The sequence below is a fragment of the Anopheles coustani genome, chromosome 3, assembly GCF_943734705.1.
Source record: "Anopheles coustani chromosome 3, idAnoCousDA_361_x.2, whole genome shotgun sequence".
Taxonomy (NCBI): Eukaryota; Metazoa; Arthropoda; class Insecta; order Diptera; family Culicidae; genus Anopheles; species Anopheles coustani.
In genome coordinates this window covers 13,640,775-14,192,990 of record NC_071288.1, presented here as the reverse complement: position 1 = coordinate 14,192,990, position 552,216 = coordinate 13,640,775, and the positions used below count along the sequence as shown (strand labels likewise).

General features: G+C 46.0%; 74 protein-coding genes, 1 long non-coding RNA gene and 1 other non-coding gene across 92 annotated transcripts in view; 36 read left to right on the top strand and 40 right to left on the bottom strand.

Annotated features, from left to right (window-relative positions):
* LOC131271582 (uncharacterized) overlaps positions 1 to 12,101 on the top strand; it is an 18,151-nt gene extending 6,050 nt beyond the window's left edge. The window contains exon 4 of the mRNA XM_058273068.1: positions 11,958 to 12,101. Coding sequence (XP_058129051.1) covers positions 11,958 to 12,101 — 144 coding nt within the window. The remainder of the gene's footprint in view (positions 1 to 11,957) is intronic.
* A 6-nt stretch (positions 12,102 to 12,107) lies between these two features.
* Positions 12,108 to 62,153, top strand: LOC131260354 (uncharacterized). The gene is made up of 11 exons (XM_058262054.1): positions 12,108 to 13,879; positions 14,203 to 14,515; positions 14,596 to 14,915; positions 15,005 to 15,127; positions 25,058 to 25,097; positions 45,431 to 45,564; positions 53,307 to 53,355; positions 58,620 to 58,910; positions 58,983 to 59,161; positions 59,229 to 59,432; positions 59,502 to 62,153. Exons 1-11 carry the CDS (start codon positions 12,317 to 12,319, stop codon positions 60,171 to 60,173), a joined length of 3,888 nt encoding a protein of 1,295 aa, XP_058118037.1. The 5' UTR covers positions 12,108 to 12,316; the 3' UTR covers positions 60,174 to 62,153.
* A 723-nt stretch (positions 62,154 to 62,876) lies between these two features.
* LOC131271574 (uncharacterized) lies at positions 62,877 to 64,405 on the bottom strand. The gene is made up of 3 exons (XM_058273055.1): positions 64,306 to 64,405; positions 63,393 to 63,786; positions 62,877 to 63,117 (listed from the first exon to the last, which is right to left on the bottom strand). The coding sequence occupies exons 1-3, from the start codon at positions 64,403 to 64,405 to the stop codon at positions 62,877 to 62,879; spliced, it is 735 nt and encodes a 244-aa protein (XP_058129038.1).
* Positions 64,406 to 67,061: 2,656 nt separating this feature from the next.
* LOC131272725 (uncharacterized) lies at positions 67,062 to 68,633 on the bottom strand. The gene is made up of 4 exons (XM_058274559.1): positions 68,563 to 68,633; positions 68,162 to 68,352; positions 67,274 to 68,092; positions 67,062 to 67,191 (listed from the first exon to the last, which is right to left on the bottom strand). The coding sequence occupies exons 1-4, from the start codon at positions 68,584 to 68,586 to the stop codon at positions 67,107 to 67,109; spliced, it is 1,119 nt and encodes a 372-aa protein (XP_058130542.1). The 5' UTR covers positions 68,587 to 68,633; the 3' UTR covers positions 67,062 to 67,106.
* Positions 68,634 to 73,567: 4,934 nt separating this feature from the next.
* On the top strand, positions 73,568 to 77,599 carry LOC131271566 (nuclear receptor subfamily 2 group E member 1-like). The gene is made up of 4 exons (XM_058273043.1): positions 73,568 to 73,719; positions 73,842 to 73,957; positions 76,372 to 77,190; positions 77,256 to 77,599. Exons 1-4 carry the CDS (start codon positions 73,568 to 73,570, stop codon positions 77,597 to 77,599), a joined length of 1,431 nt encoding a protein of 476 aa, XP_058129026.1.
* Positions 77,600 to 77,844: 245 nt separating this feature from the next.
* LOC131272391 (splicing factor ESS-2 homolog) lies at positions 77,845 to 79,583 on the bottom strand. The gene is made up of 3 exons (XM_058274110.1): positions 79,404 to 79,583; positions 79,173 to 79,329; positions 77,845 to 79,109 (listed from the first exon to the last, which is right to left on the bottom strand). The coding sequence occupies exons 1-3, from the start codon at positions 79,536 to 79,538 to the stop codon at positions 77,911 to 77,913; spliced, it is 1,491 nt and encodes a 496-aa protein (XP_058130093.1). The 5' UTR covers positions 79,539 to 79,583; the 3' UTR covers positions 77,845 to 77,910.
* A 325-nt stretch (positions 79,584 to 79,908) lies between these two features.
* LOC131259014 (uncharacterized) lies at positions 79,909 to 81,179 on the bottom strand. Its single transcript, XM_058260423.1, has 3 exons — positions 81,103 to 81,179; positions 80,547 to 80,672; positions 79,909 to 80,476 (listed from the first exon to the last, which is right to left on the bottom strand). Exons 1-3 carry the CDS (start codon positions 81,164 to 81,166, stop codon positions 80,028 to 80,030), a joined length of 639 nt encoding a protein of 212 aa, XP_058116406.1. The 5' UTR covers positions 81,167 to 81,179; the 3' UTR covers positions 79,909 to 80,027.
* A 5,458-nt stretch (positions 81,180 to 86,637) lies between these two features.
* On the top strand, positions 86,638 to 105,289 carry LOC131271596 (T-box transcription factor TBX5). Its single transcript, XM_058273082.1, has 8 exons — positions 86,638 to 86,872; positions 92,467 to 93,283; positions 93,718 to 93,874; positions 93,957 to 94,112; positions 95,662 to 95,729; positions 103,292 to 103,359; positions 104,397 to 105,008; positions 105,063 to 105,289. Exons 1-8 carry the CDS (start codon positions 86,638 to 86,640, stop codon positions 105,287 to 105,289), a joined length of 2,340 nt encoding a protein of 779 aa, XP_058129065.1.
* Positions 98,239 to 100,365, bottom strand: LOC131271597 (hexamerin-1.1-like). Its single transcript, XM_058273083.1, has one exon. The coding sequence runs from the start codon at positions 100,363 to 100,365 to the stop codon at positions 98,239 to 98,241; it is 2,127 nt and encodes a 708-aa protein (XP_058129066.1).
* Positions 105,290 to 115,880: 10,591 nt separating the features above from the next.
* Positions 115,881 to 128,027, top strand: LOC131258750 (fatty acyl-CoA reductase 1-like). The gene is made up of 7 exons (XM_058260128.1): positions 115,881 to 115,975; positions 116,162 to 116,252; positions 125,981 to 126,229; positions 126,303 to 126,742; positions 126,828 to 126,892; positions 126,975 to 127,263; positions 127,714 to 128,027. The coding sequence occupies exons 1-7, from the start codon at positions 115,881 to 115,883 to the stop codon at positions 127,940 to 127,942; spliced, it is 1,458 nt and encodes a 485-aa protein (XP_058116111.1). The 3' UTR covers positions 127,943 to 128,027.
* Positions 128,028 to 129,695: 1,668 nt separating this feature from the next.
* Positions 129,696 to 130,646, top strand: LOC131271561 (uncharacterized protein F58A4.6). Its single transcript, XM_058273036.1, has 2 exons — positions 129,696 to 130,089; positions 130,159 to 130,646. Exons 1-2 carry the CDS (start codon positions 129,803 to 129,805, stop codon positions 130,550 to 130,552), a joined length of 681 nt encoding a protein of 226 aa, XP_058129019.1. The 5' UTR covers positions 129,696 to 129,802; the 3' UTR covers positions 130,553 to 130,646.
* Positions 130,647 to 131,200: 554 nt separating this feature from the next.
* Positions 131,201 to 137,850, bottom strand: LOC131271560 (bleomycin hydrolase). 2 transcript variants are annotated; one of them, XM_058273034.1, is made up of 6 exons: positions 136,917 to 137,850; positions 132,714 to 132,871; positions 132,246 to 132,629; positions 131,697 to 132,172; positions 131,509 to 131,629; positions 131,201 to 131,428 (listed from the first exon to the last, which is right to left on the bottom strand). In XM_058273034.1, exons 1-6 carry the CDS (start codon positions 137,794 to 137,796, stop codon positions 131,210 to 131,212), a joined length of 2,238 nt encoding a protein of 745 aa, XP_058129017.1. In that variant the 5' UTR covers positions 137,797 to 137,850; the 3' UTR covers positions 131,201 to 131,209. The 2 variants fall into 2 exon arrangements, with proteins under 2 accessions (XP_058129017.1, XP_058129018.1); XM_058273035.1 differs by lacking the exon at positions 136,917 to 137,850 and adding an exon at positions 135,293 to 135,937.
* Positions 137,851 to 139,025: 1,175 nt separating this feature from the next.
* Positions 139,026 to 140,851, top strand: LOC131261504 (U3 small nucleolar RNA-associated protein 15 homolog). Its single transcript, XM_058263559.1, has 2 exons — positions 139,026 to 139,157; positions 139,224 to 140,851. Exons 1-2 carry the CDS (start codon positions 139,068 to 139,070, stop codon positions 140,700 to 140,702), a joined length of 1,569 nt encoding a protein of 522 aa, XP_058119542.1. The 5' UTR covers positions 139,026 to 139,067; the 3' UTR covers positions 140,703 to 140,851.
* A 182-nt stretch (positions 140,852 to 141,033) lies between these two features.
* LOC131271557 (uncharacterized) lies at positions 141,034 to 148,204 on the bottom strand. Its single transcript, XM_058273032.1, has 7 exons — positions 148,127 to 148,204; positions 143,848 to 144,126; positions 142,580 to 143,805; positions 142,454 to 142,520; positions 142,239 to 142,378; positions 141,888 to 142,162; positions 141,034 to 141,819 (listed from the first exon to the last, which is right to left on the bottom strand). The coding sequence occupies exons 2-7, from the start codon at positions 144,092 to 144,094 to the stop codon at positions 141,642 to 141,644; spliced, it is 2,133 nt and encodes a 710-aa protein (XP_058129015.1). The 5' UTR covers positions 144,095 to 144,126; positions 148,127 to 148,204; the 3' UTR covers positions 141,034 to 141,641.
* Positions 148,205 to 177,337: 29,133 nt separating this feature from the next.
* LOC131261223 (uncharacterized) lies at positions 177,338 to 191,029 on the top strand. Its single transcript, XM_058263193.1, has 13 exons — positions 177,338 to 177,902; positions 177,961 to 178,184; positions 178,465 to 178,623; positions 181,063 to 181,251; positions 181,340 to 181,535; positions 183,319 to 183,423; positions 183,766 to 183,961; positions 185,182 to 185,370; positions 187,043 to 187,185; positions 187,275 to 187,858; positions 189,059 to 189,208; positions 189,274 to 189,396; positions 189,481 to 191,029. Exons 1-13 carry the CDS (start codon positions 177,598 to 177,600, stop codon positions 190,665 to 190,667), a joined length of 3,750 nt encoding a protein of 1,249 aa, XP_058119176.1. The 5' UTR covers positions 177,338 to 177,597; the 3' UTR covers positions 190,668 to 191,029.
* Positions 191,030 to 193,462: 2,433 nt separating this feature from the next.
* LOC131261366 (phosphoribosylformylglycinamidine synthase) lies at positions 193,463 to 199,521 on the bottom strand. Its single transcript, XM_058263384.1, has 5 exons — positions 199,415 to 199,521; positions 197,975 to 198,485; positions 197,136 to 197,897; positions 194,951 to 197,017; positions 193,463 to 194,296 (listed from the first exon to the last, which is right to left on the bottom strand). The coding sequence occupies exons 1-5, from the start codon at positions 199,490 to 199,492 to the stop codon at positions 193,641 to 193,643; spliced, it is 4,074 nt and encodes a 1,357-aa protein (XP_058119367.1). The 5' UTR covers positions 199,493 to 199,521; the 3' UTR covers positions 193,463 to 193,640.
* Positions 199,522 to 199,971: 450 nt separating this feature from the next.
* On the top strand, positions 199,972 to 204,693 carry LOC131271860 (ras-related protein Rab-30). The gene is made up of 4 exons (XM_058273419.1): positions 199,972 to 200,368; positions 203,271 to 203,683; positions 203,759 to 204,009; positions 204,080 to 204,693. Exons 2-4 carry the CDS (start codon positions 203,428 to 203,430, stop codon positions 204,275 to 204,277), a joined length of 705 nt encoding a protein of 234 aa, XP_058129402.1. The 5' UTR covers positions 199,972 to 200,368; positions 203,271 to 203,427; the 3' UTR covers positions 204,278 to 204,693.
* A 104-nt stretch (positions 204,694 to 204,797) lies between these two features.
* Positions 204,798 to 217,483, bottom strand: LOC131272538 (sodium/hydrogen exchanger 9B2). The gene is made up of 9 exons (XM_058274297.1): positions 217,473 to 217,483; positions 208,808 to 208,961; positions 208,657 to 208,741; positions 208,346 to 208,591; positions 208,109 to 208,281; positions 206,285 to 207,052; positions 206,087 to 206,209; positions 205,766 to 206,021; positions 204,798 to 205,704 (listed from the first exon to the last, which is right to left on the bottom strand). The coding sequence occupies exons 1-9, from the start codon at positions 217,481 to 217,483 to the stop codon at positions 205,550 to 205,552; spliced, it is 1,971 nt and encodes a 656-aa protein (XP_058130280.1). The 3' UTR covers positions 204,798 to 205,549.
* Positions 217,484 to 226,462: 8,979 nt separating this feature from the next.
* On the bottom strand, positions 226,463 to 239,048 carry LOC131260406 (unextended protein). The gene is made up of 13 exons (XM_058262117.1): positions 237,999 to 239,048; positions 232,082 to 232,445; positions 231,848 to 231,991; positions 230,674 to 230,841; positions 230,388 to 230,603; positions 230,147 to 230,320; positions 229,894 to 230,065; positions 229,342 to 229,821; positions 228,989 to 229,255; positions 228,688 to 228,920; positions 228,458 to 228,586; positions 228,002 to 228,107; positions 226,463 to 227,856 (listed from the first exon to the last, which is right to left on the bottom strand). The coding sequence occupies exons 1-13, from the start codon at positions 238,211 to 238,213 to the stop codon at positions 227,756 to 227,758; spliced, it is 2,769 nt and encodes a 922-aa protein (XP_058118100.1). The 5' UTR covers positions 238,214 to 239,048; the 3' UTR covers positions 226,463 to 227,755.
* Positions 239,049 to 241,009: 1,961 nt separating this feature from the next.
* On the bottom strand, positions 241,010 to 241,914 carry LOC131258696 (uncharacterized). Its single transcript, XM_058260066.1, has 2 exons — positions 241,773 to 241,914; positions 241,010 to 241,146 (listed from the first exon to the last, which is right to left on the bottom strand). Exons 1-2 carry the CDS (start codon positions 241,820 to 241,822, stop codon positions 241,050 to 241,052), a joined length of 147 nt encoding a protein of 48 aa, XP_058116049.1. The 5' UTR covers positions 241,823 to 241,914; the 3' UTR covers positions 241,010 to 241,049.
* Positions 241,915 to 244,336: 2,422 nt separating this feature from the next.
* Positions 244,337 to 253,168, bottom strand: LOC131260913 (transcription elongation factor SPT6). Its single transcript, XM_058262768.1, has 9 exons — positions 252,659 to 253,168; positions 252,357 to 252,438; positions 251,180 to 251,385; positions 250,978 to 251,097; positions 250,738 to 250,910; positions 246,499 to 250,646; positions 246,293 to 246,423; positions 245,239 to 245,657; positions 244,337 to 245,147 (listed from the first exon to the last, which is right to left on the bottom strand). The coding sequence occupies exons 1-9, from the start codon at positions 252,695 to 252,697 to the stop codon at positions 244,916 to 244,918; spliced, it is 5,550 nt and encodes a 1,849-aa protein (XP_058118751.1). The 5' UTR covers positions 252,698 to 253,168; the 3' UTR covers positions 244,337 to 244,915.
* Positions 253,169 to 256,759: 3,591 nt separating this feature from the next.
* On the top strand, positions 256,760 to 263,054 carry LOC131260567 (serine/threonine-protein kinase Warts). Its single transcript, XM_058262329.1, has 8 exons — positions 256,760 to 256,888; positions 256,994 to 257,992; positions 258,035 to 260,021; positions 260,125 to 260,245; positions 260,700 to 260,815; positions 260,907 to 260,976; positions 261,064 to 261,259; positions 261,334 to 263,054. The coding sequence occupies exons 1-8, from the start codon at positions 256,760 to 256,762 to the stop codon at positions 261,769 to 261,771; spliced, it is 4,056 nt and encodes a 1,351-aa protein (XP_058118312.1). The 3' UTR covers positions 261,772 to 263,054.
* Positions 263,055 to 263,276: 222 nt separating this feature from the next.
* Positions 263,277 to 272,900, bottom strand: LOC131260566 (calcineurin-binding protein cabin-1-like). The gene is made up of 23 exons (XM_058262328.1): positions 272,767 to 272,900; positions 272,572 to 272,685; positions 272,355 to 272,474; positions 271,745 to 272,278; positions 271,491 to 271,662; positions 271,327 to 271,425; positions 271,082 to 271,259; positions 270,843 to 271,020; positions 270,501 to 270,757; positions 270,256 to 270,424; positions 269,883 to 270,188; positions 269,645 to 269,807; positions 269,270 to 269,564; positions 268,911 to 269,189; positions 268,487 to 268,828; positions 268,251 to 268,424; positions 267,119 to 268,175; positions 266,735 to 266,989; positions 266,413 to 266,576; positions 265,887 to 266,340; positions 265,294 to 265,816; positions 263,548 to 264,673; positions 263,277 to 263,472 (listed from the first exon to the last, which is right to left on the bottom strand). Exons 1-23 carry the CDS (start codon positions 272,851 to 272,853, stop codon positions 263,316 to 263,318), a joined length of 7,203 nt encoding a protein of 2,400 aa, XP_058118311.1. The 5' UTR covers positions 272,854 to 272,900; the 3' UTR covers positions 263,277 to 263,315.
* A 248-nt stretch (positions 272,901 to 273,148) lies between these two features.
* Positions 273,149 to 274,719, bottom strand: LOC131258478 (toll-interacting protein-like). Its single transcript, XM_058259804.1, has 4 exons — positions 274,597 to 274,719; positions 274,087 to 274,212; positions 273,647 to 274,024; positions 273,149 to 273,579 (listed from the first exon to the last, which is right to left on the bottom strand). The coding sequence occupies exons 1-4, from the start codon at positions 274,636 to 274,638 to the stop codon at positions 273,313 to 273,315; spliced, it is 813 nt and encodes a 270-aa protein (XP_058115787.1). The 5' UTR covers positions 274,639 to 274,719; the 3' UTR covers positions 273,149 to 273,312.
* A 1,234-nt stretch (positions 274,720 to 275,953) lies between these two features.
* On the bottom strand, positions 275,954 to 281,157 carry LOC131271550 (uncharacterized). The gene is made up of 3 exons (XM_058273019.1): positions 281,140 to 281,157; positions 276,195 to 276,268; positions 275,954 to 276,125 (listed from the first exon to the last, which is right to left on the bottom strand). The coding sequence occupies exons 1-3, from the start codon at positions 281,155 to 281,157 to the stop codon at positions 275,954 to 275,956; spliced, it is 264 nt and encodes an 87-aa protein (XP_058129002.1).
* A 1,046-nt stretch (positions 281,158 to 282,203) lies between these two features.
* LOC131271542 (uncharacterized) lies at positions 282,204 to 284,745 on the bottom strand. Its single transcript, XM_058273006.1, has 3 exons — positions 284,722 to 284,745; positions 284,561 to 284,634; positions 282,204 to 283,878 (listed from the first exon to the last, which is right to left on the bottom strand). Exons 1-3 carry the CDS (start codon positions 284,743 to 284,745, stop codon positions 282,204 to 282,206), a joined length of 1,773 nt encoding a protein of 590 aa, XP_058128989.1.
* A 2,816-nt stretch (positions 284,746 to 287,561) lies between these two features.
* LOC131271534 (uncharacterized) lies at positions 287,562 to 289,458 on the bottom strand. Its single transcript, XM_058272995.1, has 3 exons — positions 289,448 to 289,458; positions 289,359 to 289,382; positions 287,562 to 287,811 (listed from the first exon to the last, which is right to left on the bottom strand). The coding sequence occupies exons 1-3, from the start codon at positions 289,456 to 289,458 to the stop codon at positions 287,562 to 287,564; spliced, it is 285 nt and encodes a 94-aa protein (XP_058128978.1).
* A 195-nt stretch (positions 289,459 to 289,653) lies between these two features.
* LOC131271524 (uncharacterized) lies at positions 289,654 to 290,384 on the bottom strand. Its single transcript, XM_058272982.1, has 2 exons — positions 290,299 to 290,384; positions 289,654 to 290,236 (listed from the first exon to the last, which is right to left on the bottom strand). The coding sequence occupies exons 1-2, from the start codon at positions 290,382 to 290,384 to the stop codon at positions 289,654 to 289,656; spliced, it is 669 nt and encodes a 222-aa protein (XP_058128965.1).
* A 5,964-nt stretch (positions 290,385 to 296,348) lies between these two features.
* Positions 296,349 to 297,684, top strand: LOC131259901 (transcription factor SPT20 homolog). The gene is made up of 3 exons (XM_058261510.1): positions 296,349 to 296,369; positions 296,743 to 296,804; positions 296,874 to 297,684. The coding sequence occupies exons 1-3, from the start codon at positions 296,349 to 296,351 to the stop codon at positions 297,682 to 297,684; spliced, it is 894 nt and encodes a 297-aa protein (XP_058117493.1).
* A 1,362-nt stretch (positions 297,685 to 299,046) lies between these two features.
* On the bottom strand, positions 299,047 to 299,322 carry LOC131271516 (uncharacterized). Its single transcript, XM_058272970.1, has one exon. It carries the CDS (start codon positions 299,320 to 299,322, stop codon positions 299,047 to 299,049), a length of 276 nt encoding a protein of 91 aa, XP_058128953.1.
* A 2,962-nt stretch (positions 299,323 to 302,284) lies between these two features.
* Positions 302,285 to 303,746, top strand: LOC131259643 (uncharacterized). The gene is made up of 3 exons (XM_058261182.1): positions 302,285 to 302,302; positions 303,240 to 303,292; positions 303,479 to 303,746. The coding sequence occupies exons 1-3, from the start codon at positions 302,285 to 302,287 to the stop codon at positions 303,744 to 303,746; spliced, it is 339 nt and encodes a 112-aa protein (XP_058117165.1).
* Positions 303,747 to 306,628: 2,882 nt separating this feature from the next.
* Positions 306,629 to 307,663, top strand: LOC131271416 (transmembrane protein 208). Of its 2 annotated transcripts, none has more exons than XM_058272834.1 (4): positions 306,629 to 306,753; positions 306,822 to 306,977; positions 307,051 to 307,187; positions 307,268 to 307,663. In XM_058272834.1, the coding sequence occupies exons 1-4, from the start codon at positions 306,748 to 306,750 to the stop codon at positions 307,488 to 307,490; spliced, it is 522 nt and encodes a 173-aa protein (XP_058128817.1). In that variant the 5' UTR covers positions 306,629 to 306,747; the 3' UTR covers positions 307,491 to 307,663. The 2 variants fall into 2 exon arrangements, with proteins under 2 accessions (XP_058128817.1, XP_058128816.1); XM_058272833.1 differs by having other exon boundaries at positions 306,676 to 306,753; positions 306,819 to 306,977.
* Positions 307,648 to 309,610, bottom strand: LOC131271415 (palmitoyltransferase ZDHHC3). 2 transcript variants are annotated; one of them, XM_058272831.1, is made up of 6 exons: positions 309,317 to 309,610; positions 309,141 to 309,184; positions 308,910 to 309,051; positions 308,170 to 308,391; positions 307,884 to 308,096; positions 307,648 to 307,803 (listed from the first exon to the last, which is right to left on the bottom strand). In XM_058272831.1, the coding sequence occupies exons 1-6, from the start codon at positions 309,395 to 309,397 to the stop codon at positions 307,648 to 307,650; spliced, it is 858 nt and encodes a 285-aa protein (XP_058128814.1). In that variant the 5' UTR covers positions 309,398 to 309,610. The 2 variants fall into 2 exon arrangements, with proteins under 2 accessions (XP_058128814.1, XP_058128815.1); XM_058272832.1 differs by having other exon boundaries at positions 309,137 to 309,184; positions 309,317 to 309,376.
* A 352-nt stretch (positions 309,611 to 309,962) lies between these two features.
* On the top strand, positions 309,963 to 311,490 carry LOC131260071 (protein CDV3 homolog). Its single transcript, XM_058261732.1, has 3 exons — positions 309,963 to 310,236; positions 310,419 to 310,709; positions 310,871 to 311,490. Exons 1-3 carry the CDS (start codon positions 310,060 to 310,062, stop codon positions 311,084 to 311,086), a joined length of 684 nt encoding a protein of 227 aa, XP_058117715.1. The 5' UTR covers positions 309,963 to 310,059; the 3' UTR covers positions 311,087 to 311,490.
* Positions 311,491 to 311,587: 97 nt separating this feature from the next.
* LOC131260070 (putative fatty acyl-CoA reductase CG5065) lies at positions 311,588 to 314,365 on the bottom strand. The gene is made up of 7 exons (XM_058261731.1): positions 314,342 to 314,365; positions 314,138 to 314,254; positions 313,154 to 313,444; positions 312,868 to 313,081; positions 312,590 to 312,788; positions 312,278 to 312,517; positions 311,588 to 312,208 (listed from the first exon to the last, which is right to left on the bottom strand). Exons 1-7 carry the CDS (start codon positions 314,348 to 314,350, stop codon positions 311,836 to 311,838), a joined length of 1,443 nt encoding a protein of 480 aa, XP_058117714.1. The 5' UTR covers positions 314,351 to 314,365; the 3' UTR covers positions 311,588 to 311,835.
* Positions 314,366 to 322,745: 8,380 nt separating this feature from the next.
* Positions 322,746 to 330,500, top strand: LOC131271506 (muscle M-line assembly protein unc-89). Its single transcript, XM_058272958.1, is given in 9 exon segments — positions 322,746 to 323,232; positions 323,235 to 324,011; positions 324,077 to 324,871; positions 324,947 to 325,909; positions 325,984 to 326,140; positions 326,484 to 326,754; positions 326,791 to 327,322; positions 327,393 to 329,948; positions 330,010 to 330,500. Coding segments are annotated over 9 exon segments (7,029 nt in total).
* Positions 330,501 to 333,102: 2,602 nt separating this feature from the next.
* Positions 333,103 to 338,048, top strand: LOC131258497 (probable cytochrome P450 4aa1). The gene is made up of 8 exons (XM_058259822.1): positions 333,103 to 333,120; positions 336,002 to 336,173; positions 336,237 to 336,434; positions 336,498 to 336,677; positions 336,761 to 336,827; positions 337,057 to 337,183; positions 337,247 to 337,393; positions 337,461 to 338,048. Exons 1-8 carry the CDS (start codon positions 333,103 to 333,105, stop codon positions 338,046 to 338,048), a joined length of 1,497 nt encoding a protein of 498 aa, XP_058115805.1.
* A 423-nt stretch (positions 338,049 to 338,471) lies between these two features.
* LOC131259963 (cadherin EGF LAG seven-pass G-type receptor 1) lies at positions 338,472 to 341,375 on the bottom strand. The gene is made up of 6 exons (XM_058261582.1): positions 341,321 to 341,375; positions 340,632 to 340,921; positions 340,448 to 340,560; positions 338,812 to 340,379; positions 338,635 to 338,747; positions 338,472 to 338,558 (listed from the first exon to the last, which is right to left on the bottom strand). The coding sequence occupies exons 1-6, from the start codon at positions 341,373 to 341,375 to the stop codon at positions 338,505 to 338,507; spliced, it is 2,193 nt and encodes a 730-aa protein (XP_058117565.1). The 3' UTR covers positions 338,472 to 338,504.
* A 2,688-nt stretch (positions 341,376 to 344,063) lies between these two features.
* LOC131259964 (putative fatty acyl-CoA reductase CG8306) lies at positions 344,064 to 347,914 on the top strand. Its single transcript, XM_058261583.1, has 10 exons — positions 344,064 to 344,174; positions 345,849 to 345,929; positions 346,008 to 346,259; positions 346,336 to 346,481; positions 346,563 to 346,672; positions 346,765 to 346,957; positions 347,023 to 347,142; positions 347,222 to 347,341; positions 347,419 to 347,676; positions 347,776 to 347,914. Exons 1-10 carry the CDS (start codon positions 344,064 to 344,066, stop codon positions 347,912 to 347,914), a joined length of 1,530 nt encoding a protein of 509 aa, XP_058117566.1.
* A 687-nt stretch (positions 347,915 to 348,601) lies between these two features.
* LOC131259962 (cullin-2) lies at positions 348,602 to 352,606 on the bottom strand. Its single transcript, XM_058261580.1, has 12 exons — positions 352,541 to 352,606; positions 352,119 to 352,261; positions 351,672 to 351,938; positions 351,217 to 351,598; positions 351,061 to 351,146; positions 350,746 to 350,977; positions 350,358 to 350,677; positions 350,113 to 350,291; positions 349,668 to 350,044; positions 349,493 to 349,594; positions 349,305 to 349,418; positions 348,602 to 349,227 (listed from the first exon to the last, which is right to left on the bottom strand). Exons 2-12 carry the CDS (start codon positions 352,235 to 352,237, stop codon positions 349,096 to 349,098), a joined length of 2,310 nt encoding a protein of 769 aa, XP_058117563.1. The 5' UTR covers positions 352,238 to 352,261; positions 352,541 to 352,606; the 3' UTR covers positions 348,602 to 349,095.
* A 5,998-nt stretch (positions 352,607 to 358,604) lies between these two features.
* LOC131260736 (regulating synaptic membrane exocytosis protein 2) lies at positions 358,605 to 369,774 on the top strand. Its single transcript, XM_058262536.1, has 10 exons — positions 358,605 to 358,640; positions 361,162 to 361,273; positions 361,400 to 361,671; positions 361,936 to 362,654; positions 362,836 to 363,056; positions 363,118 to 363,242; positions 363,335 to 363,563; positions 363,812 to 363,876; positions 367,611 to 367,792; positions 368,462 to 369,774. Exons 1-10 carry the CDS (start codon positions 358,605 to 358,607, stop codon positions 369,285 to 369,287), a joined length of 2,787 nt encoding a protein of 928 aa, XP_058118519.1. The 3' UTR covers positions 369,288 to 369,774.
* A 384-nt stretch (positions 369,775 to 370,158) lies between these two features.
* On the bottom strand, positions 370,159 to 372,307 carry LOC131260738 (protein-L-histidine N-pros-methyltransferase). 2 transcript variants are annotated; one of them, XM_058262539.1, is made up of 6 exons: positions 372,010 to 372,307; positions 371,584 to 371,680; positions 370,994 to 371,281; positions 370,754 to 370,902; positions 370,515 to 370,687; positions 370,159 to 370,438 (listed from the first exon to the last, which is right to left on the bottom strand). In XM_058262539.1, the coding sequence occupies exons 2-6, from the start codon at positions 371,674 to 371,676 to the stop codon at positions 370,227 to 370,229; spliced, it is 915 nt and encodes a 304-aa protein (XP_058118522.1). In that variant the 5' UTR covers positions 371,677 to 371,680; positions 372,010 to 372,307; the 3' UTR covers positions 370,159 to 370,226. The 2 variants fall into 2 exon arrangements, with proteins under 2 accessions (XP_058118522.1, XP_058118521.1); XM_058262538.1 differs by having other exon boundaries at positions 372,014 to 372,307.
* Positions 372,308 to 372,865: 558 nt separating this feature from the next.
* On the bottom strand, positions 372,866 to 374,792 carry LOC131272535 (alpha-1,2-mannosyltransferase ALG9). Its single transcript, XM_058274293.1, has 4 exons — positions 374,389 to 374,792; positions 374,123 to 374,322; positions 373,620 to 374,055; positions 372,866 to 373,549 (listed from the first exon to the last, which is right to left on the bottom strand). The coding sequence occupies exons 1-4, from the start codon at positions 374,706 to 374,708 to the stop codon at positions 372,871 to 372,873; spliced, it is 1,635 nt and encodes a 544-aa protein (XP_058130276.1). The 5' UTR covers positions 374,709 to 374,792; the 3' UTR covers positions 372,866 to 372,870.
* A 3,023-nt stretch (positions 374,793 to 377,815) lies between these two features.
* Positions 377,816 to 378,729, top strand: LOC131259509 (uncharacterized). The gene is made up of 2 exons (XM_058261013.1): positions 377,816 to 377,974; positions 378,181 to 378,729. Exons 1-2 carry the CDS (start codon positions 377,952 to 377,954, stop codon positions 378,623 to 378,625), a joined length of 468 nt encoding a protein of 155 aa, XP_058116996.1. The 5' UTR covers positions 377,816 to 377,951; the 3' UTR covers positions 378,626 to 378,729.
* A 4,008-nt stretch (positions 378,730 to 382,737) lies between these two features.
* LOC131259507 (uncharacterized) lies at positions 382,738 to 392,828 on the top strand. Its single transcript, XM_058261011.1, has 8 exons — positions 382,738 to 383,575; positions 383,652 to 383,836; positions 383,926 to 384,122; positions 384,185 to 386,352; positions 386,631 to 390,911; positions 391,014 to 391,194; positions 391,480 to 391,751; positions 391,841 to 392,828. The coding sequence occupies exons 1-8, from the start codon at positions 383,434 to 383,436 to the stop codon at positions 392,407 to 392,409; spliced, it is 7,995 nt and encodes a 2,664-aa protein (XP_058116994.1). The 5' UTR covers positions 382,738 to 383,433; the 3' UTR covers positions 392,410 to 392,828.
* Positions 392,829 to 394,153: 1,325 nt separating this feature from the next.
* Positions 394,154 to 397,876, top strand: LOC131259508 (cAMP-dependent protein kinase catalytic subunit 1). Its single transcript, XM_058261012.1, has 2 exons — positions 394,154 to 394,458; positions 395,121 to 397,876. Exon 2 carries the CDS (start codon positions 395,826 to 395,828, stop codon positions 396,885 to 396,887), a length of 1,062 nt encoding a protein of 353 aa, XP_058116995.1. The 5' UTR covers positions 394,154 to 394,458; positions 395,121 to 395,825; the 3' UTR covers positions 396,888 to 397,876.
* A 773-nt stretch (positions 397,877 to 398,649) lies between these two features.
* LOC131258419 (uncharacterized) lies at positions 398,650 to 407,215 on the top strand. Its single transcript, XR_009178087.1, has 2 exons — positions 398,650 to 399,908; positions 406,215 to 407,215. It is a non-coding gene; the product is annotated as an uncharacterized LOC131258419 (long non-coding RNA).
* A 7,529-nt stretch (positions 407,216 to 414,744) lies between these two features.
* LOC131260078 (diuretic hormone class 2) lies at positions 414,745 to 423,258 on the top strand. Of its 3 annotated transcripts, none has more exons than XM_058261739.1 (6): positions 414,745 to 414,854; positions 415,251 to 415,330; positions 422,504 to 422,597; positions 422,673 to 422,780; positions 422,851 to 422,894; positions 422,967 to 423,258. In XM_058261739.1, exons 2-6 carry the CDS (start codon positions 415,324 to 415,326, stop codon positions 423,059 to 423,061), a joined length of 348 nt encoding a protein of 115 aa, XP_058117722.1. In that variant the 5' UTR covers positions 414,745 to 414,854; positions 415,251 to 415,323; the 3' UTR covers positions 423,062 to 423,258. The 3 variants fall into 3 exon arrangements, with proteins under 3 accessions (XP_058117722.1, XP_058117721.1, XP_058117720.1); XM_058261738.1 differs by having other exon boundaries at positions 414,747 to 414,840; XM_058261737.1 differs by lacking the exons at positions 414,745 to 414,854; positions 415,251 to 415,330 and having other exon boundaries at positions 420,748 to 422,597.
* Positions 417,253 to 420,592, top strand: LOC131260077 (SERPINE1 mRNA-binding protein 1-like). The gene has a single exon (XM_058261736.1). It carries the CDS (start codon positions 417,888 to 417,890, stop codon positions 419,382 to 419,384), a length of 1,497 nt encoding a protein of 498 aa, XP_058117719.1. The 5' UTR covers positions 417,253 to 417,887; the 3' UTR covers positions 419,385 to 420,592.
* A 966-nt stretch (positions 423,259 to 424,224) lies between the features above and the next one.
* LOC131271783 (liprin-alpha-1) lies at positions 424,225 to 435,704 on the top strand. Of its 4 annotated transcripts, XM_058273317.1 has the most exons (19): positions 424,225 to 425,433; positions 425,625 to 425,726; positions 425,999 to 426,163; positions 426,765 to 426,839; positions 426,920 to 426,991; positions 427,075 to 427,446; positions 427,521 to 427,658; positions 427,918 to 428,268; positions 428,346 to 428,716; positions 428,796 to 428,979; positions 429,369 to 429,458; positions 430,750 to 430,946; positions 431,149 to 431,199; positions 433,301 to 433,511; positions 433,599 to 433,768; positions 433,850 to 434,160; positions 434,236 to 434,555; positions 434,650 to 434,766; positions 434,855 to 435,704. In XM_058273317.1, the coding sequence occupies exons 1-19, from the start codon at positions 425,185 to 425,187 to the stop codon at positions 434,939 to 434,941; spliced, it is 3,633 nt and encodes a 1,210-aa protein (XP_058129300.1). In that variant the 5' UTR covers positions 424,225 to 425,184; the 3' UTR covers positions 434,942 to 435,704. The 4 variants fall into 4 exon arrangements, with proteins under 4 accessions (XP_058129300.1, XP_058129303.1, XP_058129302.1 ...); XM_058273320.1 differs by lacking the exon at positions 429,369 to 429,458 and having other exon boundaries at positions 427,521 to 427,646; positions 427,924 to 428,268; XM_058273319.1 differs by lacking the exon at positions 429,369 to 429,458 and having other exon boundaries at positions 427,521 to 427,646.
* A 764-nt stretch (positions 435,705 to 436,468) lies between these two features.
* LOC131271496 (insulin-like growth factor-binding protein complex acid labile subunit) lies at positions 436,469 to 439,490 on the bottom strand. Its single transcript, XM_058272947.1, has 5 exons — positions 439,431 to 439,490; positions 438,767 to 438,895; positions 438,508 to 438,688; positions 436,640 to 438,225; positions 436,469 to 436,585 (listed from the first exon to the last, which is right to left on the bottom strand). Exons 1-5 carry the CDS (start codon positions 439,488 to 439,490, stop codon positions 436,469 to 436,471), a joined length of 2,073 nt encoding a protein of 690 aa, XP_058128930.1.
* A 2,144-nt stretch (positions 439,491 to 441,634) lies between these two features.
* LOC131266398 (3-phosphoinositide-dependent protein kinase 1) lies at positions 441,635 to 444,298 on the bottom strand. The gene is made up of 3 exons (XM_058268946.1): positions 443,769 to 444,298; positions 442,197 to 443,611; positions 441,635 to 442,073 (listed from the first exon to the last, which is right to left on the bottom strand). Exons 1-3 carry the CDS (start codon positions 443,905 to 443,907, stop codon positions 441,945 to 441,947), a joined length of 1,683 nt encoding a protein of 560 aa, XP_058124929.1. The 5' UTR covers positions 443,908 to 444,298; the 3' UTR covers positions 441,635 to 441,944.
* A 1,735-nt stretch (positions 444,299 to 446,033) lies between these two features.
* LOC131272029 (homeotic protein female sterile) lies at positions 446,034 to 451,588 on the top strand. Of its 2 annotated transcripts, none has more exons than XM_058273637.1 (4): positions 446,034 to 446,172; positions 446,894 to 447,058; positions 447,160 to 447,225; positions 447,310 to 451,588. In XM_058273637.1, exons 1-4 carry the CDS (start codon positions 446,145 to 446,147, stop codon positions 450,822 to 450,824), a joined length of 3,774 nt encoding a protein of 1,257 aa, XP_058129620.1. In that variant the 5' UTR covers positions 446,034 to 446,144; the 3' UTR covers positions 450,825 to 451,588. The 2 variants fall into 2 exon arrangements, with proteins under 2 accessions (XP_058129620.1, XP_058129621.1); XM_058273638.1 differs by lacking the exon at positions 446,034 to 446,172 and adding an exon at positions 446,324 to 446,746.
* LOC131272030 (acyl-CoA synthetase short-chain family member 3, mitochondrial) lies at positions 451,315 to 456,632 on the bottom strand. Its single transcript, XM_058273640.1, has 8 exons — positions 456,421 to 456,632; positions 454,972 to 455,116; positions 454,735 to 454,879; positions 454,343 to 454,645; positions 453,886 to 454,274; positions 452,003 to 452,299; positions 451,586 to 451,931; positions 451,315 to 451,481 (listed from the first exon to the last, which is right to left on the bottom strand). Exons 1-8 carry the CDS (start codon positions 456,630 to 456,632, stop codon positions 451,315 to 451,317), a joined length of 2,004 nt encoding a protein of 667 aa, XP_058129623.1.
* A 4,062-nt stretch (positions 456,633 to 460,694) lies between these two features.
* LOC131258710 (dromyosuppressin) lies at positions 460,695 to 461,912 on the top strand. 2 transcript variants are annotated; one of them, XM_058260081.1, is made up of 3 exons: positions 460,695 to 460,811; positions 461,177 to 461,388; positions 461,473 to 461,912. In XM_058260081.1, exons 1-3 carry the CDS (start codon positions 460,804 to 460,806, stop codon positions 461,568 to 461,570), a joined length of 318 nt encoding a protein of 105 aa, XP_058116064.1. In that variant the 5' UTR covers positions 460,695 to 460,803; the 3' UTR covers positions 461,571 to 461,912. The 2 variants fall into 2 exon arrangements, with proteins under 2 accessions (XP_058116064.1, XP_058116063.1); XM_058260080.1 differs by having other exon boundaries at positions 461,177 to 461,394.
* Positions 461,913 to 463,001: 1,089 nt separating this feature from the next.
* Positions 463,002 to 464,281, bottom strand: LOC131258837 (uncharacterized). The gene is made up of 2 exons (XM_058260221.1): positions 464,181 to 464,281; positions 463,002 to 464,099 (listed from the first exon to the last, which is right to left on the bottom strand). The coding sequence occupies exons 1-2, from the start codon at positions 464,195 to 464,197 to the stop codon at positions 463,103 to 463,105; spliced, it is 1,014 nt and encodes a 337-aa protein (XP_058116204.1). The 5' UTR covers positions 464,198 to 464,281; the 3' UTR covers positions 463,002 to 463,102.
* Positions 464,282 to 468,582: 4,301 nt separating this feature from the next.
* Positions 468,583 to 469,696, bottom strand: LOC131271468 (uncharacterized). Its single transcript, XM_058272912.1, has 2 exons — positions 469,680 to 469,696; positions 468,583 to 469,600 (listed from the first exon to the last, which is right to left on the bottom strand). The coding sequence occupies exons 1-2, from the start codon at positions 469,694 to 469,696 to the stop codon at positions 468,583 to 468,585; spliced, it is 1,035 nt and encodes a 344-aa protein (XP_058128895.1).
* Positions 469,697 to 470,109: 413 nt separating this feature from the next.
* Positions 470,110 to 471,694, bottom strand: LOC131271459 (putative serine protease K12H4.7). The gene is made up of 2 exons (XM_058272900.1): positions 471,267 to 471,694; positions 470,110 to 471,196 (listed from the first exon to the last, which is right to left on the bottom strand). Exons 1-2 carry the CDS (start codon positions 471,692 to 471,694, stop codon positions 470,110 to 470,112), a joined length of 1,515 nt encoding a protein of 504 aa, XP_058128883.1.
* A 1,293-nt stretch (positions 471,695 to 472,987) lies between these two features.
* LOC131271451 (putative serine protease K12H4.7) lies at positions 472,988 to 474,572 on the bottom strand. Its single transcript, XM_058272888.1, has 2 exons — positions 474,145 to 474,572; positions 472,988 to 474,074 (listed from the first exon to the last, which is right to left on the bottom strand). Exons 1-2 carry the CDS (start codon positions 474,570 to 474,572, stop codon positions 472,988 to 472,990), a joined length of 1,515 nt encoding a protein of 504 aa, XP_058128871.1.
* A 1,979-nt stretch (positions 474,573 to 476,551) lies between these two features.
* LOC131271440 (thymus-specific serine protease-like) lies at positions 476,552 to 478,063 on the top strand. The gene is made up of 2 exons (XM_058272877.1): positions 476,552 to 476,880; positions 476,968 to 478,063. The coding sequence occupies exons 1-2, from the start codon at positions 476,552 to 476,554 to the stop codon at positions 478,061 to 478,063; spliced, it is 1,425 nt and encodes a 474-aa protein (XP_058128860.1).
* A 103-nt stretch (positions 478,064 to 478,166) lies between these two features.
* LOC131271433 (putative serine protease K12H4.7) lies at positions 478,167 to 479,817 on the bottom strand. The gene is made up of 3 exons (XM_058272864.1): positions 479,417 to 479,817; positions 478,862 to 479,332; positions 478,167 to 478,794 (listed from the first exon to the last, which is right to left on the bottom strand). The coding sequence occupies exons 1-3, from the start codon at positions 479,815 to 479,817 to the stop codon at positions 478,167 to 478,169; spliced, it is 1,500 nt and encodes a 499-aa protein (XP_058128847.1).
* A 1,014-nt stretch (positions 479,818 to 480,831) lies between these two features.
* Positions 480,832 to 482,328, top strand: LOC131259410 (katanin p60 ATPase-containing subunit A-like 2). Its single transcript, XM_058260893.1, has 2 exons — positions 480,832 to 480,843; positions 480,913 to 482,328. The coding sequence occupies exons 1-2, from the start codon at positions 480,832 to 480,834 to the stop codon at positions 482,326 to 482,328; spliced, it is 1,428 nt and encodes a 475-aa protein (XP_058116876.1).
* A 55-nt stretch (positions 482,329 to 482,383) lies between these two features.
* Positions 482,384 to 483,931, bottom strand: LOC131272659 (survival motor neuron protein). The gene is made up of 2 exons (XM_058274481.1): positions 483,790 to 483,931; positions 482,384 to 483,682 (listed from the first exon to the last, which is right to left on the bottom strand). Exons 1-2 carry the CDS (start codon positions 483,811 to 483,813, stop codon positions 482,741 to 482,743), a joined length of 966 nt encoding a protein of 321 aa, XP_058130464.1. The 5' UTR covers positions 483,814 to 483,931; the 3' UTR covers positions 482,384 to 482,740.
* Positions 483,932 to 488,557: 4,626 nt separating this feature from the next.
* Positions 488,558 to 513,859, top strand: LOC131271848 (uncharacterized). Of its 4 annotated transcripts, none has more exons than XM_058273407.1 (6): positions 488,558 to 488,572; positions 490,079 to 490,299; positions 506,235 to 508,155; positions 508,227 to 511,527; positions 511,601 to 511,749; positions 512,822 to 513,859. In XM_058273407.1, the coding sequence occupies exons 2-6, from the start codon at positions 490,274 to 490,276 to the stop codon at positions 513,215 to 513,217; spliced, it is 5,793 nt and encodes a 1,930-aa protein (XP_058129390.1). In that variant the 5' UTR covers positions 488,558 to 488,572; positions 490,079 to 490,273; the 3' UTR covers positions 513,218 to 513,859. The 4 variants fall into 4 exon arrangements, with proteins under 4 accessions (XP_058129390.1, XP_058129391.1, XP_058129392.1 ...); XM_058273408.1 differs by lacking the exon at positions 488,558 to 488,572 and adding an exon at positions 488,611 to 488,677; XM_058273409.1 differs by lacking the exon at positions 488,558 to 488,572 and having other exon boundaries at positions 489,972 to 490,299; positions 506,235 to 506,592; positions 506,632 to 508,155.
* Positions 512,613 to 512,685, top strand: Trnaa-agc (transfer RNA alanine (anticodon AGC)). The gene has a single exon. It is a non-coding gene; the product is annotated as a tRNA-Ala (tRNA).
* Positions 513,860 to 514,208: 349 nt separating the features above from the next.
* Positions 514,209 to 515,078, top strand: LOC131271850 (uncharacterized). Its single transcript, XM_058273410.1, has 3 exons — positions 514,209 to 514,385; positions 514,466 to 514,857; positions 514,940 to 515,078. The coding sequence occupies exons 1-3, from the start codon at positions 514,209 to 514,211 to the stop codon at positions 515,076 to 515,078; spliced, it is 708 nt and encodes a 235-aa protein (XP_058129393.1).
* A 1,403-nt stretch (positions 515,079 to 516,481) lies between these two features.
* Positions 516,482 to 517,288, top strand: LOC131271425 (uncharacterized). Its single transcript, XM_058272851.1, has 3 exons — positions 516,482 to 516,625; positions 516,700 to 517,082; positions 517,153 to 517,288. Exons 1-3 carry the CDS (start codon positions 516,482 to 516,484, stop codon positions 517,286 to 517,288), a joined length of 663 nt encoding a protein of 220 aa, XP_058128834.1.
* Positions 517,289 to 518,086: 798 nt separating this feature from the next.
* On the bottom strand, positions 518,087 to 519,014 carry LOC131271417 (uncharacterized). The gene is made up of 2 exons (XM_058272838.1): positions 518,365 to 519,014; positions 518,087 to 518,297 (listed from the first exon to the last, which is right to left on the bottom strand). The coding sequence occupies exons 1-2, from the start codon at positions 519,012 to 519,014 to the stop codon at positions 518,087 to 518,089; spliced, it is 861 nt and encodes a 286-aa protein (XP_058128821.1).
* Positions 519,015 to 519,359: 345 nt separating this feature from the next.
* On the bottom strand, positions 519,360 to 520,626 carry LOC131271407 (uncharacterized). Its single transcript, XM_058272826.1, has 3 exons — positions 519,860 to 520,626; positions 519,583 to 519,753; positions 519,360 to 519,399 (listed from the first exon to the last, which is right to left on the bottom strand). The coding sequence occupies exons 1-3, from the start codon at positions 520,624 to 520,626 to the stop codon at positions 519,360 to 519,362; spliced, it is 978 nt and encodes a 325-aa protein (XP_058128809.1).
* A 423-nt stretch (positions 520,627 to 521,049) lies between these two features.
* LOC131271396 (uncharacterized) lies at positions 521,050 to 522,992 on the bottom strand. The gene is made up of 8 exons (XM_058272815.1): positions 522,858 to 522,992; positions 522,437 to 522,786; positions 522,241 to 522,367; positions 521,843 to 522,007; positions 521,650 to 521,775; positions 521,430 to 521,587; positions 521,257 to 521,367; positions 521,050 to 521,188 (listed from the first exon to the last, which is right to left on the bottom strand). The coding sequence occupies exons 1-8, from the start codon at positions 522,990 to 522,992 to the stop codon at positions 521,050 to 521,052; spliced, it is 1,311 nt and encodes a 436-aa protein (XP_058128798.1).
* A 2,961-nt stretch (positions 522,993 to 525,953) lies between these two features.
* Positions 525,954 to 527,124, top strand: LOC131258827 (triosephosphate isomerase). Its single transcript, XM_058260211.1, has 2 exons — positions 525,954 to 526,054; positions 526,147 to 527,124. The coding sequence occupies exon 2, from the start codon at positions 526,204 to 526,206 to the stop codon at positions 526,945 to 526,947; it is 744 nt and encodes a 247-aa protein (XP_058116194.1). The 5' UTR covers positions 525,954 to 526,054; positions 526,147 to 526,203; the 3' UTR covers positions 526,948 to 527,124.
* LOC131258826 (probable transcriptional regulatory protein Teth514_1449) lies at positions 527,088 to 528,260 on the bottom strand. Its single transcript, XM_058260210.1, has 4 exons — positions 527,979 to 528,260; positions 527,673 to 527,916; positions 527,438 to 527,606; positions 527,088 to 527,373 (listed from the first exon to the last, which is right to left on the bottom strand). The coding sequence occupies exons 1-4, from the start codon at positions 528,181 to 528,183 to the stop codon at positions 527,164 to 527,166; spliced, it is 828 nt and encodes a 275-aa protein (XP_058116193.1). The 5' UTR covers positions 528,184 to 528,260; the 3' UTR covers positions 527,088 to 527,163.
* Positions 528,261 to 528,858: 598 nt separating this feature from the next.
* Positions 528,859 to 531,929, top strand: LOC131271369 (cystinosin homolog). The gene is made up of 7 exons (XM_058272779.1): positions 528,859 to 529,022; positions 529,083 to 529,521; positions 529,582 to 529,990; positions 530,061 to 530,089; positions 531,219 to 531,627; positions 531,702 to 531,804; positions 531,869 to 531,929. Exons 1-7 carry the CDS (start codon positions 528,859 to 528,861, stop codon positions 531,927 to 531,929), a joined length of 1,614 nt encoding a protein of 537 aa, XP_058128762.1.
* Positions 531,930 to 532,322: 393 nt separating this feature from the next.
* Positions 532,323 to 539,001, bottom strand: LOC131260664 (Y+L amino acid transporter 2). Of its 3 annotated transcripts, XM_058262452.1 has the most exons (9): positions 538,448 to 539,000; positions 537,854 to 538,100; positions 537,356 to 537,481; positions 535,775 to 535,868; positions 535,286 to 535,500; positions 534,928 to 535,157; positions 534,595 to 534,847; positions 534,176 to 534,245; positions 532,323 to 533,680 (listed from the first exon to the last, which is right to left on the bottom strand). In XM_058262452.1, exons 1-8 carry the CDS (start codon positions 538,700 to 538,702, stop codon positions 534,187 to 534,189), a joined length of 1,479 nt encoding a protein of 492 aa, XP_058118435.1. In that variant the 5' UTR covers positions 538,703 to 539,000; the 3' UTR covers positions 532,323 to 533,680; positions 534,176 to 534,186. The 3 variants fall into 3 exon arrangements, with proteins under 3 accessions (XP_058118435.1, XP_058118436.1, XP_058118437.1); XM_058262453.1 differs by lacking the exon at positions 534,176 to 534,245 and having other exon boundaries at positions 538,448 to 539,001; XM_058262454.1 differs by lacking the exon at positions 537,356 to 537,481 and having other exon boundaries at positions 538,448 to 539,001.
* An 8,027-nt stretch (positions 539,002 to 547,028) lies between these two features.
* LOC131271360 (uncharacterized) lies at positions 547,029 to 547,746 on the top strand. The gene is made up of 2 exons (XM_058272767.1): positions 547,029 to 547,379; positions 547,450 to 547,746. Exons 1-2 carry the CDS (start codon positions 547,029 to 547,031, stop codon positions 547,708 to 547,710), a joined length of 612 nt encoding a protein of 203 aa, XP_058128750.1. The 3' UTR covers positions 547,711 to 547,746.
* Positions 547,747 to 547,831: 85 nt separating this feature from the next.
* Positions 547,832 to 551,736, bottom strand: LOC131259142 (uncharacterized). The gene is made up of 5 exons (XM_058260568.1): positions 551,492 to 551,736; positions 548,668 to 549,417; positions 548,435 to 548,567; positions 548,028 to 548,349; positions 547,832 to 547,962 (listed from the first exon to the last, which is right to left on the bottom strand). Exons 1-5 carry the CDS (start codon positions 551,734 to 551,736, stop codon positions 547,832 to 547,834), a joined length of 1,581 nt encoding a protein of 526 aa, XP_058116551.1.
* Positions 551,737 to 552,216: the final 480 nt, after the last annotated feature.

The window sequence follows — 552,216 nt, the reverse complement described above, 5'->3', positions numbered from 1 at the left end:
AAAACCAACGGTATTTTTTTGCACAACTTTTGATTGTCCCCTTGTTTTTTAATTCCATGCAAACTACGGAACAAAATATGCAGAGCGAAAGCTGTTTGTCTTAATAAGATCTCTCATGAAGGGTCTGTTGTTCAAATCGGTCCAGGATTGAAAAAGTTACTAACAAACTGGCTATTTCAAATTGAGACCAAGGTTTTCAAAGCAGCTAGTTTGACGAACCTTGGTCGTGAGGTAAATATTTCGATCTCAGCTAGCGCTGCTGTCAGTTCTAGAGTTGTGTAATTCGGATTCAGATTCATAGAATCTGAATGACTCTTTGCTTCGTTTTTGAGATTCTTGAATCTTTCAATGAGAGATTTATGAATCCCAAAGAATCCTTTATGCTAGAAGAATAGAAAAATAAAGTCCAAAAATGCAAAAAAACGGAAAGCGGGATCCCCTTCTTTTGTTTGGTTACCTGATCCACGCCAATGAAAGAACCAGGAAGATTGTGTGAAAGATTCATGAAAATTCATCAATGTCTTAAGATTCCAGTCCTTAAATATTGTTGAATCAATCGGAATGAATCTTGGACGAAGGATTCATATGAATCAATCTCGCCAAAAGACTCATAAGACATAACACTAGACAGTTCCGTTAAACGTCGAGCGTCCGTCAACTCGAAACGGATCGTTGAACAGCTTGTTGTCAGTTGATCGTTAGACGTCGTGCGGAAAGCAATGGCGATGCGATGGTGTTTTGTCTGGTGCCATTGAAATATGTAAACAGTTGGTGACGAAGCTATCGAATCCTGTGGATTTCCCAATATGTAAATCCGTGACCGTGTGTTTTTTCTTTTCATTTCGCCTCTTCATTGTGTGAAAAGTATGTTTTCTTGTCGTGAAAAATGGTTACATTATCAGAAGCGAACGTGCTGTGCTTTTCACCGTTTCTCGTATCTGCTGTCCAGCACCTATCCGTGATGTGGTGAAGCGATATTCGCCGTAATCGATAGTGCACGGCGCGTCACCAGCGACACGATTGCTTAAGCCAGTTTGTAATGCTGTCCTAGCAACAACGAGCGGTCAGTTGAGTTGGTGCGATTAAGAGCACCGCAAAAATGGCTTTGCTTGGCCTACTTCTGCTGCTGCCGTTCTCCGAGTCAGCTGCAAGTCAAAACTGCTGGAAGCGATGATGCATGGTGGATACGAAAAAGAAAGAACGAACGAACGAGCGAAGCTTTCATTTTTGTTGGAAACAGAGTACACATTTAGCTAAACATTTCATCTAATGTAACGCATCTTTAAATACGAATAAACAGTTGCGAATTGGAAGGCAAATTGTAAGCATAACAGTTGACACACAGCTCAGCGACAAGTCTGGAAATACAACCATTTCGTTTTTACAGTTCGTTGTTCAATGAAGCAGAAAATGCTATTGTGCAAAGCGTAGTGTGTAGTTCGGTTTGCGTGTGTTTGTGCGCGTACGACTCGCTTTCGATCGATCGTTAGTCTCCTTGTACTTAAAGGAACAACGGTTTGGTTTGTCCAGCTACTTTCTCCTCCAAAAATTGCTATTCTTGACCATGGTTATTGGTAGTTCAGAAACAATTTGGTTTAGAAATTGCGAAAACAAAAATCAGCGTCCAAGTAACGCTCCTCATTGCGCGTCCCTAGAAGGTCTGGGTGGAAAATTCCACTCGACGAACGAAACAGGTTCATTGCAGCTCTTTTTTTCGGTCACGATCAACAACTCCCGCTAGCAGGCGCGTTACCCAGGCTGCTGGGGCTGTGTTCGATGTTCCATCGCGTTGTTGTTCAACCATGTTCGTGGCGTATACATAAACATGCGCACTGATGCCGTCCATATCTGCCGGTTCGAAAGTGTGTAGGTGACGAACCTGGCGACCTTTTTCGCGACAAAGAAAGTTCCGGCCGCTTAACACAAAGATGCACACACGCAGCTTGAGAGGGAAAATCACATTCACCTTTGACCATTCCACCGCCTGCTTGGCGCTTGTCCTTCGATCTTTGCTTACTGTCGGTTCCATAGATTGTAATCCGCTAATCATCATCGGATGTTGCAGTCGTTGCAATCTCAACTAGTCATAGTCTTGTCGTATGATTAAATGTTTCCTTTTCTTCCCGACCCGACCATCATTAGTGTGTACTCCATCAGCTGACCAGCAAGTTGTGTTTTAAATGTCTGCCACGAAAGGTGGAATAGGTGAAACCGTGTGAAACGTGTGTAAACAAGTAAAAGTCTAAACGAGTCCACAGCTGGCCTTGCGTTCCCGTACGCGTAGTGCAATAATAGTTTCCCGATCGATCGCAAAATAACAGCAAACGGTAAACGAGTGCGTTGGTGGAAAACAGGTTCATATCGTACGGGGAAAAAGGGCTTCGCAGTGAAGGGCACGCCTATTTCGTAGTGTGTGCCGTACCGCCGTGCTAAGTGGATTAACCTGTTCCCCCCTCGTAGTGACGTCATACGTCGTGGCCAAATTTGTCATAACGTATCGATTCTCCTGTGGATTTAACATCATTTCCCGTACATTCCGCGAACGGTTGCTCGACGCTTGCTTAATCTAGTCGTCCGTGTTAGAAAAATAAATCGTCTGTGAATGTTTGTGTGTGTTTGTGTGTGAAAGTCTAATGGTGCAAGGGAGAGGAGTGGAGCGAGAGAGTTGTGTATAGAAAAAACCAGTGAAAACCGGATCTACGAAGGGGTGGCAGAATTAGAAAAAGAGGGAGAAAGAGTGCAAAAGCGAAGGCATTTAATGCGAATCAGCTGATGCACAAAGAGCCGCGGGTGTAGGAGAAGAGGAGAGTGGAGAAATGTTACAGCTGACGCAAGCGTGCTCGAGGAACAACTTGATCAGGCAGTTTTTGCATTGCGAAAGATCACCAACACCAGCACAAAAAGCAGCGAACGTTCGTCGAGACGCGCTCCTACAACTGTAACCCCGAGGGTCGTGAGTTTTTCCGCCGAGACACGGTTTGTTTTTCATCCGATTGCCAAACGGAAGCGGCGTTTGGATGGTGATTCACTGCTCGGAGAAACGAGCGAACATGTAAGAGAAAGCAAAACACGGAAAACATCAACAGAACGTCGTGAAGCGGCATTTTATGCGATCGTTAAACGGAGTGGCTGATCGAACTGGATCGATAGATGACGGCTTGGCAGGAGCAGAACAAATAAATTTATGAATGAAGTTTTCCATTGAAGAGCCCTATTTACCTATTTGTTTGTTGAGACATACCCATCATCAAGATTTACGAAATCTTTCTTTCATGGTTTTGGTTTTATACATTGATTCATTGATTCTCCGAATTGTCTTATTGAGAATAGTAATCGAAGCCATATTTCCCCAAGCAATTAACGGCTGAATCTGAAATGATTAGCTCTTTCCAAAACACGCGCCCAAGGCACTAAAGATAGATGTGCTAATTAGGGTTCAACTTGAAATCCTTCTACCGGGTACCTAAAAAACCGACCAGAATTTCGAATGAATACACATTTGAACACCTGGTATTGAAACCTGTTTATCGTTCAAAAACACAAAAAAAAGTTGCTGAAGCGAATCGTTTCAATTATGTCCATCCGATTTAAAGCAGTTCAGTATCCTTCCTCTACTCTAACCTAAATCTGGTTACATTTGTTTGAACACGGGGGAGTTTTTTGGTTGGCAAGCATTTTAAATTTGTCTTCAAAAACAAACCTGAAGGTATCTTGGAAATGTTTACCAGATTATCTTGTTGTTTGTTTGTAGCTACATTTAGCATAGCCGGTGGTCGTTCGTGGGAGTAGGATGTCCGCCGGCGATGTTTTATGCTGTAATTTGCCGAGATGAAAACGAGATCACTGTTGTTTTTCATTTGGTTGGTGATCCGAATGGACGATTTATTTTTTAAGATGAATGATAATCTATCCAAGCGGGAAAAGTTGCTATACATTATTTGAAAGTTGACGTATGTTTTCCGTTTACGCGACTCCCTACACGGGAACCTTAACAATCAGATTGAAAAAGTATGACATGTTTGAAATCGGTTCTCGAAACGAACTCTTCACACCTGAAATATTGTGTGTATTGAGAACGTAATGAGATTGCCAATGTGTTTGCTTTACAAATGTTCCCGGTGATTAATTGCGATGATGTCACCGTCTCGGCAATAAACCCTTTCCATCAGGCGAATAGTTACGACGATCATCATGCGCTGCAGCGTGCATCAATACTTTGTCGCGACAAATAACTGCTATTATTTTCACAATCGAACACACGCCAGCCAGCAAATGGAGGAAAATGTGAAAACAATAAAAAAAAACACACACAGTTGGACAAGAGACGGTTGACATTAATAACAGTCACTGCAGTTGTCTGTGGAAATGCTGTCCATTTTTATGAGTATCGTCGTCTAACATAGACGTTGACGAATGGAAACGTACCGCGGTTCGTGGTTTTCCGTCTGGCGACGTAGTGGAATTTATCTTATAAAAACGCAACTGGTAAAGCAGTTGCCTTTCTTTGACTTCAGTATTTGTCAGAGACAAAATGAAATGATCTTTCTTGCTTATGTCTTTGTTCTGTATAAACTATTAAATGGTAAGACGTACGTCGTATGTAAAGTCGCCGGTTAATTATTGAGTTCATAAGATGGCAACAACAACAGAATGCATTTAGCGGAGAGAAAGGTGTATCGAATTAGTAATCATTTATGCATCAACAAACGACAACCGTAAGCTCTAGACATCGCTTAAGCCCCGCAGTATATTATTAGTTTATGAAGCATCGTTATTTCTAATGACGAAAATATGAGACCAAGTTTGCAAATCAGCATTATCATTGACATGGAGAATGAGTAGATGAGCCTACACACAACTTGGGAGGACTTGTTGCATTACATTGATTTCCTGGAGGTTTCCGACTTATTACGACCATACACATTCTTGCGATTTTATTGGAATACTTTATCGGATCTGAGTTATTATAATACTAACCTTGATGTCTCTATCTTTGAATATCATTTAAACTCGTCTGAATGTGATTGATGTTATGGTTGGATTAGTAACGTTTTTAATCCTCTCCCATGCTGCATCATTAAAATTGAAATTTACTCCACAGTAATGACCGGAAGTGATATCTTCTATCGGTTCAAAAATAGAACAATCACGGACTGACTTTAAGAGGTTGGACTTTAAACTCTTCTGAAATCCGTTACGTGCCGAATTTCAGTGGGGGGAATCAAATCTCTTATCTCACTTCAATCTCAACCAACGATCTCATTAATATTCCAAAGTGTCGTTTAATATATTTTCCGGTCATTGGTCGTTATCGCCGCGAATTCTTTGTTCGCAGGCACACTCTTTGAAGGTCGCTAAAGTGGAGGGGTTGAAGTACATACACTCGCGGTAAATAAAGCGCGAGCCCCCCTTCGAGAGACAATAATGTCCACTGGCTGATAAGAGGTCATTATTGATGAGACTGTTCGATGCTTGTTTTGTTTCCAATTGTCTTGCAAGACGCCGCGTGCTGCTGACGTTTGCGATGAGTTACCGATTTGCCATTGCACAGTTGAACAAGCCATCAAATGAAACGTTTGGTTCATGATCGTCGTACATTCAACGTTCAACGTTGAGAGAAAATTTTCATTTCATATATCGTTGACCGATGCACGGCGTTTGCACACCATGGCATGTTGGCCGTTGGTATTTGATGGCATCGTTGAAGGTGATAATACATCTGTTTGGGTTTCGCATTTGCGCGAATGATTCAAATCGTTTTCGCTCAAACCCATCCATTGAGTACCGCTGCGTCATAAGTTGTTTGTGGAGTCAAAAGCAAATCTTGAAGAAGTGAAAGAAGATATGGTTTCCTTAAATCGATGCTTCCTCTTTGTATCCGGCATTCGACGGAAGAATTCGTCAAGTGACGTAAGAACGTGCCCAAGCCGCATGAATCACTTTACGTTGCCGTTATTTTGCAACCCGATGTCAGCTGGAAACAACAGCACAAACTGTGAACCGTCTACGGTTGGTCTAACCTTAGGGGATTTAGAGGATTTGCTCGGTCAATGATTACGCAGCAGACGAATGGTCACCTTTGTCCACCCTGTCCTGTTCGATACACTTTATAAAATGAGGCAATGACTATGAACTTTTAAAAGGTTTGATAAACCGTTACGATTCTAGTGATGGAAAGTAAAATTAGTGGTATATTGTATTTTGTAATGCGTTGGAAAAGAAACCATTTTCGAACTAAATGCACGGTAAACGATACCTTCAACAGTGTAGTATCGTGTACATTAATAATCCCGCACAATACGTGTAATTTTCAATCACCCGGGTCCGTATTACACGTTATGGACAAATTTGCCAATCACTCGGCCAATAAGCTGAATTTATTGGTACCGATCCGTATCAGCAGGGCTTCCGTAAATCAGTATCGCCCGTATTCGATCCAGTTGCACCATTTATCATGCAAACCCGGGGTCTAGATTTATCGGCATTTGGCGAAGGTACAGGGGCGATTGGCGAGCTCGCGGTAATCGTTCGGTTTTAATCGTAGCTGCGATCACGTCATAAACAGGCCAATTCCATCGACCAGAAACCGCTCCAACACGCGGAACCAAGCTTTACTCTTCGGCCAGGCGTTTGAGGAGTGCCAACTAAAGTTTACCATGGGACCTTCCGCCTGCAAACGTGATCCAAGCAGGTCGCACGCGATACAAATTATCCTCACGCGAAGCACCGTGTGCGATTAGCCTCGAGTCTGTGAGTGATGCCACAATGATGGGGTGGCCTCCATTGGCATGGAACTTATCGACACATCCAACATCGTTACGACAGAACGGAACATCATTGGTTCTACAGGGTTGATGAGCAGAAGCAGGACAATTTTGTAGACCTTTTGATGATGATGGCTATAATCCGAAGTTCTTGCTAACTGATGAGCAAGTTGTTTCCTTTTTCCTATTTCCTTTTACTGACTGTTACTGTGTACGAAGTAGAACAGTATTTAAAAAAAAAAACAGCAGACGCACCTTCCATTAACAATTTTGAAGTATCAAACCCACATTTTGGAATTCGGACCCACATTTTCTACCGTAATGTGTCCTCACGTTACTCCTACGCCACGAGTACATTGTAGTTTTGTAGTTGTTGATGATTGATCTTCACTTTTCAACTCACGCCTAATGGAACATCGTTTATATCCTTTTCTCTTGCTTAGCTTCCAATAAGTTCCACTTGCCCTCACGTAATCTAATCGCGAGTCCTCTGTTTTACATAAAACATTAACATCAATTTAACTCACCATCTCGTTTGAAACAATTGATCTTTCGGGGCGCCCGCCGTTCTAATTGAAGTCGTTCACTCTCCCTCTTTGCGTCTCCTCCGACGGGAGGAATGTTAATCGTCACGCCATTTACTCTCCATTCTGTCGATGCGCAGATCGCGATAAGATTCCTGCACCACTTGAATACCATCTCCTTGAGCGGGTTGTCATTCCTGCGCCTCGGGTTCGATTAACAGATGACATATTAACGACGCGGTTGGAAAATTCGCACACGAGTGACAGATAGTTTCTGCGATAGGCGGTCTCTATTTAAGTCTCCTTTTGTTTCTTCACGTCTCGGAACGTTGCATGTCGATGGCTGAAAAACGATAACGGGCTCGCACTTAACAACACAACGGTGGGTTTTAAATAGAAGTTACCGCCCCGTTTATTGAGCCATGAGATATGAATACTGTTGAAGAAAGCAAGTAAAATTGTACTTTATCTAAATTTATATTAGTTGAAAAAAATTAAGTTCTGGATTAAACTCATTTCCCAAACATTTGAATGTTGATTGATTTTCTTATGCAAAACCTCATGAGCTTATCACTCTTTGCTTGGGGGTTTCTGCCTTGACATAGTTTCAACCTTTCCCCACCTCACAATTTTGCAAACCCACTTGGAACACGCGAACCGTTGCGCGTGCGATCGGTCGTCTTCGTCAGAGCGTCGTGCGTGGGATTTATTAAAATTCAAATTGGCACCACTCGCGGCGGCTACAAATGTGCAACAAAAGTGCCTGTGTTCCGCGCCTGTGCAAACTGTGCTTTTCGTTCGATTACCGGCACTCAGTAACCGATGTAGCAAATCTACCTCGGGCACGGAGACATGCGGCATGTGCAGGTTCGTAATTGTTCGATGATTGTGCGATCGTTGTGGATGAATTGCCCGAGCCATAAGGGAGGCCACGAACACCGAGCCCATCCCAACGTTTTGCGTCTCGTCGCAACCGTTAGACGATCGAGAATTTGTCCTCGTAGACGTCAAACCTCGAGGAGATAGACGGTAACGACGATCGATCGCGATTAGGAGCAACAAGCAGGAGAGTGATCTCGGTAGTTAAAAAGTTCCAATACCCGATGGAGGGCCAATTAATGGCGATAATCGAAGGCATTCATTTTTGTGAATATTTGTTTCAACGTTCTACGGAGAATGTGTGACACGTTGGAAGAGCTTTATGTAACCATCACGTTACAATAGAACTTCCAGTTTCCAGTGTTCGTAACCCCAGCTTCAACACGGTGTTGAATTCAGGGCACAGTACAACGGTAAGGAGATTGCGTCCGCTATAAAATCCACTTCCTATTCCCATCATCTCCTGGTTTTGGTTCGTTCATGGCTAAAAATAGCGATGTAAACAAACAAACCCGACGTCGGTTGTCAAAAAAACATACTTATCATTCATCACGCATGTCGGCATTGAAACACCCTTAGATGCAAAGACGAACACACCTTCGCCGAAGCAGAACGAGGTGTGCTCTTTGTCCCTGCGTTACCAATTTTGAGTTTACACTTTACGTAACCATTTTTATATGTAGAATAACGCCCGGTACACATCATGCAAATGCTCGAAATGAACCTCGGTTCGGTTTCTCAAGAACTGCTGAGTCAGAATGTTGATGAAACTTCTAGTTTTGTGTCCTTTTTCCGTTATCTGTCGACAAATATTTGGCCCAAATGTCATCTTCGTAACCCTCGGGAGTGTGAGTAACCTGTTATCTGGTTTAATTGTGGCCAGGAAACTGGCCGGTATATTTAGTTAATCACTGTTCGGGCTCGGCGAGCCATCGTAAACACCCGTGATTTATTTCTGTCCATTGTCTGGCCGCCGTATTTTTGAACGCACTCAAACGGGCGAGGTTACAGGCCGTTTGGAGCGAGATAATCATCGCCCGTTTGGCATGCCCCATGTGTGCCCGATTAGTCTGGATCGTCCATTGGGACGGTCCATTTTGCGGCCGAATCTACCTCTGAGGACACACTCTCTAACGTCCGGCCGAGTGGTCGCTTCAAGGTCGTAAAATGAAATTCACTCCATTGGAGTACTTGCCAACGTTGTCTTATCACTTCGAGTGCCCTTTAAGACTTGCTTTCGTGATGTTTCTTTTTTCGCCAACCAAGCGAAGGCCTTTCTTGTGGCTCGTCTTGTGTCGCGTTTGAGTAATCGTTCGCGGCAGGCAAACACTTCCCGCTTCACCACGTGGCATCGGAGTGGATCGCCGGGTTTGGGGCGCTGGGTTTGGGACTCTCATTGGGTATTCCGGCCACGAAACGATTCGCTTCGGTGAAGCAACATGCAAATGAAGCCGCAAGTATCGCACAAAGTCGTTTGACGTTTGCCCGGTTGGGCGGACGTTTGTTTGTGTCAAACCCAATGGATTTCGTCTGGTGGCATCAACAACAACAACAACAACAGCCAGCATTTCACATACAAGATGGGGCACGTGAATTTAGAACTCGAACACTTTATTTACTTCCCGATGGGTGTAACAAATATCCGTGACGGGAGAAAAGTAAATAAGGCCGGCGAGATAGGAGGCCGCTGAAACGGTTGTACGGTGTTAGTGTGCCGCCGGGCACGATCACGTTTTCGATTGCAGAATCGGAAAAGGAGAAGACGAGGGCGGAGCCGTTGTGATTAAAAGTTTTACTGCAAACACGCCCGGTTGCACTTAAATTGTAAATAAGATCGGATCATTTGAGGAGAGCAGCACCTTGAAACTTTTGAAGCGATTTTCAAAAAAGTAACAGAACCTGCAGATGACAGTAATGAGTATGACAATTCGAACGTGGTATAAGTTCAATTCCTACTAGACCCCTATCACACACCGTATTCGCTCTTCTTGATAATCCCTATATGAAAAGGTGGTGTAGTTTATTTAACACATTGCAAACACTTTTCATAACTTTATACAGAACAAAACTGTGTTTTTGAACCACAACCAGCTGTGCTGCTGGGGGATTGTTTTGATTGTTGCTTTTCTCGTCGCAAACAACGTACGTGACGAACGCGAAAGAAAGAGAGATGAATAGCAAAAATGGGAAGCATAAAGTTTATTGACCTTCTCCGCTCAGCTGTTCGGCGTTTGTTGGTGGAACTTGCTCGTTTCTACCACATCGGATTTGATGTTTCCTTTGCATTCTGGGCATTGGGTCACTTACGACTCAGCTCAATTGAGATTGATTGACGGGTATCAATCGGGGGTTGCCTTTCGTCGGCATTCGTCAGCCATTTTACGGGGTGGCCATTTTCGAGTACTTTCTAACGCAGCCCGCCCCAGACGATTGACAGCTGATTGCAAACACACAAACCGGCCGCTGCTGCTCGTCCGGCCGATGGGGAGACAAAATGGCGACCAAAGTAAATGGCGGGTAGCGTGCGCGCACACACTAAAATCGTTACAGCGATCTCCGCCAAATGTGGCCGCCGTCAACGTGCGATCGTGATGTGTGTGCCACAACCAGAAAGGGCTCAGACATGAAATCATTTCAATGTACGTACACAGGGTCTCCCTTTCGGTGAACTCCCCTTAGTGCGCTGTTCCGGCCTTATCGTTTGCAAACATTTGGTTCGTTTTTCACACCACACCGCCTGCTTGCCTGCCGCACATGACAAAACCCTTCTTTCGTCGAGTTTGTTAGTGGGGTGAAGGTCTGTGTGACGTGCAGGGTGAGTTGGTGGGGTTGCACCTAGAAGAGAATGCCCACCATGGGGATGGCACACTGCAGTCATTTTTCGAGTGAATGCAGTTGTACGCTGCAGTTACTTACAGAAAATGAGCAGCAATAGAGGAAAAAGAGAGTCGATTTTAAACCATTTTATTTACTGTAGGTTTATTTGACTTCACACAAACTCAACTCATGTCAGTAAATGATAAGGCGGTTTCATCGACCATTAATTTAGTAAATCGCTCCTTGCCCATCGCCCCTGAAATGGAAACATACTGACTTCAGTAACCTGCAGCAAACAACCAACATTGGGCACATTCTTTATCACCGCAGTCAAGCTTTTCCTCGAAGTGTGATAGTTTCACACGCAAATAGATTGTTACTAACAGCGTTGCGGCTAATAGAATGACAGCCGTTTATCGTAAACATGATTATTCCGTCGGAGCTGAGCTGCCGAGGGAACAATGAGGAAAGAGGGAAGGAGCCCCAGTTGGCAGGGAAAGCTGGTTTGTGTGCTTGTTTGCAATTGCATCGCGTTATCAGGGGGTTGGTTCTGTTTGCCCTTTTGGATGCTGTTTCCACCAACGGGCGATGATCGAGTTCAGTTTGCTTTCTGGACTTGTGTTTGACTTTATTTATGCCTGTGGTTTAATGTGGAATTTTTCGTGATGTAACTACAGCAAGGGCTGCACACGGTTATTTATAAAATACACAAGTTTAGTTAAACATTTACCGGCATGTCCTTTTTGTTCATAATTATTCTATTTAAAAAATTCCCGTCCATATTTTTGGCGAAACTGATAGTTCGATCAATCTGAACGTATGTAAGGCTCCTTTACCAGATGTCTGCTATCTTTAGTTCGAGAATTCAATATGCCACTCCGTCAAAGGCTCGTGTAAATCTTTAAAAGTCTCGCTTTAGTTGGTTTACCTGGCAGCAGCTTGCTAAATATTCTTCCATTTCCAATTTCTTCAGGCCTACGTACCGTTACATGGCAGAAATGTAGTAGCAAAGAACAGACGGTCTGTTGCATGCCCAGGAAGTGCATTCCGTGTAGCAAACACTGTTTTTACATTACCAAAACGACAAACTGCAGAAAAAAACCGGTGGATATACTAACGGTTGAGCATCAGCCATCCAACACCAAACGGAGCCGCTCGGAAGAATCCCCTGAAAGTACAAATAAATTAACCCTAATTAATTGCAAGCGGAGTGGAGAAGCAGATAAGCAGCGGCGCAGAGGGGACGAACGGTACACACGCTCTCGGTGGTGGCACAAAACGCTACCCAGAGCGCGCACCCCCCGCGAGTAGGAGCAAATTTAGATTAATTAAATGGAATCATCGAACGGTGGAGCGGGTTTGACGACGATTCTGGATGCTCAGCAGGAGCAAACACGCCGCTCACTGCTGATGGCTCCATCGCCGAAGAACGGCACCTCCACGCCGACCTCGGACGATGGCTCGGAGCGGGACGGGGAGCGCGAGGTAATCGAGGAGGTCAAGCGGCGGATGAAGAAGCGGGTCGATTTCATGGAGGAACATCTGCACCAGAACAACAACCATCACAACTCGGATGCTGGCACTCGGGAGAGCTCGGATGCGATAAAAATAAACCCGCTGGGTTCGGGAGTGGTGGACATGTCCTCCTCGCCCTACCTGAAGGCTTTCCCCGCCTCGGGTCACGTGTTTGTCGGGAGTCCTGGAGCGGACGATGAGTTTGAGCTGCTGATCGAACGATCGATGCAGGATCTGGAGACGATCCGGTCGGACTCGGACTCCGACTTTGGCGATGATCATGGACTCCCTCCGCAGCGAGGGATGGAGGTGCGGAAAAAAGGGAAGGAGGTTCGACAGCACCGGAAGCTAGCCGATGGTATTGGGGCTGGTGGAAAGGCACACGCATCCACCTCTTCCTGGAGTGATGGAGGAAGTAGCAACGTTAGCGACGTCGAGGAGGAAGTGGTTGAAGTGGATGACAAGGGTAGGGGGGCAGTAGAAGCGCTTAATCATCAAATGAAACTATACCCGGCGGCACAGCACTCACTGGAATCGTCCGGTGTACCGTTTCGCATGATGATACCTCCGATGAGTCCGGGACGTCGGTCGGACAGCAGTATCATCTTCGGCCAATCATCGCTTCCGATGATCCTTCCGTTTCACGTACGCCGAAGGTTGTCCGAGTGTCGCGAGGAAGACGAAGAGGATGAAAAACAGCCACCACCACCACCGGCATCGCCGGCCGGACCCTCCTCCGTTCGTACACCCATTCCAACGATCGTCGTCGCCTCAACAAGTGGTAACCAGACGCGGCTCAGTCCACCCCTTTCCAGTACTTCCCAGCAGGAAGAAAGTGAGTCCGCTGCCGTTCCCCGCAAGTCCCGGTTTATGGTCACTAAAGCGCAAACCCAAGAGCAGGACGATCCTCCGCGTACGACTGTTCCACGTGTTCGACCGGAAGCGATCCATCTGCTCCCACTTACGGCCAAACAGAACTCGCAAACGATCCACTTTCCCTGTAGCGTCCCGGTTCGCACCATTCAGTCGATGTTTCCCCCGGAAACGCCGCACCTCAACACACCCCACCTTGATCGACGCTTCTTCGACACCTCGCTGGTGGAAATCCGACCGCTCGCCAGCAGCCGTGGGTCACTCAGTGGCAGTGAGGCATCGGCAATAACACCATCGACATCACAGCTCCAGGAGCCTCTGCATACAAATAACATTCCGTTCGAGCTCGACGAGGTGTGGGTTAAGCGACCTGATCCGCTGGCAACGGGCGTCGGCGGAGGTGGCGCAGTCGGTGGAGCAAAGGCGGCGACTCTTCCGGCCAACGCGAAACCAGACTATTCGTCGATACTGACCGATAGCAAAAAGTCCCCGACGAAAGCACAAAGTGTAAGTTTGGTGGCAGATCGGCACCTCTAATATCTGTATTTTATTGGGAATGTTGGTGAAGGTGGGAGGGACGGTCATGCTGGAAGTGATAAGAATGGATCTTCCCATTCCCCGCGGAAGGGTGAAGGGGCAGATAGTAGTGGCAGTAGCGTAACCTAACCTAAAAAGATAACAGCGAACGAACATCTTTTTGAGGTTGTCACTATAGGGCGATAACAACATAGTATGACGCCTATCGAGGCAATTAAATCGAGTTGGGAGGAAACACTTACAACTCCTTGGTATTAACATTTCACTCGGTTTTCCTTTCACCTTTTCCCCAGGATGCAACCGATGGGGGGAACTTCCAACGTCCCTCGACGGCTCCTGCTGCTTCCGGCGAGTCCACGCGAGCCTCCAAGAAACAGAAGAAGAGCGAAAAGGAAGCCAAGCGCCAGGAGAAGGAAGTGATGAAGCTGAAGCGAGAGGAGGCACGACGGCTGGAGAAAGAGGCGGCCAAGCTGGAGAAGCTGAACCGGAAGCACGAGAGCATATCGCGCAGCTCGGAGCGGGTCGGTTCCGGAGCACGTTCCGGTTCGCTCGAAAGGCGTCGCAGTGGCGAGGAGGCGCCGGTGTTGAATCAATCGACGGTCCATGGTAAGCGACCAGCGCACCTGGTATGAGAGATAGATAAATATAAAGTCCTTAATTGACTTCCCTTTCTTGTTCAACCGTAGGTATTGCCAGTCCAAATCGACGGCCAACGATCTTCGACGTGTTCCGTCCGCGAAAGGGCTCGGATTCGAAGAAGAAGAAAGATGATGGCAGCCGGTCGGGCTCGGACAAGGATAGCACGGGGATGGGAAGTGGTCCGATCAGCACGTCGTCCGGTGCGGGCGGTATTATGAGTAGCATGAAGGCCGCTTTGCACGTCGGTGGACGACACAGCCATCACAATCAGCAACCATCGGGAGGCGCAAGTACCACGACTGGTTCCGGTGCGAGTTCGAAAGTGCGCGACGGTTCCGCACATCCTCACGCAGGCAGCGACGCACAGGTAGGACGAAGGGAGTGTAAGCGTAGGTTCTACGCCCGTCCAGCCAAACGACAACTAACGAATTCGCCCCTTCTTTTGACCGGTTTTAGTACTACCACACGGTAACGGCTGTACGCCGGGCAGACGCCGGCAAGTCTCCGATGACGAAGATGATGGACATATTCAGGCACCGTTCCAATTCGGCCGTATCCGAAGCCGACAAACGCAAAGCGGTAAGTGGAAAATACTACGTGCTTCTTTTTCCTCTTGTAGTCATCGGACTCGCTCAGGGGCTGAATGTCGGCGAGCCGCAAGCGATTGTAATCACCGCAGTAGTAAGGCAAAAGAAAAGCAAAATTCATTCGCATGGGTAGTAGAGCGCAGCCATGCGACGTACAAATGCACACCCGTTACGTCCACATGGCGGCGAGGAGCAATGATTCACTTTTATTGTGTGTTTTACGTACAGAACACGGAGCAAAAATGTGTTTAAAAAAGTCAAGATGGTCTTGTTGTGTCTTTGGACACTATTACATCGAGTATTTGTGTTGCCAATCGTTCAATCCAAACGATTGATACACTTCTTGGGATAGCTTTCTCAAACATGTGATGGTGTTACTCTCCCAAATATGCACATTAATTCAGCTATTATTAATTCACTCCACGCTTACGAAATAGTCAAAATATGTATAAAACCACAAACAAAATATATAATAATTATTTTGAACAGAGTGAACCGATTGTAAAGGGTTGAACCGGTTCAATTGCATACTTTCTGGCGTAGTAACGCCACCTAGCGGACTATCCAGGAACAGATAACCAAGATGTATACGGTTGATGCTTTGTTCCGAAAGGTAGTTAAAATCCAGATGTGTTGCATTTCAAATTTAAAAAAATTAAATAATTAATCGTATTTTATACGATTGTGTTATGTTCTAGTAGTCTTAAGGTAGTCGATGTGGTTAGAATCTTTATTGCGTAATCTGGTTGCAGCTTCGGACGATAATCTGAAAGTACGGTTCATCGATGATACGTTCAACCGTTATTTAAAGGGCATCCTAAATGGTAACCTCCTAACCCGCCCGATCGTTTGTGTGTAAATATGGTTGTTTCCATCCAATTGCATCCACAAACCGTCAATTGTGCATGCTATTCCCTTAGTCAGTGCTACTAGAATCCCTCTTTCCGGGACTAAATACTCATAGCTCGCCTGAGGTAATGAAAAGCCGAGAAGTGTTGCCGAGTGTTACGTTCGGTGTAAAATTAAGCAATCGTATTCCGAACGTATTTGCACAGCTCTAAACAAATGGTAAACAAAGTGCTCTCCTGCCTCTACACCTGCCAACCAATGGTGGAAGATGTGAGTGTTTTTTTCTATTTTTCGTTTGCCACCATCATCATCTTCTTTGCCTGCTCCCAAGAATTATCTCAATTTCGAAAAGCAATAGTGTGGGGCTATGACATTATGTTTGTACACACAGAAAAACACTGTTTGCCATTGCCATGAAGGCAGGTTGGACGTATGTTGATAAAACAAATCTCGTTTTTAGTATCTCTTGAGGCCGATTTGGTGTTATTTTGCGAATTCCGTAAATATTTGCTACATTACGTAAACGGGGGTGATAGTGATCAACGCTTTTTTTTGTTTTGCCGGGTAAACGGCAACACCAACAGCCTTCTCTAAATAGACTGCAAGAGAGAATTATCAGCCATTACATACTCCATAAACACGTTAGGCGATAAGCAATCGATACGCAATTATCTCTTCAACACGATCAGCGGCAAAAACTTTGGTCTACTCTGTAGACATAGGGCCACACGGTTGCGGCTGTAAATTGCGTCAGCAAAGGTACGCCCGACGTTTTCGTCCGGTAAGGTTCGTTCTTCCGTAGAGGATGGCAAAAAAAAAGTGAAGTGTGGTTGCTTCTGCTGTTGCTGCGACTGCTGCTCATCAGGTTTTGGTTCACCACTAATTTGTTTGCCACTACTCATAGAGAGCCACCACTCGACGTCACACGCACCATTAGCTGCTGTGCTGTGTTGTGCCTGCTGGCGATGAGATGAGATGCGGTGTGGAAAAATGTCCACACAACCGCCGTCACCGCTGACATACAGCCAAGGTCAAGCGGAGCAACGCCGGCCAAAGTGTATATAGTGTCTACGTGCTTTATGTGATCTCGCGGGCTTTGATCGATCGATCGACTCGCAAGACCAGTAGCATTCGCGGGGGTCCTATTACTTGCCCTGCTGATCTGCTGATGGGCACACCAGGTGGGGCGATAATGAATATCACTTCGATCGTATGGGCAGGAACGAGAGAGCGTGCGCAAGAACGTTTCATCCGCGCGCAGCTTCCAGCGTTGTTGTTGTGGCTCTACGTAATGTAATCTTTTCCGCTAAGCCGACTCAAGCGATTGTCAGCGGTTCATTCTAATGACGTAGAATGCCGGAGGGCAGGTGGTATCCATGTGTGTCCTTTAACGAACCGCAAAGTGCTCTTCACTACACCACCTGTAGTGGCGACCTCCTCGACAGCCATGTGCGGGACCAAAGTGCATCGGTGATGATGTTTATTTTGTTTGTAGATTTTGTGAACGCATTCCGAAAGGCAACAGCTCTGTCGAGTATGTATGCGTGTCTGTTGCCTACCGACACTCGAGGGTTTTATCAAAAGGGAAAAAGGGTGTGCGCGGTACGATGGTGGGCTAAGGGGAGTGGTAGTATCACAAAACCGACACGACGATGACGTACCCGGGCACGGGGACCGGGTACTTCACTTGACCGATACCACACACCAGCGGTTCATTTGCCATCAGTGAACAGCCGTGTGTCGTTGCCGCTTAGGTTCTGGAGATGAAGGTGCCTTTTGTGTTCCAACGAAACGGACCGTGTTCACTCTCGTCGGGTTTGGTGTCTCGTCTCAGTCTCCGTGTGGATTCGATCGGAATAGGACGTGTGCGTTTGGCGACGACAACGTTCCCCAGGGGGTTTGTAAGTGATCATTGCTTAGCAGCGATCCCCGGTTCGAAGCGAATCCTCGGTCCTGTTAGATTTTTTTAATTGTGTTTGTTTGATTCCGATCTGGATATGATTATCGCTTATCGGAACACGGAACACCGACACCGTTTCGAGGGTGACCCAGTTTGTACTAAGCTCGGCCCCCTCCCCCTTCCCACATCTGAAGCACACACGTGCACACGCTGGAAGCTGTGGTGTGAATGCACTAATCTAAGGCCATGAGCCACGAGCCACGAGACACGAAGACGACCGTAAACGAAACCAAACGGATCGACGCGGTGCAATGGTGGCTACCGTGATCAATAGATCGATGGAACGGGATCGCTGCACCGTTTGTGTATGTGTGCGTGTGTGTCTGTAGGTGCCTGTACGCAACCACCATTGTAGCTTCCGATGCAATCGCGCAGTCGTTCGACATCCCTCCGACCCAATGGTGAGGCTGGGTTCACTCGCTGGGAGGTTGTGTCAAAGTGTTTTCATTTGGCGATCGTGCAGTGATGGATCGGAAAATGCGGCAATAATATAAAGCAAGGTGGTTTGCACAGTTTGTGCCCCCGTCAGGGTCAAATAGGTAGTGCCTTTGTGTCTGTGCGGGGAAGGTTTGCGGTGATTTACGATTGCGTAGTTGTGCGAAAAGATTGTGCGCCTGATCCGAGATCTGCGAGTTAGCGAAGAAAACGGAAAAGTAGTTTCCAAAAGTGAAACCATTCGGTGGGTGCATCCAAGTGAAGTGACCGTCATGTGTTATGTTCGCGACTAAGAGGCAGAACGAACGGGGAGCGAGCGGAGTTTTTATTTTGATTTTGTCTAGTTTAGGCACACTCTCGGGTTTACTACGCCACTTACGGCTCGGGGTACGCAAGTGCAGCTTCCTTTCCTTCCGCCGTGCATCCGAGAGGATAAAGTCTGCAGGCCGTATCTAGCGGGAGTTGGACTTTTGAACGCCAATTGAGCAATGATGATGTTGATTCGCTTCGCAACGGAAACCGGAACGGCGCGCTGCAACTGTCTGAGACACCACACAACCTCTTGTTACGCAAGAGAGCAAAGCACACAAAAAACGACCCACCAAGGAATGCGCAAATAAATACAGCCGAACTTGGATACGGTGGACACGAATACCTGGGCAACACATGCATCCATCCAAGAAGAGATCATTGAAACTTAAATGTTGTTTCCTCTCTTTTTAAGTGTTCTATCATACGGAGGACAGTTTGTGCTATAAACCGAATTTGTTCAAAACAAGACGGAGTTGTTCGGCGGTGATCAAAACCACCATTAATCAAAGGAACACACCTATTTGAAGCCACAACGGTTGTAATCAAATAGCATTGCGTTTAATTGCTATACGAAGCTGAAAACACAACCTGTTCCACCGGGGTTATCTGACTTTTAATAGGGTCATGAGCAGGACATAACAGTCATTTTTAGAAGCAAGAGTGTTCAAAATGCGTATGAAATTTGACGGCTTTCGTTGATTGCCATCTTGAATAGAATTTGTTTCAGCTTACCAAACGTCCAACGAAGTCAAATAAACGAGAAACGTTGATATGCCGGAATGAAATCCGTACCCAATGGAGCATTTCTATTAAGTCAGACTCGACTGCGACATGTTTTTTTTATATTTTTCATTAAAAGTTCATGATGCGACATGAGAATTTTGATTAAAGAAATTGATATTTGTGAACCCCGAGCTAAGAATATTGTAGAGATTTACAAAACAATATCGGCATTATAGATTGGAGACGCCAACCTCGTGACGAATTGGCGCACGAACATTATTCTTATCACGATTCCGTACGTGTTTTATCAGTATTCTACGGAGCGAGGAATTGTTTTTCAACTTTCCAAGCGAGTTGTTGATCTGCCAGATCCGTTGTTCGTGAAAGTGCATGGTATAGTTTTACAACTTCTCTATTCTTAGCTACCGATTTGCTCGCCAACAAATCCGCATCGATTGGATGGTCGGTTGATAAATGGAATAAACGGGCACGAGTATTTCATCATTTTAATCAACGCCTCACCGTTGATTCATGGCGAAGTGGGTTCTCTAGAGCTTGCGCGCAAACACAACCCGAGCACTGCTTGGTATCGGCTGGTCACACACAAAGATTAAGTGGCTGCCACCGGAACTGACGAGGCAGATAGCAAGTGCAAACGCGACGTAGACATGCAGACCTCTCCGGATTAGGAGGACGGTCCCATTTGGCGAAAAGTCCTACCCGGCTCTGTTGGCTTCTCCTTCCGATTTGCCAATGCTTGCCTACTGCAATCAAAGTCTTGGCGCCCAGAGGGAAGCAATCAAGGGGCCGCTGAAAGTTGGAGTGTGTGTTGGGTGCCTCCCTCCTGGGATCTGCTACTCCATCTCTGGCCACCTTCTAGGTCTCGTCTCGGTGGTAAACAATTCTCTTATCGCCAAAGGCAACACCACCTACACACCTTCCACAGAGTGAAACGAGCCAGATAGTGGCTCTGATTAAGCTTCCCGGAGTCAATTGATTGGTGGAAAGTTTCGCAAAATGTTATCACCTATCGGTTCCTTTCCACCCGGATGAGTAGCTTCTAGAAGGGTGTTTGATTTAGATTGTTTCGTGTTTTTTCCCCTTCTTCCGCTCTTGTTGTCAACAAACCAGAATAGCGGGTTAAAAGTAGTTTTCAACATACCCTGTAGTAGGGTGGATTATTTAATTTTCATCCGTGATACGATCCTATCATGGTCCCGGATGTCATTTTGAAGAGCAATAGCAAGTGTTGATCAATCCGGTTTGAAATAATAAAATTAAATTTCAGCACTTGTCTTTAAATAGAATATTGCGTTGAAATTGAATTTGTGCAGCTGAATGAATGCCCTCCCTCATAGCAACTGCAAGTTTTAGAAAATTTAGTAGATTCGACGATTGCCCGTCATATTTTATTTGAACATCTTTTCGCGCCCTTGCACAAAGTGCACTCGAGCCCTTGAAAGTAAAATGTTTACCCAGTTTTTTGCCCCCCTCGATTGCAATATTTCACAGCCACCGGAATAGGCCGCATCCTCCTCCAGCCTGGCGATAACGATTGACCGGTAAAATATTTATTCCATAGTATACAGTTCAAATATTGTGCTTCCGTGGTGTTGCTAGGTTTTTCCTTTGTTTGCACGTTTAGGTGATAATGGGAATGCTCTGTAGTAGAGATTCCCTGTTTACCTGGCGATAACATGAACGAACCTCGAACGATCGGGAATGCCCTTCACCAAGCGAACTAGTTTGTAAGCATATGTCAGTATTGTGTGTTTTTTTAAATATAACTCATCTTCCATTGGTCCACATGGTTGTATTTCTCTGGTATAATTTTGCCCTACTGACATTGTTTTCCGAAGCAAATATATCTTTTTTTTTCCCTTCGATTGGGTATAACAGTCACGTTCAATTGACACCTCGTTCGATCGCCGCGGGTCAAACATCTATCAAGCTTTGTTAAAGTCTATTAGTTAGCATTATCCAGCATCATGTCTGATCAACATCGAGTAAGCGAGTACCGAAGGAAAGGAGAAAAAGTTCGATAAATAAGAGTTATTAACACCCCGGTGTATACTCACAAAAAAAGTATCTCCTGAGGACGTGCTTGTTCATACGTCATTTGGTAAAGCATCGCGTGATGTCCGGCAAAAATAAACGAATACTGACCTATGGACATCGTTATCACTCTATGCTGTAAAAAGATCGAACCGATTCGTCATGTTTGTCCCCGATATGTTTCGAGTAAATATTTTCCCACCTTCGTGTCATTTGGAGTCAAAGTCCAACTGTATTTTTGCGAGTAAAAAGTGATGAGAACGGAGGTCACCGTAAACTTCACAAGTTTGCGTTGCAGGATGTTGAAGGGTTCATTGAAGAAACAAAGGAAGGTTGAAGGACTTTAGACATTTATGCAAGTCATTTTTTTATTCGTCATAACTATTCGCCACAAAAGGAAATCATTTTCAGCAAGAAGTCGTTTTTTAAATCAACCTTTTTAACTTTAACTTCAATTCGATTTTATGTACATCTTATGTTGGTGTACGGACTCGGAACTACAAAACCTCTAACAAGATCCTCCTCACCGGACGTTTAACCGGAACCGTGTAATAATATGGCATCTACGACACCTGTCAGGCATTTACAGAACTTGGAAAACCTCCACTAAGTACCGAGGCGCTGCCAATTATTCCGATTTGCATTTGTCGCGCGCTGCCTCCAGCTTTTTCCCGGCTCATGAGCCAGCTTGCACGTGTCACTGTGGTTTCAGTGTTTGGCCTTTCAGGTGCATTTTCTATTTTTGTTCCCCCCTCGACAACGTCGAACGGTGTGCGTCCCGTTTAGGTTTTTGTTATTTTCGCGATGAGATGGGATGATATACTGATATGTTTGTCAGTGCACTCGGAACACTTGTTTGTCCATTGCCGGGGCGGGATGTAATTTCAGAAGCAACCCTGCGGACGTAAAGCCAGGTCTCGGTGTCAGACATAAGCGGAATATAACTGACATCGATTAGTAGCTACCCTCGATGGTTGGGGAAACCTGAACCACCAGGAAAATGGGACGTAGGTTCATGTTTAAAATGTCTCCAACGTCGTTTGGAAGGTAACAGAAACAAAACAAAGACAAATACGTCTACCTTTGATAAGACACTTCACTTTTAGATTGGCCAATCTATCATAATCGATACAAGCTAAGGGTGTTTTCTTCGCTCCGCAACAGGCAGCCATACCTGACTTGAGGAAGTGATGAATTTGGTTATCTGAACTTCATTACTGCTTCCATCGTACTGCGAAAGCACGTGAGATCTGAAATGAAAAAAAAACAAGCTAAAAAGGTACAACAAACTGTCCTACGAATCGCTCACTTTTTTTACCTACGTTATCATGGAATGCGATAAGACAAATCTGTTTACAAAGATAAACCAGTTATATGATGTTTTCTCCAGACAGCGAAAAAAGCAGCAACTCGCTTGAAACTGCACACTCTTGTCGTCGGTCGGGATGAATTTTAATTAGTAAACTTTCTCATTAGATTTTCGGTAATGAATTGAAATAATGGAACCATTTTATCACTGGATCTGCACTTGACAAAATGTCGTCCCTTTATCTGTCGTCCATTCTAAAAATAAGTCCGATAGTACGTTGTGTAAAAGGAACGGTCTTGTCTTTGAATCGTCGCTCGTTCCATCCGTTTCATACATTCATGCTTTAGATTGTATCTTATTTCTGAGTGGTGGGTGGTAAAGTGCAGCCGGGTTCCACTTGATGCTCACGCTGCTGGCGGCCCATCCGCGGTGCGTTTATGAACATGTATACATTCGCAGAACACCGCAGCGAGCGAGACCTTCGTTGACGAAACAGTCAACGTGCTTTCCATTCCAGACATCGGGACGTGGTCGTGTTTCATTTAGGATAGACTTTTATGGAGCAGATGGGGGAAGAGAGGAACAACACGAGGAGGGGGGAGGAGCTGTACAACCTTTCCTGTTGATTGTCGGCCGGCACCATCACCAACAACATCAATTGATATGTTGTTTTGCCATTACACTAAACTGTCCTACCTTCAGCGCAATTGAGGTCAGTTTTCGAGCTCGTTTGGTGATAGGAAAAGGGCATTTCTTGTTGTGTTCTGTTCTCTTTTTTGTGATCTCATTTCTGGAGCAATAACATTTAATGTCCGAAGACTTTAATCATTCCTCGTTGCATCATGAATCCTTGTATTAAATATAAACCTAAATCTTTCAATACGGTTGGCAAAAGTTCGAAACTCCTATCAATCCATCAACGTACTGTCTCTTGACGCAAATCCAACCCCTCTCCACATCCACCTCACCCAGGGACCTCACCCGCCTTACATTTGGTTTCCCTCGTTAAGGTACAGATAGATGACAGCAACTTTCATTCTTCGGCAACTTTCATTCGTCTTCATTTCAGTTGTTACGAACTCAGCACACGACTCACAATAAATTAGCGTTAACTGTCAACTGGCAATGATGAGCAAGTAAACAAACTTCAGAGAATTATTAATGAGCTATATTATTTCATCGCTAAAATTAATAATAATACTCAATTAGAGTTGTGTATCATGCGAGTGAACTTAAATCGCATAAAACGACGCTGTTCATTTCGTTTAACGATCGTTTTAAATGGTTTTATACTGTTTACTCCTTCTAAAGTTGTTAGTTGGCCAGGTTGTCATATAAATTTCTTTGGTGTGAAATAAATTTCTGTCCGAGCAAAGTTAAGAGTATTTGATGGTTGCTGTTGAGAAGAAAGTTGCATTCGTCTAAAACCCCTTTAACGCAATTGTTTTGTTTATCCCACCGAGACTTGCACTTGCACTGGCGTAAGTGGCAATTTTGCATGCACATTTTGCTGCCGCCAGGATGGAGATAAATCCCCAATAGAGCAACGTGCCAAGTGACGACTAATCGCTCCCGGAGTTCGTAGAATATTTCCTTACCCTTCGTTCGCTCCTCATCGTTCATGTGTGCTTTCCTGCGCAAGAAATATTGGAACGTCTTTGCCAAGTTGTCCAGAAAGAGTATCAAATGAAGGAAAGGGCGAGGAAGGAAAGCGGTAGTTTACATTGTCGCAATTGTGAAGGTAGCAGATATATTTAAATTACAGCTCAATTTATTTGCCTCTGCCTACCTCTTGTCTTTGTGTGCGTTTGTGCCCTGCTAGCGAAGTGTTTAGGGTTTCAGTGAAAAGTAGTGGGCTTTTTTCCTTTCTTCCGGACCTGATTTTATTCTTAATCCTACGATCGACCAAGACGGCGTATTTCGGTGTGGTCAGTTACGAGTTGTGTTTCGTGTTGTTTGAATTGGTACGCGCACGGTGTTGACCACCGTTTTCCGGTGGTGAAGTCGCAATGTCGACCTACCTGAAGAATAAGCTGCTGCGCCGGCAGTCGGGTGGAATGGATTTTCCCGGCCGCCAGCACCGAAGCCGTTCGCTCGACGTTGAAGCCCTCCAGCGGTCCGGCGTACAGGCACTCATGATTGTAAGCAACACACCGTTCCACATGAAATATGCATCCCTAACTTACTGGGCATCTTGCCAGGCAACATGTTTTATTAACTTACCTTTTACCTGAGCCAAATCAACTTATCGTGATTGTGTTTCCTTTGTCTCTTTACAGAAAGCTGCTGCACAGCATCAACAACAGTTGGCTGCCCAATGTGAGTACAACGATTTTTATTTCTTATCCTTTGTTCCGTTTGATCTAGATCGGTTTGAAATATGCATTTCTCTGCCCGTTGGCGCCGTAGGGTATGCAATACACGCTACACAGGCGACAATAGTTGGCGGTGATTTTATTACTAAAACATTCTGCTTCCGTGAACTTTGTATTCTATATGCATATTAGCACTGTCAATTTATCTTGCACAACACAAATACGTCATTAGTTTCGACGACCAACTTACTGCTTTCCATATGAAGCATGTACCATCACAATTGGTAGTTTCCTGTGCACGGAGTGTGCACCTCACGCCAAGGGTTGCGTCTCGCTTCATGCAACCATATGAGCGATGACGTCATGGACCGGCCTTCGCTGAAGGCGTGTCTCACTGCCTACTCCTCGTTGAAAATGTTTGTCTAAAAACAGGGGTTGCGAAGCAAAAACTTCCGTGCGAGAAGTTTGAAAAAACGTGCGAAGCAACAAATTCTATAAGGTAAAAGTTTCATTTAATTTCGTTCGAAACAATCGAAATATTTTGGAATGAACAATACTTGTGTCTGGTACAGTTGGTGTATTTTTTAATCCTTAAATTTGGTAGCACCAACACACCGAGAACCGGTATTATGGTTCTGTTTTCGTCGTCCTTTTCCAGAGGATTATTTTTATTTTATAGTGTGTGTATATGCAAGTGGAGCCGATGAGTACACACACACAAACACAGTTGTATAGCACGTCAACCCCTTGTTTACCATCGGAAAGATAGAAAGATGGTACAGAGCAACGTGAAGAAGTTATGCTGTAATGGGGTGAAAAGAAAAGCAGCATATTACGAAACGAACGGACGGCGTCGTGGAAAACTACTGACAACCAGCAGTGAAGCAGATATCCGAGGGCTGGGCAACGTGGAATAAAGGGGAATTAAAAACATCATCGAGCAGGTTTTGCTGCTTGTTGATGTTATGTTTTTTTCGGATAACCTTGAAACCGGTACGCGCCGGCTTGTTGGTTGTGTATGTGTGAATGTTGTTTTGGTTTATCGTTCTCTGGCCACCGACTACGTCTTACTTTCATCCAGGCGTTCCCTCGAGCATTTCCCTTCGTTTGCACCCCTTCTTAAAATTCGATTTGATGGATTTCCTGCCAAATGAACGAACGCCGGTATCAGACGAGGTGCAAGCAACGTCTCTGTTGTTTGGAAAATGATTCGCGTTCCAGTGAAGGGGTTGGCTTGTTTTGCTGTTTTCAGTTCGCATGTTTTGCCGGTAAACAAAACTGAAGCTGCTGTCGGTTCGTCCATTACCCAATCGATGGGAATTCGTTTTTGTTTTCTTCGCGTAGAGATGGAACTGACTCCCTGTTTTTTCCTCGTTCTTGGATACATGGTTTTACCGTAGTATGTGGAGTGTAGTTTAAATGATTGTCTTTGTCTTGTTGCTTTGAAGGATTTTTAACTAGTTGTAAAGTCCACCGACATTTGGCTGACCTCGGATGAGTAATATTACAAACCAAAACAAAACGTGGGTTGTGTTTCCCCCTCCACACGGACTTACACGTGGGACTGTTATCGTTTGGTTGGTGGTTCTGTTTTTAACCACTTTTCAGGGTCACCACGAACCTACCATGCCCCTCGATATTATGCCATAATTCGACACATACACGTGCGTAGTGGAGAAAAACAACCATCGAGCACCTCGACCGGCTCGGAGAAGAGAAATCGATCCACTTTAACCGGAACGTGCCTCGTGGGTTGGTGGCGAGTTGGAGTGGTTGGAGATGGCAATTGCGCAGCAGCATGCATTTGCAAACCGGGAAGAGACCAGAACTACCGGCATTTTGGTTTGTTGTTGTTTTGCTTTGGTCTCTCCAGCCTCGTGCCTTCGCTGCAAAACTCACACCGATGACGGATGCTTCCGGTGGGGCAAAATGTTTCATGGAAATTGGGGCTCGCCAAATATGCTACAGTGGAATAGAGCAGAAAATCTTTCCTGTTCCGGTGTCTTGTCTCTTTCTTTCGTTCTAGAAATCGGCCACGTAGCGAGGAATTTTTTTTTCTTTTACCTAACAAGACTCAGGTTGATGCATGGCATTTGTTTTCTTCTTCGGAAAACAGCCATCACACGCGTTTGGTGTGCGTATCGGTGGTTTTTTATGCGTACACACACACGCCACACCGATCGACTATGGGATTGGAATCAGAGAGGTGGTCAAACGTAAATTTTACAAAATGTTTACATATTGGAATACATATGTTTTCACTCGCTGACTGAACGTCATTGAATTCTGAGAAAGTTGTGTGGAGAGTAACAGAATGCGTGCATTGTGCATGTAGCAGGCATAAAATCATGCATTTTAAATCAAAGCAATTTGATCAATCAATTCATATTTTACATACATAAAATGTAAAAAGAACAGTTTTGGTAAAACATATCGAAAATAATGGGGTAGGTTTATACACGCGACCATACGATAATTAAACAAAACAGAAGGTAAAGGTTGTGGACTAGGTGCTCACTGCTGAGTTTGAAACAACAGTTCCCAAAAATTATTTACTCAAATCGACTGTTGGTTAACTTTTTGAATCTTTATTAGCATACCATGTTGATATAATGTCGAGCGTTATCCCATAGTGCGACGGCGCCCATTTTGGGTATGTGCGTGTGCGTGCAGTCGATCCCATGATCGTCAACATAAAATAGCATTCTCGTAGCGATTCGCTGAACCGCGAGACGGGAGTCTTCGGTTGGCATCTGAAGTGAACGAAAGTGAAAGAAAACGCTGCTCCGTCGTGACCGTAAACACGCTGTGTATGCCATTGCTGCATTGCGTTGCATTTCGGCCTTTGTCGTCACCGCCGCCGCCGAGTTGGTTGCATACACGTGTGCGTTTTGTTCGGCTGATCTTTCGATGAGGCGACAAAGGTGACTTATAGCTTCTCGAGAAGATTGTTCCAGTGCGTTTGTGGAACATTGGAGAAGGGCGAGACTTTGAAGACGTGTCGGCAAATGGCGTTAGCAGAGGGTGTGTTAGGTGTTTGGAGTTCAATTCTCCGGTCTCTGTGATGATGTCATCTGACAGGTGTCAATGATAAAATTGAGGATAGACAAAAATTGTAAAGACAGTTACGATTTTTCGAACACTTGACAAACAATTGCATCTCGGCAATGGTTACCTTACACAATTTTATATAGTCTGTAACTCTAGTGGTTGTGCTGTGTCTACGTGACTTCCGATAGTTCCGAAGGGTCTGCGCGTCTCTCGAGCGTAGTAACCTCCATGGTTTACACCCCTCCACCCAACCACGGTTTAATATCGGACAACCTTTACCACCATTTCGGGCAAGGAGTGCAACGGGTGAGGAAGGTTTGAAAGGGGGATCACTCGTCACGATGGGATTTCTCTTTCCCCCCGCAGCGTAGTGTACGATCTAACGGTGTTTATTACATGTTTATTTTCTCAAACCATCACTTGTGTGCGTGTGTTACAACGTGTGTTTTTTTGACAAACCACCGATCGTTGTTAGATCGCGACCGGCACACTACTATGTTGTGTGCTGGTGTGCAGAGTTGTTTTTTTTTAAATTTTATCTCGCGGCTGCTGTTGTTTTGAAACTCGCCGTTCTGTAGTTGGGCAATTAATGAATTTCACCTCCAATAATAATTGACCGAAATCGACGAAACAACGGGAAGCTGCGGATGCGGGAAAGGGAGCGAAAGAAGACACGTGCGTGCCGTGACGTAACACGCGGTCCAAGATTTAGCAATCACAGACCGAACGAATAAGAAGTAAAAATAAACCGTTGTTTTTTCGATTCGACGAAAAATATTCTTTCTTCCTTCGACGTGACCTCCGGTAACAGGGAAATTAAACCGATAACATCCAACCCGGAGGTCAATAAAAAAGGAACATCAACAATTTAATTTCCTTTCCTTCCATCCGTGACAGGAAAATAGCGAGGATGAAAGCATTCCATCGTTTTATGGTTATTTTTGCGAAAGTCATCCGCCGGATGGAACGCTTATTTTGATGGCTTTATTTGTTTACACGAATATTTCTTGTAGGTCACATGTGTTTCCTACTTTTTGGTTTCTTTATTTCGTTCTTTAATATTTTAATGGAGATTAATCCAGCTTGAAAACATTCACAGCGTAGAATTGTTTAGAAAAGGGGACCGCTTTTGTTTTTCGATTTACGAAAAACTCAATCTAGATTGCAAATCATGCCATGGAAACTTCTGCTACTTATCTGAACTTGTATATAATGGAAAAAGTTTTCCGCATTGATCAGAAGAAGAGATTAAGGAAATTAAACTACAGATAGCGTTTTTGCATTCGTTGCATTTTGCTTGCCATGCTTACCTTCCTACATCCTAATGGGAAATTAATTGTGTTTTTTTTGAGTAACGCAGATTCTCACAGTTTACTTCATACTTCACTTACTAATTCACACTGGCTAATTTTTCCTTTTCCAATTACTTGCAAGTCCTTTTTCTGAAATTATTCCCCGGAAACGCCATGAATCACAATCCCAAAATAAAACCTACGCAAACGTGGTAATGACTTTCGCCGAAAACGTTCCAAGCATCCTTGTTTGTGAGCTCGCATAAAAATCTGGCTTCGCCGACATGAAACAACAATGCAAGCTTTGTCGAAGAACATAAAAGATACGCTATGCTTTCTCAGAAATCGGACAAAGGAATGGGCGGGACTAATTCTTTCCGTTCCGAGTAGCGGACAAACACTGTCTCCGCAAAGATGCCCCATAAACACCCGGGTTGTATTAATTTGTCGATCCTTGCGAACTCCTCGCAAAATGTGCAAACGAGCGTCTGACAGCAGATGAAGGCATGTGTCCTGATTTGTCCTGCTGGGCTCTAGAATGACCTCATTTCTTTACCAGACCACCGACGCCAGCTTCCTGACCCTGTCGGAAACAGCGCACGAAGAGGGGCAAATTAATGTCTGCAATGTCTTGAAACGAAATCCCGAACAAAAGAATATGATTGCCTTTTTCCGAAGGGAAACTCGAAGACTAGAGAAATTAAATGCCAGGCATATGGTAAATAATAGCGAAAATGTTGGGAACATGTAGGAAATTCGAAAGTTATTGAGTTAAGTTATGGAAAAATCCGTAATATTCAGATAATTATGTTTAAGGAAATTGGAAACCTTACCGCAAGTTAATGTCGTTTATCAATCGAATTATAATCAATCATATATTACATAATCAGACATTGAACATAACGTTTACATTCATGGCATACGAAATGCCTACGTACCTTTGAATGTTACCGGCAGATGTTTGGAAGGTCATATGTTTATTTTTGTGTCGTTCTAGAAACTCCAGGAACATCTCCAGAAGGAGAAAATCAAATTATTCCGTGCCCTAGATTGTAACAAGGGTGTTTGATCCGCGTCCACTTATCGGTAGGCAACGGTAGTAACACGTGTGTCACTACGTAGAAACGGTGGAGACGCCAGGTCGTCCATCATCAGCGTCACGCGTGGTTCGCTCAAGGACGCTTTTCACTTTCACTAGTTTTTTTTCCTACCACGAAAAAAAGGACAAAGCGAGCGTGTTTGCTTAGTAACGGGCCTCTCATCATCCAGGGCGGGTTACTCATTCGGACGCTCACACACTCCGCTAGATAGAACTGGCTGGCAACTGGCCCAACCTGGCGGAACTCGGAAAATGCACTCCTCGGCGAGACTCTGTTTACATTCCTTCCGGCGTTGGCGCTCTTTCCCTTTTCGCCTCGTTAGTTCCTTCTCATTTTATGTCACAAACTAAAGGCTGTTTTCATAGCGCCGGCGCACTTCGATCCTGTTAGGTTTCGTTTACGCGGGGTTTTTCGGTTGGTGAGGCAGAGTTTCCTTTCCTATAGAAAAACGAAATTGAACCACGTTCTCTACACTGAGAATGTCACGTAGGCCAAGGGTGCCTTTTGTGCCTGAAGCGGCACTGTGTTTGGTTTTGGGAAAAAAGCTTTCCTTTCGGTCGGAAATGTCGCGAGGGCAGAGGAAAGCAGCAGCGGAATTTTCGATTTTCCACCCGAAAGCAGCAGCATATTTCCCTCGAAACCTTTTTCATGGGCATTCAACCGTACAATGTTTACGTGGTTTTATTGTGGTTCTCCTGTGCGTTGTTTTAAAAGGTATATCTTCTGAAAATGACGTGACCATCATGGATCTTTGCAGGTTTATTATCTCATAATCGGAGATTGGCTGGAACGACAAAAAAAGAGTCTCTGGAACTTTTACGCCTGAACCATGTAACTTCTTGTTGTTGACAAAAAGACATGGATAGAATTTGGTTAAAATTTGAATCCCTTGATCATGATCTGAAGAAACAAAATTTGACGGAAAACTCTCCCGGGGGAAAACCCCACTTGACACGATAGGAAACAAAAACAACGCCATTTCTTTGATTCGTAGTAGTTCGAAGGGTGTCCTATCGATTACTCGTTTTTCGTTGTACTGCCCAGCCGGCGTTTTTACTACGCAACTTACTAAATCCATTTGTTGCGCCGGTAGCGTGCGAACGTCCTTTTCGACTCGTCCTAGGCTGTGGCGTCGTAGTATTACATCACGTGCCACGGGCAACGAGCCTCCGCAGTTTTTCATTCACTAAAAACAACCTACGGTTGGGCAGCAAAACCGGCTTTTCCCCCCTTGGGGCTGGCAGGGAGGGTCCAATCACGTGGCAAAGAAGGAGAATTGGAAGCAAAAAGGAATAAGAATCGTTGGATAATCGCCAATCGGAAAAAACAACTACTCGTAAGTAGTGGTGTGGAAGTTACTAGCCTCCGACAGAAAATACGCGTGGTGGCGTTGTTGTTTTCTTCACACGAGAAAATTGGTACTTTTAGCAACTCATTTTCCCACTGCAAACCGCCACGCGGATGTGAGTGGCCACCACCTGGAAGGGCGCGCGCGTATTCTGAGTGTCGACGGTGGGAGGATGGCCGATGAAAATTGCCTTTATCTCCCATCAGTTGATCACCGGAGCTCACACGAATCGGACGCGAAAAATCCACGACGGGATATAAACCCTTTTCTCGAGCAGGAAGGGGTAAACGGGGAGGTTCCGGGTTTCCGGTTGGGAAGACTTTTCCCGAGCAAGTGTTGTCACGGTGGAAGTGCTAGTCGCATTATTTAGTAGTGAAGTGAGGGTGAATGTCGCTGTGCAGTGAAGTTTTTGGCTGTCCTCAAAATAAACCGTGTTATATAACTCGCGTTGTAGGTTGATGCAAGAACACCGAAATGTTCTAGCTCGCAGTGGTAAAATCCCTATATCCGATGTTGTACAGATGTTCCTGTCCAGCAATCATATCACCTTCGATCTAAACCTCAAAATCAAATTAAAAAGCAATGTGTTCAAGGGTGTGTTGTGGAGGTGGAGTAGGAATGACATTTGCTGGTAGCCCTTCCACTCCATGACCTAAATAAACGAACGTTTGGAATACGAGCATGCACGTACTCACGCACGTTTGCATGCCTATTGCCTCATGAAACAAATGACGGACCATGTGACTTTTGGGGGGCTCTGCACCGAGAGAGATTGTTTGCTGCCCTTTTTGCCTTTGAGTGGAGCAATGGAAATCGTGTGGCACTCTGGCTAGACTTTGCCTCCACATAACTGGATACAGTTAGTTTCGTTTGCTCGTTCTTCACACCAACAAAATGTAGATTCAACTATAGGAAGGTTTTATCTAGTTGAAGCTGATAACCAACCCGGCCAAGGGACGCGTTAGACTCGTTGTTGTGTTTCTTGGAGTATCTTAAAATACACCCCGGGACGATGGCTGATAACACAGGCTTCAAACAGCGATAAATGTTGAAACGCGCCTGCATCAAGTCGTAGCAAACGAAACGCCTTTCAAGTAAACACCACTCGGACACAACACTTGCGATGCAATTTGAGAGGAAAACACAGTTCTTTTCGCATAATTAACCTCCTCGATTTCGGTTCAAGAAATCGCACTCGAAGGATCAAGCAGGATACGGAATGGAACAAGAAAGTCGGTTTCTCTCCTTCTCTCTTACTTCCTGAGCAGCGTTTCACATTTCTCCCCGCAATTCACAGCTGTCAGCGTGCATTAGAGCAGCAGCACTGTGAGATGAGTCAGGACCGGAAAATACGGAGAAAAATAGATAGCAGGACAATGGCGCGTGGTTGGGCAATTCACGGCAATTCAGTAATTTTGGCGCTCATTTTGCTCATCTTCGCCATTTTTTTTTTGTTTTTTGGCGCCGGCACAAAGAGGTGAGGGGGGAAGAGGGTGAACAGAAAGCATGTATCGATTTTCTCCCTCCCTCACCGAGCTTTCACAGCGGGCGATCCACCGGCACGGCCACGGTCACGGTTGCACGAGGAAGAGAACAAACCGTTCTGATGCTGATTGGCATGAACTTCAATCGGTTTTCGGGATGTCTGAGCCGCTTTTTGGCATTTCGCTTGGCGAGAAAAATTAGGGATGTATTAAATTGAATGAAGAAAATTCGCCGAAGACGATTGAAATATTTGCTGGCGATAAAAGAAAGATACGCCCATCCATCTTAATATTAAAAGAAAGAAGGAACTATTTGTATCAGATGCGAAACGGAGGGTAGAAGGACGTTAAAATGAATTTCTTTTCCTCAGCATTATATTAGTTTACAATAAGCACATTCAGCAGATATGCAAACCCAGCGACTTTATTTACCATTCTTCTTCATTACGCTATAATTAAATGCTGGGATCGTTTGCGAAAAGCATCATAAATCTTCTTTATGCTTGGCTAGTGGCGACGAAAGCTTGTTCAGCTTTTGCTCCTGACACCCGTGGAATATTATGATAGGACAGTTTATTGATTTTCCAATCATCTCCAGTTTTGGACGCGCTCGTTTGGATGGCCTCTAACCCTCTCGGGTGGTCGAGTAGCTTGTTTCTGACGCACAGCAAGCTGTGCGAAAGAAACATACATCATTATATCATAAAATATATCGCTTGGGGCAAACCTTCACGAGATATACATTGTTTGAAAATGTTGGAGTCTGAATTATGGCTCTACATTTTTTCCTGATGCGTAGACAAGTTAGGAGCTCAAAGTGATCCTTAAATTGTGTCAGCATGTTTTCATACAAACCTATAATATTTTACGGTAGATTTATGAGATTGGGGTGTGACCTTCCTTCAACATAACTCTGGACAACGTGATACAATTTATTGTACAAAGATTATTTTCATATATTTTTTCTACCACTCTTCGTATGTGCGCCAAAGTCGGTCATTCACCTTTATTGCTTCACCAACAGATTGCTGACATTGTGTGACTTTTGTGAAAAGAAACAAAGTGGTCTAATGTTACTTTCGAATCTGGAATATCATTCCACGTCTCAACTGTCACACAAAGTTGTTGATACCAATAAGATCCGTTGTTCCTTTCCGTCGTCCAACATGTCTTTCTGCCCATCGTATTTTTAAATGACGCGTCATTGCGTCTGCCCTACGCCACCATAAGAAGGTCGTCACATTGTCTGTCCACATTGCTTGAAGTGTATCGCGCCTTGTTTGATTCCGAATTTGCAGCGTGCGCATGGTCCAACTGCTAAATGCAACATCGGCGCTTCTTTCCGCCTGCCGGTGGATGCCCAGCGGATTTGGGATTTCGTGTTACCGGCAAACATATCTACGAGTGATACGTGAGAACCGATCCGGTGTTGAATTCGAGCAATCGTCACTTAAACATGATTTTTTCCCCCCTGTTGTAAGTTCTTGTGTGGTTCTTCTTTTTTAATGGTTGCCCTTCAGTTGTTTACTGATTTTTAGCGTTGAGTGTTTGGGGTCCTCTTTACCGCAGAGGTTTCCTTTGGTGGTTCGCTGAACTCGCGAAAGGATGTTGGGTTTCGGATTCTTCAGAGGAAATACTCCACCAGCGTAGAAAAAGAAGGGCATTCTTTTTACATTCCACCGTATTGGAGCCATTTGCAAGCATGTGATATGCTTGCCCGAATCGTGAACAAACGAACTCGAGTTTTTTCTGTGCTCTTTTAGCCTCGTGTTTCAGTCTTTTCCCTTCGCTGCATTGGGAAACACGTGACGAAGCTCGTAAAATCTTGCGCGACACTTCTTCATTAGATGGCGTTTGTTGCTTAATAACTCACAGAGCGCCAACTTCCGTGGGTTTCCTATCAAACCGTTGGGATGTTTTAATTAGGTGTGATTGAATTAATTTAACCAAACTACCATCAACAATATCCCGGCGCGCGCCATGAGATCGTTTTCTGCCATTTCAATCTCCTGCATGGCGTGTACGACGAAGCCCGTGCGTCGAAAACTGCCACGATACAACCCGCTGGGAGAATGAAGCAATCAAGCGAACGAGTCTTGGAATAGATTGGGAGGTTCAAGTTATTGCAGAATGGTTCCTTAACCGAATGATCTTTATTAGCAGATGCACTGCTTATATATAGTATTATCGTTGCCATAGTAATCGTGAATTACTTATTCCTATGTCTACTATAACACTCCTCCCTAATTCACGATTCCTATACTATTACAAAACCTAGCCTGGTTCATCCGTTGCAAAGGCTTAGTGAATCCATCGGCCAGTTGTAATTTACTCGATACATATTCGAGTTTCACCACTTGATTTTCTAAGCTTTCATTCACAAAATGGTAGCGTATGCTTATATGCTTCGTCCGAGGGTTATACGATCCGTTTTTAGCGATGATGATTGCAGACTGATTGTCGCAATAAATCAGAACTGTTCCTACATCGCTGAATTCCGAACAAAGGTTTTTCCACCATATTGCCTCTTGAATGCTTCGAGAGAGAGCCATGTATTCTGCTTCGCAAGATGAAAGGGCTACTGTTGGTTGCTTCTTTACGCCCCATGCTATTGCTGCACCTTGCAACATAAACACGTATCCACTCATTGATCTGCGACTGTCAGGATCTCCTCCCCAATCAGCATCGGTATATCCTGCCAATTCTCCGCTTTCATCCTTTCTGTACTGCAATTTCCTGCTCGCTGTACCTTTCAGATATCTTATTATATTCTTCACAGCCTCCCAATGTTGTCTTCCGGGATTTGAAGAAAATTGGCTAACAGTATTCACAGCAAAGGCAATATCAGGTCGAGTTATTTGCGCTACAAAGGATAAACATCCAATTGCTTCTTTAAACGGTACACTTCTCATTTCCTCAACTTCAGCGTCATTCTTTGGTGACATTGACTTTTCCAATTTAAGATCAGGATTCATGGGAGTTGTTGCAGGTTTTGCGTCGACCATTCTAAATCGCCTAACAATCTCTTCGATATATAACTGTTGATCTAGTGATAATATTCCTGCACTTCGATCTCTCTTGATTCGAATGCCAAGACAATGTGATGCTGTGCCTAAATCCTTCATTTTGAATTTCTGCATTAGAAATTGTTTTAGTCTTTTCTTCAAAGGATTATCATTCGTGAAAATTAACAGATCGTCAACATATATTGTTACGAACAGCATTTTATCTTCATTCATCTTCCAATATAAACAAGTATCAACTTTCGATCGTTGTAGGCCAAATTCTAGCAGTACTTCATTCAACTTTGCATTCCATACCCGGCTCGATTGCTTCAAACCGTATAACGCTTTCTTTAGTTTACATACTTTTCCATTTGGAATTGCAAACCCCTCGGGTTGCTCCATGAAAATTTGCTCATCACCTAGTTCTCCATGCAAAAATGCGGTAACCACATCCATCTGGTCCACATCCATATCAAACTTCGTAGCAAGTGCCATCAGGTATCGGACAGTTGAATATCGCACTACAGGAGCATACACTTCTTCATAGTCGATTCCCGGTTTCTGCGAACATCCTTTAACAACTAGTCTCGCCTTGTACCGGTCCACATTTCCATCAGATCCTCGCTTGATGGAGAAAACCCACTTGTTTCGAATGGTTTTTCGACCCTTTGGTAAATCGGTGATCATCCACGTCTGGTTCTCATTCAGGGATACCATCTCCTGCTTCATTGCCTCGATCCATTTTTCACGATCAGGTCTCCTCATAGCTTCATCGTAACTCTGCGGAATATCTTCTTCCGGTGGATGGTTTGAAATGGTGTTGTAACTTACAAACTCATTGTATCTATTTGGACAATTACGCTGGCGATTACTTCGTCTCAAAACTGGCTGAGTTTCTTTGCTTTGTCCTGTAGCATGCGGTGTTCCGGTCTGTTTCGGTTGTAGCAATCTATAAAGCCCTTTTTCCTGTTTCCCAGATACAATAACTTCTCCATTTGTATCTATAACTTTACATTTGTCTGCTGTAAAAATCACAGTGTGCCCTTTTTTACATATTGCACTCACAGACAATAGATTCGTAACCAAATTAGGTACCTTCAGAACTTCATATACGTTAGCGTTATTCTCTTCTAATTTTACTGTACCTCGTGCTATAGCCATCATGCTGCCATTATTCGCTGTCCATATCGCTTGCTGCAACGTTGTCTCATCACTAAAATGTTGATTCGGTTTTGCCATGTGACAAGTTGCTCCGGAATCAAAATACCAAGATTCACTGTTTGCATCGCCACTAGCAAACGAACTCCATAGTGAACTTGATTTTCCTTTTTCTCCAGACATTGGACACTTGGCTGCAAAATGTCCAGGCTTTTTACAATTATAGCACGTCTTTTCGCTCCTTTTCTTATACTGCGCCTTTGGTTTATACTCTCTTCTTATGTACAATGCTTCGTTATTCATGCTGCCATCAAGATTCCTATCACACTTCACGTCCTGCAGAATTTTTGCCTTTACCGCATCCGACGTAAGTTTCGCTCCTGATGCTTCCAGCCCCATGATCATTGGTTCGTAATGATCCGGTAATCCCATTAAAAGCAATGCTACCATCCAGGAATCGTCTACTTGAAATCCGATCGCAGCAAGCTTGTGGCTAGTCGACATCAGCTCGTTAACATACTCTTCTACGCTCATGCTAGAGGTTAACCTTATGTTCGTCAACTTCCGAAGCAAGCCGATCTTCCTGGTCAATCCGGTGTCTTGAAATGCTGCGGCCAATTTCTTCCATGCTGAAGCTGCATCCGTTGCGTCCTGAACCAGACTGTAGTTGTAACTCTCCAGACTCAGACAGATTGTTGCCAATGCACGCAATTTTGTCTCTTTGTCCACTACTTCGCCTTCATCAGGTTCCACGGCACTCCAAGTTCCTTCGCGGATCAAGATCATCCGCATTGCAAACGCCCATGTTGAGTAATTTTCACGTCCACGTAACCTTTCTACCATGGGAAGATTGATTCCGTTGAGCCGTCCTACGCCAGCCGTCGGCAATCCTGCTCCTCTTCCCTCCGTAGCGTTTTGTTCAACGGAACTTCCAGTACTCATTTTCGACTTTTGCTTTTACTCTTCTGGGCCCATAACCTATTGCAGAATGGTTCCTTAACCGAATGATCTTTATTAGCAGATGCACTGCTTATATATAGTATTATCGTTGCCATAGTAATCGTGAATTACTTATTCCTATGTCTACTATAACACAAGTTGGGCAAGGCACGCCAAGGGAAAGAGTTGCGCTCAGGAGAAGAAAGAAGGGGATGTGTGTGCGTCGAAGGAATTATAATCAATATGGATCCAAATCAAGTCTGAACTCTGGTCTCGTTGTTGGAAAAGAGTTACCATCTTTTGCAGATTTCGCTTGCTCACTGTTGCCTTTTCAGGGGTATAACAATTAAGGTTTTGGTTGAGGTTCCAAATTTCGTTGCTCGGAAAAGAATGAAGCAGACAGCACCCATACCGAATCCCAATGGCGATATGCAAAAAGTCACCTGCAATACGAGATTATTGATTGTTCATCCTCAGATCGTCAGACCTTGACATTCGTTCCAGCTGTCGACCGAATCCGGAAGGTTCGGTCGATTGTTTTGGTGTGGTGTTTCCCTCTTGCTAGATGTTTTTCGAGTTGAGTCTACTGATGGAAAGATTCGATATGGGTCTCACCTTGGTTTTTTTTATCAACAAACAAAACTACACTCAAGAATCGGACATCTCTCGATTGATAAGGACTGTTTACCTTCAACCAAGTGTTTGTTTACGAATTTATTATCGTTTTGATTATGTCATAAGCAGCTGTTGAATCAGTCTGATTTCGATAAGAAAAACAACTTTAATTGGAAGTTAATATTTGAAGTATTGTTAGTAGCCGGCAAATTCCCGTTGGCGACCTTCTTTTGTGCACAAAATGTTTACCAGACTGAACAAAGTTCGCATGGTGCACATTTGGTACGTGTTCATCTCGTCCATATTGTTGTGACTTTTCAATTAGATTTTATTCTTCTTTTCTCGCGGGTGCTTTTAGCATTGCAACTCCCACCGGGAAATGCAGCACACTTGCCAGCACTCGAAGGATACGTAGATGGCATTTGGGGGGAGTTCTTTTCCCCTTTTGTAACCATCCTTTCCACGCCGTCCACGATAATAAGAGGAAATGAAAAAAATGACAGCCGGCAATAAAAAATAAAGGGTATTCCGTCACAGTGGCAACCACTTACTGGGCCAAGGAATGGGCTACCGATCCCTCCCGTTTGCTGTTTTGTCCCCGCGAAACTTTGCATGGTTGCAGTGGACAATGTTTCGCACTTGCTTCGACTCTTTGTGCCATCCGTCGCCATATTAGATTATCCCGGGATAAAATGCCACCGGGACCCGGGGTGGATATGGTCGGTTCCCTTTTGGTTACGGTTTGTATGCTGCAGAATGTGTACCCGAACCCTGCCGGGTTTGCAGCCAACATGATTCCTCCATAAATTATCCCACCAGGAGACTGACGACGTTTTTTTTCGTGTTGTTTCTGGATGCTGCGGGGGTACGCGGTGGCCGACAAGTGTGTTTGCTCGAGGAGCAACAGAGACCTACCCACACACTATCATCAACCTTTCAGCAGCAACAGTCGTTGTTGTTGCTGTTGATTTTTTTGTTTCCTCTAACTCTCCTCCTGGCCCAGGAATGTGGCACCTTTAACGACGGGCACACACCAACCACCGCGACGACGTTGGTGTGTGTCGGTTTCCGTTCGCGAACGCGAAACCACCGTGGAATCAGTCAGCGATCGTACGCGAACCGCGATGGACACACAGAGGGTTAGAGCCTGGGCAGGTTAGCTTCAGTCCCATAACCACCATTAAAGGTGATTTCATAGAGAGACTCCTCTACGGCCGTTTGGAAGCAATTCAAACCTTCACGCGAGTTTATGGCACTCTCGCTTTATTGCCAGTGCAGTGTGCGGTGCTTTACGCACGAGGTGCCTACATTCGAGTTTATCTACCCTTATTGCAGCAAAGGGATGTGAAATTCATTTGTCCGTTGTGAATTGCGAGCTAGGGAGGTGGAATCTGTTTTCGTTAGGTACACGAGATTAGGTTGGGTAGATAGTTTATAAATCACACACCAAGTTGTACCTAAATCAACAGTGTCCTTTACCCTTTTCTCAAGAACTATTTTACTAATGTGTCGAATGTCATCAACTACAGTTGGTTCATTTTGGGAGCTGCATAATGTGACTGTTTCAGTGTCTAGCAAAAGGGTTTTACAAAGTGTCCATATAGACAACAAAATCACCCCGCCAGAGTGGCATCAATAGTGAAGCAAGTGAATCAGTGGTGACGAACGTGTTTGTTGTACGAAGTGGCGACGTCTCGTGTCAAGCCCGATCGGAGCCGTAATCTATGAAACGCATTGGACCGAAGATAGCGCTGAAAGTGACAGTAATTCGGTACAGCTTATCGTGAGCCATCGTTTCGAAGAATGCACGGCATACAGCACTTGTTCCGGCAGCATGCGCTCGAGAAGCAGGCGAGCGCCGACAGCTGGCATTCGGCGAACGGCAGTGTTGGTGGCAGCTCGAGTCAGATGCGTCCACCAAACGAGCGATCACGCAGCATCGACGAGTCGCAGGTGTCACTAGCTAGCGAAGGTTAGTATAGGCGATGTCGAGAGGATCAGTGACCGGGCCGGGTGTGTTGGAAGTATCCTGGCTGTATTGGAACAAGTTGTGACGACTCAAATTTTCATGTACGTGCCTTCCCTACGAGAATCGATCGTGGTTTCGGCAGAGCTTCTCCGTCTTTGAAGCGGATAGCTTTGTTTTTCGTGAACCATCAATTAGCCAAAGTCAATTAGCTTAGATTAATGGCGCGTTTTGCCTTTGAGAAGTTTCGCACGGCTGATCACACAAGTTCGATTTGATTTGATCGAACCATGGTGGAAGGTCGGAAGAACGGTTCAGTCTACAGCCGGCTAGACACACTCCGTGCCGGTCACTGGTTCACGTCATCATGCGGCTGAATGGGTTTTCAATGCTTCGCTTAATATATTCCTGCAGACTATCGGCTAGCTTCGAGTCCACTTCACGTCCCTTCCGGCACGGGTTCGATCCGATCCCCGACGTCGGCCCAGGAATACTACAATCTCGGCATTTCGATACCTCGCGGTCGCAAGTCGCCGGACAGCCGCGGAAGTCAGTGTTCCGAGATGAGCGCTGCGAGTGCCGGTTGTTCGAGTGGCGTCAAGCGTATGTCAAAGCGCACTCCTGTCCCAGGCAGCGCCGATCAGCGTCCGCCTGGATACAACCCGGTAAGTAGGCGGTGGGTGAAGTGCAACGCGCAATGTATTTCCGCTCTTCCGGTGACACTTTCACTTCCACCTTTCGCTTTCCAGACGGCCGGCCGACGGGGATCGCTTGAAAGTGCGTGCTCACCGCCGACCCATCATCACACTGCCGGGTACTTCCCGCACGATCTGGACGACATCTACGAGTACAAGACGGACCATCAGTATTTTACGCACACCGGCGCGTACCACCAGCACCCGTACCCGCTCAGCTCGGACCAGCAGCGCAATCTGCTGTTCCAGCGCAACCACGGGTTCCATTCGCTCGACGAGTACGCCGGCGGTGGTTCGTCGGGCATTTCGAGCTCGAACAGCTCGAACCACCGGCTGTTCGGGTATAAGCACCGCTTCGACAACAGTAGCTTCGCGCGCAAGCTCACGCAGAGCATCTCGCAGAGCAGCATCGACAGCGGACACTCGTCGGCGTCCAAGTCGTCGGCGAAGCACGAGAAGCGCAACAATCAGCAGCGCGAAAAGGGCGACCACCATCACCACTCGATCACGGAGATGATCAAGCATCTCGGCAAGAAGGCGCACATTTGGCCCGGTGGCCGTACGCGCCATTCGTCGATCAGTGAAGATTCGCAGCACGTGGGAGAGACGCACGGTGCCGATGAGCGAGCCGGCGATGGAGATGGGCAGATTCCACGCCCACGGGAAGACTTCCGGACGCGGTCCCGATCGCTAGATGTCGATCAGACGCGCCGCATCTTGGACGATTGCGAATCGACGTACAAGATCTATAACAAAATCTTGCGCGAAGGTAATTCACCAAAGTCTTGAGTGCGATTGTAGGTTTTGACGGACTTCCGAAAAAGTGTTGTTCCACCTGAACAGGTAGACAATTTGCTATCGATAGATTAGATAGATCTGGATCTACTATCGCTGAAGAAGTAGATGCTTAGGGTATTTGATACTATCCGTAGAATTATCAAAGAGAAAAATAGCCTTGGTGGTGAAAACGCTAGGCTAGGACGTAAAGCTTCTCGAAAGACATTGACAGACGCAACAATGTTGATCAATGTTTCTTGATTAAACTGTTGTATAAATGTGTAAATAATTTTATTAAGCTACACCATTCTTTGAATAAGAAGGATGTGCAGTGTGCACAGATTGGCTTCATGATTCTCGAGTGCGTTTCAATAGCCAGCGCCACCCTTTCCTGTCTGTGCGGCCCCAACTAGAAACTGCTGGACAGAAATCAACGCATAAAAGCGACCATGAATTGACGCCTGATCTACCAATTAGCTCTAGAGCGTACTATCTGCCGGGCCAATGCCAGCAATCTTGTGCCTCGTTAAGATATTTTCTGCCGCACTGTGTGCTTGTTTTATTGATGTGTATATAAATAAGCCACGGTGTAGTGTTTTGTCCACTGCAACCACTTTGCGGTGCTTTCGTGTTCCTTCCGTCTCGTTTGACACCAACGCTTACGTAAGGGGGTGGTGTTCATGTTGATCTCTCCTCCCGGTGGAGCAGTATTACATTAATTTTTATTTCTTTTTGTTCGTTGTTCGGACTCTTTGGCGTGTTGGCGTGCTGCCAATTCGACGACAACGGGGGTTTAGCACCAAAGCACCACGTAAACCCATTCCGAAAACCTAATGTTTTCACTGGTCACGCGAACCGACTGTTTACATTCGCGTTCGGTAAACAGCAGAGATCTTCAGCGAGGATCATTTGCTGCTGAAAATGCCGATGGACGAATGGCGGCATTTCAAATCGAAGTGTGAAGTGTATGTGTTTGCACACAGTGCCGCGCATTAAAAAGGGGAGATACGAAGGAATGATGATTTTTGTTTATCCTGGAACAGTGTGCAATTCTTCTCAGATGTTGTATTTGATTTTTGTGTTTGACAAATTGGAAGGGTGCATAATTCGTTTGAACAATACATTCCAATAGTCAATGCAAAGTGAACACTTCCACTCGATCGTTCTGTTAAATTTATTTTCGACATCACGCCTCGCATATTTTAAGCATCAATTGTCTGCTATTTAAAATATTTCTTTCTCGCACATTTCGCTCTCAAAACTATCTGGCATCGGTTGTTCGAACCATCCCATTAGATGGGATAAAAACGTGCATAACATGTTCCGTTGCAGTTGATACCGGCTTGCACCTAGCAGCGAGAATAGAAGAGAAGCTTGTTTTGCTGTTGAATAAGAAAAAAACAAAACGCTTCGGGAGGCCGGTTTCAAATCGATTTGAAACTACGCAAATAAGCGAGAAGAAAGGGTGGTGGGGATGGGGGGGTTGGTTGGGAAGCGGAGCAAAACTAAGAAATAGAACCGGCAAAACGATTTTGCGAAGTGGAGGCACGTCCGTGCTGCAAGCCTACGTTCTTGACGATGGCGTCAGCAAAATACATACCATTATGCAAATTTAAGTTCCCGCTTCTACGTCGTTGTCCTCCCTCTCCCTGGGCGGAAGGAGTAAATTAAGCCGGTTCTATCTTCCATCAACCCGGGTAATAGCGACACGGCACACACCTTAAAATTGCCACAAATGCTCCACGTTTCGAAATTTACGCTAACTAATCCATCGTTTATCCACGAGCTACTCCAGTTTCTTGACAAGGCAGATAAAACGATCACTGACACTCGTTGGTGGATTGGTTTATTCCACTGCGAGTGAAAATAATTGCGGGGTTGGGATGTTTTGTCCATATCAGAAGTTGATACTATAATTGGATTAATTTACCGCCCCACCTTTTAATACGCTAAGAGAGTACGATATGATCTTGCGATGGTCTGAAACGACGATAAATCAACAGAATGAAGCACGAGCATTTGTGTTTCGCGTTCGCTGTACTGGATAGTGTTTTCTAGAGGGATTATCATTGCTGTTCCTATATTTTTCCTTTCTTCCTCGTCGTTCCTTCGCTTCCGGACCTACCTATCCGGAGGACATGTTTCAAGCGCTAGGTGCGCACTTTGAACACACTCGCTCGCCTTCGCGCGCTCCCTGACCTGCCCCATGGGATATATAGTCCACACTGTGGGATCCGGTGTGTGACGTACCAGGAGTTCCACCTGATACTAATCAACACACTCCCCTTCCCGGTTCAGTTGTTTACTTGTCATTCCATATCGATTGGAAAATGGCGATATGCAATACCGGTGCAACCGGTATTGGTTCCCGGCATCGTTTTCGACCTTCGTATGACACGCTGTCGTCAGTGGCGACCCTTCGAACGACGGCGCACTGCATTGGTGGCGCAATTAGCAAATCAAACGGTCGCTTCTTGTTGCCTCATCCAATCCAGTTCCCCGTCGAGAACATTCACCACGCGAACTACACCGACGAGCGGCGCGTGAGTCCCCGGATGTGTTTCTGTGTGTCACCACCGTGGTGACCCCCGCGAAGGCATGCGGCAGCAGACCAAAACACACCACGTCAGAATGGCCAACAGGTTAAACGCGGACGGCGAAATCCAGTCACGGTGACGCATCGGAGCTGATGAGTTTTGTTTCTGTTCTGTTTTGTAATTCACTTGTTTCCGCATTGATGGACACGTTTGTCCGGGTTCAATAGTACCTAACTAAATACCATGTCCTGTTTGTTTATTTCCTAGGCGTCAAACGAAGCAGAGAAATGCAATCTAACTTTCCTATTCTGATTTGTTCTAACCTGCACAATGTATCGTTATTAACCTTTGAAACATTCTTCATCTGTAGCGGCTCATATGCGACGAGCCTCGGCCGAGCTTGCGGAACGCCGTCGGGCATCGTTTGGCACGACGCGAGGACTTCGATCGGACGGAACTCTCGACCCGTACCACGCCGCGATCCTGTTTCGTGATTCTAGAGGGGTAAGTAGTTTAAACTGCGATTGTGTGTGGTATTGCAACATCATTTTTTCTCATCAATCCATTCCATACTCTTTATCGATAATATGTTGTAAATCGTCCCGACCCAGCGGAAGATAAGTAGCATTCCGTGCCATTTTTAACGTGGTGCTCTACGCGTTGCATACCTTTCAGGCGCGAATCAGCGCTCGAAACGGTTGTCAAATGATTTTCAAATGCTTCAATTTGAAACCGTGTATATTCTTGAACACTTTTTAGTCAAATAAAGAAATTGCCCACCTTGACCTTTTTTCTATAAAAAGAATAATTTTTCAACGTTACTTTAATACTGCATCGTGTCAAACGTAAGGGTGGAGACTCGGAATTCAAATTGAATAATACGGTGAACAAAAACTGGCAAAACTTCACTGGCGCCAGTGATTGGATCCGGTTGCGACGAATGAGTTACGTTAATAGTTGTTCCTACACTGCAACCTACACTTTCTCGTTGGTGCCAGAGTAACGAGTCATCAATGAACTTTAATGTAATCTGCGATTCCCAACACTTCCAGATGGTTGAGTCGTAAAAATCTGTTTATTGATGAAGGGAGGTGTTTCATTTCATGAATGGTATACATCAACACCTTTACTGTTATTCTAATCGTTGGTTATGCATGGTTGATGTGTGACAACCTAACACAAAATAGCTTCAAGACAGCATTAACATTACTTTACCGGATTTGCTGTTGTAGAGTATTCCAATCCAGTTGTTTGTGGTGCCGATTGGTCTACTAGTCTTGTAGTAGGTAAGCTTTTGATGACCAAATACCCATGAAGATGATCTGATCAACAAACAACAAGACGATATACGTTGTTACTACCGCCAGCGCGCTGGCTTTGGGAAAGAACAGCCAAGGAGCGAGATCGTGACTAATTGGCAATAAAATTGTTGTTTACCCCGGTCGGCCCCTGCAATAGGTGGAGAAGTTTTGCAGGTTCTTCGAGGTCAACACCGGTGAACAAATCGAGGAGCAAACGAAAGAGGGAAGATTACTTTTTTACGTCGCCATACGTTTTCCCAGCGCTGCGAGCACTTTCACAGTACTGTTTACGCGTATGCGCAACGATAAACACTGTGCACCCCACTTCGAGCAGATCGTTTGCCGTTACGGAGATGGCATAACTAGAATGACAGTTTCTCCTACCGATGAAAAGTTAAACAAAGCCGAACTCCCCTAGCAGATCAGGCCGGCGTCAGAGGAAAAGGCAATGGTCAGTGGTGATGATCAGTAACGCTCACGCGACAAAACTCGATTTCGAGATGCGCTGGGTGATGCGATGGTAAAGCAAATAAATATCGCTCGGTAGGAGTGCTCACAGACGAACGCTTTGGTGACGGTGCGATTAACTAGACTGCGTAGTAGCTGCCCAAGTGGGAAGCTCATCATCGCGGATCGTGATATATCTTCCCGGCGCGCTTTATTATCTGTGCGTAGCGAGTGCTGCCGCAATGAGAGCAATCGCGAAAAGGGCACGAGGTGCTGCGACGCTCAGAACAATCTGTAACATTCACACAATCACGACCCCCGGCGTACCCTGGCATTCTTATCTTCCCGGTTGGCGTGTACGTACGGCGTGTGTACGCTGTGTCGCGAAAAGGTGTCGGCAATTATTAACCCCTTCCTGGTTTTGCGATAAACAACCACCCGGAGTGTGAGGGTGTTACCGTATGGTATGGGCAGGCTCGTTAGTTGAGTTGTGTCTCTACGTGTACGTGTATTCTATCCCATGTGCCACGGCCCTCTTTCCTCTTGGGAGGCTCAACCAGTACTAGCCATCTCGTACGATAAGATATTGTTCCGATACGCCAAAGTAGCAGAGTCATGATTCGTCTGCCTCCAATTGCATGCTTGTGGCGTTTGAGATATGATAGCCGGCTCCACTAATTCTTACATGTTGATGACGACGATGCCTTCGTGACGTCACGTTAAGGTGGTAGTGTTCTCTACACTACCGGTAACTCGTACAGCATAATAAAATACCTGCTGGGTGTAACGACACACTAGGGAAAAAGCAAGAAAAATGGTTGTTGTTCTACTTAAAAAATCATCTCACGCAACAACTGCCAATCGTGGGTAGGTTAGTGCATCCGTCTCTAGATCAACATCCCAGTTAGGAGCCAACTGAGCGGCAGCACATGATAGAGAGAACATGGCCCAACGGAGAGTACAAAGGACAACCGATCGAGCAGAGAAGGGAAGCAGCAGCGACCGTAACGTGTGTGTGCTTGATCGCCCCAAGATGATGCTCTTGGCCGGGTGGTGGTGGTGGTTGTGAACATGGACGGTGCGAGGTGACGTGTTGGGGGGGGGGTTGGTGGTGTTGTTTTACGACCTCGGAATCGCGTACCGGCCCCGCGTGCGCCAGTTGGAGTTCATTCGTTCGCGAAACAAGACGCGCGCCCGGTGATCCCTACACGTTGCTGCCTACCAGCGAGTGTCCAACAGTGCCACACAGTGTGTGTATATGACCACTAGGGAACGGAGACGCAGGCATCGAAAAATTCGCGCGTGTTTAGGTCGCCTTCTTGAGGGCCCCACACTACTGGTGACGGTGTGTTGTCCGGTTGTAAGAACCCCCGGCCACGTTGTGTGTCTCTGGTTACTTTCGCCCTCTTTCGCGGGTCGCGAACTAATCGAAATTCGATCGCGAATCACACTCGGGCCGCTGAAACCGCCTCACCACCCGTGTTGTGCTATCACTCTTCGTGCACTTCTTTTTGTTTTTGGTTCTAAGAAAAACAAGATCGCACCCAGTTCGCGATCGCGTTGTGTACGACACTGAAGAAGCTTAGGTGCGTGTGATCGAAGCTCCCATCGCGACGCTGTTTTTCTAATCGTCTTCGCGTGCCGAACCGCAACAATTCAATCTTAAGAAACTTTGGGTGCGTGGGAAAAGTGTGTAAAAAGTGTGTGAAAATTACGACCATAGCCGCCGCTTGTGTGAGTGTGGGGGCCAGTTAATTCGACCAACTCACTCTCGTGCCCTCGTCTGCTCTTATCCGATCGTTGTGCAATTTGCCTACTAAAGTAGGACCATATTCGATAGTACCTTTACGGAGGCAGCAGTTTTTCACGGAAGGATATAAAAGCCGACTTTAATCGTCGGGCGGGGGGCGATAACCATTTTTGCTATTTTGTAAATTTTATCTACGACGTTAAAGTGGGTGTCGACGTATCGGTTTTTATCATCCGCATCTCACGTCATGCGCGCAAAAAAAAAACCGTACAATATCTCGGCGGAGATAAAAATAGCTGTATATAAGAAAATCACCACCGGTATCGCCAACCAGCAGCGGTTGTCGCGGAGAGCTGGTTAAGCTTTACCGCGTCTCTTCCCAGCGCAGCAAAGTGGTCGACTTTGCACTAGCAACGCTCTTAGTAGACGCTAGCTAGAAAGAGATCGGCTTCTCCTCGCTGCAAGCTTCTAATAAAATGTCAATAAGTTACAATTGGCAGGTTGAGCGGAGGAGGAGATATGAATTGGATGTGCAAGCTTCCAGCCAGAGAACGGGAAGGGGGAGGGACAACAAATGGATCAACACATTTGCTCCCAGGAAGTTGTCTCTGCCGTCGTCGTCGTGGCCGCCGCCGTTGTTTGCCGTCATCGTCGACGTTGCGTCGAGCCACCGGCTGACCTCCGATCACGCCGGATATTCGTTGGATCGTGGCCGCTCGGCATTCGTTGAGATGGGATTTAACTTTATTTTTTTTTTACTGCCCCGCGATCACTTTTGCAGCAGCGCCAAAGGGCAAAGCCCACACCTTTCGTACTGCGGATGCTACGCCGGAGAGTCGCGGAGTTAGGGATCGATACGCAGCACATGGCGGTTGGAGTTTTTGAAAGGGTCCTTGAAATTGGTCAAAACCAGTTCATGGAATGAGGTCGTGGATTGGTGTTTTTTTTTGTTTCAAATTATTTTTCTCAATCACATACCTGTTCAAATCTTGCTGTTGTTGACCTAGGACTCACGAAAATTCCTTGTTTTGGGCCCAGTTGGAATGAAGTTCGCAGACTTGCAATAGCAATTGTAGCCATCAAGGTATCAAGGTCAAAAGAGAACAATCCTGTTCACCTATCAGAGTATCGTCTTCCGAATGCGATTCCAGGGTTTTTTCCTACGTCATAAAGGCATTAAGATACCTCAAGAAAAATACTAGTTCAAGGAGATAGGACCAATGAGAGTAACTGGTTTATTATGGCTGGTATAAGAGTGAGGGCTTACAAGTAAGTAGTTCGCGAAAATCTTATGGCACTCTTTTTCTTCTTTGGCTCCATAATCTATTGTGTTATAAGTACCGATAAAAGGATTAACATCAGCAACTCAGTATACTTCACAAGATTCTCTCTGTTTTTTTAACTTCTCTTGAAGAACACCGGAACTAATGTTCCGCAGTTCGTTACTTAGAATGGAACCGATTCTGCGCTCAATATGTTACGTAGAACGTAGTGCGTACTTAATTTTGGAACCACAAACCCAAAAATCCAGCGATTAATAAACCACGTTCTCCGCTTACCCACTGTTTGTACCATCGTACACGTGTCTATTGCGAACCACGAAATGATTGATACTCGCACGTCATCGTCGTATCGCACTGATTTGTGGATTAACTTCCAACCATGCATACCCACTCTGTTGACTCTCGGACTTGTTGTTTAGCAGATACCGGTCGAATCTTGCTACAGGGGGGTCGTGTGGGGTTTGTGAACTTTTTTTTGCTTGTCATTTGCGTTCGCCAACTCTCGGCCATAATCGAGCGTGCTGCGGTTATCGCATGGCCCAGAGTTTGGAGGAGTTTGAGGATCAGGTCTGCTGGGGCCATTAGGGGTATCGCCCAGATACGGGAGACCAACCACCCTGGAGCAGCAGGGAAGGAGGCCCACGGGGCGGTGATAATGAGTGTCGGCCAAATATTTGCGCCCACAACCACGGCGTCGTCGTCGTGATCGTTTTTCTTTATTGATGGAGCTTCCCAAAAAAAAAGTTACCGGGACGAAGGAAATTATCAGGTGAACGTGTTCGGAAGATCCGGAGCGGAGACATGCACACACACATAATTTGATGAACCGCATAAATCCGGCCTTTTGCCGGTTGATGATGTGATTATTTGCTGCTGAAGAAAGAGAAATGAAGTCTGTCTGATCCACCATACTACGTTGGTCAAAGCAAAGGACATTGAGCAAAGGCGCCTCACGGGATGAAGTGTGGGCCAGATTGGGGGGATCTTATTTATACCTTCGTTTTTGCGTCTCTATGTGTTTAACATTAACTGGCGGCGAGTTTCGTTCGTTTGCCATATCTTATCAGTCGGCCAAAATTTTATTGGCTCGCCAAAAAAAAGCTGGCCAATGAAAGACCCCATAACCCCCCGGATTTCGATCGATTGTAGCCGGTTCGTTCGGGAAGAAAAGAAAACTACGAATGTAGTCCTTGCCCCGCTGCCTCCCTTGTTCGCGTTGACCGTGAATATAAAGAGCCTTGGGTTGCACAGCACCATCTATACTTAGCCGGCATAATCAGCTGACTTTATTCTGAGCGGATTTTGGAAGGAGTCAAGTGATACTATGTGCTATGCGATAACATGGTTCTGGATTCGTTCAAAACATGATGGTTGGGTGATAACTAGGTTTGGACTGTTTCCATACTGAACGCTTTCCTGGGTATCTTTAATTTCTTTTCTTAACTTCACGTTCCTCCAGCACATAAAGCGGATTCGCGTATGAACGTGTACCAGAATTCTTCTATTAGTCATCAAGTGGCAAAGAGCGAACAGGAAATAGTTAAAAATAAATCATTTAAGTAAAATCGTAAACATCGACTTAATGGCGTGACTTTGATTAGCAACACCACGTGGTACAAGCGAGAGTGAGTGAAGGTGGTTTGTTTCGAAAGTCGCTCTTGGCATACAAATGTGATAGTTTCCGGCAGTATACTAACTAACGGAGAAATGAAATTAGTTCACTCCCCCCTCTCACTTGTATTTTAGTTATTAACGAAGTCCAAGGAACCTCACGTCCCGCGATGAATGTAGAACTGCGCAAATGTGTCCCCGTTGCCTCATCTCTGGCAACCAAAGTTTGCCTCCGTGTACAGAATTGGTGCTAATAAGTGATGGGGTTTTGGTGATGGATCGGTCGGTTTGGCATCATCGCGAGAAGAAGACAAGATTGATCCCAATCACCTCCTCCTTCTGCCGGCTATAGACGTGTGGCGCGGGGTTCGGATAGACGAAAGATGGTGATACATGTTGCATTTTTTCATTCGCTAGGTTCCGTGAATTCAGCGAACAAATAGCAAAGGTTAGTCCGGAGCCAACGCGCACAATCGTGACAGGTTGTGGTAGTACCGAAACTGCTCGGTGGACGATACACACAGTGCACAGTGGTCGTCGAATGGTGGTCACCTCGTGAACGTTGTGTTACCAACTGCGCCGCTCCAGAGGTATTCCAGACGACGGCAGGTGCAGTTGAAAAGTCCGCGGCCGTGTTAATCCACCACCTCTGGTGGACATTTCCACTTAGTCGTAAACCTTCGGTGACCTCCTTCTCTCTACACGTGTTTTACTGTGTACACTACTGTCAGAACGGAGCTCGTGTGTGTCAAGTGTGTTGAAGAGAAGATTCTGCCGGTGGCCGATCAGTGCGAAACATGCCAGGGGAGTGATCAGATGATCGTGAGTGAACGAGTCATTTTTAACAGACGGTAAACATGTTCCGTCGGTTTTCGCTATTCGATGCAGCTCCACCGGCCAGCACGGTGTCCATATCGCGCCCCAAGCCGCCCATACCGAAAATCCAGCCCGCCAACCCATCATCTGAGGCGGCTTCGGTGGCAACCGTTCCAGAGTTCCGTGTTCCTCCTCGCACCGATCCGATTAACATAGCCGGTGCCGGTGGTGCCGCTGCTAGTCTTACCGTTAGCAATGGAGATGGTGGATGTCCCCGGCTGCCCCGGGTCGGGTCTAGTGTGAGCTCGGATCTGTTGCACCTACCGACGCCGGAGCATTCTCCCGGCTCGGTTGGATCCGGTTCTTCCGCGAGTGCCATTCCGCTGGTCCGTGGTCCTACCGCAGGCATAAAGCTACTATCGACCTCACCGGCTCACTTCCATCGGCAACAGTCGATCGGATCGGCCCCTGCGAACCCAAACAGTGCGCTCCAGCAGCAGATTCATGTTGCCCAACTGTACCTCAACTCGAACCGCAACAGTTGCGCATACCAGAGCAATCATAATACTCACCCTTCGTCTACCAACGGTACCGGACATAGCCATGTCCACATTAACAATGTTCCTCCGGGACAGGAGTCGCCTTGTACCACTACCGCCGGAGCGGCTCGTGAACGTTACAGCTCGCGACGATCGATCAGCAGTCCGGTTTCGCCGAGTCAGTTCGGACCGTGTCCCCTGTCCTCGTCGGTACCTTCCAGTATCAAGTACTACTACAACTCACCGACCTGGTACTCCAAGTTTAGCCACTCGCTGCGCAAGAACGTACTGCGTCGCTCGACCAGTGCCCACAACAGCCAAAATGTAATGCCAGAATCCAATCGTTCTTCCTAATTTTTCTAGAAAATTTCCCCACTTAAAACCACCACCACCGTCGCTCCATACTCGATTACAATCTCATGTGTCAATCGTCGCTGCATATCGATCTCTAAATGTTAGATTTACTAATGGATTTTCCCCTTTTCTCTCCCATTGCCAGCTACCCGTTGCAGATCCATTCCTGGAGAAGGTTCCACTGTCGGATCTAGGTGAGTGTGTTTTCGTTGTTGTTGTTTTATGAGATAATATTTGCATTTATCCACTCGAGATTATCCGCTCGCCCATCCGTCGCCGTGCCTACCCTGCCCCCGAGCGTCGTTTGGTTTGTCGATTCTTTCCTCATCGGAAAGCTGTAAAATGGAACTCGAGTCCATCCTTTTCTTTAATTTTCGCCTGCTTCCACCACCCGTATTTATAGACCTTACGTGATCAATATTCCACGGGTTATTATTACATGCTCGCCGAATGTTTACGTACATTAGGAAACGAGTGGCGCTCGTTTGCTCGTTTGCTCGTTTTCGCGTTTGCTTATTTTCACTTGAAATTTTGATAGATTGCCAAAGCTGCACTCATCTTAGAAGAACAACCTAACGAAGCAGGAAGGAAAGTGGGGCGAACTGGTTGCATTCATTCTTGACGCAGTACGAGTCGAGCACTGAGTGCTCATAAATGTCAAATAGATTTTGACAGTAGGAAGATTTATGATCAAGATTTTGTTTTGTGCGCGGTTTTGTGGGGCTAAGGAGAGGATAGAATGGGCCGTTGACGAATGTCGGAAGAGACTGAGAACGATGTAATAACAATTGCTTATATTTTTGTCACACAAGGAGTGAAAATTCTCAGGTCTTCATATCTCGAAATTGTGTTGATTCAAACCGGAAGTATTCAAACATGACGACTTTGGCGGCCCTATTTTAAAAATGAAGCCGTCATTTGCGTCCAACAGCTAAACAAGTATATGACGTTTTGGCACATATAATTTTACACTCTCGGTTCGCCTGCAGTCGAACCAAGTTCTCTCTGCTATTCCGACGAGAGCTACGGTTTGACCACGGATGAAGCTTCAACGATGATCATGCGCACCGGTCTTCAAACACTACGATCGTTCGGAGGGATACCTTGAAAGTCTGCGCTTCTCTGCTGTAATATCGGGACCATGCGGCTCGGTCAAGTTCGGTCAAGATCGGTCAAGCTCGGCGCCCCGCCAACCCCTTTTCGACTGGCCACTGGCAACAAGGGATAGGTAGAGTAGAAATCACCCTTTACGAGGTGCGCAAAAGTCCAATTGCCACACGCGGCCAAGGAAGCTGCGCATAGCATACCCACCCCCCGTCTGCTACTCTCCTTTCGTTCCCACTCGGTTCTGTTGTCAAAGGCAGGGTACTTTGTCGAACCCCGGAACGGATGCGGCAGTCACTCGGATCAGTTGCTCGCTTGATGTTGGAAGGAGTGTCGTTGGCGAACGCTGAGAAAAGAAAAAGAAGACTCTAACCAACCTAACGTTCGATCCGTGTATTCTGCGTACCATTTCTCTAATCGCGATCGTGTGGGTTCGATCTTTACCCTGTTCCGAATGAGATTCCGCTGCTGATAGTGATTATCCCACGAAACGGCGATATATGATTGCGGCTTCTTCGTGGGGAACGAAAAATTCTTACAATCAACTCCTGGCGGAGAGAGGAATACCGTACAGTCAAAAGTTATAGAAATAGTGCTTGGAACGTTCTCGTTAACGCCAACTGTAACTCCCAGTGCCCACACGGGTTCCGTCGGCGAACCTCATTAGCCATTGCGAAGTTGTCTGATTGTCGTGTAAATATTCGCATCCTCTAGCCGGAGTCCGTTGTGCAAACTCTCGTTCCCGGTTCAAAGTGCTCCCAGCTTCCATCTGATCGGATTTTCCCAAGGACATATAAACACACACACACACAGACAGTACATCCCAACGCGTTTGTTTGCACGTTTGTTTTGCGTGTTTTCGTGTTCGTGCCACCCCGCTCTGTCTAACCGATGTAGCGTAGAGCAATACTAAGTCACGAAGTGTACCGGGGTCTATTTGTTGGCCCGTCTATGCATCCAGAGTTTGGAGCCAATTGTTCCGTCGCAAAAGTAGGAAGTTCCACCGTTTCGCGGCACATGGTCTACCGAAAACGGTGTCTAGGTTCTAGAGGTTGTGGTTTCTACAGTCGCCGCGCGCTCCTCTACCGCATGATTGATGTTAAAAATAGCTCGTACAAAAATATTGAAAACCATTTTCGCGCTGTTCTCTCGCAGCGGGCATGTTTGTAGATGTGCTTCTGCTTGCCGCCCCAGGAAAGGGAAGGGGAGGGAGGGCAGGAGTGTGGTGTGTGTTTTTCGATGGGCAAAAAATGCTTGTATCGACATTGGCGCTAATGTCGAGTCTGTTGGGGCCAGCCATTTAACCATGGAAGGAAACCGTTTCTCTCATCCTTCCTCACGAGCCTCCTCGATCGCCGCGTGACGTCAGAAGATCTTTTTCCCCAGACGTAGACCTATGAGGAAGTGATATTTGGGCAAGTGCGTCTGCAGGAAATAAGACACAGCGCCAATACACGGGAATGAAAAAGCACCAGGCCTACACACTCACTAACAACGCGAGCTTAGGGGCACGTCCTCGCACTTTGTTCCCTTAGCATTGACAGTGGCAGTGAAATGTTATTTTTAGGGCGCGCCATGTTTAGACGACCGATGAAACGCAAGCTCGTTTGATAAGCAGTGAGATTATTCCGCGATCGGGCACTATGGCATGGGCGGCCGTGTCAGCGGAGGGGAGGCAAGGACGAGGGATCCACTATCGTCTGAGTCATCGCCTTAGGTTAGCCTCTAAAAACAGCTGAACTGAAGTGAGGATTACAAAGGAATTCCACGAATGCTGCGAACCGGTCGGGATGGTTCCTAGAATCAGCTGTTCTAATTGCATTCGTAGGCCACTGCCACAAACGGTCGGAAGGTACTACGGAATTTATACTCCCTTCCAATTCAACTCAAAGCGTCGATCAGATCTCGAGCGTCTAGACACAACGGACGACTGCAGGGCTCGGCACAGTTCACTGCTCAGAATTTGGCGCAGGTGTGGCGTGTGGCGCATGCCGTGGCTAATTAGTGGCCGTGCTGTGAAGATACAAGAATTTGCAGACCGTTGTATACCGATGACCTTAGGATTCGAATTTTGTGCACTAGAGACTTCGAACCCTCTCTCGGTGATTTACGAACCGTATGTGAATATTGCCGTGGAATGATGTGCGTCCTAGACATCACCATGCATACGTGAGAGTGCGGTCATTGTGCTTGACGACATTTTTATGATGATGAACAATGTCCATTGAGGATAACACTGTTTGATGCTAGTGTTACGTCGTTATAGTAAACTCAAACGGCACTATGGTGCTTCCCTTCGTTGCTATAATTATCTTTTCTGCCTCCCAGTGCTCAATTCAGCCAGCTTGTTTTGCAGATGAAAAATGAGTGTTGAGTGAGGTAATAAAATGGTACATCCTTGCTCGAGCAATCCCGCTGACAGCGGGGAATCACTCAATCACGATCACACCATTTCGTCCAACATTGTTCTCAAGAACGCCATTTGTCCCCAAGCTTCTATACTTCTGCGCTTTCTAAGTGAGAGGACAAACTGGGTACATGTTCTTGGCAACGCAATATGGATGTAAATTGAAAACGAATCTGACATTCATTAGATGCCATCAATTAGTGTCGGGCCCGGTTCGTGGTGGCAGTACCTAAGGGGCGGGTGGTGGTACACTGATGCCAACAATACGGGGCTCCGATCATCATCGTCTGGGCCGAAGGGAAGAATGGCAGAGTGTGACCACCTCTGACACAGGGACGATGCTTCAAGCAGACGGTGGCACTGTGTTTGTGGAATCGAAAATAAACCTGCTTACAGGTCGAGTAGCATTTGGACGCCAGTTGCATGGCGTAGATCGGTCAGGGACAATTGTAGTATAGCTTTCGGATAGCTTTGGTCACCATCACTTTCATTTTAGCTCAGTAGTTGTTGATTGTTGTAGAAGCTCGTTATAAACCCACTTTGTTTGGCAACATCAGATCATCAGTACTCAAGAAGTTTAGGTGGCGCTTAAATCAATCTTTGTGATGTGTCTCTTGTAAATCCCTCGTCCCAGTCGTTGTTTGAATGTCTAACTAAATCCAATGGTCTAACAGTATACACCAGGCGTCTCCAAACTTTTTTTAACGCGGGCCGCATTGGGTGGAATAACCGTAGCGTTAGGCCACATTTACCCAAGGAGGAGAGGGTCCCGCGGGCCGTAGTTTGGAGATCCCTGGTATACACCATGCAGTTAACCCAACAACCCAACTAGAGAATTAAACTAAACAAAAGCTGGTTAGCTAGAGTTTGTAGTGCGCAAGAATGGACCCTGGTATAGGGACCTGGGACAGCTTGAGTCGCTTCGGAAGTGGCATCAGCATCGGGAGCGACGTAATCGACCGAATAGACAGCGCTGCCAGCCGGACGACGTTCACCAGTTCCGCGTGCTCTAGTGCCAGCAGCATCAGTCAGTGTAGCAGCTGCTGCATAACCTGCAGTGGCCACGCTCCGGATGCCGTACCCGGGCACGATGACAGCGGCAGTAGCAGTAGTTTTGGTGGCTTTAAAAACAAAATCTGAAAGTATTCCATAACCCCAAGAAGAGAGCGATCCTGCGGTGTGGATTAGCGACTGACGGAAAACCTGTGAATCGTGTGAATGACCTTTCTTTTATGCGACTCAATGTTTTCCACACGTCGGTAATTAAATCTCCGGTTCGCTCTGCTGTATGTTAGCCCTTAACGCATGTACAAAACACGTTGCACTTGTATTCATACTCCTGTCTCCAGTAGACTAACTGAAATTTAAAAGTAATCGCCAAAACCCTTCCAGGTGTTGCCTCGTTTCTCACAGAACCACCAAACTAAAAGGCTCTCCTCATACACAAACACACATCTTCAGTCAAGCGTACCGTCCACCAAATGGGCACACCCGGTTCTCGATCTCGTTGCTTAATAGTTTTATGTTTACCTTTCCGCCGATCTGCTGGTCCCCGTCGCTCGGTGCAGTGTGTTATGTGAATCCAAACTTTAAGAAAATTAGTAACCATAAGAAACGCTCCAACTATGGCTGCAGGCGGCGCTGGTTTGCCAGCCGGGAGCCATGGCCCGTACTGCATTTCTACTCGAACTACGCCGGCCGGCTGGTTCTGGGGGCCGGCTACCACGATTTCTTCGACACCGAAACGTACCCGCTGGAGAGCATAAAGGAGTTCGAGGCGGTTTCGTCCGCCTGGAAGCAGCACCTGGCCGAGTTGCTTAAGAAAGGTTGGCGTGCGGGGCTGGGGGGCAGGTGGCGACACGTGGAGCTTTAATTCGTTGCATCCTTTCGATCCCGTTACGCTATTTCATCTACTCACCATCCGACATTTCGTTTCGATTCTTACAGAGGAAGATGAGTCACAGATATTCGTCAAGTTCTTCCGATTTCATAAGTGCTACGATCTAGTGCCGACCTCGGCCAAGCTGGTCGTGTTTGACACGCAGCTGCTGGTGAAGAAGGCCTTCTACGCGCTCGTCTACAACGGTGTCCGGGCGGCTCCGCTCTGGGACTCGCAGCGCCAGGAGTTTGTCGGCATGCTGACGATCACCGACTTCATCAAGATTCTAAAAATGTATTACAAATCACCGAACGCGTCGATGGACGAGCTCGAGGAGCATAAGCTGGACACTTGGAGGAGTAAGTTCGGTCGCGCAGAAAACCTCCCGGAACGTACAAACTAATGTTTTGCTCTTTTTTTTGTTTCTACAGAAGTGCTTCAGGATGACGTGAAAAAGCTCGTCAGCATCGGCCCAGACGCGTCGTTGTACGATGCCATCAAAATGCTGGTGCACAACCGGATCCATCGGCTGCCCGTGATCGACCCGAACACCGGCAACGTTTTGTATATATTGACCCACAAAAGGATACTTAGATTCCTATTTTTATATGTAAGTAAAACACATCGGCATTCGGTTCTTCAACGTGGTACTAATCCCTTTTTCTATCACCGCGCAGATAAAAGAACTACCAAAGCCATCCTATATGCAGAAAACCCTACGAGAGATACGCATCGGCAGTTACGACAACATCGAGACGGCCACAGAGGACACTAGCATAATTACGGCGCTGCACAAGTTTGTGGACCGGCGTGTCTCCGCACTTCCGCTGGTGGACAGTGAGGGCCATCTGAAGGATATCTATGCCAAGTTTGATGTCATCGTGAGTAAACAATCGCTCGTCTTTCGAGTGACCACTTTTTGACGAAGTGCGATTTTTTTTTTTTTGTAGAATTTGGCCGCCGAGAAAACGTACAACGATCTGGACGTGTCGCTGCACAAGGCAAACGAACATCGAAACGCGTGGTTCGAGGGCGTACACAGCTGCAAGCTGGACGAGACGCTCTTCACCATCATGGAGCGCATCGTGCGGGTCGAGGTGCACCGGTTGGTGGTGGTGGACGACGAGAAGAAGGTGATCGGCATCATCTCGCTGTCGGACATCCTGCTGTACCTGGTGCTGCGCCCGAGCGGCGATGGAATCGGCGACTCGGAGTCACTTCGTGCGACTGACCCGAAGCTACTGAAAGGCGGATCCGGATCTGCAGGGAGCAGCACGGGCAAACTGCACGCGACCAAGCGAGACAGTAGCAACGAAAGCATCGAGGAAGAGGAAACCACCGAGGACGAGCCGACAGTGGCGGCAGCGGTGACGACGACGGTGGCTGAGGATGAAGCTCACAAGACTGAAGACGCTGCCGCTACCCTGGAGGAACCGGAAAAGGAAGCCGAAGATGCCACGCTGGAGGCGGCCGAAGAGTTGGCCGAAGAAGCGAAGGAAGACGAACCATCTACGCCGGTCGATCGAAGCAGTGCAAACGATTCTCCGGTTGCGGCCACTCTCCTCGCCACCGACGTTCCTTTGCAAACCGTCCAGCGGGAGGTCGGTTTGGTTAGTGAGTAAAGGAAGGAATCGTAGCTCAGATAGTCGCCCAACGGTCAGGTACGGCGGGGGGAAAGGCATGGTGTTGCTACGATTCTTTTGTTGCGTGTGTGATATATAAAAGCCGCCGAGTTTGGTTTCCAAAGTTATGGTGGAAAAAAAGTTAAAGCAACAAGCGAAGCTACACGTGGATGGGTTTGGGTTCGTTTCTTTTTTGGCGACCCAGAGCAAAGCATGAAGAAGGAAGGGGAACCGCTAGGGAACATTAATTTTCAATGTAAAACGAAGACGGTAAGCGATGGCAGCATATGAAAATCGATGAAAGAGGAGGAAAGGGTAACGAAGGCACATTACCTGTAGGATGTAAGTACAAACCAATAGCCAGCAGAACTAATTACCAACCAGCCGCTTCATTGAGTAGTAGGAATGGAAAACACGCGAATTCGCCTACAAAAGCCACTTGTAACAAAAGAAAATATCTGCCCTGCTTCGGCTAGTGTGACAGTTTTACCCTTTTTCCGGTTTTACAATATCTCTTCTCTCATCTAGTAGAGTATATCGTCGAAGATACCAAAAACTAACAAGAATATAGGCAGATAAGAAAAACTGCAAAACAGTTAAAGATATGAACATGTGTCGCGAAGTCTATCTCCATCCTTATGGTTTTCGTTCGTTTCCACTCATCGTTTTCCACCCCAGTCTCCCCCAGCACTCAATGGTAGTTATTTTTAATTTGGACAGTGTATCTGTTATTGTACTCTTCGTTTCGCTTTGGTAAAGAAACAGAACTAAACATTGGGAAGTTGTGATGTGAACTGATTGGCATACGTGTCGGTGCACTGCTGCAATAACATGAGGGCAATCCACAGTGCACGGACGAAACCGAATGGCAAAAGGAGAAAAGAATGAGGAAGCAGGAACCGTATGCGTGACTTAAACTTAAAGGATTTTAACGTTAAACTTTAATAATACTGTCGGATTACCAACAGAAGAGGCACATGGCGCGAAGGAAATGTAAGCGATGGGACGAACAGAAAAAGAAACACGATAGGAAAGAAGCTCTGTGTATGACGGAGGGGATTTGAAAAGGAAACCAAACTTATTTGATAATAATTTAAAAATGATATAGTGTAAAAAGTAAAGAGAAACATATTAGCGAAAATGATATGAAATAAAACTTGGCAAACAACCCCAGACTGGTTGAGGAGATTTATTGGACAACAAAGGACAACAGAGTAAAATTTGTGTATAGATAGGGAAGCACTAAAAGAAAATGCAAGTGAAAGTGTGCAGTGGAGAAGAGTAGGATTGTACTATTACAAAGATCCAATTCGAATATCGTTTCATTTAGTTTGAAATGTGTTTTTTTTTGTAATCTTTGGGCTCTATTTACAGCAGAAACGAATGGTGGTCACAAAGAGTTAAAGATGCCGGATTGAACAGACGATAGAGGAAATGAAAAGAGGGATAGTGTAGGATTACTGAAACAAAACAAAAATCAACGAGTCGTACTAAGCTTTGTGTAAAGCTGTTCTCGTGATTGAGATACGAAGAAGGAAAGGTAGGTCAGATAACTCCGCTTGTGTACCTTAAAAACAGCTTTTGTTTCCAGTGTCGCGACGCAAAGGATGAGATACGGAAGCGGACGGTTGAATAGCGAAATAATAACAAAAACACAAACCAGCAGCAGGAGGGCACGCAGCATTATAGGATGGAAGTAAGGAACAAATGGAAAGGGAAGGATGCCATCAACATATTTACACTGATGATGACTCCGGAACGAAGCGAGGGAAGTGAAGGCCCATCGTTATGCTGGGGCGTGGAGAGAAGATTGTGTATAAAACTAAAGCAAGTTATGTTGTTCCGCTACAATGAATAAGAACTAATGAAACAGTTAAACCGCGATAAAAAGTAAAACAAATCTAGCTCATACTGAACGGATTCATGTGATATCGTGCTTGTGTAATTCCGAACTTTTCTATGCAATTTGGTAAACGTTTCCATGGCCTACAAATTTTCAATACAGCACAAGAATTAGGCTCAAGTTTAATAACTATCGATTCCATCGAATTCAATTTCTCTATTCTGCCACACTCTCATTAAACAGCGTCTATTAAACAATATGTTCTTTCAACTGATAAATATCACCACAAGGGTTGTATAATCCTTTTATAACGTTTTTTTATTTATAGGAAACAACTTCTTTTTACTCTACTTTGTCACTTACAACAGTGACTAACGAAAGTGGTAACAGCCAAGAGAACATTCATTCTTTTTCACCCTACTACTTTTTCGGTGGAAGGAAAATCGTCATTTTCACATTCTTCTGCGGTGGGTGTTGGTTAGTTCGTTGGGATTTGGGGAGGATTCCGTATCCGGAAGGAACTTTACTGCCAATGTGTAACCGTAGCACCGTTGGGGTTAGTAGTAATTGGGGGGGAGAAGGGTCGGTTGCTTTTCAGTCGGTAGGAGGATAGGTGGCGGTTGCGTTTGCTTTCGCTGTTTCAAGGCTGTGGAAACACACATCGGTTTGAACAAAAAGAAGGATTAGTAGTCGCAAAGGTGAGCATCGTTCGATGACTGAACATTCTTCCGGGATGTTACTGGGAAGTCTATGTTTGTCGCTGTGCATCCACGCAGGCGTTGGTTTATCTTTTTTTAATAAATTATCTCACGAATTCCCTTTCATACTTTGGGACTCATGCACACACATCTTGGCAGTTCTCACAACTCGTCACGATGATCCTGTGTTGTTGGTGGCTGTTGTGTTGTGTGAATTTCGACCGTTTCGACCGTCCCCCGGACGCGCTGCTCCGGAAGCGACTGTGTGCCGTTCCGGAAGCGGCTCGGTACGAACGTGACCGAACCGGAAGTGCTGTGGACCGAATTGTGCTCGTTCGGCGCGTGTGCGTTCGCTGACGGGTCCGGACTGGTTAGTGTGATGCGTGACGCTGGTGTCTGATCGCTGTGTCCGCGTGTGTGGCGTATACGTGTTTGGTGTTGGTGCGTTGGTGTTGCATTTTCCGGTTCGATTTGTGCATCGTTTGTTGTTGTTTGTTTTAGGTTTTGCGTGAAAAGATGAATAGAGTTGTTGTGTGAATACTTCATAGCCTACTTGCAAGTAAACCTTACAGGATACGAAAGCCTACAGCCTAGAGGATCTTCGAAAGATACCTTCACACTACGCCCATCTCCCACCCCTCCTCCTATCTACCACGCCGTCCTCCTTGTCGTCCTTACCTATCGCGTGCCTGAATCTCCGAGCTGACCGTCACTCCGCGCGGCTTGCGGAAATCGCACTCGACGGCGAACGCAGCATCCCCGGGCGTAACGATGTCCGGATCGTGCTGGACGACCACAATGTTCGAGTACACCTCGCCGTTGTTTACCGTCTGGCATTGGTCGAGGTTAAACTTCATCTCGAGCGTCCGGCCGGCTCGTTCCGGTTTCACGAAGCACGGCTTCGTCTGCTTGTAGTAGCTACCCCGTGTGTACATGACGCCCTGGAAGTCTTCCTCCGTCTTCAGCTCGATGCGCATCGAATCGGCCCCGCATCGAAGGTTCACCTTCTGCAGACCCTGCGTCGACGCATCGATCTTGAACTGGTCGCCTAAGTCCTGCTCGAAAAGGCTCTCTAAACGGTGAACAGTTGGAGACGGAAAATAAATCATTGAGATTGGGTTCTGAACTGTACACTAAAAGGTTTGAAAGTGTAAGAATAAATGCAGGTAATAGGAGTTGTAAACCAATGAATGTTTTCAAAAATGAAAACGTTTTTCATCCTACAAAGAATCAGTTTGTTTTTGGTAATTTTTCACCGCCTTTAAAGCAAACCGCAAGGGTTCACAACACAGCACGCGGCGTGAAGCAAACGAGTACATCCAAAAACCGGTTCCCTTGTGGAGATGGCAAAAGAAACCATCTGACCAGAACGCCTGAGACGTCTGAGACGAAGCGGAACAACAAGAAGACACACCGCGATGACGTAGTGCGTTGATGATGGTTGAGGTGGATCCGTTACTCATGGACAACACAGTGAACCATCAGATTACCACTTTCCTTCACAGGTGAGTCATAGCGGAATCGTTCACTTGACTCGGTAAAGAGTTCGATGTAGAACGCACTTGTTGTCCGGTGAAAGCACACAACTAACCTTCCGATTTTTCCTCCGAGCTTTTAGCAAGAACACTGTACGCCGGAAGCAGCAAAAGACAGCAACAGACGGCAGCTACGGCACTCTTCTCGATGGCCATCGTTGGTTGGAATGTAATATTTCTTCTGATTGAAAACACTATCGAGTATAGCACAGACACGACGGACAGACCACGATGCGATAACGGGTTTCCGGTGGAGAAGAAAAGTTTAACGATCGAAAAACCCGTTTGATGTTCGCAGTTCCACGGCGTACCGCTGACTGAGCATGATCGTGACCGGCGCGGCCAATATTATATATCCGCGTGATGGTAGTGGTGTACGCGCGGAGTGGAGAGGGCTCGCGATCAGTCCACGATCGTGGTATCCCCCCTCGGTTGGCCGAGTTGAGCTCCCGCGAGAAACACGCAGATTCCAAAACACGAGCGCGCGCCAAAATGTTCCATCTCTCCACGTGCGGACCAGCGTGGAAAGTGGTAAACCACGATCGGCGATCGATGGCACGCGGTGAGCGACGTCCTTTCCTTTTTTTATTTGCGGAAAATTGGCAGGAAAATGCATTCGCTCGCGTTGCCGATCGGCGCAATCGAAGCGTCATTTGATTAAAAAAAAAAAAAAGAAAAGTGATAGCGATTGTGCGAAACTGTGCGGTCGGCCCTTTCGGAAAATGCGTACACTTCCGTACGTTGGGCGTTTCGCGCTAGGGCTTTCGCGTGTCATCCGGTGGGAGTTGCGGAATCGGTTTACTGACTCGCCCAAATGATAAACCACATTGCATTCGGGTTTACGTAACGCCGCGGCGTCAGGATATGTTTACCGTTTCCCAACGGCCATTCCTTAATTGGAATAGTTCAAATTTGATTCCGTCTTTATTTTCTGGCCGTCAAATTCGATCGACATAAAATGTATAATCAAAGGAAGGCGCCAATTTCAGGAACTGTGCCTTTTAGGAGTAGGCACACTTAGGCACGTTTAAACTTAAGTTTAACTATACTTAAATAATATTTAAAAGTCTCCTACCTTCTTTGATCCAACTCTTACCACCCGAATCCTCTCCGTAAATGGCCCATTTTGATTGAATCCCTTATCGTTTTCCATTATCTAAAAACTGGATCCAACTCGCTGAAGCCTTCGGATTTCCGCCCTGACCCACCCATTTCCTGCCACCGGGACCTGCAATAATGATTTCCTAATTGTAAACAGTGGTAAACCGCAAACACCGCCATCCAAGCGGACACCTGTCGAGGTGCATAATTTGTCTGCTAAACAATCATCTCCAACACCCTGCCGTGAGTGATTCAGTGGTGCATGGTGCATACCAAATGCGGCACACAATGTGGCCCGTGCGGTTGTTACACTCCACGTTAGCGTCGATCAGTCAAAGGGCCGACACGTGTTTGTGTGTTTTGTCGCTTTTTCAAGTGAAGGTAAGATTGGTTCCATTTCCTGATCGGTTTTATTTTAGGCATCAATTTTAATTTTCTACAACGATGGCTTTTAAAATGGACAACTTATCATTTCAATAGTTTTATATACTTTTCAATATAATATTCCTGTCGCATGCAACCTCAGCGCGGATCACTAAACATGAAGAGCTTTTCAAGCGACGGTTCCGTCTCGCTTCGTTCGTTTTTATCGTGAAGTGAGAACGAAAGCATGGCCAAGCGCAAGCCCTTGGCACTCAGGTGCTCCAATGTAACAGGTTTTCATAAAAAAGGTCCAAATACGAAGGGCAAGGAAGCACTTGATGCCGTTTCCCTAAACGAAAAATGGTTTTTCCTAAACGAAATGGCCCATCGAAGATCAAAGTACCAGCAATCGAGGAGGTTCGGGAGGAATAATGGGACCTTCTCATGGACTCATTCAGCAGCATGTAGTAGTTTGTTTGTGTAGAAAGGGAAAATAAAACCAAACCATAATTTATGTTTCATTGCCGCTCTAATGGATTCCGTACTCCACACGCGACCGTACTGCGGACATCTTCCTCGATTGCGCAACATGTGCCCCCCGACGGGCCAAGCCTTGGGGGGTTCTTTGGAGTTGATTATGTCACACTCGGGCTTGACGTACTTGTCGGCAACTTGGAGTAGCTGATCCGATCGGAAACATTTTTATTTGTACTTCCTGTAAAAAAATTCATTGGAGTGAAGAAAACGTGTTAACCTGTATAATTTAGAAATTAATAGTTTTCAATTAAGCTATCCATCTCTGGCCTAAAAAATTGTATGTTATTTTCGTACAAATTAATCAATCAACTTAACCATCTATCATAAAGAAATGGTTTATTATGGTACGCCCTGATCCCCCGATACTCAGCAACCGGTGTTTCCCATCGATCATGGACGATAAATGTAATGACCGGTTACTACGGGCAACCGATCATCGGATGTAGGCTACTAGTGCGTAAGTGGTCCCCCGCTTAACAAGCCCTGCACTTGGCGTGGAACTGGTCTCCGATCAGGAAGATTGTGCACGTGAACAACATTACTTGTCGTTACATCAGGGCAGGATAACCGGTTTTTCTCTCTCGGGAGGAAAAATAGGAAAGCTTTTCGCCAACCGGACCAGTAAGTCAGTAAGTCAAGCAGCATCCAAGCAACACGCGGACGTTGGTTCAGATTGTACGATGTTGTGGAGCTCGGAAAATGTGTTCCCATGGTAATGCTTTCCGGGTAATGCTTTCAGTTCCAGTAAGGCCGTAACAGGGAGTAATCATTTGTACATCATGTCTTTACAGATAAACTTTTCTTTGGGAGTGGTTTTTGATGAATGTATTTTTATTATCAAACACGAACAGTTGGATCATTTTGTGACGCCTTTTAAAGCCGCTCGGACAATTTCCACCTCAACGCCTTCCCAGTGAGTTTTCTCTATCTTCGTAAACACGCTAAAGACGCAACAATCAAGGATGAAAAAAGTAAACGAAATTAGTAAATTGCATCCGAAACCTAACGTGAGTTCTTACTGACCTTTCCTTCAGATAGGCTATCACTTCCGCCTCCTTTACCGTTAGGCCGGAGAAGAAAGCGTCCAGATTAATGGTCACTAGCTGTTGCGTTTGCATTCCACTGAGGAATGTCGAAGGTCCAGCCAGTTGGATGAAGTGATGCATCGCCAGCTTACCAAGTTCTACACCATTCTGTCGGCAGTACTCTGCCGCTTCCCGGCAGACGACTTTCGTTTGCTCGTGCGCCGGATGCCACGGTTGAGGGCCAGCGTTCGTCAGCAGACCCATGGCATGTCCGGAGGCACAAATGACAGCTAGTCGATTTTCCAAAAAGAAAGGCAGAAAATCTTTCAACGAATCATCGAACAGAGTGTTTCGGGAATAGCATAGAACGGTGTCGAACCGTCCGGGTACTTCCGAGATGGCCTGCTTCAGGATGTCCATCGGATAGGCGGACACACCGATGTATTTTATTTTTCCCTCTTTGCGTAGCGCTTCTAGTGTGGGTAGCGTTTCCTGCAGTACCACCTCCAGGTTGGGCGCAAACTCGATGTCGTGGATTTGGACTACATCGATGTAGTCCACTCCAAGTAGCTTGAGACTTTTGTCAACGCTTTCCCGGGTTTTCTTCGCAGAATAATCAAACATCCGCTCAAAGTCCCGTTCGTAGCGTGCGACTTTCGTGGCCACGTAGTAAGCACCACGAGGAATCGTTCTCAGCGCCTTGCCAAGAACCTCTTCCGAGCGACCCTGGCCGTAGAAGGGTGCCGTATCGATGTAGTTTATACCGCGTCGTACCGCCAGCTGAACCGCTGCTATACCTTCCGTTTCATCCAGATCCCTAAATAACGAAAACAAAATTAACATAGTAGATGAAACAGAACTTCGAGTGAAAGGAAAATATACTTACCCGTACAGTTGACTAAGTGTTCCAGTACCAAGGGATATCTTCGACACTTTCAGTCCCGTTCGACCGAACGGAACATATTCCATACGTTTCACAAACTGCTCATCGTGAAAGCCTTCAACGAAGGTATCCGGAAGCGCGTTGGTAGAAGACATTTTCTGAACGATCCGTTGGCAGCAACGATAGGAAGAAAACTAGAACGGAATTGCAAAACACTTCATTCGGTTGCAATTGATGGGCATATGGTAAACATCATCGCTTATCAGTCTGCTTGCGAATGATAATGGTGCGGAGACGTATTTGTGAACACTTGAGAAACACCACACAAGTAGTTGAACTAAACATTATAATCAGTTATTTGTTTTGCTTTTAAATAAATCTAACCAATATGTTTTTCGAAATACTTTTAAATATCGGAAATAGACCATGTTAGTTTAAAGACCCGTAACCATGGCTACACAAGTTGTTCCTCACCTGTTTTGTTTACCACTTGCTTTGACGCTATCAGCTGTTACAGTCTTTTTCAGTCGACAGCGAATGTCAAACCTCTTTACAGTTGTTTTCAGTTAATTTGTCATCGATTTCCATATTTTTTAAATCATGGAAATGTTTATTGTGCAATTCTACAAATCATACAAATAAAACAATTGATTGTAAATCATCAAAAACAAAAATATAAAATTAGTGAATGTGAAAAGGATGGAAATTGTTGAAATATGTCATAATAAGCCATTCATTAATTACTTAGTTAAAAATCGCCAAAGAGTGTCGGAGGATGTGGTTAACATAAAAGAAGTCGCAGACCTTCACTCGCACATGCTGGACCTGGGATCAATTGTTTCGCGGAACCATGCCGAAACGTTTTTAAATGACGATTGATCCACTCTTGGGCAGATGAAACCGATGGGAGGGTGGTAACATTGAAAGTAAGGTACACGACCTGGATAAAAATAGTAATAATTACCAAAACGTAGCGTACGTAGCGACGAAAACGTAATCATGAAATGCGCACATTGTTTGCTTAAGAAAATATGTGGAAAAGAAGAAATAGCCTCGTTAAAGGTATAAGACTATCCATAAAAGTTCTAAAATTTAGGTAAAAATAAAAATTGAAACCTCACAAAGCAAACTAGGTTTCATTCATTCTACAGTACCCCTACGTATATCATTCATAATATACAATTTAAATAGCGTCAACAACATTTTGTAATCTATTTTTATATATCTTAACACACAATCTTTGCTTTTGTCATCTATACCGACCCAACCGAGCAATAGCTATTGAAAGTCAATTAGTTTTCTTTAATGATAATTAACTTCATTCTCTTGAATGACAATCGATCGATCCGGCAATAAACAGTTCTTTCATTCTTATTTATATTCCACGCAATAAGTGTCCTGTGCACGCTTAATCCCGGTGAGCGGAAGGTCTGCGATAAATTATGCATCCCCACAATAAGGATCCCCGGTGGGAGGAGTCATCCACCTCCATGATGGCGCACAGTTCCTCCAGGACACGGCACAACCGAACTCCCCTTGGAAACTGTTTGGATGAGCAATCGCTGTCCTTTTGTGCCGGCAACTGACGCGATCTGACCGTTCCGTGTCCTTTTGGCCGTTTGGCATGTCCTCGACGACGAGGACGACGGCGAAGATGGTGGCTGCCGGTCAACACCGGTTCGGGCATAAAGTCAGTCCGCGTTCAGTCAACCCCTTTCCTCCATTCGTCCTTTAGGGGAAAGCTATCCTTGTCCAGGACTCATGCGCTCTGTGGAACTGTAAACCACACCTACTTTTTCCGCGCGGCAACGGAATCAATCCCCGGGAGGGAAGCGAAATACATTCATGTTCCGGAGCGTAGCGGGAAAAGGACATGCAAGTGGCAGCAGGATGAATTCCGATCACAGCCAGATCGGGGCAGGTCGGAGGTCAAACCCCAAAAACCAGGCCACCATCGCTCGCAACAAGCATCGCAAAACACACGTTCGACAATCAATCGCAAACGGGACGTCATTCTGGACAAGTGTCTTCTTGGTTCTGTCCGTCCGTTCATCAGAAGTTTAAAGGACATCCATTGGCCTCAAAGCAGTATTTTGTTCGTGCATGATGTGTGTTATGTGAATTACTTTAACTTTCTCAGTGGAATTTATTCTAAAAGTGAGAGAACAAGTAAAAAAGGATACGGGAACAGAAAGGAACATAAAAAAAAGCCGCCGGTAAGTTGTCGAAACTAAAGTTATTTCAAAATTTGTCGCTGATTGTGCAAATTTTAAAAGTGTCTGTGTATAAATAAAAGTATAATTTTAACTATAAACAAAGAAATCGTATAAAAGATAGGATTTCCTTTAGCCTTTGGATCCAGGCATAAGCCTAATAAAACCAATTTCCATTCGACGTTAATTCCAATTACTTGCGTATTATGTCTTAACTATTTAAAAATTGAACTAGGATATCTATTGGTAAAGAGGCTGACAGTAAAATTTCTCCTGTTTGTTCGAATTTCATTTTTAATATTGATTCAATCGTGCACAAAATCCTTCCGACGATTTTTAACCGACGAAAGTTTGGTAGCAGCTGCCGGAATTCTCCATGAGTTGATAAAATGCTAATTTTTTTAACACTCTCAATTTTCCTCGCTCTCATCAATGAACATCAATCAGGCTCAATAGGGAAAGTCAATTGATTTCGCGTCGTCGTGTATCGTCGAGTGCCGATGGTTTTCCATATTATTCCGACAAGTCATCCCGGTTCAATGGTGACGCTATTCCGGGATTACTTGGGCGTAAAGGAATAACAATTGAACGAAAAATCGGGTACAAAGGTTTTCATCCATTATGCTATTCGATAACGGGAGTGGTTTATGTAGTAGGAGAAAAATAATTTTCAATTTTACTGTCTCTTTGCACCTGCGTGTGTGCCGGCTAAAGATAATTTCAATTATTTCATATTCAATTATATATTTGCACAAATATTGAAAGTCACTTCTAACCACAAATCGTAACGTTTAATTTGCCCGTCAAAAATAACGTTCCCGGTGCGTGATTACACCCTGTTTTTCCAACAAACCGATGGAAAGTCCTTCCTTCCGGCGGTTAAAAGTTACTCACATTTCACCCTAAGGGCTGAGACCTGGAGACCTTTTAGGAGGACACGGAAAGTGAAAAGTCAAACCGTTTACCGAATAATTTCCCGCACGCGCCATTGTTTTTCCCCTTTCTGGGCGGGAGGAAAACCTTTTGTTTTCTGTTCAGTCCAGTGCCACTCGACCCCAAACAAGAATTCTCGGAAGGTAATCATAATTGTCCGTGTTCGTGGCATGTGTGCTGTCGATTTTCAACCCCCGCACGTTAGGGGGTGGATTTTCCTGGTTCCGGTGGTGACCAACAACCTCGGTCCGTGCACCTGAGCAATGATGGGAAATTAATATCTTCCGCCTGAGGAAGATATCAATTATTCACCTCCGTAATTAGAGTCGATGGAAGCAAGGATATGAAATTTGACTTTTACCGTGAGTTGAGGAAAAGCTTTTCAGAAAAGTGAATCCTTTCCGTTGAATATTTCTGGAGAATATATTTTTCTAAATGTCCTATCGAAAATCAATCATCATTCGCTTTTTATAACCACTTTTCTTTTACCAAAATATGTGGTTATAAAATTAATCAAAAAAGCATTTTCCATCTCTCATCCATCATCACACACATTGCACACGGAATCGGCCAACCAGAACAACATTCTTCATGTATGGTGTTTTGTTTCTGCTTAAAAAATGTTCAACAAATTTCGTCACATATGTTGCTCCAGGAAAACTTTCCCCGTTGGGAAACCGTACTTCCCTCGGTCACGTGGCGGTTCGATTTAAACACGGTTCATTATTATTGAATTTCCAGTGATTTGTCCGAAGGCGACGAAAACGGCAACCCCTTTTTGTCCCCGGCTAGATTGTGTGTTGTCCATTGGTTATCCCCTCTCTCTCCTTCTCTCTCCCTTTCATACTCTGGGAAAGTGTTAGCCTCCGGTAATGACACTTTCACACAAGCGATACGGGAAGGATCTACCGGAAACAAGAATTGAGCGAAAGCAATCGGTGCGGGATGGGGTCGAATTTTTATCCTCACGACCCTCAGGGGCAAGGGTCGGGTATGAGTGCATGTGGTTATGTTAAAGGGATTTTTTTTGTTTTTGGTTTCGTAACTATCAACAGCTGTCTATTTTTTTTTTGTTTGGCCATGATATTTATAAGGGAACCGAGTCGTGTATTGCCGTATAATGAGGTAACATTTCAGGGTATAGAAGGTTAAATGAACCACGTGCCATTAATCGGAGACTAATGTGATGGTATGTTCGGATTAGATATCTTCATCTGGTTTCAATGAAAGCAAAATCTATACATCGCGTGATACGAATTTCGATTCCCTGATAAAAGTGTGTTGGAACGCTTCCGATTTAAAACAAGTGGTTAATTGCGGGTACGACTTGTTTACTGATAGATATTGGAATATAGGATTCAATTCATGTAAATGACAAAGGTTATCTAATTTAGAGAGAAATATGTGCATAGAATCTTTTATTCCCCAAGTTCAACGTAAAACATCAATGAATGCAAGCTTAAATTGAATTTGATCACGTATTGCGACAAATTTTTTTATTATAAAACGGTATTTATTTACGCTTGTACAACAGTTTTTCCTCACGTTCTATTTAACAATTTTACATGTTGGACAAGAAAACAAAAGCATGATTTTCCATACAGAACGCTTTTACAGGGAACATGTAAAAACATGTACATAAATCGCAACATCATTGTTTCCAATAATGTGGAACTAATCAAATAAAAACAAATGAAAACGGAAATGATTCAACAGTGGGAAATGTAAATAAATGGAGCTAATTAAATTTTTCTATGAATACAAGAAGATATTCAATTTGAGTTCATATTACAGCCCATCTAATTAAAGAGTTTGAAATGAAAATAGTTTCGTTGTTAGAAGAAACTTTAAGTCTATGTCCACGTGTTAGAAAAATTCGATAAGATAGATATTTAGGCTAAATTTTTCTAAATTATCATTCAATCTTATTGGTTCCTAACTGAATCAGACTGTTCTTGAAATTGAAGGTATCCTTAACTTCTTAGTTTTGTCTTGTGACAAAGGTGCACCAACCACTCGTAAAAATAAAATTGGTGTAATATAAAGAAGTTTCTCGACGATGTGATCATCTTTAATATGTTCTTCGATTTTCTTGCCCCAGATTTCTTACCCCTTATGGACAGGTTTTCCTACTCGCAAAGTGTTGTATAGTTTAGAAAACTCTCTAGAAACATTTTACGCATCGAGAAAAGCTATTAGTAACTCGGTCTTTCACAGCGTTCCCTGCGTTCAGCCCTTTTTCCCTTGGTGGCAACGTTCGAACATGAACGACATCTCCAGCATGCAGAAGATGGGTGGTGGCGGCGGTGGCCCCGGTGTCCTGTGCAAGGTGTGCGGAGATCGGGCTTCGGGCAAACACTACGGCGTTCCGTCCTGCGACGGTTGCCGTGGATTCTTCAAACGCAGCATCCGAAGGTGAGAAAGTGAACTTCTGCAGCGAACATCAAGGAGCGCTCCGATGTGTCCGATGTTTACCGATGTTTCGAAACAGTTTCGGCAATTCTTTTCCTTTCTTCCTTCCTTCCTTTCCCGCACAGGAACCTGGAGTACGTGTGCAAGGAGGGCGGCAAGTGTGTGGTGGACGTGTCCCGGCGGAACCAGTGCCAGGCGTGTCGCTTCGCCAAGTGTCTCCAGGCGAACATGCGTCGGGAAGGTAAGAAAAGGGAACTGGGAAAGGGATTTTCCCCCTAGCGCCGATTGTGGCCTCGGAAATCAAACACTTGTCGTATCACTTGAACAAATCTCTCCTTTTCCCCCTCTCCCTTTCTCTCTTTCTATTGTCACTCGCCGCCCGGCGTCAGTTCGCTGGTCGCAATTAGCGCCAAATCGAACGCGCCCGCTTTTCCACCACGAAGGGGGAAAACACGACCCCGCGGGCGGCTGTGTTCCGGGATGGAAGTGAAAAAATATGTTTACACTCGACCGCACGAGGGAGGGAAAAACGGAGAGGGTCACCGTAGGGGTGAAGGTTCAGTTTGTTTGAGTCACAACTTTTGTCGTCGCTTCCGGTTTTCCGCCTGGTGATCGCTAACTGATCCCCGAAACCGACGGCCGGATGGGGGATGGAATTGAAAAAGGATTTTGTTCTTTGGCCGGGCCGACTGTGATTGACACCGAGAGGAACAGGGGGAAGAGCATCGGTGGATGGAATAATATTTACCATAAGACACTCGTCTAATTGCTAAATCAACAAACCCGTCCGATGGGTTTTCCTTTCTCCAGAGAACTTTAACTTTCCGGCGACCAAGGAAAAACGCCACTATCGATTACCAAAAATGAATTTTGTTTTTTATAATATACACAAACAACCTTGTTAGTGCTTTTAAAACGTTTATCAGCGCAAAAAGTAATCTTATCCCCGAAGCTATCGATAGCGAGACACTGAAAAAGATGAGATAATAGAGAGTAAGCTGAGATTTCCCATAATACATATGTTACTGTCTCATTTTATCTTCATTTCAAATGCAAATTTATGAATTAATAATAAAGACGTTGAAAAAGAGACACACATTTCGGTCATCCTTGATAATTACAAAAAGACTGAAAAAGATAATGTCCATTTCACAAACTCCCCTTCACGTGATCAATTAAACGACATTACACAGGACATATTTTCCTCACCAATCAATTTTCACCCAAAATCGACCCTCTTCAATTTTCCCGGAAATACTGTCCCCTCCTCCGGTTCAAAATGGTTCTACTGGCGAGTGGGAGATATTTGTTTAAAAGCAAGCTACTTGAGAAGGTGAACGCATCGAAAGTTAGCTCCCAGAAAGGAATTCTTGAGTGTTCACTTTCTGCTGCGGAAGTTTCGGTTTCCCGGACTGGTTTCAAATTTTCCACAACCAGAAAAAAAAGTTCTGTCAACCCCATTCCGAAAAGCTGTTAAGTTGTCCCCCGGTATGTTAGTGGATATTCTGATCCGCGTGGTCTGTTTGGCCAGTTGGTTGCTTCACATCGTAAAAATTGATTTCGTTTCCACTCTCAACGCACGATGATGGTTAACGATAACAAACTGATGGTAAACTTTTCCCGGGTGGAAATGATGGGTTTTGACATGTTTCATAAGGCGATCGATTATTCACCAAAATAATGGATATTAAATTCATTTAGTTAACAGTTTGAGGTTTGTAACTTTTTAATGTAGTCGACACGACTCCTAAAATCCTTGGTTGAAATATTTTTGTTGTTTGTGTGTTGTGTACCATTTTTCTTGGTTCGATCAAAAGATTAACATACGAATAAATCCCAAATATTTAATGTTCTTTATTGGTATGTTTGAAATAAAAGATAATTTCAATTGTTGGTGGCCAGTTTGTCGATTTAAGCTATACTTTCCATCTCAATATTCATGGTAAAAGTGGGCAATATTCTTGAAATAATATTATCGAGTACGTTTAACACTGATTTGTTTTAGCTTTTATGGAAAGTAGATAATGCAGAAAAACGTGTTTTATCCAGTTCAGAAAATGTGCTTAACTCTGACACACATTGCGCTTATCTTCATCGCTTAGCATATTCTGATAGAATGCCAAATTATATCAATTGTTAGTTGATCTTGCTGCATTCTAGAATTATTTTGCCGAGTATACAAAAACTTTTTTTACATAATTCTTCACAGCGTATTTCCTCTAAACTAAACACATAAATTGTTTCTTCCGTAAATCAAGAATCTTCCGCAGAAGACGGTTTGTGTTGGTTATCATTTCTCTCTTTTCATTCAGGGTGCTTCCACACTTCCGCTTCCAACCTAGCAATCAATCAGTAGTTAGTTGACTTTCCACGGCCCTTATTGTGGTACAATCATCCCCCGTCGTGCCAAAACAACATTGACCCATCGAACCGAGACAGTGGTCAAAAGGGTCTCCAGCGTCTCTTCACCCCGACCCGACACGTTCCGTCGGTAATAATCAGCTTGCTGGGAACCGTACCGGCTGGTCCTTGGTGTCGCTTGTTTGTCCTTTCTTTTAGTGTTCTTCCCTCCTCGGTCCTTCCACACTCTAATGGATGTTTCTTTTCATTCTCGCTTCATGGCTTCCTCTTTTTTCATTCTTTTGCTTCACCCAGCCGTCCAACACGAGCGAGCTCCCCGGAACTGCGCCGGCCCACTGGCGGCGGTCAATGCGCTGTCCGCCCACGGTGACTACTACGCATCGAGGGCATCCTTTTCGCTGCCCCAGACGAATCTGTTCTTTCCGCTTCCACTGCACATTACGGCGTCCGCAGCGGGAGGCTTCGCTCCACTCGGCGAATCTGGCCGTTTCTTTTCCCCATATGCGGCCCAATCAGCGGCGGCGCTTACCAATGCTGCCGCCGCCAGTTCCGGCGGTGGAACGAACAACGTGTTCGATCACTTCTCCCCACCGCCATCGACCGCATTTCAACCGATCAGTTTGCCACAGCCACTTTCCGGCTCGATTCAGGTTCCGGTTCCACTTCAACCGACCTCGTCGGGCACGCTGGCACCGAAGTCCACGTCGCACCACATCGGCAAACCGACGTCCATGTCCGAGTCCATGTTCAACAGTATCACCGGGGACTCGCTGGTCCTACCGGCACCACCTCCGATGCACTCTATCAGTTCAATCCTGAGTCTCAGTTCGGCCAAAGAGAACGAAGTCAGCAGTACCGGCGAGGAACCGGGTGGAAGTCCGACGGGCAGAGCTCGCGCGGGAACGGAACCGACGACGCAGGCCTTCGTGAAAAGTGAAACCGACATGCTGCTGGAATCGGCCGCCAAGCTACTCTTCCTGGCGGTCAAGTGGGCCAAAACGGTACCCTCGTTTCTTCAACTGCCTGCTAGCGATCAGAAGGTCCTCTTGGAGGAGGCCTGGGCGGAGTTGTTTGTCATCACCGCCGCGCAATGGGGACTTCCCATCGACAGCGGTAGGTGTTGAGTCCATGAGGGTAAAAAGCCTTTCTTCTAATACTTTCCTTCCCCCACAATGCAGATTTCATCGCACGCAATCCATTGGCGGTCAAGCTGCAGAGTGCCATCCAACAGTTCGGTGCCGCCCGTATCGATTACCGAGAGGCGGCCTGCCTGAAAGCACTCGTCCTTTTCCGGCCCGATCAACCCCGGCTGTATGCGGCCCACGAGGTGCTGCTGCTGCAGGATCAAACCGTCGCCCTGTTGCACGAAAAGTGCGGTGGAGTCCGGCTAGGTCACCTTCTATTACTCCTCCCGGCCATAAAGGCCGCGGCTAACCCTAAGGTGCTGCAGGAGATGCTTTTCCGGAAGACGGTCGGCGAGGTGGCCATCGAGCGATTGCTGCTCGATCTGATGAAAACATAGAGGGGATCATGAACACGATCTATACATTTAAAACCCCCTGTTCTCTAGTCAATACATCAATCTTTCGTCATTAAATGTATCGTCCAACATTCAACGCTGTAGGTTTTAGTTTAGTAAAGTAGAAACGGTTTGAAACGCAATAAAACATATGATAAGGAAAAGGTACAAGAAGGCTGTATTAAAATAGGATTTGAATTTTCTTAAAATTTCGTTATTTTTAGGATGAAACAAACGCAAAACAAACGTATGTTATGAGACTCGTCTTAATTATATATTCTTACTTTAAATTTAACAACGAAAGCGTAAAACTTTCAGAAGAAATCAGCGGCCTTCGGACGTTTCCCTCCGGTGGGAATGTCCAGTAAATCGTCAGTGAGATCCGCACCCGCACCCGCACCCTTCGAAATGACGTTCGGTCGGTCACTTCCCGACACGAGCGGTGTCTTCCGGCGAACCATTCCCACCGGGGAAGCAACGATATGGCGCGCTTTGGCACTTCCCGGTCCCCGCATGGTAGGTGTTTTAAGACCTACCGATCGCGCCGGAGACCGAAGAGGACTCGGTGTGCTTAGAAAGCCTATCTTGTTCGTGGCTAATCGACGTGCCGCTGGGGACATGCTGGCCAATCGCTCGAACGAGCTGCGCACCATCGGGGACGCCATGTTCCGCCGGGCTGCCTCGATTGCCTTTGCTTTCTTTTCGCGTGACTTTTCCGCCGCCTTTTCGGCCAGCTGGAGGGCCAAGTTTTCGCGCTTTGATGTCTCCACTATGCGAAAAGAGGGTCCGGCGGATGATGGGTGTAGCGGGGTGTCACCACCGTCCAGACGAAAGGGGGTTCCCTCGATTTCGCCCCATGTAAAAAGCGGACTGTCGGTAACACCAGGGCACGGTGAGGGACTCTTGACGAAGCCAAACCCACGCACCTTCGGCGTGTCGCTCGACGTGTCCACCACTTTGCCATCGACTCCGATCTTTTCAGGCAAATGTTTCGCCTGCGTTTTGGCCGCTTCCACGATCGCCTGTTTGCTGTCCTGATCGTTGAACGGATTCCGGTGAAGGCGCGTACAGGAGTGGCTTATCTCTTGCTTCCGCTTGGCCATCTCCAGCTGTTCCTCTTTGGTCAGCTCCACACCTTCGGGTGTGTACATGATGAAGTTTTTGTTGGTGTAGGTCCACATGTCCAGCTGCTTCGGCTTTTCTCGCTGATCGAACTGTTGCTCGATGGACGGCAGGGCCAAACATTTGTTCATCTCAATCGCCGAAGATCCCTCCGCTTGGTAGAGAACGGCGAACTTTTGCCGGAGCTTACGATCCGCCGTTTCGATAATCTCCTGAAAACTATCATTGTCTTCGCTTGTGTACGTCTGCAGGAAGCTGTCCAACGAGTGCTTGTCTCCGATGGATTTGGTGGATTTGCTCGAGCTTACGGTCGATGTGGATCGGACCGAAGGGGGCAGTTCCGAAGCTGGTGTGGTATCCGGGAGAGGTGTTTCGAACGTAGCGGGACTTGCTATAAAGAGACGATTACATTGTGAAAAAATGCACACAACACAGTTACTGCCGGAATACCTACCAATTCTGGACGAATTTGGCCTCTTTGAGCTGTATTTGGAGAAGATCTGTCTGAGCCTAAAAACGTCGTTGCTCGCCAAGGCATCCAGGTATTCATTCTGTGCTTTCAGCTTTTGCAGATCCGGAAAGAAATCGCGCTGAATGATTTTACCCATTTCCTAAACCGGGGGGAACGAAGAAAGAGGAAGTATTAAACGAGTTCCATTTGTTTTTGAGAACTATCAACACCTACCTGTAGATATTCCTCCTCGGTTAGGATGATTTTGTCCTTGGTCTTAGCCTTCGTAACAACGGGTGTTTTGAATACTGCAACGGTTTTGTCTTGTTCCTTGATTGCCTGAAGCGCTCTTTCTCCTGGTTTCGACATTTTTATTCACTTTGAAACACTGGTTTTGTTCAAATTAAAGCTGAGAAATGCTTGAAGCAATTTTACGCAGTCGGAAAATGTAAACAAATGAGTCAAACAACCGACTTTGACAGTTCTCCGACAATCAATTCCGACAGTTCTCCGACAAGATCGATTACTGCTACAAGCGCCACCTAGAGGGTTTTTGAGCAAGCTCTAACTAAATTTTAAAACTTTTTATGTAACCGTTGAACATTAAAACTAAACTTTCTAACATTTCTTAACTATGCAGATCAAGTTCATAACCTGGTAGAATATTTCATTCATATAACTAAATTCCATAATCAATCGTCATAAATTAACTCCAGAAATTAGGGTGTCTATTGTTTTATTTTATTCAAATTTCGATTACAACCGTTTCGATAAGAAAACATTTTATTAAAAACTACAATCTTCGAAACGCGTGCAAATCTGAGAGCTACAAACCGCTCCAAATTCGACACCAATATTCTACAGCTTGTTGGCAACGAAGGTACTCAGTAGCACCGCGCCGAGAAGAACCTGGAGCTGGGCAACCAAGCTTCCGGCCGCGCTATGCTCGAAGTGTCTGAAGTTGCATCCATTTCCGGAGCACACGTGGCAATCGCGGCTATCGTTGCAGCCCGGGTTCTCCGACAAACAGCCTCGCGTAACGCCGTTGTCGCGCACCTGTACGAAGCACCGGTCATCGGCCACGAAGCGCAGGCAGGAGGTGGCTTCGCTCTGGATCTCGTCCGAGCAGGTCGAGTTGGTGGTTCCGGTGCACTGGTGGCAGTGCAGACGACCGCGCGGGAACACCTCCCCATTGCAGGACGTTGCGTTTTCGTCGTTCACGCACAGCTGACAGTTGTTCACGAGGTTACAGTTGTTCCGTTCCTCTTGCGTCAGCTCGCTAGCACAACCTCGGTCGACATCCTGGCCTAAGGGTAAAGAACGATGGTCCCGTTAAGTGCATCCGGTGCTCAGTTCTCCAACCGACCAACCACTTACCGATGATTCGAGTGTAGCACGATACATCGGACACCTGAGGACTTGGTGGACACGGGACAATTAGTTGCCTCTCGATGGGCAGCAGGCAGTTGGTGGCGTTGAATGTAGTGCAAGTAAAGCACGACACTAGAATAGATTAGCGTTCGGCATGGAAAGCATAGAGGTTGGTTAGAGCATGTAATGTATGTGGGATTTGGTAACATCGTTAGATGACGATAAGATAAGGTTGGCAGCGAAAGTTGCATAGGGTCTGGTCCCACATGGAATGTGTAAACCGGGGTGATGTCACACTGGCACCGGAGTACATTTCGGAAGCTTCGAATAGATCGCGTATAGCTTTTAAGGTAAATGTTATGTAAACTTAAGAAAATCACTATTGTGTTATAGATCACTTTCTGGAGGATACTATTTTAATGTACTTGCAAACGCGAAGGACACTTCTTCAAGCATACAGCCTTAATGCCTTTGCCACGCCTAAAAATCATGTGGTGATGCGAAGATAACGGACACCTTGGCTGATTCTGATTCATCTAACATTCGCATGCAGATCACTTACATGCCGATGTGCTACCGGCACTGCAGGCCAACAACACGGCTGCGATCGCAATACTTTTGTACATTGTTGGCAAAACCGAAAACCGGCCAGTACTTCGAGGAATGGAACTTATAACTTTTAAACCAAACGGCTTCTCCCGAACGGCTCGTGGAAAGACCCTTTGCGATGCGCTGATGAAAATAAACTGATTTTCAAACGTTCCCCTTATCGAACCCCGATTCCGGGTTGCGTCGATGTTGGCTGCAGTTGTTGTTGATAAGATAAGATTAGTTGCACCTATACACATATGCCATTTTCAACACACGCAGCGTAGAATACTTTGTATGCGAAAGCGATACTTGCTTCCGTTGAGTTCTCCGAAATTTCATATCTTTTTTGGCAACACTTTGCAGAACGTTATCGAATCTACATATTCGAGGTTGATAAATCAGAAGCAAATAAAGCTGGCGGATGTTTGTGGTGCGAGACGCTTTCCGGTCGCTTAAACTCAGCCAACAATCGCTGTTGTTGTTCCCTGTGGCGGTTAGTTGGAATAAGCAACAGTTTATTTTTCATTTCAAGTATTTTTCCCAGGAAGTAGTGACGGTTAATCTAGGGAGGATTACACAACCCGTTTGATATTTTTTTTCACCATGTTTTTTGCTTTCATTGAAATAAGAAAAAAGCGTGTTCCTTCTCAGTTTGTCATTTAATTTATACCCCCATTCAAGGCATCTTGTTGTACATCTGATTCACTTCATAATGATACGAATGCACACTCCGCTTTCGATAACCATATCTCAAATTGGAAGATATTATCACAATCCCATTTTCCACCGTCAAGAATAGACGCTGTTCTGTTGGTGTGAGGAGTTTTCCTGTGTTCCTCATAGACTTATTGTTTCCTCGGCGGAGCCGGATCGAACCAAGGCCTTCATTGGCTGCTCGTACATCATCTACGCCGAGAAATGCTGACGAAACAAATACTAGCGGCGTGAGCGAGAAGAGAAAAAATCCCGACCACGCCGGATCGTGCCCGTGCACGCACGAAAGAAGGCACAAGGGCACGGAGCGATGGGTTTGTCACGATGGGACTCCGCCTTCTCGAGATCCCGTTTCGTTTTGCTTCCGTTTTCGAAGCAAGCGGCTGATCGGCGGAGATTGAATTCGTCTTGGCCGCGTGTGTGAATGGTGAATGTGCCGAGGATAAAAATAGTCCCCGACGGACGGTCGAACGGTTTGGTTTGGTTGGGTAAGGGTTTGGCACCGCCGATTTGTCATACCGGACCGAGGAAAAAATGTGCGAGGGAAAAACTACAAAGACGAAGGGCTGAGGAAACGTCCATGCAGCATGCAATTATCCAACAATTCGAAAACAACCATTACGAAAGACTCTCATCAGGTCAAAAGCAATGTTGATCAATTGAGGGGATTTTTGAGCACTTTTTTCGCAAGGAAATTAAAGTCGTGTTCAAATAAACTCACATACACTCAAGACACACTCTGGGAGTGGTTGATCCACGAATTCGGTCACTGATTTTTGTTAAATTTCCTACTACAACCTTTAACTACCTTTTCGGTACCTCTTTTTATTATTCATCGTTTTGGGAAAAAGAACCCGCTCCAAACGGTGTACCGTAAATCTTCGGTCTCAGGTTGGTTTCCAGAGGACGCGTTTCCCAAAAAAGCCGCCGACCACCAGAAGCGGCACTCTGTCTTAAGATAAACCAGCCCGGGAAAACACTTCACAAATCAAACGATAAACTAACTAACCCGCGGGCACTTGGCTGTACGCGAGCAGGCCGGAAAACGAGCCAGTTTTGGTAACGGCCGCGTTGTTTATCACTGTGACACATCGAAAATCGGTGCTACCGTATCGTAACTTTCGATCCGAATACCGGTGAACTTCAGTGAGCTCAGCGGACCCCGTTTGGTTAGTTGGCGGACGGAGGCCAAACGGTGCGGAGCGGGGAGAAGTTTACATTTCTGATGTGCCCTTTTTCTACGGCCCGTCTGCCCGTCTTTCGACATCACTCCAAAGCGACGACTCCAAAGGCAGCCCCGAGTTTCGGCCCGAAGAACAAGCGCACAGCTCTTCGGCTACGTCACAGGAACTGCCTTCGAGTGTGCGAGCTGACGAAAGATGGCGTATTTTCACACTTTTCATTTCCACGCCACGACGCAAACCCGGCCCGAGCTCGGACCGTTCCCGGGGAACCGGTGGCTGGCGGGAATGCAAGAAACCCGCCGCTTTTCGGTGCATGTATTTTCGTATCGCTTGCCTACGCCGTAGTTTCCACCGATCCCGGTTTGGTTTGGACGCCAGACGTCCAATAGTCTCCACTTTTCGACCTTTACGAAGGCAGCTGCATGTAATGCAGCCGGTGTAAGTAATGTGATGTAATTAGTCGTATTAAGCTACGAGTTCAACTCCCCGAGATAAGTCTTGCACTTTTTGTCCAGATTGTCCTAGTAATTTAAGAGTTCAGAGGCTAAATCATTGGAAGCTGCCCAATATGTTCATGTTAAGGGAATTTCTGTGATGACTCCGTGATGCTCTCAAGGGGACTTTCTGAAAACTACTCAACGAGCACCAGATATAGCAGAGGGCAGTACTCTGACCGTTTAGGTTCCAGCATGTGGTACTACAGTTCCGGATGTGGACACTGCTTGATCGGTGTCGGTTTATTTATGCCAGAAAGAGGTTCCATCGGAGGACTGATAAACAATTTTCCAACCCTCCTCTAGAGGTTCGTAGAAAAGGTTTAAGGTTTCTAAGCAAAGGAGAACTTACTTAACCACATTTTATATAAATATTATAAGTAGTTTATAATATTTATAATATTTAAAGGAAAACTGGCAAATAAATAAAGTACATAGTAAAAAAATTTCTCTAATTAAGGAGTCTTTTTATCTCGGAAAATATTGCATTTTGTTCAGGTTAAAGATCGAACTCAACCAAATTAAAATACATTGCTACTACTGGTTTCTTAATTTTTATGGTTTTGTAGTTATCCTTCCAAGACCCACATCTTGACTTGATTCCCCTGGAAGTTAAGTAATTAGTGAAATTGAGATCTTCCTTCGTTTACACTTTTGCTAGCTAACGTCGGGCAAGGTAAAGCCAGTGCCAGTGCGTTTATGATTTATCTGAACTTCACTCAAAATTGATGATGATCGTCCGGTGGATGCGAGAAAAAATAGTTTCAAAAAACCCATCAGATATGACCTTAGAATTTTCCCATCAACCACCAAAACCAAACACGAAGGAAAGCTGCGGCAGGGTTCGATCAATCAATCAATCAATCAGTCAGTCATTTCAACCTCGGGTCATACGGTGGCAAGCGAAGTGTATACTAATTTTATCTAGAGATACCCGACGGGCCTCGACGGGCGACCTTTGGCTGGCGGAACGCTAACGAGTCGCCAAAAAGATCTCCCTGAGAGAAAGGAAAATGGTGCCCAAAGCTAAGGAAGCACCAACCTGACACTTGAAGTAGTGTTCTTTCGTACAGAGATTTTATTTTACTTACAGTTTATTTAATATTATTTAAAAACTAATCATTGTTCAAATAAATAAAAATACACTTTTTTATTTTACGATTCGAAAGCCTTATTTTTATTACTTGGTAGGAAAACCCCAATCATTTTTTTATTTTTCTCTGCGGGCACTGCATTACGGAAAACCGAGCGAAAATAGTTATAATAGTTCAGTTATCGGCCTAGACTAATCTGATTTTCTTAGTTGAAATAAAAGAACCGGTCTCTAGGGTCAAATTTACCCTAAGCGTTTCATGGAAAAAGTCTTTAACAGGACTAAAATTTCCACCCACTTTAGCGTGTTTTGGGAATTGATTCTCAATTCGAATTCGTTGAGGAAAAGACTTAGGGAATATCTGGCTCGGCTAGTGTAGATAAATAAAAGATTCCCCACATCATGTCCAAACCATTATTTCCTTTTTGATCAAACAGAGTTCTTCAGATTTATCTGAAGTTAAATTTTTAATTACCATTGTGCAGAGAATATTTATTTACAAAAATATCCACCAATGTCGGTTTCCAGTTGGTCAAGAATGTTTTGTTCCGATAAATAAGAAAGTTTCACTTTCACCAACCGGTGGCGTAACGACTTTTGAATCTGCAATTCTCCTTTGAGGTAAACTATAATCAAACTAGAGGCGTAAACAGCTCTCTTTCGCTGTTCCTACGATCGACTTTTCCCAGCTCCACCACAATCCTTTTCCACTGATTCCTCGGTGGCATCGAGACGATCTCTCATCTATCGCGTGTGTGTGTGCGAATGAAGAAGAAAGGCACCAATGTTTGGAAATGCCATCTTCTTTCTTCTAGCATCTGCGTAGTGCATCGTGAAGAGAAGAAAACTCGCAGCATCTTTCCCAATCAACAGCGGCCTGTTTTCCTCGCACGATCGCGGCTCGGTTGGTGCCCGAAAGGGATGTTCTTTAAAGACGTGCGCGAAAGAGTCCACAAGTGAAGCAAGCGAAGAAGCACACACACACACACACACACTTACCCCTACATACACACGGTATGCCACAGAAGCGCTAGCAGTCGATCGCTTCAGCATCCCGATCGGCAGTTCGACGCCGTACGAACGCGAGGAAAAACCCCCGAACGCGCGCACACGCGAACACGCCAGTTCCCGAGGCCAGTTTTCCGCGACGGTAGCCGACGATTTTTCCCCGGGGCCTCGAGTGGTGGTTATTATAATTTTATTGTGCGATCATCATCAGGCGGGCGCTTTCCCGCGGCGCTGCGGCCAATTTCCCGAACGATCCCTACCGTTTCGCGGCCGGAAAATCTTCCCGGCCAGTTGAAAGTTTAATTATTATTATTTTCCATCGCGCCGCACCACGACGGCTGTGTATTGCGTGCCAGTGTCTTGTGCTCTTTAGGTGAGGTGAGGTTGCTGGTGGAGTGGAAAAACAAGGAAAAACCTTTGCCCGGATAACGCACCCTGGGAGGTAGTTTTTGGAGTCAAACGACGAAGCACAAACAAAGCTAGCGTTTGCTCTTTGGAAAAAGAGATTATTTCTACCACGAGATCTCCTAATTTTTCGCAAGTGCCAACGGCGTTCTGCCGGTGGGAAAACTGTTGTTTAGGCGCACGTCCTCGAAGCAATAAAATAAAGAGGAAACCGGTTCCTCCCCGCGGGAGTGTGAATAAAGCTTCACTCGACCTTTGTCTGTCGTTGGTCGCGAGCCGGCTGGTGACAGAAGAAGTGCGATATGAAGGGGTGTGAATTATCAGCGAACGGTGCCGATTAGTGAAAATGGTGGAAGGTGTGAAAATTGTCTGTGGAAACGCTGTTTCGTAGCAAGCAAACGGAAAAGCCGTACCACAACTGAGTCTCGTTGATCGAATACCAAGTTTGTCTAAGTAATTTACATGATTTTTGAGTGTTTCATATTCAAGTGGTGTTTCCTTCATTTGAATCCTGCAAGCCGAATTGACGAGCATAGTGTTAACGAAAGTGTGCGCATGTGTTGATGCTGAATAACTGAAGTGAAAGTGCGTTTTCCATCGATCGAACCATGATGCACCATCTGGATTTTTCCAACGGTCACCGGCACGGCGACGGCATGGTCGGCATGTCCGGTGGGCCGCCGGGTGCGATGCTGCACGAGTCGTTCTCGAGCCTGGTCGGGACGGTTCCGACGACGGCCGACCTGAACGGGGCGGACTTTCTGCACCACTACGGGCCGACGGTCGACTATTGGAACCCGGTGGCGTACAAGAACGGCACCAACCCGATGAAGGCGATGGAAGGTAATAAAAGGGATATATTGAATTCATTTCTATGTTATACATAGTTTCATTTTTAGTAAAGAGCGTATCACCCCATTGTGTCTAAGAAACATTTAGTTAATCTAAATTTATTTTCGATAAAACCGCAATTGACACATTCAAAATTGAGTTACCGAGTTGAAGTACGAGAAAATAATTGATTCCCCAAACTTTTGTGAACTATGTTAACCAAAGAGAGAAGAACAAAATAAAATTAGATAAATTTGATTGTTGATATGAGTTATCAAATGTAATAACAAATCCCATAATTCCAATTGCTGTTAACTATATCAATACTAGCATTTATTATTTAGTCTTCACCCAACTTTCTCAAACCACTTTTATAAAACAAAAAACGTTCAAACTAGTCCAATCAAAGTCACGCTGTGATTAAGTGGTTTTAATTAGATCGTTTATACACCACCGTTCCATACACCAACTTGAGCCGTGATGCAACAGTGTCATGTAAATATGCAAAAATGATGGACGTGTAACACCGCACTACCGTGTTGGATTGCGAAAAGGACCAACACAACATTCCACCGTCAGAAGCGATCAGGATTCTTTCTCCTTTCGAGCAGCGCAACATCGTTTGCTGCAGCATTTAATTAATAGAGTCATCATTTGGGCCAGAGTGGGGTGCCTTTTCCACATTTCCCCACGGCGTTTAGTTCCCTTAACATCTAATAATCTCCTTAATTAGAGCAAGAGCGTATTTAAAAAAACGCAGAAAAAAAGAGAAGACGAATGCCAATGAAAAACTCACCCGAGAAGCGAACGATTTATCAAGCCGGCGGTGAAAAACGGCCACGGGAAAACCCTGCGGTGACGGTTGGCGATGATTTAGCGTATGAATTAATTATGATGTCAACTTTGGGTATGCGCCGGAATGCCGGGGGTCCGAAAGGGTTGCCTTTTTTCGGTTTTATTTGACCCTTGTTGTCTCGGCCTGTTCCGTCGCGCTCGATCGGTCATGTTTACAAACTTTATATCCAGAGATCCTGTTGTGACTTCAGGATAAAATGTGTCTGTTTCCATATTCCATTTCCATTTCCTTCAGAGAGACTGGACCATTGGAAAACAACTTTTCGGGTGGGATTACCTTTTCGTTGTTGAATACTGTTGAAAAACGTTTGGCTAAAATTTTCCAGAACTCTGAATTGATGACCGTCCGATCCATAATTTCGGGGAAATTGATTAATTTTTTGATAACTTTTTTATGATAACTGGCTTATCGAGACTTTGGATTTAACCTATGTACTGGACAAGGGGTTCTTATAGCCTGCTTTGCCTTTGTTTACCGTTTTCCAACAGTATCGTCGTGTGAAAACAAAAATTCAACAATCGAGATCAAGAAAGACCCCATAAGGGGGAAAAGTTTTTTGCTGCAACCTTCTTTGAAATTTTTTCAAGAGTTCATTAATGGAAATATTAATAAAATTAATACTAAAATCTCATAAAGGGCATTTCATCTCATTCTATGAGAAATAGATAAACCTAAAACACAAAAACGTACCAAGAGTACATTACTTTTCATCCCCGACAAAGCCAAAAAGAGTAATGTCCGACCAATGCTGTACTTATGCTAGCAAGACACGGCACGAAATACGATCGCCGGAGAGCAGAACCGAAGAATCGAAGTAACGTCTTCCAGACGGCAGACGAACAGAGAAAGGGCGATAACAAAGTCCCGGGGCAGCCCGCGGAGGCAACGGAACAACACAACTAATTACAACATAAATATTTGCTTTGGACATGACACTGTAAATTATGAGGCGACCCGACACGACCCCGGTTCGACCTACCAAAACCCGAACCAGAGCGCGCGGGAGAACGAAGTGAAAACGCAGCATCGGGTTGTTCTGGAAAAGAAATTTGCTGCGAACTTGGAAGATCGCTGGATGATCGGGAAAATCGTTTAATTATGTTTTCGAAACAGTTGGAATCTGCAAGAGCCGAATCCAGAAGCGATTTTCAAAAGAAAGAATCAAAATGTAAAAAAAATTGAATAAAATGAAGAAAAGTTCTTCGTTCTTTAGTGCAACAATTTTGATGCGATTTCTGTGGAGATCAGCTCAACGCTGCCGGATCATTGAGGCAGGGTCATCCACCTTTGGCAGGCGGTCGACCACCGAGGGATGACCGTTTTGCTGAGTTTCTGGCCACAAATCAGACTCGAAGATGAGCATTGCAATCGTTACACGCTCGTTTGTTGCGCTCCCGGTTGCGCCGGACGACGCGGTGTTGAAAGGTGTCCATAACACACAACATTTACTCGCCCTCGGACATCATCAACACCGGCACGGGGGTGGTGGACGGGATGGTTGAATTGCGCCATCATCGGTACGCTGACATCTTTTGGCACAAGGCACGCGCCTCGCACCATCCGTCCAGGGAAGGCCTGGAGGGCCTGTGTACGTCATCATCTTCGGCAGTTGGGGGGAAAACAATGTAGCCCGAATGATGTGGAGCGTTTTTCTTGCCACCCCCGGGGGCGCATCAATATTGATCCAGGCAGACCAAGGAAAATAATCAACCAAGCCGACCTGTCCTCCTGGCGCTCAGGAGTGTTCCGCTCGGAAGGTTTCAATTCCGCACCAAACCTACAAACTGCACGTTTATTTGCTCGCCGCGATGAAACCTTTGGCTAAGAGAATAATCAACAAATCGTAAGAGGTCTGGACGATAGTTATTATGAAGAAGCCGGAACCTATTACAGCAGTTCATACACCATTTTAGGAAGCAATGGAGTATCACTTTGTAGCTATCACTTTCATTTTCAACCACAAAAACTACTTGTATATTATGAGACTTTATAGTGCATTATAAAGATTGAATATTCGGCTAAAATGGAAGAATAGTTGGAAATGTTTTATAATAGAAGATAGATACTTCTTTTAGTCTCCGCTTCTTCTAGGGGGTCCGCGACAGCCGAGCGGTAGCGCCGGTTAGAAAAATCTGCCCATGAGCGCCGGGGCTCACCACCTCGACGACGTTGGTTCGAATCCCAACCGAGACCGGACCCTCCCCTGTACGAGAGGACTGACTATCCACGTACAACAGGGAAACAAGTCTCGTAAGCCCTTAACAGGCAGGCATGACCAAGAGGTCGTTACGCCAAGAAGAAGAAGAAGATACTTCTTTTAGTATAAGTCTAGAATTATAGATACTTCTTTTAGTATAAGTCTTTTGCAAGCGAGTGCTCAATTATTTTCAACGGTTTACAGGTACCTGTACTAATCGTAATTTGTAATACTGTTTTGCTCTAACTAGTTCTTAATTGTTTCACTTATAAGTCCTATATAATATTCAACAATCAACAGCAAACCAATCCCCAGGATGGAAAGAGGAAGAGATTTATATCTTGTTAATTTTAAATGATTGCATTCGCTCGACCGAACGACACTTGAACATAAATCGTGCAGAACTAATTGTCAATTTGGAAAACTCAAAGTGAAAACCCGCCACAAGTCAGGGAGCACGTGAAAGGGCCGGGGAGGGGGCCGAGGATCGGTTGCATGCGCGCGGGTTGTCATTCACGATCGAGTTGCACGAGTTCGCATTTCATTCACACTTCGATCGAGGCGTGATGCAAACTGCACCGTGCATGACACTCGTTGGGAAGGGGCAACAAAAAGCAATGAAAATAAAAGGAAAAGCCAACCCGTCACCATCGTCGTCGTCGTCGAGATTTATGAGTGTGTGTTTTGGGTCGATTCGCAAAGCGATGCGTGCTTGCTTTGATGCTTGGTTACTAGGCAACACTTCCGAGACCTGCTGCGATCGGTACCATTGACACAGCAGGGAAAAAGAGCATGGAAATTGAAGACATTTCCAACTACAGCTTCAAAGGCACCCAGCATTTCTTTGTCACGAGGTCTATTCTTTCCCGAACAGTTTGATTGATGATCGCCCTGCGCCAGTACCCAACTAATTCGATGAAATTGTTTGCATTCCAGTATTATGTTCCAGACCTTTTGAAAGGAACGGAGAAGCTGGTTTGAACCCAGCATAAGAACATGTGTTTTGGACGGGGTGGGAAACTTACTGAAGAAAACCAAGAATATCGTCAGGGAAAAGCGAATGTTCAATACTGAAATATTATCTTTTCTAATGATGATAATTTCTTCAGAAATAAATCAAATAATTCGAAGAAAATCTGTGTCAGCTGTGTGAAGTACGATTCAGATATAACGAATGATGGGTGATAATGATTTTGTAAAGGGAAATCATAACTTAGAAATCGAATCATAATTTATCTTATCTATATCTAGTGTCCAATCTTTGAAAAAAAAGAAAGAAGAAAAGAAAATAATCAGCATTTTGAACCTACCAATAAAAGATTAGCAGTTTTCAACTTAACCATTTTTATAATATCTTAATTTACACATTTTCTTCGTTCAACAGCTCAGATTAGTTATTTAACATGAGATCATTTTATTTTTCTGACTTTTTAACTAGCATTTCGTGGTCTGTTTTGTCTTCCAAAAATAACCCACTACATGTTTCGGCTGTACAATTCTGCAAACCAAACAATAAAGACGCCGCCTACATAAGCTCCCGAATGGTTCCGTGTTCCGCGATGTTTCCGCAAAAGTGCAAGACTCTTAGAATAATTTAAGACCCACGAAAAGCGCGCAGCGACATTCCGGGAAAACCCATAAACTATTGCGCCGAAAATTGCCTCGCCGCCGTAGAGCCGTTGAGGTCTCCGCCGGTTCCGAGCCCGATACTCGGAAAGATCATCTTCAGCCGCTACCTCGTGTGCCAAAGCAGAAATTATTACCGGGCCAGCTATTACGGGATTTTCGTGGGTTTATTTTTTCCCGCTGCCCCTGTTCAGCTCTTTCCTACCGGCTTTTTTGACGCGTATCGCGGAAGCCGACTTATGGCTTTCAAGAGTCAAAATTTTATGATCTGTGAAAAATGTTCGATGATTGCTTAATGTTGGAGCGCAGTTTTTCGCCTTCGCGTACCCAAACGTCGAGGGAGGGTTCTTTTCCGTCAACGAGGGACTCATGCTTTCTTTCCACTTTTATTTAAGTTTCCCACCAGACCCCCGATTCCTGCCCTTTTTTTCCTCCGTCGGCGGGGGCCTTTTTGGGGTTGCGTCTAGACCCGTTCCGACGCGTTGTTCGATTTGCGCACAATTTACGGCCCCTGGTAAAAGGTGCTCACGTGCACATTGCTGAGGAGATTTTTCGGCAACACTTTGTCCCCCACCTCTTTCGAAAAAACGTTATGATTTATCCGGAAAATGTTTGTCGGGTCATAAATGGGTAATGTGCAGTTCCTGGAGGTGGGTATCGTTATTTTTAAACCGTGTGCGGTTGAGTCAGGCCGAATGCGTAAAATCGTTTCGCAAAAAGGTTTCGGTTGGATGGAACACTTTACCCCAACATTTTATTTATCTAATTCCCCACTGATCCGAGCGTCAACTGGCCTCGACCTCGAGAAGATAAGAATCGCTTGCCTCACAAGAAATTCCTGCCCCCATGAATGTACTTGCCCTCTAAGAATAGTGACGACTAACCAACAGCACCTAAATTCTTGTTTCTTTCTCGCCGTTCGTACAGCTTGCCTCCAGAATGCCAACAAGGGCCAGTACAACCCGCTGGAGCAGGTCGAACAGCTCAGTATCAGCTGTGACAGCGAGTCCCAGAATGCCTCGCCATTGCAGAACGGTAACCACTGCCTGCAGGCCTCGGTCCAGGGTTCGGCGACCCTCAACGGACTGAACGGGCTCAATCTGGGCGTACTGAACAACAACAACACGATCAGCAGCAACAAAAACCTGCTGGAATCGCGCAACCAGGCGAAGGGACAGCAACGAGCCTCCGGCGAGTCGAGATCCAGAGTGACCAGATCCAGGAGGACGGCTGTCGTAACCAGTAATGCTGCGGATGAGTGTTCGCCTGCGGAGGAAGATAACGATGAGCGGACAGGTACGGATCAGGATGAGTGCACCAGGACCGACGAAGAGGACGTCGGTGGAAGTGATGAAGATACCGGTGGTGGTGGTGGTGGTGGTGTCGGTGGTGGTAGAAGAGAGTCAATCATACAAAATGGTAGCAACGGACATAGGACGTCCACGAAGCACTCGCTCGTGGCGCCCTCATCGGCGGCGCTCGGAAACAACAACAAGAAGGGACAGCCCGAGGCGGATAAGCCTTATCATGCGTCGCTGGCATCGGCCGTGGTTACCCTCGAGGGCAAGCACTTGTGGGACAAGTTCCACGAGCAGGGCACGGAGATGATAGTCACCAAGGCGGGCCGCCGCATGTTTCCGACCTTTCAGGTGAAGGTGGTCGGACTGGACCTGGCGGCGGAGTACCTCATGATCATGGACTTTGTGCCGCTGGACGATAAGCGCTATCGATACGCGTTCCACACGTAAGGCGCCGCTTGGGGGAGGGGGACTGGGAACGAACGTCACCCCCTGGATGCACTTCGTTGTTGGGAGCATGTGGCATGGATTACTAACCCCGCCTTTAATCACCACATGATGCTATGATATAATCGCTGGGCGGTGCCTCATTACATATCGGTTCTGGATAGGTTTCATCATGAAACTGTTAACATTTCGACTGGGTCATTGACTGTAGGCTAGAATATAAGCCAAAGTATATCAGATTTAATTTGGAAGTAACCACAAAACTAACGAACAGCAAGAGCTTGATTGAAATATAGGGGTTACAAATATCTGAGATGACTAACCTCAAAATTTTGGATATTCAAATATAACCAGCATGTTGTGTAATCTTACTCAGTATAGATCAGAGTTAAATTTATCCTGCTTTATCAATGATAACGTTTCCATGTTGCAGCTCGAGCTGGGTCGTAGCTGGTAAAGCCGATCCCATCTCACCGCCGCGCATCAGCGTCCATCCCGACTCTCCGGCCACCGGCGCTACCTGGATGAAGCAGACAATTTCGTTCGATAAGCTCAAGCTCACCAACAACCAGCTAGACGATAACGGACACGTAAGTGACGCGAATATTTGTGTGGACATAAAACCCGCCGGTGGATAAGTGACGCGCACGTTGTTTACTCCAACTCCAACAGATCATCCTCAACTCGATGCATCGCTATCAACCACGGCTGCACGTCTGCTACTACACGCGTAACGGTGTTAAGGACGAAAAGGATAGCCAAACGCACCGGACGTTCGTCTTCCCGGAGACCTCCTTCACGGCCGTCACGGCCTACCAGAACCAGCGGGTAGGTACTCCAAGTCGGCAGGATCACCGACAGGGTACTCGTTCTAGCGCATAAACACGCGGGTTTGTCTCAGTATGTCGCAGCGTGCCAAAGGGGCTCATATGGGTGCAGCCTCAGCGGAGCGAAGACCCTCGGTAGTATATTCATATGGCCATGCGCGAATGTTTACGCTCCAACCGTGCGGAGATTCCAGGGCACTGTGCGGCACACTGGGAAGCATTCCAGCTTCCTTTTCCCATTACGCTGGAGCAAACAAACGATTAGGGAATCGGTCTGTTTAATGTTTATCTTTGCGCCTGGCCCTGGTGCTCCTTCATTTTTTCGTTGATTCCCAACACCACAGGTTTGCGTAGAGGAAGGCCTCGGAGTGGCGCATGATCGAGTAATTATTGATGTGAAACACTGTTGCATCGCGGAACAGACTGGGCGGCTCAGGAGGTCCCGAAGGCCGAACGGACGTCACTCGGTCTGGAGCATAAGCATAGTGTTGTTTTTGTTTGGAAGGAAAATACTTCGGCTTCACTTGTAAAGTTAAAAATTGAATCAAAGTTATATCCCAATAAATGCAAATGTTAAAAAGACACTCTATATTAACGGTCAATTCAAAGATAAAATAATCCAAATATTGATGTTTATTATTAAGTTTAGTTTGAACGGCCAGGCAAAATATTGATGTTTACTTGCATACCAATACAGCAACCATTTCTGCAGCAGATAGAAAAAAAATAGCTACTCCCATTCATTACGGAGACCCTGACAATTCAAATTAGCTCGTTCGCGCGCAAAACATGCGAACGCCACGCAATCATCCTGCGTTTATTCGGTTATAAAACTTTGTAGCATTGCAAACGATCAGTAAATCACCGACGAATGTTCCCAGAGGGTGTACTGGGAACGGTTCTACCCGCGGCATGTTAAACCGGGTCCGTGATCATCGTGATCGTAAATTCTAAAACACGCCTAAATCATAAAAACCTGTACGCCGAGAGATCGCGCCGGAAAACAAGCGCAACCGCGAAGACCAAACCCTTGTGGTTTGGTGAGTTCGTCGTGTCACAACGTGAGGGAAAGAAAGAAGAACGAATCGAAAGTTAAAACCTGCATTCGGTAGCCGGGAGCAATCCGGACGAGAATCCTCAACGATTAAAAGTAATGAATGGGTTTAAATATTTTGACAGATATTACAAAGTAGAGAAGATATATTGAAGTGAAACGAAGGAGAAGGAGGGCTATAAAGTGTCGCAGTGGATTGTTTGGTGCGTGCATCAAACGTCGAGAGAGAAGGCGTACAAGAACGCGTTGGAAATGGGAGTCAAAATTTCATGTCAGGGCGATAAATTTCCTTTCTTTCTTTTTTGAGAGGGGAAATCGTACCCTGAGGAGTGTCATAATTGGTTTCCAACCGCACAAATAAATAAGTGCCACCCGGTTGAATGAAGCTGTTGTGGGTTTGTGGAGATTGAAAAGTATGTTACTAATTTCGAGAACGAGAAAAAGACGGGTGGATATTATTTAATTTCGTGTGTTCTTTTCTGCATTCCACACACAGGTTACGCAGCTCAAAATCGTCAGCAATCCGTTCGCCAAAGGCTTCCGGGATAATGAAACCAACGAAGAGTAAGTAACAGACACAATTTATTGATACTAGATCGTACTTAATGATTGTTATTTTTCCCGCCTACGAAATCATTCATCAAAGAACTAGCCTATAAATTAACACCTGTATTCAAAGATGTCAGCTTACTGTCGCGCTTCAGAATATCTTCTTCACTTCACGACAATGTCCCCCTTTACGGCAAACGCCAGCCACTTCTTCTACCGGAACGCCTCCACTTCCACACGGTGACGTTAGGAGTTTCTGTTATTGTTTTCATGGGAAACAGAAAACAAACATCAGCCACTCCGATCTGCACCTCACGCGCAGGGTAGAAGTTTCTTTGGGTGAGCAATAAAAGTGCCACCGGTACGTCATCACATTCCCACGTCCCCGGGAAAATCTAGCCGTTCGTTACTTCGGAAGGCTAGAAGTCTAGCTACAGCACCTTCCCAGGGGGGTGTTTTCCGTGAAGAAAATAATTTTGCGCCCGTTTTCCCTCGGAGGGAGCGAAAAGGGCCGTGCAGTTTATTATTTGTCTTAATTTCATTAAATTTATTTATGTCCACAAAACCGTACTGTCGTGGCCTCGATTATAGACGATCACGGACGATGCGTTTATTATCGGTCTCTGTTGACTTCATTATGTTACGGGCCGATTTTTCCGAGACACCCAAAACCTGTCAGCAAAATCGTGCACGCAACCAAGGGTGTTAAGTTGATTAGCATTTAAATAGCCCTTAACAACTTGGGCTGCATCACTCGGTGTGGGCGATCTTCAGCGAAGATCATTTACTGAAGCAAACCGGGGTTTCCGCAAGGTGACGAACCTTAATACATTTAGTGAATGAAACCGGAAGGCCAGCACTATTACTATTCGGATGGCACAAAGGCCATGCAACCGAAAAACTACATCATTTACAAGGTTACTAAATGGTACCATCCTCTTCCTACCATACCGAACCGGCGTTACACTTCAATTCTATTGCCAAAAGTAAAAGAAGAAGTACGTCCAAGAGCATTTTTCACGTTCCGAACTGATCTGGCTGAACGGTGGAAAACAAAATTTATTCCAAATGATACCGTTAAATCGAATGATTATCGTATGTTTATTTTCCCAACCTCAACCTAGCACTGAGCTCCCGGTTTATGATCCAGTCTCCGTAACTCCCGTACTTGTTTAGGTAATCCATCTTGCTGGTGGAAGTTGAGGAATGCGATTAGGTACGGTCACACGAGACGAACCCTGCTCGAATTTGGACGCTCGGCGAACCTTTTCTTGAATGTGTTAGTGAATCGAGCAGAGTTCGCGAACCTTTTTCGAGCAGAAAAGGTTCACCGATTTTGGTGGATAGCACGAACCTTTGCCGCGAACCTTTTTGACGTTCCGTTCGATTTCCCCATTTGTTTACAATGCTTACTTTGATTTATTCTTACCAACTATCAATGAAACTACATCAAAGATTCGTTACGTGTGAACGCTATAAGGTTCGGCGAACCTTTTTTTGGCATTCGTTTGTAATAGTGTGCGAAAGGTTCGCCATCAAAGGTTCGTCTCGTGTGACCGTACCTATTGGATACTTCGGATGAGTAACGAAATTGTGGATCAATCAATTACTTCCAAGTTAATGTTTGGTTTGGTATTGGAAAATGAACCAATCGTACTCTACGACTCTTTCTATAAAAAAATACCCCTAAAGCATTATTCGAAGGGATAACCATAGTAACGTTTCTTGATCGAGAATACGTTACTATAGTTAACCGATGATGTAACGCCAATCTCTTCGATTAATGCTGCTCGGGAAGGATGGTTTCACCGGGATTAAATGTATCCAAATTCATAAGAACATCGTTTTGCTTTTTTCGAAAACAATCAACACACCCCCAATATGATCTCCCGAAGCCAGACACGTTTTAATGATGGGGAACGAAAATGCGTCCCAGCCATCCAGATGTGGCTGATCTGGTAGAAAAGAAAAAGGCTCATGTTAGTGAAACCGCAGAAAGACGATCGAACGGCAAACGGCAAGTGCGGCTTTCATCGATATTTTATTGGAAGCATAAATAAACACTCCTAATCATTGCATCAAACTTTTTTCCGCCCATCGAACGCGCGGTCGCTTTGTGAGTGTGGGTGTGTGTGCGTAGGGGTATCGAAGTGTATCATTTTCCCCCGAAAAGAGGAGGTTGTTGGAAAAATCCCTTGCCTCTTTTCTTTCCGTTGGGTGATTGCTCCAATTTAGGGTAAATCGAGTAAACAAATTTTGAGTGAGAAAAACCTTGAGAACACAAGCGGAAACCGGCAGGGCAGGGTCGAGAGGTAGGGAATGAAAATGATCGAAAGATCGTGGTGGTCAAAAAACACCACGCAATCACAATCGAGCACCCGCTCGAGCAGAGGGTAGAGGGAACATTTCGGAAAGCCAATAGTGTGTAAGAGGCCCATTTCCGTGTGTCGTTGCTGGTATGTTTTTCGCGTTATCGCGATCGACCTCATGTTTTATTTACATTTGAGTATGGGAGAGCCTTACTTTACAGGTCACCCTGCGACTTGTGGTAGATGACGACATCCTGGAAGTACACGTTCGGCACGGTGTAGAACACCTTCTCGTCGACCGGACGATCCAGTGGGTATCCGAGGGCGTAGCCGTCCATATAGCGGGCGCCGGATCCAACGCCACACGACAGCACCGGATCGAAACCGGTGAACAGTGGCACCTTGGGTTCGACGAACGGCGACACGACCACGAACAGCTGGAACGGCATGCCACCCTTCTTGCCCTTGGGCAACATCAGGCGGTTCGGGAAGCCACAGTGCGCCTCGGACATGTCGAGCGGGAACTTCTCGTCACCCTTGTAGCCGGCCATCACCTTGCGGTACAGCTCGTAGAAGCTGGTGCGATCCTTGACGTAGCCGTTGAAGCTGACCGAGCTACGCGTGACCACATTCTTGCCAGCGGTCAACTCCTGCACGAAGTAGTCCAGCTCGTAGAAGTTCTCGCGGTTAGCGTTGAGCGTGTAGAGTCCACCGTACTCGTCGTACTTGGGGCCAAGGAACACACGAACCACCGACTTACCAGGCTTCTCCGCGGTCAGACTGATATTGTAGGTGAACGGCTTGTGGTTGAGACGCACGGTGCTCGCCTTGATGACCACCGGGTCCGGTTTATACTCGATCTCGCCGAATCCGGTGTACTTGCCTTCCACGTACGGCTCCGGCTCGATGTCGATGGCGTTGGTGATGTCCACGTCGAAGTGATCGAAGAAGGTCTGCAGTTTGTCCACAACGACACCCTCGACTTTCACGCCCGGGAAGTACAGCTGCTCGTAGGTGTACGCTGGCAGGTGGTTCTTGAACTGGTAGTAGTAGCCTACGACGCGCTTGTAGATCTGGTAGAACACCGGATCACGCATGGCCGATTCGTAGTGCTCGAGTACGCTCGGGATGGCCTGATGGGGATCCACCGGCTCAATGGCCGCACCCATGATGATGCGGGCAAACATGGCGACATACTTGTAGAAACGGTGCTCACTGCTGTCCGGGTTCGCCTGGATCAGGTTGCCGAGGACATCAACCGACTCGGGAGTGCTCAGGTTCACCGTCTTGCCATCGGGCAGTACGAAGAAGCCCTGGTCGATAACGTCACGCAGACGCTTCTCGTAGTCCACAACCTGACGGATCGCACGGAAGTTCACCTCCTGATCAACATGGTAGTAGTTGTCACGGGCCGGGAAGCTGTGTCCATTGTAGTACTGCAGATCTGGGTAGTAACCGGTGGCGATCGGTTCCAAATACGAGAACTCCGGAATGTGGCCAAGTTCGTTCGACAAGCGCTCCAGGTAGTAACGGGCCAGGATCTGCTGGTGCTCGAACAGATACAGCTCACCGCGACGGTCCTTGTGTAGGCCAAACTTCTCTCCTCCAAGCCAGAACGGATAGTCGGTGTGAAGGTAGTAGTAGTAGGTGTTCAGTCCGACATCCTCGGTGAAGTAAGAGAGCTTCTGCTCGGCGTTGGTATGCACATACCACCCGGTGTAGTTGCTCGGGATGACGACGGTGTACACGCCATCAACCTTCTTCATGCCGAAGTAGCCCTGCATCTTGTACTGCTGCGCCTTCTGCACGACTTCGGTGTTGATGAAGTGGTACGGGCTGATCTCGTACGGTGCCGGAAGTACATACCCAGCCATATCAGGTCGGTGCGTAACAGCCACGGTCAGGGCGTACACGAACATACCCTCGTTGACGTGGTAACGAGCCCAGGCGGCCACCTTGTAGAACGTCTCCCAATCCTTGGCGTGGTACAGCACGTTGAACAGGGCGATGGCCTGCTCACGGTGCACCTCGTCGTACACGGAGAACACTTCACCCTTGGGAAGCAGACCATGCTCGTAGTACGCGTACAGCTTCTTTGCAAACGGTGCGGTCGGTTCGTGCTTGTACAGCTCGGCGCTATCCTTGAAGGCGAAGTTCTTGGCGTACGCCACCAGCTGCGGGTTCCAGTCCTTCTCGTACAGATGGCGGAACAGCAGCAGCAGATCCTCCTGCTTGTGTAGAAAATCCTTCTCGGCGTACTTCACCTGGCTCGAGCTCGGCACGAACGCCGCCGAAGCGAGCGCCAACGTAGCCGCCAGAACAAACACCGCTAGCGTCCTCATCGTTCCGTCTGTCAGACTGATGCCTTCTCCTCCGCCCGGTGCATTCTTTTATAGCCAACCCAAGGCTGCGGATTTGCATTGATAACGTCCCAGTGGTCTTCCCACGTAGGCCCGCCGTTTATCGCAGCATTCTCCCCAGCGCCGCCTTCTAGAACCCCGCACGAGAGATGACCTCTAGCAGTAGCTCAGCAAATCAGCTGCATTTTTGGATGCATTATCACCTTTGGCTGCATTCGTACTTTCGGTTGCGTGTTACCAGGTCTTGATTAGTTCGCTTTCGCGTAGTAGTGTTGGGGTGAGTTGAATACCCTCTAATGAACCATTACTATCGCTTCAGGAGATGCACGAGTCGTTGCAGGTATTAATAAAAGACCAAACATCAGCACAAGAGTACGGTTCAAAATAATTAGAGCTTGTTCTCTTACATTCGTATCATAAACGATCGTCTGTTGAGGATCTAACTTTCCGATGTTGTTGGAATATACCGTCTCAAACAAGATATGTCATTTTCTTGAATAACAACGACATTTCCTTTACATTTTTATTATTATCGTCTGGCATCGTTTGATCGACGAAGCAATTTGCAGAACATGAATGTTGATGTGAAAGTTGCAATATTTTAAACTCGATTGCTTTTTTCTCTTCGATAATGTGTTTAACTTCACCTGATCGCATAGAAATCACCAGAATGGAATAGGATATACCTGCTTTTCCTTCCTTCCAGAGATGTGTTTACCATCCACCGTAGAGTACAACATGCAATCGAACATTATAACTCACCTGCCTGCCGTCAGGGAACTCCTCACTTGCACCTAATAAATTCTCTGGCTCGTATTTTGTCCGAAAGACATCTCGAAACTATCGAATGCTAAGCCTGTTGCTAATCACGGTTGATTGCGGTTGACAGATTTCAAACAAATTAACAGCAACCATTAGCAAGATACCTTCACCTAATTCACCGGTACCTCGCACCTCTTGCCCTGCTACTATAGGCGAAGGCGAAGTGTTTTGGAGTAGTAAACAACGCCGGAACGCTGAACGCTCGGCAGAACGAATCCAAGGGGCGCAGAGGTACATCGCGAGTGTTGGGAGGATTTTAAACAATCCATAAGTTATGATTCGCCTCAGCTGGTCAACACGCGACCCTCCGCTGGAAAACCTCCGATCTCGCGCCCTCCCGAAAAGACCACGTGCGTTTTGGGAAATATGCTGCTTTCGGGAAATTCTACACTTTTTTCCCAGTAATGACTCCGCGCAGAGAATGGTTTGCCTCCTTTGTATTCCTCGTCAGGCTCTCGTGGGAAACATATTGCAATCTTCAAACGTCATTTCCGAACGAACCGCAGTAGGCAGAGACGGGAAAAAGGGGTTTAATAAGAGAGGTGGGCTGCAGCAAAAAGAACTTGGTTACTGGTTTATCGGAGCATCTTTTCGGAAAACACACGAAATTGGAGGTATTTTAATGGAAGACAAGATACTCCGGTGCAGGCTGTGGTAGGCGGTACGTGGGTGAGCATTTTAAACAAACCATAAATCATAATTCGTTCTATCGTTTGTTTACCGATGGCCTATCCGATCGCGGACTCACCACCATAAGATAATTTTCAACGATCTCGTTTTTTCCCCCAAAAATGGACGAAGCCCCGTTTCGGGGGTTGCCCAAGAAGAGCGAACTCGATTCGCTTTGGTCAGACATCAGGGCCATGCTATCCGGAGCTCTCGATTGCGATCCAGCGTGCATGGACGAGGCGCATATTGTTCGTCGGGAAGATCATGCGACCCATTGGGACGTTTTGGAAAGCGTCGATCGATTGGCGCTCGCCTAACACGTCGTTCGCATAAACGGAATTGAAGTGATACCGGGTCATATTGAATCAATTGAAGCGCTGCTACGGCACCTCAGGAAAGAACTTACAGCTACCATCATTACACCAGGCAATGACCGACGAAGATTTCGGTAAACAACGGCAGGGCGATGAATTTATTTTTCGAACAAAAATCAGCTCCATTCGGCAGATAAGCTCCACACGGCGCTAGCCAGACTGTCTGAGACGAGATAACGGCGTTCGGCATGGACGCCAGAGGGGTTGTGAGCATGAGAGGAAATCTTCACGCCAAATGGACGCATTCGACGATGTGTGTTTGTTGTTTTGCCTTTTACAATCAATCGAAAGAGACGATGCATCCGTCCGGTCGTGTTCGATATTGGCCGTATTTCATCGTGATTGTTCGTTTGAAGATGGTTTGTTAACTTGGTATTGGAGAACATGAAAAAAGGCCGTTCAAACATGAATTTGAAGTTTGAATGAAGAGCAACATCATATGTTAAGAGGATCAGACTCCGAATTTTAACCATGAGTAAATAAGATTGACAGAAACTAGAAAATTAAAAACACCAAGTTCTCTTTTTTGTTGTGTTATAGTCAAGTTTTGCTTAAGTCAATCTAAAGTTTAGTGGAAGACACTTAAATCACCAAATTCAAACTAATTTTATTAACGTAAACATCAGAACCAAAAACTATAAAATGAAGCAACTAATGGCTGTTTCTAAGCAACTAATTGCTTTTTTCTAACTATAGCTTGAAGCTTTAACACGCTTTTAATCAATAGACTACTTGCTATAATAATTCTTGCGATTAACGATCGAAACCATTGAAATGGTGTTGAAAAGAATAATTATTATTTTACTAATTGGGAATAAAATATCATGTTTAAAGCAACATCAAAATTGAAAAACGAAGTAGTCATAATATTTATAGAATAGAAGCCCGTGAAATAAATATTATCATACCAAATCAGCCGAACTAATTATCTATGAAACCGCAACCAACTAACCTAACAAATAATAATCGTACTTCGTGCATCTGTTGCATTAAAATGCTCTTCTTACGCTTTTGTTTTCCCATCTTTTTCTTCCCAATTGCAGCTCCCAGGAGCGATCAGCACCGGCCATAGGCGATCGGTTGAAAAATGAGCGTAGTTCCAGCTACAAGAGTAAGTCGGCGCGTAATGTAATGGAAAGCATACTTATTGTTTCGTTCCCATCCCTCCCCGAGTCAGCTTCCTCACAAACGAACGAACGAACTACCTATAAATACACGGCTCGTCCTCGGGCTCGATTGCGAGCGCGTCGACAGGAGGGAAAAATTTCCGCACAAACATAACATACTTGAGACAATTTTTATTGCTCTCCGAATGCGCATCAGTCGATGCATCGTTTCCTACGGGGAAAATTATTTCAGTTTCGTTTCGTTCGTTCGCGATGTTGTTGTAAAAACTGGCGTGGTTTTATTCCTTCCAACTTCTTCCAAGACGGGAAACTCATGTGGGTTGGGAGGAGAACAACAAAAGAGCACCGGAGAAAAAGGAAAATCCCCCGAAGAGAAAGCTAAGGATGCAACGAAATACAGCCCGGCCAGCTCGTACGGACCATTACTCCATCGAGTGATGAAAAGATGGTGCACATTTTACTTCACACCTCTTGTGGGTTTATTTTTTGTGGTTTGGTGTGTTAAGAATTTGCCGCCGAGCAGCAAAACGACGTTTGTCACCGGCTTTCGGTGGTGGAGGCGATGGGAGGGCACGTGCCAATTGACGCCTCGAGAGAGCGGAGGTTTCGTGTATCTCTTGAGGAACAGTCGAACCTGCATATGGTGGACTTTGCAACCAACCAAAAACATCAACTTTGCAATCTGCTTGTTGCGAATTCTTGGGGCTGTCTTCTACATTTTGCGTTGCACAGTTTCGATTGAACTTGCACATAAAAGTAGTGCATTTCATTTAATGGCATTTCCACGATGCACTTTTATTGCTTCAACTTTTATTGCAGTCTTAAAACCGGGCAAACGGGTTTCCGAGAGAGCAAGCTGCAGTCTGGTGCATTTTCTCGTTTCATTCATTCATGTCGCCGGTTTCATGATCATCTCCACTTAAGATCCTTTCAACACAAATTGCATTCACACCAACACTAACCGACTTGCCGTTCCTGCCTTCCTTTCCCTCTTCTGTTCTGCCCCCCTTTTCCCTTGCAGAGGATGGTGAAATGACTTCCCTGACATCGGGTGGCGCCGCTTCGTCATCACCCCGGACATCGTGCGCATCCTCGTCCTCGTTGAGCGCCCCCACTACCACCGCCTCCGTCTTGTCGCTGCACCAGCCCCCGCACCAGTCCTCGCTACACCACCTCCAGCACCACCTGCAGCATCTCCATCAGCCTCCGGGAGCCTCCGGGGGGAGCAATGGGTCGGCGGAAAGCCAACACCACCACCTCCTGCACCACCACCACCAAACGTCGCACCACCCTCACGCACAGCAGCAAGGGCATCTGCACCAACACCAGCAAGGCGTGCCCTCCTCGGGGCTGCTGACCGGAAGTGGATTAACTTCACTCGTTCCGGGCCACCATTCGCCGCTCAACTCACCAGCGTCATCCTCCGGCGGCACCTCCTCGCTTTCTCCGTACGGTCTTTCCCCTCACCACCACGTCAACGGCACCACCCCCTCGGGTTCCACCACCGGAAGCAACATGCTCGGCCAACCGTACGCGTCGGATGCGAGTGGATTCGGTCCAATCTACCACCACCATCACCATCACCACCACCACAACCCGCTCGGGACGAGCCCCGCGCCCTACATGGGCCATCATCCGGCCCCACCGGGTTCCTCTTCGGGCACCTCTTCTTCGTCCGCCTCCGCTTCCTCTTTCGCCGACAAGTACAAACAACTTTCCGGATCTCCTCCTCCTCCCCCGGCAGCTGTCCCGAGCACCCTCACCCCTCCCGGCGCCCCAACCTACACCGGCCACTACCAAGGATTCTACGCCACCGGAACCGGAATGGTCGCCACAAGCCACCACCATGCCATGGCGCACGGAGCGAGGGCCATCGCTTGCCGCGACCGACCGGAACACGCCTGGTATCCGTAAGAATTACACACACCCCATCAAAGGATGGCCGTTTGTAAATAAATTGTACTTTGAGGATGTCATTGGAAGGAGTTGTAGTGCGGACACGACGAAGCACAGGATGGAAGTAAGGAAAAAGGTATTAAACGGAAGAAATCGAGAGGGGTTTGGGGGAAATTGTCACGAATATTTATTAAGTACATCGATTAACGAATAAAAATTTTGAAAATAAACATTACTGTAATATAACAAACGAAAAACATCTAATTTACTGGACGAAATATTTTTAAGCCATTCTGAAAATATCACCAATAAATTCAGCATGAAATTAAGGATGTTAACTAAAAAAACACGGTTATCACCTGTTCGAGTATCTAAAAACGAGCATCAGCAAAGCATAACAATTGAAATGTGTGTTATGTTACTTACTACATGAACCGAACGATAAGGTTTAGAAGGAGATGTTCCGTGTTTTCAGACAATAATCATAAAATTTTATTCGAAAGGAAAAATACATGATTGAACTACTGAATATCTGTTGATATGATTGTCCCACATGTGTCTTTTATTTTAAACACATTTTACCACATGGCGGTCTGACATGATAATAAAAAGCAGAAATATCCTTCCAAATCGTCCCACTTTCCACTGATATCGTCTCAAAGGAAAAGAGGAGCGAAACGAAAACATTGAAACCCGGTAGCGTCACATTAAAATTTATTACACCAGCATCCGGGAAGTACATTACCGAGCGAGCCAAAAGCAAAAGTATTATTTATTTCGCTCGACGCAAACGAAAAAGGCGACATCCCAAACAACGGATGATCAGAGAAGATCGTTCGGACGAGTCGAGGAAAAGCCTTGCCTGAGCAGCGTTTGCCTCGAAAAGTGCCAACAGTATTTTTAGAAAAACGTCCCAACACCGAAACAACATGAAAGTGCAACATCGTCACCGTTAAAACCCGGAATCCGATAAAACGCTCCCAATGAAGGAGGTGTGAAAAACGGGGTCATAATTATAGAAATTTATTTTCCAATAAATTCAGGCGCACTTCCCGCGGGTCGCAGCAAGCTGGGGTTTTTTTTCGTTCGATTTCAAGGTTCTTCTGCACGCCTTCTGCGTCGGTTGCGGGCTTCCGGACGATGGACCCCCGATGGGCCGCCGGGATATGTCCGTCGACACCTTGCGGGACCCCGATGTGGCGGAGAAAGGTCACCCGGAATCGATCCCCGAACCCGACCTCGAGGCCGCTGTGTTTGTTATGGAAATCGCTAGTGGGGGGAAAGAAGGAGAAAGAAGATCAATCCGTCAATGCCCGGAAGATGCACAAACGCCTAACGATCGTTTGTCGTGACATGCTGCGTTTTCCCTTAACGCCCTACAAAGTTAATGCATCCCGTTTCGAAGAAAGTGGAAAGGACTAGCGAGAAGAAGAGATAAAGATGCAAACGAAACGGAGGAAAAACACACAAACAAAACTCGCGTTGAAGGCAGCATAATTTATGCTCTATTTTGACACTTTTATTCGGACCATTTGTCACGAAGGTCCGCGCAGATGTGGAAGGCAGATCGCTTCGTGCCCGCCATTAGTGGGTTTTCGCTTTCCTGGGAAAGCGATCCGCACGGAAAAACGATGATCATAGCCTCTCGATCGCATGCAAATGTTAAATGTGATACAAAGAATATCGAGCAAACACGAGAAGTGAAAGGACGTGCCTGCATCTGCCCCTTTTTTCCCCATCGCGCTTTCCTCCCCTTGGCTGTCGGTGAAGTCGTTGAAAGTGACACCACCGATCCTTGTTCGACCTCACACCCATAAACCAACACCAACCGAATCTCGTCCTGCGGAGCGTGGAAGTGTAGAAAAGGAATCTGTTCCCCAGCCTCTTGACGCTGGAGGAAGTTTCCCGCCGTGAGAGTGTCACGTTTTCTTTTCCCTTTTGGGAAATGTTTGTCGTGTTGCGGCTACAACCTGAAGAACACACAGGACGTAGGTCTGTTGGAGTGAAGTAGTTTCTGGTTCGGGAAAATGCCACTCGAAAACAAAACCGAAATGGGAAAGAAACCCTTTTTCGACAGCAGAACATGCACAAACACACCGTGACAAATTGTTACAAACATCCGAGAGGACCATCGACGAGGTGGGCCTCGGACGCAACTGTTTATTGCTCGTTCGCCTTCGCTTCTGTTCGTTTATAGCTCGACTGAGGTTTCGGGTTGTGGGCTTGTGAAAATGATCGCTTTCCACTTGAGAAGACATATGGCGGGAGGAGAAAGTGATCGTAAAGCATAGAGAAAAGCTTAGAGAACTGATCCTGTAGGCAACCCTACGATGGATGCACTTCAAGCTTCACAGGGTTCGTGACATGCGTTATCAGTGTAAAAAGGTTACACGAAATTTCACTCATCCTAAGTGATGACGCAAGGTGGTAGGCTTTACGTGGAAAATCTCCTTTTCCCCGTATCGAATGCTACTGACGTGCCCACGACAGCTAACGACCAAGCTAGATTTGATCAAGACGACGATTCTGCAACGGACGAGCAAAGGATTATTTCTGTGCGCAACGCGGCTTTGATCACCGAGAAGGTTTTCCCCGTTTTGTCTGACAGACAACCTCATCAAAGAACGACGAGAAAATACGCGCAAAACAAGGCGAGCGACAATTAGCGGGCACGGTTCGGATGGAAACCGTGGAAAATTCATCGTTAACGTGACGTGGAAAAGGTTACCGAGCTTGTGGCGCCCCGGGAAAACGGGCGTGCTCCGGCTTCCCATTCTTCTACGTCCGTATCACTTTACAACGTGCGACAGCGGACATTGAAGGAGTTAACCTTCGGCGACAACGTCCATCAAACTGCGGAGCGTATGTCAATCAGGTTCAGGCTACCAAGTTTTATGTCATTGCTGTGGCTTAAAGATCTTCGTCGGCTTATACTTGTTCAATAGCTTATGGTGGTATTGTTTTAATTAGTAGCATGTTAGTATGGGAAGTGAAGGGTTAATTTCAAGTACTCTAAATATTTTAATTGCACGTCGTTAAGCAAAGATGTGCGAAGCCTTAAGATTTGACTAAATAGAAAATTGTAATCCATTTTATTAGAAACTATAAAAACTAAATACACATTTTATCAAATATTATTTGCCTTGACCATATAGGACTTTCACTCAACCAATTTGGTGAGGAAGAATACACTCTTGAACTACTTAAAAAATTGATTTATTTTTGTAAGTATTTTCTGATTGTAATAATCTTTTGAAATAAATTATTCACATTAAGAAATGGAAGAACTAGAAGAACTGAAACATAGAGTATAGATATAGAGAATTTTGAAATATTTTAAATATTTTTAAGTGAATTTAAATATTCTTGAGCCCCTAGGGCTACATATTGCCCATACTTCTCCTACAGAAAACTACAAAAAATTCCTATAGATGGCGCTGTTCAAAGTCTCACTTTTTTGAAAGCTTTTAAATGTACCGTTACACGCTGAAATTGTTAATGATATTTTTTAAATTTTCAATTGAGAAGAAAATTGTTAGGCAAATTCATCACGTGCACATTAAATAATATTTGCTTAAGGCAAGAGATCTTTTTCTTCTGGTTCGTCTATTTTTCTATTTCTTCTAGTTTTTTCAAACATTTTGATTATTCATAATCCAATCATAGGAAACCCATTGGGGGTGCCCATGGCGGCAGCGGCAGCGGGAGAAAACACCACGCCACAAGTTGTGGAATCGAATCTCCACTCTGGCAACCTCCGGTATAATGAACGGCTGACCACCGATGTATAATATACCATCTTTCGGTCACAGAAATTATCTTCGGAGAGAAGCCTTGTCCCACTAGAGGATGTCGTGCCACATAATAATCATAGGAAACAGGACATGTTCATAATAACAGATAAATACGACCAATGTCATTGTTTTACTAATCAATGTCATATTTGTTTCCTGTCTAGTTGAACTAGCGCTTGGCTGCACACACTGAGTCACGAGGCGAACGGCCTACGCAGTTGAATTTTGATTTGTTTTAAGCAGTTTCCGCGAAACTTCTCCAACATTCACGGAAACCGCTTGGGCTCGTCCGCCGATTAATATTTGCTGGTCAGTTACTCCTACCACAAGATGGAACTCAAGGCCACGTAAAATCAACTTTCTCTCGAACTGCTCCAGAGCGTTCCACTTTACGATACGAAAAGGTTTGCAAGGTCCCGCAGATGTTAAACAATAAAAAGCCTGTTTGATTAAACGTTTGGTTTGGACGGTTTCGTTCGATTTGGGGATTGTTTTATGAACGAACGTGCCCGCGGGCCCTTTTAATGGGCAAGTGAAAAAGCGGGAGGAGCATGTGCATCGGCGAACACGCATCTAGCCTCCTCCGAAGTCATCATGAGCACTTCATCTAACATCTTGCTAACCTTGGCTCCGAAGCCCTTCACTTAATTTGACCACTAATCAATGCGGAGCGGGCCGGAAAGCTTAAAACCCAACCGGCGGAGAGAAGGAAAAAGTTTATGTTTTCATCACCAAGCGAAAACTTGATTTCAATGTTCAATGGCCAGCCCGTTTTTCATGGTGAAGGTCGCCTTGCGGGCTTGCATTGGGAAAAGGCTTCAATTTGAAACAAAGAAAACCACCTCGAGTATTGAGATTTCGAGCCCCTTTATGATGAATCAGGCCCACTGGAGTCCATATATGTTTATTTCCAGTTCTTCGAGCAATGACGCTTGGGGCTGTCGTTATAGCTCCTGTCAACCTTCACCGAACGGTTTTTCGAGTTCAAAACAGATCTGGCCACAACGAATCGATAGTGAAAAATGAATATTTTACGATGCCATTATCAGTTCGACCAATGGCGGTTGCATCTTTGAAGTAAAAGGTTTGTAAAGGTTTGCCTGATTCTTTGTTTCAGTTTCTGTTGCAGCAAATAAAGATTCAAATTAATGTGTACAGAAACCAGAATAAAATTTTGCCAGCAAAATGCAAGTCTCGAACGTTTTGTTCACCTTTTGTGCAATCCAAGATTCTTTGTTTGAGGATAAAACCTTTGCAAGAGTATGCTGCTTAACTTCGGATGAAGTTACTTCTCGACTCTTAAAATGAAATCTTCAGCGTAGCTCGATTGTAAATGTCAACATGTTATAAACCACCTTCGAAGCGATAATACTAGATCGTGCAAAAATCTTGTTATCTTTTCTACACCATTCTACGAAATAATTCCTGTCGATTGCAAAAAGAACTCGTTTCCAAACAAAAGGCAGGCAACGGTTTGATCGCAAAATTGTCGAAAAAAAAAGCTGCCGAACCAGAAAAACCTCTTTTTTCCGCACCACGAATGGTTTTACCCGCTGAACAGGAAGACTAGGATCGAATAGGAACCTAGGATAATGTGGGATTTGGTTCCCATTGGCGATTTTTTCGCCAGTTGCTGAGCGAATTCAAGTGATCCGGACTATATTGGACGGGTACCAGCTTTAGAGAAGGTGAATGAACCAAAAGTTGTTGCCCCTTCAACATGGGCCCGGAAGAACGCAATGGATGATGCTTTTTGTGCAGATAGGAGATAGTAGTTGTCCTTCAAAGACGCCAGGATTGGCAGGTGACTTAAAGGAAGCATCGGATGACATCCGTTGAACGAGTTCAATTGCACCAATTAGCATTCTTTATCAATTTACATTATTATCTGACAGGCGCTGTTATAATCATTAAATAAATTGAAAAGGAATGTTTAAATGACGGAAAAATAGTTAATATTGATGACTTAAAATCACTTTCCAAAAAATAGCTACAGCTATAACGGTTAAGAACTATTGCTGAACTTTTAAACAAATACTTACAACTTATAGTCTTAAGTTAATCACACTAAAATTAAGACCAAACATTCCAAAATAAGAAAATATTAAAGACTAGAAACATTAACATTTTTCTTTTTCCTTAAAAAAAACCTTTGGTCGACGGAATAGACACAAATTCTCAAATCATAATCAAGCGTTACATAAGACTGAGCTATTAACAGAACTGATTTCATATGCCTGGCAGGCAATATGGTCCATTAAGAACAAATGTTTCTTTACTGTATTATATTTGTTCTCGTGCGCGTCATCAACAAAACGATCGCAATTTAGACTAACGTCAACGCAACAGGAAAAGGAAAACACGGTGAAACTTGACAAAAATATATACCAATTATCTGCGCATCCATTAATCAACCCTACAAACTAACATTCTTCTTCTCTTGAACTTGACTGATCGTTCTCTACCGGATTTCGTCAAATGGCGGTTTCATTCTTAACTTATTCTGTGGTTTTCCTAACGTCACGCGAGCGATAATGTCATTGTAAGGTCCATTGGAGCGTATCCCTGTAATCAAACTGCGCTAAATTTACACCATCATGAAAAAAGAGCAATAAACATAAAAAAACACTGAGTTCAATAATTAGCGCCCTGGGCCACTTACGCCATTGCATGACGTCTCAAATCAACTTTTCAAAATAAATTTGATCGGCAAATTGAAGAATTTTACATACACTCATCTATTTCTCTCCTTCACTCTCTTTTGTTTCTATTAAAGGTCGGGTTGAGCGAAACGATACGTTCGACAGCATTTACGAACGCGAAGAAAATACGACGAACATAACAAACGGACGTCAAATAAAGTGAGCAAAAACTCTCCACGGCAGCGCTACGTAATCAGCTTCAGCGAGGAGTAATTAATCCTCCACGTCCCAAACTGACCGACCGACGGATTCGCTTGGCCATCCACAAATCACCTGCCCAAAAACCCTGGTGGATAAAAAACCATCTTCAACCGCGGTCTGGACCCGAAGCTGCCCATTAGTTGCGCCCGTGAACCGACGAAAACCCTCACCAAAAAGCGTCACTCCGGTGAAGCGGCGCAAGATGGTTATACATTTTTCTAGGTACGTGATTTCGCGGTACGCAGGCGCGAGTTACGGTACCCGAAGGACAAAGTCCCTCCATCAGTGTTTGCGATCGGGGCTTCCTATTTGCGCTGCGCGTCTTTTTATCGAACGCTGAGTGGAGTCTTTTTTTTCCCCGCAGCATTTCGATTCTCAATCTTAAACGACACGGAAGTTGAGAACTTTTGAAAGTCAGTCGATTCAACAATTGTTCGAACCAACAACGTCCAGAGGAGGACATCAGCAGGTTGGCCTAATTGTAGATTGACGAAAATCAATGGCAAAATGAACAAATGGTGCATATGAGTCTGAGAGATGAAGGAAGTTGCCGAACTCCAAAGGCTTGCATACTTCGCCAATATTGACCTGTTTGTCTATGGACATGGGAATACATAAACATAAATGACCGAGGGTTTTTCGTTTATCATAATTCCCTTCATAATGTCTTACTCATATAGGTTCACAATAAAAGTGTTAAAAGTAGTAGAAGCAAGGAGTCGCATTGAATATAAGGGTTAAGTTCTAACACCGCAGAGTGGTGTGAGAAACATTCTAACATTCCATTTCTTCCTGTCCATCGTCGCACGCACCTAATATGATGTCCACCAGTGTTTCCCCGTTCGCTATTGTAGACGTTATTATCTGACGGATTTTTTCCACCATCGGATATCTGGACGGAATTAGTTGGTATGCTTCGACGTTCGTCCTCCCGCTGGACGTGACGCAGCTACGCAAGTACGCGTCACTATTTGTCCGTTGAACCGTGTACGAGACACAACTACATCGCAAAACCGTGGCCAATCGGTCGAGCCAAGAACAAAGAGCGAACATATGGTGGAGCAGCAAACTTTTGACGTACCATTCGTATTACCGGGATGACGAAAAATAAGCATCTACCATTCATTTTGTTGCTCAAACTAGAAGCGGTTGTGAGGTAAACCAAAAACTCTTCGCCTTCCCTGATGTTTCCAATCTGTTTTCATTTGCTGAAGACCTTTTTAAATACCAATAAATAGTTTCCTTCAAACGCTTTTAACTGGCTAATTTTTTCCATTAGCATACCGTGGTGGAAAACACACGTTTCTCACGTCGGCACTCACATTATGACACGCAAAGTGCACGTGCGAGGCTAGCACGCTGCCGAGGAAAACGGATCGGAATTTTCTCCCCTTTCGTCTTTTGGCCCTACGGCGTGAAGTAGAAGAAATCAAACGAACCTTCAAAATCACCGTAGATTCGGCCTCGAGGAAAAAAGATTTCTAATTGTGCACCGTAATACGCTCGGAAGAGTTCGTCTCGGGACGGAATCCACGGGGTAACGGTCCGGTGGATGTGGGTGAATTTTGCTAACCCTCGGTCGAAAGTCGCACGTCTGTGACCACCACATCGGAGCGAAAGAAAGATCGGAAAAAGCCCGCCGGCCATCACAGGGGCTTCAGTTTCGTAACCGTATCTGTTACATAGAAGAATAAAATAATCATTGAAACTGGCACCACCGCAATTTCGCACATAAATGTTGCACTTTTTTTATTTTTCACAGGGATTTGCAATGTTTTATTATACTTATCTGCGCTGCATAACCGTCCACCCTAAGGCAGGTCTTGTTTTCGGCTTACGAAAAGCTAGGCATAATGATGCATATGGAATTAAAAATCATTCATACCGAATTCAGACACATCTTCAGTTGGAATGAAAATTGCGTTTGCCGGTCGGAAGGCTATAGGCAAATGAAGTGGAAGAAAATGCAGCTCAGTAGAAACGCGGAAACAGTTCGTCTCGAGCTGGTTTTGGTGTTTAAAATATTTTCCTTTAACACTCGTCGCGCCCTTTGAATCACCGTTACAAACTTCCTGAGCCATGGCGATGACACAAGCGAATGGAAAAAAAAAAACAATTTGCAAGCCAGGGAAACTCCCCGCACACAGCAGTGTTGTTGGCGAATGTTTTGGTAACGATGAGAAAGCGGCCGATGGCGCGACGAAATACAGGAACAGCGTGTCTATAAAAACAAAGTGGTGCCACTTGAGAACAACAATACTGCACACGCTGGAGGAGACGGGTGGCAGTCGCGGCTACATGTTTGACATCACGACCACCGGCCGGTCAGTTGCCATCGCGACCGTCCCGACAGAATTTGCAAATTCAAATGTGGATCACTGTAATGGAGAAAAAGCAAGCGAAACATATCGCGAACAGGTGTACGACCGATTTTGGGTGTTCAAGGGCCTTGAGACTTTGTCTTGTGCAATTAGTACACTTTAGAGTGGTGAATTACCCGACAGTCGTGTGCTGGAAAACCAACAACTTGGATTGCTCACTATGTATCTTTGCTGCATTGTTTGTAATGCTTTTCGATAGAAGTTTTCATAAATTATAAATTATGATAGATGAACACTTGTGATATTTATTCCAATAAAATAAATTCTGCACGATGCAAAACTGCTGATAAGAAACATCTTACGCATTAAACCTCATACTTAAGTAATTTAGAAGTTCTGAAAGATATATATTTTTAATACTTTTTTTGATTAAGCAGCAGGAGCTCTGCAGTTTTCAAAACGACTGATAGGAAACATCTAACAGAATTAAAGCTGGTACAACAACTTATAATAGATAAATCCTTTTGATGCTTGTTGGCATACATTAATATCGGCAGTTAGTAAAACTACTGATAAGAAACAATACGTATAGAATTTTAAGCTCATACTGTTGCGAACTAAAGTCTGCTGCATCCATATTTGCATTGAAACGGTGGGAACCTAAAAAGCCTTCGTCACCTAAGTTCAATTTAAATTTCTGCCATCATCTGTTGCTGTTTGGCAAACTGGGGAAAGACAAAACGGTGTAGTTCATGTTTAATTTTTCGTAGGACAAAAAAGATAAACCTGTTCCCAGTAGATTAGAGTGTCCGGTTCGGGGCCTGAAACTACACACGCCTGCAAGGCCACCGAAAGTCATCAACGGTGCATCCGCCGGTGGTAGGTCCTCCCACCAGTCGTTTTCCACGCTCACCAATAGTGCTGGAGCTAGTATAGTAGAAAACGTCGAGCTAGCACCAGCGCCAGTAAGCTAGCACAAGCCAAATAAGCTACTCAACGGTTTTAAAAAAAGACTCCAAACTCAATCAGATCACCGCCAGCATCCCTCGGTCGGAAATTCCCACGAGAGAAGCTTGCCTTTCGTGGGGAGCAATAAGCGATCAAGTAGCGCGCGACTATTGGCGATACTGTGCGCTCCACGCGGTACGTCCACTTGAAGGTGGGCACGGTCGAACGGTGCCACGGGTCCGTCAGTTCAGTGCCAGCGGTCGACCTGTACGGGTGGTCAACTCCGCGAGATAAAGCAGCGTCGTGTTCCTTACAGTGTGGGGTGTTTGCTCTCTGGCAGGTAGTGTTTGCAGTTGGCCTTGTGGAAGCCAATTCGAACGTTTCCGAATCGAAAGAACAAACGAATCAAACAGTGGACTTCAATGAGTGTGAAGTGACGAACCCCGGCTGAATTTCAGGTCCAAAACGTGTGCTCATTGGTGAATCGAAGAAGAACCAACTGTAGTGAATCGAAAACGCAGCGCAGTGATAGCGAATCCGGACTAAGTTCTGGGAAAAAGGGAAACTATAAAGTGCGTCTGAGGAAATTCCTTCTTGGCTTTTGTGTTTCTTCTTGCGAAACAAGAAAAAAAGGGTTAACACGATGTCGAACATAAGTGAGTTCTATCGCGACAAGGTGGTGTTCGTGACCGGTGGTACCGGGTTCATCGGGAAGATTGTGGTGGAAAAACTGCTGCGGTAAGCTTCCGATTTCGCGCATTGGTGCTGCCAATCCGCAAACCCCCATTTGGCATCATGGCTCAACGTGGTCCATCATCATCCAACAACGAATTCGCATCCAAATGGGATAATCATGCTTTTTCTACTTCTTCTTCTCTACCCTTTTTTTTTTTGCTGGTGACCAAACCTTACCAAACCTTGTAGTTCATGCGGCGTTAAGGAAGTGATTCTTATGGTGCGCGAGAAAAAGAACACGCAGCCGGAGCAGCGCATCAAAACGCTTTGCTCTTCACCGGTGAGTAGAAAACCCTGCCCCAAAAGAATCGTGTTTTAAATAGGGTTGTACAACCCGCCTCCATGGTTTGTCTTTACCTAAGCCTAAAGCCGCTTCCGACGCAAAGCTTTCGTAGGCGAAGTTCGGATTCCATCTGAGGGATTGTTGCATAACGATAGTGAGTCCATGGAAAAGCGTGGCGTGATTGGTTTTTGGACGAACCATGTGCGTGTGTGTTCCGATTTGTATGCATCGGCCGAGATTAGGCTTCCTCAAAGCGGATTGCGAAAGCCCTTTGGCGTTCGAACGATGCAACACACATCTTGGATCTTCCATGCCGAAGATTGGGAGGGAACCTTCAGCTGTTTTAAGTGTGAGATAGCATCTAAAGGCTTGATGGTTTGTTTTATATCTCGACCATTCGAATGTCCCTTTAGTGTATCTCGATTTGGGAGAAATGGAAAAAGGGAGCCGCTACGCTTACGAACAGTAAAAGAGAAAAGGAGGAAAATGAGGAAAACCCTCCTACTCCACGATTGAGTCCTCTCGAGTGGAAAACGAAACGATCCAAATGCCAATCAAAGGCAGGCGCGGAACCTCAAGTGATACGAGCGTTACGGAACGCTGGGATCGCCAAAAAAAACGGCCAAATACTATGCGATCGGCTGCGATTGAAAGCTTTTCTTTTTAGTCGACAAAATCGTTTCATATTTATAACGTCTCGCTACGACCAAGTCGCATCAACAACGAGACGTAGTGCAGTGTTCGAGGCATCTCTCGAGCGACGAAGTGCTAGATCGCGCGATCCTCGCCTCTGGAAACCTACAAATTTGAACCGTAAACACACTTTCACACACGCCACCCTTCGCTGTTCGCTTTCGTTTCGCACTGAGTCCCCGCCGTTTGGTAGCCCAACGTTAGGAGAGCAACTTTCGGTCTCTAAGGTGCTGCCTTTTTCACCGGAGGTGAAGTGAACGCGAAACAATTAACACATGTTATACAATTATTGATTATGCGCGGCCAACAACGTCGATTATGATGGCGATGCTGCGAGGGGGAGGATGAGGTCACCGCGAACTAATGAACCCGGGGAAGAGCTGTCACCCTGTCCCTTGGCCCGCAGCATCTATCGATTCACGTTCCACCGAAATGTTGACATCGGCATCGGGTCCAGGCAAGGCATCAATCAACGTGAGGCGCTATCAGCTGGGCGTCAAACAGAAAATGGGACAGTTGGGCAAGCGACCTGACACCTCGCTGTTGGCCCTCATGCCACCCAGTGTGGGGAATCGACATCGATGGACGGCAAATATTGGGACAACGTGAGGCGTCATTAAAGGAAGAGGGGTTTTGTCCCACTCCCGCTGAGGGTCAAAATACGGGGGAGTTCAAACAGCGGTACCTCTCCATCGGTTTGATACATCTTCAAAGACGTTCGCTTGACCCTACGAGCATCATCAGCAGGGTTGACTCAGGTTTAGGCATGCTGACCCTGCGCAATGATATTTATCGTCTTCCACCGTCAAATGCCACTCGAGCAAAAACGGTCTGACAGCTTCTGCCAACGGGTCCGACCCAAGCCAAGGGGTCCGACCCAAGCAACCAAGGTAACCTTGCGGCTGATGGTGACCGATTTTAAGCCGCTTAGAAAAAACACGCAAAATGAGACCACACGGCTTCAACGCCAGTCGCGTCGTGATCATGCGAGTGTGTTTCTTTTTCCGAACGGCGCAATGCCAGTGGCAAAAGTGCGACGCCATACGCCACTCTAGATCTGGTTCTAGTGGCCAATCACTCTTCTAAGACCCTGACGTCGACACTAATCGCGAGATCAGTAGCATGTAGCATCCCACCGAATAGCGTACTCCATAGACAATCTCGATCGGACCTCGATCTCGACGCTGTTGTGACGCAATGTGGAATGTTAAAGCTGCGTGTTCTGATGGAAAACAAATCAAGCAATTGAATCGTTCAACATAAAGAGAACGCGCACGGTTAACGAATGTGGCATTCACCAATGGCGTCGGTGGTTTGAACCAACATTAAACACACATACAAAATAAAAACCCGTTGCCCGTGAACGGGTGCCTCGATAGTGCAAAAAGCATAGACGTGCTCACAAACAGTTGACATCGCAAAGTTTCGAAGATTACCATCTTTAACAAGTGTGTTCTCAATATAATTTTCGATTGCAAACGAAGAGGTTCGTGTCAACCCCGGCATCGAAGTCTTTTGTTTGCTGCACGCCACCGACGAAGCACACATTCGCTAGTCCATCAGCGCACGTTGTTTTCCTTTTTCGCACAATTGAACTTCGATAGCGCAAAGAAAAAAACGGTATCCAGACGAATGTTTACTCTTCGTCATTGTTTGAACAGAAATTTCCGGAAATTGTAAATGAGCTTTTTTCCTGTTTCAAATTCATCACCCAAGAAAAAAACAGTTAACTGAAGATAAAACAAAATTCAATCCACATAAAGGAAGGTATTTGTGAATGAGCGCAAATAGGTAAACAATCTACGAAAGAAAACAATCTTCGAACGAAGAAAATTTTATTATAAAATCATACATTTTTAAGATGACAAATTATAACAGCGCGTAAGAGTGACGTAAGTGTAATTATAACACACCATTAATTGACGTGGCGCGATTTCAGTTCAAACTAGCCCTCGACATGACGAAAATCTTCAGCTATGAAGCGTCTCTCATACGCAATTTTATAATGTTTCCCCTCCACCTCCACCCTCGGCGACGAACGCCATGTGCGTTATAACGTTTACGACCATTTCGAACCACAGTTATATCGCAGCGGTATTGGCATTTCGAACGTTAAAATATGGCACCCACATCAAGCTGGAAGTTGAGGATAATTGCATCGTGCCAGGCAGTTAGTTTGTGTGTGAAGAAATAAATCACCGCCGGGGGGTGAGTCAAATGCATTCCTACCTCACTTTGAGACAAGTCGAAAGGAGTAAAACAACTTGCCAAAATAATCTACGGAGTGGAAAAGTGTCATCGTTGCATGAGTTAGTGACCCGATGCAGGACAGCATGAGATCGATCGATCGATGCTGGGTTAAATCGAACTCGCAGGTCGTTGACGAGAACAACTATTGGGTTAAAACGTTGTTGAGAAAAGTTGTCAAACTTGTTTTGAACGCTCGAACAAAGGTTCAGAATGTTAGACATCTGGTTGCATTTACCAGACCATTCATAGTGCACTCATAGTATTTATGTAGCTAAATTGAAAAAGATTGTTGGTACACTGAAGTTAACAACATTGATTTAAATTATGTTTCTCTAAAATGTTCATCTATTGATCAGTTTGACGTATCATTCGGTTTTACTTCCATATGTTGAATGCATTTTATGAAAACTTATTTTACTGTTGTTGTCTCATTTACAAATCAATCAACCATTCATCGGGCTTCGGAGCAAGACACTTCTCGTGACTATCGAAAGAAACTGTGTGTGTATGTTTGTTGGCTTGAAAAAAAAACGAGCTCTTGGGTAATCATCCTTCCATCCTCCGGATTTGGTGGACGGCTGGCAAAACAAATCTCCTCCGAAGGCTCGATGTAACAAATGCTACTAGCGGAAAATTATACTTTCTACTTCTCTCTCTTTCTCTTAAACTTTAGACCGAGCCAGGTCAAATGGGTGTGGCGAGAGAGAAAGTTAGTTCATCAAAAAAACAAGAAAAATTTTAAAATAATGCCATATAACCTCGTCTCGATTGCTTCCATATATTTTGTACGTATTCAATTTATTGTGCCTATAAGGGAAATTTGGCTTCGAAAGCATATTTAAAAAGCAATCCAAGGAGGTTGCGAACAAACACAATGAAACTATTCTATGACTCGAAGAATTACAGTACGAAATCGCACAAGCTTAGTATTAGTGCACATTGGCCAGACATCAATATGGCCCTTCCTTACTCGGCACCAACCTGTGGCTTGAAACATTACGGCAGGGCTTGGTTCCAAAACTGGACGTAATCGCGTCTGGACCTTGACTCGGCAATGGCGTACCGCTGGTGGCGGTGTCTGTAAAGGGAGCCACCGTGAGACGGCAGGTGAGGTTTGCTTGCGCCACTCCGGAAGTGGATTGTCGTACGACGGTCGTGACATCGTTTTGTTGAAACGGAACCGCGATACTGAGGACCACCGAGTGTTTTGGAAACACTTTATGGAAGCGATAGATATTTTGGGACAAGCGTAAGTCAAGCGAAGGTCAAACTGTTCAGATGCTGAACGTGAAGAATTAGTGTTTTAACCTAATATAGGTCGATTAGGCGTTGCTAGACTAAACAAGTTGGAGTCTCTACACCTACATCTGACGACTTTAACGACCATTTTTACTACTCACTAATACAGATACTAAGATGCATGACTAAAACTGCATAATTTCAGAAAGATCAACTTACCGCAGATATCGGCGCCTTCATTGCCTTCAATTCAATCAGTGATCATCTGAGATATATCAATCACCGTAGTTTCTAAGCCAGTTTTGTGGATGAGAATGTTTACGCAACGCCATCCCATGTCGCTTGCAAACCTGAACAACTTTGTAGGGTAACGAAATAAATTAACTACTCCTTCTTCCGTCATTCCAATATAAAGCTTCGAACGTAAACTCGATGAAAACAGTGGCGGAATGCTAATTACGGACGTAATCGTTTCATTCGAGAATACAAATTCCTCCACGCTCCCCCACAAAAATGACGTCTTCAACGTCTGAACCGATTCCTCCGGTTCGAGCTGTGTCCTTCGGGGGAAGTCTGGAACAATACTTTAAGTGTTTGTACACTAACGAACCTAACCTGTTGCCGCGTTGAACGTACATAAGCTACGATTCATTTGTTCTAATGAGATTGGAAAACAAACCGGAGTCTACTTTCGGAACGAGTTCGCACTTCCTGTCTAGCGGAGGAAACATTCAAAACAAAGATTTCTAGAAGTGTCCACGGCAAACTTGAACTTCAAATTTAGGAACACCGAACACTGCTCGAACCGCGAGCCATGGTTAGATGTAATCCTCCCGAACAAACAGGTTATGCCAAATCTACCCAATCCAAACGGGCAGCTGATAGTGAGAGCCCGAGATTAATGTGTTGGATTGGATGATTCTGGCAAAAAATTTACATACATCGACAGCAAAAAACCTACTCGTCAAACCAGCTTTATGGCGATCGCTATGCTAATGATAACAGGTTAGCGCTCGGTCTGACCACGAAAATGCAAAATTTTGCCAATCCTCCAACGGTATCCAACAAGAAAAGGCTATGTTTCGTACCGGATAGCAGAAATATTAACGCATTTTTTCACATTTCCTGAAAACTAATCGCCAACCGATGATGACCAAAAAGAATGCGAGTTTCGAAAAGTCTGGAACGATCGACCGAAGGAGCTTCGTCATGAAGCGGGGGAAAAAAGAAATTGAAATTCAGGTTTTAATGCTTTGCCTTCAGAAAGTCTAAGAAATGTATTTCAAACAAGCAAGATTTTGAAACTTAAATTTGCTAATAACGGATCACGCGAGATGAAATAAAATGCTACAAACAGGTGGTTTTTTTGGTGCAATTGAGTACTTTGAAAACAGAAGATATTCATGACTTTATCAACAGAATATGTAAGGAGTCGATAAGAAGCCGCTCGTAAAATGATTGCAACTCCGGTTTGGCGGCTAGCTCGATATTTCATGCTAATGAAACCAAACAAACATGAATGAATCTCGTGTTTGTCACGATATGCGTATCGTTTTACGACTTTGTTCCGAAAAGTCTCGCACCCAGGGATAAATTTACATAATTTAATCAACCTTTGTTGGACGCGATTCGATTTGTGCTACCGAACCGCAAACGTTGGCGTGTGTTACAATAAACGAATACCGAAATGCAAAATTTATCTCTATCAGCAATGGTCGGATTCGGAAGTTTGGGCGAAAGACTAATTGATGGGCCGTTTATGTTGGTATTAAGATATTTCGATGGACATTGAAAGATAAAAAAATATTGTATGAATGATTTGTGTCCGACACCTTTGAGGATTTAATATCAAAACGAGTGTCCCTTATAGGTGAGAAAAGAAAGTTTTACAGTTAGCTTGTAACTGAAAACTTTCGACGAAAATGGAAGATGCGGAGAATGAAAGGACATAAATAAGTCTTTATGAACTTTCTTTCCTTATGTGTTTAAAAAAGAGTAATAAATACGCGTTTCATTTCACGCCATCTTAACGATTAATTCGTTAAGAATGTCAGAACACACACCGGTAGTATTCTTGATTGTAAAACTGCAGTAAAATCCATCTTCAAACCGGTGTTTATCCAATCCAATAAAACATAATGTACACAACTGTCACCATTTTGCGACATAAGTAAAATTTTAGCAAGGATAACCGAAACTCCATCAATGCGTCCAAATGGGTTAATGCCATTGAATGGTCACATTAGAGTCGTTCAACTTGCGTGCCGTTATGTTAAAGTTCGGCGATGGAAATGACTCATATTCAACCACCAGTGTACGAACCTTTGAATACGTGAAGAAACCGACCCCTTCCACAAGCCCATGCCGACGACGCCTGAGGCGCCAGTTCTACTTTGCGACATCTAATGAGCCCGGTTTTCTAAATAAGAGACATCTGAAAAAGACCACAAACCGGTGGCTCGGGTGCTGAGTTTTGCAATAACCCGCGAGAGATAAATTATTTTGTGTGTTTGTGTTCCGAACCAGCCGCCGGGGGTTTGAGATCACCCCTGTGCCGGGCTATCTGCAGTCACATTTCTTAAAAATCAATCATATTAGCTAACTCTCGAACCTCACCTGCGTTGGCTCGAGAGGAAATAGTAGCCGGTCAAACCAGTTTCCGCGGGGGTCACAGGCGGGTTAAAAGGGAAACAAAAGGGAGCATCGAGGGAGGCATGGGTATGGCTAACAACCTCCCCTGCTGCGACCGTCAACCTTCGGGCGGACCCTTCTTCCTGCCCGAATCGGCCAGCTTTTAGGTGTTAATCGTTGAACACGATTCAATCGGCGTCGAGTTTCGGTCCACTTCGGGCAACAACCTAACCGTGCATGCGCTCCTGGCATGTCTCGTATGACTGCAGAGTCTTTTAGAACGTGCAGAACTGGGTGCCTCGGTGTTGCAATGGCTGCAATCATTTCACTTACGGCATGCATATGCCAGGCCGGTTTCCCAACATTTTCAATATACTTTGTTGAGTTCAGCGAAGCGAAGGAATGCATAAATTTAGGATCTGATGTCTGATCAAGTATCTGATCCTGACATACTGCGCCCACAGACTTTGGTCAGACACATTGAAGAGCCAATTAGCGATTCAACCATACGGTTGATTACAGCGAAGTCCAAAACCGTACTTACAAAGCTCCAACGAAGAGCGACGCACGCACTTCCAAAAGTCCAAAATGTATCTACTCCAAAGGAACTCACTGGAGCGCGAAAATAAAAGCATGAAAATACTATTTCCCGTACTTAAGACAAACTCCCAAACGTAACGGCATCATTACGTCGGATTGATCCGCTTGGTCCGGGCGGAGAGAAAATATATTCGGTTTGCCAGCAGCCAACCATCGGCAGGGTTACATAAGGGACGGCGCATGAAACCGTCAGGGCACTTCGTAAAACATATTGTGTCACATCTCCAGCATACGGGTATCGCGCTCGGCGTCCATATATCTGGCACCTAGAAATTCCGCGGAACAGGCGCATCCGTTGCGCCTGAAAGAGAGTTTGAAAAGAAGGAAGGGGACGCACATTTTTAGGGTGTATCATAAGACATTTTTTGGGGGGTTTTTCAGTGTACGCCACCCACTTTTGGCAGGGTCACTCTCACCGAACTTTTCTTCTTCGCGCCATTCGTTGTAAGTCCGTTATCACCGTTTGGTCTACGGTGAACGGAGTGTGTTCCAAAAGGAACCCTCTTACAAAATGTTAAATTTAGTGACAACAATAAAGTTTTTTACTTTATTTACATAATTTGTTAGCTCAAAATGTACCTATTTCGCGGCACCTCGTTGTCCTTCGCCATGGGGAATGTGACACTTTCCTACGGTTTGGAGCTCGGCCGCTTTTGCTCCACCAACAACTGTCGAAGATATCGAAGATAGAACGTCAAGTAAACAAACATTCAAAACCAATGGATTGGCCAATTTCGCGTGACAAACAGCACACACACAAACTCTACCAACTGGCACAAAGTGGGTTCGATCGACAAATACAGTGTGCGAAATGGGGTCAGCGCCCGGCCGGGAAAAGCGGGTGTTTGCCGCAAGCTGCTTATCTGGGTTAGGGGTAGACATATTTTTTAATGGATATCCATTAGAGAGTTATATCATTTTGCTTTTTTGTCGCGACATGCCGACTCGGAAAATGATTTAATAGTATCTACAGCTTTGAGTGAGTGATACCGATTTGGAACCCTAAGGGCCAAGGATGGTCGATCAAGTACTCGGTATGTACAATGAACAGGCAAATGATATCTATAGTCTCAATGTTCTTTAAATGTTGTTATTTGCGGTACGCATTAAATCCAAGGCAGATTTCAATACAAGCATGTACTACGATCTACAATGCCCCTTAATGCTCCAATAACGGACAGACTACGACCAATAAAGTTTACAACTGGGACCGTTCAAGCTCTCAAATCTATAAAAGCCCCATTCATCCCCACGAAAGCAAAAAACTCAAACAAAACGAATAAATGATAGCAGTGGAAACGAGGCAATCAAATACCTCTTCTACTTTGTCTATTCTTTTTCTACGTCTACCTCCATCTTTTAAAGAGAAAATTTTATCTCAAACCCAACATCTCGTCCTACCTTAAAATTGCACCGAACTATAAAACCATTTGGAAAAATGATCTTCGTTCATGATCACGACGCCAATTGGTGGCATTAGGACTTACATTAACACAAAAGGAATGAACCGTAAAAAGTTGAGTGATGTTGATTCGACAGTCACAGTCGTTTTAGGCGTAAGTATCAAAGATCATGTATATAGTTCGAACTGGCCAACATAGGAGCACATCTTACACGATCGTACGGTGAAGGTGGTGTGATGTGTATCTTGACGTCCATGATACGCATTTTCGGTTTGCAATGAATACATCGCACATGTCAAACTCACACGCCTTAATTGGAAGTGATAAAATAATCAACGGTACGTTGTTAGGTCACTTAGCCGGTGCTGTGCGTATGAATATGAATATCGTTTCTCTACAAAGAGAAGGCAGTACAACTTAGACAAATGTCTCGCCAAATGGTACCAAAGAAGAGATCAGTTTCCCTTTCATTTCGTCGTTAGAGACACTGTTTTACCATGAATGCTGAAGATCGAAGTTTTCATTCCCCCTTGCTTTGGCTTGGTGTGGTGTCCACATGTTTTTTACATCCCTCCAGTGTTGTCCCGGTGCCTCTGAGGCACCCATAACCATGAACTTTAAAGCCAACGATTCGTAAAAAAGCACTTCTAGCGGTGTTAATGGCGTAATCACGCGAGCTGCCTAGCGATAATAGTTGTCGACAGTCCGATAGTATGAGGTAGGAATAAAAGACGAAGCTGCTACTGAAACAACAGTAACCACGACAACAGTCGGTCAGTGCATTTTGGCAAGTTTTTTTTATAGTCTAGTCCAAGTCTTATGTGTCGTAGTGTTAGACGATAACATTTATAAGAATTTCGTTGCTAATTTGATAGTTTTTCACTCTCCCTGTTTTATTGGCTGACGTAGGTTTTTGACCGACTGGCGAAAAAGAATCCCAACTACCAGGACCAGATCAAGGTGATTGAGGGTGATCTGGAGAAGCCCAACTTTGACCTCTGCCCGGAGAGCATGGAATATCTGAGGGAGCACACCAATGTCATCCTGCACATTGCGGCCACCGTGAAGTTCGACGAGGAGATGATCAAGGCAATCACTATCAACATCGGCGGTACACGGACCGCTTTGGAAATCGGACGTCAGGCCAAGAATCTACAGGTACGTCCAACTTAAAACGAGCTTTCGAAGATGTCGACCCGAATGAACTAACCGAATGCGCTTTCACGTACAGAGTTTCGTGTACGTTTCAACGGCATACTCGAACAGCTACGACGAATACATTCAGGAGCGCGTCTACCCGGTCGACTGCAACCCGGAGAAGATCCTGGCCAATCTCGATGACGAGAAGCTGATACAGGACGTTATCAAGTACTCCCAAAAGTGGCCAAACACGTACACCTTCACAAAGGCGCTCGCCGAAACACTGACGCTCGAGTACCGGCAGCACTTCCCGATCGCGATCCTACGTCCGTCCTGCGTGATGTCCAGCCTGAACGAACCGATGCCGGGATGGTGTGACTCGATCTTTGGTACGAACGGAACGTTCATCGGTTGGTACTACGGGCTTATTCGCACCAGTCACATCGACCCGGATGTGACAATTGACACGGTACCGGTGGACTACGTGTCCAATGCAATCATCGCCGTCGGCTGGAAAACGTACATCCAGAGGTAAATTGAAGGCAATGTTTGTACGGCCACCCCTACGGCAATGTTTGTACTACCTTAACGTTGTCTTTATTCCTTTATCTATCAGAGTCCAAGAACCAGAGGTAGTGGTATACAATTGCGTTAGCTCCACCGACAATCCATTGACTTTTGGTAGGTTTCCCACAAGGCACCCCTCAATTTCCGCCCATCACTTACCAGCATGTACTGTGTATTGTCATTTCCCAACAACCAGATGAAAGAAGGCGCGAATGCGAGAAAGCCTGCAAGAAGCACCCCCTGCTGACGGGCATCTACAAACCGATTACCTTCACGTCCAGCAACGAGTTCTTGTTCCGGCTGTACTCCATTCTGCTTCACTATGTGCCCGCCTACATCATGGACACGGCCATGAGGCTTCGGGGTGAGAAGCCGCGCCTAGTCGATGCCTACGTCAAGATCGACAAGGTGGTGGCGACGGTCAAAAAGTTCTCCAACACAACATACTTCTTCGACAATCAGAATATGAAGGATTTGTATCTACTGTAAGTATTTCGTTGATAAATTTTAGTACATTTCTCCCTGTTTCAATCGCGACTATATTGGATGCAACCATAGCGTATGACTTAACGCAAACGTTAGTAAAAACATTCAACTTGAACCATGTTTTGAATAGCTCACTTATTTTTATTTACGCTTAAAAAACTCCTAAACGTTGTGGCTTAATAGCCTCTGCTGTAATTTTATGTACTTTTTTATGCCTATGATTCTAAGCTGGAACTACAGGCAAGAGCCCATAAAGCCAAAGTTTTTCCTTCGTAGCAACTCGTTTCATTGCTCCAAATTCATGCTAGTAACTTTTAATTACGATTTATGTCTTTTGCTTCAATGGCAAATTTAGAAAGCAAGCTTAATACAGCTACCCAACGCGCCGCGAACATGGCTTAGGTTTGTCTACTAACTATGCATAAACCTCTATTCCCGTTCCTCCACAGAATGTGCCCCGTTGACCTCCAGCTGTATCCGTGCGACAACCGAAACTACACCTGGCGGCTGTTCTTCGAGGTGGCGGTGCCCGGGTTGAAGAAATACTTCTTCAAGGAGGACCTCAACAACGTCCGGCAGGCCCGGCTGGCGATGCGAAAGAAGGAGCTGATCGTGAACACGGTGCTGTTCGCGTTTGTTGGCCTTATACTGCTGCAGCTGTACTATCTGCTCTTCTAGGCGCGCCGTTTTCCCTTTTTAAACAACACTCATTTTACTGCAATGGATTCCACAGAAACCGTTCCGGGGACGACTCGTCTTGGGATCACCCACGATTGCCAGAGTCGGTGACGTCATCTTCCGATGGCGCAAGGAAGCGTTACCGACTCGATCGTCGTAGATCGATCGATCAAGAGATTAGGAGCTTAGTTGCTCAGATAAGGCGGGCGGCACACACCCAAGGCGTGGGCAACTGACCGTGCTAGATAATAAAACATAATGGGATTTATAGTTCGATACAAAAATATATGTAGAAGGGCACCGTTTGGGATGCACTTTGGGGAGGGCGGGGGCCTTCGCAGCAGCCTAACAGCATATTTAGGATAGTTATATTGTATATTCTCTCATTCCAGTTGCCCGACTAGCAACCGCAAAAACAAAACCGGGCCTAGCCTCTTTCCGATCCTATCCCTAGTAACAGCTCGTTTCTTCCAAATTAAGCATTCGGAATTGGCCCAACCTGTGACACTGAAATTTGTGGACCCCGATTTAAAGGGCAGCCGACCCGAACGATGCCGTTGGCCTTGCAAAGGTCTTTAACTAAGTATCAGTTTCAAGGGTTCGGTCCCTCCAATACTGGGCCTCCTTTTCTAATGAAATCGTCCACACTGAGGCAATCCGAGATATTTGATGGATATTTATTATATTGATTTCCATGTGTTATTGCACACTACCTTATAGCATATGACCGTAATAAAGTGGAAAGGAACATTCAAAGCTATGGTTTGTGTTTCAATTTTCCGGTAGTATATTGTCATAACTTATCCGAAATTATTATCTACTCCACGATATGGTTTCCCCTAGTTCTTCATCGCTGTGTAAAAAATGCTAGCAGGTTTGGTGAACCGGTACGATCGTCTGAATCATCATGAAAGTTTACAAAACATCGATACACTAACGCCAATAGTGCATTCGTCAAGTTTGGGTCGCTCAACACTATTGCGCTTAAAGGTTAAGGGCGAACGAGATGAATGCAAACCGATTTTGATGTTTCAAAACTAGACAAATTTATTGGCATTGCATCCGCGGAGATTGTTCGGATTCGTGTTTAAATTAACAATCTCATCGATTCGTTGTGCTCCGATCGGTGATAACTTATTGTTCGCCCTTACGCAACGAGATGAACAATATACTACTGGTGGATTTTCTTAGCGAGAGCTCCTGCTTGAAACATGACACAGCAAAACCTTTACACGCAGCAAAAGTCTCTCGAACGAGATAATCTGATCGTAGACTTGGCGATTCCCAAGCTCTATTTGTTGAACTATGCATTGTGCATGCTTTTGAGACATGGAACGAATCAATAGCATGCTGTTGAAACGATGTCTTTATCCATGACAAGGTGTTTGTCCAAAGCCTTTCTCACTTAAGAAGGGAGAGTATCTGAACGAACCAATAACATCCATTTTTGTGCTCACTTCTTAACATTCCATAATTCGTTTTTTGAATACTGTAAATGCCATATGAACAGCAGCAGAAAGAGATAAAATATTCAAAATGTGATTTTAAAGAGGTCTATCTCCCGCCGAAGATCTTCAATGAAAACAAAATGGTAAGCATAATTAAATCGTCAAAATCGTAAAAAATATCGTTTACTACACTTAGTCAACCGTCAAATCAAACGAGTGTCACAAACTCGAAACCTTGCTGTCAAAGATTCTCGAACCAACTGTCAGCTAAAAAGACAGATGAAAATAACAACAACAGTAAACAACAGTCTCCACCGTATATCGTGCGTAAATCGTAAAAGAAAATAAATTTACCTGCACTGCTAATCACGAGTTAAATTGTGTGTATTTTCACTTCGCGAAAAAGGTGAAAATGGTGTATTTTTTCGTAATTGATTACTTGGAATCCGTGGAATCTTGTAAGATACAGAAAAATGGTACACGGATACGAAACATTCACATAGATGCCGGCAATCCAAATGGCAAACATTCCCTTGTCGTCACATATCCGGTGGAGCTAATCGATTTTCTGCTCAATTTACGCTACTATCCACGGTTTAGGCTTCAAGTTGCGAATGCAATTTCAAATTACGGAACGGGCAATTTCCCAGTTTTCATAAAACTCATCCCGCCTGCCAAAGACTTTCTAGATTACCACTGGTAAGTGGGACCATTTCTATTTCGATTCCAATAGAATTTTCTCAAATATTTCCCATTTCTTTTCAACAGGGGTGAACGTGCCATACGTATGTTGTGGGAGCTCCGTGAGCTTACTGAGCTGATGGCCTGGCTGTCGACACTTGGAGGAGCCTTTTCAGCGCTTGGCGACTACCAGCATGCATGCGCCGACACCGCCGGCAAAATATCCATCCATCAGATGAAGCTTGCCTTCCGGCTGGGGGACCCTTCGCTCGTGGCACGCTGCCAGCTGTATCTTGCCATTTCGCTAACGCAAAAAACCGAGTTTGCTGCCGCCAAGCGAATCATCCAGAGGGTATACCGTAGTGAAACGAAGCAAACCGATCCAGACACTCGCCTCCTAAAGATGTGTCAGGGAATCTGGGCGAAGCTTCGGTACGAGTATGAACTTCATCAAAGACAGCAAGCGCGCAAGAAGACTTAAAGTGAACACCGGTGCGGTGCCTTCTTTGGACTATGGTCCCCATCAAAAACTGTTGAACAGTGCACGTGATCAAATAAAATGCTAGTGTTTTGAGATATTTCGCAAAGTTCTATTTCTCCTCTCGCTTCCGTATAAAAAGTAATAATTCCTGTTAATATTCACATGTTGTTCGTTCGTTTCATCTATGCAATTGCAAGCAATTTAATTCACTTCTTTGCTTCTTCGCTTAGTGTTAGTATTGTATATTCTGGTAGTTCGATTTGTGAAGACGCGGCGGTCTCGCTGTGGCTCGGGCAATAAAATCTGGCATGGCACAGCAGATCAGCAGTTTCCGTGCAGTTGCTGCGGGAAAATCATCTTCTCCTTAGCGGCAACTAACATCGCTATAAGCTGAGATTGCGTGCGTAGTACACTTTTGTTTGCAAATGGTTTCAATACATTCCTGATGGGCGCTGGTCTGATTGTGCTGGAGAAAAACAAAAGATTCACTGTTGCACCCAGAGCGTAACAACACAAGGTAAAGCAAGACAGCCAGACGCGGTCCAGAGTCTAGTCGCATCTGGTTATCGTGATTAGTTTGTAGTTCCATATACGTGACACGTGTTTGATCGTTTGTTTTTATGAGGGTGTGTGTTGGATGCTGCATTCTTCTGTCGCCTACTTTGCCAGCGTACCCATGGGATCCCAGGCGGGCAGCACGATGGGCGGGAGATCAAATACATCCAGCACGTCCTGGCTGACTATGCTGCGATCGACAACCACCTCGAACACGAACTCCTTGAACCATTCGGCCGTCATTATGAGGTAACCCTTCTCACCACGATCCTCTCCCCAGGAGTTCTCCACGCGAAACTTGGTCGGTTTTTGGGTATTCGGCTGGAAGAGAAAAAATTAAATGATGCGACACGTGATCGTAAGTGAGAAACTACTGCAACTCCAAGGGGTATTCAACTCACATCAACAGAAACACCGGTAAATACCATGGCGTGCGTCATCATAGACTCGCCATACAGCAATCGATCGGCCTTTTCCATCGTGGTCTGGATGTCTACACCGAATACTAGTTTAAAATCATGGCTACATGGAAAGAAAACCATTTCAGCTTGAACATTCATTAAGTTTACCGCTTCAATAATGGACTTACATATCCAAATCCTCGATACCCTGCTTGCCAGCGAAGCGCTTATTCACCTCACACCCAAACCAGACGGGTTCGCCGAACTTAAGTGCCTTCGTAACAAGGTCCAGCAGCAGCTCCACAGGCTGATTGTTGTACAGAACCGGCCTTCCGCCAACCACGTTCCCCAGGCAGTCGACTGTGTACGAGCGTCCGTACAGGTTCGACGAGCGCGGATCCGTCACTAGACACACCTTATCGTCCACATTGAAATACGGTTTGACGTACTTCTCGTAGAAATCGATTGGCCGGATCGGGCCAATGGTTAGGTACTTCTTCGACTTGTCATAGTACTCCCAGGTGAACTTCTCTGGCGGGATACCGAGGCAGATACCCACAATGTTGTAGATCTCGTTCATCTGCTTCTTGATACGGTCCTTCACTTCGTCATCGGAAGCTCCGTCATCGATGAGCTTCCGCAGATCTTTAGCATACTCACGCAGCTGCAAATAGGCAATCATCAATAAGACCATCCTGTCTATTGCATACACATATTAATGTGTGATTATTCCATACCTTACTCTTTACCACCGAGTTCATTCGCGTGCTCGCCTCGCAGCTGTAGCTTTCCGGGAAGCACTTCTTCGGCATTAGACCGTGCTTGTTGATCAGATTGACCAGCATGTCCCACTGGCCACCGTCGCACGTAGGATCGGACAGCAGGAATGACACAAGCCTTCCGTCGACCGCCTCGCCACGCTTCGCCGTATCGACGACATTGTTCAGGAAGTAGTTTGCCCGCTCGATCTTATCCCAGTAGAACAGATACGCCTGTGAGAACTCGAACTCGTCCAGATTGTACTGCTTGATGAACGGAATGCGAATGCAGTTCAGTGCTGCGAACAACCAGCAGCGTCCCGAGCTTTTCTGGTTCGTCAACGGCTTGCCTTCGTTCTCGATCTTTCACACGCCACGTAAGGAAAAACACACACACGAAAATTAACATAATTTCAACTGCCATTGTTCGTCACCTACTATGCTCACCTTGTACGTGAAAACATGCTGCGTGTTTTCCAACGATTTCCGCGACAGACACGCATCGAACGGATCTATCCGGGTGCACACGTTCTGCGCGAGCACATTCTTTGGGCAGTCGTAGAAATCGGTACGACACTTCTGGAAGAACTCCTCATTCAGAGGTGCTGTAGATGGGAGAGGGACAGACACAAATTACACCGTAAATTATTTATCTCCTTACTCACAACGCTGCAAATGGAGCACAAATTTAAAGTATACCCCGGTAACAGCACATTTTCAGTATTAACGAAAGCATGACCAACGCTGCACTGTCGTACGGTCTCCTCCTTCTCAAACATCGGAACCCAACGGAGAGACATCATCCTCAGATGATTTCATCCATACCCTTTTCCCATTCCACAATGCCGCCCATGGCCTACTTGTTCGTTTTGTTTTCCCTCTGGCTAGCACATTACCCTACCTCCATCCAATGTCTTCCTGGTGGCGATAAGAAGCGCAACACACCAAGCAGCGACCAGGACGCGATCAACAACCGCTCCCAATAACTCAATTTCGGTTCGGCTCCCCTTCAAGGTTCAACTGATACAAATGATTCACAGTATTTCTACGCGAGACCAAGGTCATTAAATGAAGAAAGAAAAACCAACAGGCTAATCTTCAACGCAGCATCCAAAACAAAAGTAACTCCTATCCCATCAAAACCTTTCATCTTATCAGCAGACGGTGATAAACGCTTCGTTATAGTTGTGAAATAAAGCATCAAGCGAGAAAAAGGTAAGCTCCTGCCACGGCACGACTAAGCAACCAAACCCTACGGAAGGCAAAACATAATACACCGTTTTAGCAACTAATTTTAATTGATTCGTGATATGCATGAGGCGACCATGATCTGGTGTAAACCTTCTTGTTTCTTATCAACTCACAAAAAAGGAAGAAAATAACCACCGTGATAGACACTTGTACCTATTTCAGTATGATTAATCCCTCAAAAGACTTGGTTCCATGGTTCGGTAAATTATATTTTTTGAAAAAATATACCACCCGAATCATGCTTCTTATCTCGCGCTCGCGTAATCCTAGGATGGTTGTTGCCATTTTCGGCGTTGACTGAATGTTACTTTACGGTGCATTCTTATCGCTAATCAAAGAAGGCTTACATACACACGTTCTGTCTTTCTTGGTACGGTTCTCTGTGAGACGCTCGAGGTACCCGAATGGTAAATATTTTTTAAACCGATGCAAAATAGTTCCTCGAAGACGAGGCCAGTTTTCATCCTCCGATACTTAGAATTGACGATGAAATATGGAGTTTTTTGCTCATATATTGTTGAACGTTTAATGTGTCCATAACATGTTAAAAATTTTAAAAAACATACAGGTTTTTAAATATATACGAGGTATTGTCTGTATATGAGGTTCTGTTCAACTGATCCATGTAAACATGTTTACCCGTCGTGCACTTACTACAGGGTAAGGTAAACAAATGCATTTCCAGACGCGCACTGCACCAGATCGGGGCTCTAACACAAAAACAGAATGCAGCGTTTGAACGCCAATGAAACCGATTTTACGCCCAGCGATGCTTCAGTACCGATAAATTATGGATTCTTTTTTAAAAACTTCGTACGCCAGTCGAGTGTATTAAAATAGCCTCCCGAGGGACCTGTCTTTGTAACATAAATGAATACGCATTTCGATACGGCACAGCGAGGACAACTCAATGCACAAACACACAAACTCGAGGACATCTGATCTGTCTCGGCGCACTTTCGATATGCCGAAACGTACCGATACTGCGCTCTCCCCGAGCGAAACAAAATCTCCCGGCATCTTCTGACGGTGATCCTTCCTCATACCACACGATTCCGTTCCCTTTAGATCCTGCCAATCCTGCTCTTTCCCTTGCTCGTGTCCTAATTTCTCACCCGAACGGTAACAAAGAAGGGCAACGATCTACGGGGCGAATCAATAAATAACGGGAAACACAAAGCGGCCATGAAAAATGGGTGCTGACCGCATACGACACACCGTCGAAACGATGACCGGCTAACACCAGTAGCAGCTGAGATTAGGGCAAAAAAACACGAAGGATTTGCATAGTTGGAGAGGTTTTGTGGGTTTTCCATGCTGCACTGAATTTTGGCATTCTGGGAGGCAACGAAAATCCATGGCTTCGCAATCTTTAATTAGATCATATTACTACAGCTGTACCGTACGCCCCATTTCACTGTAATTTGTTCGTTGCTTCCGGGCTTCTTTTATTCGCCAAATGAGGATACGTTTTGGATAAAGAAGCCGCGCCCGTAAGACCTACTTTGACAGCCCGTTGTAGAAATCCGGTACTGCTACCGTAAAAAAAAGTAGCGCATTATATAATTTGTTACTTCTTTTTGACCACACCGGCTGGTGGCCAACCATTTGGCAGCCATTAGCCACCGAGTCTACTACATGCATCAAACACACCCCGCACCATACGGGTGCCAAACAAACAAAAATAAAAAAGCGAAAAAACGTATCTACGTCGGTGGCTAGTCCCCGTAATGGTGACTAACAGGAAACTGCTCTACAAAACAAATCTATCTTACATGGCAACATTCTTGCTGGTTCGCTTTCGCTCGTTTGCTGCGTGTCGTGCTTTCTCGCTCAGTGTGTCCTTTCCGAGCGTTCTTCACTACGTCTTTTCACACTTCGTGCCGCACTTCGAGGGAACTGGATTTTAAATGCGGTTTGCGTTTTGTTTCCGTAACTTTATTTTGTAAACGTAGCGGCGGGAGTGTGCACTGCGGGCGGCGGCAGCGTCGTCGTCGTCTTGGTTGCCACGACTTTTCTTCGAGTGCCCTTGTGAACTGTACCAAAAACGGTGGTCTACTGCACCCGAACCGATGGGCGATATGAAGTACGCAGGCAAACTCGGCGCGTTGCTAGCTCTTCCCTGTTTCTTCTTGCGCGAATCTCAGAGGCATAAATATAAAAACGCGATACGCACTACCACTAACAGCCACGATTTCGCGATGGCACTTTCTCCGCGATTCGAAAGCGGTACTGCCCGGATGAGACAATTGCTGCAGCTATCTCCACTCAAAGCTAGTATTAAACTGTATATCAATTCGTTTTCTACAAGCTCGCGTAAGTTCTAGCTTTAACCAACCGCACTAAAGGTGTATTAAATTTGTATTAAACCACGAAGAATCGGAAAGGATACAAGTTTACTAGTCAACACTACATCTCGGTCTACCAGACTCCGTCGCCGTTTGACAGTTGGTAGAAGGAACTGTCAAACTGCCGTCAACGAAACCGAATAAACAAAAAAGTAGGGTAAATGTAAAAGCCTTTGCCTTTATCAGTGGTTGGACAAAGTGTAGAAAACTGCTTTACAAAAAAACTTTTTTTCGCTTTCTACCAAAAGCCTTTCTACCAATCTACCAAACTCGGTGACGTCTTGTTGATCTTAATTTAAATAATTGTTTTGTAGCATTCGAGTTGATATTGCCTGCTTCTTCTTCTTTCGATATGCGAGTCGGGGTATATCCTCCTACGCTAAGTCGAACAATTTGTTCCCTTACACGTAATCAGAGGCGTACCAACTCTGTCCGAACTCCTATGAAGGGGCTCGTCCTTTAGGACCGGCTAATAATAGCCATATGTCCACCCGCCGGCCACGGGAGGGATAATTCCTTCCGTTGTCAGGACACAAGAACTCGTGGTCCGCTTGATTGGCTCAAACAGAACGAGATGTGCGGCAGCTAGGATTTGTCTGACCTGAGCTCCAGCTCGGCGTCACCACGCGGTCGTGCCGTAACCTTACTTTTCCGCTAACCCTTTCAGGAAACTTATGCACTGCTAACATCCGCTCTGATGCACTACCGAACTGAAACTGGATATTGCCTGCAAGGTTAAAACAAGTCTCCACTGATGTCCATATTTCAAATCATCTACTCATGCGTTTTGAGAGTTTTCTTTTCGTGGAATATGAATAATTTAATAAATACAAAGAGGAGTTTTGTATAAGGAGGGCTATTTCAGAAGAAAAGCTACTTGATATTGATAGTTTGCATATTCTGTTTACGATTTCATGAGCAATCTGCAACAGGTTGACAAAATTAACGTTTTTTTTGTATAGAATCCTTCTACGATAAAAACCTTCGATACAAGTAAAAAGGGGCACACAAATAAATCTAAATTCCACAAACCATCCAGCATTATACTAACCTTTTGAGAATCCTTGTGCGATTGTTTCAATCACTTCATGCTTTAATTTCCTATTTTTGGTCGCGCTTTCCTGCGTTTCATTAATCACATCGTACTGCTCCTCCTCATTGCTAGCCTCACTGGCGAATTCCCGTACGAGCAGCTCATATCCTTTCTCGATCGGTAACCGATTGTACGTTTCTTGAGCCGCCGATTCGTTCAACAGCGTTTCTGGCGGTTCGTTGAGTATTTCCACCTGTTTTAAAGTGTCCAGCTCACTCGGGATCAGCCCGCTGAAGCTGGTCATCATGTATTCTCCGCCGCACACGGAGGAAAGCCTCGAATCGCTAGCCAGTGATCCCTCTTCGTAATCTTCCTCTTCGAGATACTCCTCATTGAATTCGATTATGCTATCCACGAATTCATCACCAGCACAGCATTCTGCATCTTCTGCATCGGAGGACAGCATCGTAATATCGATCCTTGGTCTTTTGCTCGCACAGTCCAGATCACTTCCGATCGAACTGCTCAAGGTGTGCCGTTTGAGCTGATGCTTGTTCTCCTCCCGGAGCAATCTCTCCAGCTCATCTCCCATGCTGTCCATCGGTTGGACCAACGCAATCGGTCGCAAGTACATGGTCGGAACAGCGCCAGGTTGCAATCGCTTGCACTCGCCATTGTAGCTGTTTGCTGCAAAGTGTATTCGGCAGATGCGCATACTTTTGTAAACACTAATCGGGCTCATCGCATGCAGCTTCGGATTGTTGATGATGGCCATCCACTGCTGGAAGCGTCGAGGCTCACGGGACGGGTGCGGAAACACATGAAAAGATACTGGTCCATTTTTGCGTTGTGCGCTGATGCTACCAACAGGGCAGCCAACTACTATACAGTCCCACATTCGTTCTATGATTTGCAGTTACGCTACGAGGAACACATTTTTACAAAACTTTTTCTTTGTCCAGCTGATAGAAAACTACGCTTCTGTTCTTCTGCGACTGTGGAAAACAAACTGCATCAAAACAAAGCAACTTCGTTACGTCAGGTAAGTGTTTTAGTGCAAGGGAATTTTTAGAACACAGGAGTAGTGATGGGGAAACTGAATCCCTACAGAGATTCGAATCTAACGATTTATGTATTGTATATTGTTAAAACTGGAAACGATGGATAAATCTTCACGATAAAGTTGTTGGTCTACAAAAGACCTTTCGTTTGAGGGGTCTGCCTTAAAAATTGGTTCCAGGAATTCAAAGTTATTGAAAAATTGGTTGTTTCAGCCAATTTTGCATACAGTATAAATTCGTAAAAACTAAGTATATGGCCTAGAAAAACTCATTTTCGTTAAAGTTGTGAGTTAAAGTACCTTTCATTTGCGAGTTATTAACAAATCTATTATTCTAGCAGAAACTACCAACCAAGGTGTATGTACCTGCCCCTCATTCAAGTATTTCATAAAGTAATAGTTACGGAAGTATCTTTGTTGTGCAAAGTTGTCTGTCTTCAAAAGAACTTTCACTTGAGGGATGTGTTGCTGAAATTTACCGAGCCACTTTGTAGACCGAGACAAATTATTAAAAGAAGGTTAAGACAAAGAGTCACGGCCACACAAAAAGGAACGCGGACCGAAGCGTAAGTTTGACCGTTCTGGTCGGAGGTCGGTTGCAGAAAAGAGTCCTCCTCGTGACTTTATTTGACACATGTCATATTTCAAGGTGCTTAGAACTAAGGTATGGTTTACATAAGGTAACGATACTAGAGTTGTATACAAATTATGAGAGTTTACAACTTAAAAGTTATCAAATCAAATCAGCTATTTCAGTCAATTTTTAAAGTTTAGACCAAGGAAGCTTGAAGCTTTTTAATGCCAGTTTGGTGCGCTGTAGCTTCGTTCTAGTTGTGGGTAAAACAAACCCCCAAATACGAGTCCCTAAATAAATTAAATACATATTTAATCCCAATTAAATAAAAAAAATAAATTTCAAATCAAATTTCCGAGTCCCAATCGAATCAAATCTCTAGAATCCGTCAAAAAGGATTGGAATCTTTAGAATCCGTCTAGGGATCGAGTCTTCGAATCTCCAGGTTCACGATTCTGCCAACACTATCACGAACACGTGCGTTTTGGTTCGAGTCGCGGCAAAACAATCGTCCTGCGGAACAACACGGTTCAACATGGCTCAATTTAAGAAAACAGAAAGTAAAATATATTCCAAAACAGCTGCAGTTTTCTCACCTGACACAATTTATTGGAAAAGGTTAGGGGTAAGACTTTAGGCACGATTGCACCGGGTGAATGTTATCTTACGGTCGTGTTATGTTTGTAAACAGGTACCGACATTGGTGAAGGAATTCGGAGCAGTAGACTACATTGACTTCAGCCCGGTTGAACCGCACCTGTTCGCCGTTACTGCCTCGGTTCGGGTACAGATCTACAATCCCATCACGAAGCTGGTGGTGAAAAATATAGGAAAGTTCCAAGAAGGCGCTCACGGTGGGTCGTTTCGTAAGGATGGCAACCTGCTGGTTGCGGGTGACGACCTGGGAAAGGTAAGGCTTTTCGACGTGTCCACAAAGTCGATTCTCCGATTCTTCGAAGGGCATACGTCTCCCGTGTATAGAACATTCTTCACGGCGGACGGGCACCATGTGGCAAGTTTTTCAGACGATCGTACCGTGCGCTTCTGGGACATAGCTACCGAGAAGCATCTGCACACTTTCACCGGGCATGAAGACTATGTGCGAGCCGGTTGCACAAGCCCCATCAGCCCAAACATAATCATGTCCGGAGGTTACGATCGTAAAATTCGAATGTACGATACGCGAGTTGCAGAGTGCGTCTTGTCGGTCGATCATGGGAGTCCGGTCGAGTCGTTGGTGTTTCTTCCGAGTGGTGGCATTTTCATCAGTGCCGGTGGTACGTCGGTAAACGTTTACGATGCCCTCGGTGGTGGCAAAAAGTTGGCGCAGCTGTCGCAACATCATAAAACGGTCACCTGTTTGCAGCTGGCTAGCGACGGGAAGCGCCTCCTCTCCGGTAGCTTGGATCGGCACGTGAAGGTGTACGACATTGCCACCTACCAGGTGGTGCACACCATTGACAGCTCGAACGCAATTCTGAGCCTCGGCATTTCGAAAAACGATGACACACTGGTCACGGGATTGGTGGACGGGCTGATCGCAATCTATCGCCGTGAAATTGATCCACAGGAAAAGGACGATCCGTCGAGCAAGCAGATGCGCAAAAGCCGCTACCGTCACATTTTCGAGTCAACCGACGAACAGGTGAAACAATTCACCTACCAGAGTGATGAAGGCCACGATCGGATGTTGCGCAAGTACGAGTATAAAAAGGCACTCGATGCGGTCATGCATACCAGCGTAAGAGGAAAGTGGCCAGAGAAAACGGTCGCCCTCATCAAAGAGCTTATTCGTCGACATGGGCTGGAACGCGCGGTGGTCGACCGTGATCACGATTTTCTTGTAAAATTCTTACACTTCCTCACCCGGCACATTGGGGACTATAGGTTCACGCCGACCCTGGTGGATGCGGCCAACATTCTGCTGGACGTGTACGAAGAAAAGTTTAAAGAGTTTGCTGATACGGAAGTGGGCAGGCGGTTCGTTTTGCTTGTCGACCGATTGCAGCAGGAGGAGACCGTAATCGAAGAGTTCCTGAATGTGCAGGGGATGTTGGATATGATTTCAATTGCGGCCGATACTACCGAACCGGAAGACCCGACCGATACGAGCGTAGCGTATAACGCTTCAATGAAAGCTAAAAATCAAACTACTATATCGGTCGATTGATTGACAAAGGAAAGTCGATTTTAGTTGTAATAATAAGGTTAAATAAAATCTCCACGTTCCATTGGTCAATCGACTAATGAGTAAGGGAGTAATAGAGAAATATCTGTTCTAGAAAGAATATGCATCAACACAAGACAATCAAGGCGAAAATTTGTCAATTATTATTTTGTTAAACTTTCACTTTTAGCAACAAATTTTTGTTCAACGGAGAAAGTAGCAACATTCGAGAGCATGCATGCAGGATGAAATTTTATTATAGTTTGGTTGTTTTTTTCCTTTGTTGAAATTCGTTAATGTTGTCTGCTTCTTTGTAGTAGCAACGAGATTTTGTGTTTGGATTTTGAAAATAGAGACAACAATTTGCAGTATTATCGTTTATCACCAGAGAATTGATTGTAACTTTTTTAGTATTTTTTGTAGTTCGTTTAATTTAGTTAAGTTTAGTAGTGATGTAAAGTGGAAACGGTTGAGAGTTTGTTTGATGCCCATATTAATGACCCCATGGTATGATTGTTCTAGACGTTCAAGATTAGAGTTTAGAGCGGTTTTCCAGCATGCATACACCTACTGCAGGTAGAGACTCCGGGTTACCGGAGGTGCCACCATACACCCATGTTAAACTATGCGTGTCCAGCAAAGGGAAGGGTGTGGTGCAATTTGCAGGGGGAATGTTTCTTCTGTTTTGTGCAACTTATAAACCACCACCGGTGCGTGTGGGAGTATTATTTGTTATATTGTATGTAATGTTCATGCTGTTGGGTCCACTTGTTTTGTATGCAGTGTTTCGTTTGGGTTATATGTAATTTTTTTTCAATGTATAATTTCATCTCTGTATTAGCTAAGCTTTACATCCTACAACTATCTGTCTGCGCGATGGGGGTTGCTTATGCGGGACTGATTTGCGGGTTGTGTTTCTTTTACTCTCCCTCTCTTCCTTTCTCAATGGTAACGATATGCAGGAACTGTGGACTGCGCTCCACACGATGATCGCATCTGCTGCGATTGAGGATGTGGCTGCATTTGGTGCTGCATCGGGTGATAAATGGTCTTATTGCTGCTCCAGTGATAGCTTTTTCGCTGCCGCTCGGCGTGAAGAATCGTCTGTTCCTTGGCACAACTGTGGAGAGCAGGAATGTTTAGTGATATCTTCTCAAACAGACGGTAAGCTCTCGATTTTCAACTTACAGATATCTCGAAAGATCTTCGATGTCGACCAGCGTCGCGTCTTGGCTGATGTGCAGGTCATCCCGCTCCATCAGCAGTTGCACGAGCTCCTCGTTCAGCACTTCCGCGTGGCCCTGCAGCTCGAGCAGGATCGTACGTAGCTGGGCCACATTCAACCGGGTTAGGTAGTACCGGGAGAGGCGCCGTTTGTCTGCCGCGAGACAAAGGCCTGCCTTTTCCACGGCTGTATGAATCACCTGCGTCACGGGGGACAGGGGAAGGCTGCGTTTTTCGATCTGCAAAGTTAAGGTGCGGAGTTTATCAGCCTTCATTCGTTTTTTTTATTTACACTAAATTTCCTTTGCTACGTACCTCCATCTGCATGTGGGCCATATCCTTCGCCTGGCACAGTGCCATTCGTGCCTCGATCTGCAACTTTGCCTGTTTGGTGAAGAAATCGCACGTGTCGTTCTCTTGTAGCAGCAGCTCGCAGAAAGGATTCACTTTGGGAACTGTGGGCAAATATACATTAAAATGTTCCATATTAATCTGCACAACGTAGGGTGTAAGTGGATCATGTGGGATACCTTTCTGATAAATTTTTGTGGCGGGGGCTAACGTCTCCGGGCTGCTCTGAATCGTCTCTTCAATAACCTAAAAATAAAATAATTGCGTTGAAAAAAATTTAAGAGTACTCGTTTTACTTGACTTACATTTCTTGCCTCTTCTAGTGCACTCCGATGAATGGTGTGTGGCTTTTGCGTTGGCATCGCAGGTTCCCTACGGGGATTACTTGTGAACGCTTGTGCCCGAACATTGGGGTAGTCGGTCGAAACCGGATAGTCCACCGGTGCCGTTGGTTCGGACGTTTGAGCAAGTTCTTCCAGCGACGGGTATCGGTCGTTACAGTTAATCTCACGCTCGGCGAGGTGCACTTGATTGTTGCAATAGTCCGCTGGCCCGAGCGACGAGTAGTGCTGCAGGAGGGCATGATATTGTTTCGTCGGCGAGTGCTCGCTGGACTGGCGCGATCGGGTGATTTGTACGGTCTGATTCGAGCAGTCATCGACCAGGTGGTACTGGACCTCTCCCGGGCTCGAACCGGCACTGTCACCCCCACTCGGATCGGGTGAATCAATCATGTCCGGTGTCCTTCGGAAGCTTACGTCCGTCGCACCGTCGTCGTATGGCCGATAACCGAACTCATCGCCCTCGTCCGATTCCGGATCGGAGTGATCCGAATCATCCGACAGCGTGGCATCACTGGCCGAACCGTAACATTGTGTCACGTCCTCCAGCATCGGATCGGGCGAGAGACTAACGTTTCGAAGAAAATGGCTACTGCTGTTTGAGCTGTTCGAGATCGAGATCGTGCCGATGCCTCGCTCGATCGCTGGAGATGGCGGAGTTAGATTTCTTTCGATTGCCTCCACTTCCTCATTAATGTCATCGTCTACGTTGGGGCATTCCATATCCTCCTCCTCCTCCTCCACATCCAACTCCTCATGCACATTATCGTCCGCTTCGATGGAGAGCTGTTTCAATTGGAACTCTTGCCTGTTGAGCTCATTCTTCTTCTGCTCTTGCTGCTGCTGTTCCGGAATCAAATCCGGTCGCTGAATGTTCGACTGCTCGAGCGATGCCATCAGCTGCTCGTCCGGCGTACCGAACGGTGCCGGTCGATGCTCGCAGCTATGCTGCAGGACAATATCCGGGGGTGTACAGGCGTAGATTGCGCTCGAGTCTATTTTTTCTTCTGTCTCGATCATCCTGGTGCCGGTGGTGAACGACGTGGGCGAATGGCATCCGCTCGGTATGAGTCGCATCCGGGACCGTTGCACGGGCAAATTTCCGAACATTTTCTCCCCGCCTGTCGTCTCGGTCGTAGCGCCGGGGTAGAGTGTCGAGACGAACGGTGTTTCGTGCCCACCAGTTGAAACTGCCACGAACGGATTTTCCACGCCATCCGCCTGCTGCCTACACTGTTGCTCCTTTTCCACACCATCGTCGCTTCCGCCGTAAGAATTGCCATTCTCATCGCCCACACCGTCGCACCGGTCGTGCCGCTTCATCTCGTTATCGTCCGACTCCGACACGTACGAGTCCTCCTCATCGTCGGACGGGTTCTCCGAGCTGTAGTCGAAATGGTCGTCGTTCAGTGTGTACGCCAGCGACTGGAAGCCGGGATAGTTGGGGTTAATGATGCCCTTGCGAATTCTCGTGCACATCCCGATGCGGGCGGAATTCGATTAACCTTTCCCTGCGTTTTTGGAGAGCGAAAGAGCAAGTGAGTTGGAAAATCAATGGCAAGCAATGGCTATATCGCAAACCGAATGACAGTGTGACTCGGTAAACATTATATTTCATCACGTGCTACTTGGCGGCTTCGACCACCACTGGTGGAATGCATTTAATTGCAAAACGTTCAGAGAAAGTATTTCACGGTTCAATTCATATATGTATCTGTTTTGGAATTGGTAAAATACCTCCGATTGGGTCAAAGATTTATAATATGAACGGTAAATTATATAACAGAAAGTGAATGCATTTAAAATAAAGTAATTTGATTAAATCCCATACATTTTCGCCTGTATTGACGCGGTAGATGCATTTAAAATTAAGTAATTTAATTAAATCTCATACATCCCATACCTGACGCGGTAAAGCAATGACACCAGCCTAAGCGGAAATTGCCTAACTATCTACTGAGTCTTTCACAATCTAGCTTTTCTCTTTGTTCCGTGAGTTTGTCATGGCTATTTCAGGCATACAAAATAATAAAAATATTTTTTTTATGAAATCAAACTTACGAGACAAATTTACGAAACGAAATTTGTTTGTAAAATTGAAAGTAGACGAAAGTCAAATTTTCTTAAACCATTATGTACCATCTTATCATCTACCTTTATTTATTATTAGTAGAGTTTGTGCTAATAATAATGTGAGGCATTATAATCAACACAAAAGGGTTTTGCTTTATAAAAACAAGATTTACTCTTTGACCGATAAGTTACATTTCCTTCCCTTATTTTGTATCTTCGTATCAACCACTTGAAATCATACATATCTCACGCAAAATCTCATTATTACTGTAAATATCAAGCATGGAAAGGCCCCATTAACACAAAACTTCAACCGTTTGTCTCACGAGACAAGTGTTTTAAATTAGTCGGTCGGTAAAAATATGGCTTGGATCGTATGGTAAAAGAATTTAATTTCCTGGCAAAGCGGTGACTTTTCGCATAGAAAACATAAATTGCTGCCCACGCGCAACCCATGCTAATGATGAGATCTAGGGGCTGTCGTGTAACTTTTTCCGGTCGCCGCCAGAATACAAAACCGCCGCTGGTGTGAAATAATGGAAAAATGCCTGGCCCGTACGTATGACCCGTGCCATAAATCTCGCCCCAGCACAAAAGCATCGCGGCGGACAAAGGCATCGCATAAAATTAATATGTTGTGCCCGGTCGCTTTATCCTTCGCAATGGCAATGGAAACCACTTCGCAGAAAGGAACTCTCCTGGGGAAAAGCCCAGCGATCGACGCTAGGAATTGTGAGCGTGTTCTTGGAAGGCGCGGAGGGGCTTTTCCCGGAACACTCGAGTTTCTTATACGGTGGCGTACGTGGAGGTGCTTTTTGAGTCGCTATTAATTAGATCGACCTGCGTACACCTGCTCGTGGCAGATCGGTGGCGTGTGGCGAAGCAAGTCGAATTACTTTCCTTTTCATGAGCTTTTCTTGGTCAGCAAACTTCCTGACCGTGTCTCCGTAATGCTATGCAAATCCAAAGATTCGGGAAAAACTTTATGACCGAAACACATTGCGAAAAGCGAGTAACAGCGAGAAGCCGGGTTCAACCACTTTCCAGCTTTTCTTCACCCGCCATGAGGACGATTTGTGTGGGGCAATAAATGGTTGCGTCTCGACGACGAAGCGTACCGAAAACTTATATAAAAATCCAACCAGACCTACCTGGTGCCGTGTTTTCCACGAATCCGCGCCAAAGACATTTCATTTTAAAGGGATTAAAGGTGGCGGAAAATTAGCGGGCGGCACCAATTTTTTTTCGCTTCCAAATTGCGTTTTCCGGCGAACAGGTGCGCGGGTTTGGAGGGAGGGCAAGGTGGGAGAAGAAATAAACCAGAAATATAATACCATTACCAGTGCCATCCTGGGTCAATGAATTATTCAACGAGTGCCAGTTGCCTCTACCCTCGCAAAGTGGAATGAATTCCGTTACGCCCGGTGGGAACGATAAGAAAGAATGCTCTCGCTGCCTTCGAACATCCTTCACGACAAACCCAAAGTGGGGATAAGAAAAATAAAATGTAAAAACTGCGAGCCTTCGCAGAACATCCTCACCGAAACCCGTCCAGATGTTGAAGCTGACTCATATTGTCCCACGGAATCAGCACGCTTTTCCTTCTGTGTTTCTCTCTGTGTTTGTGCGCCGATGCGTTCGGTGCAAATAGGAGTTCGTGCCCTCGACCTTCGGCGGCAAGGATTGCAAATTGGGGAATTTGGGAGAACGGGCCATGCTTCTTTTTCTAGCATCGTCAGCAGTGACAACTCTCTCGGCCAAAGTGCGAGTAAGAAAAAAAAAAGCAAATGAAAAGTCCTAACGAGTGCTTTTGATTTTCCCCCAAGCAGTTCCGAGTGTTTTTCTTCTCGCCATACCGAAGAACATTTTCGCAAGTGCGTTGCAATGTCACGAGGGAGCGAAACGGCGCGATAGCGTCCGGTGAGAAAATTGGAACTCGAACGTTGGCAAAAAGAAAGTGGGACTCTCCACGGGGGAGGTAAAAATAGAACGAAACCGTGCTGTTCCTGCAATAAACATAAAAAGGGACGAATGTTTGGGAGTTTCGATTGGAACATTCGAGGTTTCTCCCTATACCAGCCCCCTCTCACCTCACTCCATCCATTTATGTTGCCGTTTTGCGGCAAAAAGAGAGGAAACATGTGGCAAAAAGAGAGGAGTGGAGAAACTCCTTGGTTACGCTGACCTTGACAGAAAAAAAGCCGCAAAAGCATGTTAGTGCGCAAAAAGAAAACATAAAAACAAATTAAATGAAATTAAATTAAAAACGATTATAAAGCAACCACTGAACTGAATTGATTCATGGTGAGATAAATAGAGCACGCCGAGTTTGGGAGAAAGGGTGCTGGAATTATCGATTGCCGAAGCTGGTTGGAGTTTAAAAATATCGCATGCCATGCAATGAAAAACGCCCTTCTGCGTCAAGGCGAGCATTATGCTACCCCCGTCGGCTCCTGCGGGGTGTTTGAAGGGGCGGTGGAAATGAAGGTGAAATAACATAACGGAAAATCAATGCCTCCATTTTCCGACAAGGTTTTGCTGGTGCGTTCGGAACCTTTGCTTATGCGAGTGTGTGTGGGAGTCGTTGCTTCAACGAAACAATGTAAATGGGCCATAATTGTGACCGGTCATGACCGGCGTTGCGTTCGACCGCAAATCGGCTCCGTCGGGTGACGCAAATGGAAACTATCCTTCGTCCTTTTACCCTCTTCTACCCTGTGGCATGTACTTCTTCGTGGATTGCCCTCGTTCACCCGTACGAAACAAAGGTATAACGCAAGGGCATAAACTGCCCGCCATTGATCTAGCTTTCGACCGAAAGAATGGACATAAAAAGCGGCTACTTCGGCAGGAATATTCGGTGGGATGATTTGTTCCAAACGATCTTTTTGTAATACGTCTTATTTTGATGTTGCTTTTCAAAATGTAGGGTTTTACGTGCGACCTTGAAGTAGGCCATGATGATACGAGAGTCGGTGTAGGGCAAAAGCGCCTTCGGAATAGAATTTGCCTTCGTCATTGCATCGTCAAAATGCCATCAGCTACCGGAAGTGCCGTGTTTGCGGGGGGGAAAGATCACGATGATGTCGGTGCTACTGATGATGATGATAGTGATAAAAATAATTCTCCTGTACGCTGGCCATGCGCGGCTTCCGCTGTCGTGGCAGGAAGTGTTGATAGACGCGTTTTGCTCGCTTCACACGAAAGGTGTCCATCTCGCGAACGGCCCGAGAGCGTCATTCCGCAGCACAAACACACCATTGAACCTTTTGCCTGACACTGTAGCCGCTCGGCGTAATTGGTTTGTCGTAATTGATCTTTCTTGTTTTCTCGTGTTTCGGTAACATTTTTCCTTTGCCGGCTCTCCCCTCCCTCAAGCGTGCCCTGGTAAGTGGAAAAGCCCACTTACTTCATATATTATGCCACACTCTACATTACCTCTAATCCCTCGGGGGTTGCGTTGTTTCTTCCAGCTATGCCACTGTCCTGTGGGGCAGTTATATTGGCCGATGGTGGGCTGAACGGGCACTAGCAGTTGCTGATAGACGTTTGCCCTTGTAGAGTTTCAGGTGTTTTGCAAGCCGTTCTCAAAAATCTACCGAATTAACGGATCAATAACCTTCTAGCAAAGCTCCACAGTGTGGAAAATCAGTGGACAATTATGTTCACTTTTGCTCACGCTCGGGTATCGAACGATGTGCGGCGTCACTTGAACAGGTTTTCATCAAACTTTTTCTTTTGAGCACGGAATTCTCCAATGGTTTCTTGTTCCGATGATTTTACACACACACACGACTTTTACACACAGCCCGGCAACAGTTGCAAAGGGTCGATTTCCGAAAGTTTTCACTCACAAACAACCTTTCCGCCTTTCCGAATCTTCCGCTCTCTTCCAAAAAACTCGTCCGATCGTTCGGTCTTCGATGAACCGGGAACACGCCCCAAAAAGGAACCACAATCTGTGCGGAAAAATCCGTAACCGTGTCACATTATGCACGGAAAATCGTCTAGAAAATTGCTCACCTACCACGCGGTACTCGTGGTGCTGCCGAAGACTCTGTGGTTCAGGTTGGTTGGCGTATACCGATGGTTCGCAGCAAGTCTTCTTGCTTCCGAACGGCCCAGTGCGCATGTCGCCCACCGAAAGCTTTCCCTTGCCTGAGCTTGTTGTCGCTGAAGAACTCGTTGGAGCGCCAATTCTGACGTTCGTGGTCCAAAACCTACCCGCTCCTCGTGCTCCTGATGCCCAAGCCGTGCGTATGGAATGACACATTTGGTCCAAGGTTTTCATTCATGACTGAGTGAGGAGTTTTGGAACATTATACATGCAGCTTTTCTAACCTTTCCGTGCCAAATGTGCCTTGTGCTGTCCTTTGCGGAGTCAAATAGAAAATAATGTAAGTAACGAGTTCAACTAATCGAATCAAATCACTAACTACATATGTTTAACAAATCATTTTCCCTATCAAGATGTTCAGTGTTTTGACGAAGGAAATATTTTTTGAACAATGTTTATTAACGTGTCATGTCTGGTAGAAACTGACATACCATAAGTCAAGCTACATTTAGGTAGCACATTGATTGAAACAACTTAGCAAAGTTATTTCTAATTTAGCTAATAATTTTTAATGTTATTTCTAATTTAGCCTGTAGTATTGCTTAGTGGTAGTACTTCAACTTTTAGCTTTTGTAGAAGAATAATGGCACTCTTTTTTTATTTTTTGGGCTGTTCTTGTCGCTAGGAAGTACTCTTTCTCTTAATTTTTGAAAGTCCTCCATCGTACGACCGTTAAAGACATTGGTCCATCCAACCATTACTTTATTTAATCCGTTTTAGTCGGCGAGCAATTTGTACGGATAACCAGCACGTTTCCATGACATCTGTCACCCGCAGGCCGTAGCGAAACGAATTCCCAATTCATCACGCGACGACGATTGCCAAGCTTGTCCACCGTCCCCCTTGTCCCTTCGTCGGTTTCGTCGGTTTGCCAAAACGCATGCGATCTGAGAGCATTCAGCCAACGAGATGACCGGAGAAAGCGCGAGCACCCCGAGAGAAAGCTCCCGTGGGGAAGCTTTCGGATGCTTGGCTCCATTAACAACAGCGGGGAGCCTAAGGATATATGTTGTGGTATTTGTTTCTGGCTTCATCTCATTGTTATCTCATGAACGTGGCCATCCCCATTCCGTTCACTTGCTCTATCTCTCGCTCGCCATTTCTTCCATCGAAGGTTCAAGCGCTCCCAAATATTTCCTGCCGTATCACCAAAGGGACACTCTTGCAACCACTCACAAGCACACAGCATCCACAGCATCCGTAGCATCACAACTTCGCTCACGCTATCGGACGTCCGTTATCGAATGTCAAGCACTCGAAATCGGGCTCGAACGGCAGGCGAGCGCACCATCCGGCTCCAGTTTCGGCTTGGCTCGCACCACTGCTGCTGCTGCTGCTGTTGCCTGTGCTGTTCAGGGGACTCGCAACACGGGCACACACGGGCACAGGACGTCCACTCGGGCCTGGCGGGCACACGATTCGTCGACCCATCGCATATCGCGCTGGTCCGTCATTTGTTGACAGCGCTTTTCCCGTTTTTTACTCCAGCTTTCTCTCTCTTGCGCGCGCGTGTGTGTGTATGTGCTTGTGTATGTGTTCGTGCGTGTTTAGTGGATGAAAAGCCTTGACTTCCAGCATCCAAAGCTGCTACCCCAAACCTTAGGGAACCACGGTCAGAACCGTCCGAAACGTGGCGTTACCCGTCCCGCTTGGTGATTTCTTTTGCCGTGTCGAAAAGTGTGTGTTTGTGTGCGGCTCGAGTTTTGTGCGTGTGTCCCCTTGCGGTTTAATTACAGAAGATTAAACAAAGGAAACAAACCAAAAGGATACCCGACGAGAGCAACGATACGCAACGGTGGAAAGGAGCAGGCGTTCGGAACACGCACTCGCCAGGGATAAAAAGGTTCATTTCCGGTACGATGTTCACCTCAGCCGCCGTTCGGTCTACCCTTCGGTGCCTTGCCTTGCCGTCACGCCGTCGAGAGGTGTTGGTGGGATGTCAAATAATGCGATTCGGAGATTGACTCGCGGCGTTGATTCGCATAACGGGTTCGATATCGATAGCGGAGTTCGTACGGCGCGCCACCGTTCCGCCGCTTCCTCGCGTCGTTTTGCGTCCTGCGACTCTACGTCACGTGGGTTTCACTCGTTGATGGATGAGTAATCGAGTCGATTGGGCTGTATGATTTGCGTCGAATGCTTCTCAGCATGGGATGGGAAGGACGGGGAAGGTTCACTTCCGTTCCGTGCCCCGGACGACTTTAAGGCGGATTTCGATATGGTGGTTTGAAAATCTGAAAATCTCTCTTTTCCCCCCTCTCGCCCGAGCTCCCCGTGCGCCCCTTCAGCCACGAAACCTTGAACCTTGAAGTATTTGTGAAGCCTCTCTTCTCCGGCCAGCTCCACTTCCGATGCAGTTGAAGGTCCCCCCCTGTCCACCCGCTCAGCCAAAGAAAGGGGTTTTCACCTCCATCATAATCCACTACGCGTCAAGAGGCGGATGCTGGCTTCTCGTCCCAAGCGAAGCGGAAGCTCGTTATGTGTTGTAAATAAGGTATCGATCCTGGCTGTTTCTCCACTCCAGGTTTACCACCATCTCCCTGTTTTGTGCCTCCAGAGAAAAATTCCTACAAGACCCGGCATGCCTTGCGAACCAGATATGAAATTGAACGCAGGCATCCGTTCGAGTTTTCCCCCCGCCAGGCGAGTGTGAGTGCGTGCCTGCGGGGGCCCTTTGCCAGTAACGGAACGTGAGTGACGGCCCTCTTTTGCGATGGCCATGCTGACGAGTTGCTGGCGAAAGCGACCGTGCTGAAAGCTTTCGCCTTATGGTTTTTTTATCGAGGGGCGCAAGGGAAAGGAACGGGCCGCGTCACGGCCAGACGTTCGACGGAGCGTCAGAAGTTTGTCCAGAACGGACAATCCCAGCGGAGCCGTGCAGAGATTAGAGTCAAGTTAAAGTGCGTGTGTATGTGTAAGAGTGTGGCAGAAATGGCCTGGGTGTTGGGCATTATTTTCATTAACTCCCCCCGCTTCGCGGGTCCAAGCGATAACGTCTTCAGGCTCGCCCGTGGCGATTTCGGTTTTCCTTTTCGCCGGAAATGAAGTGTTAATCTATTTCGTGCGTTTTTCTTTCTGTCCTCTACCCAAAGTGGCCTCGAATGCGCGAACCTAGTCCATCGGAAAGAAAGAAGCCTACAGTCGGGGCCCAAATCCCTTCAACACGAAGCCGGCCGACAAAATTACCCATCGGATCGGTCGAAAAATAAAGCAAGCAACACCCCGGACAAAAGCGGCCGGGGAAAAAATTAACACATTTGTGGCCATTGCGAATGAAGGGACTGAAGGGAGGAATAGGTAGAAACAGATTACTATGCAAACAAACAGTCCGAGGGCGTTTGGGAGTGTCCATTTTCTTGCTGTCGCCGTAGTCGCGTGCAATTTTCCGACTCTCGCCATTACTTGTCCTAGGTTCCAAGAAGGAACGGTAAGGTTTTTTTTTGTTCCCCTTCGCTGCCCGAAGTCAGTTCCCGTTAATCCGGTTTAAGGATGTCTTTTCTTTTCCAGCTCCCCGCTTTGTCGTCGGTTCGCTTTCGGTCCGCCGCAATAGTTCGGGTATTGCCGAGATTCGCACTGCGAGACGGAGCACCAAACTGGACGGGCAAAGCAAATTGAATGCTGTGGTCATTCCCAATGTTGAGCTGTTCCTTTTCGGCCCGGGGAAGGGGATGCTGTCAATGGGCGACTGAGCGATAAAGCAATGTCATCAGAAAGCTCAAACAAGGAACAGGGCCCTACTAAATAAACTTATACGTCGAACAAACGCCGATCCGGACCGGTGTAAAGGATCCCTTTTCGCAATGGACTGTGCGGGCGTTCAAGTGGTCCTAGGCAATTTCACCTCCCCCTCCCCACACACACACACACATACACATTCACTCACGTACTTGACGACGAACACCTAACCGCCCGGAAGACGCCCCGGGAAGGTTTTGAGATCGTCCATCACTCCCGGCCACGAGCGACCGGCCTTTTTCGGAGCCGGCCCATTAATTGTTTACCTTTTTCCCACCCCTCCGTCGACCAGTGTTCCACCTAGTCCCTCCGTAGCTAGTTTTCCCTTTCCCCATTGCATTGGGTGTCTTTTTATCGGTACGTGGGAAAAAGGGATTTACTCGATCGTCCCTTTGCGAGCGGGGGTTTCATCTCCGTCTGCCCGGGTGTTGTTGTCCCAGCCGAAGAAAAGCTCGACCGCTTTGCTGCTTTTCCTCGAATCCCCAAAAGCCAAACGCCAACCGGACCGGAACCGGGAGAAACGAAGCAACGGGGCCAACCTTTTCGGAGGCACGAGGAGAGCGCAAACAAACATAAACCGAACAAACTTGTGAGTCATTTGCGGATAAAAGAGAATGTGGCCCCGAACCATCCGAACCGAACCTCGCCCACTAAAACCCGTCATTAATGAGATGGTCTCGTATTGGTAATGTTGAGATCGTCGATTCCTTTTTTGTCTGCCCCTTTTTCTTGCCGATGGTCGCTGGTGTTTGGTGTGGTGCCTTCATTTACACTCCTTTCCCCGATAATACCGTTCGAGGACCTTACTCGGAAGGTCCGAATGAATGGGTTTTTGGGATCTTTTTTCTTCGCTTAATATTATTGAGACTTGTGTTTGGTTTTTGTTTTGTAGCTTGTATTTTTTTTTTATTCCTCCCCGACACGTGAGGAGCGCCAGGACACGACAAGTATGTTCGCGGTAATGCGATATTTCGTATTCCGTGTCGGTTATCGCCGGTCCGGTATATCGTTATCCCAATGTGCGTCGTGAACCGATGGCTGTTGGAACTTTGATCCGGCTTCCGGAAAAAACTTTCCTACCATAATGCCATAATTCCAGCCACGCACGTGGTGGGGTGCGGGTGTGCGAATCTTTCGTTATCTTTCCGGCTCCAGTTTCGGGTCCAAACAAACAAACGCCCCAAGAGGGAAGAAGAAAAAACACAAAACGAGGACGGTAAGGTACAAGGACATTAACTTGAGTTGTGGGGATGAATATTTGGCGAGTTTTCCAACCGACGAGAGGGCGCTGGAACTATCTTTATCGACTATCAATATCCTTGGGGATGTTGATGAAGGGAGAAGGGAATGCGTCGGAGAGCGACGGAGAAGTTAATGTGTCATCTCGGGCCATTTCTGGTGATCCGGCCCATAAACAAGTGAACACGATAAGCGCAAACCAATTGAGATGCTATGTTTGACCTCATAATTTCGATTTCGTATATCGTATCGCACGTTGGAGGAAAATAAAAAAACGGAAAGCATGGTTCAGCTCTTGACAACCTCTAAAAAAATGCCCGTTTCCTTGCCTGACCTTTCCTATGGCCCTCCGCTTCTGGCCAGTTAACCTTCAGAATCTCAATTGGTCTTTTGTGGAACAGTTTAGATTGGGCCAATGCAACCATATTTCCAACAATTCCACAAGGCTATCAATGTTTATCAAAGATTATTTCTAGTAAACTATCAACTTTGGAAACTACTTTTATTTAAATAAATGGAATTGTGTACCAAGTATTTTTTCAAGTTAAACTAAATACAATACGTCCTCCAACGTTGCACTCTGTATACTAAGAACACAAGCCAAAAAAATGCTAGTTCCACACTAAGCACCTTTTACATCTTGTTCCACACTAATCACCTCATTTGATTGTTTATTGTAGTCAGATTAGCAGCTAATAATGTAAAACAGGTATTATCATATACTTGATCTTGTCTTGCGTGATGTGTGTTTGTTGAGTTTAGTCTGCCGTAAGGCTTACAATGTGAAATCATTGCAAACGTTGACCTTAAGTCTTACAACGAATTTCCTTAACAAATGCTGATGGTGCCCGATTTTATATTGAAAACTTGTTTAATCTCTTTAGTGTTGATACAATACCAAAATTCTATTGATTTGCTTAAAAATAATTCAGCATAACGTATTTATTTAAATTGGGCTAGTTATTTTGTAGTTTATTCAATATGTGTTCAGAATTATCGTGTTCACTTGATAATTCAATTTTAGTTTTCCATGAATCCAAAATCCCATTTGGGAATCTGTTGCGTTGTTTTTTCACCCGAAATATTGTGTTTTTTCACCCGAAATATTTTTGCAAAAACATAAAGTGTATTAATTTGAAAACCATCATAATGTACCTATAGCTCGTTAAACTGTCCATTATGCTCAACACGAACGCTGTTGTATTGTACGCCCACAGAAGGGTATCATTATCGGAAATGAAGAACGGATGTGGAAATTATGGGAAACATGGTTTAATTGACCCTAAAACGACTGTAAGTCCCGGTAGTGCACATTTCACTCGGCTGGAACCGCCTTCCACGGAGCGTTTGGGTTGGGGATGGAAAAGTGGGCAAAAAGGACACTGCAGAAAAAAAGGTTATAATGAGCGAGACGGTAGGAGCAAGAGATAAAGTGGGCGAGTCGGAAAAAAAAACATTAAAAAAGAACAACATGGGCGATAAGTAAGTGCCAATGTGTGATTTGTGTACAGCCGTGCGTGCGTGCCGACCGTGTTGTACGTGTTCGTGCAAACGTCCTTACGTTGTACGTCGAATGTGAACCGTAAAGGACGCGACGGTCGTCCATTTGCTGTAGGTGCAAACTTGTGCTCATATATGTGTGTGTGTGTGTGTGTATTTGTGTGCGCGCGTGTGTGTCCGTCAATGTAAACGTCAAACGCGGTACAAGATGAAACGCGGCTATTGTGATTGCTTTTGCTGTTGCTGTGCTGTTTTGGGCCCGGCTGTCAACGTCATATAGCCTTCCGATGTGCCCGAAACGTGCGCTAACGAGATAGCGGACACAAAAAAAAACCCTCCACCGAAGGGGTAGAAGGATAGCGAGAGAGAGAGAGGTAGAACGGGATAGAGCGGGAGAAAAATGTTTGCACTACACTCGCCTTTGCCTTTCTTTCCCAACAGCACGACCAGAGCTTTGTTTGGGGGTTTTCCTCGAGTGGCGTGCTCTCCACTCAATTTTCCACCAGGGTGAAGTGGTACGGTACGGACCGCCCATCCCTTCCCCCCCCCCCCCCCCCCCCCCACAACCACACTCCCTGACCCACGTGCAGCTTGAAGCTGGCCGGAGATTCGCGATCACATGATGAGAGATGTGTGTATTGCGGGTTGTACGATTGGGGCCGCAAATTTCCCTCCGGCAGTCTGTTGTTTCTTTTTTCTGCACCTTCTTGTTTCTTCGCTAGCCAAGAGCGACACAACTGAACCATACAGATATCCCCACAAGCCAAGAGGGTGGTGATCTCGCTCGTTGGACGGAACCAACCTACGCCACAACGATCCGGACATGTCATCTATCTTCCCGTCAGCATCTAATCATCATTTTTCTTCGCCCCCCGGGAACGTACTCACACACACGCACGCGAACACGCTCGTGCCAAGGGTGGTGCAGTGGGTGGGCAAAAGTGAAGGGCAAGGGTGCAAAAAGCAATACAAAAGAAGGGAAAAATGAAGAAAGCACAACAGAAGGGAACGCTACAACAAAAAACGAAAGCTCAGTTGGTACAACCTAAAAGCAATCCGGTGGCTTAAAGGTCGCGTTGCCGAATGCCGGGCGGGGAGAGGGGTTTAGGCGGGCATGTTTTCTTTTTTCCTCTCCGCTGACTGCTTGTTATTTTCGGTACAATTCGGCTTGGCCAGCGCCGCCGTCGGTCCCGTGTCGACGAGATTGGACCAGCAGCTGTGCCCGGACTAGTGTATTAGTAGTAGTAGTGGTAGTAGTAGTAATACTCGGTGGATGGGGAAAATGCTGAACGAGCCTGATTAGTGACACATCCGCTTTTCCGGCGTGCCGGCGATGAAACCGCTACCGTACAGCCTTTCCGAGGCATCCCTTTTCGGTTTCGGACTACCATTTTTCACACCAACGCTTTTCGTCGGAGCATTTTCATCATCATCCGCCCACAGCCACCGTCGTAGACCGAAGCGCAAAGGGGAAACCTGAGAAGGGAAAATGAATTTTCATTCAAGTGGTGGCCGGTTTTCAATTAGAATGATACCGGAGGACATCGCTACCACTGGCTCTCGCTCTGACTTTCGTTTGGTTTCGCTTCTCTTTTCGCCACCCGTTGCCATGAAGTCGGCAAACACTGGATAAACTGGTGTAAAACCACATGATCGCATCCAGCCAGGGACGCCAGCCCGTGTTGACTTTGGTTGGCTTCGCCGCAGTCCGCCACCTTGACATTTATCAAAATACACCGACTACCGAAGGGACTGCTCTATCGAGTTCAGTTTAGTCGATGTAAATGAAAAACATAGATAGAGAAAAGGAGTGAGCGAGAGAGAAAGGCGCAAAGAGCGAGAGGAAAAGTGCCTCCGAGTGAATGAATTACGCAATTACTTTTAGTCCCGGTCGCTTGCAAGTACAGATTTGTCTCGAACGGGGTGGTGTTTTTCTTTTGCCTGCTCGTACTGCGCTGATGAGTGATTTAATTTCACTCACGTTCGTGGTGTGTCCTTGGTTGGTACAGAATGTTTATTATTTCTACATTGTACGCACTCGCTTCGGCTTCGTTTCATCCGACCAGCGAAAGTCCTCGCTGTCAGCAGGATGGTGAGGGCGGGGTCGGGCTGTTGTTGTTTCCCGTATCACAACACTTTTCAAAGAGCTTTCATAAAATATGGTCCCACCCGGATCCCGTTACGGGGTTGACTTTCTTCCTCAGTCATCCCAAGTGTCGTTAGCAAACCATCGAGAGTATGTTTGATAATAAAAAGAACCCTACTCTTGTGTTACAATTGCTTCGCTCAACGACGGGCGTAACATGAAAAATTATCTTAGCAATTTTAACCACATCGTAAATGCGCAGCATGCCTGAACGAGGGGAAACAAAAAATGTTTAGTACATCTTTGATACTAATAAAAATGGCCAAATCATTTCACCCTTAACGGTATGGATTTGAATACATCGTTATTTTTATTTCTAATTGTTATTTTATCTCTCATTTTTCTGACTTTGAGCATTTCCATGGTATTAGAAATTTGCTCATAATGATCCATTATTTCCGATTTCATTACGACAATATGTATAAAACCAAATAAAGCATCCACAAAGCACTAAACGACATGTTATTGCTTCTTTGTTGTGTACATACAGTCCAATGAATGCGGGAGTTTCAAAATTTCGTAAACTAGTAGTTATTTTATCAAGCTTTTAAGAATAGCTTTGCAAGATAAAAAAAAAGGGAAAACGCCAGGAATCATAGAATTGCGTCGTGCTTGGCCGGAGCGATCAAACAGTAATTTGGCATTTAGGATTCAAGTGCCGTCAGTGGTTGTTATTTTTTACTGCACCTCCAGTGGTCCTTTTTCGCAACATTGTTGTTTTTTTCGACAATTGAGAATAAAACAACACAAAAGGCGGTCGAAAAGAAACCCTACCCAAAGAAACACTTACAAATGGGTGCGTAAAGAAATAAAACGAAACCTTTCGGTCGTGAAGCGTCGCCGGTGGAGGATGTGGTTGCGTGGAGGCAACGAAAAAAAAAGGGATCAGGCTTTAAAAACCCACTTTGCCAAGGGTGCGTTTTTCGTGCGCTGGAATGCGCGGTCGATTGTCAGGAGAGACATAAGCCTACCTCATGGCTATAGAGACACACACACACACACACACACGGACATGTACGCACGCAATTGGCGTGGAATGGGTGGAAAAAAGGCGAACCCGAAAACTAAATGGACACACGTTTCGCCTATCTTTCACTCGATCAAACGGTCGCGGATCGCCGGGAGGAGAGCGGGCATTGGGAATGGTTGGCGCGGCGTGATGCTGGGTTTTGTTTTATTCCAACAACCCAAATCCTCGGGAAAATCCTCCCAGCGCGAAACGACCGCAGATTCCGGGGCCGACTTTGACGAAGCATTCCAAGGGAAGCTCCGGCTCGAACGTTTCCTCTAACGGCGGCTCGGCAATTTTCCGTCCTCCTTCCAGCACCTTGGGCAGACCGCGTGTCCGCACAACCTGTTCCCGCTCCGACAATACACCCATTACCTTTCCACTTCGCCCCTCCGTCCCTCCCGAAACACGCACTCTGCACGGTTCATTTGCATAAAAGCGCTTCCGAGCGAGCATGGGTGTTGGGTGGAGGAAAGGGAAGGAAACTCACTGGGGAGGAGTTATACGGGGGAGGGGAGGGGGTGGCGTAATACCGGATGGGTGCGGAAAAGCAGCCCCCACCGAGTGTAACCTTGCTTCGGAATCGAGGGCTCCGCTGCTTTTCACGATTTCCCGGGGCTTCCAGCTGACGGGCTTAGATAATAAATGTGCAGCGCTAATGAAAAGCAACAGCAGCACGAAGGACTAGCAGCGGCAGAATGAAGCAGCTTGTCTCGCTATTCAGCACGGCCATCGCATGGTAGCAGCTGCTAGTCTTTTTTTTCTCTCCCGACGCTTTGTGTTATACTTTCTTTCTTTGTTTCTATTTTTATGTTTATTCTTTTTCCCGTACGGTCCGTTTTCTGCAAAGCTGTGCCACTCCCTTGGCTTGTGGCTTGGTGACGCGCGCGCCGTTTGCGAAAAGTCTTGAGCCTTTCGGTGCTCACAGCAAACAGCGGAAACAACAACGACGAGCACATTGCAATGGGGAGGAATGTTCACATCGCTCAAGAATAGTTGTCGACTATTTATTTCCGCCGGCAAACGTCCTGGCGCACACCGCCTACATCTGTTGGCCGACGATCTTGCCACCATTATTTCCTACAACCTTTCCCCCGAGCCGTTTTGTTTGCATACATTTTCCCTCCGCCCCTCGAATCACACGGCGTGCTGCTGCTGTTGTTGGGCGCGTCCCATTTCTCTCACTTCGCCCATTTTTTTCTCGCTACTCGCACTTTTCCTGCGCTCCCGTGTCCACCCGTAGCTTTCCGCCAAGCCTGTTGCCGCGAGCCGACAATTGTTTTCGTCCAGCGGGTTCGTTTTTTGCATAATTATTATTTATTTTTCCATCTCTATGCTAATGCATGATCCTGCGGTTTCCGGTGTTGCCTGCTACCGACCGCACTTTGCCCCTTGACCGACGGTGGTGGTGGTGGTGGTGATTGGGAGATGTCAAGGGGGGTGTAAATGAAACCTACCGGATTCATCGTTGCGTGGCTATCGAAACATATCAAATCACCGTGGCATAACACGGTTTAATTTGTTTGCTAAAACGCGGTTTTATTTGCCACATTGTGCCAATGCTCGAGGCGAAAGGGCGATCAGTGATTGAATTTGATTGTTAATCATTGTGGCATTTAATTTGCACACACAATTCAAAAACAAATTGAGCCACGTGGAGGAAGCAAACCAAACAGGATTATTTGCTTATAATAATTTGTTCGTTTTATATAAAACATGAAAGTGAAATTTCAATGTGCACGTAACAGACGATATCACTTATTTCCTGTAATGTAGTTCAATTTTGAAACAAACAATTGAATTTACAATGGAGACGCATGGTGATTCAGACGCATGCCGATGGAGACGCCTGGTGGTTCACTTAAAAAACATCCCTCACTTCGTGTTGCCAAAACTTGTACAAGTGTGGAATAAATTCAAACAGCATTTCCTGTCCCATCTTTGGCGTGTTCAATGCACGTGGCTTGCCGTTCAATCGGTATCGCGCAAAACCAGCTGACACAATAATTCAGTTGATTTTCCGAATCTCACCAATCCTTTCAGGGTTCGCCCAAACCCATGCCCCAAAACGTATGCGTTGGCCGTTTAATTGTCGACCGTTGCGTTGCTGCAATGTTTTGCTGCAGCAATCCGTTTTGGTTTCCCAAATCTGTACTTTTTCCTATGTCGTCTCCCTTTCTGCGCGCACAGACAGAAACACACACGTGCGCCGTGTGTGTTTTGCTGTTTTAGTTTGTGCCGGCTCGATTCGAATCAGCACCAACGTGGAGGGGTACAGGCAAACACAAACACGGATAAACGCTAAACGGATTTTCCCTATCGTTGCCGTCGTTGTCGCCGTCGTCGTCGTCGTCGTCCGAGGTCGTCGGAAGGCTTCACGTCGATTCAATCGGACAGAACGGCACCGGCATGGTATGGTCCGTTGCGTGTTCGTTAAGCGAACGGTCCAACTTCCTCTGCTGCACGCTGCGGAACAGTAATCGTGACTCTACCTATGTATATTTGTATTTTTGTTTTTTGTTTACCGTGTTTTTTGTTTTGCTGTTGTTTCCCTACCCCATATGTTATTTTGTTTTTGGCACGCGTGTCTCCCTTTTTTGGCACAATCGTTCGCTTCGGTTTTCGGTACGGCGAATAAGAAATTTGCTCTTTGATTTACGTATCATGCCGATAAACTTGTTTACCTTCGCCTTCAATTTCGTTTCCGTTTGTTTGACGACAAATAATTGTTCACGAATTTGCTACACTTCGTCTAGACGCTAAACGCAAAGTGCTTGACTTGTTATCGCGAGCTTTATTAATGTTTGCCCTCGTCGGCGGGACAAAACCATTTGCACTCCATTTTCGCTTATTTCTCAATTGAAACGTCAGTCTTAATGGAGGGGACAATTTGTGTTTCTTTTCTGTTCATCTCCACCCTGATTCGAAAGACATAACCAGACAGACAGAGAATCATCAGAGAAGTTTTTTTACTCTTCATTGAACCTCTCGTAGCTTCATTGGAGAATTACGAAAGAATTCGCCCCTGAAAAATAATCTACAACTTCATAAATACTTTGCCTGATTGCTATGGGACGGGAATTGTCTCCAGGTTGAACCGTCACCTGGAAATGCTTTAGCGTTTCAATTGCCCTTCGGCCTCCCATCCACGGTCGTTTCGCTTCACACTTAACTTCCACCCAAATCGCAGCGCTCATAACTCACCTTTTGCCCACCGGTTCAACTTTAAACATTCCTCAACGTCGAACGGGGCCCCGGGAAGCGATCCCAAAACGAGCGATCCGGGCCCTCGCAGCCGATGACCGATAAACGCGAGCAGCGCCAGGCCGGCTCGGGCGAATCTGCGGGACGATAAAACGTGAAACGAAACGGCAACAAAGGAATTGAATTAAATTTCCACTTATCACCGAGGTCGCCGAGTGGATCACCGGGCGCCTCCATTAGGTGTTTTGTCGAAGCCGATGGTGGCTGACGGTGGGAAAAAGATGGTGCAAGACAGAGCAAAACCGTTGTGTGTGTGTGTGTATGTGTGTCTGGGTTAGATGTAGAGGGGAGGTAGCCGGGGTACGAGTGAAGTCGAAATTTAAATCCCATTCCCAATCTACACAGTTCAGCGCGCTTTTGGGACAACGGGGAAAAAAATCCGAGGGAAACATTTGGCCCACCTGTCCGATATTGACTGTGTATGTGTGTCCGTGTGTCTCCTAAGACCGACGGTGCCCCAGTGCCTTCTGCGAGCTGCGTCGACGAAGGATGCTGCTGGTTCCATTTTATTTTTATTCCCATTTCCTTTATTGTCCTTTTACGAGAGGATTGGATGCTGGCGTCTCGTTTTCTTGATGATTTTTGTTTGGCTTTTCCTTTTTTCCCGCATCATTTTCACCGCATCTCGCGACTTCGATGCCTCCTGCCTCGTTGTCTGGACCCCGTTTCAAGGGAGCGCCTCCTTCGCCCAGAGGTATTCAAAGATATTTCTTGGCGGTTGTTTCACATTTTCTCGTAGTTTGGTTTTTTCTTTCTTTCAAAAATGCTTCTGTTATATGTACATTTCCTCTTTTCCGAGATGCCTCTTTGGTCACGTGTTTTTTTTTTGTGTTTCCTTCGATCTTTTCTTTTCCCCCTTTGTGCCTTTTGAGCGAGCGGCGGTAGATGAAAGAAGAACTGTCCGCCGGGTGGATAGGATTTTGTTTGGCATACCTATTTCCTCGGGCGGAGAAGGTAAACCGGAAAGATGGGGAAAAAATACCCCAGCAAACAAAGGTTGAGGAACGTTTGGGTCCGGACGAAACATTCCCAAGCGCCGTGGGGTAAGAGTTTGGCTCGAGAAGTCCATTTTTGGGTGCCCACGAGCTTGGTAATTCCCTCGACTATAGCCGTCTCTCTGTCGCTCCAGTAGAAAGCGACACGCGGTGGACGTTGATTTTGATGGGAATTCGTAATCATGGTGGCGACTTTTTCCTCCCACCCAATGGAAAGCTAATGGGGTGGGGGAGACAAGGCGGTTGCCGAGCGAGCTTCAGTCGTATTTTGCCTCAAAATCTACCCCAAGAGCGCTTGGTTTGGTTGGTCAATAGTCTACAGTCCCGAGAAAGCCCGCAGGTAATGAATACAACTGCGCCTCTTCCACCTCCCCTCGGTGCAGGGCCCGTTAGCTTTCCCGTGGAGATTCCCGTGCGGCAGGATGCTTTGACCCCCGGCCAACGAAGGGGGAAGGGGGGGTTGTTTTTGAATGACAAAAAGTTACCGAGAAACTATAATGAAATCAAAGTTTTCCCCTTCGAGTCTGGCCCGAGGGTCCCATGGGGTGTGGGAAGCGGCTGAGGAGGCAAGTGCGGAAGGTTGGCAACCGGTGCTTGGGACGGATGTCGGCCAGTAGGTACTTAGCATGAACAAATTCGACAAGCCGGGAGCAGCAACACAATGGAACTTTTGAACGGTATGGAACCGCTTTTCAATATTTTTGCACTTTGGCCCTCAGTTGGGATCGTTACCCCCGTGCGGTGGGCGGTAGGGGGAAGTCTAATTTTATGGGCCAGCATAAAGCGGGCATTAGGAGGAGCAACGGTGGAAGGACGGAAGTGGCCCCGGGGGTGGCTTATGTTGTATGCTGAATTTTTACATGCATGACACAACTTTACGTACGAAATTGATTTTAATGGACTCTTGGCCGACCCAGAGGAAGTGGATGATAGAAAGGCAAGTGGGTGTGGGTGTCGGAGCAGCACGGATGTCCTGGTTGGCTTTGTGGAGTTTTGGTGTTTTTGTATTAACTTAAACTTGTTGTTTGTTCCGTCATCAACATGGAGTTTTATTTTCCGGTGGAAGCAGCCTGTATATTCATTTAGAAAATTAATTAATTTAATCTCGATCGAGTGTTTATGTTGCACGAAGGGATCGCAATGTGAGTTGCAAAATTATCGCTCAATTATCTTTGGCAATGATTGGCGAATAATATCTCAATAAGTTTCTATTAGTGTGAGGAGGAAAGTAAAGATGATCCATTTTTAATTAGTAGATTATTGTGATGAGATCAATGTATGAATATTAACTTATTCATTTTTTATAAATTATTGTCATGCACTTCTTAGATTTTGTGGGCGTATCTTTTTCCCCACTGGTTATTAGGACTCTTAGTTATGACTGTTCAGTTAAGAAGGGCTGTTATTTTTTTAAATTTAGTCAAATACTGTAACAGTTTATCACAGTGTTTACGTTATTTCACCCTCTACGTATCTTCAGTGCAGTTTCAGTCAGTTTTAAAATTTGAAAATCTACAACATCGAACATGAATCTTATTCATTGCTTTGGTATCAAAGATAAAATAACGATTTTCTGCTCCCAAGAAAGCAAATGTTCTATAATTAATCATTCCGCACGGTTCTTGTCGTTCTGCGGGAGCGTAAATATATTTCTCGCCTTTCAAAACAGCTTAGATATTAATCTTTTGAATGCAACTGGCTGCTGATTTGCCTGTAATACAATGGCTGCTGATTTGCCTGTAAAACAATCAAAACAATATATCATTATTAAATGGTAATACTTTGAAAACTGAGATGAAAAAGCTTAATGTCAAGCTTTCGAAAGGGGGGAAAAAGAAATCACCGTGCGGCAAAGGGATCTCGCCGATACAAATCTTCCGTGTTCACATTTTTCTCCGCCGGCTGAAAGGAAATGTCCGGAAAACTCCGGCCGACAGCTAAATCCTTTCCTTTACGGTTGTCGAATTGAAACTGATTGTTTTTTATTGTTTCGCTCGCTCGAAACAGCCGTTTCTAACCGATTTATGCTGCTGCACCATTAAAATGGCGCGCGACTGAACTTACCCTGCACAAACTTTCGTCATCAAACTCAGCGCCGGCTCCCGGTTTGGTTTATGTTTTGTATGCCTTTCTTTGTGTCCCCCCTAGCTCCGCACGCCATTTTCCACGACCTTCCCGTCGTCAAACGCGCTGAGAGAAGAAAGGGTTTCTTAGGCTGGGCGCACCGTCGGGCAGCAAAGTTGGCTGTAATAAAATTTTTATCGGACAGACGAGATAAACCGTGTGCTAAGCGGAACGGATATCGTCCCCCTTTTGGAGGGAACTCCCCGATCCGCCGGTTAAATTCAGATGCAAAGCTTTCGGAAACTCGACAAAAAGAAAAAAGACGAACTGACGGGCGAAGGGAGCGCACAAAAGAATGTGCCATAAATTTCCACACACTGTGGGCAATAAAATTTGATCAAATTGCGGAAGGTCACAAATTTCAATCTTAAACTTGCGTGTTTTCTTTTTTGGTTTTCCTTTTTCCTTGCCCGCATGGGCCCCGTTCTTAGTACCCCAAACCAAAAGGCACATTCGGGTAAGTGATGCCGGAATCCGAAGAGGGTGAGCTGGACTTTGCGGTCACACATAAGCTACTCTCGTTGTGTTTTTTTTATCATTTTAACCGCCCTCGATCAGGACCAAAAGCGAAACGTGAATCGTTTTCGGCCCAATTCCCGGAGCGATTCGCGCAAACCGCACCGAATTGAGAGGCATAATTAATAACGCCGCGAACGCCGAACGCAGATAGGCCGAAGTAAATGCATTTCCGGACGTTTTTGTTTCTTTTTATCTTTGCCTATTAAAACAACCAACATGCAAATAAATATGCTCCCCTTTGGCCTCCCAAAAATAAAAATAAAAAACGAGGTAATGTAAAAGAAAATTGCGAGTAAACGGGTGAAAATGAACGAAAACGACGCGACTTGCGAGGGCATCAAAGAAGATAAATTTAAAAATTGTCCAACGCGGTATGTTTCATCCGTGTATCAGTTATCCGATGCGGGACACTTACCCTGCACACACAGGGAACATACACACACACACACACATTAACGTCATAATCGAAGGATGAAAAGAAACAAACGATCGACGATGTTCATCATAAATTCATTAAAATTGCGCACCATTTCATTTCTCATCTCGTTCGCCCGTACGAATCACCTATTCGTTAGTGTGTATGTGTGTATCTGTAAGCGGATGATCATGCTACATGGGCTGCGGAACCAAGGAAGAAAGCAAAAAATGATTCATGCCCAAACAACATCCCGTCATACGTGAGATCGGAAGGGAGGCAGAAAAAAAAACTTAAACACGTGTGAAGCTACATTTTGCTGGAAAAAAAGAAAAATTCAAAAAGGATAACTAGGAGAAAAAATTGAGCACCTTTTATCGAACTCGTTCCACATTCCGGGCACGACTTTCGGAGCTGAAATCAACACCGAATTCGGATAAAATCGAAGCATAATTTGATACAAGCCTCGCCCCATGTTCTGATCCATCACTCTTTCACAGTCAATATCCGTGTATGTGTGTCTGTTTGTGTACGCGTGCATGGGAGAGTTAATTTTTTCCGCAAGTTTTTATTTTGTTTTTCATGCAGCAATTCCGTTAGCTCTCCTTCCACCGGCTGCCTGGCTCGGCGACCCGCAAAGTCCTTTCGTGGAAGGTTGCTGTACTCACTTAATTTTTTCATTTTTCCCTTCGTGCTTTTCCACTTGTTTTCCTTCTGTTTCCTGATCCACCACCAGCCGAAAACCCATATTGCTCCGGATTACATTGGCTAGAAACACCCCCCGAATGGCCTGAAACACACCGATGGCGTGATGGATTGGCGATAAAAATGTACACATGTGTGTGTGTGTGGGTGTATGTATGTGTAAGCGTCAGGCATTATCACTTCTGTTTTTCGCCGGCAAGCGGTTGAGAGTGCCTCCCTTCACAACGCTGTGTTCGGGCTGGCCGTTCTTTTATTTTGCACTTTTATGCTACAGCGATCCCTCCGTGATTTATTTCACGCAGCATCGCACAAATCCCGTCCCGACAAGCGTGGTGTGTATGTGTGTGCGTATGTGTTTGGGTTTTGAGCTTGGACAGCCGGACGGACGGTGGTGCAGAAGCTTGAATGCGATGCCCAACTAAATCGAAATAAATTCGTCGAAAAAGCAACAACCACTTAGGCGCGCAAAACCATCGCAACAATTTGCGGAGGGAAAATGGACACGATACATGGAGCGAGGGGAAGATACACGGTGGGAGCGGGTGGCTCGAGGCATAAATCGAAAGGAAAATGGCATCAAATAAAAAGGCAATCCCCATAGACCAGATAAGAAAAGCAGACAAAAGCTCTACGACGGATCACGGGGCGGAGAAGGGAAGCGTGTCCACGGCGCCGGGAGGTTATCTTGTGGGGGTGTTTCTTGTTGTGGATGTGGGTGAATAAACATATAAAAATCATCCTAATACTATGCATACAGTTGCGGTGGGGGGTGGGGAGCCCTAGGAAATAAAGGGAAATTCTGGTCAAAACATTCAGCGCTGATCCGTTCCATCTCTAGCGTTCTGGGAAAACTTTTTCTCGCCGCTGTCTCTCCCCGCGGCCACCCTTTATCCTCCCGTTCCCACGCACGCACGTGTGCAAATATGAACAAACACACCGACAAAAACCACATCGCCCCCTCCCACCCGAGGCGAAAAGGTACACAAATTTTAATATTTTAACACCCCGACCGACACGACCGAGCCGGAGTTTTTCGCCGGAAGGCACAGCAGCGGGGGTTGCTGTGGTGACGGTGGCATTAGAATCAACAGCAAAGGCCACAACAGGACGAGGCCGGTTCTGCACGTCCGCGCGCCGCACGACAACATCCATTACAATTATGAACAATTTGAACTTCGGACCAGTTTTGTTCTTTCTTTCTTCCTGCGCTCCGTGCTCCGGGCACTGCGGGGAGCGGGCGGCGATGTGGGCAACTGCTTATGTCTCTATTAGTGTTGGCCAGGCCAAGACCAAGGATTCTCGTGACCACCGGCGGAGAAAGACGGGGCGTTAAGGAGTGAAACAAAATGGAAACAGCCGGAAAAACAGACGTAAGAGGCCCTTCACAGCCAAAGGGGTGGTGTGTTTTCGGTGGAAAAGGAGGCGGAGGAGAAGCGAAACAACATCTACATCGCCGTGTCGGATTCGGAATTGGTGGTATCCGGAACTCCCTCCCCGGCCCACAGCAATACTCGGCGCTCGACGATTCCGTTTGAAGTGAAACCACACATTAGGGCGGAAGTTATGTTGGGCGTATTTTGATTTGATTGGCGGTTTGTCGACATCATGCAAATCTTGCATCGTTTTGGGCAGAAGGCTGCGGGTTGGGGGATCCGAGCACGGTGAACCATCACCACGTTCCATACTCGAACAATCGTTTTTCGAAACCATAAATATGTATGTACATGTACACATATTTTACTTCTTTGTATATTTTTTGCCGTGCGCACAGTGAGTATATTTTGGGAACCGGTTGATAAAATAGTACACAATCTCAAAAAGTATTTCCTTTGACAGTTGAAAGTTGTACAACTTTTTATTATAATGTTTTTTTAGTTTCCTAAGTTTTTAAAACTGAAATTCTGGTAAAATCCCAAATGAAGCCCCCCCAGCCGAAATCGCTGTTGTGGCTACACCATTTGTGAGCGGATGCACCTTAAAGGTATGCAATTGGTGAAACAAATGCCGTTGTGTGAACCGTTTGAATTGAATTCTCGTTAAATTAAACATGATGATTATACTGGAAAGGATGTACAACATAAACTCCCTCATGCATTACTTACATGAGTGTATCAAAATTCGGCTACGCCATCAACCTAGGGGTGCGGTATGAGGGGGGCCCACGGGCCCCCCTTATTTCACAAATTTATAACAAACTCCCTTTTCCGGTAGACCTAGCGCAGTCCGCTCGCTGCGCTCGCTGCGGGCGCGCCGCCGTTTCAAACTCATTTCTTCAGTCCAACTCATTGGTTTATGATCTCCATCTTGCTCAGTTTAACTGATTAGTTCAAGTCATTACAGCTTCTAACGGAAATTCAACTGTTCAAATATTCAAACTGAATTGATGTGCCACCTATTGCATACTTTCAGGCGCACATGTGGAAAAAATGACGACGATGCGGCGACGGGGGGGCTTCATTTGGGATTATACCGAATAATGTTTGGAAAACAAGAGCAAAAAATGATCGAAAATTGCACAAAATGTGTGTGCTCACCGATCAAGCGTCAAGGAAGTCATAAAGTTTCCTTTCCCCATACTGTTTACAATTTGTTTGACATTATTTCTATTCCCTAAAATCATTGTCATTCATAAACAAAACTATTATTTGTTGGAGAGGGAATAGGTCAAGTATGTACCCTTTCGTTTATTTTTACAAATTATTTCAATTTTTTTATTTCATTTACACAAATACAGACTTATACAATATTGGTGCGTACTCGAGAACACGAGGAAGATATAGACAAAATGTAACACGTAACTTCTCGATTGGCTTTCAATGGCGGTTGGTTTTCACTTGAATAAAGCGTTTGAGATGGAAAGCGTTCAATTTTTAAACAACTCATTTAAAACACGGCTCTTTTATAATAGCAAATTTAAAACGCAGGATATTGTATATGAAAACTCCGTCCAAAATGTCGTATGAAATAAAACAGGCAGTTACCACCCGATGACCCACTGTGCCTTCGTTCGGTGGACTCCCGCTTGCCAAGCAACCGACCTCTAATCCTTCAACCACTTCCCAGGACATGCTTTCCTCGCAAAGCGGAACAGGTGTGCCTGCGCGGAGAGGGGAGAAAGTAAATAGCAGAGAACGTAACACCGGCCAACACACAGATAGCGCAGCTATTTGATTCGGTTTGGGTTTCTTGTGCCTGCGGAAAATTTTGTAACAACGAGCGACGTCAGACGAATGGCAGGAGGACGACGACAGATTCAAACGCGTTGCCATGAAAGCTCGGTCTAGAGGTACAAAGAGGCTGGAACGGTGGCCCAGGAGTCACGTTCTGGGACGCTTTCGGGCAACAGCCTGCCAAAAAGTGAACCAACCAAACAAACCGTCCTCCGAACGGCAAAACGGGGTTTTCCCCGACGTTGCCAGCCATGGCCAGAGATCGGGTACGATTTTTCCCTTCCCCCCGAACAGCTTATGTTTTATTTTTCTCTATATTTGCTTCGACTATTCTACATGGCAAGTTCCACACCTGAGGTTCTCCCACCCGTTCCCGGGACCGGTCAAATCCCGGTGGGATTTTCAAATCATCGGGAAAATCATCATGAATTTATGAATGGTTGCAGAAGGACGATGATTCGATTATGATTATATTTGGATGGTGTTTTGTGTATGATGTTGTTTTTCTTTTCCCCTCCTTTTTTCTCTTATTGGTTTGCTTTCACATTTAACGTGGTTCCTAGTTTTTTGTTTCGTTTTCTTTGATAATCCCACGGACTCGCCCGGGGAACGCTGGCTCGTGTTTCCCCATTTGCGCATGTGGTTTTGTGGTGCGCGTGATGGGGGAAAACGCGAGGCCCTGCGTTTCAGCAAAAGATATAACGCAAACGCTCGGGAAAACGCTACGTTAAAGGCTACCGAAAAGCACTCACACATACACACACACACCCAATCGAAAAACAAAACAGCGAAACGAATCAAATGTAGTAAAAATGGAAGCGTTCGCCGGGAAGCAGCTGGGAAGCGGACATGACAAGCGGCCACGGTACGATAAAACAAAAAGATTATGAAGAAAATTGGAAAGGAAACAATTTTAAATATTTATAACACCGCCGGGTTTGGGTTGGGCAGGGGCGCCGATTAGGAAGCAACCTGGCGCGCGCGCGGACAGGGAAGCACCGAAATGGAAAGCTTCACCCTTCGGAGTGTCGCCTGGGAAATGGATGGAAAATTGGCTTCGGGAGCCAGCCAGCCAGCGTGGCGCTCAATATTTCCCCCCCACGTAGTTGTGCCACGGTTTTTGGGGCGTGGGTTGGAAAATGGTTGGAAATTTTACATTAAAATATGACGAATAAAAAGGGAACCATTTTGCTTCCTTTCCATCAAGCATCCCTTTTTCCATATTGGAATCCCTTTTTAATCTTTGTGGGCACCGTTTCCGAACGGTTTTCCTCCTCCGAAGTACAAAAATACATGTATGCATGTATGTGATAATCAAACGCGTCACGGTCGGAGTGTTTTGAAATAAATATCCCATAATTCTCGCATGGGTTCAAAAATACACTCTTAATCGCGGCCTTCGAGATGTATTCTTGTAGATAGCTGTATCGCAAAGCCCTAGGGCTGCACTTTTATTCTCTCCCATTCACGTGGGACAGCAAAACACATGGCCCCTTAGCAGGATGAACGTGCTGGGAGGAGGAGGTGACTGAATGAAGGAATATGCAAATTCATCCCTTTGCACTCCGCAGTTTCCGCTTACCGAGCAATTGATTTATCCGTTCCCGACTAAGACTTTGGTTTCGACAGCGCGTGGCAAAGGCAAACACATTTGTTCGCCCGAAAGGCTCTTCGAAGACGAAGCGAAGGGGGTCGGCACGCGGTGGGGGGGGGGGGGGAAAGAAGAGGGTATCTAGATGCTTGGGGGGCATGTGGTTGGGCGAATGGTAATGTGCCTTCCCCGAGGCGGCTTATCTTTGGGAAGCAAGTCAAAAGCGCTCGAAACGAGGCTACCACCACGAAGGCCACCATGAGGCGCTTGGTTTTGGCGGGTCGATGCTTTTTAATTTCTTTCCATTCGTTAAAACACACACATACACACGAACACCAATCCAAGTGGGAGTCGGAGGCAAATGGAAACGAATGATTTCTTCCCGGAATTGATTATCGATCAATTCACATCGCATCGCATTAACGAGGCGCGAAGCCGTGGCAGCTTCTCGTGGCCTACGAGAGGAAAAAGATCAACGCACCGGGTGGGCCGTTCCGACTTTTCCACGGTTTGTGCCAAGCCCCCCCGCGTCCATCATCCCCTGTAGTTGCTCTGTTTCTTGGTTTGCGCCTGACGGGAGATTAATGTTCCGGCGGGTTTTCCGGGGGCTGGATTCGGTTTTTTTTTTGCAACTTCGTTTCTTTTTCCAACTGCTCCGCTTTCTTCTTTCTGCCGGGACGATTTCTTTTGTCCTCGCTCGGGTTAAACATGTGTTTAACTTCACAATCTTGCTTTGACTTTTTTGACTCCGCAACAGTCGGGGGGAAAGTTGATCCTAACGAAAACAGAACAAAAAAGCGCACATAGAAAAACAACTTTCCGCCCCGTGCCCGACATGGTTCCAATCACGGAAAGCCAAGTATAACGGCTGCTCATACTCGCAGTGATTAAACGCACATCATTAAATAAAAAGTTGCCTCAACCGCATAGCTCACCTTTTTTTTTTGCTCTCCTCCAATCGAAGTTTTCTTTGAGTGCTTTTGATGTTTGTCGAGTGATACGAGTTTTTTTTTATCGATGGTTTCAAGATGCCTTTATCAGGGAGGATGTGGCATCCTTACGTTTTCTTGCGCCTCAAAAAGTTCAACTAAGGAACACATTTTCTACCCATTATTTTAAGCAATTCACAAAAAAAGTTTGCTTCAATTCAAATTTGTAATATAAAAGTGTATAATTTGCATTACTACTTCCTGCGAAGACAAATTAAGAGCAGTTTTAAAAGAGCAGAATGTTTCGAAAATGTGACAAATATACTTACAAGTTGGGGTAAATAAAAGGGTTTTAGGAAGCTTTACGGTACTTATGCGTACAGTAAAAGCATTTTGGGTTTGGGTTGACTATATACACAACCATTTTTGTCATTTGCAAAATATATCTGAAATCAAAATAACTAAATTGTATTAATTTTTGGATCGAAAAAAACGTATATTTTCTCATATGGAAAAATTAAACAATGAAACCTGTTATATTGGCAGTCATACTTATTAGGAGTATGATTTTCTTGCAGTAGAATTAACGTTTGCCTGAAAATTTATAGTATTATCGGTATTCTTATGCAATTTACTCATGACTATATTTACGTCCTCTTGTTACATACTCGCTTCAGTCGCTGTTTAGCGTCTCATATTTACTCATTAACATACAGATAACAGTTTTTGAACAATATTTTAATTGTATTGGATTTGTAAAAAATTTTGATCTGCGCAGTCGATGAAATTTTATTACTAGTTTTACTTATTTATTACACAAAATCATACTCAATTAGCTTCTAAGATAAAATAATTATTAGCAATAGACAGGACAAGTTTTTGGAGCCATCGAATACCAAAATGTCAATCGAAATATCTACATTATAAATGTTATTGTTTTATCAACAAAGTTTTAAGGGAATCTACCAATAATGGTAGTAGTCTCAAACTAATAAACGACTCGTAAAGTGCCCTTCAACAGAAGCAATGGAAATTATTGTACCCCTTGCAATTGCTAGCGCTTTTTTATGATCTTAGAAAAACACCATAAAAAGGGTCTCCTCGAATGTATCGTCGCCAGGATACCTCCGTTTCCTTGCAACCCTTCAGCCAAGTCATATAGCGTCGCAAACGATCGTTCATCATCGCCCGTTAAAAGCTACAATTCCCTTCCTCCGTCCCATACACACACACACGAACACATACAGATATACACAACAACAACTACATCAACGATGTGCAAGCGATTGTTTCGTCGTTCCCAGGGCACTTTAAAGTCGTATTTAAATTTTTCCCCCGTTGCTGGCTAAATTATTCATGGCAGTAAATTAAACCACACATTCCAAGCGTATTTACAAAGGAAGTTTGGTTTCGTACACAGACACACACACACACACACAGACCCACTCACAAAGTGGAAGACAAAACAACGACGAACTCGGGCCGCCCTTTCGCGTCCTTCGGCAGCATAAAACTGTCACCGGAAGCCGCCACCGCCGGCGAGTCCGAGAATAGTTCAAAGAGCGCCCGCCGGCAACGGCTGGATGCAAAAGTTGCCGCAAATTAATTCGGTGAGGAAGAGTGAAAACTAGACGCTCGCCGGTGTGCGCTCTGCTCACTGCCAGCGCGTCAAGTGCGTGCAATTTTCCGCGTGGGAAAAAAGGAGCGCGCCGGGGGTAATTTTATTATCGTTCCCCAACGGTTTACGACTGCGGGATATGAAATTCCTGCTGCCTGGAGCCCGGTCGCCGTCCCAAAGGCGGCCACACTTACGTCCTCTACGCCTGCGGGAAGGAAGGGCAGAGCGGTTTTGTCTGTGTGTGTTTGCGCGTGTGTGAAAGTAGTACTCTTTTTTGCTTTTCTTGGCATTTTCCTTTGTTCATTTGTAGATCCGTCCTTCCGAAGCGCAAAACCCCCAGATTGCAGAATTGCCCCAGACCAGGCTGCAAATGGGGAAGTTTTGTGACTCGCTTTTTAAAACAATGGTAGTCGACCCGGTTTTTTTTTCTTGCCCTTCCACCAGCACCACTGTTTTCCCGGTTTTGCTCCGCCCGGTCACGTTGGTCTAATCACGATACGCCGGCCATCGTTCCGTGGGTTGGCTTGGACATTTTTCGGGCGCCCGTCCAAGTACGTACCACTCCCGCTCCCCTCACACATCCTCCTTTCGTTCGCACACATATACATGTGTCAAAGTTTAACCTAATTATTCCGTACCATCGTTCGGCATTGCGCGCGCGGCGGGATGGGAGCGTGGGAATTTATGCTTCCGGGCCGGGAAAGGAAAAGGGGGGCACGATCCGCAGCGCGCACACAACAAACTTATTCCGTTTCCCCAAATGGTTGACATCATCCGCCCCGCTTTGCCACGCCTTTCTCCCTCTCCCGAGAACCGACACTTTATCTTCCTCCGAGTGGTGGAAAACCTTCAAGTCGACGCATTGCTTGTGCCATTCCGACTCAACGGTGGAAAGGGGCAAAGAAACAGCAGCAAAAAAAAAGGGAAAACTGGAGCATTAAATCGCCATCCATTGTAGATTGATGGATAATTAATTTCCGCGCCGGATCAAATGCCGTTCGCTCCGCCCGCCCTCCTGCTCCTCTTGGCTTAATCTCAATCTCGAACAAATCACACTTGGGGGAACAGGTTTTAAAACGAATACCCACACACACACACACTTAGGAAACACGACACGTAAGAAGATCCGGTTGCGGCTAGGGACCGGGTGCGAGGGAGAAAAATCAATTCCAACCATCGAAAAACTAATACAGCACTCCGGGAAAACTCGAGTTATCCAAACCCGGATAACATATGCCGAAATTGAGTGCTGGCCTCGGGGGGGAACATTGTGGGGGGAGGGGGGGCAGTATGATGGCGGCAGCAGGATAATACACGATGTTCTGTGGACGTTTGCATGTTTGCCGAAAGAGTGGAATGTGGGGAGGTGGGGGAGGGGTTGGAAGGGGTGTTGGAAGGGGTGTTGGAAGGGGTGCAAAATGCATATATGAACCCATCGGGCGTCGGGCGTCTGCAGTGCGCTGGCCTAGTTCGAGCGTTCGTACCGGGAATGGGGAGGACATTCCTATCCCTGATAAAGGGTAAAAAAATCTACACACACACACACGTACATAAACACATGTGCATATGAGGGAAGAAACCTTCCAGCTCAAGTGTTCCGGGCGTAAGGGCCATTGAGTTCGTTGTCAATTTTCAAAATCGTTTGCCAACTGTTTCCGGTCATGCGGGCAAAAACCCGCCGACGGGAGAAAAATAAAGTCCAGCATGGTTCCAGTCGCTTGGCTGGTACGAGATTGAGTTGCTGTCAGGGAAAGGAGGCGGAGCCGGGCGGGGCGAGAGAAACGCTTGAATAATGGCCTGCAGTGCAGAAGATTATCTGATGTAACACCGTGAATCTAAATCCGACGAATCCCGGGCACGACGCTCGAGCAAAGGCAAGGCTTGTCTGCCTTAAGAAAAAAGCGCTAAAGCAGTGGAGAGGAGTTGCGGGAAGGCAGGGGGTCATAAAAAAACATCGGCTCCTCTACGCCGCTTCTCAACCCCATCCCGCTCCGGAAGGCGGAAGCGGAAGCGATAGAGCACATCGAAAAGTCAAATGTTAATCAACCGTTTACAGGCCGGTGTGATGTCGTCCCCCCCGCGCGCATGACACTGCAGACAGACTCCCCCGAGAACCTGTTCCCCTCCTCTCCATCCCTCGGGGCCCGAACGACAGTCTCACTTGTTGCGGCCAATCACCATATCACCGAAAGCCGCGTCGACTCCTGTCAACCGAAGGGCGTTGGCTGGCGTTTCTGTTCCAGCTCATCACTTCCGTCGTCTTTTTTTCCGTCCCCAAAAGCGAGAGCGAGAGCGCAAAGTGCAAAAACACCCTTCCGGAAGCTACCGCCCCTGACCGGATGCTAATGGAGCATGTGTAATACCGCCGACACTCCAGGAAAAAAAAACGGCTCGGGCAACTCGAGCGACGCTCGTTATCGTTTAGCTTTTGATTATTTTTTATTCATCGTTATCGATAGGTGGTGGTGGTGGTGGTGGTCGTCGTCGTCGTTTTTCCTTCACTCCGCCCGGGCGATCCCTGAAAAGAAGGCAAATCAAACACATAACCAAACACAGGGAAGTCAAAAAAAGGAAAGGCGTGGAGGAGCCCGGAACAGATCGCTCGGCCCCGGAGATGATGATAGCTGTTTGGTTAGATGAAATGAGGTTATGAAATATGCAAAGCATCATAATTCCGATGCAGCTTCGAGCCCTGGAAAACAAGTTCCTGAAGCTTCTTTCGGAACCGGCGAGCAACGGTAAGCCTGTGTCGGTGCACGGGAAAACCAGGTAAAGGACCGGTGCTTCCAATATTGCCCGAAAAGAAAAACCTCCCGCACGTCGCTTTTCATCGTTTAAGATTGCGGGTTTGTTGGTTGATAGATTCTACCACACAGCGACAGCTCACATTGGTTACCTTGTCACTGTGTTGTCTCATTTTTCCTATTTTCACACAAGTGGTGGACACCACTCGATAAGGCGCTGGCTGAATGAATTCTGCCGCGAAGGGAAGAGTCTGCATAGCTGGTGCATTCTTGGAAGGATGCATTCTGTTCATCGGTAAACAACTCGGGCCCGGCTTTCATCCCAGTTCCGGACGCCCTGGGTTCAATGGAGTGTAAACACGGCCCGAACGGGTAATAGGTTTCTTTATTTCGGAACCGCACGTTGGCCGGGTTAATTACTTTGCTCCATTCAGGCGAAAGGTTCCTGTAATCCGCCTCCGGTCGGCCGGTCGGGAGTTGGGTATAAATTGGGATATCCTGAGCCCGGACCGGCGTAGTTTCCGGTGTGCGTTCCGTGCGTTCGGAAGTTCTCCCAACTGCGAGTTCCAGCCAATGGTTGGCCAAGTTCTGAGTTCTAACTTCACGTCGGCGGCGTGTGCCTGTGAACCTCTCGGTGTTCCGTGACGTGACTGGCAGGCACCGGGTCTGAGGCGCCCACCATCCGGACACTAATGGGCGCTCCCTGTTCTCGGACTTCTGCAGATTACGACCGGCGATTGGTTTCGGGCAGGTGAACCGCAGGTGGCGTCAACCCGGCACAGCATGGCCCGAGCAGGTCGGCGTGGCATGAGCAGACCTGCACGCACCCTAGACGCGTAGGAACTAGGACCCGGTGCAGCTGCTGCTTGCAGAACCCGTGCATACCCCCGTCCCGTGCGCGTCGAAGCGATGGTGCTTCGGGTTTGGAGGCGCGCGTAGTCGACGACACAACGACGACACAACCAACCTGCTCCCCGCTCAACGCCCACTTCTTCTCCACCTCCTCATCGTCATCTGCGAGTGCCGGGGTACGCGAAGCATGCTAGTGCCGCCCAAGCGCCCACCGGTCCAACTAGCAGCGCGCCGCCAATGAAGGCATTCGGGAGACTCGCTGACGGACGGCAACACGAGCGGCAACTGACGGCAGTGTTTCTCCTTCTCGCGCTATGGCTCTCCGGCGGCAGGATGTCCCCGTCCGCGTCCGCATCGGCCCCGGGAGGGCTGGCCGGGTCGGCTCCTCCGGTTTCCGCCGCGCTCACCAACATCACCTATAGCAACAGCGTGGTGAAGACAAAGTATGGACCACTGCGGGGCATCGTGTTCAGGGCGAGCCCGGTGGTCGTCGAGGGCTTCCTTGGTGTACCGTACGCGTCACCACCAATCGGCAGTTTGAGGTAGGTCTCCACTTGGCTCCCTGTACACCAACTCCGCACTGCACCTATCCCTTCGCAGGTACATGCCACCGGTAACGCCGTCGACGTGGAAGTTCACACGGCTCGTCGACCGGTACGCGCCCGTCTGTCCCCAGCGACTGCCCCGGCTGGACGGGGGCGATGGACCCGGCACGCTCGGGGATCTCCCGCTGGACAGGCTGAAGCAGCTGCGCCGCCTGATGCCGACGCTCGTCAACCAGTCGGAGGACTGTCTGTATCTCAATCTGTACGTGCCGCACGCAGGTAAGCACGCCCCGGAAGTCGTTCCCAGAAAGTTCAGCGAACCGATGCTCACACTGCCCCGGCCAGCTTCAATTCCGTAGTGCATTGCAGTGTAGACCGTACGAACACGACTGCAAGCATTGTGGGAGTGAAGCGGACCGACGGCACCAACTGCGGGAACGTGAGGTCTTCGTCACTTCGACACTTCGTGTCGATACATGTGTCGGTAGGTCGTACCAGCGCTACAGTTCTGCTTCTCGATCTCTCACTCCCTTCCTCTGCTGCCCCGACCGAACGGCAGACGAAACGCCACACAGGCTAGACCACCTCAAACCGTCAGTTGTATATATCCACGGCGAGTCGTACGAGTGGAACTCCGGCAATCATTACGACGGTACGACGCTGGCGATGAACGGGAATGTTATCGTAGTTACAATAAATTTTAGGCTAGGAGTTTTAGGTGAGTATCCGACCGCCATCGCGTCACGTCCTTCCGTTCCGTTCCGCGTTCCGAACGAAGTGTCAACTATTGTGCGATGAGTTGGGGGAGTTGGTGTGACATTTACCCAACTGTGTGACGACAACCCTTGATATAAAACTGTCAATAAAAACGCTCGACGTTGTATCGAACCGGAAAGAAGTTTGGCCGTTTGCAGGCGTATGAATTCTTGAAAGGCAATTCATTGTATTGCATTGCAAAGGAAAGTTTTATTTGATTAGATCATTTCTTTATATGACCTTTACGATGTTGACTACTAACCGCTGATAGTCTAGACCAGGGGTCGGCATACATTTTCTAAAAACGGCCAGATGATTAAAAAGAAACCAAAAGCGCGGGCCGAGTAGCTTAAACGGTGATTTAATGTTTTCAAAGTAGTACCAAAGGTACTATTATACAGTACTGTTTCAAACATTTTTATATTTATTTTCCTTAAATTTTGATCTTTTCAATCTTATTATTTTTGGTTTGTTGTATTATTAATGAATTTCTTTAATTGTACTTAATCCCCTCCTTGAATTATTTTTAATTATCTTGTTTTTACTGACGCACTCTCAGTGATTAAAATAAATCAGCTTCGAGAAGTTTTTAATATTTTGAGCAGTTATTTTATTTCGCGAGAAATTTTGATTCCATGAATATTGCTTATTTTAGATACCAAGTAAACGAATGATTTCCTAGTCTAGACCGATTAACATGTACTTTTATTTTGTTTATTACTATTGGATGTACAATTTTATCTGGACGATAAATCCCTACAATGTGTCACAATCAAGCACGATGATACGAAGGTTTAAAAGCCATTTCAATGGCAGGAAAGGTGTTTATCTTTGAACAACCAACAATGAATAAACCAATAAGTTGATAAGAATGTTCGCAATATATTCACTTTTTAATGGGAAAATTTGAACACCTAAAGTATATTAATATTCTTCCGAACGTGCAAAAATCTAGCCATTTCTAAAGGTGCTTTCTAAAACCAATCGAACGTTTTTTAATTCTTTTGAATCCTATGTTAGATGTTCACATTAGACTAAAAATTCAACAAAGGCGAGGCGTTCATTCTTTTAATGTAAAATAAACTTGCAAATGAAGATTACTAAACAATAACTTCATCAACATTCTTGTGATCCAATTAAACCCAATACCCAAATGATAGGAATCTTGTGTTGAAGATTTTAAACAAAACTATCTTGATCTAAACATACTTTGATGTGCAATAACATCTAAAAATATAGCTTTAATTTGTATAAGTTCTAAAACACAACGATCAATCGGGCACCATTTTGCAACAAAATAATTCTTTAACACGAAAGACCCGAGTGAAAAAAATTAAACGGTTTGCACTGTAGCAATGGTCAAAATACGGCATTCAATAAGAATATTTCCGATCGATTAACCCGCCCGCACCTGCACCCGCCCACTTAAAGTATCGCAAGTCGCGAAGCGATGTTTAATTATATTTTAACTAAACAACCGACCACGCCAAATGAATTCGCCGAGTCGAAAACTCCATTAAATTACTTCCCGGCAACGTCGCGCAGCGAAGCGCTAAAAGCCGGCCAAACTACCATCAAAAGTAATATAAAGTTTTGTGCAGCGCGCGTTTGATTAGCGGGCTCCGCGCGCGCCCCGCGTCACCAGGAAAAATCAAGTCGAGAGCGAAAATGCGCCGGGCGGCAAAGCGAAAGCGTGCGGTGACGCGCAAAAGTTTTCCCGAGCCCTCCCCACACTCCCACCCTGTCATAGCGCACATCCACCCACGTGCGCTGCCCATGTGTTTACGCACACAAATGGAAAAGCGAAAGGGAAAAAATATACCCTCGAACTAGGCCACCGCCCACCCACCAACGCAACCTCCCCAAACAGGGCCAATTTCGAATGGCAGGAAATCTAGCAAATTAGCGGAATCATTAGGCGGAGGGCAGCGGAGGAGACAGTGTGCCGGTATTGTCCGTAGCTTTTCCCTTCGCTGGCCACATAGTTGTCGAACATTCCACGGATGCCGGCCAAGCAGCGCCTTTGAAGCGCACAGTGTCCTTTGACAGTGTCGCGGGAAAATGGTTGCCTTTTGAAAGAACATCCGCCGTCCAGTTCGATTCGAAGCCTGCCATAAGAAGTTGCTACTTCGAGAGGGTCACTCAGCGAAGCTGGAATGTTGGAAGTGAGTGGAAATTTAAGCTAAGCTAAAATAAACTGTCGACAACCGAACCCGCCCTCGCGCTCGTTAATTAGTTCCTGCGAAATTGGAGTTCGGAACGTTCCTCGCGGAACGGAAGGAAGTGCCGGGTGGCGCGCACGGGCGTCATCTAATATGGCGCGTGGTGGAAACTTAAGCCGAGCGAGTAAAACTTTCCCATCCCGTCCCACTCCGATACTCTGTCGGTGCAAAATAAATAGGTTTTTTGAAAACTGGTGCTAAGGGAAGTGCCCAGGGCAACTTCGGGCTGATGGACCTGGTGGCCGGGCTGCACTGGCTGCGGGAGAACCTGGTCGCGTTCGGTGGCGACCCGGCGAAGATCGCGCTGATGGGTCACGGCACTGGCGCGGCCCTGGCCAACATCCTGGCCGTGTCGCCCGTCGCCGGAGGTAAGTGCCACGGTCGCGTCCCGACGCGTCTTGCCGGAACGATCCAATCTTCAAAGTCCCGTTTTGCGTCTTGTCCCAAACGTTTCAGATCTGATACACCGGGTAGTACTGCTGAGCGGGTCCGCCCTGTCGCCGTGGGCCATCCAGCGGGATCCACTTTCCGTGAAGCGCAAAGTAGCCGAACAGACCTCATGCGCCGGCGACGTCGTGAACGAGGATTTGGCTCCCTGTCTGCGGACCAAATCACTTGCGGAGCTTATGAATATATCGTTGAGTAGTCCTAGGTGAGTTGCGTCGTGCTCCTTCATTTGTCCCCTCGCCCACTCCTCACTCTCGCCGCTGTCGAAAGGAAAGCGAGTCAACCTCTTTTCCCTGTCGTTGACAAATCTTTACATCCAGAAACGTTGGTTAAAGTTCAAACAAGATTATGGTTTTACAAGCAATCTAGGAACAAAGGTTTTTAAAATTAAATCCTTAAACTTTGTACCGTGTTGTAAATATCACTCTTGATTCAATTTAAAATACCACCAACACGTCGACAATGAGTCGAATTTTCACCTTTTAAATGTTATCTATTGGATTTGTTCCGCTCTTTCGAAATTTAAAAACTGTCCTACACATAATTTGTAATTATAAAATGAGCAGTAAAAGGTAAGAGGAAAAACACGACTCGAGCGTCGTTGGTACGCAAGACATTCTGCTTCAAAACACGCCGTCGGGAGACGAGAGATTTCGGGAGGGCTTAAATTAAGCCCTTTCGCTGTTGTTTGGTGCTTTCATTAAAGTACAGGCTGTTTGTTTTTACATCGTCGAGCGATTTACCGGGCGCCGTCTGGCAAGATTGTGCAATTTAAAGCGATTACGATTACAAGCGACACGGACCTTTTGCCCTCAAAGGTGGGAATTAAAGAAAGCCATCTTCACACGGTAATGCTGGGTCCGTTCACGAGAGGCGGACATTTTTAAATACCGTACATAGCAAGCTAAAGAGCGCATCTCATTTCATAATTATTGAATCATGTTTTACTTGTACTTTACTTACACACTGTACTTTTTGACAAACAGAAGAACGAAAAATAGTGACAGTATGTTCTTCTTGATATTACTAGTTGTTGTAGAAATTTTCTAAATTGTTCCAACACTTTTTTATGGATCAATGATTATTAAAAAGAGTTTAAATATGTTTTTCAATACATTAGTGTATCATTGATTGACATTATATTAAATTGATTACACAGAAACAATCATTCTATTTGTTAATTTTTTATTTCCTTTTACGTGTTTAAAACCATTTTCTAGGGAATTTTCAGGATTATTAGTGTTTTAATAAAAGCCATAATTCCAACACTAATGTCAAAACTTACAGAAAAGCACAAATTGAAAATCATGAAGTATAAAAAATGAAAGATTGGCGCTAGATAACAGACCGGAAACTTTCGTTTCCAAAGAAATAATAATCAAGTTGTGCAACATGCAGAAACTTATTAAATTTTTGAGCAATTTGCTGGACTAGCTTTTATGGCCAATTATCAGAAAAGTTCCCTGCGCACCGCCATCCGCATCGTACGGTAATAAAAATGTCATCCAAAACAACCTTACAACCTTTTAGTTCAACCCGGATCCCTCTTGCCCCGACCCGTTATTGTCCAAGACCGACCAAGGCAAGACGGCAGAAGGTAGGACAGGTCGGTTGTTCAGATTGGACACGGAATCGCTGTGCAAACGAAACGCAAATTAAAGATTCATCCATCGGCGGAGACGGAAACGAACAAGAAAACGGGAGCAACGAAAAAGAAAACGTCAAACATCAGATAAAGCCAACCATTCTTGTACAGTCAGCACTTAACTTCCGGTGGTGCCAACCTTTCCTTTCCACTTCCGGCGGGGGTTTTCGGAGGGTTGCGATGGGTGAAACGCAAACAATCCTCCGTCCAACAGTTATTATCTGCTGCTGATTTTTAATTTCCACTCGTTATGCATTTAAAATTTGTTTGTTGTGTTTTCTTCGCTCACCCTCTCTCTCTCTCTCTCTCTTTCGCCATTCTTTGTACCATTCTTTCGGAACAGATTTTTGCCAGGATTTGCACCGTTTGTCGACGGAACCGTCATAACACCGGCCAAGGCGGCCGTTATTAATAATCTTAAGATACCATCCGATTCGGCGATAGCGAGGTAGGTTCGGCAACCGGGGGAAGGGTATGGGAACGGTCGGGGATCATGGGCAATTTAGCGAGGAGGGGCCGTTCCCATCAAACCCTACTTTATTGTATTCAAAGTGTCGGTGGGCGGTGGGGGGGAGCGAGAGAGGGCACACAAAATGCGGAACTGGAAACTTTGCAAAACACTTTGTTTTGCGAAAACTGTTTCCCTTGCGCCTCCGCCTTTCTCTCACCCCCGCACACCCATCCATCGTTGGTTTCGTCCTGCAACCAATTTTCTATTGGCTTTCCGTTTCCCTACACACACACACACACACTTTTTCTCTCTCCCTCTTCCTCATGCTCTCGCCACCAGCACCAGCGGTATCGAGTTCAGCAACTTCCACAAACAGGACGTCCTGTTCGGGCTGACGACGTACGAGTCCTACCTGGAGCTGACGGCGGCGGATCTCGAGTTCGGCTTCAACGAAACCAAGCGCGACCGCATCCTGCGCACCTTCGTACGGAACACCTACCGGTACCACCTGAACGAGATCTACTCCGCGCTCAAGGTGAGTATCGCTCACTAGCGTGGTTGGTTTCCCCCCCCCCCCGGTCCGCCACCCTTTCGCAAACGAAAACGGGACTTTCCCGCATTCCGTCCCGTCCGTAGCCGTTTTGTTTCCTTTGCGGGAGCAGCGAAAAAGTTTCTCCGATGCCCGAGCACAGTATCTTAGTTGTGGTTAGCCACAAAATTCCATCCGGTTGCAAGTGAGCAACATAGTTGTGGAAAACGGGCTGGTTGGCCGGTTGGGTCGAGGCCGTCCGAACGATCAGCGCACGATGAATCTCGAGCCCAGGTCGTCCGGTCGGGAAACTCGATAAACCTCGGCTGAACTTTCTTCTAACCGACCATCCTTAAGGCGAGCGGCCCGAAAGGAAACAAAATTCATGTTGAATGGTAAATGAAAATGGTGCTCATGCTCTCATGAAAAGCGAAATAACATTGTTCCAACCATTTCGGTTGCATTCATCTGTTTCACTTGGCAACGTTAAGTAACGCTCCCCCTCTATTCTTCCACAATGAAACAAATAATTCTTTTCCCCCCGAAGAAACGAAAACTCCTTAGCTTTTCCAGGCTGACTTCAGCCCCTCACCCAAGGTAAGCGCAGGGGCCATCAAATCATCGTTCGGATCAACGACGCAAACGGCGATGTTCGTGGCCCGGCATGGAATATTAATTGCGCCAAAGCGGTTTCCCTCGAGCGCCTTTCCCGGAAAACAGGATTACGCGAGGAGGAGTTGTACCCAATTTGCCGGGAAAACGGTTACCCGTTCGTTGCATCGCTGGAATTGACGAATTTGTTCGACGATTTCCACCGGCTTCACGCTCGAACTGGTCGGGGGGGGCCCGGTACTGTTTGTGTATGGAAAGTAGCTGGGAAAGCGATATAAATTGAAGATTTTAATAGAAAACGCGTGGAAGGATAGATGAGAAAGCCTTCCCCCTCAGCAAGAACTTTCCCAGTCAAACAACAAATCAGTCGCTGTAAGTGTAGAGTGGGTAAATAAAATCGAGGAACATTTTCGGCCAGTTCGACTGGTCGGAAAAGCGGCCGCCACGCCACAGCCCTTTTCTATTCGAACTCCCGTCAAATCGAGTACACTTTGATGGCTTCGAAATGTCGCCCACCAATCATCAATTTTTATCAACGTCAATAATTATTTTTCCTCCCTTTTCCGAAGTCCTTTGCTACCGTACTGACCAGGATTTTTCCTTCCTCTCCGCAGAACGAATACACCAACTGGGAGCGGTCGCCACGGAGCGCCTACGGGTACCGGGACGCGGTGCTGGAGCTGCTGAGCGACGGACTGACGGCGGCCCCGCTGGTCCAGCTCAGCCACCTGCACAGCCTACAGGGAGGCCGATCGTACTTTCTCCACTTCAAGCATCAATCTCATGAATGGAAGTTTCCGCAGGTAGGCGAGCACAGTATCGATTTCCTTTTGTTCTGGCTGCTTGTTTGCGAGGAGGTTCAACCAGCTAATGGGAGATTTTTCTACAAAATTGGTGCAACTTGTTTTGTTACGTATGATACTGATAAAATTAGGTTTCTATCAGCAAATACCACCTCGTTGTGGTCTTTTCACTTTTGTCTTTGATATTTTATTTTAGTGAATTTATCTGATCAACCCAACAATTATATTTCGATGGAAGGTATTGGTTAAAAGCATCGACCAAAGTTATTGATAAAGGATTTTTATGTGATTACGTAAAACATTACATCGTTTTATCAACTAGCACCCTTCATTCGAAGCAATAGTCTCAACCTACAACCTACATCACATTGTTTTTCACACACTTATTTGCTATTAAAACTCTCAATTTGACGAATTGGATCACGTTATAACGATAATGCTCATGTCGGTGTTCATATGCAACCCATATGGGGTTCAGTGGAACTGATTATCGTATGATATGCCCTTGACTGCTGCGCCATAGTAAACACCACGGGCTATAAAATAGTTTATAGCCGTGGCAGGCAATTATACATATATTACGGTACTTGGTTTCAAATACCATGGGATTATTATTCGCTTATAGAACATCAGCCCTACTATCGACAAACAAGGATTTGAGCAGTGAACGGTGTTGGGGAGATGAAAATACCTGCCAGTCTTGACTTGTTTGCAGCCATGTTGGAAAATTTTTGTTTCAAACATCATAAAAACATTTTTCATATTCGTTCTCATAATACAATTAAAGTATCGCATTGATTCTCATGTCAATCAAAATTCTATCACTATATATCATATTTCTAAACTGTTAGTTAAAATTGGTTTTCGCTTAGCCATAAAAAAGGACAAAATGCCGAAATAGGAACAGAGTAAAGCTGTGATGAAATATTAAAGGGTGTAACTGCTCTGAAAACACCATACCTCTTTGTTGCAATGTATCCATTTCAGCACAAAGGAACGGGTAACACCATGTTCAAACCCAAAACTCCCTTCAAACTCCACAATATTTTGATTGGAAATCTCAAATTAAACCCGCGCATAGAAGGAAATTCTTTCGACGGGTTCTAGTGTGGTTTCCCCGGAGCGCGTGAACCGCGTGCTGCTTTCCAGGCGAGATAAATTTCATAAATTCGAAATTATACCTTATTTTATTTGCCCCAGTATCCTTCTTGCCCCGGAACCTCCTTGCTGGTTTGCCTTCTATGGAGCTGCGGGAAATGAAATTTCCAGCAAGGATTTTGCGTTTTCGCTCCCTTCCGTCGACACAAATGCTGTTGCTCGCGCATCGCTAGGGCAATCTTCTCCCAGCGAAGCGCCAAGCTCCTAAAGGTAATTCAATTGGAGCACCTCGTTTTGCAAACCCTCTACCCCGACGTGACGGGGAGCAACGTTTTTGCGGGGAAAATTTGGAAAAATCTCGGTTCATTTGGGTCGTGTTTACCTAGGAAGCTGTATTAGATATTATTATTTTTCCTTACAATAACACAATCAGTACGCCGCCGGCGTTCCGGCTCAATGGAAAGGGCTGGGCCGGTCTCTGGTCCGGTATTGACTTTGCTCTCTTTCGTTCCCGGTGCGGCAAAATGGCTCCACCAAAAATGGCCACCGATGATTCGGACGCAACCCCACACAGCGGAGCGGCTCCGTTCGAGGCGAGGATGTGCCTTTTGCATTAGGATTCTCACCATCACCGATGTTCCCACTCACCCTCACTAGGTTGGATATGCAGGTCAGCAGCGCCGTGATGCGTTACTTGTGTAATTTTGTAAAAACGGGGTAAGTGTCCGGTCCCCGGACGGAGGGTCGGCCCGGTGCTCGTAAATAATCGTGTCAAACGTGTCAAATTCTGGTGACCCTCACAACAGTAACCCCAACGGGCTGCGCTCGTCACGTATGGATGTGTTCGTGAATAGCAACAATAAGCGTAGCTGGAATCCGGCGAAAAAACCGCACAACGAAACGCTCATGCGTCAGCTGGTGACGTCCTTTCGGGGGCAGCCGGTGGCGGGGGCCGGTGCTAGCGCCACCACCTCCGACTCGTCCGAGCGGCCGCAGGAGCTGCTGATGCAGCAGCAGCTGCAGCAGTACTACCACAAGGACCGCCAGCAGAAGCATTCGCGCAAGAAGCGAAAATATGCCAACGATTTGCAGCGCTTCAGCTCGCGGGAATCCGACGATGGGTACGGTTCGAGCGAGGAAGCTGGTGGTGGTGGTGGTGGTGGTGGAGGTGGTCGACAGAACGGGTCGAGCGGGGACGATGACGGAGGGCGCGACGGAGACCAGAGCGAACAGGAGCAGGGCGGTGAAGATTCGGACGGACGGGGTGAGCCGGAATCGAGCTACTACAGCGTGGACAGCGACTTCGTCTACAGCGGGTTTACGGCGATCAAGTACAACCTGCCGTTCTGGGGACACTACGACACCACCAATCAGGTGTTCATGGAGATAGGTAAGGATGCATTAGCTCCAGTTTCACGTTACCTTTATGGATTGCCCTTCCACGCCCTCAATATCCTTGCTTTCCTAGTGCTTGGGAAAATATCGGCGGATCCTTTTACATGTCCTTGCGGCTCGTTATCTTCATACATCTTCTGCAATCTCTGCAAATTGTTGCTGTGTTTGCGTTATCGATTACCGTAGCGTCTTTTTGAAGCCAATCTAAGTTGATGCAAACAAGTTTCTCCTGCACCAGAAACTGCTCGACTGGCGCAAGATCTTTCTCCGAACAATCCCAAACAAATTCCAAAACAAGCACTTTGTTGCAAGAATGTTCCGCCGTACTTCACCATTGTACAACAGACGGCAAAGGAAACTGTTCATTTAGAACAAAATGAATCTTTTGAACAATATACAGTTACTTAAAAATGTATTCGTACATATTAAGATTGTGTAAACTAAGTGAGTTTTAACTAAACTAATTATTGGAGTGATCACTATTTCACTCTCGATATCATTATTTTTATAATATTATCTAGACACTATTGACACTATAAACCTTCTCCAGTGGATAGAGATTTTCGAATTAATTACAAAGTAAAACGAGTGTTAGATTTCCATAATATAGTTTGTACCATTTGAGTTGGGTGGTTCGTGAATAATTCAATCAATTTATTTCTTGGAATCAAAATTTACTTTGCAAGTACAGCAGACACTCAATCATCCGCAACCGATCCTGTTTTTGTCTATTGTTTTACTTTCACACCCTTATTTGGTGGATCGATTCTATCTCAAAAATATTGCCAAAAAATGAAATTTGACACCCGATGTACCGGTTGTCGAATTAATTCTGAGAAGACCGTGAAAAATTAGGTTCATTATCTTAAAAACAGAAGCTGGTGACTGATTTATTTTGAAATATTGAAAATCCACTTTCTACTGTGTACCTACGAGCTGTGAAACTTTGTGTTTTAGTCAATAAATCACTTGTTTAAGGGTTGATTTGAAATATTTCTTTACTCTCAAAAATCCAAGTAATGCAAATGATCCGCTGCCTGTTTTGCTACTTGCACAATCCAACAGAATATTATAATTTCGATTCTTATGAAACTGTTGTACGGATATCGGAATAAGGGATCGTTTATCCACAGATATGTATTTCCCCTTTTTAACCAACTCTCAACACCGACACGCTGTTTTTATTCCTCTACAGGGAGTAAGGTTGTACCGAAGAGTCATTATCGTGGCCACAAGCTGTCACTCTGGCTCAGCCTCATCCCTCAGCTCCATTCGTCGTTCAACATTCCGGAGCTGTCGATGAGACATCATCATTTCAGCGAGGAAAACCCTGTCTTCTACGATGGTATGATGGATTCCTGTAATGTGGTCAGCCGGAATCTGATTGGAATTTCTCTCACACTGTAACAGGTCTCGTGAGGGAACAGATCGTTGAGCCACCGCTGGTGCACATCGGGTTCGTGACGTCTACCACCTCGAAGATGCACAAGACGGAAACGATCGCTTCGACAATACTGCAGTCCATCTCCACCGGTAGGTTATCCGGTAAGGCATGTTTCGGTTGCTTTGGGAGGAAACTAAGCTAGGTCGGTATTGTGTGTTCGCTCTTCCCCCCAGAGTGTCCCCCGAACATCACCTTCATCCAGACGGCGTCCGCGTCCTGGCCGCTGCACAACTCGGCCCTCCCGGCACAGCACGGCGACTCGAACCGCAGCCTGATCAACCGGCTTACGAACAGCTACCACCGGAGCTACTCGACCGCGCTGGCCATCACGATCGGCGTCGGCTGCTTCCTGCTGTTTCTCAACGTGCTGATCTTCGTGGCCATCTACTACCAGCGCGAGAAGCGCGAGAGCAACTCGCGCATGAAGATCAACCTGCTCGAGCTGGAGTCGCGCCTGAACGTGGTCGAGTCGTCGTCGGCGGCGGTCGCGGCTGCCGGGAAGGTGGCGGCCTCGGCCACCGATGACAACAGCTCGTCCAGCGATCCGGCCGTGCCGCTGCAGCTCCAGGACACCGAGCCGCAGTCGAAGGGATCAGGACCGACGATATCGCGGGCGGCTTCCAAGGTTTCTTCCGCCGGCGGCATACAGACAATCGAGCTAGCGCTGACCCCGCACTATCACGGCCACGCCACGCACACCATGCGCCGCAGCAGCACCTCCGCCATCAAGCACTCGCACAAATGTGAACTCCAGCAGCAGCAGCAGCAACAACAGCAACATCATCTCGCGCACCATCATCACCAGGCCGGGGTCAGCAGTCGGACGGTTTCACCCAAAAAGGTGTCCATCGTGTCGCCCAACCCGTCGGACAACCGGTCCTCGTCCGGGTCGGCGTCGTCGCTCACCTCGGACCACCACCCGATCGCCGCCCCCGCGGGTCGCGATTCACGCAGCTACTCCGTCGTCAGCCTGCCGAAGGAGCTGTGCAACCAATCGACGCAGTACGACTTGGCCGAGGTGACCACCGACACCGGACCACCGCCGAGACCGACGATGGCCAGCACGGCCACGATGACCCGCCGGCGGGATTTACTCGTGCGCGAGGTTGACTTCCGGTCGAGCACACGCTCGCTTGCGGCGAAAGACTACGACCACTCGCTGCAGACTGCCGGAAGCGGTATCCTGCGGCCTCCTTCGCTGCACCAACTGCACCACCATCAGCATCAGCATCTGCACCAACACCAACACCACCAGCAGCAGCAGCAGTCACAGCAGCAACATCCGTCGGATTCGGCCACCGGAACCAGCGGCGGCGGCGGCGGCAAGAAGCGGGTTCAAATTCAGGAGATCTCCGTATGAGGAACGTTCACGGGGAAGCGTAGAGCGTGCGGGCGGTTCGGAGTCCTACTTGGGACGCAACCGCTGACCGCTGTCTTCCGCATTTTTGTTGTTTTTTTGTGCGATTTGAAAGCAAGCGGAAGCGCTGTTGGAAGTGTAAATATATAGAAAGAAAGAAAAACACAAACTTACAAATTTTTGCTGTAAGAATACCCGACGATAACCGGAGAGCAAACCCCCACACGCGCCAAAATCCGGATGGGAAGCATAACGGAAGGACGGGCGGATGGACGGACGGACGGACGGGTGTGTGAGCGACAGGTGCCATAATGGCTGCTGCGCAGACACCCGAGCGAAGCGATGAAATGAAATAATAATAAAAATGGAAGACTCGTGAGAGTGAAACGAAAATTTAAAATGTCTGTGTCACATTTTTTTAGTAGCAGTCGTTGAATTTTATCTCGATATGACAGTTGACAACTCTGTTGCGTTGTTTTTCAGGAAAATTAAGTCTTCCACAATTGGATCCAGGGTCTGTCCGACGCGTTTCCCCGGCAGTGGTGGTTCAATTTTCCCGGAAACCAAACCACCCCCGTGATGAGAACAATATACAAATTTACCTTTCAGCAGCGACGAAAGGACGAATTCCACTCGAGCTACAAAGCCGTTGTGCTCGAACAAGCATAACTCCGCGAATGGTTGGTGTTAAAAATCATTCAAGGATTTTGTGTGCGTCAGGCGGTGTGGTTGGCAAAGGGTGCCTTCCTTATTTTGGTACCCTCTACCACGCCGCAACAAGCGCGGATGTGATGCGTTGCGCGTGTTGAGGTTAGGTTTTCGTCGGAATTTTTCGCCAACATTTCCCAGACGCCCAGGAGCTGTGTTTCGGTGGAAAACCAACCGTCCGTCAACAACGGGCAGATTCTCGCACCTATCCGGCCTATTCAATGGCAGGGCCAATAGATGACGATGATAATGATGATGCTGATGATGGAGGCTAGAGGCTCTTGGTTCGCCCTTGGAATGTTCAGTCGGTTTCCTGGAAGTCGATTCGATGAAATGTGAATCCATTTTGGTGCGTGCGTGTAGCAGGAAAATGCGGGAATCGCAAATGGGTGCCATCGAATTGAAACTAATTTAGAGTACTATGGGGTAAGAAAGCGCACTTTGTTTGTTTCACACATAAAAGCTAAATAGCCCTTTCACCAAATAGCTTTTAAATTCCTAAGTTACATCCCCATCAGTTAAGATATTTCTCTGTAATTCTCTCCAACTTATTATTAACTACCACTTTATACAGTAGACTCCCGATCTTCAGTGGTAGGATTATCGATTGCCATTGCTTTTTTAAATAATCGAACACTCGTATCGATACTTGAAGATTGTGAAAATCATAACTCAAAGTTCCCCACTTTTCTTACATCCACGTTCTTTATCTCTCCTAGTTTCTTTTTGTTTTTGCAACCTGTTGTTTGGTATTGTCTATTGAGCTTTGTATTATTTTCCGGCCCCCCTTTCCCGCAGATGATTGAGAGTCTACTGTATTTAAATTTGAAATGCGCGCACTTGCCCTGCCATACTCTACTACATCTGCCTCCACCAGCAGACTCTGGCACGAATAAGGGAATTTAAACATTTTCCTTCGCTCGTTCCGTCGCGCTTTTCTTCGACACAAGCCGCAACCAGCCCCGTCGCCAGCGCAACAAACGCTCCACCGGAAGGCATCCAGAGACACCTGGCCACCTGGATTCAGCCGGAATAATTGTGGTTCGCTGACATCCTAAGCGTGAAAGCTTCTTCCAGGCGATTGTCGGAAAAATGTAACAATCTTTACGTGAGTTGCTACCAACGAAAGAAACGCACGCGTAACGTGCCATCCGAAAGCAACACTGAAGCGGAGAAAGATTATTTTGTAAGGATTCGCAAATGAAACGATGCCCGAGATAACGCCACGCGATGCCGACGGTAAAGATGCTTATTTATTTCGCCCTTCAATACCCGGAATGTGGGACGCACAGTGCGTGAGGTTGCGGAACGCCGGGAGTACACCAAAAGGGATGTCGGAGATGAAATCGGGCAAAGCGTACCGAAGTGAAGGGACGTGTTCACGGCCTTAAAATAAACGCGCTTCTCAACGCGTCGTACACACCTCAAGTGTAGCTAATTATCTTATCTCCGTCCCCTTGGGGTCTATCTTTTCATCGGTATCGAAGCGGAGCACGCATACGATTCGAGGATACGTGGGCGAACCGAAGGCCTTGGGGACGGACGGCGGAAAGCGTAACCTAACCTTAAACATACTCCAATAATGTGGGCTCCCGTTTTAATGCTACTCGACCGGTACTTTTCCTCAGTTTGCGGTTGAGTTTTAAGATCCTTCTCAAGTTCTCTCTCTTGCCACACACCGGATTGATTGTACACGTTTTCTTGTTTGGGGAACCTTTTTCGAGAGTTTTCCGGCCGCCTACCTCGCGTTGTGCGTTCACCTCGCAGGAAACCCGGTCGTTCGGGGAGGGAGGAGGGTTTGAATTTAATTCACGGAATACCTGTTTGCCTCATTTAATAGGTAGGCTTCATTACGACCAGGATGAAAACGGGATCTCTTTCCCCTTTTCTTTTGCTTTCTTCTGCTTGATGTGCGTCGCTCCTTAGAGCTGATGCTGAAGTGTGGATGGGCTCTATAAATTGTGATTAACTCGAAAGACGTTTATTTCTATGGCTTTCATAGGCTTATCGTGCTTACTTTTAAGGAGAAGCCGTTTACGGCCTGTTGTACTCGCATATAGGCGACATTAGGCGTGAGAAAGGTACCACAATTCCCTTTTCCTTAAGCCATGAGCTTGACGCTTTATTAGGAAAGTATCTTAAGCATTAGATTACATTAAGAGAATGAGCAAGAAAAAGAAACAAAATAAAGTAAAAAGGATAATTACGCAGCTATGAAATTATGCTGATTAAAAAGCATTGTCGCTTTTCGGACGCTTTTCGTTGTTGTTACTGCTTGCCCACACACCACAAGTAGGCCTCGTAGAACATCGACATCCAGGGCGACGCGTTTCGGAGCGGGAAATCAGCCGTCACATAAGGCCACTGCCACATCTGCACGCAACGCTCCGGGTGCGGCATGATGGCCAGGTGGCGTCCATCGGGCGAGCAGACACCGGCAATACCGAGCGGACTACCGTTCGGGTTCATTGGGTAGCCCTCGGTCGGATTGCCCGCATCGTCCACGTACTGCATCGTGACGCACTGCTCCACCGCTAGCCGGTCCCGGGTGGCGTCGCTCCGGAACGCAAAGCGACCTTCACCGTGAGCAACCCAGCAGCCGAGTACGCTTCCCGCCAGCCGGCGTAGCATCAGCGATTTACTCGCCGGGATCCGTAGCGTTACCCAACGTGATTCGAACTTCTCCGACCGGTTACCAACCAGTACGATCTCTGGAACGGTGTCCTTCGCGGTGGTTGCCGGTTGCAAACCCGTCTCGACCCAACCGATCAGTCCCATCAGCTGGCAGCCGTTGCAGACGCCGAGCGAGAAAGTGTCCGTACGCTGGCGGAAGTGCTCGAACTGGGGCGCGATCGTACCGTTGTACTGGATGCAAGCTGCCCAACCTTTGGCCGACCCGAGCGTGTCTGCGTAGCTAAATCCACCTGCGGAAGAGAACGTCATGGTTAATTATATGCTCACAAGCAAAACCATTTCAGCCCATAAAGGAACAACATGTAACATATATCTTTAAGTTTGTTCCAATATAAATAAGTTTGTTATGCTTGGAACCATTGAAAATTTGGTATTATTCGGAATTAATCTTAAATTCAATTTCAGTTAGTGTTATTATACGGAAAACAATATTCTATGTCCACTACGTTTCCCTACGTGTTTAACACTAGAATTTAATTAGCGATGATTTGGACCCCAACGCAATTTTTGTTTTTAATATCCCGGAAGTGGCTGAATATTTTATGAAAATATAAAAAAGTCTTTCTTAAAATCCAAAGATCCACTGAAGAAACTTTCTTTTTCAACACGCTATAATTTTGTCATTTTTGAATATTTTTCTGATCTGTAAACGGCTTCATTTTAGTATATTTGATTAGTGTCTTTTGGCGTTTTTGGGTTGTTGATGCACATTTCTATCATGGTCTTAGTGTTAAAGTTTATGTTCCAATAAAATATTTGAAATCAATCGTAACATCAAATTGAGCTAGTGACGAAAATGATATTGTACGTCTATTACCGATACGTTTCTCTTCAAAAACGCATTACCTTCAGTTCATAGAAGTGTGTACTAAATTTGAACTTACCAGGAAATACGATGCCCCGGTATCGATCCAGCGTGGTGCGTCCTTGGAGCAAATCGTTCATCACTACATCGTGCACCTCGAAGCCGGCCGTGAAGAGAGCGGCAGCCATCTCCCGGTCACCGTTCGTTCCTTCCTCTCGGATCAAAGCAACACGCGGCCCGGTGGAGGCGTTCAGCTTCAGATCCGCGTACACCGTGTCCGGATTCAGCTTGGACACGTATCGCGGTCCAGTGCGACGCTCAATGCCCGTGTACTCCTCGATGGCACTTGCTTTCGCTTTCTGCAGCTTCTCAATTTCGAAGCTGATCGATTCCCAGCGGTTGAACAGATTGAACAGACTGTCCTGAAGGAGGATCTTTTTCGCTCCCGCTCGCACCGTCACGGAGCTGCTCGAATGAAGGTCACCCACACCGATGCCCCTGCCGATGGCGAAGCACGGCACGGAAGCCCGACGGAAGGCACTCAGCACCCCGTCGGCATGCGTCTGCTGAACCTCCAGCACCCAACCACATTCCTCGGCGAACAGAACTCGCAGTACGTCGACCTCGGCCGTGCTGCCCTTCGGGAGCAGTTGCTCGAGATTCAGTTCCACACCACTGAGGCCGGCAAACGCCATCTCTAGCACGCACGTGACCAACCCACCGTCGCTACAATCGTGACCCGAAAGCAGCAAGCCCTTGCGCAACAGCTCCTGCGTTACATTGAACGCATTCTTGAGACACTCGGCGTTGGTAATGTCCGGACAGTCGCCACCCAGCTTACCGTAGCACTGCGCCAACACTGAGCCACCCAGCCGGAACTGAAGCCCTTCGATCGCCACGTACAGCAGCGTCGTGTCCCGTCCGAGTGAGGCAGCCTTCAGATCGGGCGTGACCTTCACCGTGACATCAGGACACGGGGCGTACGTCGAGACGACGAGCGTACCCGGACTCACCACCGTTTCGCAGTGCACGCGGGCCGCCATCGAGAGCGAATCCTTACCCCCATCGATGGCAATACGCAGCTGGCTCATAAGGGCACACATTGCTTCGCACGCGTCTACCAACTTGGCTCCTTCACCCGGTACCTTCGCGGCCCACATCCAGTTACCCGAGCACTTCACGTCCGCCAACTCGCTGATGGCGACAAACACTAGATTCGAGAGTGCCTCGGCCACCGTCATCCGGGCGGCCTTCGCTGGATCGACCAGTCCCTTGATGGGTTGGGCACCGATCGACGTTGCGATACCTTCCCGCGCAAAGTGCGACACGGCGACGAGCCCAAAGTCGGCCAGAGGCGTATGCAGTGGTCCAACGCATTGCTGCTGCGCAATCAAACCCGTGACGGAACGATCCACCTTGTTAGTTAGGTAGCGCTTGCTGCCAACCGTTGCCGCCGACAGGACGAGTCCAAGTGCCTCCGGTAGACGCACTTCACCCGGCGCGGGTTTGAATTCATCCACCCGCTCGTCGAGACGTGCCAGTTTGAACTCCTTCTGGGGCATCTTTCCGAGCACGTGATCGAGATGCATATCGAACGGAACATGCGCAAGCTCCTCGGTACACTTCGAACGATCCGCCAGCTTGTCCGCGGTCTCATCGAACTCCCGCTCGACAAGGGTAACGTAGCCCGTTCCCGTGACCTTGCCCACGAACGATACGGGGCAGCGTTCACGGTCACAGATCCGCTGCAGCAGCTCACGACTGCCGGCGTCGATCAGGACGGCGTTGTTCTCCTGATACTCGGCACCCCACAGCTCCAGGGTGGAAATTGTTGGATCGCCTAGCTGGAACGCCTTGGAGAAGATAACGGCACCGGCACAGCCCGGTTCGACCAGCTCCTTCAGCACGTTACAATTACCGCCAGCGCCCTGATCGTGGATCGCGAGAATCGGATTGTGCTCTCCAAGTTCGATACAAGCCCGCACGACACGGTTCAGCTTGTTCTCCATCTCCGCATCGCCTCGCTGAACGGCGTTAAAGTCTAGCTCCGTGTTCGTACTGTCGCCCTGCACGTCAACCGAACTAGCTGCACCACCACCGACACCGATACGGTAAACGGGACCTCCGATTTTTGCCAGCAACATTCCTGAAAGAGAGTAAATTAAAGTAAGCATATGTTGAACTGAACTAGTCTAAACTTTATGTAAACAGCAATAAACAAACTAGTTAAAAATTTGTTAAAAATACTCTCCCTAAACAATTACCTTTCTTGGGGTCCTTTTTGTCCACCAGATCTGAATCCATCGTCCCCACACCGCCGCTGAACATGATCGGTTTCACGTACTCCTTTCGCCGACCATCGGACTGCACCGTGCCGTACGAAATGGCAAACCCACAGATGACTGGCTCCCCGAACTTGTTACCGTAGTCCGAAGCACCGTCGCTCGCCTCAATCAGTACCTTCAGTGGGCGCGCGAACGATCCTGGGTAGTCTTCCTCGGTTTCGTATGGTAGCTTATACCCCGGTATGTTCAACATTCCCACGCAGTACCCGGCCGTACCGGCAATCGGTAGCCCACCACGACCAATACTCTGCACATCCCGCAACCGACCGCCGGTGCCAGTCGTTGCGCCACTGAACGGCGAAACGGCCGTTGGCATGTTGTGTGTTTCGGCGGTAAAAATCAAATCCGAGCGTACGGTTCGTTCCACGAACTTCCCCGGACCGTCGAAGCTTGAAGCACGGAGCGCCCGGTGCTCGTAACCCTGGATCGCACTGCTGTTGTCGCTAAACTTGACCGTGTTGTTTGGGTTCGTGTAGCGCTGCGTGTCGCAGATCATCTCGATCAGCGATTGGGCCTTCGGTTTGCCGTCGACCGAAATTTTGCCCTTGAAGAACCAATGGCGCGAGTGCTCGCTGTTGCACTGGGCGCAATCGAACAGCTCCACGTTGGTCGGATTGCGCTTCAGCACGTTCACGAACAGGTTGGTGTAGTACTCGAGGTCCCACTCATCGAACGCGAGTCCTGAAATTGACCGTCCACGTGTTAGCTGAGGAAAAGTTCGATTCTACGTGTACTGTAACATCACAATGTCAGCTTACCATTTTTAACGTTGATTTCTTCCAAAGCCTTTCGGCCTTTTTCGAGCATTGGCACAAAGTGCCACTCCTCCTTTGCATGCGAAATTGTCTCGTAAAAATCGTTCACCGGCACATTTCGCTCCGTGTACTGACACTGCGTCATCGGATCGTGCAGCACTCCCAGCAGCGAGGAAACGATGGTCGATTCGTTCGTTCCAACGGTCGCATTCAGTCCGATCAGGTACCGCGTGGCCACTTCGATACGTTCAACAAACTCCAACCCGAGGTTATGGCAAATGCTAACACTGTTTGTGCTGCTTGCGGTGGAAAAGTTAAACCGTGGACCAATCTCGATCGTCACCTGTGTCGGACCGGCCACGAGCGTTGACTTGCCAGTTAACTGATCTACAGCATCCACCTCTTTGAGGATCGACTGAAGCTTGCGGTCCACATCGGCCGGCAGTTGCTCGTATCGGTTGTTCTGCACGTAGAAACATTTCTCTGTCTGCAGCGATTGTACTGATGAGTTTACCTAGGGAAGGTGAAAAAAACTAATTAAAACATGAAGGCCGTTTACAAAAAAGGGGGGTAACGCAATGCTATTTGTAATTTGTGTAAACAACTCTCCCTCTTAAGGGCTTATCAGCTTTGAGCGACTAACCATCGGACGTCATCTTAACTACGACCACGGGGATCGCGTAGACCCGGATCGATAAGCGTCAGGAGAGTATGCGATCGTTGCTGAGCAACAACCTCGATTTGATGCTTTCTCTGTTACTGACACAGTTTTGCCTGGGATCGTCTGATCTGTTTGTTGTTATTACTTCGCATTGAAAGTTACAAAAACAATCAGATCCTGTTCCTACGCAATCCACTAACCGTGCAACAAATAAGATTATGTTATACGGGATTGATCTGTTTTGCTTGTTGTTGCCAACGAAAGAAATAATATTCATTCGGTTCGGCGAGATGAGCATTCGATTGGAAAAAGCATGCAAATTAAAAGTAATTACAAATCAAACCCGCAAATGGAGTATTATTTTGCTCGGTAGAGTTTGAAACATTTTATAAATTAAAAACAAATTATAAGACAAAAACATGTTACCACTTAAAACACGTTTCTATCATCTTGAGCCAAAAACAGCTGATTATTGAAAGCGAAAACAAAAACCTTTTTTGTACGCCAACACGTGCACACGCTCGCACACAAACATGCGAAGCACATCTCCAAGAAACCGGATTTATGCTTCTTTGAGACGCTCGAGGAAGGTCGTCAATCAATGTGCTCTGCTATTCTTATGCGGCACTTTTTTCATCAATCCAATTCCACAACTGCTTAATTCAATTTAAGAACAGGAAGATCGCACTACTTTATCCTGCACTTTGATCTATTGTTTGCACAAATAGTATGCTCAGGGATTTGGATAACCACTTTAATAATTGATTTTGTGTTTTACTAACCTCCTTCAGCGACTCAAGAATAGCCGCCGTCTTCGCCGAGGAAAAGGCTCCAGCAGAATAGTACCGAACGATCGCCATGGTTAGAGCGCACTGATTGGGGAGATCGCGATCGAATTAAATTCTGGTTCGGCGCGGGTTTCGCTGATAGATCAGGAGTGTTCGTGTCGCAACTCGAAATGTAATGCTACAACAAACCCCGAAGCGAACACAATACCATACGAAATGTTTCAAATTTTTATGAAATATTTCACATTTCATGAATCGGTTTGCCAACCGGTATAAAATTGAATATAAACCGTTAGTATCCAGTAACCTTGGTCAAACGTGGAAACTAGAAAAGATGGTCAAAATATAGTAACTACTTGCGACAAAGTTGTGTGTCTTTAATAGACCGTTCGTTTGAGGGATCATTCGTTAATATCGGTTCAAAGACTAATAAGTTATTAACAAAATAGTTATTTAAGCCATTCTTTCAACTTTGTACGAGGAACCTTGGTGAAAAAGTAAATATTTTGATTGTCAGAAAACCACATCCCCCGTCAGTTTGCAAATAGCGTTCGAAGTGAGATGTTGTCGCTCCCGTCGCGAGTTGTGTATTGATTCTAAAAGTGCATTTTCCTCGATGAAAGTATCTCCGCTGTGGTGGACCAACTGACACTATAATCCGTAATGTTGTGAATAAAAACTTTGGCCAAAGGAAAGAGCTCAAAGCGTAATCTCCAGCGGACATCTTTTCATCCGTCTCCCAAGAAGCTGCAAGTGCATTTCGAGTACGACAATCAGTTTGCATTGTGCATCGTCGGTGGTGAAACCTTGAAGGAATATTTGCAATCGTACTTGCATCTCTAGGAGGCAGTTATCACCAGCATCAGTAAATATTCAACTCATCCCTACTGCCGTTTACATCCACCCAGATGGAACGTTTGTCGGAGAGTTGCAGCGGATAAACGAATGGTAAGACGGCCGCTGGGAATGAGTGTGGAGGATTCGAGACAAGTGCAATCTCTCCTCTGCTGTTCCATCGTGCATTGCAATCCGCAACCTAGTTGCATCGTTGATGAGGGTAAAATGCAATAACGCTGTGACCTAGTGGTGCACAGCACGTTGCGCACCTCGGGGCCCAGCTGTTCTGGTTGCTTGTTTGTCGAAGCAGTCTTCACAAGCGAAGCATAAAAACATATACTGGCTATGTAAGGACCCAGGGGGCAAAGGAAAAAAAACAGTACCCAAAAAGAAGGTAAACGGTTAAATTACGCTTTGCTCGATGCTTACTCATCGCGGTCAACATCGAGGGGGCCACCCCGTACGCCTACACCAGGTACCCGAAGAAGGCCAAAATAAAAATGAATGTCAAAGAAACCGGATAAAAAGCAGGGCAACGGAAGAAGCAAACGGAAATCCAATCCCTCGTTGTTTCCACTGTACGGTCAGGGCCAGTAGTGTCCGAACAGCTGGCCTATGAGATCACCGGAGAAACGACGGGGGAAGGACGGCGGAAAGAAGTGTGTTGAATTTATTAAATCCTCAACCCCCCAAGTTTTTGCCTCGCAGTTTGCGTTTTGCTAGCCAAAGCTTCGGTGGTGCCTGGAGGAAAGCTGACGCCGGAGGGTTTAACCAGCGGAACGCATCACAGCGGATGACCCCTCGCTTGCCGCGGCGGATCCGCGAGCACGAAATGTGATTAACGGTGTGGAATTGTATCACCTCTCAAGCACGACGACGATGACGGCAGTCCGCTGTGGTAAAATTGTCGGTGATGGTCAAAACCAACCGGTTTACTCGCTGGGGATGGCCTCGTTTTACGCAAAAATAAAATAAAACCAACTCACCCAAGAACTAGCCACCATCATCGGGCCAAAAAACAACTTCCTACGCCTCGTTTCTAATTGGTCGAGACCAGTTCCCCGTCCCGCATCCATATTTGGCAGGAATATCTGGACCGGCGCGAAGGAAACACTATTAAGGATACAAATTGCGAGCTAGAGCAGCAACACAAAAGGACCTAATTAATAAACGGCCCCTTATCTTGTCCCGAAGAAGAGGACCCCAGTGTGCCACCGAGGCGGATTACCTGCGCATTGTGTTACGTGAGTAGGGGGCACAGCGTTGGTCTACTACTCCACTCCTGCAGAGTTTGTGAAGTAAAACAAAATCGACCCCACGAATGCTGAGCGACGCGTTCAATTAAATTGATTGATATTGCGAGAGTGGAGTGAACGAAACGTGGGGTTGATTTTGGTGGCCATTGAAGCGTGGCGGATCGTTCATCGGAATGCTCCGGCAATAGTGTGTATACTGTGTTGGTGTCATCCGTGTCAACTGCATCCCCTGGGGACTAAGTTTTTGCTGCTCCACATTGTGCCGCTTTAACATGACGAAATTGTGACTGAATTTGTAGTCCAGCGAGTGAATTTCAGTCTGTGAAAAGATAGGTAAAAAATATCAAAATTATAAACTGTGATAAGAGCGACTTGAACGCAATCGAATGGTGGATATCGTTTGATAAGAAAAAATAACGCGATAGTGATTGGAACAAGAGTGCCAAAAACAAAACCGCGACGGTATCTCTAACATGATGTTGAAACATTAAGGTGCGCGCCAGTGGGATTGTTATTTCCACTGAGTTATTGTGCATAACTTCCGAAGGTGTCTGCAAAGTTTAACAGTTCGCTGCGCTCTCCTTTTGTATCCGGATGAGTCATGGTGGATCCTTCAACGGAGTCATGCGCTGCTAGAGACGGCATCAACACGCAGGCACACAAACCCACGTGTGTGTTCGTATGGCGTTTAAAAAAAATATACTAAAATAACAAACCCGCCCCGCCGGCTCACCCTTCACATCGTTCAACTAATGGCCGGGCCCGATTTTGCTAGTCAACGGCGAGCAACACCCCTCAAGGACAAGGACAGGAGAGAAAACAACGTCTGAAATGCGAGGTGCAGCACTCTCATGGAAAATGCTAACGCTCCGGTATGATTGCATGGAACAAAAGCATTGAAGGAAAATAATAGAAAAGTGCACATAAACCAAGCCAAAAAAATTGTAAAGAAAAAGAAAAACGCCTTCATAAAAAATGTACATCCACAACGAAAACGAAACCAATGGCGAAAGAAAAATGGTACCAAGGCAGAGGTGGGAAAACCAGAAAGTATAACTAACTAACAACAAGCGGTGCAGCACGTGAGAAACGCACCTCCGCAGATGCAACTGCACCGATGTTCAATTACGAACGGTGGTGGCCTACAAACGAAAACTGGGCAGCATTAAATGGCTTTGCTGCCACTAAACTCGCACGTTTAAAGTAAAACCACTAACCATTGAACTATCGCCATTTTGTTCGTGTGGACTTGGTGCAAAAGCATATTGGAGGCGAAAAATCGAAAGTCTTAAAGACCGAAAGGAAACACCGAAACACTTCACTGATTGGACTGATTTAGTAGGCCGCGGGGTGTTTATTGCGGGAAGAGTTTTTCTTTTTGTTTTAAGGTTCCTTCGATTCGTTGAACCCCTTCTCCGGTGCTCGGGAAGGGGGTTCGTTGTCCATCGAAGACGGCACGCAGCAACAACAACAACAAGCACACTAAAACCATGTAAGCCACGCAATGGCCACCGCGCAAGAAATTGCGGTCAGTTGCGATGGCACGAGCTTCTTTAGGCGTGCGCGCGTGTCCCGTGTGCGCGCAATTTTACGATTTACTATGCCAGTTTTTTTTCGTACACATCGTGAAGTTCCCGCAGTCTGCTTGAAAATGAAAAAAAGATTCACTTTTCAACACGTCTAAAATAACGAACGGGCTACTTCGGTCCGAATGATTTCGTCGCCATTCAAAGCCGTGTGTTTCCTTCTCTTTACAGAACCTGCTTCTGAAGCGAATGGTTATCGGGAATTTGTGCACGCTTTTCCGGTCTCCTAGTCACCACTAGGTCAAAATTGTAACAGGATCTCGTGGGAAGATCCGTGTGAGTGATCACCAAATTGTATTAAGCAGCAAGCAGCAGCACCAGCGGAGGAATGGAAGACTACAAGTTCCTGTTCAAGGTCGTCCTGGTGGGGAACGCAGGTGTGGGCAAAACGTGCCTGGTCCGAAGGTTCACGCAGGGCCTGTTCCCACCCGGCCAGGGTGCCACTATCGGCGTAGACTTTATGATCAAAACGGTCGAGGTAGACAATCAGAAGATAAAGCTACAGATCTGGGACACGGCCGGGCAGGAACGGTTTCGTTCCATCACCCAGAGCTACTACCGGTCCGCGTCCGCCCTAATATTAGGTAGTATCAACGATTAGCACTTAGTCCATCGGCTCGTTTCAAACCCGAACCCTACATTCGTTCCTTGTGTTGCAGTTTACGACATCAGTTGCCAACCTACGTTCGACTGTCTGCCGGATTGGTTGAGGGAAATTCAGGAGCACGCCAACTCGAAGGTCCTTAAGATTCTCGTTGGGAACAAGACGGACCGGGACGATCGAGAAATTCCGCAGGATGTGGGGGCCGAGTTCGCGAAGCAGCACGGTATGTATTTCCTCGAGACGTCCGCCAAGCAGGCCGACAACGTCGAGCGGTTGTTCTACGATATTGCCGCCGTGTTAATAGAGGTGAGAGGGGGAGGTCCGTTTGCAACACTGATGCGAAGAAATGATTCCATACGACTGTTACTCTTTGCAGCAAGCGCGCACGAAAGAATTTACGCTACGCAGCGAAACGAGCGTCCTGACGAATCTCTCGCAAAAGACGATCTACCATCCGAGCTGCTGTAGCGTCGGCGATCGGAATCATGCCAGCAACAGTGACGCCCACTACTCGGACAGCTCCGGACCGGCGAGCCTTGGCAGCAATAGTGGTAACTTCATCACCCAGCAGTAGTGGACAAGCCCGCGCACTCGAAGTTAATCAAAACCAAAAACAAGGGGATAAACCAGAAACGATATAAATAGGGAATTCAATTCCTGGATGTTTTAAAGTGAAAAAAGATAGACGTGTATCTAAGCTTTGAGGGGATGAGAGCAAACAGTGAAGCCTAGTAGAGTGTCCATCATTTGGGATTTTCCTCGAGACACAACGCAGGCCCCACAGAAGAGAAACCGAGAGAAAGTAGGCAAAAGACAGGCAAATGCAACGAGAATTATCATTCTACCAAAACGCACCGGACCGGCGAGGAAGGGTGGTTTGAAGGCGATGAATCCGGAGGAGGAGGGTCTGTAGTTGCCTTCGAGCCGTTGGTTAGAGCTAAGATTTTAGACTATGTTCCTGTGTTAATATTAGAAGTAATTGAATGAATGAATGGATGGATTTACAAAAACATTGCACACTTCCAACGCCACTTTGTTTTCTCGAGCTTGTCCGAAACACGGGTCAAAGAAACGTTTGTTGGCTGGTTTGGGTAATACTACGCTGTACAATAACACTGTACATTAACTTTTATTAATATTCTATCGTTATAATGAGCTTTAACAGTGCTACTTGCTACTACTTGCGCTTGCGAGTACTATTTCACCGTCGGGGCGCATCCCCGCTAGGAATGTATTTATCACTACTACACTGCTCAAGACACTCCATCGTTCTAGCTTCCGGTGGATACATACTAATTGCATATTCGCCATTTCGCTGCGGATATGGGTTCCCTTCTAGTCCTAGTGTATGGCTCCAATATATTGAATCGCTTGCGAACAAAACCTATCCTTCGGTAATCAACGGCTGGGGGAAATAGTTCTTTCTCCCCTTGGGTAAAATAGGTTGTTCCTTATGATTGATTTTGTCGTTGGACTCGGAATGGTTGGGGGCATTTAAAAGATGGCATTGTGCCAGGCCCATAACAATTAAGCATTTTACATTACATTACAGTAAATACGGTATTTCAAAGAAAACAAAACACGAGCAGTACGACACTCGCATACCCGTCGTATCCTAGCAACCCTGATACTATTCCTTCTCTGATCGGCATCTTACTCCCGGGCCTTTTTGTTCGGTCCATTTTCCTTAACTTACAACGGTAAGATGGTGAAGAGCTCATTTTGATCGGTACGTTTGTCCACCTGGGTTAAGCGAGTGTCTTCCACGCAATGCCACGCAAAACGGGCGTAAATATCAAAAGATCCGTTACCGAAACGAGCTCCGAAACGCTGGTGACGCTCATCTCTACTTCGTGATGGTGAAGGCAGCAGCCGGCTGGGCGTTGGAGAGTGTGTTGGCGGCCGTATCCTCATCCGCAATGCCCTCGATGTCCTCTCGCTCTTCCTCCTCGTCGATGATACTGATGTCGTGCAGCGACGGCCGGTGGCTTCTTCGCCAGCCTGCGGAAGCAAACGGATTGGACCCTTTTTTTTATTGGATTTCCGGATATGATCCTAACACCTAGCGTAAACTCACCATCCATTGGCTCGAGCTGCTGTTTCGTTTTCTTCAGAAGCTTCGTGCCGGTCACGGAAATGAGAATGGCTCCGAGCGGTGCCGTCAGGATGATGCTCAGGATGCATACCATCTTGACCAACTCGGCGTAGTGGACCTCTTCCTCCGTGCGGTTCTCGTTCGACATGACCGTCTTCAGCGCAACCGGACCGAGTGCCGCTTGTACCGTTGCCTTCGACATCCAGGAGATGGCAACGAAAATCTACGGAATGGAACGATCGTGTGAGAGACACGTTTTCGTGACACCACTGTGCCGTTTAAAGGTACCTTCTCCTTCACGTTCAGTTTGTCACCGAAAGCGATTGCGACCGTCGTCAAGATTCGTATCACAGCCACCACGTAAATGCTACCGACTCCGATCGACACGATGTGGGGATCCAATTCGACAATCTAACGAATGATGATAATGGAACAAACGATCAATTGAAGCGGTACTTTCGATAAGCACGCACACTGCACCCTTACCTTAATCGATGCACCGGTAATACCGAACAGGATCGGCTCGAAGATCATCCAGAAGATTTCGAATGCCGTCGAAACGGGATTATCCTCCAGCTCCCAGCCCTGCCCGCACCAGAAGTACGAGGCGGTGAACGCGGCAAACACCACACCGAGCGGTCCCGCTCCCTCAAAGTGTATCTTTTCGCTTCCGAACACGGCCAGTAGCCCACCGCCGAACAGCATGAGCGTACGGATCGGCACCACGTACGCATCACCCGGTTCTGGCACGTACTTGCACAGGAAACCCCAAACGACCCCGAACCCTAGCCCACCGATGATGCACACGGGGGCCTGTGCAATCTGCAGCCCGAGGCTCTGCGTGCTGAACATGATGCTCGAAATGATACCGAACCCGGCCACGGACACCGCATCGTCAATACCGGCGACGGCGATGATCAACGTCGGAATACCCTTCACCACACCGTAGCCCTTGGTGCGCAACCGAAACAGACAGGGCACGACGACGGCTGGCGATACCGCTCCGACGATGGAACCGAGCAGGATACTCCACATCCACGGCAGCTCGAGGAAGAACCGGGCGCACACCGCGATCAGCGAGCACTCGACGAACCACGGGATGAGGCCGAGCTTCAGGATGGTTTTGTAGATCTTCTTAAAGGCCGTCGGGTCCATTTCAAGCCCCGCTCGCACCAGAATGATCACCAGTGCCAGCTTCCGCAGCTCGGCCGTTACGACCTGGAAATCGCCGTCCAAGTTCACCCATCCAACGTTCTGCAAAGCGAAAGCGTTTGAAGTTGTGCGTTTAGCCTACTTTTAGGGTGCATCGAATAAATGCATTGGATATGACACCTAATACTATTTTAATGCTTAAGCATACAATTCCGTTGTTTTACGAACTAAATAACGTTCTAACTTTTTCCATAAAACGAATTTAGCTATTTTTTATATTTTAAATGTTACTCAAAAATGTAAGCCGATATTTTTTTTAACGTGGAACAGCTCTTCTGGGGCTTGCACTAAATGTTTCAAGCGGGAAATTTGTAACCTTGCTTGTAAGCTAGCATTGATATTTCCCAGAATCTCTTATCTTATCTAATTTTACCAACGACCATAGTAACAAACCGTGATTCCTTGAAGAAACAAAAAAACTTTCCTTAACGTCTCTAAATTTGATAATCATTCCGAGCATAATAAGTGTTTAAATGAACTTCTATCTTGCTCCAGATTTTCCAAACATTGCTCTGCCACGCCGCAGCTAGTGGCTTCCTTTACGCTTCATACCCAACACACCGGCGGATTAAGTTGCACTTAATCACTGGCTCATAAATACCAAGCGCCTCGTCTAAGCAGATGCAAAATGGCCGAGGTTTTGCACCGATCACCGGCGAATGCATATGCAATCATCACTTCATCAATCTTCCGCGCATTCCTTGCGGGTTCGCAGAGCACGCGTAATACAATAACCGCGTGCCACAGTACGCTTGCAGCCGCCGGGACCTGCCACAAACGTAATGTGGAACAAATTTTGCCTCCACCACCGAATGGCTCCGTATCCCGAAGCGTAGAGCTAATTTATTATCTACGATCATTTGCGTTTCGAGCCTAATGAGTCGTGCGCGGGGAAGGTCTTGGGTCATCTCGCCGATTCTTAGACGGCGGCATTTACTGCCCCATCTCGTTGGCTGTTTTTTTTTTTGCTTTTGCTTCTTGTCTCCACCAGGAATATATAACTCACTCAAAGAAAGTAACCGGATTTGTGGGCGGTTTGTTTACGCGCGCTCACACTTCTGAATGGACTTCCCGGAACGAGGCACGTGGGAAACTCACCTGAAACAGTATGCCAACCATCAGCATCCCGATCAGTCGCGGTAACGTCGTGAGCGAGATGAGAAAACCACCGAAGTTGGCGGCCACCGTCAGCACGACGAGCTGGAACAGCTGTCCACCCGGTGCGGCCGAATCGCCGATGATAACGTACGCCGTTACCCAGAGCAGGACGCCTGAAATGGTCCGTGATCGTCGGTATCAGAACATGAAACGACCAAACGAAACGAAAACCCCTACCTATGAGAATGATGGACAGGATGCGGGCAAACTGGCGGTAGGACGGGCACAGCGGATAGGGGCAGATCTTCTGCCAGCCGGGGGGTTCCCACGAGGGCGTTGTGTACTCGACCCGACACCGCATGCACAGCGAGTAGATCCAGGACTGCTCCAGCCGGGAGTTGTCGAAGTCTCGCTCGATCTTTTCCAGCGCCTCGGAGAACGACTGCTTTTTGGCCCGGCCTCCCGCTTCCCCATTGTAGCGATCTATGGACACAATCATGCAGTCATTAGCAACCGAAAATGACTACTAGGTTGTCACATTCCCTTACCGCTGTTTAAAGAGGAGGTGTCGAAGTTGTTGTTGTGCAAGTTACTTTTCCTCCGGACTGGCCCATCCTCGGAATGGTGCGATTGCTGTTGGGAGAAAAACAAATAACAATTTTAAAGGAAAACTCTTGCCACACCAAACCTCTCCTGTACCTGTGATATTTTCCGTTTGTTCTGTTCGAACGCCAGGTTATCGTGGCCTAATCGCTCGACGACCGGTTCAGTGATGATGCTGACCTTGCGCTTCGTATCCCCGCTGGACGAGTGGGAGGACGTGTTCCCTTCCTCCGAAGGCATTTTGATAATACTGAAGTGAAAAACGAAGGTATGCAAACATTTTGTTAGTTGAGTTGAAAGTTTTGTTAATCGAAGCTATATGTTGCGAAATGCCACAAATATAACTATGCGCAAATTTTCATTATCAATGAATTGTTATAAATAATCAACATAAATTACGACTTCTGAATAAAATGTAGTTTTAAATATTGCAGGATAGGCCAACTATTATATCTAGATTATGTTTAAGAGGAAAATAAGATGTTGTCTGTTGACTTGGTTGTAATATGCTCGTATAATAGTTTGTGATGTTGGTACGTGTAGTAATAACCTTCAAGCTGAATGTTATCGATTAGTTTTAGTTCTCCTAGGAACCATTTTTTATATTATTATTATTCAATTTACTACACTTTATTCATGGACAGTTCATACTTTTGAACAGTCTCCCTAATTTAGAGAGGCGTTTTGTAATGTAGAACATGTTAACTAAGGGAAATTTGCTTTATTTTGTTTGTGCCAACAATCTTTACAGTGTTTGTGCAGGTTTAACTAATATAAAAATATAATATGTTTCAGGTATTAATTTTTAAGCAAACCAAAACAGAAATTAAAGTTTATAAATTGGTCTTATCAATTTTCTACTGCTGATTTGAGCCTAGCAAATAAATGCGTGAAATGCGGGCATATTTATACTCTCAAATTTACTTTTAACACTCAGCCGCCATTTTAAATGGCGGAAAATGAACTCAGTCGGAGTTTGTAGAGTTAAATTCCAGAAGGCCAGTGATATCTTACGATCGTTAGTTGTTAGTAGTAATCGAAGTTGAATCGCCCTTTACTGATGAACTGAGCATCTCCGTAACGATTTTCCACAAGCCCCCCTCCCCGAGATAGAAAAGAAAATTGCGCCCTTTGGAAAAGCTAATTTGCCTCCCAGCATATCGCATTGAGCTACAATTCGGGAGGGTTTTATCGACAGATTTAGAACCACGTCTCACGCAATTGCTTGGTTGCTACCGATGCAATTGCTCGGACAACGACCGGTCGCATTTTTCTAAGGTTAAAATTGATTACACGCTTCAAGTAATAACCAGGTAGCCTGCCATCGGGACTGCCTCGGTGATAAGATCATCGATTGGAGATCTATGTTCGGCCAGGTTGAGTCTTGTACTTTTTTGCGGCGCGAATATCCTCCCATTCGTTGCTCCATTCCACTACGATGTACTCGATGCAACCACGTGGCGTCGAGGTGACGTCGACTCCATTCGTATCTTCTGCCGTACCAGCTAGCCAGTCAGACAGCCAGATGGAGATGGCCCCCTAGGAGGCTGACGTTCCTGCCAAAGGTGCACGAGTTCGGTTGCACGCTTGCCGTGCGCCGCGGAATTCGAACAATCGGCAGCTTCGCGACCCGCCCTTTATTTGACGCTTCAACAATAATTATTGTTCCACGGGCAGCCATTGCCTCGCCGGTGGCAGTGAACGTGCGGGGGTGTGTATGTGTATGTGTCGATGAGTGTTCATTGCAGGCAGACGATTGGGAAGTGAACTAGAACTTGAACTTCGGTCGGTGTGAGAAATCAGATTGTAAAACAAAAATCCGATCCAATGCATGTTCCCGTTTCAACGGCAAAAGATAACAAATGGAAATGGTTGTGCTCCGTTTAACTGTTGGCGAATAGGGTCGAGTTGCTTTGAGGCATAAATGGCTGAAACTGCTCTACTAAGGAAACAAATCTTGCACTACGGCTTAAAAACCTTCAACTTAGAAGATATGGCCTAAAAAAGATTACGCCAATGTTGACGATCCAGACGATACGACGATCGTATCGTAGGAGCACAAGTCCGGTATGTAACCGTGGCGTATCATTAGGCGGCCGAATGCACAAGGTCCACTATCAAATAACAGGGAGTCACGAGATCCAGCCGGTGGGTGCCAGCAATTAGCCAACCGGATGTTTTGGTGGTGTCCAGTCCACCTCAGGTGTCTACCTCATGGGCCGGGAGCTGCAGATAACTGCACCTGAGAATTGATGTAATCATCGCGTCTCAGATCGTGCGGATCGATGTCTCGCTGGTGTGTCAGACTTATCTCAGTTTGGCGGGGAAATAATAGAATGGACATGGGAAATCGGTTTGCTCCAGTTTCGGTTGACAGATCGTCAGCTTTACCGCCAACTGCGTCATCGGGACCGGGTACGCAGAGCCATGGTGGTCTACATAAGATGGTGCATATTCTTGATACTGTAAGAATGGCCATTGTTGATGGGTACACCTGGTACATTGATCATCTGCCGGCGGCGAGGTTTATCTGTAATTTCATTCTTATTTCGTTTAGGCTTCCCAAATCATAATCGATCAGTATGTCTGCAGGCGATGTCTGGAGCTTCAGACAATTGGTTGAGTTGAATGGTTCCGAAAATTAATAAGATCTTTAGTGTGATAGTGAACGGCTAATACCAGTTCAATCCGGACTGCTCGAAAAATACTTGTCAATGTCAATATTAACATTAGAAACCTTCCTGCGAAATGCGTCTTCGGCACAATCCTATCGGAATGGGTCAAGGTGGTTCTAATTATCATGTTAGCCGCACGATAAGGCAAAACTCCAGCGACCGTGGGGTTCATAATTGAAATACTTAGACACTAAGCAACACCTCCGATACACCCGGAGGAATTTGTTGACGAAGATAGTTAGTAGCGATAGCGAACAACACCTTATTATGGTGCTCTGATTGGGAGGAACCTGATTGTGTCATTAGTATGCCACACTGGGCAAACAGAGTTCGTAGTGCATCGGGAGAGTAATCGCCAATCAATTTGTATATTGTCCATCCGCAGTCACGATCGGGACACTTGGTTTACTAAATCAATTCGAGCGGTTGCTTTCTTGGCGCGATCTTGTGCTCTAGCCGTAAGCCAGACCAACCGTCGGATTCCACACGAACAGACGCTATTAGCACAAGGACCGATTTGGCCGATGGGTAAGCAGGTGTTAATTCATTAAGCAACTGCTAATCGAATCGATAACCACCACAAAGGCCCACCGATCTGGCGTTCGATCGCGAGCTGTGTCCTGCTTAGCCGCGGCTGTAGAGGTTTAATTGGACCGAGCTCAAATTGCTGCTAAGTGCTACTGGAAACATATCCTCCCTACCTTTCTGCTCTTTCTCTTCTTTTCCACCTGCTGCCGAGGATACTCGTGTAGGGAGGTTTATTTTGGTTCTCAATTACCATTCGCGAAAGCCTTTCGGAGTAATCTGCTCTGATTTGCGGATCGATCGGAATACACAAAGCTATTTTGCGAAACCATGTTGTTGCACAACACGCTCAATTATCGTAGATATTATATGGGCGCGTATATAAGAATCGATTGCAAAGAATTAACGATAGTTCATAAACCATTCTAAGATGTATTTTTATGTATTTACGCATTCGTTTCTATTCAACCGAGACAGCAAGGTTTACCGTGATGCATATATGGTAATTTGTTCAAGTAATCAATATTTGATGTAAATTAAACTATGATAATCTAAAAGTGACCTTATGCTAAAACTGATTTATATGTCTGTCAGTAGCGCTTCAGAAGAAAATTATCGAGGAAAAGAGTGCACCCCAGAAATGAACTTCTCCGATGGTGACACGTGGCAGTTACTATTCCCCGAGCACTTTCCCATCTCCTGAACTGCAAGGTGATAAACGGTTCGCGTCGGTCCGGCCATTATCATGTGAGTCATGTGAGTCACGACCGGAAAACATACGCAGCCATGAAAACAGAACGGGCATCATGATCGGCATCAGACCTGACACGATGATGATGGCACAATGATGAGTTAAAAACCTCATCCCAATCCATGGCGTACGGTCTCCCAGTGGTGATAAGTATGCTAAAGAGTGTCGAGACAAAATACTCGTGGATTGCTAATAATCCACCACTAGGTAACGGTGTTTTCCTCGCTAGACTCAAACAGAATTCCCGCCAGTAGTAGTTGTTCTGCAGTCGGTGGCGGGCAAATAATTGAATTGATCTTCAAACATCGCATCCAGTTAACGCTACTATTCAAGTTCATCGTTTTCCTCTCGACAGGAAAAAAGTGCCTCATGTAGCCCACAAAAAAAACAAGAAGATCACGATTTACATCCAACATCGAGCAGAAAACCCCACCGCGGACGTCACCGCGCCAAGCATTACCGAAGCGTTTAACAGCTTTTTCTTCCCTGCCGCCAACGCAGGGCGTCCCAGAATGCCCGAACGAGGTGACATAATGCTAGTCGAAAAATTGGCCGACCAATTGGCACGCCTCGGATGACACGAAACCGCCCCGGCTGAGGTATCCCGGTGCCCATTAGGTGCCACGGGCGCTCACAACGCTAACGGGGTGGGCTAACGTCAATCGTGCTAATCGCGCCAACCATTATCGCTCGCCGAGTCGATCGATCAATCGTTCTGATTGCGCCGAAAGAGGAGCCAGAATCAATTGGATTAGGACGCAAACGACCGTCATCCCAGTAAAGCACTGTACGATGGACGGAAATGGTCAGGGTGGGTTAGCGCAGATGCTAAGGTCCAGACGCTCAACGATCATCTACTCCGGAGGATACTAAGCAAAGTTACGAATTTGCTACCATTTGGTTTACTAAAGGTCTTCCCAGAGGTTGTAAGTTTTCACAAGATTGCAGTGACAAGATTGCAGTGATCTAAGCAATCTAATTCCTATCACCCCGGGATACGGACACAGTTGCATGTGGATGGGCGTAAATGTCAACCAGTATCTTAAACGATCCTTTTAACAATATTTTATTTTTCGGTTCAATGTACAATAGAGCATTAGAAAAAATATTTGGAAAATCGTTGTTAATTTGATATTTTTAAAAAGCAATATTACACTAAAAGTTTATTTATCTAATAAAGTATTACTTTATTCACAAACTTAAAGAAATACTTAGATTTTTTTTCAGAAACAAACCTGTTGGTTAAATCCGTCAATGGTTTGGAATATGGTTGGAACGTCTCTTCTTCACAAAGCTAGCGATGAATTTTTGTTTATAATGCCAAGCTCGCCGAATTTACCGACATCTAGACTGATTACGTAACTGTCTATATTCAGCTTGTTCAATCTGAGTGGAACTTCAATTCCCGACACCCTTGTTGTTGACATGCTAACCGACGTTAAAAGGATGTTACTTGGATGGCTTTTGAGCAGAGATGACCACCTGCGTCTGCGTTTGCATAAGAAGGGTTATTTCGTGACCCTCGATTGCTGTTTGGTCCGGTGCTGGGACGTAACCATTTATCACCTAGCCGGTAGAGTACCGGAACCAACCCGATTGCCAGTGGAAGATGCGTCGGAGAAGGTGGTCGATGAACTGTGTGTGCATACGGGAACAGGTTACGTACCGCATTGGGGCAATTTTTGTATTCCTATATGTAAATCAAATGCTCACACGAGCATTTCTGCAGACATAAAACATCATGCATCCACTTCCTTTACGAGGGTTATCTCTCTCCCATCACCAGCACGAGGATCCGTTTGCCATGAACAAAAAAATAATACACTCGAACGACATAATTAGAGCAGTGGGACAAACAAATCTATTGCTTTCAATAAATCCAATTGAGTGATTGGACTCACTTTCCTTCATCCTAAGATACGAACCCGCTTCGCTTCATAGTACGTCACACCAAACGGACACATTAAATGGCGTTAAATTCAATTGCATTAGCATCAACATGCCGGGCTCCATTCGGGATCGCCCCGCATCGATTTTCCGGTTGCGTCCAGAGCGAGCCACTTTGGCTCAACTAAATTGCTCGTCGACGACAACTTGGCGAAACGTGTGAACTTTGTGCACTCGCGTTTGGCCAGGGTTCATTCGGGGCACGTTCTTCGCCGCTGTTGCGAATGTCGGTGGTCTCGTGCGAGTCGCGTGTTTGCTGAATTTCTCTCCCATCAGGCGACGATCAATTACGTCAAGGATACTGGCCGGATGGGGTTCGCCATTTTGACGCAATTCGGTGGTAGACCGAAAGGAAAAACATATCAATGACCATTAACGACCCAGTCACTGGAACGGGTCAATTAAATTGTCTATCTAGCGAATATTATGTTTATACGCTAATAAGTGTTCCAGCGTGTAGGGAGAAAAGTCGAGAAGAGTTAAACGACATGGAAAAAACATTTGACCACGAATGACGTCAGTATCCTCCAACGGTTAGTTTGAGAACCACCATTTTTGACCATCTGGTTTGGTCTAGCTTTTTGATTAACATCTAATAAAAATTGCTCGCTTTAATCGATCATTATGAAAGCAAATACGGTTCGGTTAACGAATAAATTAAGAGTCAAAAAGGGTTTCGCACAAATTCAAACTAAACAACGTAGATGGTTTCAGGCAATAAAAAATAAACCATGCCTTTCAACAACATCTCTAGTGTCATGTTGAGTGCAAGAGCTGTCGATCCAGATAAAGAAATCCCGCCACAGCTATAAAGCAGTATATGTCTTCCTGCCCGGTTTGGTTGCATCTGATCTTAATTTTAAATTATAACGAAAGAAAAAGTATCACTAACAGTATAACTAGCTCGCGCACATTTTGGAGCTAGTGGCGTTGGGAACAGGCCCGGCGCGAAGATGGATGGCCAACTTTCGTCACCGGCCAAGGGGTGTTTTTCTTCGTGTTCTTCGCGGCTCAACGTGGCTACCGGATTTTTCCCGCCTTCTGCAATGCGAGCCAGCAGTCCGCGATGCCCGTAAAGGGAATCCCCGGCCAGAAACGTGTTCCATTCTGCGTGCCCAAGACGTGTTTTCATTCCATTTACAGCTAATTGCTGCAGACTCACCCTCGGCCGCGCCGCAGGGGAAGGGTTCGTGAGCGGGGCGGGAACCCTGGTGCGTCGGTGCATCAGAATTTAATAAATCAATTAAAAGTTAATCAATTAATCAAAGCTTCATAATTGCCATGGCGCACAAGAGGTGCATTTTTACACAAGAGGCAGCCCATTGATAACGCTCGGTATGGTAGCCCAGGTGCCGAACGACCCTATCTATACCCCGCATGTACACTGTCTTCCCACCCATTTAACCCCGAGGACGATAGTCCACGATTGACACGGCGATGATTTGCGGCGCAACGAACGAATGCGGCGCAATTAACGGCACACGTCCGTGTCCCTTCCTGCGCTCATCGGCTTCACTCCGGCGTGTGTGTGACGGTGACCTTTGCCGGTAGTTTAGCCTGGCCTAAACTTTATCCAGCACCGGGTGGCCACAAATCCGACCCGCAATCGATTGCCTTCTTGGGAAGGCAAAAATTGGGCACCCTTTGGAGTGGCGCGGCCAACCGATGGCAATGGGAAATTATCAATCTGCACACGCACACCGAACGGCAACACATGATTGTGCGCAACTTTACGGGGTCGCACCTTGTAGTAGCGGCTTATCGCCGGGTTTGTTTAATGTTTTCCACCACAACAGCATGTTTTCAACCAACCGTTGCGTGTTATTTATTGTGATGTTGCTAATTAAATGGGGTGCAACCCCGTGGAAACTCGGCAACGACCGTGTGCTTGGCAGTGGCTCGCAATTTAATCTCTAGCTTTAATTGTTCAATGGCCTGCAAGTGGCACCTTCCAACTATTCAGATATAAAATTTGGACCAATATTTCAACAATTTTGTTTGGAAAGTAACCTCGAACATTTTTGTTATATTCCACAAAGGACCAGGTATATCATTGTTTGGCAATCTCAAGATCCCACGAATGTTTGTTAGAAGTTCTTCATTTAACTTAGAGATACTTCATCTCGCCTTTTGCTAGTTACTTCCATAATTCAATTATTAATTGTCATGTATGCTCGATTTTCATACGTAATGTTAAACTACCTTAAAACCGTACTAACTGCTGGCCTACCGAAGGCCTCTCAGAAAAGCCGAGTTGATCTAAGCTGACCCGATCATCAGTCAGGTGATCGTACTCTACGCACGCACCCCGACGTATCGTTGACGCACAGTTCTCGGTTCGTGCTGCCAACTCGAGATGGGATGCACAAAATTACCTCGCACTTGATGAGGAAGGTACACCGGCCAGAGAGCGGACAACGTCCCCGGTTGGCCTGGTATGTATGTAGGAATACTACTGTAACGAACTATCTGAACCCGGAGGTCCCACGAGATTCGCCAGGCTTTCAGTGTGCAAGCACAAATGAAAACAGCTCGAATTCCAGCTGCGGTCAGGTCGTGGGAATCGTTCACACCAATCAATCGGCACCAATTGGGCCGCCGTGTTAGTCCGATTGCACTACCGGGCAACAATGCCTCCGTGTGCATGTGCATCGATGCCCCATCGATGCCGGGATCGAAACGCACCCTCGGAAGCCACCTGTCGCACGATACATGGGGAACCGATCGAACTGTTTGCAGTGTGCGGTTACAAGCGGAAACAGTTCGAAAAAAATAAGTTGTGGCACGCGTGTTGTGAACGAGTAAAGGGAATGAGTGGGCGCTCGGAGGGGTGTAGAAGTGCAAAGCATTGATCTATAATTACGTTTTCTTCATGATTTGGCTCCGGGAGGGTGTCCGGGTGTCGCTGCAACTACTCCAAAATGGGGGATCGGGAACGGCAAGCCAACCGTGCAGCTGGTAGGAAATGCAACGGAGGTACTCGACACACCGCGACACAGGGGACAGAAGGGGCCGATCGCCGGGGGTCACCACCTAATCTCACGCCTGCAATGGCCGCCTGCCTTCGGGGGGGATCTGTCACGAGCTTGCGCCGCTAGAGGACGAATTATGAATAACGAGTGGCTGCACGCGCCACGCCAACCACGACCCGAAGCACTCCACTTACGGCTTCTTCCCCTCACTTTAAGTACCAAGTCCGCTGTTGCGAAGTATTTATGGAGATGATCCTAGCCGATGCAATCTGTTCTGATCCACTGCGCCGGGCCGGGGGCACACGGATATTGGGTAGACCTTGCTGCTGATGATCTCCGCAATATCTGGGACTACACGCAGTGTACACTGGTTACACGAAGCACTGGCATAGATTCGAGCGACTTTTGTCAGCGATCAACACGCAGCAAGATACTGAAGCTCCTTACTTGTGCCAGAAAAGTGTATCAAACAAATCCCGCACAAATCAACGTCGAACGTTGTGATACTCAAGCACACCACCTAAGTCCTGACTCGGCACCTTATCGTGACACTCGTTTTCGACGATCCCGCAAGCAATAACAATAAAACCCCCGTTCAACCCAACAGGATATACACAATTCCAAGCTTGATCTCCAGGCGAATCGCCGCAGGACTCCACTCGACAAATCTCCGAACCGGACGACGGATTGCCAGCGACTATTCGGTACCCACGGTTCGGTACCCTTATTTATAAACTAGAAACAAACACCCGCGTCCGGCTAATTGGTGATGTTTTATTGTTCTGGCCCTGCCGCCTTCCCGCGCGCACACGCTCACACACCTGCGGGCCCAACCGAACCGTGCAGTGGTGCACGTTGCCACCCTACCATCGGGCCGGCGATCCGCAGGCCCGAAGTCGTTCGGAGATCGATTTGCCACCACGCGCACTAGCCAGACGGCGGGAGGAAGCCGGCCTCAGGGGTGCCGTGGATCTCCGGTGCCGACCGTACTAAAAACGATGATGTACTAAACCAGCGCTGCCATTTTGGAGCTCTGATTTCATTAGTAAGCTTGCGGGGACGGGGGGGAGGGGGAGGGGGGGGTCTGAGGAAGGGAAAGTATCTACTAACCCGCGCGTTGCCATTCGGTATAATGAGGATGAGAGAAGATTGTGTGTACGTACGTGTAAGTATCTTCCAGTTCTCAGCCCTATCGCCAGTCAGTATGCCTAACGATCGTCGTCGCCGCCACGGGCCGATGACACGACGCATGCTGATTTCGTGCGGAATGTCCAACCAACACCAGAACAAGTCACAGACCATCCGAGCCAGCAATGCCAGCCACTCAGGTGACCCTTTGTGCCAACGGCGCACTGTGCGCACTGCGTTCTGGGATTTGTGTGCCAACGGCGCGAAATTGCCACGACACTAGACGCTGGTGGTGGTGGTTGAGATCGCGAGATCGCGGCAATCCGGAGCAGATCTCTCATCTCTTGTGGCGCTGCGAACAAACATGCGTTTCCCACATGGGGAGGCACGAACTAGACGTGCTGCCACCACCGTCCAGCACTAATATGGTCATCGTGGCTCATGAATAAATATATCAACCCGTTCGGAGCCGTTTCCCCTCCCCCGTGTGCTTCACATGATGTCCCAGCCCCGGGCAACCCCTACCAACTACTACTGGCGGCCACTTTTCCAGCCCGATCTGGTTCATCAGTTTCGGAACCCGGTGCGGTCTGGTTCAAATTCTACCGATTGATTTGCTGTTCTAGATGCGGATCCAAACGCTAGAGAAAGGCGATTATATCTCCCCATTCCACTGAATCGTTAACGACAGAACAACATTTTGTTGCCACACAAACCCAGCTCGATGTCGATTTTCTTCTAACCCGCATACGTCCAATGGCGTTCAATTGGGCGGAAGATGCGTCACTTTAATTTCCATCGAATTGCTAATCGGAAGGCCAATGTTAACATCAGCTGTAGGTATACACACTCATGACTGATGGACTTGGCTGCTGTTGCACCGAACCCGGGAAGTCCCACCATCGATCAAAATTTGTCCACCCTTAGAGGGCACACTTATTGGGCACCCTGAAATCGATGCCACCGTGTCGGCAAACTTAAAGGTAAGCTCGCTTTATCTTTCACCGAGTCTGCCGTTCCCCCGGATACGTCTTTGTCTGGTACGGGCGTGAGTTAATTAGCACCGATCGGTCTAAATGTATCAGGAAGTACAAATCGAAAGAGTTTTTGGCCGAGGTCGACAACGGTGTAACTCAAGCTATCAGGCAATCAGGTGGCTAAGTAACGAGTTCCGTAGAAAAAAAGGTCAACACCATGGTACCCTCTTTCGTTTCATATGGCATCTGCTATACTTTATGATTGCTGACTATCTGAGAGCCTCCAGTGTGGTGCGTTGAACGTACGTAAGCAACCTAAGAACAGCATACCACGAGCATCATAGAACCCAAACAGAGCACCTAACGATGCAGCTAAAGCCGCTCAGAGATGGACGACGTCGTTAGTGTCACCGGATCAGATTTACCGGCACGTACAGGCCGCCAATTGCCCGCGAAGTCATCGTGCGCTCATGGCGTACCGCCACACAGCAGGAAGGCCAACCAGGGATTGCAAACAATCCCGCGCCACGGGTGGGAAACAAATTGCCCACCCGGGCATGGTTTATGTGCATTCTATACGCCTGTCGGTAGTGCGCGTTTGCCAGCGATCCCGAAAGGCCAGACGAGCACCCCGGTCGCTGGGCCTGAGGGAGTCGCTGAGCTCCGAGGACTCGCGCTTCGGCGGTCGGTCAGTTGATCGGTCGTAATCATCACTTAACTTGTGATCCATCCCGGATGGCTCCCACGCGGGAGTTAACTTCATGGCACGGGGTGTGAATCACGATCGTGCGGTAAGTGTGTGTGAGCGGACCTGTCACGTTCGATAAAACGTTATGCACGATTGATGGGAAGGCAAACGTTTTGGAAATAAACTCTGGAAGGCTGGTCCGGTTTGCAGGAACCAGAAGCTAAACATTAGCGGTATCGACTTCTTTCCTCTCCAGTAGTTAGTGCATTGAATGTGCAATGTTTAGATGTAAATGACAAACTGCAAAGTTTTGGAACTACTATATTGACATGTTTCTAGTGCTCCTAGTCTTTAAAACCACAACGCTATCGTACAATAACATATTAGTAACCTATTAAACACTTAAATGATGCAATGAATTTGAATTCCCTCTATAAGATGGGATTGGTATGTTTGTTCTCAACGTTCATTTTCCCATGGGTATTTATGGTTTGGACTCTAGAGTCTAAAGGGTTATTCACTATTACCATAAGTTTACTAGTGCTACTGAATCAGTTTAAAAGGTTTGAAATTGGAAACCTATTTCTGTTCACCTATTTTTAAACATTCCGTGTTTAAAATGCTGTGTTCTTTAGATAATGTCAAATTCATTGAAAGATGAAGCAAATAATAATTCAAAAAAGCTCACTTAAAGCCTTCCTTCTCAGAAAGATCGATACTCAAAATTCATAAGGTTTCACGCCGGATACATCAACCAAAAACTTAATCAACTAAAACTCTGGTTTAAAACAAAAACACTTGGAAGATTTCCGTCCAGAAACTTCATTTACAAAATCATGGCAAAACGACGCAATTGTTTTCTGGGCAAAATCCGGCCCGCCGCGCGATCCCTTCGCACCGGGGCACGACCGTGCCGTGGCGCAAGGTGATGGTGCAGTTCGAGTCGGTGCACGTGACCGTTGCCCACCACCTTGACGTAACCGGCCGGTAGTAAGGAAAAGGGTAAGGTCGCGGCCATATTTTCTAATTTTCTCCAATTCCGGATCCCTTCCGGAGCACCCCACGCCGACAAGGTTACTAAGCCACGCTCGCTGATGTTTTGTTTCACCATACCACCGGTGGGTGCAGTTCGGGTGTGTGTGTGTGTGAGTGAGAGTTTTTCGGGATGCAAAATGGTGCATCATCCAACGGCCGCGGTTTGGTCGATGTCTTCCAAAAGGGAGACCCAAGCGGATGGGTTGAGGTCAAGTGTGTGATTTTGTGTCATTGTAGAGTGCAACTGACCTGCTTCCCGGTCGCTTCCCGTTCGCCGAACCTGGGTCACTGTTAGAATGTTGTCGTTTGGTTGTCGTTGCCGCCCGCAGGCTTTTAATGTCCACACTGATTCACCGATCGGTCACCGGTGCCGTCTTCCGATGATCACAATCACTGGTGCAATTCGCTCGAGATTCACTTCCAAATCGTGTAAAGTGTTTGTTTCAGGTTCACCTACGACGGAGGGGTGGAAAAAGAAGGTAGAGGAAGGCATGGGACGGAACGGCCGAATGGAAGAACGGAGCGCAAGGGCAGTGGCGTAGGTGAGGAAACCAAATCGACTTCGAAATGATCCAGCCAACCGGCGCACGACCTATTCCAATCCCAAATGGACAGACCGGAGGTAATTTCTGCCTTGGTCGCCCATATCCGTCTCGATTGTCACCAATCTATCACCTGATCAACTGGCTAGCTGGTGCACATGATAGATGGGTTGGCCCCTTTTTTTTACTATCTGTCTCCTCTGCCGTATCTGGAACGGCTCTTCGCAACGTTCCGTTCCTCTACGCTCCGTTCCCCTCACAGCCCACCGTCCCATGCGATCCGACCGGTAGCAAACACATCACAAATTGCAGTTCGAATGCAGGAGCACAATACTAAATCCAGCTAACAATTACCAATCACTGCCACTGGAACAATGGAGTCAAGTCACATAAGCACATTCAGCCACGTACACGTACACAAATGCACTAACATAAACCTAGTACGACGTAAACCCGAAAAACCTCGGATCGGATATCCTTACACGGACCGGAAGCTCGAGCTCCAAAGTTTGAACCACAACCACAAAGTTTGAAGTTGTTCTTCGTGCACAAAATGAATTCCAACCTGCAATCCCGCCAGGATGGGACAACTTCTCGTATCGGATGGTGACAACCGACTGCACCGTAGCATATGCCAAGTTACCAGCGCAGACCAAAGCTGGAAGACTCTAAAAAACGTCTTCATTTAGTGGTACGCTTTTATACGGCGCACTAGGCGAACACACTGCTGACTCTGTCTCACTGTTTCCCTCTCTTTTTCCCCGTGCTGCTCCTGCTGGCACACTGGCACGCAGCGCGTGTCAATATATAGAATCAACATTGTTTTCGGTGTGCGACAACAACGGCTACAGACGGGGAGTGTGGCCGCTAATACACACGCACGCACGGACGCGCGCGCGCGCGCGCGCACTTTGCTAAGTAGTCGCCGGTTCGATGGCTGCCCAAGGAAAGCTCGGAAGGAGTCGAGCGAGAGCGCGATAGTGTATCCGGGTGAGACAGCTATATGTGTGGTTCGAGTGAGAGCAAGAAGGTGATGCAAAAGTGAAAATTAGACGATCAGATATCAACCCCCACCGGGTGGGGTGTATAAGGGGTGGCAGTGATTGGGATGAGTACAGAAGGGTTTGTTTGCGTGAGGATCGGCGTCACCCTGTACGACCTAGGTGGATTCCAGGTTGCCGTTAGAAGATGAAAACAGAGCAGATCTTGTATAGCTTGCAGAATATGCAGAACTATATAGTTCTTGGAATATTCCAAGCAAGAATTGGTGGGAAGCCTATTTGTAAATTCTGACAAAAATTACAACTAAATGAATAATGTACGGTTAAAAAGTTTAAATGCTTGATCGCCTAATAGACGTATGATCTTGTCATTATAGATTAGCTACCAAGACTTACTTTGATGACGCAAGTAATAATGTACTAAATATGGTTTTGGTAAATAATGTTTGGTATGAGTTCCAACGTTTTGAAAAAGGACTTTTCAGCGCAGTAGTCGGATTTTACCAGCGGTACATTTTAGGAACAGATAAGCGTTTCACTATATCAATCTGGATACAACTTGGCTTTCTTGGAATAGACATTACATTCCTTTGCGTCCATGAGGCCAAGTCATGGCATACCAAGATGGCTAGACGATATTTCTATCGAGTTTTCGTAGCTCATTTTTCCATGTTCAACGCTATCTCGTGCGGGAGACAGCAATCGTATAAACCCAACAACTATAAGGCTCGTTGTTCAGTAGTGGCTGAAGGTAAACTGACCTTTTTCTTGATTTCTTCATACACCTTCGATAAGTGATTTTCAATCACTAACCACCCTCTCTGTACGTCACCAAACGGCCGGTGGCGCACTATCAGCAGCAGCAGCAGCCGCCATATTCAAATGACAATCCGCACGACAAGGCAAAAGGATGATTGCGTTGGACGGCTAGTTAGCTTCGTGGAAGTGTACGTCACCATCACCTTCGGATGACTGATCCGGGACGGCAGGTAGTAGCGGCAACACCTTGGACGGCGGCTACCGTACAGATTGATAAACTCATCACCTTATTATTAGGGAAGGTGCCAATCATTCAAGGGCACTAAAGGGCAACTGGCACATTTTATTGACGTTAAGGTAGGCCCGCCAGCGACTGATCATACGCACAGCGCTTACTTTTGCCTTTGTTTAAGCAATACAGGAATGTTTACTATCACCCATTTATTTTTAGTCATTATTATTGCATGGGTATGGCTCGAATCTTCCAAGGGTAAAGATAAGTAACCGCGTAGGTGATTACGATGCAAGAACTGGCGCCACGCGCAATCCACAAGAAACCGGAAAGGGTGGCTACCTGCAGCCTTCCGATGGCGCACTATAAATAGGTACACTTCGTGGGAACATTTTATCAATCTAGCAAAGGTAACGCCATCGTAGGTCGGTGCGATCAGCCACTTTTACGACAGTTTTTGGGCAGATCGGCGATCTTCGGAGTAACGTCTAAACATTAAGTAAATCTATCCATCCTGCCGGCTAATACATTCCCATGCACTGGTCAATTATCTAGTTTTGGTTCAACACGCTGGCATTTCTGGCCTGTGGCTACGTGAATGCTATCTCACACATTCTATATATGTTTCTACGCAAACTGCCAGATTCCATTGCTGTGTCAGAGGGAATTTTTTGAACTCAGGAATTTGTGCTATCCATTCTGAGGTACGTCTAAGCTATACTAGAATTTGTGTGTGAACCTTCCTTCAATTGCAAAACGCGGCCCATTAATCTCGACCAGAACCATACTCGTCACATACAGCCGACTCACCCGTAAAGTAGTTCAGCACAGAACACCCGCAACAAGCTGGCGCTCGGTAGTAAGCGCACTTGAAGTGTACAACGATCGGCAAGACTTGGTGCACTTGCTTAATAAAACTACTCAAGCTGGAGAAGTGTTTCGCGTTTTATTCCACACGTTGTCCAATTAAGTACGTCTAAAGCAGTCCAGCTCTAATCCAGCTTGCGCCATGAAGCACGCGTTCCCTAGAGTATTTCGTAATAGCTCTGGTGCAGTAGCAAACACATTGTACAATGTGTTGTTTTAATCCCGTGTCAACCTACTGATCGAATTCGACAATCGTGATAAGTCATCGTTTAAAGGGATGTTTCATGGTGACATTCCCTAAACGATCAAAACCAAAGACCCTCCTGATCTACACGCAAAAAGACATACAGCATGGTAAACCCTTTTTTCTAACTTGGCCAGTACAGGTTGTCAAATGGTTAAGTAAATTGGTGAAATTTTAGCAATAATTAATACTAGAAGGCATTCGGTGCCTCGCCAAATTTGGGTAGTTATCGAACTACCCTTGCCTTTGATAATGCCCCAGATAAATATCTAATTATTATTGTACAATTTATATGATTATCTTCAGGTAAATTAAACTCTGGAACTATCTCCCGTGTATAATATCACCCCTACATTTCGAGGCAGTAATTGTGAATAATTAGTTAGCACATCTTTTATACAAAAAAAAAGTCCAATGCCTGGTTGCTATTCCATTTACAACAATATCAACATCTACGTTTGGATTGCCAATCACAAAAACATTCCAATCGGATCAACGCTTCACCCGGTTTCCGGATAACGAGTGAGCGCGTCAGATTTTTCGCATTGCGTTTGCGCAACGGTTGGCGATTCGAAAAAAACATCCCGCGACTAGTATCAAACGCTTTGGGAAAAAAGATAAGATACAGATGCTTCTCAATAATAGCTGTCACCCTTAAGATCAATTGCGTCTCTAGGCCGCACCGGGAATAATTGATGGCATCATTTGTCATCCTCCCCCAGCACCAGGTAACCGAGAGACGTATACGGAGGGACACCCATTACGCTCATAATTTGATGCATCGGGGTGCCACCGAAATGGGTCGATTGATTACCGGTTTGCGTCAAGCGGTGATATTCGATCTTCGAATGAGTTCAAAGACACTAAAAAAGGGACAACTTCCGGATTAGCAATATTATTTCCTACAGCAACGATTTGCTACTCTACTGGTTTAGTACAGATTCACTTATGAAATGCATCATTTAAGAACATAAACATATAGGAAGAAGAGGCCTTTCTGTATAATTTATCTACATTTTTTAAATGATTGAGACAAAGTTCTAAGGATTAATATATTTATACTTACGAATTTGTTTTCGCTGATATAAACTCATCTGGACCATGCCGCCCGGAAACAGTTCATATTCCTGAAGATGTTTTCGTTTCGCATCCGAAAAAAACAATGCACACTACAAATTACAACAAATGGAAAACACAATAAATAAAAATAGAAATTATTGAACTGTCCTAAGTTGTAACGCAAGTATGAAAAACAAAACACTATGTAAACAATCTGGCTATTACCATCACAAAATTAGAACGCTTATTACATGCAAAACCAAATAAAACTATAATCAAATGGAGACACACCGCAGTAGTTCACGTTTCTTTCGTACAGAAGTCATGATAATTGCAGATGTAACAGAAATATATGCGAATATATTCTCTTACGTTTTAGATTTTTACAAAATGCGAATTTCGCCTAGCCGTGTGCACGAACAGGTGCATCACCAATCCTGATGTAGACTCACTGCACGCTTGCCCGAAATCCTTGTCTGCTATTAATCTATCGTTCATTCTGCATCCTAAACAAAATGAGAAATGACTCAAAAAACCAACATGAATACAGTAACAAACGGGTCCAATCGGGTCCCAGAACGGAGCAGAGGGAACTAGGATATTGTAAGGGAGGGAACTAAGCGAACGCTTCGCATTTCGCGTTGATCGGTTGGAGCGATCGTTCTCCTTTGTCTTCGTTCGAATTCCATTAGGCTATCTTTATCCTATGCTTTTATTTTCCTCTTTTAATTACATGTTACCTATATCGTCCTTTTTGGTTTCATATTTGGGATTGATTGCCATCGGACGAAACAACGTGTACCGCCGATTCGTGCACAGGGTGCAAGTGCAGCTAAGTACATCATGCACGGAGGCTAGGAAAATGGTACCCGAGGTACACACATACAGTCTAGGAACATCCACCCTGGTAGCATACGTGCGTTGAGAAGTGGCATAGCAGCAGTTCCCGTTCGTTCTCTTTTTTTTATTCTCCTTTGTACGCTCAGGTTGGGAACTACATCTTAGTGTTAGGGGATTGTAGGTTATATATATTTCTTCGATTTTCCAATGAACTTCGATATCGAATGCTACTACTTATTTGCTTTCACGAAAGATACTATTTGTCGAGTCCCATTTTCGTATGTAACGATAGTTGCCGAACTTCACTTCACGCACCGTATCTCGGTTGGTTGGTGGTCAAAAACAAACCTCGCTCTATAGCACAAAAGGTTGTAGGTGCTTTTCCTCCAACAACAACAACAACAACAAACGCCCCACTTTCAGTTACCTGCTACCGGCTACGATGCACACCGGAAGGGTGAATTAAAACGAAGCGCTACACTATCTACGAATTCGCACGAAACCCCTGACGATAACACTACACTTAAGATCCTTTTGACCCGGTGAATAGAAGGAAGGTAGTAGTAACGGTAGTATTAATAATAGTATTAATAATACGCAGTCAGCATTCAAGTGGAGCACCGTAGGATGTCGCCGGTCGACTGCAGGATATCGTCGCACACAAACACATACAACAACACGTCTCCTATCTATGGAGCGCATCGTGACGAAGATGAAGATGGTTGCGGTTGGTGGATGTACTTGTGGTGGTGGTGGTGGTATATGTGGGCGGGTAGGACAGCACGACAAGATACACCGTGGGTTATGGCTTTGGCAGCAACGGGGCGCTGCTCGGATCAGAGTCCGTACGGGTTTCTCCGGCACCGACACCACCGGATGTAGCTCCCGACGAGCATGCTGGGGCTGGCAAACAACACAAAACGTGTAGGCGGAAAGACAAAAAAACAGGATGTACAGTTAGTTACAGAAATTGGGTATCATTTATGAGACACGAAAGGATGCAACATCTGTCTAGTGAGTTGAGGTGCATCCATTTTTTTTAAACTACCTATGTTATTCTCGGTGACAGCAGCGACACTGGACGCAGCAGAGTGGACGTGCGCTAATACTGTAAGGTTGCGGCTTACGGAGGAGTTTACATTGTTAGAATGTTCCTAGTGATGAGAAGACGCACACAAAACGAAAAAGGAGAGAGGTTAACAAAATCAATATAGGAAAACTTTCCAAAATAGTCACTTCAGCGCATTCCTTTTTGATGTAGTTTCTATTGGAAGACTCATAAGAAATCTTAAATTAGAACCCAACAAAAAAATTAGCACTGAGCAAATACATTCATCATTCAACAGGCAACAAGATAAAAGAACTACATTGATTTCCTACATAACTACGATGCTGATTGAAACAGTTGATCAATTTTTTCAAAAAAGTCAATAAAATTAGTAACCTGCTTGCCATTGACAATTGTTCGTCAAACCATACAAACCAAATTCCACGAAATACGTACGTTTAAGGCCGTCGTTGGTGATGGTGCGATGCTGGACGATATGCTAGCTTTCGTACCCGAATGGACGGTCAAGTTGGTCATGTCGGGCGTAACGCTGTTGTGATCGTTATCGTCCAACGAGTTCAGTAGCTGTTGGAGGAAGTTTGTAGCACAAACGAAAGAAATTGGAAATATTAGGAGCAAACTTCTCGCACTCACACTCCCCGTCTTCCAGCAGTTACCCCACATACCTTTTCCACTTCGGCATCGATCGGATCCATCGATTGGTCACCAAGCTTCTGCGAGCGTTCCATCAGCGTAGCACGTTTTGCCGCTAGGTATAGGTTGCGGGAAATCTGAATGTACAGTAGATCGGTCACCGCCTTGACGGTGTAGTCTGGGATGAAGGTGTGGCGCATCTGGGCATCGCGGTTGAGCGACTGTAGCGATCCCATCACCTGTTGCGGTGTTTCTACTGCGACCTCTGGAAATTGGCAAACATTGGCAATCAGTTAGAAGCTTCGACCCGACAATACGACCAATTATTCTTACCGTAGCCCAAATTCTGTGTCAACGCCTGTATACCAAAGTACGTGAACGGACCGCTCTCAAACAGGAGATTCTCCTTGCCCACGGTAACCTCTACGCGACCCTCCAAAATCAGCACGAAGTAGTCGACCTGTGTGCCACGCGTAATGATACTGTAGCGCGGGTCGTTCTTGTCCACATTCTTAAACTTGATCTGATGGACAATGTTTTGAGTAAGCAGACGACGCAACACGGCCTCCGAGATACAATCAGATCTGAACGGTTGCACAGCTGAAAGGAATCAAAACAATACGGAAGAAAAGATTATTTTAAGTGAATCGAATTATAACACCTATTCACACGGTTTTCACACTCACCGGTCGATAGGTACTGGAAGGTGGCGAGCTTCAGATTGGGCGCGATGCGCAAACGCTGCGCATTCGGGTCGCGATCCTGTGCGAACAGCGTGAAGTCCTGACGCTTGATGCGCTCCCGGCGCACCTTGCGTCGGTTGTCGGTGTACACGTCCGTCTCGTCGACGATCTCCGCCTGGATCAGCTCCTCGATCACGTCCTCGAGCGTGATCAGACCGAGCGTTTCATAGAACGGATCACCTTCGCCCTCGCTGTTCACCGACTGGATGAAGGCCATGTGCCCAATCTTGCCGCTCTTGAACTCGCGGAACATTACGTCGAGCGTCTGATCGTAGAACACGAAGTAGAGTGGATTGCGGTAGAACTCGCACAGGCGACGCAGCGGAGTGTTTTCCTCCGGATCGACGAACGCCAAATCCTTGATGTGCAGGATGGATACAATGTTGTCGCGATCCTCCTCGAACACCGGAATGCGCGAAAATCCTGCGTTTCACATTGTTCCGAGAGCACAATAAAGTGAATAATTTTTCGCTGATGAATAAACACCATCATTACCTGTCTTCATGATTTCGGTAATGGTCTCGAAATCCAGCGTTGTTTCTAGATCGAGCATGAAGCAGTCCTCGAGACGTGTCATCACTTCGGCGACGGTTTTCTTGCGCAGCTCCAGCACACCAGAAATAACGTTAACCTCATCCTTATCCAGATCGTTAACATCGTTCGTAACCTAAAGAAAAGATACAAGAGACAAAAGGGTAAGTACAAAACATTGATCCTAGAGGGGTGTTTAGTGAAGTCACAGCCGCACCTTGACCAATTCCTTCAGGCGGTCCCGATCGTAGAAGTTGCCAATCTCCTTCCCAAGAAGCCAATCGAGTATCTTAGATGTGGGATAAGACAGTGGAAATGTGATGCCCATCACACATTTGGTGATGATAATCGTCTTCGCGCCAACGGCCAGACCATGCCGAGAGCAGATTGCCTACAGAGAAAGCAAGTTGTACAGCATTAATCGAACGAAATACGTCGAACAGGGAAGGAGAGCAGACCTGGGGTGTAATTTCACCGAAAATAACAATGGCGATCGTCGAAAAGACGATGGCGATCAACCCGGAGGTGAGACTGTCCAGCAGAATGGTGAAGGTAGAATTGACCAGCACGTTACCGAGCAGAATACTGCACAGTAGGTAGTTGCCGTGGTCGCGCACCGGTTGAATCGCTTTGGCGTAGCGTTTCTCCTTTTCGGTACCAGTGTTGCAAAGGATCTGTGCAGAAAAACAAAAAAACCAATCAAATTTCAGCTGTGACACGCGATTTTCAAGCAGCCGGGCGTACCTTCAAATCGGTTCGATCCAAAGACATTAGGCCTAGGTTGAGGCCGGAGAACAGGGCCGAAAACGTCAGACAAACGATAATGATGACACACGAGATCCACAGCGGTAGGAAAGGTTTGTAGCTAGTCAGGCGCATATACGGTTCTGCCCCTTGATGCAAGAACGGTTGCTGGATAGTGAGCAAAGAGAAAACGAGAGAATTTATTAGAAACATAGCATATCTAAAAAAAATAATACTCGTTGTCTTAACGTTTTATATTGAAAATAACTATGTTTCTGACAGGATAATTATAATTATAAAACGGTTTAGTTTCTTTTAAAATAATATACTTTCCTAGGTCGCCTCCATACATGACATAATTTTACTACTAACCATAACCTTCAATGGGCATGACATTTTTGATAGGGTCAGAATGATCTCATGGTGAGAAGAGTTAATAATAAAAATGAATAAGAAGTGAGTAAAAGCCAGCGTTAGAAACCTTTAAAAAAATAGTCCAAAAAGCTTTTCCATAATGGAATGTATGGAAATAACGTAAAATGATGTATAATCCAAGTTATTAACCTTAATTATTATTGAAATTACCTAGTGCAAACAAAAGGAATAAAGTGTAGTTTCATTCGTGTAATGTTCTTGTACCGGTATCTTATTCTTGAGAAATGTGTCAAATTTTTATAAAAAAAAGAGTCAATACTTGTAATAAAAAACATTGCGAAATATAATGTTTTAAACCATTTCGTTTCTACAAGCGTTTTTCAGAAGATTTCTTACACAGGAAAGTAACCGTGCCATTAATGATAAGTACTCGATGTCATATTATTGTCAAATGGTAAAATTATCTCAGCTTGTTGAAGAATATCGATTTGATTTAAAAAATCATTCGGCTACCCACTCAAAGTGCACTTCAGCATGTGCCACATACTGTACGCCGCACGGCCGCAGCCCTGTTTTGGCTGGTTCATTATCGCACAGCGCCGGTAATTGAGTGCAAAACGTATTGGCGTGTGCTCTATCGGTTTCTCGTGACAAACGCGCGGACCTGTGCTGTCTCTCTTCCTGCATATTACACGTAAACACAAACACTCGCACGAACGAAGGGAAGCAAGGGGGAGGTCGTGCATGTTACATCGATCGCGTGCACCGGGAGGGCTCGCGGCCATACGTCCCATTTTACCTGTTGCACAAGCTGCTCCGATGACGACAGCGGGTCACTGTCCTCGTACTTGGCGCAAAGGTAGAAGTACTTCTTGTTCTTGACGACGTCCGGCAGCTCGACCTCCACAAGGCCGCTCTTACCTCCCGGATCGGCATGTTTCAGCTGCGCATGGAGAGGAGGGGAGGAAAAAGAAGATAGTCATCAATGAATCACTGCTGATCACGTGATCACCGCTCGATGCCCCCGCCTTACGCGAAACTTCTCCGTCACCGGCACCTGGCACGGGCCACCGAAACGCTGCGGCTCGTGAGTGAAGATAATGACGGTGCGCGGGGTAAGACCCGTTCCGAAAAGACGCAGCAAAACCGACGAAGAGCTGTGCACCGACGGTACGCCACCCTCGGCCGTCTCCAAATGTTTCTCTGATTCCTCCACCCGGAACCCGTTGATCCGGAGCTCTTCGTCCGATGGCACAGGGGCGGCGACGGCGGCTGCCACCTTTCCCAAGCCGTCCTTGCTCGACCCATCCACCTCGATGCTGTTACCGGGAGCGACGTGAAAGTTTGTGTCGGATTTTTGGTCCACTTGGCGCTTGGCGCGATTACCATCGAGAAGTCTGGGGGGAGAATAGTGTTAATAACGATTAGAACGAAGGTAAAAGTATAGAAAATCAAAGTACAAGCTGGTAGATATTCTCTTATCAATTTCATGAAGCTTCAACCATTCGATCGTTTTAAACATTCCAAAAATCACATTCATCCGCGACGAGAATAGTTACATCACCGGGTTACTATAGCAACGAGTTTTCGATCAAGAAGCGTTACTATGGTTAACGGATGGAAAATTCCCATCTCATCGATGAATGCTGTAGCACTGAGAAGAACTGAGATTGCAGAAAGGAAGAAAATCCAGTCCCAAAGCAATCGCAAACCATTTAATCATCCCATCCAACTTTTTGTTGAATTAAAAAACGATTAAGTTACAAAGTTTTCAACCCTGACAAGATCGAAGGAAAGTTGTCCCCTAGCTTGCTCACATAGGAGGGTGGGTGCGACCATTAAACTCACGTTGACGAAGTGTTGGATACTGGAAAAACAAAACACATTTTAGAAACAAACGCCGGGCAAATTGGAAATGTACATATTTGCCAATATCTAAAGCCAGTAAACGGCGTCATCAACGCTGTCCTTTCATGACCTTCTGGTCGAATGGTCGGCAAACGCAGAAAAACAGAGGCGGCCGGCGTCTAAAAAGCAAGTTTTCCAAGCCGCCTCATCATGCGCCTCATCGATGGAAGGCTGAGTCACTGCAGTGGTTTTGTGATGAGTTGGGGGGCATTTGCATCGAGTTTCCTTCAGAACACATCATGCCACGATCGCGTCCGAGGGAACGACTGGCTCGCATCGAAGCTCGTTGGTTTGCTCGCCAAGAGCAGACCATTCGATGACGTGGATATGGGACGTTCGAATTCTGGGCGAAGTCTCGGCAAACGCAACAAAACATGTTTGCGAATATTTAACGCCAGCCCACGGCGTCATCGATGCTGTCCTTTTATGACCTTCTGGTCGAATTCTCAGAAAACGCAGAAAAACAGAGGCCGGCGTTTGAAAAACAAATCAAGGCCACCATGCACCGCCTCGATGGAAAGCCGGAGTCACTGCAGTGGTTTTGTGACGAAACTTTCCTTCAGAACACATCATGCCACGATCGCGTCCGTTGGTACGACCGGCTCGCTTCGAAGCCCGTTGGTTTGGTCGCCAAGAGCAGACCATTCCCCTAGGACGACGTGGATATGGGACGTTCGAGAGGCAGATCTGGTCGAATTCTGGGCGAATTCTCGGCACACGCAAGAAAACATGTTTGCGAATATTTAACGCCAGTCCACGGCGTCATCGATGCTGTCCTTTTATGAACTTCTGGTCGAATTCTCAGAAAACGCAGGAAAACAGAGGCCGGCGTTTGAAAAACAAATCAAGGCCACCATGCACCGCCTCGATGGCAGGCTGAGTCACTGCAGCGGTTTTATAATGCGTTGGGGGGCATTTGCATCGAGTTTCCTTCGGAACACATCATGCCACGATCGCGTCCGTTGGTACGACCGGCTCGCTTCGAAGCCCGTTGGTTTGATCGCCAAGAGCAGACCATTCCCCTAGGATAACGTGGATATGGGACGATCGAGAGGTAGATCTGGTCGAATTCCGGACGAATTCTCGGCACACGCAAGAAAACATGATTATCAATATTTAACGCCAACCCACGGCGTCATCGATGCTGTCCTTTTATGACCTTCTGGTCGAATTCTCAGAAAACGCAGGAAAACAGAGGCCGGCGTTTTGTGACGAAACTTTCCTTCAGAACTCATCATGCCACGATCGCGTCCGAGGGAACGACCGGCTCGCTACCAAGCCCGTTGGTATGGTCGCCAAGAGCAGCCCATTCGCCGAAGATGACGTGGATGTGGGACGTTCGGGACGGAACTCGATGTGTTCGGCAGGAAATTTCCACTGTCACGTTGGACCGTTAATGCTATGCTGCCTGTTGTGAAATATGGTGGAATGTATTTTTAGTCAACTACACACCGTACTATCAAGCTTCGGTAATAGGCCAAGATCATACAATTGTAACAGTTTTTCGAAACACATTAAAATAAAAAAGAGGACTTCTTCTAGTATATGATGTACAATAACCCCTCAACGATATGTAGATCGAGAAGGGACTAGTGGCACCCGTTGACAACCCTCCGAGCTGGAATTGTTTTTTAACTCACTTCTTATCAGCAGCGAGGAGAACCCCACTGCAAGAAAACACCCAGAAGCCGTGTCTCGTCCCCCGTCCTTTGGCGATATCGATACGGTTTCTTGGCTGCTTCAAAACCTCTTGCTCGTCACTGCAGTGTGCCGAATGGCAAATCAAAGCTTAACAAAGATAAAACCGGCCAATTATCAGCACATTCAGTGCCGACCGCGGGTATGAGGTATTTAGCTGCCATTCGGAAGTTAAAACGAGCCAATTTGGACGGGCGAAGATGAAGAATTTGATCGGAAGGAAGCAAAAGACTGGGAATCGGGGGAGGATTATGGATTTACAGGTGTTTGCTAACCCTGACCCCGCAACTTATCTCATGATCCAACGAAAAAGAACCGATAATGTATCTGCGGTGAGTGAACCGGGAAGCACGTGTCGTGTTCGCAAGATTCCACCGAGGGAAAGTAACTCTAATCACGTGAACCAAAAAATCGCGTTTCACCCGTCAATGGTCATGGGCAATGAGGGAGGGAGCAAAACAAGTTGGAGGTGGTTGACGGATGCCTCATCGTCACTCCGTTCAGCGAGCTAAAGATATACCGTGTAAGACAGGGGCAAGGGCTAGCAAAACAAGGAACCGCCGGTGCGCTACTGACTCAATCGGGGCAGCTGATAGCGCGCTATGATAACGAAACGTGTCGTATCTTTGGTACGGGGCCGCACAAAGCCAGCCCAGGAGAGTATGCACAGCACAATTATGTGTCGAGAAGCCATTATGCTTTGGCAAGCTATATGACTAACTTTTTCGTTACAAATGTAGACAAAGGTGATTGATGAGAGCAAATCGAATTTATCCAAGATGTTTGAATATCTTACAAAGACATAAACACTGAATAAAACGTTGCCTTCAACTTGAACTTTCACGAACAGTGACTAAATAATATGTTGTCATCGCTCACACTGCTGGGAGAATATTTTGTAGAATTTGTGCTGATAAATCAATCGATAGTTAGTTTGAAAATTGTATCTTCACAGAATGCATAACACGTGTTGTAACATGTTTGTCCAACAGGAATCATAGGGATATCAATCGCACAAAGGTAATGTTGTGAAATACGTTACGTAAAAACAGAATCGTACAATAGGGATCTTCCAAACGAGTAATATCTAAGCATAATGTAAATGGAAGGTTAAAAGAATGGCTATTAGACGAGGACCTTATTTTGTATACACTTCGGCGTGGCACCAGAAGCACAACAACCGTCTATTTTTTCGTGGGTTAATTATCGCTTGATGCTCGAATTCGTCATGACATTCTGGAACAAACGGAATACCAGCGTTGCATTTGGCAGGCGGAACGTTCGTGACAGGTTTATTATGATTGGAACTTTAACTCTTCGAGTGTGACTCAATAGTGGTTCGCAAAACCTAAAGCAAACGGAAGAGCAAATATCGAATCGAAGATGAAACTGTTCACTGCCCTCCATTCATAAACATTGAAAGGAAAACGGCAAATGGCCCTTCTGTGCATAAAAAGTGCTTACTAATCAGAAGGAATAAAAGGAAAAAGGGTCTACCAATGTGCGATAATGTTTAGGTTATGTATTGTTGTTTAGGTTTTGGGTATCGACACACTTGATACTTCCGGCTTTTTGCAGAAATTGATTTCCGATCGTTTGTAGCTTTTGGAGTAGAAGAAATTTGTTTACGGGAAGATGATGCCTGCCAACGCAGCATTTTCCATTGATTGCCTTCAGTTTGTAGCTTTACAAATCGTTGATCAATGAATACGAAGCAGGAGACCGTATTATGGAGAAAGAGACGGATTTCATTGGATGATTTTCACAATGGTCCAACATTGAAGAGTTTCAAAGTTCTTAAACCCAATAAACATCCGCCCATTTGCCCGTGAAAGCAAACGAAAAAATCCATAAACTATAAAACAAAATCGCGGACCAACAAAAAATACACGCCAACGGCGGTCACATTCTAGGCCACCGACCGCAGTGAAGTAATATTCACTTTCCCCACGTCCGCGGGTTCGTCGTGTTTGGCGAACAAGGTCAAACGTCTTTTTGCCCCGAACCATAGAACCCCCAAAGGGATTGACTCATCCATTCAAACCCTGGGACGATGGACTTTTGCCCCGTTCCGCCATACAACATCGGAACCGGGCCCCCAATGAATCCACCATCCACGAGCACGCTGTGTGGCGTGATCCGGCCCCACGTGACGTCATCCCAATGCATACGCTGCACATTCCCTTCGCTCCGGTTTCGCCAAAACAACGCCACGGCGGATGGATGTCTTGAAGAAACGTGAACGCATGAGAATGTGTTTGTGGGCAACACTTGCACTTGCAGCTGGCAGATTCCGTAATTGCGTTCTGCCGGAGTGAAGATGGCATAGGGCGAGTGAGAGGGCTATGATATGCAAATCACGGTGGCTCTGGACGGGGACAAATGTAGTCTTTGTTCGCTTCAATACGGCCGGCTAACTAATTCCCGATATGTTGAAATAACACATCACACTGTCATTTCTTCGTACTTTTATAAATTCTATTTCTCTTTTCCAGAATATTGGAATTACCTGAGTTTTCTCACTAAAAACCGAAAGTATAACGAAAGACATACACTTTATTACTCACGGCCTGATAGCCAAAGTGAAAGGAGGACTGGAGATGGTTAAAGAACGGCCATCGGCACGTGTTCCATCCAATATACTTTCTTGATTGAAAGTAATCCTACGCTATCATTAAGTTTTCTTGTGGCCTTTAAGCACCCAAATTGGTAGAATGGATAGAAAATCTTTTCATTAAAAAAAACATCAGTTACAAATGAAGAATTCTTCACTCCTTTCACTACAATGAGGTCGATTTACATTTACAATTGAATCTTTTTTAACACTCTCATGAGGAGAGAATCTGTAACATAAAACATTAACATAACCATTGACTCATTCCAGGGCGCTCAACGTTTGTTTTGACTTTGCTAACGTGAAAGATAGACGGCTTAAAATTGTTAGAACAGCAAAACTCCCTTCGCTGTTTCCGGCAGCAGCTCGACGTTGAACTTGAGCTTGAGTTTTGATTCCAATTTCTCGACACACCACCATGCCAAGCCCTTCCGGTGGTTGTAGCATGTTGATGCCAGCGCCATCGAAGGTCAATTCAGGCCTTCGGGGTTTTTCATCTTTCCCCCCGCCGTGGAAGGAAGTTTGATTCCTTAACCGAGCGAGGCTGAAAGGAAAAAGGTTTCTTGTTTCGATAACTTAAACACCCCATCCCTCTGGTGTGGAGGGGTGTTCCGTTCTGGGGGTCATGTTTTTTTTTAAGATTCCATGCTCGGTAGCAATGGAATTTTACTAACCGCTGAAGCTGTAAGGTGAGGTGTGAGAATGCATTTCGAAGGAAAATTGCACTTACCTAAGACGCATAGCTATGAACGCTCTGAGTTCGGTGTCTGCAGGATAATCATAATCAGTTACGTTAAACTGGACGCCTTCTAGAGTGTCTAGCTCATCTAGATTCAAGGCTCCATTCGTGGTTGCGCGACAGGTGACCGGCGTGAGGGTGGTGGTTGTTAGCCAAACGAATGATATTATTTTTAACAACATACAACACTTCCCGAACCAGGCCATTGCAAAGCGCACGCCGGGGCCTGATGTTGGTGTGTATGTTGTCGTCGCGCGCGCGTGCTTTAATATTATTATTTGGCTCGGTTTCCCTCCTGGCTAGTCGTACGCGGATTTCCCACCTCACCAAGCTCGGATTCCCTTGCCGCTTTCCCGGTGGTCGCACGGATTCGAATCAGTTGTGACGTACGCCTTTTGCACCTCTCCACCGCCTCACTCCGACCGTCAAGAACTGCTGGTGCACCAGCACGTTGAGCGGACCGAAGGTATTTGATGGGTCATTATTAGCTCACGCGTGATGGTTAAAGATGCTTTTTTTTTGCGTAACACCAACAAGCACGGTCAACACTCGATGTCTTTCTTGAGACCCGCGGATTGCTGCTACTTAAAGTGTCAGAAATCGATCCGACCGATACGATGATTAATCACGGCCACTAATTTGTACGCCGCGCACACTCTCACAGACGGTTTGCCGATGGAATGATGCGACGACGTCTTAACCCCCCAACCGCAACAAAGCTCCAAACGGTGGAAGACGACTACGGACAGGGACGGAACCAATAACACACCAACTCACGCGGACGAAGACGTGTGTAGTTACGCTGCGACGGCAAAATTCTAACGTTAGAACATTCCGCTAACCACTGCAAAGACACTGTCCGGCAACGGAAACGACGCGGGCGCACTATCGTAAACAATCAATTGACCGCCGTGGTTCGCTTTTTTATCCGTCGTGCCCTGGGGGAACGGTGGTGGCAAACGCGAACGTTGATTGCCCCAGGCGAGTGGATAACAGACCGTAGGCTACGCGTTTTTCCTACTCCAACCGGAGACACATCCCCGGCTCGACCCGGCTGACGGTATTGCACGTACTTCTGCAAGCTGCGAGACTCCTGAAGAAAGGTAACGAATGGGCAGACTTCCGTGTACCTGCACCGACGACGAACTAGAACCAAGTGAACCACGAAACGAATCAAAACAGAAAGGCTCTCCCCATCTTTTTACAGTAGAGTGCTATCTCTTTCCTTGCCACAGGCGTCGCGTTTCAAGCGAGCCGTCAAACGGACATCAACAAACTTCAAAAACCTTGGTCTCTACTTGAAGTAATGGATGAAATAGCTAATTTGTTAATAACTTTTTGTTGTTTTGGCCAATTTGAACAAATGACCCCTCAAATGAAAGATCTTTTGAAGGCAAGCAACTTTATACAACAAAGATTCTTCAGTAATTCTTAGTTTATGAAATAAATAATGGATGAGGCGTATGTACATAAACCTTGGTTGATATTCTTCTGCAGTGGTGAGTAACTTCGATGGAACTAAAATAAAACAGCTCCCAGGGGGAGCAAATAGCGATAACGATCCTGAGGTCCTGAGGATCATTTGTAGCAGCGAAATCCCCTTTGGATCAATTCAGCAATCAAAGCTAATTGTTACTTTCAAAAATAGTATGAAACATCGGCAAGTTAGGTGAGCACGCATGACATGACGGATTGGGATTTGGACTTGAAAATCCGGATCTCAGAATGGATTTGAATCGAAAGATTCGAATCCCTAAAGGGATTTGATTTTCCTACCACTAGTGCTCAGCTGACCGGCTGACAGCAGCGTTATCAGCCCAAACCCCAGGGTTGTATCTCAAGCCGGGATTCAAGTGCCTTGGGCACTATAAATTCGAATCCCAACGGAGTTTTGATTTCCAAAAGTAAATGAATAGAAAATTCAATTCTTCTTCGGATGTTCAGTACTTGTTCGGTATTTTAATTCCTAATTGAATGGATTTGCCACAATTCAAACGTATTTTTGTTTCTTGTTTCTCCTTCGTAAAATAAGCAATGTAGGAGAAGTTCCATGTAAGTAGTTTTGTATCGGGACTAAATCCCGTATTATAGCATTAAATGCTGGCAGTAGTTTTTAAGCCGTTATGTAAACTGTAGTGAGTTAGTAGTCACGATTTAACTTAGATTTTTCCTCGCACTATACCTCAGAGCTGACATACTGTGAGATCAAGGAAAAGGATAATCGACGGATTAGTTTGGCGGTATAGATCGATCAGCTTAAGACTGTTCTCAATTGTTGTTTTGGAACATTTGAACAACAGAACAGAACAAGCAAAAGAATAGACAGAAAATCAATTTTGAACCTCGAACGACCTTCTCGTTGCCTCATTCTGGAAAGAAAACGCTTTCCCGGGCGAGCTTTAAAAACCGGTCCGAAGCACAAACGCCCGGCACCTTTCGTTTGGAAAAAGATGATGCAATAATGCAATAAGTGAAATCATCTACCGTTTCTCGTGCGACGCAAGGCTGCATTTACATTATCATAGCTCTTCTCAATGGCGAGCCTGTTTCACAAGGGACGATCGATTGATCGCCGAGGTCGATCGTGATTTCGTGATGTTGCACGGTTTTCTTCTTTCCCCAAAACTCACTGCACACATTGAGAACAATTAGTTGTAGTTTGCATATTCAACATTAGAATAACTTAATCGGTTTTATTTACAAAATAAATTCCCATGATTTCGTTTTCCGCATCCTTATCGACACACAAACAACCCGTGCACACACACACGCGATAATCCTCACAGGAGGACACAATCGGGCGTGCGAATTACGGCACGGTTCACGAGAAGTGCATGCTGTTGAAGTGCTCCCGACTTTTGAAGTGCGGTCCCCAATTGCCGCCGGAAGTGGCGTTCGCCTTTGTCTGCGAGGTTGGGCTTTGGCCGATGCCCTTCTTCATGCTGCCGTTGGTGGTGGAGGTGGAGTTTTGGCTCTGCTTGGCTGCCGTGCACGACCGATCCTGCATTGTGTTGCCGTTGGTTTCTGGGGATGTTACCGCTATCAGGGTACGTACTGGATTTGTGTGAGCACTTGGAACTCAAGATGGTTGCCGGAATTTCCCGTACGGCTTCCCTTGCTGTTCAAGTTGTTTATGAGCCTGTAAAGAAGAGGAGGTAAAATGTGAAAATAGGAACGATCAATTCTCTGGGATAATCGAGCGGTGGTCGAGTGATTCGGATGAAGAAATCCTGCCGTTATTCTTTTTCCCTACTGCACATTACAACCGTTTGTAATCACATGTTTTAGTCCTAATGGAACAAGTAGGATATTTTGCCTGTTTTTATAAGGATTTTCCATCTTTACGTCATGCCGTATTGCATCGTTCAATAACAATCTTTCTGGACCTAACCGGAAAGAAATGCCTGCGCGCTTCCACGTAGTCACGCGTGTTGAGCGTGTGCGCCATTTGTGGAACCGGTTTCGGTGGCATTATCTGTCGATTTCGCCCGTCATCACCAGGACCGGGAAGGGTCCCCCATGCTAGGGGATGATGGATAAAACACTGAGCATTGAAAACCCCACACGGTTCTAACAACAAGTAGGACAATTCACGAACAACAGCCTCGTGAAATCTGGAGTGAAACCAATAGTTGCCGGTCTGATAAGCTACTCAATTTCAAAGCGACAGTATAAACTATGGCATCCTCTTGATGGGCCAGGATTTCTAGATCGGATACACTTTTCACTTTTGTTTTGCTACTATCCAGAACGTTTGCTATTTACCTTACGGATGGCAGAAACTTGAGCGTTGAGTCTGATTTAACTATTAACATTGACACCAATTTGTTGTTTTACAAACGTTTAAATTGAACCGAATCATGCAACCAACTTGCGGTGGATTGGATACTGAAAGACAGACTGTGGTCTGTTTCTCGCAGTGGACTGATGAGTTCCAGCACGACAGGCTTACTTTTATACGAAAACCCCGTCGACACCCGAGCCTCACGCTCGGATGCTGCCCGAGCGGCGGGATGTGGGAGGAACTGCGAATCGGCCTGAAAACTGGTTCCCGCGCATCGGAGCCACACCGCGACCACGAGCCCGCCGGCCGAACGTTGCGAACAAGTTTCTATGATGAATTCATCAACATTTCCCCCATGCATGCGACCAACGCGGGCAGGTACCGGCACCGGGACGGTTAAAAACAGCCCCCGGCCAAACCAGCCAGCCAAGCAGCTAGATCTAGGATCATCCGATCTTCCGGAGGCTGTTTTTGTTGGGATCTCTTTCTAGCGCAGGGACGGTGAGAAGTGGGTATGGTCATGGTACGGACTCTAACCAATAACAATTTTGGACACATACGCTTGAATGTTTTTTAGTTTGTCTCTGGGGTTGTTGGTGCCCCGAACGAAATTCGATTCAATCCAGACGGTTCTTTCGAGCATAATGCCCAATGGAAGCCAAACCGGTGGATGTTGACTTTCGACCTTGACAGAATCGGAAGGATCATGTGTACGGCAGAGTTGGAGGATTGATAGACCACATCAGTTTGTTTGTTCCCAAATTTCCCAACCGGAATTCCCACCGGAATCATTTTCATCTCCATCAGTTCGTTTTCTCATTTCTTAATCGTGTCTCGTGACCATGTGCTCATGTAGATCTCCTTACGGGATACCTATTTACCTCGCAGTTCGTACGCAATGCACCCCGAGGACCGACGTCACATGCCGCACTGGGAATGTGTAGGGTGACTGGAAGGAATTCAGCTAGGGAAATACCGCAGAAAACCTGCTTACACTGGGTTAAGAATTCGAGCTCGATCAGTTCTAGACAGCAGACCGTATAGCATCGCGTCCATTGTATCCATAGTATTACAGACTAATAAAAGTTCCATATTCGACCGCCCCGACCGAATCGCACTTGGACAAACAATTTAAAAATGAATATATACTTACGTAAGCAACGGATCGAGACGGTAACTCAAGCAATCATAGCATGAGGAATAAGAAAACAGATTCGCAAAATGCACAATAAATGTATTGAGAACAAAAAAAAATATCACACCAAGAACAAAACGCACCGTCTCTAATGGAAAATTTTGGAAGCCAGTCCTCTGATCATTTCGCGCCCCCAACAGATGTGCATATATGAAACTTCACAAAAAAGAAGAACCTGCTGAAAATTTTAAAACCAGATTATCGTGAACGAAAAAAACACACTGGCGAAGGAGGGAGAAAAAAACTGCATGCAATATGTAAGTGCATGGATCTCCCAGCAAGAAAAAAGGAACGCAGCGAATTTCGGTAATAAATAAAAAAAAAAGAAAATAAACCAAACCAAACCAAAATAGAAATGATAAAAAAACGACAGTTTACTGATAAATCGAATGCCGCCTTTTCCTCGCGATCCGGTTCGAAGCGGTTCGCTAAAGTCGATCTGGGTCTCATCATCAAACCGGTGACCCTAACAACTCCCTCATCTCCCGCACCGATCATTCCGGTTTGCCGCGTACCGTCAGCAGCAACCGACTAGTGCGGCTTTTTTTGGGGGCTTCGCCTTTTCGCCCCGTGAATCACGCGGTGTGCGCATGATCAGCACCGGCTCGTAAGGTTCAGACACCGCGTACACCCCGCTTAGTCCAATGTCAAGTTGGATACAGGATTCCGAACGCGAGAAGAAAGGTATCGGGCAGCTCGAACGAGACGCCGTGGTCTAAAAAAAAGGCGTGAAAGAAACATGTGCGTACAGCACACAAGCACACACAAACACCTAGTGTTCAAGACCCCCAAAAGAGAGAGGGGGCGTGAGAAAGGATAAAAGAAAAAAATGTCAACCGGATAAAGGAACACTTCAGTAGGCGAGAAATACCATTAAACTGTTGTATCCAGTTTGAACCGGATAGCAGAGGCGCCTAAAGGGGCCCACCTCATTTCTCCATCCATTTGGAGCGCGGTTTTCCTTGAATACTTTGAATCCGTCGTTGTCCGAAACCGGACGGTAGATCGTCATTGGGAAGGATTTATTGGATGACTTCAGAACATTGGACACATTGTTTGGCCCTTTAACCACGCAACGGAGTTCTCGAAACACCACGCGGTAAGGAGCGCAGAGTTTGTTCCCCCCCGTCGCCCTTGAGATCCGATTGATTTTTCGATTAGTTCCGGTGTCTTTCGGCCGCCCGAACATAAAACGCAATACGGCGGTCGCATTGAGGATCGCAAGGAGGGAACATCAAAACAGTTTCCGCACGTCACACGTGGGTCGAAAGTCCAACGAGTTGTACTAAAAAGAGAACAAATTTCATATCACAAGTAGATAAGAATCAACAAGAATAGCTCCCATTTTCATGTCTCAATATACCTTGCTGCTTGTATGTTGTTTATTGAAAACGTTGTCGGTAAAAATGTATTTAAATAAAAGTACTTTTAAAAAAATCCTTAGAATTTACGCTTTTTCGCCAGTGAGAAATATGCCTATTGAATAAATTGATTTGTTGCTTTCATTATCATTTGTTTAAGTATATGTGTGTGTTTTTTGTTTAGTTATCTTTCATTATGTTTGTACGCAACACTTCACAGATGCGTGTGTATCATGATTGTAGTTTTGGAAAAAAGAAATTGATACCGGTGAAATAATAATTCGCCGTTCACCGCCGGCACTTTTTCGAACATTTTAGCTTTGACTCAACGAACATAGCAAGGGCATGCAAACATAAAGTTCCTTCTTTAACGTCACTCACTCGTCCTTTGATTGATTTGTTTGTTCAGCCTGATGAGAGCCTGATGATTTACTGCTCGCACTTCTGCATTTTATCATTATATTCCACTATTCTCAAGCTCCTCCTACGACGTTTGCTACTCTAAATTAAACTCTTATGCTTTCCAGCTTTTAAACACACGACGTTTGCCAAATCTCGTCCTCCCTGTTTATTCATCCCAGAGCGGTGTGGCGTCACCAAGTGTAAGCGAAGCGGACGAAGAAGCTTGTTGAGCGGCCGGAGGTTGCTGCTGCTGCGGTGGTGGCTGAGCAGGTGGTGGCATGGGCGATCGGCTGGCCGAATACCTGGAGGACGACTTGGGTGTCATGCGATGATGATCGTTGGACGAAGCACCGGTGGATTCACTCCGATGATGGTGGTACGATCCACCGGACATAGAACTAATGGAGAGATAGCAACAAAAAAAAACATAAAATAAATACCACCGAAACACGAGTGGTGTGATGGTACCATCTCTCCTTTCCTGCATACCTTCGATCGGATGATGCATGATGATGCTGCTGGCCCTTGGAGTTCGCGCCCCCGCCGCTCGTCCGGTTGCTCCACGAGTCCGTCGCCTTCGACCAACTGTCGTACTCGTTTCGGGCATGGTGCTGCTGCGACGACCGGTAGTGGTGTTCACTGCTGTTGGAGTATGGAGAAGGCTGCTGCATACTGCTGCTGCTACCACTGGCCACACTGCTTCCTCCTCCGCCCATGCCGCGCGATGATCCTGATGACGTTTTGTACCCGTGATGGCTGGTGGCCGCTGGGGGACCCGGCATGCCTGTGTACGACGACTTGTTGGAGTACTGCGACGGTGTCGAGGTGCCGTAGCGGGGTGTTTGCGAGAAGTGCGGTGTCTGCTGGTACGGCGTCATGTACGGCGTTTGTCCACTCGGTGTGTAGGGCTAAAAACAGGTTCCACAAATGATTCATCAGCAACGTTACGGCGAACGATAAGGAACAAAAGGAAAAATAAATCAAAAAGGGGATAATAATACTGTGCTTTTACCACTACTATTTAAAGCCAAATATAGCTTTTGAAGGGATAGCATGAATCACGGGTTTCGTTTTTAGTTTGATAGGAGAGGTAATAGGAATGAAAAGATGAGGAGATCAAGAGGAATGATTCCGAACTCCCTGGCGACGGAGCGAAGATACCAGACTTTGGTAAATGGTTCTGACTGGCGGCTCCACAACTGCACCCTATGACCAAAGGAGTTGATATGTGTCATGGAATCCACACACAGTTGCGATTAGTAATACCTAGTTTTTTTTACCGATATCTAACACAAGAACCTTTCCAGTGACATCAAATTTATCTCAATATTGTGACGCACAGGTGAGAAACAATTTGTCCAAATATTTTACAAAAAATTGTCAAACACACTGTGTAGTCCTAAAAGTTCCTCGCAATTTAAACTTCATTTTTTTGTATCTAAAAATTGTTTGTTCTTAAACTTACTAATGTAATGAAGAGTTCATTTGGTCTGACTTCATCTATAAATCTGCATTCGTTCAATAAAATGTCTACAATGCTTACCGTAGTGACAAAATTGCTCGAACCATACTCGAGAGGCGTGTACGAATAGTGGGGTGTATGGTGTGCCGCGGCCGACAGCGAATTCAGCATATGTGAAGGCATATTTTTCGCCACCGACTCAATGGCTTCACCTACAAAAAAAAAGTACGAGGTCCGAATTAAAAGCATGAATTGTAACGTCGATTCCGAAAGCCTTAACAACTTACTGTTGATGTCGTTGAACTTGGGCGTGCTGCCGTACGGTGTCCGAGAGGACGATAGGCCACCGGCCGTCTTCGGTGTGCTCTTGGGCGTTTCGATCGGGATCGGATCACGGAAGTGCTCCTTGAACCACTTGAGCAGCGAATTGACCGAATCGAACGTCTGATGCCGGAACCGGTAGCCGTCGGGCGTCACCGTGACATACTCGTGGCGGAACTTGTTGCGCGGTAGGTAGGAAAGCAGAAACCGGCCCGGGTACGTCTTGGAGATCGACACGATGTAGTGGATCTTGTTCGGATTTTTCTGCTTCTCCGCCTTGATAATCTCCTCGGCCTTCTCGCGCGATCCACCGTCCGTGTCCCGGTAGTATTTGTAATTGAGCATATCGCGCACTAGGTTCGCCATCGGCGAAATGTGCCGTGCGATGATTTCATCCAGATCCTCAAACTCGTCGTTGCCGATCCAGAGCGTTTGGCCAAGGCTGAACACGTTCTCCTTACCCTCCTCGCGCACATCGATGTGCTGGTAGATCCCGTCCGTCACCTTCCACGTCGCGGTGAGATGGTCCGTACCCTTGCTAGATGGTCGCACCACCACATCGCCCTGATCGAAGCCCTCGAGCAGCTTCAGCGCCTCGGCGTACGAGATATTGTGGAAGGACGGATGAACGATCACGCGCTTCACGTACTGCTGACGGGCTTGCTGCTTCTTCGAGTCCGCCTCCTTGCGACTGTCCGCTTCCTCGGCCTCCTGATCGTAGCACGGATCCTTGCGCGGTCGCCACTCCTGCTTGCGATCGCCCAAATCGGAGCTCTTCGAGGAACACTCGAGCGAAAAGCGCTCGATATCGATCTTTGTCACGCGCACGTGCACCGTCTGACCGATCTGGACACGCTCCTCCGGGTTCTTGACATGCTTGTCCGACAAGTTCTTGATGTGAATGAACCCATTCAGGCCGTTGTCGAAGCGCAACCGTACACCGGTCGCCTGTCCCGGGCACTCGCCCGCGTCGAAATGGTTCCACACCTCCGACAGTTCCGGAAACTCCGTCTTCATGCAGAATGGACACTGCCAGAAGCCGGTGTCGTCGTTACGCACCGGATTTGCCTGGTCGAGCTGCTCGCCCTGCGGCTTTCGGTAGGTAAAGCCGGCCACCGTCGCCAGCATCATCTTACCGACGTACAACGATTCGGGCGTCTCCTTGGTAAGATACTCGAACAACTCCTCGGACGTGACCGAGCGGAACGGCGTCCGGAGATCTTTGTAGCGCGAGTTCAACTCAGCCCTAATGTCGTAGAGCGTAATACTCTTGTTGCCGAACCCTTGCCGTTCCAGTTCGATGGCGAACGCGTCCAGATCGAGATCTTTCAGCCGCTCCGGCGCCTCGAGAATCTCCTCGAGCGCACCGGCCGGATTAGCGTCCTCGTCGTCGTACTCGAGTGCATCGACGGCCATCTTGCGCGCCCACTCGTACGTCTCCGGGTGGACGCGCGACCCATCGAGTACCTCCACGTACGCCTCCGTACTGTCGCCGAGCGAGTTCGTATCGATCTTGAAAAAGCCCGAACAGTTGATGAACACCTTCGGTCCCATGTGGCACATCGTGACGAGCTGCGTCCGATTTTCGAGCCGCTGGTTTGACTGCTTCAGCACCTTCACGAGGGCTTGTGCCTTACGCGGACCCAATCCGCAGATGAATTGCACCAGGTTCGCCACCGCCGGGTTCTGCACCGCCAGATTCACATCCACACCGACCTCGTTCGTGCGGTTGATAAACTCCAGGTGAATGTTCTCCAGCAGCTCCTCCTTCGGCAGCTGATCCTGCAGCGTGTGGTAGCGCAAGCAAAGGATTTCCTCATCCGCGTTGCAAAGCTGCGAGAACTCCACCAGTGGATCCTGTACACGGCGCGCCAGTGAAACCGCTTGCCGCAGCAGTGCCGGGTACTCCTTGAAATCGCCCTGGCCCTTGATTGAGTTAGCGTACACCTTCGCCAGCTCGTTGTCCACGATCTCGACGGCGATCTGCGGGAACTGTTCTTCCTCCTGCAAGCGCTTCAGACACTCGACAAAGTCCTGCTGCACCATCAGCGCGTCCTTCGACTCGCCACCGATCACGATCACGTGCGGCTTTTTGGCGCGTATAAAGTTCGTGATGGAGCGCAGATCTTGCTCCTTGGCGTACTTCTCCGCCTCGCGATATGCGTTCTTCTTCTTCAGCAGGTGCGGTATTCGCAGAAAGTCCGTCACCTCACCGTCCGGTGCGATGATTGCCCCGAACGCTGACTGCGTGTAATCGGGCACGTACGCGACACCCATCACGCGCACCCCTCGCGTTGTCTCCCACTCGTAGTCGTCAAAGTCGGGCACGGGCGGTCGGTACGGGGCCACCTTGATCCAGTTGTACAGCTTTCGGCAGCAGACACGCAACACGGCGTCCTTCGCTTCGCTCAGCAAAATGTTGTGCAACTCACGCTTCAGATCCGGGATGACCATTCGGTTGACCGCCAGCTCGACACACTCCGCTCGCAATCGGTTCCACTCCTGCACGTTCTTGGCAAACTCGTCCCGGTAGTACAGGGCCTTCAGCTCCTCCAGCAGGTCGGATGACGCGTTACCCTCGATTCGATCGACGATTTCCATCGTCAGCATCTTGTCCTCCTGCGCCATGAACAGCTTCAGGTACTGATCGCTGGTCAGATCGCGCACCGGTTTTTCCTTCACGTACTTCATCGTGTAGCACGGGTGCGTTTCGTCGATCTCCTTGGTGCCCTTCTTGGTCGGCCGGATGTTCAGCTTGGCTCGCTCGAAAAACAGCTCCCGAATGCACTTCCGGAGCAGTGGTTCGCGGGCCAGTTGCCGTGCCACCATAAACACTCCGCCCTGCAGCACTTCCTCGGGCGAAGCAAACGAAGGTCCCATGTACTCCTTGGCCACCTCGAGCGGATCCTTCGACTCCTGTTCCACCTCGTGCCGCTGGTAGCTGTCGCGCACGTTCTCGGCGAACTGTTCCGGCGTTAGACCAAAGCGCTTCGTCAGCCCGGTCAAGCCCCGCTTCCGACAGATCGCGTATGGTCCGATGTCGATGTTCAGCTTCACCTGATCCTGCTCCTCGTCATCCTCCTCCTGTTCATCCATCTGCCCGGGGTCTTCCATTTCCAGTTCCACTACCTCGGACTCTTCATCAGCCGCTTTGTCTTCAGCGTTCTCGTCGTCTTCTTCCCCTCCCACGGCACCCTCTTCTTCTTCGCCATCGGCCAGCTGGCGCTGTTGCTTCTTTTTGCGCACCACCGGAACGGCGGCGGGTCGCGATGGCTTACGCTGTTGCTGATCGCGCGATTTCGCCTTCAACCGTTCCTTCATCGGCGTTATCTCATGCGCGTAGTACAGCAGAAAGTGCAGGTGGACGTCCTTCAGCTCCTCGGGCGATTGAACCGAACGCAACCGCGTCATGTCCTCGTCCCGAATCACACGCATATCCTCCGGTATCGGCGCGTCCGGGTTCTCCATCAGCTTGTCCAGCTGATAGTTACGCATGTTCTCGAACAGTCGCTGCAGGGAAGTCTTACGGCTTAGCAGCTGGCACCACATCGAGTCGAACTTGTAGATCTTCCAGAGATCGTTGATGTTCAGGTCCGGTTGCACGTACTCCTTCCGGTAGAAAGCAATAAACGGCACCTCCAGGTGTTGGTTGCGCATAAAATCGAGCGCCTGTTTGATCTTCGGTACGTTCGAGGGCGGCTTGCGGGTCAGCGTGCCCTGATCGGAAACGTGCGGTTTGCAGAACGCCTGCTGGTAGATCCATTCCGCTTCGTCCTCCAGCTCGTTCGAGCCATCCGGGACGCCGCTAACCTCTACATCGCGCAGCTGCATTCGCTCGGGCATGTCGACCTTGCGCACCTCGTTGTCCAGATCGGTAAAATGGCCACGCTTCAGTTCGCTGGGCTCGTAGATCTCGAAAATAGACTTTTTCAACGTGCGCTTCCTCGCGGCCGGTTTACTCTTCTTGCCGCTGCGCTCCCCATCCGGCCGATCCGGCTGCTCCTCCTCGTACTCGTCTTCCGCGTCCGAGCCCTCCTCGTACTCGTCGTCATACTTTTCAAAATCATCGTAATCGAAATCGACTCCAAAAATGTCCTGCCCTTCCTGGAGCGACCTGTGGTTCGAAAGTAACAACCGAGTACGTTAAAAAGTATCTCCACCAACTCTCCCTTCTCCCCCATGAATACGTGGGGACATTCACTTACGCGTCGGTAAAGATGTGCTTTCGTTTCTTCCGCTTATCGCTGATCGGTACGCCATCATCATCAACGATAAAATCGTCCGCATCCGACTCCTCGTCCTCCTCGTCGTCATAATGCTCGCGAACGTTGGCCAGCGAATCTCGCTGCCCTTCGTGATCGGAGGCCCGCTCTTCGTCCTGTGGAAAGGTAACACAACACTCTAGTTCGATCGTACGCTCGATTTACCACCTATTTGAAACACACCTCTTCTGAAGCAACATCAAACAGACGATTTTCGATGGTCTCGCGAATCATCGTTTCGTCGGCCGACTCCCCGTCACTGCCATCGTCGTTGGTAAACTTCTTGAGACGCTTGAACCGTTTCTAAAAATTCGATGCAAAGTACCGACCATTAAGTCACCAATCTCTCAGAGAAGAAAACTTTTATCTTAATTGGTTAACTGACCCGCTCTACTTTGACGCCCAGATTTTCCTCGATCAGCTCGTAATCCTCGTCTTCAAGCCGATCGTCAAGCTCATCGTCGCTTTTCTTACGCTTCTGATGCCCCCCCTCGGACCCGTCGTCGTCCGAATCATCATCATTGTCGCTTTCTTCGATCGGGTTGTCGTCGATCAGATCCTTCAGCTCCTCCCGCAATCGATCTTCGTCGTCTAAAGTGTTGGTACATCAGAACATGGGACAGTTGGGATTGGATCATAATTATACATTTAAGCTAAACTGAATAAGCATGTATCTGGCTTGTGTAAGACCAGTGATAGACAGCCTTATGCAACAGCCCACAAGTATTTCATCATAGAAAAGATGCAAAACTGCCATCGCCGCATGTGGATAACAATAATCTGCTGCGTATATACCGCAGGTTTCTTCCACTTTCGCACTCATTCACCGCACCGCCGTACGTTACGACCTGTTGTTCACGTGCATACAAATGATGGATTTTCCACCTGGACAATCCTGTTGGGCTCCGGTCTAGACAGAAGTTTGTGTCCCGTGCACAATAACTCACGGCGCTATGCAAATCGGAACCATACTAAGTTGTACTTTCCAGGCATGCAGCAGTATTTACATCCCAGTCCAACCAGTTGCATCGCTTTACGGGCGAATGTAAGTGACGGTTAGACGTTCGCATTAGAGTAAATTAGGGAAACGAAACTAGATAAATCTGGTTCGAAACAGATCGTCATTGCTTTTGCGAACCGGTATAAAAATGTCCGGTTTAACTAGTGCTATGTTCAGTGTAGTAACGCTAGAAGCTGCATCGATCAAATATAAAAACTCCCTTCGTCCAGAAAAAAATATAAGCATCTAATGATATTTTCTCTGTTTCTGTTTTCAAAGTATAACCATTAGAGAAAGGGTCTTTCAGAACCTCATAATGACAAATCGTTGTCTTTTAATTAATATATGCATTAAAATGTGTGAATACCGTTAATGTTAACGCTTTACATTGTCATATAGCTATCCGCAAAACAAATCAAGTATGGGTAATAATGTACTTAAGAAAGGATTGTGTACGGGTCGTTCTATTCGTCACTGAAGCTGAATTTGGGAAAATCGATCGTCTTAGGTCATCCTTTCCTCGGTCCTGTCTGTCATGCTGTCGACGGTCACGTATACTTACCCTCCTCTTCATCTTCACTGTCCGAGACGGCCTTATTCTTCCTTAGCTTCTTGCGCTCGTGTGGTTCCAACTCCTCCTCCTCCTGCAAACAAAGCATACATAGGTGAACATCATCAACGAGCATCATCGACGATAAATGGTCAGATCCTCAGTTTCCAAAGGTTGGCAATAGTTCAATTTCGGGGAAAAAGAAAGGGACATTTAGCAACTGCGCCTTCCGAAGCAAGAAATGCTTCACATGGAAGACTTCACATTTACGTAGTCCCTTTTTCGTCGAGGTCATGCCTTATCATTGGTCTTACCTCACTCTCCTCCGCTTCAGAATCGATGAAATCAGCCATTTCTCCGGTAGTTCTCTACGGACGCCGCACAGGTAACAGTAATTGGGCTGGCAGGCCTATGGGCTTTAGTCAAGAAGTGTGCTTTTCCGCGACCTCTTCTCCACCCCTCTGCTGAGCCGTGCGCTAGGTATAACGACGCAAAACTTGCCAACAAATGGTTGCCGCACCCGTATGAGGACAAAGACCTCGAAAAAGACGCCTTTGCGCTAGGTTTTGTCTGGTTCAAATCAAACTTTTCCCCGACAACACTATACAAAAATGCTAGATGGTGCTATCGAATCGATGCTGATGATGTTGCATCTAGCTCCGGCGAACGGGACGCGAGAGACAAGTATACAGTTTATTCAATGCACCACACGCGTACCCCGGCCGCACCGGTCACTTTCGTGGGCTAACAGGAATTTAAACGCCTCGTTTTGATATCTCTGCGCGTTTTTTTCCGATTTTATGGAACAAAATGGCAACATTAAAGTATGCCATCTATACCTTTTCTTGCAACTAGTGTTGGCAGAATCGGGATTGGGAAGATTCGAAGATTCGATCCCTAGACGGATTCCAAAGATTCGAATCCCATCTGACAGATTCTAAAGATTTGAGTCGATTAATTAATATAATTTGTTTGTTTGTTAGATTCGGTTCTGACTTGATCGGAATCTTTACGCGACGGTGCAGTCTAGAAAGCGTGTTACATTTAGCTCACGGAGTGTCGATCATCCAACCCAGGACCTCATCATTAAGAATCTTATCAATTTATTATAGACAGTATTGTAACGTCCGACCGTTATCATAAGGTACTTATAAGTTGTCTGTCATGATGGTGGCTGCGACCACCAACTGTCAGGCATCTGTCATATAAGTGGCTGCGTCCACCACCAGCTAAGAAACTGTCAAACGAACGTCGAGGAATAAACTGAACCCGGTTGACAAAAATTCAAATTTTTTGCAGCTGTCATGTAGTACCAGCAAGTTTTTCCATGGCAGATTACTGGGACTCTTGCTGGAACTACATAGTACCAGCAACAATGTCAATTTCTGTCAACCGGGAACACTCTTGAGTGTGCCTTTGAACAAGAAAGACGTGCTTCTGACCTTCGGCTTATTGAACTGTTCTGCTAATTAAACCCTTCGGCTTCGGATTGACTCGTTATAAGTCGTCATCGTTAAATTGTTCACCGCTAAACATTGGAACTCTACAATACTTTACAGTATTTAAAATAAAAATAGTTACGACCGATTTTCAATATCTGCAAAGAACATCATTCCCGGTTGACAAAAATTCAAATTTTTTGCAGCTGTCATGTAGTACCAGCAAGTTTTTCCATGGCAGATTGCTGGGACTCTTGCTGGAACTACATAGTACCAGCAACAATGTCAATTTCTGTCAACCGGGTTTCCACTCGTTAGTTGATTTTCAAGATCAATAGAGCTACTTATAGCGGTGGAGCTCATATCGGATATGTATGTATGCCATGTATTTATTACTGAAAAAGCGAGGTATCAGTTCTGATTTGATGGGGATTTAGATTAGGATAACTGATTTCCAGACCGGCATTGATTGGTTTGTGTAAAGTGAAAGAATTAACCGAAGACTTGACCATGAATCTACAGACTTTGGTTATATTAACCTTCCGTACGTCATTTGGTTGTCAAAGCGGCTTGACAGCTAGCCTTGCTGGTTGCCAGTTTTTTCCTCCGTCCCTCTGGTGGCCGGTTCGTACACTGCAAAAATGGTAGATTGTTGAGGAACAGAAAGAGTGCTGTGTTTTTTTTGTTGATAAACGTCAAAAATACAAAAGTTCAATATTTTCGTCGCGAATAATTCACATCTATTGTGCAGCCAGTTCGCCCACCGCAATTGCCAGTGAAATATGCGAAGGTAAGCGGTACCACTGGACCGTACAGGTCGACCGAATTGCGTCCGTGATTGCGTGCGTATGTTCGCTCCCGTTCGTCCGTGCGTGAATGCGTGCGTGCGTGCGTGCGTGTCCCCGTCGCAGAAAAGAGTCGCCTTGTGTGTGTGCCCCTAGGTACGAGGAGGGGGTGGTGGAAATAGAACGAAGAAGTGAAAAGAATGGTTGGTGGTGAACTGTGCGAGGTGGAAATTGCATTGGTATGTGGAATATTATTTTCGTCGATCAACGCAAGAAGGGAAGCGAAGAGCAAGAATTTTGCCTTCACCAGCACACCCTGCCCCTTGTCGTCCGCACCCTAACCGCCTCAAACAAGGTGAAAACGCAATGGAATATTCGATAATCGCTGGCGAAGGAGCAAGTCTCGTCTTCCACACGGGACGACGGGGACTGTGGAATGTGGATTTCGTAGCTATCTCTGTGGGTGTGTGCGTGTGTGTGTGTTTCGTGGTGCTGGTTCCACTCCGCCGTGAACGGATTGCATTTCATCTGTTTCCCGTCGACGTCTTCGTCGTCGTCGTTGTCGTCGTCGTCGTCGTCGATCGTAGCCATGGGACCCTCTCCGGATCGAGTAAACAAACGGATGAAAATGATTGCTCGGTTTGACTGACCCCGCACCTTCGGTCCCTGTTGCAACCTGCAGTAGCCATCCTCTCAGCGATCTGAGGGCGACATCCATCCGCCTCGTAAATTCCGAACAGAATCGATCGCCGTACAACGACGACGGAGCGCTAGCTGTTCTGCACCATTGTCCATCCGCATTCCGATGGAAGCTGCAGCACAGCTATGCAAGGGCATACACAACACATCGCCTGGCTAAGCAATATTTTGTGCAAGCGCCAAAATTCTGTACAGTGATATAAAATGGGTGCTTAAAAGATCGTACAAGTATGAGATCAAAAAAGGATCATCTAACTTCGCACACTGGCTGGTGTTCATCGAAGAGTATGCATAAAAGTATCGTACCTCTAAAAGTGCCATGTCCTATCCACTGCGCTGGAGAAATGCATTATTGCGATTCTCCCCAACGTCACCAGCATCACCACCCGTGAACCCGTGGTCTAGATGTCGATAATGTTTTACTCACTTCGAACACAAAGATCAAAAATTCAACGCGTAAACCATTGTGATTTTTGAAAAGAAAGGGTTCACGCGCGGATCATGGATCCCCCCTGTCCCTGTCATCGGTTAGCAGGAGGGGATGAAAGAGGTGTTGGATTGCACCCCATGTGGGGGGACAACAAGAAGCAGCACAAAAAAACACAAGCACACCCATTGCGCAGAAAATCCCTATGCCTCCATCGATATGGAGCTGTATGCAGAAGCGACATAACACGAGAGAGCATACGCAAAAAAAACACAGTGTGTGACGTCTTCCCTTTGCCAATCGCTCTTTTTTCTTCTTTATCTTCCCCGCTTTTTGCATTCCGTGCATTCCACGAATAATTAGAATAAGCCAACCTGAAACGCATGGGGTGTAGAGCGTGTATACCATACATGCATACATACATATGCGCGCGCGGCGTACACTTGTACAAACGATGTGATGTTCTACGTGAGTCACGGTCTATGCAGTTAGTTTTGTGATTTTGCTTGTTCTTCTTCTTCTTCTTCCACCATCCCAATGATGTGCTCTCAGCGTTCTTTTAACCCCCCTCTCGGGGGTCTGCATGGGAGAATAATCTGCATGCAAATTTGTTTTTTCTTCGATTACTTAAGTTCGCAGATTGGACGGAATGGGAATGTCTGACCATTGATCATTCCGAATCTAGTATCCTGGCACCTGATAGAAACCATTCTTTACCGTATGTAACGTCAGCTGTCAACATTGCTGGATAATGGCCTACTAAGTCATGATTCCGGGAGGTTATTTAAAGATCTTGTTACCTCCCAATAGTGTTTCTATCAATTGATACACATCATAGCCAATATCAGCACATATGCTTTGATTATCTTTGATCATAACCGTGATCTTTGAACGGAATCCTTTTGCTACCACTTCCAGTTTTACTTGAATTACTAATTGTTGACCAGAAATGGATCGAAATGTTAAATGGTGGGCAAAAGTAAATGCACCATCTAACCCTCGGTTATACCTTTTCTCCCTGCAGATCGAGGAAATAGCAGTAAGTTATGCATATTAAAAATCAGCATGAATGGAAAAGGCGGCAAAGTTCCGTCGTCAGTGGCGCGCCACTCGACGTACAACGCGATCGCACTGGAGCAGATCAAAAACGAATTGATGCCGTACGAGACGGGCCAGCAGTTGGGTGGTAGTCAGGTGAGTGGGTGTTTTTGAGACGACATAAACCGGCCCTAACTAACGTATTCTCTTACGTTTTCTGACGTTCTCTGTGTTCTTTGTCCTTTGCACCGATGGTTTTAGATCAATGCACCGTTGAAGCGCAAGCCGAGCATCGAGAAGGATGCACCGCAATCGCCGCTGCACATGCAGCGCACGAGTCCCGCCCTCGATTCCGGTGCGGGAAGTTCCCGCTCCAACAGCCCACACTCGCAGCAGCCATTCTCGGCGTCCGCGCTCGGGCGCAGCTCGCAGTACTCACCGTCCCCGTGCCCGACAAACTTCAGTGACGCGCCGCCCATCCCACCGCCGCGCTGCTCCTCGACGCCCTCCACTCCTCAACCACCGAACCCGATGCACCTGTTGAAGCGCATGTCGCCGGCATCGGTCGCCTCGACGCGCAACGGCCAGTTCGGTGGTGCGTCGTCGCAATCGCCCGCTCGCGGCTCGTCGCCGATTTCGAGCGGCGGCAATCACCAGCTCCGGCAGCCGATCATTGTGCAGAATGGGCCGCAGGTGCAGCAACAGCTGAGCCAGCAGATGGCGGTCTATACGAGCAGCGAGCCCCCGCCACCGTACCCACAGATCGGGCCCTCGTCACCGCCCAACTACCTGTCATCGTTTCACAGCCGCCAGAGCCCAACGCAGTCGTCGCAGTCGACCGACTTTCGCAAAAGTCCCAGCTCGGGCTTCTACTCGAACGCGTCGATTGGCTCGTCCAGTCCGATTACGGTCTCACAAGGAAGCACCGGCGGGGGAAGCGGAGGCAGCTCCATCCAGCGGCCGATCCCCCTGCAACCGAAACCTTCCGGTGCCCATCCGCCACCGTCGAAGGCGGCCCAGCATCCGATCATCATGCACTCGGTGAAATCGACGCAGGTCCAAAAGCCGATCTTGCAGACGGCCGTCGCCCCACCCGCCCCGGCCTGTGGCCACCCGCTGCAGTCAATCGATCGACACAACAATCCACCGCCACCATCGTACGCCGTCTCGGTGCAGCATAAGCTGAACAAGGCAGCCGGAACAACCGGATACGCCCAACAACCGCCCCCATCGCCATCCGCCATCGGGCATGAAAGTGCTGTTAGACAACAGCAACAGCAACAGCAGCAACAACAACAGCAGCAGCAGCAGCAACACCAGCAACACCATCATCCGGCGGGCTCGACGTCCGCTCCAAAGCAACCGCTTCGTGCAAAACCATCCCTTCCGGGGCTACAACAGCAGCATCCAGCAACAATGCAAACCAGCAGCGGAACGGTCACTGGTGGTGGCCCATCGTCCCCGGCACAGCCGCAGGTGTTAAACACCGGCAACAACAGCAATGCCCCTACCAGCAATGGAAACGGATCCACCAACGATCCGCCGTCGTACGATTCAACTATGATTTTACTACAGAAACACTCATCCCCCAAAAAGGAACCTCCACCTGCCTATCTACATGACGGTGGTGGTGGTGGTGGTGGGGGAGGAGGAGGCACTCCACCATTGCCACCTCAACCCCACTGTTCCCCACAGGCTGCAGCCATGGAGCATATGGAGCTGCATAGGAACGGAGCGAATCACCACCAACATCAACATCAACATCAGCAGCAGCAGCAGCAGCAGCAGCAACATCTCCACCTCAACGGCCACAACAATCTAGAGGGTGCTGGGGGCAACAACAACAGCAGCAGCAGTAGCAACATCCATGCCAACAACTCCCACGGCAGTAGTAGTCATACTGCGAACGCTAATATTATTAACAACAATATGATTAATAACACTAATAACGCTAATGCAAATAATAATCCTATGAGCAATATGCATAATAATAACAATCATAATCATAATCACGATCATGTTAACGCGATGATGCACGTGAACGGCAAAGCATCCCCGGCCAACGTCACTGGAAACAACAGCTACGCAAGTAACGCCCGTACGAATGAGGATGGGTTTACGCAACAGCAACAACAGCATAATCACCACCATCACCAGCAGCTCCATCTCATCTCCGGACACCGTGGAATGGAGGGTCTAAGCAATGGCATGCACTCATCGGAACAGAAAGGCCCACCGACAACGACGAAGGGTCCACTAAAGACGCCGAGCGCGGCATCTCAGCAGCAGCAAGCCATAAGCGGTGCTGCACTCAAGAGTCTCGGTGCCATGATGATGGGTGGTCATCACCACAACAGTAGCCCCCACAACAACCAGCAGCAGCATCAGGCAGTGTCACACGACGCCAAACAGCGAGGCATGGCGACCAACAGCAACGTGCGCAGTAGCTTGATGAAAACGGTCCGTTTCCCAGCGGCCACCAGCAATGGCCCAGCACCGACCTATACGAATGGCACTGGTGGAGGTGGTGGTGGTGGATCCCCGCAAGATCATGGTGGTAGTGGCAGTGGTAGTGGCGAATCATCGCCAGCAACAACCCCAACCTCTACTACATCGTCGTCGGCGGCAAATGGCGCTGGCGGTAACGCTGGTCCCTCGGGAAGCGGAGGAAGTGGTGGTGGTGCCAGTGGAGGTGGTGGTAGTAGCGGTGGTGGTGGCGGTGGCGATGATAATCCACGAAAGATCAAGCACCAGTCACCGATTCCGGAACGGAAGAATCTGTCAAAGGAGAAGGAAGCGGAGCGGTCCGAATGCAAGGTGAAGCACTACTCGCCCCAGGCGTACAAGTTCTTCATGGAGCAGCACATAGAGAACGTGCTGAAGTCGTACTCGCAGCGCAACTTCCGCATCAAGCAGCTGGAGAGCGAAATGTCCAAGCTCGACCTGCCCGAGGAGACGAAGATCGAGATGCGCAAGCTGCTTTGTCAGAAGGAGAGCAACTACATCCGGCTGAAGCGCGCCAAGATGGACAAGTCGATGTTCGCCAAGATCAAGACGATCGGCGTCGGGGCGTTCGGCGAGGTGACGCTGGTGAAGAAGATCGACACCACCAACCATCTGTACGCGATGAAGACACTGCGTAAGGCGGACGTCCTCAAGCGCAACCAGGTGGCGCACGTCAAGGCCGAGCGGGACATCCTGGCCGAGGCCGACAACGAGTGGGTCGTGAAGCTGTACTACAGCTTCCAGGACAAGGACAATCTCTACTTCGTCATGGACTACATACCGGGTAAGCATCTGTCGAACGACCCATTCTTGTTCTGACCTTTTGTTGGTGTACGAATATTTCAAACTTCATTGTCATCCTTCGAATGCGTTTTGCTTTGTTTCAGGCGGAGATCTCATGTCGCTGCTCATCAAAAAAGGCATCTTTGAGGAAGACCTAGCCAGATTTTACATAGCGGAACTGACCTGTGCAATCGACAGCGTGCACAAGATGGGATTCATTCACAGGTGGGTTGGGGGACTATAGTCCAGATTTTAAACCAAATTTCCCTGCAACTAGTGTTTATTTTCAGTATTTGTATTTGCGAGAACTAAATGAAGAAGGCTTAGTTATTTTTCTCATTGCATCGAAATTTAAAAAATCTTAATACTCTTTCTGATATGTTTAGAAATATATTCCCATCTGGCTGTTGATTTTACAAACTGTGAAAATGCCATTGGACTCCTTCAATTGCTTTTCAATATCAAAGCATTGGCTTTAACACAATCCACCTACTCGTACTTTGTGACTTTGTTTTCCGAAAAAATCTATCACTAACTCCTTTTTAATAAATTTAGGAATACGGTTGATTAACCTTACTACCAGTCCTACTTTTACGAAATAAGATAGCAAAACCTTCTTAGATCTACTTTCCTACCAACAGTTTGAATAAAACTTTTTTCCGTTCTCATATTCACACAGAGATATCAAGCCAGACAACGTGCTGATCGATCGGAAGGGCCATATCAAGCTGACCGATTTTGGTCTGTGTACCGGGTTCCGCTGGACGCACGACTCGAAGTACTATCAAAAGAATGGTAAGATATCGTGGAGGTTTGATGCTTGGCAGGATGCTTGCGTTTTCGATAAGCCCTTATTTGACGTTCAATTTACCATCATTTTCAACAGATCATGCCCGCCAAGATTCGATGGAAGCGTGGAGCAAGTTTGGTTCGGAAATTCCACCACCACTGGAGAGGTACGCATTGAGTTCCTGGAACTATTCACGCACCGTGCGGGAAGAAGTTTAGGTTTCCTGCTAAACGATTGGGTTCGTGTTTTTTAGGAGAAAGTTCCGCGAGAAGAATCGCGCCAAGGCACACTCGATCGTCGGAACGCCTAACTATATCGCACCGGAGGTGTTGCTGCGCAGTGGTTACACGCAGCTGTGCGATTGGTGGAGCGTCGGAGTCATACTGTACGAGATGCTAGTCGGACAACCTCCATTTTTGGCCAACACCGCAGAGGAAACACAGATAAAGGTATGCCCTTACAGACAGGCGTAGCGTACAAACCATCCTTCTAACATTCTCTCCTCTGCACGTTTTCGCAACAGGTCATCAATTGGCGGCAGACATTGAGGATTCCGCAAGAGGCGCAGCTGACGCCGGAGGCGAAGGACATCATACTGCGGCTGTGCAAGAACGAGGACGAGCGGATCGGGCGCAACGTGGACGAGATCAAGTCACACCCGTTCTTCCGCGCGATCGACTTCAGCAAGGACCTGCGCAGCCAGCAGGCGCTGTACGAGCCGAAGATCAAGTACCCGACCGACACGTCCAACTTCGACCCGATCGATCCGGGCCGGCTGCAGGATTCGTCGTCGTCCTGCGACGAGGGTGGCCACGGCAACCTGGACGAGGTGTGCGACAGCGGGAAACCGTTCCACCACGGGTTCTTCGAGTTCACCTTCCGGCGCTTTTTTGACGATGAATCTGATCACAAAATAACGCTCGACTCGAGCGAGGGACAGGCGGAAGCTATTTATGTATAATAATAACTACTAATATTATTAATCTATTCATTAAAATCGTTTCGAGCTAGCGTAAATAACACATATTATTTCTTTTCTACTAAAAACGCGCTACCGAAGCTCGACACCACCATCCACGCTAAGAAGGATGCTGAGGCGTCCGGTCTCGAAAATATTGTCACGCTCGATAGCAGTGTGTGTATGTGAGGGAGAAAAAGGGACACATAGAGCGGAGAGGTCACTAGCGAGGGAAGAACAGGGATTAACAACAGGGTAACGTGCGAAGGTTTCACCATAAACTGGCTTCCAATAGTCTTGGTGTGGATTATGAAGCGTTGACATGAAGAAAAAGGCAGGAGAAAAGATCATAAGTGCACTTAGAATTGGAATGTTTGTAGGCCTTGTGTACGGGAGGAGCTGTAAGGTGTATGAACAGGGGGAAATAATGAGAACGATTGAAAGATAACTATCATAGTTGATGGTCCGTCAGTGTTATTGAAAGGAAAAGGTTTACACAAAAAGCTTACAATGCGAAAAGATTGAGCTTTTAGTAGACGAACTTGCGTTATTACGGTTATTACGAATGCGACGAGTGGGTACGGGGGGAGAGGGAAAGAGAGATAAAGAATGTGTGAGATGAATTAAAAGAAAAAGAAATAGAGAGAGAATGAACGATAAAGAAAACGAGGAAGCCTTTATACAGATATACAGGTGGTTTTTGGTCGATAAATAATATTACTATTATATATTTTATTACTTTTATATGCAAATTGTTGTACAGTGCAAATATGTGTGATTCTGGATTTACAGAGTATTTAGAACGTAAGAAAGGGAAAGAGAAAAGCAGATAGAGCGAGAGTGAGAATGCGTAAAACAGAGAGAGGAGGGTGCAAACAAGCAAAATATATTCTGAATCGTAATACTCTACAATGACGGAAACTTGTAAATCGCCGAATAAAAACCTAGAAGAAAACAGTACAGAGCAAACAATACAAAAAGCATACATGAAACGAAACGACAGGATAACGAAAGAGTAGAAATTAGAAACGACAGAGAGCTAAATATAAATATACATAAAGCATCCTTTAAACGGAAACAAAATAGGAGGAAATAACCAGTTAAACCTAGTAGAAAGTGTAGAAAAGGTAACAGGAGATTGTAGAGAGAGAAAACGAAATTCTTCACCTACAGAGCACAGACCACAAAGGGCAAAAAATATAATCAGAAGAGAGAACACACATTGAGCAGCGCAAAACAATCAAATCGACCGCAGGAAGGATGCGAAACTAGAGCTCTGATGCAAAGCATAGCTTATCGGAATCGAAAGCAACACACAATTTGGCCTTAAAAAAGCATATTTATATAGTACATGGATTCGATGACGAGGTGAAATGGAATCGGTACCTTTTATTCCCAACAGCAATAAAAACTGAATAAAAACAATGTCGAACCAGTCGAAAGCGCGTGGGTAAATTGTTTCTAGGTGAGGCAGTTCTGTTTGTAAACGTGGCATGAGGCTACCTAATCATTTATTCACTACGTTCAGTTACAGGTTGTTGTTACGATCATTCGAGTACGATAACATCGTCCGAATCGACACCGGATTTAGGTTGTCCCGTCATAACGCTGCCGCCAGAGACTCCTTCCGTTTCCCGTGCCTTATTCGCCTTCTGCCGTTCGGCCAGCTTCTGCTGGAGTGTTTTCCCTTGCTGCTGGTTCGATCTGAGTAAGGGAAAGATTACGTTTTGGGAGTTCAACAAGAAGCAAGCAAAACCGCATTCCAAGTAGTGTGCTTACCCTATGCCCATTGGTTGCATGTTGAGTGCTGTTGCGGAAGTGGCCAGATTTCCGCTGTTTCCACTTCCACTGGGAGATGTTGCTGGCCTTCCGTAGCTATCGATGGAAAATCCTGCAGCCGGTAGGGGTGTTATGGTGGCACCGATCCGTGGCATGTTTGACCCTCCGAATCGGTTACCACCAGCGGACCCGCTGGCCGGGGGACCTGTTGCACCAGCTGACTGCATTGACATGGCGGCTGCAGCTTTGGCAGCCTGTTTCGCCGATGGCTTGCGTCCACCGGTGGTCTGCGGACCGGAGGGCCCTCCGGTAGTGGTGTTTAGGCTCTTTTGATTCATCAGCACCGAACGTGCCATGTGCGGATACTTTTGCAGCAGCTCGGTGTAGGAAGCGACGAGATCCTTCATGGTGGTACTCATGCCACCCGGACCGACTGTTTGTGGGCCACTCTTACTGGTCTGCGAAGCAGCGAGGGGTAGCTTTCCCATCATCGGTGAGAGAAGCGGCCCGGCGACGGGTTCGATCGAAAGCCCAGGCACACCGAGCTGCGGTATGGAGGACATCGATGACGAGGACGATGGTGGCGGTGGCGGTGTGGGTCGGGCGTATGGCGTGGGACGTTGCGTCTGCTGTCCACCGCCTGCTTTTTTCACCTTCGGCTTGCGACCGCCAGTTGCGGGTTCTTTTTGTCGCGGCCCCACCGGTGCTGGACCCTCCGAGGGGGTGATGGTTAGTATGGGTGAGGGAGACGCTACGCGCTGCGCTCCGAAAGGTGACGAGACGCGATCTTTCTTCGCAGCATTCGAGGACGTACCCGACATGGCACTCATCGAGGTGAGCGTGATCGTGGCGAGTTGTTGCTGCTGCTGCTCGTAGCTACCACCGGAGCTTAGGGTCGCAGTGGAGGAGACAGTTTTCGAGGAAAATTTTTTCGTGCCAATATTTGTGAAAGTGGTTGAAGGCTGATTGCTAAGGACGTGATCTTTCCCGGTTGCTGCCATCCCCGTGTTCTTTGCTTGCGGAAGAGTGGAGGATGGTGATAAGGGATGAGGTGTCGGGGAAACGTTTCGGTCGCCAGTGGGAGACTGTAGCTGAGATGTGGCAGACTTATGCATATTAAAGGTAGCTGAAACAATTAGGAAAAGAACTGGATGAGAACTGGCTTATTACAAATCAGAATAGGTTGGTTGGTTGGTTTTCGATTGGCCTGCGAGACATGGACTTTGTCCAAATCAGACGTAACCACCTTAGACGTGTTCAAGAAAAAGATGCTCAAACAATAATTGAAATATTTTAAGAAATTAGTTTTCACTTAAAAAAAAAGAACTTTTATGATTTTTTACCCAAGTATGCATAGACTTCTGATCAATTAATTTGAAGTAAGAATATCTCAGTTTGTGGTACTTAGTAGTCTCTGATCTAAGTAGACTGTGATCAACACAGTGGAATGTCCGAAGATGATTGAGACTTAGGAAAACAACAGTAATATCAATGCCATCCGCACTAGAATCGGCAGATATGACTCGTATCATATGCTAAGAAGATAGTTGGTAATTATAAGTGATACTAATGAGCAAAATGTAATCATGCACTATCATTTGTATTGCATGAAAGAACAAACACCATTTCTTGCTACTAAGTTCCATCTGTATGCGTATGCCTATGATAAATCCTAGTTGGCGTGTGAGCGATATTGCACTTCTCAAGTATGAAATTATTTTTTTATAAACCATGTTTGATAAATACCCAAATACTCCGTCAGGGCTGCTGTCATCAGTGGGTTGTTGCCGAGCGAAGATATGTTTGGAATCTGACTGAAGATTTTTAGATACTGCTGGAAGAGGGCAGACTGTTGACTGGTTGCCGTCGTTGCTACCGACGGCGAGCTTAGTGAGGTAGAAACCGCTGTTCCACCGCCCGCCGGCTTCGGTAGAAGAATATCTGTCGCTGCTGCCGGCGCGAAAGGAGATGTCCGCGAAGCGGTTGATTGTAGCAAGGAGGTTGTGGACATGGAGGCGCTCGATGTGGCGGCAGCATTATTCTTGCTGCTGGTTGCACCACCACCGGATGTTGGGTCGAGCATGATTGGTGTGATGGTGACGCGAGATGATAGATCCGCCATCATACTACTCATCGAACTCTGCGTGAATTGATGGGGATTGGGGTAGTGTTGAGGCTGCTGCTGTAATTCATGCGGTGTGGTTGAGGGTGGCAATGCCTTCACTGTTCCTAGCCGCCTGTTTTGCTTTGTAAGGCCCGGGATAAAGTTCTGCAAATTTAGACACGACCGAATTAATAACTATATGCTACAATGTGCAACCGAATTGGTAAACACTTACCGCAGAAATTGGTTGCATCGGTACGATCATCGTTGCGGGAAGCTCCCCGCTCGTCATAGTTTGCTTTCCACCATTCCCACCTCCGTCACTACCAGCACCAGTACCAGTTCCACCGGCATTGCTTTGCTGCTTTTCCTGCGTTTTGCGGTAGTTTATCTCGTACGTGCACAGCTTGATCGACAAATCGAGCAAACCGTGTTCCGGGAGCTTCGTCACCTTGTCGCTCACGAACACCTTGTACGCGTCGATCAGTACGCCGGCGAACAGCGGTTCCTTCGTCTGCAGGTGCTTCAGGATCTTCCGGTACGCCTTGTACACGTCGACCATTAGCGTCAGCAGCTCGGTGTCGTTGTGCCGATCGGTGCACTTTTTCAGCACACTCCGGTAAACTTGCACGCAGAACAGGATGGCCTGCTGGACCAGTTCCTTGCGCTCGTAATCGTTCAGATATTTCCTAGCCGATCATAAACAGCATGCAATTATTTAACCATGATACCGTTTAGATTATTAATTATGTAATACTTACTTATCCGCTTCGGGTGTACGCTGCAACTGCAATGCCAAGTCCAGTAGGATCTCGTGATCGTTAAATTCTTTGAGCGTTTCCATGAGCACGATCACACACTTCGATATATGCGAGGCGAAGTTTCCTGGGCGATCAATATCAGAAGCGGGAATTCTCCACAAACCCTAGAATAAAAGAAAGTACCAATTAAAAGGAGGTATGTCTTTTGATTAAGAAGAGCGTGATAACCTTAAATGTCGTTGGCTAACACAAATATAAATAATTTAGGTGGTTCCAAAGATGCATTATCTTGAAGGTTTTCAAAAAAGAGGATAACGCTTACGTTGAAAAAATTGGTTGTTTTGCGCTCCGTGAAAAGTCCCGGGATTTGATTGCCGAGGGTCGTGCGGTAGGTGCCGAGCAGAAGCTGACGTGCATTATCGAACGACTTGGTCAGGCCTGGCGCGTGCATGAAATGATGTATCAGTCGGTACATCGATTTATAGTGCTCGGGAAAGCGTGTGATACACTCCTCCAGGTTTTTGATGCACAGCTTGAATATGGTGTCCCGATCCGCGGCGTCTATTGGTTGCTGGTTCTACGTTGGGGGCGGAGAATAATATGGGAATTTAGGTTACACCAGAACAGAATAAAAAGATAGTTTAAAATTATGTCGATGCATATTATGATCGTAAAAAGATCTTGATATTAAAGCAAATAAACATACAATCGCCTCATCATCCGTCGACGTGCTGTCGCTATCGGAATCGGAAGATGTGTCCGAATCACTATCCGACGAGTCACTGCTTGACGATGAGGTACTGGTGGTCGTCGTGGTGGTCGTTGTCGTTGTCGTTATGGCACTCTCTTGCGATCCCCGCCGTAGCGTAGGTAACGGATCGCCGAGTTGTTTAATTTCCTCCACTCGGATGTGCTCAACCGCTCGGCCTGGTGGCGGTGGCACCGGGGGGGATGGAACGTTTTCCTCATCGATCGCCATCCGATTACCCTCGCCAGGTTCCATTGGATTGGCAGCTTGGGTTGTAGAAACCGTCTCGACGGGAGCCTCCTGCGGAACGATTGGTGTATCTGCACGTTCCGGTTCATCTTCAGCTCGTGGTGAAGTAACCTTCGTTGTTTCTTGTTCTCCAGCGATCGTACCCTCCACCGGTTGATCGCCACCTTTCGACACTTTCGGGAACGATAGACCCTGCACGTCTATCGCAGCTCCCCCAGCCACCGAAACACCAGGATTACTATTACTTCCGTTCCCGCCGGCGTTCGGTGATATTTTCCGCTTCAGCATGTTTTCGTTGATCTTCGCCCTGTTCACGGCAAACGGGCTGGTGGACAGCTCCTTGAGAGTGCGCAGGAACAGGCGGGCCGTTTTCTTGTTGATCGGCGAATGCTGCTCCACGTACTTCATGATGGCCGCGTTGATGCGGTAGAATACCTCCAACGCCTCGATCGCCAGCTGCGACGGGCTGCTGTGGTTGATCTTGATCGGATAGGTCGCGTTACATTCATACAGATACTTGGCCGACTTGAGATAGTGCGTTAGGTAGACGGCCGGATGTTCCTTCTTTTTCTCCGCAATCTTCCCGAGCATGTAGTGGTGGAGCCAGATTTCGTCCTCGTGGTTGCTTCCAGAGTCGTGCTGCTCATGCCGATCGGCTTCGTTCGCTTCGGTCTCGGTGAAGCACATTTTGCCCAGGCTTACCTTGTTGAAACACGTGAAAGCAATGTCCAGGCAGCGCTCCTTGTGCGTTTCGACCAACGCAAAACTGTAAGTGCGAGGAGGAAATAGTTAAATTTGACCAGTGGGGAATACATTTATTTTTCACGCTCTCGCTAGTTACCTTTCCATGGAAAGTGTATCACTCAGCAGCTTCAACGTACGCGAGCAGAACGAATGTATGTTGTAGGCAAATGAGCCGTATTCGATCCACAACTGCTGATCGTCTTCGTTTAGCTGCAAGCACTGATCAAAGCACTTCATGCCATTATCGGTTTCATCCAAAAATTCCTGCAACCTGCAACAATAATTAACGGCATAAGTGTCATAATAAATATTTTTCCCTCAAACAATACTTACGGTATGATTTCGGTTGAGTTTAGCTTCGTTTCCACCTTACTCGCCTTGGACAGCGATACGCCGGCCCACGAGTCAAATCGCGACGGTTCCAGTGTCAGATCCATGACGTAGTACTTGATGGCGCGGGTAAAATCACGACTTTTGAAGTAAAAATCGGCGAGTAGGTAAAATATGGGTTTGATTTCACCCTGCAAAATGTTGGCCGCTTCCGGCAGCGTGTTCCCCTTGCCATCGATAAACTCCGAGATGGGCCGGGACAGCCGCGTGATGTTGATCTCGGTAGGGATGAGCGGTATGATTCGTTGGAGTAGTGCTTCCATGTCGGTAGAGATCGATTCTAACCTAATACCAAAAAAAAGGTGAACCAGGTTTATTTGTAGTTTAACGCGGAAAAGTAGCGGGCAAAAGCTCGCTAGCCACCTACTTGTAGGAATTAAACTCAGGCAGACTGTCCGGGCGGTAAAGATCAAAGAGCTGAATGGCTCGATCCCAGGTAAGTGTCACTTGCGACGCACAGTGGTCCTGTATGTGGCGCAAACGTGGACGCTTTTGCGGGTACCCGTACAAGCAGTAGGTCACCTGCTCCAAATACTCGTTCAACATCTCCCGGAACGGTTCTAGCAATGGTGAACGAATCTTCGGCACTACCACGTCCAGTATGTGGAACAAAAGTCCACTCTCACCCTTGGAACACCAGTTTTTCCTGTAAAAAGGATGTAGGAAAAATAAATCCATTTATCCAAACGATTCAAAACCCAATCCGATAAACGCATTTGTACGTACTTTCCTAGCAGTTCGTGCGCCACGAAACACATCATGATCGAATTGCATAGTCGCTCCGGTTCCATTTCGAACGTACCACTCAGGTCCGCGATGCCTGGCGGCCGGTTCACCTTTACCAAGCCATCCATATCATCTTGCCTCTCCAAGATGTAGTACAGTACAATCCACGCCCTCCAGCACTCAATCAAGCAGAGCTGTGCAGTGTAATTTTTCTCCCCGCTTGGATCGAGCTGGTGCGTTAGAAGCCGATGAAGTGTTTGGATCAGCCTCGGTAAGTTTCTGTCCAGCACATCCACTAGAAAAAGGAACCCCCAGATAAGGTAAATCTACCGGCCTTTCAATTTATAATAATGTGTTGACAAACGATACACGTACACATTCCCACTCCTTCCTGCTTGATGATGGACTCGAGGTAGAGAAGTGTGAAATTTATATTGCTGGCCCACATTCGAGACAACCGGCTGTCATGCTGTACGGCTGCGGTGACGAACTGCTGGACGGAGTAAGTGAATGATTTTTCCGACCAGATGAAGCATTGCTGAAACCATTTATATCAGTTAGGTGAGATAAAAATTTTCTATAGTAAATTGTCAAGTTCATTCAACAAGTTTACCTCCATTTCAGCCATGTTCCACTGTGATTCTAATAGCATCTGCGTCTGAATGGTGAGACTTAGGATTGACTCGTTCGGATTTCCCAACGTTGTGTAGTATCGCAATGTGTCCATCAGAATCGCAACGACTTGCTCGTGTTCTCCACTCTCATAGTGACGCTTGACGCGTTCGATCCGTAGCTTCCGTTCCGTTTCGCCGATTAACTCACGAATAGATGCACTACTAATGTTCGTGTTGGCACGTTGATTTGGAAAGTTCAGTTCCAAACGGTGTCCACCATTGGGAGTGTTAACAAGTTCTTGAAGCTGTGCGTATGATGAAGAAGATAAAATCAGTGGTTGAATATCAGAGTGTGTTGTGTCGCATTCTTACCAAATATAAATTGTCCAATGCATCTTCAAACTTTTTCACGCTACAATCAAGGATATACGCAAGCCACAGCAATCGGATGCGGTAGACTGTGATTGTGTTCTGATTGGGCAAGCTGTCCACATAGAAACGACACCGATGGAAGACGGCTTCATCGAATGTGTCGAAGATGCTGGTAAGAAAGTTTACCGAACGGTGTACTATTAGCTTAGACAAAATCTGTTTGAAAGGAATCTAATTTGAATTACCTCTCAGTTTGCTCGCTGGACTGCGTGCATAGACCGGCGTCAAGCTTCAGCTCCAAATGGAACACCGTGATTTGAAAAATCAATTCCAACTGCTCGTCGGACAGCTGATTCCACGCGTCGTAGTCGGTGAACTCAACGAACGAGTCGTGCACTTTCAGATAAATGTCTCGCAGTTCTGGCTTCATCGGTAGTCCCCAGGACTTGGAAAGGTGAGCCAAAAACCCGTACATCAGGGCATACACGTCGATGTCGTTTTTCTGCGTGCCGTGAAGTAGAAGAAAAACAAAAGTAGATAAGTCATTAACTCCCTTCCTTAGAGGTTTAAGTGGTCATGCAGCCTACCTTCATTTCGGAGATAAAATTTTGCATATTACATTCATTGCAAAAATCGGATTGACTAATAGTGCTACCGATGGTCGGTTCCTTAGAAGCTTCAGATTCTTGCTCCTTTCCTTTTAACGTATTATGTTCTTGTTGCTCTTGTAACGCAAATGGTGATCCTTTGACTTGTAATTCGTTTCTAGAATAAAAATGTTTTTGTTTTTATAGAAATCTCAATTCAAATTTCAACTAAAACTTACGACAAATGCTGTTTCACTGCTTGTCTAAAGAATGAATCTACGGTCGCATCGACTGGATCATTCACCTCCTGGACGCTCTTCTTCCGTGTCGATCTTCGATTTTTGTGCCATCCCCATTGTTCGAGGATTTTTAGTTCACTTCCACGTCTACGCGCCTTGTTCTTTTGTTCGTTCGCATCTTATGGATACACATAAAGCATTGATTTTACAAAACCTACATACAGAGAAGATTAAGAATAGCTTACCAACACCGGAATCGGCACTATCGGCTGCAGATGTACCATTTCCGTTAGCCTCATCGCTAATCTTGCTTGGAGCAGCAATACTGCATTCATTTGCTTCTTCTGAAACAAATGGATATGTTAATATTGTTATTCAAATTTCAATGAACGCTGTGCAACCAACATACCACATATTTCTTCCTCATCTACTTCCGTCCTTACGTCATCCTTGGCAGTGGGAACTTCTGCTTCACATTCGGCCACTGGTGGCGACATTTCTGCGTCTTCTTCCATTTTTTCCGACACTTCTTTTGTGCGTTCACAAAAAAGGGTATCAGTATCGAGCATGAATACGCATTTCTGAAAGATTAATGTTTTACATTTAGTAAAATAAGTGTATGAGTGTATCATTCACGAAACACCAACGTACAACGCAACTTACCAAGTCAAACTTTTCCATTGCATCATGCAGCTTAACCAGCACATTGCCGATGGATTCAAAACTGAGATCATCGATCTTGAGTAGTTCTTTCAGCGTATCCGGCATCACCGTCAGATCGGGTGTTTCAAAATCCGACTGGCGCGGTTTAAACAATTCATCGAACGTTGCCAACGCCAGGACCAGCGGTCTCCGCTTTTCTTCCTCCGCAAAATCGATTGCTACAGGCACGGTGAACACCGTGTCCAGGTACGATAACGCTGCCTTGAACTTTTCCCTGATGGCGCGCAAAACGTCGACGTACAGTTTGTTACGGCTGTCCTTTCGATGGCATTGTGCGGCCCAGCCGTAAGCCTCGACCACGTTTGATGCACTGCAGAATACCTTGAGCATTCCCTCCATGCTAGGCCAATGGTTTGGATTTCGTTTGAGGCATTTTTCAAAGTACAGCTTCGCTATCTGCAGGTAGCCCGTCTTTAAAGCCATACGAGCCAACCGGGACATTGTATAAACGTCCGTTTCATCCAGATCCATTGCCTAAGAAAAGTCATATGGTATATAGTATGGTTAATTGACCGATAATCAATCAACAAAGAGACATAAAGCAACTTACCTTCATGAGGAACTCTATCGAAAGATTCTCTTTCCCTTGTTCTTCGTATATAAGTCCAATGTTCCGGAAGCAATTATACTTGACCGCGAACAGCTTGCTGTCCGTTTGGGTTGTTGTTACCTGTGGAGTTAAAGGAGTTCGTAACATTCTGTTTTCTTCTATCGGCAATGCATATATACTAACGAAACTGCCAACATGTACAATTGATTCCACTTACATCGTTGATAACTTGCGTATCCAACAGTTCCAATAGTAATTCCAATGCTTCCTGCAGCCTGTTTTCTTTCTTCATCTGAAGCGCTCGTACATACTCGGATATCGCAATGGTTTCCTTGAGGGGGAAATTGATAGAATGTTACATCGCCTGAATGTTTCCAAGCAAAATGAACGTAAATTGGATAAGGAAAAGTACCTCTGCTTCTTTAGTGACGATGAGTTCCGAATCGAATCCATTACTATCGTCCGATTCCTCCTCGTTGAGGGCTGCTATACGAATCATTTTTGTATTTTATCAACACCAAATCACGCGCGTACTGCATGTAGTTTATCACAAGGCGTCCATTTGTCGGTCTTTCGGCGGCAAATTGTTTACTTTTTTTCTGCCTAAAGTGACATTTTTAATGCTGGCAGTGAAATGCTGTCGGTTTTGTTTAGCTACTATTCTGACAGTGTCATTGAATCATGTGGAATATTTTTACGTATTTTTGGAAGGAAATGTTTGTGAAAACGGTATTATGAAGAATCGTTTGTGATATCGTTTAAATAGCAACTTAAAAAACGCTCAAATTGCATTGATGTCTATAGAGTTAGCGTATGATTATTTATTACATATAGAAGCTGATGGTAAAATAGAAAAAAACGATTACTGGAAGGGTTCAATAAAATCTTCTGCATCCACTGCAAAGAGAATCCGCACAGGCAAAGCTAAACACTTTCACTAGCAGTTTTCATGTAACATTTAGCTACTCATCTGTAGCAACGCATTGATGACCGCATCCCGGTCTTGGTTGTTAGCCACTGCAACTGATTTAATGACTTCTTTATCAATCTGCGGAAACATCTCATGAATGCGGGTCAAATCTTCCTCGGAGAGTACAGGAGGAGGACGGGCTACTTGCGGCTGATTTGGGGCGACAAAAACAGGCATCCGTGTGCCACTTGCGACATTTGGGACCAACACAACCGGTGCATTGGTTTGTATCATTCGAGGCTGAACGACGACATTCTGAGGAAAACAATTGCAGAAACATTACTAAACCACTCCTACAATTACCATCCGTACTTATACTCACATTAAAGCTCATCACCATATCGATGCTACCTTCGAGGCCCTCGCCTTGCTTTCCGCTAAGCGGAAACCATTCTTCCAGGGTTTCTCCCCGCAGCACCGACTGTGGAATGCGTATTTCGGCCCAAGCAATCAGCTCGTCCATGGAAAAGTTACATTCATCATACAACTCAAGGGAGATCGTATCGACTCCGGCCGGTAGCTGGCAGTGAATGACACGGTTCCAGCGTGGATTCCTACCACCGTTCGTTGCCGTTTGAGTTTCGTACACGAAGTGCCCCACTCGGAGGCGAACATACGGGTCCATTCTTGTGATGCCATAGTTTTTAACCAGCTTCGCTTGCGCGACGGTGATGCTCAAACGACCGACAAAGTTGGGAGCCTGAAAGCATAGGTTCGTAGTCATAATTACTAGGATTTGCCTAGATCGAACGATGATTTTACCATGTACGGCGTGTAGGAGTTTTGAATATTTTGTAGCGCCAAAGCCGCCTGTCTGTCCGAAACTTCCTGAATGTCCTGTGCCGTCGTAACACGTAGAAACTCATCCGGCAGCGGGCCGAGATAAGCCTAAGAATTAAAAAAGAATGTTTTTCGATTAAACTCAAAACTCATACGCAAAGAAAATAATCATTTAGTTGTTTGTGTTACAACACTGCAATTTGCTGTTTCGTCTGATTCATTGATAATAACGCACTTGAGAGGCTTCTCATATGCGCATACCACACCGTTGCAGGGAGTTTATTGTTTGTAGATCACAAAATGGATTAGAACAAGAATTCTTCTGCAATACTTATTGAATTACTATTACTTCGTCACAGCATAGACGAGTTATGCGTGATTCATCGCCCTTCTAGAGCTATTATGTTTATCACTGATAAAGAACGACACAGATAAAAGAACGATCACAGGTGTCGTTAGTAGGGTCATGTTATCGTAATGTAGGGAATTTACTCGTTTCCAGTATTCGTTGGATCGTGGAGTCACTTCTTCCATCGTGTTTACAAAGATCGATCTTTTCTGAAAATGGCAAAAACAAAACTAACAGCTGGATGCTGTTTTTCCACAACGCTGAAATGGCACAGTTTGGTCTAGTGTTGGCAAAATCGAAATTTGGAAGACTTGAAGATTCGATCCCTAGACGGATTCCAAAGATTTGAATCCCATCTGACGGATTCCAAAAATTCGAATCCCATCTGATGGATTCTAAAAATTTAATTAGATTGGGGTTTGAATCAGATTTGATTTGTTTGGGATTCGAATCAGATTTTATTTGTTTCAGTTTATGATGTTTTATGTGATTGATTTCAGTTTTCTCGACTCAGGCGCTGGTTAGAATGGATTGGACATAGATTAAGGTTTTGGACGATTTAACTTAGGTTCGAAAAATAGTAGCATGTTTGTATTGAGGATAAGGTGAGTTATCTGTCGTGATTTGATGGGGATTCAGATTAGGATAAACGATTTCCAGAACGGCACTGAATGATTTATATCGTATCTTGACTGTTTCACGGGATTCGGTTTACCCACCACTAGAGCAAAGCTGCAGCGCGCCAAACTGGCATCAACAAGTTTCAAAAACCTTGGTCACAGCTTGAAATAATGATTGAAATAGCCAACTAATTTCATAAGTTTGTGTGGCCGTATGTAAATAAGAAACCCCCTCAAATTAATGGCAATAGAAACTTTTTTTAACCAATATTTTTCCCCAATTCTTAGTTCCCGAAACAAATTTTTGTATGGGAAATTGGTACAGAAACCTTGGTTGGATTTTAATGTTTAAATTTCCAACTTGTTCTGATCAGTTTAAACAAAATAGTAAACTTACAACAGAAAAATGTCTGATTTTATGGCGTTGATTCAAATCCTTACTATAACCGAGTCCTTCATTATACTATATAGAACACAAATTTCCCATTCCCATACAAAGAACTATTATTGCAAGCCAAGAACAGACAAGCATTTCTGAAGACCTGTAAAGAAAATGATAAAGTATAGGACACCAAAAACTTTAAGGGTTTTTGCAATTATTGCCACGACAAGTTGCAGAGTATACAAAATTTATGATTCCTGTTAAAAAATGGACATTGAGCACACACTATCTAAAATGTAAAGCTTCGTAATGTGGCTTGCTAACAGATTTATTAATAAAAAAGTGCTTACCTTTCTCTCTCAAAGTATGTGATATTTCGCTTTTAAGTAGAACACGAACATTCGCTATATTTGTACCTATTATTTATTGATAATTCTACTTTTTGGTTCCAAAAGCCTAAATACATTCACCGGTCACTTTCGTGCCTCTGGCCCATGCTCACAGATACGACAGGTAGCTGGAGGCACCCTTCTTCTTCTTTCCATACTCCCAGCCGTGTTCGTCGTCGTGTGATTTTACGTTTTTTACCGGAATCCCGACGTGGACCGTTTTCACGACCGTTTTCGTGTGCAGATGCGTGTGATGTTTGATGGGCACGTGGATACGAATCCTGCGCGGAAAGGATGTATTAAAACATGGTTTTAAGTCAAGATTGGTGAAATAAAAATTCTAAACTCACTTGGCATGATCAGGCACTGGGTGGCTTTCGAAGGCGCAAACGAGCAGCGTCATGATGAGGAAAAGGCCAACAATCTGGGAAAAATACAAAATCGGAAAGTGGTTAATTGCTTCGTAATATTTAGCTAAATTTATTCTATTAGATCTTCTATTTAAACTAAGTTACTACTAAGTTTACTATTCCAGTTCGTCTTGACCGTCGACGTGTCTATAAAATTTTTAATTTAATTAAGGTTCAGATGCCTAATATAAAAAACTTTTTTCAAAGATCAGACGCGTAATACTTAATTTGCACAACATGGACTGCAACAAAGCAATTTTTTTCAGAGGACCATGATAGGGTCAACTTACAAATCGAACAAGTTTTTTATATATCTTACAAGATTTTTCCTTTTTCAGTAGCTCAATTGTGCATCAAAATTAAACACGTGTCGTTCATTTGGCATTTGCCAAAACAGTAAAATCGTAAAACACTTTCTCTCCGATTTACGTAGAACTTAATGGAACTATTTAGCAATAATCCGATCATGGTTGAAAACATTCTCGTTGTCGACAAGTAAAACAACTGAGCACAAATCGCTTGGCTTATTCCGGTTTTGGCGGGAAACCACTTTGACTGCCTGGTCGTAAAGGTTTTAAGGAGTATCAACCAATGAATAATCCTTCACGTTTACTTACAATTTTCGTAGCTGTTTTCATGTTTCGTCGCTTTTAACACAGTTATTGAGTGAGAACTTAACTATTTTCTTTAAATTTAGGTCGCTTTGCACAACAATTCAGTTCTTTTGCACTGGTACACACACCAAACAAGGCCACTAGCACAATGGTTTTACGTACGCAGATCTACAGATTCACTCACAGTCACTTCTTTCGCGCTTAGTTTCGTGGCATTCGCTGGAGTTTTTCTTCCGGTCGTCTGTCTTTCGAGCTCGCAGCTGATCGCGGTTGTTATGGCCAGATTTTAAAAACGACCGATCTTTAAATATCTACTTTCGCATCCACGAGCGCCCAGTGGTGGGCGCGAGGGAGAAAGAGAACCTCGAGTGGTCGGGCAAGCCCACTCCAAGCCCACTCCAAGACCTGGTCCACCACCCCGAGACGGCTGCTGCTGCTGCTGCTGCTCAATCCTTGGTTCGCTTCGGTGGCTTCGTCCGGGCGGGAACTATTGCCAAATGGGTTGGCAGGGGGTGGTAGTTGCGTTGGACGATCATAAGAGGTTTGAGCAGAGAGGAGGCGCCCCCGGAAGAAGCTGCTACTGACGCTGCAGGTGGGGTTGGCCAACGAACACAATCCAATGTTATCACTCAGTGAGTCTCAAACTCTACCCCTCGAAACGTCCTCCCGTGCTACCCTCCGTTCACATTCAAGCACTCTCTTTTCCTCATATCTCGTACCAGCCGAAAACCATACAGGCACAAATGTGCTCCTCTAATAATAATGCCGCTTTTCAACGTCCCTTCCGCCGGATAGAAAGAGTGGCCACCGAAAGATTTCATGGTATCGAGCGGGAAGGGAGGTTCACAAGTGGTGTACGTAAAAAATTCGGGCCGACGAGGGCATGGTGGAGAAAAGAAAATCATACTCCATCCTACTCCCAAACGTTTTTTTAGGAAAAAGAAACGAAAAGGCCGGAATGTTCCAGTACAAGAGTAAAAAATACATGTGCCAACAATCAGCCTCAAATTGAATAAGGATTTGGGTTGTTCATGACCATTATCAGAAACAAGTATAAAACATGTGAAACCAACAACAGATCAGATATGATTGAGTCGAAAGCTATTCACAATCCCATCTCGAGGCTGAAGGGTAGTATTTATTCAGGGTTTAAGTATTTCATCAACAAGTACCATCCTCGCACAGGATTGAACAGCAAAGACGACTAATAGAAGACCACTGAAGTGCTTATTTAAATTGTCTAGTGCCGATTCAGCTGTCAGAGCAGTTAAAGTAAGCGGAAATCAGCTTTTACTATGTTTACTGTGTGGATGTAAACGGGAAATCGAGCAGAACAAAAGGGAAAAGAAACACACGTTTTCGAAATATGTAACGGAACCGAGCAGCATAAGAATTGAATCGAGAAAGGGTGGCTAAGTTTTCGATTTTCCCATCCATTCAATTCGATCTCCATTTGGCGTTCGGAAACGAGGCCAATCTTTCCATGTCACGAAGTTTAAAAAAACATCACACATTTGTTTCGCGGTAGTGTTGATTGTATCAAAGCTGTCGCGCCAAACGAAACTCGATGGCACTACATATTTCCTACATCGCCTAAGAGCTCCTACCCGTCCCTGGTCCGGTTGCCGGTGCTCGGACAAGCGGGTACACATCTTTCACATCGGCAGGTTTTACTTTCATTGCATCCTATAACCGTAGAGTTGGAAAGGTTCGTCTAATCTGTGGACCAGTTTCGTTTTATGTTGTACTGTTTCTGTGAATGTTCATGTAATCATCGTGCTGCGCGCTTGGTCATTCCTGTTCCGTTTGCTGTGCATCCATATACACTAGGCCAAACTTGTTCCTAGTGGCCGAGATACGGGACATGTTCCAGTGGTTGTGGCAAATGAAAAAATAAAAAATAAAAACAACATGGAACTACTATATTTTACACCAGACCTTTCCATTCCAAGGAACATGACGGGGAGGAAAAGAAAACGAACGGATCGGTTATGGAATAATCTCGAAATTTTGCAACACGATTAAAACATTAGAATGGTAATATTTCTGCATGGTTGGATAAGCTTGAGGAACGATGCATATACATTTATTTATTATTTGCAATTTGCAACACAATTTCTTACGGCGTTTCTGTCAATTAATTCGTTAAGATAAATTGAAATATTTTTCCCTTTTACCCCGCATACATTGCTTTGAAATCGATGCATACTTAAACCTGCTGAGATTTATCGATCCGCTCGTTGGTGTGAAATTCACGCCGTAACGAAAGTGACACGTAATCAATTACGCCGCCATTTGCATGCCGTCTTCACCCGTGTGCCATCCCTTTTGTCTACATCGTGGCAAAACCGTGTGATGCTCGGGTTGATGGTGTTTGTTTGGCGCCTATTTTGGTAGCGTCTGTTGCTTTAATTGTTTGGATTTAATTTGTTTTCCTTCCGACATTCCTCAAAAAGACGTTGCGATTACGGAACCTGAGGATTACGTGGGCCACTTTATCTTCACACTTCATTGCGCGCCACCTTGTGTGGTCCCTACCTGGGTAGCGCGAAGGGACTTTTAGGTAAACTGCGTTGATCGATGCGTCTTGTGTGCGATAATACGACTGTATGTTCAGCGGCAGGCGTTTTGGTGTAAGCGGCATGCCCGAGTTGAAATCGATTTTTGCTAATGATAAATGTAAACAAACCGCCCCAATTAGCCCGATATAAATTAATCCGCAAGTGCGTGGATATGTAACGTTGGGAACATTTTTAAGTACGCGCTTCTTTACCGTTCAACGCCCACTGTTTGTTGAGGTACGACCCACCGGTTACAGGTACAACAAAATACGCGGTTCGTTGCCTGTGCGTCTGTTGAAGTCTTTTGTTGCAAACTCCTTACTCCGGTAGCATTCGTTCCGTCTTGTTATATTGTAGAAAACGCTAATGCATTTTCGTTCATCTTATAAAAAAACTCATGTGGCGTCGAATTTTCCAGCAAATAATTACTAGGTTACTTGTCACGTGCAGACGTTTAACTACATCGCGTTTTCGAATCAAATTTTTTCATCCGATCATCATGAAAAAAAACACTCCCAGCCCGTCGATACAATTTTCATCAAATCATAGGATCTGCTCTTCCCATCTAATTTTTGTCGCTTTGTTTTTATTTCACTCTCGCTCGCTCTGCTTCCTAATTTCCCCTTTGGCCGCCAATCCGATCGGTAGCTGAAAATGGTAAATTATGTGCCGGTGCAAGATTTAACGTTTAATTTCCGTTTCCGCATGCACGGTGCACGCTGGTGCACGGACCGTGGAAAAGTGGTAAAAACACACGCGTACACACATACGTGCACGGATCATCGGCAATCAGTGAGCGGAATGGTATGGGAGGTAAACATTTCTGCGGTCGCTGAAGATGTTGATTGCGCTTGCATAATGGCAAGACTATGTTAAGGTTCTCTTTTTTTATCTCTTTCACAGTCACAGTCGTTACCAACAGAAAGTTTATTCTAATCATAATCTAAAATGTGAATAAAAAAATGAAAATAATATAAATTTTGGTTTAACAGGTTTGTTCAAACACTTTCCTTACACAAACCAATTTTCGGTTGACGTATGATGACGTACCGATGCTCATCACTGTGCCTTTATCGTTTTCCTCTCGCTTTGCCGTTTCATCCACCTTTGTCATCATCCCTCGGCCTTCGTTTTTCTTCACGCAATGATTAAAGCTCGAACACGCACACATCGCGATGGGGTTTTTCTTCGGCATGGTTGGCGGGCAGCCCACCCAATCGTGCGCAGCCACTTTCACTGTCACTCAATGGCAGCCCAGCGCTTTTGCTTATTTGCTTCTCACTTCAATGCCACAAACCGGCGCCGTGGTTAGCTTTTCATGCATGATACGAATGGGAAAACGAACCGTAGGATGTAAGAAACAGGAACAGGGAGAAAAGAAGTACACCATTGAAAAAGAAAATTAAACCGTGCTTTGGGCATCCGGTGCGGTGCACTTTAGTATATGAAAGTAAAAACAGAAGTCGATGTCATCGACAATGGTGAGCTAGCGAAGGCCAATTATGGATAATTTAGCACCGCACCCTCTAGTAATGTGGCCGGAGGTATATTTAGCTTTTTTTTAGGTTTAAAGCCGATTAGTTTTTGAGCTGCCTATTATAACGTAAAGTTCCAATAAAAGCCACCAAGTATACAATTAATTAACCTGGCTGGTATAACTGTACGTAGTGAAATATTCATGAAATTCGTTCGGTTGATTAAAGGACTTACTTCGCTGGAACACGCCATTTTTAGGTCATGATTAGTTATGAAACCGATGGCTAAAGATAAACCTTCACTAAAAGCAAAAGACAGGCATTGTTTTAAATTGCAACGATGTTTTTCCCACTAAAGGTTAAGGTTAATTTCTTAGAGTATGGAGTTCAAATTACAAGGAAAATGTTACATGGGTGTTCCAGTTTTTTCCAAGATGTATAAGACAATCATAGCGTGGAGAATAAAATGGTTTCAAATACCCCAGACTGACCACATTGTAAATGATAATTTTCGTACAGAGAAAGGAGATTTCCGAAAATACAAAAAAAACTAAGACGTAATCAACGGTGGTGGTCACAGGCATAATGATTGTAACGCACCAAATGACGTCGGCATGTAAAGTAGGTCGTGTGTTGTGTGTTGTTTTTCGCCGTCATACTGTTAGCCTTTTCCTTGTCACAAAAGTTGCGCTGAAAAATGAAATTGCGTAACTTCTCCGAAGCTGTGGTACAGTCTTTCGTCGGTCGCTAGTTTTTAAAGGTTTCTTTAAACATTCGTATTTTTGACACTTGCTTTCGCTGGAAAATTAAACAACGTAGGACAACGTTAAGTAACCGACTTTTTTTATTCATAGACACATGAAGCGGGTATCGAGAAAAAGAGTTCGGTAGAAAACGACATGCGCGACAAAAAGAACTGTATATGAAGAAACACCTAAGGAAACGAAGCGTGTGTTTGTGTGTGGGGTTTTGTTTCTTATCGTAAGCACTATTTTAAGTATTTGACTATGATCCTCTAGGAAGCTATCGTCCGCTTTAACCGCTTTTGGTGGGACTTTGGTCTATGCTGGGCCTTACATTGCTATCTACTGCATATAAATAAGCGACATCTTAAAGTAATGATTCCATGCGACACTCCGCGCGGCTCGATGCGAAGTAGTAATGGTACACACAGCTCTCTGCAGCCTCGGGAGCTCGGCAGCGACTAATATCGCCCCTTTCATACGGAAAACACAGCTGAAAACGAGGAATTACTGAATCGGTTTGGCGACCACGCCGCCGGTGTTATAGAGCCTGGCTCTATCGGTAGATCTGGTCCGGGTTCTTCTGGAGCGCATCCTTGAACTTGATCGTGCCGCGGTTCCGGCTGTACTTGGAGTCGAACTTCTTGCGCACCCGCAGCTCGCTCGTGCCGGATCCAGCGCCGAAGCTGTCGAGCGGTTTGGCGCCGCTGCCATGGATCGGTCTCCGATGGGCGTCGGATTTGTGCGTCGTGCGTTGCTTCTTGCTCCCTGGCCCTTTGGTGCCTTTCGTCCCTTGCGAGCCGCCAGTCGGTTTGTGAGTGGTGGTCGAAGTAACCGCCTCGCCATCGGCCACCAGGGCCAGGCTTCCAACGTACGGTTTGACGAGCTTCGAGAAGCTCTTCTTGGTGGTCGTGTAGAGTGGACTGGTTCCGGGCGCTTCCGTGAGGGTTACCGGGGGTGCCTGCGACTGTGTACTGACCTCGAGCGGTCCCTGCGGACTCCAGGGACCCGGGATGAACGGTGGTGGTGGTGGGAGTGTACGGTTGTAGTGCACCTCGACGTTACTGTACGATTTGGCTACGGCTCCGACGAGGGTGGCCGGTGGCTTTCCGTCGTTGCCGAAGAACATCGTCGTGTCGTAGGTTGGTCCGAAGCGCTGAGACTGCTGCTGGTTGCTGACGGTGGTAGGAACTCGTGCGGTGGTTGAGTATGAAGGCTGCTGTTTGGTCTTAACCGGTGTTGTCGTTGTGTTGAAGCAGTTCCAGCACTTCGTTCGCTCCTTGGTACGTTTGTCCTTTACCATCGGCGATCCTTTGACGCGATGTTTCTGTCCACTGGAATGGGCAGGAGCCACTGTACTCTTGGAACTCACCGAACCTAGTGTGGCGTGTCCCGTCAAAGCCGACTTTTGCTTAACCGGGCGGCCTACGCTTTTCTCCAAGGCAGGCTTCTTGGCGGAAGGTGTCTCTTTCAGCGTGTGAACCACTTTCGTCTCGGAAAACTCCGGTCCGGACGGGTTTCGCGTTCCCACTGCCTGTTGGCTGGACACCAAGCCGGCAGGCTTTTTGTTCGATGGAATCGGGCGCCAATCATCGTCCGAGGCCTCCGGGAACAGCGTGTGGATCGTTGCTTCCACCTTAAGCTCCTCGCGCCGCTCCAGATCTCGAATGACGGCGTTCTCGAAGTGTTTGTAGCCGGAGATTCCGAGGTCAGACATCAGTGCGTCGTACTTGCCCGCCTTCGCCGGAGGATGCCTTCGTGGCTTGCCCTGGCCTCCCTTGGGGCCGTATCCCTGGGACTTGAAGTGTCCGGCCGTCGATGGTTGCTTGCTGACGAACGGTTGTCCGTAACGGAGCTCGTTGCCGGTGCCGTAGTATCCGGCGCTGGCCGGTGCTCGGTATGCATTGTTGGTGAGACTCTGACCCGAAAGCAAGCCTGCCACCGACTGCTGGAAGGCTCCGGTCACGCCATTGACGGCGTGCGCTAGCTTTGACGCCCCGATACCCGTCTTCAGGTTGTTGATGAAGTGATGCAACTTGGTCTCGGGGTTGGCCACCGTCGGTACGTAGTAGGAGCGCTTCATGGAGCCGCCAACGTGTACTGCAGATTTAGAAAACGGCGCCGGCTTTACGGCGGACTCGTGGATCGCGTTCAGTGCTCCGTCGGGAGATGTCCGGGATTGCCATCGTGCTGCCACTGCTGACCTTGGAGATTTATGATGTTTTTTAGACCTGTAAAAATGGGGGAGATGATCATTTGGTGTTCTGCAAACTCTATTACTTGAAATCTTTTCCGATAAAGTCGGACATAGATTACCATAGCATGCGATCAAATATTTACTTCCTGTGTATACTTTTTTTAAACATATTTACAAGTCAGTTCAATCCAGTATTATTAATAAAGAAATTGAACTACAGAGGAATGTATAGTTTAAAATAAAAGAGTGCAAGATGATTATAAATTGACGTAATGGCATTTAAATATACTATAATTGAACTACTACGATTCAGTAAGTTCCTATCCAAAACTGAGTCAAACTGCCAGATACATCATAAAAATTTCAGCATACTACTCAGAGCGAATAGAAATCAATCGAGATATTTCGTGAACACACAAACACAGATAAATATTCAAACAAATATTTCTCAGATCAACTTCACCGCAATAATTTAAGCAATCATTTAATAGTGACAGGATACTCCTCTTTTAAAAACAGAAATAAGTTTTACATTTCGAGTGCTCAATACATGTTTGTACTAAAATTAATAGTCTATCGTCAAACGATTCCTATTTTTCTTTTCTAATTATTTCACTTTATTCTATCACTTTTGATTACTCTGATAATGTATTGTTCATGCATTGCCAGATATCAACTCCTAAGGATCACCGATGGCAAATTATCACTAAACTCACCTTACTCGACTGCCAGTTACGAGGACTCCTGCCAACAGCACCAGAACCATCAGCTGAGTGAAGTGTAAACGGCACTGTAATCGGGACAAACATACATCGATAAGAGAAACCATAACCGAAACGGATGTGCCACGTCGTGTAGCAAGCATTCTTTCACTTACTATTCTCCGGGACCAGGATCCCATCGTGAGGCAACGATTCTGGGAGCTAGAGCTTGTGACCCGGCACTTGTGTGGTTTTCGTAACCACAGAACTAGCGGCTAAGTTTGGACACTACGAGCCACGGTACACTGTTCACTATGGGTCCGTCCTGCTGTACGCTAAAGCTCGACCGGACTAGACGCGATTGCTTCGGATGCGTCGACTGGGTAGTGTTTTTATAACTTAACCGTACCGCTTAGCTGAGAGGCCCTTAGGCCCCACCACACATACACACCGGTCGCGAGAGGCTTGTGGCGACGGCCGGTTAATGGCCATGGTGGTATGACGATTTGCTGCACCAAGTTAGGAACGCTTCACACCTTCCTCGGGCGGCGAGCCACCCCCCCCCCTGCCGTGCGTTAGTCCGCGCGAGGGCGTCAAAAACGGAAGGAAGCGTAACGATCGAGTGGAAACGGCTAACGAGGGCCTCCCCACCGGGTGCGGGGTACGGTGCTATGGCGTGCAAAAAGATGGATCCCTTGCGAACGGTTGGACTCCTCGGATTGGTTTGCCTACCACCCCCTCCTTTACTTTGTCCTGCTCATCACCAGGTTTACTTAAAGACGACGCGAAAAGGATAAATGATGAACGTAAAAGATTGTCTCTAGTTCGTTATTCTATTGAGAACTATTCATTACACAAATTGTATCATTGATGCATTGGGATAGCTAAAATTTATTTGGATATTTTTTTTATTTTTAAAAGATCGTTATAAATAAATTTTTATCCACAGTGTTTGAAAAGTTAGAATATCAACTCAGCCAGTTGTTGAACATATAAAACAATATCCTACCAATGTTAAGTTTCAATTAAATTTAAATGAAGAAATAGAATCCTGTAATAAATTTTATTATTGTTACAAACAAAGAGATCCTTCGATCTCTCTTATGCAATAGAAAAAAATTTACTGGCCCAAATGGTATGAACATGCGACTGTAAGAAGATCGTAAATACTTTTTCACATGGCTCGAATAAGCCGAAGATAGCAAACAAAAATGAAATGGTTGCGGGAATAACTGTTTATCATTTCATTGAACGATCCTGATGAATCCTGTCGAAAAATGGTTGATTATGAAGATGATATTGCTCGAACAAAATCCATAGAAGAGCTTAGAGTCTTTTTGTTGAAATTAAAGAAAGGCAGGATTTGGGGTCTCTAAAATACAGACAGTAAGCGTAATTTATGGGGCGACTTATTGATTCAACCCTACATACTCTGTTATTAATACTCTGTTTTATTTATTTGAATACACCTTCCAATGCCTAGCTATTTTCTTCCTTACAAGCCCGAACTACTTAATCGTGTGTTTCCTAATTTAATCCTTCATAAAATAACCATGCTACACGCCTTTGTTGGCTACGGTTCACATTTAAACGCCCAATAATGCACGATCGATAGTAACAAAGATGTACATGGGAGGGCTGAAGGTTAGTTTGTTAGTTCCTTTCGCTTTTGTTTTTGTTTTGTTTTATACTGAAAGGAAATTTCTTAGGAAAAACTTTAAACGTTTGGCTGTTTGTTAAATTCACAAGTACTTGCACTTTCTGTCTTTCTCTCTTCCATAGCATGTTGTGCACCATCTCGTGCCAGTAACTATATCTGTGTATCTATTACAAACAGTGAGAGTGAAACAAGAGACCACAACAAAAAAGGGAGATGCATGATAACGCGCGAAGTGGAAAGAAAAACGTGGAAACCTCTCGAGAAAAGTGCAACACATCACACCTTTACTTTCATCGGACGCACGAGGGGAACTCATTGCCAACTTTCCGCGGGAGGGGGAGAAGATCGTGTGCTTCGCAGACGGGAAGTGGGCGCTGGAAAAACGCACGTATGGTAGTGCACTTCACGCACCGTAGGACTTATGCATGTATGCGGGAAGTCTGCAGAATTTCTGCACAACACAACACTACACAACACAACACAACGCATGATGAAGTAACCGCGCGACAATAAAAGGTGGCCGATGAACATCGAACGGATCGGGCTTAGATGCACCCAACACAAGGGGGCCTCCATTTTCCGTACCAACGCGCTCGGAAGGATTTTCCCTCCCTCTTTCAGTGCTTCTGCTCATCCACACTTTCCGTGCGATACCAATAGTGCTGCGATGGAAAACAGAAAACAGAAACAACACGCGATCACTGTCGATTTTCATTGATTTACGTTGAAGCCGTGCTGCCCCGAAGGGGGTGAATGTCCCGAGCATAATTGTTTCTGCTCTCTGGAACACAACGGCGTGTTTCCGGTGGCCGGAAATGTAGCGCCTCTTTTTTCTTGTGTTTGTGCAATTTCTGTTCGTCACAAGTGCAATAACCTATTGGCCGTGGCCGTCGACAGGAATTGGCCAGTTTTTCTGCTGTTTGTTTATGCTTAATTTCAAGCTAATGAGCTTGAAATCTTAGTCTCATGGTCGAAACGAAAGTACGAAGCGAAAAAACGAAAGTCAGTATTATTCTCTAGTTTATTAGCACGGAAGCGGGTTCGTGTAAGAAGGTTCTGGCTATCCAGTGTAGTTCTTTTTACTCATGACAAAAAATTAACTATACAATCTGTTGAACCGATTTCTGAGTCTCCTGTTCCTAAGCATCAGTCGCTAACTGCTGAATTCATGGAATTGCACTTCACAAAACATTGGGGGACTGTGGAACTCGAGCTTACTTCGCTACCCTACCAATATTCGTCCTCACCAAGGCTGCTGATGCGGTAGACTAGCGTGTTTCTCAGTAGTCATCCTCTGTAATAGAACGAACGAATGTTGTAAGTCCTCGAGTAGTCCTTTACTGGAGACCCACTGGCTTACCGTAAAATCTGCATCTTCGCCAGATACTCCATCGGGGCCATTCCTTGGCCGTGCTTGTCTAGGCTGTAGCCCAGCAGCTTGTAGTCCGTCTGCTGGAACGTGCGATGGTGGATGGGCTTCACGCGTGTCTTCGTCATGTGCACATTCTTGTAGGTGATCGGGACGTGAAACACCAACCGATCGCCGGCGATCGCTGGTTCTACGTAGCGCACGATGCAAAGGACTAACAGGAGCAGCATGAACAATTGCTACGTTTTGGAAACAGAACTTCAATCAATTAGAAAAGACTTGTAGTTGTAGACTCTTCTGGAACCTACCACGAACTGTTTCATGGTAAACTTGATTTTCCTAAACACTTTCTTCCACCAGAGCTCCGGAACTGTTCGGTCACTTCAGCTCTTCGCGGCAACCTGCAGATTTGCTTTGATGGCTGATTTGCATCCCATGGGTACATTTATACCCCCGTTCCGGACCCAACGGAACAAAGCTACCTACCACACAAGACCAGCTCCTTCGATGCGCTGTTGAGAGGAAATTTAAGATGCATGTCCGGTGATACATTTCAAAATCTCACCCTCTCGCCCCGTTAGGAAGGGTCGGATGACGCGCGAGACATCAAACTTTTCGATTAATGCAGCTACATTGTTCCGCACCGACGAGGGAGGTCGGACACTTGCAGGCAGCACTCCCAACAGCTTCAACTTCATTGAGGTTGTCTTGGCGACCTTCGGAAGGAAAGGGAAAAAGCAGATCGTCATCCACCGGGCCGGAACTTCCCGCCACTTTCGATTGACTCGTTCCCCTCAGGTCAATCTTGAGCGTTAGCCTGTAAGAGATGTTGTTATGCTTCACCGTGACACTGCTACTTTTGTATTTTTCAAACACACGCTATACCCTTTCTGTGAGGCCACGGTCAGGTGCACCGCCCGACAAGAGGGGTTACGTCTATACTTGCATAACTGCATTTAACGAAATGGAAAATGACAAACTGGTCGATCGAACAGAACGTGCACCGAGTCGTGAGTAAACCGATCAGGTGAAACTAATGTGTTTAGCGTGGTACAACATAATTATTTTACCTTTGAACAAACTAGACCTTAGCTACGTGTATGATGGTGCAATTATGTTGGTACACTTTACCTTTACCTGTAACAAGCAACAATTGAACTTCAATTATCAACTTTACTGCGGCTGCAACTCGATTCGCTATAATCAGGGAACCTGTGTATTTTAAATTAATTACATGTTAAAGCAGCTAAGATTACTTCATTAAAATCCTTATTACTGCAATTATGTAACGACATAACATGTATTATTAATTTCAAAAATAATTCAAAAAATGGTAAAATTGTACGGAATGTTAAATGCAATTGATTCGTAGGAGGGCATAAAGAAATGATATTGAGGATCCTTCTCCAAAAAACAAGCCAATAAGCAATATGCTACATTTGTGTATGCTACAATTTACGTTTATTTGACATAGGTTTAATGTTACTTGTTGTCATGAGGCGGCGTATAAATTGAATGTAACTGTTCATCTCCACATAGCGAACTCTCCTCCGTCGAACTGTCGAACTCAGTTCCCGCAACAGCTGGGAAACTCGTAGGAAACTGGCAGGAAACTCTTGACAGCACTAGCAAAGCCCCTCGTTCTGACGTTTAATAACTGACGGATTAAGAAGAAGCGAAGAAGACAGAAACAAATGTGTGTCCACTTAGCGAACTCGGGAAACTCGAAACTCCATACAAATTTGACAGGAGTTTCACCAGAGTTTCCTATGAGTTCGCTATGTGGAGATGAACAGTAATGTGATAATCTGTCTTACAATCTTTTTTAATTGTAATTATTTTTTATCGCCATCATATTTTTCATTCACTTTGCATTAGGTTCATTCAGATACAAACAGGCAACGTTATTCTACTTCGATGACTGTTTTGAGTTGTTAAATAATTTAAATCATATGCAACCACGGTTAAGAAACAGAAAGCTAATTATTTTATTTAAATATTGTCGTATTGTTTAACTATATCAGACTATTGAATGTGGTATGAATATTAGCAACTCGGTTATAAATCCTGCCGCTAGCTCTACAGCCCGCCGTAGGTTTTAAAGTCCTTCTTCTTCTTTTTCGACTTTTTCATCGGCAGCGGCTGATCAGCGGCGTCCGATGGCTTCACACCGAACGATTTATCCCAGTCCCAGCCCATGCTCGAAAGGTACTTGGTTTGCGCAAAGTTCGGCAACTGCATTGCCTCCTGCAGCATCAGCTGGTCGGAGAGTTTCCGCTGCTGCCGATAGTAATCGCGCAGATAGTCCGCCTCCGAGGTGGCCGACTCCCCGAGCGCCGAGGACGAGGGCGTCTCGAGGTTCCGGTAGCGCATCATCAGCTCCTGCGCCAGCTGGGACGATAGCTTCTCCTGCACCATTGACGAAAAGGCAGCCGCCATTGCGGACGTCGGTGCGAGGGGTGGAGCGGGGGCAGGCATAGCGCCCGACGGTATCCACATGCTGGCTGGGTCGATCAGTTGCTGGTGCTGGGGCTGTTGTTGCTCCGGGAAGGTCGGTGGCATTTCCTGGACGATCTTTTTCGGATGGTACACGTGCATGTACTTCGTCTTGACGTGCACGTGGCGGTTGATGATCTCCGGTACGTGCAGCTTGATGTGTACGCTGTGGGAAGTTGATAGATTACGATGGTGTGTTGTATGCAGAACGTTCCTCCGAACACTCACTGCTCCGTATCCTCGTCGCCATAGCACCGGTCGCGCAGAAGCGTTGCGAACACACCGAGACTGAGGACAACCTGTTGCAAATTCATACCGAATTCGTTTACACTACGAAGCGACGATACAATGCTGCTGTGCCCTGTTCAACTTGCGCACTGCCCAAACGACACTGACCATTGGGGTGGACAAAGATTTGCTTTAAATACAACCATTACAACCAGATCCTGCGAGATGCCGGGAATGTTCGTGCACGAAATGGAGCGACCAAACGCCAGCCAACCAAGCCGTCCGTTGTCAAGCGTTTTGTTTCTTGCAATCGATAGCCTGACACTGCTCTGGTAGTCGGTACTCTTGCACACAATCGGTATTAAATGTCATCATCTTCGTACAACTTCCGCTTGTTTGATATTTATTTTCACTTCCACTCGCTTTGCTCGCGGTATGCGGGGTTTCTTTGTTTAAAGTTGATACCAATTGCTAATGATATGTACTTAACAAAACCTGATTGCATAATTTCACTCTTTGCAAGATTTTTTTGTCAACATTCAGTCACGAGAGATATGTCGGTTCAGAAAATATATTTTCTTTACTCATTAGCTATATCACATAAGAAACTATTAACAGAAGGAAGGTGCATTTACCGAATTGTATATATTGTCTATCTATCAAAAACTTTAGCAAATGAAGGTTGTTAAACTATGGAGAAATCGTTTAGAAACGTGTTATGATATTGTAGTTTTAGTAATTTTATACACATTTTGAAATATTTTTAACGAAATTGTTTTCTTTGCTACCTTAAAATAAGAACGGTATCCCTCTGATGAGAGACACTAAGGGGATCAAGTCGTAAAATAATCACCGAAACGTGTTCGATCGTTTTAAAACGGCCACTTTACAGCGTGTTATTAGAAATGTAGGTTTATTTCGTTACAGGCCATAAGCACAATAGTTTAAATTCACTTTTTATGTGCTTGTATCGACATCTACCATAAACGGAACATTCAAGGCTCGGTTTACGTCCCACCTTTGGTCCATCCAATCATATTCTACCGATTTGAGGGAATTCTAAGAGGATCGGCTCGGGAGAAGGAATCGAATAAAGCGGATTTAATGCGTGAAGAAAAGAGATACGATGGATGCAACTTTCTATTTACCACTCCTGACTTCCGTTCCTGGCGGCCCCATCTTCTGGAACGCAACCGTAACACTTAAGTTCGACGATTATGGGACTTTGACAGGGAAATATATTTATTGTAACCGATCCACACGATGAGTCAAACGTTTTCACCTGGTGAGCCTAGGGAGTAGCTATAATCCGCCGACAGGACGTTTTGGAAAAATGCTTGTTGAGCAGTCATCGAACAGCTTAAGTGACACACATAAAGTAGGAAATCAGCGGTAGCCGAATCGGCTTACGGGAAGATTTATACTAAAAAGAATATCTCAGAATGGTGGGCAGAACGATCCTAATGAACAGGGTAAGATCAACTGGTAACTGTAACTGTTGATTGAAAATTTAAAATTTAAATTCGACCACGCTATAGAAAGGGCATTATGGTTCATTACATAGAGTTTTGTAGCATGCGGCTTTAGGGCTAGGGCTTGATTAGTCACGAGAGCTACACTTATGGAGGGTGTAAGGCACGCGAGACTTATTTTTCGAAAAGCACCTCCGGTCCCGGACCGGTCGCAAAGGTTCGTGACTGACCCGACGAGCAAGTCTCCTCCACTGTGCAGTATGATCGTTGAACCTGTCGTTTTATGAAAGAGAAAGTCGACCACTTCAAACAGCAGTATTTCTCTCATAACAAACCTTCTTTAATGTAAAAATTATCCTGAAACTTATCAATAAATGTATCTATAAACGATGTGAAATCCAAACTTGCTGTCGTATAAATTTTCAATGAATCTTCCCAGGTCGTTGAACTCTACCGGGACCCCAAACCCTAAACCCAATAATGATTGAGGGCTCGTTCGATCGAAAGGTAATAACAAGCTAGACCAGCAACGCTGTCAGCGCAAGGTCCATCGGACCCGTTCCACACGAAGCAAACGGATTAGAATCCCTGCGATCCTGCAAGGGCAAGAGCAAAGGAATAAAAGGAAATAAAATGAACCAAATAAAAACTAAAAATCTATCATGAAAAAAAGGTTGACCTGTCGCCCGGCGCGGGGGAAACCATTCGAGGTCGTTCCGATCAGTAAGGGGCTCGAAATAGAACAGAGACCCACATTTTTAGACCTCGGACAGATAATATCTTAATCTCTATCCTTCGAGCTCGCTTCGTTTCAATTTACTCGGCCTTACCGGCTAATTTTCCCGGCTGCAGTGTCCGTTTTCGACTTACGCTGTGCTGGGCGGGATGGGTGTCCCTGCACCCTTTGATGTAGGAATCCCGTCCGACAGCATTTTTCGTTGTATTTCCTCCGCCCAGTGGTCGGATTCTTTTCTGTCTGGCAGGAAGGCGAACCCTTTTCACATCGAGCAGTCGGCGATGTCACTCGAGGAGGGTGAAAGTGAGTGAAGGTGTGTGTATATGTTTGTGTGTGCATGGAAATGATAACGTTTTTCTGCTTAGCAAACCTGGCTTCGGTAAAGCAACGCGACAACAGGTTTAGGGCTCGGCAGTTAAATCTGTCTTCGATCTCGAGCGAATAACCTGTGTTCTAATTCTGACTGATGATCGGCCATTTTTTGATCCTGTACGTGTTATTAACTCACTCTAGTACCAATGAACATCAGAGTATTTCGATTGTTGGTTGTTAGAAAGTTAAGCTTCTCATGTTTCACCGAATGCGTAAGCTCGTAAATAAGCAACAAATTCTATTCGACTTAACCGTCAGATTAAAAATTCTTTTCGCTTATTGCTTCAACAATACTTCTTTATTGCCTCGACATCAATTGTTAAACAAACTAGAACACATAGAATATGTTCATGATCATAACTGAATGCAACAACATGCAAGAAACACATTAAATAAAGAAAATAAGTAAAAAGTAAAAAGTAAATTTTATTTCTTTTGTATGACATAAAATATATGCAAAAAAAATATGAAAAACCACTTCAGTATTTTATTAAACATACTTATTAATATTTTTTTGGATGTGCCACAGATATGAAGACCTACTTAACCTACTGCTTATGAAATCAAATCTGTTTTGAAAGGTCTCTTTCGCTGGAGTGTTTAATGTGTTATGAAAGTTACATTAAATTACGGGTTCAGGCAAACAACAACCATTTTGGAGTCGTCCTCAAACGAAAGATAATATATTTGAACCTGTCGATCATTTCCATGAAGGAAGTGAGTCGTCGAAAAAAGCAGATCATCTTTGTCTTATGCTAGTAACAAACGCATACGTTTACGTTAACACGTTACGTTCGTGAACTTGAACTTGATCTGCACTAAAGTCGTCGGCTTGTTTCGTGCTGTTGTTTTGATTTCATCATCCATCAGCTCTGAGAACATAATTATCTCCGTAATAGTTACGATGTCGACCGACGATGACTTACTTAGCCCCGGATTCTTCTCTGCGAATCAATCTCCACTTTCTCCCGCATATAATCAATTTTCGATCTGCCCCTCCTCGAAACTACGTTCGTTCAAGTTTTGGATCGCATTCTAAACCAACGTGAAAACAAAAACAATCCCACTAAACACACGCCGACACTCCGAAACGCACAGCGCATTGATTGTCCCATTCCCGGTGTATAATTAATGGATCAAATCAAATCACTTTCCTCCGGAGACGGCATGATTCGATTTGGGGAAAAACCCTCGTCAACGATGGGAAGGGAGCTTGAGAGTAAGGGGGCAAATCATACTGGCGCTTGCTTAAAAAGCTGTATCAAGCCCTCCCCGTGTGTATTTTTCTAATGGTTTTGTTTTAAATTCTCTCACCGGGAAGCTAAAGGCATTGCAACCGCGAAATCTCGTTTGAAACCGAAAGGCTTCAACGAAGGGGAAATCCAAAAGTAGGCGGATAAAAACTGGAGGATGGTGGAGTGCTGGAAAGGATGCACTTCTTTACCAGAGGGACAGGCTGTAGGAAAGACAACTCCATTTCGGGTTGGCATAACATTTGCCCCGTGCGTGTGAGTTCTGATTCATCACGTAACGAACCGGGCGGTAATGGGCTTTCATCGGACCCCTTTCGAGTAGTGCCTTTCGAGGAAGCAGAGGAGTAGGGGAGAGATAAACGGAAGTGGCAGAAAACCATCAACTCATCGGCGACCGATTGGGGTCGATCCCCCGCGGGGTGGGGGAGCTTCATCTTCAGAGTGATTCCAAAGCGCGATTACCCTGAGCTTTTTCGGATTCGATGATGGATGCTGATCGATCGATCGGTTGGCTGCTCATTCACGGGGCGGCTTCAAATTTTAAGAACCTTGAAAGTGAATGACGACACGCACCAGAAAGGAAGCTGAAAGCGAACACAAACCTCCACCCAGCGGAGAATTTGTTTTTCTCTAACCCCCCTCTTTTCGAATTGGGGCTTTGTGCTTCCTCTTCAGCTAATCGAAATCCATCTGATCTCGGGAAAGTGTGGAAATCAAACATTAGGCGAACGATCAAGAGCGACCGCCATCGGGTGGACCACCTTCGATTTGACTGATTGACAAATTAGCCTATCGATAGGCGTACCGAAGTTATGTACCGGGCAAACAAAGTACAAAAAGGGAGAGCCATAATGAAAAGCGGAAAATACCTCACAGAACTCCAAGCTACCAAACCACAATGCAAGACGAACCCACACACAGCTTGGGAGATAGAATGTTTCTTTAACAACATTTATGCCGTGAAAGAAAAATCAACTCATATTTTGTGATTTATTCAATTTTTTCATGTTTATTTACGTTTGGTACTAAACAAAATTTTCTACACCATTTCTGAAGTCTTTTTGATCTAAACAAAACAAAATTATTTATCATGATGTACGAAAAAAAAAATTAAACGAGTCATAAGGTTCTGAGATTTTTCATAATATTTGCATTCTTATGTTAGAGAAGAAAGGTAAATAATTAAGTGATAAGTCCTTAGATGGTAGAATGAAAATATTTTCCAAAAATATAATCTTACTTCAGCTTCCATTTTCTACCAATTTTTGTTTTCATATACAATTTTTTTACAGTTGAACTGAAAGCAATAAATTTTGCTTTTATAGATTGTTTTATTCATTGAATTTCAAAAACACATATCCTTGCATGTCCTAGTTTATTCACTTTCAAGAATACTTAATTTTTATCTAGCTTTAGAACCGTATGTTAACCTAAAACAAAATAAACAATGCAAAGCTTGGGACTTGAGCAAGCGTTCGAACAGGTTAGTTTCGATTTTCTTCTTGGTTTGACTTTCCGGAATGTGAAATAGTTCTTTTCGTTTTTTTGTTTTATTTGTAGAGCATCCCTTAAAAGAATCAAACCGGACAAGGAGAAGCCGATGAAACCGATGAGCAGCAGGGGAGTGGAAAACGTCGGCATGTTGAACCGTGGAAAGTTGGGCACCGCCGGTATGAAAAGGAGAAAACAAAGCTAAACTATCCCGTGTCGTCCATTTCCTTCCAGTCACTAGAACGAAAGTTCCCGGGCAACGAACGGACGGGAAAGGCCACATTGGTTTCAACGGGATCAGGTTCCGAGCGGGATGAACACCTCCTGGACAAGGCGTGCGGACATAATCAAACTTTTTTTTTAAAGAACGTGGCCAAGCCGTGGGTGGGGATGAGCATTATAAATATCGCGCTGTGTAGGGCATTCTTGATCATAACGCGCTCGGTAGGACTAAAGAACGGAAGCAGACCGAAGAGTGTTTCGTGGATATCGTGAAGTTCGTAACATGATCTGGATTTGAATTTTAATGGTGTCGTATTAAGTGTTTGTGATCCGCGGCAGTAAATGGACAAATTCGGGAATTGCCAATGAAACGAACTCTACTACGCCCGTTTTTGGTGTTTTAAATTGAGTTTTAATCATAAATACTGAAGTGACTGGTGTCTTGTGGCGATTAAGTTAAAGTAACTCACCCAGAACACAGTGGCAAAAGAACAGTGAATAAAAATGCAAACTATGCAATTGTTGGTAAGGCTTCTTTCTAAAACTAGAACAACGTGAACTGAAAATAGTGTTCTACCAAAAATTCATTTCAAAAAGTATTGTGATAAAATAGTTGAAAATCGTCTGTTTCAAAGAAAGTGTTGTTCTTGTTTGCAATAGTGTAATAATTAGTACTATTAGCATAAAGGCTTTAAACAAACTCCTGTCCATTCATTTTACGTAATTTACTTTTGATATCAATAAGTTTATATTAACGAAGCTCATTACTGAATATGTACCAGATCGGATAAAGTTTAATTATACTCAACTTTTGTTAGATCTCAGAGATTGGAGATCATTTCAGGAATTCGCTTGCTAGAACCGTTTTTAATCTTAGTGTTTTGTTGTTGTTCAACAGTTTGTGCTTCTACTCTCCTCGGCTTCGGTTCGAGCCTTCTGGTGGTCCAGCAGTCAGAGCAGGTTTGTGCCGCACAGTCTCTCAACCTAACCTCTTAACCTAACCTCTACTAACTGTTCTGCCGTTCACAGTGAACCGCCTGCCACGAAACAAGTCCAGTACGTGCGTGCCTTCACCTACCAGCCGGTGGCGTTTCCTGCGCACTCTCTGCTAGCGCCACCTTCCCCATACAAATTCGTGCAGGCCAATCCGGCCACGCTCGTCGCAAACAGTGTAGCACTGGGCAAGCAGGTCACACCGGTGCAACTCAGCGCTCATCAGCAGCAGGTCCAGCAACCACAGCAGACCAGTAGTCCCTTTAGCAGCTTCTTCGGGAGTGCCTTCAGCACTGCACAGTCCAGTAGCTCGGTGCAGACACATCCGAACTCGGTATCCCAGCAGTACTCCCAGCCACCACAGCAACAGCAGCAGCAGCAGCAGCAACAACAGCAGCAGCAGCAGCAGCAACAGCAGCAACAACAGCAGCAACAGCACCTCCAGCAACAGCAGCCAGCACAACAACAACCTGTGGCACCACCGGCAACAGTGGTTACGGCCTCTCAAACGGTACAGAGCGATGTACCGAGTCCATCGCATCAGGGACCGATGACATCGGGTTTCGCTGCTACTCCTCTATCCGCACCCAGTGTTCCGTTCTACGGGCAGATCCAGCAACAGCAGCTTGGTGGCAAGTACCCTTACTTCACCATGGACCAGATACAGTACCTCTCCAGTTTGCCGGCCACCGCACCCCACACGCCTCAGGTCCAGTTCGTGCCTTGTATGTGCCCGATCGCGGTGAACGTGCAAAGTCCCGCCGCGGAGCTCGCCGACAAGCGGTTAGACGAGACGACGCCCGCCGACACGGATGTTGTTGTGCCGAGCGCGGAAAGTGAAAAGTGAGGACTCGGAAGTTCCTACTGCTAAAGATCCTTCGAGCGCCACCTCGATGGGCATATCCACATCGAACGGTGCCTTTGAGACAGCCGTGGGGCTGTTGGGAACCCTCCTGAGCTTGATTGGCATACCTCGAAAATTGTCAAACCTTCAAAGTCCTAGAAAGATCACGCTGCAGCCGGTATTGCGTCGAAGGGTTTTGTTGTGCTATTTATTTTGCGAACGTTTGTTTCATGTTGAAACTGGAAGAGTGAGTTTAATTTCCTTATCCATAGACACAATAGACACGTGTTTTTTACATCTCGTTACCAGATTGTAGACCAATTCAATTAATATACTCGATTCCAATAACCAATCTATGACACAATGTATTGCTATAAGACGATCATAAATGTTTCCCACGACATAGGACAAATGTTAAATAGTCTTATTCCAACAACTAGGCAACTTTATTATTATGACACGTTGTGCAATACAAAAAAAGGCTTCTGTAAATGCCTGCTTTGCTTTTACTGCATTCTGTCAAAATAAACTATTTTTCAATAATTACAATACGAAAATATGTATTTTATTTTGTTATGATTATTTGAATCATGTATTGTTTTAGGATAAAAAAATCACTTATTATACCATTCGATGATTATAAAACAAAAAGAGACCCTATCCCCAACAACTCGCCGCCAGAAAGTGAAATCAGACCATCACAGTTTAAATTCTTTGGCCCACTTCTAACGAGGTGATTCAGCTAAAGCGCGCTTCCTTGTTGAGAGTGCCACCTGCATTAGGCCACCGGCAGGCAGTGGGAGAAGAGGACAGAGAAATGGTGGCGTCTGGAAAATTAATCATCCACGCTAGGGGCACAAGCGTTCGACGCTGGTAATCGATTTGGGTCCCGTGTCGATGCCGAGTGCTCACCTCATCGACGCGCCATCACTTTCATTCAGGTGAACCCCAACCATCATCATCAATCATCGGTCGTTGACGAATATCAGCCAACCGGGCGTATCCTGAGCAGGTTGTCCATCTCAACCGGGAGATAATTAATGAAGAACTGATCGACGCGAGCCCGCGGGGTCAGAAGGGGGCAGTGGACCGGTGCGGATAATAGATACAATGCATATAATGCACGATTAACATCACCCAAAACGCCGGGAATTACAGGGATGCGCAGCCTTTCGCGCAAATGGATAGGAATGAAAAATGATGAACCAAATGAACTGCGCCACCGGATTGCATAACAAAGTGAAAAGTATTTTTTATTTTGAAAAAATGGTTAAATTTCAAGATCAAATCCGTGCATCACCAAACCACCTGGAAACTTACGTTCGATCGCCGTATAATCGCAACATCCAAAACTACTTGGAGTGTCTAGTCGAAATTGAACCGTCGCTTTCCATCGAACCGAAATCCGTAGGCGGCTGCATTCCGGACGTCTACCAGGGCCGGATTGCGGTGCGAGTAGAAGCTGCCGTGTGCGTGTGCCGGCCGGGAGTTGCCATTCTTAACGCCGTACATTTCCCGCGGATAGAATGCCTCGAACGTGCCCTTCGGTGGAACGATGTTGGCTATTTCCGGATCGGTCGGATCGTACGCTTTGACGGGGGAGAATTCCACCGTCACCAGTAGCAACAGCAGAAGTAGCATCCCAACATAGACGAATGATTTCATGTTGCTGCAAAGTGGTATAAGAAAGCAGAATTAGAATTTGCCTCGGAAAATGGAACAATATGGAAAGAACATGCAAGAGACTCGAGTGCCGATAGATCCCTCCCAAACTGTCCTTGGTTATAGATAAACACCAACCGGTTCTTACAAGTTTTCACGGTTACAAAGCGATTGTAGACCGACGAAAGTAGATACGTCACTGAAAACCCTCTGATATGAGCTCGTGACATCGACTAGCTAATTCCTTTGTCTCTTACTCATACCAAACGCAAGAGACTCCCTGTCAGACGCTTACGAAAGCCAAGCCTTCGTTTCACCAACTCTGCTCCCTCTTAAAATCTCTTGACGTCATTAGACTCACCGCGGTTTTTTAGATCTCCTGCCCTTTCGGCGTTGCTCGTCCCTTCCAGAACTAGCCGCGGAGCCCACCAGCAATCGTGATGGGTTAGGTTAGGGTTCCTGGAGCGGCTTTTCTCTGCGTACGCGGGACTCCGGAAGATCAGCAGCGTTTTACTGGCCGTCAGCTTCGGTCCGGTTTTGCTCCAGAGTCGCCGTACGTGTGTCGCTGGCGGGCCCGAAGTGGATTGACTACTTTCACTACAGTGCGCCCCGCTGAGCTGCGATGCTGCGTGGGGAATGTGGGAATCTGTGGGAGTAGGAACCCTGAAGACATCAAGTCGCAGCCCATGGTTTTAATGAACGGACTCGAACACATGCACGTTTGCGTATGGAAGTCGGCTAGTAGAAGCATATATACACGACGCATTGTCAAATGGTTTGGTGAGTCACAGGGACGTGTATGTCCGAGATTGTTGGACTGGATTAAATCCCTTAAGAAGTAAAAGGTTAAACTTTATATGAAGTGTGTGAATATATGTTTTTCAGCTCAAAAGTTGATAGAGCAAATTAAAAAAAAAATAGCTTCGGTCGAGAGGTATTTTTATAAAATTTCGTAGCATTGAAACAGCCACAATGGTCAGAGTTAAAAGATTCACAAGGTCTAACATCTTTTACACGCATTTCTTTTCATTTCGCGTACAGCCATTCCCTTACGCATTTCCGCTACGATCGATGTTGTTTTCGCCAACACACACCACCCTCCTCCATCCATATAATCGTCTATGGAGTTGCTCGATTAGTGGAGGCTACTTTGGATGCAAAGTTTCCGTGCCAGCTAGATGTGAAGTTGATCGTTACACTGCGTTAACAGCGATAAACAATAACGATTTTATTCCATTAACCGCTTCCTTCCGAGTGCGCAATAGTAGGAGATGTTTCGACGCAATGCAAAACGGAAACGAAATGTGTGAAATAAAATGTAAATTTAAAAAAAAAAGCACAACTTCATCAAACGAATTTGCAAAAATGGGAAGTCGAATATGAGGTGCCAATATGCATGTCTTTTCACTGATTGCTAACAAGTTTATTACCAACAAGTAACAAGTGAACGAGTCAGGAAGAAATTATTTTCTCTTCGAACTTTTTTTTCTCTAGGTTAATTATAATATTTTAATGGTCCTGTTATACACCTTCATCATTGCTCAGCGATATGCAAAAAGATAAGGAGCAAAGCCCGTCTCCTGAAAGAACAGTTGCACAGAGCGATTGATCAATACAAATGCCCAATAAACCAACCTAATCAGAGCGTGAGCATCGGCCACTGTTGCAAAATGTTACAATCGCGGGAACGACTTAATTATTCCTGATCGCCTTGCGCCTTGTGCCGTTCCAAGTTGAAGGCAAACATTAATGCATAATCGTTATATTGGACCTTTTATGCTCTCTTTGTGCGTTGGGTAACAGAAAGGCTCGCGCTCGTGTCCAAACCGTCGAGCATGCATACGCGTACACTACGTTACGTTTCCATGTCGATTCTACCCACTACGGGCCAATAGAGCTGCATTAGCATTTTTGAATGAATTATAAGAATTCTAGGGGGGCGCCTTTCTCGATGCTAAGTATTTCATAGCTATTTACTATATTACCTAAGAACGCTAAAAAAGAGCAATTTACATTCCTGCAACAATTTTTCTTGTTACCTCCTAACAACGCTATTTGTTGTTTTCGATTGAACAATTTTTTAATTTGTACAAATTTAGACCCCGAACATCCAGTGTAAGGTACAATTACAGGTTAAAAAGAAACCCGTAAAACAGGGGTGCTGCTTAAGGAGAAAAATGATGTGGTCCGTCAAGCACATGAGGTTTTTTAAGTGGACTTTAAGAACCGCTTTGAAAAGTTAATGGAATACATTTGAAGCATGAATTTTGCTCACTGTTGGCAATCACACCTAATTCCGCTTGTAGTTTTTGAAAAAAATTTGTGAGTTTTGTCTTTGGAACTTGTCGTCGCGGCACTAAATCCATACCGAATGTTCACGAATTTAAACCTGGTTTTTGCAGCCGCAAGGTAGCCTCGTGCAAAAATGTGATGCATACGACCCAAGAAAGTGCTAAGAAAACAAAAAACAATAGGTAAACCCTTCCAAAACCAAAACCAATGGAAACCTTGGAAGCCCGCTCACGAAACATACAAAATAGTTCATACATTTCCTCGATTTTCCACCACCAATGCACCACGTGCGCATGTGGGTATACGGTGAGAACGTACGTGAGCGTACAGGACGCATACCCGTTGCAGCGTTGCATGCAAACGAACGAAAGAAAGAAAGAAAGTGAAGTCATTTATAATGAGGTGGATGATGCACCGAGGGCCGTTCGTGGTGCATCAATTCTATCTGTTTTCCTTTTTCGGCGCCAAACCAGACGCATAGGTTTGCGGGTGGGGGTGTCTGTGGTGCATCGCCGTCTAGGGCCGCCTATAAAAGGCTTACCGTATCAGCAACGTTGTTCATTTATACACTATCAGTAAGCTAGTAACCAGCAAATTCGAGTTTAGATTTCAGCTAAAGGCACACACGCACATAACAAACAGACACATCATGCAGCTCCGATTGGTGGTGAGTTGTTTCGTGGTGAAAAATGTTACTAATCTTTAAAGACCATTTTTAAACGTTACTCATCGGTGTGGTCTAGTTTAATAAAATATGTATTAACAAGTGGAGCGTGTAAACAGAAGTGATTTAAAATTAATTGAAGTGATGGTAGTTTTTAGCGTGTTTTACAAGCAAATCGCTCTTTCGCTTTGCTCTCATTATGTTGAAATTTCGAGCAGTAAACGTGCTGAATATATGTTCAAATAATTAATGAATAATAACTGTTGGCAAAATATTGCCTTTCAAAAGTTTAAAGTTGGTAAAAACTAAGTGAGAGAAAGAATAGAAATGTATTACGGATTGAAAAAGTGCAAAGAGTTTATTTTTCTTCTGTATTTCATCAATCGTCCTGACTTCCAGATCATAAGAATTATGTTTGGGCGGATTGATTTCATTATGTAATGCATCATCTATGTGCAAGCAGAAAGAGGTGTGAAAAACAACACAAAATAACACAAAAACTCTTCATTCTCAACGATGCACACCGTCCTCTAATTGAAGCATGGTAGGAAAAGTTATTAATGACACTCGCAGTTGGCAGCTCCCTGCTCTTCCATTAGCGCCGTTTCCAACTGCTGCTGCCGAAAACCACCCGTCCCTCACCCTAAAAAGCTAATGAGATGAGGAACCCTGTGCAGGAATAATAGCGACGATTTATCTTACAATTTGTTACTCACCTTTTAGAAAGCGCACTTTCCGCTAACGAGCGCCTGTTTTAAACGGGCGCAAACACCTGTAGCAATAACAATCGAGCGAAGCTAATTCATTGTTATTCCTTGTTTTCACTTTTCTGTTAAAATTCCCCTCATTTTCTTTTTCCTCGTTTTTCACGGTAATCCCTTCCTACACTTTGCGTCTTGTGGCTCCCGGGGGAACAATCTGCGATCCATTTCCAACTCAGATCCTGGCGGCATTTATGCTCCTGTTCCTGCTCGTCGAATCTGCATCCGCAGGGTAAGGAACATTGAACCGCCAATTTTTCCAACACCGAAGGGGGAAAGTTCGCGAACAAACACTTCTTGAGCAAACCCCGGCGCATTTGCACCTATCTCGATGATCCGTCAATAATTTGTTTGGTTTTGTTTTTTTGTTATAATTTCTTCCATATCCATTCATTTCTACACACACTCACACACACAGCAAGCGGCGGAAAATTATCATCCACGTACCGGTCAAAGTGAAGCAGCAGAAGCACGTGCACACGGAAGTGAAAACCGTGCACCACCACCACAAGCCGACGGTCATCAAGGAGGAAAAGATCGTGAAGAAGGAGGTGCACAAGCCGGTGGTGATCAAGGAAGAGGTGGAGCACGAACATTTCCACCATCACTACAAACACGATCATCCGACGTTCGAGATCGACGGTCACGACTCGAACGGGCTTGGCTCCTCGAGCCTGATCAGCTAGGGCAGCGTAGTAGGGCTAGATGATCAGCACCACCGAACCCACCATTGCCACCGGAAATCATTATGCTTGGCGAAAAAACTAATAATTCACGTTAGCGCGGGAGAGATGGAAAGAAACAACAAACGAAACAAATGGACGAAAGAATATAAAGAAAAAAAATTATAAAAACCACTAAACTACCTAAGAGGGAGAAAAACCTCCCACATAAACATCAATAAAAGATATAAAAACATAAAAAAAAACCACTCGCCATGCTTCATCGCTCTATTACTTACCAGTATTTTTCCTCAATCTGGGCAGTTTCAGATAATCAACCAGCCTATAGGATCCGTCAATCACTTGTTGGTAATTTCACGCCCGCCCCATATCCCTCGCGCCATACACCAGTTGACTATGCGGAAACCGGCGTGCGTCCATTGAGGGACTCCCTTTCGCGGACCGGAAAAAATGGCACGGTACACGAGCACGATCGTGCGCGGTACTCGCGTTCACAAGTTCGACGTGTGTGGAGGAATTCGACCAGTGTGCCCAACGCGCATCGTATCGGTTGGCATAACGGTTCCGTTTTTCCGCCAGTTTTCACCACCAATAAATGTACGCGAACGTAATAATCACACGAATTACGGGGTCGTTGTCGAAACGTGCGTAGAGCGAAATATTATGCGCAATTATGCTGTTGGCATGGACGGCAGCATGGTGCCAATAGAAATGTAGGTTGAGCTTATCTATCGCTTCCCATCGCTAGCATGGAGGAAAGTACTCATTATTTGAAAGTAAAGGACTTTGCACGTGGTAGATAACTGATGAAGATCATCAAACATAAATAATGTGCATTGAAGTTAGGCAACAAGTAGATACATTTTATAGAGAGAGTGATTGAATTGATTGAAAGATAAGCGAAAGGGAGGGCGCTTCTGACATACTAAGTTTTTTAAACATATGAACAAATTACATCAGAAAGTAGTTTCGATATGTATCTGTATATTTAAAATATCTTTGCCACCGTGTTTGTGTTGTGTGTAGTGAACATGTGTACAAACATGTTCATTAGGATGGGCGTTTACACTTTTACCAACATATTTTGAGGAAAAATAAACTATACCAGACCACCAAGTAATAAATAATATTTATCCATGATTCGGAGCGTGCAAATAATCTAGAATATTCAAATACAGAACTATTTTACCTACATGCTACAAAACTTATTCGGCTTATAAATTCTATAACGTCCACTTAAGGGTTGAACATCTCTACGCATTAAAGCCGCAAACTGAAGGGCAAATAACAGCTCAAAATAAATTCTATAAATAGAGTCACTTGGGGTCAAGATCTGGGCTGGCTTAATTTAACTGGCAAAATTAGACCCTGTTGTCACAACTTGGCGTAACTTGCTCGTAAAAGTTTCAATTCGTGACCAATATCGAATGCCTTCTAGAAAGTAATAATTCTAATATTACTTAAGGCCATACCTTAAGGCCATGTACTTGGTTATCCTTTAAAACCCCTGTTTTAACTGTATAGTTCAATTCACACTATTCTGGCGGTGAATAACGGATCAACGATTGTTCAACGACAAATTTATGCACCAAAATTAGGTAACCATCCATCTCCTCGAGGAGGATTGAAATCAACTGACTATAGAGCAACTATGAGCTGCTACTCATTAAAAGGAAGGTGCACAGCTATATTTTAAATATGTAGAACATACCAGGCATATGAGGAACCTTGATCAATCAAAATTGGGGTCTTTTTTTTAAGTCTGTCTATTTAAAAACAAATCTACTCAACAAACGGTTTTTTTGTTTCATTTCAAACCTATTTAAAACTGATTTGAGTCTACAAACCTTGTTCAAAAAATTGTTTCATTTGACATTTCTCTTTGACAGAAAGTCACGATGTCAACAGTATAGTGATGGGGAAACTGAGTCCCTACAGGGATTCGAATCTTTCGATTCAAATCCATTTTGAGATCTGGATCTTCGAATCCGAATCCCAATCCGTCATATCATGCGTGCTTACCGATTGCCGTTAAATTTACCGATTTTTCATATTATTTGTTACTTTAACAATTATACGCTTTCACCACACTATGAATGATTGATAGCTGGCGGTGTTAACCAAAACTATGCGAAAATACCTGCCCTACTCCGGAAAGTGGTCCCCTTTTGCTAGTTGGGAAATCTAAGATGTACCTCCTTGTGCAATTGATGGCGACCGTTGTATGAATGGAGCAGAGTTGGATGCGATTGTTCTGGAGAGTAATGCCCCAATGCCCCATCTCGTTTGGTGACTTATATTTAATATCGTAAGATACTTTCGGCCCTCTTAAACCTATGTAGGGGTAAGCGGAGGGACTTATCATCATCATCATCATCATCATCAGCATCATCATCATCCTCATCATCATATGAACAAATCAATGTCGGTCTGGAAATTGTTTATCCTAATCTGAATCCCCAGAATCCGATTCAGAATTTGGTAAAAATGGTCTGGTCCTGATGAAATGGGTTTGGTTGGGTAGAACAACTCGGATAATGGACATTCTACTGTATTTCTTTGTAAAAAATAGGTTCCAGGAATTTTTCTACAGCAAAACTTGCAAATCACGCAAAAAACTCAATCTATGTCCATTGGACATTCTACCCAGCGTTCGATTTGAGTATACTTAAATCAATTACATTGTCTCTCGATCGACTCGTTATGTTACTAATTCGACTCAAATCATTGTGAGTCAATTCAAACAGTTTAGGATTAAGTCAGAATCGAATCAAATCTTTAGAATCCCTCAAATGGGATCCAAGACTTTAGAATCTGTCAGATGGGATTCGAATCTTTAGAATCCGTCAAATGGGATTCGAATCTTTAGAATCCGTCTAGGGATCGAATCTTCGAATCTTCCGAATCCCGATTCTGCCAACACTACATCAGTGATTCGCCGACGATACAAAAGAAAGTGCTGACGACGTAAAGAAGGGGACTACGCCAAATATTTATTTTCAACATGTCGGTAGGTTTGTTACTAAATGTTTCAATGAAAACTCCTACACGCAGCCATGTCTACCCTGTTCTCAGCAGCAACAAGCACCGAAGAAGAAAGCTACCAAGGGAAGCAAACAGATCGTGGAGGAAAATGTGGCTACAGTCAAGTTTTATCGGAACATGTCCCTCATCGCAACGGGTGTGCAGTTCCTCGGTTTTGCTGTCTATGCAGAACTCTCGACGCTTGCGGTGGTATGCGCCGATTGGTTTTAAAGGTATATCTTTTCTTCAATTTCAAAACTAATGTGGTCCAATTTATTTGCAGATCATGACAATACTTAGCCTTGCGGCTCACGCGAGTAGTTATTACTTCATGGCACTGATCAGCAAACCTAAACTGACCGAAAAAGGTGATATTATCGAAACTGGAACGGATTTAAACATCGAAGGCGGTATTACAGAGTAAGGAACCAACAATTGCAATTCCTCCCATCTGGCAGTACACAACATTCAAACGTTTTTTTCTATCTACTACTGCACAGACACGTAAAAGATATCGTTATCCTTACCTCGGGAACGCAACTCGTCTCGATTCTTTCGGAATACTTCTGGCTGCTGATGCTTTTCCTTCCCATACGGGCAGGTTGGCTGCTGTGGCAAACCGTTGGCAAGCAGTTCTTCCAAAAGGAAGCCGCCGAAGAGGGCCCGGTGAACGAAAAGAAGCAGAAAAAATTGCAAAGGAAAATGAACCGCGTTAGGCAATGACCACCGAAGGAGTGATAGCAAATAAAACAATACAGGAACATGGGACAAGCCTCCCGAGAGGAAGTACGCTTACACCTACATCCGTTATAGTGTTGCTTGCTGCGAGTTTGTATAATGGCGCGGTGGTTTATTTTAAGTAAATGTTGTTTTGTTTTTATTAGACTGAATATAAATAATTTTCATGTTTTGCTCTAAGTGGCTGCGTGAATGGTGAAAACCATGCGAGCGAAAAGCTTCCGAAAACAGCCTGGAAACTTTTCCAGCGCGATTTCTTGACCCACCGTGCCTCTTCTTTTTTAAGTTGTTCAATGCCCTGCGGTGATGGAAAAAGAGGAAAAAGCAATGCCGTTAATTTAATGGTAAGCAACTTTTAATTACATTAAAGCATTTTACCGTTTCGTCGGTCCAGATAGCATTCAACTGAGTACCTAGCATGATCATCGTGAAGACGGCAAATAGTAATGCCTCCAAAATGAGGAACAACAGAAGTATAACCGTTGCTGGCGGCGAATAGTTCGAACATTCTCTCCATTCATTTTTTATGCAAAGACAAAACTGATTGACAGCCAGAAATATCGAATGGATGGAAATGAATGCGATGTAAAACTGTTCAAAATCATAAAAGTAGATATCGTATGTAAAAATTTCCAGTTCGTAGATCTACGCTAAAGTTACTTACAGTAAAAAGTACAAAAAACTTCTGATTATTTTCTCCGACGCAGTTATTTATCCACGGACAGTGGTGGTCCATTTTCCGTATACACCGCTGACATACCGAACAGTGATGGGCTCGTTCCGGTTTAATACTGCAGCATTTGGGACACTTGAAGAAAACTTGTCCCTCTTGATAGCCTAGCTGCTGGATCATCTCCTTGGTGGCGTTGCCTTTCGGAACAGCACCCTAAAAATAAGTACAATGATCTTTAAGGTGCTGAACGGTATTGAGGTTTAGCATTGTTATGTATTATGTAACATTTTGATAGGAATAAAGCTTCCAAAAACGGTACCTGGATCATAAGCTATAAAGCAACCTTCCCATTTCATTGGAAGCAAAACAATATTGAAGGCTATTCTACATGAATAATCTTATGATTACTACAAAAGCTGATTTTAAGAATCATGATGATACGTCAGTAGCATAGGATTTTCTTATCACTGCTATCTTAATCGTTAGAAATTTAAGGCCGCTCAGACTTGTGCGGTATTGGAATCATAGTGCTACGCTTCGAATTGATAAAGGAATTAAGAGGTGAAAGAAGCCACCCGGCTCAAAACCTCTATAAAATATACATACTACTACTACTTGATAAAGGAACTTGGGGTTGAATTGAAAATTCATACTTTCAATAACAATTACCATTGCAATAAATGGTACGAGTAAGGTTCCAATTGACATCGTTACGAGAATCTCACACTTACCGGATCAGACAGCATTGTACGAAGGTGTGAAGCGAACGCGAGGAACGATCCGGTGTTGAATATAATAAAATTAATATACCGATATGCTTTGTAAGGATTCGGTAAAAGAATCACCATTGTGACGACGAACTCGGCGTACAATCTGCAAAAGGGTAGCATAAATAAAATCAAATTTCATCGTCGTTTAAAGAACACATTTCCATTTAAATGCAAAAAGAACGAACTACCTACATTAAACCCCAAGTTAGCAGGGCACAAATGATACCGCAAATGTCCTGCAAAGAAAGCAGAGGAAACGCAACGGACTAGAAAAAGGAGTGACGCAGAGCTATGTGGTGGGTGGCAGGCATTACAGAATTCGTAAAGGTGATTTATAACGGAACACTGCAGTAACAATTCAACGGTACCTGTACACACCAAACGCGACCGCCGCAACAGCGGTTTTGCGTTTCCTTTTCATTTCGCATCAGCATGTACTCATATTCCATAACACCGGGACAGGAAGAATGTTTTTAGTTCACAAACCAGCAAACACTAGAACTTTGTTCACGGCGATTAGGGCTCGTTGCTCGCTGCACTGCCCAATCGATAACGCGTAGAAAAGGGGCCCAAAATGGGAATATATTTACACATTACATTGGCTTCGCAATTGTTCTACTGTCGAACGCAAAGAACGAAACCAAACGCAACACCCCACAATCTTAAAGATTTTGCTAGAGGAATGGTGAATGCGGGGCACTTGACACATTGGGAAAAGAAAAAAATTAAAAAAAGTATGACAGTTCGCTTAATAAACAAATCCGCGCGAAAATACACACTTTTTTAAAACATACTTTTTAGAATATTTGCAGATATTGAGTACAAGTAATAATTATAATAAATATAAGAGCATCACAAAAATGCATCGTCCGAAAATTAGCAATTTTGTTTCTTTTCAATGTGCGTGAAGTTGGCCCCCGCTTGCTAAATTTGCTGCCAGGCGAGTTATGTCAAAATCGGATCAATTTAGCGATCCCTACCCCATATGTCATTTCACTTCTAAAATTCAGTATCGCGAGCGACACGAGGAAATTTACACACGGCCGTGCGTGCGAAATAGTGCGAATTTTCGAAGCTGTATTGTACCATTTGAAGCACTGCTGCCTTCACGATGGCCGATCTAGACGATTTCTTCGCGAAGAAAGACAAAAAGAAGGGCAAGCCCAAAAAGTTTGTCACCGCCGAGGAAATTGCCAAGCAGTTGGATGACACGTCGAAGAAGGCCGTGGAGAGTAAAATGAAAATGAAACCGATCGAACCGGCGGAGAATAAAGCAGATTCCAAGCAGGTTTGTATGGAAAAACTGTGTGCATAGGCCCACGAGCGAGGTTCTGCCCTTGTCGGCAATCACAGTGTCGCTGATTACCCTGCGCCGCCTCCCCGGTTGGCTTCGTGATTGATTATTGGTCTTCTTTTCTTCTTTCGTCGCGTCAACTTACATCGTTTCCGCCCAATGCTTGCTCCAAACAGCAAGACGACGAATGGATGGAAGTGAAGGAGCAAAAGAAAGACTACACTGGACTCAAACTGGCACAGCTGACAATAGACGATGAATCGAATCTTAACGATCCCGATCATCTGGGCGATTCAAATGATGCGAACTATGACGGGGAAGGAGGCGGAGAGGGAGGCGATCGCGATCCCACCAAGCCATGGAATAAACTAGATGCAACTGCCGCGGCACGCGCCAAAGTTCCTTCGGTTGTCGAACCGGCGGCCGCCACAAGCAATGTTTATATTAGTCCTGCTTTGAAAAATCTTGTAAGTAACATATGTGCAAATAACATCGAACACATCGTTTGTGCTCTCGATCTTACCGGAAGTTACCCCTATGTTGTGAATCGATTACTAATTCTCATTTGTTTACCTTTGTCCACACGCCTTGGAACAAAACCAAAACGTTCGCTTCACTGCCGGTACAGAGAGCCAAACAAAAGAAGGGCGCACCAGATTTAAAGAGCGAAGAATACTTCCCAACACTGGGCATGGATAAGCCGGAACCCCCGAAGCTGCCCAAGAAAGATCCTACATTCGAGGACGTCAAACACGGCGGGCGCGTAAAAGCGGTCGAGCCATCATCATCCGGCCAGGTCAGTGTCGGTAATCGGTTCACCTCGCTGAGCAACGACGCGAGCTAGGGGACCGAAGTCTGGTTCCCCAGAATCGCCTTCGTATTTTCCTCCACTCCTCTCGCTTCCGCTCTGCCGGGTTTCAAATCCTCTCCAATCTTTTTCGGTTGCATATTCAGCATCTCGGTCGATGGTCGTGTTGTTTTACTTTTTTGCACCATTCTGGTCAAAAGGGTCCCTTTGAATGGCAGTATACTTCTTTACCTATGCGGCAAGTCAAGTCCGCTGAACAAATCAACTTTGTTTCTAGAATATCCCAATTGCTTACGGCGATTTGTATTGGGTTGGTTTCGTTTGTTTTTCTGTTGCCGTTGCCCCCGCGGAATGTATAGAACACAGCTAAGGAATATAATACAATTAAAATAAAGCTAAACTGCTCCAGCAGACATTGATTTAATGACACACATTAAAAACGCGTTTCAAGTATGTTTTCCTGTTGATAGAAAAACAATCCGAGAGCAAGTCAAACTAAATGCAAGTTATATTGACGATCATTTTGCAAACAACCACAATTAGCGATGCTACGGACCATTAAGTTTGCACTCACAAGAACTCATCGTTAACAAGTCCGATTATGTTAGGTATTTTTTTTTTTTCATTTATTGTCATGTTGTTCTGAAACGAATAAAAACAAAAGGAAAACTGCTAGCGACACACAACAAACTACTTAGGCAGTAAAAACGAAACAAAAATTAAACCGTTCCCAGCTGATTTTTGAGTTTGAGAAATTGAATTTTGGACACAGTAAAAACCCCTTTTCACGACCATCCGAACATTTCGTACACTGGCGCCCGAAGTCCGGTGACCGTAAGGAACAGCCACAGCATCAGGTAGAGCATGAACGCCTTCGCAACCTTATCGAGCACGTACAGAAACTTCAGCTGGATGCGAGCCTTCGGCAGTGTCGACAGTGGTTCCCTCATGCAGAACTGCCGCCCGCCGAGAATGATCCGCCGCAGATAGTCCTTGGTGTCGATCGCGTCGACGTCCATCGTGAAGATACGCTTATCGTCGGGCGTGAGATTTTTCTCGATCGCCTGATACTGGTGCGATTTAAAGTCCCACTGGCGGGTGGTGAAAAACTGCAGCAAACTCAACCCCTCCGTCACCATGTTCTGTATGCGGCACATGCTGAAATGAGAACGGGAGTTCGGTGTGAGAATGGGAAATTTATATTTGTCTCGCGACACCGACACTTACAAACGCTTCTGACCAAAGCAGAACATAAGGAAATCGATCAGGTACGCCGGCAACCAGTGGAAGAAGATAACGCACATGGTGTGGTACGTTTTGTTCATCGTAATGTCTCCATCCGGATACCAGACGCCAGCCTCGAAAGGATACTCGTATGCGGTCTGCTTGCCCAGGTCCAGCACTTCCTTCCAGGTCGTCCGTTTCGTCTCCCGGCACGTGATGTTGTATACCGGGATTTCTTTGGGCCTGGAACACAACAAATTTCGACAGTTAGATACACATGATTGATTGGGCTCCCCTATGCTCCAGTGTACGTACATCTCCGCCATCTGGCCTAAGGTGTAAGCGATCGTGATGAGTCCATTGATGGCCAAATCGACTGGTATGACTTCGGCGTTGTATTCGCCATTGCAGAGCATCGAGCGGATGATACCCTTGCCTCCGGCCACCATTATACCGACGGGACCGTTCAAGCTATCGACCCATCCTTCAACCGGTTCTGCATTCGCAGGACACACTGTTCCAGAGAGCAGAGAAACAGGGATTCATTCATTATCGGCCCTCTTACGTAGAATCACCCACCGTTCGAAACTCACCGATACTGGGCCGCACGATGCAAATGCGCAGATTGGGATAGACGTCGCGCACCAGCATCTCGGCCAGGCGTTTCGAGTAGGTGTAGGTATTCGGATGAGGCGTGAGTAGGTTCGGCGTGATCTTATCGAGCGCCTTCTCGTCCATCCACTCCACGGTACGCATCAGATCGTACGGATTGTGGTGGAAGTCGTGCACCTTCTCGGTGAGTACTTCCTGCCATTTGGAAAAGCATTAACTGGTTATTGTTTAACCGGGTCGCCGACTCCAAACCCCCTCACACCCTACCTTATCGCAGTAGCAGAAAGCGGTGGACAAATGCAGCAGCGCCGTCAGGTGCTTCATCTGCTGACAGAGGTCCAAGATGCGCTTCGTCCCGACCGTATTCATCTCGATCGCGTCCTTCAGCTTCGCCTCGAGCTTCAGCGTGGCGGCGCAGTGGAACACGATGTCGGTCGTTTCGATCAGCAGCTTCTCGTGCTCCGGGCTGATGCCCAGCCGTTCGCTCGTCACATCACCCGGAATCGGCACAAGCTTCTTGTAGACATGCGGCTTTTCCTCCTGGATGCGCTTGAAGACCTGCGAAAAAAACACCATCAGATAAGCGTTATTTCCTTTTGGTTTCGCACTTAATGTTGGGAGTTTTCCACTAAATAATCAATATTAATCCATCCAAAACCATCAGCTAATGATTGCAGCTTAATTATCCTGCGCGCACCTAACCGACACGGCTCCAATTATTCTTCGCAAAGGTCGAACACACGGATCACCGTGTACTCGTTGTCCGGGAGTAATTGTGAAGATGAAATGTAATTTTTTCCCCCCTTTTCGCCAGCTGATGTTGAAACCCATTTTTGTCCTTGAGGGGGAAGTATACCCTGGGTTGGGTGCGCCTCCAACAGCGATCAGTAATCACTGTCGATATTGACGTCAAGAGGGTGCTGAAGCAATCCCTCATAAGCTATCATTCATCTTGCCGATCTCGCGAGAGAATTAACGTATGTTACGGATTGAGGTGCGCACATTTTGTAGTCAATATTAGTAGGATATTCGCTACAGTTTTTCATTGTTCATTTTTTCAACTAATTGCTAATTTTTTAAAAATAAATATAGTACAATATCAATTTCACTATGAATGAAATAAACATTAAATTGAAAAATTGAGCGTCATTCAAAAGATTTTTATCTAGAAACTTGAAACTAAAAACAGGATAAGATTTTGTTATTAAATAGCAAAACCCATTCATCCTCTATTCCTTTATGGTAACTTACCGGCAATTTCAACCAATCGTCGATACGGGTTTGGGGCGACTTGCCGCGCTTCGGGCGCATCAGCACGTAGATGCGTTCCAGATCGGAACAGGAGTAGAGCAGCTTCTCCAGCAGCACCTAAGGGATGGGTGTAAGAGCATAAATTAAATTGTCCCAATGCGTACCAAATCGATTTGAAAAGCTATTGCGATCGTAACCCGTTACCTTGCCCATAAATCCTGAACCGCCGGTTACGAAGATTGTTTTTCCTTTGTACCATTTCTGCACCGGGGTACTTTTGACAAGGTCTGGAAGAATAAAATAATATAAATTTTCCAAATTGCCGCATTGTTGAAAGTTTGTTAACGTATGTGCATCTTTTAGAAATAACACTATTTCGACAATCTTTTGCTCTAAGCTTTTGTAAACGATGCAAGTGAAGTGGAGGTAAAAATGAATAAGTCAATTTTTTAAATAAATAAATTCATTACTTTCTACGAGTGCGCACCACCCAACCTTTCACGTGTGCCCCCCAACCAGGTGGGTTGAAATGCGCGGCATAAATTTGAGGAGCCACAGCCCGGAACGGTGGACACCGGTGGGTATTCATCAGCATCTTTTCTCGTTGCCACACGTTTTAGGTGAAATTGTCTTTTTTTTATCTAGCCGAGACGTTCGACATCATCTCATTGGGCAGGAGTAAAAAAAACCCGAACATGAAACTGTCGTCATCCTGACCTACCTCTACGGGAAGAACACCTTAGAAGTTTCTCGTAACTCGAATGATTCGCCAAATGTCCGTTCCGAGCGATAGGAGGAAAAAAAATCCGTCCTTAAACAGAGATGCGAATCGAACGTATGCGTCTTACAGCACAAGGGTATGGAAATGCTCTAGGCACTTGCAAGGTCACGCCGATTTCCCCACCATGGCCTAGCCGCTTTTTACACTTTGTTTTTCGACGTAAACGAAAGTGAACGCGTGCTAATCGCTTGGAGAGTTTTCCGTACCTGCAACTCAGCACGTGCCATTCTGCCATACGCAACAGCCCATATGGAAACTGCATTCGCAGGGCACCTTTGCCAGGTTAGCGTGCGTAACACCGAAGTCACGCGGTCATTCTTAACACCAACCAAAAGCCCCATCGGTTCAAGGCTGGCGATGGGGCAAAGTTTTTCCAGATTTTTCCGCCCATTCACGCATGCAAAACTCGCAAAACACGTCCGGTGCTGGCGTTCTAGGCCGATGGCCTCTCACTATTCCGCATCAGATCTCTCCCTGGTTTGTTTTTTTTTCACCCCTTCACGCCATTAGAGGGTTTCTTCCGAGCCCGTCGCGTGTGTTGTGCGCAGCACGTTTACGCCGCGAACACGTTTTGGGTTTTGCAACGAACGGGCTCACACGACGGCGGTGGGAGCCTTTGGTAGCTGGTCTCCCTGCGTCGACTACGTCAAACGGGCATTGCCGGGTTGTAGACGCTGAAAAGTTGTTTATCCACTGATTTATGGCCGTATAGTTTTACATTTCCCTCCGTGCCACGGTCAGTTTCCGGTCTATTGAGCTTCGGCATTATATACAAAATAACAATAAAAAAAATGGTGGCTACCCTCTTTCCCGCCTTTTAGCTGTTTCTTTAGCATATCACATGCGTATCCAAGAAATTTCCGCTTCAACAAGAAACATATAGCTTCCACTCGATGATTTACCTGCCATTTTGGGATCCAATATTTTACGCAAGCACTTGAGTTTGGCAAATAATTCGCCTTGAAAAAGCACAATCAATGAAACGCCACTCGGACACCACTGGCTGAGCGTAAATTTTGGTCAACTTTTTCGGGGGCTAGGCTCCACCACTAACACCACCACCACCGCTCCACTGCTGCTAATAAACGAACGTCGCGTCTTAACGATCGCACAACTCTCAACGAACTGGGTTAAAAACGACTACACTCCGCACCACACGCGGTCCAGCTAACGACTACCGATGCTCTGGCCCGGGGCTCCAAGAGTAGACTGCCCGATTTGCTGCTCCAAAACCCCAACCGAGGCTCGCCACTACCGAACGCCGGGCGTTTGTGTACGGGGGAGAGCAAGCGACGGTGAACCGTGGGTCACCGTTTGGGTTTGTGAATGCATACTACGCGCGAAGCATCCGCGTGTCGGCGTGGAGCCTGTTGTGTGTTGGGGTGGGGGGGGGATCCATAATTCCCTTACCAGCTGAGATTTAATCCTCCTCCCTCTACATACCACCCCCCGGCACACCGAGGCTGAAGCTTTACTTACCTCTTTCAGTGAAAGTCCTCGCACAACACGTGGCGATCGCCATTGAACGATATGTGAACATGAGATCGCGACGCGTTGAACGAGGAAGAGCAAGTTGTCCAACTAATAGCGTAAAAGTGTTGTGTTCTGGTATGGTTTGTGTCATTTGGAATTGAACCTATCTTTATCTCAAAAGGCTGCGAGCTGACAAAAGGGAGGCTGGCTCTTGAACCATTCCATTATACCAACCAACATTGTCCCCCGATTCGCCAAATGGCCCTTCCTTGTTGACATTGGCTATGCGATGGCTTTCCGGTTGCAAAACCAACGTACCAACATTCGCAAACATGCTGTGTTGTTTTCTCGCGATGCACTCTTTGGCTGGACGTTGGTTGATGCATTTATGTTCGCCGTTGTTTGTGGAAACCCATAAGGGCACTTTTCTTCTTGTTGTTGGTTTTACTGTGTCGTACCGAAAGCTCCCACCGTGCATGTATTGGTGGATGGATGATCAAATTTTCCGCCACTCGGACTACCCGATCTCGCGTTCCGAGAGCGCAAATGGCGCTTTTGGCGGCCCAAAATGAACACGGAATTTTGCGTAATAATACAGAAAGAAAATGTAAAAAAAACACCTCACTTTTTGCCACCACCACCAACAACAACAACAACGCATGGAATAACGCACCGACGGTGAAGGTGAGGCACACGCCGGTGGTGTGCAGCCGCCTCCTAATGACCTACGGTTCGGGCGTTCGGCAATATATGCCGCGATCCGTCGACGCATTTCTGCCGCACTTGGCTGGCCCTGAGAAACCGGAGAAACCTTCTTCTTCAACCTGCCTACTTAAAGCATCGAACGCCGATCGGAGAGGCCGTTTGGAGTGGCCGGGGCAAACGCACTCAGGGCGGCCCAGATTTTTGGTCGCCCGTGTTGACCCGGTTCAAATGTGCGGCTCGCGGTTCGAGCGCTCTTCATACCGTGCGGTGACGGAGGTTGTGCAACGCAGGTTCCTCTCTATATCGCCCCGAAATATCCAGCAATCTGGTTTGAAATATTCAAATTGTATTCATCCGCCCCGTCGCTCCGATGCAGCAACATGTGTGGTGTGGACACCGGACGGTCGCAAAAGGAAAGACCGTAAAGCTGCCCGACATAGGATGCACTCGAAACCGGCCCGATGCAAGCCCAGCGGGAAACCTGTTTTCAAACTTTTCGTTGATAAGGTTATATGCGCATAAGTCCCACGCTGTTTTAAGGTTTTCTACTTTCATTATACTTTAAATCGATAGTTCATCGGATTCCGTAACGACTTGTCTCCGCCTTAGATTATGAGCCGCAATGAAAAGTCTCTCCCCAATGCTAATGCCACTATCAGCTATCGATTGGTTGGACAGCTACAAAACGTTCACGAAACCCGGTGGCGGGAGTCTGAATCTGACGAAGTTATGGCCGCAAGATCATTTTACCAAACTCGCGGATTCCATTTTTCGGCGGGTAAAACACTTTGCCACAACACGGAACAAACCTGTTTGTTGACTACCCGTGTCTGGCTCTATGTATCCTTACTTTTTTGCCCCCCTAAGACTTCCAACGCCATCTTCCAGATGGCGAAAGGTGTGTGGAGGCATGAAATTCAATTGGGTGTTTATTGCATAATTTTCATGATTGGTGCCCATAGAGATTTTTCAGCTAGCCCCATGCTGAGGATCAGTAACGGACAGTGGTCTTGGGTCTCGTTAACAGCTACCGACGCCAGGTGCAATTGGAGAATTGCTAGGAGCGAAGAAACACTAGGAAAAATTATCTTCCAATCGTAGAGATAGCATCAGATCACTTCAAAAACCTCAGCATGCCTGGAGATTTACAAAATCTCAACCTTTCCAACAGTCGATACCACAGAGAAGTTGAAGCAGCGGGGTATGGAAAGGGGTAGAAATATTCAAATGGTCACAATGTTGGAACACATAATGTAATACGGTACCACTCAATATTTAAGGGCTTTTGATTTCTACGATCACGTAATAACGGGGCGCAAGAAAATGCAGCAGAGTGGTTGAAAAGGTTCAAACGATATCTATGCTAATCATATGGTATGTTTTCTCCAAATTTCTTGTATAAAAATTTTTTTATTTTATTTTAAAATTGTGAAATTTATTTTATTCCTATTTGGCCATATAAAAATTATTATAATCCATTCGAATCAATTTGATAAACATGTTCCTATGAAGCTTTCTAAGTTGTTACCTTACCTTGCTCTCAATAAGGTAACTTTTTGGAGTAATTCATTGAAGATTAACGATCTTATTTTAAGATATACCAAATATAAATAACACGACGATGTGACAAATGACCGGTGCGCCTCCCAATCGTCTACCGAGCCGTTCCGGCAAAACTTAACAACATCATTCCTAAATTTCACTGTCAAGGACGTTTGCGAACGATTTGCCACTTTCAGTTTGCCGTTTTGTTTTAAATCCCACCGCCGTTCGCTGTCCCATTGCTGACCACCAATGATGACTTGACCTTTTCCATCGCAGAATGGAGAGAAATTTGAATTTTAGTCCACCACCATCGCATAGGTCTAGGTCTAGGACTCATCCAGAGCGACGCGTCCACGAGCGTTTACTACCGTTTAATTTCGCGTGGAAATAAAAAGCCAACGAATGGCCGGGTTGAAACAGAAAACAAAGTTATGTTGCTCGTAGGTGCATGTTCCATGTATTTCACTTCCGCATCGTCAACCGGAGTTGGTACGCGGATAGTATAAACCAGCCAAGCGTGACTAAGCCACTGCCATTAAACCTACGCTCCCTAAAGGGTTACGCAATGGTTCCCGCTTTAAACACACGACCGGGCACACGACCGGAGCTTTCATTTAAATGACATCGATAAAGCAACTCGATAAATTTCTCTTTGCCTCGACCGTCGGGCATGTTCGGGCAAAGGAACGAGATCCAATCCAGCTGAAATCTCGAACCATGGGATGGTGGCAGAAGGAGTGTACGGCAGTTCCAAACTGCGGTTTCCATGCTGATGCTGCTCGAGGGCAAAGCTCGCCGGAATTTTCATAAGATGATGATGCTGGTCTTGTCGGCTGCGAAACGGAAGAGACGGTTTCGATAATTGCAAGATGGAGGCCTTGCGATGGTGACATCATTCTTCGGTTTGCAGCGAGCTTCATTTGCAACAGTTCGCTGCACAATACTGTTAAATTATGTAAAATTGAACGAAAATGGCAACTACTTGAACGGATGCCAGAAAAACGTAAACCATTGTTTAATCATAATTAAATGGAGGCCAATTACCGATTATGCGGCACTTTTCACACGCCAATGGCTACGGACTTTCGGGGCGTCAGATTTGCTCCGAAAACAGCCATTTGTGTGAACGACTAACTGCATACAACTGGAAGGACAGACTGCACCTTGCGTTTTTATTTCCTTTCGTTTCGTGCACTCAGAACGATGTTTGCGGCATCATCTCGGTGGTTCTGTTTATCTACCAGCATTCATTCAGTATCTGAGTTGTTGTGTGAACTGAAGGGCGCAAAAAATGCACCATTTAATGAAAAGGAAAAACCACTTCTCCTCAGGTTCAGTTTGTCCGCAGGAATCAGTGACAAGTACAAGGTCGACCGGTCGCGAGCTAAAAGTGTAACAAACGGGAAAATCGGTTTAATCGGCCAAACGCGCGTTTCAGATGCCTATCGCCGATCGGGCATCGCCGTTCAAGCCCTGCTCGCATCGGTCATCCGCGATCCGTCCTCAACCACATCGCTGCCACGGTGGGGGTGCACGTGCACCTTAAGGGTCAATACGCTCGAGGTGTTCCGTTGGCAGCGCCGTCGCCGACACCCGGTTACTGCATCGGTACCGCTAATGAGCGGTCCGAGCGGTGGGGACGGAAGGGTCGACAACGAGGGAAAGGGACGTAAATGAAGTGTACGTGTGTGCCGTGCAATGGCGTTTGTGCCGGTTCGTGCGGAATTTCGTTGTCAAGATGATGCCCTGACATCTGATCAAGTGCGTACGGTATTGCTGACACACGCACATACACACACTAATGGAAGCCTTCAGGTTGGGCAAAGATGTCGCAGTGGAAAGGAACCGTGAAGACTACACAAACAAGCATTGATAATGCGAACCATGGAAATTACAACAAATATGTATGAAAAATTCTTTGCAGCAAATATATAACGTTGAGAAAATTCAGATAAATTAAATTAGTCAAAATATGGCGATATGACCCACTCCCAGTACTCTGGTCAATGCGATGCTTATACAGCAGGTTTTGCGCATGAATTGTGCCATGCATGACACTTGATAGTTTGTGATTCGTGCCTTTGCTTGTAGGAGAAACGTGTTTGACTAGCTCTTCATCGTGAAGGTCCACGTTGGAACGGTGCTGGCTTTTCGATGGAAAAAGCCGTTGGCAAACCGATCGATCATTCCCCATTTCGCTGGCAAAATGTGTACGCCACATTTCCTCGACCATGGTCTCGAGTGTTTGCGTCGCGGCGTTTTTATTTATTTTATTTTATGTTAGTTGTTTTACTTCTTCTTTGCACTGACTAACGACGATGGTATGAAATGAAATCATTTGACGATTGCATAATGGAGGCTGGCAAAACCGAGTCGGTCACGATACGGACAAACAACTTGACAAACCAAACGCCCGCAACGTCCGAGCGCCGATCGGTGCATTTGCAGCGCTGTTCGAATGCAAGCTTTATTTTTAAAGATCAAGGTGATCGCGATCGACGCAGAAATGCAATAAACCGATGAAGATGCGAACCGATCATTGCGTCATGGCGTTGCGTACGTGTTTGTTCTTTGAGCTTTCGTCGCACACGGATAAAAACACGACAAGATAAGCCTAATTTGCATTTCCTTATACGGTGACCGCGGAATGCTTTTCTTTAGCTCTTAAAGTATTTGATTTTTTTCCATCCAAATTGATTGCTTGATTTAATCTAAACCCACTGCCAATTTCTATCTACTTGGATTGTAATAAAATGCATTATTCGATCCGCGTCAAAATTAGCCACGACGAACGGGCCAAAGTTTTCACGAAACAAACCCGTTATAGATAAATTGACTTTTGAAAATTAGCACATTGCAAACCGGACCGTCTTGCGCACCCATTGCGTAAGCGGAAAAGTGACACTGGATGTTTTCGCTTCTCCCGATGGTCTCTTAGCTTCTGTAGGTTTTCCACCAACCATCGATGGCTTCGGTGGCCGAGCCTCGTTGAAACTTTCACTTGTTTGCCAGGCGTTTTATTCATATTGCAGTTTCTATTCATTATTAGACTTTGCTTAAAGACATTTCGCCACTTATCGCCGCTTTTTCTGATCATTTGAGGACCAACTTAATTTTTCCTCAACGGGACAGAGAAGACAGTAGAGTTATGTTGATCTGTCGATATTTTTTTTCCTTTTTTTATTACTGTTATTATTTTTGATAATTGGCTTTATAATGTTGATCAAACGGCTAATGTTATAAGTTATAATAGTAGGATTAAAAATATGATATCATAGAAACCCACTATAAATATTTTAAAGATAAATAACAGATTTTCGGTTGTCTTCTATCTTGTGTTGAAATTGCCTTTCAAGATTGCCCAAATCTATTTTTCTTATTGCTTTTCGTTACACTATTTTCATCATCAATCGTGCCCTTTACCTGAGCACTACGTTTCTATACAGGTAGCGTGTGATGTGGTGCCCAACTACGCAAAACCATTCAGGAAGTTCATCGGCGAGATGCAAATAAGTTGCATTTCTGGTTACGAATCCTACCGTCTTGCGCACAGGACCCAATTAAATCCTACCGAAGCGTGAGTTCTCCCACGTAGGCGTCAAAACAGAACGCAAATTCTCACTCGAAACCGATCGAAAATCCGATCGATCGACTGATCGCGCGCAGCAAAGGGAATATGTTCGTAAAGAGTATACCTAGAACGGCTGCCAATATTGCGTTCGAAGGGAAAAGGGGGTCCACTAAGGGCGAAACACGAGAGGTGACCGAGGGGGTAGTCCTTCGTTCGGGTGTTAAAATTAGAAAGCGTTCGTGTTGCGCTATTGACAATGAATTGTTCCTTCGGGTTATTTAAAATGCCCACGGCCAGGGCCAGCAAGCGCTAGTGAGACGTCTGCCGCCGGTCCTTGAGGTCCTCGACAAACAGTTCGATTCGCATCGATCCGCCAACGAAGGTTTTAGTTTCTGTCAGCTGTGAGTGTGGGTGTGTGTGTGCTTGTGTGCTCTGGTGACGTATACAGTTGAGCGGTGAGGTCGGCTTTGGTTGAAAAGGGAAGAGAGCGGGGAAGGGTGACGAAATCACAGGTCGAAGTGCCCGACGCCAGAATGGTACGCAAGCAGAACGCCGACGAGGGCATCCCGCAGGTGATCGTAACCGGGCAGGAGCCGGTAGGCGAGGGTGGGTCGGTTTCGCGTGAAGGAACCCGCTCCCGGGAGCCGTCCCGCGACCGCCGGTCCCGCTCCATCTCGCGGCTCCGAGCCGACGATCCGCTGCGCCGGGAGATGATGCTGATACGCGAGAAGTCCCCGTTCGAGATCGGCGAGAACCGGAACGTGCAGGTGGCGTCCTGCAAGGCCATCATCGACAAGGCGCTGGTGATGGACGTGTCGGGCGGCGTGACGAACGTGGACGAGTACGTGTCGCTCTTCTTCTCGTCCGGCTGCGTCATCGACGAGGCGTCCTGCAAGGATATCTCGACCGTGGTGGAGGTGACGATCGTCGAGGAGGAAGAGGAACGGCCCGAGCTGGTGGTGATGCCGATGGTTGAGGCCCTGCCAGCGATCGAGGAGGACGGCGAGGACAAAAAAAAACTTCGACCGATGAGCGAGAAGATAGCCTGCAAAACGAACCCCAGGAGGGGGCAGGGGAAGCTGCTGAGGTTGATGGCGGGGTAGCGGCCGACGACGAGCCACCCGCCGAGCAGCAATCGGCCGACGCAGAAGTCGAAGATGTCGTCGCCGAGGAATCGCAGGCCGAACCCGAGCCGGAGCCCGAAGCGGCGGGCGCCGACGAGCAGGCGGAGGCAGAGGATTCTGATTTAAAAGACGACGAATCGGAGGGATCTTTAAGCGAGTTGGACGAATCGTCCTCAGTACTATCCTACAGTAGCATGTCGGTGGACGAAGTGGATCCCTCCGCGTGGCGCGTGTTCCACGAGGACGAGGACGAGATCGCGATCCTGAAGTTCGAGCAGGGCGAGGAGAAAACGCCAGAACCGACCGAGAAGGAGAAGGATGCCGAGTTCCAGCGGCTGCGCATGGTGTCGCGCCCGGCGAGGTACCTCACCAAGCTAACCGACCGGAGCGCCCCTACCGGCTCGACGATCAAGCTGCAGTGCACGATCGAGGGGCTGGAGGTGACGGTGCGGTGGCTGAAGAACGATGCGCCCATCGAGCGGACCGCCAACCTACAGACGACCGCCGTCGACGGGCTGCACACGCTCACCATCAAGGACCTCAAGCACTCGGACGCCGGCGAGTACACGATACTGGCGAAGAACCGGGCCGGCGAGATACCGTCGATCGCCCGCGTCAAGGTGTACGACGCGATGAAGGCCGACTGTCTGCTTCCAGTATTCGTTAAAGTTAGAGGCAAGTCTATCCCTTGAGGTCCCTTGGGTTCAAACGGGTCGCTAACGTTCTTCCACTCCTCACAGATTACTATCACCATCAGCTGAACGATCTGGTCATTGAGTGCACGATCATGTTCCAGAAGTACTGGTCCATCCCGACCGTGACCTGGCTCAAGGATGACGTGCCGATCGCGTTGGACCAGCGCATCGGAGCCACGTACGAGGGTGGCGAGATATTCCAGCTGAACATCTACGATCCTACCCCGGAGGACAGTGGATGCTACACGTGTATCGCGGAGAATGAGGCCGGCCGCAGTACGATCACGCATGTGGTCGATTTCGCCGAAAAGGTGCCGTACATGCGCCTGCCGGGTATCACCAACGCGGACCGCAAACTCCTGACCGAGGAGGAAGCGGAGGAGCGTAAACGCGACGAGCAGCGCTTCAAAAAGGAAGCCCAGGAACGGCTGGCGGGCGGTGGCCGGTCGCGCCGTGACGAGGAGGTGAAGGAGCCGTACGTTGAGGACTCGTTCGTCATACGCGACTCGAAGAACAAGCTCAGCTGGGCCGGCCAGCTTCACAACATCACCACGCAGAAGGGAACGGTGGTGAAGATGACCTGCTCGGCGAACGGTCCGATGCCGATGTTCAAGTGGCAGCGCAACGGGCGCGCCATCGACTTCGGCGACCACATCAAGCTGATGAACAGTGGTGCGATCGGGCAGATCGTGATCAACGGTGTGACGAGCAAGGATGCGGGCGAGTACACCTGCACGGCGAAGAACAGCTTCAACGAGGTGAAGACGACGTGCGTGCTCAAGGTGATCACGCTGCCGTCGGCCGAAACAACGCCCGCCACCTTCACGAGGGCGGTGAAAGGTGCGTATCTATTGTCCGACCTCCAGTGAGAGAATGGCCCCGGTTTTTACATAACTTTTCGTTCCCCACGCACAGAGTTCTACGACATCCGCGCGGACGATCTGGTGCTCGAGGTGAACGTGCACGGCGTCCCGAAGCCGACGATCCGATGGCTCAAGGATGGCGAGGAGGTGACGCTCGGCGAGAAGCTGCTCGTGAACCGCGAACCGAACGGCGTGTACCAGCTGTGCATCCACAAGCCGGTGCCGGACGATTGCGGCGTGTACGAGTGCCAGGCGACGAACGACGGTGGCACGGCGAAGGTGACGCACGAGGTGAGCTTCACCAGCAAGGACAAGCTCATTCACGTACAGCACATCGAGCACGCGGACTACTTTAAAAGGCGTCTCGAGAACAAGGAAGCGGCTAGTCTACACCTGACGGCGGAACCGGCGCAACCAACGGCGGACGTACCGCAGCCCACCAGCGCACAGCCAGCGACAGAAGTTCCCAGCGAACCGGCAGCACCGAGCGAGGGACAAGCGGCGGAGGCGGACGGCACCTCGGCGGAGCCGACGACCACAACCGAGGACGGTACAGAGCAGGGGGAGACCGCGCCGGCACCGGCGGAACAAGCATCGTCCGCCCCGAAACCGAAGCCAGCGTTTAAGGCGATGGGACGCAAGCGCTTCGAGGATGGCCCGGTCGAGCCGTTCATCATTCGCGACTCCAAGAACCGGCTCATGTGGGAGACGAAGCTGAAGAACCAGACGGCCCCGGCCGGCAACATCATGAAGTTGACGTGCAGCGTCACCGGCCCGCAGCCGACGTACAAGTGGTTGAAGAACGGCAAACCGCTCGTCTGGAGCAAGACCGTCATCAACGCCACGAAGGCCGAGTTCGGGTGCGTACGCATCACACCGACGACGGAGGCCGATTCGGGCGAGTACACTGCGGTGGCGAAGAACAGCTTCGGCGAAATCGAATGCGCCTGCACGGTGAACATCTTTGCCGCGGCGAAGGACATCGAGACCGTTCCGATGTTCACCAGAGTCATCGGTAAGCTGCTTCGTAGACACACGAGCGTGGCAAAGGTTCCTGACAATTTAACTTAACTCTTGCCTATTCGCCAGATTACTACGATTCCCTGGTGGACGATCTGATCCTGGAGGTGCATGTGCGCGGTGTGCCCGATCCGAAGCTGCACTGGGAGCGGGATGGCATTGAATTCACCAACGAAACCGATCGTGTCATCATTTCCCGTGAAGGAGATGGTGTTTATCGACTGAGGTGAGGACTAGAAGCATCTGAAGTGATCATTACTTACACCACAATTCGTACGAACGGATTCGTGTAGCAACAGATCGTCTCATTAGTGTTGTTTACATAGTCATGGTTTAGCGGAACTTGAACACGAGCCATCACAGATTTGATCAACGCATCTTTCAGTGCATGATTTTCATCGACTTGTCTAAACGATCGTGTGGATTGAGGCGAGTTCTGAATCAGTCATTGAAGAAACGCATGTTCGCACTTATCATGAAGGTAAAAAGAACTGTCCATTGTTTACTTTCCATCCCCATGTCTAGAACACGTTGATTCTAAACCGCCATTGTTTCCCTTCCCGCTCTAGTATTCACAATCCGGAAAAACTGGACGGAGGCCGCTGGGTGGTGACGGCAAAGAATCGAGCTGGTGAGGAAAAGCTGAAGCATTCGGTCACGTTCAAGGGGCGCGAGTTCTACCAGAGTCAGCTGACGCACGGCATCTATCACGCCGACAAGCCGATCACACGCTCGGAAGAGGATGGCGTCGTATATGGTACGCGGTCGCGTTCGGTCTCTCGAGCCGCCTCCGTTGCCCGCCAGCTGCCAGGCGGTCCGGAGCCGGACATCTCGGCCGTGGTCGAGGCACTCCAGGCGATAGAAGCCACTAACGAGGAGGAAGGACAAGCTGCGGCCACCGCCGAGCCTGCACCGGAGCAGCCGGTAGCGGAAGGTGAGGCCCCACCGGCCGAGGAGCCGGTAGTGAAGAAGAAGAAGGAACCGAAGCAGTGGCGCAAGAACCTGCAGGGTCTGCTGAAGGGCCGCATCCCGGGTCCGATCGCCGAGGAACCGACCAAGCACAAGGTGTTGGAGGTCAAGCAGAAGCTGTACTTTGAGGCGAACCTCAAGAACCAGACCGTTGCCGAGGGGGCGCACATCAAGCTGGTGTGCTCGGTTGTCGGCCCTCAGCCGACGATCAAGTGGTTCAAGAACAACATTCCGCTCGTGTGGAGCAAGAATGTGAAGAACGACACCAAGCTGGGCGTGGGTGCGGTCCAGATTGTGGCCGCCGAGCTGGGTGACTCCGGCACGTACAAGTGTACGGCCAGCAACACGTCCGGTGAGGTCGAAACGAGCTGTAAGGTGGTCGTGTTCCCGACACCGGAGAAGCAGTACGTCGCACCAACTTTCGTGCGCAACGTTAAAGGTGAGTTCTCGTAGGGGAGGTTTCTGTTCTCCTACTTCAATTCATCGTTATTTTCTCTTTCTACGCACAGAGCACTACGACATCCAGACGAACGATCTCATTCTGGAGGTGAACGTACGCGGCAACCCACCGCCAACGGTCAAGTGGCTCCGGGATGGTATCGATCTGCAGGATCCGACCGGCGAGAAGTTCTTCCCGATGCGCGAACCGGATGGCGTGTTCAAGCTTACCATCCACGACCCGCAGGCCAAGGATGAGGGTCAGTACGCGTGCCAGGCCAGCAACGTGGTCGGTAAGGACGTCATCCGGCATGCGGTGCGGCGCATTATGGAGCGCAAGGTGGCCGAGAGCCACGTGTTCGGCATCGCCTACCACGATCCGGGCGTGATGAAGCACGGTGTGTACGAGGAACCACCGAAGCCGGAACCAGTGCAGCGGGCCCACCGGGAGTTTGTCTTCCTGGAGGATGGCTCCTACTACATTCGAGGTCAGACGCCGGTCGAATTCTGGGAATGGGAAACGGACACCAGCGCCCCGAGCGAGTACGAGGAGTACGTGTCCGAGCCAGAGAAAGAGGAGGAGGTCCCAGCAGAGGTAGTCCCCGAACCGGAGCCTGCGCCGGTCGAGCCACCACCGCCGGTCGGTCCGTCCCCTTCACCCGACTTCCTGATTAAGACGCCACCACCGAAGCAACCACCTCCGGTCGAGGCGGATGACGAGGAGGAGGACGAGGAGGAAGAGGAGGAGGAGGAAGCGCCAACGCCACCGCCCAAGCGGGGACCGAAGATCAAGAAGATGCGCAAGAAGCGCGTCAAGCAGCAGCCCGCTCAGGAGGAAGTCCCAGTGGAGTCGACGGAGACACCGGTTGCAGTCGCGGCAGCACCAGCACCTCCGGCACCAGAGCCAGCCCCGGTCGAAAGCAGTGCTCCAGTGGATGCGGGCGAAACCCCCGCTGGCCAAGAGGAGCTCTCCGAGGTGGAGAAAGAGAAGCAGCGCAAGGAACGCTACCTGCGCCTCTTCCCGGAGCTCAATCCGGACGGTACGAAGCGGGTGGACGCGCGCGCCGTACTTCGCTTCGGCAGTACGCTGCACGACATCAGCATCGTCGAGGGTAAGCCGGTGCGCCTTTTCTGCACCGTGCTCGGCTCGAAGGCCGATTTCAAGTGGTTCAAGAACGGCGAACCGATGGAGTTCACCAAGCAGATTAAGAACTTGTCCGACGCGAAGGAGGGAACCGGCGTGATCCAGTTCAACAGTGCGTCCCGGGCCGACTCGGCAGAGTACGAGGTGGTGGTGAAGGATAAGGCAGGCGCGGTCATTCGTGCCACCTGCCGGTTGACGGTGCTACCGGCTCCGGTGCGCATCCCGGTGGCGGAGGGTGAACCCCCGCGGTATGTGCGCTGCATGACGCAGCATTACGACTTCCGTGTGGACGACCTGATACTGGAGACGCAGATCAAGGGTACCGGGCAGATCCGGGTCGAGTGGTACTTGGACGGTATCATCATCCCGAACAACGAGAAGTTCATCCAGATTCGCGAACCGCACGGTATCCACAAACTGTGCATCCACAATCCGCAGATCCGTGACAACGGGCGCTATATGGTGCGGGCGATGAACGACTTCGGCACCGAGGACCTCAAGTACACGCTCCGCTTCGAGGGTAAGGCGGCGGCGATGCCGCTCTACCATATGCATCACGCGGACAAACGCACCAAGCCGTCGTACGAGGATGAGAAACCGCCGGAGCCACGCCAGCATCGGGAGGTGGTGTTCCTCGAGGATGGCTCGTACTACCTGAAGGGCCAAACGCCCGAGCGCTTCTGGGAGTGGGAAACGGACACGGATGCCGAGAGCGAGTACGAGGAGTACGTGCCCGGGCTCACCAGTGACGAGGAGGAGGTGGAGGAAGAAAAGGAAGCTGCCGAAGAGGAGCAAGCGGCACCGGTGGAGAAACCCGCTACGCCAGCCAAAACACCGGTCCCGGAAGCGGCTGCAGATGTCGCAGAACAAGAGGAGGAAGAGGTGGAGGAAGAGGAGGAGGAAGCACCACCGAAGCCGCCCAAGCGTGGTCCCAAGATCAAGAAGCTACGCCGAAAGCTGCCGAAGAAGGAATCGCCGGAGAAGGTCGTGGAACAGCCGAAACCGGTGGCACCACCGAGGCCTGCAGCGCCGGCAGTGTCGGCGGACGGTAAACCAAAGGTGAAGCTCAGCCAACTGATCTCGAGCGGACAGAGTTTGGTTCCACCGGAGACACCACGGGTTCGCCACTGGCAGAAGCCGGTCGAGGTGGAGTTCATCTCGCACCTGCGCAGTGGTACGATCAAGAAGGGCAAGAACGTGACGCTCAACTGTTGCTGCTCGGACGCGAAGAAGATCGAGGTGACCTGGCTGAAGGACGATGTGCCGCTGGTGATGGGACCACGGTGCCGTTCCGACGTCACCCGCTTCGGACACTGCACGCTGGACCTGGTGGACCTGCGCCTGGAGGACTCGGGCGTGTACAAGTGCGTGGCCAAAACGGCGAACGGTATGGCGACCGACTCGTGCACCATTACCGTGTTCGAGCTGGAGAAGAAGGCCGAGGTCGAGCTGGTACCGCCAACCTTCCTCACCCCGCTGAGAGGTAAGTGAACCCCATCCCGCTGACCTTCTCGAACCTAGATGCTAATGCCCTAATCTTTCAGAACACTACCACCCGACGACGAACGATCTGCACCTGGAGATTCGGGTACGCGGTAACCCGGTACCGACCTTCCGCTGGATGTGCGACGGCATCCCGGTACAGAAGAGCGAGAAGTACGAGATCTACAACCAGCACTACTACGAGCAGGGCACCAAGGTCACCACCGTGCAGCTGATCATCAACGATCCGCAGATGCGTGACAGCGGCAAGTACACGCTCATCGCCACGAACGACGTCAAGAAGGTGGAGATGTCGCGCCAGATCAACATCCCGCTGCGCTTCGAGGGCAGGGTGGTACACGTGCCCAAGAAGCGCATGGACGACGTGGTGGTACAGAACGAGGCCCCGCGTGTCCTCCCGAAGCCCCCGACGCCGGAGCCGGAACCGGTGGTCGAGGAACCGCCACCACCCGAGGATGCCACCGAGGAGGGTGAAGGCGAAGAGCAGGAGGAAGCAGAGGTGGAAAACGAGGATGAGGAGGAGGAGGAGTAGGACCCTACCTTGTCGGGAGAGACGGGAAGCTGATGCAGATGTGTCGTCTAGGTACTAGATAAACAAAACTAGCTGTAAGCTTTTTCATTATTTGTGTAATCCATCGTTTTACAGCCGGTTCGGGGCAGTTTGCCCCTTTACCGAATGTTACTTTTATATCGTGGTAGGAAAATAAATATTTACTTTTGTGATTGTAAACCGCGATGTTTATTTATTTTTTTTTTTCTATTTCCTAAAACAAATTAGCGTAGTTTGGCACACGAAAACAACCACATTGTAGCGTTGCCCAGAAAACGGCGCCAATGGTGATAATCATAGCTTTGATGAGGTTTTTAACACCAAAGACCACACATGATAAGCACCCTCAGAGGTAATGGAAATGAGAAAGGCAAGTGCGCGATAGTTTATATATTAAATAACGGAAAGAACACTTTAGAACAAAACTATAGAAGCAATAGGAAATTGATCATTTTTCGCCAAAACAGAACCATTTTACAAAACCGAAGTTCAGGACTTAGAAATATCCAAATGACCGTATATTTGGTTACTATAGCAACAAACGTGTCCATCTACAAACAAGTAGCATTTATCTGATCAACGTATTTGTACTTTCTGCTACGAATCGTCCATCATCGAAGATGAGTTTGACGACCCCTGATCTACGATAAGAAGGATGAACCTTTTTTTGTTTGTTACTTGTAATGTTGGTACATCCTCGGTGGTTATTTGCAATTATACCCTTGAGAGTGCCTTTCGAAAATTGTGTTGTTATTTAACCTTCACCACACGATACGCGCTGCACTTAACTTCTTCTTATGTATTGCTGCGAATCAATCTGAAGAAGAACGATACACTTACAATATTCTATTTTTTTCACATATTATATTTATTTCTACCTTTTTGTTGCGAAAGATACTTTTTCGCATCATAATTTTCAAGTTTGGCACGTTGAGGCGATGAATTGCCATTTTGTGGATCTCAACATGATTCCAAACGAAATTATTCTGATAAAACAGATTATCAATAACACCAATCATGCTTATTAAATGCCTAATTCACGCGTGGCAATGTTAACTATAGCAAACAATTATTTTCACCGTTATGTCGTTTTTGCCCCGTTTGTATCAAAACGAAAAAATTTGAATTATTTACATTTTCTCTCTCGATGCCCAACGCAGAGTACATAGAACATCAAAAAGGTCGAAACGTGAGCAAACAGTTCTCTATTTATATGTCAGCCTATGGGATAGTGTTGAGTACGCACTTGTTAACTGGACACCAACTCCACAACTTCACCTAGGATACGGTCAACTTCAAAAGGATACAAGCAGGTCATCAACATTGCTGTCTGGAGCCCATCTTGAAATCTTTTCAAATTCGGGGTAAAAAAAATCGACAGAATCACTCCAAAAATCATCTACACCATGAACGTGTGTGAAGTACATGGTGTGTGGATCGTACAACTCGATCGTTCAAAAAGATCGAACAAAAAACAGCACATACAAACTTTCAAAGCGGGAAAAGAACAGACATGGAGAATCAGCAATAGATCCTTTAAAAAATGGTCGAATGTTTATCTCTCTTGAACGATCATTCATTCGTATTTACCAAGGCTACTTGTAGCGCAGGTTCTGACCTGAGAAATTATACGTAAATAACTTCTTCTAAATTACGAGAGCCCATTTTTTTCTTTACATTCCACTTATGGTGGTACTGGCATTTTTATACATCATTTGTACGTTCAATACATTTTTATAACAAGTTTGCATTTTTCGTTATTTTTGTTAAATAAATCGCTTCATACTACGCCATAAACCACCAAAACCATGCACCACAACCTTCTGGGCGCTGAAGGCGGCTTACGGTATTGATGAAGGTAAATAAGCAAATAAACCCAACTATACCGGGTGGTTGGGAAAGGACGGGGGAATTTTTTACTTCCCTTTGCTACTGCAGAGGCGCTGCAATGCTTTTGGTACAAATGTACATATGCTGTACGCCACGTTAATTGAAGGAGATCTGTGAAGAGTATTGGCGCAAAAATTGATGTTTTTTTTACCATTTACAACGCTTCCTTCGATACCGATGTCAATACGGACATGCTGCCGTCTCGGCAAACATTGCGCGTCCCTCTTGGGCCGCACACTTCGCCACGTTCTAGTGTGTCGAGAACATGACGTTTCCCGATAGGCAAAGTCTCCCCACCACACCGTCGATGGATTGCTGTGGATATCGGGAAATCGCGGATTCGCAGGACTGGCAGATTTTATATAAGAACGTGAAGCCATCCGCCTCCAGGGTGATAAGTGCGACACGCATCCGTCGGACACGACATCGCCTTGTCGGATCGTTCCGTGAAGATTCTCGCCATAGTTATATACCCGCGAATTTCGGGCGCGATTCCGCTCGCGTAGGAAGTGAACGATCGTCCGGGAAGTTGGTATCCGCGCGCATCGATACACTGTCCGGCACGGTCGGCCAATCGACTTTACGTGATCTGATTAGATAGAGCCATCGGCTAGGGAGTGTAGCTGTTGTCCGTGTACAACGCCGTCAACTTGAGACGCTTGGCAGCCGAAAGGGACAAACTAGAAATACCAGAATGACATTCTTGCAAGCAGTAAGTATGGTGGCAAAAGTAAATAATTTTGCGCAGGCTCATGCGCATCGTCAGTGATTGCCGATGGTGTTTTGTTTTTTGATGAAATCAAATACAAAAACGGATACAAATCAGTTCATATGTTGGCAGACATCAGTCACGTGGTGGGCGGTTGCAATTTAAATGCAACAGTTGTACGAACAATAAATATAACTGACCCGTGAGCACGATTTGGCTTCTGGAAGTTTCTGGGCGCAAAGCGTAATCTCAAAAGACCACACAAATCAACGGAAAAAGAATTCATTTGCAGTAAATAAATAAACCTTGCGAGAACTCTACACATTTCGTACTACTGTGCAAAATACTAATAGTGGCGCAACAGCGGTGTCGTGAAACACCTACAAACTACAAGAAAAAGTCTCGTACATCTATCATCAGTAACCAGTACAGAAGTGATACTGTTTTAACAAAACTATTTTTTACACTGTGAATGTGTTTCGGGTTTCAAATAAGATCAAGAACCTGATGTAGTGTTATGCACTAAGTTCGATTGAAAAAAAAATAGTTAGCGAACATTCGTCCTTTGAATATTCGTCCAGCGAATGTGGAAAAGGGTTTTGCACAAAAAAAAGTATTTTTTTCTCTTCTCGATGCCTAAAATTCCATGTAAAAAATATCAGTAATAGACGAATCTTGATTAGTTTAAATAGAATATTATTTTGTGCCAATGACAAAAGCTAATCTACTTTTTTGTTTTTGACACAATATTTTAGGTTATATAAAATAAGAAGCTGTTTTAAAATTTCAATTCAATTTCATCAATGATCTTTAGAATGGGTTCAATTTTTTACCAATATGTTTTAGAATACTGTTCAGTATATGTCCAGAACAATTGCTCCATTGATGCTGTGCAATAACGAAACATAATCTGCATAGAAGCCGAACAGCAAAAATTAAAAAAAATCCCCTCAGATTCCCTACTTCATTGTGCGCGTGTGTTTTGAAGAAGTACTTTTCCTCTCCGAGTAAACATCAATTATCCGCATCACGCCCTTCGAGACGCTGCCTCCTGGAGTACTTTCCATGGCGAAGCTATTTTTACTTTATTTTCCCATGTTTTTGCTTGCCGCAATCGTTCCCCGACGTATTTCAGGGCAGTATTAGTTGTTTTTGCGCCGTCACCTTTAACGCCATCCCGCGCAAGTGATGCGCGCCGCAACGAATAATGTAAGCAAATATTGAACACTCATCCTGGCGCGTACAGAATTGCTACCACTCCTCCGGCTCTGCGCACGCTGCACACTTTTTGCCACACTGTAACGTGTTTCCGTTTGTACCATACCGATTTACCAACTGGGGCTCTCAAAAAGCTTAACCTCAATTAGCAATTGAAGAGGCAAGCTTTAGCTCTTCGACGGCAGTACCTCATGGAGGACTATCATGGTCAGCAAGAATGACGCCAATCGGGATGGATCCGGTTGAACCTTGCTTCCTCTTCATAGCTCGACTCATAAGTTCGAGCATAGCTTACATACTTTTATCATTCAATCATGATGGACAGGGGAGCGCAATACGTATAACTCAGTGGGATATCAATTTTGGTAATAAATACAACGTAAAAACGATCCGGACATGCGGAAGAATATGGCATCTTTTGTGCATTACATGTCATGATGTCGAAGGCGTTGATATTGATCTCACACGAAGTAAATAAAATGGTGGCAATGGTGTAGTGCTGAAGAAAAAGAAACCATTGCAACAAATAACCGCTAATTGGTATTTATATCTTAACCATTTTACAACTTCACTGTAGTATTGAATCCTTAAAAGATGCAATAGGACGGACCATACTGCCAGCCTCGAGCAAGTGTGTAGTGGTTTCAAAGAATGCTCCACTGTTCACAATTTAGTCAAATCGTATTTTCTTCCTCGAATCAAAAGACTTACGTTCCAGATAATTTATTTCGAGTCATAATTCAATAGTTCGTCATGTCAATAACTTGTGACAACTTCATAACGAACAAATGTTACCGAGACCGCAAGTTCATCGACCGTTTGATCGATCCATTCGGTGAGTTTCGGTTATGAAAATGCACTGTGCCATTAACGAACCAAGGCCACATTCAGAGGTTCAATTGCGCGGTTCCAACACATGTTTGCTCACAAGCTACTCCTTTTTGAAGTTTTCCCAACTCGTTGGGCCGGCAGACAAACGCCCAAAATGGCGCGAGGAAGGTCACACCATCTCCAACCTGAATAAACGCAGCTACAATGATCGACGATCGTCAATTGTACGAACCTTCCAGTAAGCCCCGGTTGGGCAACCGCTGGCCGACCCGCTTGGTGGTACCGAATTTTTCATAATCGAATTTTGGCGCTCGTTGAGCGACGCCTTGCAGCACCAGGTAGATGTAATTTTGAAATTGAACTGTAATTACGCCGTAGCTTGGAGGTGCTACGAACGGCGATACAAACAAGCCTAATGAGTTTATGTGGCAACACTGAAGGAATGAAAATATGTTATTTTTTCTTACGTCTAACGTGTTAAACAAAACGATCAGTTAAGAAGGATTATTCAGTGTGGTAATAATGGATGGATAGGAAGTGGGCAAAAAATAACTTCTATCAAACATCCGGGAGTCTGGCTCAAGCGGATCGTATTGTTCATCAAGTAACATTGTACTCAACTGTGCCCAAATCAAATAATCGAAAGTGCCTAAAAAAATCTTCTTCTGTTGTTCTTTTACGCATTATGTACACAACATCTCTTACATTCTAGTCGATCTCATCAGTTCAAATACTACCTTTCGCTTATTACGTAGACCCCAGACATGTTAATTACTTGTTTCTATAGTACTAACGTCCTCTTGAATGTTGCGGCTTTTTCTGTGTATTTTTTTAGCTAGAAAAATCGTCTACCGTTGAGCTGTACACGTACATCATTCTTCTACTGACAAGCGTGCTGCTCTATATCTTCTCCGACTACTTTAAAAAATGTATCCTTGCCCTGCGGTTACCCGGCCCAAAGGCCTACCCAATCATTGGCAGCTGTTTGGAAATCACCAAAACGGGACGTAAGTGTTTGTGCTACTAATATGGGCGGTTGCTGAAATATTCATTCCTCGTTCACTTCCCAGTCGTATCGCAAGAGATGGCCAATGCGTACAAAAAATATGGCCCGCTGGCACGCTTCTGGCTTTCAGCCTATCCGATGTTCGTCGTGTTCGATCCGGACGACCTGAAGGTGATTCTGTCGTCGAAAAAGCACACCGATAAGTCGGTCTTTTACAAGCTGCTGCACAATTTCCTCGGCCGCGGTCTCATCACTAGCAGTGGTAAGTGGCCATATGCACGGGGACAAGGTTTTTTCGTTCGTAACGTCGTTCGTTTTTCGCCAGGTCATAAGTGGAGCTCCCACCGGAAGCTTATCCAGCCCTCGTTCAGTATAGCGATATTGGAGAAATTCACCGAAACATTCTCCGACAGTGCATCGGCGCTGATCGACAAGCTGCCAAAGGAGGAAACGGTTCTTAACGTCACAGAGTATGTGAATAACTGCGTACTGGACATCCTCAATGGTAATCGTATTTACACTTTATTACTTTGATCGATGCTGTTAATCGTATAAATGGATCGTTTTTGTATTCTTCTCTCTCCACAGAGGCCGTGCTAGGAGTCCCCGTAAAATCGACTGATAAGAAGGAGATGGAAACGTCACCGTTCCGACAGTAAGTACTCTAATAGAGGTACAAACTTAGAGGAACCAAAAAATGTTAAAAACACCTGTGAGTTGAGGCTGTACTTGGGGCCCTTGGACAATGTTATTGCAGAATTTTGTTTCATCTATCACACAAACAGGTTTAACTGTGTAAATCTTGCTTAAAGATTAGGATTAACGAAATGTTGAGAAAGTTTTGAGAAAATTTTATCGTTTTGTTTTTTTTTTTAAACCTCTAGAGGAAAAGTAGTGGCACCGTACCGGCTTACTCACCCGTGGTTGCTGTTTAATTTCATCTACAAACTGACCGACGCGGCAACCGTCGAACTTGACCAGAAGAAACAGTTGGAGGAGTTCTCTAGAAAGGTACGGAAGACATTCAAAATTTATCTTAACCACCTAAATACCACCTAACTCGGAAACTTACAGATGATCGATCGCCGACGGGAAGCACTGAAGACGCAGAAACCCACCGATAGGCGCTGCCTGATGGACTTTATGATTGAGATATCCAATGAAAACCCGGACTTCACCGAGGACGACATCATCGACGAAGCGTGCACATTCATGCTGGCGGTAAGTGTGGCAAAAAAACGTTTGAAAAGCACAGCCGCTAATGTGGTCCGATGGCGCCTGTTTTCAGGGGCAAGATTCGGTCGGTGCGGCGTTGGCGTTCACACTGTTCCTGCTCGCACGTCATCAGGACCACCAGGCAAAGTGCTACGAGGAGATTCGTCAGCACATCGGTTCCGACCCGAGCATGCTGCCCACGGCCGAGAACATCCGCGAGCTGCGCCATCTAGAGGCGTGCATCAAGGAAAGCCTCCGCCTGTACCCGAGCGTCCCGCTGATGGCGCGCAAGATTGGCGAGGATGTACGGGTGGGCAAGTATCAACTCCCGGCCGGTAGCGAAGTACTGATCCTACCCTACGCCACCCACCGGGTCGAACACGTGTATCCTGATCCGGAGCGGTTCAATCCCGAGCGATTCGGAGACGGAGCGCCCCATCAGAACCCGTACGCGTTCCTTCCGTTCAGTGCCGGTCCGCGCAACTGCATAGGGTACAAGTTTGCGTACATAGAAATGAAGACAATCGTGTCACGAGTGCTGCAAAATTTCCACCTTTCGCCGGCACCGGGCAAAGAGGAGGTGCTACCCATCTTCCGCATGACTCTTCGGGCGAAAGGCGGTCTGTGGGTCAAGCTGACGCCAAGGAAGGTGGTATCCTAGCGGGGACGAATTAACAGCGCAAATAGTTTGCTATCTGTCGAAAGAAACTGTACCGAGCGCGTGGTCAGGGAAAACAATAGAATTATTTTTAAATCTTTTACAATAAAAGGTGATATCGAACGTTTTCATGACAAACAAATACTTTCTGTTGACCATGCATGGTAGAAAGCTACCAACTACGCAAATTGTACACTTTATTGTCCGACACACTACAAAAAGGTTGATGTTTAAAAAATAAAAGAGCAAAAAGCCCATTAATAATCAAAAAAAGAAATCAACTCAGCTTCGGTTCGACACTGTTGGCAAGAGGTAAGAGATCCTATCAAAAGTAGTTACACCGACAAACGTGTTTGTGTAAATCGGTGGTGATCAAAAAGTGCTGCAATCTTTAGAAGTCCATTTCTGTCAGTCTGATTGAGAGTGTCAGTTTGTAGTATGCCGCTGGGTTGGGTTTGCTTAAAAGTATACGATCAACTTATCGTCCACTGACATATCTTCAGTGCAATTGTTCTGTAACGAAAGAAGTGATACTTATTTACTATTTAATATATTTCCTTTGCATTGCACACACACGGACAAATTTTACCTTTTCTTCATACTTTTCTTGCCAATGCAGAAGCAAGTGATTGAGGTTCTGTCCCGCGAGTTCCTCCTGTTCCAATGCACGGGTGTTTTGGGTATGTGTGCGTCTCGCGGTTTCTATGGAAGAATGAGAGCGTTTAAGTACCGTAAATGCCTTAGCCACAAACAAATAAGCCCATACCCCGTTCGTTGTCCATAAAGTCCTGATTGTCGCTACCCAGCGTAGAAGATGCGGCGCAATCCGTTAGCCGGCCACCGCTACTGAGGGTCGGTCGTTCCAGCATCCGTTGCTCTGCTCGTTGCAACAGGAATCGATTCGAGCTGGCTTGGTTCTTCAGGGGCGGAACACCCGACGCATGGCCCACGATTTGCTCGGCCGACGACACCTTTCGCTTCCGGCGGCGGTACACACAGCGTACCAATCCTCCGACCAGCAACACTCCTAGTAGACAGGCAACGACAATGTTCACTATCAGAAGGTTCGACGTAAGGGAAGCGGTTTCCGGGCGCAACTTCACGACCACCGGAACGGTCGCAGATTTCTGAGGCGTACCGGAGTCGGTGACAGTGGCCAGCAAGCGCATCGCTAGCGGAAGGTCAGTTCGGTTTGAAACCAACCACAGATTTCCGTACGGATCCACCCGAAAGAGATTGCTGTAGTTACCCTTCAGCACGAACGACAGCTCATCGGTACGATCACCGTCGGCCGCCTCGATCCGACCTACTAGCTGGGGCAGTTGTTGCTGTGCGTGCTGTGGACTCTCGATTACGAAGGAGTAGAAAGGTTTCCGGAAGCGTGGTTCCCACATGTTTGCCGGCAGCACATCGATTACCACGTTCGTGGTGTGATTACGTCCTCCGGGCGCATCGATTGAGTCAACCGTAAAACCGTACTGTGGTGTCCGTCTGTAGGTTAGCGGTTTCGCTAGGACGATCTCTCCGCCCGGTCCCACACGAAACTGTTCCTGCGCTACCGAGGGTCCAACGATGGTGTACCGCAGCCGACCGTCACCGCCACCTGGGAGCTGCGCGATCTTCGCGCCAGGGTTCGCATCTTCCCGCACCGTAGCGTAGAACGTTCCCCGGACGAATGCTGCCCCTTCGATCTTGCCCGGCAGTTGCTGTTGTTGCTGCTGTTGAACACTGATGTCGCTTAATGAAGTTCCGGCTACTTTCGGAGGCGAAAGAACAACCGTGGTCAGCGCGTAACGGTCGGGGTTGTCCACCTGTGTCGCTTTTACTACGATCGTACGCGAATGGGGCACCTGCCCCGATGCCAAGGTACGCGTCATCCGAATGGTTCCGCTGATCGGATGGATTTCAAACCCGCCGTCATCCTCCGAGCCGTTCGAGGATACGATCGAGTAGCGTATGTCTGCCCGAATGCCCCGATCCTGATCCTCGGCCCGGATTCGCTCGGGTGTAACGGCAATGTCGCCCTTTTCGTCCGGAAGCTGCCCGTAATAGACATCGCGTGCAAACTTTGGATTTTGATCGTCCGAGTCCAGCACCCGGATCGTGACGTACGTGTCGGAATACTTCGGCGGTTTGCCCTGATCCTGGGCGCGGATCTTTACGGTGAAGTTTTGCACCGTCTCGTAGTCGATATATTTCTTCAGCACGAGCGTTCCTTCGAGCGGTGTTACGAAGGCCACATATTCGGAGTACGGCCCGGGCAAGGTTTGGTACTCTACCGTCGAGTATGGGCCCGGTTGGTCGAGATCGTGCGCTCGAATCCCTTGTAGTATTCTGTGAGTGAGAAAAAAGAAACCCTTTTGCTAGCTGATAATCGGACGATAGCTGAGTTAGAAACCTACCTCGTCCCGATAACCGTTACCTCCGAAAGGTTCAGCTTATACGGAGCACCGATCCAAATCGGAGCATTATCGTTAACATCCGTAACTCGTATGTTGACCGGTATGATAATCCCCTTGGAACGCAAAGGTTAAGAATAGTTGATTTTTGTGTTTCGAATTAAACATTGAACCCTTGCCCACTTACCGCATCATCGGAAAATTTTCTCTCACAGATCACATTCACAAATACGGCTGACGGACCGATGAGACCTTCCTTGTCCAGCGGTTTGGCAACGATCAGATCCTTCGTCCCGGGCGCAATATACACTGGCGAGTCCTTTTCACGCAACGTCAACACAATGTCCTTGCCCGGGTCGCCCAGCACTCGCAAACTACCAACGACCGAGCCGACGGCAATGTCCTCGTTGGCAAAGAAGTTTACCGCTGAGCCACCGCCGTCCAAGTAGCATCGATTGTCGAGCAACTGACCGTAGACTTGATGGACCAACAGAAAAATTATGATTTTATCGATACATGTGACAATTTTTGAAAGAGTACAACTATCTGAAATATCTTTTTTAAGAATTAATATCCGCGTTTCTTCGAAATTTCGAAATAAATAAAAACACATTTCTCAAACAATTTTCATAACTTTTGCAAATTTGAATTCCCTGCTAAGAAATGAGATGTATCATCGTACTGTAGTTGACACATTGCATTTTCTCTCCTGAAATGAATCGCACCACGCTAAAGACTTTATTTGCCAACTGGCTACTGAGAGTTCCTACTCGTTGTACTCTGCCTTGTTACCCTTTACCCTTCACACACTCATCCTTTGGAACCAGATTGGACGGCGCCACTTCCGTTCGCACCTTAGCGCCACAAACTACTTACCATGTATGAAAAGCAAACAACAATGCAATACTGATAGTGTGAACTTTAGCACCATGATCTTTCTGTTTTTACGCTTGAAGATTGCCGCCTGTAATCAAATCAAATGGCTCATTTTATTTCTCACACCTTGGAAACATTTAACTTAGGGTGCGCGTGTGCCACGGAAAGAAATCTTGGGTGCGTAACTGTGCAGCAATAGACAAAATGTGAGACCAGGAACCATGAATGTTGTAGCAGGAATATCCTTCTATGTTGGAAATTTTTAAACAATTTGGACATCCTTCCACCGGTTCCGAAATTGATACCTAGTTATTGAACAGATCAATATTATATTGTGATTTGTGGGTAAAAAAAGAGTAACGAATTGAATATACAGAACTTTTCCTATACATATAAAATGCATTCAAGTTTTTTTTTAAATCAATATTTCAAACAAGGTTGTTCCTCGCTTTTCTGTTCGTTGAAGTCACCGAGCGGAACACACCCAAAAACCAAAACTACCTATTTTTGGTAAAACATTGGGTGATTAAACGTTGTTAAAAACCACTCTAACCAAGTTTTGAAACTCATTTAGTGCAAAACTTCTGAATATTATGGAACACTTGTAGAAAAAAAAACCTTTTTTCCATTAATTATTACACGTAACAACACCTGGTTTGTTTTTCCATACACCATATATACCATTTATTTACACTCCGCTGGCGTCTATTTTTTGACCATTTAAAGTCCTTCACCACAAGTTCACACCGACCGGAAACCTTGATCTGCTTCAGCTTTTCACACAGCCTTGTACAGGGGCACTTGCATCGTACCACTTTTGATTATTTGGATAACTTTTCGATTACGGTTCTACCACCGTGTTACTCTAATATAGCCTCCGAGTAACGAGTACCCCCGAACCAAAGGTACCATCTTTGTTTCTTTCCGCTTCGTTTATTTACAGTGCTCAGTGTCTTGTGCAAACGATGCGCCATGCCGTCTTCCCACTCACCTGAGAAATGGAAATTGTCGAAGATCTGCCGAGAATCCAATCGGTCACCTCTAGAGTATTTCTTGCGGTAATTTGTGTATGTCCGGCAGCAAAATCACATACATAGCTATACGAATTATAGTTTTTACTCGAGAATGTTTGAATTTTCCACGCACCAAGGAAGAGGACTGTAATTTAGAAAGTTTTCCCGCAGACTTCCTTGTACAAAACAACACAAAAAATTATGATCACAAACGTCAAGCACATTCAGCGCCCAAAAAGGTAAATATACATAAGAAACGCCAAAGTGCACGAAGCGTTTTTATCCCAAGATGTATAGATACCGCTAACTGAATGTTGGAATTTGGATATTCGTTTTTCTTGTAATATTTATTTTAATACCATACTATCGACTGCATTGTTATTCATATGCTGCCGGTTCATATTACCCCAAACGATCTAATGGTTTGGAGATAACATATTACATTCTCTATATGTAATATTCCGTGCTCAATAGATCCTTGTTTGTTTTGCTCAAACATCCTACTCTATATATTAATTTTCACAAAATTCTGAATATTGCCATTCATTGCATCAATTTGCCTACTTCTGATGAGTAGTACATGAACTTCTACAAAAACAAACATGATCCTCCCCACCCACGAATGCACGATCGGCAGTGTTGCCAAATGAGACAATCCAGAGATTGTAGTTATTTTTCTACTCATATGTTGACGGAAATAAAATCAGTGTCGGTCAAGATACTCCGTGACGAACGTGTGACAGTGCAGTGATTGTTGTTGATTTTCGATTGCTAATCGTGATCGGCATCTTGCCAGTGTTTTCAGTAGTTAAAAAAGTCGACTGCGCGTTCGTAGCTTTCTACGGTGCAACTAATTCCACGGTCCAAAGGTAGTGTGAATTAATTGAATAGCAACGAACATCGTTAGCGTTTTCGAATATCATCTTTTGGCCACGGTTTGGGCCGTGCAGAAAAAGAGCTTCCATTCCCAAGATGAAAATTTCGGTGATCGAGCGAAAGCAAAATAATGTTTGTTGGTTCACAAACGTTTTCCGAATTTTCCTTCCCGTCACGCATTCACACTGTCTTTTGGTTTCCCACCTTCGTCTTTCGTAAGGGTCGCCTAATCTATCTCTTCTTTAGGCTTTTAATTCGGCTGCCCGCGTTCCACCTATCTCCAGGGTGCACCGAACAACAAGTCCTCGGCAGTCGAGCTGGGGTTCCTCGCTTGATGGTCATAGACATTGTTCGTTCCGTTAGCTAACTTTCACCATTACATAAAGCTTCGTCGTCGTCGCAGTGATCGCCAGCGGTTCGTCTCTTTGGGTGCATTGCAGTCAAGCAGGTTGAACGGTTAGGAAAGCTGTGCAGCGGCCACTCTTATCGAACGAACGCACGGGAAACGAATACGCATGTAGTCGCGCACAACCACCAGCAGCTACAGCATATGCGTCACCAGTGGATCGAAGCTGTGGCTGATCGCGTTTTCCCAACACTGCGGCTCCGTGAAGTGCGCGTGGCGATCTGCTTGGTCATCAGTTCATTCCGAATCTGCGCTTACTCGAAGCGCAACGTCTCGCGAAACCGTAGCGGGAGTGTGTGGGATCAGCACAAAACATCTAACGCACCGATTTATTTCCTTTCAAACTCAACAGTCGTGTGAGTGATATAGAAAACGAGGTACAAATATTAACTATCCTTGTGGCATCTGTGAACATTTCGTGCATAAACCCGATTCCTAAACCGCAACGATGGGCAGCGAGGTGCAGGACTTCTACAAAAACAAATACATTTTCCTGACCGGTGGAACCGGATTTCTTGGGGTCGCCATTATCGACAAAATCCTACGCTCCTCGCCTGAGGTAAGTTTCCAGATCGTTTTACCCAATAGTGTATGCGCATACTTCCGGATCGAGATATTTGTTAAGAATTTAAATTTATTCATCGTCCCACACGGGCAGCTGCCACAGAGGTATTATTTGTCACATTTAGATGCACAACTAAAAAGATTAACAGAAATGACCGTTGGGCGCATCAAATCATCGCTGAAGCTTGCTGCTATCATCAATTTTTTTTTGTTCGTTGCTTGAAACCACGTCTCACCAACAGTGACGTTGTAGTAAGATTGGAAGTACCAATAGATCGAACAATAGATCGGGACAATCTCATCTCGAAACAAATATTTTCCATTACCGTGATTACGTCGATTGAATGTTTGCATTTGGTTTGCTTCGCGCACTCAAACACTTTCCCTCTCAGAGGCGCACTGATGGTGTGGCGTAATATGAAACCAACAACAGAGCCCTCGCTGCTGCACTACTGTAGCAACCCTCGAGCTCTTACCTCCCTTGTTGAGGGACTGGTCAAGCGGCCCCGTACCCCATATGATCCGCGCCATCCAAGGTGAGCCCAATTTCCTATTAATTTCCGCTCGCGATCTGCGTCACTTGCGTCGACGTGGTGCTCGGACTGGAGATGATCGGATCGGCCACTTCTTCACGGTACCGTGACAATGCTCTTTGCATTACGTCAATCCTAAGGCTAGCCATATCAGGGGTCGGCAAACTATAACTGGCCACACCGCTGGGTATTTCTCTCTGTTTTATGCTTTGGATATTTTATTCTAAAATCCTGTCAACTATCTACAAACATAGCAAAAGATCAGCCTAATGGTGTTGCTAAAATGTAAAAATATTCTTTAAAAAACAGCAAAGAAATGATACAACTTCGTTTCACAAACCGCAAAAATTAAACAAATCACTTTTACTAAAAAAACCTGCGAGCGGTTTTGTTAGTTCTATCTAGAAAAAATGCCATCCACTGTTCTAGTTCAGTATCCCTCAGCTTCCATTCATTTTTGACTGCTGGGTGAAAAAAAGTGTTTCCTTCTGCATGAGTGGTCCAAAGCTACGGAGCAATTTATCGCGCACCTGACATTGAATTACTGCCGGTTTCTCGCGGCACGGCATGGCGTAAAAAGCCGTCTTCAACCCGTACCAAAACAAGAGAAGAAGTTGTACACGATCTACGTAAAACATCGGGCTCTCCCCTCCCAACCACACATGCTTTGATTATTCGGCCTGCAAAATAGACAGCGTAAATAACGCTTCTCCATGTACATGGTGGTGTTCAACGTGTTTCATACGAACCCTGGTGCAAATTGTGTAGATTTTTGCTGTTGAACCAGCCACTTACCAGCCGAAGCTGAGGAGCATCGTTAACGTTGTTTTTTTTCTCTTACTCCCTAACATCTTCTGTTCATGCGGAAATGCTTCGAAGCGTACAGCATGCATCGTGGCAATATGGTTTAACGATATTGAAAACGTTTTTATCATCATTAACTTTTACGTTTCAGTTATGAATTGCATTGGGGGAAGGGTTGTGGATCGATGGTAAAAGTTATATTTATTTTCAATTTATAGATAAGATTTCTATGGAAATTAACTTGCCAATTTAAAATTTATGTATTTTTAAGTCGGTCATTTTGATGATTTGGCACTAGAATGTTTTTTTAAATCAAATATTTTCTTCGATAGATTGCTGGCATATACCTGTTGATGCGCCCGAAGAAAGGCAAATCCATTGAAGAACGACTGCAGGATCTGACGAAAAACTTGGTAAGCTCAAACCAAATGACACAGAGAGTACACAAGGTTGAAAAAAATAAAAATCGGTTGCGATGTGCATGTTTTCAGGTGTTCGAGAAATTGCTTGAAACGCAATCCACCGACATTTTTAAGAAGCTCATCCCGGTCTCTGGCGATGTGGGCGAGAACTTTCTCGGACTCTCCCAGGAGGACCAGGCAATGCTGGTGGAGAACACCAACGTCGTCATCCATTCGGCCGCCACGCTCGACTTCCAGGCGACGCTCCGGCCAACGGTGAACATTAACCTGCTCGGCACGAAGCGTGTGCTGGAGCTGTGCTCGCGTATGAGAAATCTCAAGGTAAGCGCCGGTTAATCCTAGGACCTCACCCAAGAAAGATACGAGATTCATTTTGTCCGCGTGTTTTTGGTTCTAGAGCATGGTGCACGTGTCTAGTGCGTACGTGAACTCCTACTTGACGGAGGCTGAGGAGCGGTTGTACCCATGCACGGAAAGCGCCCAGAAAGTGATCGACTTGGTAGAAACGCTCAATGATTCGGCCCTAGACGAATTGCTGCCCAAGTGAGTGGTGGGCACAAGGGAGGAAAGGGTCGACGGAACCAGGAGTATACAACCGAAACGTTCGCTTCTTCCCTTTCCCAGGCTTCTGAAGGACCATCCAAATGCGTACACCTTCACCAAACAGCTGGCGGAGCACGAGGTTAACAGCCACGCAGCACAGTTTCCTTGTGCCATCATCCGACCAAGCATGAGTACGTTCATTTCCACGTGATTTACTCCCTTGGACAAATTCTCAGTGATGTGTGTGTATTACGTTACGATATTTCTCTCTTTTTTCTCCCAGTCACCGGCGCCTGGAAGGAACCGACCCCTGGCTGGACCATATCCAAGAACGGCCCACAAGGATTCCTGATGGGTGCCTCGAAGGGCGTCATTCGCCGTCTTCCGGTTGGTGTGGACCTGGTTTACGACTACATTCCGGTCGATGCTGTCGTCAACCAAACGCTCGTGCTTGGCTGGTATATGGGCACAAATAGGTATTACCTGACCGTCGGAAACATCGACGATGCATTTGACTAACCGAGCCTCAACTCATTCGCAGCTTCCGAGAGGTGAAAGTGTTCCACTGTACGTCCAGCACGTCGAACCCCTTCAAATGGCGTTCGGTGATCGATCAGATCGACGGATGTCTCCACAAGTACCCACTGAAGTCGGCAATTTGGTAAGAGCTAAAGGCTTGCGATTTAATGTGATGATTCGGGAGAATCGTGATGGCATCGTTTTTTCCACCCTGATTCTAGGTACCCGCGGCTGAAGTTTGTAACGAGCCTATGGCTGTACAAGGTGGCTTCCATCTTCGTACACATTCTACCCGCCCTGGTGTTGGATACCATCCTGCGGCTCACCGGTGGACGCCCAATGTACGTATGATCGGTGTACACCGCGAGCTGCACAGAACGCCATAACCATTCGTGTTTCCATTTTGACTTTCCTCTAGGTTGATGCGACTCCACACCAACGTTTGGGACTCACTAAACCGGCTCGAAAAGTTCATTTTCACCGAGTGGAAGTACCACAATCCGGGCACGCAACAGCTTGCCCAACTCCTGTCCTCCGCAGACAAGAACCTGTTCAACTTCAACATCGTACAGCTGCAGTGGCCCGAGTACTTTGACCACCTCACGCAGGGCGTACGCCGATATCTCAACAACGAACAACCCAAATCGCTCAATGCGGCGCGGAAGAAGGACAAAATGTAAGGCTAGCACACAACCGACATTCATGGCAACTACCCTTTATTTATTGCATTCCATTACATTTGACGTTCTTTTTGTCTTCCCGCTCCGCCATGTAGACTATTCGTAGTGGACATGGTGTTTCAGGTGCTGATATTCTCTCTGCTCGGCTGGCTGCTGGCAACGCTACTCGGATCGTCCGCCGGCACCTTCTGGCTGTACGGAGCCCTTAGCTATATCGTCTTCCTTTTGCTGTAGTAAGCAAAACCACCCTCGTAGCAGCGTCACGTCGGAGAAAGCGTGCATTTGCTCACCGAAATCATTGTGCATTTTTATCTGCAATTAAATCCACACCTTCTCTGTCTCTCTCTTGCCACCCTTGTCACGGAAGAGGGTACTCCGCATGGAACTAGATTTCGATGCATTAATCATAGAACGACAAGACTCGTTGCTATAGTCGCGACCTGAGTTGACATGTTTCATTTTCTATTGTTGTGCGATTTCTTGGTTTTGTTTACAACCTTACTTCTCAGATCTTTCCACCAGATTGGTTAGCGTTGGTAATGTTTTAGATTCGTATATTGTTGTCTAACCGGTACGTAAAACAGGTGTAACCCACCTCGAAAGCATTTTTTTTTATTAATTGGTTTGTTTTGTGGTTGTGGACGTCGGATCGAATGCCGACAGAATATAAATTTAACGAAGAAAAAATGAAACATTCAAAATGATAAACTTTGAAGTACTTTTTCTTTTTGTTCATATATGCGAAAGAAAACATCTACAGGCACACAGGAAGGGTATATTAACGCAAACAAGTACATGGGACTTGGGAGTACAAAAATCAATCTTGTTTAAGCATACGTTTTACCGATTACAAAATGAAACATTCCAATCTATCTTAGAATAACCGCTGGTAGCTATTGTTTTGGGACACACTCGTTTAGGGCCAATAAGAATTTACCAACAAACAACCACCATAAATATCAAACGTAACTAACTTCGCAATGCGTAATTAGTAATATAAATTTGGTTTCAATTTCAGATTGTTTCCATCACAACAATTTAGTTCCACTAAATAGAGTTCAACAGCATTTAATTTTGATTGTTGCCCGTGCCGTTGGAAACTGAAACAAACGACGATCGGACGATGTGAAACGCCACTAGAATTGAAGTGAAACGAAAAATTTATTGTAGCCCTCTGTCAAGTGAGTCGCGCATCGAACGGAATAGATGTAGGGCTGTTGTGAATGCCGTTTCGGCAAATTTTTTCATTATTATTTAAAACAAACTTTCACAAACGAAATATTATAGTTCCAACAAACTCAAACCATCATGGTACCAAGGGACCCGCGCAGCTAACTAGTTTCGATTATGTGTATTATGTTGCTGCTGCCATTATCGACGCAGAGTCTATCTCGTACCCGGCCGAAGGACGCCATCTAAGCCACGTAACTGTACTCGTCACCAGAGTTGGGCGTACGCTCAATGTATTGCTTATCGATCAGCGATTCGATGCACTTCTTGATCATTGATACATTCGGCGCAAAGCTGACCTTCGATTGCGATAAAATCTGGAAGATATAGATTGCAACAAACGTCACACCACCGAAAGCTATATGTGTCTGTCGTAAACTAGGGATAAACATACCTCTTGTATTAGAGCGTTATGGCGAAGTACTTTTCTCGACTTCATAATTCGCACTATAGCTGCCTGGAGGTACATTTTTCTATCCTCATCGACAGCATTCATCGTGTGTTCCACCTGTAGAATAAGAGTACAAATTCGTACGTGAAGAGCGTGGCGCTCAAATCATATCTTAAAAACAAACTCCTTACCTCCTGGGGAGTTTCCTTCTGCAGGTTAGTGGTTATTTTAAACTTCGTCCTCTTGTTGTTGTAGTTCACATTTATGCTCACTTCTGTTTCATCAGTCATTTTCTGCAAGACAGATGATACAAAACCATAAGCACACATTCCTTATCTCTCACATCCCCAAAACAGTTCTTCATACCTCCTCACTGAGCAGCAGGATTTTTGCTTCGACCAGACTTTGCAAGTGTCGTTGGAAAATTTCTTGCTGCAGCTGCAGCGAAGTTTGCAGCTCCTTGCACGTGTACTTGTCCGTGTTTTCAAACATCAGCAGTATCGCCATCTGGTACGTTTGCATCGTGACGATGTAGTTGCGCTTCTCAAACGACAGCTTCATTTCGCCGTGGCAGAGATGGTGCAGCCAGGTAAGCTTGCGGCCACTAAAGTTGATATGGTAGAACTTTTCGAACAAGCGAATCGACTTTTCGAATTCCTGCGGTATGGCGAAGGAGGCTACCACCTGGGTCGGCCCTAGGGGCCACGCGCCCGCCTGCAGAACTTTGACGGAGAAATTTATACCTACAAACACAAAGGGAGGAATTAAACCGTCAACTATAGCTGAAGTACAATAGGAAAACCATTCTTACCAGTCTCGAGTTGGTTATCGTTAAGATATTTGCCGAATTTGGTGTTCAAATCCGTGGACACCGAAATGTCGGTGAACATGCGGTGCAGCTTGTTGGTGAATTCGTACCCACACGCCTGCTTAAGCTTGTTAATCATCAATTCCTCGGCGTCCATACTTTGCGATTGTTCGTGAATCAATCTGCGAAATCGAACACAAAATAACTTCTATTCCCTCGAGCCTGAACAAGTTGGGGTTTATCCTTACCGCTTCGCCAGCATGCGACTATAGAACTTCTGGTACACATCCTTGTCCTCGATGTACTTGAAGATGATGATGCTGCGGGTCAATTTTTGATCGATCTCACCCTCGGTCGTTTTCGATTTCTTCAGCAGACTATCACAGTACTTGGCCACCAATTCGGCACTGCGGCATACCTGATTGTTGCTGTGCTTTTCGTTGATGATCCGAGCGCAGGCCTTATCCAGCGCCCCCAGAAACAATGGGTCAGACTTGAAAGTGCTATGTATCATTTCTTCATACTTTCGATGTACATCGAGCATGTTCTCTACGAATTGTATGTGCACCTAAGCGATATCAAATAAATATGATAAATGAGTTAGGCACACGGACCCTGCGGATCCCCAATGCTTACCGAATCGCCCTTCATGCAAGCGATTGTTTTCTTGCCCTGCTCCTTGATGTGCTCCAGGAACACCTCGATAAGACGCTTCAGTCCGTCCGTGACCGGTTTGAGCAGGATGTATAAGTTCTGCAGGTCAGTACTCTTCTCGTCCGCCACCATTTCCTTGCACTCCGAGTAGAGGAAGTTCATGTGCTTCGTAACCATTTCTTCTTCGCACACTTTTCTTAGCTTCGGAAGAGAACTGGGTTTGGAACGGGCGAAAGAGAGCGTAAAATGTTCTGTTAAGTAACACTCGATATCGGTACCTCCATTACAAAACCACACCTTGTATGTAGGTAGATATTGGCTAGCTTTTCCTCTTCAGCAAACTTTTTAATTATACGCTCCATGTACTGACTAACGCTGCACACCTGGAGAAATCTCACAAAATGTTTGTTAAATCATCAAATCAAATAACCACTATGGGAGAAATGATTTTACCTGGAGTAGCGAACTTGCCACGATACGGAAGTTCTGTCCGCTTTCCTGCAACATTCGCTCTTCAAAAAGCTCCTGGTACAGCTGTAGCGACCCTTTGCGACGGTACTCCTGCACAGCCACGAAGCTCCTAATGACGCCACGAATAATTTCAGTGTTCTTGTTACACTGCCCAGCGATGTTGTTCACTCGTTCGGCGTTGATACCACTGAGTATCTGGTCGACCAGCTCGTTCCCCAGCCGCTGTATCATGTACTGGTTCCAGATCTCGAGCGCAAGCTCTCCGATCTCCATCTTCTCCTGGTTGTCGCTATTATTGATGCAACCGTACACAACTTCGGCCTCGTTGAGCTTCTGTTTTTTTATGTGTTGATGATTGAGATACCTACAACGGGCGAGGGAACACCGTGAGTATGGCGGTACGTTTCATTTTCGAACAAAACACAGAGCGAACATACTGATAGAGATAGTTTAAGTATCGTGAACCCTCGCTGTACTCCATCCAGACCTCGTAGTACCGAGCGAGCAGTAGATCGGACGTCGGTACTACTGCAGGGGAAGTAGTTTCCTCGACGGTCTGCCCCTTTGCGGTGGCCTCCGAATCCGCTATCAAAACTCGCTCTTCCAGCAATTTCTTCACATGGTTTTCCAGAAACGTTTTCGTCTCCAAGTAGAGCCGATCCGCCAGCGGCTCAGGATGCGCGACGCAGATTGCGTACACATCACTACGGGAGGAGAAAGAAAAAAAGGGAAAAGAAGAATAGTATGATGTGCACAACGTTTGGCAGCGAATAATGAGCAACACCACAAAGAGGGCACATTGTAACCGGACTGTATCGTAGTACAAGGACGACCAGTGGCCTAGTTTCTATCACATTCTCTTTGTCGCGAAACAGATGGCTTACACGAAACGATCGTTCCAGACATCGCGCTTGACGGGCTGCAGAGTGATCAGCTGCTGCAGCAAATCCTGGAGCACTTTCCAGACCTCGTCGAACACTATCCTTCTCGGTTTGAGCGACATTCCCGTTTCCGCTGTTCTGCAACGCTAGAAGAGAGTGACAAGCGATTTAAGACGCATTTTCTACGACACTATTGCTCCTTTTTCAGGGCCATCCCATGAGTAAGCGTAATTTTGCCTCAAACATAAACACGACCGCACCAGGCAATGACACGAGAAAAGAAAGGAAAAGCCAAGGGCTACAACGGCAGCATCTTCCAGGGCCGACTGCATACGTCTTACTACTTTGTTAGCGTCTTTGGTGGTAGATACGCGTTTGGGAAAAGCAATTGCTGGACAAATTCACGCAGAAAATGTTGATCTTACTTCTCTTGGCCTGATTTATCGAGATTCGTTTGCCGTTTCTTAAAGAATGCTCATAACACATCAAAATAATAGGTTGACAGAAGTGTCACAGATAGTCCAGTCGAGGCAGTGATGCCAGCAATGCGTTTCCTATTTTCGTTCGATTGACAGCTGGTTACCAGCTGTTCGTGTCGGATCTAACATTCGATTTTTCATAATGGCAGTTACAACAGAGCTGAAAGGTAATCTGTATATTTTGTTATTTTATTTTTCACACAAGAACAATAAGATATAGGCCACATAAAGACACATTACAAATGCATTGGAAATTTCCTAGTAATTGCAAAAGTATACATACATACGTATTACATGTTTCAAGCTTCGCAAATTTTCTGTAAGCATATTCGATTCGCTTGAAAATTAGAATCCACCACACACGCAGTTAAACTTACATGTAGCTCGAACCTGTAAGTAACTGTACTTGCGGAGCATTGCTCACTCTAAACTAAACAAAATGTCCTTCTCTTTGTCAAAACTACATATTATGATTCCCCACTTTATGCATGCAACAAGTAATGGGTCCACAAACACTGCAATCCGAAACACAACATCCATCATAGGCGCATGTTGTCATATTAATCGCAAGAGAATTGTAATACTTGGAGCAACAAAAATCTTGGCCTCACGTACACCATAACCGGAAACCAATTAGATTGTACCAATCACATGGTCCACTGCAGAGCAATCATAGAAAAGCGCCCCTCTTGTGAATCTGGATTACCAGAATCTAATTCGATCCATACCTGCAAACGAACCAAACAGAAAAATAAACGTTGCCACAATAAATTACCTAACCGCAAAATAAGTGTAAAACGGGCCCATCTCATCATCATCATCTGTGCTGGTCGCCACATTCTTGGTACGGTCATTTTCCGTTTGTTTATCAATTTTTAATTGAATTCCAAACCGGACTGGGATCGAAAGGGTGGGCTTGATGAGCAGATACCGGATGCGAGGGTAAGAGCCATCAACCGTGGCTGGTGGCAGCAACAGGACTCTCGCATTTGTTTCGTTTCCATTCCTACAGAACACGCTGCTATGCGAACGTCCTTTTCTCCCGTTGCGATGGTGCGCATGTCCCGCAGGACATTCTTGTAAGAGATTTTCCTGGGGCACTATGGCACTAAACAGCAGCCAAATAATCGTTACGCTCTAGTTTGTGTGTGGCTCTCGGTGAGATTTTAAATCAAACACACCTATGAAGAGAAATATCCGCCGCTTGCCATCGCCGTGGTCTACGGCATGTCTTCGCGCGGGGAGACTACTATAGGATGTGAACGTTTGCAGGGGAGAACACTAGCAAACTGTCCAACATCCGCTCCACAGGTGTAGTAAGGAGCATTGATTGTGAACCATTGCTACATTGCTCTGTGGTCTGTGTGTTTTTCTTTTCGTCCCGATAGGGTTCTGTGCCAGTGTGTTGGCTGGTAGCTTTCTGGCGAAAGAACCATCCCTTTTTCGAGCTAATCCCGTGGTATGAATGGACCAAGTGTTGCTTCACCAGAAACTGATACCCCAGGGTCAGGACTCTCTCTATCCAGCTGGAACTTCTAACAGGAAGGTGCCAGTAGGCAGTGTACACTAGGTGTATATTGTGTTGTGTGCTTATGGGTTGTGCAAAAATCGGTAATTGCGAGCAAAAGTTTCGAATCCCAAGAGGACTCCTGTGAAATCTTGTTGCACTCAAATAGTGCTTATGAAAATGGAAGTTCCACGATGCTTGGGCATCTGCTAAACCTTCGTTTAAGAAATACAATTTAGAAACCTTCGCAAATTTTAGCAAGAATCCTAGATACGTGGCAGCAGCATAGAGCTATCTGCGATGGAAAAAAGTATATCCTAGTGTCGTTTCCAATATTTTCCTTTAATTGACGATCGCTATCAGTGAGAACCGTGGCGCTTTCCCCGCCAACGTCTTGGCGTGTCGAAAAACCAGCAGTCGCAGTGGCAAAAGTGTGCAACAACTGGACGGGCAGCTGGTAAATAGCGAACGTGCCCCATTTAGACCCATCAGCTGCCGCGCATGAAACAGCCACATGACAACATTGACATCCGGGAAGTCAGCTCCAGCTCCCCAGGCAGCGCCGCCATTGTGTCGCAAACAGGGAACGAAGCAGCGAACAGCGGGCTGAATTCCGCGACGAAGCGTCAGCCCTGAGGAAAGCTTCTAGCTGCCAGTCTAGAAGAGGAAGCTTAGGTAAATGTAACAACAATGGAAGCCGTAACAGAGGGGAATATTCCCCGATAAAGTCCTACCCCAACCAACACTCTAATGACCACTATTTCCTCTTCTGGACACCCTCATCAATTGTCCTTAAATTCACACTGCACATAAACTAGCTGGAACAGAAAACAAACAAACATACTCGCACTAAACGGAAACTCACAGCCTTCTCTGACACCCTCCCCTAGCAAGGGACGTTTCCACTCATTGGCTAATAATCGCAACCAAAAATTCGTCGACTTCATCGCCTGTGGTAGTATATTATATACTTTAAGAGTATTTTTCCTATCACCTATCAACTGGATACTCGTTTCTGCGACCAGCTTCGATTCAGGATTCCGTTCATGTATTCAACAGAAAAGCTATTTTAGTCGACTTTACCCGCAAGGTCTTTTGGATATCTAATATTTTTATTTTATTTTATAATTTATCCTATCACTTACAATGTATCCTTGAAGTAGACAAAAAACTAATATTTCAGTATATACGTGTATATATGCGTATGTGTGAGTGCGAACGGGAAAGTCATAGCAAGCCAGTTGTTTTCGCTGCCATCGCTATCCTCGGTCGACCAAACCCATCATCGTCCAGGTGAAGGTGTCGACGATAACGACGCGACGGGGCTGTTGATTTATACAGCTCTCTGCGCTATAAATAGTATCGGTTGCTAATACGTTCATAATGTAGTAATAACGATAATAATCAATCATATTTTATTTTTGCCCACCGGGCGCCAGATCTTCGTGGGCAGCGTATCCGGTATCCTTTTTCTTCTAGTCCTTCGTGACTTCTTTCCTTGATGCAAGCAACAGGCGGCGGCACAGTGGGCCGCTGGAGCGTCAAATAAACTTATTTTCTTGAAACGTTGGTTTTGCAAACCAGCTTCATTGTTGGCCCCCATATGCAGGGTGATCCACACTTAGACATTATCGATTAATGCTGGCTGCTGGTATTCGCCACCTCCAGGACTTAGTGGGCCGTAACGAAGGAGAGAGCAGATGCTAACGGATCAACGGATGTTACCAATCGAAATAGACGATTCGCTGCCACCCGGTGGACGGTGTTGGCTATGGATCAGGTGCTGGTGGCATCCCACCACCAGGACGACAGGGGTGGAAAAAGTAACGAGTAAATGCAGAGCGGCTACGAATGGTTGCGACGGTTCTGTTCGAGATCTGACGATGATGGCTTCCGAAGTGTGGATTTTAAGATTGCAGCTAAACGGTTGGAATTTTTCTTGCGAAAGCGTCCGGCGTGTGGTTCGAAAAACTCATTACCACTTTTCAAAAATATCCAATCGAATTTGTCGTTTCGCTGCACCTCGACAGTGTTGTCGAAATCAATTTCCCTTCGTACACGTAGAGCGAAGTGTATAAGAAGTACATCCAGATTCCTTCTGCCATCATATACACTGGCCTTTGGATTATTCTAACATACAACACGTTCTAATTTTGAAATTTTTAAAATAAAGTCTGGTTTCATTACCATCTTTTACACTAAAAGGAGAGAAACAATACGGACCACTTCGAGAACCATTTCAATTTAATTTTTTTTGTTTAATTGGGTTTGGTATTAGCTTAGTAAATCATATTTAAATAAGTTACATTATCAAACACGTACAAGGTGGCTTGTTCTTTTTGTTGTTATCGACAATAAACTATTTATAAAAACACAATTCAAAATTTACAATGAGTTAAGACATTTTTTAAATATCTAATATTATCTTTGCTGTGTAATTTGCTGTGGAATGCAAGTAACTCTATCGGCACTAAGCCCAGAAAAGAGAGGAATGGTTCGTTATTGCTTAAATTATAACATTCTCTTCCACAAACAAATAAAAAATAGATGTAGGAGGTGTCGAGTAGTTTAAAATCAGATACGCGCTACGGGCCAATTAGGGCTGCAAACTAGCTAAAATTATTCACAAACTTCAACCACACATTCAAAATACATTTCCACGCCTACCCAATGCCACCCCCCGACCCGTCCCATCCTACCCACTGGTGTCCGGAACAGAAACATAATGTGATACCGAAAAGCCCTTACGCAAACTTAGAACCTTTCGAGCGAATCCCTTTGCCTGCCAACCATCCATTCGAGATAATACTACTTGCGAACTTCGCCTTCTCTGCTCACACTTGATTGCCCAGCCACCCAACCCCACTATCACGCTCCCGTGCATTCCGCCATAATATCCGGGAGAGGTCAAGGATGGTTTCCTCTTCCTTCACCAAAGCCGTCATCCAGAACTAGGCAACAGTCTGGCCAACCGTCCAACGTACATCGAGTCGCAGGCCGCTGAAACATTAGTACCAACTAACGTCAATGGAAGTTTTATGCTACTATTTTTCCACACTACTTTCTTCACTTTTCTGACCTCTTGCATCGACTCCCGCGATGGTGCTTCTTCATCTGACTCACTCTATCAGCATCATCATCGCAATTTTGTTGTTTACTCTTCTTACGCTCCTTTTCTATCTCTCTCCCTGTCTCGGTCGCTCTCTTTCTCTTTATGCCCCGTTAATGGAGAACCATGAAGAGTAGAAAGCACATTTCATAACATAATGCGGATCCCATCCTGGTTTAATAAATGCATTCCAAAGGGAAACGCGTTGGCGCAGAGCCGCTGTCCGAGGTCGCGAGCGGGGTTGCAACCAACCGCAATGGCGTCGCCCATCTGGTGGTCTGCCCATCCTCGCCCTTTCCCGCGACGATGAACCTTATTTATTAGAAAAGATAGCATAAGCCCACAGGGCACCCGCTTGTTGCTGCACTCAGCCGGTTATTCATGTACCAACTACGGAAGTTTTTATGGCTAAGTTACTGTGCAACGGGTCGGTTATTGGACCAACTTGCTGCTTGTTACTGGTGTTAGGTTTGTTACTTTGCTTCCTCTTCCGTAGGCATCCTTTTTCAAAAATCCTGGTTGTCTGGTTTTTCTGTTGCCTTTTCTTATACTTGGCTGTGTGCTCTATTTCCTTAACCTTTGCAGACACGCAAAATCATTTACCGGTGGCCTGTCATACACTATTTGTGTAATGTTTGATATGAAAATATTTTTAATTATTTACTATTGGAACTTTGTATCTGATATCAAGCTACCGAAACATTATATCACCAACTTGTTTTTTACTTTGACAATGACTTTGAACAAAAGCACGGTTAGTACTCTTTAGATTAATGTTCTTTCATAATTGTACTTTTGCAAATCTTAAGACTACACTGATATTATGAAATTGTGGAATTTTTGTATTAATTTACTGTTAAACCCTACATTTTTTCATACACTTTAACAATGGGCACCTGGTTTTGTTCGGGATGGAAAATTAATGCCAATTATTTGAATCTCAAAATAATTGTTTGTTCAATTTAAACTACTTTGCAACGAATTTGAGCCGTAGGTAATTGAAATTTCTAGTTTCTAACCTTGTAAACAGATTGCTATTCCTTCTCCTCGGTTCCTGACTAGTTCATGGCCATGCCCGCTTTTTCCAATATGTATCAAGTTTTCAATATCCCATTACATACAAAATTGCTTGGAAATCGCATTTCATCCCATTTTTTTTCCTTCTCCATCGGTGCCGGCTTGTTTGCAAGGAAAAATCGCCTCCGCATTAGTTGCCAGTTGGTCTCAAACCGTCAACTGTTGCTACCTCTGCCGCAACGGAGACAAATAGAAGCGGCAGGGAAAAAGAAACCTACAACCATTTTCAACCCAACTCTCTGTTTGCAGAACCTGCGTCATCGCCATCATCATCGCTGCTCGAGGGGACCTACGGGGGAAATCCGTAACGCTTCAAAATGCTTCCAGCAAACGTAATGTCGTTCATGAAAAAGGTAAGTGCTGCAGGGCTTGGCACAAGGGTTCGAGAGACCAGACATCCATCCGACAGTTTACGTTAAAAAACGAGAGAAAACCAGGACCGTTCCGTTGGCGAAAAGGCATCGACAAGCGGCAGCATGAGCATGAGATACTTAAATCCCCATGTCCGTTTCGGACGATCCCGGAAGGGAATAACATTTGCACCGATGTGCCCGGAAGCGTTGCTCCGTCGGCTCATTTATGCAGCCGGTTCTGATTCGGCTCCCCCGAAGGATACCACCGGTCACCGCTGGTCCGCCATCCGGGCCATTCGCAGTTGGTTGCTGGCTACCCCTGTCGTAATACCACCGTCGCACAAAAAATCCGTTGCTAACGATGCCAGCACGAATCTGGCCGGCACCATTGCATAATTTAATTTGCATCCAAAAATTATTAGCCCCATTGATGCTGCAAAACCCTGCCCGTTCCGCATTCGGAGAGTCGGATTAGACAGAACTGGCCCCTGGAAGCCCTCCCTTCAAAGTTGCACGAGAACGAAAGTCTTGTGGAATATATTTATTCAAACCAAGTTGTCGCTAGAAATCTCATCGTAAATCTGGAGTTTAAGGCAAAAAGATTTTTTACATCTAATCAAACTACTGACATTCTAGGATTTATTTCATGATGAATGTTTAATTATCCGCAGCTATGTTAAACAAAATAAAAAATGAATATTTATTTAAGAATTTAAACCGTCATTGCAGTTCTTGTCAAACAAACACAAGATTGTGCAACATATTTTAAATTGCCCATTCCTCAAGGCACACTCAAACTAGAATTCGTAATACCTACAGTATAGGTATTTTCATCAGTACTAAACAGTCATCTAGCTCAGGGGTTATATATCATCTGACTCAGGGGTCGGCAAACTCCGGCCGGCGGGCCAAATTCGGCCCGACATCTAAATTCTTTTCAGTGCTACATACGAAAAACCCATCTCAATTCTTTTCACATTTGTTCACGATGTCACGCTTTCACAAAAATGAAGCTTGGAATTGGTGACTAGTTAAAAAAGTTAAACGATAAAATTTCAAATATTTTATCTTATGTCGGTTTTGTCTACTTCTTCTTCTTCTTGGCGTAACGTCCTATTGGTCATGCCGGCTCGTTAAGGGCATACGAGACTTGTTTCCCTGTTGGAGGGTCCGATCTCGGTTGGGATTCGAACCCACGCCGTCGAGATGGTAAGCCCCGGCGTTACCGCTTGGGTGTCGCGGACCCCCCGCGGTATCGGTATACATATCGGTTTTTCATGTAACTTTAATATTTAGAAAGTTGGCCCTCCGTTCAAACGGTGGTAAAACATTAAACCTTCGTTTAAGGTATCCGGTTCAGGCTTTCGGGGTCTTTTTCAATGATCCCTGATATAGCTCATTTTAATGTGACTTCTTATCGTTTTCTATTATTATCGTTCATTAGTTTCAAGTCTTTAAGCAACCTGTTTAACATTTACAAGCTTAAATTGTTCATTGTTACTTTAAGCCCAATTGTGTACAGCCATAAGCAAATAAAAAGTAGTAGCGAGGAAATGCATTGCAAAGCAGAAACCATACCATGCTTGATGCTTAGAAAGTATACTTTCTTGGAAATGTTCACCCTTGTTAGGAGTAGAAATGGGAAGCAATCATATAACAACAACTCCGACGAAACAGGGAAAAGCAAGACTCCCAGCGAAAGCAAACGACGCACAAAGGTGCAGCCCTCACGATTGGATGGGGAAAGGAAAATAATGGTTATGTTCCTCCCCTGCAAGATTATTCCCTGAAACGCAATGCATTTCAGATGGCAGCAAATTCCCGCCTACAGCGAACTTGCTCGAAGGCATTGTTTACGTGGCACCCTGGGCCCGAACGCACATCCCTTTCCGGTATGTGCTCCTTCACGTGACTGGGCGCAGTACCGAGTAGGAAGAAACCGGGTAGCGCAAGGGGCGGTACAGGGCGGAAGCGAAAAAGAAAGCTTCACAAGGACCGGAGCCATTCAACGTTTGCCACCATCAGTCATAGTGATGGCGGGTGCTAAAACTTCGAGTCAATAGTCGATATTAATTTCACCCGTCTACCACTTCAACATCGCTGGCTCCAAGGTTTCAGGCTCCGCTGCAGCACTTACAGCACTCCTACGCTGTACCACGAGTTCTTCTGATTGCTAGCCGACTCCTGAGGAGCGCCCGACAATGGATGTGCTTTGATGTGCATCGAACGCCGGGACGCTGGGCGGAAGTAATTTTTCGTTGGAAAACGTGAAGTGGTAGAGTGAATTTAATCATCACAGTTTTGTTAGAGGACTCTCTGCTCGAACAAGGACCTGACGTTGGACGGCGTCATTGTTTGGCCGTTCAGCGTCGAAGATTGAGGCGCTCTAAATTTGAATAGATAACGTTTCCAAGAAACGGTCAGGGAGCGAACCAACAATGGCCAAGAAATGACGGACAAAAGGTTTTTTTTCCCCTCGCACGGCTTACACTATTCTCTTTTGATCCTCCTTGGGTTGCAGATCGTCGCCACGGACGAGGCGTCGCATCAGCAGCCATCGATGGAGAACACGGGAGCGTTCGGGAAGCTGAAGCAAACGCTGTCAACGTCGCTGCTGACCGCCCAGGATAGAGGTAGGTTTTCGTGTAGGAGTCACCTGTGATACATTCGATGGGGGGGAGGGAAGGGAGGATCGGGTTTCGATTGTGCAATCCTTTTAATTGGAATCTCACTTTGGTTCGTTCGTTCGTTTGGTGCAGTGAACAAAATGTCCCCACGTCCATCGCTGGTGCCGGACGCAACGGAACCACCGCCGCACGCTGGTGGCGACGACCCGTATAAGGACGCTGGCAGCAGCGAGCGTGCTGGCTCGTGCGACACCAACAACAAGTTCAACACACGTTCCGGCTCCTGCCGGATATGCTTGAAGTCGTTCAAACCGAACGACTTCAAGAAAACGTGCGTCGAGTGTGACCAGAAAGTTTGCGAAGACTGCGCCAGTTACAGCAAGCTCCAGGAAGCAGAGGACTTGGTAAGTTCGATGGGTTTCTTTTTTTGTTTTGAGAGTGTTCTCTGGTGTATCCTTGTGGTGCAGACCATGCAACCGGTCCAAACATTCAAGGTCAATGATTCGTTAAGCAAACAAAACTTGAGAGCGGCCGTAAACCCCAAAGTCAGAAAGTAAAGTAAATAATCGTTTGTAAGAGAAAGTTATATTGATGTTTTGAATTAGGCTTTTCTCACCTATCCTCGAGTGGTTATGGAGTTTACTTTTTATTTTCGCCCCAATCCACAGGGTCTCTGGCGATGTAGCGTCTGTCGGAGAAAGATGGCGTCCCGCATCTGTATACCGCAGGAATCTACCGACTCCGCACTGGAGGTACCGGTCATGGAAACGCTGCAGCGGCGCCACTCGGACATAAAGCTGGGATTCGGCCAGCACCTGGACGACGGCAAAGGGTCCGCGCTGGCGCCTCCACGTAGCCCCGAGCTACGCCGCCACTCGGACGTGTCGCCAGCTTCGCTCAAAGAGCTGGAGAAGCTTAAGGGCGTCCAGAAGCCCAAGAACGACATGGACTGGCGCAAGGGGCACAGTGCCGCACCGAGCAGATCGTCCAGTCCGCCCGGGCGCAAGGACACCGAGCTCGGCACACCGCGAGTCATCTCCCGCCGACCGTCGACGAAAATGTCGCGCCAGCGGAGCTACGACGACGAGTTCAAAACAATGAGCTCGGATACGAATCTGGCCGAGGCAGGCCTTAACCTGCCGCCCCCGATGCCCCGGCGAAAGTCGGCGTACGACGTGTACGCACCGGGCGTCCTGGTCAACGCCATGCAGTCGGTCAAGCTGGCGCCGGACGATTCGGAGAAGATCAGCACGTCGCGCCGATCCTCGATGAAGATCATGAACGATGGGAGCGAGTTCGGTGGTGATAGTCATACGGTGGCCGACATGAAGGCCGCTGGACTGATCGTCGACGACGATCGGCGACACAAGCGGCGAGGATCGCAACTGTAAGCCTCTCTCGTGTAGTCTGTAGTACCTCATGACTAACTATGAACCTTCCGGAACCCAAACGGGGGGGTTGTTTTATTTCCTTACTTTGCAGAAATTCATTTGACCATTTTTGAACATTGCATTGATTCGTAAAACCTCTCGTGTTTTAACTTTTTTTACGATCCTGCATTTCCACAGACCCGACATATCGGCATTGAAAGACAAAACTGCCCAAAACTCAGCGAACATATCAGTCTACCAGTGTCCGGCTTTGGAAGACTTGGAGGCGCCCAAACGCCAGACATCACTCGACGGCGAAGGCATCAAGATCGTCATACATGACGCCGATGCCGGCCCGCTCTGCGCGGCGAAGCGAAGTGTCACACTGCGAAGGGATCCCTCCGATAAGGCCCACAGAAGTAAGCGTTCCGCCATTAGGATCGCCGACACTTTCAACTAATGCGTTGTATTCATTTGTAGCAAGAGGATTCGGTATGCGCGTGGTCGGTGGTAAGACTGGCACGGACGGTCGACTGTTCGCCTACATCGTCTGGACGGTTCCCGGTGGCCCGGCGGAGAAGGGAGGCCTGCAGCAGGGCGATAAGGTAGGCCTCCCATAGCCACACGAAACGACATTCGACCAAGACTTGGTCCTAACTGAATCCTTTTTTCTCGATGGGGGTTGGAAACGGTGTAGATTTTAGAGTGGTGCGGTGCCTCACTGACGGATCGCAGCTTCGAGGAGGTGTGCGCCATTATGGACCGCACGGGAGACACGGCCGAGTTGCTGGTCGAGCACGCGACCGACTTCAAGATGTGCGAGCTGTTGGACGAGGGCGGCATGGGCATGAACGTCGGTTCGACATACAGCAGCAACAATTCGCAACGAGCTTTGCCGGACACGAACGTCCACAACCTAACGTCAGGTGAGCACGCACGTGGCCTTAAAGTGACACGTTCTGACACTCCGTCAAACAAGCTTCCATAATTTTCGAAAACCTTTTACTACTTTTACTTGTCAATTATGGAAAAGCGTACAACGTTTGCTACATAAATTGTTGAAACGTGAAGGCATATTCTCCCAGTTTAGAAATGTTTTAGGTTTCCTTCAAAGCCCTTCCACTCACATCTTGTTCTCTTCTTTATTTCCCTGCATCGCATCCCGATAAAGCAGAAAGCGAGTCAACGATGGACAAATCTCCTTCTTCGCCAACCAGACGCAAATTGCCTAAAACACCGGTATAAATCCATACGCTATTTTTCTACCACTTGGTGTGCGTGTATATGTAGCCAGGAAAACTTTGGAAAGACATAACTATCTAAAAACAAAAACCGCCAACCGCAGAAACGAACAATCTATGCACTCAAAAAGAAAAAAAAGAGTAGAGAAAACGTTGCTAAACTGATTCTCACCAACGTATAATAGAGATAATACAAAATACTAATAATACTTGACCACATTCCTGAAGACTTGACAAACGGCAGAACATGATGAAGATGCTTGATATATCAAGAAGGGAAGCGTTCGGAACCACAAGAACAGTAGCAAAATATTTCATTTAAGCATTCGAATACAATAATCTCCGTAAGCATTCATAGCGCTGGGTGTTTATTTTCCTCTGAAGTAGAAATGGACAAACGTGTACCCGACTGGGGCTAGGAATGTTCGGTTCTCGTAGTTTTTAGGTAAAATTCAGTAGTGTGCTTTCAAGAAATATATCGGGTGAACTGTCGTCTTTTTCGTACTGGTTAGAGCGTATACACGTGATTAGAGAGAGTTTCATATTTTATATTTTGATTAGTATAAGACAAACTTAAAGAAAATCAGAAACCAAAATACAATAATCTATATATACAAATGTACGTATATAGATATATATACATATAAACTATAAAAAAATACATGCCCACAAAACACGCATTCACATACACGTACATACTGGATGAAAACAATGTTACATGTTTATCTGCTTCGCATTACCACCGTACGATGAAAGAGGAACAGCGTACGAACAACATAAAACAACTTTCTATAAACAGTTTAGATAAGTTTTCAAACTAAACAACAATACTAACTAATGCAAAATAGTAATCGCTGCGGTGTGCATTACACAAGAATAAAACAAAACTTAAGAGATCAACATAAAATTAAAACGAAGATAAGAAAAGTTATGTTTGTGACCTGCGTTGTGAACTTGGGGCCAAACAGTATTCGATCTTACGCCACTTGTAGTAAAAAAAACCTTCAAATTTATCGATTGTCTTTCATTCATTCATCGTTTAATAATCGTATCTTTTGTAACATAAAATTATACAACTAAGAATTGTACAACATCAAGGGTTGTAAATCTAGCTTTTTTGAACACTCAACATTAAGCACCGTTTTCTGAAGCCAATAAAAACCCGACTAATAATCCGAATTTATTGCACGTCTGAACGTAGGGAGCAGCTCATTGAAACAGCTTAGAATTTGTTTAATAAACTTATCTCTATATAATTTCCAACTCACAAAGTTAGCCTACTAACCCAGCTTAGATTAATGATATTGTATATGAATATTCTTTTCATTGCAACATCGCGGGTACTTGCGAATACTGGCACTCCAATTCAAACTAATTCGCATGGCAGATCACAAACTAATGTTTCTACAAACACAGTAAAACAAAATCATAAACAACTCCACACTCGTACACAAAGATTAAAGAAAACACATTTGTGGAAAAATAGTTGTGGAAGGTTAGACTGCAGTATATGAACAACTATGCGTTGGTCGAGAAAGGGAGAACAAATCAGAGCTCGAACAAGTCTCCAGAAAGTGGTTTGAGTCGGACGGTTGAGCGCGGGCGAAGGAGAGGCAATTAAATGAGCGCAATCGTGAGGAAACTAATAGTCGAAACATAATATTTGAAGATAATGGAAAAATATTTGTCAGTAGCAAAATTACAGTATGAAAACAAACAAAAAAAGATTGAAACAAATCAATAGCCAACAGCTGTTCGCCCATCGTCTGCTAATGTTATAAACATTCTTCATACAATGGAAAAAAGCGACTCCACCCTAAAGCATTGTAAGTGCATTCAATCAGCTCAGTTTATAGTTTTCTCAATCTCCTTCAATGCCGGTTACTAATGAAGCAATTGGATAATTCCTTCGGGCTAACATTTGTTGATTGAAATGGGTTACGTTTAACTGGAAGATGGCGACAGCTGCTGGCTTTAGATTTATGTTAGTCGTTTCACCTTCTACTCACGAGATCTGTGTTTCGCGTTACGTTGTCGTTCTTGTTCTGTTTGTGACATTACATATAAAAAATAGGATAACCAAAAACAAAACAACAAAAATAAGCCAACAAGCAAACTTACAATTAAATTGTATCCAGTAGGCAAATTAATTGCAGTAGAAAATGTTGTTGTAGTTGTGTTTCTTTTTAACTATCGTTGTTGTTTTAGTTGTTATATATTCTGTCTCTGCTCTTATACTTGCAAAACCAAACAAAAAAATCAACTCATCTCATTTCCATAACGTTCCATAATATCAGCCTTCGATGCATTATCCTGCAAGCCACGAAACCGGAGGATCAAACTCTGTAGCAGTAGCTGTGTCCTGCGGTGGCTTTAGCGCTCCACCTCATCTAAAACGGCCGCTACTGAATGGGGCTGAATCTAGTTGAGCTAGTACTCAGTAATCAATGTAGCTTCCATCTCATCGCCATCCCAATTCGTCCAATTTCTTTAGACCACTTGTGACTTTGCGTTCTTAGCTGCTTTCTGGAGGCTTTCCTTCCGGCTCTCTCGGCGAAAGTTACTTTGCACGGCTCTTCCTAGCATCAATTCTTTGTTGCGTGGGAACAGAAAGTTCTGCCTATCGCTGTCTTACTGGCCACCTTTCTGTTGCAGCATCATCATCCTCATGCCATCTCGATCTCATCATCACCCATAAGCGTATCTGTGTGCCCAATGGAGAAAAAATGTCTTGTCTATACGCAGGACCTGCCGCGATTCAACCGGCGCGACATGTGATTCGTTCCAGAACTCGATCAGATCCAACGAGACGTACAGGACCCGGCGATAGTAGCAATTCCCAAGAACTGCTACGAATAGTGCTAAAGTAGTGAAACGATGGAAAAGGAGCCAAATCTAGGACAAGAACCTAGGGATGTAGTGGACAGTCTCCGGACTTTTGTACATCCCCGTTTACCCTTCGGACAACCCTAGGCCCTCCTCAATCCTTCCAAAACTCCCAAAAGTTATCACCAATGTCCTGTTATTCCTCCTGCTTAAACCACATGCACCACCACCACCACCGCCACCAGCACCACCATGTTGTTCTACCTTCTTTCGTTGTTACAAGCAAACAAAAACAAATAGGTAGCATCATATTGCCCGCCGGAACTGTTACACTGGACACTTGCTTCTTCTTTGCTTTCTTGTTCAGTGTTGTTTCATTTTTAAGAATTAACACAAGTGTTTGTTTCTGTTTTTTTTTCCTGACTGTGTCGGTGTCTATTTTTGTACCAGAGCAAGTAAAACAAATCCAGCCCTCCAAGCGAAATGCTCAATCAGATTGCAAAACTTAGCTGTGCTCACTGGAATGCCTCTCATTCATGATTGCTTTCTATTGTTTGTTCTCGTTTTTTTCCCTCCCTGTTGTCCTTTGGGACCATTACACAGTTTGTTAATTTTTTTTAAATACTCACACACACACACAGGCTCATAATTTACCAAAGTTGGTTTCCTTATACTTAGGAGTGTTATTAGTGTTGTGTTGATGTTTGTTCCGTTTCCGTTTCGAAGTACGCTAGAGCAGTACCGGATACCGCCGATCCAATGTTGTATGCTAGGAAAGTGGCAAACCTTAAAACATAGAACACACACACACACATAGGTCGTAGCAGACGCACGCACGCACGCACGTACGCGTACACGAGTGGAAAGATTAATGTGTGTATCCTTCTCTGTTTTTCTTTCCTTCAGGAACAGATAGCAAAGGGCAAGTTAGTGTCCGGTAGGGTTCAGGTGCATGTTTACTATCACGGCGAGCGAAACGAACTTGTCGTTTCGGTGATGGCTGCCGATGACCTGCCGGAGCGCGATGAATCGCTGGGCTATGGCATGTATCCGGAAGCCTATGCGTCGATCAAGTTGCTACCCAAAACGTAATATAAAAACGTTATCCTTTCGTACAAACCAACGCACACACACACTCACAGATACACGCACACGCAAAAACGCACACACCCAAAGCTGCTCCTAAATCCCATGCTCCTTTAGTGTCTTTAACTGTCCTTTTGAATGACAGTTACCTGTTTGCTACGATACATTTTGAAACCACCACGTGTTACAATCAATTAAATTATAACGAACAGATACAGTGCACTAAGCAAGAACCTAGCCAGTCACAAAAAATATAAAAGTTTTCTTCCATACGCTATTTTTTTTTCCATCCCCTTGTTTGAGCAATGGTTTTACTTCCTAATTTATATTAGGTCGTTGCTTTCTATTTACTACAAGTTTGAAAGATTGTTTTGTTTTGTTTTTTTTATTCTATGTATTAAAAAATGTTTGTTTTGATGATTTTATTTTCGATTTTTTAAACATATTTTTTTAACTTGATTTGTGAGCTTTTCCGTCCGTTCAGGCTCTTGTTGAGCTAACTGTACCATTCTTCCTTGCACAAAACACAAACACGAACACAAACATTTGCCCTCGTTCATCTCCTATTCTCCCTCCCCCTCACCCACCCCCCACACTCCTATCGAATCGGAAGAGTCACTGATCATGCACTGAATTCGGTTTCTTTCTACCCCCTTAATCCCATTTTCTAGGAACGAATCGCATGTCGCCCAGACCGAGGTGTCCACTCCCTCTCTGAATCCCATTTGGAACGCGACCATTACCTTCCAGGACGTGTTCAGTGACAATCTGTTAGACCGTAAGATAGAGATAGTGCTGTACGATCTGTTGCCCCACTCGGAGCCAATCTTCCTCGGCGAGTGCTCGGTAAAGCTGCAGAAGGCCTGCCTGGACGACGTGGCGGTCTGGTACCGGCTAGAGGATCCGAACCGGCTGCGCGGTTCGGGTGGCCCAACCGTTGGTCGCACGCTACGGCGCCGCTCGACCGTTGGCGGCTCGCAGAGTTCGATCGACGAGAGCATCGGTTCGTCGTTCGGGCGCTACGGTGGCAGCAACGATGGGTCGCGCTTCCAGCGCTCTATCTCCGACGACGTGGACAGCCTGGACGAGGGCCGGTACCTGCTACACCCGAACTGGTCGGTGTCCGGTAGCCGGCGTGGTTCGACGCAATCCGAAATTCAGATGCAAACGCTCGAGGTGCAACAACTCGGCAAGGATTACTCGAAGTCGTTACCCGGCTCTCGACGTTCTTCGTTCCAGGACTCGAAGGAGCAGCTGGCCGCCGGACCGGTACACTACTCGCGCCGTTACTCGACTGGCCGGGCAGCGACGGGCGCGTCGGCGTCAACACTCGAGCCACCCGTCCCCGTGCGAAAACTCTCCTTCGGCGGCGCCATCGGTGGGCTCGGCAGTAGTGGCCCTTCTGGTGGGGCCAGCAGGAGCGAATTCATACGCACCATGAGCCTTTCGCGCGAGCTTGACGTGAAGAATCGCAAGAAGAAGCGTTTATTCTCGTAAAGCAAGCACGAAAAGTTAACTCCAATCAAGCAACGAAAAAATAACAACAACATCCGGAAGCACAATCACAATCAAGCGACGAAACGATGGAAGTGGAGCTATTCACTGTTAGGCTTCACATAAAAAAACACTCCAAAGGTTTTGAAAATAGGACAATGATGGTTCTCACACCTGTAGCTGTAATTTAATAAAAACAAACAAAACATAGTTGACTACATTGGCAGGCAGCATTACACATCCATGTACGACATATTTGAAGCACTTGGAAGTATTGCCAAACCGCCGACGACACTTGATCTCGGCCTCTCTTGGCCTCTCGTCATCGGCGCACGAGCAAACTATACACAATCGTCATGTTTATGGTTTATAGGCGTGTTTTTCGACTGTCTGGTTCTGTCGCACGAACCATTTTGCAAACGTATAACATGTTTTATGTAGAAAATATTTCAAGTTTACAAAATATCAATCTATACATATGTTACCTATATAGGACAAAAAAGGAATAAAATAAAATTCTGATATACCAACATTTTCAGATACTCTTGTTTATCTCCTCTACTCTGTCAGGTATTGAAAACTTGAAGACAAGCCTTTAGTTTCAGTGTAGATGAAAAAGTTTCGTTGTAATTATCATATGCATTGTATTCCCTCGTTTTAGCATGCCCACTCAATTGGTGCAGTCAATATTTAACATGCTTTCAAGACTTTCCAAAAACAGTTAAGGGAGATCTCATCAATCGGGTTTTAGCAATCTACTTAGCATCAATAGAAAAGTCTTTAAGAAACGTTATTTTTAAGTTATAATTTTGAAGTCGTTATTTTTCACCAAATCCCAAATTGTAATGATACCAAAAAAATAAGAAGGACTCACCATTTGTTCGTGGATATTTTCTCTTGCTTTTTTTTCCTTTCGTTTATTTTGCTGGAATGATTGCACATTTATTTTGAACACAGTACAACGTAATCCGTTAGCCAGTAGAACGACTGGCGTAGATCGCCTTCGCACAGATAGGGGGCCTTCGTCCATATCCGTATCTTGAATCCGACCGCGTGCAGCACATCGAAAAACATTTCCAGCTCTTCCTCCACCGTAAGTCGCTTTTCGGGTGGCCACGGTTCCAGAAGTGTTCGCAATGGTAAGTGGCTAGAATCTGCAAATAGAGGATGGTAAATAGTTTTAAAATAAATTCCAACCAACGAACAGTCTGTGCTGTTGATGCCACTTACTTTTCTCTACATAATGGCTATACGGCAGTACGAGAGCAATCAGTGCAAATCCTGACGGATCCAACGATTCGTAGATTTCACTGAGCATCACGTGAGGATCGAAACATCTATCTAACACGTTGAAACACACGACCAGATCGGCCCCATGAATTTGGTTCAGATTCTCCAGTACACTGCAAACGAGGAAATATTAATGAAGGAGGTTCAAACGAGTTCAGCCGCAAATTTTGGAGCCTTACATGAAATTCTTTTCGCTGAGACGATTTCGCATGGTCCAGCTGGATTCGGTGGCGTACGTAGTCACCTGCCAGTTGGACTTCTGCTGCAATGTATGTACCAGTCGCATCGTCACCTCGCCATCGCCGGCACCAATGTCGCAAATGTTAAGCTGCGTGGCATAAATGATTATGGCAAGGTATTATTAAACGATATCAAACCCACACGGCTATCCATGTGGGCTTTGGCACGATTTAACGTACCATCGATTGCCTTTCGCGGTTCTGGAAGAAACCCCCAGCGGTGAGAAACTCGTCGAACTGGCCCTCTGAGAGTATGAACATTGAGCCACGCTTCAGGAAGCCATTGATATCGGTCTGCGTCATAAACATGTTGAGAAACAGCTTGGCTACCTCGTGGCACAGCTGCAGCCAGAACCGCCCAGAAGTTTTCTTCGAGCGGTCCAGCCACTCGAGCGTGAATGCATCTGGGCCATTCAGATGATGATATAAGCATCCGTATTTGCGAGGTAGCTTGGTCATCGTATACCACTGCAAGTACAAATGAGGGCGAATGAGTAAATTGTACCTAACAAATTCCGTACAATAAGGGGACGAGTTTACGTGACCGATGTCATCGTTCCGATTACCCTTTATCTGAACATATGTGACCCACGAATACGACAGTTTCCCGCGAGGTTTCTTATCGATCCGTGGATGAAACGGTATTCGTTCTTATGGTACATATTTGATAACATGAAATATGTCCAACTGATCTGAGAGAGTTCTTTGGAAGACATTGGAACCATCCATAGTTTCCGGTTTCCGGATTCTGCCAATCCTGCCATACTTACCGTCGTCATATCAATCTGCTGGATAACATCGTCGTTGTGAATGCGGTCAAAGAACACTTTGGCAATAGCTCCCCGGGGACGGTAGTTTGACATGATTCTGAAAGAGGGAAATGGATAATCCATAATGTTATTAGAGGTAAAATACGGAAACGGAAGGCTTTACACACAAAACACGGTAGCGAATGGCCTCTTTTCCACAATCAGCCATTCCCATACGTACACTGAGAAAATGAATAATGCTAGTAATGTAATCGAAAGCATAGTTAATGTTCAATGAGCCGAATTCTAACAAACTTTTGTTTGGTAAGAGACAATCTTTGCCCAACACTCCAACTTTCATCCGGCATTTCAAAGATAAACTGCTGTTGTGTTCGTTCCTAACATTTGTTTTCATACACTCGTAGGGCTCGTTATCTTAATACCTACCTACCTTATAGTTCGTATGAGATTGAAGCTTGATTATCTACTCTGTGAGTATGTTGTGTCCCCAGGAGGGTTACAGTGAACGGGTTAAATAATGATAACACGATAAAAAAAACACCAACGATTGCGAGAGATTGGTGCACACGGGCTGCAATAAGTCCAATTGCTTCTGTTAGCGCAGTCGAGTTTTCTTCACATTGGAACCGTCGTTGTATACCCGCGAAACGCCTATCGACCGGGGAAATGGAGCCACCTAAACCATTTCAGGCCACACCGCAAGGAGTGTACACAGGAGTTTCTTGATGCATCTTTTTGCACAAACATCCAACACCCAACATCTGTCAGAGCGATGCACCCCGCGTTGCATATTTATACATTGTGTGCGTGTTTATGTGTCCTCTTGGCACGCCTCGTTTATATGTATGCTGCGGGTAAAGAGGATTCCTTTTAGCAACGTATGATCGACAGATGCAGTAGCAGGTCCTGGATTGATATGAGAAGCTGGTTAATGTTAATGTTTTACAGTTTAAAGATGTGCATTATGTTCATTAACCAAAAGAGAAAACTACGCAAATGTGTTCTTCTAAGAACTGAATCCTTCAGTATGGACGATATTTGACGGAAGCGTTTATGAAACGGAAACGGTGCCACCGCCAAATAGGTTAACTCACGTAGGATATATGCAGCGGCATGTTTTATCGACTTATTATGCTTTCGTTTTGATTTTGTGGGATCTTCGCTAACAAACCATGGAGCACGTGGTGTTAGAGTAATTAGGTCATAAAATAACTTCCTTTCTTTTAAACGCACCTGCTTCTAGTGAGTTCAGATTAATAACACACTTCAAAATAACGTACAGGCAGATCAAATCACATGTTTTATTTTTTTCCTTTTCAACAAATTATATTTACCCATCACTCTGTACCGACTTGAGAAAAATGGTGCGTAAAATGCTCGCGCGAAAGTGTTGGTTCTCGAAGCAATAACAAAGTCCACACTTTTTATGACGGCCCACTGTACGCCATCGGCAGAATAGTTTGGTTCGGGATCGCGTGAGTCGTAGTTTTCTCCCGTATCCAAATCGACAAGAAAGTCACAGCGGTCCAATGGAAAGAGCATGTGGGAATTACCAACATTCAAATCGTTAAAGTAATTATGTACTAATTTAGTACCATTTTCCGTTTCCGAATAGTAGGCTGGCAACATGCCAGTGAAGCTGGACGGAATAAAACGAACACGGTAGTTGTCAGGAACGAAAAAGCTTCCCGGAAAGCGATACCATTCCTTACCATAGCACAAGTTAACATCGTGTTTCGTTTGTTCTAGTCCATTGAGTATTATCATAGGAGCACGATAATTAATGCACACTGCAATAATGCGCGACAAACTAAGTAGTAGCGCTGTCACTATAACGGCCAACGAAAGCATGCGTTTCAGGCTTAAAATCATTTTCACTCTTCTGTAGCGGTCGAAGGTGTTGAAAACTATGTCCAGAAAAAAAGCGCTACCCATGGAAAATAGCGGGTAGACCGGAAAAACAAACCTACGGAGAGAAATGGTAGTTTTTTTTTCATTATGAAGTCAAAACTTTACGGGAAAGTGATCCCACTTACCTCTCTTCCTTATGAGGCTGAACAACAAACACCGCTAGCCACAGAAATAATGGCGAGAGCTTCCATAGTGCACCCGTGTGGGATAGTCTGCTTTTTGCTGATTTCATTCCAAATGCCTTGCTTATCAGGACCCCCACAGGATACAATAGAGCCAAGAAAAAGGCAACGTTATGGTTCAAAAATAGGTTTTTGAAATAAAATGACGCAGGTTCGACTCCGTACAGATCTGGTCCATGTGAGGTGAAAACGTTATATCGGACAATGTTCAATGCTGCCATTGTAAGGCGGCCGAAGTAGGCACTATCGATCAACACGATCGGTATGGCAAATAGCAGACCGAAAAATATTGCGTTTTTCATGAAAAATCCCAGCTTTTTATCCTTTACTAGCAGTTCCAATACAAAAGGTATGCTAACGATGACGGCGAATGGCCATCCTGAAACAGAAGAAAATGATTAGACTAGGATTTTTTATTTTCAGGTGACCGTCACCTTTATACTTACCAATCAGGCCAGAAAATGCTGTGATAGCAATGACTGTTTTCACATCACCATTCATCCAAGCCGTCATGGTTGCTATGGTGACATACATAGCGAAGCTGCTTGGCAACAAGGCAGCACTGGAGATAAACATCCCTGGACAAATCAGCTGGAAACATAAAAACATGTTGCCTACGCTGGCACCACATTTTTGTTTTATGGTCCTAGAAGTGGTATAAAATGTGTTCGTTAATTTAAGTCAATGCGTGTTGAAAAAAAATATGCCTTACTTGTAGAATCGATATTCCAACGTGGCACAAACTAAAGCAAGCAGACAGCGTAGAAAGTAGAAAATGACCACACCATTTTCCACCCAAAAGCCCAGTATCGTAGCAGGCAATGCGTGTAGCCACAAGTAGCTGTACGAGCGGAGGCCAAATTCCGGACTATATTCCCACGTTTGAAAACCTCTGCCTTTCCATAGGTAATGCAACGGTTCCCAGTAGTTGTATGTTTCGTCGCAATCAGAAATGATGGACCACAGAGCTGCCTGCAAACGAACCAAGAGCAGCATAAAAATAGCTACTGTATTGGCCCGAAACGCCATCATTGGCCTCTAGAAGCCGTTTGTTGCAACGAAAAAGATTAATGCTACCGTAGCTTTTAGCTACCGGCCACGAAATACTGCCGTCGATGTCCGGTGATGCACTTTGTTTGTTATCATCAGCGTGACAGTTTCTTGGTTATCCGAGCTAAAAGGTTGGAGAAATCTTGTTTCAGTTTTTGTCTTTTCTGATGACTATTTCGAGCTCAAAGATCAATATCACACGCTATTTACAGCTAAAAGCTGAGGCATTATTAATACATGAAACTTGCTTTACAGAATTATGTGTTTACGTGATTGCAATCGTTCCATATAAATAATATTAGTTCCATAACAAAATCCAACCGAACCTGGATGCTTCTCTTAAATTTAAAAAAAAATTTGAACAAAATTCATGCAATTTCAATTATTGAATTAACTTTTTGCACTCCACCCTTTTCACATAATTTTCAATAAATCTTTTTCCGACGCTATTTGTCATCCAATTGTACGTTCGCGATGGCGCTCTAATTTAGTCGCTAGAGAGCGCCACCGGCCCAGAAGACCGCTTGAAAAATTTTCATTCGACTAGTGTTGGGAAAATCGATTCCCGGTTGGGATTCCAATCTTTCGATTCAAATCTATTTGGAGATCCGGATCTCCGAATACCATACATGCTCTTCTAATGCCAATTTTTCATATTATTTGTTTAATTCAATGCATGATTTACATAAGAATATCAGTGTAGTTGACATTATTCTTCTAATTGTATTCAAACAACACGAACAATCTAGTCCTTTTTGAAAATATGCAGACTAACTGATTTACCCGAGTTTATTAGAAGAAGAGTAGCATTTATTATGTTTCAAAAACAATTATGACAGCGTTATCATTCAAATTGAATCTATCGTGGGTCACTGAAACAGTAAAGCAAGTCCTTTTGATGTTTTTCCGCATTTTCTCGGTGGGGACTTTATCGCCGAACGAACATGTTTGAGGTTCTGATAAAATTCTTTACAAATGGCGCCTCAGACATGGCTGATATAATGTATTTAAAGCTAGATTGCAGTGACAGGTAAGTAAACTGGTGCTTTGCGTCCATTACAATATATCTGACGTATTTGAGATATTCAATTCCTACATTCGCTGAGCCATTGGTGGCCCAAATAAGCTGTTTATTCACAAGGTGTATAAATTAGAAGGTGAAGTCGTTCAGTGTAAAATTACATTTCATGACTTGACATAACACTTCTGGGGTATTCATATGGGTTTTGAGGGGGGGTATCGGAAAAGGATTGGCCTATTGACATAACTCTTCTCAAATATGGCACCCCTTCCAAAGCGACATAAAGTCACCTTCTATATTTATACACCTTGGTTTATTCACAGTTCAAGCTTGTAAGACCCACCACTAGCTCACTTTTTTCGCCGCTCGTTTTTGGCGGGAAAAGGCGAATTCTCTCCCAAAATTTTGAGAGATTCGGGCGAAATATGTTCACGACCTCTGCGGTAGCGGGTCTTCTCTAGCAAATGACCTTCAAACGCTGAACCGGTAAACCGGTTCGGGCGACATGTTGTGTCTGTACACGCACCACGCATGTGTTGGTGCAACAAATGCAAATGTGTGCGTGACCAAATTTGGTCTCTCGGAGAGGAAATTGTCCTCGCTTCTCTCGACGAGAGCTGGTAGAAAAACTAGAAAAGATGAATATAATGCAATGTGTTCCTTGAGACAAAATTACGCGTCTTGCAAAGACCTGTCATTTGGGGGGTCATTTGTGGAAATCGGTCAAGGAACTAACAAGTTATGCGAGAATTGGCTTTTTTAACCTAAATTGCCAATCAATCTGATTTAACTTTTCGCCCCCTCGGGCGAACACTTTCCAGGTGTGGTTTTTATCAAAAACAAGAAAGTACGGTAACATCTACCTTCAACACAAATGTGCGTCTTGAAAAGACCTTTCATTTAAGGGGTCAATCGTGAAAAACGGTTGAAAGAATCAATAGTTATTAACAAATAGGCAGATTTTGACTTTAAGTAATCGAAGTTTATTCACCTTGTTCCCGGTAGAGTGCTGTCTCTTTTCCACACGATTAGTTTTCTCAAAAACTAGAAAATATGAATAGATCTATTGTAGGACAAAGTTGTGTTTTTAGAAAAGGCTTTTCATTTGAGGGGTCACGTATTCAAATCGCTTAAGCGTTTATGAAGTTATTGACAAATTTGTTATTTCAGCAGAAAATACTAACCAAGATATCTGTACCTTCGTCCCATATAATTGTTTATTTCGTAAGCCTCGTTTCGAGGTTGAATCTTTAATGTATCAAATTGTTTGTTTTCATAAGACTTTTTATTTGAGGGGTCTGGTGCTAAAATTGGTCAAGCCATTAAAAAGTTATTAACAAATTACCTATTTCAGTCATTATTTCAAGCTGTGGCCAAGGTTTAGATGTCAGTTTGGCGCGCTGCAGTTTCGTTCTAGTAGTGGGTACATCGAATCCCCAAATCCGAATCCCAATCCATCAAACAGTCGCGAGACGAGGTAAACCAATTAGACCTGCAAGGTATGGAAATCATTTATCCTAATCTTAATCCCTATCAAATCACAATTGATAAGTCTCTTTTCTGTAATAAAAACATGCCACACATTTCGGAAATGTGTAAGTAGTTCTGTTGATGTTGAAAATCAACTAACGTATGGAAACGATTTTCTTCGCAGGCAGTGAAAATCGTGAACAGTTATTTTTGTATGCAACGCTGAATCATTGTCTCTTCTGGGTATTCGTATTCTTTCTACTGTATTTCGAACCTAAGTTAAATCGTGCAAAAACCTTTATCACATTGTCTTTAGATCTACTAATCCAACTCATCTCGTGTCTAGGTCGAGTCATATCAAATTCAAATAGATTGGGTTCAAGTCAGAACCAAATCAAGTCGAGTCCCAAACAAATCAAATCTAATTCGAGTCCCAAACAAATCAAATCTGATTCGAATCCCAATCGAATCAAATCTTCAGAATCCGTTAAATGGGATCTAAATCTTTAGAATCCGTCCAGGAATCGAATCTTCGAATCTTCCGAGTCCCGATTCTACATTTGACTCGCTTATGTTGGTAGCACGTAACACCGTTGCAAACGGTGTACAAAATTTAATCACTCATATTCTCTCATTTGGCGTCGGTTTTCTTAGCGGTATAGTTCGGCAAGCGTCCTCGCTCTTCTTGTTAACCAAGTTTCTCGGTGACTAGTTCTAACTACATTTTAACAAAAATGACGGATGTTACGGCAAAGACGTAAGTTATTTGGAACTGTTTGTGTAAAGTGTGTGTTTTTTTATTTAGTTTGTGCGCGCGCTTTTTCCTTGTGTTACACTAGTGTGTAGTTAGTTAGTTTTTTTTCTTTAAGTGATAGTTTTCATCTACCCGGTCCCAAACGCGGTGATCGAACAGATAGTTAAACCACTGCAATTGTATTAAATGCTACTTTTCTCCTTCGGCAGGGAAACTACTCCAGTCCCCAATGAGAAAGAGGTAGAGTCGGATGAAGCGACTCCACAAGTAGCGTCCACGGACGCAAGTGAGGAAACCGCCGCCACCGACAAAACTGCCGCCGAAACCGAAAAGGTTGACGCTACTGACGCCGCCACAACCGAAGAGGCGGAGAAAAACGGTGAGGAGGAAAAGAAAGACAACGGTGTCGCCACTGAGGAGGACGCCGCGGCTGAAACCGAACCGAAAGAGTCGACAAACGAGGTGGAGGAGGAGGAGGGTAAGGAGCAGGAGGGCGCCGACAAAGTCGCCGAGGCCACCAAGAGGAAAGCCACCGAAGCGAAGGCTGATGGTGCTGCCGTAGAGGTTGATGGTGCTGAACATACGACGCCCGAGAAGAAGGCGAAACTGGACGAGAGCAGCGACGCCAAAGCTGCCGAGGAAGTTTCAACTTAGAACCTATAAACTATAACTATATATTAATCATCGTCGCAAATGTTTCAATTCAATCCTTCATACATTCAATAAACTATTCTTTTCTGGAAGTAACAACACACAAATTCGCCCTGAGTACTGTTTTTATTGATCATGGTTTCTTTGGGCGTCACAAACAGAGATCTGGGTTACACTTTGCGCCAATTTGGTGAAAATAAACGAATCCTACTTGGTAATGACGCGAATGGGAGAGGAAGGAGGAAGCCGCTTGAAAGTATTACAGAAAACAGAATAATGCCAAAGGGGCCACGCCAAAGCGCATTTAAAATACCTTCCACCGCAAAATCCATGTAGCTGTTGTATATGGCGCTAATTCGCAGCGCCAGCGAAGCGAAAAAATCGTATAAGAAAAAAGCGTCGCCTGCGCCTCTGCTCGTCCACAATCGAACGAAACGGGTGCAGGTAAAATGAAGCCGAAAGCGAAAGGCAAAGAAAAGAGCTCGACGAAGAAACGGACAGATATGGACGAAACAAAGGAATTAAAGCGGCCGGTACCCGGGTCACCGGCAGATGTTACGAATTCTTCACAGGACACCGGTTTGGTGTACATTTTGGACGGATGCGCGCCATTTGGGAAAGAATTAAAAGCTACCCGGGGAAGTGCTACGTTTTCCTCCTGGTGTTGACGCTTGTAAAATGAAAGCAAAGTAGGCGTTGGAAGCGGGTGAGAAGGAGAAAGAGATTGCATTTTCATCTTGGCATCATCATTGAAATCCAATTCAGCATCCATCTCGCGGCCAAGTGGACGATAATGGAACCTGGAATACTAAAACGAACCATAAATGAGGCGCAGTCATTGAATATCGCTCGATAATCTTCCGCTTCGGGAAAGCATTAGCGTTCAAGCGTTCCCGGCAGATCCGCATTCACTCGCTGGCACACGGATTAGCGCACGTTCACCATAAACAAACAATGTAGGAACCCGTAATAACTTGAAAAAGTAAATTACGAAATGAAAAACAACAATTGCTCATCGCGCAAAAATGGAAAAATGTCTCCGCGAGGGCGCGAAAACCGTATGGAGCAATCTAGCGCTCCGCCACCACCGGCTATTGGTGGGTGGGAGTGGGCGAGATAGAGCGAACGAAGAAGCGTGTTCGATAAAGTAGGACACACTATGGAGACGCGATATATTCGCGTTCGTACATGGAGTCATATAGTTTTATTTTACAATTCTGTGAATATAAACGATTCCGAGTGTCGTTCCCGATAGATATGTTCGCATCTGTCTTTCCCCTGCAGGCGAACATGTTTTTTTCGGTGGCAAAGTTTTTGCGCCATAACCCGTAAAAAGCGTAATTTCAATATAAAAATCCCATCTCCCGCTTCTCAAGTGGGAACCAAGAAGCACCGGGAACATTGGAAACCGTGCGGTGGCTGACTCCCGGATCCGGGAAATATCCGCCATTCCCGTTTGGGACCTCCCTGAAACGGTGCGGCCAATTTCAAGGATTACCAGTGGCCTTGAATATTCGATACTTTCTTCCCGCCGAGTGAGCCGGGTAGGGATCTGGAGGGATCGCATCTCTTGTCGGCGTGCGTTTTCGGCTCCCGAGAGTGAAAGAGACCATCGACGCGCCTCGATGAGAGCGCGCAAACGGGACGGTCAAAGCAAGCCGCGTGGGAAAGAATCGTGTGTGCGCGAACGAGAAGGCGCTAAGCGACGTACAAAAGTACTGCTCCTGCTACCTGAGGGGCAGGAGAACCGATCGAACATAGGGGCATTGGGATGGGTGGTATGACGAAGAACAGGTAACGGAAAGAACATCAAGAGAGAAAAAACGCGAGGGAAACACATACGCGTGCAAAAGCGGCCAAACGTTTTCGTGCACATATCATCGCTGGAACGCACAAGTTCCGGTATACGCACCAAAGACCAAAGGCCGCTGTGGTGGTGTTGGCTTTTCGAAGAAACGGAATTGAACAGAAACTTTTTTACCTACTGGTGCTTTTTATGCCTATTCCCTTTACTCTATTCATACCACCTTTCATCCCTCCTATCGCTACCCTCATCCCTCATCTTGAAGCATGTGTATAGAAGAAGTATATATGTATACATACATACTAGAAAAGTTTAGGTTCATATTTGTTATACTTAACGATTTTAGGTTATACTTAACGATTATCATCAAGAAACAAAGTAAAACTAGAACGCTTTCCCTGATTATTTAAAACACGATCTTTCAGCTCGATCCGATCAACTCTTCGTTGAACGCACAGTTGTATGCGTATCTTTTGTGCAGCTGTCCCATGAATAGCAGCTGCAATACAGCTCTATAGCGCTGGGGTAGTTTTCTTGGTGTCGCGGGTTCATTGCCATAATTTTTGTGATACTAATAACGTTACCAATGGCGATGTTTTCTTCTCCGAAATGCATCTTCTATCGATTTCCATAGGGATTATTGAATGCAAAAACGATTATTTGAACTTGGCACGAATGCACAACTGTGCAAATAGCGAAATTAGCTATTCACCATGTTCTCATGCCGCGGTGTCGCGTATTATCCTTCTCAATATAAAAAATATCTATTATTTACTGAATCGTGCCTCAATACCAATAGGTATAAAACACACCTCTCTGGCTGGTATCAATCGCACGTATACGATTGCTTGTAATACTTATCAATATTTTCCAAACACCATAGCATATCTCCTATCTGCTGGACCCGGAATGTGCGCCATCAGCGATATTGCCAGATAGCCAAGCCTGTGAACTACCATACAAATGAAACTGATAGGTGTATTCTGTATGCTTTGTAGGATACATTTTGATTGCCGCTTAGGAAAAGCATAGCGCAAAGAAACCAATTTCAACCACCGTAAATATTTTTTGACGCAGAACTGTAGAGTCGTCCCATTGTGCTGTAAGCTCAAAATATAGCTCGTCACAAATAAAAAAAATGGAAACATTGCATACAAAACTCAGAAATGATACTTTTCCCAGAGATGTTGCTAACCTAACAGCTATCAAATCCATATTCAATCATATTACACCAGAAAAATAACTCTTTTTGCTCTTAAAACGATGGCCAAATGACAACAAAAGCAGTAGCAGCTCATGTGAATCATTATTTTTAAATTGTAATAAATTTATTACAATTATATCAAAGGCCCTATGAGTAAGGACATAATTTAGCTTCAAAGGCTTATGAAATGTCATACAGAGTTTTATACAAAAGCAGGAATTACGTCTCTGGATTTTTAGCTCGGCCGCTTGCTAGCGGTTGTTCATATTTTGCTCTTAAATCCATTCCAATTTACAGTCTGTTCTCGAGTTACGCGGTTCTCGACTTACGCGGATTCGGAGATACGCGGTTTTCAAAATTTGACAGTAGATTGGGTTTATTACATCGATTTAAATTCCTGAGATGTACAACCACACGAAAAAATGTGTAAATTACACATTTGCATAACTTACGCTTTTAATTTCGTTTGTTGCAATTTATGTAGTTTGAATACGCTTGCATTGCATTCATATTAATGGACAAAGACAAATTTTGAATATTCTATGATACATGTACACAATAGCTCGATCTCTTAACTCCTAATATAAACTATGTGTCAAGCAATATTCGAGATACGCGGAAATTCGAGATACGCGGATTTCTGTGGAACGCAAAAACCGCGTAACTCGGGAACAGACTGTATTTTATTCTTTCTTTTGATCAAAACAGCGATACCCAAATAACCTGTAGCAAATCGTTTACATCCCAATGTTCGATTCTTTTTCCGCAATCTCGCAAGCTTATCTGTATGCGATCGGTCATCCTCCATGAACTATTTTTAGTTTCTCAAAAGAATTTGGGATTTGAAGGTTAAAATGCAGCTGTAAAAATGGCTACTGCCATTTTGCGTGCAAGACAAGAATTACGTTTCACCTTCGCTCCCCATATGCACTGTGAAGCATACAAAGGAAGTTTTGCTGCATGGGTTTATTGCTATTACACCACCGTCACAAACAAGCGCAAGAAATCTGCGTCATTTTTAAAGGCATTTTAGATTTTAATCCTATTTTTAAGGCATTCTAATAAGCTTCATCAAAAGGGAACTCTGCCTCCGTGTGATGCGCAAGTGTAAAGCTACCAACTGATTACAATGATGTTACTTTTATTTACAAATAAGAATTAGAAAATTCTGTGAATCGAAATCAAATCCGATCCGTGTGTGCGTGACTGAAAGAGGTTTTAAGCCATCGCTGAAACGGGATAGCGAGAGAGTCAATTTGTATTACACCTTCGGGCCAAAAGAATGCTTCTGTTTTTCTTCGGTGATCGGTGGTCTGGTTCAAAATAGTGAAAATACGGTCTCAAATTTGCCGCAAACAGCCACGATGGATGTCGCCCGGTACGCCTATGGCCGGGCAGTATCCGGAATATACAGAAGACAGTACCGGTAGCTCTTTGGTGCACTGTATTACATATGTTCCTACCAGTGGACGTCGTGTAAGCAGCAACACACAGGAACGCTTGCCATTTTTGATGCTACTATACACAAAAGCAAGTGTGTCCGAAATTCGGCTGAGGAGACGTGACCTCCCCCGATCAAGAGAATCAGTGTGTCTTATCTTCGGAAAATTCCGCAATTAGCACCACATCATGGGCATTCTGGTCGGCATCGTTGTCGATGTGAACTTTTCCCTTCCCATGAATGTATAGAAAGTGTAAGCCCTCAGTTTTCTCCATCATCATCCATCGTAGGCTTGCAAAAGGTTTGCGATTAATATTGTACGTAGTTTGTAACTTTATAAGAATATCGTGTAAAAAGTGAAAATGGCCGGAGTACCAGTTTCATGTGAAAATGATCCAAATTTTGGAATCATTTTATCGTTCGTGGAACAATTTGGTCCATTGCTGGACATCGGCGAATTTAACATAGCCGAGTTAAAGTCGATGCTGGAGAATAGTGAAACTGGTAAGTTTTGATTGTTACCCAAGTCAATTGTATACATTTGCCATTTTTTTTAAATCTATTGGTCCAAACATTTCAGTTCCCCAAGCACTGGCCGATCTACACATTAAGCTGATGCGTAAGATTAATAAAAAAGTACCAGCCGCCCGCTGGGAGCTTGCGTTAGCCAAGTATGCCCATTCCTACTCGCATCAGGATGCATGGGAAATCGAAAGATTTGGTTATAAAACGGCCAATTTGGCGGTGAAATTACGGGTGTTAAAGGTAAGCTTTGTTAGGTCAGATGCTTTGCGTTTCCTTTCCGTGCTTGGTGCAAAAAAATGACCGAGCTTTTCTCTTTCATTTGTCTGCAGGCTCTTCTGGAGGGCCAGTTTGATTTGAATACAAAGTTCAAAACGCAAATCAATACTACCGGTGCCAGCGAGCTACGACTGGATCCACTGGGACGGGACAGGCAGGGTAATTGCTACTGGTACTTTATGGATGAAACTGCAAATCTACAAATATACCAATCAGACGCCGAAATGGAAACCTGGACCCTGGTGGCAAGGTACGGCGTAAACGATACGGCGTTCATTGGACAGATGATTTATAATCTATTCCCGTTTTCAGAAACCGAGACGAATTTGTCAATATGATTGAAATGTTGAAGGACAACCGCCCGATCGAACCACTTCCCGCTGGGAATGCGATGGAAGAGGAAGACGAGAGTGCCGGTAGTGCGAGTGATTCGGAGGCTCTGAAGCTTGGCTCAATTCTCGCACCGTCGGAAACGCCACCGAGTTTGATTATATCGCGTCGTACATACAAAACGAACGACAAGATTAATGCGTCGGCTACGATCGAGAAGGAAGTAAAAGTTGATGATGTTACAGAGCGACCGAGCACCAACAATGTGACTGTTGCAGGAGCTGATGTGGAAATGAAATCCGATGAACCATCTATCGTGGCCGAGTCCGATGTCGGGCAGGAAAACACTCCTACGGCAGATAAAAGAGAAGGTGCCGGACAAGAGACGGAAACTGTCGCTGCTACGTCTTCTGTTGAAATGGAAAAAGAAGCAAATGCAAAAGAAATGCAATGTGAAGTAGATTCGAAGAAGGAAGAACTGTCGATTAAAATGGATCCTCCAGAAGGAAAAAAAAGCACCGATGATTTCGAAGAATCAAATGCGAACGATAAGTGCATTAAGTCGACTGAACCGGAAACAGTAGAAGAAGTTCATGAAAAAACTAAGAGCCCAGTTGGCAAAGGGATGGATGCAGATGATCACGAAAAGACAGAACCGATTGTAGAGAAAAACAGTGATGAAAAAGAGACTGAAGAACGGCAGGATTCTCCCTCGACCAACGAAGGTGCCGCTGACGATTGTACTGAAAAACAGTCGGATGATGTATCCAAAACATCGTTTCCCCCCGAACCTATTCACGCAACGCAAGATAAGAAAGTGGATGTTGAAAATGAATCGGTCGCAGAAGAGGTGGCAGCAAAAGCGATCATTGGCGAATCGATCGAAGATCCTCCGCTCGTAGTTCGTGGTGAAGGGAACGGGGCAGAATGCGATAGCGGTATCGTACCAATGTTCAGCGAGGTCATTGAGGAACCCATGATGTTTTTCTACGGGTTAGGGGCCGGGATGGAAAATGGTATGGGCAATACGAAAAAAGTTGAGCCTACACTAACAGTACCGGGCGGTGCTACGACGGTAAACGAAAAGACCCCGGTACCGTCGAAAGCGGGAAATGGTGAGCGCAATTCCCCGAAGGAACAAAGCAAGGAAGAATGTAGCAAATCCTCCCCCAAGGCCTCCTTTGTTCATTCGGATGGCAGTGGCTCGAATAAGGGCGAGAAGGAAAAGGAAGAAAAAGAAGTTCCCTGTAATGATAATGGTGGAGACAATTACGATAAAACCTCGTCTAAGAACGAGGTGTCTGCCAAAAACAGTGATGAGATAGACATGGGCGAACGGGCTGCAGAAGACGACTGTGCGGATGACGATGGTGAGGCAATGGAATTGTCGCAGAAAAAAAGATCCCGCAAACCATTGAGTGTGGAAAAGAGTCCAAAAGTGATGAGCACCGTGCGCGGCAAGAGAAACTCGGAAAAATCCGACGAAACAGATTCACCTAATGTCAGCGTGGTGTTGCCTTCTGCAGTGGAATTAACGCCCGAGAAACCGGTGGAAAAGAAACGAGGATCACGTAAAAGCAGCACTCCGAAGAAGGCGTTAGATTCAATCTCAGCTACGGCAATTGTAATGCCGGAGCCAAAAGAGCTGGAAGAAAAAGTGAAGCTAGAATCTGAAGGAAACCCCGAACCCGTTGGGGAATTACGGGCTGATATTAAACCTGGTAGTATTGAGCTGGAACAAAATGGCGATCACTTGCATCGGCCGCAATCTACTTCACCAGCTGAAGACAATAGTAGCACAGTTAAGAAAGAAGCAGAAAGTGACAAAGTACAGAGCAAAGATGAGAAAAGCCCCGAAGACTGTAAAGGAAAGGAAAGCAAATCAGATTTAAAGAAGTCAACGGATGTGGCAGCGCTTCCCGGAATCGTCAAGTCCGAGGTGGATTTGGGTAAATGTGACCAAAGCCACACAACAAGTAAAGTATTGGAATCAAGTGAATCGAATACAGCAACGCTACCCGTAAAAGCTGAACCGGTGAATGAACCCAAAAAATCAATGGAAGCGAGTGGAGATGTGGTTACAGAAGGTACGCCACAGCCGGATGGAGAAAGTCCAGCAAAACGCAAACGTCGTCAACGGAACGGTTTAGGTAAGTTAAGGATGCATTGACCTGCGCTAAGAAGTTAATGAGAAAAGAGCTTTCGTTCAATATGTGTGCTAAAATTTTCCTCTTTGTAAATTTTGTTTTGACTTACTTTGGAGCTAGCTTAACTTCTACCTAGAGCTCTTGCTTCTGCGAATGTTTTAGGTTATTATTTTATCAAAACAAACTGTACCCAAGCGATTCATTCATTTCCGGCGCTAAGGAGCTTTTTTCTGAAATGTAACTTTAACTCATCATTCGTTTGTGTTTGTGTTTGTATTTAGTCGACGGTCTAGATATATCAATGGTACTGGATGCCGGATCCGACGGGGGAAATAATCCGCCTGTGCGCCAATCGCGCCGTATCGCGATGCAGAAAATCAAGGAGGAAACGAACCGACGGCAGATCGAGGATGAGATGCTGAAGAAGATGAAAGCGGATGCGGTCAGGAAGAAGAAAGATCTCGGGATGCACATCTCGGACGACGAGTACCGGCGGACCGAGTCGACGCCGGAGCAGTCAGACAGCAGCTCGTCGGATGGCGGTGTCGGTGTGGATGGTCGAAGGCGAAAAAAGAAAAAGAAGAAAAAGGGAAACCTTCAGCAGCAATTGCAGCAGCAGCAGCTACTGCAGGCGCAGCTGCTCAAGAAGCAAACCACCTGGAATAGTGCCACGTCACCGGAAAGCAGCTCGGAGACGGAGGCGGAGGATTACTTTGCTGAACCGTACCATTCGGAGGAAGACGTTCGACGGAGCAATGCGGTGTTGAAGTCGGATCACGAGTTTTCGCCCGAGTCCGACCTGGAGACGGAAGCGCCAGCGCAACCGTTGAAGCGAGCGCGTACCGCGCGCAAGGCCAGGCGCAAGCGTGAAGTGACGGCAGCGTCGGACGAGGACGATGAGGATGAGGACGACGAAGACGATGGCGAGGACCATGCGTGTCAGCAGTGTAAGAAAACGGACCAGCCGGAGTGGATACTGTTGTGCGATACTTGCGACAAGGGTTACCACTGCGCGTGCTTGAAACCGGTGCTCTTCACCATCCCCGAGGGCGACTGGTTTTGCCCTGTGTGCCAGCATCGGCAGCTGATCGAGCGGCTGCAGTCGAAGCTGGTGCTGTACGATGCGCTGCAGGCGAAGCTGGCAGCTGAAGCGAAGAGGCGCGAGGAGGAGGAACAGTGCGCAAGAGAGGCGGAGCTGGCGGAGCAGGCACTTGAGAAGGAACGTGAGGAGCAGCTTCGGGCACAGAAGCGAGCCCGCCAGCAGCAGCGTTTGCTCGAACGGGGAGGCAATGGTAGGCAACGTTCCGGCTCGCGATCACCATCGTTGGATTCGTCTCGCGAGCGGCGCCGCCGTAGGCAGCGTCAAAGGAATCGAAGGGGATCAAAACGACGCCGTTCGTCTCGATCACGCTCCGGAGACGGCGATGGGAGCCGATCGAGTGGGTCGGATGATGACAGTGGTAGCCGCCGCGGTAGTGGCAGTGACGGCAGCGGAAGCTGTACTGATTCGGATGACATGCCAATTTATAAGCATCTGCGGCGTCGCGCATCGACCAAGGTGAGCTATAAGTTCAACGAGTACGATAGCCTCATCGATTCGGCGATCCGGCGCGAAATGCGCGACTGCGAGATACCGATGGATGTGGATCGAGACGAAGACGACGAGGATGACGACGCTGGACACGGGTTTTCTAAGGGCAAAGACATTAGCACTATCATCGAGGCGACAGCACGGGACGAGGAAGCCCGAAAGCGGGCGCTCCAAATAGTGGATGAAGATACAGAGGAGGAGGAAGATAAAGGCACGGCTGCTGACCAAGTGGTCAACGGTTCGTCGCAGGTTCGTGCTAAGAACGATGATGCCCGTCCCACCAGTCCAGCGCCGGATGCTGGTGGTGAGGTAAAGAATACAGCAGCTGCGGTAGTGCGGCAAGATCGAGCACCTAAGCCAGCGGTAGCAAACAAGAAGGCACGAAAGAAGAAGAAAAAGCTATGCAAAATTGAGCTTAGCTCGGAGGAAGAGGAGGACGATTCGGACGAGGACTTCCGCGGTGAGGTAAGCGGTTCGGACGACGACGAGGAGGAGGACGATGACGATGAGGATGAGGACGAGAACAGCCTATCGGGGGAGAGCGAAAGCTCGTTGGACCTTGGACACCATCGTAGGCGGAACGATCGATCACGTAAACCGAGCTCACGGGCGGCGGCCAAAAAGCGTCGGCGAATCGTGGAAAACTCGGACGACTCCGAGGACGAGGAGGAAGAACGGCGTAAGGAGATAGCGAAGAAGAATCGCAAGAACCGGCGTATGCTGGACGACAGCGACGAAGAGCTGGATCTGGAAGATGACGATGAGGAGGATAGCGAGGACTACGATAGCGACGATCTGTGCAGTGACACGGAGACGGAGAGCAGCCGCAGAAGCAGTGACAGCGGCAGCAATGGCACCAGCAGCAGTAGCAGTAGCGCCAGCACGGAAGGTGACTGGCGCCGGAAGAAGAAGAAAAAGACGAAGGGTGGTGGGAAGTCGAAGGCAAAATCGACCCCCGCCTCCGGTGGGGGATTGGGCAGTGGCAAGCATATCGAGCGGCCGAAGAAGACACCCGCAGCGAAGACGATGGATTCGAGCGGAGTGGAGGAGGAGGAGGACAGTGCCGATAGTGATAGTGCTGGGAAGGGTGGTAAAACGATGCCTCGAAAGTCGAGCAAAAAATCTGCCACACCACGCAGTTCCGAGTCGGGTGGCAAGAAGGACACGACAGGTGGTGGAGGGGAGAAAAAGTCGGATCGGAAAACGCGCGGCAAAAAGATCCACTACATCGTGGATGATGACTTCGAGAGCTCGGATGACGGCATACGACCTGGTGTGCAGCGACCTGACACGCCTCCGGAAGAGCGTGAACAGTTCATCCGGCGGCAGGAGGAAATCAAGCGCATGCTGGCCGAGAACAATGCGGCCAAGGCGAAGGAATTGGCAACGTCAAGGATCGATCAGCTGGTGGGAGGTCGTAGCGGCGGGTCTAAGGATTCGTCTGCAAAGGATTCGCTCTCGGACGTGCCGATGCAGGTGATCGAAAGTGCGCGAATCCTAGACATTGACTTTCTCAAAAGCACCAGCGGCAATACGGCCCGCATCTCGACCGTCGACTCGGTGGTGGACTTTGACGATGAGCTTCCGGAGGACTTTGATCCGGACGATGAAATGGATGATGAGGCGCTGGCAAAGATCATGGAAGAGGAAGATTTTGCGCACCATCAGCTGAAAGCACCGGGCGTCGGCGTGCCCCCGCCACCACCGTCCGCTGATTTGCTCCCACCCATTCTTTCGGTTCCACCGGTGGCTAAAACAAATCGTCGCAAATCGATTCCGGATCCGAGCGAGGTACTTCTTTCTCAGCGCGCACGTAACACGACGGATCCATCGGCAGTGGCAACGGTAGGGCGTAAGGATCAACATCCTTCTTCGCTGGGGCCGGTCAATCTTGCCGCTCCGGCGAGTCTACCACCACCGCCTCACGTGCAAAGCCCGGTGAAAGCCTTACTAAAACCAACCGGAATCCCAACGTCCGCTATCATGCCCCCGATGATAGGTGCGCCTCCAGGATCAGGAGGTTCCAATACGATTCTTGCAAACGCACTGCAAACCTCCGCCCCACATGCTGCACACCATCACCATCCACCAACGTTACCTCCGCCACCGCTCCTTAAAGAAACCCCACATCCAGGTAGACCGTCGGATGTGTTGATGAGGAGTCTGACGGGACAACCGCATCCGGTGCCGCCGGGCAGTCTACACCACAAACCGTCCGAACTGTCGCACCTGATGGCCGGACTCGGAGGAAGTGGCATACCTTTACCATTGGCCAAGGGAGGTGGACCTGCAGGCGTACCGATGCCGTCGTTGCCACCACATTCGCATCATTCCGGCCACCGTTTGCCACCGGTCGGCTTGGGCATGCCACCGACCGGATTGGGTCTTCTAGGACATGGTCCACCACCACACGCACCCCAGCTGGGACTGCATACGCCGACGAAACTACCTCCAGGAGGACCTCCAACGACGGCCGGCGTTGTGCCACATTCTGCCTCCACCGTTGCAGCAGCAGTAGCGGCAGCTTCGGCTGCGGCTGCGGCTGCAGCCGCCATTGGTGCTGCTGGTGGCAGTGCCTCCGCTCTAGGAGGACCGACGGCTGCTGGAACCGCCACCGCTGGTACGCCCACGTTGACAGTTCCGGGAGCTGAACGCCGACCGGGTCGGCGAAAGAAGATTACACCGTTGCGAGAGGATCTTAAGCGAAGGGGAAATGTGCCACCAGCCGGTCCACCCGGGTCGCAACCACCTCCTCCGCCTCCAGGTGGTGCCAATGAGCAGCTTCCTTCAGCAGTTCCTTCCGCTGCCCATCAGGAGCAACATCAACGGCCACCACCACAACACGCATCACAGCATCATGGCCACATGGTTCGGTTTCCTCCAACCCATGCACCACCACCCGTTTCGGCAGCTGCTTCCCCAGTTGGACTGCGCCATCCGCTACCATCGGCCACAAGTATCCACAGTAGCAGTAAGTATCTTCAGATGTCGAAGCGAAACGAACAAGGCGTTTCTGTAACTAACACTCTGTTCCCATTCTTCAACACTCTGTTCCCCACCCACCTCCCCGTAGCGGCTCATCAAAGTGCAACAGCAATGGCCGCTGCGGCTGCCGCTGCCGCTGCAGCACAGGAGCTAGCAATCAAAGTACATTCCCGGCCGGCTGACGGAGGCGCTAGTGCTGGTGGTCCCGGGATGCTTGTGAACGACCCACCATTGTCGGTTCCATCTTCGGTAGCACATTTGTCGTATTTGTAAGTATTGTCTTGAACTTGAAAGCAGCAGTTAAACCGATTTATACTATAGCAACTACCTCTTTCACGCAAGTATTAGAGCATGATCTTGTCCTACCTCGCCCTAAAAGTTTCGAGCCATGTGTGAAGAAACAGCATTACAAAACTTTTAGTCAAATGCAACCAATATGATTGCAAGTAACCAATCGACGAAAGTTGCTATTGTTTAACATCGGGGTATTTGTAACGTTATTTGTATATCATCAGAAAAGTGTTACACACTAAGGAAATATCGCTTATTAACAGATCGGAGAACCCACTGTTTGCACATCGTCTCGGCCCTTTGCCCAGCAGTATTCTTTCATCCGGCAGTAGTAGTTTGCAGCGAATAGCAGCTATTAGCGGCGCGGCAGGCCCGCCAACCGTGTACGGAGATCCGACCGCGTATAATGGTGGATGGAAGCCGCCTCCACCGGGGAGCAGCAAAATAAAATCGACTGGCAGCTCGCAACCACCGCCGCATCCGCCTGGTATGATGGTGGGACCACCATCGATTGGATCGCTGGAGCATTACCATGGTCGGTATATTTGCTAACAATTTCTTTGTTGGTGTTTGTGTTTGAATAATTTTAAGGTTTGTTGCTAAAAATTGTCTGCATCCATTTAGAGTACAACCCGGCGAATCATTACAATCCGTACTACAATGTTCTCGATCGAGCACATCTGAGGCCACCGCCGACTATCGGGGAACTGCATAGGACCAGCACTCTATCGCCGACTACCTTTACTACGTTGCAACCGCTCGAGTTTCAGCACGTATTGAAAACGAGTGGTGACAACCATCATCACCATCATAGTGCAACTTCATCCCCAGCATCTACGGCAGGTGACGATGTAGGAGGTGGTAGAGGCTCGGCAGGTAGTGTGGAACGTTTGCCACCACCTCATCACGGCGCTGGGGGTGGCGGTGCAAGTGGTCCCCCACCACCACCACATCCCCCTTCAGTACCGGCAGCATCGGATTCAACACAACACCCGTCGTTAGTGGAAACATCCTCTCCACCACCCGCGGCACCGGCAGCTACGGCGTCTGTTGCACCTGCGTCACTGTTGCCACCGTCTGCAGGACCGGCAGCGGCCAGTACGACAGCTTCCACATCATCGAGCACGAGTACCAGTGTTTTCGGCGAGCTTGTAAGCTACTTCAGTTCCCAGCAGGATGATTTAGATTCATAGTGTATTTAAACCAACGGCAAACTCTGTCAAGAGCAATAGAGATAGAAAGAGGACCGGCCGAAGAAAAACATGAGATGGATTAAGATAACTGTAATGTAACCACAAAATCAAACAAATCCTCTCTTATAATTATTGCTTAAAAAATGGATAATAGCCCCAGCCTCGCCGCAAGCAAGGTCATCTTTAGTATCGGTCGTCGCTTCTGTGGCCCCAACAAACCCGTAGTTTGCGCCATTCTCTGTCAGGACATCCTTGGCTAGTGATTGCTGACCGGAGGGGGATCGCGCCACAGAAGGCGATTAGTAGATGAAAATATATTTGTTTGTACTAATGAATAAAGTAATGATATACTCACCAGCGCCGTAAGATTGTCCACATATAGTGTGGGCATAAGGGTGCCAGCGAATGCTATAGAATTAGAGTGAATAATACTGGCTGTGTTTTTATTTTGATCTGTTTCCTATTTTCAATTTTGAGAGTATTCGTACGATATCTTCTTTCCACGAATGTTTCTCGTGTTTACAAACTTCCTATCAAACCAAACACGTAAATATTTGCTCCATCTGTCCTAAACTGATTTAGTCGCTGACTATGTTATGCCTACCTCGATTCTTACCCTGTTTCAAGCGATTGTTGTTCACACAACAGTTACATTGTTCAGACGGCATACGGTTGTCCAGACAATTCCAGAATATTCAACCAAACTGTCATTTTGAAGCTGACTTGTTCTGGGGATGAAGTTTTATGTTTCGTTTGAATCCTACCAGGTATCGCTAGTGAACATGCTGTCAAATGTGAGAATATTTTTTTAATAAAAATTGGGGCTTTTCTCTCGACTCAACTCTCGTATCGCATCAAATTCGAATAGATTTGGATCAAATCAGAACTGAATCAAATCGAGTCACAAACAAATCAAATCGGATTCGAATCCCAAACAAATCAAATTTGTTTCGGTTCCCAATCGGATCAAATCTTTAGAATCCGTCAAATGGGATTCGAATCTTTGGAATCCGTCGAGGGATCGAATCTTCAAGTCTTCCAAACCCGATTCTGCCAACACTACTCTCACGGAGACCGTCGCTCACGGAGCTCGGTGATCTAGCAGTCGATTTTCGTGTTGCCTGCACTCGAGTGTAAATATTCTTGTCGTCCGTGTCCCGTTGGTACGTTTTTGGGGGATACGTTCTCCAACAGTTTTAGCAGCAGCCATCACACGGGTACCTGCAATAAGCAGCAAGTGTTGAGCATTCGAAAAAAGCCATCCTGTGCCAAGATTATTTCATTTGGCCTTAATCCACTGGCCAGGTAAAATAATCTCCCGTGCGCACGGTCCAATTGGACACGAGTGACAGAAAATCGACAGTAGTAGGGCAAGGCAAAGATGGACGAAAAAAACAAGTGAAAAGTCTTACCGGATCACTGCTCTGTGCATGAATGCATGTGTGTGTGCGTGTTTGTGTGTCGTGCAAGTACTTTTGAGCCTTTGAGCACTATTAGATTTGAGTATTATATCTCGGATTTGAGGTATACGCTTTTTTCAAGGTGCATTGATTTGCTGGCGAACGAAGACTGTCCAACGGGGTCTGATAGATTCTTGTGCGATGCGGAGTTGTTTATGCAATTTCCTTTCGTTCCATCGATAAATAGTATCTTATTGTTGATTCTATCTCAAAACGTAACGACGTAATCCGTCGAACGCTGTTAATTTGTTGACTCGTTTCTTTTTCGTTTAGTGTGTCAGCATTGGATGAAAATTGTGACCCCATCGTGATAGTAGAAGTGTCGGCGGTATGTGAAGCAGGGTGCAGGGGGCCACGAACGAGCAGAGCAGCACAGGTGGAAGAGAGGCAATTCGATCGAACGACCGCTTGACCGTACCAGGTTGTGTGTGTGTGTTTGTGCGTGTGATTTTGTGGAAGAAAAAGATATGAAGTGAGAGAAACAGAGAGCGTGAGAAAGCAGGAGCGCACAATTGCCTACTGTTGCAAGAGAGCGAGAGAGGCAGAGCGTGAAAGGGAGAGGAAAATCGCCAAGACCCGTGAGAGAATCGTGCGTGTGTGTTTGTGAAGAGAATAGCAGGCAGGCGCTTTTTTGTACTGCGCGAAGTGTTTTTTCCTGTACTAATCGGTATTTCGGAAAATTGCCATCCGTCGTCGTCGTTGCCATCGTCTCGCCGTTTTGGAGTGACCCCGGACACCCGTGGATGGACGTAACACGCTACCGCAGAGGGTGCAACACCGTGGTGAAACTAGCGTTTTTCCGTCGTGCGAAAATCTTACGTGCACCACGCAGCGTATCGGCGGATGTGTGCTGCTTTCCAGAAGTTCCCACCAACCCCGTCGTTGGGCTGTTGTAAAATTCGAGGAAGCAAAGTGTGATTACATCGCTGCTGTTCTCCCGCACCAGCAGTGAACAGTGCTTCGGTGGCTGCTGGATGATATTGGGCTAGAAAAATCTTGCCTCGGGCAGCTGGACCCCATCGCGTGGAACGGGATCGACGGACGTTGCGCCGGAAAAGCACAGGTGCTCCAACGGTGAGGGTACGAGTCGGCGGAAACTGGCAGCAGCAGCAGCAGAGGGGATACAAATTGAAGGACTCAGCTTTTTCGTGTTCATCCTGTGTTCTCTGAAAGGCACCGCGACAAGTGGACGTGAGCAATATCGTTTTTACATTTTATATTCTTCTACTAACCCCGTGCTCCTGGGGAAAGGACGGAGCTACGTCGACGAAGTGGATGGAAACAAGCGGGAGTGAACAGTGAGCTGAGCGCACCGAGGGCCAAGATCGATCGATTTGAACAGCGCTTCCCAGGACTTTGTGAAAAGAAGAAAAGGAAGTTGACGTGTGAAAATCGGCGTTGGGGTGTCGCGTCGCGCCGAAGAAGAACAATAGCATCAATCCTTTTTCTGCCTTGGCCAGTTTGACCACCCGCCGCCGTCGCCACCACCACAATATCTGGCATACCGTGCAGCCGCCGCGGCATCCTGTAAGTCTTCGCAATCGCAAGGCGAGCGGCGAAGGGAGAGCGAGAGTGAGGTGAAGTGAAAAAGCGAGAGTGGGCCATCGAGAGCGCGAGAGAGAAGGCTGCACCAGAAAACTCCCTTTCGTTATCATCTTACAAAAAAAATTGATCTAGTACGCACGAAACCAGCTGACAGTTTGTCTAGTACTGCGTAGTAATAAAAGTAATAATAATACTACAGATCGATTTACACTGCGTTCCTCCAAGAAGCACCCAAGAAGGGGTAGTAAAAAAGCAAAATCGGATAAACATACCTACATTCATACATTATCATAAACCGGCACATATATACACACCGTATATGTAATACCTATCTATCTATCCATACGCATATACTTATATTTGGAGGTAACTATTTATCGCGAAGAAGATCGAACATAATTGATAACAACCATGGGCAATAACGCTACATCCGCGAACAAGAAAGTCGACGCTGCGGAGAGCGTGCGGGAGTTTCTGGACCAAGCGAAGGAGGACTTCGAGGAGAAGTGGAAGCGCAATCCGACCAACACGGCCGCGCTCGACGACTTCGAGCGGATCAAGACGCTCGGCACCGGGTCGTTCGGGCGCGTGATGATAGTACAACACAAATCGACCAAGGACTACTACGCGATGAAGATTCTGGACAAACAGAAGGTGGTCAAACTGAAGCAGGTCGAGCACACGCTGAACGAGAAGCGCATCCTGCAGGCCATCTCGTTTCCGTTTCTGGTCAGCCTCAAGTTCCACTTCAAGGACAACTCCAACCTCTACATGGTACTGGAGTACGTCCCGGGCGGTGAGATGTTCTCGCACCTGCGGAAGGTCGGCCGCTTCTCGGAGCCGCACTCGCGCTTCTACGCCGCCCAGATTGTGCTGGCGTTCGAGTATCTGCACTATCTCGACCTGATCTACCGCGATCTGAAGCCGGAGAACCTGCTGATCGACTCGCAGGGCTATCTGAAGGTGACCGATTTCGGGTTCGCCAAGCGCGTCAAGGGCCGTACCTGGACGCTGTGCGGTACACCTGAGTACCTAGCGCCCGAGATTATCCTCAGCAAGGGCTACAACAAGGCGGTCGACTGGTGGGCGCTCGGTGTGCTGGTGTACGAGATGGCCGCCGGCTACCCGCCGTTCTTCGCCGACCAGCCGATACAGATCTACGAGAAGATCGTCAGCGGCAAGGTGCGCTTCCCGTCGCACTTCGGCTCGGAGCTGAAGGAGCTGCTGCGCAACCTGCTGCAGGTCGATCTGACCAAGCGCTACGGCAACCTGAAGGCGGGCGTGAACGACATCAAGGGCCACCGATGGTTCGCGTCCACCGACTGGATCGCCGTGTTCCAGAAGCGCATCGAGGCCCCGTTCATACCACGCTGCAAGGGTCCAGGCGACACGAGCAACTTCGACGACTACGAGGAGGAAACGTTGCGCATCTCCAGTACCGAAAAGTGTGCCAAGGAGTTTGCCGAATTCTAAACGACGCCGAATCCGATTATGGGGAAGACAACGGTGACTCCAGAGATCCACGTCTACTTCTTGTTGCACTACGACTACTCCTACTCGATGGATCCATTGAGTGTGGTGGAGGGGGAGGGGAAAGGGATGCAGGGCGAAGGACATACCTGAAAGAGTCGAATAGCCGTCGATCTATCCTAAGTCCCATGGGACCTTTTTGGAGCGTGTATTTATCTCTACATCGATCATTTCTTCGCTCCACTTCCTTCACCCTTCGTTCGATCTGTCCTGCTGTTACACAACCCTCTCTCTCCCCCTAGAGATCAAACCTTTCCCATCTCCGCAGAACAGGGAAGATACATCGACTAACAGGAGATCACCAGTCGAGGGTAATCCTGCAGCGTATTCTTTCAAAACGGCTACATGGAAGGGCACTCCAATCAAAATTGGTTGCCGTTCGTCATTAAGCGAGCATTGCCTGCCCTACTGTTCGCCCCTCTCCTATCCACCCTACCCCTACACAATACGTAGTAACAAAGTTGCATCGAACGACGGTGACGACGACGAGAACGACGACGACGACGACGATAACACCATCTCTAGCAGCGGAGCAGTGGTTAAGCATTTTTTGGGGGTCCCAAAATAGTATCGCAGTACCGCGCATCATCACTGCACAGTCGTGTGGCGATTTCGGGCACGACGTAGATAAGATGCAGCATCAGTTGTCAGCGCGCCCATACACCCCACAACCAGCAATGCCATATTTAGACACTCATTGAATCGCAAACCCGGGCGTCATACAAACAGATATAAACAAACAAAATGAGCCACAACCTCTCCATCATACCATAGGAAAATTACGCGCGCGACAGACGATAAACGACTGGAAGATGTTGCCGTTTCCACACGAACGGTTACGATGATAAGGATAATGAAAAAAAAAAAATGATTTGATAAATCTTGCACCATTCGGTAAAAGAGATAGGAAGAGAGAAATAGAGAGGGAACAAGAGGAGCATATGATACGTAGAGGAAAAAACACAAATCCTTCCCACTTCCGACTCGGTGACAGATTGAAGATCATTACCAATAACAATACTAAACTGCAATACACTTCAGATCATAAACACACAGTCACGGACACGAATAACATACACTCATACATGGCACCCTAAACTCCTACAATGCGACGATTCTAAAGCAAAAAAAAAACACAAAACAAACAATGCAGCAATACGAAAAAAAATTAACAACCCAGCAAAACGTGCAGGTGTGTGCGGTGGTGCACGTTTGTTCACGCACGTGTCATATATGTGTATCCTTACGATTAGTAAATTGAAGGCTCAAGTTGCCTGAATGTGTGTGTTTGTGTGTGTGTGTGTGTGAGGGGGGAGGAACAGCTCCACTATCACAAAACAACCACACATGAACGAGATAAAAAGGATCACGGAACCATCTTCACATGTCGGCCCACCCCCTCGATGTCGTAGGGGGGCACGGGGTAGAGGCAGCTAGGAAACAGAAAGTAGGAGCATTTTGAGTATGAAAAGAGGGAAGACGAAGAAGAGGGTTCGTTCATTAGACGAACGTTTAGTGCCGTTTGCTAGTTTCGCTGATCTGTTCTTCTTTATAGGGGAGGGGTGTGGTGGTTGGTTTAACATATGTTCTTGGTTTTGTTTGTACTGGTCAGACTTCTTTCTAGCCTGCTTCGAAGGGAAACATAGACTCCAGTGCGTGGTAGGGTAGAGGGGATTTGAGAGAGGAGGGGGGGGGGGGGGGGAATACTTTAGCAGGTTAGAGGTTAGGGTAGGACATTCCAAAACGGAAAATGAACTTCTAGCTTTTTAGGGACGGAAAAATAACGCAGCAATCGGGGAAAAGGAGTAGTATTTTGTTTTTAAAATTATTTTTGTGTCTTTGTCCTTTTAATTATCGACCACAATCACCCACCCGAGTAAGCTACTGCCACACTCTCCCATGCAACCCTCGGGACTGCGGCCGCTTTTCGTGGACCGCAGTGTTTTAGGGTTTAGCTATAAATCTAGTATTCGATGCTGAAACCCGCAGTGTGTTTGTTGAACCACCCCAGTTAGTCTAGTAGTACGGTAGTACTAGTTCCACTCCCCCCCGAGTGCATCGTGGAAAATTGGAGGACAAGGGGGGAGATTTAAACTAGGATTTCTAACTAAAAGGTGTCAGCTCCGGCAGCTGCATGCACGTTTTATGGGATGACCAATGCAGCGATACAAACCAAAATACAACCAGGGCAAGATAATATCGCGTTGCAAATGCTTACATCTAATGAGCATTAAGCGTGCGTGTGTGTGTATGTGTGTGTGAGAAAGAGAGAGCGATAGAAAGTGAGCAATGGTACGACCAGGAAGATTACACCATGTCGGCCCTTATCATACTCTCATTGATGCTTCAAGAAACAGTAAAAACAACCACGATACACAATCTCAAAACGCAGTCATGATACACTACTCTCGCCAACATCAAACACAAACCGACATCCAAACATACGTATTATTATTATATTAGTAGCCCCCTAGTACACCAAATAATTTAGGAGAAAAGCAGCTAGTAATTTAAAGAGGGTGTAATATCTCATCACAAAACAAAATACGTTGAAACTTACCTTAAAACCACGTATGATAGCAAGCAGGGCGCGCGAGAGCCAGGGCTGATAGGGGTACCGATAGGAGGAGCGGGCAAGTAAAAGGACAGTAGGTTAGGCAGCAGCAATTTTACTAATCAGATGAGTTGGATTGCGAACGGCGTCGCGTCTTCAAAGTGGTTTGTAAGTGGTAAACGGCGACCCGAAAGAGCGGAACACATTACGTTTACATATCGAACACCCCGTGCACTGATCGCGGCGAGAAGAGCGGCCTGCGGAGCCCTGGAGAGGAAGAACGGAACAATGAAGCGCTCCCCCCATCCCCCCCGATACGTCATGCGTGGAGAAGGAGAAGGAGAAGGAAGAGGACGGACAGGAAGCGCGGATATAGTGAGATAAAACCTAGGACACATTTTTGAAATCAGGTAAGTGCGTATTATATGATTGGGATTTTTACCATATTTGGAGGGGGGAATTAACGGTGGTAAAGCAGGAGGGGGTACATAGTTTTATTCCGCAACTTCTGCACGCCCACATCCTCCTTTTGACGTTGGTCGAATTTTAACTGCCTCACCGATGACTACATCTCTTGGGTCCTGGACTGCGAGAGAAGCTGTTTAATTGGAAAGCGCGTGTTGCGAACAGACATAAAAGTGCAACACCATGAGAAATGGTACGCCGATCGTGTTGCCCTCGATCGGTTGCCAAAAAAGGATACCCCGCTCACACACACACTCACACATCCCGCCCAACCTTCGGTAACCCGACGGACGGTATCGTTTTGGGATCTGGTATTACTGGTTCTGTCGGCTCGGGTGGTACATGCAATAATCTTGCCTTCTTTCATCCGTCTGACCATCCGTCTGTGGGGTATGGTGTAAGCGTTGGTTGGTCGTTTGTATGTTAGTTCATCCGTTGATGATCGGGCGCAGTCAAAACCCTTGGAGATGATTTTCTTGCGCACCGTGAACTGAACGTGTTAAATTGGGCCCCGGAGGAGAAGTAGGATGGTAGGTGCGTTGGGACTGGTGTGATCAACACCGCGGCAAGAATAGTGCGACTTATATGGTTTGCAAAGATATTTTGTTTTTATTGTACAGGTTTCGAACGTTCCTTTTGCAAAAGTCTTACGCGATTCGTGTTACTTACCTCTCCGGCCATATGAATTGTGTCCAGCCGGATTTGATCGGATCTGTTTCGGTTGACTCTGTTTGGTATATTTGTTGGCGAATCCGGGTGACAGCGTAATAGCTTTCCTAGTTTCATTGTCGTGTACTGTGCACTCCGTTTCTTCGGATTCTTTAAAGGGCTTCCTATTGTTAATGTTGTGCTTATTACTTTAACCTACAAAAGCATAATGCATTTTTTGACATCATGACTGTTTTTTGCTAAATATTTTCGACAAGTTAAAGCAACAAACAATTCCCTTAATAATAAACCAAAAAAATAACTACAATATAACGCCAAAATGGGGATTGCTGTCTGTCTGTTGACTTAACCGTCCGGCTGTGATGTTTATTTATTGTTGTTATATGAAAACCAATGGTCATCTGTACATTCTCCTTTAAATTGTTTTATGTTCTCTTTTGAATTTTGAATTGATACAACATATAATTGATCAAGTGTTTCTTTAGATACTAACTTATAATTATATAAGTAAGTATAAGATCAAGTATTTCTTTAGATATTAACTATTATATATTATAATTGTAGGAAACTTTTTTTTAAGAACAGAAGACTTACTTTTGATATCCTGTTAGTGTAAAACCCATGATCTTTTATTTTAAATATGTTTTACTCTTTTCATTGGGCGTTACGACCGCCTGCGGTCATGCCTACTACCCATGAGGGTTCATAGACTTTTTACTATTGTGTATGTGTGGTCCAATTTCGTTGTTCAACAAGATTATTGGTAGAAATTCCTTTTGACTAAAATAACATAATAGAAAAGGTAGCAGCTTTAACCCTTCATCCTTCAAAATCTTTCGTATTTGCAATGCGAACAGTTTGCAAACGGATAACTTTTCGTATGCAGTTTGTAGAAGTTTAGGTACCCCTCATAACCATCCATACGGTGGATGCAACGGCCAGGCACTGCAGAGCCCAGCCTGTCGCTGTGGAACACGAACACCCAACGTAGACCACACGGTTTCTCGCCTTTTGCACCTAAATCGAGCGCAAGGACATCTATTGGCTGCCATACATTAGTTTGATTTTTTTACATCTTTGTCTGAAATGCATATGAAAGGGTGGCGCTATTTTATTTTCATCCTGTGTCCGTCGCTAACGGTGTCGCAGTATTACGGATAGAGGAAAAACGAAATAGAAAATTCGCCTTTTAGAACCAATACCGTTAGCGCATTTGCTGTGGCATTAAATGTCAAAAACTAACAGCTGACCGCGGGTGTTGTTAGCGGTACCGCTCAATACCGAAAACGGAAAGGAAAAAGAAAAACATCGTGGGATTGAAAAATATACACTTTATTTTTTCTTTCCGAAAAGTATCGCCTCCTCCTAACACCCCCTCCCCTCCCTCCCTCATACCCTCCCTCCCTCATACCCTCCCTCCCTCATACCCTCCCTCCCTCATACCCTCTCTCACTCTTTTCCTCCGTCATGCTCCTTCAAACCACCCACTTCCACCAATACACGGTTGGCCTTACGTAAGCAATTTCTTCCTAGACGAAAGCGTCTGCCCACTGTGCGCTATGAGGGGTTTCAAGAAATTTGGCCTACGCTCAGTACTCACTATACTGGGGATGAAGATTATCACTCTGCCGCCCCCTTTCCGGGTGACCTTCCCACCGTCGGAGTTCGCAATTCAAAGGTTGACAGTAATCTTTAGAGGAGACTGCTTAGAACATTGACGCGGGAACAATCATGTGCCTCTCGCAGCGCTCAGCTTGTGCACGCTTATATTCTAGGATGATGTTCCTAAGAAGGGAAAACCCCAACATAAGGAGGAGATGGTGGTGGGGGTTTGTAGCGCATAGCGATGGTTTCTTTCCCGGCTGTACGATTTTTACCTTACCTAGAATGGGAAAGAGAGCCTGGGAAGAGAGTATGAACGCAAAAGAGCTGCTGCTGCGTGCACTCGGTCTCGAGGTGAGCAAAAGATTAGCAGAACAAGCAGGTCGGAGCCGGCCTAGAGACACAAGAGGCTCTGGGACGGGATAGTAGAGCGGGGGGAAGGTGGTAGTACACACCAGAAGCAATTCAGTTGTTAAGATAACCGTGCTCGTTGACTAATTCTCGAGTGGGCTCAGAAACGAGCTACATCACTCCATGCCGTGTGTCATGTTTCTTCTCTTCTTTGCATCCTTTTCTTCACTACATCCGAACCACCATAGGCCCAAGGGTGGTTGCGTACCTCATGTGTGCTAGAAAACACGTCTTGCCTTGGCGTTGGGTGCTGCCTGTTTCGCTTTTTTCTTGCTTTTTACTTGCTACCCCAACAACCCCTGATAACGCTATATAGCTTGCGTTTCTTCGCCGTCCGTTCCGACATTGACACCTTGTAGAATGATAAAAGGTTGCATGCTCACTGATAATAATGTATACGAAAAACAAAACTTGCTCGTTACTCTATTTCTTTTTTCAAAAGATGCTGTTGATCCTTCTGGGAAACAAACGGTGTTTCATATGGGTCGGTTTTTAGAGAAGCGGTCCTTTCTAGTGGTATCGGAAAGTTGAACAAAGTTGGAATTAAGTTTTTTTAAATTCTTGATTGGTTTCTCCAAGATGAAATTTAAACGACATGTTTTAAAAGAAGTTACTTTTGCAATGAATTTGGATTAATTTATTTAATGGAAAATAAATCTTACAGTCCACCAAAACAGGGGCAAGAGTTTCATTAAAGGTGGTGACAAGAACTTTGTTAGAATATTAGAAATTACCGAAACTTTGGAAAATGACGACAACGAAATACAAATATAACAAAGGTCAACGCAAACTATTGTCGTTTGCCTTGAATTCTGTAGAAAGAACTTTGTTGCTGCTGTTGCTAGCATAGATTTAGTGTTAAAATATTATTTTATCCGCGCCTGTTACTGTCTTCTGTAGTTACATCTCTTTGAAACACGGTGTGTCGTAAACGGTGTGACGGCAACACGGTTGCAGCTCTAAAACCCCGTGTCATCGTCGTGGCGAGCAGCCGCAGCAGCTGAAACAGCAGCAGCAACATCATCTAGTCAGCTAGCAGGTATCAGGTGTCTGATAAAGGGCAGAGCTATGAGGGTAGCATGAGAAGCTGCGCGGGGGCAAGGTGTACACTCGGTGAACGGAGTAGGCCGAGAAGGAGGTAAACCGGAGCAGCAGTTGAAGACTCCGGTGTGTAGACACATCACACAGTAGTTTACGACGGACCGGCGGAGGTGGGGGTTGCTTTGTAGGGGATGGTTACCACAGCTCCGATAACACGCTCACTTGGATGGCTGAGAATTGTGCGCTCAGGTGCGGTCACGTGAGAAAAGATCTAAAGAAAGGCCTGATTTGAAGGTAAGGTCCAATGATGCTATGGCCTACTGTGCACTGGATGCTTCTGCCTCTCCTGCAGAGTTTCCTTTTGCTTTTGCACCCCGTTTTGATCCCCGGACTGCGAGAAGGCGAAGGGCAGTTCTGTGCGAAATAAAAATCAATCCGTGCATGGCAGTTGTTGGCGTCTGTGGCGGAGATGTTGGGGATACGTCGTGTTCGTCGGGCCCTGTACGTATGCTACTTTGCTTTCGCCGTGTGTATTCTTCATGCATGCGGGGTGTATGTGTGCCCCGCCTGTAGTGCGTTCGTTGACAGGTTGCCATCATAACGGTGTTGCTGAACATGAAAGGTATGACGGGGGGAGGGGGAATGTAGTCCTAGTGTCGTTCCATCACCAACGGGAGACTACTAATCTAGTGGCGCTGCTGCTGCTAACCGACTGTACACACTGTAGAGCAAGCAAAGAGTCCACGAAACGGCGTTCGCTCTTTCGGTCGTGCCTTTGCCATGACCGGCATGCAGCAGTTATATGCTGTGTCGCCGTGTCGCGTACGTGCCTTTCGCAACCCGTAACTTCGTGTGGAGCTGGTAGGAGACTTTTTTCCTTTTTCGAAGGGCATACTAAAAAATCGCACTGCAAAACACACGCACACACTGCACGAATGAAACGGCCGTAAAATATGTTTATTTTTATGCGCTGACTATTTTGCTGACTTGTGCTGTGTCCCCCTTATCCTTCCAGAAATGACGAGCAAACTCGCCGTCGCTGGGGTTTATATAAATGTAGTCTGTTGACATTGTGACAAACATGTGCATACATGTATGGCAACTAAATAGCTATTTATTTCCATTCTTGTAGTTTTCTTAAAGTGTAGTTTTAAGTGAAATCCTCAAACGATAAATGTAAAATTATGTTAGATCAGAATTGAACAGAAATGCTGTATTGCAAATGAAGAAAGCGAGTGTAACGTAATTCAATTCTTATCAAAGTTTTGAAAAATATTCAATGCTTCTACACTCTCGCACACTTCGAGTGGGCGATATTTTGTTCATAAATTCTTCCACTCAACGGTGAACACATCCATAAAACTCGTCCGTCGCAATGATACGTACGGTAATAAAAGAACGGGATAAACGGGATGTGATTAAATCCTCATTCTTCTGGGCCATCGCCCAGCGTTTCCGATGCGTCCCCGACACGTCGTCTCCGGTTTTGCACCGTGGTTGAGATGGCCTTTTCTGCTCTCTTGGCTCTTGGCGCTGTCAGTGTAGCAAAATTGTAACGAACTGCTTCTCGGCGCAGCACTCCCTCCCTCTTTCCCCCACCTATTCGTCCCACGTTTTGCCACCCGGCTCCATTGCCTGGTTATCCAATGATGGTCGAGGAGGGGAGAGGAAAAATGGGCCGCATAAAGGAAGGTTGGGGAGAGTGCGGTGTTCCGTCCGCAGCCCGTCCATGTCGTTTACGTCGATGGGTTTCGTATCGTGTTCGCCCGTGGGTCGGTTGCCGGCCGTCGGATAAAAATGAAAGAAAGATACGACACGACGACCTATTTAAAAAACAAAACAAAAAAGGCACACGTACACGCACACATACACACACAGACACAGACAGATACATAAGAAAAAAGATGAACGCCTGTGTCCCGAATCAGGCAGGCAACTTCGCGCTTCTATCTCTCGCGCCTTACTGGACAGGAGATCTCGTTCGTTGGACAGATCCGGGGGTAGTTGGTTCGGGTACGTGAACAGCACGGGGGTGGCAATAATAAATGGTTTGCACGACGGGCACAGGGCCACGGGCTATTCGAGGACAACTTATCAGTTAGCTCACGGTAGCTTGATGCAGGGTACGGAGGGCGAACCGGGCTGATTCTATCTCATCTTGGGGGACCACCTTTTGATACTGAGATGTTGACACTTTTACTTACCGTTTTCATATCAAAGATAATGAGGAAGGTGTCCTCCTCCTCAACGTGCATGAGAGAGGTGTTCAGCTAACCTAGTCTTAAATCAGGACAGTTTAAATTTTGTGGTAAAACGGAAAAATCAACTTTTTCTTCGCCTACCAACAACTGGCTAATTGTGTACTGCCACTCAAAATCCGCGTGTTCAGTAAATTGTCCCCATTCCGGGACAATTATAATCCGCTTAACTCTCTTCGTTCTATTGCAGATGCATTACTATGTATTTTGTAATTTTCAAACCACTAACTATGTTTTAATTCGCTTCCTTTTTCTCTCGTTCCTTTTCAGACTCAAAGCTCTTCCGACTGACGTACGGGTGTGTACGGTGTGTACGGTGCACAACAACCGTTTGTTCGCGTGCCCCAGCATATGGAACCCGGATTCACTGTATAGGTGTTCTTCAGTTAGTTAGAAAACGCTACAACCGCAATCGCATGCATCCGCAAACCTCCTACTGTCTCCCATCCGTTGGTTGGTAGATCCTGCGGACGATTGGAACGTGCAGACGCAAGCAAGCAAACAAACAAAACAACAAACAACGGACGATCCTGTCTCTCAAGAAGCCTTAGTTGAGTAATGCGTAACTACTAATATTCTAATTTCCCCGTGCTGCTTGCCATGAAGCGAAGGCAAGCAATAAAAAAAAGACCTGAATATCAACTAGCAGCTGAACTAGTAACTCTATGTGAAAATAATGCGAAGCAAACACGGCATCATATATAAGAAGTTTGAAGTGAAAAAAAAACAAACACACACAGCCCTACACTTGCGCAGAATCATACGCGAATGCGCATGTGGCGGTTTTGAAAATAGTAGGAAAAAAGTCTAAATATAAATTAATCGAGACATATGATCTAATAACTGATGTAAAAGCAAACAGACACACAACTGACATAAAATGAATCGTGCAATGATTTGGAAGAGGTATTATTATTATGTCTTTTGTTGTGTGATTCCTTCCGATAAATCGTGCTATAAGTAGAGAAAAAGGCCGAGCGAAATAGTAAAGCAAGCACACAAAGAATAAATAAAGAAAAAAATCCCGAAGGTATTTAGAGAATGAAGCAAAGTGAATCATTAAACAAATAAGTTATTTTGAAAAGTCGTGCATCGTAAGTCAAAAGTACATCCCCTTGACAAATGAAATGAGAACAAAATTTAAAAACAAAAAGAAACAACCTAAACCACAAGTACACTTCTTCAAAAAAAAACCTAAAACACATACACACATACGTTCGCACTGGATAAATCGTTATCTAAGCTTATTGTCGGTATAAAGCTATACACACAACTGAAGTCGAGGATGTAGTTGTTGATAATAACGCACTAGAAGATAACGATTATACAGATGTGTTCTGGAGGGAAGATAGAGAGAGCTAGAGTGAAAGAGAAGTGTGAAGAAAAGAAACAACAACCATTCAGCTTTATGGTAAATTATTTTAGATGTAATGTTTTAACAAACAATACAAAATAAATCAAGAAAACTATCACAATTCGGGAATAAACAGAAGGGCAACACGGACGATAGGAACAACACACAACACAAACTCACATTGGAACTACAGTTACACGTACACAGAAACACATACAATTACAAACCAAACATCCCCCATCCCCTAGGCTTGCAGCGGCTTGCAATGATTCGTTCGGTATATCCAAAATATTAATTTTAGCGTGGTTGTAAACTACTTTGGCTGTATATATTACTTTAACGATGAATGAACGTGTTTAAATCTAATGACATATTATCTAAATATATAAATATATAATCTAATAATGTATTGGATGTAGTTTGTGATACAGAAACAAAACAAAAAAATAAAACAAAAACAAAATACAAGAAGAAACCCAAGTAAAAAACAACAAAGGTGGTAAAAAAACCAATTCAAGTAAATGATATGATGAAGCCAGCTGAAGGCAGAGCATAAATCGATGAAGAAACACAATGGAAAATGAGAATCCTTTTTTATAAATATCAACAATCTGTTTGCGATAGTTGTGGCTGATTTAATTTATGAATAAAATTAATCATTGGTGAACGCGTTACTGTTTTACTATCGGCGAGTTTCGACCTCAAAAGCCACGCCAGTGTGAATGGACGATGGTTTGGCTATGGTTGTTATTACGACGATGGATGGTTCGAGTTCGAGTTGTTTCACTCCATCCCGAGCCGGCGAAGTGGTTGACAGCAAATAATGGAAACTATCATGGCAAGCGAGCAAAGACTGAGAAGTATCGAAGCAGAACCGAGGGGAAGCATCTATTTCCGAGACCGGAGAAGATTTACACATTCGACGTGTAACAAATGGATTGATGACTGACCTTATGCGCCATGTGAAAGCTGATGTGCGTATTGCAGCTTGTTATCATGCATCCAATCTAGTTACCCCTTAGGGGAATGGTAATTGAAATAAAAGCCTCCCCGGACTAGTGGCTCCGGGACGAACGTTGTTTACTGTGCTGTAGCAGTGTTGGTAGTAAGTCTTACGGAGCTATTGAAGATCATTGTGAAAAGATAAAATTGCATGGGTGGGGGATCGAGGGAAGCAGGAGGAGCAGCACGCAATTCATCAAGCACCATGACGTATCCGGTAAACGCTTTGGGGCCTAGGCTTAAAGCTAAAAGCTTATAAGTGACCGAATAGAGTTGTATTATTGCTTTTAAGCAGAAGCATTTTAGAAGCGTTTGATTAGTTTTAATTCAAAAGTTAAAATTTAATGTTTATAAATGAGATTTTCTAAGGTTGGGTTATTTTTATTTTAGATATGTAACGATCAGTAAGGTTATTTGAGGCGATTTGCTAACAGTCATACCATTTACTTGGCTATTTGTTTATCCGTACGGTATAGGTATTATTGCCATCTGTTACGGGTCATTACTTCGAGTAAATAATACCGGTAGACAGACCCGTCCCACTCCGGCTGGGCCTGATATAAAAAGGGTAAAAATAGATAGCCGGTGGATTCATACAGGCATTTTTAAGGCTGGACTGTCCTGTGAGTATACGCCAAACGATGGTGTGGATAGCAGATGGAAGCTGTTCAAGTGTTTCTACTCCATCTGGATTGAAAATTGCTATCGAGTAGTTTGTCTTCCGGTGCATTTCTTCCACTCATTTCCGCAATAGTTTGTATTTACCAAACGACGAGGTGCAAAAGGGATGCATATGGTAGATAGCACAGCACTTCTCCCCATTCCCAAGCGTTAGGTGTAACTGAACCGACCGGATGGTCCTCGAACCGTCTACCAGCGTCCTTTTTTCCAGTTTGTTGGACAAATTTTACACGCCAACCTGCACAACAACTGTAAATCGAACGTCCCCACTTGAGTAAAGCGAACCCATCTTCGCAGCAAAATTGCATCTCCGAGTGTTCGGGAAATGATGTGCAAGCGTTTAATTGTGCCCCTTTCGCACGCCCCGCTTTGGGGAGAGGTCGCTTTGAAGTACGCAACGGTGGTGCACGCACTCCCATCGACGGTTTTTTATCGCGAGCGGTAAGCTCTCGGCAGTTGGTGCTTGGCAGTTAATTAACTTTGGAGAACCGCCGTTGCCGGCACAAACACAACACGGAAAGTAGTTTTCCAGAAACGGGGGGAGCGAGCGAGGTTTGTCTGTGCAGGCTGTAACAGATTAAAGTGAATGGCGTTTGCGAAGCATCTATCAAATAAAGAATGCACCTCGCCATAGTAATTGAGTGGTTGAAGAAAAAAAAAAGTTTAAATTGAAGTTACATACTATGGTTATTTTAGAAAGTTTTTGTTTCGAACTACTGTCTCAGTGTAAATGGAAATAGAAAGAAAATCCGTTGTTACTCGAAGAGAAACGATTGAAAAGTAATCTGAAAGAAAAACAAACGATCCGAAATCTATCAAAAACCGGAAAATGGCATAAACGTGTACGTGAATCTTTCGTTCAACTTTCCAATCACATTGTTAGACGCAAGGCGAAGGTGTTCACACAGTGAAACGCGGACCCACGTTACGCTGGATAGATGCCACGTGCCGTTGGTACGTCCCTCCGCAAACCTCCCCTACCACACCATATACACACACGGTGGTCTGGTGGTGGGTTGAAGTGGCGAGCAGATAACAATGGAAAGACTTTTGCCTGGGATAGGGTTAGGTCAAGGACGGGAAGTTTTCGTTACGCTGTCGATGGGTTATGGGTCGGGTGAAAAGAAGGAGGGTTTGGGGGTGGGTGATGGTGCACGGAAGGTGTTAAATTTTATGCACTTTGCATCCACATCGGAAAACGGTTTCCCCAGGGTGGGGGGCTCTCCATGCGGTAAGTGGAGCATGGTCCGTTATGAAATTAAATGATATGCACGATCAATAACTATCTCGATTGTCGGTGATATTGGCCGGCACGAGGCCGGCACCTGTTCAGCCATCAATGCTGTGCACATCGGTGTGATGTTCGGATCTCTGGAACAGACTCATACCACCCCGAAACGGAAGGGATGGAATAGCGTCAAAAAATAAAACAAAACATCCCGTGGGCTAAAATGACTCGCGCGCGTTGGCTGCTCGCTATCGGAAAATTAAACAAAATTCCATCGATCCAACCGACGTCAGACGCCGCCCCGCTTGTTTGGCTGTGAAACGAAAGCAAAAGGGAACCGGCGGATAAGCGATGACCAAAAACGTTATTAAAAGCAAACAGTTCCATTTATTTCACGCGCAACAAATGATAACGATGCTGCAGCGTTACCCTGGAGCGGGGCGGGCAGGAACATAAAGTATCTTCCCGAACGGTCCCGTCGAAGAGCCAGTGAGGGCGGCGAAAACCCCTATCTAGGTTACGGTTGTCCATGTCCCTGCGTAGGGGAAGAGCAAACGGAACGGTAAAGTTTGCATATCATATTTCCCTGGCCGAAACCATGGTCCCCTTTGGCAGTATTGCAGTGGAGACGGAACCGGGGGAGGACGTATTTCCTTCGAGTACGTTTTAGGTAATTTGTCAAATTGATACGGTTGGTAAATATGACCATATGCTTGCACGGGTGGCGTTGGCTCGGAACGTCCAATCCTCATCTTGCTCGCCCTTCGCACCTCACCTTATCTGGAGCATCTCGTTATCTGATGGGATTCGTATATAGACTATAGATATCGCTGGTGAGGCCAAGTGCGAATTTGCAAAAGCAACACTGTGCTGCTATTTTTAATGGATTATAATTTTTTAATTTTTTCTACCAACTTAAACTTTTTAATTTAAGCTTTAACTTAAACCAGAATTGCCATTGATTGAGATTCAACTTCAAACCGGCGTACGTCCAGTACCTTTACGATTTCAAAACTGTTTTTAAATATGTATTTGCGTCGAATTATTTCTTACCAATATCAAATGTTTCACGCTTCAATGGCTATTTATTATAATTTGTGTGAATTTACTGCACATGTTTTGTTGAGTTCCTGAATTGACCCTATGTTGGATTTACTGGTATTATAAACGTGTATGGTAACGAATTTTAGAAATTACGGAGACAGAATGAGAGTGGTAGCCACGCAAATCATTTGTGGTATTAGCTAAGGCAGTTACCGATGGAGCCGCCTGGTGGAAATTGAGGTGCTAGGTCGTTCAATGCATTTCGAACTCATGTACTAAGGGAAACTGATCTGTATGGTATTGCTTTTGGAGCCCTTGTAATGTGATGGTACACATGAGTGTGTACACATTTTTCTTAACTCGTATCGTCGACAGTTCAATTTCGAATTAACAATGTAGTGTTACTAGCTGTATGAGACATGTTTTGTTCGATTGGCCAAAGGAGAGAATAGTAAAAGGGGATCTCATGAATGCACTTTAAAAACTGAATAAATATAGAATCAATTGAATTAAACAACCACTTTTACCATGTTTTATTCATTTTACAAGACATGATTGAACTGGTCCAGCAAACGATGGAGACGCCTAGTATGTTGTAAATGTAAATTGAGCTAAATATAATGCTCAAAAACATACGTGCCAACATCATATCGAACAGTAGAATTTTGTATTCATACATTAGAAAGAGCAACTCTAGGGGTTTGAATGGTTTAAGCTTGCATTAAGCGTAACGAGTATATTTGTTTTTAAATTGAGTTACATATTTGTTTTCGTAATACTCCGTCAGCATGATGGTTTCTTCCATATTGTTCCAAACCCTAATACCAAAAATAAACTAACTCGAACAGGACGATCGGTACGGACCGTATTCACCCTGCTACCTGCTACATAACCAAAGGTCAGCGTCATAAGTGTGGCATAATTAGCTTGAGGCACATTGCAAAACTCTCCCAAGAAGGTCAGCTAACGGTAACCGGTAATCCTCGGCAGGTCAGGATCCCATTCGACCACTTATTTATTCGTTTATTCGTTTCAAGACGTGAGAGGTTTTTCAGTGAAACACTTTAAATATTTAATACTTTATTACTTTCTAAAAAATAGAAATCTCTTATTAGAGAGAGATTTGGTTTTGTTAAAAAGATGACATGATCAACACTAAATCACTAAAACTTGAAATCAAATATTCTATTAGATTCAATTTCAAATAGAAGAAAATAAAAGTTCTATTATTGATAGTCCGCTTTCCATAAAGTAGTCCATTCATCTGTAAGGAATCAACATCAACACAGGAGACGTACACCAAGTGCATGTCCGGAATGCCATTAAACGACAAACAACCCATTTTTTTAACGCAAGGGATGCAAACTTGCGTTAAAAAAATGGGTTGTCTTCAAACCGAGTTTGATAGGGAAAAAATATTACCCTGTTAACCATCTTCGTTAGGAGAAAATCGAACGAAATGGAACTGTTCAATGGCGAGGAACAATCGGTCCAGTCCTGTCTTCGGAGAACCGGTCGGGCTAATGCTGTCTCCTTCCATTTGCATTCGCTCAGCTCCCTCCCTTGCCCTGCACTATGCTCTTGCCGTGCGCTTTTCGGTGGAAGTGCGTCAAAATCTCTACGAGGTCTCCACGCGCTGACGCATACGCTCATGGACGGTGTGCCTTCAAATCGGGCCGACAAAATTCACTGACTTTTCCCAAAGCCATCCAGCGCTATATCTTTCCCCCACCCCACCAGCTTAGCCTGTCCTCAATTGGGAATTCCCCTAAATCGCACACAGCTTCTGGCTGGGTTGTCCCCGTAATGGAGGGAAAATTAAATTTTCACTCCTACTTCCCACCGTGGGAAACGATCCCAGCGCTCTCGGTGCCTTTTCTGTGCTTTTGCTGCACAGAAGAATTCGGAGAAAACGGTACTACTCCATATCGGAAGGGCCCAAGGCCAGTGAGTTTTCAACATGTTTCCAGCAAGGCACACGTGTTTGTGTCCGTTTGTTTGTGTGCCCTGGTGTGTGGGCATTTCTACGATTTATTTTACCCTTACTTATCCGAAACCACGCCAAAGATGCTGGATTCAGGAAGGGCTCGAGATGTACCGAAAGGGGAAAATGGAACAAAATGGATGAAACAAATGTACTTAGGGGTAGGAGTCCTGCCGGTTAAATGAGCAACATTACCCCACTTCTACGTTGCCTGGCCTAGCCGTAGCCTTACTCTTTTTTGTTACAGTACCATACTCCAGTGGTGTGGGATTGCATTTTCCGACCGAGTGTAACGGTCACTCTGGAGTATGCTCGAGGGCTTCAGCATAGGCCAGGGTGAGGAGCGAAAGGATCGGTGCCCGGTATGCAGTCTTGCCAGGACGAAACCACATTGCGTTCCAACGGTGGCCACTGTTTGTTTGCGTACACGGTTGTGTTCCGTCCTGGTGGGCTCCTTCGCCTTTTCCTGTTCCTTTTAATTCGCTTAACGCAACCCAGAGGGAAGCTGCTTGGCAATGGTCCTCAAGGAAGTATATTGATCACCTTGCAGCGAGTAAGAGCGGGACAGACAGCATGCGAAGAATGCGGAAGTTCAACGAATACGATTTATATGTTTGAAAATAAAATATGCGACGAAGCATTTCGTGCAGTTGAGAGGCGGCTTCTCGTATTTTCATGAAGTAAATAATGCATCTGAATATATTTTTTTCCAATGTGACTTTTTTTAACATTCCCAGCATCCGCACATCCTCACATTGTGTGCCCATCTTTCTTTCGCACTCATCCTTTGCTAACTTGTTTTCACACCCAATTGTGGGGACAGCTTTCCTTCTGGCCTTTTTCAAATATTTTGCTCCTTTTGTGCGCTGGCTCGTGCCTTCTTTTTCTTTCCCGATCTTCTGCACTCCGTTTCATTCATCTTTCCCCACGATTTTTATCGTCCTGCAAAAAAAAAAATAAATAAAACAGTCCAAGCGATATATCGAAGCAACCCGAAAGTGATCGGATTGTACGGCCAGCAAACGGCCGTCTCTGCGCAAACTCTCAAACTCTGGTCGCGATAAAAAGGAAGAAAAAAGGAGGAAAGCCTTATCTGTGTGTAGATTGCTTCCCAAACAGTCACCCTGTCTGCGCCCAGCCTCTTGGCGCACTTCAGTTCCTATCCTTCCCCATTTTTCCCAACGCAAACCCGTAGCTTCGGTTCCAGCGCCGAACTGTTGCTTTTGCTGCAGACTGCTGCCCGCTTTTGGAATGTGTGCGAGATCGGCGGTATGTCGGCGGTAAGGACTACCTGTAGAGTTGTGTAGATTTTATGCTCTCCTCCACCGGGCTCTATCGCCAACTCCCCCCCTCCCACGCCGCTCCACCGGTACTCGCCGTCAACACCTGCCAACCCGAGCTCGGGTCCGAGCCCCGGGTTACCCGGAGCACTATAAATATAGGGGACCGAGCGTACACCTACCATGATTCACCGTTGTATTAAGAGTGTGCAACCACGTGGTTAGCTTCCGCGCAAACACAACACAACACAAAATCTGAACCAAAAACCTGCAGCAGGATCTGCGGGCGGAAATTGCCTCCGTGTAGTGTACCGTTTCCGACGGTGTGTAACATCAGGTAGAACAGTGTCGTGGTTCTTGGCCACTGGCCTCCGGGGGTTGACCTGTTGCAGGCGATGGCAGACGGATTCGAAAGATTCGGATTGAAACAAAAATGAAAAGCTTAATGCACAAGAACAAAAACCCAATTCGAATCGCTTCGTCCCGGAGAACAGTGGCAAGACGATCTTCTTCGTTTGAAGGAGTGAGAACTCTATGTGCGTGTGCGGGTGTGTGTTTGCGCACGGTGAAGTGCTTGTAGTGCAAAGCAAATCACAGCAAGCACTTATTGTGCACTTGATCGGTCAGATGCTGAATTTGCATCAGCTTCTGATACGATCTGCGTTATACAGGAAGTGTGCGAGCGATCTACTGCAGGATTGTGCTTTGATTTTTGGATTTTGATTGATTACAGGGCCAGCAACCTCCATCGGTGTACTGTGAATCTCTTATTAGGCTGCACGAGGCGGTATCAACGCGTCATCAACATGCAATGTAACTATTTCACTGTTTCTTATCATATTTTATGATGACTTATACTGTTTATAAATTGTTTGTGAAATAAGAGTACCTTTTTGCATACAAAGAAATACGAAAACGCTAATTTTCGTTGAAGTTAAATTTGAAGTCGTAAAACGGTGAAAAGTTTAACAGGCCTAACAGGCCTTGTTATAGATAAATGAAAAAAAGAAAAGCAAAAACATTATGTGACAAAGTGACATGAATATTGATTGAAGTAGCTTCATTTTCTATTTCCTAAGCAAAACATAATTTTTAAAAGCTATTACAGTTGACTTTCCTTTGATGTACCGGAGTTGTCCTAAAAGGAATCTACCATATTAGAAAAAAAAATCTTTCAATTACTTCACATTCAACTTCATGCTAACTTTTCCCTTAGAGATTTCTTACTTCATTTTGTTATCGTGTCCTACCTTGCCTTCAGTGTGGTGCAGGTGTCGTACTTAATGAAAGAAAAACATCCGGGGTACTTTACACCCACAATGAATAATAAAAGTCTGACTGACAACGGAGACGTGTGACTAATGGTTTTAAAACAAAACTCATGTCCTTATTTTCTTTTTAATACTTTTACCGAAAGGGTAATAACAACCCGAAAGGGAACCAGGAGATGGGAGCAACACGTACGTACGAACGTATATGTTTTCAGCCATTCCTTGTCGGTGGTTTCTTGATAAGGGTATTGCTTATTTTTGCCCGCTGTGCAGCAATGTGACTGATCCCGACGTGGAATGCGTGTTAGGAAAGGGAAAATATAAAGGCAAAGGCAAAACCGTGCTCTGGGTGAAACATGACAAAATTTCTAGCATTTTTGTCATGGAAAAAAACAGCCTCTGGGGTCGTGTTCACTAACGAAGGCTTATTGTGTTGGTGTTCACATATCTTCTTTAAAGTGCTTTAAAGATTGTCTTCATGAAAACGCATATGTTTTTCAACATATGGAGTAATTTATAAACAATGTTCATTTAGACTATATATAGAGCTTATGCCCATTCAGTAATATTATCATGTCAAACATTAAAGCATAATTATCGTATATTCAAATGTATAATCGTTTTTTTAAACATCTCGTTACGAAAATGAAATTTTTGCCATCGATCGATAAGCATGAATATTGAATCGCCTGTTGCATTTGTTCTTAAACAAAAAATGTGCACATTTTGTGGAGAACTTCTCGTTCTTTTCCATATCTCCATTCTACAAACTCGACACCCGTTGTAGATTTGTAGAAATAGGAATTGTATAAAAAAAATCAACGAAGATAGTTGCACGTTGAAGCGCTCGAATCATGCAACATATTTTTGGTGGTAAAAATAGGTAATGGATGCTGCATCGTTCAATTTCCTGGCTCTATTTTTAGAAATTCTTGTTGAGTGCATGTACGTGCTGGGAGTGATTCATTGAAGATTAATTTTTTTCTTTCAGTGTGTTAAATTGCATAACTCATTCTGCAATGTGATATGCTATTAAATTTCGACAAAAACATCACAATTTGCGAACGGTACGAAACGGGCCGTACATGTGAATCTTGATTTTTAAAATGTGACACTTCCGCCATTTTAACGGACTTGTGTGAATCGTTTTTAAACACAAATTTATTTAAATAGTTTTTCACCTGACTGAACAATTTAAATACACTTTCGAAGCATGTAGAATATAATTTGGATACTAGTGCATAGCTTTTATTTTGCTGTTATCAAACGGGTTTAATTTTTCGGATAAAGTATGTCATGCCATTGCAGCGTGTTTGGTCGATGTATATACACCTTGGCAAAAGCACTAGTCACCTTGCTCTGAAAAAGGAACGGCCACACCCATGCGCTTGTCCGAGGGATCGTTTCATGTGGTTCGCCGCAGAGGACAGTTGAAGAGTAATTATGTCAACGCAGTGAAGAAAATCTTGTTCGTCCTAGCGAACGGAAAATGCACTGTAGTAAGTGTGGTTGCGAAAAGTGTGGGAAAAGAAGTGTATTTTAACGCAACATTTACTGGAACGCGGTACGAGCGCGTCTGGACCATCGCAGCATCAAACACACGCATCGTGCTTAGCTGGAAAACCGTCCTGTAAAGCCACAGATGGAAACAATAGTTCGTTTTTGAATCGAAAAACGAATCTAGAAGTCGCACACCTCGTGGATCGATTTGTGCCTGGCCGCCTGCCTAGGGTTCCGTGTGCGCACGAGAGTGTGAAAAAGGAAATGGTGTATTGAAACGGGTGGGACAAGGAGCAAACGCCGCAGTTGGTAATAACCACACAGCCAGGCCCGTCCATCCACCGTTGCCACAGAGTAGCGCAGCCCACCATACAGGGTTGGCAAGTTTGTTCGTCGGAGCGCGAGCGCGTGTGCGAACGACAATTATCCGTCAAACGGCGCGGTTTCGCTGAAACCAGCAGCACAGTGCGCGTGAACGAGTGTGGTTGTGAAGCACGAGCCTAGTCGGGCGCGTGTGTGCGTGTGAGTTGCTTTCGGCAATCTTTTTCCGCTTCCGAGACGGCGTTTTTTCGCTTTCGCCATCCTAAGTTGCACGCGAGATGGAGAACACCTCCTACGGAATCAATGTGGCGAACCGCTACGATCTGTTCTGCATCGACGACGATGCCGGCGATCCGATGGAGTCCATTCTGAAGAACAAACAGAAGCAGCAGAAAAAGCAGCAAGCTGCTAATACGGCCGCTTCCGCTGCCGGAACCCCGGCAGCAGCTGGAGCTCAGCCCCAGCAACCGTCGTCCGGACAGGCGAAATCGACCGCGAAGGGCGGTGAGAAGGAAAACAAGTCGGCTGGTGGGCGCGGAGCGGAAAATCGACACCCGGATAAAACGGCAGCACAGACGAACGGCACCGGCAATTTACATAATCAGCGCGGCACGGAACGACGAGGTATCAAGGAAACGCAGAAGGACAACATCCGCAACCAAGAGAATCAGAAAGTCGGCGCTGCTGCTGCCGCCGGTGCAAAGTTCCCCCGAGGCCCGAACAACAAGAACGGAACGGTAGCACCCGGAGGTGGCAATGATGATAAGTATCCGCGCAAACCCCGTGAGTACGACAGCGATGGACAGCGAAAACCGTACGCTCAGAATGGTGGTGGTGCTGGTGGTGCCGGTGGACCGAAGCGCTTCGATGGTCGCGGTAAGCGCGATTTTGACCGTCAATCTGGCTCCAACAAAACCGGAATCAAGGCGGTGGATAAGCGCGACGGTGCCGGGTCGCACAACTGGGGCAGCTCGAAGCAGGACGCTAAGGAGTACTCGAACTTGGACCAAGAATACCAGCCACAGGATGCCGATACGAGCGCCGATGAGAAGACCAACCCGGAGCGCACGAACAACGTGGCCAACGGCGACGGCGAGGGTGCTGCCGACGCGGCTGCTATCGCCAAAGCTGAGGAAGAGGCCAAGGAAATGACTCTGGACGAATGGAAAGCACAAAAGGCGGCGGTTCGATTGAAGCCCCAGTACAATCTGCGTAAGGCGGGCGAGGGCGAGGATTCGGCTCAGTGGGACAAGATGGTGGCACTGGACAGGAAATCGGCCAAGGGTGAAGCAGCGGAAGGGGACGATGACGAAAACAACGATACTCAAAAGGCATCGGCCGGTGGCAAGGGCAAGCAGGTGCTGGACATCGAGTTCCACTTCAATGACAACCGTCGGGGTGGACTGGGACGTTCTCGTGGCGGCCGTGGCGGCAAGGGTGGAGGCCGAGGAATGGGACGCGACGGACCGGGTGGAAGGCGTGGTGGTGACTTTGGCGGCGACAACTATCGAAGCGGCGGCGGTGGAGGAGACTACGGCTATCAACAAGATGGAGGCGCTGGCGGCACGAATGAGGGTGGCATGGAGCGGCCACAGCGGGACAACATCCGGCGCAACAATCGACCACCGTTCGGTGGCGCCGGTGGCGGTCCGGAGCGAAGCTACGATGGTGGCATGAACAAGTACAGCAGACCGAACCCGCGCGCTTCCAAGCAGCAGAACACCCCAGCTGCCCCGAAGGTGGACGATGAGCATGCCTTCCCGTCGCTAGGTTAAGCGTGGAAAGTGGTGAAGCATAAATACACACCACCCACCCCCCATACACATGGATGCAAAGTCCAGTCGGGTCGCAGCGGCCACAAAGAAAAATCTAGCGAGCGAGTATTTAGAGAAGGATTAAGTAAACTATGCACACACACACACATACACGCTAGGGAGAAATGTATTGCAACACACGTTTCTTTGATAACTTTTTTTTGATTAATAATCTTATGCATAATCTGATCAAGAGCACCAAGCAAATGGTGGTGTGGTACAGAGAGCAGGTTTTGAAAATGTTTCAAATGTGCACGATGACGTGCTTTACAACACATTACGAGAGACACAGGACATACAAACAGTGGGTTGCAATAGTGCTCGAAAGCTCGTACTTTTCTTCGAACAACAGATTAAGGAACCAGGTGTTCCCGTTTTCAAGGTAACCAGTAGGAGATTCAAGTTACTTCGAATAAGTTTTAGCTACTTATGTCAGACACTCTCTGGCACATACGGTAAAGGAAGCAGTTTGCCATGAGAAAACAAAAACATAAATATCACCCTATAGCCAAAACAAACCATACGTTTCTTACAAAAACAAACAAAAAAAACAAAGTCTTCTAATCTGTTTTCTCAATTCAACGCTGTTGCTCTCGGGGAGCAAAGAAACGGAGAAGGGTCTACATACTAAGTTCGTTTAGTTCCGTTGCTCGTGCAGAGTTTTGTCGTATGAGATGCCCTGTGGTCACAGTTTTTGGAATAAGCATACCCGTGTGTATGTGTGGATGGATCATTCATTATTTTGTCTTTTTGCGGCGCTCCCGTCATCAGCAATATTATGGTTATGCACCTCTCCTGCCCTCATGCGGTATTACTGCCCCAAGAATTCATATTTTTCTGATTATTTCAATTATCATTCTTATTATTTTAAATAACATCGTACTAACAAAAAGCTTTTCGTTGTTTTCGATATCATCAATCCACCAGCCCCTCTCAACTGTCCCTCTCACCGCATTATGGAGCGCCGAATTTATGCTCCTTACGAACTTAAGAATAACCTGTACATCAATCGTACTATTCTGTAATCTGTTCCGATGTTTGCAAATGAGTTTTACTACTTGAAAAAGAAAAATAATTAAATCGAAAAAAAAACAAATCAAGGAAATCGTAACTATGAGGCGTGTATTTGCTGCTGATTGAGATGCTGACTTCGATCACCAACTATTCACCCACTTACGCAAACGTAAATAAATGATAAGCCACGGCGGGGGAAGCAGATGAGCAAAGTAGAAGTACTACTAGCAGGAAGTTAGATAAGGAAAGAAAACCGCAAACAACACCCCGGAAGGTTTGATCACGAAAAAGATAATAATTTGAGAGTTAATGAGAACAAAGCAGAACTATTGAAAACAAACTGAAACCAAGACTATGCTTATTTCATTTGGTTTAAACCATCGTATTACGCGAAATGTAACTGGGTAAATTGACCGTCTGCATTTATCGCAGAAGAGCTGGGTGATTACAAGGAATGTTTTCATCTTGAACTCTCGTTGTTCGCAGAACAACATGGAAGAAATAATGCCCCAGTGGGTTATGGGGAAGATTTGTGAGAAAAGCCTGCTAGCAATCCTATTTAATGAACGAAGAATCAAACATGCAACACTTATGTACTAAAATAATCCCTACGTAAACGAAAACATTGTTTATGTGTAATAAAAATTTCTTTACAGGGAAAAGATTGAATGAATTCCGATGGGTCGCAAACACTACAACGCAGGAGGTTGCACGTTAGGGTTGAGTTTGAGCTCTTCTTTTGGCCCAACGCGTTGAGTTCGTTGTAAAAATTAACCTCCCACCAAAAATGGGTTGTACATTACCTACCAGTCGGTTGTTCGGCAGGCACGGGTGTCGGTATCCGGCCGCATCACTCGAAGATGGGAGGACCCATCGTCGAAATTGAGAATAGCATCATCAGCAACTACGGAGCAATAGCAATAGCATTTACCAGGCAGAAAAAGTGCGTTTTTGTTAACGCACGTTGCTCAGTAAAGGTGAAACCCTAATCTATACTGATTCTATTTCAAGCAACACAAACATTAATAGTTCGATAAAACCAATAAAAACACAAACACAAAACCATGTATTATGTACTCGAAAAAGTTGAAGAAATGTTTTCTGTGCGGCCATGGGGGGGGAGGGGTGCATTATGCCTACAAGTGAAGCATGGTTCAAATTGTTCATGAACAACTGACATCAATTCTTATCCGAGTGTGGACCTACGAACGTATGGGCATCCTACACAAAATTATTATCTATACTTGCTGCTATGGTAGAAAACTGGAAACAATGTACTCATGGTCGAGCGATAGGACATTAAAGGTTTGAATGCATACCTTCTCTACAAAGCAATTTTAAAATTGAACGAAGGAATAAAGAGTATGTCTTTAAACATATACAGAACAGAACCAAAAATCAACTACATTGAACTTGCTGCTCTATAAAAGCACATTCTTCATGCCATCCTCGTTGTATTCTATGTTTTCGAATGGATTATTTATGTAATATCCTATGTGGTTCCCATTGGATTGCATTTATTTCGCACTGCACAGCATGAGTTGCGTAAAAATATTTACGATGCCGGTGCACGTGGGCGATGTGAAGTTGCATTGCGCAAAATAGACGTTTCGAGTATCGCTTTGGCCGTGCTGCGCCCAATATTTTCTATTTTGTGAATATTATTTTCCTAAACTTATCCTTTGCGAGAATGTATATTTTTGAGTTGTGTTTCATATTCATACACAAATTTCATGTCCTGGATATTTTCTACTTTTAGTATGAAACTATTTTCAACCAATTGGCACGTTTGATGTCTGAAAGCACAACAGTGTTGCCAGTAGATTATTACCAGTTTTGATGTATGACATTTCGAAAGCACGTGTAGATGTTCGAATATTCAAAAAGAATTTTATAATTGTAACTAGAGTAGCAGTTGGACTCGTGCATACCACTTTCATGAATGAATAAAAGAATCTACGTCAATATAAAGGAGTAAAAACCGAACTTTGAATGATTCATTAACATTTTTATACCAATCGTGAATGATATCCTCAAATTTATGTTATTTATCGTTTGCTATTTAGTTCGCAAGGTAACTGAAACGTGGGCCTCAGCCGTGGCTATAACATTTCTTCTTCTAGTCTTCACAACTACAATCGACACATCATCTGCTTTAAGGTTTGGCTAGCTTTGTCTTGAGAAGTAATAATTTATTTTACTTATTAAATATATATTTTTATTATCGTTTCACAGCTACCGAGGCTACAAACAAGAGATGAAGGAGCAACCAGACGATGTACTAATAGATCTTATTGCACGATACGGCCATACAATGCTGAGAGCTAAAGATGAGCTAGAAAAGTATGGTGGAATTTTTTCTTTCAAAGGAAGTGTATAACCTAATCTATTTTTTACTCCTTGTTTGACACAGCTCTAAGCGAACCGTTGACTTTGGGCTGTCCCGCGGATATTCAGGTAATTAAGGCATACATGAAGATAAATAGAGCCAGCAATACCCGTTAACACAATATTTTGTTTTGTACGCAGGTGCACAAGAAGCAAAGCATCGAATGGCAATGGCAGTTGCCAACTTTGCCGGTGGCCCCGGGAGGAAACGAAGGTTTGAGGGAATCATGCTGTAAATTGGAACACTGAAGCGAGCCTAACGATTTCTGTCATGTTATCATGAATAAGTGCAATATTGAGTAACGGAAAACCGACGAAATGAGCCTCACAACACAATCAATTCGAGCAATACAACCGCTTTTTGTCTTCTGTCTAATGTTGAACGTAGAGTTTAAATAAATTAATGCCAGTTTTGATAGAAATGTATCAATGATGTATTATCCCGAAGCGTTTAACTGTTATGCAATTGATGACAAAAAATAAAATGAGAAGAAGGTTATAAAATTGCATATTAAAGAATGGTAAGTAAGAAGCAATTGAGTTTCCATTTTTTAACGAACCTATTCAAATTGAGGATATCATGAGATAACGCCGCAATATGTCAAACTTCCATACACAATGTAAACAACATGTGGAACAAGTCGAAAAAAATGGTCGACCGCGACAAACTATCGATTTTTGTAACGACGCGTCGAGAGTCTTTGCGGATACAAAACGCGTTGCCGGTTCTTGTTAACTTTTTGTATGTATTGTAGATCACGTATTGATCTTATTATAAGATCTATAACTACAGTTTCTAAACTATTTTCAGTTCTATTAATTAATTGCTCTTTAACATTTGAATATCGCTTAAAGCAGACCTGCATTGAAAATGCATGTCCATTGGGGCATCTTCTGCAGTTCTTTATTAATATGGGTTTGTATGTCAATCTAGAAGCTAAGGTATAATGAATGAGTTTATTCACATGAAAATTTGATTTTCTATTAAAAAATAGGAATAAATTGATTTTGTTGCTACGAACATATCGTTTCGAACATTGACCGGTTTCTGTTATCTTGGTATTAAACACCTCGGTGAATCGTTTCGAACATGGCGGATTGAACAAACAGTTGACTTCGAACATACAAAACCCTGTACGATGCCGGAGCGAGAAAATGTCAGATTCATTCGCTCCCGGATTGAAATCCCAAGTCAGATCGAATGTAGTCCAAAACCCATTTATTCGAACGGGTCAAATGCATATCAAAATCCTCTTCGCTCTTGGGTCGATTACATTTTTCCTTTAACACGATAAACGTAAACAGCTAAGTGTTCTGAGTTTGGGATTGGATCGAAGAGCTCCTGTAGGGTAGATCCAGCTGCAACCTTCCATCTCTAGTAACATAATGGCGACACACACAAAATAAGAAAGGTGTGTCCACGAACGGAGGAATTTTACGATACTGAAATCTTCAATCGTGCTTGCGTTGGACGGTCGTTCGCACCAGACCGGAATGTACCCGGCCCGGTGGTGAATGCAGTGCAGTGTAGTAAAATAGTTGCAGGGCTGCCACCAAATTACATAATGGCCAGCAAATGTGGCGTTGATTTGTGTCGAAAGAAAATTGAAGTGTGAAAACCGTGCAGCCGCAGCAGCATAGGTAGCAGCAGTACCGTGCGGTAGTAGTAGCGGTAGTAAAACGGCATCCGAACGAACGAAGGCAAATAACAGGCGGCGGCGCAAAAGCGGGGAGAGACTGGTCGCCGTCGTCGACGTTGTTGCCGCTACGCTACGAACCCGCTACCCCGCCGTTCATCCGATTGTGGCATTCTGTCATCTCGTTATCGTGCCCTCGAACCCCTCGTCCCACGGCTCACCACCCCCGCACGGTGGTGCAGGTCTCCTGCTGGTCACTTACGAGCTCCGCCGGGTACGAGGACCCGTGTTTTCCTCGTCCCGTACCTTGGGGGGTGCCGCCGTGGACCGTGTTGTGCGTGACACCTCGAAAAGAAGATTCTGTGCGATCCCCGCCGCACCTGCCCATCCATCCTACAACACACGTTTTCCCCTCACCCATCCGTGCGAACCCCGTGCTTTGCTTGACTGATAAATAGTGAAAAAAGAGCGAAAGTGGTCACAGTATTGCGTGTGTTGCTGTTCACGGGCGAGCGAGAGAGAAAGAAACTGCGAAAGCGAGCAGAGGAGTGAAGGAAAAGGCGAAAAAGCGAGCGCGAGCGATAAAGAGAGTGCGAGTGAGTGTGTAGGCAGTTTCTTGGGGTACCGTGAAAAGGAAAAAATTCACGGCGAAGCTGAAGCAAAAAAAAGGCGGAAGAAATTTTGTTTTGGGAGCCACCGAAGGAAAGCAAAAATAAGTCAAAATGTGGAATATGATGTGCGACGTGATGCCGACCATCTCGGAGGACAATATCTCCCAGCGGTCGTCGCAGTTCAGCGGCGAGGATGCCAACTTCGAGCAGCTGATGGTCTCGATGCTGGACGAGCGGGACAAGCTGATGGACAGCTTGCGCGAAACCCAGCAGCGGATGGCGGACATGGAGATGAAAATCCAGGACGTGGAGAAGGAACGGGACAGTCTGCAGCGGCAGATTGCGGCCAACTTGCCACAGGTGCGCGCTTCTCCGGTCCTCCTAAGGGGTCAATGTATGGAAAGCCCTTTGGAAGGACTGGTTATGCCTACGCATATAGTTTTTTTTCTTCTCCACGCTCGCACCGTCCCACACTTGCGTTCCGTGCGTTTGTATCGTTACGTTCGATTGGATGTTGATATGTTGCTTTTATTTCTCTTGCCCTGGCATAGGAATTCTCGACTCTAACCAAAGAACTAACGCAAGCCCGCGAGACGCTGCTGGAGCGCGACGAGGAAATCGGAGAACTGAAGGCGGAAAGGAATAATACCAGGGTAAGCTACTACTGCTGCTGCTGTTGGTGCTGATGTTGCCGCTTGCGACCGATGCCAAGATGTGCGGCGATGCACCCCGAGGTCATCGCCGGGATGGCGCCAATGTGTTGTCGATTTTATGTCGGGAAAGACTCTCAACCCTTGACCCCGCTATCCGCACAAACGTACCAACACCGTAATCAGCATCCAGCACGGAGGTTGCGCGCGTTGTTCTCTTTCCACTCATATTGCTCTACGTTGTTTTACTATCTTCCCATTCCATGTGCACATAGCTCCTGTTGGAACATCTCGAATGTCTTGTGTCCCGACACGAGCGATCGCTACGCATGACGGTCGTGAAGCGGCAGGCGGCCTCCCAGAGTGGCGTGTCCAGCGAGGTGGAGGTGTTGAAGGCCCTCAAGAGTTTGTTCGAGCACCATAAGGCTTTGGATGAGAAGGTAACGAACCGCGATCAACGACCACAACGATTGCGAACCCACGCGTCAATCTGTCCCAAAAACACCCACCTTCCCTTTTTCCCGGTGCAACCGTTTCTCTGGTACGGCACTCAGTAGTGCAAAAGTGGTAAACGAGAGTAATAATCTGTTTGTTTTATGACGAACGTGATCCAGGCTGTTATCAAGCGTGTTGTGCTAAGGTAGTCGAGTACTACCCGCTTACGCACTGGTCAATGTGCATTATTTGCGTTTGAATGAGTGTTTTTAACTGCCTACGACATGATTGTTAGCGGCATTTTACTTGCTTGCTTATCACCAAACTATACAAATAATTTGAATGAAAAGTATCAACAAATTTATGAGTAATTTATCGAAAATAACCGGAAACGAATTTGTTTTCTGTTGTGTTTATAAAACGCATGATTAATTCATCCAATATTCCTAATGATGTGCGATTTTATTTTGTTTTTTTTTTTAATAACTCTCCAAAACTACACTACAATGGTTACTATGTTTTCGTCAGAATTAGGGAATCACAAATGTGATGGACACCGATGCCTAATGCTTCTTCGTAAATGATCATTTTCCAATCACATTGTAGGTTCGCGAGAGGCTCCGGATATCACTAGAAAAGAACAATGAGCTGGAAGAAGAACTCAATCAAACCAAAGATGAGGTATGGTTTTTTGCATTGATTCGCTAACCAAAATTCAATGTTGTGTTCTGATCTTTGACTGCTTTTTCTTTCCGATTCAGCTTCAGCAATATAAGTCAGGTGTATTGTCTAACCAATCCGACGCGTCACTGGAGAGCGGCAGTGATAAGAAGGTATGGCCGATAAAAGCGAACTCAAATCAAACGCGCAAATCGAGCAATAACTCACGTGTAATTTCCCAACCCAATCGCAACAGGACACCCTGAAGAATGGTGAGGGCGGGGAGATGATCGACTACAGTGCCAAAACGCACGAACTGCAGACGATCATCGAGAAGCAGACGGCCGAGCTATCCCAGTGGCAGCGGCGAGTGTCCGATCTGAACACCAAGATCAACGAGATGGAGGATAATATGTGCAAGCTGCAGAAGGAGTACACCAAGTCGCAGGAGGCGTGCGTCAAGCTGCAGCGCGACCTGCGTGAAAACGTGGCCCAGAAGGAGGACCAGGAGGAACGCATTGCCACGCTCGAGAAGCGCTATCTGAACGCGCAGCGTGAGTCAACCTCCCTGCACGACCTGAATGAGAAGCTGGAACAGGAATTGCGTCACAAGGAAGCCCAGCTGAAGGTAGGTTAAATCTGCCTTTTTTCGTTGCTCCTTAGTGCCATGGAACTTTAAATTTGACCGTTTCCATTCCACAGCTGCAAGAGGGTAAAATAGCGGCCATACAGGAGAAGCTGGAATTGTCGGAGCAAAAGCTGGCGCAGTTCTCCAAGCTGCCCGAAATGGAGGAACAGTTGAAGGCGCGCATGGAAGCCCTAACACAGGTAGGCAATAAGGTAGGCTACATCTAACCGGAAGGGCGCGTCAAAATTTTCTTAACCCCGGTTTTCTACAACAACGGATTCATTTCTATCTCCTCCTCGTGATATGTGTGTTTATCGTTTTTTTTTTGAAAACTCGCATGAAAGTCGCATGAAACATCCGTTCCTATGATTTTTGTTTTGTGAACATTTTCTCTCACGGTTACTGGCCCTGATCATGTGTGTGTGTGCTTTTCTCTTCCACCCCATTTTGTTTCGCACTTGTTCCACACAGGCACAGGAGCGGCACGGTTCGGCGGAGGACAGAATCACGCGCCTGGAGAACAACGTGGAGGAGAAGAATGCCGAAGTGATGCGCCTGAATCAAAGACTGAAAATGAACGAGGAGCACAATCAGCGCCTATCGTCGACCGTCGATAAACTGCTGGCCGAATCGAACGATCGGCTGCAGGTGCACCTTAAGGAGCGCATGACGGCCCTGGAGGAAAAGAACACACTTTCGCAGGAGCTCGATAAGGCGCGCAAGTACGCGGAGGAGTTGTGCCAGGAGAAGTCGGACATGCTCAAGGAGATCGCCAAAAACCGGCTCGAGATGGAAACGTTCAAGCGCCGTCTGCTGCAGCAGGTTTGTTTGATTGGGTTTTACTTCTTCCCACTTTAGACCGCATTCTCTAACTCATGGGTTCATGATTCTGAACGTAGGAAATCGCGTACAATATCCAGCAAACGGAAGCACTTACCCGAAGCTTATCTCCGAATGCCGTCAGCAACGCGGGAGGCAACAGTGGGTTCTCGCGAAGCGGCTCGGCCACGTTCAGCACGCACAGCTTACGGCGCAACAAGTCGACGCTGGAGGAGGAACACTTCAACCGGTCGATGGCCGAGCAGGACTGGAATAAGCTGCAGCACATGAGCAATGCACAAGTATTTGACAGTGGCGTCCTCGAGGGAGCGGACGAGGCGGACAATCTGTTCGGCACGGGCGATATCATTTCGCCGACCGGGCACACCGACGCACAAACGCTGGCCATCATGCTGCAGGAGCAGCTCGATGCGATCAATAATGAGATACGGTAAATATTACCCTTTGCCCCCTGCTTTTCATGCGACCTTTTCCTTTTTAACCAATATTTTTTCCGCTCCTAAATGCAGATTAATACAGGAGGAAAAACAGTCGACGGAAGCGCGAGCAGAAGAGCTGGAATCTCGCGTAGGCAGCCTCGAGCATATGAATCTGCTCGCGCGGGGTCGTTCGATGGATCGTCAGAGTCCTCCACTGAGTGGAAGCAGCACGCCGAACAGTCCCAACCGGGACTATCTACAAAAGTATCATACGGTGCGTAGAGCCGCTCTTGGGAACCTTTATTCCCAATTGTTTGTTTCGGTTTGGTTTGGTTTAGGGAGACGATTGGTTATCTTTGCTCCTTTCGCCACATTTTTTGTTGTTATTCTTTTACAAAACTCTACTTCTGTTGGTCAATCGGAATTGCGGAAGAAACGTGACAGTTACAAACGAAATTTAAACCTCCGTGATTTACACTAGGAATGTAGTTCCTCCCCCTCTCCCCTAAATCCTTTGAAGCCGCTGTTGGCGCCCAAGTCTCGGAAACATCAAGGAGCATTGTGCATAATTCCTCCCTCCTTCATACATCTGCTTTCGAACATTGGTTTTGATCTTTACTCTCCACACACCTTCTTCCTCCTGTCTGTGTCTTATCGTTACAGGCGCCAGCGTCGATGTCGCCAGCGCATTTACACCAATACGTTACCACTTTGAATCAAGTTCCGATGTCCGAATCGTTACCCTCTAGCCAAGTGAGTGGTTCCGGCAAATGACGACACACATACAATATTGAACTTGCCTTATTTGCTGGAAGTGAACAGGGAATGCAGTAGCGGTTGCCCGGGGTTGGGCGTAAGGAACGGGGATGTGGTTAACACTAACGGGCCTCCACAATTTCGATACTACTTTGGTCACTAACTAAAATTAGCAAAGTTGGATTATTATTTTTGCAAATGCTCATTACTTGCTTTTAAATGTGTTCGTCGTTCACATTTCCCCGATATCTGTAAAAACTTTATGCGCTCCACCTCACGCATAATTATAGGAAAAGGTTGGAAAAAGGGGGAAAATGGTGGTAAAATAATTCTTATCAGAAAATCTCACATTTGGTGGATTGTTTCGACAACATTCAACAATCAAATTGTTGGTTACGCCAAGACGCCGAAGGATTTGGTATGGTGTTTTTCCTATCATTTTCCTAATTTTCATCCTTTTCTGCTCGAGGGAATTTGCTTTGGCGTGAAGTGGGGTGATGAGGAGCAGATCGCGAAGATAGAACAATAAGTCACATGTACATCTTTAATAGGTAATGAACATTTGTCTGAAAGTTTATCAAAGCAGTCGGTTATCTTAGTAAACGGGTTAAAAAACCCCTCAAAAAGTGGATTCGTCGTGGGTTGAAAAACTAACTGAAATCAAAACTTGGCAAAAATGTTGAAAAGTCGAAATGAAATGAAAAGATGAGCCCCGATAGTGTTAATTCCCGGTGCTTTTTTCACATTGGCCTTTTCGACACATTTGTGCTTCTTTTAAGTTTATTTGTGGTATTTCGGTTTACCTAAATTCCCTGTTTGGGCGCTTCTGTTTGCATTGTTCTGAATGATGCGATGTTTTATACTTTTTTTTCAATTTCAATTTGATAAAATGGGAAGAAATGTTACTAGTAGCAGCTTATCGTGCAGTTGTTGAAATGACGTCCGTAGGTGGGGTTCACCCTGGTATGAATTTTCATTTGTGTTGCTTTTTTCTCGAGCTTTTGTCAGTAAAAATTGGGCCCAGTACTACGAACCGTTTCGACATATTTGGTTGTTTGTTTTATTGTTCAGGAAGAAACCAGAGCGCTTCAAAATTTACACTTTAGAATTGTTTCATCAATGGCCCCAATTGGTGTAAATTGCAACCATTTACGGATCTATTTTGTTTTTTATCTTGTGAATGTCATGGGTTTGAATTTGGTGTAGTTTGTGTTTTGTAGGTGTTTCAAATTTTAGCGTCGGCTGAATGCTAATTGTTCGCTCTCCCCTCCCCCCACCCCAATTTCAGGTCCAACTAGCTCACCTTCAATCGGAAATGCAACAGCACGACGAAATGGTCAACGCCGAGCACGACATGTCCGCCGGAGGAGGTATGCTGGGTGGCGATAACAGTTCCGGTGGAACGATTTCACCGGGTACGGCTCGCACCATGCGCCTAGAACGCTTTGCGCTTGCACTAGCGCAGAGTCAGGAGGAACTGAAACGGTAAGTGCGATGAGAAGGGAGAGCGGGGGTGTAATGGGAAGCGTCAACGGTTTATTTGAAGGTGATGTTGTTTGAGGGTTGTTTGCGCCTTACGCAACTGACGGAATTTGGTCTGCGGCAGCCGTGCTTGTTTTTGCTCATATCTACATATATTCTCTTTCTCTTCTCTTAACCACCGCCGCACAAACTCCCAAAAATCCAGACGATCACAGGGAGTGTCCGTCCACGGGTCGGAGTTTCCGGGCGAATCCAGGTCATTATCATTTAAGTTGTTCCCATCCGTGTTTCCGCCCACGCGGTCGCATGAGCACGTTGCTAAACCGAATCGCTACAACAGTACGCTGTCCAGTGCCATGCTACATACTCGTATGGAGCGCTTTCAGAACGTGTCTAGGTTGTTGGCCAATTCGCCATACAGTCACCAACAGCGTCACCGCTACCTTCAAACCGCCGCACATCAGATCCGCCAACAGCAGTTCCCTCATCATCATCATCTTCATCATCATCGTCATCTTCATCAATCCTTACCCGTACCGCTTCCGTCGGTCATCGGCCGTTTGCCGGCGTACCGCGCGAAACTTAGACGACGGGCACCTACGGCAGTGCCGGGACAACATTACTATCCGCACAATCATCCGTACTATAGCTCGTTCCGGAACTCCTTTCCACCGTCGTCCACCAATGCAATTTCCTCGACATCTTTTCCGGTGCAACGCAGAATGCATGCACCCACGCCGCCGCATCCGTCGGTGGCGCTGCTCCGGCGGCAGGCAGGAGATAATCTGCTACCCCAGCAGCGTCCTTTCCACACGCTGCAGGAGCAATTGCAGAACGTAAATCTTTTCGATTGGAAACGTGCCCCCTCAACCCGAAGGCATCCACTCGCGGGAGGAAACATCGGCAGTAATGGTCGAGTTGCTGGTACTACTAGTAGCGTTGGTCGACGATTCCCATCCCATCACGTGGTAGCCTCGGAGGCCCGGCTCGTTCAACCTACGCGCTCGATCATGCGTTTGAATCTGAGACGGGAGGTGACGGCGTCGACGGGTTCCGCGGTTCCGCGGCTTATTTCCAACATGCCGTTAATCGGTACCGCCAACGATTCGATGATTATCATAAATAACTCTCCGTTCGCACTGACGGATCGAAGGTTTGGCATCCTGCATCATAGCACGATGTCTGATTCGTACGTGTGACGCGGTGAAAATTTGTTGTCCTGGGTTTGCATTACTCTGCAAGTACGTTAAGGAGACGTACGATAAAGACAAAGTATGAGACTGATCATCTCTGCCTTTAGAAGGCACCATCAAGGCGCCATTCGAATAATACCAAGCGCTGACTTGCATAGACTAAAGCTTGTCAAAAATAAGATGTATTTTGAGGATTTATTATTCGTAGGTTCGTTGTGGAACTCTTGCAACCGATTTCGCATCATATGCCGGTTCGACTGTACATTGTTGAATGTGATGTGATTTTTGGTATCAATACAGCTCTTTGTACGTGTTTGAATATTTTTAGGGTTTAGTTGTGCAAAACGAAAAAAGATCGATTTGTAAGGAAATATACCACCAAGTATTATACACTCGTTGTCCAATGGCTCAACTTCGGAAGTTTCGGCATTTAGTAGCGATGATAGGAAGGGTGGTTGGTGTTTTTTTTCTTTTTTCTTCTCCTTCTGGGAGATCCCTTTGTTTCATACAGGATAGCAGCAGCTGACCGCGTGCCCTGTTCATTTTAACCGGGAGATAGGTATGCAGGGGGAAAAAAATGAGACACAGAGAAAGTGGTCTGGAGTACGACGTAAGTCCACTACATTTCTTCCGTCTATCGGATATGCCTTTCATATGCGCCCCTTTCACGAATGTCTCATTCCATTCGGCACGTTGGCTCGACGTTTAATGTGGACGTTGTAGCATTCCGCCACTACTCAACATATTGCTCATACTTCATTTTGTGTCAAAACATGTGTATAAAAAGGTTGTGAAAACTCGCTCCCCTAGAGGCTATTAGTGCTAGAAAAATATCATCCACATTCATTCTACCATATTTAAGATGAACTTTGGCTGGATGAATATGGCTACCCGCTAGTATTAAGTAGAAACGCTAGGTAGAGAAAGGTTTTACTTGATGGTGATTTATTCTATTACTTAACGATGGCAAAGGCTATCGGTAAAGTTCAAAGAGTACTATCAATCCTGGTAAAGGCGTTGTAGCGTTTCAATGGCAGTGTGCAGTTGTGCTTGTCCGGCGTAGCATTTATTGATTGGGCGATATTTGTTGAGTGACGTGTTACCATCTACCGAAACTAATCCATCTTCAATGGCGGTTTTCCGACATTCCGATCCGTTTTGCAGGAACCACTTTGTACCGAGCAACAACTATGGCATGTCGCCGCTTAACTCGCGCCACGGAAGCCAGGAGTCGCTAAAGCATTTAAGTATGGTTAGCTCGCTGAGTTCACTGCAAACGCCAACTGCCAGCCGGGGAGGCGACTCGGTTTCCGCGGCCCAGAAAAAGAAGGGCATCAAGTCCAGCCTGGGACGGTTCTTTAGCAAAAAGGAAAAGGTAATGAATTGGAAAAGAAAAACTCGAAACGAAGTGCATGGATTAGCGGTGTTAATGATTTCTCTTTGTTTGTTGTTTTGTTTTTAGGTAAAGGGTGTAAAAGATTCCTCAATGCCAGACGGCTCAACCAGTATGATGTCGATGAGCGGGCTCTCGTTGATCAGCGACATCGATTCCACGTACGATAACATTAGCGTATCCGGTTACAAACCACCGGGCAAGTCGAATCCGATCGATTACACGAGGCAAAAGAAAAAGTATGCATCGATCGCTTTGGCAGTGTGTTGTGTTGGGCAATTTATTTTTATATTTCTGTTTATCTTGACGTCCACCCACAGGGAACACGATTATCGACACGATCTACTGGGCGAAGCAATGAAAGCCGGAACACCTTTCGCCCTCTGGAATGGGCCGACGATCGTGGCCTGGCTCGAGCTGTGGGTTGGCATGCCGGCCTGGTACGTGGCGGCGTGTCGGGCCAACGTGAAATCCGGTGCCATTATGAGTGCGCTCAGCGACACGGAGATACAGCGCGAGATTGGCATCAGCAATCCGCTGCACCGGCTAAAGCTCCGTCTTGCCATACAGGAAATGGTGTCGCTCACGTCACCATCGGCACCGCAAACCACGCGAACAACGCTAGCGTTCGGTACTGCAAAAGTGAACCTCGGCAGTAGCGTGTTGAACCAGTTTTTTATTGAACCATTTTTTTCTCCTTTTGTAGGCGATATGAACCACGAGTGGATAGGAAACTACTGGTTGCCTAGCTTGGGTCTACCTCAATACCGTACCACATTTATGGAGTGTCTAGTGGACGCTCGCATGCTGGATCACCTCAACAAGAAGGATCTCCGTGGCCAGCTGAAGATGGTGGACAGCTTCCATCGGACCAGCCTACAGTTTGGGATCTCCTGCCTAAAGCGACTTAACTACGACCGCTCGGCCCTGGAGGAGCGACGGAAGGCGTCGGAAAACAACCTCAGTGATGTTTTGGTGTGGACGAATGATCGCACCATGCGCTGGGTGCAGAGCGTTGGGCTGAAGGTGAGTCAACCAACGTCATACGCGACCATCTGCAAGGCACAATTAACGCATATCTCTCTCCCTCTCCCTCTCTCTATTGATCGTCTCTTTTCAGGAGTACGCAAACAACCTGCTAGAATCCGGTATACATGGGGCATTGATAGCGTTGGACGAAAGTTTCGATGCAAACTCGATGGCCCTAGCCCTCCAAATTCCAACACAAAACACACAGGTAAGCAAGCTGACCACGTGACGCTATCCTAATCGGACTGCGTTACCCACGGAACGCATGTTAATCCCGTTCTGTCTCTCTTCCATAGGCCAGACAAATTTTAGGATCGGAATTTAACAAACTACTCGAGCTGTCCACCGAACGGCGCACGGATCGGGAATCAATCAAATCTTGACATAATCCTAGTCATCCTAGTCTAAATGGATAATAAGTATGATAACATTTAAAATAATCTTACTATTACTGAAGTAATAATAATATTAATAATAATAATAACAAATATTGATAATAATATAGCATTATTATTATAAATAATGAAAATAATAATACTAATATTAATAATATAACGATAATACTTACCAATAATAGGCAGATCGCTGCAAAATGAAATAGGTTTGCAATGGGACTAGAAGAAAGAGCTGGAAGAAGAGTGTTGAAGGATCACCAACAGCAGGGAGAAAGCAAATGACACAGCACAGCTAAAACGGAAAAAACAAAGTATTTTATGGGAATAATAAACGCAAATAAAGCAGAAAAAACTACAAGAAAATGCAAGGTAAAATCGAATATGGAAAAACAACAAAGATACATACCAGCAGCATTAGAGCGATTTAGTAGGGAAAAGAGGAAGCAGATTCTAAGCTGAGCCCGGGATATGGGGAAAAAGCATGGGGTAGATATATAATAGAGGGAAATAATATATATATTATATATACATATGTGAGGCAGAAGGAACAAATACGCATCGATGTGTGTTAGGGTCACCGGCCAACAAGGCGCAAACACGTGGGCAAAGGAATATCTAATACAACATTGTCATAATTTTAAGGCGATCGTTCGCATCACTGACAGAGCTGGCCGGTGAAAACGCAAAACAAAAGTATAAGTAAAAAAAAAAACCTACAGAAAACAGGATAATAGAGACAGTATGGAGAAGCTATTGTACATGCTGAGGGAGATGTAAGGCCAAATGGCAAAGCTGCATCGCTTATACAAACACAGCCAGGGAGGGAACTAGAAGGACAAGCCATAACACTGCTAGAAGAAGAAGAAGAAGAGAAGTAGAGGATGTTTGAGGTAAAACTGCAAGGAACAAAAACTACCGCTGTTGTAAAGATATACTTATAAACCGACGTGAAACAGGACGAAAAGTGGAAGCAAAACAAAAACAAAAAAGCTACCAAGAAACCAACAAGAAATACAAAATGCAATGCATCTGTGTTCGATAACTTACAAGCCAGCTTAGAGGGTATTGCGTGCGTTTACAATTATTTACTTGCGTTGATTTTATTCCCCCTAGCTCCCCCCTCCTTCACTCTCACTCATGCGAGAAATATGATTCCGAGAGGCAGTGGGAAGGTACTAATTTTGAATTTAATTAATTTGGGACCTTACTAAGCAGAATGTTGAATCGGGTGACATATTTTCAAAAAAAAAAAGCGTTTATTATTTCTAATTCATTTGGGCTTACAACTAACTATTAAGTAATTGTGCTAGTCCGTCCCGTTGGTACAAGTGTTATGCACAATTAAGCTAAACTGCTTCATCAAGCTGTATGTTACAACTATTACAAACATGTTGACCTCCATCCACTTCTACGGCAGTAGTAATGATTAAGGATGGCGATCGTTTCTTCCCGGTTGCGCGGATTGAAGAAGAGCAACCCATGAAACCGTAATGCCATCCAGAGGCTGAAGGACGATTAGTATTCGATATCGTTGCTAAGGGTACGCTGCCCGGGCGGAGCAGGCGCCGCATAACGTTGGCTGTGATGCAACTTTTGCTGTAGCCTTCGACGCTTCTGCTCGTATAGGAGCGACTTATCGTCGGCAGGCGATCGCTGATGATGATGAACGACGACCGCTTCCGGTACATGCCGTGGAATTGGATTCTCGAAACTTGTCTGCTGCACCACAATCGGGCGCAGTGCCGCCGGGGGGATTGTTTTAGCGGCTGTAATGAGCCGTCTTCGGATGAGCGTTTCCTGCTTCTGATGGTTAAGCTCGGTGATCCGACGGGTTGGCTGGAACGTTTTGTGGCTGTTACAGGGAAGGTTCTTGCGGATCACGTAGTACACGGTGCGGTTGTAGATGCCCTGTGCTGGATCGCTGCATCGCGGTGTCAACTTGCTACTGTACACGTAGGAACCGGTGGAGGCCACCTTGAGGCGATTAGTGGCTGCCTGACGCCACTCGACCATGGTGCAGCTGCACAGCCACGGATTCTCGATCAATCGTACTACCTGCACGGCCGGGGCTAGCCGACGGAAGAACTCGGTCGGCAATTTAGTCAACCGGTTGCCCTGCAGGTACAGCTCCAGCAGCTGCAGTTGCTCGTCGAACAGACCGACCGGTAGCTCGGCGAGCAAATTGTACGACAGGTCGATCGTCCGCAGTCGCTTCACTCCGAAGAACGCGTCCATAGAGACAGCGCCGATGCCGCAGCGGGACGCGTACAGCTCGGTCAGGTTCTTCATTTCAGCGAAACTATCGTACTCGACGAAGGGGATGTTTCCCTGGATTAGTCGGAGGGTACGTACCGCCCGGAGCCCGCGGAATAGGTACTGGTTTAAGGCGTCCACCCGAAGGTTGCGCACCTCAAGCAGCTCGAGCTGCGTCAGTCCCTGGAAGGGCTTGGGAGTACGAATCTGCAGCCCGACCGTCTCACTGCCGATGAACAGCGAGCGGGTCATGTTGGCGATCGCGAACGAACTATCAAACACGTACTCGATCGGATTCTGACGCAGGTCGAGTTTGGTCAGCTTCGGGAACGGTGGAAACGTGAGCTCGGACACTTTGGAAATGTTGTTACCGGACAGGTCCAGGACTCGCAGCTCGAGCAGCCCGGCCAACGAGTAGTAGCTAACCTCCAGCAGGCGATTGTCGGCCAGGGATAGCAACCGCATATTCGGTGCACCGTAGAACGCGAACGGCGGGAGCACCTTGATGTTATTGTGCTGCAGCGAGAGGCGCACGAGGTGCGCCAGGCCGTACAGGAAGTCGGGATGCAACGATTCCAGCTGGCAATCGTGGATGGAGAGCGCCGTTAGGTTGTTCCAGCCGAAGAACGACACGTTGCTAGTGCTGGCCAGTTCCCGCTTGTACACCTCGTACGGCACGATCTCGACCTCGAACGTTTCGGTGAGTTGCTCGCCTCCATCTGCGCCATCGTCCATCACGATCTCCATCTCTTCTCCAACGACATGGTAGATGTTTGCCTCATTGTTCCCCTGTACGTCACCGTCCGTGGTGCGCTGCTTGGAAAGTCCCAGATCGGAGGCGCTTGGTGCAGAACGGTCGAGTATTAGCGGGGGCTTAGTGCGCACCAGATCGACCGCTTCGAGATGGAGCCGTTCAACGGGCAATGTGGTGTCGATTTCGAATCGAAGCAGTTGCGGTTGAAGTGATTGTACGTGGAGTTCACGTAGCTGCCCAAACCGGGCCAAGTTTGAGGCGTTCACTGCGGGGAATGGTAATTTGGTTGCAATTTTAGAATTTCCAAATAAACTTTATGTTCAAACATGTTGTAATTGATGTTAATTGTTAAAGCAACACAATTTTGTGAAACGTCTTCGCTCTACATAAACCATTCCATAAAAATAAAGTTTTCTCTAGCATACACCAGGTGGCGCGAGTGTGCTGGATAACGCTTCCAGCACCAGCTACGCCCACCTAGCACCAGCTATAACGGGCGAAACGTATTCGAGACACGTGCGTACGAGGTAGAATTAAATCGACTTACACTGGAAACGTTCCGTTTGCGAGGTATACACGATCTTTAGCACCGAAGTGTCCAGCGACAGTAGGTCCTCAATCGCCTCGAAGCCTGCCCCGCGCCCAATCATGCACAGGGCGTGGACGGAATAGTCTTCACCGGCTGGATCGTCGAAATCGGCCGTTGGTTGGCCGTCGGCGGGGTAGTACTGCAAAACAAGGCGATGCCATTACTGCATGTCCCTATAGAAAGCCTTCCTCATTTTGTTATCACTATTACTTACAACATGCTGCTGTGATTTCGTTGCTCCGTTTGACCCAGCCGACACTTCCGCTTGGTTCCGATCACACAAACACTCCGGTGGACAGTCCAGCAGTGCGTAAGATTGTTCGCCAGCTGCGGTATCATCTATGGCCTACCGCCGTGAAACGATATAAAAATAAAAATATGTTTGTTACAGGACGGTAGCGAAGGCTTTGTATTTCGTGTTCTAAAAATACATTCAAAAGAACCTTTTGTGATAGGAAACTTCACCATACTCGTTGTGATGTGCATGATAAATATAAGTGTAAAACTTAACTAACAGTCTGATGGTTTGGTTGTATAGCATTGTCGGAAATGCCACTATAGCACTGAATTCGAAACGCCGTTAGTTGATGTGGCGCATTTCACTTCCGCTTCCGGCACTTCAAATACACGTTTTCTAACAGATTTCGGGCACATAATTAACAATGTGCTCTTGATATTCCTTCATTCGCTTCGCAAGATGAACTTAAGCTGTTTTAGCTATTAATTTTAAAATTGGTGTTATGAATGTTATTCCAAATTTGATTTACACTTCATACTGCGTTTTGAGCGACTGTGCCCTGTTTAGCTACATTATGCAATTATTTAGTAACCGAGATATACTGTATCAATTAGTTAATCCGTGTTGCAGGAGTGTAACTTACCAAAAGTAATAACTGGGCCAGGGTAATGACCCTTAGTATCGAAAACGTCTGTGGCACCATCGCACGAAAGAAACTAGCTGGTAGGAGAACGCTTGTTGTCCTCTCGATGGTCAACGTCGCGTATGAGAGTTTGCCACCGCTGACCATGCGGTCTAGGGTCTCGGTTGTAAGTTTCCGCCCAGGCGGAAACGTCTTATCGCGCGGTGCAAGTGGGAAGGCGAACATCTTGTCCTCGTCGAGGCGTTTGAAAATTAAGCAGGAACAAGTAAGACAAGAAGGCAGCAGCCGCGTAGAGAAAAAGAGAATAGACATCGCCATCGGGGTGAAAGAAATCGGGACCCCCTCCTTCCCTCTCTCCCTCCTTACCGTGGATGGGTAAAAGTTCGTCGGGACGATAGCAAAGCCATGTAGGATAGTTGTAAGATAAGAACAAAGGGTTCGTGCGTAGTGCATCGAAGGTTGAACGTTAGTCGTTGGCGAGAAATCGTACGCACAAGGCTGCAGTTTATATCTAGGCAGGGTTTTTGATTTCTTTTGTACAAGGATGTTTCCAATTAAGCTTCGGCTTTCTCATGTGTTCGTATATTTTTGTTGTTGTAGGAAATCATTTGTAATAAAAATGCAGCTTTAAGAATTATCACCGAGTATAGAATTTGTTTAGTTTGAAGCCAATTGCAAGAAGGGTGTCGACGACTAAAACTAAACCTCCTACAGAAATTAGAGTATTAGTGCAACATAATCCAATTATTATCCGCACTAGTTTCAGCTTTTTAACTACTTTTCTCTTAGAAAAGCAGACAGATCTCGCTGGAAATGTTCATACTCGGTGCTTATCGTTCCTGGTAATAATCAGAACCAAAGTATTTATCAATGTAGAACTGGCGTTGATTTAGTGCTATGTTGATAGTTTGTGCAATGACACCTCCAATGGTCTGCTCATTTGCTTTCCCACAGAAAAATCAACTTTTTTCATTGCTCTAAGTTCGTCAAACTTTCTCCTCAGTTGATGTTTCCCAAAATTATATTGTTGCAAATATGTAATCAAATAAAAATAATATTGTTTGCTATTAACAGCCTTACTTGAGTAGATATGATATTTAAGTGTTCAACAAACACCTGCAGATGGTCCCCACATGTGCAGACGCCAACGCCATCTAGGTATCAACGGTGGAACTGCTAGTACCAACATTTCGAGGATCGGACCAACATCAGTTTGGCGGTGGTTCTCGTGCCGGTGTGGCACATGTCGTGGTTGGAACGTGTAGCAGTTGCAACCGGATTAGCTTTGCTATGTACGGACGGATGATACTCGTTGGGTAATCGCAGTAGACCGCCTCGGTGCTGCAAAGAATTGTTATCTCAGGAAGGATGATGTTGAAAAGTTCAGGATCATGAGACTGATCTTCGGTCAACTCGTCGTAGTCGAGGGTTGAGGGAGATCTGATGAACTCGATGCGAGAGAGTACGTCGGTCGTCACGTTTTTTCCACGCTTGCCATGGCCTTTTCTGACGACTGCGACTTCTGATAGATTGCGTACACCAGCGGATTGTTGTCCGTGTAGATGTGGAACCTTCATTCTTCCATGTGATGTCGGAAGTGTCGCACCGTTTTGCCCCATCGTCTGTTTCGCGGGGTTGTCCTCAGCAAAAGTCCTAGTTCTCCTTTGGTGCGCAGAATGAAACGCCAGTAGAAGTATATCATGGCCTTCATGGGAGAAGTCGCACTTGGTCTCAGACCGTCGTGTACTTCCGGTAACGAAGAAAAGACGATGATCACGAATTCCCGTCCTCTTTGCGCATCTAAAATTCAGCCTTTAGAAGGTTTGGGCAGCGTTTCGAAGTCTAAACTGCATGGCTACGCATTTGTACATAAGGCCCACAGCCCTAAAGGTCCACCTTCGAGAAAGTATATTTGTCCCGTATCTTCGTGCTAATGTCTGTCAGGTATGGGGACTGTTTCATCTTCACATGAGAGTCAAGTGTTGTCTGCTTTCCTCTTCATGTGCAACGGTTGTACAACAGCCCAAACTGACGCCCTACGCCCCATAAAAACATATCGGCCGGTGTTATTCGGTCGTTTTGCATTGACGCTTGCTGTCTTTCTCAATTTCGGTAATGGTTTCTAGTAGGAAAACAAAGAGTCGATACACAACGATTAAATTGAATTTGCAATAATTTATTCTACTTAATTTGCACAATCGATGAAGCTGATCTCGAGAAAAAAAAATGGTCGAGTAATGTGCATTTATATTGGTATTATTATTATAATTTTTTGTTGATCTAATTGCGTGTTTTCTATTGAATATATGTTCCATCCGTTAGCTTAATTCAACATTCCCTTAATTTCCGCCCCTATCCTACTTATTAAGATTTACATCGATGCAGTTAACTCTCCCAATAACGGTCCGTGCCGCTGGCCGCAGTACTGGCGGGCGAAGGAAAACTTGCAACTATTACATATTATTAAATAAAAGAACACACGGACACGCACACTCACACACACGCACGCACGCTTCATACGTTTGGGGCACCACCAGTGTCGTTTACACTGTTGAGGAAAGCCTTACGGTGAGCTTCATTAATGCTATCGCACCACTTGAGTGCAAAACCTTCCGGATCCTCAAGATAGTAGGTACGGTTCGGCTGCCGGGGGTTGCAACGAAAGGTGGGCATAAAACGAAAAAGATAAGAACAAAACGAATCAAACAACCGTTTCGGTTCGCGCTGGTATTGGCCGCTACTCTCCCCGCCACACCGTCCACTTACCGTGTGCACGTAGAACGTTTTGAAGTTTTTCGCCTCGACGGACAGCGTCGCCGTCCAGGGAATTTCGCCCTTTTTGACCATGTTCACCGGATCGATGTAGATCAGTCTGGGACCGGTGGTGAGCAGGAACATGCGTCGTCGGGGGAACAATCCCTTGCGCTTGCTAACGTAGCCGTACTTGAGGATCGTTTCGCCATCGGTGAACGGTTCCCATACGCTCAGCGGGCCGGGATCGTTTTTGCTGCCATCGAACGAAGGCGTCGACGTCGACCCGTCCGTGAGCGATTTGGTGACGAGCTTCATCGAGGACGAGCCGGACCGCGTGCCCGTGACGCTACGTGTAACGCCACCCTGGTAGAGCTCGCCCGCATCGATGTCTCCGTCGCCGGTGCGCCCTTCGTCCGAAACCTCCAGATCGGCGAGCTTAAAGTCGAGCAGGCGCGTTATCTGTCTATCGTCCAGCCCGGGCTTCATGCCCTCCGGGAAGTAGTTGGCCCCGGCGTCCCCGTTTAATACTGTTTCCTCCGTGGGCGCTATCGGGGCCGGACTGCTGCGTAGCGTCTCGAAATCGATACCCTTGTAGAACGGGTGCTCCCGTATCGAGGTGTAGCGAGGATTATCACGTGCCCCTAGCCGTTGGGACTGTTCGATTTGTAGCAGGCGCGTAATCAACGCTTTCGCGCACGGATCGAATCCCTCGCCGTACGTCACCTGGCGGTTGAGGATCTTTTGAAAGATGAGGTACTCGGAGGCGGCCCGAAACGGTGGCACTCCGCACACCATCTGATAGATCGTGCACCCGTATGACCACAGGTCGGACGCGGGAGATGACGGGGTGCCGGTAAGGATCTCGGGCGACACGTACTGGGCCGTGCCGACGAAGCTGCGCCGTTTGTTGCCGCGGGCCACCGGATGCACATCCTCCGTGTCGTCCGTATCGTCGTCTTCGTCTTCGCGGTACGCCTTCCCCAGCACTTGCTGAGCGTGTTTTCGGGCGGTGGACATTTTTGGCGAAGGGGGAGGGGCATCTTTTAGCTCTTCCTCCTCCTGATAGTCGAGTTTCGACGAGCCAAAGTCCGCTATCAGCACGTGCATGTGCTGATCGAGCAAAATGTTCTCTGGCTTGATGTCTCGGTGCAGGATGCGCATGTTGTGCATCGTTTCGAGTGCCAGCAACATTTCGGCGGCATAGAACCGGGCGCAATCAAGGTTGAACGATGGTCGGGACAGCAGTGATAGCAGCGTTCCATTGCAGGCATACGTCATCACGTAGTACAGTTTGGTGCGGTCCTGAAACGTGCAGTACAGCCCTAGGAAGCCTGGTTTTCCCGTCAGCCGGTTCAATACCTCGCGCTCTCGTTTAACATATTCCTGTTTGTTCTCGCGAATGATTAACTTTTTCTCGCAAACTTTTACTGTGTTGAAGAGGGGAAAACGAATCGAAGCAAACAAGTTTTAGCACACTTTCATTCTTGCCCGGTGACATACAAGCGCAGGCTGGACATGACCCGCTATCCCGAGTGCAACAACAAAAACAACAACAAAGTAAAAAGCTTTCTCTGGGCAACTTACTAGCATATTTCTTCGACGTTCGCACCTCCTTGGCCAGATAGACACAACTAAAGCTACCTTCGCCGAGCATCTTCCCGAAGTAAAAATCATTCGCATTTAGGCGATGGCCACTACTCGGTTGCGGGCGATTGTTTTCCATTGCCACCGACCTTTCTGACGACTCGATGGAAATGATGGTTGAGCTAGCCAGCGGTTCGTTGTGGCGAATGGAAGGAGAAAGAAAATTATTAACTTAGATCAGGGAAAGCCTGACTTCTACCACTTTCGGGCATCGGCGAACATTGGGCCGCAGGGCGTTATTTTCACTTGCAGTACAATTTGCACTGTTTGCAGAGTCGACGTATCAAATACGATATGAAAGGATTTGTGCATCCAGTCGTTTCGCACTGAGTCATCAAGCGAGAAAGCTCAACATGGATGTGCTGCTTGGGAAGTTATGCTTCGGGTGCCTTTTTGAGTTAATTCGATTAGTTTTCGGTAATATTTACGATGCGATCCGGATATAGTACTAGTAGTATTTAAGAAAAGTACTAGATTGTAACTTAAGTGCAGGTAGCTATGATGGAGTGTAGGGTTGCGAGATCGGAGCTGGATCCAATTGCACATTCCGATCCTGGTTGGCGTTTTTAGTTCCGATCCCAGTTTGAGAGGCCTATCAGCCCAATTTGGTTGTTCATACTGCAGGCATTTCTCGTACGTATGAACATTTCCGGCAGTGAGCGGGACTTTGACTTTTGTTCGATGAGGAAGTGAACTTGGTTCTTATCCTGGTGCAAACACGATTTCATTTCCGGGTTCGAATAAGAATTGATAGTCTTTTGCTCCGCCCAATAAACAATATTGAATATAAGTTGGGCTTCTCATTCGGTTCTCATGCTTTCGCTTGTGCTTACACTTGCCGTGGACTTGGCAACAGATTTCCGACGCGCCACCATTCGCAGTAACCTTACATTTTACCAATTTGTTACAAAACACCGAAATAAAGGTTAAAGCGAAGTTTTCAAGTGATTGGTCGGGAGTTTTGTTAATATCGGCCAATGCATCGCTTCAGATTGAAATATGTTCGTGTACATGTCACATGTAAAGAGAGAACGTCGCAAGAATAATGAAAAAACAAATCTCTTTGTTTAGAGTCCCGAGATCAGGTTAGGATTTGCTCCGTTGCCGCGTTGGAGTTTATAGATATGATTCTTTTCCGGGGTTTTAGCGTCCACCACTACTATATTTTGTCGTGAGTTCTGACCAAGGTAGTCATGAGCAAAGCAGGTGAACATTTCTTCAGACGACTCACAATGACATCTGTTAGACAGTTGCTGGTGGTTTAATACAGCGGCACTACAGTGTTTCCAAGACCAATTTTTTTTCTAACTTAATTGTTGTTCAGCATGTAAATCTTTCTAGCGAACTTATTTATTTAGGCATTAGACAATAAAAGAAGCTAGTAAACTGAAAGCATAATCCGATTCCTCAGTTATTTGTAAATATTCCCGCAAGCGCACTGCGTTGAAGCGTTTGTTGGGTTTCTGTCTAACCATGGATAGACAGTCTCAACGATCTATTTATGGTTCAGTGTGTTGTCGGTAGCGAACTGCTTAAATTATGTAGTAAATAATAACAAAATCGAGTCGAAAAAATAGACCATGCAAAATTGTAAATTTTGGGTCCGCGACAGCCGAGCGGTAGCGCCGGTTAGAAAATCGGCCCATGAGCGCCGGGGCTCACCACCTCGACGGCGTGGGTTCGAATCCCAACCGAGACCGGACCCTCCCCTGTACGAGAGGACTGACTATCCACGTACAACAGGGAAACAAGTTTCGTAAACCCTTAACGGGCAGGCATGACCAAGAGGTCGTTACGCCAAGAAGAAGAAGAAGAAGAAAAATTGTAAATATCTCACCGCATTTGATGTGTCGAAGCGTTTTTTATTTCTTTAACCAAGGTGTGCATACAACGTAAAAGCCCGAGGAGCTTTTAAAAAGCGCGAGATCAAAACATATGTCGTTCGTTTATATAGTATACTTGATGAGCCTGATAGCAGGATTCGTAAACACTACATGGTAGCTTATGTACTTTTAAAAGCTATTTTCGTAAAAAACTGCAACACTTTTTTAATAATATGCTTTTGAATTTGAAGAAAATTGAAAAACAATCTACTCTTCTGTCATACCTCAGTCAATGTTGGGCGTTCTACACGTTCTATGATTAGATTAGGTGAATCATTCTTTCGTGCCCAAATGCAGATGGATTCCTGAACTCAAACGTATAGCCGTGCTTGTCAGGAAAAAATCTAGTGTTTACTTGTTATCCATTGAATTACGGTATTATTAAAATATAAACTTTTTATTTACCATTGAAACGACCAGCAGCAGCAGTAAAATGGACAAGGATAACTCATTTCTGGCAGGTAAGAGCCGATAGCCTCCGCGAAACTGCAGTGCGCCCTCCGCAAAAAGGGCGATGGCTCCGAAACGGTGTACCTGCAGCTGCTGCTCCCACGGTGTGCTAATAAGAAGCAGAAAAGGGAAGGAAAGAATAGAAGGAAAAAATCTCAATAGCAAATTATGCGTACACGGTGTAAATACGGTGCAGCGACTTGTGTGATTCTTTTTGTGCGGTAAAACTTATGCAACTTGACTCGAACGGTGCTAGATACGGGATTTAGGAGAATTGTCGTCCTTTAAAATAACCCCCGGCCGTCCCTGCCCCAGGATCGTACGGAAAAACGACTTATAAAAAAACATATGACTAATCTGCGCCTACCACCCAGCGGCGAAGCTCGTATCGAAATGCGCGTATGACGACGGTCTGGTTGGTTGGTGCGAAATTAGGCCGTCCTGTAGACGGGTCTACCCCGCCGGAATAGAGGACAGTTTTAGCGACGGTCGAAAATCATCTCGTTTGTGTGTCGGTGAAAGATGGCTTGTTTTAGGATGCATTGGAGAACGTCCGATCTGTGATAAAAGTTTCCTACCAGTTGGGTATGCGTCCTTCAGCCGCACCGTGCCGGTGGCTACGTGAACACACACACGCAAACACACACGAATGCACGGGAGAGTGTGCGGAATGCGAAAGGGAGTCTCGGCAGGATACTGATTTTATCTTACCCCCTCATTCTTCACGCGCAGACAAGACGGACATGGATCCGAACATGCCGGATCGGCCACAACAACAACATACCGTAGTATTAGACGAAGGAGCACATGCTAGCACCTCCTACTCCAGAGTGTCTCCCCCCAAGGCGGTCATAGATAGCAGTCCACTGCAAAGCGCGATGGACAAAAACAAGGAATGTAAGTAGCCGACCAAAGCGCAAACCAATTGATAAAAGCCTGTGTGCTTTACAGTATTCAGTTTTATCAACAATACGGGTTTTTACTTATTTATACGATAGCACTGAAAGTGAAGCTGCTGGTGCGGCGGTCCTTTGACCAGCTGGTACAGCAAGGAATAATGCCACGTGAGTGTCTCGGAAAATGATTGTGGAGCATAAATGTATTTTTATTGAAATGTATTTGTCCTTCGTTATGATACCACCACACAGCATTGAAAACGTCACCGGCAATATACGAACAGCGCAGGCAGCTGGAGCGGGCCAAAACCGGTGATCTGCTGAAAGCGAAGATTAAAAAGCGTCCCGATCGGGTGGAGCTGGAGCAGCGGCACATCCTGGAACACTGCGACTCCAACATTGATCCGAGTTTGGCGGAAAAGCGGCGCATGCTGGAGAAGGCCCTGCTGGTCGATCATCTCAACTCGAAGATATCGCATCGGCCGGGCCCGCTCGATTTGATCGGTAAAAACATCCTGCACGTGGAGGAACCGATCGAGCGCATCGTGAAGGAGGGTCGCTTGGTGGACTATGCGCTAACGCTCGACGAATCGAACGTTTCCGTGTCCACCCCGACGACGGTCGGTGAGGGGGAAGATTCGCTCAGCTCCGAGGGTGAATCGTTGCACAGTGTGGTACTGGTGAGCCAGCCGCTCGCCCAGCAGGGACACGGTGGCGGTGGGACACTGCTGCACCATCAGATACAGTTGCAACCGCTTCACACACATCCGCAACAGACAGTTCCACAACCACAAGCGGTGCTAACGACGCAGCCGGAATTCTTCGCCCTTAAACCAACCATACCGATCGTTACGAACGATGGTACGGTGCTGGCGGCAATCGCCACACCCGTCGTGGCCACGACGACAACCGTCACCGCCATTGCCACCGTTGGTGGTGGGGCGAGCATAGCCACCATTGCGGATGTCCCCATGGATCAAGGCACCAGTCATACTCCTAGCAGCAGTATCAATAGCATCACCAGCACCACCACCACTTCCAACCTACGACCCATACTGCCAACACCAAGTGCCAACACTAGCGGTGATCTGCTCTCGGCCCGACCAACACTCACCATGACAACGATCCCGTCGGAAATAAAGCTCATCAGCGCCAGCAGCGTCCCATCGGGCGGTGGTGGTGGTGGTGGTGGAGGTGGCGGCAAGGACAAATCGTCGAAGAAGAAGAGTAAATCGAAGAGCATCACAAAGGCGAAACCGATGAAGTTCCACGAGTACAAGGGTCCGCCATCGGCGTACAAAAGCTCGATGTCTTCGTCGTCATCCACGCCGGGCCATGGATCGTCGAGTGATAACAACTACCAGCTAATTATGCAGCAGCAAACCTTACTGTCGTACTTGGAGGATATGTGTAAACAGCCTACGCCAGCCGGCGGAAGCATGCCATCACCGTCGAACCGTGAGCAACAGGGTACAACCGATGGTGAGGATATTGCCGGGAGCGATTTAACACCACTCGACTCGCCGCTCAGCAATGCCGGGGTTGGTGGTGGTGGATGTAGCTCAGTCTCGAGTAGTTCACGTGGCAAAGCTACGGCCAGTGGTGGCGGTGGTGGTACAGCGCCAGCTATAACGACGACCCCTCTGGCCGTAGCGGACCTGGGGCTGGACACATTGAATAAGCTGAAAGTGTCGCAGCTGAAAAAGTACTGCAAGCAGTACAATCTGGCCGTATCCGGTACGAAATCGAACCTCATCGAACGACTAAAGCCGTTCCTGAAGTCAATCGATCCTAACGCCGGATCCCCGGCAAACAGTGGCCCTCTGAGCGTTAGCAGTGCCGCGGCCGTTGATCAGGAGCTGGATGATAGTCTGCTGGCGGAGCAGCAGAAGCGAATAGCCGAGCTGCAGCTTCAGCTCAAGAAAAGCCAAGAAGAGCTGGAACAATTTCGCTCACTGTGCAATAATCAATTTGGGGGGCCGAGTGCGCCCGTCCTACCGGAGGCTGCCCTGGTTGGGTGTCAAATGTCTCCGGCACCTCCACCACCACCACCGCTTCCATCAACGCAGCTATCGGCCGTGTTAGTTGGTTCGCCGTTCTCAATACCCGTCGGAGAACCGACGGAAACTGGCGGTGGGGTGGAACTGGACAGTGGAGAAGCTCCGAATATTGAACCACCCGACACAACCACAATGCCAGTGCTCGAGGACAGCTTCTTCCTCGATGGACTCTCCGCGCCCGATTCCACCACTGTCGACTATGGGCACGATATGGAGGAAATCTTGCCACCGGAACTGACAGGCGGTGCCGCTAGCACATTGCCCGTGCCAGATCGCAGCCCAACGCATATGGCCACACTGGACAAGGTGCTCGGGCAGGTGCAGCCAACGATTTCCAGCATTGCGATGAACGCCGACCCGACCGGGGGCGAAAGGAACACCGTCGGCGGGTCGGCGGTGTCGTCCGGTTCCATCCGGAACGGGGCGGCCGGATTGCCTGCGATCGTCGGAGGAGGTGTTCCCGGTGGCGGTCGGGCGGTGGTCGGTGATATGCACGATCTATCGCTGAGCCTAAAATCGGTCAACTTTGACACGGTAACTGGAACGGGCGACGATTCGATGCAGCAGGATACGATCATGCTGAACGATTTCGGCGATATCGATCTGGTGGACTTTCAAATGCACTCGCTCGACAGTGATGGTCCGTTTCCGATGCTTACGAATCACGATCTGGATCCGAGCAGCAGCACCACCACCGATCACTACGTTCAGGCGCACTCGGCGGCCACGGGCCAGACGACGACGACGACGACTGTCGGTCTGTTCGGGGGCCGGGATGATCTTAATGGAGGCGGCGAACTGTTTGCGAACCATCAACACCAACAACAGCACGGTCAGCCGATGCACAGTGATCCCCGGCTGCATCATCACCAAACGTACGTGAACAACAATAACATCTTAAATGGTGTTGGTAGCGAGAACTCGCTACGATTAGATTTACTTAACCATGGCGTGCGTCAGGCTGGCATAACGGTCAAACAAAATCCACTCGAATCGCATCAGCAGCAACAACAACAACAACAACAACAACAACAAACACACCATCATCATCATCTCCATCATCATCAGCAGCAACAACAGCAGGCCTTGCAGCAAAGTGACACAAATAATAACAGCAACTACGATGCGAACCGCTCCATAGGGACATTTCGGTTTGCGATGCAAGTGCAGCAACCGGTGGCAAGCAGCAGTACGAGCAGCAGTAGTACCAGCACCAGCAGCAGCCCTGCAAACTGCTTCAAGACCGTGGCCATCTCCTCCACAAACGCCAACCTCAGCAAACCGACATTGCATTCGAATCACCATCAACACCATCAACAGCAGCAACATTTTAACCTACAACACCATCAGCCGCAGCACCACCACCAACAACACCATCAGCAGCAGCAGCAGCAGCAGCAAATGTCCCAACTAACAGCTCCATCTTCCATCGTCAGCAGTAGCGGCAGCACCAGCACCAGCAACAATGGCACACTGATTGGCGATCAGATCGACTCGTTCCAGGACAATGCGATGGACTTTGAAAGCTTGCTCACCACCGACGCCGACACGGACAGCGTGCTGACGGCCAACAACTGCCACCGGATGGTGCTGGATTGTGCCCAGGACAAGCCCATGTTTACCTACTTGCCGGACAACAGCTTATTAGATTACTTTAACGAAGATTGTAACGGGCACGATTATGAAATAAAGCATCTGGAGTACTAAAACTGAAGTGAAACAACAAATCGACCAACACCATTAGCGCACGATCCAGAGAAGGGGGGAGGAAAAAGGGTGTCCATGAACTGCTCCGTACCCCCGATACGTGTTCCTAAGAGAACGGAAATCCGCCGGAGGGAAACTACAAAACTCAGGGCTCGGTTTGCGAGATGAAGAAAAAAAAAAGCTTACGCCAACAATGCGCGTTCAACAACCCCAACGCGTCCCTTTTTTGTGGATCCTCTTTTCGGCCAATACGCGATATGATGCGTTATTCAGTTTTCCTTTCTAAGCCTTTAACCATGTTGCTAGTTTTATTACGTGCATAATAACGTTATCACTACAGAAAGGAATACAAAAAAAAGTTCAGCGAAACTGTGGGACACAACAGAAGAGGGGAAAAGAAACACGTGTGGAACGTGTCGAGCTAAACACGAAAGACAATACCAACATAATATGCAGGCGCGCCCCGACGCGGAGCGATGGGCCAGGTCTTCTATCGCACGGTTTGTCGTAGCTCCGGATCCGGTGCGGCCATAGCGTAGCCGAGCTCGCGGAGCGCTCGCAAGACGTCACCGAACACCTGCGGATCCTCCACCGTCGCTGGCAGGGTGATGTGCTTGTTCGCCGCCAGATCTGCCATGGCTTTGCGCAACGTTTTTCCTTCCGAAAGAAGAGGCAACAAAAAAAAAAAGACAAAGATAGCAAAAACAATTAACCATCGACGGATAGGAGATGGGTATTTGTGTTTGAAGGCCACCGCATACCGGATCTAGTTCGAGGCAGGCTTTGTACTTGGGCGGCTAGTTTGAAGGCTGCGATCGGTCCGATCACCTCGCGGATGATGTTGATCAGCTCGACGGACATCTTGGCCGCCGGCTTCGAGACGTTCGGCTTCGTCACGTACAGGCAGAGCGGAATCTGGCCCTTGGTCGGCTCGGGTACACCGAACACGGCCGCATCAGCCACATCCGGGTGCCGCAGGATCGCGTCCTCCAGGCTGGACGTGCTGATGCGGTGTCCGGCCACGTTGATCACATCGTCGTCGCGGGCCGTCACAAATATGTACCCGTTTTCGTCCTTGTACCCGGCATCCATCGTGTCGTAGTAACCCTACGAAGTCCGAAAAAAGGGGAATCGTGAATAGCCATTCGAGAGGGCCAAAACAGCCGGTCCAAACATACCGGAAACCGTTGGAAGTACGTCTTGCGGAACAGCTCATCGCTTCGGTACAGTGTGGCCATATTCCCCGGTGGCAACGGAAGCTTCACCACGATGCGACCCAGCTCGTTCGGTTTCGCCTCGTGGCCGTTCTTGTCCAGCACATAGATGTCGTATCCGCAGAACGGAAGTCCCGTCGTGAACGGGGGCGTCTGTAGGTTCTGTGCGAACCCGACACACGTCGCCGTAATGGCGGAACCGGTTTCCGTTTGCCACCATTGGTTTAGCACAGGTACTTTGAAGGTGTTGCGCATCCATTTCTGCAGAGAAGAAAAATGGATATGAAAAGAAGAATAACAAAAACAAAGCAACGATGAAATCACACTACACGAGGGCAGGTTTGTGCCGCGAGAACTGGAGAAGAAGTTTCATATTTATCATGATGGGGCATGGGTGATGGAGGAACATATGTATATGTTCTTTTGATTCTCCCCTCCCCCTCACTAACCCGAGCAGGAAGCACGGCCAACTAATTTATGGAAAGAGTTTGGTGATACGTAACATAGCTGTATATTAAATTGTAGCGCTTAGTTAGTTAGGTACAGCTTATTAAGCTTATACAAATTATTCAACGATGCTCATCAAAAACCCCTTACGATAACGTACTATCGAGCAACCGCTAACAAAACAAAAACTAACGTTTCTTTTTCTCTAGATCTCAAATTTATAACCCTTTCCGTTTACATTATTTAATAAACACTAGCTTGTGATAATACAGTCTTCTAAAATGGTGTGTTTTCTTTTGGTGTTTGCAATCATAGTCATGTGGGTGGAACTGCTGTTCTTGCGTTTTGGTCGTCATTCGAACGGAGCTTCCGGGGATCGGCATTCTATCGGGACACAAACGCACCGATCAAACCCGTAGGCGTGTGCTGTTTGTTCAGCAACATTCAGCAGCAAACCCCTTGACACTGCGTTTATGTAGCTTCGACATTGTAGCTAAAAATAACGGATGGTTGCGGATTCACGGGGCTTTGTACGCTGCCGCTGTGCGTGGGATGTTGCATCTAAACAGCGAGAACACGGCTAGATCGAGCGATCTACATAATAAAAATATCCACCTGCATGCGATCGCCATATGTTTTAAGATCTGTGATCGTCATTAGTTTCTCGTACTGGGAATAAATAACGTGCATATCCATAAATGGTATATTTTTCGCTAGCTCCCTTATTTTTCCCTTCCACTGCAACCATCAAAGATATGCGGGTTTTTTGTTACGCGTACCACTGTACGACGGACGGAATAAAAAAAATATTGTCGCTCCCGTGTCGTGAACTTTTGGCAAATAAAAAAGAGGTAAATGCATGCTGGTTCCACTAAGCTCAGACCGGAACTGATAGGCGCCAGCGCGTTTGTGGTCGGTTCGAATGACGAACCAACATTGGCTAAGTGCGTTCTAATCAGTAAACAGTATGGTGATAAGCTTGCCCGATATGCTGCATATCTATAAAAAAGGCTTCTGTTTTGTTCGTGGGTCAAAAGGATACTGAATGATTTACACAAAACGGAAAGTAAATTTGATTCCATGAAAATACCATTTCCTTTCAAAAATGTTACAATATATTAATCAAAGACATAACATACTACCAACCATTTGAATTTCTAATTTTCTGCATGCAAGAGCCGAGAGATGCTGAACGTGGGATGGATCAACAATCATGAGGCGATTGTTGAATCCCGAGCAGCATTAATCGATCCGATTATCTTTACACCATTAGTTACTCAAAGTAACATGTTCACGATCAAGAATTGTTACTATAGGCAACGGATCTAAAATGCTCGTTTTATCGATAAATTCAGTATGGGATAACGTATTTTAAATTATGACCAATTGCTTTTACTCACCATTGTTTCCAGATCGCAGTGTTCGCCTGCGATGAAGATCGCCCGCAGCGACTTGAGGCTGTACTTCCGCCCGAAGGTGACATCCGGATCGACCCGCCGGATTACGCGGAAAGCGGTCGGCACGGAGAACACGGCCGAAACCTTGTGCTGGTCGATGATGCGGAAGTATTGGCCTGGATCGGGCGTTCGGTCTGGCTTCCCCTCGTACATGACGCTGGTGGCGCCATACAGCAGTGGTCCGTAGCAGATGTACGAGTGACCGACTACCCAGCCCAGATCGGACGCGTTCCACCAGACGTCGTCCGGCTGGAGGCCGTAGATCGTATTCATGGTGTACATGAGCGTCACCAGGTGGCCACCGATCGGTCGCTGTATGCCCTTGGGTTTATCTGTCGATGAGGAGAGCAGCGGTTAGGTCACTGCAAGCAGAGCAATTCGGCATGGGGTTTGAATGAACCTGTTGTTCCGGATGTGTACAGAATGTACAGCGGATCGTTGGCATCGACTGGCACGCAGTCGACCGGGCTGTCGAGGGCACTCTCCCAAGACACATCGCAGGCATCGTCTAGATCCGACATTAAAATGTTCGAGCGCCGGTAGATGATGTTCTTCAGCGGCTTCCAACGTGAGATTGCGACCGCCTCGTGCAAGATGTCCAGGTAGTAGATGATCTTGTGCGGTTCCACACCGCAGTTGGCCGCAATGATGACCTTCGGTTCGGCGTGCTCTATACGGGTGCATAGTTCACTAGCGGCAAACCCTAAGCGCAGGATAGAAAAGAAAAACAAAACCCAAAAGCGGTCCTCACGGTAAGATTCATGACAAATATATTTAACCAAACGTGCTTACCTCCGAAAACCACAGAATGCACGGCACCCAGTCGGGCCGTTGCTAGCATAGCAATGATGGCCTCAGGAATGAGAGGCATGTAGATCACCACGCGGTCACCCTTCTGCACGCCCAGCTTCCGCAAGCCACCCGCAAGACGGGACACCTAAATTTAAACAATAAATACATTTGGGATACTCTTTTCTACTAACAGAATTCAAAAGGTTCGTTACGAGGTAACGTTTATGTAACGCCTACCTTGTCGTACAACTCGTTGTACGTTACATGCCGTACGGTGTTGGTGGTCGGACTGTCGTGAATAAGCGCCACCTTGCTGCCCTTCTTGTCCAGTACATGCCGGTCCACCGCATTGTAACAGGCGTTTAGTTTTCCTCCGAGATACCTTTGAAAAAAAAAGAACGCATCGAGCAAAGTTAAAATTCGCTTCCTTTTATCCTTATGCTCCGCATATGTATATCCCTCAACTGGCCATTTGCATGATAAGAAGAAACTTAAACATTCCTGCTCCCGGCGATGTGCAACGGCCGACGATCAACAGCTCACCCACCCATTGTGTGGGCCATTGTCTTCATTTTCATATAGAGTGATAAACGGGGTGGCTTTTAGGGGTGGCATATGTGCGAAATTCCAAGGAAGCGGTGCGTACGTAAAATGTCCCATCAGTCGTTAGTCGGGTGTGACACAAAAAATCGTAACACACACACGCACACGTTCTGTAACATATTGTGCCCGTCGCTGTCAACATCAACACGCATTATGCGCCCGAGAGGCTGCGCTTGGCCCCGCGTGCACCGCCACGCGGTTGATGGATATTGATTGCGTCTTTGTGCAAAAAGTTTATTATCGATGCGCCCCCAGAGGAAGCTTTTCCGTCCGGTGTCCTGTGATGGCGATGGTTGGTTTCGGCTACCGCTGTATGATTTATGATTTCTATTAAATAAAACATGTGGAATGGAAAGGGACCGTTGGAATTATGAATGAATTACGGTGTTTTTTTGCTTTTACCATGACCGTGGACAGAGGAAGGCCGATTTGAGTTTAAAATGGCGTTTGGTTCTAAGTACACTAAGACACACTGGCATAGATGTTTATCAAAAAATCACTAAATATTCTTTAGATTTTTTGTACCTTTTTGAAGTTTTGTTTACGTATATAAAATAGTGTGAAAATCAACGCAATTAATCCAGTTGCATTGAAAGCATGCTTAACGTGCACACCACGCCCTAAGACAACAACAGGAGCGTTTTCATTTTATGCCATTTTATGAGAGGCCTTGTCCCACTAGGGAATGTTGTGGGGGATAAAAAAAAAGTTACAAATCGGCCCATGAGCGCTGGGGCGTTGGTTCGAATCTAAACCGAGACCGGATGGCCGTTACGCCAAGAACAACATACGTTACACTCTATATGATTTCATGAAGGATCAAATTTTCACCATTTACGTCGGTTGCGGCGGATGACGGCGGATGGAATTTTCCATCGCGCCACGTCGCCGGGTAGGGATGTTTGATCGTACTTTTCTCGCGCCAGTTCCGCTCGGTGTTTGGTTAGCATGCTAAACTCTACAACCAATGTCACAAACAAACCCCACCATAGTGAGTCATCTCGCTAACACATCTCAACGTTCTGAAAAATTTCTAGCTAGAATCGTGTACTGCAGCCCGATGGGATAGCAAAAGATATTTACCACTTCGTAAACGGGCTTTCGCTGTTGTCAAGCACTTTCTCGAATGGTTTATCCCAATCAATCAACTGTTCGGCCAGATCGCCCCAAAATGATTCCGGCTGTTCAAGCGACTGGCAGTAAGCTTCCATGTAGAGCGGACTGTGCACATCCGAATGGTTGGTACACACGGACACCTTCGCGGCACTATTCGACGGCACCGGTTGTTGGTCCATTTTAAAAGCTATATTCCGATATTTTCTTTGGCCACACAAGAACTCGCTCAGCCTGGTGCGCAGAGACGCGATTAGACGCTTGGATCTATATAGCACCGGAAATTATCCACGAATACGACACACTGCGGAGCACTGCGGCTGTGGAGTCGGTGATGTGTCGCGAAATCGCTTCCTTACGAACTGCAGCTAACTTGCAAAGAACACCAGCTCCTCTTCACGGTTCTGTTCGATCGACGGTACGCGACGGACTGATGTAAATCGCCGACCGGGGTTGAAACTCAACTGGTACGTGGTTGGGGCCTTAGGTCGGACTTTGGAAGCGGTTACATTCATTGACACAAATCTCTGTGCGAAGCTCGACACTCGAATCTATAGTTGACTGAGTTGACTGTCGGTTCAAAAAACGTCGTTCAACATGATGGCATTTTCTGGCTGTATTGATGTGGTGTGGATTTTTCTCAATATCAAATGAAACCTTTTCTTTTTGAACGTAGGGTGTTACAACTATCATTTTTTTTAGGCTTTTGTCACGATTAATTATTAAATGGAGTTTTTGAAATAATAACGCTTTCCGTATAATAGATTCCGTTTCGAAACGAAATTTGATTATCTGTCTTGTAATTTAGCAACGGAATGCTACGGCATAATAATTTATGGCGTGAGACATGCAAATGGTATTTTTCCAGAGAAAATGAATAACTTTGTTATGACTATGACTAACGATGCGACAGATTTCTTTGACTGTCTTGACTGAAAAACAATTTTGACCATTCGCGGACAGCGAAGGTCGACTGTTTCCAACACTGGGTCGAATAGCCGGGACCAAGGAGCGCCTGGCCTGTGAAGTTTCCCTTGGCCTTTGCTGTGAGCTCAGTGCGTTCAGTTCTGTAGTATAGGACATGGATGAAGGGGAGCATTTCGACGGAGGTTTGTTCTCCCTTGGCCCCTGCTGTGGCCGGCCTCCAAGCTGTTTGCGCTTCTTTGGTCCCGGTCAGGGCAAATACCGCACATTGATTAAGGCGAACATCCGACGGTGTTTGGTTCTCCCTTGGCCTCTGCTGTGGCATGCCTCCTAAGTGTTCCTTAGTCCTGTCCACGAGACACGTTTTGTTCTACCGAGAACGCATTTTGCAAAACGACGGTTTGTTCTGAATGCCATTGGGAAGAAGGTTTACGTAATCGCAGATCGCAGTTTTATTTGGAACATGAACGAATAAACGAACAAAAATATCAAAGTTAACGGGTAATTAACGTGCATAATGTTTATTTGTACTCTTAATGAAAACTGTCAATTTTCTATCATTGTTAAATAAAGACTACCATTGCGTTATCCTGCGCGTAAAAAGATATCGTTTCCATCGGAACGCCGTTGCCGGTAGCGGCTGCCGGTGCTGCGTATTTGCCGTGGCGGGATAATGTATGCCTTAACCTTTGCCTTGGAGGGAAAATAAAATCGACACCGCTGGTTCGGTTTCCTTCCTCCTCCTCCCGAAAGGGAACTGGGCAGCGTTGAAGTTGAAGAAACTAAGCACAAGCCGCATGCGATTGACTAGCGGTCCGGGTTGGCAGGTCATTGGGTACAAACATCGGCAGCGAGAGGAAGCGACACCACAGCTAACAGAACGGTAGAAGGTATTTAATCGGTCATCGGGAACACATTAGGTATGAGAACTTGCGCCCGTTGCTTCGAATTGAAGACTTGGTTGTTTTTATTGCGAAACAGACCACTAGTGTGGAATGTTTGCTATTGTATGTCGTAGCTTTCAGGGGGTCTGGTCGCATGCTCAGACGATAAATGTATGCGTGTTGTAAGTTTAATGGTAAAAATTGTCAATCGGAAAAGCAGCGAACCGAGAGGTTCCAGTATAGAAAATTTGTATGCACGAACACCACGTGACCATCGAATAATGAGTTCGTCGCCGGTAGCATTGAACTTTTACCAGAAATGGATCCGTGAAAATGTTTTCGTTGGGGACAACGATCTTAAACCAAGTAGTTGGGGCATGTTTGCTACAATTCGTCAGTTAGTGCAGTAAGTTGCTATTACTTTTTATTATTAGTTCTTTAGTTCCCTGTGTATTGAAACCGGATCTCCAGATAATTGACACGCTGGTAAAATTGTTAGTGTTAAGATGATGTTGTTCTTGTACAGCATACTTCCGTAAAAATAACTAAATGAATGTTGTCATTGAAGTCTGTTTTTGGAGTTTTTTTAAGAAGGAGAACTCTCATTTGTAATCAATAAATATGGTTTTGTGTTTTCAAAACCACATGCCACAATGCGGAAAAAGCGGTAATCTGTTGATTAATACTATAAATATTACAGGTACATTTACTTACAATAGACTAGTTAACTAAGATCGGTTCAAATTTTAATTTTCTATAGTGATAGATAGCGAGTGATAAAAAATAGCATCTGTAAAAGCACTTTTACAGATTGCTTGCTGACGATCGTTGTGAGTGTATTTAAACTATAATCTTACTGTTTCATTTGAAAGGTAAGATGTCCAGCATTGATAAAAAAATCTAAAATATGCACATTGCACGTGTCTATAACAGATTATAAAAAAAAAAGTTAAATTACTAAGAAAAGTTCCACTCCCAGCATTTTCCCCAATTATTCTGATCCTGTTAATATGGAAAATGTTGAGTCAAGGCCAGGTAGACCACAGAATCCCCCTCCTTGAAGGAGGCTGAGAAGTGGACGAAGTGCCGCCAAATAATTTAGGCATTCTTTTTGTTAGAGTTACTATTAAAAACTGGTTGGTTACTTATGAGTCACATCGCGAAGTATGACGCTCAGAAAAAAAGAATTCATGTAAACCTCGAACATAATCGCAAAGAATAAGCACCTCAGGGAATGTTTTTCAACCCCGAGTATGTGAGTGCTATTTTTAATGTAGATCATGTAGATATGGCAGAAACGTTAAGAAATATATTGATCGAAGCTACCAGAAAATAATCAATATTGTGAAATATTACTCGTATTGCAAAGATACATATCGTTGTTTTTTTATCACTAAATAGTTTATTTAAAATACCACCCACAGTATATAAAGTTTTGGCAAATGCTGGCGATGTTATATTGTAGACCCGTATTCCTCTTGTGTGTTTAAGAAAAGAAGCACTACAAACACATCAAAAATGTTTTGAGCAAGATAGGATAGCACATGCATGATAATCGTCAAGAGAGAATAACTTAGAAGATCCGTTTATGCCGGCAATGCACAGTAGTGAAACAAAACTAAGTTCCATTTTTTTAGGCTCTAGAAAGTATATAAATAACAAAAATGATATTTATTTTTTTATTTATTTATATTAATATGTAATATATTATTTAGATAAGGAAAGTTGTTTTGTACACTTACAATGTTGTCTTGGAGGAAGACCGTTGTCCGTCGGTTCAAGCCAAAGCTTTTTATATCTGTTTGGTTCGTAAAAGCAAATACTCAAATACCAAAAACATTTAGAAAGATGACCATGTTTACAGTTTTATAATACTATTGTTTCTTACGACAATCTTCAAGATTGATTTGTTTCAGTGTCCGTATTCTCCCCTTTTTTGTTACATTTATGGAATTAAACCACAGCTCCTTGTTACAGCAGCTATTTGCTAAGAGACAAAAGGCACTAGCATTCATCTCGAGTTGATGAATTTTTAAAAATATTAATCGCAATCGTTCCGCATTCCACTTGACGGCGTAATCAACCATTACAAAATGTCCGTTAAGTTTTTCATTTTGCCTGCTTTTCTCCACTCTTACTGGAACCACGTGGCTGACCAGCCAGTCTTCGTTTTTTTCTCGTCAGTCTTCCTCCGGGAATTGGTGTACGGGTTTCGATTAGAGGTTCGCGCTGTAACGTTGTACACGCCGTACAGCCGCAGACAGCCAGGAATGGAGGCGACTGGAGATGGAAGCAAACGATGACGACCATGCGAACAGACTCGTCCGCCTACAGCTGAAATGGCACTGGACGGGGAGCATGGTTTTTCTGCGCCGTCGCGTAACCCCACGGCGTAGGCTCATATATAATCCTGGATCACAGAGGGCAACGAGAAGAGTCCGTCTGAACTTTGTCACCAAGTGGTATCTCGTGCCCTCGACGCGCGGTTGCAGCAAGTGCTTCAGTTTTGTCTGTAGGAAGGATTTTTAGCAACATCTAACTCAATATGGGCAGGTAGTACCAAGTGATTGATCTGAATTGCAATGTATGCGAGTGAAGTTAACAAATCAAATTTCAAATCAATACGCTTTGGTTTTCTTCGATCTGGTAAAAGATATTTTAAATATCTAATTTAAATTAGTAAAAAGATTAAATTAGGAAAAAAACAAAGCATTAAAGCAGAAATATTTACAGGCAGTAGGTTTAGTACTCGGTATTGTGTAATTGTTGGTGTGTAATCGAGAGAGCATGCATTTGATTCGCTGCTGTCAGTAGCATAATTCGAAAATGAATAGAACACGAATAGTGCATTACGCCACTGCACGATTCCCAAACTTTATTTAATCAGCTTATCTGACCGAATGTTTACCCAAATGCAGCCAACAGGTTCCGTCGCTCAAAGCGGTCACATGTATCGTGCTGTTCCTGTCGATAGTGTGCAGTCTGGTGGCGGGTTCGGCCATGCCACCGCTTTGCGAGAACAGACTGATCGAAGAACTTCCTCCCAAGTTCCGCAAAGTGTGTGCCGCACTGGAAAACTCCAACCAGTTCGCCGAAGCACTCAATGCGTATATACGAAAGGAGGCTGCTGGTAATGGTAGAGCGGACATTCACAAATCATCCAGCTAATGTGTTTGTGTACCGATATGGGTTAACCGTTTTCCCGGTTTTACAGCTTTTCTCTATCTGGACGACGACATGCTGGTGCCCGGGCAGAACGGAAAGCGGACGGATGTGGACCACGTGTTCCTGAGGTTCGGCAGAAAGCGCTAAGCTGCAGTTGCCGGTGCGTGCACGGGATCCAGGACGAACCGATCAATTTCTCAGTCTGTAACACGCTTTGGACTTTGGATGCCCCGGGAAACGACGACGACGACCAATCGACATCGTGTAAATTGTACGAGCTGAATCATTGAATAAGTGTATTGAGGAATCATGGAAATTTAGCTGTAGCTGTATTTGAGCAGAGCAAAACTAATATGTTTGTGTTTTCTTCCATTCTGTTGTGTCATACGAACTGAACCTTCCATTCCCAGACAGAGTTGCGGTAATAAAAATGTAAAATAAAACAGTATTGTAGAACAACCAGAATTGTCTAAAATGTACCAAAATATAGTTGCATACATATATCAAATATTTAGCCATTATAACGTGAGTACAACATTAGATGGTTAGAGAAATTTGCGCAATGATTCCTGATATATCTAAACCAACTGTACCCAAAGTTTTAATGCTAAACTTACAGTGGGTCCTAGTAAAAAATATCATGTTTCAAACAATATGTGCACATGAAAAAAACATTGTATACTACGCCATTGTATTTTGTATATGGTACATCTTGGAAGTTCGTAAGTTGCCAGTTATTGACTAGTAATGAATCATCCGCATAGATGTTTTGGTTTCTGATAAACTTCAGTGCGTCAGAGAGCGTAACAGAGTATGGTACAGTTCCATTATCAATGTTACATACTTTTGTCCGGGTGTAAGCTAATTCATAAGAATAAGGTTTGTTTAGCGGCAATGATTCAATGACGTGTCAGCAACTGAAAAAATGGTTCTAGATTCTTGATTTTCGTTTAATGTTTAGATCTAGATATGCATTTATCTTGTTCTGGAGCTAAAACCAACAACACTGCATCTTCGATTTGTAAGCACCTGTTAGCCTAAGGGTATAAAAATCGTTGAATTTTGAGTACTTTTATTAGATGGATAACTATTTAATCACTTGATACTTTTCTAACCAATGGAATGGCCTACGGTTTTTTAATCGGATTGCAATAGAATGCATGCATAATAGCCAGTTACATGTCATGACATCATTGAACTCTATTTTCATTCTCTGTTGTGTAACGATGATGCTCCCTTCTAAAAAACGGCAAACTAGGACTAAAGCAAAATGATATTTTTACAAGTAACAAAAAAAATGCACGATGGTAAACCCATACTCACACTTAGAAACTGATTAATCTCGGGGGAATGTGTCGTATGTGTAATTTCGTATTGCGGTTTACTCCCATGGTTGATAACATTGCTAAACAAAATCTTCTATAGAAAAACCACAGAGAGCAGCTGACAGTGCAAAGGTCATAGTATTCTGATTGCAAAGAAAAAAAAACTTTAGATGAAAACTAAATGTATTTTTATGCCTAGTTTATTTTTAGTTTCACTTTTCAACAACAAAACTTAATCTACTGAAATAAACCTCAAAATTTACATATGAAAAACTACAAATAAATTCGTAAGGAACGACAATTTAGAGAATCAACACCCCAAACACCAACGGATTTGTGGTGCGACGTATCATCTTAATAACGCATCTGGAACCATATCCAACGCACACTACCCGCAAAAATTGCTACCAAAATCACTAGAATCACCAGAAGCATAAGTGCCTTCCAAACCGACCGGCCAATCAGTCCAGAACCCGGAAAGCAGATTTTCGAAACTTCATACTCACTCGGGTCACAGTAGGGATCTGCATTCCCGAAGTAATGAGACACGTTATGTCGGTTCAGCTCAGCGATAATGCGCTTGGCCTCGCTTTCGTAAAACTTATTTTGCGCGATCGGGAGAAATTGGAGCCCGGGCAAGGCTGCAAACACTGCCACTACGTCGATTGTCTTTAGATTGTTACTCTCCACATCAAGGACGGTAAGAGACGGTAAGGATACATTGACGAGATCGAGGACGTTGAGACGGTTCCTGCACAGCCACAGGTTAGAGAGGGATTTAGGAAACACTTTGAAGTCTAGCTTTTGGAAACGATTATAGCCCAAGTAAAGCATGGATAGATTGCGCATGCTCGTGAAGATTGTTCCATTGATCTCGCTAATATAGTTGTTCTCGAGGTTAAGGGTCTGCAGATTTACAAGGGCGGAAAGACTGGAGATATCATAGATAGAATTGCCCTGCAGGTCCAGATAGGTCACAGCGTATGACAAGCTGGAATTGGTATGTACTTTCGATATCGAGCTTTTTATGAATTCGCCTGTCTGGAGATCGGTCGGCATGTGCAGCTCCTTAATACGGTTATGTCCTACATGCACGGAGGCCGGATTGTGCAGGATAGTCACATGAAGGAAGGAATCGTAAACGGTGATGCCCAAATGACGTTCGTAGTAATATTGCTCCATATTGAGTCGGACCTCTTTAACATTTGACGACATTTTCACCGAGAGCTGAGTTCCATTCTGGACGTACTGCACGTTCCAGAGACTGCATACTGTTGGATCGGTTCCTGGCTCACACTGATACTCATAGCCTTGACCCAATGAGAGAAGCGAAGCTACGGCTAGAAACAACCTGGAAGAATTCAAAATTCGGATTTTTTAAAGCTCTTGCACACATTTTCTCCGTCGTCCTGACGTAGTCTGTTGTACTGACCTTGGAAAATTCCTCATGGTTTCCGGATACGAATATCAAAAGTGGGAAAGATTGTTTCCTTGAATCTAACCTAGACTCGCACCGCAACTGCGCAACTCGTTTGAGAGCGAAACACTGACTGATAAGAGTTGCTTCTGGTTGTCCAGCCTCCGCGTCTCATCGAACACTGGTAACTGGTATGAGCATTATCGGACAGATCCACAAGTACACACATGACGTTCAGTTCTGTGCTGTTGTTGTACAGTGATGAACGGATGAATATTTTGTGAATAGGACTTTTTAACACGCCCTATTGGGAGATAGGTTATCGATATATGGCGACTTTAAAAATACGTTTTGAACATAGACGTTGTGTCAGATGGAGGCCCTGTAATATTAAAGCTGCTGCAATACATAATTTATCAAACCCGTTTAACGCTGCTTTGATCAAATGAGATAAATCCAAACATTTGTATGTTGAAAGTTGTTATAGCTTGTTGTATGTTGAGTTGTATGTTGAGTTATAGCTTAAACATAGTTTTCGGAAAACATGATGTTTTTTTTATTAAATTATATGGAATTTGACTTTCTTGGTCATGCGTCTGTTTCTGGAAAATATTGCTATGTGTGTTTATGTGCTATAGTGAAAATGCTACAACCAAGAGCTACGATTGGCTCATCGACGTACGTTTGTTCGGAATACCATTGGTCAAAATCGTTCGGGATCATTTTCTTTTTTTTCAATATTGCATATTATGACATCGTGGAAGTTGCCAGTTATGGACTAGTAATGAAGCATCCGCATAGGCGTTCTGGTTTCTGATAAACTTCAGTATTCTTCAACAATCGTGATAGGAATCGTCCTCATCAAACACATATTATTTTAGCAGTACAGAGTATGGTACACTTCCGTTATCAATGTTACATACTTTTGTCCGGGTGTAAGCTAATTCATAAGAAAAAGGTCAGTTTAGATAGATTCTTAATTTTATAATGTGGTTCGCATCATAGCAAATCTTTAGATTTTCCAAATAACAAAAACTCCCTATTTCAAACAAAACCGATCATGAAGGCGGTTCGATTTTAAAATTTCCCTGATTTGTAATCATCTGTTAGCGTAAGGATTCAATCGTTGAATCATGAGTACGTTCATTTCGTGGAAAATCATTTAATCACTTGATATTTTTCAAACCGATGGAATGGCCTACAGTTTCTTAGTGCTATTAGACAGAGTGCAATAGAGTGCATGTATAACAGCCTTGTTACAAGTAATAACATTTTTGTAAAATCACACGCTGGTAAACTCATACTCACACTTAGACACTGATCAATCTTGGGAGAATGTGCCGTATATGTAATCTCGTATTGTGGTTAACTCCCATAACTGATAACATTGCTAAACAAAATCTTCTATAGAAAAAAACAGAAAGCAGCTTACAGTGCAAAGGACATAGTATTCTGATTGCAAAGAAAGAAAACTTTAGACGAAAATTACAAGTATTTTGAAGGCTAGTTTATTTTTAGTTTCACTGTTCAACAACAAAACTCAATCTACTGAAATACACCTCAAAATTTACATATGAAAAACTACAAATGAATTTGTAAGGACCGAACATTTAGAGAATCTACACCCCGAAACACCAACTAATTTGGGGTGTTACATATCAATCTTAATAACGCATCTGGAACCATATCCAACGCACACTATCCACAAAAATTGTTACCAAAATCACTAGAATCACCAGAAGCACAAGTGCCTTCCAAACTGACTGGCCGGTGAACGCAGATACCGGAAAGCAGATTTTCGAAATTTCATACTCATTCCAGTCACAGATTCCTTTCGCAACCCCGAAGTAATGAGACACGTTATGTCGGTTCAGCTCAGCGATAATGTGCTTGGCCTCGCCTTCGTAAAACATATTTTGCGCGATCGGGAGAAATTGGAGCCCGGGAAAGGCTGCAAACACTGCCACTACGTCGATTGTCTTTAGATTGTTACTCTCCACATCAAGGACGGTAAGAGACGGTAAGGATACATTGACGAGATCGAGGACGTCGAGACGGTTGCTAAACAGCCACAGGTTAGAGAGGGATTTGGGAAACACTTTGAAGTCGAGCCTTTGGAAATTATTATAGCCCAAGTAAAGCATGGATAGATTGCGCATGCTCGTGAAGATTGTTCCATTGATCTCTCTAATATAGTTGTTCTCGAGGTTAAGGGTCTGCAGATTTACGAGGGCGGAAAGGCTAGAGATATCAAAGATGGAATTGCCCTGAAGATCCAGATAGGTCACTGCGTATGACAAGCTGGAATTGGTATGTACTTTCGATATTGAATTTTGTTTGAATGTGCCAATCTGCAGATCGGTCGGCATGTGGAGCTCGTTAATACGGTTGTATCGTATATGCACGGAGGTCGGATTATGCAGGACAGTAAAATGAAGGAAGGAATCGTAGACGGTGATGCCCAAATTACGTTCGTAGTAATATAGCTCCATATTGAGTCGGACCTTTTTAACATTTGACGGCATTTTCACCGAGAGCTGAGTTCCATTCTGGACGTACTGCACGTTCCAGAGACTGCATACTGTTGGATCGGTTCCTGGCTCACACTGATACTCATAGCCTTGACCCAATGAGAGAAGCGAAGCTACGGCTAGAAACAACCTGGAAGAATTGTAAATTCGGATTTTTTAAAGTTCTTACACACATTTTCTCCCTCGTCCTGACGTAGTTTGTAGTACTGACCTTGGAAAATTCCTCATGGTTTTCGGATACGGACATCAAAAATAAATGGGAATGATTGTTTCTTTGAATCTAACCTAGACTCGCAGCGCAACTGCGCAACTCGTTTGAGAGCGAAACACTGACTGATAAGAGTTGCTTCTGGTTGCCCAGCCTCTGCGTCTCATCGAACACTGGTAACTGGTATGAGCATTATCGGACAGATCCACAAGTACACACATGACGTTCAGTTCTGTGCTGTTGTTGTACAGTGATGAACGGATAAATTTTTTGTGAAGAGGACTTTTTAACACGCCCTATCGAGGGATAGGGAGGAGGTGTACATGATGCACGGGAGCGCGACGAAACACCTCTCCATAGGGGCGGGATCGAATCTCGTGTCTCTGGCACCCTCAGGTATAATAAACGGTTGACCACCGATCTATAATATACCTCAAACTAATTCTATTCGGAGAGAGACCTTCCCACTAGGGGATGTGGTTCCACAAAAAAAAGGCGGCTAGCTTATCAAAATGTGGGGACTTTAGAAAAACCATCTTGAATCTGGTGTCAAATGGAGCTCCTGCAATATAAAAGCTCCTGAAACACGTAATTTATCAAACCCATTTAACGCTTCTTTGATATACTAAGATCCATGCGACATTTGTATGTTGAAACGCTTCATAGCTTAAGCATAGCTTCTGGAAAACATGATCATAGTAAAAGACGTATTTAAATTTATGTTTATGTGCTATAGTGAAGATATTACACAAAAAGAGCTACGTTTGTCTCAACGACGTGTGATTGTTCGAAATCGCATTGGTCAAAACAGTGTTTGTAGGAAATGATACAGATTGGTCATTTCCCGTTTTTGATCAACATGTCAATTTAAACTTTGTTTTCAAATAACACGATTCCTTAAAAATTTGTCAATATTACAATGAATGAACGTATGTGTATTAGTATGATTAATTCAAATAATATTAATGCACCGTATCAATTATCAAATACATTCCTTTATTATGGGTGAAAAAGTTTTTACTATGCGGCTGATAATTTTTCTTTCTTAATATTAAAAGAAGTTATAATGGCCCCTTATTTCGACAAACTGGTGCACAACTACCACCTCAGTGGCCTGCCTCTTCCTCGTGTGACCGTAGTCAAGCATCTCGGTGTGTGGCTCGTTGACCGACTGACTTTCAGGTTGCACCTGAACTCAGTCGTCGAATTGCCAACTGATTGCCAACATCCTTCACGGCCATATTGACTCTCCCGTCCTTCTCGCAACCAATCCTTTTTATGTCCCGTCCCACAGACTGCGTGTCCGACCTCCTCTACACCTTCCCACACGCCGGTCTCTGTTTGCCCAGAATGACCCTTGGCTGCGCGCACTGTCGGACTTCAACGCCGTTGGTTACCTGTTTGACCACAACATGTCTTTTGCTAGTTTCCGTACTCGTCTCTTGTCCCCTGTTTCCTAATGCTTATCTTCGGCCCCTATCCCCTATTACTCCCTTCCTTGTCCATCCGTTTAAGCTTTTAGTATTCGGACTTTGTAAAGCCTACATGGCAAACAATTTCACATAATAATAATAATAATTATTATTATTATTATTATTTTTCGGGTGTGCATTTTGAAATGTTTTGGCATGGCTTATGGTAATAAACATGTGGCAGCAGTTAAACTAATTAATCTTTTTTAGTTCCGCATCTGGTGCCAAATCCATCGCAAACTAGCAGTAAATACCATTAGCAGTATTGCCGCCAACACCAGAAGTACCAATGCCTTACCGATCGACTGTTCTACAAAGTTTGTTCCTTCGACTATCGCTTCTGGCTTAATAAAACAGACGTTTGAAACCTTAAACATGTACTCTTCACAGTTCGGTTCCATTAACCAGAGTGAGGAGGACACGTTACGCCTTTTAAGATCAGTTGTAATGCTTCTTGCTTCGCTCTGATTAAACGGATTGAGTGCGATCAGAAGAAAACGAAGTTCGGGAACGGCCGTACCCAACCCTGCCAAGTCAATCGTTCCCAGTAAGTTACCCTCCAGATCCAGCACAGTGAGGATAGGTAAGGATACATTGACAAAATTGATAGTGGAGAGCTGATTCTGTCCTAACCAGAGGTTGACGAGCGCCTTGGGGAACACTTTAAAATCTAGTTGCTTTATAGAGTTGTCTCCGAGATATAGCGTTGATAAATTATGCATACCGGCGAAGATTTTCCCATCTACCTTCCGAATCATGTTGCCCTCGAGGTTGAGCGTCTGTAGTTTTACCAGAGCGGAAAAGTTGGAGATATCTGTGATGGAATTGTCCTGGAGACTCAGATAGGTTACTGAGTATGACAAGCTCGAATCAATGTGCACATCTGAAATTGAGCATCGCTTGAATTCGCCCATCTGGAGATCGGTCGGCATGTACAGATCCGAAATATGGTTGGATTCTATCTGCACGGAGGTCGGATTGTGTAGGATGGTCAAATGAAGGACGGAATCGTAAACGTTGATGCCCAAATGACGTTCGTAGTAATCTTGCTCCATGTTGAGTCGAACCTTTTTAACACTTGACGGCATTTTCACAGAGGACTGAGTGTTTTTCTTGCTATTTTGAAAGTTCCAGAGACTGCATACTGTTGGATCGGTTCCTGGCTCACACTGATACTCATACCCGCGAGAAACTGAGACTAGCAATACGACAAACAGAAACAATCTGGAATATTGACAGAATATTGAGTTCTTTAAAAGGATCATAGTACCTACATACGCTTTGCATTACTCATGCTACTGACCCTGGCAAATTCCTCATGATCTTAGAGGACAAGTTCGGAACGCTTTTGTTTGTGAAATAATCTGCTGAGTTTGAGCGGCAACTGTGTCGTTTGAGAGCGAAACACTGACTGATAAGAAGTTTGATGGTTGGAGTTTTGTTTGCCCCAGGGCCTCATCGCTCTTCGAACTTCATCTCATATAAGCTTCCCTTCTCCAAATTTAGTGTGTCGTTCTATCTTGTGATTAGATGAGAACAGACGGAGTCAAATGAGAACAGTTTCCCTACCTGTTCGTGGGATTTCATTGTAAAATCAAATTAAACAAAAGTTTTGCTTCAGGGATAAGTTCATAATTGTTTTATATTATTGAATATTCAAACAGGGATTTATTGTTTTTAAAAAGAAAGATTGTGACACAATATCTTGTGAATATCTCTTCTCAGTGAAAGTTTTACACCGGAGTCAAACCTTGGCCCTGCCAGAGAGTGATGTACTGTTGAATACTGGTCTTAATGGCGATCAGTTCGGGCGAGTCATCCTCGGTGATGGAGTAGATCTCCGAGAACAAGAACTCGTCTGGCACAACGTACGCGTAACTGAATGGATTGGTGTAGCTAGTGATCGATACGAATAGGTTCGGGTCGTATTGACCGTTCGTGAACAGCACATTCGTCGAGCGTGGATCCTGACCACCGTAGTGGAGGTTCGTAAGACGTACTCCATCGTAAACGACGGCATCGGTTATCCAGTCTCCGAAAACAGCACGGCATGCCTCAAGGAAGAAGTGCATCGTCACGCGATCACCGAACGGTTGGTCATCCGCATCGGTCGTCAGGAACCAGCCAAACTCTGTACACCTTTGGTAATGTGTTTGACGTATTCCGAACATAGCGTTTTCAGGTGCACCCGGGGCTATTACCTGACCGGGTACCACATTAGAATCGAAATCGAATGGCATACATGGCAAATCCGCATAGTATCCCCGCAGCCAACCGGCGAAATCATCCAGGGCGGTTCCTTCCGTCGCGTTCAGCATGGTCTCGCACACGGTACGGATCTTAGCCGTATCCTGGGTCGCAAATATCGCTTCCTGCACGGCCAGCTTGAGGTGAAAGAACAGCGTTTCTTGGTCTAGCAGATTGCCTGGCTCAATCGGCTCGCAGGTGTTGATAAGATTCGTGACCGTCTCTTCATGGCCCGCGTCAATCAGGTACTGTGCGGTGCGGAATGCAACCCAAAGCAGACTGTGACAATCGTCTCCTCCGAACCGGCGGATCAGGCTACCGACGTCGGCGGCGTACTCCTGAAAGTCGAAGCTGGCCAACACAGTGGCACCGACACCCCATGCCCCATCAATGATGTTCGGGAAACGTTGGCGTGCCCAGGTGGCCAATGCTCCTCCATATCCTACTCCAACGAGGATCACCTTAGCCCGCGGATCCCTTACCACGTTATTCTTCAGATGGTCAATCCATTCGATAAGATCCATCAAGGCTTGCTCCGATTTAAGGAAACGAAGGTTTTCCGTGGAATAGTCACTAGAAGACAGGTAGGAAAAGAAGCCGTACTCCTGAGAACTATTCCGATGCTGGTAGCTGTGTTACTTACGAAACCGGAGTGCTGGTACCATAGTAGCGATGCTCGTTGGTGAACAGCCATGCATGGTCCCGGGCAGCCGTGTCGTACAGCAGCCCGTGAGTAATGTAGTACGTCGACAACGCGGTGTTTCCTCCAACGAAGATAAAGATTGGTCCCCCGGGTTGATAGAACTCATCGTTCGAAAAGTAACTAAACTCGAATGTGTCCCGGTTTTGCGGGTCGAAGTGATCGACACGCGTTCGGAAGCGACCTCCGGTGATATGATCCTCCTGAGGTACGAAGTCTACTGGCACTACCGGTCGAACAAAGTGTCGCTGCAATCCCTGCAGCATGCGCGTGCTCTTCACAGCAGGATCGCGTACATCCGCCGGTGAACCGTTGACAACGGCAAGCGCAAAGAGCGCCGAGAGAAGAACGAAAATTTTAGAAGGTAACATTATGGCACGAGTCCTTCAAAGTGCGTATGCGTCTGTCTTTTAAATCGGCGGGCGGCGTCCTTCAGTCAAATGACACCAGACATAATTGGAGCTGGGAAGGAGGTTGATAGCACACCATAATGTTCTATTGCATCGGACTTGCCGATGACCGATGGTTAGGAAAAGGTTGTAAAACAATCCGACAGAAACTTTGCCGACGCTAGCCGATATGATTGTTATCATCCGCGAAGCGTACGTGTCAATCATACCTATCCTAATTATACCTAATCCATACCGTAGGAACATTCCCTGGTGGCAAAATCAGCATGCTTTCTCGTTCTGTGTAGTTGGCAATTGCGACATCGCGCAAGGTTTTTTTTACATGGAGTTCAGCTCCTGTCAGGCGACGTCGCGCTGTAGTGTGGACCCCGAGTTAGGCGTAAAAATACATTAACATAACGAAAAATTGCTTATCTAGTGAAGTTTAAGACTTGTAGTGCAGTCCTTTGACAAACTCACATGCAAGTTATGTCAAAACGTCCAGAAAAGATCGACGATTCTCGCTAAAACTTTTTATGCCTGCTTGTTCCCTACAAATTCCCCATTGTGGGATCCCTCCTAAATCATCGTCGTCATATTTTCCTACATTGCGCCTGAAGGGTATGCAATGGGTAGCAGATGAATGCTGTACTTATATTCGAACCGCTGCGTTATCGTTAGAAGAAGAAACAGTTTGAACTTATCGGTTCAACAAGACACGATCAGTTCAACAAGACCGAAGAAATTAATTTGAAACAGCAGCGCGTCCGCAGCGAGTGGCCTGCGCGAAATGTGTTACGAAAAAGCAATTTTTTTATAAATTATAATTTTTATAAATAAATGGGACCTAGAGGCCCGCCCTTATACCACACCACCAAGTTGTTTATGTAGCTGAATTTATTCTCTACACTAGTGTGGATAGATGTCTAAAGGGCCTGTCTAAAGTTGGATGTTCCACGGTTCGCTAATCAGCGGGGGGATATTTAGCGCCTGTATTAATTGCAAAGTAGCAGTCAAAAAGTTGCTTGTCAGCATTGGAAGGAATTCTAACTCTTGATGTTGTCTTGTTATCGATCGTATGACTCACTAATGAACGTTCATAAAAACCATGTTGCATTGGAAATTCAAATTACAAGTCAAATGAAGAACAAGTTTTGCTTTAGGTGTCTGTGAAAATCATTTTATTTATATTTTATTTAAATGAATGGTTTTATTGTTTTTCACAAGCGATTGCATGACATATCATCTGATGAATTTCACTGCTTAATGAAAGTTTTACACCGGAGTCAAACCTTGACCCTGCCAGAGGGTGATGTACTGTTGAATGCTGGTCTTAATAGCGACCAGTTCGGGCGAGTCACCCTCAGCGATGGAGTAGATCTCCGAGAACAAGAACTCGTCTGGCACAACGTACGCGTAGCTGAGTGGATTGATGTAGCTAGTGATCGATACGAATCGGTTCGGGTCGTATTCGCCGTTTGTAAACAGTACATTCGTCGAGCGTGGATCCTGACCACCGTAGTGGAGGTTCGTAAGACGTACACCATCATAGATGACGGCATCGGTTACCCAGTCTCCAAAAAGAGCACGGCATGCCTCAAGGAAGAAGTGCATCGTCACGCGATCACCGAACGGTTGGTCATCCGCATCGGTCGTACGGAACCAGCCAAACTCTGTACACGCCTGGTACTGCGTTTGACGTATTCCGAGGATGGAGTTTTCCGGTGCACCCGGGGCTAATACCTGACCGGCTTCCATATTGGATTCGAAGTCGAATGGCATACATGGCAAATTCGCATAGTATCCCCGCAGCCAACCGCCAAGATCCTCCAGGGCGGTTCCTTCCGTCGCGTTCAGCATGGTCTCGCATACGGTACGAATCTTAGCCGTATCCTGGTCCTCGAGCATCGCTTCCTGCACGGCCAGCTTCAGGTGATAGAACAGAGTCTCTTGGTCTAGCAGATTGCCTGGCTCAATCGGCTCGCAAGTGTTGATAAGATTCGTGACCGTCTCATCTCGGTCGGCGTCCATCAGGTACTGTGCGGTGCGGAATGCAACCCAAAGCAGACTGTGACAATCGTCTCCTCCGAACCGGCGGATCATGCTACCAACGTCGACGGCGTGTTCCTGAAAGTCGAAGCTGGCCAACACAGTGGCACCGGCACCCCATGCCCCATCAATGATGTTCGGGAAACGTTGGCGTGCCCAGGTGGCCAATGCTCCTGCATATCCTACTCCAACGAGGATCACCTTAGCCCGCGGATCCCTTACCACGTTATTCCTCAGATGGTCGATCCACTCGATAAGATCCATCAAGGCTTGCTCCGATTTAAGGAAACGAAGATTTTCCGTGGAATAGTCACTAGAAGACAGGTAGGAAAAGAAGTCGTACTCCTGAGAACTATTCCGATGCTGGTAGCTGTGTTACTTACGAAACCGGAGTGCTGGTACCATAGTAGCGATGCTCGTTGGTGAACAGCCATGCATGGTCCCGGGCAGCCGTGTCGTACAGCAGCCCGTGAGTGATGTAGTACGTCGTCATCGCGAAGTTGCCTCCAACGAAGATAAAGATCGGTCCCCCGGGCTGATAGAACTCATCGTTCGAAAAGTAACTAAACTCGAATGTGTCCCGGTTTTGCGGGTCGAAGTGATCGACACGCGTTCGGAAGCGACCTCCGGTGATATGATCCTCTTGAGGTACGAAGTCTACTGGCACTACCGGTCGAACAAAGTGTCGCTGCAATCCCTGCAGCATGCGCGTGCTCTTCACACCAGGAGCACGTACATCCGCCGGTGAACCGTTGACAACGGCAAGCGCAAAGAACGCCGAGAGAAGAACGAATGCTTTGGAAGGTAACATTATGACAAGAGTCCTTCAAGGTGCGTATGCGTCTGGCTTTTAAATCGGCGGGCGGCGTCCTTCAGGCAAATGACATCAGACAGGATTGGTGCTGGGGTGGAGGTTAATAACATACCATAATGTTCTATTGCACCGGAATTTCCGATGACCGATGGTCAGGAAGAAGTTGTAAAACGTTCCGATAGAAACCTTGCCGACGCCAGCTGATATGGTTGTTATCATTCGCTAAACGTATCTCCAACTTAACCCATACCCTATAGAGTTGTGCCTAGTTAATCTTTTGGGGAAATTTATTTATATGGATCTTTCCCACACGAATCGATCGGATTGATTCATGAATCTTTGACGATTCGAATCTCAAAACATTGAAAATTATTTCGAAGCTTTGATATTTCTTTATAAACCGAAGATGAATCTTTCATGGACCTTTATGATTCTCTCATGTGCAAAGATCGAGCGATGTGCTTAGATCGAGCGTATTGAATCGGTATATCTCAACATTTATGCAAACAGCCGATACTGGTTCATTACACTTATACGTGTATCCGGACGCCAGAGTGTTAAGATTAATAAATCTTAATCTGAACTTCCTAACTCTGCTGTCCTAACGTGGGAACATTATTTTTATTATTTGTACACGTCATGAAAATTTGCGTGGAGGTCGATTTTAAAGCAAGAGTTTAAGTTTAATGTGTGTAAAGAATAGTACATTAAAAAACGTTTTTTTTTGTAAGCGCCCACAATGCCCACTAAATCTCAATGCTAAGGTGTTTAACACACCATGATCCCTTACATGGATGTTTATTACAATTTCTGTTAAGCGCCTATAAGGTATGCACATAGTCAGTAAAACTAACCATTCCATAGATGTTCTACTGGTTTCGCAGAGTTGTGCCTCAAAGTATGCAAAGAGAGGCTTATGTATGCGTTTCGAGCATTGCATTCGAGCGATGGTTCTTCGAATAATTGTAACTGTTTTTTTCAGTCGGATGCATGTTCTTTGATTATTGATGTGAATCAGAATCCATTTATTATTATTATTTATTTCTCATTGTTTGACACTATGGCGTAACAATAATATCATATCGATATACTAAAGCGGAACAGGATGTGAATTAGGGAAAGATATCGGATGGAGGAGGGAATTTATCTTCCTGTTCCTTTTTTCAAAAACCAAAAGTTCCTCGCACGTGTTTCAAACTATGGAGTGAGGTATCAATTTTTCTATCTTTGCTCGAAGCCTTACGATTAAGCAGATTAAGCTTATTAGCTGATTTACCATTTATATTTACAATTTACAGATTGGGGAAAATTTTGGCTCAAGATAAAATCCTCTACCTTACCACGACTTTTACCATATATACACACATACGACAGTCTGTTGATAGCAGCACGGTTCGTTATCGGTCTGGTCAATATACCGGGTGGTCGCTGCGGGTGATATTATGAATTGTAAATTCAATTAATCGACGATATACAACAGCGACAATTTTTGGAGTGTGTAAAAAATAGAAAAAGCGATCCATCCACTGCGAGTGCTGTACGCTGATAAAATGGATGCTTATCGATGCGATAGGCCGACCGCGGACGGAAGTAATGGGCGTAATAATGTCGGGCAAGAACCTTCACGAACCAGTGGTCCTAAAGTATCAAGTCGATTCCCTTTTTTGAATGGTGGGAATATAAACTGGTTACTTCATACTAAAGAAATTCATCCCAGTTAAAAATAAAGCTAAAGGAAAGAGTAGTCGAACTCGATTTCTTTCGTCGAATGATACACATTCACATGAGATATGGAGGTAAGATTATCGCCTTCATGCGATAATACTGGTGGGAGATAATCGGAACCTCATGGGTGGTATAAAAGCTGCATCTTTGCTACCGTGTACCCGACCAGTAGGGTTACAGTTTTCCACTTGATATCGTTCGGTGGGGTGCACTTATATTAGGAAACGTTCGCAAGGATTACGGTCGCAGCAATGAAGACATTATTCATAGCGCTGTTAGCAATCGGTGCCCTGTGCAGTGACGTGGTGTCTAGCTCTAGTCAGCGGATGGTGCGCGAAGGATGGTTCGAGACTCGTGTTGACCACTTCAATCCCCGCAATCAGGATACGTTCGCCATGCGGTACTACATGAACGATGAATTTGCGTACGGCAGAGGGCCCATATTCGTCGTGGTTGGTGCCGCTGGTCCCATACAGACTCGTTGGATCACCGAGGGTTTGTTCTACGATACTGCTTATCTAGAGGGCGCCTATCTGTTCACCAACGAGTTACGCTACTTCGGCTATAGTCTTCCGGTCGAGTACGAAATAATGAATTTGAGACAAATATCGATCGTTTTGGCATTAATTTTTCTTCTTGGTTTTTCTTAACCATTTATCCGTCTTAGAGATGCATCTTCCGAAAATATGGACTTCCTAAACGCTGATCAGGCATTGGCCGATCTGGCCGAATGGATAACGTACCTTAAGGAGAACGTCGTACGCAATCCATCCGCAAAGGTTATCCTCATGGGTACCGCGTATGGTGGCGCCCTTGCCACCTGGTTCCGACAGAAGTACCCACATCTGGCCAACGGTGTCTGGGTTTCGAGTGGAGCCATTCAGGCGGACTTTGCATTCGCCGGGTACAATGAAGCGCTCGGGGAGAGCATCCGACAGTACGGAAGTGATGCATGCTACAGCACGATCTGGAGTGGGTTCCGAGTGGCTCAAAACATGGCCACCCTTGGCCTGACGGAGCTCCTTTCGACCGAGTTTCATCTGTGCGAATCACTCGATACGGAGAATGAACAGGACGTTCGGGCATTCCTGCTTGGGCTGCGTGATAACATCGAGTTCGAGATGCTTCACCTTCGAAACACGAATGCCATCCGAGAGATGTGTGAGGAACTTGAGGAGGAGCGGGACAGCAGCCTGAATGCGCTGATTGACTGGTTCGCTCGGGAGCACCAGTACGAACAGTGTGTCGACATGAACTTCGACAGCTACATGGCCCCGTATCTCGAGACAAACTTCAACGCAGCGCCCCTCCAGGCCGGACACAGGCAGCGGCTGTATCTTCAGTGTACCGAGGAGGGCTTCTTCCCGACGACCGAATCCGAGGAGCAACCGTTCGGAAATCTGATCGATCGGTCCTTCTTTGCCGCTGTTTGCCAGAGTGCCTTCGGCGAATGGCTCACGGAGGAGGTAATCGAGCGTCAACTGCGCTCAACCAACACGCGCTTCGGTGGACTTAATCCGGCCATCGAGAGAGGACACTTCACAAACGGTGGGGTTGATCCGTACCGCGTGGGAAGCCTGCTGGAGGATTTGAACGAAAAAACACCCGCGACGCTCATCCCTGGGACATTTGTATCGCCGGATTTGGACTCGATCGACTACGAGTACGACTCGGAGGAGCTGATCGCGGCCAAGGAACGCACGAGAACGCTAATTGACACCTGGATCTTTGAAGATTTTGAGCCGATCCATCAGCATGTGTGATCAACATCAACAAATGATTGTCTATTGTTCTTAAAATATAGCTTTCTAAGGTTGTTTGTGGTGAAAATTTTATATTGAATGTTTCTTAAGTGTAGCCGGGATATCACAATTCACTCCTTCTTGGATTAAAGGGAAACAGATACCCTGCTAATATCTCCTTCAGCCGTCGTTTGACGTCCAACAGCTCAGCGGAGTCATTCTCTTCAGAAATGGCCCCCAAATCTGAACCAGCAAGCTCTCTAGGAATTACATCGGCCTGTGCGTATACATTCAGGTCGTCCACCACGCTAGTGTATCGCCACGGATCCTGTGCCCCGTTAGTGAAGTGCACCTGCATGACATTGGGTGAGCTGCCACCGAAACGATTGTTCGTCCTGTCCGTCGCCCAGTACATAACCTCCGGTGTAACCCAATCGCCAAACACCCGCCGGCACAGCTCGTAGTACAGCTCCATCTGGATACGCTCGCCGAAAGGTTGCAGGTCGGAGTCCGTCGTAAAGAACCACCCAAACTCAGTGCACTGCTGGTAGAGGAACTGGCGTGCACCGGACGCGTTGATTTCATCCGTGGGGGAAACATCCCGGAACGATTCAGCAACGGTGTCTAGGTCCACGATTACGCAACCAATATCTTCGTCGAAGCGTTTGTTGAACCAGTACGCGTAGGCGTCCAGTGATGTAGGAAAAGTGTCGTCGGTAATTTCCTGGCAAACCGTCGTAAAGTCCGCGAGGCTAAATGGGGTTCATTCGATTATAAATAATTCCCAACAATCCACTACCTTCAAAGGCCAACACTCACTTTCCACTGCGCAGCGTGTACACTTCGACCGACGTCATCAACACGCTGAAGAAGTACGCCACGTGAATGCGGTCGTCGCCGTCTATGGGTTCGCAAATATTAAACTTCTCGTACATCAACCGTGCGAAACCGGCGTCGATCAGATTCTGGGCCACGTGGAATGCAATGAAGATCCGATTGTAGCACTCTTGGCTACCGAATTCAATGGCCGTGTTTGCCCAACTGGACGAAAAGTCTTGGAAGTCGTACACGGCGTTTACGTATCCACTCGAGGACCACGCGGCATCTGTTAGGTGGGGATAACGTACTCGAAACCAGGTTGCAAGCCCTCCGCCAAGACCCGTGCCAACCACTAGGACGTGGGCGAACGGGTTACCGATCACCGTGCGCCGCAGATGAACTACAAAGTCGGCCACATCTGCTAGGATTTGATCGGTATTGAGGAGCCGCAGATTATCCACGCTCAAATCTCTGCGATGTAGGAAATCAATTAACAAATTACGCAAATTAGATGAGTTCACAAGCAAAGAACAACTACTTAAGAATTTTTCTTACTCCGTAGGGAGACTCTCTCCATAGAATCGCGTTTCCAAAGCAAACACCGCACCCCCTAGATCGCGGGCCATCTCGTTTATCAATGTGCTCTCGTCAATCATCGAACCAGCCACAGGCACATCACCGGCCAGGAAGATCAGCACCGGTCCGGTCGGGACGAAATGGTCCATCATCGATAGGTACCGGTTGTTCCAGGTTGCTTGATGTTGATGGTTAAAGTGATCGACCGCCGTTGTAAAGAACTCCTCCGTTATGTTTGCTGTGCTGTGGGGATTGGCGACACTCGCGAAAGAGGTACGGCGTAATTTGTCGAACAGATATGGTGCCGCCACCCTTTTAGGAACGATGGCTGCCAAAGTGCAGCAACTCGTTACGAGCACAAGTAATCCGGACAGTTTCATCGCTATGTCTTGCTAACACGTTTCCAATTTCAAATGGTACTGACATCTGTGCGTCCATACGTTTTATTTTATAAGAATACAATCGCGGAATTTTTATCTTTCCAATCGGTCAGTATCTCTCGGGCTATCTTGTTGTTATTATTTCCCGACGCTAACATTATCCAATAAAACATGAACATAAATGGATGATCCATCTAGCAAACTATACCAGTCACTAATAACTGATATCTCACGTTGATTCTGATTGCGGTCTCTAATCGAATAACCCTGGTTTACTCGCTCATAGCTGATAATAGTCAATCTTCCCTCCAATTCCACGTATTCCTTATTGATGTTCCCACGTTTTATATCATTGACCTAGAAGAAATAAAATACTTCTTATCATCAAAACACAATCGTCCAGATGGGCCTTGATAATATACGCCAAGATATACCTGTAATGCATAGAAATATTTTAAATGACCAATGTACCGATAAAGCGATCTTCATTTTGGGTATTATTTAGAAAAGAAAAGAGATGTGGGTATTGTTTAGAAAAGAAGTTAATAAAGTTTAATTTTAATGAGTGAAAATTTCAATCAAATTTATTTATTCAAGGATTCGACAAAATATCGTAGATCGGTGGACATTCGTTCGTAACATCAGACAGACTGGAGATTCGAACCCACGACCTTTTTTGCGTTTTGTCCTCGCGCTAGGCGCTTCACGTTTGAACGGTCTAAATTTATATGGTTACAATCCCTACGCCAACCATATCGATCAGCGCCGTTGCAAAGCTCATAAAACAAGTTATCGACAATTAAAACAGTTTGTCGAAGAGTTTGTAGTGGCGTATCGATACGCATTTCCAGTGCGTTTCCAATGGAGAGTCCGTTGCTAGGACTAGCAAACAAAGTAGGGTCTGGGAAAACTATGTTCGTTCTCTTGTCTCCTTGGCTATTCATAAGGTGCCTTGTTGGAGAGTGGAAGGTTTGAAATTTTCTGGATAAAATTATCAAATCATCACGTGAAAACATGTCTTTTGAGGTAAGTTTTGCTGAGATTATCCCAAAATAATCTAGTGAATTTGAAAGCTTTGTTTCTGTTGTAATACAGCAAGATCGTCGTAGTATCTATGAAAGACGACGGAACATTCTCTATCTGGTGGCGAACTATTTGTCATCAATGGGCCTTCATCAAACGCGCCAGATGCTGATCGACGAAACCCATCTAACATCCGAGTACGAGGTGTGCGACAACATCGATCTGGATACAATCTATCAGGATTTTTGCAGCTATTTTCTGCTGAAGTTCGGGAAACAGCCTCGCATCGTAAAACGTACAGAATCGGTTGGGCTGCTTCCGTCGGTACAGAGGAAGTATTCTGGTGCACGCCGGAAAACACCAGCGCCGATTGGATTGAAGCCAGACGGTAAGGACCCTCTGCTCTCACTTACCTCAACCGGCGAAGAACTGCAAAACATGCTCCGCGTTATACCCGGGAATCAAGCCCATGCCACCGAGCCCGCTGAAGGACATCCAGCCGTTCCGGCAGCTAATCCGAAATTGCTGGTGCGTTTACAGGATCACTTCACCAGCGAATGGAAGGACCTTGCGGAGGAAGTCTGTCGGGATTTAATCCGCAAGGACCTACGTCAACGCTGGGAGAGCATCAAAGGCCTACCCGGCCCAATCAAGGTGCTGAAGGAGAGTGTGATCGCGCCCCTCGAGCATCCGGAGTTGTTCGTCGGATTGGCACAACCTTGGCGGTGCGTGTTACTGCACGGTGCCCCCGGGACCGGGAAGACGCTTCTCGCAAGGACGCTCTGCTCGGAGACGCGCGAATCGGTCACCTTCTTCAGCACCACCGCAAGCACACTTATCTCCAAGTGGCGCGGCGAGTCGGAAAAGCTAATCCGCATCTTGTACGAGGTGGCTAAATTTTACGCCCCATCCATCATCTTTATCGACGAGTTCGACAGTTTAGCATCGCGGCGTGATACCATACGCGAGCATGAAGCATCTAAGCGCTTCAAAAACGAGTTCCTTTCCCTCATCGATGGGTTAGAAAGTGCCGCGGCCAATGAAGCGAACGGTGGCGAAGGACGGGAGCGAGTGTTTTTGCTGGCCAGCACCAACCTTCCCTGGGAAATTGACCCAGCATTTCTACGGCGGTTCGAACGAAAGATTCTAGTCGATCTTCCGACGGCCGATGGACGGAAGGAGCTGATCGAGCACCTTTTGCCCACTGTTAAATCTTGGCCGGAGCAAGAAATCCAACAGATTATCACTCTCTCGGAAGGATGGACCGGAGATGAGGTGCGGCTGGCGTGCAAAGAAGCATCGATGATGTTGCTCAGGGACAAACTTAACGATCGACGTCCCGTGGGCTCGGGCAAGCTTGAACGAGAAGAAGAGCTACACTTCCCCATGCTCTGTAAAGCGTTTGAGCAGCAACGTCCCGGTTGTGTGGAGCTAGCCCAGAAACACCGTGAATGGAATCAACGCTACGGAACGCAATTGTTTGATTAGAGTCACGAAGTGGTACATACTAGATCGTCTGATCGTCAACTCATTTAACTTTGTCGATCTCATTCATGAGCAAATTATATTTTAATCTTTTCCAGCTATTTCTAGGTTTGTGTTTTTCCATTGCAATCAAAACTTTTTACGGAATAAATAAAAGTAACGTTAGTGGCATGGCCGACTTGGGCAGGCTAATTGCTGTTGCTTCGGCCACGACCATTGAACCAGTACCTGTTATTTTAAGTAGCAATAATCTTCAACAATTTAACCTTTTACGATTCCGGAAGAGTTGCGCATAAAGAGCGGTCTAGGGTTTGCGAGAAGTAGCTGAGCGACACCGTTATGATGTGAATAGAAAGAAGTTAGAAAACTAAAACAGCCCTGCGAAGCATCAACATCAACCCGGTTAATGTCCTCATTACGATTGCCTCGCCCGCTTCTGTTGCTGTGCCTGCTGGCTGTGCTGCTGGTGTTGTTGCTGTTGCTGTGACATTCGTTGACCGTGATAGAGTCCGGTGTAGTATCCGCTCATGTACCACGACATGAGCATCGCGGAGAGATTCTCGGATTCGACGTCATCCGCATCTTCCAGCATTGGAGGCATCGGTGGTGGTGGTGGAATCATATGTGCAGTCGATCCCGAGGGACCCATCATGCCCGCACGACCACCCATGCCCATCCCGGCCGCCATACCTGCTGCCGACATTCCCGAATGCGCTCGACTAAAGTTCGGTGCGAAGTTGATCTTAATCTTGCTGGCCTGCTTCGTGAACCGCTCGTCGTCGCTAACATCCATCTGCGAATCGGCGGCGGCTGCTTCCGCTTCGGCAGCTTCGACACGTTGTTGCCGACGTGCCTTCCGGCCCCAGGACGGGAGCAGTTCATCGAGCAGAACGGTCTGTTCATTGTTGTAACCAACGTATCGGATCTGACAATCGCCGTGACTTCCAAAACCGATGATTTTAGCCTCATAATCCACTCCGTCATCATAAGTTGCCCGCACATAATCACCAATCTCGAACGTGCCCGGTAGGGTGTTTGGATGATCCTGCTCAGATATCTCTCTTGTGCCCTTTTCTTCGCGTTCCGGTGAGCCTCCTGCTGCATCGCCATTTGAATCAGTTTCCATCTTCAGGTACTTGCGGTTACTGCTGTTGCCGCTGGTGCCTGCGATTTCGTCCGAAACTTTTCGGTTAGTATTCATTGCCAGCCGCTTCGCCACTTCCTCCTTTATTAGCGCCAGCGAGGAATCGTACTTTTTGATAATAATACTATCATCCCAAATATCATCTCGGCCCATCGTGCCAGCTAGCGGGACCGATACCGATTCTACGGCAGCTTCCGGGGCACTTTGCGTTTGCTAAAATTACGAGAAGAAAATAAAAGCATGACGCGACCGGTCCTCTATTTTATAACACAAATGTTTACATCAGGAAACGCTCGACGATGTGGAGCCGCATAGCTTACCGCTTTTTTACCACTAGTGCTCATCGTGCTATCACAATTGACTTTATACTTTTGTTGAGGCGTCGAATGCACCGGAATAGTAAAATTAAGCTGTATTTCGCACGAAAATCAAAAGTTACATTGGATAAAAAAGGCTCGGCAGTTGTTTGGTAAACGATTGAGGTTGTTCGCAGACTAGTGTTGGCAGAATCGGGATTCGGAAGATTCGAAGATTCGATCCCTAGACGGATTCTAAAGATTCGAATCCCTTTTGACGGATTCTAAAGATTCGAATCCCATCTGACCGATTCTAAAATCGAAAAATACACCTTTTACCACTGTTTAGCGTGATGGCCAAGGCTTTTAGTGACACCGTCCAAAACATTAATACGATCACCGGAGCTATTAAGATAACGCAAGCGTCGTTTAGAGACTCCATCCAAAGGATTAAGAAAATTACAGACCCTTCTAACCGTACGTTTACATGGCCTTGCGACATTTCTGCGACCGATTTGTGCTCATCGGAAGTGTCAAAGTAATCAAAAGTAGCCCAAGTCGGCTATCTTGCATGTCAAAAGTGTCGCAGAAACTCCCGCCGGCACCAGGTCGCGGCGTTGGACGATCTGGCCAACGCTTTTGTCGCAACTTTCTGCGACATTACAAAAAGACCGTTATTCGTATGTAAAAATGGTCATTGTCGTGGTTTGTTCAATGAGAAGGAGTTTTGATATAGTAAATAAATATACTGGCGTACTAATTAATGTTTTCAATGCGTTTTTTAATTTAACTATTGTGTCAAAATGAAAGAATGTAAATAATAATTATAATGTAAGTGCACCCGGCAGCATATTATATTTTTATTATTCTCAGTCAAAAATGATAATGCTTTTCAAAATTAATGCTCAGTCAAAAACATTACTGTAAAAACTTTGCCCGTTGGCCGCACCTATTAGACCGTTTGCCGCACCCTTTTGTGGCAGTCATTTTTCCGAGCCTTTTGTGAGCGCTTTTGTTCAAAGAGTCGATTGTAGAGGTGGATGCTTCATTTCGTGGTTTGAATTTTCCGTTACGTATCAATAGTTTCAAATATTTTTTGTTTAGTGTCAAAAAAATGTCATTTTCATATAATCCCAGGAAAACCAATTTCGAAAGTTCCCGATTCGCGGATTCTCTCTTCGAAAGAGAGATTTTGCGATTTTGCGAGAGATTTTTCAATTCTCTTTTCTTTTGAAGTGGTGAGTGGTGGGTAGTTTCCTTGGAACTGAAATGAAACAGCTCGCCCTGGGAGCGGATAGCGATAGCGATCCAGATGGTCCTGGGGACCATTCACAAGTTCAATTCCGATTTAGCCTTTTAATCAATTCAACCATGGATTATACAATTGTTAAAGTATCAAATAATATGAAAAATCGGTAAATTTGGTAGGCACGCATGATATGATGGATTGGGACTCGGATTCGAAGACCCGGATCGCAGAATTGATTTCAATCGAAAGATTAGAATCTCTGTAGGGATTCAGTTTCCTCATCACTATCGCGAACCGAACCGTCAATTGCGCTTAAAGCGTATGGTTCAAGTTCACTTTTCAAACCAATCTTTGCACGTGGTTCTTTCAAGTTGGATTCAAATAAAATTGATGAAAATTCAAAATATTGAACCCGTTATAGATCGCTCCCGCTCTCGTGTCATCAATGGATGGAGATTATATTTCTATTTCTTTTTTCAATTTATATTTCTTTTTTTTCCAGATAAGCTTGCCTCATTTCGGATTAGGGAAAATACTTCCTTCATTTGAAACAACCCAGTTAGTGTTGGGTCAAGTAACACTTTTTGATGTGCCGTACTGTGGTACCACACACAGTTTACTGTGCTGTTCATTTGTGGTAGCACAGTAAAGTGTCATACGGTCATACAACGTCTTTATTTATTCAGCAACACCCATTCGATTCAAAATGGTCAATGTGTCCAAAGTGATCGATTCAACAAGTGTATGAAGATTGTTATAACTCTACGTGCAAAAAAAACACACAAGGATGCAAAAGTAACTCAGAATTGAGCAATACTAAATTGGAACACAGTTTTTAAGGAACAATTTGGATAAGGTGCATAATTTGCGTTGATATTATGTTTGCTAGATAAGGGTTTTGGGCCTTCACACTTCCATTCAACACTTTAATATATAATATGCAATTCGAGCCAGTGTTTAAAATGTGTTCCTTATAAGAAATCATTAGTCGTTAAAAGCTAATCTGTTCAAAAAACTTTGCATTTTTATTTCAAGAACATGCGTTACATTTGAATTGCTTTTCTTCTTGGATTTGTTTTTATCGCGCATCAATCATAGCCTTTTTCATATGGCAGTTTTTTTATGAAAATAATAATGTAAAGATTGTGTGATAAAGATGTTCAACATTCCAAAGACTGGTTTATCCTTTTTATTCCTACACTGTGGTAGCTATGGTATTCGTATACCAAGGAGCCATAGAACGGTTCTTACAATTTGTAGGTATAAGGTATGAAACTTTACTGTGGTAACACAATTTTTTCTGTGTCGTGTGTGGTGCCACACTTTACTGTGCTGAGTGTGTTGGGTAGCACAGTGACACACGACCCAACACTAAACCCAGTACATGTTGGTTTAAGTTGCCATTTGGTAAAATTGAACACCACATACCAAGGAACACTGTGGTTAACAATTGCAATAAATTGTTCATAGATCATTAAAAAATGCCCGATGTCATAGAGACCACATTCCTGCGTTCGAAGTAAATCAATAACTTACAAAATTTAGTCAAAGATCCCACACAAATATTAAAAAATATCCGGAATAATCATATTTTCATTTTAAGAGGTCAGAGTAAATAAAGGCTACAAATGACCACATAAACGGTATAAAATTGTATATTTTTAAATGTTTTATAATGTGTGAAAATGGGGCCAGAATGGTATGTTGAACATGTTTGTCTCTTATTTGGCCTCAAGGGCGCAATGTGAAATATCCTCAGCTTCTCTATTACCATCGAGTTAAATTTTGACCAAATACTGTTTTCCATTGCACAAAAGTAAAAAAATAAAAATGCGAAAAAAGAAATACTGTGTTACAAACCTACGTTTCAACTTGAAAGCTTTATTTAATACATACTGATTATTATTAACCTATCTTTATCTGCAGAACATTCTTGGCATACTTTTCTCCTATGCTCGCCTTCCGCGATCGAGATCGCATTGTTCTCGTTAATTAAATCATGTTATACACCTGTCTTCCGGTGCATAAGGGGACGACGAGAACTGGAGCATCACATATCCAAGTAACGGAAAGAGTTGTGATTGTCCAGACATTTACCGCTAAATTTTCTAACGATGATAGCGTGCAAGAATGAGGTTCAGCTAGCATGGAAACTTGACTTATCGTGTGTGAAATTCGGCAGGTGGGTGATAAACAATAAAAAAATACGAAAACAACTGGACCAGTTAAAAAACACCATCAGATATGCCGTAGATGATTTTTTATTAGAATATCATCCAAAACAGCAACACACTTGACGAAATTCAAAACAGAGGTTTTTCCTAACCACATGGCGTAGCACATTCTTTCCAACTTCATTCCATGCTACAGCATGGATATCAGTATCAATTAAAACACACACTTGAGGGAAAGCAAGTGAGAATGGGAGGTAGATAAAACAAAATGAACATAAAAAGAATCACAAACAGAACAAAAAAAGAAAAGAAGAAAACATAGATCTGGCCTGGGGACCACAGTGGAATGGAAACATATTGGTAAGCGGATGATATTTTTGTATGTGGCATGGGATAATCAAAACAGAAATCATTACGTAACCAGAGGAAACTGGAACAGAATTGCAATTGTTTTGGAGATCACAACACTTTCAGAAACATTATGTTTCCTTATTTTTATATTCCTAACTATAATCACTATGTAGAAATTTGTGTACTTCCGTTTTTACTTTTATTACATACAACTGTTAAGTTGGTCACGCTCGATGGTCTAAAGAACTTAAACAAAGAGAGTCCGAGACGAGAGTGGGTTAGGTAATTATTGAAGAGATACATACTCCAGACAGGCCAAACTTTTCTACTCCCCATGAGAAGAACATGAGAACATTAAATTGATATTTAATACCGATGACATTTGTTGTGTGAACGGCGTTCAGTATACATTCCATTAATTTAAACCGACCGAATTTATATTTGATTTTCATGCTTAAGAAGTTGGCGGATTCTGCTCCACACTTCCACATGCTAAGCTCTCGCATAAAGCCGAACGATGAACCGAAACAACCAACTTCGCACAAAGCAAAACAATCGTCAAGTTGATCGTGCCCTCCAAAACGTAATAACATCCAAACCGCGAGGCGCCATCGTTGCTATGCAACGGTACCATGCTACCGCCTGAAGAAATGGTAACCCGGGGCAATGGAACCGTGGCAATCAGCGCTCTCTTTTCCGCCTCCATCAGGCCACAGGTAGGCCGTTTCAGCTGCGCCATGGTACCCGAAACGCGTCGCACAGGTGGTGGTGGAAAACACACAAGTGGATCCGCCGCATCGTCGGCCGCATCCGATCCTCGACCAGAGCGCCATTCGTCGACTGACAGCTGTCTGCAGTGGATGGCAAGATCACACGGGTTCGACGAAGTATGTACGCGCGCTCGTACGGGCCCTTTTTCCCTTTTGACCGGGTGTGCGAGTCACTACGTTAAAGTGTTGGGTGCGTTGCGTCAGTGGTAAAATAGAAGTTACAGAAAAATAAAAAGTGTACAATCCATCGAACGGCTCTTAAGGTTGGTGTTATGTCGGTGAACCTTCAGCGTCAATTCATTCCCACTGCAAGGATGATCCTGAAAATTTAATGGAACCGGCATTTTATTATAGTTCAGTGCGTGTTGGTAAGATTTAGAATCCGTTTTCTTTATGTACCCTGGCGTCTAGTGTTCGAACAGAAATGGCATCGGACGGTATCGCAGTGACAAAAGTGGTCCAAATATTCTGACGGTACCATTTTGCAGCCATTCAAAATTTGCTAATTTGCCAATACCCCCCCAAAAACCCTCGCAACATCTATGCGATCAAGATTCCCTCCAACCGGCTCCACGCATTCGGAAGTTCGCTAAAATTAGCTGTGAATCCTCCCGGTTAATTATCACCATCATCGCCATCATCATCATCATCTCGTCATACGTGCACACACGACTTCCACCGATCGTTCGAACGGCCATTATTCAATTCAATCAGCACACGGTTTTCGGTTCCTCCACGCTCGAGCCTCTTGAAGCTGCCATTCCAATCGAACTTCGGTTACGAGATTATGCGTTCGATTTCGTTCGATTTATGATATTTTATTCTTATTAGCAGTCAACCAGCGGGCAAGGTAGGGGTTTTCACCGATTTTCCATCATTTTCCTCGATTTTCCCGGTGAGCAAAGAAAATAAGGAAAAAGAAGTGAAACACACATCGTTCGAAAAACGGAATTCGATTCCGTTTGCAGCATTTACATTGGCCCCGGCATGTTGGCTCGACTTTTTGTTAATTATGGGCATTTCGCAACCATCTGTGTGTTTGTGTGCTTGTACCGTTCATGTGTACCTCAGTGTGATTGATGGTATGGTGATGGTGCAGGGGGATGCTGGGATATGGAATGACGGTGGACCAATTATGATTCACTTTTTAAAACATCCGAAACTGAAACGTTTTAGGGCAAAACCGAAAGCTGTTCCGGCTCATTTTCACCGCGAGTGTGCGCTGGCTCGAGTCGTGGAACCGAAAACTCAAAACAAAAAACAACCTGGATCCCGAAAAATGCACAGAAAATGCTTTGCAATTATCCAATAATAACGCGGTGATGATGGCGGGGACGTAGAGAAAACCGTCTCAGGCCAGAGTTGATGTAGCAGAAAAACACCAATTACTTTACTTTTGGTTTCAAGTCGCCGGGTTTTGGTTTTTCTTGTCGGAGGGATTTGCTTATGAGACATTTATAAAAGAGCCACTAAGGTGGGAGGCTGTGATTTGTCGTTTTTTTTGCGAATGTGGTGCATGTGTCTGAAATGTTTTCCCTTTCATTTCCCGTGAACGCGCTAGGTTTACCAATTTCTATTTACCCTTAATCGTAGTGGCCTATATAACATTCAAGTGTTTTTCTTAAGACATTTCCAACAAGTCTATTGAATCGTCCACACACCTACCATCAAAGTTCAACGCCAGCCAGAAAACCGAGTAACTTGAATCGAATAGAAAACCTGTGCTGTGACCAAAAATCTTTTGCGTACGATCGTGATTTCCTCTCCAGCCAGTGCCCTTCGGAATTGGGCGCAGAAAATCGGCGGCCCGTGTGCTGTGACCCATATTTGTCTGGTGAACCCTGCGAACGACGAAGCCGGAAACCGGTGATTACCCGCCGACGGTCGACGAAACCGAAATCAACCCATCTGGAACACGTGTGTGGCTGTGGCACGTGTTTTATCTGGAGAGACGTCCCATCATCATGGGCCTGCTTGGATGGATCAAAAAGTGAGTATTAAACGTACCTTCTATATGTATTTCTTTTGGTAAGCAGTATTAGAAACTTCATCCTCGATTTCTGGCTTAAATTAGAATAATAATAGAGTATCTGTACTATTCTTTACGATTCAAATATGATTTGTAAGCTTGTAAACGATTCTTTAAATTTTATTTTGAATACAAATATAAAAGCAAAAAATTAAGAAAAAGTGATGAAACTTACCTAAAGTACAAAAAAAAATTGAAATTTGTAATTTCGTCCATCATTTATTTAAGTTAACTGCTAACGGATGAGCAGACATGCAGTAGCTACAAGTGTTCCACGATATATCACTTTGTAGTTTTCCTTCTATACCCTTCTATCCTTGCGAAATAGTAAGTAAAATAGAATTTAAAAAATCCAAGATATGATATTGAACCCTCAGATCTGTGATACATATGCAACTGATCCCTTGCCTAAATCAATAATTTCCTTGATAAAAGAAATGGTTGCACGAAGAGACCTCTCAAGCTGATTGACTATCGAGAGCATTAGACAGGCAATCATCCCTCGTTAAAAAGCATAGCTCTAGCTTTCTTTATGGTGGTCCATGATTTATGAGCAGCAGCATAAGCAGCAGCAGATAACCGCATATCGCCCGTTTCAGTCCACTTCTGGGAGAGTGTGGCACAAATACCGTAAATGAGTCGAATGGGGAAACCTGCGCAGAACAGACGAACTGGAGCGAGGTCCGCGATCCTCTTCCCTAATACTGGTCAAATGGATTCAATCGGCGTTTCGTACGCGATGGGCCGGATTGCGGGGCGTTGCAATTTGGCGCCGGTTGGTTTTGCAAATGCCAAATAATCGGGTTGCCTTCGAGTGTGCGCTGGGTGGAAAATATCCAAACGGGCCTTTTCCATGCCGGTGACCACCGGCGCTCAGAGAGTGATGCACCGAGCTCGGTGGCACCGTTGGGTGATGGACGGTGACGATTTGTGTGTTTGCAAAACTACCGGTACGGAACGGGATGTTATGGGCAGCGGAAAACCATAACAAGGTTTATCTATTCTTTTCCCATTGTACCGGGCTTTTTTTTCATTTTTCATGAATTTGCGGGGTGATTTCAAAGTTTCTTTTTTCCACGGGCAGAAGATATTCGTAGATCGAGATTGTGCGTTAGGGAAAACCAAAATCGCTCCAGAATTAATACGACAACCTATCGGCCAAAAGAATCAATCAAACGGTGATTTTCTATTCTTTTACACCATACACTCCAGATGCTCTCGTTTTTTTGTCTGTCTTTCGTAAACGAACATGCCGGCAAAGAAGAGAGCTTCTAAAGGGGTATGATTAATGAACTCGCCCGGCATGTTCCTCCAGATCCGCTGGGCAAAGTGTTTCCAGACGCCTGTTGGCGGTTGTTGCAGAAGAAAATGGGGGAAGATCGTTTTCGCTCACAGTGTGCCGTCCGGTACGATCGATTGTGCCGGTGATGAACCCGAGTCCACTTTGCGGCCCCTTCCGATCCGGTTCGATCCGGCCACGGAAAGGGAGTTTATTGATTTAATATTTTATCCGTACCAGCTGCCAATCCGCCTCAGTGAAGAACAGTTGCTTTTCAATTAATACCTTTTCCCGGACCGTTCGAGCGCTTGAACTCTCAGCTCGGGACGATCGGGATGATCTGTTCTCGGAGCCGGTGCCCGTTAGGTCCGAAGCCCGACGGGTAAGGCGGACGGCTCGGTGCAATTTTCCTATTAACGTAGGATTTGTTCTTTAATTTTCACGCGCGCGGATGTTTAGGGGGGGTTCTTGGGGCGTTTTTGTTTCCTTCTTCGTTCTGCTGCTTATTCGCAATTGTTCCGGCAGGGGGTTTTCCTCAATGCCCAGGAACGCAACGGAAAAAGACACTGAACGAGATTTTTCACACACGCTCTCAAGATTATTTATTGTTCCGGGTTAGTTTGGGTGGTATTTTATACTTTTCGCTCCCCTAACCCCTCAACCCCGCACCAGTCTCGAGAGTCTAATTTTAGTTTGTCGGTTGCAAACTGCATGAAAGCTCCAACACCACCAGGGGAGAACCTTTCTTAAAATGAATTTTTAAACGCGCAAATTACACACACACCCCACTTGGCCCGGAGATCGGAATGCCGATTGTTGTTGGTCTTCGATTCCGGTCCGATTCGGTTCCGTTCCGATCCCGCGTGGGACTCGCCGGTAATTGTTGCGATTACGTTACACGCTCTTGTGCAGCACTGTGCGATCTTTTCACACCACGTTTTCCCACTGGATGACGGAGTGGTGGCCGAGCCATGCCCGAAATTTAGTAACCCAAACAACGGGTTGAATTTACAACTCAATGCACCTGTGAGAACAGCTCGTACGTTCGCAAGAACGTAGCCGAGCGATCAATTTCCGGTCGGTTAAGTTTTGCCCGCTCAAACTGACCTCCAAATGCTGCTGCACACGTACACCTTTTGGCGAGAGGTTCGATCGGGTGGACGGGACATTTGAGCTCTCTTCCCATCCCGGGAATGATCCAATCCGAACTCGTTTTTCGTCGCATTGTTCGATGGAACGGATGGTAAAGGTCAAGCCAACGGATTGATTGGCTTGTACCGCTTTGTACAACGATAATGTTGGGTGCCGGAAAATGGATATTATATTTGTAATTTAATTTATTTATTTAACAGTTCGGCTAGAAAACGCGGTAGTCGACGATCGAAAATTAGATGATTCAAATATCTTTGTTGCTATACGTCTGATTTATAAACCATGTTATCAGAGTTTCATTTGTTATTTTATTATCAGAATTATTGCATATGTAATGTCAGCACAGAGATGTTTTATTCATCTTCATATTAGTCAATCCAAAATGAATAACAAAACATTTTTAAACGATCAAAATTAAATTTCATGGTTCATAAAATACATGGATTTCTTTTAGATTGCTATATGTTTCACAAATTTGTTCATGTCTTCTCCGACCGTCACAAAACTTATTGTATCTGCTCCGAGTGATTCTACTCCCCTATTCCCAATATTTTTGGAAGGAAAGAAGCAGTACTATCTTATCAGTCATTTTTATTTTTTGAAAATCGCTACGTGCTTACGGAATACGTTTTAGAAGAATTCAAACTAAATTTCTATTGATAAATTCCACATTAACAAGAATAACCGCATTGGACACGACCAGATTAATATCTTCCGTCTGTAACCTGTTCTATTCGGTATCAATTGCATGTCGAATGTCATTTCACAATTCGAACTGGGGCTCAACTATCCTTGAAATAAATAGAGATTACATTGAACGGCGTAGATTTCTCTAAACGTTTCGGCTCTATTTCTGCTTATCGAACGTATCTCTATGTAACTGCCACCGGAAGTAGCAGGTTACAGAAACCTTCCACCATCCGAGGTCGCTGCGCCAAAACGGTAGCACATTGGTTGGTAGCCAAGCTTCGAGCTGGCAATTGTTTGCAATTTTTCCGCGCCTCCCCTTCTGCCAGGTTTCCATTGTTGATTGGGAAGGGTTGGCTTAGGGAAGTATAACAAAAATACAAGAACGATCGTGGACATTAAGCTGGAATGTGGAAAACTGGGTGGGTCATTTCCCCGGGCGCGTTACACTCCCCTGCACTTAACGGGGCAAAGAATCTAATAAAAAAAATGCAGGTAGAGGGTGTTGACTAAGGGTGGGTTATTCCGGCGGGTGGCAGATGGTTCTGGTGCGATTACCTGCACGGGATGGGTGCATACGGTACCGTTCGCAGTTGGAAGTTCCGTGCAGACTTCGAGCACTACCCCGCGGAGGCACCGTAACCCTTCTCTATGGCTCGGGGTCCCGGGGACACAAATGGCCCACAACATTCTACCACCCATCGCCGTGGGCCACCCCCATACTCACACACACCATTTGCAGGTTGCATACCTGATGTGCGTATACCGTTCGTGCGGAGAGCTGAAACCTGTCGTCCGTACCCCCCAGCAAACTGGGCAGACCATGCGACGACCAATTGAACCAATTCTACGCATGTTTCTATGGTTTTTTTGTGTGCGTCACGCATCGCCGATCTCGGCGTGGAGCGCGGAACGGGGATGGCAGGGATAACAGGTGTGACAATGTACCCTTCGGCGACATTATTCGGCACGAGTGTGTTTTGTATCGCTCACGGGGATTGTAATTTACGTTCACGTACTACGCATGCGAAGAGTTAAGGAAAATAATAATTTTTTAAACTTCAGTTTTGAATGATTTTGACCAAGTTGTAAAACCATTTGATTTCAATCCAAATATTCAGGCAAGCATTTTAACGTGTGTAAAAAAGTGCATTTTAGCGTCTGTAACACCACCTGTTTCACCTACAAATGTTGCTTCGGAAAGTAGGGATGGTATTACAGTTACAGCTTATCTTATCACGTGAGGTCTCCTTGTAATAAATATCATTTGTAGAACAGTATACAAATTTACTTCTGTTTAGCACTAACAAGGTACAAAAGAGTAGCTAACAATATCGGAAAAAAAATTCTAAACATATTAAAAAGGACCATTGTTACGATTGAGAGTTTTAATTTTGCAATGATCAGGTATTCAGACGATAAATATACGTTTTTAAATACAATAAATTTGGTAAACAAAATCTTGAAAGAGAAGAATTGTAATAAAAACTTGTTATAACTAGATGGGGGAAAACTACCGGGGTGGTGTTATACAAGAATGATGTTTGTGCTCAATATTTTGAGAATCAATTGTTCGTGTGATTAACATTTAAGACAATTTAAAACCCGCCCAATATGTAGAACATTAATGAGATTTATAATTTGTTATTTAGATGGAATAACATAAACTCTTCGCACAAACAGATCTATTTCAGTCTGAATTATTGTAGTAACAATTATGCACATTAAGGTAATTTTATTTTTAATTATGTTAAATTCCTGAAAATTTTTGGTTTACAATAATACTACTTGAAAGCTATTTAAATCAGGGTTTGAAAATTAACTTATTTAATAAACCACCTATAAAGGATGCTGCGTCGAATCCCATCTTTCCCATGTAACGCAACCTTTATGAGCAATTTTTCTCAAATTTCACATCACAGCGATCCCCTAAATCAAGTCGAAATAGCGTGCGAAAGTGAGAAGACTTTGCTCACCTGTTCGACGTACTTATGCTTCGCGCTCAGATTTGTTACCGGAAATGCAACTGCAGCGCTGTCCGGAGGATGCAACACCGTGCTGCTGCGGTTTTTGCGGTTGCGCATCCGATTACGCAGAGGCCAGTGCTACCCTCTCCATTTCGTACACCATTACGCTTGACGAATGGCAATGGCCAAACATTCATTTTCCATTTGCTCCCCGCCTTTTCCCCGCCTTGAGCCCTTGAGTGCGCCTGGGAGCGGCGCGAGGTTTTGAGGCGAAAATTTTGTGAACCGTACTTCCGCCCTTGGCCATCGCTTTTCTTCCCTCCTCATCTCATCGTTCTCATCGAGTATTCGACTCCTTTGTCTTCGCGGCACCGTGCGATGTTGTACAATTTCCCAGATCCGATGCGCGTACCCAGAAAACCACTTCGACGCAGCACTCCTCTTCGGCTACATTCCGCGAACGATTTACGACCTGCCGGCTTCCGGTGCGTTTTTCTTGCGCGTAGTTGCGGTTCGCTGACGAATACCGCTTTCTTCCGCCACACCTGCACTGCCCGGCGCACAGTTAGGCCGATGCCCACGGCGCTGAGATTGTGTCCGTACCGCAAACACCTCAATTACAACCCAACAGGCCAACGTCGAGAACCATTCTCTCCTTTCCGGCGAGTGCGGGTAGCGTTTCTTCCAGGCTGACATCAATTAGCTTCATCATTTGCGCGTGTAAAACGGGGTGTACAACGCAAAAAGCGCCTCGAAGCCACTCTAGAACTTCTTCGGTCGGTAAGGTCATCCGCAAGGAGCCGCAAGAAGTCTTCAGGGTCCAAACCAGCGGGAAGTTCCATACCGCGCCAGCAAAAACATCCATACCGCGAACCGGTGGCGGTTCAGATCATTATGGATTCGACACGGTGACTTGACTTTTAAGACCTCGCGGAATAAGACAATCGGATGCGAATACAACAGAAAATCTAGTTCACTGAAGCGAAGCGTTTTTAGGGTGTCGGTGTGCTATGTCGTTTTTTCTTCGGCAAACGGCAAGCATCGTTTTGCGTCCGGATGCGCGGTTTTTGGCAAGTAAAATTGTGCACCTTTGTGGTTTTCAGTACGGCGTGAATGATTCGTCTAATGCCACTGATCGGTAGTCGGAACATTTGATGAAGTGATAACAATTCGTGTGCAATTTAGCAATAGTCGTATCCGTTTCGGATTAGTGTCATGTTGCTGCAGCAGCATTTTGCACAACTTCCGAAACATCGAAGAGTTGTATTACTAAATGGCTGGTTGTTCGCTTGTAAAGGAAGGCTACCTTGAAAAGCAGTGTTTACAGGTGAGGCAATATATTATTTTAATAATTCGTAATAAACAACACAACTCTGCGCATTGTCCTCGCCCTTCGTGTGCCATATAACGTTTCTAATAACCTCACCCCTGTTGGTTAGACTCAGGCGGGTTTCGTTAAGCAACGGTGTGAAGGTTTTGCCTAATAAAGCCATTTTTCGATCAAATTACCACCGAGCAAACAATACGACCGGCGGGGCAGCGATCGCCTCGCAGAAAACCCCACCCGAGAGTGCCATCTTCCATTTCGCCATCATCAACAAGTGCTGATGCGCAATCGTGCAGTTGTGTACGAGGAAAACGGGTGTTCTGCATTCGGTGCCACACTGCTGCTGCTGCTGCTGCATCGTTTGCTTTGTTTTATTTCGCTTTGGCGCAACGTCAAATGCAATTTCATTTCACATTTCACGATGACACCAAGGCAAGGCAGCCCAAGTCGCGGAAAACTGCTGCCGGAGGGAATGCATGGAGGATGGAAAAAGCTAGCCACAGCGGCAACGATGTGCCTCGACCAGTCCGGGCGAGGGTCAGATCGTGTGGAAAAGTGTGAAAAATTATCTCCCCTTCTCTTCCTCTACCTGCCCCCACGGTGCAGTCAGGCGTGTCGCTGCATTCGCGTTCATCCGCCGTTTTGCATTTTATTTCACTTTATTTATCTCGAAAACCACGTAACCTTTACCGGTCAGCGGGCAGCGAAAGTTTAAAAGGGAAAATTGAACCAAAAGGGGCGGCTCGGAATCGATCCAGAAAGATCACTGGCCATCCTTTTGCCAACGCCGTAGATCGGTCACCGTGAAATAGTAGTGCCTTTGGCAGATGGGCAGCAAGAAGAGATGGCACGGACAGATGATGATGATGTGCAGGTTGGCCATTCGGCGATCATATGACACCATAAATCATCCGGGTTTGCGCTATCGGGGGAGCTATAATTTAGTGGGTTGTCCGAGCCGTCGTTTTCAATCACACACAATGCTCTATAAAACCCAACCTAGCCAGTGTTTGGATGATGGTGGAAAGTGCTAATCTGCACGACCTATTCTAAATTCACCTCGAAGTGGTTTAACCTTTTCAAGTGATGAGCTTAAAGTGAAAGTATTAGCACGAACGATCTTTTCGGTTTAGAATGAAATGGGGGAATAATAAGTTTGGAAGTATTACTACGCCTACTAGCCTTTTACTTGATAATATTACGTCATTTATTTTAATATGATCGATCTGGTTTTAGTTGTTTTCTTCCATTTTTCAACTTGTTTTAAATAAAAATTAAAATCTACCGAGTTTGGAGCTTGTGCGACAAAATAAATCGAAAGACTTGACCAGTCGATAAGCGACGAACCCACCAAACTTTCGCTCGAAAATAGACACAATTTCACCATTCGGTAGATGATGTCACTCCGCTCTTAGAGAACTTTTCCACCACAGAGGCTTTATTCATCTAAAGCAAAATGAGTAGCAATCAGAGAGAGAGAGAGCTACGATGGAGGTGTGGGTTTGGGTGAAAATTTGCGATGAAAAAGCAACATCAGTAAAGCGCGAGCAAAAACCATTTTTTAATGTCACCTTCGTTAGACACTTCCGGTGGAGTAGGGCCACAGACCCCGACGTACGCTACATACATACGTACCGTGTTCCGGCACGCTGAGCTTCGTACAGACGGGTGAAAATTACTTGCACACGCACATGGGGCGCTGTGTGGCCTGAATTCAAACAACCAAAGTCCTAACCGCGCACGGTTTGATGCTCACTGAGACGTTTGTTGGGACGCTGCCGGTTCACCGATCGTCGCTACAATGCTGCAATGAATCTGGCATGGTTTTCTTTCCTCTTTCTGTTTGGCTGAACCGCTTGCCCAACGTTTCCCTTGCGCTCAACATGTTTTTAATTAATCAAGATGCCAACGAGCGGTAGCTGTCCAGTGTGGCCACATTGGTGGACGTCTTTCCGGTGGTGCACTTCCCGCCGCGGCGCGTTACTCAAGGGGTAGTCCGGATGGGTGGAAAATACGAGCGAAAGCAGGCACCGTCCATCCGTCAACCATTGGCCGACGATGGCAATTGTTTCGGAAGCTGCGTAGGAGACGCTCGGAGGAGACGGAGCAGGAGGAGGAAAAACAACCTCAACCTCGCGCGAAAAACGTTAATGCCAGTGGGAAAGCGGGCACGAAAAGGGCGGGTGTATCTGTACGCGCGAATCTGGCCGATTTGACCCTTCCACACTGGGAGCCGCCGCGCTACCGCAGAGACATTCCATTTCCGAGTACCGCCAGATGTCAAAGGGCGTTTCCCGGGACGTACCAGGCTGGCTGCCGCGTGGGTTTTCCTCGCCACCAACCTTACTAGCGCGTCTTTCTGGAACACTACGACGGGTGGGAAAAGAAAACGGCGTACCCAGATCCGATTAGATTTTGTTTTATGGACTTCGAAAACGATTGTTAAACGACGTTGATTGCTGGGGAACTGAGGAAAATGAGGTAAAAGCTGCCGGTTTACGAGGATGGGGTCTGCTGTTTTTCAAACGGTGGCCGCAAGAGACTACATACGAGGGTGGAACCTTTCGGTTTTGTGTTGTTATTCAGCGCTAAATGGGGCCACGCACGGGGTTCCACCCTCCGTAAGAAATGTCTATTCGCTTGCTGGTGGACGCAAAAAGAATAGAAATACCTACGATGTACGATCATCTCAAACGAGAAAACAGCGAAAAAATGCAGCCTCCGGATCGGAAACCTGCTGCGTACAGGAAGGAAACAGTTCGAACCGCTGAAAAATGCTGCACTTTTGCTGCATAACATAACTCTAGTGGCGGTAATTTTCCTCCGTTTCCTATTGTTTCCGCATCGATAGGGAAAATGGGCCTACGGAGGGATAACGGCATGTGTGTGATACCTTTTTGCCAATCTAAATTTCCATCCCACGGTCACAGGGAGGAACGGCGTATCTCGCGACTGGATGGTATGTTTTCAGTTCGGAACCAATTAACGGGTTTTCATGCGGCAGTAGGAAAAATGTGTCGAAAGTTCTCGCAAAGATGGGTAAGAACATCAGTCACTCGTTTCAATGTTACACTTTCTCGGAAGCGATGTGGAGAAAAGCTTGAACTAGTTACATTGTCAATATTTCTTGAGGAAAGTATCTTCATCACATCATTGAATGGGAAATGATGGTGGGGTGCTTGGTGAAAATATAATGTCGTGTATATTAATATCATTTGCTTCAATCCGGAACAGTGTTGATTACCTTGGAAGTGAAAAAAATGATCATTTTCCAGGAAGAAAAATCAAACACAAAAGACCATCGATACCCGGTGACGCTGGTGCATTTTTCTAAAAGGGCGCAACTTTTCTCACATCTTCTCGTGTTCCGTCCATTGCTATAGCTTTTGAATTATGAATCACGATGGTTCGCTGGACACGTTCCTTACAAATCCCGATCCTTTCAATCCAATCATGACTCCACCAGCATGTGCTGCGTAATGTGGTGAGTGAAAACTAAATCGATAGGAGCCAAAGCAAAGCCTTTACCGAAATGCACGCGCCAGTGGGAGGCATCGCGGGGGGCGGCGGAAAAACTCGCACGCAAACGGTCAGAAAAAGGGTGGAAAAATAATGCTGTCGACTCATGAGGCGACAACGATTTCTTCTCGCTTTCAGTCCGCAAAATAGGGGGCTTGAAACAAGCATGCGATTTTCTTCATTTTTTTTTTAAATTATTGTTTCAGTAATTTGACAGTTTTCCCCGTCCTCCACCTCCTTCTGCTCTTTCTCCTCGTCCTTCTCCTCTTCCATTTTAATGCGTTGCATGTTCAAGCGTATGCTTAATGAGTGTAAAATGTGATAATTCCATTTGGCTGACGCGTTGTTTGACGTGTTTTAATTCTCTGTTGGCAGGTTGATTTTTGCGCTGTTTCGTGTTGTATAATTTTCTTGTTCAATCGCGCCAAGCGTGAAACGCAAACGGTGAAGTTTTTCGACCAATTAAGCACCGATTTCATTTGTTTCCCAAATGTATACTTGTCAATACGCTGGATTAAACCAACGCGTTGATCAGTTTCAATTTTCCCATTTTTTCTTCACACACTTTTCTCTGTGTTTTTTAGCATAGAAATTTTGTTGTTGCTCTCGCTACATTCGGCAGAAAGCAACGGTGTATCAGGAAAGTTGCTCCATAAATCATCCGTTGGCCGACATTCGCACAACGAGACAAAGTCGAGAAAACTCGAGTTCCGTTTGGTCAGCAGCATTGGTCATAATAACCAGCAAGAAGAAAAACGGTGGAAAAAACTTCCACTGGTGACCAATCGAGGACTAATTTTTGTTGGTTTTAGATTGTTTTAATTGTTCATGCTTTCGCGGAACCGCTTCGGCGCGCACTTCTTGTTGTTATTTGGGTTGATCACGAAAGTTGACGACGACGACGACGACGACGACGAGGACGAGGAAAGCTCGGTTTGATTTAAAGCTTTGAACGAATTTTTCTTTCAACCTGCATCAATTTTTCACCACCAGAATCACCGTTTGTTCAAAACGGTCCTACAAACGATGGGTGATGATTTTACAGCTTCGTTTCAAAAGCTGTCCCATCTTTTCCGACATTTCGTGATCCCATTCGCTTGCACTTTCTTTGCCCAGAAAAGCAGCGGCACGATGTGAGCCGGAAAAATTGAATGAATGAATTCGAAATTAATCAATGCCGATTCATAATGTCGTGTCAAATGCGCTTTTTGTGATCGATGGGATTTTTGGGAGTATCAAAAATCGTTTTAACACACGCTTGGGGAACGCTTTCTCTGGTTTGCCCCCTTTTGCTTTGCTTGTAGTTTGAAGTCAAAATGTATAGTGAAAAGTGAAAACTGTACTTGAGCCTTACTAACTTTTGTACAGCTGATTTGCTTTCATGTGCAACATTGAATTGCATCGATAATTGTAAGCCAGATTTCCCGGCTTTACAACGTGCTTGACCGTGATGTTTAAAAACGCATTTCCAAGGTTAATCGGTCGGTCACCGAAAGTGCTTTCATCGGGTGGTTTGTTTTTTTTATGAGTCTGACGGAGGACGATTAAGAGATTAACAAATTATCTACTTCCATGCAACTGTCACTTTCGATGAGTTTTCCAAAATTATAGTCATTTATGTGGTTTCGGGACCGGTTCCTCCCGATAACGGTCCTATTGTAGTCAATGCTGAAAAGTGACTGGTTGCTACTCCACCTGGGCTGCATCTTCCTCTCACTTTTTTATGTTTTAACTTACCGGAAGCAATGTCAAGTGTACTAAAAAGACCCACTGAAGGGGCCCGAATAACCTTCGCAGGTACTAAATTAACCGGACACTCGAAACAGCTCCGACCGATGAAATGAAAAGTTAAATTAAATCTACTCCACTCCGGACCCCCTTCGGTGTCGGAGTTTTGGACATCGTTTATCTGTCCACTTACACTGTCCACGGTAAGTTGGGGTTGTATTTTTAAATTTATTTTTCATACCTTCCTCACCACGAACTTCATTGTCCGTCGAATCCGACGACGGGGTGGTTGTTAAGATTGTAATCGTCACACCATTGTTGTGACCGTCATTTTCCCGCCTCGAGATGCATCTTTATCTTCTTGACACACTCGGGACACGCACAAGCGGTACCGGGTCCAATTTCCGATCGGGAGTGGAGTGGAAGAATGCGCTTGTGGGTTCAGATTTTAATCTCGAAAAGTGCTGCCTTTGGTGTTTGAAAAACGGGGTCAATCTTAATTTCTCTCGGACATGTTAATAACGGTTTGTGTTGCTTTCTGGACTTTTTAACTACAACACATGTTAGTTGGCTTAAGATGATGTTGAGATTTTGAACATTCTTATGCATATTTCATGAAGGCTAGTTTTCATTAAAACAATCCTGATCTTCTCAATTAAAATAGGCGTTGATTAATCACTCAGGATTAATTGGAAGATTATCGCTGCATGCCATCATTTTAGAATCTGAATACATACGTACAGACTAAATTTTATAACATACTCATACAATACATACATTTTTTCGTTGCCTTTGTGTATGTTTGGTTTTCACTAGAAATAATTATTTGTACAATGAATAAAACATACTGAATTTTCTACAGCGTCGTCTCGTAGAAAATTTCCCATTGATCTACAATGCTGGATGTTTCAATTTCAATCACTTTTCCTCTTTGACTTTTCCACTCTCACCAAACTTCAACCGACAGTGCTCGACAATCTGTGAGGTGAAGTGAAATTTCTATCATATCGTTTACATTAATTCCAAAGCGATCGCTTCCAGGTGAGGCTGCCGTCCGACGAATTATAAATTACTATCAGCTGGTGGAACCCCCTTGACATTGTGTCCATCACGCTCGGTTAGGTATAAACTCAACAAAACTACCTGCCAAAGTGAATTTACTGCTCCGTCATAGTCCGCTGCGGCCACTAAATCCCTCACCCATATCGGGGGTGCCAACTTTTACCGGCGCATTTTCGCGCTGTTATCACTGAGACCGACTGGGCTGGATGGAAACCGACACCGGGGGTTGACCGTGAAGGTGGGAAGAGGGAGAAGGTATTAGTGGAAAATTAAAAGGAAAGAAAAACAGGCGGAGGAAAAACTGCAACAATCATTTAAAGATAAATGTTTGGATACCTTCCCGTCACATCGGTGCTGCAGGAAAAGGAACGAAGCGAAAAACCAACACCACCCTTTCCACGCCATTTGTTATTTTGTTGTTTTTCTTCGCCCGAGCCTGTCTCGGGAGCCAGATGATGAAAACGACGCAGTGTGAAAAGTGAAAACCATGAAAATCGCTGCAATTCATTAGCCGGTTGGAAGCGACGGAGCAGGCAGAGAAAGGGCGAGCGATCATGTGTGCGAACATGGGTCACTTTTAAAATCGCCTTACTTTCTTACCCTCCCTCCGGTGGAAAACGGCACCGATTCCGGGCCAACGTATGTCTGAGGCAGAAGGGAAGGAAGGTTTTTGGGCAGCTCGGATTATTCAGTCTGGATGACCGCTTCGTGTTCGGTTCCGTGTGCCGCATTTATTTACCAATGAGGGCGTGAAAACTAAGCACGTCAACGGCGATTTTTCCGCCGGAGGTTCCACAATCGATAGTGCATTCTGATGCAGCATCCAAATGGGGGAATTTCTTGTCCGATATTAAAAAAAAGTAGTAATTTTATTACAAATTTGCTATCCCTTAAGTCAAAAGGCAAACATAAAAATGAAAAAAAGGGTTTACAATCTTGAAGATACTGTTAGATATTCAAAAGTCATGTGTCGGTGTTATTTTTACTAGGTATAGTTATTCAGTTATACAAATGCCTGCATTAATTGTTTCCTGTAAATGTTCTCGTATTAAATTATTTCATACAATCATACCCGTTTCGTCTTGAATTTTACAAACTTTCATATCACATTTCTCATTATCTAAATTATCATAATTATTCCTCTGTAATGTTTGAATTGGGCATGAAATAATATCTGTATTATATTTGTCATCTAAACAAACAGGGTTTAGAAACATTTGATCATGTGTAAATTTTCATTTAACAAGTGTGGCCATCAGTTTTTATTTGCCCAGAAAAGAGTTTTGCCGACTAGCGTTGCCATATTGCGTGATTTTATGGACTGATGGAATTGTTGCAGCTGCGCTTTGCTAAGCTTTGCTTTGGCAGCTTGCGCAATTGCTACACCCGAATCGATTTGAGAAAAGTAAATCGATCATTCGATTGGGTCGGGCTTTTCTTTTAGGGTATATTTTTCTGATCTTTTGCCACACACTGTCTTTCCACTCGTTACGGGGATGATGCAAAGTAAACGTGATTTGAAATCGATTACTTCCGATATCGTGGAAACAATTTCATGCGAATGGCAGCTAGGAAAGGAAAGCACGCCCATAAACACGCACGAGCACGAGATGGAAAGATGCAGGATAAGATGATGTATGAAATGTACTTTTCGCTTCCATATGTTTTTTTTCCTTGTTTGTTGAATTCGTTTTGTTTGGTTTGCAATTGCGCTGCGGACATATTTTATTCATGTTGTTTCGGTTGTACGAATGGAATATTCAATTGGTTTTCTGGACGTATGAATTTCTTTTTTCTCGCTGAAAAATTATCATTTATACAATTTTTCATTGTTTTCAATTTTATTCAGATTTATAAGACGCAATATCGGAGAAAAAACGGTGAAAAAGTCACCTTATTTGTTGGAAAAGCAACAATTTTATTTCGACTCCGTTTAATCACCAATGATTTGAGGTTGATCGCAATTTAACCGGACCAAATCGATCGGCAATGATCGGCTTGAACAAACGATAAAATGCTGACTGAAAGCAACTATCCCTGCGGTTCGGTTTCGCCGTGAAATGCAGCTAATGTCGGCGGGACTGTTTTTATGGAATTAAAATCCGAAGCAGCGAATAACAAATTACGCAGTCACAGCGACGCGACACATTTACTCCGCCCTGCTGTAATAAATGTAACAGTGAACGTTGGAAAACAGCGTTGACGACCGTTTTCTTCCGCACGGTATATTTGTTCTGCCTTGATTCGTGGCTTGATTTTTGTAGACTGGCGTTCCCGTCCGTGGCCAATCTGTACCCAACCGGGTCATCTTGCGCCAGTGTGGGCACTTTTTTCCGCCCAGCACATCCAACGGCAACACTTTCCAGCGGCCACTCCGCCGTCGGGATCACGATGGAAAGTGTGAAATCTGTGCTTCATGAAACCACGTTTGGTTCGATGTGGTTCTTTTCGTCCCACCCGTTTCCACATCTCCGCTGACCACAAAAAAAAAGCAAGACGAGTCACCTGCGAAGGCCCGGTTAGGTGTGCCTGACCTCACCCATGGCAAGACCCGCCGTTACCGACTTCATCTCCTTCTCTTGACACAAGCAAAAGGCAGACCAACAGAACGTGGACTTCACCGGTCACCGGTTACGGCTGGCGAATCCGTCCGCCCTGTTAGCCTCCGGCCAGTGCAGAGTTCGGCTTTCTCACATGGCCAGTATAATTTAATAAGCACAGACAAGAGGGAACATTATCGCACCGATACGAATGCAAAGCTAGGGTCCAGGGACGAACGGTGGTGGTGTGTGAGGGACTTTGTGGTCGTTTACGTTGGAATGGAAACGCAGGAGGAGAAACAATTTATGCGAACACTTGTCCTGCTTTTCGTTCGTCTTCACATGTCAGTTTGCGGGCAGATTTTTGCATACGCTGAATCGGACGGCCGATCGCGGGAAGGGTTTAGCAGGAACTGGGAAATTAGTACCTAAAAGGTACTAAACTGTACCTGACGAAAGTTGGCTGAAGGGAACGAACCGAAAGAGAGACAACAAAGTGCTGGTTGCGAGTGAAACTGTGTCAGTTTGTTTCGCAACGTTCCGGACATTGGTTCGTTCGGAAGAGTTCTTTCGGGTGGGACACTAGTTAGAGATTTTATATTTATAGATATTTATCCTTTTCATCATCCGAACAGAGACAAACGCCACCGAAGGCGCGACAGTGCACCACCAACGATTGGCCAAGACCAGGATGTGGCCTATCGGGAGGCACTGGCAAAGTTCAACGATTGGCGAGCCCAGCAGCGCAACAGTGACATCGTTCCGGGTGATCAACTTCCGCACAGCGACTCGACGAAAGAGTCGAGCACCTTCCAGCCCCGCATCTCGCTGGCCCACGGTCCCATCAAGGAAGAATCGTCCGGCGACGACAGTGACCTCGAGGATGACTTCAGCTCCGACGTGGAGGTGGCACGCAGTGAGCGGAAGCTACTAAGCCGCAGCACGACCCGTTTCGAAGTCCCAAAGTCTCCCCGATACGCTCGCCACCATCGGGTCGCCGGACCATCAGCCGGAACTGCTTCCCCTCTGCAGGCGGACGGTCCCCCGAAAAAACCGAAACGCTCGGTCGAGTTCTACCGCAACATTAACCGCATTCCCGTGGACGTGTCCACGCAAAACGTCACCGGCCAGTGGAACAACGGGCTGGGAGCGGTGGAGAAGAATCACTCCAACCCGACCGACTTGATGCGCCACTCTCTTCCCGTCACTCTCGGTACCGACCGGGCGGAACGAACGCACAAGCAGCCGAAGGCCGTTCCCAAGCCGAACAACACAATCTACGAGAACGAGGTGGCTGAGTTTGAGGCACATCAGTTCGACGGCACGTTCGGGGACTCGTACGTCGTGCAGAGCCCACCGCGGCTGTTCTACAAGGCCAACTCGAGCCCCTACTCCGACGGTACACCGAAGAAGCAGAACAATCTTAAGACACGCCCACGAGCGTTCAAGGATAAACCTGCTCCGGCGCCACCGGCGGGAGCGATGAGCGTCGCTCCGGTTTCTTCCAGCTGTCCGACGAAGCAGCGAAAGTATAGTGATTCCGATTCGCCGCTGACCGGATCGTACCGGAAGTACGAGCTGAACTCCTCGTCCGTCTACGACGAGCACGTCATCTCCTCCAGAGCCTACCGGGGTACGATGGTGCCGAAGGGTAGGGCGGAGGATACGAAACAGCAGCAGCACAAATCCCTCTCCTATCAGACGGTCGTGAACAAGCACGGGGATCTGGTCGACTACGCACTGCCGTTCAGCGATCATGCCGACACGACAGCGAGCGAAGCAAACGTTTTGGATGTGGTCCAGCATTCCCCGCAGCAGCAAGCTCCCGGTCAGGACACACTGGCGGAGATACGGAACTGCGAGCAGCTGGTCAACGATAACTTCCAGTTCCTGCAGTGTACCGCGCTGCAGGATGACTCGACCAGCATCATCACCGAACCGATCAGCGTGCTGAAGGGTCGCTCGGGTCGCATGGTGACGGATCTGGATCGATCCAACGGTAGCACCCTGAAGGACGTCGACGAGGAGCTCGAGCGGGAAGATCGGCTGCTGCAGAGCCGACAGCAGGAGATCGATGTCCAGCTGGCGCAGCTGGCGCTGCAGGAGGACCCGCAGGACATCCTGCTCGAGCTGGATTCACTTCAGAAGTGGAGCAAGAGCATTCAGATGTCGGACGACTTTCTCCAAACGCGCTACAGCGAGCGGAACCTGCTGGAGTGCTTCCGGCGCACGGTGGGCACGAGCCTACCGACGTGCTACCCGAACGAGGTGCGCTATCGTGTCGGAGGCTTGCGCAGTGCGTTTGGCAGTCCACTCGAGTTTTCCTGTGGATTGTTCCGTGGGGCGGCGGTAACGCTGCGGAAGTACTCGCTGAACATGGAACGTAGTTTGTACTTTGCCGAGGAAGCCTGCCGACGGGACTTTGAGGTGCTGTCTCAGGTACGCCACCCGACGATGGCAACGCTGATGGCCGTGGCGTACGATGGGGCGCTAAACCAAGCGACTTTGCTTATGGAACCGTTCGATTTTACACTTTTCGATTACATTCACAAGATGGTAAGACGTGGTGTTGTGGTTGATTTTTAAGACAAAGGACAAGTTTGGCTAATTTTCTTTTTCCTTTTTAGAACAAACGACTATCACTGATTCACGCGATAACCGTCGTCCAGCAGATTTCGTCCGCCGTCTGCTACCTGCAGCAGTGTGGTTACGTCCACTCGAACATCTCCAGTGGATGCATCCTGATGCGCCGCTATCCGTACGCGGTCAAGTTAACGTCGTTCGAGCTCACGACGGACGCCGCGTCGGATGAGGTGCGGCGTGAGATCGAGAGCCGATACGGAAGCACCTCTTCGTCGCGCAACTCGATGACCTCGTCGCAGAACGACGAGCTGAAGAAGATCACCACGTACGCCCGGTTGATCAAGAATGATGAGCAGTTTCTGCGCGATAAGTACCGCAAGCTGTCGAAGGAAATGTGCGAGAACCGTTCGAAACCGTACCCCGCGTTTGCGTCGCTCGGTTCTGAAGGGTCCGAGTACGATTGCCGTGCCAGTCGCTTCCTACCCTACTGCAAGGAGTACCGAGAGCGGTTCTCCCTGTTCTACTACGTTGCACCGGAGCTGCTCGTGCCGAAATCGAGCTTCGTCTATCCCAGCAAGAGCACCGATGTGTACTCGATCGCACTGTTGCTGTGGGAAATCCTGAACGGGTACGTGCCGTTCGTGGTGTACAACCGGGCCGAGCTGGAAAAGCTGCACACTTCCACCGATCTACCGTTGCCGATGTTTGAGAAGGAGCGTTGCGAACGCTTCCGGCAGATTTTTGAGGGTGGATTGGGCGATCTGGGGAACCGCAAAATGAGCATGGACAATGTCGTTGATCTTCTGGACTGTCTGCTGCTGGAGTTGGGCATGGAGAAGCACGGTGCCCACGACTGGCTGGCGGAGGATTACGAGGAACAGACCAACTCGTCTGAGGTGCGGCTCAAGAACGAACTAAATGACGTACGTAAGCAAGGGGCACACGTTGAAAAGACGGACAAAATTTACTTCCACACCGAAGAATCGGATCTGGCGAAGACCACCAAGACTGCAGGGGAGCAGCCGAGACCGAAGAAACCGGCACGTAAATTGAATCGCACGAAAGCGTTGATCGGAGAGGAACCGGAGCCACGTACTCTTCCCACGACGGAACGCAGGAGTCCGCTGCCTCAGCGCCCACCCAGGGTGGGTAAGAATGTGCTGCTGCCTTCGGACAAAAAGTCACCGCTCAGTTCCAGCTTCAGCCTGTCCAACTCGGCAATCTATCAGACGATCTTTGACTTCAACAACAAGTTCCTGTCGCCCAAATCGTCGTCCAAGCAGGTGGCTTACGATCGAACCAGCACGGTAAAGAAACACAAGAAACCGCCGCGGGCCAGTAAGAAGGCTGCCAAAGAACTGTTTGAGGTGGTTGATCAGTTGAACAAAAGTTTCATCGAAATAGACGGACAAGAGGAACCGGAAGCGACTACCAAGGGGAGTCTGGAGAAATTGGCGAAATCTGTAGAGCACCCTGAGTTGGACAAACATTTTGAAGAGAAGCGATCAGTTGAACCTTCCGAGGGCGCTCATAGGCGAGAGCTGGCAACTGTACGTCCGAGTAGTGATACGGACGAAATGCACACTCCCGTTCCCCACGACCATCCTTCGAAGTCTTGCGACAGTTCGCCGGGAACGCGACGACGTACGGGCACGCCAAAGTTGAACAACTCTTTCCGCTTCACGATCGGCGACTTCACCCTCCCGGATACACCGATCGCGCGCAAGAATAAGATACGCAAGCACGCGTGGCTTTCCGATCAGAAGCTAAGAATGGCCAATGACGAATCGCTACCGATGACACCGGAAGACTGTCGCAGCAAGTCGTTCTTCAATGCTGGTTTGGCGACCCGAAGCGGTTCGTTCCTCACTTCGACGAACCTCAACAGCTCCGTCTCGCTGCAGGATATCAAACCGAAGCGCATCAACATCAGCGTGAACATTATACGCTCTCCCGAGGCTCCCAGAACCACGGTGGTGGTTCAGAAAAACAGTCCGCAGCTCCAACCTTCTGTCCCTTCGAGCGAGAAATCACCCGGCGTAGCTAACGGAATGTTTGAGAGTCTATGGAAGAAGGAGAAAATCATATGCGAACGAAGTCGTCTTCGGTTGCCCGGTGAGGAGGAAGAGTCGGAACAGCAGGAAGGACACGAAGGAGAAGAAAAACTTGAAACCGAACAAACTGCCACTCCCTTGGATGACTCCCTGAGCATTGTGACGGCGCACCTGACATCGGTTCGGGATGCGATCAAAAAGATTGAAACGACGTTCGAGAAAACGGGCTTCGATTACAGCCCAGCGAGGAAAACGGAGGGTTCCGGACGGAAACCATCCACCGGAGGTGCCCGGAACCTACCTGATGGTTCGCTGGTTGTGGAAGAAAATCTGCTTGTACCGACGAAGGTGCTCGAGTTGGAAAAGACACTCGAGGCGGAAGACGCGGCCGAGGCGAAGGAAGCATCGGAAGCGCCCGAGCAACGAAAGGATGTTGTGTCAACGTTACCCGTTCCTATCTCAGCCCCTCCACCGTCTCCATCGAACAAGACATCGAGCGTGGATTCGCCAAATTTTGCGGTAACGCATCTGAACGTGCTGCTTGGAAGCCATCAGTCAAAGCCCAGGGAGGCACCAGTTTCTACGAAGGCCGAAATTAAGGAAAGTACGCCAACACCGGCACAAGTTGCCGCCACTGTGCCGACAGGGTTTGCGCCGAACTCGCAGCTGTATCTACGCAGAAAGGCTCTTAATTCTGGCACGACCAACAGCAGTGTGGCCATCCATCATCAGCAGACGGTATACCGGGAGAGTATTGTCTCGACCACCGATCTATCCGTTCCGATTGCCGAATCGTTTCCAGTTGGAGCCAGTGGAACAGGAGTAGCAGCAGCAGCAGCTGGCAGCTCGGTTCCGTTGGGAAGTGCTCGCAAAAAGAAACTTACCACCCGAGTCACGGTGAACATGCGTAAAATATCGCGCCGTGCTTCGGACATTAGTCCGGCATCGTCACGGCCTAACTCGGCCAACCTGGAAGATCTGGAGCTACCGTCATCCGGGTGCATCACGCCAACCGGATCTGCCCCTTCCTGCCCGGGTGGTGTGAGGCACTCTTGTGGCAACGAGCTTCTGCGTGCTTTTTCGAAGCTAAGACTGATCGCACCGGCAGTAGACGACCCGGGACAGAAGAGTGGTGCAGACGGATCGACCCAAGTCGCACGGGCCCAAACCCCCGTGAACCTCGTGGCATCCAATTCCGGACAACCCGGTCAACTAACGGCCGCTGGTCGAGCGGATCGGTTCGTGTGCTGCAACTGTGGCAATTCGATGATACCGGCAGAAAGTTTTAATGGTAGGTTGTTCGACTGGCGCTTAATCGCACTCCATCGGCATCACGATCGTTTTCCATTCCGTTTTTTATGCAGTACCCGCCGGAAGCCGCATCGGTATGGCGGCCGCTTTTGGCGACATGACCTTCCCACGGGAGAGCGTCGCGTCCCTGTTCGAGCCCCCGATGACACCGACGTCCGCTAGCACCCTGGCCGGTCGTTTTCACGCAATGACTCCATTCCAGGTGAGATGATTTGTAGATTTTCAACTGTAACTTTGTTGAATTCAGTTGATAACATTTAAACACAGCAGATTCTCTGTGAGGGCAAGGCTTAACAAACAGTTTCTGTAAAGAGGTCACATTATAGTACTTCGTAGTTTCATTCAAAAATTCATTTTTTCTATCAGATTTGAAAAGAATGTGCAAAATGACCGGACAGTTAACAAATGTTTGCCCTAGTAGCTCTATTTTTAAGCTATATACATTTTGCTATATCTTGAAATCTTGTTTGAGCCATTTTGCATTTTTATTTTAATTGAGCAAAAGAAAACTGATCATAGCCTCATTTGAAATATTCTCCTTAAATGAATTTGGACGGTTTCAAACAGTACATCATAAGCAGGAAAAATTAATTATAATCATTAAATGTTGATTTATATTTCTTAAAATATTTGTTTTAATATTTGGTGTAATTTAATTTACTTAATTAATAATATTTAATTATTGTAGGACCAACACGTTTTGTTTAACTGAAATGAACCATAAAACATCATTACCTGCACGAGATAAAAGCTACAGTTGTTTAGGCGACTCCTGGGCAAAGCGGATGCAGCTAACCCCACCTTTTCCTAAATCGTCCAGCGACACGGAATGAACCAATGCTTGGGGCGTGATCTCGATCGTAATGCGGTTCATTCGACTCTTTGTGGAGGGATAACACATTGCTCGTTGGTCGCCAGTGGAAAGTGAAAGGATTTTAAAATGCTTGTCGCACTCGCACTGCCAAGTTAAGTCACTCGGTCTATGTTGAGGCATTTCCAATGGACCTGCAAATGTAGGTCAGTTGATTGCTTTTGAACGCAACACAACGGTTTTATACATAACAAGGGGGTGTAGCTCAAATGGTAGAGCGCTCGCTTAGCATGTGAGAGGTACCGGGATCGATACCCGGCATCTCCAAGAAATGATTTTTGGTACCATTTTCGTGAATCAAGGACCTTATTTTTCAATTGAAAACATTTAATGAATGGAATGCATCTTACGAAATTTTAATTAATCTTACCCATATCTCTGCTCGTCGATCACCCTTTTTTAGAAATCAACTGAAGACCTCTACATCGATGATGACTTCTGCCAGGGGCTAAACCATATGGGCGCGAATATGGAGCTAGTTGAGCCGCTCGACGAGGGCCAATTCCTCGACACCTACGGCTACGATATCTACGCGACGGAAATCTATCACGCCGAGGAGGAAGAGGAAGAGGACGCAGACGTAGATGGGGCCGATTCCGAGCGGGAGCTACACTTTGCCTACCGGAGCCACCTCACGACACCACTGGCCAGCGGCGAGTGCACCGAGGATGAGGCCAAGTTTGTCGAAAAGTGTTCCCAGCTCAACTCCAACCAAAGTCTAGTGGCAGAATTTCCAACGCTCACTTCCCCGCTCGACACGGCGCCACCGTTGCCACTGACACCGACTCCGACGAAATAGTAGTAGAGAGATAGGAAGAAGGCAATAAGAACCATTATTACATTTTTGATAGAAGTTTTTTGCGAGGGTCGTTGTATATATAACTCACCTCTAACGACTATAAGAATGAAATTTCGAAACATCATTCAACCAGATGAATTTATCTTTTGATCTTTTCCGTACCGCAATCGTGACCTTACATACCAAGTATTATATTTGTGACGTATCATAGATAGAGATTCCAGCCAGTAGTAGTTTCGTTAACACGAGTTAGCTTTTGTAGGGTTTATGAATATTTAGCATGTCCCACTTTTTGCGCTACGAACTCATTAATATATTTTCTCTTTCTGTGCTTCCATACCCGAATGCATTATTACTACGCCTTACCTATATTTATTGTCCACCGGGAAAAGCAAACCCCGTGTGGTCGATTAAACGTAAGATCAAACATTTCCAATTACCAAACGGAGACGCGCACTAGAATATATATTTTTATGTTTAGAAGCTGAAGGATCAGAGAGGATAGAATAGTGAACTATTATATTTGAATGAAACAGTATGTATACACGATGAAATAACTGTAACGATCGGTGCTTGTGTTGCGCCGCGGATATTAACTATAGAAGCCCAACGGAAGGCACCTCATCAATCTCGAGCCGAAAACACTCGCGCATGTTTAAATCACAGAATGAAATAAATTATTCGCTTCACGAAAGCTGTAACCTAACCGAAGCGTGATAGAGCTAATGACTAACTGCAAAAGGAGGACATGCACGCTTAAATGAGGGCAACCTCTAGGCCGGGGCTGGTTCCCCCGCCGATAGCTGGCATGCGGACATTATGGGAAGGTGAAAATTGATGCACAAAAGGGTGCACATTTACCTTATGAATAAACAGATCGGAAGAAAAACAGGTACGCGCGCGAAGGTGAGGGCAACATGCATTGGCTCGCACCGTCGATGAGCCGATCGAGGGTATCTGCACCTCATTTCTCGATGGTAGATCGCAGACGATGAAGTTACTTCTGGAGCGTGGGCTACTTCTGTTAGGTTTGCTCGTTCTCGGCACGTTAGAGCAGGAGCTGACATCGCGAAGCAATGGTGAGGCGGCGCAGATCCTTACCGAACCACGGACCGATCGTAGTCGCTCGAAGCGAACGCTGGTGTACACCTTCAATAGCTGCTCCGGGGTAAGTACGGAAGTGCTCGAATTTACCTACGCTTAAGGATATGAGTGATCATTTTTCACGCGTCCCGGATTTATCGTCAGATCCTGATCGCCATGTCGATACCGCTGCTCGTGACGGGCAGAAACATTTTCGTGTCGTACAACTTCGAGGCGAACTACAACATGCCCACGGACAGTACGGACTTTACGCAGGGCATCCTGAAGAAGGGCGACAACGAGCAGATAGAGGGCGGTACGGCACGGAAGGTTGGTCGCTCGATTACGACACCGACTACGACGACGACGACGGTGGCGTCTCCCCGGGGACGATCGAGCTTCAGTCGGAAAAAGTTTTACCGTACGATCGACGTGAACCTGCAGCGCTACGGATTCGCCGGCAAACGGTGCATCCTGCGGATGATCTGCGATTTGGCGCAGACTCCGCTCCAACACGAGAACGGCGTGTTGGGTGATTTGCTGCAGTTGATTTTCACGTAAGTGTCTCGTTCGGGATCTTTGAAGTGATCGCTTTGACTGGTTCTTATTCTCTTTCCCTCTGTTTGATTTCTTCCACAGTCCATCCATGTCCAGGGATGAGAACCTGCCAGTTGAGTTCTACCGCGCCGAGGAGCTGGGCCGCAACGATAGAAACTGTTCCAAATATCGGGTACATTGCCCCTCGAATCCAATCGACTTAGTAAGCTTCGTGCTGTAGATTAAAACGGATGATGAAATTCATTATGTTATATTTATTCATTATTTATTTTATACTGAGAATTAAATTGGAATGACGAACCGTTGGGTTACTTTTTGGTAAAAAATGTACGTGTTTTTGTTTTATAGTTGGCAGTTTAATTTCGTAGCAGAAATATCACCACAAATATCTCGTCGCAAAAGAAATATTCACACTAAAACTATCGCGCTTGGGACTTTTCCGCTATTTATGTTCAAAATTAGGAAGAAAATTTTATTTTTGAATACATAAAAATAAACATTCCATTAGATGTGCGAAAGTCATGCATTAACATTTGGTAGCATTGTTAAACCTTAAGAAATAAATATGATTGAAAAATCACCTTACCAGTCAAAATGACTGATCCGGTAGTTCTAGTGTTAAATTAAGGATGTTAATAGTATTATTAATAGAGTATGATCTACGATTGATTTGCAGAATATTAAATTATTTGAATATTGATCTTTTTTTGTATGGAATTGAAGGATAAATTTAGGGGGGTAAAATTAGATTGGGTACCAGTACGCCCCGTTCGTGATTTCCGGTCGTAAACAAGCCTCGTTACCGTTAGGTGGATGCTTGTTAACGCCTGTAGCGCCCGGGATTTCGAATGCAGCCAGAAAGATCACGCGCGCTCGGGAGATTAATTTTTTTTCGTGCAGATGTTCCGCGGGAAAATTAACACTTCATTGGAATTTCATTGGATGATTTTTTCAACAACACCTGTTCTCCCTGGGTGGTAAATGACGACTTTCGGCATCTCTCGGGCGTGGAGGAGTTGGAATGAAATCGAACCATTCCGATGGGCCACAGTGACCTTTGCAGTTTGGTTGAGTAAAGATCAGTTAACATTGTCGGTGAGAGTAAGCGACACTTTTGGCAGAACCTGGAACCTTTATAAGAACAGCGGTGATGAGATTTTTCTTTTTAAGCTGATTTAACTTAATCTAAATTACATCAGTTGAACAAATAACAACGGCTTGGTTTCAATCTGACAATAATAATTTTGATTTTTCAGACGAGATCGTTTCGTTCAGTAAAATCATTTCCCAAATGCCGATCTCCTCGGATTCGATTGTCAAGGGATCAAGTTTCCTCGTTAAAGTGGTCAATTATCGAGGCAGCGGAATCCATCCTCTGTTAACAAGGTGTTAAGTTCTTATCGAATCAGGGTTTCCAAAAATTCTTCTGCCAGCTCCCGAAGTAGACCCGTCACGAGCACTACAAACAACGGTTAGCGGGCAAACAAATAGCGGGGAAAAGGAAAACGACGTGACAGAAACGACGTCACCGTTTGAGGCACAGTTAACGAGGTGGAAAATGGTAACAGGCCAGTCAGTTGTATTCTACTTCCCGCGAGCGCGCCGTGGGACCAGCAGGAAGCGATGCTTTCGAACGTGGCACTTCCGTATCTCTTTCTTCTGGCGGGGCTTTCCGTCGTCCATTCGTTGGCCGGGAACGAATTGCTGCACGGTGAGCTGGGACGCCACAAGCGCACGCTAGTGTTTACCGAGGATAGTGCAACAGGCGTAAGTGTGGGAACGATTTCGGTGGCCGGATGGAAACTGTGACTGCCACCAACGTATGTGACTTCTTTTGGCAGATCCTGATCGCTCTTTCGGTGCCGCTGCTGATCACGGGAAGGAACATCTTTTTGGCGTACAACTTCGAGGCCAACTACGGCATGCCGGGTGATGCCAGTGACTTCACGCAAGGCGTGCTGAAGAAGGTCGACAACGATCAAATAAACAAGGAGGAGGACACACAGGCCGGCGGATCGGAAGATCGTGCCATCCGAACGACGTCCGGACAGCCCCCGGTAGCCCGGTTCACGCGAAAAAAGCTATACCGTACGATCGAACTCAACCTGGCCCGGCACGGATACGACGGGAAAAAGTGCATCCTGAGAATGATCTGCGAGCTGGCCAGCTGGCCGGTGAACGAAACTAACGGGGTCATTGGAGACTTACTGCAACTAGTTTTCACGTGCGTGTAATAAGCTCAAGGTGTTACTCGGAGATGTGCCATTAATTGGAATCCTTTTCTTGCCTTGCAGACCGTCAAATTCACAATGCGAGAAGCTTCCGAGCGAGTTCTATCTGGCGGAGGAGTTGGGACAACAGCAAAACTGTGTCAAGTACACGAAACATTGTCCACATGATCCACTAGCGGCAATCAGTTTTTTCATTTAAATCTGATCAATTGTAATTTGTGATAAATTTAAGAGAGTCATTGTTTAAAACAGTTTAGAATATAAAAATTAAAATATAAAGTAAATTCTTGCTTTGATGCTCAATTGGTATAGCCTCAGTATTTGTATATAAGAATTAAAGATAAAAGTAGTTAGACTTAAAAAAGGCAGGTGTCAGCATATAATAAAATAGAACAAATGAATTTATGAGTTTTCCCTAACGTTTTGTTTTGTAGCAATATCTTTGCTACTTGAAAAGATCCGCATTATAATATGTAACATGCGAAACAATGTTCTACAATATCCACACTTTTGAGTTTTCAAAAATTTATTCGGTTCAATTTAAAGCAGAAAATAATCAATTGAATGGATATAATCAATTGAGAAGAAGGAGAAAATAATCAAATGAGAATTTAAATCAAATAATCAAATGAGGAAACTTTTACAGGCAATCGACCGAAAAAGTAAAGGATTTGGGAATCGACTGGAGGACAAAAGATATAACTGTTAACTGAACTATATATTTACCAATCTATAAACAGGAATGTTAAAACATTGCATAGATGTGCTATAAATATAATCCGAGACGTTTTTGTGCATTTTAAAAACAGTTCTAAGATATGGAACTATTGTATTCTTAAACAACTGAAGGTAATCATGAAACTGACAAAGAGATTGATTTGTTGTCAACGTGTTTGTTATCATCGATTTTGTGATACCCTTTGCGTGACTAACAAGCATTACATTTATCTATTCAATGTTTCCCATTGCAAACATTGGACCGGTCAGTTCCTCCATCTCATTTCCGCATGAGAAAAGCTTTCACCTCATCGTGCAGCAGCCTCATCTTGTTAGTCTCAGGGTCGTGAACGCCGGTGAAAATGTCCAACAGCGAGTGGGCACACTCGGGAAAGATTCGCTCACAAGGGGCCCCGGTTCGGCCGAGTTGCTCCGCCCGGAAGTACTCATTGTCCCGATGCTCCGACAACGGTTCGGTGGTGCTCGACGGTCTAGAATGGAAGTGTACGAATGGTCTCAGTAAAATCGTATGATTGGAACCACTTTCCACAAACTCACGTAAAGGCGATATGCAGCAGCTCGGCAAATATGCCACCCGTGTGCGTAAACTGTGCCTCCGCGGCCTCGCAAACACTCCGCAGCACACAGGGCCGCCCCGGGAGGCCATAGTTTTCGCTCAGCTTCTCCAACCCCTTGTACATGGTCCAGCGGGACTCCTTGGCGCTGTATCCGTCCAACTGGACCGGGTCGATCTCCTTTGGTGCAGGCCACAGCACACCATCGTGTTCTGGTTGACCCAGTACCTGCTCATCCTCCTCGTCCGTCCAGTAACTATCGTCACCGTCATCAAACTCTTCGCTACCATCGTTGCCGTTATCGAGCGATTCCTGTTTGATCGCAATATTGTCCACCTCGTACCGTTCGTATCCGCGTACCTGAGGCGGAAGCTGAGTCACCGGAATGGCTCCCGGTAGGATCCCCGATAGGTCACGCTTGGACAGAGCGCGCCTGCTGTCGTTCCAGTTTTCCCACAGTTCTGGTTTCAGGTCGTCCACTTTGGTCGGCAGGAAGTATTGCGCCTTCATTACCCAACCGCTTGTGATGGATTCCGGCGTTCCCACCGGGATACCGATGCCACTGATCAGTTGGTGACGTGTTGGTGCCGTTTCCGGTACGATTAACCAAGGGATGAAATCACCCACCACCATGGAAGCTAGGGGGAGAACACTTATTGCACGAAGGATCACCTTAAATGACATTCTGAGGATACTTCACACACACGCGCACTAAAAAGATCCTCCTCCGGAAGGTCAAGTCCCAACGTGCGCCAAGAAGTTTAGGGACGCAAATCGTTGTAATGTCGTACACGGTCTGCTCCATGAAGCAAACGATCGCTCTTCTGGGGTTTAACAGGTACTTACAACGTCTGTTAGCACCTTCCGGCAACTGGTTGCACCTTACGGTAGAACTCACCAGCTCCCCCGTTTCTTGACCTGGTTTTCCGGTCGGAATGGGTCTACAAAGCGTAAGGAAAACGCAACTCAACGACTCGTCTATAAGTTGTTGAAACTTTTATTGACTTTCTTATGGGATGATAAATGTTGAACAAAAAAAGGTGCTACTCCGTTGAGTGAAAGTTTGCTCGCGAGCTGCTGGAAACCGCCGGGGCGACCTAGAATCTCGCGTATCAGCACTTCAGAAGCTAGACCTCTGGTAGACTACCGCATGGACAGTATGGGGTCAGGAAATATTGATGATGGTGGCAGTTGTGTGAAGAATGATGACGCATCGGAATGTAAATCGTGTACGCCGGAGAACATGTCCAGCAGAGAAGTGGAACATTCGCGGAATATGTCTGCACAAGGTGCCCCATTTCGGCCTAATTGTTCCGCACGGTAATACTCGTTGTCTCGATGTTCGGATACAGGTTCGTTGGTCGTAGAGGGACTAAGGGGATAAATAAACAGATAAAAAATATTAATTTAGCTCATCAATTGCCACACGGTTTTGACTATGAGGCTTTAATAAACTCTCCTGCATCAGTGCTTCTTACCTAAACACGATATGCAAAAGCTCAGCAAACACACCTCCCGTGTGGGTAAATTGTGCCTCGGCCGCCTCACATATACTGCGTAATACACACACATGGCCTCCGAATCCGTAGCCATTACTTAGTAATTCGATTGACTTGTAAACATTCCATCTACTGTTTGCCGCGGAGTATCCATCTGAAGAAGACGCTCCAGCGGGTGGAGGAACACCAGATTTCGTTGACTCCTTGTGGTTTTCGTTTTCCTTCTGCTCAGCGTCACTTTTTAGCCACATGTTCTTCAAACTCTGAAGGTTTTCTGCCAAGTCGTCTTCATCATCATCATCATCATCATCCTCTCGAGCCTTTTGTGCGTTTTGCGATTCCTCCGCCGGTAACGGCTCAACGCGAATCGACACATTGTCCACCTCGTACCGTTCGACCGTACCACGGCGGAAACGGTCGGGCATAGCACGCCGACTGTCGTTCCAGTTTTCTACATTTACCGGCTCATAGTCCGACGGTAGACTCGGCAGATAGTACTGGGCCTTCAGTACCCAGCCCATTACCACCGAGTGCGGCAGGCCGACGACGGGCACACCGACGCCTGAGATCAGCTGGTGACGAGTCGGTGCTGTCGGCGGATACACTAGGATCGGTTTGCCTCGAATCAAGAAACGTCCCTCGTCCGTAGCGCCCGAAGTGCTGGTCGAATTCTCTACCACTACCGTCTGTTGGCACGCCAATGGAAGCACCAGGGAAAGCAGAGACACAAACAACAGCACCAACATGATCACCGGTCGTGCGTGTGTGGACAGATGAAGACAAAAGCGACTACTGACGACAAACGAATCGTTCTAGTGCCCCATAAACCCTGAGAATGATTCCTCCTGTGTTTTTCAGCGAAGGTGATCTAATTATTGGCCACGCGCCGATGGTTATCTCACACCTTTCACTCGTGGATTACCTGTTCTATCTGGCACCTTTTGGTTTCGGTGACGGAACTGCCCGGTGATCGATGAGTTGGATGAAAATAGTTCATTTCTGTTCTAAGTAGGCCAATATGTCTGGGAAGCTACGCCATAAATAATTAAACTGGATCCAAATAGTTTCTCGAGCAGCTTAATGTTCAGATGGTAATTAACATAAATGTAACATAATTCTTGGATTGATCTACAAAAGTTGTTTTAGATTTTCAAACCTGTACCTAACATTTATTCCGACAAAAAACTTACGAACTCAAGTGGGTCTTTTGGGCAATCCGTTCGGTACTGATCACATGAACCATTACTTCCCGCCACCTCCGCCAGAAGGTACTCTTTGGGTAGATTTTCATCCATTGATGAGGAAGGACTGTAACAAAGAACAAAAAACTGTGATTAAAAGAAGTGCTGGTTGACTGCAATTCATATAATATCCACCTTAGCATGATCTGCACTAGATCACCGATCACTCCATTCGTTTCCCGGAAGGGATGCAGCGCTGCGTCACAGATCATTCGCAGTAGGCACTTTTTCCCGTGAAAATGTTGGCTGTATAAAAATAAATCATATGAAAAAAAATGTATGGCACGATCTTGCATTCTTCATCATACCCCTTTAGCTGCTTTCGTAACATTTTGTAAATCTGACGACGTGTTATCTGTGCAGTTACCGGTATTAGATCATCTCGTTTATCCGCACTTCGCTTCCTGATGCCGTAGGACTCCACGGGGCGCGATGGTGCCGTCAGCGGTTCCACAATACCTTTGATCTACAGACCACAACATACACATTCATAGTTCACACACCTCAATCGGACGAGACGAAACTTACGTAGTTTGCAAAGCCCTCGGAGAAAATGTTAGCATCCGCGGGATTGTTATAGTTGCCTTCAAAGTTGTACGACATGAAAATGTTCCTATCCGGTATGCCGAGCGGTACGGCAATGGCGAAAATAATCTAAAAACCGGGACGACAAACTAATCACATGTTCATGTCGGTTTTTCCCCTTTTCACTGCGACTTACCCCCATCGCTGCATTAAGCGGGAATGCGATACGTTTTTGACGACTTTTGACGACGTCGTTGGCTGGATTCGTTTGGCCTACGGCCATTGTGAGCACGCATACTCCTAGCACGATAAAGCAACTCCGACAGGCTAACATCTTTTCGAGGAACGGTTCCAGATGCGACTAACGGCGAAATGGGGACAAACTCCCCATCGAACTGCTTTCGGATGGGAAATGTAAAACAATCGGTATGCTCCAGTCAATCGACCAACTGATGGTCTAATTTAATTATCTTTTTTCTTCCAGTATATCTCTAAAGAAAGAGAGAGAGAGAGAGAGCAGCAGCAGCAAGAGAGTCACAAGATAGTGGCGATGACCAAAACTGGAAAAAGGTGTTGAAGTCACATCTCAATCACGGTGGATATCAGGCGGAGCAGATTGGTGCTACAAAACATCCGATACCGTTCGCATCCATCGTTTGCACCGCTCGCTTCCGCTTTGAAATACTCCACCGGCAGATCCTCGTCCATGGATGACGATGGACTGCAAGAGTGCAGAAATGGTAGCAAAGAAGGTGTCATAAGTTGAATCACTTTAAAATATTTCTCCTACCTGAAGATCACACTTATCACATCCCCAACCACACCATTATGCTCGGGGAGGGGGAGTTCGGTCAATTCGCAGATGATACGCTGCATGCACCCAGACGAATTCAATCCGTACAGCTCCATCCGCTCCTCCAGCTGGCCGTAGAAATAAGTCCTGCTAAATCCTGCCTGCCTACGATGGCGTCTGTTCGTCTCGATCGCTTTGGTTAGGTTGAAGCTGTTATCCTTGAAGCGCTGGTACCAGAGGGAGTATTGTGTGGCGTTCGTCGGAACACCGTAGTTTGCCTCGAAGTTGTGGGAAAGGTAGATGTTTCGGTCAGGCACGAGCAACGGAATGGCAATGGCAAGGAGATACTGGAGAAAGCAAATCACCATTAGTGTTACTTATCCTAACCACTCCGGTGCGTCTAGGCGTGCTGTCTTACTCCCATGGATCCACCAACGGGAAATGCCAATGCTGCACGCTCCTGCCGTTCGACTGGCATCGAGGAACCCATGACGACGTAGACGATCGGAGAATGTATTACCCCAACCAGGATTATCCATCTGTTGTTGCGCATCTTACGGGAGAACTGAACCGGGCTGTAGATCTTCACCAACTGCTCGCTTTGCATAGCTCCATCGGGTCTACTTGTGCATTCGCTGCACTTTACCGTTAGCTGCACCAGTTAGATAAAAGGTGTTAAATCTTGCAAATCCCTTTGCAAGTCTCATTATGCCGATGCATTAATCCGAAATTTTGTTTTAAGCGTCGTTCTTTCACTGCTAACGAAATGTATTCTTACATTTCACTATGTTTTCGAATGTTTTTTTTTTACCAAAGAATCAAACAATGAATTAGTTTTTATTATTCTATTTGTACTCTACTACTTATAATGCAATAACCAATAAATAATTTTAAGAACAAAATTACAATCGGGGATATTTGTATTTTATTGGTAACCATCCGAATTATCTCTTCCATGTTGTTAAATTAGAGACATGCAATGAAGATAATTTAAAAATTTCTGTCAAAAGTAGCCAACTTTAAATAAGGGAAATATTTTTGATTAAACTATGTTGAATAAATTGTCTTACAAAAATTGGGGTTAAGATGTGATCAGATGTTAAAAGTAAGTCTATAAAAGTTGATAAAACTAAAATTCGATAGGAACTGTGAACTTTAAACTTCACAAGAACAATGTGAGTGTCCACAAGAATCTTTTCAGATCTTTCATTCCCTAACGTTTCACAAAAAATATATATAATAAACAGTTTATAGTAATACCCACAAATAAATTATTATCAATGCAAAAGTAAATTAGATCAAAATTATTATAAAAATCTTCTCATTAAAAATGTTTTGTTGTCACTAGATCTTTCGATTCCATTCGCGGTTATTGCAATTCTTATGGGAGCGGTTGTAGGATTTATAATTTCTTGTTGGCGCCTGTGGTTTACAAAATTCCCTGTGGAGTAAAGCATACAAGAATGTAAAAAAAAAGTTGAGCAAACAAAAAATCAAGCACTCACCATGTATGTCCTTCTCGTCCACACTTTTTGCAGGTACTAGCTTGCACATTTGCCAAGTCGAACTTCCCCGGCTTATTGGTACACATTTTATCCTCCTGATACTGTCCACTGTAAAAAGCCGGTTGTTAAGAAACCACATCACAGACCAAATCCGTAAGAGTTATTGTAACGAGCATTACCTTTGGGGTGGCACTTTTTCGTTCTCATCACTGATAGAACGAAATACATCAAACACTTTGGACAGTTTTTCCTTATCGGATAGCTGGGAGCCGTTGTCGGATCCTAGAGACATCGGTCCCCCGTTCATGGACCCCTGCCCACAACCCGATGAACTCCACGACGAGACAGCTGTGTGGCCACTGCAAGTGCTGTTCGCAGAACCTTCCGAAACCGGCGGAGACATCGATTGTTCGCAATCGTAGAGGAGAGTATCGTCCTCGCCAAAGGCATCGACCGAGCTTGACTCATTTCGAGCGGGGAGCACAAGCTGGTTCGTTAATTTTGATGAAACAAGTCGTTCGTTGGCCAGTAGATGCTCCGGCTGTTCGTTGTACATTTTCTCCAACATATCAAACGTATCCTTTGCTACACTGAACATGGTGACTTGTTTAAAATCCGCACGATTAAAGAGTCAGAACAATTGATAAAAAACGGCAAACTGCAGTTACCCCGCCAGACGGACGAACGGACAGACGACACAGAACAAATGAATGGTTAGAATAACGGTTGTCAAGCTGACTTCATTCATCAGTCACCAGGGCATTTAATCAATGGAAACATGTTCGCGCTTGTTTTTTCAATGTGTTTGTCTGATCTGATCTAGATCTAGTACGATCCGTCTACGCAACACAGTTTGACAGCCAGCAAGATTTCACCCGGTTGACAAAAATTCAAATTTTTTGCAGCTGTCATGTAGTACCAGCAAGTTTTTCCATGGCAGATTGCTGGGACTCTTGCTGGAACTACATAGTACCAGCAACAATGTCAATTTCTGTCAACCGGGCAGCGATTGCGGTGGGTGACTAAATCTAAGAAACTAAATAAAATTTAAGCATTTGTTACCAACAATTATTGATGATTTTTGTTTTCATTAAAAAGAAACGGTTAGTTCGAAATAAACTCACCAAAAAGTGGTGAGTACTCACCATCAAGATCAATGGAAAAGAGGTCGCAGCATATCATGTAACGAGCCAAAAACCGTGGGAAATGTTTGACAGTTGGTTAAAATTTTGTTTACTTCTTACTAACAGCCAGGAGCGGACTAAAACTGCATATTTGGTATGTTTCATCAGTTCCAGTTCGGTAGTGAATCAGAGCGGAGGTTAGCAGTGCACAAGTTTCCTGAAAGGGTTAGCGGAAAAGTAAGGTTACGGCACGACCGCGTGGTCACGCCGAGCTGGAGCTCAGGTCAGAAAAATCCTAGCTGCCGCACATCTCGTACTGCTTGAGTCAATCAAGCGGACCACGAGTTCTTGTGTCCTGACAACGGAAGGAATTATCCCTCCCGTGGACGGCGGGTGGACATATGGCTATAAAAGCCGGTCCTAAAGGACGAGCCCCTTCATAGGAGTTCGGACAGAGTCGGTACGCCTCTGATTACGAGTAAGGGAACAAACGTTCGACTTAGCGTAGGAGGATATACCCCGACTCGCATAGCGAAAGAAGAAGAAGAAGTATGTTTCATCAACAGAGTAAGTAATTAAGTAGTTCGATATTTGTTCTTGAGGAAGGCTGCGTAAGGGGACCATCACACTAAATTTCGATAATCATGGCGACCAATAGGATCCATTTCCCATGACTTCACACAGAAGAACAGTTTCTATTCGCGAGACCATGAACACTGTGATCCAGAATTTCCAATCACCTATTTCGTTTTTTTAAGAGATTTTTGTGTTTGCAAACACTTTTCCTAGCAACTGACAATGGCGAAGCAAAAAATAGCTTTGATCCGACCTCTCTTTTTACTGATCTTGAAATGATGGCTCACGAACAACTGTCAAAATTTTGCCATCGAAGGTTATCTGAAGGTCACAGACGATTCTCCGATTCCGGATCTCGCGTAATCTCGAGTGGTCAGTCGTGAATTTCACTTTCATCACAAGCCGGCGTTGTTAGTATTTGATAACTTATTAAATTCACCTTCGTAGTTTAAGATTACGTATAATCGTGCAATTTTCACCGGTTGTTTCTGTCCGTTTGCAGCTGCAAGCCGTTACACAATTTTACGTGAAACAAACAACTCGTCACACTAGTCACAAAATGGGTCGTAAGTTCTGCGTTGGAGGAAACTGGAAGATGAACGGCGATAAGGCCAGCATCACCGAGCTGTCCAAAACGTTGTCGGCTGGACCGCTCGACCCCAACACCGAGGTGGTTGTTGGCTGCCCAGCACCGTACCTGACGCTCGCCCGTTCCCTGCTTCCGGAAACGATCGGAGTGGCCGCACAGAACTGCTACAAGGTACCGAAGGGTGCCTTCACGGGAGAAATCTCCCCGGCCATGCTGAAGGATCTTGGTCTCGGCTGGGTTATTCTCGGTCACTCGGAGCGACGGGCTATCTTTGGTGAAACCGATGAGCTAATTGCCGAAAAGGTAGCACACGCCCTTGCGGAGGGCCTTAAGGTCATCGCGTGCATTGGCGAGACGCTGCAGGAACGTGAAGCCGGTCAGACGGAGGCGGTGTGCTTCCGCCAAACGAAGGCCATCGCCGCCCAGGTGAAGGATTGGAGCAATGTTGTAATTGCTTACGAACCAGTGTGGGCCATCGGCACGGGCAAGACGGCTACACCGGAGCAGGCACAGGAGGTTCACGCCGCCTTGCGAAAATGGTTTACCGAGAACGTGTCGGCCGACGTTTCCAATGCCATCCGCATTCAGTACGGAGGCTCCGTTACAGCAGCAAACGCCCGGGAGCTTGCAGCCAAGCCGGACATTGATGGTTTCCTGGTCGGCGGTGCATCTCTTAAGCCGGAATTTATTCAAATCGTCAACGCCAGACAGTAGATTGTTTCGTCGTCGAACTACCCGGATGCGGTTGAACGGAACACGCGTAATGGTCTAAAGGTGTCACATCTCGTTTTATGTTAAGTACCCAACACTACTCATTGTACATGCAATGAACAAATTGTTACGTTAAGAACCAACACTAAAAGTCATTCTTTCAATAAAGGCATGTTTCAGTGAATTACATACACGTTGGCCATTCTGTATTTTGCACAATTACCCGCTCACTTCGACATTATCGTAAATGTCCTCCACTCCGTCCATCGCTTTGAGCTTTTCTTTCAACTTTTCGTAAGCCTCCATTGCCTCCGGGTTTAGTTTGATTGTTGCTTTGGGAAAGAACGCGTGCTCACTATGTTCAATGGAATAGTTTAACTTTTCCAGTTCTTTTTTCACTTTATCCAAATCTCTTGGTTCACAGAGAAACTAAAAAGGAGAAACGCGTATGTTAGCAACACTGAGTATCGTAGGAGCCCAAACGTTATCTTACCCTTATCAGACGAGTCTGATCGTCCATTATTTCGATATCTTCAGCACCCATTTCAATCGCATGGTCCGTGCAAACCGATACTAAATCATCCACTTTAATCTCCTCCGGTGGGACTGCTTCAACAAATCCTTTCTCGTCGAAGGCATGCATAGTGTTAAAGAACAGTGCACTGCAAGTATTAAAAGGAGAGTCTTTAAAAGATTGTACCCAAACAGCCGATGGATAAGAAACGTACAAATTCTTCCTTAATATGGTAGCCATGTCCATCTTCAGCTGGGCGAAACGATCCGTGTACAGGACGCAGATAACATTGACCTGATCAAGTGCCTTTATCTCTAGTGTGTACTTTTTCAGCTCCACCGACTGTGTCGAGCATTTCTTCAGGATGCCTTGTATGGTTGCATTGGGCATGTTTTTCTTCAGCGCCTCGTCGATCGCTGCTCGGAGCACATTATTGACTCCAGGATTTGCTCCGCCAGCTGGTAAAAAAAGAAACAATTTGTACACGATCGATGGTTTCGGTAGCCTGCACTAACAGTACCTTGTACGGCCAGACGAATTTGCCGAGCCAATTTGATGAATAGCACTGCCTTTCGTCCGTCGTTCAATGCTTTGATATGCCGAATGTTTTGCCATTTTGAATGACCGGCACAGAGAGTTTCCGCACGGTGTACATGCCGGACTGTAGAGAAAGTAGTGCCGCACGACTTTGCGATCCTAGCCAGACGCCCCACGGTGGATAGCATACTGTACGCTTCTTAACTAAAAGGATAATTTGTTGCCGGGCAGTTACATAAATCTAGAACTAAACCGCAAGCATCGCCATTGTTTACCTACCATCTGATGTGTCAAAGTATATCTACTTTGAAATTCGCGCGGTTGCAAGTTTTGACACAACGAATACCATCGTATATCATATTAATTAAATATAAGAAGCGGGTTAATAGATATTTAATTAATAATAATCGCACAGAAGCAAACTTCCATACAAAACTCATGGGTTTCCCAATTTGGTGGATTCATGGTTACGGAGAAACCCAAAATTTTTTTGCGATTTGTTGGCAATAAATTAACCTTCCAAGTTGTACTGATGGTCTTGTAAGTGTCAAACAGATTCCCTAGACTTTTGACTGAACCGTTAAAATATTCTATTTCGTTTACTATTCTTCCAAAAATGAATGTGGGTCTTAGAATGTAATAAAAAAAACAGTAAACGGTAAACTAAACACGGAAAGATAGTTTCAATGACTAGACAACCGCCCGACGGAGTTACTCACTTCCTACCAGCTAACATCTCGTTTAATCAGATTCATGTGCGGTAAGACAACACATACAATGATTGCGCTTATCTTAAAGAATTGTGTTTTGGGCAATGATGACCGCTGGTTGTAGAGTTGCTCCAGTATCTTTCGTTAGTGGCAATGCATCTCCAGTGCTTGGTTATTGTCCTGAGTGTGTACTTAGGAATCAATGACGCCACAACGGGCCTTGGCAACCAGCGGTTGAATTCTTTGAGCTTAAAAATAGAACCACAGGCAATAACTACCAGTTTGGAAGAACCAGCACACTTTTGGCTTGTGGCAAAGTAAGTAAAACTGATGATTAGTTCCAATGAGTGCAATAATATTTGAATGGCTTTTTTTAGTGGTTTCCTCTCGACTGATACAAACGTTACCATTACCTGGGAATGGAATGAAGCTATCGAGATTCTGCCAGAAAGTATCACAATATCCCCATCGAACCGAACCTTACCATTTGAAGAATGGTTTCCGGTGCAGGCAACTTCCACACTGCAAGGACGTTTCCTTATCCGTCCTTTAGTCCTACCACCAGCACTGGTCGACGAAAGCCGGCTATTCGCACAGCTAAAGGTGGCCAAGTATCAACCGCTGATAATCTTATCAATGCTTATTGGATGGACGTACACGGTGTGCTGGACAATCGGCGATTACTTCCAGGCGTGGACCAGCTACAAACGTAAAAGCGTCGTTGGGTTAAGCTTCGACTTTTTGTGCTTAAATGTGGTAGGAAATTGCTGTTACGCTACATTTAATGTGCTGCTGTTTTGCAACAGTCATATTGAGGTAAATGAGGTATACATACACTGGAAGGCCTGGTTGTGACATGTTAATGTGAATTTTCAGTCAGAATACTTCAATCGAAACCCTTTCGGATTGAATCCAGTGATAGCGAACGATGTCGCCTATGCGGTACACGCCGTCTTCGGGAACGTCGTCCTTATTGTCCAATGCTACATTTACCAAAGCAATGGAAACGTGGTGTCACTTCCGGTTAAGATGTTCATGACCGGATGCGTGGTATTGGTCGCCGTTTTCTGCGCTTTGACACTCGCTGGTCAGCTGCACTGGTTGGACTTTCTTTACATGCTGAGCTACGTGAAGCTTTCGACAAATTTGGTGAAATATATTCCCCAGGTGTTTATGAACTACCGGCGAAAGAGTACTGAAGGTTTCGCTATTTCTAACCGATTGCTGGACTTGGCCGGTGGACTGTTGAGCTTGCTGCAAATGATACTGAATGGCTGGAATTTCGGTAAGAGTTAACACTTTTATGTTTACTTGTAAATTTCTGCTCATATTGTCCATTCCTTTTTGTTTTGCAGATGATTGGCAATCCATCCTCGGAAGCCCGGTAAAGTTCGGGTTGGGTTTCGTTTCAATCTTCTTCGATGTCGTTTTTATGGTGCAACATTACATTTGTTACAACAATCGGAAAGAAGTTCGCCAAGACACCCAGTAGCTAGCTAGCGCCGAATAAACACTAAATCCACTTAGCTTTCATATGAAAAGCAGCAAACTCTCAAAGGGTTCAATATGGTTCAGCACCAGCTCCTTATCGCGCTGCTCTATTTATCACTTGACATCATGTTTGTTCGGACATGTGTTCCTCCTCAGCATCGTTCCGTGCCACTAATCTCATCTGAAAGAGATTTAGCTATGACAATAGTCTTCCACTTATCAGCCATCCCCGTGAGGTGATGCCATAGGGGTTTGCCGTCGCCAACTCAGTGATAAACTTTTCTTCACAGCTAGAAGCTGATCGCCTACACCGCTATGTGCGCCCTACTTTGGCTGTCAATGGTTCTGACGGTGGCCATAGGCGTTGGGGCAAATTTCGCCAATCTGTCCCTGTCGATCGTTCCCCAGTCGATCGTAGTTACGTTCGGACAAAATGTTACCTTCACCGTTGAAGCCAAGTAAGTACCGTTGCTCCGTCCTAAAGATGGGAATGGGGATTGAGTGAAGATGGGGGATTGTGTTGTTTTTCAATAGCGGATACACCCCGGTGCCGATCGAGGTGACATTCTACCGTCCGGTGGAAATATGCTCCAATCAAACGATCTCTTACGCGGAAGGTTGGCACAATGGAAGTACACCGATACAGTTTCAACCGTCCAAGCAGGGACGGTTCATCGTGAAACCACTTGTGGAACCTGCGCAAATCGTCGATGATAAAAGACTTTTCGCGTTGATCAAGGTTGCCATGCACCAGCCATTGATCATAGTATCGCTTCTGATCGGATGGACGTACACCGCCTGCTGGTCGGCTGGCTACTATCCGCAGATTTGGTTGAACTATCGGCGTAAAAGCGTGGTTGGTTTGAGCTTTGACTTCTTGTACATCAACATCGTAGGTCATGTTTGCTACGTCGTGTTCAATGTCTTCCTCTACTGGAACAGCTATGTCGAGGTTAGTGTCTATATGCCGTTGTTTTGATTTGTTTTTTATTAAACCATTTTTCAATCTCTCAATCCCACAGAACGAGTACTACCGGCGGCATCAATTCGGACTAAATCCCGTGATCGGAAATGATATCGGATTTGCCATGCATGCCGTGTTTGGGACAGGGTTCACGATCCTGCAGTGCCGAATGTATGACACCGGTGGCAACAGTGTATCCACGCCGGCCAAGGCTATCATCTCGGTGTACATGATGATCATCACCATCACGTTCAGTGCGGCTGCGTTACGGCTTATGCACTGGTTGGATTTTTTGTACATCATGAGCTACATCAAACTGTCCACGACCATGATCAAGTACTTCCCGCAAGCTTACATGAACTATCGGCGCAAGAGTACTGAAGGTTTCGAAATTCTCAACCGATTATTGGATTTAGCCGGGGGTTTGTTCGGTATCCTCCAGATGGTTATCAACGCGTGGAACTTTGGTATGTCCCCGGAGACGGCAATGCCTTCCATAGCGCAAACCCACTTAACAAACGTTTGTGTGAAATCATTCCAGATGATTGGAGGTCAATCGGAGGTGATCCGGTCAAGTTTGGGCTTGGCATTTTTTCCATACTCTTCGATTTGGTGTTCATGTTTCAACACTACATCCTCTATAGGTAAGATGTAGCAGGCAATACAAAAACCCGTACGTTGCATAACGACTTCTTTTTATTATTTCAGGAAACGCAAACCTGCCAAACCTGTCGAATATCCTCTGTATGAGCAGTCTTTTAAGATGTGATATACCGGCGAAAGTACGATCAACAAAACGAATCTCATTTAGGTAGGAATCATCAATTTCACCAAGCATATATAGTTACTAGTCGAAAGTTATTCGTACAGTTTTCGCTGCAAATCGTACGAATGGCCGCGTGCAGTTGTACTGTAATTTAAGGAAAGTAATCATCGGTATGTTTCTTACCTTGAACCGAAGTAAAACTCAACTTTCTTCTTTTTCTCTGGATGTTATATTTCACAATACTTTACAATACATAAATCGTTTTCTATGTTCGTACGATGTATCGCTTCTGCCGGGCGGTATGATGCACTCTCTGTAAAGATGCCCGAGGATCGTTCCGTGCGCGAAGGATTTATGCATTCGTATATCCTATATACATGTATAGCTATATGACACCTAACGTTATATTCCTCTATTCGAGCATGATGGTGGATTATGATAATACATTTATTGGACAGCGCTTTTCCCGTGTGGCCTGTGGGTAATTTTATGCGTTTTCTTTTACAAGTTTTTTTTTGCGAATTTGTGTGTGTTTGTGTGTATATTATTGTCAATAATTTAGCTCATTTCGGCGCCTTCCTTGCCGAGCGACATGCGCTCTTCTCTATCTCTTAATACAATCACACATTTTCCCAATGCTTGTCGTCTTCTGCCAATAGGTGATAGGATGCTGGCTGATTCGGGTTTAGCATCGATTAAAAATCAGCGGCCATTTGGAAGCTCCGTTTAAAACAATACTAAATATGGAACGACAAAGTCTTTTCGCTATAATTTGAATACGTTTCTTGCAACTTTCGTTTGCTTTTACATACATTTCTTTTTAATTTGTTTGCTTTATTTTAGAATTTATACGAAGCATACCGATTGTTTGATAATAATGAACTTTTCCTACGGTTCACGATTGAGCCTTGCATAAAACAAAATTGATTACAACACAACATGATCGTTTAAATTAGGATCATTTGTTTTGAAATGTTGATATGTGCTTTCCATAAAAAGATAATATATGATCATGTTGCACCTTCCGGATCGAACCGCCACGCGAATCGGTCCGGAAACTAAAACAATTGGAAGATACGGATAATGGATTATTGTTAAAATATTTAAAATTTCATGTTTGCTTATTTTAACTTTTGAATTTAACTATGGTTAAGAACTGATCCTTGAACTCTAGTCGTTGTCTTACTGCTTCGACAGTTTTCAATAAATATTCATATTCAACCAGTTGAGTAATGCACATTCGTTCGCAGGTCCAATGGTTAAATGGTAAAACACCCACTTTGCGACAACAGGAAACAAGTTTCCTAAGCTTCCAAGAACAAACAGTTAACATTTTGTCTAAACCACCAATGCCAAGTTTCTTAATCAATCAATTCCTCGATCATGTGACAGACATTTGAAATCAATCAAATTTAAAAACAAATACAGCAATTTTAAAACAATTACATTTTACAACAGCCTTTTGCAAACACACGTGATAAAGTAAACACAATAAAAGCTAATAGATTAAAAAACAAAACATTAAAAACAAACCCTTACATAACCCTTCACCCTTTCTGACTACTCTAACTTGGAATGTTTGCGTGGAATGGTTTGGTTTCGGCACGTGGGTTTGATGGAAGAGGACGGGTGAAGGGATTTATGAAGACAAACTCTTTGCAAGACCGTGAGGATGTGCATACATGTTTAAACCTGAGCTGGTTTGGTCTTTCCTACGACCATGAGCATTTTTTGCAGGAACCGAGTCAATGCCACTGCGCACGTAGGATGAAACGAAAAAACGGGAGTAAAAATAAATCAATTAGTATTGGACGAAAATTTAATGCATTTTTTTATAGTTAGTTGATAGAGATAAAATGGTGCTTGAAACATCGTAAGTTTTGATCATGGTGCGTGCTACTGGTCGAAGAAAATTTGTTCTGGTGCATATTTTCTTTTGAATTTTTAGTTTGATTGAATAGTATTGTAAATATATTATATAATATAAAGAAATGAGAAAAATGATCGTTTAAGTGTTCACAAATGCCAACCTGCATTGATTGGTAACGCTTTACGAGATACGTTCATTTTTCTCGAACCATGCAAACGTATCGATAATGAAAGTAGAAAAATGCAAAAACCATTCCGAAAGATTCACCAGTATCTTAGGCTAGGTTAGTATCCCCCAGGGCGGGGCAAAAGTTATAACGAAATGGACAAACAATACCGCACTTAAACGTAGGAGTTAACTTAAAAACAAAGATAAAAACCTTTTCGCATTTTATTTCTGTTTTGGCCGCACCACCATCATTAACTTTTGCAAACTCTGCGTAAATCCACCTGTGAAGATTTGTTCCAGAAAAGAAAAGAAAAAAGAGAAAGAGAAGATTTGATAGAGAGATAGAGTGGTTGGTAGAGGTGGGGCGATGCAAACGAAGACAGTAATCAATTTCACTAAAGACGAAGTACGTTCTAATGCCAATCAAGTTTAAATTAACGGGAAGGGATTCGATGCCCTCTGGGGAGAGAAAGAAGCTTCTACAAAAAGCTCGTTCTGGGCATGAGGATGTGGAGTTTGTGGAAGGACCGTAGGGCGAGGGAGGGGACGTTTGGATTGGAAAAACAGTTGATTCTAAATGTCACGCTGCGCGGACTGCCAAGGGCGACACTCGAGGTCGGCGTTTCTTACCCATCGAACGGTTGAACCATTTCGGTTTGTTTCTCCACGCGATAAATATGCAGTAGACGGGAATGCTGGACAGGATCATGAGACAACCGTAGCCCGTCTCGACCGGGCTGGCAATCATCGGCACGACGGTAACGAACACGGTGGCGATGAGATACAGGATCGGGAAGATGAGATTCACTTTGATCGGGCGCTCCAGGTTGGGCTGCTTCCACCGGAGCCACGGAAGGCACAGGACAGCTCCACCGATGCTCAACTAGGGAAATCAAAAGGTCACACAAAGCCGGGTTGTTAGAATTGACTGGTGCGGCCTTGGATGACAGTGTCAGCACTTACCCATGTGGCAAATCCGACGTAATTAATTAGGGCGAATATATCCGACACGGTCAGATAGAGCATGGACAGCAGCGCCATAATCAGCACGGCCGGTGTTGGCGTGAGGCGCTGGATCTGGATCATCGTCAGGATCTCCGGCATCTGGCCTTCGCACGCGCCGGCGTAGAACAGGCGGGACGAGGTCAGCAAAATACCGTTCACGGCTCCGAACGTCGAGAGGGCGACAAACACTGCAGTGTGCGTGCGGGGTGGAGTGGAGGAAACAAGGATCAAACAAAAGCATCGATGAAAGGTTATGGTGTGCTGTGCGTCACGCGGAAGGGAAATTCGATCCGGGAAATGACGCGGCGAAACGTACCCGGTATCGTCCAGGCAAACATGCCGAACACTCGGTCGGCAAACGTGACGGCGACCGCCTCCGAGCCGAGCACCTCCTCCGGCGACAGGACGGTGTAGAAGGACACGTTGGTAAACACGTACACGACCGTCACCAGCGTGCAGGAGATGGCGATGGCGCGGGGCAAATTCTTCACCGGATCCTTCAGCTCCTCGATGATGAAGTTCAAATAGTTCCTGCGTGCGTCGGCATGACGAAGGGATAGTGGAAAAGAGGATTAGTGTCATTGCTGGTTGCTTTCTGTTTCTTCCTAGCGCGCTTTTTCTTCAATATTTTTATATCGCTTCTGCTGCCCGCGTAACGTTGCGTCGGAAGCCCCAGTCCTTGTCCTTGCAGCTCGTTGCGAAAAACCAGGACACAACAACATTACCGAGGCGAGGGTGGAAATCGGAAGAAACCCACGACAAATCACAATAGAAATAGGAAGAAACCGACGACAAATAAACTTACCAGCCGTTATACGCAAACAGTCCGGAGTAGAAGGACAAAGCCAGCGATGTCACCTCGGTTTTGGTATTATTGAACGTGAAGTGCTCCGTGTTGCCTGGGGGCGAGAGAGGAGGACGTGGATAATTTAATCGCAAAATACCGGAATGGCAGCTCCAGCTGGAATATGGCAGATGCGCATCTACGCAATACTTTTGGATGGAAGAAAAAAACAACACAGGAATGGACGGTTTAAAGTATAATGTTTTCATTCATAATCGCACAAACATACTGAGAGAGGAATTTAAATAAATAGAGGAGGTTTTGGTTGTACACGTACGTCTTGTACATACAAGAAAGATTTTATCCGATATACTATCCGTGTAGCAAATAGCCAGAAGTGGTGATACGTTTGCTTCGGATCCTAATAATAAAAAAATGCATACAAATTGTTTAACTAAAGAAACCAACATTGAAAAACTGGAAGTAAATGAAATCACGCGGCACACGAGACGAAGACAGTGATCTATATATCGTCGTCATTATCAAATTTAGCGTTCACGATAGCACTGAACGAAAGATGACATCAAAAGAAAAAAAAATCCAACCGATGAAAAGAACGATGGCCACGTTTCTGCCGGAAACCCGACGGTAGCAAGATCAGCTTAATTGAACGTGGGCTAGATAAACGATGCGGCACGCAGGATGAAGGCATTGGTGAACGGTGGGCCAGTTCAGTCACTCCGAATATGACCGCTAAAGAAGATGAAGAAGAAGAGTGCATATGCTGCAACGCGTTGTCGGTTCTTGGAGCTGGGGCATAATCACGCAAAGGAATGAATGCGCGAGACGCGCGACCGCTCAGATTTGTTAGTTCAATTTTGGCAATTTCTTTTGAAAGACACCATCAAGAAGGAAAGGAAAAAAACCGAATGTATCCTCCGAAGATTCCATTCAGAGCTCGCCATCACGCGTCTTTTAACCGTCCGGCTGAATTCAGTCACGATGGGATTGCAACCTCGAATAAAGCGGGTGTTAAATTTAATTCACGTACCGGATCCCGAAGAGAAAAGTACTGGGAAAGGACGGGGAACGGTGACCCACCGGGGTTCTTGATGCAATAAAGTCTCATAAAAGTTGCACCCAGAACATCAAAGCTTACTTGGCCTAATGCTAGGCAACAGCAACGATCGCCGGTGGGATATAGCCATACATGCGGAACATTGTATCGGTTGTCATGGGAGACCCCTGCCGCAGGCATGTGGGCAACAATAAGTCAACACTAATCCCCACCTTCATCCGGAAAAGCCTTAACCGAATCAACCGTTGGGCAAAGCAAACAAATAAATCTCGCTCGGCCCATCGCACGCGGCGATATTGTTTCCACGTGGAGTTTGTGAAAGTTCGCGACGTCGAAGTCGCTTGCCTTCGTAACCACCATGCTGCTGTTGTCGTCAACCAGAGCGCATCGGGAGTGCGACCAGTTTGCTGCGGGAACCGGGAAGCTGGATCCGATGCACCTGGCGACCAGTGGTCGATGATTTATGCAGTGGAGGTGTTCTCGCGCACGACGGAAACAGGTTGTCGATAAGGGTGAGAACTTACCAAGGAACAGAAAGTATGCGCCGGCTCCGATGATGACGAACAGCGCCAGCAGCTTGGCGTAGGTGAAGATGTCCTGGACGGCCGTCGCCCATTTCACGTCCCAGCAGTTGATGAACGTTAGCACCACTGGAGAAGGACAAGACAAATAAATCAGTATTAAAACAAGATGGGCAGGAGATACATATATTGGAAAATAAAATCAACCCTGATCAAATAGCTACCACGTTCAAAATAGAAAAAAATGTTAAACGAAAACCGTTGCCGCTTCGGGGACGGCGATTTGCATAAACGCTTTGAAAGCGAGCGTAGGATTTTGTTGTTTCCCATATTAGCGGAAGCTTACCGGAATGGGAGCCCTTATCATTTGTCGGCGCCGTAAAGTGAACCGGAATTGATGGGATTGTTTTGTTTTGCGTCTATAATTTCCCGCCCCCGGGGACGTATCCTTAAAATAGCGCTATTTTCTTCTTCTACGCGCCGAGGCAAGATCACACTTACATATACAGCACACGGCGAGGAGTCGGGCGGCGTCTTCCGGAGGTTGGCACTCTGGGAAGAACGGTTTCAGCACGTACACGCTGAAGGTGAGAGCGACGATCGCCTGCGAGCAAGGGCGCACGATCATGCACTCGATCCAGAGTCGAATGAAGGCCAGGAAGGGGCCGAACGTCTCCATGATGTACGCGTAGTCGGCGCCGGATTTTTTAATCATCGTACCCAGCTCGGCGTAGCAGTACGCACCGACCTGCAAGTGCATCGAAAGCGAATAGATGAGCGACTCACGCCACCGAGGGTCATCGATGTATATTGCCCTATTTCGCTATCGTTCAACCTATGCCCAACCGATGCGACCGCAGACAAACGATGCCCGTGCCATAAACGGTGCGCCTGTGATCGTATTAGTCCTGTGGTGTAGCAGTTTCTGCCTGCGGGCTGCCCCACCACACACATTCGCACCGCTCTACCCGTCTCCGGATCGGATGATTTTTGTGTACGGCATCGTAAACCGGTTGGGTAAAGTTTAGCAAATCATTAAAAAGCTGTTTTGCATCTGGTCCGCGATCGCACGATCCGTGACGGAAGCATACTCACCATCGAAAACAGGCCCGATATAACCCACACGATCAGCGACATGTTGACGCTGCCGGTGTTGATGAGGACGCCGGTTGGCGAGACGAAAATGCCGGACCCGATGATGGACCCGACGATCACCGTGATGCCGTTGACCAGCGTCATTTTGGGCTTCAGCACTATATCGCCACCGTCGCCGCCCGACGCCCCATTTTCCTTACCATTCTTCAGCGAGTCCTTGCGCTGCTCGTCCTTCTTCAGTGCCTCGTCCTCCATCCTGCTTGCTGCACTATCCACTGTCGGGGCTCTCGATCCGGAAACACCAAAAACAGCAAACGGTTGACTGGGCGATAAAATACACAAACCGCATGGATTACTATCCAAGCCAAAACAGGACCGCCGGATTGATTGGACCGGCACAGCAGTGTATCACTCGCTGTTGCCAGCCGCAGCCTCCGAGCGTATTATTATATCGTGATAACCGGTGCCATTGAACGCCCCATCTATTCACTCGGCCTCGGGTACTATAATTTTCTGCCACTAATCAAACAAACACTGATGACAGGAGGTGTGAGCAATAACAAAATCAACCGTCGGTTCTGTTACATGCAATTTAAGTGCGGTCAAACTAGCCCCACTGTTCTACCGTACCCGGAGCTCGTAAACAACTCCGATTCCCGCCTTCACCGTTAAACGAAGATCGAGCCTTTGAAGTTTTTCGCAGAAAGGATACGTTGGGTTTCCCTTTTTTGACATGTAAGGTCGCTTTTAGGATGGAGACATGTATTTGTAAGGAGTATTTAGATTGTAGAAAAAAATCGATGAGGTCAATCGCTGGAAAATTAGTTGGGTTGTGTTTAGCTTGGTATTTTTATAATTTTTTATGCCTCCATTTTCGAATGAATAAAATAAATAAAGTATTTGATTTCAAAAGCTTCGAAAAAGTGCCCCTTCAGCAGTTTTCAAACAAGAAAAATATCTCACCCGAGTTGAGAATGTTTATTATTTGAAATAAATTTGAAAATCAAATATTTAGAAAATGATTCAAGATTAATTTTACAAAATTAAATCTTTTTCAAACAAAATTTATTACAATGACATTGTTCAACATGACAAATATTTGCCCAAAAGAGTAATATCAACCGATATCTATTAAAATCTCAATTTTCAATCAAATAATTATTTTTAGCTGAAGGAAATCCATCCAGCAACTTCAAGACAAATATGTCCGAAAATTACAAACTAAACAGATTATCAATGCCACGAGGCTCAGAAAATAGCCAGTAGTGTTGATGTTGTTTTTATAGACGTGGATTTTGACGTCACACTAGGAATCCGACGGTCTGCTCCATTATGGATTCGATTGTACATTACTTGATTACACTTCTTATTTGTCGGGCGGCCATAAACTCTATCACCAGGAAGGCTGTTCTATTGAACTCATCTCGTTTCGAATACTCCCCGACCTTCACAAACAGCTGTCGATAGAACGTACACCGATCATTCTTTGTCTGGATAAGGCGCCACCTTCAAATGACTGACTGCATTTTCAGAAAGACACACTTGTCTTTATATGACGCCACGCTTGAGTCGTTCAATTGTGCCTTACCTCTATACGTGCACGAAATTCGAGATAGTTCCCGGCGGGATGGACGAGAAAACTTCGACCAATTAAAAAGACGTCGCTAAACGCAACGTGACGGTTCGCCACATCCACTGCCGGAGTGGAGTTAGGGCCAGGAGTTTGTTCTATTCACGATTCGAAGAGCCGCATGGCGGGAGGAAGAACATATGGTTGGAGGCATTATTTAAACAGCCATCAACCTGGCAACAGCGAGAAGAAAAAAGCATTCATTTCCGAAACCTCTTCGACACGCCACGCTGGTCGGGGATATTTTGATCGACTTGCAGGTAACCGGGAACCACCATTACCGGCTCTTTGGAAGAGCAACACGCGATGAGAAAGAAATCTCCGATCTAACCCCACATGTGCGTAACGCGCGTTTCGCGGAACCGTCCGTACACGTGTGCGATAGTTTCGCGTCCAAGTATTTGCCAGGTTATTTAAATTTCGCACCAAACATCCTTTCGGACGGTTTTTCCTACCGGAGACGCGGTCCCGACTACAGGACTTCCTTCCCTATGCACACAAACGAGGATCAACGGCGTCAACGGTAGACGACGGGGTGGGGAAAGGAAGGCGTCGCGACGTGCACCGTTGAATTAAGGGAAGTTTCAAGGCCATCTTAAAACATCAGCACAAGAAAAGGGTCGGCTCGAAACGATTATTCATCGCTTCGCACGAGGAACAGGAGGGCTTTTAAAAACATTCCCCCAGAACTACCGCGCACATACCTTCACTGGTTGTTTTCTACGCACTTCACGGTGGGAAGCACACCGGAAAGGATTTTTGAAATAAAATTTCGCTTTCCACAACGATTCACTATCACTCACACAGTCCACACGAATGAGCCTTGGGAAAAAAGGCTCCGGTGTTCCACAAGCGGGGAATGGTTTTCGCGGGCTTTCCGTTCCACCACGTACGACGGCCGACGTTCGAATGCCAGGCGAAACCGTCTAACGCTGGCAGACCGTGCCGCCGTGCGGCTCCTAACGGCCACTCAAACGGCCGCACGAGAGCGCCATCGTACGGCGTGCGATCCTAAGAACTCAGCCGCCTCGCCGCACGCAAGACTCTCAGAACAGAATCTTTCGACCCCTTTACAAAACAACCCCGCGAGGGGCAGAGAGAACGGGATGGCGTGGATTGTTGGGGCGGCCTATTCCTCCATCCCCCCTCGGTTGATAACGCGCCAGCGAGAAAACGATCGAGCCGGCAGGTTGGGAAGGGAAAGGGAGGTAATCTCACGTATTTCGCGTCCGCGCTCCGATCCGCGACCCGCAGTGACGTCTTCCATCGAACCCGACGCTGTCCGGTGGAACCGAGGTTGCGTTGTGGGTTTGTTTGTTATTTTCTGCCAGCAGGTTCCGAATATTCGAATATTCTTCGGAACGAGTTTTTCGTACGTAACCGTCCGGCGTGTTTTTGGCGCCCACTCCGTAGCTCCGCAGGTGATGGAGAAAAACAATTCATCTGTTTCCAAGGTGTTTTTCAAACGTGTTGAGTCACGTTCCATATATTTTGCCTTAAATCTAACCTCTAGGAGGAGGCGAAATCCAGGCAAGAACCGTTTAGTGTCTAGTTGCATGAATAGCTTCATTGTTATATGCTACGATAAATCATGTAAATTTAATCATTTTTAATCACCCGTACTTCATGGCAACTGTTTAGCACGACCGCTTGACCGTTTCTGCACTGTGGTTTAACCTTGACAGATCGTTAGCATCACCAAGGCTCATCAACTTTCAACGCCACATTGGGCTTTCGGGGTATTGCAATAAGAATCATACCAAGAGCCTTTTTCGACGGGTTGGTCCCAGTAGTATAGTACCCTTTCACAAACCCAAATTGTTCACCTTTAATTATCACTCGGCACGACGTCAATCTGCGAGCGAATAATAAAATAATAAACGTGATCTTCGTGAGGCGTTGTTGGTGCAGACTGAGTTTATCTAGCGAGTGGTTTATCTTCTGTGTTTTCTTCTGCACCAGCCAAGTTGATAATGAAAGTGAAAATAGCTTTTGTGCAACAAGTAGCCACAAGTTGGGTGGGTTTATTACTTTTTGTGTTCATCTATCTGACTTTTTTCTTGCCCTCTTCCCTAAAGGTAAAACGCACTGTGTAGGCGTAATGTGACGTTGCTGGGTATTTCTTGATGTGGTGGGTTTTTCCTTCCACGGCATTGGCACCCATCGAACCGGTCACCTCTGGGGGGGATAAAAAAAAACATCACACCAGTCACGTGACACCTTGAGGAGTCGCAGTGCGCTTGAGATGAATATTTAACGTCGAGAAAGCGAGAAACATAACCGAACCGAACTAAATCCATTTTCATCAACCAACACAACAAGCTCATCATATCTCGCGGAATATGAATGGCACTCTGTCGAACGCAGTCATCATTTCTCTTTTCTGCTAAACATCGCTGCAGACAAACACTTCCACTGACGGTAGCATAATTGATTTTCACGATTTCCTCGCTTCGCTTCGGTGCGAAAAAATGATACGCAGCACGTTTTTCGAGATAGAAACCGAAACCCGAGAGGGAAATTTTCTTCTTGACCTTCGTCAATATCAACCATTACCTGGCTTTAAAATGGGCACACACCTTTGGGCGACGTACTAGTTTTACTATTCACACTTTGTGGAGGGCGTTGATACTTTTTCTAATGTTTTTCACACCGAACGGAAGGTTTGCAGATTGGAAGACACGAACGGAGCGAATGTTCACCGTTGGCGTTTTCCGAAGCGAATGACTTCGAGCGTTCAGCGGAAGTGGCAGAGTTTGGCTCTGACGTGTACTTCACGGATGATTGTTTGTATGTGTGTGTGTATATGCACGCACGAAAGTCCTGACGAGCCGTTATCCTGCTCCGGGACAGGGTGGTTTGCGGGGATGAATTTTCTCTGAGCATCGTACGATTCAATACCTTTTCCCCGATGACGTACACGGGTGCAAGGGAAATCCCCGCCATCGGAAAATCAGGCGCATGCTCTGTGGAAGCTGTGGATCCGCGTGGAGTCACATGGCACCGATTTCCCTTGACGTCGCTTGCCGTTCGAAGGGTGGAAACAGATCCCATCCACTTGAACCAACGTCATCTCATCTCACAGGGATGGTTGTTATGCTTCTGACCAACACGATTGATTGATAACGGCCCCCTATGGGGTGGGTCGTTGCTACCGGCGGTGGCAGCAAGTGGTCCCGGGAAGGGAGGACGGAACGTCCTTCGGAGGTTTGCAGCTCCCTGACCGCTGATAGCCCTGAAGAGGTTTACTCACATTTCGTCTGACAAAATCTTTGTTTATTTTTGAACGTGCGTATCAACAAATTATTGTCTCCCGTCGGGAACCGTGGGGCCAATTATCAGTCTGCCTTGGCGATGGAAAAAGTACTGGCGACGCCGCTAACCGCACCAAACCGGTCCGGACTCATCCGGTACGACCTTTAACTGGTGCGTCATCTGTGGCGGCGCCATGAAGTCTTGCAGAGTCTGGAGATGGACTCGAGATTTTATCCGACCGGCGAGCGGGGAAATCTTGAACTTTGGCTCTGGTTTTTGGGCGGTGTGTTGTTGTTCGCTATTGACGTGAGCACAATCTCGGGTGGATCGATGCGCTCCAGAACGGGGAGGTTTAATGGCTGATGAAACCCATCACTTGGCTTGCATCAGATGTCGGTGGTGCAGTTATGGTGTCATTGCCGCCTGCGGTCATCCGTAGGGTGCAAGCGATATTGGGTCGAGCGAGCTTTCCCAGTGGAACAGGAAAGAGAAAGAAATTTTCGAGCACGTCGGGTTTTCCCATGTTACTCGGAAACAGGTACGACCGAGACAGCAACAATAACAAACTGGCAAGAAGTGGGCTTGTTTATGGCACGTTTATGTACCGTTATCAAGTAGAATCAACACGATTAAATTGTTTTTAAACTTAAACACGAATAAGTAACCGACGTCGAGAATCAGCAGTCAATTGTAATCGGCTCGTTAAAACCATTGCAAGACAGGCATATGATCATTATTACATTAATGCACCGTTAGAAGCCACTGTTGAATGGTTGATAAGACATCTCTGGGCACGTGCAGCACTTCGCGGAACTACACGCTACAGTCAAACGCCACGCTTGGCGTGGGCTCGATTTAACAGCGAACAGCACGCTATGTTTAGGGGCTTTAGGTTGTTCCCGGGGATCAACATAAAGATATTATTTCGATACTTATGTAGAAGGAAAATATTGGGGCAAGCAGAAGTGTGATTATGAATTTTAAATCATCCTTAAAGAGGAAAAAACACGCTTTATTTTAATTGTTTTCTTTATGTTGCTATCTTACTGATTATGAAAACGAGGTTGAAATGTTTAATTTAACTACTTATATATTTTTGCAGTCCACCTGTACTGTTAAACAGATATAACCTAAGTTCTAGTACAGTAAAATCAATCTTCATGAGCCCCCCCATGGCGTAGATGCATTGCATTACATCATCGGTGGAGGTGAAAGAAATGGAAACTGCAGCTTTTCGAACTCATGTAAACAAATCGGAACGGTGCCATTACCGACATTCCTAATCGATACATTATAGATGTAATCAATTAATCTTGTAAACCGTGCTCAGTGAGTCCACAGAGTGTTTTAATGTACAGACTCTGCCGGACATTACTACAGCCTGTCGGATTATCACTCATCAGCTGTCGGATGCGAGTATGCTCACGTGACGTGACAGTTGTTAAATTATCATTTTTACCCTCCAACCCGCTTTTGGCTGGCAAAACCGATAGTTACCGGCTCGTGTCACGGCTGTTGCCAGTTCGTTTCAGCTCGTTCCGCGTAAAGAGATCAGAAGCCATAGCCTCAGGAGGTACGCCGGCCTTTGCGCAAATACGAGCTAGTTTAGCGTGGTGGTTATTAACCTGACATTGACCGTTCCTTGATCGAAAGCTCAAGACCGTGCTACGGTTGCTATAAGCGCAAACGCGGGGGCTTTTCACTTTCATCGTTGCCAGGGAAGCAAATTGTCGGGCAAAGTGGACAGCTTCGCAGGCCAGTTGATGTTGTGGACAGCGGGGTTCATACAATTTAAACACTGCGCGGTGCTGCTGGGCGGTAATATTCAACTTGTTATCAGCTTGGCACCACCTCACGCCAAGCGAGAGGGAGGGGTTATGTTAGAAGTCGGCCCGCGGAATTGGAGAAGGGTGCCGTGTGAGGGAGTTCCCTATGTCAACAAAGAAAAGAGTCAATTAGTGTCGCAGCATAATTATCCGCTCTAATTGCAGCGCAAATTACGCTACGATTAAGATTTTGCTTTACATACAACCGGTGATCTGGGCAGAAAACGAGTCTTTATATATTCTTGTCCCTCAAATATGTGACAATATTCATAAATTATTAGCAAATATGAAAAGGTTAAATTTTTGAAGATTGATGTGATACTTATTTTAGATTTTGTATATATTCAGATTTTATACTTGGAAATAGAATAAAATAGAAGATTATTCTTCAAGTTATAACCCTTAGAACCACTTTAGAATTGATTTTGGTAAATGGTAAAGAAAAGCATAAACGGAAGTGTCCATGGCGCAGCAGTAGTGCGAGGTTAGAGGCTTGTGGCCCCTCGCGGTATTGCGAATGGCTGGCCATCGATGTGTAATTTACTACACCTTCATGCAGTCAAAGTAATTCTCTTCGGGGGCCTTAGGGGATGTTGTGCCACTTAAAAAAAGAAATGTAAATACTTACTCATCAGTTGCTAAAGCCGTGATTTTTTATTGAATTTGTTTTTCAAAATGAAGCGCACGTGCGTGATTGTTCCAAATTACGAATTGCAACGACTTTTGAAATATTTCCGTTGCTTTGAAATATTTCTGCTACATTGCTTTGTCGCCGGCATGTATGCAAAAGAGATGCAAAACAAACAGGTAACTGCAACAATCAATCGTAAATTTGTGTGTTTTACTTTCTTTCATAATAAAAACATGTAATGTAGGATTTACATTGATTTTTATTCCGTATTATGCTTCAACAAGGCTCTGGCAGATAAATACTGAAATGTTCTTAGTGGCTCAAAACGTTGCCAAAGTGGTGAACTTCAAATCATATGCTTCACTTGATGGACTATAATTGATTTTTAATGCTTCATTTGATGGCGTAAGACGAAAAACCGCCATATTAATTATTTTCAAATGTCAAGAGCATTATGTAGCCAGAAAAAAATTTGCCAGCTTTCGTAAGTGCATTAAAAAACTAATAGTTTTCAATTTACGGTGTATATTTTGCAAGAAAAACGTGTGCAAGTGAAGGGTTTCTTTCTTTTTGAAAGTTGGAAAAATATTTCGTCAATAATTTTCATCGATATCCAGCTCAGTGCCAAGCAACAGTGAATATGCATTCCTTTCACAGCGGAAAACGTCGCAACAGATTGAAATAACCTACCATATTCTTCATTCTCTGTACCTGTAAGATCCACCTACGAGCTTGCGAAGGGTATGATATTGGATACGACGGATAAGTTAAATATTATTTATTACCATACCAATAAAATTTCAATAAATTGTTAGAAAATAAAATCTTCATTCATAGAAACCGAATAAGTAACCAGTTATGAAACTGCATGCAATTAAATGTATTGGTAGCACAGAGAAAATTAATCTCGCAAAACATCTGGTAACCCGGGATGGAGCCCACGAACGAGTTCATTCGCTTCTTCTTTGATTCGGCCCGTTACTATTTGCACACTTTCCTGGCGTTTGCTGCTCGACAATTCTGTAACAAATGACAACCGTCGTAACAAAAACTTTAAAACACACATGGTGTGCTACGGTTCCCTGGCAAAGGCCTGTAACTGCTCAATGCAACGCCGGTTCTCAGGCACGTTAGTTGTGATTCTATCCTAGTCTGGTAAGGTCGACGGTGCAAAGGTCTCTTGTGTCTGCGATCTTTTTTCTTTGCTTTCAATTTCAACTACTCTCTCGGGATTGCGGGATGGGTTGCTGCTGTTGTCTGCACGTTTCGTACCACCTGATCGTCAATTTGTTCGATCGATTTTCGGAAAGCATCAGGGACATTGTGTATTGCCGGTGCAGGAAGGATTTAGAAGTGCAATCGGAAGCCAGTGAGCAGTACAAATCAGTGCAACCGAACCCTGCAGTGGAAGAGTCAACTAACCCGAGCGTCCGTCCTACGCTCTCACTGGCAAATAAACCACGGTACGTTGTGATTAACGACACCGTCGAGCTGGAGCCTTTCTTCTACGATATCGATCGCCATTACAGTGAACTCCTGCTTAAGGATCGCCCCGCAGGAACTTGCCTGGTGCGGCCGTTTAAGTTAAAAGTAAGTAAGCGTGTTTCTAAGACTTTAAAATAATATTAATGATGTATGATTACTTTTTACCTCTCGTTAGCACGAACACATTCGTTACATATTGTCGATTCGGGCTTGTGGGACATACTTTCATCTGTTCATCCGTCACGCCGGCCTCAACGGCATGTACGCGCTGGGTTTGGAAAAGGAGCCGGAAAAGCGCTTCAAATTTCCCACCGACATCGTACGCTACTATCAACTGCATGCCCTCGAGTGCACCCGCGCGACAACGACGGTGAAACTCCAGCTGATCCCTCTTCAGCTTTCGGACTTAGCGCCTAAGAATGGCGAGTTGAATTGAAGAGAAGAATCGACCAGTATGCTAATAAAATTATATTTCCACATTAAAAAGACACCTCTTAAAAGACAACGAGTTTCTATGTACAACGGCCTGTTTAAAGCCAACCGCTTGGGTTCGGACTTCAGGTGGCGACGACGGCTTTATACACGCAGTGTCCATTCTGCATCAGAGCTGGCCACAGGAAGGCACGGATGATGTCGGACCGTTTCTCCGATATCGGGTACCGTTCGTGCTTCTCCGGTTGTAGAAGTCCTGCGAATGGATGGAGAACGTTGGTGAGTCAAAGAACCACGAGCTGGACATGGCGTCGAACCTACCGAGCGTAAAGTCTGTGTCGAGATAGTACGGGTTGGTCTGGTTGACCATGCGCCACGCTAATCGCACACAGTCGCTGATGTAGTGTATCAGCGGTATGCAGGCCTCCAGGCAAGGGTACTCGTGCAGCGTGGACAGGACCTGATTGGCAACCTGCCGCTCGACGTCACCCATCGGGAAGCGGTCCGCCGTCTCCTTTAGCTGCTGGCGCACGGCCCGATCCAGGGCGGCCGTGGCGTCATCGTTGGCATCCAGCACGTACAACGTTCTCCGTACTTCGAGCACTTTGCGTTCTTTTAGACCGTGGCATGCACGGAACGCTAGCTGCAATGGAATGAAAACAGAATGTGAGGTTCCGGCTCCTTCCAGATTGTTCCCCGAAAAATTGATTATTGTGCACAACACTTACCACGATGATGGAGAACAGTATCTTGGCCTTCAGCTGATGAGCGTGCTTGAGCTGCGGGAGCGCATTCAACGAGTCCAGCGTGTCGATTCTGTTTTTGCTGTACATCACGCTATACTGTCGCACCAATTCGGAGCTGTTCGAAACGGAGGGCGAAAACAGGAAGAAACCGTAGCCGCAAGGCTATCATTAGTAAAAGGGTCGTGCGAAAGCGAGAAACTGCCGCTGGACCATACTTAGTTTCGTCCACATCGGAGTCGGAGTGGTAACCGTCACTTCCGCCGCTGCTGCTGTTGCATCCGGGACTGTTGCTGGTGGGACTGGCCGGAGGCATCGCCAGCGGTCCCATCAGACCCAGCACGGTTTCGCAGCCGCGCGAGTAGTTCATCAGCAGTCCGGCCGCCGGGCGCTCCTCGGTGTTTGCGGTCGTGTCGGTACGCCGGATCTGACCGACGCAGAACAGCACTTCCTTGTCGTTCTGGACGCGCTGGGACAGATTTTCCACCAGCAGCCCGAGCTGCTTCAGGGCGGGCTTGTCGAGCATGGTCAGCAGCGTTTTGTTGTCGATCAGCCGCTGCTGGATGTCACCGTAGTTGATCGCCAGGAGGCGCTGGTGGGAGGACTGGGCCGGGTCTTGGTTGGCCGTGACCGGGCTTAGCTCCTCCAGCTTGTGGATGGCAGTCTTGTACGTGTCGATGTGCCGCTGCAGCTCGTTCTTCAGCGCCACGTGCAGCGAGATGAGGCTACCGGTTTGGTCCGCCGTCAGTCCGTGCACGCCAAGCCCCTGGATGGCCTGGTCGAGCTGTTTTCGGCGGGCCAGCAGCGAGTCACGCAACGACGGCTGCCATATTCCGATGGCCTGGGCGAGCTTGGTGCACCGCTGCCTGAGCCCCGTCTCGTGTGGGTTGCTGAACAGCTTCACCATATGCCACATGATGGCCTCGCATGGGACATCCGGCCGCGGTGTGGCCACGACGGCATTAAGTCTGTGAAAGAAAAAGTAGAATGCAGAAATTTTAAAGACCTGTCTCGATGTCTAACGATGAGTTCTAAGCGTGCTTCAGGGAGTTGGGGCAAACACCGACAGAAATTCCATTAATTTTCTCCGGCTCGTCCACGCGATGATTAATGATTTCACCGACCGCATTTAGGTTCCCGTGCGCAGGTCAATTAACAGCATACTTAGTATGAAGCTACGGTTAGTACCCTTGCGTGTGCGAGAGATATTGTTTTTCTACGCAATACTGTTAGCGCCGTACATTCCTACCTTTCCAAAAACAGCATTGCACAAGCTTTGGCTTTGGAACAAGTCATGCGAGATCGCTGATAACGGATCCCGTTCGATTTCCTTCCCGGGAACAGAGAGCAGAAACCAATTTCCCTCGGGAGCTCGAGCGAACGATTAAACTTTGGCCTCTCGGGAAGGAAGGAGTTTTGTTTTCTTTTGTCCGCTATGGCCGACGATCTACATTGCGATCATACATATCGTGGCAAAAAGAGCTTCGAAAAGTAATTAAGGTCAATCCGAGGGCCTACAGGCCGATACTGATGGATTGGTTTACTGCAAGCAGCAACCGTAATTAAAGTGAGGTTTTAAACTATTTGAATGCTCGAACTATTCCGAGCCCAGTGGCCTATTTCCCGGCTCGGGGGTCGATCAAGTGCAATCGGGCGGTGCGGAGTACTTGCAGCTCGGTTTATTCGATTCGATCACGTTACATTCCTCTGATTAAAAACTAATGAATATAGGCCGGATTTCGAATAGGGATGGAGTCAGTCAATGGAGACGCGATTGTGTGCGCTGTCCTAATTTGTTTGTGAGTTTAAAATAAAATCAACTCGCGTACGAAGTGCGATGTCCAGTGGACAAAACTGGCGCTCGCGACCGCCGCTAACGAGCGCCGATTGTGGACACCGATTCCGCATGTAAATTTTTCAGCTTCCACTTCCATCTCTCGCGATCAATACCGTTATCGTGTCGCACTTTTCCCTCGAGCTCTCAAGCAAGTCGTCTCTTTTCCTGCCCTTGTCCGTTTGTCTGGTGCGTATTTTTTTTCATCTTAATGCTTTCACGCAGCAGGTGTCGGTAGGGAAATTGATTATTTTCAATTCGTTGTCACTCGCGCCATTCAAACATTCCCGTTGGGTGACAGTTGTCCAACGAGCGCGGCCAAAAATCCCCGCACCGGGGTGTTGGGTCGGATCGGAATCCCAATGAAAAAGCTGGGGTGCCAAAATTTGCTAAATAATTTCCCCGCCAGCTTCCTTCGGGTCGACCGTCATCTAAACGGGTCCGATGATCGTGACAAGTGAAAGCTGTCCATGTAGCGGCCGGTGTATGCAAAGGCATTTAAACATTAACTTTTTTGGTGAGATGCTAACCGACGGTTGAGTGGACCTATCCCTATCGTCTGCAAACATTTCACCGCACTACGTTAAAGAGAGGCTGCAAAAGCCACCGCCAGAGTCGATTCGGAGTCCTGACGTTCGCTTGCTGACACAAAACCGTCATAAAAATCTGCGCGGAATGTCGACGCAGATAGAAACGCACATACACACACTCGTGGGCACACTTTCTTTTGGCTTAGCATATCTTTATCGTTTGCTGGGGGTCGTCGAACCTTCCGGTGCCGAGAACTGGTTTGACCTTAACACACACTCGGCACGGCGGGTCGGCAAGTGGCCAAAGAAAAACAACTTTTCATTTCAGCCTCCATTAATCAAACGTCCGACGATCGATAATAAATTGGCGAAATTTGCCATTCTACGACTCCTTTTGCTCCGTGCGTATGTGCCGTTGCCGGTTTTGGACACTCCCGAGGGCGATTCGTTTCATTATTGTCTTCCCGCTGGCCCGCGGTTCGCCAGTTCGAAAAGGGAGGGCATTTTTCCTAAAGGAAAGGGCATCAGCAGCGATTCCAGAATGGTGAAAGTACTGACCGCGGAATCGGATCGAATTGAGAAATCGCTAGCTTCGTCGTCGGCAGGCGGGCATCCTCGGAAATGAGACGTCTTTCTCCACTCTGCTGCTGCCGACGAAGCCCGGGAAGTGGCACTTACCGGTTGAAGAACGACTCCAGCAGGTAGGTGCTGTGGGGCAGCGCCTCGATCAGAATGTCCATCGGAAGTTCGGCGACGACCGAGCGCAACACGGACGGCCCGAGACGTCCGACGACGGTGGCGGCCTCGCGATACTGGCGACCCTCGGACAGCAGCATCAGCCGCCTCAGCACCTGCCGGGGACTGGTGAAACCTTCCCGGCCGTCCCGCGGCGGTGCCCGGATCCGCTCGCGACTATCCGCCATCACTTCGCTGTTGTTCCTTTAGGTTTTCTCACTTCTCACTTTTCGTGGCTCGATCGCCAAAGTTACTCTAGTCTTTAAACACACGACGATGCGTTACATCCGAATGATCTACGTGCACCTGCATCTGGGACGGGTGAAGGTTGCACCCTGCGGTAACACTTGCACCAACACACCCATACGATTGGGCTCGACACAATACGACCGTTTACAGTTATGCGGCGCCACGGGGATTGTACGGTTTCCGATGTTTCACCCGAGACCGATGTTCGCGAAAGGAAGAGATCGCTTCCTTTCCCCCCGGTGGCACTTTTTACGGATCGGTTTGGTGTTGGAAGAACATACAAATACAAAAAACAAACACACATACACACACACACACTGTCCGATGCAGTTCAGTTCTCACGCGGGAAGAAACAATAAAAAGTTAAAACGGAGCCGATTTTCCACCGACCGCACGGATGGACACGCGAAAAGTTATGC

Bases quoted from the DNA above. Each gene is read 5' to 3' on its own strand.
- LOC131260406 (XM_058262117.1), bottom strand. From the start codon at position 238,213: ATGGCCTGGTTCGGGAAGTGTTGTATGTTGTTAAAAATAATATCATTC. The intron at 230,842-231,847 runs GTAAAATGGGAC...CTCACTATCCAG, and splicing joins CGGAGCAGCTTGTGCAACAG to CAACCGTTCTTGCATCAAGG. The intron at 230,066-230,146 runs GTGCGGCTGTGA...TCTTTTCTTTAG, and splicing joins GCCTGAAGGAATTGGTCAAG to GTTACGAACGATGTTAACGA.
- LOC131272659 (XM_058274481.1), bottom strand. From the start codon at position 483,813: ATGAGCACTAGTGGTAAAAAAGCG. The intron at 483,683-483,789 runs GTAAGCTATGCG...TCGTAATTTTAG, and splicing joins GCACTAGTGGTAAAAAAGCG to CAAACGCAAAGTGCCCCGGA.
- LOC131261366 (XM_058263384.1), bottom strand. From the start codon at position 199,492: ATGGCGATCGTTCGGTACTATTCTGCTGGAGCCTTTTCCTCGGCGAAG. The intron at 198,486-199,414 runs GTTAGTAAAACA...CACCTTCCCTAG, and splicing joins TTCTTGAGTCGCTGAAGGAG to GTAAACTCATCAGTACAATC. The intron at 197,898-197,974 runs GTAAGCTGACAT...GGTCAATTTCAG, and splicing joins AGAAATCAACGTTAAAAATG to GACTCGCGTTCGATGAGTGG.
- LOC131272535 (XM_058274293.1), bottom strand. From the start codon at position 374,708: ATGATGGCGTTTCGGGCCAATACAGTAGCTATTTTTATGCTGCTCTTG. The intron at 374,056-374,122 runs GTAAGTATAAAG...CTTCTGTTTCAG, and splicing joins AGCATTTTCTGGCCTGATTG to GATGGCCATTCGCCGTCATC. The intron at 373,550-373,619 runs GTAAGTGGGATC...TTCTCTCCGTAG, and splicing joins CAGCCTCATAAGGAAGAGAG to GTTTGTTTTTCCGGTCTACC.
- LOC131260664 (XM_058262453.1), bottom strand. From the start codon at position 538,702: ATGGAGGACGAGGCACTGAAGAAGGACGAGCAGCGCAAGGACTCGCTG. The intron at 538,101-538,447 runs GTGAGTATGCTT...ATGCACTTGCAG, and splicing joins TATCGGGCCTGTTTTCGATG to GTCGGTGCGTACTGCTACGC. The intron at 537,482-537,853 runs GTAAGTGTGATC...GTCCTTCTCCAG, and splicing joins CCTCGCCGTGTGCTGTATAT to TGGTGCTAACGTTCATCAAC.
- LOC131272391 (XM_058274110.1), bottom strand. From the start codon at position 79,538: ATGTCGAAACCAGGAGAAAGAGCGCTTCAGGCAATCAAGGAACAAGAC. The intron at 79,330-79,403 runs GTAGGTGTTGAT...CCCCCGGTTTAG, and splicing joins CCGAGGAGGAATATCTACAG to GAAATGGGTAAAATCATTCA. The intron at 79,110-79,172 runs GTAGGTATTCCG...GTCTCTTTATAG, and splicing joins GCCAAATTCGTCCAGAATTG to CAAGTCCCGCTACGTTCGAA.
- LOC131271848 (XM_058273407.1), top strand. From the start codon at position 490,274: ATGGGCCTGCTTGGATGGATCAAAAA. The intron at 511,528-511,600 runs GTAGGTTGTTCG...TTTTTTATGCAG, and splicing joins ACCGGCAGAAAGTTTTAATG to TACCCGCCGGAAGCCGCATC. The intron at 511,750-512,821 runs GTGAGATGATTT...ACCCTTTTTTAG, and splicing joins ACGCAATGACTCCATTCCAG to AAATCAACTGAAGACCTCTA.
- LOC131271597 (XM_058273083.1), bottom strand. From the start codon at position 100,365: ATGAGGACGCTAGCGGTGTTTGTTCTGGCGGCTACGTTGGCGCTCGCT.
- LOC131271496 (XM_058272947.1), bottom strand. From the start codon at position 439,490: ATGGTGCCACAGACGTTTTCGATACTAAGGGTCATTACCCTGGCCCAG. The intron at 438,896-439,430 runs GTAAGTTACACT...TCACGGCGGTAG, and splicing joins TGGCCCAGTTATTACTTTTG to GCCATAGATGATACCGCAGC. The intron at 438,226-438,507 runs GTAAGTCGATTT...CATTCCCCGCAG, and splicing joins GCAAACGGAACGTTTCCAGT to TGAACGCCTCAAACTTGGCC.
- LOC131259507 (XM_058261011.1), top strand. From the start codon at position 383,434: ATGGCCGGAGTACCAGTTTCATGTGAAAATGATCCAAATTTTGGAATC. The intron at 384,123-384,184 runs GTACGGCGTAAA...TCCCGTTTTCAG, and splicing joins ACCTGGACCCTGGTGGCAAG to AAACCGAGACGAATTTGTCA. The intron at 390,912-391,013 runs GTAAGTATCTTC...ACCTCCCCGTAG, and splicing joins CACAAGTATCCACAGTAGCA to CGGCTCATCAAAGTGCAACA.
- LOC131271860 (XM_058273419.1), top strand. From the start codon at position 203,428: ATGGAAGACTACAAGTTCCTGTTCAAGGTCGTCCTGGTGGGGAACGCA. The intron at 203,684-203,758 runs GTAGTATCAACG...CTTGTGTTGCAG, and splicing joins CGCGTCCGCCCTAATATTAG to TTTACGACATCAGTTGCCAA. The intron at 204,010-204,079 runs GTGAGAGGGGGA...TACTCTTTGCAG, and splicing joins TTGCCGCCGTGTTAATAGAG to CAAGCGCGCACGAAAGAATT.
- LOC131258710 (XM_058260080.1), top strand. The intron at 461,395-461,472 runs GTAGAGCGGACA...CCGGTTTTACAG, and splicing joins AAAGGAGGCTGCTGGTAATG to CTTTTCTCTATCTGGACGAC.
- LOC131271524 (XM_058272982.1), bottom strand. From the start codon at position 290,384: ATGAATTTGCAACAGGTTGTCCTCAGTCTCGGTGTGTTCGCAACGCTT. The intron at 290,237-290,298 runs GTGAGTGTTCGG...AACTTCCCACAG, and splicing joins GGCGACGAGGATACGGAGCA to CGTACACATCAAGCTGCACG.
- LOC131271396 (XM_058272815.1), bottom strand. From the start codon at position 522,992: ATGCGCAACAACAGATGGATAATCCTGGTTGGGGTAATACATTCTCCG. The intron at 522,368-522,436 runs GTAGGAGAAATA...GCACTCTTGCAG, and splicing joins GTGATAAGTGTGATCTTCAG to TCCATCGTCATCCATGGACG. The intron at 522,008-522,240 runs GTGATTGAGATG...TTTCGCCGTTAG, and splicing joins TGCTCCGCCTGATATCCACC to TCGCATCTGGAACCGTTCCT.
- LOC131259142 (XM_058260568.1), bottom strand. From the start codon at position 551,736: ATGGCGGATAGTCGCGAGCGGATCCGGGCACCGCCGCGGGACGGCCGG. The intron at 548,350-548,434 runs GTAAGTGTTGTG...ATTCCATTGCAG, and splicing joins TACTGTTCTCCATCATCGTG to CTAGCGTTCCGTGCATGCCA. The intron at 547,963-548,027 runs GTAGGTTCGACG...ATCCATTCGCAG, and splicing joins CGACACAGACTTTACGCTCG to GACTTCTACAACCGGAGAAG.
- LOC131271850 (XM_058273410.1), top strand. From the start codon at position 514,209: ATGAAGTTACTTCTGGAGCGTGGGCTACTTCTGTTAGGTTTGCTCGTT. The intron at 514,386-514,465 runs GTAAGTACGGAA...ATTTATCGTCAG, and splicing joins CCTTCAATAGCTGCTCCGGG to ATCCTGATCGCCATGTCGAT. The intron at 514,858-514,939 runs GTAAGTGTCTCG...TTTCTTCCACAG, and splicing joins TTGCTGCAGTTGATTTTCAC to TCCATCCATGTCCAGGGATG.
- LOC131272725 (XM_058274559.1), bottom strand. From the start codon at position 68,586: ATGGTCTATTTCCGATATTTAAAA. The intron at 68,353-68,562 runs GTATTTCGAAAA...ATTCCGTTCTAG, and splicing joins TCTATTTCCGATATTTAAAA to TTTTCTTCCTATCGTTGCTG. The intron at 67,192-67,273 runs GTCAGTAAGAAC...TTGCGTCTTTAG, and splicing joins ATAGCCTATCTGAAGGAAAG to CGTGTTTACGAAGATAGAGA.
- LOC131271407 (XM_058272826.1), bottom strand. From the start codon at position 520,626: ATGTTGGTGCTGTTGTTTGTGTCTCTGCTTTCCCTGGTGCTTCCATTG. The intron at 519,754-519,859 runs GTAAGAAGCACT...TTATCCCCTTAG, and splicing joins CTTTTGCATATCGTGTTTAG to TCCCTCTACGACCAACGAAC. The intron at 519,400-519,582 runs CTTCACACAACT...TCAACATTTATC, and splicing joins CATTCCGATGCGTCATCATT to ATCCCATAAGAAAGTCAATA.
- LOC131259901 (XM_058261510.1), top strand. From the start codon at position 296,349: ATGCAAACTATGCAATTGTTG. The intron at 296,370-296,742 runs GTAAGGCTTCTT...GTTGTTCAACAG, and splicing joins TGCAAACTATGCAATTGTTG to TTTGTGCTTCTACTCTCCTC. The intron at 296,805-296,873 runs GTTTGTGCCGCA...TGCCGTTCACAG, and splicing joins TGGTCCAGCAGTCAGAGCAG to TGAACCGCCTGCCACGAAAC.
- LOC131260738 (XM_058262539.1), bottom strand. From the start codon at position 371,676: ATGTCAAACTACCGTCCCCGGGGAGCTATTGCCAAAGTGTTCTTTGAC. The intron at 370,688-370,753 runs GTAAGGCTCCAA...CCTCGTTTGCAG, and splicing joins CTCAGCGAAAAGAATTTCAT to TGTACTGGAGAATCTGAACC. The intron at 370,439-370,514 runs GTAAGTGGCATC...CTCTATTTGCAG, and splicing joins TAGCCATTATGTAGAGAAAA to ATTCTAGCCACTTACCATTG.
- LOC131260071 (XM_058261732.1), top strand. From the start codon at position 310,060: ATGGCCGATCTAGACGATTTCTTCGCGAAGAAAGACAAAAAGAAGGGC. The intron at 310,237-310,418 runs GTTTGTATGGAA...TGCTCCAAACAG, and splicing joins ATAAAGCAGATTCCAAGCAG to CAAGACGACGAATGGATGGA. The intron at 310,710-310,870 runs GTAAGTAACATA...CTGCCGGTACAG, and splicing joins GTCCTGCTTTGAAAAATCTT to AGAGCCAAACAAAAGAAGGG.
- LOC131259509 (XM_058261013.1), top strand. From the start codon at position 377,952: ATGACGGATGTTACGGCAAAGAC. The intron at 377,975-378,180 runs GTAAGTTATTTG...CTCCTTCGGCAG, and splicing joins ACGGATGTTACGGCAAAGAC to GGAAACTACTCCAGTCCCCA.
- LOC131271557 (XM_058273032.1), bottom strand. From the start codon at position 144,094: ATGTGCACGAGAATTCGCAAGGGCATCATTAACCCCAACTATCCCGGC. The intron at 142,379-142,453 runs GTATCCCACATG...ATTTGCCCACAG, and splicing joins CACAAAAATTTATCAGAAAG to TTCCCAAAGTGAATCCTTTC. The intron at 142,163-142,238 runs GTACGTAGCAAA...TTAACTTTGCAG, and splicing joins TGGCCCACATGCAGATGGAG to ATCGAAAAACGCAGCCTTCC.
- LOC131271360 (XM_058272767.1), top strand. From the start codon at position 547,029: ATGGGTTGCTGCTGTTGTCTGCACGTTTCGTACCACCTGATCGTCAAT. The intron at 547,380-547,449 runs GTAAGTAAGCGT...ACCTCTCGTTAG, and splicing joins TGCGGCCGTTTAAGTTAAAA to CACGAACACATTCGTTACAT.
- LOC131260913 (XM_058262768.1), bottom strand. From the start codon at position 252,697: ATGGCTGATTTCATCGATTCTGAAGCGGAGGAGAGTGAG. The intron at 250,911-250,977 runs GTGTGTTTCAAA...ACCTTTCCACAG, and splicing joins TTGATGTTGCTTCAGAAGAG to GACGAAGAGCGGGCCTCCGA. The intron at 250,647-250,737 runs GTAAGTGAATGT...TTCGAACCACAG, and splicing joins AAGCACATCTTTACCGACGC to GTCGCTCCAGGAAGGGCAGG.
- LOC131272029 (XM_058273637.1), top strand. From the start codon at position 446,145: ATGGACAAGGATAACTCATTTCTGGCAG. The intron at 447,059-447,159 runs GTAAGTAGCCGA...TTTATACGATAG, and splicing joins GATGGACAAAAACAAGGAAT to CACTGAAAGTGAAGCTGCTG. The intron at 447,226-447,309 runs GTGAGTGTCTCG...ACCACCACACAG, and splicing joins ACAGCAAGGAATAATGCCAC to CATTGAAAACGTCACCGGCA.
- LOC131272538 (XM_058274297.1), bottom strand. The intron at 208,592-208,656 runs GTAAGGGAATGT...TTGTGTCCATAG, and splicing joins CACCTCCTCTTTAAACAGCG to ATCGCTACAATGGGGAAGCG. The intron at 205,705-205,765 runs GTGTTAGGATCA...TTGCTTCCGCAG, and splicing joins GGATGGTGAGTTTACGCTAG to GCTGGCGAAGAAGCCACCGG.
- LOC131260567 (XM_058262329.1), top strand. From the start codon at position 256,760: ATGAATGGAAAAGGCGGCAAAGTTCCGTCGTCAGTGGCGCGCCACTCG. The intron at 260,977-261,063 runs GTACGCATTGAG...CGTGTTTTTTAG, and splicing joins ATTCCACCACCACTGGAGAG to GAGAAAGTTCCGCGAGAAGA. The intron at 261,260-261,333 runs GTATGCCCTTAC...TTTTCGCAACAG, and splicing joins CAGAGGAAACACAGATAAAG to GTCATCAATTGGCGGCAGAC.
- LOC131271560 (XM_058273034.1), bottom strand. From the start codon at position 137,796: ATGTGGGACTGTATAGTAGTTGGCTGCCCTGTTGGTAGCATCAGCGCA. The intron at 132,872-136,916 runs GTTAGTATAATG...TCCCATCTACAG, and splicing joins CGCACAAGGATTCTCAAAAG to CACCTCTGAATGAGGAGTTC. The intron at 132,630-132,713 runs GTGAGCATAGTA...GGCGTGTGAAAG, and splicing joins AGCATGTTTTCACGTACAAG to ATCGAGAACGAAGGCAAGCC.
- LOC131258750 (XM_058260128.1), top strand. From the start codon at position 115,881: ATGTCGAACATAAGTGAGTTCTATCGCGACAAGGTGGTGTTCGTGACC. The intron at 116,253-125,980 runs GTGAGTAGAAAA...TGGCTGACGTAG, and splicing joins AAACGCTTTGCTCTTCACCG to GTTTTTGACCGACTGGCGAA. The intron at 126,893-126,974 runs GTAGGTTTCCCA...CCCAACAACCAG, and splicing joins CGACAATCCATTGACTTTTG to ATGAAAGAAGGCGCGAATGC.
- LOC131271566 (XM_058273043.1), top strand. From the start codon at position 73,568: ATGAACGACATCTCCAGCATGCAGAAGATGGGTGGTGGCGGCGGTGGC. The intron at 73,958-76,371 runs GTAAGAAAAGGG...TGCTTCACCCAG, and splicing joins GGCGAACATGCGTCGGGAAG to CCGTCCAACACGAGCGAGCT. The intron at 77,191-77,255 runs GTAGGTGTTGAG...CCCACAATGCAG, and splicing joins GGGACTTCCCATCGACAGCG to ATTTCATCGCACGCAATCCA.
- LOC131271425 (XM_058272851.1), top strand. From the start codon at position 516,482: ATGCTTTCGAACGTGGCACTTCCGTATCTCTTTCTTCTGGCGGGGCTT. The intron at 516,626-516,699 runs GTAAGTGTGGGA...TTCTTTTGGCAG, and splicing joins CCGAGGATAGTGCAACAGGC to ATCCTGATCGCTCTTTCGGT. The intron at 517,083-517,152 runs GTGCGTGTAATA...CTTGCCTTGCAG, and splicing joins TTACTGCAACTAGTTTTCAC to ACCGTCAAATTCACAATGCG.
- LOC131260566 (XM_058262328.1), bottom strand. From the start codon at position 272,853: ATGATTCGTATAGCAGCCCTCAACGAGGAGGAATCGGACGATAGTAAT. The intron at 271,260-271,326 runs GTAAGCTATTCT...TGTATCCATAAG, and splicing joins TAGTGCCGATTCCGGTGTTG to ATGCGAACGAACAAAAGAAC. The intron at 263,473-263,547 runs GTAAGCACACTA...TCCCTTACTCAG, and splicing joins ATGCAACCAATGGGCATAGG to ATCGAACCAGCAGCAAGGGA.
- LOC131271459 (XM_058272900.1), bottom strand. From the start codon at position 471,694: ATGTTACCTTCTAAAATTTTCGTTCTTCTCTCGGCGCTCTTTGCGCTT. The intron at 471,197-471,266 runs GTAAGTAACACA...CCTGTCTTCTAG, and splicing joins GGTACCAGCACTCCGGTTTC to TGACTATTCCACGGAAAACC.
- LOC131271542 (XM_058273006.1), bottom strand. From the start codon at position 284,745: ATGGGATCCTGGTCCCGGAGAATA. The intron at 284,635-284,721 runs GTAAGTGAAAGA...TCCCGATTACAG, and splicing joins GATCCTGGTCCCGGAGAATA to TGCCGTTTACACTTCACTCA. The intron at 283,879-284,560 runs GTGAGTTTAGTG...CCATTTTTACAG, and splicing joins GTAACTGGCAGTCGAGTAAG to GTCTAAAAAACATCATAAAT.
- LOC131271416 (XM_058272833.1), top strand. The intron at 306,978-307,050 runs GTATGCGCCGAT...ATTTATTTGCAG, and splicing joins AACTCTCGACGCTTGCGGTG to ATCATGACAATACTTAGCCT. The intron at 307,188-307,267 runs GTAAGGAACCAA...ACTACTGCACAG, and splicing joins ATCGAAGGCGGTATTACAGA to ACACGTAAAAGATATCGTTA.
- LOC131271433 (XM_058272864.1), bottom strand. From the start codon at position 479,817: ATGAAACTGTCCGGATTACTTGTGCTCGTAACGAGTTGCTGCACTTTG. The intron at 479,333-479,416 runs GTAAGAAAAATT...CCTACATCGCAG, and splicing joins GGAGAGAGTCTCCCTACGGA to AGATTTGAGCGTGGATAATC. The intron at 478,795-478,861 runs GTGAGTGTTGGC...AACCCCATTTAG, and splicing joins TACACGCTGCGCAGTGGAAA to CCTCGCGGACTTTACGACGG.
- LOC131260736 (XM_058262536.1), top strand. From the start codon at position 358,605: ATGCTTCCAGCAAACGTAATGTCGTTCATGAAAAAG. The intron at 362,655-362,835 runs GTAAGCCTCTCT...GCATTTCCACAG, and splicing joins AAGCGGCGAGGATCGCAACT to ACCCGACATATCGGCATTGA. The intron at 367,793-368,461 runs GTAATATAAAAA...CCCATTTTCTAG, and splicing joins ATCAAGTTGCTACCCAAAAC to GAACGAATCGCATGTCGCCC.
- LOC131260070 (XM_058261731.1), bottom strand. The intron at 312,789-312,867 runs GTGAGTTTCGAA...TCTCTGGAACAG, and splicing joins CATCGTGCGGCCCAGTATCG to TGTGTCCTGCGAATGCAGAA. The intron at 312,518-312,589 runs GTACGTACACTG...GTTGTGTTCCAG, and splicing joins TTAGGCCAGATGGCGGAGAT to GCCCAAAGAAATCCCGGTAT.
- LOC131271440 (XM_058272877.1), top strand. From the start codon at position 476,552: ATGAAGACATTATTCATAGCGCTGTTAGCAATCGGTGCCCTGTGCAGT. The intron at 476,881-476,967 runs GTACGAAATAAT...TATCCGTCTTAG, and splicing joins GGCTATAGTCTTCCGGTCGA to AGATGCATCTTCCGAAAATA.
- LOC131271369 (XM_058272779.1), top strand. From the start codon at position 528,859: ATGCATCTCCAGTGCTTGGTTATTGTCCTGAGTGTGTACTTAGGAATC. The intron at 529,991-530,060 runs GTAAGAGTTAAC...TTTGTTTTGCAG, and splicing joins ACTGAATGGCTGGAATTTCG to ATGATTGGCAATCCATCCTC. The intron at 531,805-531,868 runs GTAAGATGTAGC...TTATTATTTCAG, and splicing joins CAACACTACATCCTCTATAG to GAAACGCAAACCTGCCAAAC.
- LOC131260077 (XM_058261736.1), top strand. From the start codon at position 417,888: ATGGAGAACACCTCCTACGGAATCAATGTGGCGAACCGCTACGATCTG.
- LOC131260078 (XM_058261737.1), top strand. From the start codon at position 422,479: ATGTTATTTATCGTTTGCTATTTAGTTCGCAAGGTAACTGAAACGTGG. The intron at 422,598-422,672 runs GTTTGGCTAGCT...ATCGTTTCACAG, and splicing joins GACACATCATCTGCTTTAAG to CTACCGAGGCTACAAACAAG. The intron at 422,781-422,850 runs GTATGGTGGAAT...TGTTTGACACAG, and splicing joins GCTAAAGATGAGCTAGAAAA to CTCTAAGCGAACCGTTGACT.
- LOC131259643 (XM_058261182.1), top strand. The intron at 303,293-303,478 runs GTAAGGAACATT...TCACACACACAG, and splicing joins GTCGAATCTGCATCCGCAGG to CAAGCGGCGGAAAATTATCA.
- LOC131259963 (XM_058261582.1), bottom strand. From the start codon at position 341,375: ATGGTGCTAAAGTTCACACTATCAGTATTGCATTGTTGTTTGCTTTTC. The intron at 340,561-340,631 runs GTAAGTGGGCAA...TTGCGTTCCAAG, and splicing joins GAAAATTTTCCGATGATGCG to GGGATTATCATACCGGTCAA. The intron at 338,748-338,811 runs GTATGGGCTTAT...ATTCTTCCATAG, and splicing joins CTTTATGGACAACGAACGGG to AAACCGCGAGACGCACACAT.
- LOC131259014 (XM_058260423.1), bottom strand. From the start codon at position 81,166: ATGTACAAAAGTATTGCGATCGCAGCCGTGTTGTTGGCCTGCAGTGCC. The intron at 80,673-81,102 runs GTAAGTGATCTG...AATCTATTCTAG, and splicing joins TGCCGGTAGCACATCGGCAT to TGTCGTGCTTTACTTGCACT. The intron at 80,477-80,546 runs GTAAGTGGTTGG...CTTTACCCTTAG, and splicing joins GTGCTACACTCGAATCATCG to GCCAGGATGTCGACCGAGGT.
- LOC131271534 (XM_058272995.1), bottom strand. The intron at 287,812-289,358 runs ACATAGCGAACT...CAAAACGTAGCA, and splicing joins TCACATTACTGTTCATCTCC to ATTGTTCATGCTGCTCCTGT.
- LOC131272030 (XM_058273640.1), bottom strand. From the start codon at position 456,632: ATGGACCAACAACCGGTGCCGTCGAATAGTGCCGCGAAGGTGTCCGTG. The intron at 455,117-456,420 runs GTAAATATCTTT...TTTTTTTCAAAG, and splicing joins GAAAGCCCGTTTACGAAGTG to GTATCTCGGAGGAAAACTAA. The intron at 454,275-454,342 runs GTTCATTCAAAC...CCTCATCGACAG, and splicing joins GTACACATCCGGAACAACAG to ATAAACCCAAGGGCATACAG.
- LOC131259962 (XM_058261580.1), bottom strand. From the start codon at position 352,237: ATGTCGCTCAAACCGAGAAGGATAGTGTTCGACGAGGTCTGGAAAGTG. The intron at 351,939-352,118 runs GTAAGCCATCTG...CTCCTCCCGTAG, and splicing joins GTCTGGAACGATCGTTTCGT to TGATGTGTACGCAATCTGCG. The intron at 349,228-349,304 runs GTATGTTTATCC...TATATCTTCCAG, and splicing joins ATAACGCTCTAATACAAGAG to ATTTTATCGCAATCGAAGGT.
- LOC131271561 (XM_058273036.1), top strand. From the start codon at position 129,803: ATGGTGTATTTTTTCGTAATTGATTACTTGGAATCCGTGGAATCTTGT. The intron at 130,090-130,158 runs GTAAGTGGGACC...TCTTTTCAACAG, and splicing joins GACTTTCTAGATTACCACTG to GGGTGAACGTGCCATACGTA.
- LOC131271574 (XM_058273055.1), bottom strand. From the start codon at position 64,405: ATGGCCATCGAGAAGAGTGCCGTAGCTGCCGTCTGTTGCTGTCTTTTG. The intron at 63,787-64,305 runs GTTAGTTGTGTG...TTCACCGTTTAG, and splicing joins CTCGGAGGAAAAATCGGAAG to AGAGCCTTTTCGAGCAGGAC. The intron at 63,118-63,392 runs GTAAGGACGACA...ACGCGGACACAG, and splicing joins GAGATTCAGGCACGCGATAG to CGATCAGACACCAGCGTCAC.
- LOC131271415 (XM_058272831.1), bottom strand. From the start codon at position 309,397: ATGGAATATGAGTACATGCTGATGCGAAATGAAAAGGAAACGCAAAAC. The intron at 308,392-308,909 runs GTAAGTGTGAGA...ACTTATTTTTAG, and splicing joins GTACAATGCTGTCTGATCCG to GGTGCTGTTCCGAAAGGCAA. The intron at 308,097-308,169 runs GTAAGTAACTTT...GATTTTGAACAG, and splicing joins AGTTTTTTGTACTTTTTACT to TTTTACATCGCATTCATTTC.
- LOC131259964 (XM_058261583.1), top strand. From the start codon at position 344,064: ATGGGCAGCGAGGTGCAGGACTTCTACAAAAACAAATACATTTTCCTG. The intron at 345,930-346,007 runs GTAAGCTCAAAC...GCATGTTTTCAG, and splicing joins AGGATCTGACGAAAAACTTG to GTGTTCGAGAAATTGCTTGA. The intron at 346,673-346,764 runs GTACGTTCATTT...TTTTTCTCCCAG, and splicing joins CATCATCCGACCAAGCATGA to TCACCGGCGCCTGGAAGGAA.
- LOC131261504 (XM_058263559.1), top strand. From the start codon at position 139,068: ATGGCTCAATTTAAGAAAACAGAAAGTAAAATATATTCCAAAACAGCT. The intron at 139,158-139,223 runs GTAAGACTTTAG...GTTTGTAAACAG, and splicing joins TTTATTGGAAAAGGTTAGGG to GTACCGACATTGGTGAAGGA.
- LOC131258497 (XM_058259822.1), top strand. The intron at 336,435-336,497 runs GTAAGTGGCCAT...GTTTTTCGCCAG, and splicing joins CGGTCTCATCACTAGCAGTG to GTCATAAGTGGAGCTCCCAC. The intron at 336,828-337,056 runs GTAAGTACTCTA...TTAAACCTCTAG, and splicing joins GAAACGTCACCGTTCCGACA to AGGAAAAGTAGTGGCACCGT.
- LOC131261223 (XM_058263193.1), top strand. From the start codon at position 177,598: ATGAAGGCATTCGGGAGACTCGCTGACGGACGGCAACACGAGCGGCAA. The intron at 187,859-189,058 runs GTAAGGATGCAT...ATTCCTCTACAG, and splicing joins TCAGGTGTTCATGGAGATAG to GGAGTAAGGTTGTACCGAAG. The intron at 189,397-189,480 runs GTAGGTTATCCG...TCTTCCCCCCAG, and splicing joins ACTGCAGTCCATCTCCACCG to AGTGTCCCCCGAACATCACC.
- LOC131271417 (XM_058272838.1), bottom strand. From the start codon at position 519,014: ATGGTGGTGGGTGATTTCATCCCTTGGTTAATCGTACCGGAAACGGCA. The intron at 518,298-518,364 runs GTGAGTTTGTGG...CTTCCATTCTAG, and splicing joins CTGCTGCATATCGCCTTTAC to ACCGTCGAGCACCACCGAAC.
- LOC131271596 (XM_058273082.1), top strand. From the start codon at position 86,638: ATGATGCACCATCTGGATTTTTCCAACGGTCACCGGCACGGCGACGGC. The intron at 86,873-92,466 runs GTAATAAAAGGG...CCGTTCGTACAG, and splicing joins CCCGATGAAGGCGATGGAAG to CTTGCCTCCAGAATGCCAAC. The intron at 103,360-104,396 runs GTAAGTCGGCGC...TTTCCCTTGCAG, and splicing joins GCGTAGTTCCAGCTACAAGA to AGGATGGTGAAATGACTTCC.
- LOC131271516 (XM_058272970.1), bottom strand. From the start codon at position 299,322: ATGCTACTTCTGCTGTTGCTACTGGTGACGGTGGAATTCTCCCCCGTC.
- LOC131258696 (XM_058260066.1), bottom strand. From the start codon at position 241,822: ATGTTAATAGTTAAATCAGACTCAACGCTCAAGTTTCTGCCATCCGTA. The intron at 241,147-241,772 runs GTAAATAGCAAA...TCTTCTTTACAG, and splicing joins AAGTTTCTGCCATCCGTAAG to GCTCATAAACAACTTGAACA.
- LOC131271550 (XM_058273019.1), bottom strand. The intron at 276,126-276,194 runs GTGAGTTTAGAA...CTTTCCGCGCAG, and splicing joins CCAGTGCCTGATCATGCCAA to GATTCGTATCCACGTGCCCA.
- LOC131259508 (XM_058261012.1), top strand. From the start codon at position 395,826: ATGGGCAATAACGCTACATCCGCGAACAAGAAAGTCGACGCTGCGGAG.
- LOC131271451 (XM_058272888.1), bottom strand. From the start codon at position 474,572: ATGTTACCTTCCAAAGCATTCGTTCTTCTCTCGGCGTTCTTTGCGCTT. The intron at 474,075-474,144 runs GTAAGTAACACA...CCTGTCTTCTAG, and splicing joins GGTACCAGCACTCCGGTTTC to TGACTATTCCACGGAAAATC.
- LOC131258826 (XM_058260210.1), bottom strand. From the start codon at position 528,183: ATGCTATCCACCGTGGGGCGTCTGGCTAGGATCGCAAAGTCGTGCGGC. The intron at 527,917-527,978 runs GTACTGTTAGTG...TTTTTTTACCAG, and splicing joins AATTCGTCTGGCCGTACAAG to CTGGCGGAGCAAATCCTGGA. The intron at 527,374-527,437 runs GTAAGATAACGT...TCTCCTTTTTAG, and splicing joins ATCAGACTCGTCTGATAAGG to TTTCTCTGTGAACCAAGAGA.
- LOC131258478 (XM_058259804.1), bottom strand. From the start codon at position 274,638: ATGGAAGAAGTGACTCCACGATCCAACGAATACTGGAAACGA. The intron at 274,213-274,596 runs GTAAATTCCCTA...TTTAATTCTTAG, and splicing joins CCAACGAATACTGGAAACGA to GCTTATCTCGGCCCGCTGCC. The intron at 273,580-273,646 runs GTGAGTATAAGT...TGTTTTCCTCAG, and splicing joins ATATGGTGATGAGCTTTAAT to AATGTCGTCGTTCAGCCTCG.
- LOC131258827 (XM_058260211.1), top strand. From the start codon at position 526,204: ATGGGTCGTAAGTTCTGCGTTGGAGGAAACTGGAAGATGAACGGCGAT.
- LOC131271783 (XM_058273317.1), top strand. From the start codon at position 425,185: ATGTGGAATATGATGTGCGACGTGATGCCGACCATCTCGGAGGACAAT. The intron at 428,717-428,795 runs GTAAATATTACC...TCCTAAATGCAG, and splicing joins GCGATCAATAATGAGATACG to ATTAATACAGGAGGAAAAAC. The intron at 433,512-433,598 runs GTAATGAATTGG...TTTTGTTTTTAG, and splicing joins TCTTTAGCAAAAAGGAAAAG to GTAAAGGGTGTAAAAGATTC.
- LOC131260354 (XM_058262054.1), top strand. From the start codon at position 12,317: ATGGAATCATCGAACGGTGGAGCGGGTTTGACGACGATTCTGGATGCT. The intron at 14,516-14,595 runs GTAAGCGACCAG...GTTCAACCGTAG, and splicing joins GAATCAATCGACGGTCCATG to GTATTGCCAGTCCAAATCGA. The intron at 59,162-59,228 runs GTAAGTAAAACA...ATCACCGCGCAG, and splicing joins TTAGATTCCTATTTTTATAT to ATAAAAGAACTACCAAAGCC.
- LOC131266398 (XM_058268946.1), bottom strand. From the start codon at position 443,907: ATGGAAAACAATCGCCCGCAACCGAGTAGTGGCCATCGCCTAAATGCG. The intron at 443,612-443,768 runs GTAAGTTGCCCA...TCTTCAACACAG, and splicing joins AACGTCGAAGAAATATGCTA to TAAAAGTTTGCGAGAAAAAG. The intron at 442,074-442,196 runs GTAAGTGGACGG...AACCCCCGGCAG, and splicing joins AAACGTTCTACGTGCACACG to CCGAACCGTACCTACTATCT.